Genomic DNA, 533,914 nt, shown 5'->3' with positions numbered 1-533,914 from the left:
AGCTTGTCATTGGAGGTTATTTAGTATTCTAATTCAAAGGGCATTTTTTTTCAAGTTCTTCCTTCAACACTGCAAAGTGGCCATTCCGGACAACATACAGGATCAACACCAATGGATTTTAGCATGTAGTGTAAGCGAACAGCCATGTAAAATAAAGTATTGTTTCGGTGATGCTGATGAATTTTCATTGAAATTTTGTTCAGCCACACCGCACCAAGTTCCATTAATATAAAAATCGTATTTTTGTATGAACAAAAGGTATCAACACGCGATAAACGCTCTCCTTTGCTTTTTATTTAATATGTTGATAGATCCATGCAGGAGCCGTAATGAAATAACAAGACATTTAAATTTGATATTGTTCGAATAATTTGGTAGCACTTGGTGCGCTTTAGCTGTTCAGAAAATGACGTTTTCACCATCAAGCCTATTTGATCAGAGTGCGCATAACTTGTTTCGAGTTTATAGCTCTCAATTCAACAGTTCGAAATGACTAAGAGGTAGCGCGCCTAATCACCACTCGAAGGACACGAGTTCGAATCCCGATCGATATTTTTTTATGTTATCCGTAACATACAGTCATAAAAATGAATCAACTCTCAGCTTATGTGGCTTATTTTGAACTATCTATATCAGAAGCAGTTTCATATACAATGAGCATTTCATGGTATTCCTAGTATCCATCCGTAAATAATCGTGAACTTGTTCAGTCAAGGTATTCTAAATGCGAGTAACTTGGTGTTCTATAGCAGAACAATTTCGTGGTTTTTTTCGAACATCACAATTTCTCAACTATATCATTGTTGTCTCTTTCGAATCTTTGAGGTAGTGCTTCGTGAGGCCCAAGCGGGACGGTTCGGTTTTGCGTCGTCCGAGAGATTTTGCTCATGATTTCGCGCGTTTTCGTCGACGGAGAATTTTTTTTTTCCTTGACTTGGAGCGTCTTGCTGGGTACAGCTTCGTGAGGCCCAAGCAGGACGGTTCGGTTTTGCGTCGTCCGATAGATTTTGCTCACGATTTCGCACGTGTTTTCGTCGCCGGAGATTTTTTTTCCTGATTTGGAGCGTCTTGCTGGGTAGGTATTTGAGAAGGCCCAAGCAAGACGGTTTGTTTTCGGTACGCCAAGAAGTTTTGCTGTTAGTGTCAGTTTTGTGTTCAGTCGAGAATGGATTACCAACTGGTGAGTTCGTTTCATGTTTATGATAACACATTTTTTCTTGAAAGCGTAACTTTTATGTTATATCAAAACAAACTTTGTATGGTTCGTCACCTTATGTGGCGGCATTATGCTTTTTTCTTATACAATTTCAATATACATATATTTTTCTCTTTTTGACATTATTAAAAATTATCTTTTGAATTGTTCGACATTGTGAATGTTGACATATTTTCTAAAACTTCTACCATATCGAGACAAAATGCACAGTAATACTCATATGTCATTTTCAAACAAACTATGTATGGTTCGTCACTACAAGTGTCGGTACTATTCCTGTTTCATATAATTTAAAATTTATACATGTAATTTTCAGTTTTCGTCATTAATAAAAACGTCTTTTGAATTGTTCGACATTATATATGTTGACGTATTTTTAAAAGCTTCTACCAAAAACTTCTCGAGACAAAAATATAAAACTAGCTTTAGATATAAGTCGTATAGTTCCCCCTTGTCCATGGATCGCATCACCGACCAGAGGTGACTCCCAGATCTTTTCCTCCCTCACTAATAAACACCCTTCCCGTGGTGATTGTGGAGATGCAGAGGTATTCTCGGTCTCTAGAAGCAACAATCATTACACCCTAACATTCCTTCCCCATCCCAACTGACTGTAAGGACTTGGCCGGCGTCGTTATTGATCAATAATATTAGATCTGCTAAAATTGCACTTCGAGAGTAAGCGGAAACTCCCATCCCTTATTCATTTGGATCGTAGTGCAATTCTTACCAGTTCCGATCAATCACGGAGTAGCAACCATTGACATGTACAGTCAGTCTATGCTAAGCTATGCTATGCTATATCATTGTTGTCTCTTTCGAATCTTTGAACTCTTGAGGACCTTGATTTAACATAATTTCTGGTAAAATAGATAATTCACCCAGAGAAAGACAGACAGAATACGTTTTGGATGCCTTGTACAAACTTATTGTTCACATATTGGTCGGGGTTCTGCTAAACCGCACCAAGTGCCAAAAACTTTATTCCGAGATATTTTACTTCAAAGTCTTATCGTGTACTAGATTATCGCGAACGATTAATTTAATGTTTTTATCGCTCACATGCAATTAACAGTGTCCAATAAGTAAACCGAAATTAAATATACAAGTAAATCATCATAAATTATCGATGTAGTTGGATTTTATTAAAACATATGAAGCACTCAGTTCGCTCTGGCTGAACAAAAATTGAAAAATATGGTTCTTGGTTCGGTATGGCTGGATGTGCTTCATAGTTTTCAACAACACTAGTAAAATTGGAGACAAATTATATTTATCATCACCATGCATGTTTGAATCCATGTCACAAGTATTTATGTATTACGATTGGCAAGCATTCGTTTGCATTGAATCAAGGTCCTCACGTGTTCATAAATAGATTTTAATGATCGAAGAAAACCATGAATTTGATCTGCCAAAGTGCACCAAGTTGCTCCCATTTGATGCATTTTTGCTGATCAAGTTAACAGTTCAATGCTTGAAGTGTTCACCAGGAATGACCATCATTTCAGCTGTACATTAACCTGCTGATGTTTTACTGCAATATAAAATTAACCACGGAATCTAAAAGTTGTTTGATTTCCATTACCATCGAATAGAACAGAAAAAAAAATTTCATCGAGATTCGAACTCGTGCCTTCTGGGTGGTAATCTAGTGTGCTACCACTAGGTTATATTCATTTGTTGAATGAATGGTGATAAACTTGAAACAAGTTATGTGAACTCTGTATGACGGGGTTTGATGACGATAATGCAATTTTCAGAACAACTAAAGCGCACCAAGTCCACCTGAGTTGTTCACACAGTATCAGATTAAATTAATTCGTTATTTCATTACGGCATCAGTGTTGTTTGATTAACATGCTATATAACAAGCAAATGTAACTATTTATTGCATGTCAATGTCTTCACTTCATGTCAAAATGTGAATTCCAGGTAAACAGTACTTAGTGCGGTTTGGCTGGGTAAAATTTCAAAGAAAATAGATCAACGCCACCGAAACAATATTAAATTTTAATTAGTCAATTGCTGCCCAATTCTATTGGCCTCTGTTTCTATGAGTTGCTTGAAATTGATAAATTGTAAGGAAATTGAATTGAATTGAAAAAATAGGAAAAATCTAGTTTTATATCTGAAAAATGAATTCCCTCTGATGACGTGCGTTGGTTTATGGTTCGCTCTGGCTGAACTAAATTTCAGTTTTACGTGTCCTACCAAAGAAAACTTGTGATCTAAGATTACGAGGGACTGTTCAAATTACTTGATATTTTTATGGTAGAAGGGTTATGATTATTTGAGTCCTCTAGTGTAAAAAACTCAATTTGAGAAAAAATGGCACTTGGTGCGGTTTAGCAGAACCCCGACCATATGTCCCCAATATAACATTGTGGGCCAGTTCTATGCGAAATTACAAATCCTTCCCATTCGTAGTGTATAAATATTTGTTACATGCATTTTATAATGCACGGCGATGAAACGAACCGTTTGTCTTCTTTTTTTTTCTTGTATTGCTGGAAATTATGAAACACTTTCAGCCAAACCGAACTGAAAACCATTTTCTTCAATTTTTGTTCAGCCAGAGTGAACCAAGTGCCTCCTTCTTCTTATTCTTCTTCTTCTTCTTCCTGGCGTTACGTCCCCACTGAGACAGAGCCTGCTTTTCAGCTTAGTGGTCTTATGAGCACTTCCACAGTTATTAACTGAGAGCTCACTATGCCAATGACCATTTTTGCATATGATTATCGTGTGGCAGGTACGAAGATACTCTATGCCCTGGGAAGTCGAGAAAATTTCCAACCCGAAAAGATCCTCGACTGGTGGGATTCGAACCCACGACCCTCAGCATGGTCTTGCTGAATAGCTGCGCGTTTACCGCTACGACTATCTGGGCCCCACCAAGTGCCTTATAATTTGAAATCAAATTCAATGACATGGAAAATATATGATGATTTTCTAAAATAGGGGAAGTGGTGGTAAAATGAACACCGTGCCTTTTACCAAGAAAAACAAATTTCGATTAAATTTTATCACGCACGGACGATTTAGAGCATAAATCCGAGTGTTCGAGTTGATACGTAGGTCAACTGAAGTGAAAATATCAACGAAAACTAAGAATTTAGAAAACCACGTTTGAAAATTAGTACTGACGTAATTTTTAGCTCGGAAGACTTGAGGTTTTTCAGTGAGGTGAATATCGTTATGATATGATGTCAAATCTGATACCTTTAGAATTCTTTTTGAATGGGTTACAATCATTATTGGATGTGTTTTCGGTGGGGCAATGAAAATTTTCAGAAATATTTGTTTTGCTCACGTTTTTTGCATGATGTTCATTTTACCACCAACCGCTGTTCATTTTACCCACATGGTGCAGGTAAAATGAACATTTGCATCGCTTTTTAATAGTGATGAAAATATGTGAAAATTTAGCTATTTTAGTCTGAATCCATGTCGCTGCTATAGATTACATCCCTATTTTTGATGTTGTGCGATAGAACTTTACAAATTCCTCGTTTTTCTATCAGAAACAAGATGATTTTCTTAAGGTGTTCATTTTACCACCCCTTCCCCTATTCTATCTTGACTTACTGATTGGACCCTGTTAGTCATTCGTGAGCAATATAATTTTGAAAAGAGTAATTCGCGATCTGAGTGGACTTTAAAGTTAAATATCTCAAAATAATGGTTTTGATACTTGGTGCGGTTTAGCAGAACCCCGACCAATTAGTTTAAAAGTTATTATTGTTTGATTTTTACAAATTGACTTCGTCACTGTCGTTAAGTCAATAATATCTCAATAGATAATTGTATGTTTTATAAAAAAATAAAAAAAATTACATGTTGTAGTTACAAGTTACATAGATCAATTCCGAAAGGGGTCACAATGTAGTACATATTGTTACAAAATATTTTACCAAAGACAAAAAACCTCTAAGATGCATATCCTGAGCTCTGAAGGTTTTGGTCGTCAAAGATAGAAAACAAAGTGCCCCAGTGGGTTACATCCCTCAGCCTTGTGTCTTATAGGAATGCTAATTGAAAATCTGCTTAGATAATCGTGGCGAGCAGGGATGGGAAATGTACTGTAGCAAACATTTGCCACCTCGACATTCATATTTTTCAACACGACCATCAAAATTCAAAGCAAACCATGACCGTTCAAAACAAAAAAAAATGTCACGGCTCTTCAAAACTGTAATCTTCTTCTTCCCAACGGTTTTTCAAACCCGAATGCGAAATGACTCAAGCACAGTGGTGACACAATTTTTCCGGTTTTCGGGGTTTTGCATTTTTGCTCGATAAAGGCAGCATGAAATTGAACTTGTTTATATGTATCGCAACGCAATGATTGAGCTCTTGCTATCAGCGCTAATAGATTTCAATTAGTTGAAAACACAAGCGAAATATAAGCGATTGAATTGTTCAACATTTTTTTCAATCATTCACCTCGAGATGGTTGCTCGAAAACGATCATAGTGGAGAGACAAAAACATTCAAGCAGTGTCACGGTGTCTTTTTCATGTAACTTTATAACAAAAAAATCGGCATGTTTCAAATTTGGACCAATGAAAGACAAGACCTTCCCCTTTCATTTGATGCGAAAATGAAAATAATCCATCGAGGGGTCCAGTGCAATTTTTTTGAATTATGTTGTTTGTAATATCAATTTAAATGCACCGTTAATTAATAAATTTTGGTGAGGTGAACTGTTTGAACGGATTTAGATGAAAATTTTGCAAAAATCTAGTGTCAATATCTTGTACATTATATTTTAGACAGCCTAAACATTTACAGGCCGTGGCCGAAACTTAAATTTTCGAGTTGCCTATCTTTTGCTTTCATCCATTGTTGAAATTTGCATTGCTTCTAAAACTAAGTATGTCAAAAAACCTCTTTTCAATTTTTATTTGTAACTCAAGAGCAATATTCATCTTTCTGACTTGGTTAAGGAACAAGCGATCGAAAGGACAATAAGTCGAAAGACAAAAGAAAGACAAGACAAACGGTCGAAAATGCAAAAGGTCAAAAGTACCAAAGGTTGGAAGTGATTTGCATTATGGGAAATTAAATCATTTTTGAAAGAAGATTTTTGACCTTTTATCCCCTCTTTATACCTCTTAGATCTTTTGCCCTTCCGACCTTATGTCACAGATTATAGTGAATTTAAAATTTCACATTTGTGCCAATGACAGACGCAATATAACATTTCATAAATCCAATATTCCAACCCAATTGCAATAGCAATGCAATGTTGACACTATTGTCCATGTGTTTGTTGTGAGAATTGACAAAACATTGCTTTAGTTTGCTTTCTTAACAACGAAATCATACGAAGCTTTAACAAAAATATCAGGTGAATCATAAAAGTTTCCGATTACACCTAAAAAGGAGCCAAAACGGTGAGCATTAGTGCATACAGACTTGATTGCCATTTATAGCAGATCTCAAGAATTATGTTTCGTATAGCTTTGTTGTGTTCAAAACTTATAAAAGCGCCAGCTCGAACGACTTATGATGCTATTCCGTCAAAAGACGTTCGAGTTGGCGCTATAATTGAATTAGAAGAGTCACAAGAATTCAAAATCATTAAGTTTGAGCCGTCGCATGCCTAGTTTTGGTGCCAAAACTTAGTGGTCCCATTTTACGGGTTTTCCCGTGGTCATTTCGGTGCTTCAAAAGGACCAGAATAACCATTAACTCATTCTTTTGGCAAAATACATTCAAACATAATAAATCGTTATGAGTTGGACACAATTCATTTGTTTTTTTTTGGCATCAATCCGAGTAATTTCATCGAATTGTCCAGATTGACTACCTTCCGGGTCTCCAGGAACCGGTTCCGCATGGACCATACTGGATCGAGTTTTTCAAGGTATGTGCACCGGTAATTGGTTCCTTATTACAGATAAATTTTATGACAAAATATCCATCAACCGAATTGTACTGATGTGAATTACATACACAAAACTGCGATGGAAACTTACTTTTCGGATGTTCCGGGTTTCCGAAATTTACAGTCCACGTATGAGTCCACTCATATTCAACAATATGAGGACGCTTCAGATTACTTGTTTAGTTACGAAACTACAGATTGTCAAAGTAAAGGTCTCTAAAGGGACTTTTTTCAGATGTAGCAGGTTCCCGGTGGCCACAGTGACGCAATTCCGGATATCCGAGAGGGTTTCCGAAAAACGACATGTGTACCTTTAATTTCAGCCCAACAGAACTAAATTCGGTCAACACACTGATTTTTTCGAGCTGTTTGAATTTTCGGGTCGAAAACGACCCTAAGTCACAATTTGTAACATATATCCCTCTAATACCCAAATTTTTATTTTCGATCTTAATATTATTTTTCGTTATCTAAAATAATTCTAAACACGGTTTGGGCAATGATTTATTTTCCTTCGCAAATTTATGAATTTTGGTTTTTTATTATTTTTATTTTTGAACATTCCTATCCTTTTCATTTTTTTCTTGAAGCCTCTTCTGGTTACTGATTTTTGACAATAATAAAAAATTGAGTTTTTACTATACTATGAATTTTTTGGAACATATTTTATTTTCCGTGTAACTAACGGAAAAACAGATTTGAAATTATTTCAATACCATCAGGCTCTTCTTCTGTGATAGGTTGATCGTAGAAAAATGTAAAAGTTTCGATTTTTTATAATACACGTTAACTGAATCCCAGGCATTTGTAGGTTATATAAGAATACAATTTTTCAAACAATTTTCAATAATACAAAAAAGTTTCAAAAATCATAATAAACTTTTCTTATGTGCGTGTTATGAGTCAAGGTTTAAGCCAAAAATAAAATCATTTTATTTTCCAGGCTACGAAAAAATACACAAAATTCCAAAGTGTACCCCGTCTAAAGGCGGGGTTGGGTATTAGAGACAGTGTTGACCAGACTCATTTCCCCGAAATTCGAATTGTGAAGCCATGAACTGTTATAACTGTGCGTTGTATTCCTGAGATGGAGGGGGAGTTGGTTGGGCTTGAGTGTTGCACATGGGTTCCGACAGTTTCGATCTCGATGGGCCGCAATTCAAGTTTCGGTGAAATGATTCGCACTCACTCACTCACTCATTTCATTTTACCGAAACTTGAATTGTGGCTCTCTGTGATCAAAATTGATCAATTTTGTGTGCAGTACTCAAGCTTAATCATCTGCTTTTCTATCTTAGGAGGATAGAGCATGGTTGTAGTAGTTCGTGGCTTCGTAGTTCGGAAAATGTTATTTTCGGGGAAATGAGTCTGAACAACACTGATTACAGAGTTATTTTATGGAAGCTCCCTAAGAGGCCATTCAAAACTTTTGTTTCCGCAAAAATAAATGTTCCCACAAAAAAAAAAATCCTAATTGTCTCCGTGAAAAAAAATTAAAAAAAAAATTGTTCTAGACCCCCCGACCGATGATTTTCGTTTTGGTTGCAAATAAAAGGGGAAAATCATGGCTTTCTTGTGACAAAATTCCAGAAATGCCGATTTTTTTGTTTAGAAATTGCTCTACAAAACATACCGTGGTGTGTGAACCGTTGGCAGCGCAACGCCTGATGGTATTGATACTGCTGCTGCTTTCTTTACAAATCTTACTAATAGGGTAACGTATATAATTTGGACATACATATAATTTGGACAGACTAGTCGTTCTATTCTTATTTCCAATGAGATGGTGAGGAATACATGTACGGAAAATCATGTATTGCATTATTAATACACTATGCTACTTATTAATGATGGCCATTTCCATAACAATTACAAATTGGCTTCAAAAACATAAAAATTGTAAAATGTATCTACAAAACATCTGTGAAACCTACGAATGCAAGAGGATGTGCATTTTAAGAACATACATAAAACGCAACAATAGCGCTCAGAATAAGCATTCACAATATGTTTAAACATGATTAAATATGTCTAACATTTAAGCAAAGTTCATCTAAAATCTTAACATGAGTATATAAGGCATAAATCAGGTGTTGTCCAAAATAGATTATGGTTATTGTTCAGTTGATATAATTTGGTCATCTGAAGAAACCCACTGGAATGTCACATGCATGCATACTTGCAGGCGTTTTTCGTGGATCTGATGATATTTGCGTGCATGAAATGAAGTTATTTATTTTCACTAATATACACATCCAAAAAGCGAAAAAATGCATGAGTCACATGGAAACTCTTACAGTATTATCATATGATCGTCTTTTCAAGAAACCATTGTATGGATATTGAGATAACGCCTCTGTACAAATTATATGCACATGAGGATGTCCAAAATGTATTTTATGTGTCCGAAATGTATGACTGACAGGCTGCCAAAATACGCTATTTTGGAAGCTAATACTACAGTTTGTAAGCTTTTTCTTCCCAGAAACTCATGGTACAATGGTCCATTAAGCATAAAAGTAACATTGCGTAATAAAATATTTGTATTTAATGCAGTTAATCGATCGCTGTTTCCAGACATATCATTAGCCTGTCCAAAATGCATAATTTACCCTAGTGCACACAAATCAATACAACCTATAATAAATGAACGTTGTTTGTCTTAAATATTGTCAAATTGTGTGAAGTGAAAGTTTTTGCGTCAAATAATGTTTATTTCTATCAAAATAATGAAAAATTCCAGAATCATGTTTTGTGTGATATTGATAGACATCCATACACTTCGAGTTCTAGACGAGGATTTGAACATGGTGTCAGCCTGAAAGTTTGTGAGGATGCTTAAAATATATCCCCAAACCCAATTTTACCATCAAAATTCGTGCAAATTGGTTGTTGTCATTTTGTTGAAATAATTGAATTTCTGCTGCATGTTTGAAAATTTCTTTGGAAATTGCCTACATTTAGGCGTTTTCCGTGGCATTCTTGAAATTTAATTGATGATTATTTTCATAAATATTGTGTTGTTAAGAATTTGGCAGGCATATTCGTATTCAGGAGGCTCAAATTAGGTATGTAGAGTTTATTTCAAAACTAACAATAATCAAATTGACAAAAGATCAATTTCACCCCGAAATAGGATCCACCGATTTATTATTTTAGTGATTATTTTTAGCACTAAAAACACGTTTGTTAAAAATTGCGGTACATGAGTCAACGAGGTTCATCGTCGTACTTGTTTTTCTACATTTAGTTGTATGGCATTGATAACATTTTAGTAATCAGACCAGAAAAAAACGTGAAAAATGATCAATTTCACCCGAAATTACGGTAATTTACCGTAAATCTGAAATTTTCCAATGAATACTGAAATACAAAATAAATTGTTATTTCTACAAGCCACCGAAGAATTTACGATATTTTCAAAGATATATTCGATATAAAAAAGACCAGATAGGTATTCTGTTGTGATGGTCGAATTTTTATTTTTCCCTATGGATACGTTTTTACTGAATTCACTTCGCACTCATAGAAAACAGCATGTCACAAATAGTATTTGTTCATTGTAACCCATTCTAAAATTCCATTCCGGTTGTCCAACAGTCAATCTGTTGGTGATTGTGATTACTCCAGCGATGCCAAATGCAGTTTTTAGTCACCTCAAGTAGGAATAGCTATCGAACCACACGTCCATCAGACACATCCGGAAAATTTCTTCATAGGGGGGAGGGACATTTCGACCTCACAAATTTTGCAATTTCATCTCGCGTTCCAGCACTTACTCCATTTTAAACTACACTTTCTTCAGTTGAAATTTTCGGAAGAAACTTCCACACTACAGGATTCACACCGCCTGTTGAAAAAAACGAATATGGTGGATTTGACATTTCGTGCTGCTACGTTACCGAATTCGGTAATCAGCGCTTTGATTACTGAAAAATCAGGTTTCTATTTTACCGACTTCAGTGTTTCGACTCATTTACTGATTTGTCAGTAAAAATATTTACCGTATTCGTCAAATCTTAATAGAATCACTGACAGTCGGCGATTTTATTCACAGTCTTCGGTATATAAGCTGTTGATCACCGAAGCATCTGTATTTTACTTGATCACCGAATCAAATATGTAAAAAAAGTTACCGAACTCAGAGAGTCTGATTGAGTGTGTATATTTTGTTTTCACTATGTTATGCGGTTGTTATTCAACTTTGCTCGGGTATAGTCTGTCCAAAATACATAATTCACCCTAGGGGTGCAAATGAATAAAATTGGGTCACTTTAGTTTACAGTCAGAAATAGCAGCCGCTACCATCACATTTTCACGCCCTCCAACTGTTTCTCAGCTGTCGTGCAAAAGATTCAGGTTTAATTCGGTAGATACCATGCGAACGAAATCCATATACCGTCAAACGGGGTAACTTGCAACAATTTTTAACTTCAAAGCTATGTGGCTGAAAAAATTAAGGATTCAGATTAATCAAAAACAATCTGACATCCTAATCGCCACGTAAAGAATACTTATAATAATATTTATTTTATTATAATTTGGTTTCCTGGGCCAGGAGAGACAAAAAATATACATTTTACATGCTACCCCTAATGTGGGGTAAAATGCAACACACAGTGCTATCTAAAGGTAACTATCAAAAACTTAAGCAATACCGTGTTTTTTCTACAATTCAATACTTTACTACAGTAAAAGCATGATAATGAACAGAAACAAGTGACCCTATTCTTTGAAAACTTATTATTATTGATTGAAATATGAGTTTTTAACCTATTCAAATGTAAAATCATTTGGCATTATATTGGGTGTTTTCACGAGAAAATTCTAGCCAAACACAAGCCTTGAGGGCTAATGGAAATCTATTCAAAAGTTGTATTGCAAGTTTTTCTACAAATAGAATGATTTTTTAGGTTCATTCATTTATTTAGTTAACATCTACACAGATAACACTGAATCAACAATTTCACGCCACAAAACTCGGTTCGTGGCTGCATCTCTCCATCCTCGGTTCTGCCCCACGCTCGCCAAATCGATACGCACTTGATCCGCCCACCTAGCTCGCTGCGCTCCACGCCTTCTTGTACCAACCGGATCCGAAGCGAATACCATCTTTGCAGGGTTGCTGTCCGGCATTCTTGCAACATGCCCTGCCCATCGTATCCTTCCAGCTTTGGCCACCTTCTGGATACTGGGTTCGCCGTAGAGTTGGGCGAGCTCGTGGTTCATCCTTCGCCGCCACACACCGTTCTCCTGCACACCGCCGAAGATCGTCCTAAGCACCCGACGTTCGAAGACTCCAAGTGCTTGCAAGTCCTCCTCGAGCATCGTCCACGTTTCATGCCCGTAGAGGACTACCGGCCTTATGAGCGTTTTGTACATGGTACATTTGGTGCGGGCGTGAATCTTTTTTGACCGCAGCTTCTTCTGGAGGCCATAGTAGGCCCGACTTCCACTGATGATGCGCCTCCGTATTTCACGGCTAAAGTTATTGTCAGCCGTCAGCAAGGATCCAAGGTAGACGAACTCGTCGACCACCTCGAAAGTATCCCCGTCTATCGTAACACTGCTACCTAGGCGAGCCCTGTCGCGCTCGGCCCCACCAGCTAGCATGTACTTTGTCTTGGCCGCATTCACCACCAGTCCAACTTTTGCTGCCTCGCGTTTCAGGCGGGTGTACAGGTCTGCCACCTTTTCAAATGTTCGGCCGACGATGTCCATATCATCCGCGAAGCAAACAAATTGACTGGATCTCGTAAAAATCGTACCCCGGCTGTTAAGCCCGGCTCTCCGCATAACACCTTCTAGCGCAATATTGAACAACAGGCACGAAAGTCCATCACCTTGTCGTAGTCCCCGGTGGGATCCAAACGAACTGGAGTGTTCGCCTGAAACCTTCACACAATTTTGCACACCTTCCATCGTCGCTCTTATCAGTCTCGTGAGCTTCCCGGGAAAGCTGTTCTCGTCCATGATTTTCCATAGCTCTACGCGGTCGATACTGTCGTATGCCGCCTTGAAATCGATGAAAAGGTGATGCGTTGGGACCTGATATTCACGACATTTTTGGAGGATTTGCCGTACAGTAAAGATCTGGTCCGTTGTCGATCGGCCGTCAACGAAGCCGGCTTGATAACTTCCCACGAACTCGTTTACTACAGGTGACAGACGACGGAAGATGATCTGGGATAATACTTTGTAGGCCGCATTTAGAATGGTGATCGCTCGAAAGTTCTCACAATCTAACTTGTCGCCTTTCTTGTAGATGGGGCAGATTACCCCTTCCTTCCACTCCTCCGGTAGCTGTTCTGTTTCCCAGATTGTGCCTATCAGCCGGTGCAGACAAATGGCCAGCCTTTCCGGACCCATCTTTATGAGTTCAGCTCCGATACCATCCTTACCAGCAGCTTTATTGTTCTTGAGCTGGTGAATGGCATCCTTAACCTCCCTCAAAGTGGGAGCTGGTTGGTTTCCATCTTCCGCAGTACTGACGAAGGCATTTCCTCCGTTGTCCCGTCCTTCATTGCCTGTGCTCTCAGCACCATTCAGGTGCTCGTCGAAGTGCTGCTTCCACCTTTCGATCACCTCACGCTCGTCCGTCAGAATGCTCCCATCCTTATCCCTGCACATCTCGGCTCGCGGCACGAAGCCGTTGCGGGATGCGTTGAGCTTCTGATAGAACCTACGCGTTTCCTGAGACCGGCACAGCTGTTCCATCTCCTCGCACTCCGTCTCCTCCAGGCGGCGTTTTTTCTCCCGAAAGAGGCGGGTCTGCTGTTGCCGTTTCCGTTTATAGCGTTCCACGTTCTGCCGGGTCCCTTGCTGCAGCATGACCGCCCGCGCTGCATTCTTCTCCTTCAAAACCTCCTGGCACTCCTCGTCGAACCAATCGTTCCGTCGACTCCGTCCTACGTACCCGACGTTGCTCTCAGCTGCATCGTTAATGGCTGCTTTTACTGTTCTCCAGCAGTCCTCAAGAGGGGCTTCGTCCAGCTCACCCTCTTCCGGTAATGCAGCCTCGAGTTGTTGCGCGTATGCCGCTGCGACATCCGGTTGCTTGAGCCGCTCTAGGTCATACCGGGGCGGCCGTCGGTACCGTACGTTGTTAACGACGGAGAGTTTTGGGCGCAGTTTGACCATCACCAGATAGTGGTCAGAGTCGATGTTAGCGCCACGATAGGTCCTGACGTCGATAATGTCGGAGAAGTGCCGACCATCAATCAGAACGTGGTCGATTTGCGATTCTGTCTGCTGTGGTGATCTCCAGGTGTATCGGTATGGAAGGCTGTGCTGGAAGTAGGTGCTACGAATGGCCATATTTTTAGAGGCGGCAAAATCAACTAGTCGTAGGCCGTTTTCGTTCGTCAACCGGTGGGCGCTGAACTTTCCAATCGTCGGTCTGAATTCCTCCTCCTGGCCAACCTGAGCGTTTAGATCTCCTATGATGATTTTGACGTCGTGGCTTGGGCAGCTGTCGTACTCGCGTTCGAGCTGCGCGTAAAAAGCGTCTTTATCATCATCAGTGCTTCCGGAGTGAGGGCTGTGCACGTTTATTACGCTGAAGTTGAAGAACCGGCCTTTGATCCTCAACTTGCACATTCTCTCATTGATCGGCCACCACCCGATCACGCGCCTCTGCATATCACCCATCACTATAAAAGCTGTTCCCAGCTCATGTGTATTGCCGCAGCTCTGGTAGATGGTATGGTTACCTCTAAACGTTCGCACCATTGATCCCTTCCAACACACTTCCTGCAACGCTACGATGCCGAATCCACGGTCCTTCAGCACGTCGGCGAGTATGCGTGTGCTCCCGATGAAGTTGAGAGACTTACAGTTCCACGTACCGAGCTTCCAATCGCTAGTCCCTTTACGTCGCTGTGGTCTTCGCCGATTGTCCCGGTTCGTATTCTCTCGTTGATTATTCGTTGCTTGATTTTTTTACGGCTGGCTTGCAGGGCCTGACACCAACCTCCTAGATTTCCGGAGGACCATTCCCCCTAAATGTTCGGAGGACCATAGTGCGCAGTTTAGCTTAGAGTCCTTCTCTGGCACTCGGACGATGATCAGCCGCCCTTGACATGGGGAACAGACGCTGTTGTGAGCCGCTCCTAACATGGAGTACAGACGCTCAAGGTTTGCAGAAGCAAAAGCAAAAGCAAACCCCCCCTTCCCTGTCAGCATACGACCAAAGTTCCCACCGGGGGTTGGTTACCCGATCTTCCCTAAGGTTACTCGTACCCCGGCCAGTACCGCGAGGAGGTAGGGATAGGAGTTGCTGGGCAAGAGGCTAAGGACCGCACAAAGGGGTCTATTTTATTCCTTCAGGTACGCGAGGTACCAATGGTACGCCATGCCCAGCCATTTACCAGCCGATTTTTTAGGTTATGCTTCACAAAACTTTTTTTATACATATTTTGAACAGAGCGACAATATATGGACATGATGTGTCTTGATATGGCTTTTGTTGGTGATTTAACATAGTTATCATTATACTTTGTGCAAAAAGTTTTCAATGACAGATTTGCAAGTTACCCTGGATACAGATTGTTGACATTAATCACAGTTTTCACGGAGAAAAAAAATAATTCCAATAATAATGGGATTTATGTATCAAATCTTGTATTTTGTACCAAGTACGTAATTAATTAGTTGAAGTACAACAATTTTATCGTAATTGTACAAATAAATGTTCAATTTTACTTCTTCATGTGTTTTTGATGACAAATGGCAAGAAACATCTAGCAATTGAGATTCAAATTGCTGTTGCAAGTTACCCCACAAAGGTAGTCAAAAACGTTTTTGAATTTTTTCAGTGTTTGAAAGTAAAATTAACAAAACTTGTATCTAGTTGTTCACTAATATATACTGTATTTTCTAGCCAATACCTAGAATGGCATATTTCTACCGATTGTGAGGTACTAGGAACGATATTAGGGTTTGTTTTTATACGTTCAAATGTATTATACGATTTTCACCACCAGACAATCAACCATATTAGAAATCATATGGTTGATTGTCTGGTGGTGAAAATCGTATAATACATTTGAACGTATAAAAACAAACCCTAATATCGTTCCTAGTACCTCACAATCGGTAGAAATATGCCATTCTAGGTATTTTCTAGCCAATATGCCATTCTAGGTATTTTCTAGCCAATACCTAGAATGGCATATTTCTACCGATTGTGAGGTACTAGGAACGATATTAGGGTTTGTTTTTATACGTTCAAATGTATTATACGATTTTCACCACCAGACAATCAACCATATTAGAAATCATACTCAAACCCTCGCCGAAATCTTCTATTTTATGCCTGTTGGGTTACCGGACCCTTCCCAACATCGAGTAGGGGGGTAATTTATTGGTCTGCCATAAACTTTGGATTTTGATGGTCGTGTAGAAAGATGTAAATGTAGAGGCGGTAAATGTTTGCTCCAGTACTTTTCTCATCACTGGTTGCAAGTTCCACCCCTGTTGCAAGTTACCCCGTTTGACGGTACCTGAGAAATTAATCTAAACCCATCCACTTCCAACAAAAACGCCCACATAAGTTCTAATCAAGTCTCAGCCAAAATCGAAAAATCAGCCTAATCCCTATTGAATAATGTTGAAAAATTGCGGTGGGAAGAAAATGGGCGGTGCACATTGGTCCAGTTTTAAAAAATCATGGCAGAAATTGCGCATTCTCAATATTTCACTTTTTTTAGCCATGACAAGTATATTAGAGCATTATTGAGGGTGGATGACTCTATTTTGAGCAGAGTCACAATTTTTTGGTTGTTGCAGGGCAAAATTCTAACAAAAATTTTGTTTTTCATACGTTTTTTGGCTCTCAACTTGTTCAAACAACTATTGTTTAGGCAAACTTAGGCAAGAAGAATCTTCTTCAATCGATTCCTTAGTCTTGAACGCGCGCGTGAGCAAGATATCTCCGCGGGGAGGGGCGGGGAGCGATTTGTATGGTATGAAGAAGCTCTTCTTTAAATATTTGAAGTACCTACGACAATAAGTATTAATTTAATAAGGTTAACGATACTTGAATACAAATTTGCATCCGAAGATGTTGAATCTATGAGAGAATGAGTTATCGACCGGAAAAAATATGATGAAACCAAAATTTGCACGGGTTTCGGTGACATGTTTTTGGACATGTGCAGCTATTTAACGTCTGAACATGTAGAAAAACATGTTTATTTTCAACATCTCGTACGTATTCTCAACTATCTGATATAGTAGATAAATGTTTGACTTTGTTTTTCAACTAAAAACTAAGTTTGGAAATGGAGTTTTTGACAGCTATTTGAAAATCTGGACCAATGTGCGGTGGCATCTTATATATATGGGAGACCTGTCTGTATATACCCGAGCGCGTAGCGAAAAATATCGCAGCCCATAGGATACAATTTTTGAAATTGGATAAAACAAGGACTCCGTTTCAGGATAAATCACTTCATTGATAACGACAACTTTTACTTGCATACAATATTTCAACGTGTTACGGCTTTTATTCAACATTTTAGGGTACCTACCTTCGAAGCTTGCCATAAAAGTTCGTCTACCAAAATTTTTCTGTGCTTCCTCCCATCCAGTATTCACCAGTTCGCAGTTTGCAGCACAAGGATGTTTCTAGCAATAAATTGTGCGGATGGTGCGGATACAAAGAAAGAGCTTCAAGAGATTTCGGATATCGTTAGGAGATATGTGTTCTGAGTATTTTAGACATTTGATTAAACCTGACACAACAATCGTGTAAAAAGTGAAAATTGGAGAAACTTCTAATTAAAAAAACATTTGGCACAGTCCCAGTTGGAACGTAACGCCGCTAAACGAAAGAAGAAATTCGCAGAAAACAACCAAACGTCCTCATCCTCACCCTTCTTTTTCATCCGCAGACGGCGGCAGTTCCCGAGAAACCGACCGAAGTCGCGACTGAACTCTACGTTGCACCCCTCGTCATTCCATCCTGTGTGCTTCATTCCGACCGAGCTGAAACTGAGGGGTAGATTTTTTTTTGTTAATGCCATTGAATCGCACCCCTCGCAGTTTTTTTTTTACTGGAAACGCTCAACTCGGCCGCCTCAGCGATGGAACGAGGGAAAATGCGTCCACCAGATGAGTGGAAAAGCGCGTAGTGCGTTTTTTTTTATGTCGTATCGCGGCGGTTCGATTTTGAAGCACGACGAGGGTACTTTTGTCTTATTTTTATTACATTATGTTGGGAGGTGGGGGGGGGGGGGGTGGTTGTGGTAGGTGAGTTGAATCGCAAAGGGAGAAGGAGCGGTGGAAGGGGCATCTTCACTTTTTTTCGACGGTGGTCGTTGTTTTCTGGGTTGAAGATCCACTACCGGAGTACTTCCCTGACAAAACATTATATTGAAAACTACAATAGGTTTTATTGTATCAATTCCATATTTTCCAACAGGTTCACCATGAAACGAAATGTATTTTTTCCAATTGACTTACCATTTATTTTGTTGTTTAATAATATTGCCAAAAACATTGAAAAGTTCAACAATGCGGATTTTGACGTACTTTTTTAACCTTCTACCAATAATTTTTGATTGCGATACAAAAGTGCAAAGAGTTTTAAGTAAGAGTCGTATTTTTCCTTCTAATCCGTGGATCGTATTAGAGACCAAATGAGACCTTCAGATCTCTATCCACCTTCACTTACAATCACCCTTCCCGTGATGATTGTGGAGATGCAGAGGTATTTACACACTAATATTCGTTCCTCATCCCAACTTACAGTAAGGATATGAATATGAAAGCTGCCTAAACTGAAGAAGACTGCAAGTGGTAGTCGAAATACGCGTATCTAGCAAATAGATGCAATTAGGACGAAATTAAAAGGTACAAGGTACTTCAATCAACTCTTTTGTGTCTCTATAATTAAAAGAAAACCGTTAGTATACCGATAAACTCCAATACAGTTTGTATTCTTTACCAGGATCGCGTATTTCAACCTCAACTGTAAGGCCGTCTTCAGTATCGTGTACTAGACTCGTCAAGTCGAGTCTAGTGCACGACACTGAAGACTGCCTTATAGATGAGGTCGAAATACTTGTATATGGCAAAGGGCACAAACTCTATTGGAATTAAACGGTATAGTACTGAATTCTGTTATCATTTATTTTTCAACTATTGAATTAATTTTAAATGTTTAATCGGGTTGTCACGTTCTTCCCTCGAAGCAATTTCAATATGTATGAGCAAGTTGAGAAGAAATCGGGCCTTCGACGGCTATGGCGGGATCTTGTTCGGGATACGATGCGGAGCGATTCGTGCACCTTTTTTTATCATTTTCCGTGAAACGGTCGTCGTCCTGGAGGGTGGCTGGGATTTTATAGTGGGGTGCTCTTGTTCGGGTGCTGTTGCCATCGTCCGGTGGTGGGTGCTGTTCGTTAGTTATTTTTTTATGCATGAAAGAAAAATTAATTCATTTACGCTATACTGACGCTGTAGAAATTGTGTTCTTCTATCTTTTTGAACATTGTTCGGGGTGGAAGAGAAAGTTCTCATTAGCATCACAAGCGATTGAAAATCTCGGAAATTTAATTAAATTGAATCGATAATTAAAATAATTTATATGATACAGAAAGAACCTTGCTTAGTTATGCTTGAGAACTGCTCAATGAACAGTGTATAATAATAAATAGGAATATAAATCTTCTGCCTGATTGCTGTTTACTAATAACACTTCATCCTGTTTTTCTTTATTTTTTTTTCTGGCATATCGTTCCTACTGGGCCAGAGCCTGCTTCTCAGTTTAGTGTTCAATGAGCACTTCCACAATTACTAACTGAGAGCTTTCTTTGCAAATTGAACATTTTGCATGTGTATATCGTGTAGCAAGTATAAAGATACTTTATGCATAGGGAATTCGAGAAAATTTTCAATCCGAAAAGAGCCTCGACCAGTGGGATTCGAACTCATGATCCCCAGCTAGGTCTTGCTAGATAGCTGCACGTTTACCGCTACGGCTATCCGGGCCCCTAATTACACATGCTCATTTGTATGCTTAGTTTAATCAGGGGTATTTGAGATCAAATAAATAAGTTTAAGCAATCGGCTTGTTCTAAATTGAACATGTTGAATGCAAGTTAAAGTTAAATTTAGATAAAGCAAGTGAGTTCAATGGTGTTTAAAACAAAACCTACATAATGCTATCCATAGGATCAGTTATACAATAATTTCTATGTTAGAATCCGCAAAGACTTTTCCAGGGGATTCTACAGAGTCATACAATTCTCCAATTCTTGCAAAGAGTTTCTACTTCAATACTTGGAGATATGTTGAGGATATGGAAAAAATGAAGTATTGTCTGAAGGGATCAATGGAAAATCCCTGGACCGAAAAAGTTCTTACGTAACTTTAACTGGTCGTTGCGTTGCGATACGTAGTAAGGAAGTAATTCGTAGATTGCGTACTGAGAGCTTTCATGTTTTTGCTTTTCCAATATCATTTCGATTGCTTCTGGAGGGCTATTTTGAAGTGAATAGCCATCCGATCAGAGTTCCAAGTTGAGAAGACATGAAAGCTTTCAATGCCGGCCACGTCCATCTTCTCAGTTATTTGTATAGGAAAGGATAATGATGATATGATATTCGCTAACCAAGTGGCCAGCAACACACCGGAGGTTTATGGTTTAAAATTTGCGTAACATTGAATGGATGTTGATCCTGAAAATTCTTAGAATATATTTTATTCATATACCCTTAAAAGATCACTTGTTACGCTTGAAAATTCGTAGATCTGTTTTCAACAAAGCTCCAAGCTATCATAAGGTCGATTCCAGAGGCATTCTCTTCGCAAATTGTGAGATTTGGGCTATCGCCACATTTGATCCTGTTTCATCTACCCGATGGGTAAGGAAAGGGAAGGAATGATGGGAGAAAATAGGGGTGGAGTGCTAGAGAGCCTATAGCTCATTACCATAGCGAGCTAAGAAAAACAGAATGTCCTGAAGATTCGGGCTTCTGAAATCAGTTTCACTTCGCAAGTAATCGAAATTGTATTGCGCGAAAACTGAACAATTACATATCAGGTGATACGAAGTTCCATAATCGGAGTCACAACTATCACACACAAATGAGTCAGCACGCTGAATATTTGCCATGTGATATTTGAGTCGGCAGTGGCCAGTCAACGCTCTGACCAAGAGACTGCAATTCTGCTTTGACAGATTTGTTGAATACTTCGCCACCCTTGGAGATGGTTCAGTAATGTTCAATTTTGTTTGACGACATAATTCTAAACTATTTCAATATTGCTTGTGCTGAGTTACCATCCAAGAATTTATCTGAAGCCAGTCTTCTAAGATCATCCTTCTACTCCAAGATTCAAACAAGCATGCTTTGAATTCAGCTCAATGAGCGGGATCGTTTTGAATCATGATTTTTTCAATCTCAACGTGCGGAATTTGTGTCAGGATTCAATTTCAGGATTGAATCATTGAAGTGCACTGGAGATCAATTGAATTGATATAAGAATACAGCATGCTCCCCGAGTGAAATAGTACAAAATATTCCGTGTCTAATATGAATATTCGACGTTTCAATGGAGATGGAACGAGAAGCGCAGTAGTAAGGAAAGCATTAAAACCACCCTACTGGTTGGCCTTACTGACAGTCATTACCAGCCTTGGTAAAGTGTATTATGCCAAATATTTGACCGTCACAGCATTATGATTGGTAAATTCAGACATACTCTTGAGGAAGTCAATTCTAAAATTCTGATAGCATTTTATTCATATTCTCTGATTAAAAGCAAAGGTCAGAAGGCTGTCAAAAATTGACGATAGACTCATCCCAATCGTCCTGTCAGGCAGTAATTTTCAGTTACTATTGTCAGAAATATCAATGCTGACTCGATTTCTTTTACCATCAAACAATTGATTAAGGCGAAGTAGGCCGTCATTAAAATTTGTACGCATCGTTGATGATTGTTGCTAATTCATCTCACGTTTTCGAATCAAAGAAAATCAGTTGGTTTTGTACTGACACACCTGAAAAAGTATCAGCATTTATGTTAGCGCGTATAGTGATACTTTTTCAAGTCAATATAAACTATCAAGACTGAGTATTATCACTTTGAAATGCAAGCTGAAAAGTCATCATTGTTGCCAAAACGAATGACGGGCTACTTAGCCTTAAGGATTGAATCCTGGGATTCAATCCTCCCATACACGTGGCATGATTCATTGCATGCCTGGATTTGAACCAAAAATGCGCGCGAAACAAATCTTGCTCTGGCAATTTTTAATCGCAGCAGCTCTTGGAAAGGGATTTTTTGAAGACTGTCTCACGGTGTGCTGAAACACACATATTATCGAACTTGCATGAACCTCCAATCTTTTTTCACTAAAAGTTAGCCTTGGTAGTCAAAAAAAGTTTGCGGCATATTAAAAAATCTTTCATCGGCAAAAAATTGAAAAAAGTCGATTTTTGTATTCTTGCCCTTTCTCCATATAAGGGTTCATAGGAGAATATTAGAGTTACACTAATTTTTATGATTTTATAACGGTTAATGACCAATTTGACGTATACTGAACACGAATGAATTATCAAATGTTTTAAATTGAGCATCATTTCCTACGCACACTCATACAATACGACCAGCCCATGGTGGTATGCCGCATTTTATCTAATAAAAAATCACTATTCTTTTCTCGATAGCTAGCTATTCATACGAACACTTTGTATTCTTCATTTTGGAAAAAAACTTTCCAACTTGGACATAGACTGTGAGTTTATGCTAGTTTTTTCCATCAGGTGTCTATAATGTTTCCATACCTAAGGAGTTGATCATAATAGCTGAATCAAATCAGTACTTGTTAATTGACGTATGCGGCAGAGTTTTCCAATCAGAATAGGAAATCCCTGAAATGGATACACATAGGTTACATATTCATGTACGGTAAAAGCCCCGGTTTTGGCCAGTCTAAGAGAAAATGTCATTACAAATTATATTGGAAGCCCTATTTCTACTACAAATATGTCAAATGCAGGCTTCCAATTCATATAATGTATGTATATTATTCGACATGAATTAAAACCACTTTTTTCGCTTTGAAAATCTCGTTGGTAAATATAGCCCACCCGAAACAACTTCGTTCAGAGATTTAGTTTTGGTTTCTAAATTGGCCAAACTCATTGATTTCTTATGAGAGTGGCCAAATTAGGAGTACCCTGGCCAAATAAGGTGTATGGGAGTTTCAAATTATAAGGGAAATGAATTGTGTTTCTTATGTTTTGAATCAATTCTGACGAATAAATGAATGTTTCTCCATCATGTCAATGTGATCTACTGAACACAAAAGGTTACATGCTGATTGGCTGTGTAAAACGGTGTATAATCCATTATGGCTACAACTGGCGTATGGCCAAAATCGGCGCTTCTACCATACACGCAAAAGTGTTGAAATATAATTCAATTTAACATGATTTACAGTGAATAGCTTATACAGTCTTAATATGGTTTCAAGTCCATGAAGTTTTGCGCGTTCAATAATCTGCTCTTATATTTCGCATTGCGCACAGTAGAGCGTGATCGTTTGTCATAAAATGAAGAATAATACGGCGTTGATAGCAAATCGATCTAACGTAATCCCGACTTTGGTTTACGACCTCACACTCATGGACGGCACATTTTGAAAAACAGACTCAACAATTTCATTAACTATTATAATCAACTCTCCCTTACTTTTTATTTCGTATCTCGAGTTTGAGAACCAAAGTGAAATTTAGATTTTATGGCACACTCATGGTCCTTTCGATTGTATATGTACTGGTTTTGTGTTCTGTAACTCGGTACCTCCCTTAATGGATGACTCTCTTAATATCGAGGTTGGAGAATTGAGTGGAACATGAAGACTTAAATTTTAGTATTTTGTTTTAGATAGGTGAATAACCCTTTACAACGAGCGGCTACAAGATTTCAATACAATTCTGAATAAAAACTTTATAAATATCGCATTATATTGTTACACATACATGAAATGTAAGGTATTTAGAGATTTTTTGTTTTGAAATTCTATTTTTTCTGCATAAAACCCTTTCATTCTCTGTATATGTAAAGATATTTTTCAATATCTGTATAAGCTCTAGTTTTAAAGGTAGACATACCGTATAGAGCTCTGCGTAAAAATCTTCCTCTATCTTTCACTCTTTCAAAATAATTGTGAACAACAATGCAAGAAGGAGTAAAAAATGCCGTATGAAATCGAAACAGAGCAGTGCCCTATGTGTTTGTATATCTGTTTATGTTTATAGCTGTATGTAATTGTTTAATTTTATTGGCTTGCAACTATCTTAAGAACGCTTCATATTTATTAATATTTATTAATATTTTCCAATGATTCCAATTATGCAGTAGAATTGGGAACAAGGATTAAATCAGGCCTGCCCAAAAGACGAGTAGGGTGCAGAACCACTTGGGCACTTCCATGATTCACTTTGGCATGGGGGGTTTTTCTCGGCCGAATTGTCTGAAACTTTGCAATAAGCAGCACTTCACTACGTCGCATATTGTGGCCAAATATGAGCTTTGTAGCTTTCAAAAAACCCCACTGCCGAAGTGAATCAAAAGTGCCAAGAATTGGGTCCGGCTCCCTACTCGACATTGAAGAAGTCTGTAAGTCGCAGACGAAATAAGCCTATCTGTCAAGATAAGCAACATATTAGAGTTAAAAGGTAGTTGCTCGTCTTACTAGTGATTTTTAGTATTTTCATTAAAGGTAATAATTTCTCTAGTCGGATTATTATTGCAAACGGATCAACCATTTATGTTAAAATAAACCAAAAAGGTTAGGCCGGCCTGGATTACATTGATGAGTTGTAGTGTGTTTATTTTAAATTTATAAAAGGTTATGTCAATAAGTGAAGTCGTTATAAAACGGCATACTACCATGGGCTGGTCATATTGTATGAGTGTGAGTAAGAAATTATGCTCAATTTAAAACATCTGATAATTCTTTCGGTTTTAATATACGTCAAATTGGTCGTTAACCGTTAAAATTCATAAAAATTAGTGTAACTCCAATATTCTCCTATGAATCCTTATATGGAGAAGAGGCAAGAATAAAAAAATCGACTTTTTTCAAATTTTTGCCGATGAAAGATTTTTTAATATGCCGCAAGCTTTTTTTGACTACCAAGGCTAACTTTAAGTGAAAAAAGATCGAAGGTTCATGCAAGTTCGATAATATGTGTGTTTCAGCACACCGTGTGTCTGAAGCTTCACCCAGCACTTTGAAATCAGAAAGTTTGCTTACGGCTAATGAAGGCATGCGATACTCCATGGACCGATGCACGAGTTCACTAATTTGACGTTTGAGCGGTGCCGAATTCACTGGTTTCCATGGTCACATAAATAACACTGCACCGCTAAAACGTCATATAATGAACGCGTGCATCGGTCCATTGCGAGCCAGCTCATCGCTCATATTCAAGTCGTGATAACTTTTTTGTTTCTTGTTTTTTTGCACCAGTTTTTCCCAAGCTCTCAAAAAACTCTTCTTGTACAAATTACAACAGCGTGACGACTGAAGTGTTAAGGGATGATTTTTAGCACTAAGAACACATTTGTTAGAAAATTTTAGCACATGAGCCAAGAAGCCTGACCGTCGTACTTGTTTTCCTGCATTTAGTTGTTTGGCATTTTCAACAAGAAAAAGACAACAAAAACCATGAAAAATGATCAATTTCACCCGAGATTACGGTACCGTAATCCGGGGGCAAATTGATCACTATTTTACAACTTCTCGTTGTGTTGTCCTTCGGAATTCAAATATTGTCAATTAAATTTCAACAAAATCAGTACTCCATTGATCTGTATCAGTTTATGTAATCGACTTTTCATTAAATATTTTTTAACACATCATAAACATTATTTTAATATCAAAAAATTTGTATGACACACTGGGGCGAAATTGATCACCATACAAAAAAGCAGGTTTAAGAATAAAAAATTTCCCTCTCTACTAAATTTGGGTCTCCTGAATCTGAGAATTAAATTCAAAATTCCAAAAACTCGATTATTTCATCATTTTATTGCAAAAATAAACTTTGAAAATCTACCTAAAACGCCTAGATGTAGGCAATTACCCTTGAAATAAGCACTTCATTTGAGAATAAACGGTTTTATGAGCAAAAAACTATACTTGCTATGCTCTATGATATCAAAAATAAGTTCAGTAGCTCATGCTTAAGCTTACACAACATTTCAAACACTCAAAGTTGGCATGTAGGCATAGCACCAGAGGATCGTTTAGCACCAACATTTCCAACTGTGTTGCTTACACCTTCAAAATGTATGAATATTTCTATGCAAAACTGACTCTACTAAAAATGAAATAGTTCAAAATCATCATTAGACATTTATAAACTAGACAACATGGAATGTCTGTGGTGCCAATGAAACCTTCAGCATTCTTGGTAGGCAATGTGTGTCGGTACTGACCTGATCAAATTCACCCCAGTGATCAATTTGCCCCCGGATTACGGTACCGTATAATGTGGTGAAGTTGATCACTCTTCACTTAAATTATTTTCCAAACCAGTACTGGTTGGATGTTTATCGAATTATGTAAAGGAAATTTAAACATAGTGCTAATAGAATAGCAAAAACAATTTTCAAAATTCAAAAAGTGAAGTTTTTGATTCTGGGGTGTGTGATAGGTTTCCAAAAATCTGTTTTTTTTTTCATGGTATAATTATTTTCAATGTCAAACCAAATTTAGGAAAATCAAGAGCATTTATCAGACAATCCAACATCACAGAAATTTTCATTATTGAAATCGAGTTACAGCTTTCTTGACAGACTCTACATGTAGGTACGGGAATGATCAACTTCTTCCCACTGAACAACTTACACCCCGAATTGAGGGATTCCACGGAGGCATGCAAGTCGATTCTGATCGACCATTTCAAAAATATCTGAAACTTTGCACAGTTTTTCAATTCCATCTAAATCATCATTTTCCGATATCAAATCTTCAAGTTGAGTCACGACTAACTTTTCAAAAGGGTGTATGTGAAAATGGTTCAAAAATATTCAAAAAGCTGCACAGCAAAAACGGTTCGTTCGATTGTTAGACAACTAAATAAAGATTCCAAAAAAAAATACACACAGTAAAAAAAATTTGTTTTTGCATTAAGAAACATCATTTTTGTCACAAAAACTCAAATATCTCAAAACCCTATCGGAATACCAACGTAATTTTTTGAGGGAAAACGGTCCATTATATTAGCTATCTACCTAACCTCTAAGTTTGGTGATGGTAAGCCAATAAACAAAAAAGTTATGACATTTCAAATATTTCACATATTTGACACTTAGTGAAAAATTTTTTTTTTTCATTGTTAATTTTTTTTAGGACCGCAGTTTGTTGCTGAATATTTTGTTAAGGGTACCACATGAGGTTAACAAGTTGTTTTCATGATATTTTATTTAATTATTCATAACTATTATAGCATCTATTAGAAAGTTAGACGCGATCCAGTGTTGTGATCTAAAGTCTTGATAGTGTCATATTTTTTATTGTACGTAACTGAAGAAAAATTCTCTCAATAGTGTTGAAACCTTTTGATAAAAGAAACCTATAAGAAATCTAATATTGAAGACAAAAGCTACAAAAAAAGTTTTCTATACAGGTATACGACTAGTTTACCTGCAAAAAGTTTACCTCGTAGAGAACAAGGCGGGTCTATACTCAGGTGATCTAGTACACGTAAAGCAGGTCGGTTTTCTCGGCGCTGGCTTTCTCCACAAAGTTAAAATCTGATTACACCTGGGTATAGACCCGCCTTGGTAGAGAATAGACTTTGTTAATCATATTTGGGAGAAAGCGAGTAACTTCAACAACATCAAAAACATGATAGGTACATACCATGAACATACTCACGAAAAAGCTAAAAATATACTACCACTATGGTTATAAAAGATTTAATTGTAAAATTTTTCTTCAGTCAAGCAAACGACACCAAACTAATCAGTAAAAACTTAAAAGTGGTTTTGTTTATTAAAATCTAACGAGCAACATGAGTAGTCGCTTTCTTAACTGTTGCAGGCCGTTTGCAGAAAAAAAGTGTTCGAAAGAGCTACGAAATCTCACCGAAAGCACCATAGATAAACTGAAAGCGGCTGGTTATGCTCCAATGTCTACATTGAATACAAATTTACGCATTTGTACATCCTGCCGTTTAAACGTTGACAAACGGGCAATCTGTACATCATCGGTGGATCAGGTTGCAGGAAGTTCGAAAACAACAACAACTGAGGAATTACTACATGCACCGACAACAACTGAGGAGTTACCAGAAGTACCAAGTGCAGATAGTCTTGTCACGGTACCATCAGCGACATCTGTTTCAACAAATCAATCAGAAGATGAGTGCATCCAGAAGGTCAACATCGAACGCTTCAACGAAGGGATAGCTGGAATAAAAGTGACTCCGATTAAATGGACGAAGATGGGTTACGTCAATTATCCAGAGAAAAAATACCGTGAAATCAACGAAGCTGTACGAAGAAACCTCTTCAAATTAGGACCTGAGGATGTGGAAAATACAGACTACGATGAGGTAATTATGAATATGAAGGAAAGGTTCTCGAATCTAGCCACGACAAGGAAAGAAAAATTATTGATTTTGTCGATGCTGCCAAGCTCGTGGTCTATTCAAGACGCCATTGATGAGTTCAAAACCAATAGAAATACAGCAAAAGAGGCAAAACAATTCAAAAATAACTGTCTTGCAACCAAAAATGCTAGGTCGAGTACTTCATTAACAGATCAGACAAAAGAAAAAATAATTCAATATTTTGAAGACGATGAAGCAAGTAGAGCTATGCCTGGCCAAAAAGATTATGTATCTGTAAAAAAAGATGGAAAGCGTCAAGCAATCCAAAAACGATTAATGATGACTACTTTGAAAGAAGCGTATACACGCTTCAAGGAAATTAACGAATATTAAGGTAGGTTTTTCCTCATTTGCAAGCCTTCGTACAAGGCAATGCAAGCTTCTATCCAATTCAGGAACACATAATGTTTGTGTGTGCACAACACACGAAAATATTAACCTAATCTTACATAGTTTGAAAAGAATCAATTTATCAAAGGATATTAAAATGTTAACTGGTAGTCTTTTGTGTGAAAATACAACATCAAATTGCTATCTACGATCTTGTTTGGATTGTCCAGATTCTTCATCATTGGAAAATACTTTATTCGCTGAGTTTGAAGAAAATTATATTGATCTGTTATCATTTGAGCAATGGGTGACCACGGATAGGTGTGACCTAGAAACTATTGTAAAACCTGTAGATGAGTTTGTGTCATTTTTTTGCTTGAAATTAGAAAGTTTAATTCCTCACGACTTTATTAAAACAGAGCAATCCCGCTTTTTAAAAAATTCGAAAAATACATTACAAGATGGTGAATTTTTAGTCATTTGTGATTTTTCTGAAAACTATAGCTTTGTATTGCAAGATGAAGTGCAGTCCCATCACTGGAACGTACAACAAGCTACAATTCATCCATTCGTTATTTATTTCAATGGAAGTACGCAAATTGAGCATTTTAGTTTTATTGTAATTTCCGAAGATTTAAGACACGACTCAGTATCTGTTAATTTGTTCATTGCCAAAATGATTAACTTTTTACGCGTTGATAATTTATGAAAAAATTGACTTTCTGGATAATGAAACACCAAAGTTTTATAGACACACAATAATACCACTTTATATTTTATGTTTAATTTCTGCAATTATCACTTCACTATGAGGTGGATGTACTGGGTGAGCGAATGGGAATGCAAATCAGGCCGTTTTTGTTTCCCAGTCTAACGGTGTTGTTACAGCTACATACCTACGTTTATTCGATGAAAATCACACAGGAAAATATATTGCACTGTTTTACTGGCTAATTATTAGAACTCTTCTTGTAATATATTGATAACTAATGGTCATTTGCCACAAACCTGATGATTTTTTTTATGTTTCTTTGATATGTTTGTAAAAATTAAATCAAATAAAGTGCAAAACACTGTCATACATGTTAGTCATAGTAAACGCCAAATCAATTTATCTGGAGTTGTATTGGCCATGATTAATAGTCTAAAATATAAGTATGGTAAAAAGGTGTAATACGCCCCCTAAGGAACAAGTTCTCTTTCACAGTAGCAAATACATTCCTCCTATAGTTTTTTTTTTACGTCAGGGTGTTGTTTATTTAGTTGGTCATGTGCTTTCGCTTGTCAGCTAGCTTCTAAAACGAGTAGGGGAACTGGGTGTAAAATGCGCCGTTGGGGTAAAACGCGCCACCCTTGTTTTGAACGAACTACGTGCTTTGGGACGCTGTTTTTCATCCGAGATAATGGAAAATGTATTAAAATGCTTCTCTATAAATATTTTTAAGTGTTTTTCTGGTAAAAATCGTGAAAAACTCGAACTCGAAAAACGTTTTTCGCCTTTTTCGTTGTAATTTTGTGTTTTTTTTTTCTAGGCCATTTTTCAGGCCGATAAACAACAAAATTTTTGAAGCTATCGCTGAGAATGGACTTGTGCACTCCCATAGTTTGTATTTCATGCAAAAAAAGTGTTGAATCTATCCTTAAAAAGCGTATTGAAGGACTTAAACTTTAATCAACTCGTGGGGCAAAACGGCCACACCTACTTCATAACACCAAAACAGCCGTTTGAATTCAAATTCCAGCAAACGTTATGCCAAACTGTAGTAACGTGCCAATTTGAACCTTACAAATGCACATTTTTCGAATCAGCATGTATACTATAATCGAATAATAACATCTGATTAAACGCCCTTATGTATGCAACGTATTTGCAAGCATGATTGCGCATGCGTGCGCGCGAACGACTAACGCCGAGATCAGGTGGCGCGTTTTACCCCGCAAAAAATAAAAATGCAGATAAGCAAGCATTTTATAAAAATTGATTTATTAACTCCTGAAAAAAGAAAATGGATAGCTGTTTCTACTCTTTGATAGAAAACATGTTTGTCTATGAGATAATGAATAATAAAAGTCTTATAATACTGTTCTTCATAGTTAAAAACCCTTCCTTCCTTAGAGGGCGCATTTTACCCCCAGTTACCCTACAAGTTATTTTGGTGGTAGCCAATATGATTAGCGATCTTAAGATCTTTGCGAGGAGGCTTGCACATACTAGTTTTACTTTTTTATTTTTTGTTTGTTTGTTAAAACTAAGTAATATAAAGTGCAAAATACAATTATGTACGAAATTATAGAAAGCACCAAACGAACTCGTCTGAAGTTGTATTTCTCACACTGTATTTTCTGGAATGTACGTATATGGCCTCCACATTAGTTCGCATAGAGGGAATCTATGCATTTTAAATAGCAATTTATTTCCGTATATGCGTTCACTTTACTGAATCGAATCTCAGTTATGTGAAAATATTTGTCGGCTGTGCAAATGCATCTGGTGGGCATAAATTGGCTAATATTTGTGAAAATTTTAATTTCTTCGCGAAGTCTAACTGTTAGTTGTTGGGTGTACTGATAATAATGTTGAGTTAATTAGTTTTAGTATTGCTTTTACGTAAAAGTATGAAACAACATTTTGATTCCAATGACGAACACTGTGTTAATTCTGTGTCATATTCCGAACACCTTGATTCAAATTCCGAACAGTACGAACAAATCGTATTCAAATGAATAATTTCTCAAATTAATTTATCTGAGCTTGTTCTACTAATCTCAAACTAGAGAATCATCACTACTTCGGCGGTGTAAGTTATTTCGAACACGTTAAAATTGAATTGCAATTAACTGCCATTTCCTTGTCATTTGCTGACACATTTCAGCGAAATATTTCAATCAAATCGCCATACAAAAACCGAGTGTTCGGAATATGAGTCTGTTCGGCATTTGAGACAAAACGGTACTGAAGATCCGCGGTTTCGACATCGTAGCGCTGCAAGAGGTGTGCTGGACAGGTTCGATGGTGCGAACGTTTTGAGGTAACCATGCCATCTACCAGAGCTGCGGCAACACACGTGAGCTGGGAACAGCTTTTTTAGTGATGGGTGATATGCAAAGGCGCGTGATCAGGTGGTGGCCGATCAACGAAGGAATGTGCAAGTTGAGGCTCAAAGGTCGGTTCTTCTACTGCAGCATCATAAACGTGCATAGCCCTCACTCCGGAAGCACTGATGATGACAAGGACGCATTTTACGCGCAGCTCTAACGCGAGTACGACCGATGCCCAAACCACGACGTCAAGATCATCATAGGTGATTTGAACGCTCAGATTGACCAGGAGGAGCAGTTCAGACTGACGATTGGAGAGTTCAGCGCCCACCAACTGACGGATGAGAATGGCCTACGACTGATAAATTTTACCGCCTCCAAGAATATGATCATTCGTAGCACTAATTTCCAGCACAGCCGCGATATCGGTACACCTGGAGATCTCCTCAGCAGACAAAATCGCAAATCGACCACGTTTTGATCGATGGATGGCACTTCTCCGACATAGCCGACGTCAGAACCTATCGTGGCGCTAACATCTACTCCGACCACTACCTGGTGATGGTGCGCCTTAAACTATCTGTCATTAACGATGCACGGTACCGACGCCTACCTCGGTACAATCTAGCGCGACTGAAATAACCAGATGTCGCCAATGCGTACGCGCAGCATTTTGAGGCAGCGTTGCCGGATGAGGGCGAGCTCGACAGGGTCCCTCTTGAGGACTGCTGGAGGACAGTCAAAGCAGCCATTAACGACGCTGCCGAAAGCATTGACGGATATGTGGAACGGAGCTCAAGAAACGATTTGTTCGACAAGGAGTGTCAGGAAATAATGGAGAAGAAGAATGCAGCGCAGGCTGCAATGCTGCAGCATGGTACTGCAAAACGTGGGACGATACAGACTAAAGTGGATACAGGAAACCCGCCTATTCTGGGACAAAAAGCGCCGCCTGGAATTGGTCAAATGTCAAGAGATGAAGTTGCTATACTGTTCTCAAGAATCGCGGAAGTTCTATCAGAAGCAAAGGCTTGGTGTCTTGATGGGCTGGGCGGACGCGAGGTGATCGAAAGGTGGAAGCAACACTACGATGAACACCTGAATGGCGCAGAGAACACAGGCACAGAAGGTCAGGACAGCGAAGGCGACGGCTACGTCAGCACAGCGGACACTGGAAACCAACCAGCTCCCACGATGGGGGAAGTTATTTATTTTATTTCATGTCGTCAATCAGAAGTAGACCATTTTGTTACAATTTTACACTTAATATTATATAGTTTGAAAACGTTATTTTCTTAATCTAGTTCGAATTTTGATATGACATAAATTTTTGTTTTAGTTCCGATTTCGTCATAGTAAAGTCAATGGTTTCGCAATGTTTATTGTAAACAGACATTATTTGATTTAAAGGCTCAAATTTGGCATAATTTGTGCGGTGATGGTTTGTATAAAAAATACTACGACTTAAGGACACCATTCACCAGCTCAAGAAGAACAAGGCCTTTGGCAAGAATGGTATCGGAGCCGAACTCATCAAGATGGTCCCGGACAAGTTGGCCGTTTGTCTGCATCGGCTGATAGTCAGAATCTGGGAAACGGAACAACTACCGGAGGAGTGAAAGCAAGGCGTTACTATCCTAAACTTCGCCTACGCAGTGCTATCCCTGATTCTCTTCCATCGTCTATCACCTATAGCTATCGAGGTTGAAAGTTATCAAGCATGTTTTATCGACGGCCGCTCGACATCGGACCAGATCTTTTCCCTGCGGCAAATCCTCCAGAAATTCCATGAGTACCAAATCCCTACGTACCATTTGTTCATTGATTGCAAAGCGGCATACGACAGTATTGACCGTGTAGAGCTATGGAAGATAATGGACGACAACAGCTTTCCCGGGAAGCTCACAAGAATGATTAGAGCAACGATGGACGGCACGATTTTCACGAGATCCGGAAAATTTGTTTGCTTCGCGAACGACACGAATATAATTGGGAGAAAATTTGAAACGGTGGCAGATTTGTTTACCCGCCTAAAACGCGAAGCAACAAGAGCAGGGCAGTAAAGTATCATGATCGACTTGCGAAATTGACGAAACGAATCTTCTCACTGCCACCAGGCGAAGCTATATATCAGGAGCTCACTTCATCACGTCACAATGATAGAGCTCTCACGAGAACAATTTTAATTTTGTTTTGCTACTAAAATGTCTATCTAATTTTGGAGAATTTCGGGAAGTAAATGTGTTTGATAAGTTAAGTGGATATCCTTCTATTATTCCAGGGATATAAATAAAAATCCCAGATAGCCGTAGCGGTAAACGCGCAGCTATTCAGCATGACCATGCTGAGGGTCGTGGGTTCGAATCCCGCTGGTCGAGGATCTTTTCGTAAAGGAAAATTTCTCGATTCCCAGGGCATAGAGTATCTTTGTACCTGCCACACGATATACACATGCAAAAATGGTCAATCGGCAAAGAAAGCTCTCAGTTAATAACTGTGGAAGTGCTCATAAGAACACTAATCTGAGAAACTGGCTTTGTCCCAGTTGGGACGTAACGCCAGAAAGAAGAAGAAGAAGAAATAACAATCATAGCAGATAATAAACTCAAAATTAACAAGTCTACGATTCCGTCACAAGCCGTAGTGATGATAAAAAGAAAGATAATTTGAAAAAAATCTCTGTCATTGTTTCGCCGTCCGATGAAAGTGAGGGAAGCATCTATGTAAAAGTCGCTAGGCACTCTCTATTTACTTTGACGCTTTCCAGCCCTGAACACGAGTCGGGCTAATGATGAATGCGTCGAAAACAAAGTACATGGTGGTTGCCGGAACTGAGCGCGACAGGGTCCGCCTAGGAAGCAGTGTCACGATAGACGGGGATACCTTCGAAGTGGTGGACGAGTTCGTCTACCTCGGATCCTTGTTGACGGCTGACAACAATAGTCGAGAAATACGAAGGCGCATCATTAGCGGAAGTCGTGCCTACTACGGGCTCCAGAAGAAACTGCGGCCAAGAAAGATTCACCCCGCACCAAATGCACGATGTACAAAACGCTCTATAGACCGGTAGTCCTCAATGGGCATGAGACGTGGACTATGCTCGAGGGGGACTTGCAAGCTCTTGAGGTTTTCGAACGCCAAGTGCTAAAGACGATCTTCTATGAAGGTAGCTAAAGCTGGATGGATATGCTGGGCAGGGCATGTTGCAAGAATGCCGGACAACAACCCTGTAAAGATGGTGTTCGCTACGAATCCGGTCGAAACAAGAAGGCGCGCCCCACGAGAATTGACCAGTGCACTAGGACCTGGAGAACGTGGGTCATTTCATTTATTTATTTAGTTAACATCTAGGGTGCCGGTGCCATTAGTGGACTACCTAAGCTATAAAAAATCATAACAAAATAACGAGAAGCCTTAGCAGAGATCTTTTGGCGTCAACAGAAAGATTTCAACCTCTACTATATGGGAAAAATATAAAAAGAGTGATAAAACTAATTTTTTAACATAAAATCGCTTGAGCCACTATTGGTACACGTGTTCCAGTAGTTGCGCTAGTGCTCCAGTAGTAGACGTTTGGGAATTATACAAGGAATTTTAAACAAAAAGGCAAATTTTTACACAGGTTTAACATTTTTCCCTTCGAACAGCAACTAATATCTTTCGAATAAAGCATTAAGAACATCTCTGGGACTTTTCATCATTTTTATACATTCATTTTTAAAACTGCTTCCATCCGTTGATCCACTACTGGAACACGACGGCAACTATTGGTGCAAGGGAGCAAATTTTTTGCGTAAACTTAATTATTTATATGACTTTTTGTTGAAATAAAAAGCTGAAATTTGGCAAATCGACTAAACTAGAGGCGATCTATCCACCAAAAATAGCACATGTCGTTTTTATCAAAAAATGTACGTTTTATTCCATAGTCCAATCTACTGGTACATTACAACCATTGGTACCGGCACCCTACACAGATAACACTGAATCAACAATTTCACGCCACAATACTCGGTTCGTGGCCGCATCTCTCCATCCTCGGTTCTGCCCCACGCTCGCCAAATCGATACGCACTTGATCTGCCCACCTAGCTCGCTGCGCTCCACGCCTTCTTGTACCAACCGGATCCGAAGCGAACACCATCTTTGCGGGGTTGCTGTCCGGCATTCTTGCAACATGCCCTGCCCATCGTATCCTTCCAGCTTTGGCCACCTTCTGAATACTGGGTTCGCCGTAGAGTTGGACGAGCTCGTGGTTCATTCTTCGCGTGAGTTGCAGTCGAGGATGGAGAGAAGCGGCCATGAACCGAGTTAATTGGCGAGGTTTTATCAAGATAATTGATGTAAAACCAAATAAATAAATAATGCATTTAACCAGACGACTGAGGCAATAAAATTAGTGAGCTCAAATAAAGTAAATAGTGGCTAGAGACAAAAACTTGTTCCGTATTGTAATCAAATGCTGTTTTCCCAAACATAATACTCAAGTTTGGAGTTCTGTATCAAAATATGCTCAATATGTACGAGTTGGCTGAGATTTGAACATCGATCTACATACAATCATATTTTTCTGTTGTGAATTCATTCCATCCCTGTCATGTTTTTAAGTTTCAGAAACTTTGCTTAACAAGTCAAATGCCCAGAATATACAGCTTTTTAATTGATTAAACAAAACTTAATATTTTGTTATCTCGTAGGGTAGAAGCACCGGTTTTGGCCATACGCCAATTGTAGCCATAGTGGATTATACACCGTTTTACATAGCCAATCAGCATGAAACCTTTTGTGTTCAATAGATCACATTCATATGATAGAGCTACATTCATTTAATCATCCAAATTGATTCAAAACACAAGAAAAACAATCCATTTCCCTTATAATTTTAACTCCCATACACCTAATTTGGCCAGGGCACTCATAATTTGGCCACTCTCATGAGAAATCAATGCAATTGGCCAATTTAGGAACCGAATTTAAATCTCTGGCCGAAACTGGTTTCGATTGCCTATATTGACCAACGGAATTTTCAAAGCGAAAACATGGTTTCAAATCAGTTTTGATATTTTATATACATAATATGGATTGGAAGCTTGCATTTGACATATTTGTAGTATGAATACGGCTTCCCATTTAATTTTTATTGACATTTTCTCTTAGGCTGGCCAAAACCGGTGCTTTTACCCTAGGTGAATATCAAGAGCACATATCTAGAGAACCTGGCAACCATTCACGCTGAAAATTTGATCAATTAGTCACCACCAGCGAGTGACCAGTTAGTTAATTTTTCAGCACAAACTGTAGTCTGGTTCTCTAGATTTGTGCTGTTGAAAATGCGAGGCTCGGCTTCAATACATCTTCACCTTAAATTTTCAAATAACCATTCAAAATGCAGCCAAAACGGACCACCACAAGTTGAGTTACAGATCCCCAAACTTGGGCATTTTGTACGGAAAAAACTGACTTTTATCACTGGCTGTAGATTTCTTCACCATTTATTATTGTGAAGAAATTCTTTGCAAACCCACCGTGCGCTTCAATTCCTTCCCAGAAAGACTCTAAAAGTGTCAACAACGTGCCTCAGAGCGATCGGTTTTTCCTCATTTAACTATATTTTTCGCCTTTGCCATCATTATGCCACCAAGCATTTCTCGTTGTTCCAAAGTTTTTATGTGCTATCCCATCGCCACCATCCTTTCGTTCTTTCCATCTGCTCACAGCTCTGCTAGGTATATCACTGTTGTTGTTCTTGGCCCCCGGAATCACACTCTCCAGCTTGTCTCGATTATATTTTTCCATTCATTTCCCGAAAGGGGAAGTTTAATAATTAAAGTAAATGGGTGCATCTTTTGTATGGCACACACATACCACCTCAATCCGGGGTTGCTGCAATCCGATTTGCGATAGTGTTAGTTTTCGATGCATTTCAGGGAGTCCTTGTTTCTGCCTTGGGGCTCTTGGGTCGTGTAACGAAGCGGTAACCGATTGATAAAAAAGTAAAAGTCCATCTCGGAGGGGTATCATCTCCGAAAAGGATGAGAGCTTCTCGCTGCACTTGCGCATGGACTTGTGTTGGACAGTCGAGGACATCAGGGAAATGTTTCCTTGGGTTCTCCGGGTTGAATAACGCCTGAAGGATGCAAGCGAATCTAAGATTTTGTGCAATTAAAATAATTAAGATTTTCCTCAGAATTCAGATTGGTGGAAAATCTACCCTCTTGAAGACTCCATTTTGTAACCAACAAATGGGTGTTGAACCAAGACCAGCATCCGGCCAACACCCTTTCGAGAAAAGCATTTAATTAATTAATTTACCTTATATACTTGGGACGGGCGGAAAAAAGGGCATCCGGGAAGACGAAATGAGTCGGCGTCAAGTATTGGCTATTTGCAATTTTTCGCACTCTCGCAGAACTCGTTGTTGGCAACACCCACAAATCTTTAGCCGTATGCAAGTGTGCGAGGAAAGTGTCGGCGAGCGAGATGGAAAAAATTAAATAATTATTCTCATTGTTTCATCCCTTCCCCTCGGATGGATCCCGGCATGAGGGCCCCGAAACCGAAGTGGTCCGGAGCGGGGACGGATGCGGGAATAATTATGAAAACTGAGAGTATTTAATACACAACAACAGCTTGCCAATGATTGAGGGAAAGTGTGTGCGTGCGGAAAACTCGCACCACTACTTCGAACCGAGATCTCAGAACAGAACTGCGCAGGTGCGATGCCTTTTGCCTCAGGCCGTAAGGAGTAGGAGCTCCCCTTTTCCACCCGAAGGATCATCTATGTATGCAATCGTCAATTTGAGCGACCGTATGTAGACATGAGTGCACACTTGCAAATGCTCTGTTGTGGTGTTCGGGTTGTTGGCTCTTGGGTCTGACGGTGACAGTCATTAGCCAATGAACAAACGCGCTTCTAATTTTACACAAATGAGGAAAATCAAGCGGTGGTAGTTTCTGGCTATGAGTGGTAAGAAGAGCGTTGAGAAGGAGGATGAGATAGATGAGGTGTCAAGTGCACCGTGAAGTGGTGAATGGTGAGCTGATATGAGAAGCGTTTTCTCATCACATGTGCTACAATGGAAGCGTTTGAAGTAAAGCACAACTATTAAAACAAATTGAAAAGATTTGTCTATACAGTTCCTTTACGATTTTGAGAACATCTGTTTTTGATAGAGTTTGACATATAGACATATGACATATGGACTAGACCATTTCATTTCTCACCGACGCTGAATTTTTATTTCCATCACGATAATTAACTTGACTTACACATACATATCTTATATACATATATAAATCTCAAGAATATCAATTCACAATTAACAATACAGGAAAACATAAGGTCCAGGTACAATTTTCACCAAGATTCCAAAACGTTTTTTTCTGTTCCAAAACGTTTTCCATTTGAAAATGTAAGTTACCATTACAAAAGTTGGCATTAAAGCTAGTAGCATTTTATTGATTTTAATTTTGAATTCCTAGAAGGTATTTCTAAGATTTCATCTTGGGGTTCATCAAATAATGAGATTTTAACAGCGTTTTGTACATATGAATCTTTTTCAGCTGCAAGTTATTGGAGCCCTTAACCGTCGTAGTACATCGAGGCTAGAAGAGAAAAACATGATAATGTCAGGAATCGGCATCATTCGACAAGTAATAATTCGTGTGCTTTTCCATTAAGTGAAAATACATTTTAATGCTGACGAGCTGTAAGTTTTGACAATATTTGAAATTTTGGTACAAGTTCCGGCTCCCGGAGTTCCTTCAAGAAAACCTTCTTAGATTCCTTCAAAAATTTCTCGAAATATTTCCAGAGACTCTTCCAGAGATTTCTCTAGGAATTGGTTTGAAGATTCCTCTAGAGATTTTACCAGAAATTCCTGAAAGATACTCTCTACCGTAATCCGAACATCGATTTCTCACAAGTGGTTTTGCCAGATTTCTCCAAAAAAATCTATAGTTCGCTACCAGATTGTCTAGACTTTAAAATAGAGCTTATAAAATACCTTCAGCAATTCGTTAAGGAATTTTGTCAGGAGTTCCTCGAGGGATTCCTCCAAGGAATTTTCGCAGGGATATTTCAACAGGGATTTCTGTAGTGATTTCGCCAGGAGTCTGTGGATGAGATTCCGCTGGAATGCCTTCAGTAACTCCTCTATAATTTTCTCCAGTGATGGAGCTTTTCCAGGAATTATTGCAGAGGACTCCTCCAGACATTCTTATAAAGATTGTTCGAGCAACATCATTTAATGTTTGTCCAACATTTTTTCTACAGACTCCGTTATGGATTACTGCTGAAAAATCTCTTCAGGGATTTTTTTCAGACATGTGTAAAGGCTCTCTCCAGGTTACATTGCGACAATTTCTTCAAGGAGTATTTCAGATATTATTCCAGAAATTTCTCAGGTAGCCTACTTGAGATTCCTAAAGGAATTATTCCTGAGATTGCCTCCAGGAATTCTACCGGAGATTCCACTAAAAATTCATCAAGGTATTTCACAAAAATAGTTTCATGACATCCTTTTGGAATTCCTTCCAAATTTCGATCAGAAATTTTCCTAGAGATACCGCCAGGTAAATCGCTAAATGAATTACTCTAAAGATTCTAGGTAATCCCCAAAGGATTCTGCTCGAAATTTCACCAGAGATTTGTTCTGGACTTAGAAAATCCATCGGTGATTCTTCCAAGAATTCATCTAGAAATCCCTACCGAAATTCATCCATGAATTCCTCAAGAGATTTCATCAAAAAGAATAAAATTCCTTCAGAAATTCCGTTCTTTAAATGTTTTTTTTTAGAAATTCTTAAATAAGTTCCTGGAGCATGCCCTTCAAGAACCTTTAGAAAAAAAATGGCCGATTAAATTTCTGAAGAATCCCTGGAGAAATTCTTGCAGGAGCTTATGGAGGAAATCTTTGGTCAAATTCCAGAAAGAAAAAAAATCCCTTGAACTTGAAATATGCTTTTCGGCTACTTTGTAGATGCGTACCGTAATTTCGGGTGAAATTGATCATTTTTCACTGTTTTTCTTGTCTGTTTTCTATAATGATGACAATGCCAAACAACTGAATGCAGGAAAACAAGTATGACGGTGAGCCGCATTAGCTCATGTACATGTACCGTTACTCATGTAACAAATTTAATTTTAGTGCTAAAAATCAACTCTAATATAAAAAATCGAGGGATTCAATTTCAAGGTGAAATTGATCACTTATTATTTATTTGTTTATTTATTTGGTTTTACATTAATTATCTTGATAAAACCTCGCCAACAATATTTCGCCAATTCACTCGGTTAATGACCGCTTCTCTCCATCCTCGACTGCGATCCACGCTCTCCAGGTCCTGGTGCACCTCAATCACCTAGCTCGCTGCGCCCCACGCCTTCTTGTTCCGACCGGATTCGTAGCGAACACCATCTTTACAGGGTTGTTGTCCGGCATTCTTGCAACATGCCCTGCCCAGCGTATCCTTCAAGCTTTAGCTACCTTCACGATACTGGGTTCGCCGTAGAGTTGAGCGAGCTCGTGGTTCATCCTTCGCCGCCACACGCCGTTCTCCTTAGCATCTGACGTTCGAAGACTCCAAGTGCTTGCAAGTTCTCCTCAAGCATCGTCCATGTTTCATGCTCGTAGAGGACTACCGGCCTCATGAGCGTTTTGTACATGGTACATTTGGTGCGAGCACGAGAGTCTATCGCCTTGTTGTAGTCCCCGGCGGGATCCAAACGAACTGGAGTGTTCGCCTGAAACCTTAACACAGTTTTGCACACCTTCCATCGTCGCTCTTATCAGTCTCGTGAGTCTTCCGGAAAGCTGTTCTCGTCCATGATTTTCCATAGCTCTACGCGGTCGATACTATCGCATGCCGCCTTGAAATCGATGAAAAGGTGATGCGATGGGACCTGGTATTCACGACATTTTTGGAGCATTTGCCGAAAAGTAAAAATCTGGTCCGCTTTCGATCGCCCGTCAACGAAGCCGGCTTGAAAACTTCCCACGAACTCCTTTACTACAGGTGACAGACGACAGGAGATGGTCTGGGGTAATACCTTGTAGGCCGCATTTAGAATGGTGATCGCTCGAAAGTTCTCACAATCTAACTTGTCACCTTTCTACAGATGGGGCATATTACCCCTTCCTGCCACTCCTCCGGTAACTGTTCTGTTTCCCAGATTGTGCCTATCAGCCGGTGCAGACAAATGGTCAGCCTCTCCAGGCCCATCTTTATGAGTTCAGCTCCGAAAACCATCTTTAACAGCAGCTTTATTGTTCTTGAGCTGGTGATTGGCATCATCAGTCTCCCTCAAAATGGGGGCTAGTTGGTTTCCATCGCCCGCAGTACTGACAAAGGCATTTTCTCCGTTGTTCCGTTCTTCATTGCCTGTGCTCTCAATGCCATTCAGGTGTTCGTCGAAGTGCTGCTTCCACCTTTCGATCACCTCACGCTCGGCCGTCAAAATGCTCTCATCCTTATCCCTGCACATCTCGGCTCGCGGCACGAAGCCATTGCGGGATGCTTTGAGCTTCTGATGAAACTTACGCGTTCCTTGAGACTGGCACAGCTGTTTCATCTCCTCGCACTCCGCCCCATCCAGGCTGCGTTTTTTCTCCCGAAATGGACGGGTCTGCTGTTGTCGTTTCCGTCTATAACACTCCACGTTCTGCCGAGTCTCTTACTGCAGCATGACAGCCCGCGCTGCATTCTTCTCCTCCAGAATCTGCCTACATTCCTCGTCGAACCAATCGTTGCGTCGACTCCGTCCCGACGTTGCTCTCAGCTGTATTATTGATGGCTGCCTTCACTGCACTATGGTCCAGGAATCAGTTTTACACGGAAAGATGCATTTTAAGCTTTAGAATGAAACATTAGACAAAAACGGTCTTCTACAAAGTTGTTTGTATTAGTTAAGCCCTTTGTTTGGTGTTATTGAAAATTAGGGTGGACCACATTTTCATAGAAATTGTGTAACTAACTTTCTTATATGTAGAAATTATATTATACATGCTTAAGCAAAGTTGTAGACCATTCAATTTCAAGCAACTTTGCTAAAAAAAGTTTTTTTGTATCTCTTAAATTGACCGATTTAGAGCTTTTTTCCTACGGTGACATAGGGTGGTCCGAACAAAACTGGTTTTCTGGCTCTAGAGTTTTCAATTCAAATTTCTCATCAAAGTAGTCTATGAAACACTTTCAGAGCTTTAAAAAATGCGTAATTTGGTGAGTGAAGGAACTCGCTATCTCCTTCCGTTTAGGAGTTATTGTTGTTTTTCTCTCAAAAACATGCCTACTTTGATTGTGAATATCTCTGATTGGGGCAAACATAAAAAATATCTTTTGACGGCATTCAAAAGACAAAATAAAATTGTATATTATATCAAAAAATTACAGATGTGTTATTTTTGTAACTCTAATAAAATGCCTTGAAAAACAAAGGATTTTAAGTAGAAAAACTTTAATAACTTTTGAACCAAAATAGATATCATCAATATTTTTGCATGAAAATGTGTGTTTTGTTAAGTTCTAAAAGTCGTTCATAGACGACTTTGACGAGAAAATAATATTAAAAAAACTAGAGTTGAAAAACTTTTTTTTGTTGGACCACCCTGCGATGATTAGGAAAAAATGCTCTAGATTGGTCAAATTTTGAGCTACAGAAAAACTTTTTTTGGCGAAGTTGATCAAAATTTCAAGTTCTACCGCTTTGCCTAAGAGCATATACCAGAATTTTTGCAAATAAAAAAGTTGATTATATGATATGTGTGATATTGTGGACCACCCTAGTTTCAAATGACACAGTATGTAAGCTTACATTTTAAGAAACAATTTTGTAGAAGATCATTTTTGTCTAAAATTTCATTTTCATGCTCAAAATGCAAAATAATAAAGAAATACATACTATGAAAATCTTCGAAATAGTTTTAGAGCCCTATGTTTCTTATTTTAGATTTCTCGTCAAAGTCGTCTATGAACGACTTAAAGAACTTAATAAAACGCAAATTTTCATGCAAAAATATTGATGATATCTATTTTGGTTCAAAAGTTATTAAAGTTTTTCTACTTAAAATCCTTTGTTTTTCAAGGCATTTTATTAGAGTTACAAAAATAACACATCTGTAATTTTTTGATATAATATACAATTTTATTTTGTCTTTTGAATGCCGTCAAAAGATATTTTTTATGTTTGCCCCAATCAGAGATATTCACAATCAAAGTAGGCATGTTTTTGAGAGAAAAACAACAATAACTCCTAAACGGAATAAGATAGCGAGTTTCTTCACTCACCAAATTACGCATTTTTTAAAGCTCTGAAAGTGTTTCATAGACTACTTTGATGAGAAATTTGAATTGAAGACTCTAGAGCCAGAAAACCAGTTTTGTTCGGACCACCCTATGTCACCGTAGGAAAAAAGCTCTAAATCGGTCAATTTAAGAGATACAAAAAAACTTTTTTTAGCAAAGTTGCTTGAAATTGAATGGTCTACAACTTTGCTTAAGCATGTATAATATAATTTCTACATATAAGAAAGTTAGTTACACAATTTCTATGAAAATGTGGTCCACCCTAATTTTCAATAACACCAAACAAAGGGCTTAACTAATACAAACAACTTTGTAGAAGACCGTTTTTGTCTAATGTTTCATTCTAAAGCTCAAAATGCATCTTTCCGCGTAAAACTGATTCCTGGACCACTGTGCACTGTTCTCCAGCAGTCCTCAAGAGGGGCTTCATCCAACTCACCCTCTTCCGGTAATGCAGCCTCAAGGTGCTGCGCTACGCAGTTGCGACTTCCGGTCGCTTAAGCCGCTCTAGGTCATACCGGGGCGGCCGTCGGCACCGTACGTTGTTGACGACGGAGAGTTTTGGGCGCAGTTTAACCATCACCAGATCACCAGTGGTTAGAGCCGATGTTAGCACCACGATAGGTCCTGACGTCGATAATGTCGGAGAAGTGCCGTCCATCAATCAGAACGTGGTCGATTTGTGATTCTGTCTGCTGTGGTGATCTCCAGGTGTATCGGTATGGAAGGCTGTGCTGGAAGTAGGTGCTTAGATTGGTCATATTCTTGGAGGCGGCGAAATCGATTAGTCGTAAGCCGTTTTTGTTCGTCACCCGGTGGGCGCTGAACTTTCCAATCGTCGGTCTGAGCTCCTCCTGCTGGCCAAGCTGAATGGTTAGAACTCCCATGACGATTTTGACGTCGTGGTTTGGGCAGCTTTCGTACTAGCGATGGAGCTGCGAGTGAAAAACGTCTTAATCATCATCAATGCTTCCGGAGAGAGGGCTAGGCACGTTTATTATGCTGAAGTTGAAGAACTGGCCTTTGAGCCTCAACTTGCATATTCTTTCATTGTTCGGCCACCACCCGATCACGCGCCTCTGCACTATAAAACCTGTTCCCAGCTCGTGTGTGTTGCCGCAGCTCTGGTAGATGGTGTAGTTACGTCTGAACGTTCGCAACATTGATCCCTTCCAACACACTTCCTGCAACGCTACGTTGCCGAATCCACGGTCCTTCAGAACGTCGGCGAGTATGTCTCTTCTGTTTCCTCTCTTTAAGGTTTCGAGCAAGTGTCTCTACTTTACGGGTCCGCATTTGGCCCTTCATACATCGTTATTATGAATACAAATCAATAATGAAAATTAACCTTGCTATTCAGTGGAACCGAATGCAGACCATGCTAGAATGGTGGTAAAGTTAGTTGAACACCGATACGTGCAGTTTGTGCTCATTATATATGGGGTTATTTACGGCTTCCCAGACAACCAAAATGTACGTATAACGAAATCACCTGGATTTCGCGAAAAAGCCTTCTACGTACGAAAGTTGAGGCGATATACGTGCATATATTATGTGATGAATAATAGCATACAATGCGAGTGTATAAATTTTCTACCGAACTAACCTGTGATCTTAATCGACTTAACTTATGATAACAAATGTTCATTTGACAGCTGCTACGGATTGATTCGATTTACTTTGTACGAGTGTACGGGATGAACCAAGATGTACAAATGAACTCAGATAAAAGGCGTTTGATGCGAGGAAACTTATCAATCTGCCGTTTTTTCCACCTTGTTTTGCGGGTTTGATGTAATTTGTATGAATGAACGAGTTATTACGTGAACTTTGATGCGACTTCTGGTTGTCTGGGTTCGGTATCATTCGACTATTATCGGCAATCAAAATTTAAATGCCCAATCCACAGTATTTTCTATCAAAACAATCAAATAAAAAACATTCAGATGATTTCTTTTTCCATCAGCTTACCCCTGACAATATTTCCGAGACTGAATATATAATTTCTTCAAAGATGTCATTTATTGAGATAAATGCGCTTCAAAATGCGGCTGATTTAGAGCTATCAAAAAAAAAATTTCTGCAGTTTTAATGAGAAAGCTGCCGAAGAAAACGAGACTGCTGACAATAGTCATACTGACAAGAGATGTTCGAAGCGTTATATAAATGCTACAACAAACAGCTTTCAACAAGTCTGTCAGTGTGAATCGATAGAGGATTGAACAGCGCATAAATGTAAACATCTGTCTGGACAGATACGTAATTTGTTTCATAGAAGGAAAAAAATCCCACTCAGCTAATGATTTTCGAGCTAATGTCCTTTTGTCCTTCGAACTTTTGTCCATAAACCATTTGAAAAATGAACACATCACCAAAAAAATCCGTCCAAACCAATAAAATATTCCGATGACTTAAATGAATGGTTGAGAGACTGTGCCATATTAAAAAAACTATCGACAGATCAGGATTTTTATCTGGTGGGGCCTTGTGGGGGGGTCTGGCAAATTCTTGTTTAAAAGAGGTAATGTCGGACGCAACAATCAAATTTCAACTTCCACTACGAAAAATATTCATTCTTTGTCTAATCCATTCAAAAAATCCTTCAAGAAATCTTTCAAAGAACTGAAGAGGAATACTCCTTGTGATTCTTCTATGAAATATTTAGATATTCAACCATATGCTTTGAAGAGATTCTTCTGAGAAATCATAAATTATTTTCGAGCATTATCAGTGCTTTCTCCAAGAACTCCATTACCAGTTTTCACCGTGCTCCTCCTGGATTCCCACAGAAAATCATTTCCGGGATTAGTAGTTATTATTGAAAAGATTTTTCCTGAAGTTTGGCTTTCTTATTAAAAAAAAACTGAAAAAATGTCTATCAAAAAGCTTAGAAAAATATGCTAAATAATCCCACCGGAGAATGATTTAGAAATTCTTTTAAACATTCCTCCAAGAAGATCCTCTACGATTTCTCCAAGAAATAGTACACAAAATTCTAGAATTGTCACAAAAATTGTCTTCATGATAACCAAGCAAGGAATCTTTCTACAAATTCTTCAGAAAGCTTACCAACAGAGTGGTTCCAACTTTCCCTTTGAGTTTTTTCCTAAGGTTTCTCTTCAGCTTTATTTAGAACTCTATACACTATCCATTTTTGGTTTAAAATCCACTCCAGAAACACCTCAATATTTGCTTAGGAACTTCTTTACAAATTACTTTACGAATCTTTCCATATCCATATCCAATTTACATCAGATATTAAGAGTACCGTAATTCGGGGTGTAGTTGATCGGTGGGGAGAAGTTGATCATTCACGTACCCACATGTATAAATTATAAAGTGAGCTATGATTCGATTTCAGTTAGCACAATTTCTGTAACGTCGTATTACCTGATGGCTGCTCCTATGTTCGGTTTGACATTCAACATAATTATACCATGGAAAAATGTATTTTTAAAGAAATGTTTGATGAACTTTTGAAGGGTTCTTCTCCAAACAAGCGGCTATTAACAAGGCTACATAAAGAGTACAATTTAAATAAACTGTTTCATACATTGCAGATATGTTTCGTGAATCCAGTTTTGAATTTGCATTGTGGAGAAACAATCATTTTCTGAATAAAAAATGTTCTTTTTGGTGCACGGGTTTGACAATTTCAATGAAAATTGCATACCTTTAGGCGTTTAATGTGGTGTGTTTTGTAATTTACAACATTCAAATTTAAAATTGACCGATATATCATTAAGTTGTAGAATTTTTGAGACTTGATCCAGATTCAGTGACCCCAAATTTAGTGAATAGCATAGCTCTTTATTTTAGGAAACTTTTCGCAATAATTGATCAACTTCACCCCAGAATCAAAAACTCCACTTTTTATTTTAAAAAAATGTTTTTGTTATTAAGTGAAAATTTCGTCGAAATTTCGTTTGTATAATTCGATAGATATCCAACCAGTACATGTTTTAAAAATATTTGGATAAAAATACATTCATTCTACTAGCAGTTACATAACAGAATCGCTCGAAAGTGATCAACTTCACCCCAGTTTACGGTAAGACATATAAACTAGTTTTGGAAGAAACTTTTCTTAAGAAATTTGTTGGATAGTTTCATCCTAATCTGAATTTGGAAATATTACTTAATTCCTGTCTTGAAATTCGGGTATTCACTTTAAAATTAATGAATTGTTTTTGGTGAAATTTCCGACGATATACCTCACATAAAAGCCTAAGTTGTTTTTGAAGGATTTGCTACAAAAAATCTTCCTTTTATTTCGTCTTTTGTGATGGACAATAAAAGACATTAAAACGGATATAATTTTTAATGAAGATATTTCTATCTAACATCATTAAAAATGTTTTCCATGAACTATGACGATCAAATTTATGTAGGAATCTTTTTTTTTCCTACTTGCAGAAATTTCGAACAATTTTTTTTTTTTGAGGAATTACTTATAACTATTTTGAACTGGTAAAAGCGTAAAAGTTTAACGAAAAAATATTGGCGATATTTTTTAAAGACATTGCCAACAATGTTGTTTGGTGAAATTCGGAAAGTTAAATATTATTGAATTTGAATCTTGGGCATCCCTGATGGACTTTCAGAAATCAGAAACCATAGGTATAAAAATTCAACATTTTCATTGGAGGATAAAAAGATTTTTGTACGAAGGTTCTCATGAAAGCGTCATGCGAAGTAAGGAGAAACAACTAAATGTTCAATCAGGTAAAAACAATAGATGAAAAATGGAAGAACGAAATTTTAGTGATTATTTATAATCTTTTATCTAGATTTGAATGACTACAGGATATTAACACCTCTCTCATGAATCACAAAAAATACAAATTTTCCAAGTAATCAGAATCTTTCTTAGTAAATCTGACTTCTGGATTCCACTGAATTCTGCAAGAAAGCTTTTTATATCTCCATCCTTGTTTTGCACAACAATTCAATCTCAGGGTAAGGATTCTGAGTCTGTTTGATAAAACAAAGACTAAAAAAATCCAGGGAAAATCTCTATCAATTTTTTTATGAAAATTTCAACAAATCCCAGATATTATGCTTAATGTTTTACCACTATGCTAATTTTGGAATCATACTCATTCCTATGGGTTTTCAACGAATTTCCTCTAAAGATTCGAAGGCAAGAAACATTTCACAATCCTTTAGTGAATAATTCCTGTATAATCTGGGGGTCTGAACTAGAATTTCTAGAAAAAAAAACATCAGAGATCTTCTTACATAATTTGTGTAAATATATCACAATTATTTTTATAGGAGACTTTTGATGAACTGCGCAAAAGAATTAATAAAAATAATAATAAAAATTTTGGGAAAACAAAGGAACTTTTATAAGAACTATCAATGAAATATTTCAGTTAAGTACTGGACAGAATCTACGTTTTGTTTTTGAGGAATTACTAGGGAAAATTTTGAACTTTTGAATGATTAAGTTTTTTTAAGCTATATTCGGGACATATTCTGGAATCAATATCAAGCGAAATCGAATGATAGCTACAAAAGTTTTGGCGATATGTTGACTATTTTTTTTTCAATTTTCAAGGAATTTGAAACATTATAATTTTTTATTTTGGAGGAATGTAGTTTAGAGTTTAAGCAATAAGTTTTATTGAAGGAAAGGATAAACTGATGTCGTTTTTTGGACTTTTTCACAACAAGTAAAATTTTTGCTATCCATCTGAAGAAAACTTAGCCCGGTTGATAATTCTTGAAAAGATCTGTTATGAATAAACCTTTACTTTTGGTCAAACAATTTTATTTAAGAAATTATTTCAGTAATTTCACTTTTTTTTCCATAAATTTTGTCGGAAATTTTAAGAATTGTAGTTGATGTATGGTTTTCTTTAGTGAATTTTTATAAGGGAAATCATCATCAACGAACACCTAGAATAGGGCATGGGAAAACATTACGCACTGAGTATGATGCATCATGCTATAAAATTTAAACAGCATTGTTTGCATTATTCATAAAATACGAATTTTGGGATCCGATTTTCCAGGTTATTGGTGGTTTTTGGTATAACGGTATTTTTTTTAGCGGTAACAAGATTGAAGCGCGATTCAGATCTACCACGCTGATGCTATGAACGATATACGAGGTTTTCTCAATATTGTTGCACAAAAGAGGAAAACATAGCTACTGTTGAGATTTTTATTTTGTCAGTAATAGTAGCCATGTAAATTGATTCAGAAGATTTTTTTTGATTTAAGATTCATTTAAATTGTTTTTCTTTTTGTTTTTTTGTTCTTTTTGGAGGGGGCATGAATGATTCGGGGGGAGGGGGGCTGCTCCCCCTTATCTTACGCCAATGGTTAATAGTGCCAGCAAGAAACTCTGCCTGGGACATCGGTACAAATTATAACAATACTCATTTTACTGCTATGAATAGATATAAAAAAAAATCAATTGATCTCTAAATACGCCAGTACATTGCAGGTACATATTCCAGGAAGTTTTTGGAAGAATTTGAATACCTGTTGTACTCACCTAGTTACCAAACCTCGGATTTGACAATACATACGATTCTTCAAAATATAATCATGTTCTAGGGTCCAGTATTGTGATATATTCTTCTACATAGAAATGATAAATTGATCTCCGCTAACTCATGTTGAATGATTGCCGAAACTCCAGAGAGTTCTTGGAAGGCCTCAACATAATAATAGAATGAAGCCACATATTGAATTTTCAAGATTACAAGTCTTGCACACATTCTAGTTTGAATAAGAAGCAAATATAACAATAATATATTAAGGATACTAAGGGAGCATAATTTCTCGAAATAATAAAACATATTTTTTTACAAGTAAACTTCAAAAAGCAAAACCTTGTTTTACGAACTAAGTTCTCTCGTTTCACGCACTGATTCAATTTACAAACCAATCAAATTTACGAACACTTCTGATGTTAATACTAGCCTCATCAAGTTTGCGTTATATACGCTGTTATCATCAAGGTACAAGGTAGGCAGGTTCTCTATTGAATCATTTGTGAATTCTCGAAAACTTCCATGTTTGGAATATTTTTTTATGTTTTATCATTTGAAAACTGTTTAAAATCAAACTACTAAAACACACAAAATCATGGAACAGCTGAAAACAATTCAATTGTCATGTTTGGCTAAATAAGGAATCATTCTGTCCATAAATGGTACACCTTCCCTAATTTTTTTTGCTATCACTGCACTGTGTTTTATTTTCTCGATTTCATGCGCTTTTTGAATAGCGCCCAAACCGTTGATTTTAGCGATATAGTTTGTTCGGAGAAGTTTCTTGGTATATTAAAGCGCAACTTTTGACGAAAGAAGTTTTGTGATCAATCCACCTAGCAGTGAGATAGGAAAACTATTTTTTCAAAACATTTAGATAGACAAATGGTGTCTTCGGCAAAGTTGTAGAATTGGCACTTTAGAACAACTTTGTCGAAGACACAATTTTTCTATCTCTTATACTTTTTGAGATATATGCCGTTGTATGTGAATGACCCCTTAAAAACCTTCTTATTTTTATAATAACTTTTTTCCAAGATTTTTAACATTTTTTGTGTTTTCTACAAAGTTGTTTGTCATAAAAAAACCCGTGTTTTTCCTGAACATATCATCATCCTATCTTTTGAAGTAACAAAGTTATTCATGAATTACTCTTTTTTCAAGGGGTAGTTCAGGCCTCTATAACTGGCTTCGGGGCAAAATAGCGCAGACAACTCTTACAAATCATGAAAGTAACGTATCTCCCCTTTCGGCAGTTGATAAAAACTTTTGTCTATAACCGTCTTTGCATGGGTTTTTACTATCAAACAAATAAGCCTTATTCAAACAAATTCGACTGATATTTTTTTTACTTTAAGAGATAAAGAGGTGCATATTCATCAAAAACACGCGTTTTAAGGTGTTTAACAACTTTGTAGAAGACATGAAAAATGTTGAAAATCTTGTAAAAGAGTTACGAATTTTTTAACATAAAGTACACAAATTTGTATGAAAAAATCGTTCAAAATCATTTTTGTTTATTACTTTTTACTTAAATTTTTAACATGTTAAACATCTTAAAACGCGTGTTTTCGCTGAACATTGTTCCTCTCTATCTTTTAAAGTAAAATAATTATCAGTCGAATTCGTTTTAATAAGGCTTATTTGTTTGATAGTAAAAACCCATGCAAAGACGCTTATAGACAAAAGTTTTTATCAACTGCCAAAAGGGGAGATATGGTTCTTTCATGATTTGTAAGAGTTGTCTGCGCCATTTTGCGCCGAAGCCAATTATAGAGGCCTGAACTACCCCTTGAAAAAAGAGTAATTCATGAATAACTTTGTTACTTCAAAAGATAGGATGATGATATGTTCAGGAAAAACACGGGTTTTTCTATGACAAACAACTTTGTAGAAAACACAAAAAATGTTAAAAATCTTGGAAAAAAAGTTATGATAAAAAAAAAAGATTTTTAGGTGTCATTCACATACAACGGCATATATCTCAAAAAGTATAAGAGATAGAAAAATCGTGTCTTCGACAAAGTTGTTCTAAATTGCCAATTCTACAACTTTGCCGAAGACACCATATGTCTATCTAAATGTTTTGAAAAAATAGTTTTTCTATCTCACTGCTAGGTGAATTGATCACAAAACTTCTTTCGTCAAAAGTTGCGCTTTAATATACCAAGAAACTGCTTCGAACAAACTATATCGCTAAAATCAACGGTTTGGGCGCTATTCAAAAAGCGCATGAAATCGAGAAAATAAAACACAGTGCACTGCATCGCACTCAAGATCGCATTATTCTTTCTCATTATATCGTGTAACTGCTGTGTGACCAAGCATTTCTAGTGAGCAACCCTATCTCACTGCCACACGAAGCATTGCACTGCGAACGAACAAATTTTCCCACCCATCAGCCACCCACTCACTACTCATTAGCTCGCTTTCATTGCCCGCCACCACCCTAATCCAACTCATTCATCGACGTCCGTTGCATCGTGCGCACTTCCTCCTTGCCGTTTCAATGGCAAGTGAGCAAGTAACCGGGGCACGACTGTGGCAGGACCTGGTGTCCTTGTGTAGTTAACACTCCGGCCGAGGACTTCAGTTCCGCTGGTTCGCTTGTATCGGTGAGAGAGAACGAGAGTTGCTCCTTGCGTCATGTGTGGTGGTGCGTTCGATCTCTCCCGCTCCCACCTACTGCTACTGCATACGCACGTGTATGAGTGAGTGAGCGAGAGGGAGAGAGAACGAGAGAGCACCCCCGTGTCTTAATTTGCATATATTTCTATATACGAAAATAATTTTTCCTTTTAATATTTCATTCGGTGATAACTTCATTCTGGTGTGAAATAATTGCTTCGTAACTTTTTACATCATTATGCCGTCTCACTTTGTTTATGCATGCATACGCGAATCAGGCAGCGAACGCAGCGGAACCTTTTTCGGGTCGCTCCCTGGACGGGTTGGCCGCTGAGGCGGTTATCCCTTCACGGGGTCGCAGCCTACTGCTACCGTTTTGGGTGGTGGGCAAGTGTTCTCGCGATGAGTGCGTACCGAGCGCGCAAATAATTTGAAGAAGCATTTTTTGCTGAGTGCACAAGGATAGTCGCAGATTAGTGCGTGAAGCGTGGATGAAGTGCTGTAGTGTCCCGTGTCCACCAATTGAACACCATGTAGCAGGGAAGTGAAGACCGATGTCTCGACGTCGACGTCGTTCGACGATAACAACATCAACAGTCTACGTCGCCGAGACGATGACGGTCCGAATGTGCAAAATGTGAGAAGTGCGGTGTGTTTTCTGCAGGCCTTGCTCCTTGACCGTTTCTCCGGTTGGTTGTTGGTCAGCTGCGGAGGTTGTTGTTGATTTCGGGCCTCTGTCCGATTCGCAAGCAAGGATGTGTAAATCCAGGGGTTGGCGATGGCGGCAGCGAGAAGGGGTTGTGCGTGTGAACACCAGCAAGCAGAAGCAGAAGAAGAATAGGACAAGGAGAAACGTGACCCCTCTCCTGGTGGTGAAGGACTTCTGCTGTTTGGCAGTCAGTCAGTCAGCGAAGTCAAGAGCGAAAACGAAGAAAACCCGGAGTAAAGGTCGGGGTGGACAGAACGAAGAGTGCGAAGAGTGAAAGGATTGACCAAAACAAACATTCGGACGCACCCTTCAGCACAGGCCACCTGTCTGTCTGTCTGGTCATGTCGTCGTAGTGTTGTTCGCAGTGGATTCGGCAGGGAACACGCGTTCGGATTTCAAGGGATATCAACCGCAGCAATAACAACATCGGTAGATAGCCCCGCGTTTTTGGTCACCTGTTTTGCGATGATGATGATCCGTATGAAACGCGAAGCGTTTGGCAATATTTATGTTTACGCGCTACGACTACAATAAAAACATCGTCCATCCCATTTCCATCCAGCAATAAGGCTACAAAAGGGCAACAACGTTTCAGTGCTAATGGTGAGTGTTCGGAAGCTTATGGAAGCAAAATTGCAATTGCAATCCGTGTACAGCTGAAAGACGGTGTGGGGTGTGATAATTAGTTTTTATTGATTAAACACACTTGAAGCAGCCGAGGGCTCTCGGCTTGGGGCGATGAACTTGGCGTGTGGATCAGGTGTACGAAAAGGAACTCTTGAACGGAACAATAAATCCGGCCCTAGGCGGTGAGGTGTTTAAATAATGGACTGTTGGCAAAACACGACTCGAAGGACTTGGAAAATGCAGGTGTTAATGCATGCGATGAATATATATAAGTAATAGAAGAATTTCCATGTGATGTGTTAGTGATGGTAGATTTTTTCGTTTTCTGTTTCTTGCAGAATCATCTGGATGCCGAGAATTTTTCAGTAAATTTGGGAACTGATATCCAGAGCTAATTCAAGGTAAACTTTAAAATTTCAAACAGATTCTCTTAAACAGTGTCTATCGCGATGTTTCCTGGCAATTTTCCACCGTTCGATATTATTCAGTGAATTGAGAAGTAAGAACTTATTCCCATCCCATTGTTTTGAAAGTCCAGACAGTTTTTTTTTCTGAGTAATTTTGTGAAATACTTTGACTATTCGAATGATAATGACAGTGCTAGAAGTTCATGAAATCGTACAACGAATCATATTTTAAGAGCAGTTTACTGAAGGTATTTTAATCGAAATTTCAGGCAGATGTTTTTAATAGCTTTAAAAAAATTGATAAGTTTGTGTCTAATCTGCGTTTTAAACTAACACTAGGGTATCCGTCCTATTATGGAGGACTTAAGCACGGTGTTGAAGTATAAATCGTATTACAGTGCCCAAAACCTAAATATTATTGTATATTGCAATGTGAAGTGTTAAAACTATCCTTTATCTGGAGTATAGTGAAGTAAAAAAGTAAATTTTGGAATCAAACATACATTTTTTAACATAAATCTGAAGCTCTTTTTCTGTCCTATTATTGCGGTATTTCGTCCTATTATTGCGGTAGTGCCGTCCTATTATTGCGGTATACAAAAAATCATAGATTTTATTACATTCAGTATATGTTCAATGCCACACAATGTTCGAGCATTGAAATTATGCTCTCTACATGTTAATGACACTGCACGGTACTGTCAGTTTGTGTGACTTTGGACATATCTATAAAGAAAACTAATTTATTATTTTATGTCACGATTCGAAAACAAATCAACATAATCGAATTATTTTCTGCCGGTTTCGTCTCCTTTTCCGTCGTAGCTGGACAATGTTAAAGTAAATAGACAAGGTTCTTCCATCTAAGACCAGTAGTCGCTATATAATGAATTTGTTGCCTTAAGTATAACCTACAATTTTGGTGCTTTTTTCACTAGCTTTCATCAATCCAATGCAATTTCAAAAGAATGTTTCCTTGCGATCATCTTATATCTTGTTTTTCCAGCGTATTTTTGGCATGTGCTCCGATTTTCAATCAGTTTACGTGATTTTTCGGTAAAACATTATTTATATGCAATATATTTGTAAATAAGAGCAACTACAGGGTAAAAATAAACATAAATCTATTGTTTGACTAAATAAATGTATGATTGACACAAAATTGTGTCCAAAAATAGTATCCTAATAATATGATTAATGTTTCCAGCAATTACATTTAAAATGAATATTGAAATATCGAATTTTTGAATGTGATTTACAGATACCACAATAATAGGCAAAAAGATATTTTCATTGTCCTATTATTGCGGTATATGCTTATTCTAAAAAATATAGAACTTTTATTAAAAATTCAATATCCATCATGAAACTACATCCATACTGAACTGATATACCCGTTGCATATAATAATTTTGGTTTTTAAACTTAAAATACACACTTATGAAAACCCGCCCGTAGATAGAGGGACTGGTTAAAAATATAGGCTTTTCTTGATGCATCATTTCAAAATGTTCTTACAACAATCATAATCGTTTAATTTTTAAAGCATTTATCTGGTACAGCTTGGGAATACTATAAGCTTTTATCATCATCAATAAAATCCATAAAAAATAGAGTTTTCGATGTATAATGAGGGTTTAATTCTCATACCGCAATAATAGGGAATACCGCAATAATGGGCAAATTACCCTACTTGGAGATTTCAATATGTTTATTTTACAATGAAAACGCAAACGCACAATTCAAAACTCTCTTAGTGTGTATACCAAAACGTGAAATCGGATATCTCAATATGAAAAAAACTGTACTTTCTAGCAAATGTTGATCAATCTTTATATTATGGACGGGGTTGGTGGTCTGATGGCTACCTCTTCTGCTTCATATGCAGAAGGTCATGGGTTCAATCCCAGGCCCGTCCCTTTCCTCGTACTTTGTAGTTGTATATCTCTCACTTGCTTCTATCTTCCATTCTAAATATATCTCACTCAAACTATTCGTTCATAGCAAAACGCTAGAACCAGAGACGGACAAGAAACCGTTTCCCTAACGCTTCCTACTTCCACGCGCACGCCTTTCTTACACCTGATACATAGGCAGTCTGCTAACCACAAAAGCAAACCTCTCTGCCATGCCTTTCCCCCAATCCATACACTCCCGCATGAACTGACGTGGATGCAGTGGAATATACGGTCTACGTGGGAGTCAGTTCAATGCATCATCAATTCCTCCCCCTTCCCCTCATTGGTCTGCATTCTGACGTGGCAGGTGCCATTGTTGCCTAAAAATAGAAGATCACCAGCACTTATACACTGAGGATGCCTGTTAGTCCCAAGCAGTCATTCAGTTGGTTCCTTGTGTAAGTGCAGCTGATCTGGCGATACTGGAGTGCATCCACGGGCGGCTAATCAAGCTCAAGCTCAAGCTCAATGTTGATCAATCTTTATATTATAATACATTTTTAGGAATTCAATAACTCCTTTTTTATTACATGTTTTTAAAGGAATCCAGTGTCACTAATAATTATTAAGTGCTTAACATGTAAACATGTCATATAAAAACGAAAGTTTGAATACCTCATGCAAAACATGTCTCTCGGAGAGCCTATGTTGAAATACCATCGGCATTTGATTTCCCATTAGAGATAAAATCGCATTAGGAAAAGGGAATTAAGTCTCCCACCCTATTGCACATTGGGGTGTGTAATCGAGATCCATGAACGGTTTCTTCTACGATCGATTGCAAGTTGTAAGGGACTTTATATGAAAATATTCCCATAACGGTCCTACGTATATAGGAAATCCCATAGAATGTGAGACAAATATACGAATATGGTCAGTACATAACCTGTCAATTTTATTGGAACCAAAACATAAATCTCGATCAATTCTAGTTTAGAATATGCCGAAAAACTTTGCCAAGGAATGTGATTTTGGCCAACATTGATGAGTACCAAGAGGAATCTTTTTTGTTTTATTACACGGAATTTAATTCCTTTGGACACTACCCCGAGCAAAGTTGGATAACGGAATGATATCAAATGGATGACTAATTTAATTATCGCTGTTATCATTTTAAATCGAATGAAACTAAATTTGTTATCATTGTATCTGTGACAGACATGTTTGATAACAAATTGGCAACAAAAAATGTTATCACACATATTTTCCATAACATTTTTATAAAGCCTGTGTTGGTAAACGAAGCAGACAAGATGTACAATATTTAAAAAAAATGTTTGGAGCGTAAGTATAGGCCAGAACATTCATCTCTCAAAAGATTTCTGTGATTTATGGCCATAATTTAAAAAAAAAAATGATGATCATTTAGTTTCCAACTCGCACTTTTTGGCAAACAGATGAAATGCAGGCTTAGTCCTTTGGCGGAGCGGCCTGTGTCATCAGCAAATAAGGATTTTTGATATCCCTAAGGTAATTCAGATGTGAAAATACGTATATACGGGGCCTTCCTTACCCGAGTGGTTAGAGTCCGCGGCTACAAAGCAAAGTCATGCTGAAGGTGTCTGGGTTCGATTCCCTGTCGGTCCAATATTTTTCGTAATGGAAATTTCCTTGATTTCCCTGGGCATAGAGTATCATCGTACCTGCCACACGATGTACGAATGCGAAAATGGCAACTTTGGCAAAGAAAGCTCTCAGTTAATAACTGTGAAAGTGCTCATAAGAACACTAAGCTGAGAAGCAGGCTCTGTCCCAGTGAGGACGTCATGCCAAGAAGAAGAAGAAGATGTGAAAATATTGTATAACATTGGTCCCAAAACGCTGCTTTGAGGTACAGCAGCTCTTACAGTAAGTCTTTCAGACCTGGAGTTCTGATAATTATTCTAACAATGTATGTTGGAAAATTAAAGTTTTTTTCTAATTTTACAATCAAGCCTTCATGCCAAACACTGTCGAATGCTTTTTCTAAGTCTAGAAGAGCAAGTCCAGTAGAATAGCCTTCAGATTTGTTGAAACGAATCAAATTTGTTACACGTAAAAGTTGATAAGTGGTCTAATGTCCATGGCGGAATCCAGTTGGCGGATGAACAGAATTGGCAAAAATTAAATTTTCGTTGATGTAAACCTTCCTTCTGTTCAAAAAGACCTTTTCAAAAAGTTTACTGTTAAAGTAAGTAAACTTATTGGACGATAGCTAGAAGCTTCTGCAGGATTTTTGTCTGGTTTCAAAATTGGTACAACCTTAGTATTTTGCCATTTGTCAGGAAAATATGCCAATTCAAAACATTTGTTAAATATATAACCTAAGAATGGTAAGCTACTTTTTGAGAGTTTCTTGACGAGGATGTGGAAAGTTCCATCGTCGTCAGGAGCTTTCATATTTTTGATTTTTCAATAATAGTTCGCACTTCTGCCAAATCAGTCTCCCAGAAATTTTCGAAAACATTCTCTTGATTGAGAATGTTATCGAAGTCCTGAGTAAATTGATTTTCTATTGGACTAGTAAGTCCTAAATTGAAGTTGTGCGCGCTTTCAAACTGCATAGCAAGTTTTTGAGCTTTCAATGCCGGTATTGGATTCTGAGAGTTTTTAAAAATTTTAGATAATTTCCAAAAGGGGGTCCAATCGAGAAATTTTATTTCCAAAATGTTTGTTTCCTAAGGTGAAGATGAATTGAAGCCAAACCCCAAATTTTAAGAGCGAGTGAAGGAAGAGCCCATGTTCAACACTCATTTAACATCGTTAAAACTTGTGTTATCTCTAGCAATCTAGACGAGATTGACGCTTCTTCAGCTGTCGGAAGTTTTTCTGACCATATGTTTGCGACAGTTGGAGTGATATAAGAGAATATAAATATAAATTAGTCGCCTCGACCTGTTAACTACATTGTTCGGCGTACATAACAGTGTTATCGATCATTAGTCGAGGAGACAAATTTTTGCACTCAAGAACACTCGCAAATAGGGGCCCAGTTAGCCGTAGCGGTAAACGCGCAGCTGTTCAGCATGACCAAGCTGAGGGTCGTGGGTTCGAATCCCACCGGTCGAGGATCTTTTCGGGTTGGAAATTTTCTCGACTTCCCAGGGCATAGAGTATATTCGTACCTGCCACACGATATACACATGCAAAAATGGTCATTGGCATAGTAAGTTCTCAGTTAATAACTGTGGAAGTGCTCATAAGAACACTAAGCTGAGAAGCAGGCTCTGTCCCAGTGGGGACGTAACGCCAGAAAGAAGAAGAAGAACACTCGCAAATGGTCACTGAAAGGATTCTACCCCATTACCCCGAATCCCATTACCCCGAATTCCATTAACCCGAACGCCATTACTCCGAATTCCAAAATCCCGAACGACCCATCACACCGAATGACATTACCCCGAATTCCAATATCATGGTGAAATGTCATCAATATCATCATGTCAAGATAATTGTGAATTCGGGGAAATAGCATTCGGGGTGATGGAATTCGGGGTAATGGTATATTCGGGGTAATGGAATTCGGGGTAATGGGGTAGAATCCACTGAAAGTAATACCATGCTTACCTTACACTGTGTACAACAATTGTGATTTTTAGATGGTGGTAATCAGTACATGATGTCTCTGCTTTTCAGTCCAAAGCTGAACTGAAAAGGGTCCCAGACATTTTTCACATTATTCGTAATAGTTGCCATTCATTTTCTGATACTTTTGGAGATTGGAATGATAAAAACATAAGTATTCCAAAATTCCCACATTAGGCAACATCCCCATTTTGGCAACATGAAAATCACGCGTTGTTGCCAAAATCGGTAAGACACTGTAACCAAATGTACATCGCATGTTTTCTCACTAGAGATTAGTATTTGCTCCATATTTTCATATTCGGTGGTCTAGCGATAAAGTTTCGATTTTTTTACTTTTTAGTTATATTTCACACTAAAATCTATGGAAATTTCTTTTTTTGACCCATTTCGGCTTTAGAATAAACTTCCGATTAAGAAGATATGGACCAAAAACTGATATCTAACGATTAAAAAAATTGATATTTTTGAAGAACTTGGCTGCTACCGCAGAACGAAAAAAAATGAAAGAATCGCAATAAATAAAACAAATGCGAGTTTTTCCGGTTAGCTTCACACAGTTCCATTTGGCCTAGTTCAGGGTGTCTACTACCTGGAAAAACCAGGAAAACCTGGAGTTCTCAGGAAATTTCGGCTACACTAAGGGAAATTATTTTGAATCAGTACATGGTAGACTATGTCATTTTTGGGACACAAAATGACCTCATTCAAAAAAAATTCGGCTGCGCCGCTATCAAAACGCCAGTTGACATGTTCAGTCCTTAGTTGATCAGCATAAAACATGTTTGGACAAGGAATAAGAACTTAAGATTGCCATATTGGTAAAGGCAAGTACAGTTCCAGTTGGGTGTCGTTCATGAGCAGTTAATACATTGAAAACATTAATATTTTTATGAAAACTGTTTGTTTGCCTGTTACGCAAAAATGATAAACTTTATAGGAAAAGAGCAACAAATTCAACAGGCACAAAAAAAAAAAAGAAAATTTCTCAGGTAAGCAAAAATTTTTAGAGTCTTGATAACTGTTTTAATGCAAGTTTATATTTTTGGTAAAGGCAAGTTTATATTTTTGGTAAAGGATTCCTCATTAAGTTCCTCCAGAAATTTCTCTTGGAATTTCTCCAGCATTCCATCAAAATATTGTTGTTGCGTTTCGTATATTTCTCTAATAAATTTTCAAATACAATTTCCTAATCTCCATGTATACTTAAAATCTATAATAAAAAATCAAAACATCGGTTCGAATTTCTTCAAGTAATTTCTTCAAAACATTTTGTAGGATATTATTTAGATATTCTTATGTTTTTTTCTGTCATCTTAACAATTTATCAAGAATATTCTAGGAAGTCTAATCAAAAATTTAGGAGGGCTTTCAGAGATCCTCGTAAGAATGCATCAAGGCGTACTTAGAACTTACACAAGTTTCATCTGAGGTTACTCTTGGGTGCTTATTTCCAAATTTCAGATTTAAAAAATAATCTTCAACACAATCTCAAAGATTTCCTCGAAACTTTCTTGAATGGCTGCAGAATATATTTGAAGACTTCATTGAGAAATTTTGGTGATTTTTGGAGAAAAATTGGAGGAATTCCTGAAAGAATTCCCAAATCTTGAAGTTGCTCTAAATGGGAATGCTGTAGTCCAAGGGAAATCCATGAAATATTTTTTGGATAGATGATTCCTGATATGGTTATCCATAGAAAAAATCCAGACTGAATTGTTGAAGGTATCTAAATCAAAATTCTTGAAAAAATTACTTTAAAAGGTAGTGTAAAATCTCAAAACAAACGCTTGAAGATATATCCCGAGAAATTCCAAAAAAGGCTTTGGAAATATATTTAGGTCTGTTCAACTTAGGAATTAAACTCTCATCTCGTGATTCCTGCTAGGTTTCTTTTAGCATACATAATTCTTTTATTAGTTAGAGGTATCTTAACTTCGTATTTGTAATTCGATAATTTGCTACTTGCCCTGATTTCCCTAATATATCATTTATAGGAAAACATACAAAACGTTCTCAAGAAAAATATTGTGGGTATGTCGCTGATGTCCATAAATCTGAATTCCATTTTAAGGGAAAGGGCATTTTCCCCTTAAGGTGAAGATGAATCGAAGCCAAAGTTCAAATTTTCAAGAGCACGGATCTGGAGAACCAAACATCCGTTTGAGCTGAAAACCTAATCGATTGGTCACCACCAGCTTGTGACCAATCGATTAAGTTTTCAGCCTGAACGGATGTTCGGTTCTCCAGATCCGTGCTCTTGAAAATTTAAACTTTCGCTTCGATTTATCTTCACGTTAAGGTTAAATAAATTATTTTTTCATATCTGACTTACATGATTAAAGGCACTTTCAGATCATTGAATTAAATCAAATTTTGAGTGTTGAATTTTGATAAACATTCTTGATTTTCATGGCAATCAAATATAAATCATCAATTTTGTTGATTTTTTTTTCTTATGTTTACACGTTAAGAACAAAACAGATAATTGTTTGTTATTGAAGAAGAAAAAACTTTGAAATTTATTGTTAAATAAATTTATTTTTAAGGATGCTATCATTAAAAAAATGTTTTAAGTGTTCAAAAATTAATCATTCGTATATTTTCGGATTTTTTGGTGGTGTTGGTGATTTGACTGACCAGTACAAATAATTAAGTTATGATTTTTGTTTTCGAATTTTGAACTTAATATTTCGTTCATTGGAATGCACGTGGCCCCTTAAAGCGTTTGGTCCACTCTGACTGAATCGAACGTTAGTCGATTTTTATTAAACATTTTGTGAGTAAATTTGTTACATTGTGCATATTCGTCAAATCTAATCGAGTTGAAATGGAGCTAAGAAAACTTAACATTTAAAGAGAGATAAATATTTTTTGTTGTAATTTGTCTCCTTTGACCTAACTTTGACTTTTGGATAAATAAAAAAACAGCAGGGATAATTCCATGTATTCTATGAAACAAAACATGCATACATTACATATTCTTCCAGAAAATTGTCTAGGATTGCCTCTATATGGGATATCCACACCGGTTTAGAGCAGTTACTAAACACATTCTAACGCTAACGCTAACTTTTGTTTCGTACAAAATTGGAATACCACTTGAACTCAAAACCATCGCTCTGGCACCGGAAACTTGGCCACGTGGAATACGCTTCCGAGAATTTGAAAGTGTTGGGAATAAGAAACAGTTTTTTTTGGAGGCCGAAAGCTGTGACACCCAACCCAATCATCCAGACCGAGACACCGATAGCATCGTCCATCCTTCCTCGTTAGTTTCCGAAGAGTTAACGACAACTGCTACGTCCGTGCATCACGCTATATCTCACATCATTCCGCCATCGTTCCCCGTTCCGCCATCGCCCACCGTTACGCCGTTCCCGAGAGCACCTATCGTTCCACTTACTAGTTACTACCAAAACGTCGGCGGAATGTGTACGAAAACTAACGATTTTCACTTACTGATCGCTTCTTGTGACTATGACGTTATCGTGCTGACGGAAACGTGGCTTCGCAGCGATGTGAGGAACACTGAACTGTCGTCCGACTATAACATCTATCGATGCGACCGAAGCAGTATGACTAGTCGTTTCCAAAGAGGAGGGGGAACACTCATCGCTGTCAAGAAGTCTATTGCTAGCATGGCTGTTCAGCTGAACAGATCTGACTCGTTGGAACAGGTTGCTCTAAAAGTATCCTCGTCGAACAAATCCGTCTATGTTTGTGGAATCTATTTGAGACCCAACAGCGATCCCGGTAAATATGCCGCACATTCCGATTGTGTTGAACAAATTATCAACAAAACAAGTTTCGGCGATTCTGTAGTGATTGTTGGTGACTACAATCTGCCACATTTACTATGGTCATACGATGACGACATCAACTCCTACATTCCGACGAATGCCTCGACTGAGCAGGAGCTTTCTTTTGCTGAAAACATGATCGCTACTGGACTACAGCAGATTTGTAACGTGCGTAATTCCAACGGCAGATTGCTCGACTTGGCTTTTGTAAACAGTAGTGAGGTGGAACTACTTGAAGCGCCATCAGCTATTTTACCAACTGACCGTCATCATAAACCGTTTGTGCTACGCCTAGCCACGCGTAGTGCCAGCGAGAATCTAGACGTTGCAGTAGGCCAAGATTTTGATTTTCGACGATGTAACTATGAAGCCGTTATTGATGATCTACATCTGTTGAACTGGGATGAAATCTTCAACGAAGCGGTCGATACTTTCTACACATTAGTATTCGGAATCATTAGCAGGCACACTCCGTTCCGCAGAACTAATCCTCAGCGGTCGAACTATCAGCCATGGAGGAATTCGGATCTTCGACACCAAAGAAACGTTCTTCGCAAAGCTCGCCGTCGCTTCTTACGCCATCGCAATGAAGACAACAAGAGTTTTCTCCGTAGTCTTGAATCTGAGTCCAACGAATGTGTGTCTTCTTTGTTCCGTGAGTATATTTTTCGTATTCAAGATAAGGTCAAGGCCGATCCTTCCTCTTTTTGGCGATTTTTCAAAAGTAGGAAAGATGTGCAGGCAATCCCATCCGAAATGTCGTACGGCGACTCATTAAGTTACGACATCGAAGGGTCTGTCGAACTTTTCGCCGACTATTTCAAATCCGTTTATAACGTTGAAACTCCATCGGATCCACATGAGATGCCGTCTTTCGACATACATTTACCGTTTCCAACGTTTGCCGTGGCAGAAGTCGTAAGTGCTCTCAACTCTGTCGAACCTTCCAAGGGTCCTGGACCTGTGAACTCCCTCCGGTCTTCATTCAACGTTGCGCTGAAGTATTTGGACCACCTGTTTGTCGGTTGTTCAACCTGTCGTTGTCGGAAGCTGTTTTTCCGGATGCTTGGAAAGTTGCTGCCATAACGCCCATTCACAAAGCCGAAAATATCCATGACGTGAAAAACTATAGACCCATCTCGATTCTCTGTTGCTTAGCTAAGACACTGGAACTCTTAGTTCACAGTAGAATGTACGCTGTGGCTATGCCAGTAATATCGCAATATCAGCACGGCTTCGTGAAGATTCGGTCAACAGCTTTGCTAGTGGTTTTTGCTAGTGCTGTGAACTCTAGCTTGGAAAAACGCTGCCATGTGGCGTTTACGTAGATTTTTCCAAAGCTTTCGATAAGGTGCCCCATGAATTAGCAATGCGTAAACTTGAGCAGCTAGGATTTCCCGACTGGTTGGTCAAGTGGCTACGATCATATCTACGAGACAGAACCGCCTTTGTTAATCTACGATCCACCAAATCAACTAGTTTCGCTACTCCATCTGGCGTGCCGCAAGGTAGCCACCTCGGTCCTTTGATTATCATTTTGTTCATCAACGACTTGAGTCATCGACTGAACTCGAAGCACCTTATGTACGCAGACGATTTGAAATTATACCGTATCATCAGTTCCATGGTCGACTGTGCTGCTCTTCAGCAAGACATCGACGCTGTAGCACGCTGGTGCGTAATGAACGGGATGGAAATGAATGCGTTGAAGTGCAAAGTGATAAGCTTCACTAAATCACGGTTGCAGTTGAGCTTCAACTACACTGCAAATGGTGTCAGCTTTGAACGTGTAACGTCGAAAAGACCTGGGAGTGATAATGGATCGTAAGCTGAATTTCGCTGAACACATCTCAAAGACAACAACGAAAGCTTTCACTATGCTGGGTTTCATTCGTCGTAATGCATCCGACTTTCAAGATGTGTACGCCCTGAAGAGCGTTAATTGCGCAATCGTTCGCAGCCTTCTCGAATATGCTGTTCAAATCTGGGCACCATATCAAGAAACGCATATTACTCGCATAGAAAAGGTGCAACGTTGTTTCATGCGTTTTGCGTTACGGAGCCTACCATGGAACGATCCGCTCAGACTGCCTCCTTACGAGAACCGCTGTGAACTTATCAAGCTCGAGCCTTTGCGAACACGTCGTGTATTTCTCCTAAGAATGTTTGCTTTCGATGTCTTGACGAATCGGATTGATTGCCAACAAGCGAACTTTTTTGTTCCGGCTCGGAGATCCCGCCCACGTTCGTTGTTCTGGACCGCAAGACATCGTACGGTATTTGGACAAAATCACCCGATGGAAAGATGTTTTAACTTGTTAAATGTTGATGTTTTTGACTTTGATGTGAGTAGAAATAAGTTCAAAGCTAGAATAAGATTATTGCATTAGATTAAGACCAATACAGTTTGTACAGCAATGCTGAAGACGAAGTAAATAAATAAATAAATAAATAAATACATTCCCCTGAAGAAAGCGCTAGTTCTTGAAGCCTATCAAACCCCGTGCGGATGATGATGATGATGATGATGATGATGATGATGATGATGATGATGATGATGATGATGATTATTTAGCCACCATCAGCGCAAGGATTACCTATGGCTGCAGAATCATACCGGGATGGAATGATCTATCTGATGGTTTGTTGTAGCAGGGCTAGTTAATATCGTTGAAGACCTTTGGAAGACAACACTAAGGCTGTTTTCTCATGATAAAAGGCTGGCGACCCCACGCACTTTCATCCAGTCAACAGTTCAATTAACTCCCTTAGGCTACCCCTCCCCAATACCCAATATATAGTAATATATCATATATAGTGTTATTAAAGTATCTTACTCTTTGAGGATAATCCTCACATGTTTCATGGAATGTTTAAAAGCAATTGGTCATCGATTGTGCAGTTTGTCGCTTCTGAGTTTAGAGCATTATCCGCACTCGAGCACCAATGGCCCTCAAGCAATCACAAACCATGTGAGATTCAATTGAAACAAACTCATCGGATACACCTTTCAGCTGAAACGTCTCCTTATCTGTGAACCATTTAAGAAGGATGATGAGCGACCCACGATCCATCGGGTACTGTCGATACTTAGTTGCAATAACTCCATAATAGAGCGGCCTACAAATCACATCCAGAATTGAACGAATTACACAAATTGCTTGAACTATTCGTCATGTTTCTATACTAGGCAAAATAAAACAATTTTCAGAAAATTGATGGAGCAAAACATTTTTGCTTCCGTTTTTAATCACCGCACACTTCTCTCATCAAACCCCGTGCGGAAGCGACAAATGTCGTATGAGAAAAACATTATACTATTGATAATCGTTTATCGTTGTGCCCAATAAAATGTGGCTAAATTATCTAGCAATTACAGAAAAACTGGATGAAGTAATACGCACTCAACACCGGATTGATAGGTAAAATATGAATGCCGCATTCGAAAACGAGTGTGTCTCGTGCCTTAAACGGTATTTTTTGACGAGCTGTCAAATCAACATCTTCTCCAGCACCAAATTTTTGGCTTCACTTCAGTTGTTCAAGGATGACAGCCGTTTCAGTCCTGTGACTAAACACGGATTTCACGCCAACTCGACAAAGGAATTTGCAGCATCCCTTCAGAATTCAATGAAACTTTCTGGTTGTGAAGGCTATGTGAAACTAAGATACTTTACATGGTTTGCTTTTTTCTTTTTGTGAAGTTTTTATTTTATCGAAAAAATAAAAAAAACATTTTCTACACTGAAAAACAATGATTCAAAATTATAAAATCGATTTAAAAAACGGCCATTTCAGATTTTGATCGTTTTTAGGCAAAAAGTTTCGCAATTAAGTTTACTAAAAGTTGTCCATACATTGCAATTTTTTTTTCAAAGATTTTGGAAGTTTTTGAAAGAATCGTTGAAACCATTTTTTTTTGAGAATCTTTGAATGAATTGTGGATTAATCCCTTAGATAAACCATGAAGCTTTTTTTCTGAAGAAACCCGATAGAAATAGTAAATTTTTGATATCACTGGAAAACTACTGATAGTATACTCCAGAGAGGCTCTGGATATATTTTTGTAGTTATTCTTATATTATTCTTCAAGAGAATCCCAGGGAATATCTCTGGAGAAACCTCTTGCAGTATTATTGAAGGAAGCATTGGAGGTCTATAGATGGGAATTCTGAGAGTAGTTTCAAGAATCAAGAAGGATTTCTTGTTAGTTTACATGCAGATATTCAAGGAGGAATCTTTGGACGAATTCTTTAACAACTTCGTCTTAAGCCCGTTGGAGATTACTGAATGTCGTTTTTGACGAATTTGTGAAGGAATAATGTTGTGTGATTCTTTCAACTGGGCGCTTGAGTTTGTCATATTCCTATTTATGGGAGGAAAACAGATTTTCCGTTTGCTGAATATACAGAATCTATAAAATATGAGACGACAATTTAATTTTTTTAAATCACAAACCATGCAAAATGGCTCTCACACCCCTCTGGCTCCTACACCTATGCGTTCAACTCTAAACGCTGTAATCCACGTTTTCCCACAGCTACCTTGCCAGTTACCGGTTCAACCATTTTGCAAAAGAACTGAAGCAATTCCGCGTACTTTCTCGCGACATCATCGAAATCCACTCGAGGCAGTCTATGTCAAGCTTCGGTGTCCCTCTTCCACAATCCACTCTGACTGATCCCTCCTCCATGTGTGTGCGCTCCATCATTAACATTTTCCAATTCCAATTTCGCTCCCATTCCGGGAGACAATATACATAAATTCATATACGTTACGCGTTTGTGTGTATTAACCCGGGGGATCCGCTGCGAAGAAATCCACCCCGCATAAGCATATCTCTGGCGTGGCACAATTTTTTTCTCAGTCTCCGGAGGCGGTTGCTACCCCACCTCCCAACCCCATTAAAAGACTCGACGTTCAAGTTTCACACTCCGGGTGCTCCTCGTGTATGTGTCCTGGGTCCCGCTTCGGTGGTACAATGTACTACTCCCACACAAACAAGTTCCTCGTGTGACACAAAACGGTGTGTTCACACATGTGCTGCTGCTGCTGCTAATGTACGACTTTCTTTGCTCTTATTAATAAATTCAAGAAATAAAAATCTAAAGAAGAAAAAACTTATAACAAGCTCACCACCCAGCACCGACCCTCCGATCTCACACCACCCGCGGACGGAAAGGGAGGATGAAATGTATGTAAGGATGACTTCGAATGATGGTTTACGCGCAGTGGTGCCAGTTTGATCAGCCATGGTTACTTCACAGTTTGAGATGATTTAGAAAAAAACATGAAAACCAATTAATTACAAATTTGTATGGTTTAACATAAACTGTTGGAGAAAATAACATCTCTGCTCTTTTAAGATAATTCAATTTTATGCTGTGTGTATACAAATTCTTTCATTTGATGGACATTTTGAAAGTACCTAAAGCAATAAAACGGTACTTTGCAGTGCTATTTTATACCTAATGATCCCTTTACGATCCTTGTTAGGTCTTAGACATTTTGTTAAACCCGTTGACGAAAAATGTTGATTCCTTTTGCACACCGTCGAAAAATTAACTACGGAATACAAGATAAATCATAAATCACCCATCGCTGCCCACACTGCCATCCACCCTCTTCGTCTGTTTCGTCGTCGAGATGCACGCCTTACGGTGGACGTGCACAGTCAACCCACAAAAATTGTCCCAAAAGTAAAAAAAAAATCCTGAAGCCAGAAGTTTGAGTCGTTCGTTAGCGAATACATTAGCACACAGAGCAGCACAGTGGAAATGTGGCACCAGAGCATACACAAAAAATCACCCCCTTCTTTCGGGCGTCCTCCCAGCAACGTTTGCACTCATTTGTGGGAAGGCATACCCTGGACTAGGCAAGAATAATCAGCAACAACGATGGTGACAGTGTTTATATGTTTTTGTGCACAGTTCACGGCTCAAATTGGAACCAAGTTAGGTTCATGTAAAGTGGGGAATAGTGGGCTTTGACATTGATACAAATACTAATTAATTTGTAAGGAAAATTCAGAAGTAATGTATCTCGGATTGTATCCTAGCTTTAATCTCTAAAGTCATTCGTCAGAGCTCTATTTTTGTCACTCTTGTGCGAAACTTCTCCAGTTATCTCAGGATTTTTCATGGTCTAAGAAACTAAAACTAAATTTTATCTAAAAGATCCTTTTAAATGTAGAAGTGGTACCAGCGTATTTTTGGCATTCCACAAAGTCATAGATAAATCCCTCTTCCCCCTTTTTATCAAAAGTTACGTTTGAATTAGGACAGTGATTTTAAGCTCAATCCAATTTTAATCCTCAATTGTCCGGATTTCAGCCCGCAACATTCAGCATGGTCTTGCTGAATAATTGTGTTTAACGCTTTAGATGTTTAGGTTCCACTGTCATTACTAGTGATACTTAGAGAATTTGCTAAAGAAATTCAAGAAACAATTTCTGTTAGGATTTTTAAAGAATTATCCTGGAAAAATAAAAAAAAAGTTATAATACGATGTCTTATGAAATTGCCCGTCTTATGAGAAATCATCCTAGAAATTTCTAATGAAATCCTTGAGAGTATTCCTGACAAAAGGTTTGGAAAATTTCCTAAGCGAATACCTGATTAAACTCTTGAAGAAATCCTTTAACAAAAACTTTAATAAGTTCTAGGATAAATCTCTGAGTCATTTTTTGGCAGTATGGAGGAGAAGTTGTTAGAAAAAATTCTGAATAACTTTCTCGCCTTTTCCTTAAAAATACCTCTGGAGCTTTTCTTGGAATATTCCCGGCGAAATCACTGTCACGTCATGAGGTTTGTATCGTTACGGTTTCATGATCAAATCCCATGTCATACCTAATAGACGATTCCTAAAAAGTTTCATCATTCAATCAAATCACATTTATGCATAAGATAGCCCGGGACAAGTGAGACCTAAACATGGCAATTCAAGAAATTTTTTTAAAATAATTTCCAAATACAAATATTTATAAAATCTAACGGCTCAGTCACCTTACGGCAGCATATTTGGAAATGCTTGCGCGAATGAAATGTCTAAAACTATAGATTAAAGTCTGAAAAATGGGCGAAAGCTCGCAGTTATCCCACTCTACGGGGAAAGTGGGACCCTTTCAATTCAGATTGATAATCCACCTCAAAATGTTGGTTATTGCTGTTAAACAAATAATCACTCATAGTATATTGTGCAGGAAACATGTTTGGATTGGGTGACAAAATTTTGAAAGACAAAACGTCGAATGTCAAAATGTCAAATACACAAACGTCGAATGCCACAACATCGAACAGAACAAAATTACCCAATTGTCTGACAAAGCATCAACTTATTCGAATAACCCCTCTACTAGAAGGATCATTTTTTTTATTGCTGTTTGCGTTTGACGTGCAAATCCAGTCTAACTGAGCTTAAAGTGCGGTAACACAAAGTAACCAAAGGATACTTAGCAACCATAATGCATATCACCGCCAACCTAGCAAAGAAAATCAAATATTGACTTCGCCTTCCTTGTTGAAAATCTTACCGCATTTGATGTTCCCGCATTTGATATTTGCATTTCAAACGCACACAGCAATACAACAAATTATTCTCATCGGAATATTTTTGTACCATTTTTTCACAATTTCTCAAAAGACTCTTCTACTCTTATAATCTGCGTCGATTTTAATAATGTGGATCTCAGGCTTCAATTTAAGTGCCCTTCTCAAAGTGCTTCACTGTTTCTGTTCTCATCAGATGTGTCATTTTTCTGAATAATTTGTCCCACAATTACGTTGATGAAAATTGTAAAGTTTTGCTTTCCAACGCTGCGCCGTTCGCATCGCAACCATTTTTTTGCCTTAGAAATACGTTTAACTACTGGCAGAAAATCGCTTATTTGGTAAAATTATTTTTTGCTGGTAGGGGTCATCCAAAAATGACGTCCATCATTTGGGTGTCTATGAAAGTGTGTCAGTGAATGTATTAGGTATTGGAAAAACTTGGTAGAGGGGGAGGGGGGTTCTAGAGATCCTGAAAAACGATGGGCGTCATATTTGAATTGTCCCCTACTTATAATGGAGAAAATTGAAATTCTAGTTAGATGGAACAGGAAAGGTATTGATCTTTGTAATTTCTACGAAGTTTTGACTTTGCATTTTGGGAAAATAAAAATAAAACAAGATATATTTATGGTATGAAGGAATTTTTATTATACCCCTCCTTTTTAATAATAACGTAATATGTGAGGATCCCTTTGGGCAATGTTGATTATTTATATCTGCAAATACTAGTCAGTACGAAAGTGGATGAAAATTGTGGAAAATATCCTGATTCTAATGTTCGTTTGATAGGTCCTACTTACCCTGGATAAAAATTAATCCAGGGGAAATTTAGACCAATTATATGTGAATATGAAATAAAAGACAAATGATTATTTAACGCACCTTTTAATAATACTCAAAACTGGTGCTTCCTGGGGATAATCCCATTTGTTGACACAATTATTTAATTTTAAGACAACACGAGACGTCAAACGTGTGTCAAGTGGGGTAAGAGTTTATTTTAAAGATTTCTAGCTCAATTCAAAACTAATATTATAAATGCCATAGTGGTTCGAACGCCAAGTAAGTGACTTTCTTTCAAAAGATTATAGAAAACGATTTAAATTCGACTAAATTAATCTATATAAATAAACATGGAATGGTGATTGTATGTCACGAAATGGCGTAATAACGAGGGAACAGATCCACACAATTATTTTACCAATGCCATCGTTAAGGCCTACGACGTGTTCATGTGTAGACCAAGTTTAGGAAAGTCTCCGGAGTACCGGGTACCTCCGTTGGTTTGACCACTTTTAATCTGATCACTTTTTAATTTGTACCCCGCTAATTTGCACATCGTTCAGATTAAAAATGGTTCAAACGTCATTAAGCTCATGGAACGGAGTAAAGTGAAATGGAACGCTGTGAATTGGAGCGCAGAATCAAAACAAAACAGAGAAAGAGGTAACCAGAAATACGGTTCTAGGATGACTAGATGGAAATTATGGAAATTAAAAATGAACCCCGATGGTTTGCATGAGGTACCGTTCAAATTAATGGGGGTGCACTGTAGTCGGAAAAACTAATCTGCCATTTTGTATGGGAAATTGCATGTCATTTTTCAACAGTATACTTGATGGCGAGGCGACGTTTGCCGGAACCACTAGTGAATAATGAAACTTTTTTTTTAATTTTTATGTAAGGGTGTTTCTAGGATACTTAGAATACTTTTGGCTCCTAGTGGGACGAAAGTTCATATCAGGCAAAAATTCGAGATGGATGTTTGAGTTTGCGTTTCAATTAAAATTATGTTTGGTAATTTGGTTTTTGTTAGCTTTTAAGAAAACTGAACCTCTGTGCACCGGTGGGGCAAAACTTTTATAACTTGAAATGGGTTAATATTTCGGAACAAGATTGTTCAGCAAAATCGTAGCCAATATTTTGAAGGTTCACTGCGTGGTATTCATTTTTTTAACGATTGAAGTTCTTCTGAAAACTTTCATTTTTCCGGTCGAACTTTTGCCTCACTTTACTTGACACATGCTAGTAAAAAAAGCAATATTTTTCGAACTAATAACATCCTTTGTTATCATGGCTTCAACTTTAAAAAAGAATACATGGTATTGAAATCATATCATAAATGAGTTATGCATGAAGGTCCCACTTACCCCGGATTCTCAGTTGTCCTCGGGGTACCTTACATGACATGAATGGATTCATGAGTTAAGAGGGAAAGTCGGGTATGCTGTGCGGAATTTGAATTAGAAATTTTCAAAGCTAGTCAGTCATCAATCGGCTTAGTAGCTCAGTTGGTAATGTACTCGTCTACTATTCAAGAGTCGTAGGTTCAAATCCCTTTTGACCTCGTGTTTTTTTTTTCAAAAATTGTGGTTTATTATTCAAATGTTCTTAGAACCAATAATTCGTGTTTACTTCTGAATTTAAATAAAATAAAAATATAAAGCTTGAAGTTTGAGCTAAAAATATGAATGGTGAATTTTTATGTTATAAAATATGACCTTCCATGAGTCTTCATAACTTCTTTTTTTACCAATTACCGTTTTAATTCATATTACGGACACTTAAGCCCTCAGTAAGGTATAATTCATCAAAAAGCATATACAATAAATAATTCTGTATAATTCTTTCACGTTATCGATCCTTCGAAACACTGAACTTTCGAATGGTGAGTGAAAATATTGTTTCTACAACAAGACTAATTTTAAATAAATAGACATGTGTGAGCTTCCCATGATTCTTGTTCCGGATGCCGCCGGACTTTTGCCTCATATTCCGGACACTTTGAATCGAATTCCAGACAGCTCAAGCAAATCATAAATGGGAAAGTTAAATCAACAATTGAAATCGTCAAACCAATGAAGAGACGTCCAAGGTATTTGGGCATAATATTTTTTTTATAGACATTAAAGGAAAATGTTCATTAAAACGAGCTTCGAAAGTAAAAACTTTTGAACGACAAAAAATGAAAAATTTCGTGTGAAATGTTTCCCGATACAAAGTAGAGTGTCCGGAATAAGAAGCTGTCCGTTATATGAATCAAAACCTGACCAGACCTGAATATTTCTAAAAATGTTTTTGCTAGTAGGATAAGAAATTTAGATTAAGTCGCAATCTGTGTAACCATAAGTGTTGAAGATGTAGAACCAAATAAATAATAAAACGGTATGAAGCTCTCAGTACCATTCGCTTTAAAATCAAATTTATGAAAAGTTTGGCAGGGGGGTCTGCCTGATTAAAACCAACTCTGGATTCTCAGAATCTGTCCCATGATTTATTTAAGAATACCGCTCTGGAATAGTCTTTTTTGCATAGCAGGATTCTGCTTTCCAAGCATTTATAAGACCCTAGCACAAAATTTTATAAGAAATATACTTATTTTTGTGAAATTTTCTACCATGAGTGAATCAGATTCGATTATATTCCTTGGTAGAATTGTGTGAAATCATACCAAATATTCTGTTATAAACCAAATCTTCCGAAGTTTTCCGTTAAAATGATATCCCGAATCTTTTGAAAATACCACCCAAAATTTTGTTTAAATCTTTTTAACCATTATGAGAGCTCATCCCATATTTGTACATTATTCCCTTACAGTATTGTTGAATATTCATTGCCATGATTCAGTGAGATTGTGTTCGACTGATTTAGACGGTTTTATACCAAATTTGTTCAAACTTGATGAAAATTAATTTATAATTCGGATCATTCATTTAATCAGTTAAATTTAGAAGATTAAGTATGTAAATCTATTTATCTATTTGAATAAAAAATTATTGGGTTTTGTATGTCACGAGTTGGCTTGATAACCGGTCAATGGATTTGAATGATTATTCTCCGTTTTGTTTGTCATGTGTTCCGATATGTTCGTATGTACAAAAAGTTTAATGAAATTCACTATGGATGGGAATTTTCATAGCATTATATAATGACCTACTGGGTGGCAATACAACATTTGCTGGGACAACTATTCATTAAACTGAAATATTAGCTGAAAAATAATTTAAATGTACGAATAACTAGCTTTGGTATACTCCAAGTTGGTGGAGCGGTCAACGGGCTTGTTTTTAAGTGAATATTTATTCCTCAGTCGTACATTCAAAAGCATATAGAAAGATTTGGAATCTGTTTAGCATTCAAAAAGTTAGCTGAAACAAAGGCTTTTTTCTATAGAATACGAAAAATGCCAGATAACAAAGTTATGAAGACTTCACTGAAGGTCATACTTTATAATTTGAAAATTCACCTTCAGGTCGCTTGCGCCATCTCTAAATCTTAATATTTTTGGCTAAATCTTTGAGGTTTCTCTTTTTATGTGATCCGAATTCAGAAGAGCACACAAGTTGTTAATTTTTAGAACATTCGGAAAATAAGCCGCACCCTAGCAGACATTCTTCCATCGCTGGAAATAATTGGCTGATGAGCTATTTCGAAATGCATGACTTCATTGACCCTAGGCAAGCTATTCCAATTTCCAAGTGCTGGTGAAGCTCCAAAAAATATCATAATCTGGAAGGTGATCGATACCGGAACAGAAAACCCACTTGAAGAATTTTGCCCACCATCAACAGTGTGTAGCCCACTGTGCAAAGTCGTCGTCCTCATCATCGCCCGCCGGCCACAGCATGAGGATTGCGCGCGAAACGACGACGATGGGTGGTGGTGCTCAAAACAAGGATGGGAAACGTGTGTGACAGCAAAGCAAGTAAGCAGCGAAAGCACCACGACGACACACGGTAGGTATGTGTGTATGAAAATATGTGATTTGCATTTAACTCGATTGAATTTAGCGAAAAGAAATTTCTTCGTGTGCTCGTCGTCTTTTTCTTCTTCTTAGCACCCCGGTGCTCCCAGTTTGATCCTGCCGGCTGGAGCTTCACTTTTGGGAAAAGTGATGGAGAGGTGATGGGTGAAGTAGCGGGCGCGAGGGAAAGCAATAAGAAAAATACGAGAAATCGAAGGGATGGCGAAATTACTCCGAATCCTGACAAATTCAGCAAACGAGTCTTGAGCGCTGATGGCGAGAATGTGGATCGATATTAGTATATTTCGTTATTTTCTCTTTTTTCAGTTGTCGGTGCTGCGAGGGGGTGGTTGGGATCGGGGCTATAAAATGGAAATCATGTATGATTTGAATGTGATTGCGCGCAGGGAAGCATTTGAAATGAAAGATTAGAATGCTGTTTCAATTTTAATGGATTCTCGTTTTCTCGTCAGGTCGTGCGCAAATGTGGAGGGGTTGGGAAGCGGATGTTCGATGTTTTGGTCAATGAACTGAGAGTTCGTCTTAGAAAATCTGTTTGTGATTTATGTGGATCTGAGATAGAACTTGATTTTTTTATGCTTCTTATTTTCGTAATTACGTTCATTCTGGGATAGAGCTTGATTCTCAGCTTAGTGTTTTGATGAGCACTTATGCTGCTTTCTACAGTTCCTCCAGAAATTTCTTCAAGGACTTCTCCAAGAATATTCTAGGGATTCCTCCAGAAAAATATTTACTGGGTTTCTTGCAGAGATGTCTCCAAGGATTTCTACAGAGATTCCTCTAGGGGTTACAATTGGGAAACTTCTTTAAGGATTACTCCAGATATACCTCCAGAAATTTCTTCGAGGATGCATTCCGTGTACTCCACAGGTAGTCCTCTCGAAATTACTCCAGATATTATTCCGGAGATTTCTGCAGGGATTCTCAATGGATTGCTCCAGAGATAATGCCAAGAATTTCTGAAGGGATTCCTCAAGAGTTTTCTCCAGAAATTCTCCTAGAGATAGCTTTAGCAAAATCGATACGGGAAGTTATTTAAGGATTTTTACAACTACACAATTATTTAAGCAAATCTTTCAGGGATTTATCCTGAATTTTAAAATTCTGAGTCTAAACAATAGCTTCAGTGATATTTCCAAGAATGTCCTTGAAATTCCATCATGGAATTTCATCAGAAATACTCCGAAGAATACTTTAAGGGATTTCTTCAAGAATGTTTGCTTAAACTCCTTCCATGAAGAAATTTTTGAAGAAATCCGTAGATAAGTACATGGAAGGATTCCAGGAGCATTTCCAAGAGAAACCTTAAGAAAAAATATTAAGAAATCCCTGTAGGATTTACGGAGGAATCCCTAGAGGAACTTCTGGGAGAAAATCTGGAGGGATCGCTGGATAAATCTCTGGAAAAAATCCTAGAAACAATCTTGCCGGAGTTTTATGGAGGAATACTTGGGAAAATCTCTGTGGGAATTTCTGAAAAATCCTAAGGACAACTTTATGAAGTAATTACTGTAGAGATTTTGCTCGAAAAATTTCTGTCTATATTTGTCTGGAAAATCCTTGAATGGATTGCCAAATTAATTCACAATTACCTGGAAATTACTCTGGATTTTTTTTCTGGAGGATTCACCGGAGGAGGCTCTGAGAATTTTTCCAGGAATTAAATAAGGAAATTGTATACAAAAAATCCTCCAGTAAAATCTCAACATCAATTACTTTTTGAAAATCTCTTCCAGGGTTTTCTTCTGAAAAATCTCTTCATGGGGGTTTCACGGGATTTCTCCAAGGATTCCACCAGCAAAATCTCTACAGTGATGCTTTCTGGAATATCTCTGAGAATTCTTCAGGGATTCCTCCAAAGATGCCTCTGGACTCCTAGAGGTAATTAACTTAGATAATCCTTTATGCGGCAATTTCTCCAGTGACTCATCCAGGGATTACTCTAGGAAAATCTCTACAGGCATTCCGACAGAGTTTTCCTCTGTATTTTTTTTCATGAATGCCTCCAAGGCTCCAGAAAATTTCTAATGGTTTCCTCTAGAAAATGTTCCAGGGATGAGCTGGTAGAAAATCGATTTTATAATTTAATGGAATATGCGTTTCGTCTACGCAGTCTCTATTATGAAAAAAATAAAGTTCAAAAATAAAGACTGCGTAGCCAAAAAGAATGTTTTATGCTCCAGGGATTTCTTCAGGAATTCCACCAGAAATTTCCTCAGGAATTACTCCATAGGCTCATGCAAGAATTTCTCCAGGATTTTTCTAGAAATTTCACCAATGATTCCTCTAGCGATAACTCTAGATTTTTTCGAGAGGTTCTTTTAGGGGTTGTTCCAGGTATCTCTCCAGGAACTTATCATGGATTTCTCAAAAAAGTTCTTCAGGAAAGGAGCTCCAGAAAAATCGGGGTGGACTTCTCATTATATTTGATGAAATACCTGGAGGAACTCTAGGGTGAATCTCTGTAAAAAATTTTAGATGAATTCTTAGAGGAATCCCCGGAGGATTTTTTAGAGGTCCAGAACGAATTTCTGAAGAAATTTCAAAGGGAATAACTTAAGGATCACCTGGGAAAATCATAAGAATAATTCATGTATACTGAAATTCCTAGGAGAATTCCTGAAGGAAACTCTTGAGGAAACTCTCTAAGAATTTATGAAGTTGTAGAATACGAAGTTATTTCTTGTGAAATCTCAGAAATAATTCCTGGAAAACTATTGAAAGGATTACCTGAGGGATTTCTTGAGCAATCACTGGACAATTTTCTGAAGTAATCCTTTAAGAAATTGTCGTAGTGTAACCTGGAGAAAGCCTTGGACCATCTCGGTAAAAATTCCTACAGAGATTTTCCTAGTGGTATTATTTGGTGTCCCTGGAATATTTTTTGGAGAAATATGAGGAGAAATCACAATAATCTTTGGAAGAATCTTTGAAGGAATAATAATTCCTGGAAAAGTTTTCTGATGAATCCTTTGGTTTTATGAAGATTTTGTTTGGTGAATCTATGATGATATCGCTGGAGGCATTTCGGTAGAAACTGCTGGCAAAATCGCTATAGCAATCCCTGTAGATATATCTTTACCAAAAAATCAGGAACAATCCTTGGAGGAATCCCAGGAGAAGCTCCTAATGAAATTCTTGAACGAGTTGCTGGAGGTATTTCTGTAGCCATATTCACGGTGCTCCCATGACCGTTATTATCAGAAAAAAATCCCCATCAAATCTGTGATCATCAGTCGTTTTCTATAGCTATGCTGCATGTCTGAGCAAAATTTCAAAAAAATCGTAGGGCACGTTTTTAAGTTACGCCCTTTTGATTGTATAAGTCCAAAAATTCAAAGGAAATCTGGGCTATTTATACGAATTTTCTCTGGCCACGACCATCAAATGAAATGTACAATCAATATTTTGTTCAAAATCTGTTTATTTGGTCATTTGTAATTTATGGGTGGAGTTTAGAATCAGAATATTGGCGAAATTTTGAGTTACGTCCTTTTGGAAGTGTAGCCATTAAAAATACTTATTTTAAATAGTTTAATTATGCATTCTAAAACAGTTAAGCTTGTTCAAATGTTTTCAATGACACATTGTCACAAAAATGTTTAACGATTAACTGATTTTCCATAGGCTCAAGCGCTTACGGAGCTAATTTCGTATCATTATTATTATTATTCAAACAATATTGTTACAGCCCAGCAAACGTTGTACTGGCCCAGAACTTTAACTTCAATTGCTGAGTCATGCTTTATTGGCCAAACTACGGCACTCTAGCCCATTATTAATATTTTGTGATCATTTATAGCAGACATCACTACATCTATATTTTTCACAAATTTACAATTTTACTTGTGGGTTTTCCCGTACTTTTTGATCACACAAATACGTACGAGCCCTGTATAAATACGAAAGTGACAGAATTGTTTGAATCCATCAACCCATTCTTAAGCTAACAATACATGGAAAACGCTTAAGAAGAGTACGAAATATCCGTTTCTATTCGGTTTTATGGAATCTTAACACTTACAGAGCTTAGTTTTACATGTCTTCCTTAAAAATCAATACTGACATTAGAACTCTCTTGAGAATATTTTACCCTATAATCCCAAATTTAATTTCCCCGTAAACATAAGTCTGAATTCCATAACCCTGATCGCACCAACATTTGACGTGTTGCTGTTGCTCCGAATATATAGTTTCCTTGAATGACATTGTTTGGTGGTAATGGAATTCGGAGCAATGCCATTCTAGGAACTGGAATTCGAGATGATGGTTTTTAAGTTTATGGCATTCGTAGTAATGAAGGTCTGGGTTAAATGATTTTATTTTAAAAAAAGATACATAAAATATGGTCAATACAGAGTTGTTCACAGATTTTGGGTAAATCGTAATCTTTTTTGTGGCCCTGTTAGTTGCCTGGTGGTATGCCTTACATAACTTGATTTGAATCCTATTCAAACTGAAGATTTCTCTGTAAACTTTTATTTTATTCGGTCACAAACTTTGCCTGTGAAGTTAAAACTCACCAACTGCTATAACCAGTAGAGGCAAACGAAAAAAAACATACTTTGAGAGCTACACAAACTTTTCCATGCTGACGAAGACAAACATTTTAAAATTAAGCTGTATGAGTGCTGCAATTTTGTTCAATTTCAAATACAATTAAACAAAATTATTATGGATGGTCCACACTTTGCATTATTTTGTTTTGTTGTTGGTTGACGCCATTGATGATTTGGTGGGATATCGACCGTCGAGACTGATTTTCAAGATTTCTTGGCGTATTTTCGGTCCTCGTGTTTCTTAATAGAACAATTGTTTTGATTAAAGCCGACGTTTCGAGCATTTATTTCGTCAGATGAGCAGTGTATCTTGGCTTTCTACGTCAATTTCATTTTCTTCCATACGTCACTTACACTGAAAAACTTTACCAAGTATGAAGGATTGCTACCTATAACAGAATACTCAAGCCTGAAAGTATTCTTTGACGTATGCTCAAATTTTGGTACCAATGAGTTGCATGTTGCATTTGATTCGTAAGTACATGAACTCACCATAATTTCCAGAATTTTTTGCAACAAAAGCTTATTTGGTTATATGATGAAATTGGCTCAACAATGCCTTATAGCGCTTGAGCCTATGAAAAATCAGTTATTTGTGAAAAACGCTAATGGCATGTAAGTGCAATGTGGATTTAAAACATTTAAACATGCTTAACTGTTTTGTTAATAATCATTCTATTTAAATTAAGTGTTTTTAATGATTACACTTCCAAATGGGCGTAACTCAAAATTTCGCCAAAATTCGCATTCTAAACTCCACTCATAAGTTGCAAATAACCAAATAAACGGATTGTGAACAAAATATTGATTGTATATTTCATTTGATGGTCACGGCCAGTGAAAATCCGTATAAATAGCCCAGATTTCCTTTGAACTTTTGGACTTTTACAATCAAAAGGGCGTAACTTAAAAACGGGCCCTCTGATTTTTTGAAATTTTGCCCAGACATGCAGCATAGCTATAGAAAACTACTGGTGATCACAGATTTGATGGGGATTTTTTCTGATAATTACGGTCAGGGGAGCACCGTGATATTGGAACCGGTCGTGTTTGTTAGAACTGTGTAATACGTGGGCGAACAGTTCGTACTTACAGAACCTCGAATAGTTCGCGCGAATATTGAACGATTTTTTTTGGGCAAACGATCGTTCATTGCGCGCGTATTTTAATCAAGGCTTTAGACTCTTCACTTTGACTTAGTCATGAATTGCACAAAATGTGATTTTAAACGTATTCAGACAATACATTGATTAATTGCAAATAAAACTCAAACGGAAAAAATGAAAATATATCATTTATGTTGTAAATTATGTTCACGTTGCTAACTTTTGAGAAAGGATTGATTGATTTTTAATATAGAAAATTCAAGAAATATGTGTTGCGCTGAAAAACTCAAACCAATTCGATCCATCTTTGATGCCCTGCTACAATGAATTAAAATTGGTATGTTTCATTTGTTTGCTCTCTAGACTTATAATGTATATTTTAAAAGGATTGCTATAGCATCCCATGAAACCTGACAGTTTTTTTTTGTATTTTATTGTCAGTGGTTCTTAAGTGGTTTCCAGAGGCTACCAGTGTTCTTCAAAGGTTTCCAAGAAATAAGAAGTTACAAGGGCATATCAATAGTTACCCATGTGGTTCCTAAGTATCCACAGAAGTTCCAGAGGTTTCCAAGAAGATTTTGTGTAGGTCTATTCAAAGGATGTTAATGATTTCCATGGAAATTCAGGCAGTTTTCCAGGGGTTATCAAGAGGCTTCTAGCAGTTACCTGGGTTAGCAAACGGGGTTTTCATGTTTCCCATAAGTCCTAGAAGCCATCACAGTGGGTCCAGGAATTGTAAATCAATCAAAAGACGTTGGTTTTGTTCTGTACATACTTGAAACCATTTCAGTTCTTTTTTTTTCAAAACCTTATTAGCGAACTAAATTTCCTCATCAAATTTATCGTTTTGATATACGAATTAATTATTTCTATGAATATATTATATGACTTGATGTTGTGCAGAATCTTAGCTCGTTCTAAAAAAAACCCTTTTGTTCTTAACCAGCCCATGAGACAAGACAATACTTTAAGCGTATGGGTTTGTTTCCGATATGAACCACGCAATACCGGAAAAAGCCTTAGTTAATTTTGCGTGCTTTATAATGCAGGACAAAAAATATTATCCCAAGCTTAACGTGAATATGAATCGAAGCCAAACCTCAAAATTTCAAGAGCACAAATCTGGAGAACCGAACATCCATTTAAGCTGAAATTAAGTTTTCACTAGGTGGTGGTGACCAATCGATTAAGTTTTCAGCTCAAACGGGTTTTCAGTTCTCCAGATTTGTGCTCTTGAAAATTTAAGGTTTGGTTTTGATTCATCTTCGACTTAAAAATATTCAAAAAAAATATTTACGTCATTTGACTCGCTTCTTTTTGCACATCCAAGAGAATGAATTTTTAGAAGTGTGTCAGTACCATTGTCTACACAGCTCGAATGAAACGTGTAAATTTCTGAAATATATTATGCACATAATTGGAGCGTTGGATATCGAGGATAATTACATGACATGTCATGTAAATTTCAATTATATATCATGAAATCTAGCAGAATCCTGTGTGATAACATAACATATAACACACTTTTACATGATTTTAGACTTAAATTAACTTGACGTCATGTTTACATAGCATAAATAGAGTTTATTTGCCCTGTAATCTTCATTATTTTTAACAGTGTACATTTTCTTTCTACATCTCTCAAGAATGTTTCTAAATCGGATGGTGATCTAACTATTTTGACTTGTTTATTAGATTTACGCATGATAATTACCCAAAATTTATCGATTTGAATTTTGGGACAATATGAGCCAAAAAAAGGGAGGAATATCTGCAAGGATTCCAGTAAAATTGAGAAATGTGAGATCGAAATTCTAGAAAGCTCTGAATGAACCTAAGGAAAAAGTTCTGAAGTAATCACTGCATGCATTTTTTGTAGAAATTCCTGACGGTGTCTTATAATTCTTTTTAATGAATGCATGGAATAATTCGTGAAAGAACTTGAAGACATAAAACGATATTATCTGAAGCGAACCCTGGAACAATTTTAATAAGATTAACATGAAAGAGATTTTTCAAATCAAATATGGTGTTCATTGCTCGAAATTGGTATTTTTTTTTATTTTCGTGCTTGCCAACCAATATTGAAGAATTGGCTAAGAAAGCAGTTAGTTAATAATTGTAGAAGTGTTTGTACACTAATTTGAAAAGCATGCTCTGAGATTAAACTTGTGATGTTCAGGTTCCGGAAACAACTTCATTTCGTAGGATTTTTTTATAAGAGAACAGCGAACAATCCATTTCAAAATCATCCACTAATGACCATTATTCCATATCTTCTATCCGCATCCCTATCTTATTCCCCAGTGGGATCCTTTTTTGCATACAGAAGCTGTTGGGTTGGTACATATGACCGTTTTCATCCCGCCTGCCTCCCACTCATTTCCCACCCTCCCTAGAAGCTGATTCCACACATGCTCTCAGACACAATCACATGGAAGCTCCCCACACATACTCTTCTCGTCGTTAATTTCCCAGTCTCAGGTCCATGCCGTTATTGTCGCGCCTGTCACTTGCTGTGATCGTTGTACAGTAGGTATGTGAAACGTTGACTGAGAACGGAATTTGTCTTAATGTTTATGTATAAAAATTTGCGCGAATGAGCTGAGCAACCGTTGTTCGCCCGTGCCTTTCTCCGAAGACGGTTTCCGCACATCTCAGCCACCGAGCTTCACGAAAGGGATAAGATTTCCCACCTATGCTATTCCTGTCGTTGGTATTGCTTTTGTTTTGTATTCAGACTCAGTTCTTTTCTCTGTGTTGGTTGAACAAGATGCAGTTTCCTTGAACAATTTCCACGAGAGGGAGAGAATTTTCCCCACTTTGGCTTCCCAGAGCCAGAGATTATGGAGAGACGTTTTTCCACATACTTGAAGGCACCGGAGTCACCAACACTCGGAAGCACCGTTATTACACAGCCTCATGCTAATCATAATTACATAAACAATCTTCCTGCGAGCGCCGAGAGCAGCTCATCACGAGTGTTTATTAAATGCTAAAAAAAGGGAAAATATGAAAATCACATGCGCTCCGCTGTCTCACTCGCACACTCATTCTCTCCTTCTCTCTCGCTCTGGTGTAATTTTAATTTCTCCTGGTGTATTGGTGCAAGTCATCTTCCGCTCTGCTTCTGCCTTTGGTTCGAGTCTCATTCGGAGGAACGCGAAGCAAGGACTCATTTACTCTCGCGAATTTGTGTTTTTTGCACTCCTTCGAGGGGTGGGAGGGAAAATTACTAGACGTCACGCTCCGACGTCAGGGTCGGCTGGAGTTTGTAGCTATTGGAGGAGGGAAAAGGTATTTTATTGCGAATTATGATATGATCAACCCTTTGGCATTTGTCATTGCATTTAATATGGGATGCCAGGGAACTTTTTTCAAATACGAGATCGTATAATGTCTTCACATGTTTTCACTGTTTATCTAAACTAAGATAGATTACTATGACGAGCAGTTAGAGGACTAAACTCAAAGCGTTTGTCTCTTTCATACTAATTTTCATATAAACTTCAAATTGCGTGTGATCAACTAAATTTATTCCAGATCGCTTCAAATTTTGGGAGAATGATTTATATCATAATTGACACCGTTTAAGCATAGGGGAGCAAAAACTTCAAAATTCGCATCAAGTCTTTCATACAATTATCATTTTGTACAATTTTGCAAAGAGCCTCTCTAAAAAAAGATACCGCTATTTATACCTTTTGAAGAAAATAGTATCTCATAATTGAACTTTCAAAATCGAACGTTTTATTCAGATTCGACTTCTAAGCTGGTTGAATGTTACTGATTTTTACCATGCATCGATATAGGGGGAGATCCCCCAGTGCCGGACAGCACCCAGTACCGGACAACGTCGAAACATTGAGAAATCATGGTCCAATCAAGATGGTGTATTAGTAGAAAAGAAAGCTATTATTTAGACTAATGTTTGCGTAGAATAACACATCCTTGAAATATGCATGCCTTTAAAAAAAAGTAGAAAAGCTTGACAATCTTAAAAAAATGACGTATTCTCTTAATTTTGAGCCTATTTAGTAATTATTTTGAATATGAAAAAAATACTTTGGATCACGCAAGCATGATCGAACATAATCATTATTTGATAGTATGAATGTATTTTGTACCATAATTAAACTAAATTATTTAAAAATGAAACAATTAAAGAAGTTAAACACTTTTAGCCATTTAGTTGCACATTTAGGGGCCCAGATAGCCATAGTAGTTAACGTGCATCTATTCAACAAGGTCGTGGATTTGATTCCCACCGATCGAGGATTTTCTCATGATAATTGGAGATTTCGGCTTTCAGTCACGAATTAAGCGTTATTTGTGACTGAAAGCCGAAATCTCCAATTATCATCATCAAAGTCCAGTCAATCATCCTTGAGGATTTTTTTCAGGTTGGAAATTTTCTCGATTTTACAGAGCATAGAGTATCTTCATACTTTCTACACGATATTTATTTTCCACAGTTAACCCGTTAACGCCCAAGGAATCCTACAATTAAACTTAAATATTGATATTGTTATCAATAGCTTTTTATCATAAAATAAACACAGTATCAGCATAAAAATAAATCAAGATCTATTATGAGGATCCTAAAAAAATGTTGAAGTGTGTCGTCGATATTTGACAGCCCTATAGAATTATTTTTGCATTTTATTCAAACAAAATTAATGATTGCTGATCACAGTAAGTGTTGCACAAAATAATTTCGGTTGGAATAGTTCAATCCTTTTGCTACTGAGTGGGAGCAAACTTACGGTTACTACGAATAATCCAGAAAAAGTGAAAAGCTCAACTTTGACAATGCATATCCCAGTCGTTTTCTATGCGATTTTCAAAAAAATAAAACAATGGAATCATACATTATTCAAGATAGATATTTACTTAAAAGTAATTTAGCAAAAATAAATCCCTAGTTTTATCTGGTATGGGTTTGTGACACAAATTAAACAATGTAACAATGTTTAAGCTAATAATTTATGCTTTTCTAGTTAAAAACTAAGTTTCAGCACCCTACTGAACATGAATTACATTAGAAATTTTTGATTATACGCAATATTGTTTTATTTAAGAAACCAGGAAAACCCTATTTTTAAACCTATTTTTTTACAAAATTCGGCCAGCTGACCTCTACGATCAAACTAATGTAGAATAACTCATGAGTTTGATCGTAGAAGCCCAGCAAACATGCTTGGGCAAATAAAGAACAGTTTTGATTTCACTCAAAATATCACTTTCTATATGAAAAGTATGAGATTTTTCAATAGAATGCCAATAAAAAGTAAAATACGTACCGACGAATGCAATTGAAACTCAAGTTTTTTTTTTTTAATTTTAGTTTAAAAAGGTAAAAGTTAGCCTAATTTGCCCGTAATCCTTTTTCGTTGTAAATTTTGCGTACCTTCATTAAATCGAGTTGAAAAACATTTAAAAAGTTTAATATGACCATTTGCAAAAATTCACCTTTTCTAACAAATCTTAATTTTTTGTCCACGATTTCTCCATCTTGACCCACTGTGCAAAAGACTTCATTTTTTGTCTACTTTAACATATAAAAAAATAAAAAAAAATCATAAATACGATTTTTGAGAAAATTGATTTTTAAGCTTTATTTTCGAAATATAAAAAATTAAAAAATATTTTTTACAGTGTATATTTTTTTCCAGATAGTCCCAACAATAACCTAAAACTTTGAGGGAGACACCAAACTGATCGGACAAACCGTTTCTAAGTTATAATTTTTTGTAAATTATTAAGGAATTTTTCTTAGGCCCTTCACAAAAGTAAGGCTAGAGTCAAAATGGCGAACCGATGATGCAAAAAGGCATTTTTGGGCACAAAGAAAGCATGTGCAAAATTTCATCCAAATCAAAATATATACAAATGAAATTTGGGAAAAAAGTCGTCATTTTCTGTGGAACCGCTCTATATCTTCCAGCTGTAACTTAAATGATGCCCTCCCAAATCCCAACACATAATGAAATAAAGTAAATATAATAAGCTGTATATAAAAATGAAAAAAAAGAAGTATAACACCCTCCTCCAATTATAAATAAGCGAGAGGAATTCGTTTTATCATCGATCTCTCTCTCTCTCTCTTTGGGGCTCTCGTTTGCTGCTGTTATTTGTCAAGCTTGTTACAACTTGCGAACCATTACCGATCATGAACCGTACATATGGTATGTTTATATGCTTGATTGGGTCTAGCTTCAAAATCAAATGAGACCGATGGCGTTGAGGAGAATTCACTAGATGTGTCTGTTAATACTTTTGTAGGGAGTTCTGTGGTCTTCTTTATAGAACTCTTTCTGGAGACCTCTGTAAAGACTCTTTAGTGACAACTGTAGTTCATCATTTCATTTATTTAGTTAACATAGAAACAGATAACACTGAATCAAATCGATTCGCACTTGATATCTCTAGCTCGCTGCGCTCCACGCCTTCTCGTAGCAACCGGATCCAAAGTGAACACCGTCTTTGCAGGGTTGCTGTTCGGCATTCTTGCAACATGCCCTGCCCATCGTATCCTTCCAGCAATGGTAACCTTTTTTTTACACGTCAATGCTTCCAGTGGGCTGTTTGCCCTTTGAAGGAAGCACCACACTAGACAACGGACTAGCATGCAACGCCCAGTGGCACAGTCGGAAAACATTCCTCTCGAAAAGTTTTCGGCCTGAAGTGGGAATCGAACCCACACTCCTTAGCACGATGCGGCTAAATGCCTCGGTGACACTAACCACACGGCTACGAAGCCCACTCAACCTTCTGGATAATAGGTTCGCCATAGAGTTGAGCGAGCTCGTGGTTCATCCTTCGCCGCCACACACCGTTGTCCTGCACACCGCCAAAGATCGTCCTAAGCACCCGACGTTCGAAGACTCCAAGTGCTTGCAAGTTCTCCTCGAGCATCGTCCACGTTTCATGCCCGTAGAGGAATACCGGCCTCATGAGCGTTTTGTACATCCTGCATTTGGTGCGGGTGTAAATCTTTTTTGACCGCAGCTTCTTGTGGGGGCCATAGTAGGCCCGACTTCCACTGATGATGCGCCTCCGTATTTCACAGCTAACGTTATTATCAGCCGTCAACAAGGATCTAAGGTAGACGAACTCGTCGACCACCTCGAAAGTATCCCCGTTTATCGTTACACTGCTAACTAGGTGAGCCCTGTCGCGCTCGAGCCCACCAGCTAGCATGTACTTTATCTTGGTTGCATTCACCACCAGTCCAACTTTTGCTGCCTCGCGTTTCAGGCGGGTGTACAGGTCTGCCACCTTTTCAAATGTTCGTTATTGTGGCTCTTGTGGAGATTCCTGAGGGGACCTTTACATAAATCCATACAGAGTAAGGTGACCCATATAAATATAAGAAAAAATAAATATGTTTAAATCCTAAATCTCTGTAAACTTGTTCAATGGAACCCCAGAAGCTACTGTGAAAGTTGGAGTGGGATCAATCGAGTTAAAGGGACAAAAGGAATGAAAAGTAGAATCTTGGAAATTATTAGATAACTATGAATACATTTTCTGAGCCATCTTCTGAGAGATATCCCAGAGGAAATTCAGAAACAAAATCAGTAATAGTTTTGTGAGCTTCAACAAAAGCTTGTAAGGTACTTCCTTAGAATTTCTAGATTATTTGTGATAAAAACATAAAAATTTCGGAAAATAAATATCCACTTAGCCCGACCCTGTTCATCGCGTAAAAAGTACTAGAAATGAGACGAAATTTTCCCCTATCTACCGAGCAAGGCGATGACGACGATGAGTGCTTTGTATGGAAACGGGACAAATTTCGCTACGGAAGCTTCTTGCTTGTGTTCGTCGTTGCCTTCGTCGTCAGCGCTTTGAATTGCGCCACACGGCCCAGGATGAGAAACTGCGGCACAGAGTGGTCCAGATATTAAAATTCATGACAAAAAATACGCTTGCATATTTTAAGCATAAATTGATTTCTTATATCAATTCTCATATCTAGGTGTTCTGTGTTAGGCAACACTTTAACCCTTACTCGGAAAAACTCATCTAAGCTTTTATAAACATTTCGTCAATATCATATAACACTTTGCCATAGCAGTTCTGAATTTTTACAGGTGAGTTGATTATATCAAGAGAAAACAAAACACATTCAATTAACTAACCTAAATTTATAACGCATCAATCGTGAAAAATGAAGGTTGTAACGATTTGTGTCTTAAAAAATAATAATTGTATTCGACATTGGTTCCAATGTTTCAACGTTGGATATTCTATAAAATGTATAAATACTATACCAGGAAGAGAGCTTCGGAATCATTTTCAAAATTTTATTTCGAATTCTCTGCAGAGCTTTTTCCTGGTATTTCAACAGCTAGTCCATATTGGTACAGCATACAACATGGCTGGCTTGAACATTTATTTGAAGAGCAAAAGCCTTGTTATTTAGACATTGTTCCAATTCTCTTTTAATAAGTAGATATAGACATTTTATACATTTGTTACATAAGGCTTGAATGCCCTGAATGTTATTTTTGAAAGTTATATTTTTATCTGGCATTAGCTTTCTTAGAAACCGGGCCTCTGTGCGGCATCGACACTGGTAGTCGGTGTGAGCTTCCTCCCTTTCGCTGTGTAATTGTTGTCGTATATTTATGTATTTCTCATGAGTCCTCCTCAGTCCTCATCCTTTGCCCCATCATCGGTTCGCCTCCGGTGATGATGAGAAGGATCGGATGGTGGTGGTGTTGTTGTCGAGCAGTCAAGAGGAGGATGATGCGAGTGAAGAAAAAATTCTCTACTCAGCATAATTTATTGCATATATAATAAGAGGAGTGTGTTGTGTGTGTTGTCAGGGGATCCGTCCTAGAAAGAATAAAAAAAAACCGGGAAGAAAGCGGGAAAAATCCCTTAAAAAATCAATACCGTTTTCTCGTGTGTTTTCCTCTAGGGCGGTAGGAACAAGGTGGTGGGTGGGAAGAGGAGTTGAAAGTTGGAAATTTTTCACCCCATGAGGAGGAAGGAAAGTTTAATAAGAAGCGGTTCTCGTTGCTTCTGTCGGAACCAGAGATGGAAAGCGGCTAGTAGAATGCTCCTGGGGATAGGGTGGATGGACGAAGATATGGTAGGGCTTGGATAGGGAGAGTGGAATGCTGTTGTTGGTGGTACCTACCAACTGTTGGCGTTTGGGTGGTTGGTGTGAGCAAGTGAGACTTGGTGTCAAACGTGTGAGATATGACATATAATTTGAATTTCATATCCGATAACTGTGACTGAACATTTTTTTTTTCTCTTTTTTTTCAGGTGAGATTGGAAGTTCGTGTGTGGCTTATAATACTACGGTATTTATGAAACTATTCGCATTTAATTTAAGATGTAAAGTGGTCAACTATAAACTTAACTCAACAGTGTGCAAAATCAATGCATTGTACAACCTAATAACTTTTCACGATCAATGCTTCACGACTGAACATCAGATTAACGATCATTTTGAAAATTATTTAATATCTTGATAAATCGAAATCGAAAGGAACGATGACTATGTTACGCAGAGTTATTGAGTAACATAAATGCCCTAATTATTGTCAACATGTTTAACCAGGCGACGCTTCAAAAAAAAAAAACGGCTACAGATGTCCAAAGTATGAATAAGAAAATTCGAAATCCAAACTTTAAAAGTTCACGAGCGATAATAAAATTAGTATCGCAAACGTGCTTTAAGCGTTCTTCGATATATAAATGGAAATTTTCTTGGGTAATCGCTTAAAAACCTTGGAAAATGTCAAATAAAAAGGATAAAATAACTCATAATTTTGAATTTTCAATCACTAAATGCAGGGACGAAAATACTCAATCTACCCTTGCCTATATTGACGCTCGCTAGGTAAAATCTTCGCTGATTTTTTGTTTGTTTTGTCGCAAGATTCTCAGTTACCTTTTAACCTGCTGATAATCAATCGCTTTTGATACTCAGAACCGAAATGTTGAGATTCATTAGAGCCAGCTTATTCATTTTTGCATTCCGCTTCGGGAAGTTGTGATTTTCGCACGATACACACTAATGATGCGTCAATCAATTCCTTGGATTGGATCGTTCGTTTCCCATATCACAGCATTTTGTTTTAATTACATAAACCTCATTGATCCTTAGTATTCTAAACTGACACTCTTCTGCTTCTGATGATCAAAAATACCAACAACAAACGGGCATTGTTGTTTGTTTTCTTCTTCTACTTTTGTGCCTTCTTCATTGGTACAATTATATTGGTGGTGGTAAAGTAACCGGTGACATCAGGCCCATGGCACGGGACGACTTTTAGCGTAGTCAACATCTCCATGTGTTTACTCATTTTCGGGTAATTTGAATCGAGAGTGCAATCAGAATGCGAAGTTTTGTTTAATGTTTATGATCCATAATTGACCGAGTGTCGCAATCAAATCACTGATTGCTTGCTTGGAGGCTTGCAGGATGCCTTTTAATGTTTACTCTCCTTCCAAAACCATCGAAATGTTGAACGTGCTTCAAATATTTGGCACATTATCAGCTGATTTAACAATATCAAAAATTGATAATCAAACCATAGCAAACAATTAAACAAAACAATGGTCTTTATTTTCACAATTCTTACAACTGACAGTGGGCGATATTCACTTATCGCCCGGGACATCCTGGCTACGAAGAACATTGTGTATCGATATATGGTTGTCATGGGCCTGGGTGACATAAATGTCAGTGAATTGAGTGTATTCAGCATGATTTTTTCCGTCCCTGACTAAATGAATTGATCATCATAATTATAAATGTTGGGTATCGATTGACATCGAAATAGTTTTCCAAATAATGGAGTTATACTATTTATTGATCTGATGCATAGAATTTAATTCAATAAGAGTAGTTTAATCAACTACGCAAATGTTTCGTAGAACATGCATAATATCACAATGAAAAATTTGATTTCTCATTTTTGTTATGTTGGCTGTTAACTCAGCCAAGATGATAACAAAACCAGCTATCAAATGATGATAACCAGGCAACAAGATTTATTATCATTTTGCTATTTAACTTTGGTCGGTTACAAATCATGAAATTCATAAATTGGTTAGGTCATAATATCAGGATCACAAATCATGATTCCTGGAGTCATAATCATGATTCCTCATAAGCGTAACATCCAGTGTGAAAACACTAAGCGGCGCACTTTGCTTCAACTCATTCGTATCGATCACTCTTATTTCAAGATGACGAAGCGGTTGAGTGGTAGAGTACGTGGCTTACAATCGGAAGGTTCTTGACTCGAAGCTCAATGTATGCTTTTTTAACTTTTTTTTTATTTTGTCGATCATAAACGGATGCGCGACTCAGCATTTTTGGCATTTGAATCATGATTCCGAGCAATCAGCAACAAAAATCTAACGCGTATGTTGCGTTACGGCAATCTGAGTCCGAATCATGGTGTATTTTCATAAGATGAAAACATGCTGGAATCATGATATCAAGAGTCATAATCTTGTTTTTGGATTCTGATTTCTACCCGTGTGTCCTTCCTTCCAAAAATTGTGACTATTAATTTCGAGTTGCCACGAGTACCCTGGCTCTATCTCGTATTTACTTCGCTAATAAGTAATTCTCGATGAAACCAGGACGCCATCGGCACCCATCGTTAGAATTCCAATTTTATGTGACTGATCGCTAGTTTTTGATAAAACTTAAGGGTGGTCCTTTCGGTTTTCTCAAATTGGTGGACCCTTCGTACGACAGTTAGCTAAACAGTTTGCGAAGAAGCCCGTTTTATTGTAAGTAATACAAAAAATGAATTTCGGCTCCGTAAAGCGATATTCGTGATTGAGCCTCAAATAAACGTTTTAATTAAGGAAAGTTTATTGACTGAACATCAGCATTGGCAAGACTTTCATTCGGTTTTAAAAAATCTTGGTATTTTTCCATTTGTCAGTAAAGTATGCCAACTGAAAACATTTGTTGCACATATCAACCAAACACGGTAATTTTCTTATATATTTTTTTAATAAGAGTTCTCTCTTTTCTACCAAATCAGTGCGTCAAGATTTGTCAGAAACGTTGCGCTTTCAAACTATTTTTTTTTTTTTTTAATTTGGTTTTATTTGTCAAGTTCGTTTACAGCTATATACATTTAAATGTTCAAATCTAACAAGAAGTTCAAAGCATCAACATCAATCCTATCGTTACTCTCATTAACATGGCAGATGTATTTCACTAAAAGCTTCAAGATATCGATACGTTTCGTTTTGTTTATTCCTATCAGTGTAGGTCTCGCAAGTTCGTCGAATGTGAATCGTCTCCAACCATTCATGAGCCCTGCTAATCTTCGCTGAAGGACCGTCCAGGCCGGGCCGACGCGAGTGCAGTCACACAGTTTGTGCCGAAGCGTTTCTATGTGGTTCCCACAGTGTTCGCAATTTTCGTCCGCCACTCGCTGCATCGCAAACAGTAGCTTTCGGTGCTCAAGTTTCTCGTTCACGAACAGGTACAGTTTCGTTCGCTCCTGCGACGAGAGCTGCTTCATGTTGATATTTCGTCACGCACGTGGCCAGTCGGTCGCTGGACTGTTACGCTCCACCTTGGGCAGCTCTGTTTGTTGCACGAAGAACTTGTGGATTTGATCGGCGGAGGGGTGTTGTTGGATTTGGTGGGGAATTTGGGATAAATGTGATAGGATTAATTTGATATCAGGATGATCTGTGGGAATTGCTGGACGGGGATTCTCGTGGTGAAGAAAGGATCTATAGTAGGGAAGGGAATCGATCTCTTGCATATGCCTGTTGATTGCCAAAGACTTGCACTTCAATGCTGGCAAATGAAGATTCAAGCCTCCGTGCTCTTTGTCGCGGGCCAACTGCATCATTGGCACGCGAGCGATGATTCCTCTCCATAGGAATTTGCCCATTGTGGCGGTGATTTTCGCCGTGTGTACACCCAAAGGAGGCAGCACTGATGAAAGGTACCATAACTTTGACGTGCCAAAGGTGTTAAGCATGATTACCTTCTGATGCACTGTTAAGGTGCGAAGTGACTGCAACCACATTTGCTGCGAGAATTTTCCCACCAGCGTGTTCCAGTTGAGGGTCGTCATTAGCCGTATAGAATTTGCGAAGACAACACCCAAAATTTTGACTGTGTTGACAGTTTGCAGCCAATGGGTATTGATTTCGTTGCCTTCGCAAACCCCAACGTTGATCGCAACCGTCTTCCGCAAATTTAATTTCGCACCGGCGGCAATCCCGAAACGGGTGAAAATTTCATTGAGCGCCTCGATTTGCGCCTCTGACGTCACGATGACGCTGATGTCGTCCGCATACGCAACGAGAAGATCATTACCACACGCTTCCTCCAGTTTGCGCACCAGTGGGTGAAGGTACAGCACGAAGAGGTGCATGGAGAGAGGGTCCCCCTGTCGGACCGAGCGCTGGATTTCGAGCGGGCGAGAAAGATGCCCATTGACGAGTAGCCGAGAAGCAGAGCGGCTGGCGATGCGAGAAAGAAGAGCGATGAGTTCTTGGTTGAACCCGAGAGATCGCATGGTCTCAAAGAGAAAGGAGTGCCGGACTCGATCGAACGCATTTTCCAAATCAAAGCTTATGAGCTTACCGGCGCGTCGGTGATGACGGAGACTGGCGATACGATCTTTGAGGGCGAGTGTTGCTTGGAAGATGTTGCGCTCTGAGTTCGAACATTTCTGTCCGTCGCTCAAAACGCCGTGCGCTCTCATCACACCCTCTAGCCTGTTTTTGAGTATGCGGGATAGCAACTTATAGTCACTGTTGAGCAGCGATATGGGTCGGTAGGACCGAGCTGTGTTGTCGCCTCCTTTCTTCCTCACCAACACGATGATTCCCTCCACGAATGCGGGGGGAATATTGCCGGTGAGTGCTTCGTTCAGCAAGAGGTTCAATTCTCGATGGATGACGTCGAACGTTCGGAGATAAAACTCTCGTGGGATGCCATCGCTGCCCGGGGATTTCTTCGGGGCGCTTGTTTTGATAGCAGACAAAATTTCTGCTGTTGTTATCTCTTCCATACATGCTTCGTTCACCGGATCGTTCGGTGGGATTGCGCGCTCGCTGGCAAAACCGTTATCGTTGTTGTTTGGTGCTTCCTCTGAGTAGAGCTGGGAGAAGAAGTCAAACAAATTTGCTTGGATCGCTTGTGGCTCGTTGATGATGTCATTTTCACCCCGGTGGAGCTCGGTGATGATGGTCTTTTTTCTTCGCCTTTCCCCCAACTGGAATCGACAGAGGTTCTCCCGCCACGTACGTTTCATTAATGCGCATAAACATGTGGGAAAAATTTCTCTGCAGCGCCAACATTTCCCCTTTTAGCCGGTTTATCGTGGGCAACATTTCAGGGTGCTGGTAATACCCATCGTACGCTAGCTGTAGTTCAGCATAAAGTCGTTGGTGCTGATTGTGGAATTCATCGAAAAATTCTCGAGACTTCCACCTGAAAAAACTTTTAATTTTCGGCTTTGCGTACGTGATCCACCACTCAATCCATGACGCATAATTTCGTCGCTGCCGGGTCCAATATTGCCACTTATACTGGAACTCCGCAACGTTTTCGTCAGTCAGAAGATGAGGTCGCAAAGACCAGAAACCGCGCCCAGGCTCATGGCCGAGCTGGGGGAGGCATAGTCGAACGGTTAGCGCTTTGTGGTCCGTAAACGAACACACGTGAGTGTGCGCAGTTCGCAAATTTTCTCGTAGTCCATTGCTGACGTAAACGCGATCGAGCCGCGATTGCGCGTTTCGGCAGACGTAGGTGAAACCAGGGTCACGTGAGCGCAGTTTTTCCCACACATCATGCAGCTGTAGCTGTTGCACGGCTGTCTTAAGAGCAGGGCTTGCGTTAGGGCTAGTTGAGTCGCATGCGCGCAATACGCAATTGAAATCGCCAACGAGAATGACGTGTGCGGTACGATGACGGAGGTAATAGGCGAGAGTTCCATTAAAGAACTCCTCCCGGGCAGCACGTTGCGCAGAACCGGAGGGAGCGTAGATGTTACAGATGGTTGTGTCTTGCACTCGCAGCGCAAGTAGTCGGCTATCCAAACTCTTCTCGACGTGAGAGACTTGGATGTGTTCCTTCACCGCAACGGCCGTACCTCTTCTCGCGTGGTCTACATTGGTGTATACGACGAAGCCAGGCAAGGAGAGCTGGTCGTTTTCCACCTCTTGCAGACACACAATATCGAGGCTTTGGCTGCTGATGAAGTTACGTAGCGCGTTGAGTTTCGTGGGATTGGTGATCGTGCCGATGTTGATGGACGAGATGTTATAGGACGAGAGAGCCATTTATGGGTGATAGTCTTCATCCTGCTCGTCGTCACCATCTTCCCGACGGGGCTTTTTGCCGGGTGGTCGGCCTCGCGCGCTTCGTCTGCTATTCGTGGAAGTGGAAGAATCGTCGGTTTCGTTGCCATTGCCGCTCTTGCTCTGCGATCGCATCGCATTCGTCGGCTTTTTGAAGCAGTCAACCAAAACAATGTTGGCTTTTGGTGACTCTTCGACATGAGGTGCTCGGAGCGACGACGACGATCCATGCCCGCGTTGGGTTTGCGGGCGGGGGGACGTTATCAAATCGAACCTAGCATCGGATTTAGAAGTCGAGGCAGGCTGTTCGGGCTGGCTCGAAGACTTCGGAAGCTCGGGAAAGGCATCCGACATTGCTGTTGGGAGAACGGGAGGTTTCGGCCCGATCGGTTTTGCGCTTGCTGGTTTCGTGCCAGCTGTTTTTTTTCGGCGGTGGTCGTGTTGATCCAGTTTGTTTCGTTACGTTGGCATAGCTCTTTTGCACCAGCAGTTTCTTGTTTTGGACACAAGAAATGCCAGTGTGTGCCTGCTCTTTGCAGTATTTGCACGACTGCAGCTGCCCTTTGTAGACAATAAATGCCTGCTGCCCGTCAATGGTGACCCACGAGTCAATATTTTTTTGTACCAACATACGGGCCGACCATATGCCGAGTGGTATACCAGCAAACTCATAGCCCTCTCCCCACGTTAGCTCTCGGATGGAGATTACTTCGCCGAACGCGCACAAGAACTCGACGATCTTCTCTTCGGAAACATTTCCGGGCAGATCGTGAATCTTCACTTCCACACTACCATCTTCCATGGTGATACGAAGGTTGTGCTTCTTTCCGTTTAACTCCACTTCATGACGGGCATCATGTTCGTCCACTATTTTTTGTGCAAGCGTCAGGTCGCTGACCTTGACGAATGCACATTGTTCGCCCTTGTGACACTGTAGTCTTTCGACGTCTTCTTTCTTCAGCCCAAGCACTGAACGGCAGAATCCGTGCACTTTTTCGAAAGACGGCTTTACTGGGAAGCACGAATAGTCTATTCGAAAAGTGTTTTCCCGCCTCATCGCGACCATACCCGCGACGCGGCACAACACAAAAATATCGATTGAACGATCTGAAAAAAGTGCTTCACTAATGAGGAGCGCAATCGTAAACACGCCTGTGCGTCTCAGAAGCTGAGCGATAACTGAAAAACTATTTAATTTTTGGTTAAATATATCATGTTTCCTCTTGCAAACTCGGAATTGGCATGAAGGTTTTTTTTATTGTAGTGAATTTCCGAATACGCTTAATTTTACTACCAACTAATTGAAAAGTTTTTTTTATTTCTATTGCAGATCCTTTTAAACAATTTTCATAACAGGATTGCGAGAATATCAAAACTGTATTCTCGTCACGTTTTTATTTCGGATCAAGTGTTGAAAATCATCATTCATAATAACGGATTTACTTAATTTACTTCATATTTAGATCTTGCTTTGCCCCTTGGTATAACAATAGAATTTGTGAAAGTTTTGAGGGCATTGCCAATATTAAATTTCGTACACAGTCTACTTGCTATCGATATATGTTTGATATCCGTCCAAATCCGATCTGGAAACTAGAACTCATAGGATTAATAAATGCTTCCTGGGAAGTCATAAAAAACAGCTGTATGATCAGAATCAAAGGCAGAATGAGTTACTAATTGACTACAAAGAACTAGAAGAGTACAAATAAGATGGGTTATTGAAATACTGAATTGCTGAAGAACACTCGTCATATAATGCCGTTGAAATAGCTTTATTAAAAAATCGCATGGAAACATGTCATTTGAATCAATACACATAGAGGAATTTACGTATTCTCGGCAGCCTAAGCTGATGCCGCGCTTCTTTTGCAGTGCAGTGCAGTGTGACTATTGTCGGTAGCCTCATTCTATTCGTCAGCTTTCCCATAAGCACTGTAGGCGAATCTGTTCGGCAGCTCATAAGTCGCATTTTGAGACGTGTTCATTTGAATTTATGACATCTCTGGTGAAATTGTTTGTTCAGCCTCAGAAGCTCTCGTCAACGGTAAGCTGACAGAACAAATAATTATCTGAATGTTTTCATTTGTGTGTTTTGATAGAAAAATGCTGTTAATTTGGCGATTGAAATTTGGTTGCCGATAATAGTCGAATGATGCCGAAGCCGTAAATTACCCTATATCAATTTTGTAAACGAGTAAATTTGTTATAATAGCAAAAGAGATGGCTGTAAACCTAAACTGGTTTAAATTTTATCTAATGCAAACAGTAAAATACCTACAATCCATTCGTCACAACTTGTTAGATCGTTGAAAATCACCTAAACAATTGCCACTTGATCCACCGCACTAATCCCTTCAGTGCAAGCAATCAACACCCCAGTCACAAATGAACTCATCTGAGAAAATATAATTTATTCATAGAGTTCAACCCTTTCATAATTCTTCCCATCTTCCTCTCGTTGGCTCATAATGAATAATCCCCCAGTAAGAATATTAATTGCGTGTAATTTCCTTTGCGTATCCCATTCCCCGTTACAACGATAGTCCCCGGAGTTAATCTCAGAGAAGGCCGACAACGACCGGGGTGATTATGCTTCTCTCATTCATTGTTACAATACCGTTTCTGGAGCAAAACTGCCCATAACAGCGAAACTGTCCTATATGAATTTTTGAACTTATACCTTATTTGGTCGTAACATTCTACGCCTATAAAAATTAACACATTTCGTTAAGTAATGTTGCGGAAAAATATGAAGTTGGTGCAGTGCTATATTGAAAAATAAAGGCACAACAGTTTTGATATGAACTTTCGACCCAAAAAGTAGCTGCAAAATGTGGTTTATATTAAAGTTTATAAGTTTTGCTGATCAATAGAAGCACAATTACAGTTGACTCTCCACAACTCGAAATTCTTTAACTCCTTATATTGTATAGCTCGATGGATTTTTCGATCCCTTTGATGTTCCATTAGTCGAAAGATGAAATACATAAAAATATTGATTGCCAACAAAACATATGATTCGTCAAGCATGTCTCTATTCTTAAAGACACATTTTCCAAAATATTATAAACAAAAATTATATATCTAGATATCGATTGATAAAATAAATAAAAGTATGTTCGATAACTTGTTAGTCGATGGTCCCTTGAATATCGAGTAATGCAGAGTCGACTGTAGATTGGTGCCTAATGAACATGGCATGCAGAAACATATTAGACAATTATGAACATTTGTATGAGATGTCAAACTGCACTTGCCGAATGAGACAGTTATATCTTTATGGGCAGAAAAAGGGATGACAATCTTTTGGCCGTCGTCCGTCCAACTCTCGACTCGGGGAGTGATTAAACAATCTGGTCATTGTGCTTTGCGGTGGGAAAACCGTACATACTTTGTTCGGTACCTTGATTGGATCCGACCCTCCGGCTAATAATTTTCTCGACGCTGACACGGGATGGTGTTTGATGCTAAATGAGCGACCGTTTCCTTGAAGGGGTCACGATTAGCAGGCACACGATGAATGGCCGGCGTCCCGACGACTGCTTCCGGGGGAATATTATTTTAATTAGAATTACATTTATGCACGCGTGACGACGATGAATGGGAACGGAATTTGCAGGACTTTTTTGGTGAGGGGATACTGCGGCTCGGTAGCGGTGTCAGATTACGAAGATGTGTGAAATTATGACGATGTTTACATGCATGTTTAATCCACTTGTCGTTGAGGGGTTTGCTACATTGATTTAAACGGCTGATATGGTTAATTAGTGATGTTTCAGGAAACTTGTGCAAAGCACGGACCAGAATACAATTCATGGTATCAATGTTCAATTAGCACATTTACAACTCTTCTGAAAACCTCGTTAAAATGAAAAAAAAAAAAAAAAGTTGGAACAAAAAACTAGTATAGGGGATACACTAGGTTTGAACTTTTAGAGGATGTTCAATAAGCTCACTTTATGAGTTAGAATAATAGTATGTTCGAAAGAGAAATAAAATTTTCTACTAATTTTCTGAATAGTGTTACATAATGAAGCTTTAAACAAAAAAGTCAAATATAAAGTTTAAACTTTAGAGCCACCCCATTCAACTTTTGACTAGAAATATGCAAACTCATGCAAACAACGTCTCTGAAGACATCATATGTCATACAATCACGAGAACAGAGTAACAAAGGGTTTTCCTGCTAAATTATCAATACGAATAGTTTTATACAGCAGAGAAATCTGAGGAAAAAAGTTAACTTGAATTTCAAAATATTTTCCTTGAAAAACAAAAAACCTGTAGTGAGTCTGTAAAGCCTCAGAACCTTGATGAATTTTAAAACCAGACCTGTTTGGATATTATCTTATAAATCTTTATAATCTTGATGAAGGAATCCTGAATTATTTTTTTTTTCGGAATTTTTAGTGATTAGTGTTCCGAGTCTCTAAAGGTAGTTTAGGAGTAGTTATAGATGGTTTTTGGATATTATTACGAGCTTCATCTTGAACCAGTCCTGTCGTCGTTAAATTTGAGCTTCTTAGTCGTCCATTTTTGAGAAGGGCGTTGTTATAGCCCAGAGGACGGTTTTACTCCCTGGAGTTAATGAGGGAGTCTGATAAGAAAATCATCTTAAATTAATATATATTCCATACACATCAGCATCAATACGGATTTACTCGTGTTTATTTTGTGTTCCAATTTCAATTAAAATATGGAACTAAGGAAAAGTTGAAAAATAAAAAAATAAACAATATATTCGAATGTTTTAACATTTGTTATAGCTTAGCTTAGACTGACTACACATATCTATGGTTGCTATTCCGTGATTGACCGAAGTCAGTGAGAATGCACAAAGAATCAACTAGAAGTTCAGCTGGGATTGGCCATAATCTTCTTCAGTGTGCATAATTCAGTGCCTCTATTTATACAAGGTCAATAACGGCGCCGGCCACGTCCTTGCAGTCAGGTGGGATTGAGGGAAGGAATGTTAGTGTGTAACCTTTGCTATTTGGAGACCGTGTTTGCCTCTGCATCTCCACAAAGGTTACTGGGAGGGATGTTTGTTAATGGGGAGGATCGTTGGGTCAAAGGATTCAATTTGATAAGCGATTAGACCATGATAAACAATGATTTGTGAGATATATACATGCTTATACGTAAATATAATTGTTCATATAATTTCTATGTAGAGGAAAATTATGCCGACACTTGAGGTGACGAACCATTCAAAGTTTGTTGAACAAATACCTAAATGTAACATTCCTACAGCTGTCAGTACAAAAGCATGTGTTATATATTTTACTCATTTGAAAAGAAACAAAAGACTCAATTGGTTGGGACATCATAGAACACTCTTATTCTTATGCCGACACTTACAGTGGCGAACCATCCAAAGTTTGTTGAATAAAGTGAACCATTCGCAAGTCTACACTTGTAGTGTCGAACCATTCAAAGTTTTTTTTTAATTACAAAAATAAAGGTATATAAGGGGTGTTCTGAAAAAAAAAAATGGTTAACATAAATAAATCATGAATCAGAGTTTGTGTCGACACTGACAGTGACGAACCATCCATAGTTTGTTGAAACATCATATTTACATCCCACCATTGTAACGATTAAATGTGAAGTCATACATATTTTATAGATTAGAAATAGTAGCATGAAACGAGCTCACCAATTGATCCGTTATCCTTGACTGAGCAGCCACAATCCACTTTCAGCTTCACTCGTTTGCTCGGCTAGTACTCAGAAAAAAAAAAAAATAGGCGCGCGACCCGAAAAAAACCACGGACGACGGCTCGGGCTTTCTTGACGCACTGCCCAGGAGCAAGCGTCAAGGTCGTCGAAAGATCAAAACGAACGAACCGATCGCGGCACTTTTTAACTTACTCCAACCGAACTCCCCGATCACGCCACTTTTTCACTTACGAGATCGACGCGCGACATGTTTGATTTTGCCCTCGTCGCTCGCTCCGGCAAAAGCAAGCGTCAAGGTCGAAAGATCAAACAGAACTCGAATTTTTTAACATTTGTTGTAGACAAAAAAAAACAATTTGTAAATTTTTTTACTTACTGTCAACATACAGATATTTTTTTTGTTCAATCAACTATAAACACAATTACGGTGTAATAAATTTTAAACAGATAGAAACATCGGAATATCTTCAAAAATAGGTAATAAATGATCAAAATCCACACAGATTTTCAAAAAAGACACTACTTGTTTCAATTTATATTTCATTTCAACATGATGAGCGCCATCATATTAATTAGCTCATACTTTAGCCTAAAACCAAGATGGTGTCAAAATACAATATGGCCACCAGATGTTTTACCCAAAATTAAATCTCATTTTACAGGCGACTCGAGGAATAAACCAGCGATTGAATACTTATTACTTTGCTGTACGAAATATTTTTTTGCATAAATTTAGGAAACCGTTAATTTCAAAGGGCTAATACCATTGCTCACCTAGTTTTTGCAGCTGCTCAAACTCAGTTTTTTGATGACCACAGAACTCAAAAAGGAACGGTGCACTAATGGTGATGTCACGCAAGGCGTTGAGTTCCACTTGATTTACATAAGATAAAGTCAAATAACCCTAGAATGTTGATACAGCAACGAAACTTCGATTGATTTTCTACAGGGCACAGAGATGCTCCAGATCTCGCAAAGATCTTTGTGAACTTTTACTCCAGGTCTTTGATACAGCTTGGAATTTTCATTGCACGTCCTAAAGGGCGGTCACATGCACTTGATGTTCATGGAATGACGTCAAAATACTCCAGGGCGTTGATAAAGCCAGGAATGTTCAATTGATGCCCTACAGAGCGTTAAATACTTGACAGAATTACTGGAGTTAATATTGAAAAAAAAAAACAACCTGATGGGGGTTTCCAACGAATTTCTTCACAAGTTCCATGATGAATCCCTGGAATTAAAATCACCAATGACAAACATTTTTGACTTGCGAGTCAATTCAAGTAAGTTTGAAGCAAATTAACTTGCTGCCCAGTGCATTGAAGAGGCCAATAAGCAGCTTTGGTTTCAAATGACAAAAAAGTTGACGTTTATACGCCTGAATGATGATAGCAACTACACCACATGATCCATGCAGTCGTTCATTACGGTAAACGAAAAAACACTTTGTTCAATGATTCCACGTTCTTGAAGCTTATGTCTTCATTGATTTCCGACAGTGGAGAAAATATTGCATAGAAGCTTTTGATATATTTATGACAAATTTACCCTTATTTCAAATATTGGTTGTTCTTTCGAAATGTGATGTAACAATAATTGAGGGGCCCAAAGGAATAAAAATGACACTTTGGTGGTTTTGAGTAAAACATATTGAAAAATTTTACTGTTTCCAAGCTGTCCAAAGATGTTTTAGGTGATTTTTCGGTCCCACATAAAGAATCATATAATTCATAGAAGATTTACTTGCTTTTTTGTTCTACATGCAATTTGAAATTACCTGCGGCGACATAAGCATTGGTATTTCCATTTGAATTGAAACCATTCGAATGTAACCCGAAGAAAGCAAATTTGAAGGGGAGGAACTGAAATTGTCTGTGACAACATTGGCATAGGCAATTCCTTGGGTGTTTCCATTCTAACGGTTGATCGACGGAAGAAAAATAGCTTGTGAATGAGCATGATTAAAATTTACCTGTTGTGTATAATTGTTGAGCAAGTGTTCGTTAATTCAAAAATGAAAAATGAGAATTGTTGTAGATTCTGCCTGAGGGATTTAGTATTGAGGACTTTAAGGAAGACCTTGAACAAACGTTCAGTTCTTTTCAAGATGATCAAAGAAGACACCGAAACGTTAAGGTGATTATAGAAAAAAGCCACACTTCAAATTTACGAGAGCACAAGACTTGAGAACCAAACAACGCTCCGCGTTGAAAATTTATCCCATTGGTCACCATCAGCATGCAAGTAATTTGATTGATTTTCAACGCACAGTGCGGTTTAGAAAAAAAATAATCCTATGGATTCTTAAACTTGAAATTGAAAGTTGCTATATTTAAGGGGCTCAAACGCATAGGGTGCCAGTTGTTATCACATGGCTAAGAAAGCCTCCCGTCGTTACAAGGCTGGTAGCGACTGAGTACCTTAAAAATAGGATATTAAAAACCTGTTACCTAAAACAAAAAGGAACTTGAAGTTCCTCCCCTTCAAATTTGCTTTCTTCGGGTTACATTCGAATGGTTTCAAAAAGAGGCCAAAGCAAAACGAAACCTAATGGGAACCAAGAAATGAGAGCTTATTTTTTTATGCCATCAAAGCAGATATTTCTCTAGGATTTTTTTTGAGAATTCCTCGTGATATTACAAGTTATAGTGTTCGCATTACTATTTGTGATTTTCCATGGTCTTCTTGAGGAATTTCATCATAAATTATAACAGATATCTCTAGGAGTTCCTTCAGAATTTTTTTCAGATATGTTCTGATATTAGTTTGGAAATTTAAAAATATGTTCATTTAGCCATTATATCCCAAGGGAATTTCTCCACAAAACTTGAATAGGCTTTTAAAGATTACATGGGGATGTTTTAAAAAACATTTTAAGAAATATTTGGAAAATCTGTAGGGGTAATATTTGGATTGAATACTGAAAAATGCTTACATGAAATACTAATGAAATTCCTAGAATATAATAGATATGTTCAAAGAACCCCTTAAGGGGTTTCTCGGAGATGAATTTTTGAAGAAATCCACATAAACAGGCAAAGGAATTCTTGCAAGGCTTCTCAAAAAAAAAAAACCTTTATGGAAATCCTCGGGAGAAATACTGTAGAAATCTTTGGAAGATCTCCTACATTTACAACAGGAGAATTCGGTTGAAGAATCAGTGTAAACATATTTAGAGGATATCCCAGTATAGTTTTGGAAATAAAGAATAAAATATTACCTGCGGGAATTGCTGGAGATAGTAGCTTTGGAGTTCTCATGAATTTCGTGGAGCATATTGTAGAGAAATTCTTCTAAGCATGCTTTGAAAAATCGCTAGAAGAAGTTTTGGGCAATTGGTTGGGAAATCTCCAAAATGATTTCAGATGAGATCCCTCTAGGATGTCCTATAAATTTGCTCACCCCTCTACCAACAGCTTCATTCTTTCACTACAAAAAAAAAAAACAAATCGCTATAACTTTTTCATTTCTAAATATAATTGTACCTTTTTCACAAAAAACTCTTCTATTTTTAGAATCTACGCCGATGCAGAATACATCCTTGGGGGACTGACATTCCCCATCCAAGATGTTTTTGGCTGTTATTTTTTTCAGTCATTTTATCAAAAACCTAAAATAAGGGCTATAGAATGTCTGGTGATAAGGTGCTTCTCTGAAAAAAATCATACAAATCGGTTTAGTTGTTTCAAAGAAATCTCAAAATAGCAATATGTTGTTATTAATAGTTTGCAATATCCTATAAGATGTCCCAGAAAGTATGGGCACGACTTTACCATACTGCAATTCGGAGACAAGTGCAGATAAAAATCTGATTTTCAAACATTTTATTCTTGCACTTATCAAGAGCAGATTGTGAGTTTTTGGCGTTTTTTCGCTACCGGTTTGTTGATGGTGTTACATTTCTGTAAGCTTTGCGTTGTATTTGAGCGACTTTGTTGTACGAAAATTGTGCGAAGTCATAAAGTACGTTCAATGAAATTCTGAAAAAATATATTTATCTTCGCCGATACGATAAATGATCAGACTATCACTTATTTAATTGGAAATTTTATTGTTAAGTATATGAAATTTTAAGAGAAACTAGAAATCCGGTTTCATCTGTATTTGATTTTTAAATGTTTGAATCCTTGTATACCCGTAAAACATGTTAAAATCTAAAATTGTTATTACTGATCCAAAAGTATAGATATTTGACATAACTAAATTCAAAATGAATTATTTTTATTTATATTGAAAATTCAGCTATGTTTTTGTGAAAACATCTCAAATAGAGAGAAAAAGTAGCGTTTTTCTACAATTCTACCATTTTGTCAAACGTTTCCTAGCAAAGCCAACTAAAATTTTGAACAAAAATTCATGTGAAACATCTTACATGTTAGATATAATGTAGTTGAACTCACCACATCGAAAGATATTGATTAAAACATTTATTGCTAGTAAAGCTCCAACAAAACACAAAAGTAGGTTCTGTGCTGGCAAGATAAGAATTGATTTTTTAAAACCAAACATTTCAATGTAAAAGGATATTTTATCAAACAAAATTTTTACAGGCAGCACTTAAAATGCCACAAGTAAATATATAAAAAAATAAAAATATTTATTTGTTTGAAAAATATTGTGATTCTCGTTATCAAAGTCGGGCCCATACTTTCTTGGTCACTCTATGATACGGCCAGAGTGGTACCACAAACATAAATGCGCATTCTTCAAAAACGGTTGCATCAAAAGGCTTCATTTTTTTCACAACAGGCTCTTATCAAAGTATTGTTTCGAAAAGCGAATAATCGAACATAAGAAAAAATCTCTTCCCTGAACTATATGCATGGGTTATGGTGATGCGTCGGTCCCCCAAATAATTTCGGAATATCCAGATTCAGAGATTCGACGCACACTTTTAAAGTAGAAGATTTTTGTAAAAACTCACGAAAAGTTGGCGTAAAATAAAAAAAAAAGCAAAAAGGTTATCACGATTTAAATCCTTTCTTGTTGCTAAAAAATTATTCTGCTGTTTAGTAGATGGGTTAATAAAATCACTATGATAATTTCTGAAGCTTTTCCTCGGAGAATCTGAGACGAGATTTTTGAAGAGCCTGTGAACCAAAACAATTTACATCAGAATTTAAAAAAATGTGATAATCGTCATATCATGTTTTATGGTAGTTTTTATATAGAAAATGTGAACGAAACATAAATGTTATTCGTTATTTGTATTGTTTAAATTATTGAGACTCAGTTTTTTGCTTCGGACATGATTTTTATCTGTTACTTTTACTTTACTAAAGAGGAATTGGAAACATACCTTACAATTTTATCATGCGGACGTCGAGTTCAATTTCTTTGTGATGAAAGTTTATACAACATCAACGATGACGTGAGAATCTTTACAGGCCTTGTCTCCAGCATTCGCCCATATCAAACAATAGAATTTGTTCATACATTGATCACTGGAGACTGAAATACATTTTCGAAAAAAAAAAAACGGCTCATATTGAAGAGCCTTGGTTGAACCTTCATATAAGTGTGATCAGCGGCTCTGTTTTGCTCAAAACCTATGAGCTAGTGTTGATATAAGTTGACACTAACCAAAGGAACAAATTTCATCCTTAAAAAACTGCAATAGACCTCCGTTTTTATTTTTATTAAACTTTAATAAAAAATAAAGGTATATTAAACCTATATGACGCAAATGCCCTCAAAACTATGACCCTGGCAAAATATTTTATTGTGACCATAAAAACACGTTCTCTAAGAACTCCTCTATCCTCTGATACCAAACAAACTGGGGACGGACCTGGTGTAGTGGTTAGAACACTCGCCTCTCACGCCGAGGACCTGGGATCGAATCCCATCCCCGACATAGTCACTTATGACGTAAAAAGTTATAATGACGACTTCCTTCGGAAGGGAAGTAAAGCCGTTAGTCCCGAGATGAACTAGCCCAGGGCTAAAATCTCGTTTATAAAGTCAAACCAAACCAAACAAACTAAAATGTTCAACAATAAAGTGTGATTTTCAAAGGTGGAAAGTTTATTATCAAAGTATACGACAATCAGACGCTGCTTTTAACTTTGAGCGGACAAAACTTTCAAACTTCTTTGCTTTATCATGATACAGTCATCTCTCCCTTACTCGATATTCTGTATCTCGATTTTTCCCCTAACTCGATGGAATGCGCGGTCCCTTCAATCTAGCATGCTTTGATACCTCTGTAAGTCGATACCTCTCTAACTCGATGCTATCTGTTCCAGTTTCCCAAGTAAGTTCACCTCTCTAACTCGATATTTTAATGAAAAGTTCCAAATGTCCTCCAAATGTTAATAAATTTCATGAATTTGATTATTATTACTAAATTGCTAGTAAAATTAAGGTTTACTGCCAATTTCTGGGTGCTAAAATTTTTAATTTTTGCAGATCGGTAAAAAAGTGTCACATAGGTAAATATGGAAAAATTGTAATGTTTTTAACGTTAAAATAACTATTTTGAATGTATTTTGTCAAAATAATAAAAAGTTTAATATTACCTCGATACCTCCCTAACTCGATGGTCCCTTCAATATCGAGTAAGGGAGAGTTAACTGTATTTAGGACAGTAAGAAAAATATGACAAAAAATGTCCTAGACAGCGAAGTTGTGTCAGAATATACTACAATAATCAAAAATTACATTCATTCACAAAAAAAAAAAAACAATAAGTAACGCTTGTGGATCATGTATTCACGTTCAAACAATTTTTGCATTTTTTTATGGGCCATACTGTAGAGATCATTTTGGTTAAAACAGAGACTTTAGAGACCTTGCATTAAAGTAAAGTCTTTTTAGAGACTAGCATAAAAGCGAAGTAGGCTGTCGTTGAAATGTGTATGTATTTCGAATCATTGAACATCGCTGCCATGTTGCATCGAATTTCCGGACGCTTCGGAAACCGGACACTCGTTTTTTTAGGGTGTTTTTGGACCAAATTCCGATTTATTTCTACCAGAATCCACAATTTAGATGTCTTCTACATTCTCTGGTTGTAGAAAACATATTTTTTAAGGTGATTTAAGGCCTGTGTCCGGGATTCAAAGCATCCGGGCTTTTCGAATCAACACAGTACATTTGGTGATACTTTTTCGAAATAGTATGAACTATGAGGAGTGAGATTTATTACGTTGATATTGCGAGCTTCAATTCCATCAATCACTATTTAACCCTAAAATAGAGACCAGAAAATATAAGTGAGCCTCCGATGAAATTGTTTTTCAAGAATTAACTAAGAACTACTTTTAGAAATTTCTACGGTAATTTTGAATCAGAAGAAGAACTTATGGGAGTTGTATAGGAATTGTTCTGAAATCGTGGACAAAAAAGTTATGATTTTTTGAAAATAGGTGAATTTTTGAAAATGGTCATAATAAATTTTTTAAATGTTTTTAAACTCGATTTTATGAAATTACGCAAAATTTACAACAAAAAAGGTATACGGAAAAATCAGGCTAACTCTTACCGTTTTAAAGATACAGCGATTTTAATACAAAATTATGATATAATTTTCAATTTTCGGTCATTATAATATAACTTAGAAACGGTTTGTCCGATCAGTTTGGAGTCTTCCGCAAAGTTTTAGGTTATTGTTGGGACTATCTGGAAAAAAATATACACTGTAAAAAAAAAAATGTTGTAATTTTTTATATATCGAAAATAAAGCTTAAAAATCAATTTTCTCAAAAATCGTATTTTGATTTTTTTTTTATATGTTAAAGTAGACAAAAAATGAAGTCTTTTGCACAGTGGGTCAAGATGGAGAGATCATGGACAAAAAAGTTATGATTTAAAAAAAAAAGGTGAATTTGTTGAAAATGGTCATAATAAACTTTTCAAACGTTTCGGTAGCAATTAGCAAAATTTTCTCCAATATCTTTTTTGTTGAAAATTTTGCGTACTTTCATAAAATCGGGTCGAAAAGCATTCAAAAAGTTTATTTAGACCATATTGAAAAATCAACCTTTTTTAAAAAATCATCACTTTTTTGTCCATGATTTCTCCATCTTGACCCACTGTACAAAAGACTTCCTTTTTTTGTCTACTTTAACATATAAAAAAAATCAAAATACGATTTTTGAGAAAATTGATTTTTAAGCTTTATTTTCGATATATAAAAAATTACAACATATTTTTTTACAGTGTATCTTTTTTTTCAGATAGTCCCAACAATAACCTAAAACTTTGCGGAAGGCACCAAATTCATATTCATATTCAAATAATTAATTGAACATAAACTTGTACATGTCAAAATATTGCACCTCAATTTTCAGATTTAGCTGGGACCATTAGTTGTTGTTGTACACTGAAACAAGCGTTGCAGTAATGAGGACCATGAACAAGTTTTTAAATTTACTATTCCAACCAAGATTGAGCTATGATGGACGCTTTTATTTGCGTTTTGTTCCATCTCAATCCAACCGCATCGCTAGCCGTGTGGTAAGCGTTCGCGCTTGACAATCGCCAGATCCTCGGTTCGATTCTGGCCTGTTGCAAGTTTTTAACCATGATATAGTCATTTTTACTGTCGGAATGGTGCCATGGTAAAATTAAAAACACAAACTGCTCGAAATAAATGTGAAATTAGTCTGCATAAATCAAGTGGTGTTGTGTATTTAATTTAACCCTCTGATATAGAATTTTCAACCGCAACGCTGTTCTCAGTGTAGTGATTCTACAGGGGGTGTTGTAATATTCAAAGAGAGTTTTGCAACATTCTTTGAAGCCAATCCAATATAGTTTTTTGGATATTTGCGAGAAATGAGACTATCCCAGTGATACTTTCCTCAATATTCCCATCGTTGCTGATAGCTAACAAAAAATATATTGATATCAATAATAAAATAAATCTTTAAATCAGCCACAAATACTTTTAAAAACATATTGCCTCTATTGACTTCACTCTGAAGTCTTTCTTCGTCACTCTGCAACCAAGTTGTATGCAAATAACAACGAAGAAGAAATGACTGACATAAATAATACCAATCTGGGGCTTCATTTCCATTTCACTGCATAAAACCGTGACCTCTCTTCCCCTCATCCCCCGGAGAGGAAGCTCCCGCCAGGTTTTAGGAGTGCACTGTGCATCGACGATGATGCAGTCAGCAAGCAGGTAATAGGTTTTGCTCCCGTTCGTCTCCTGCTCCTGCAAACCGCCATCACAATCCCGCCATAACTGTATGCAGTTCATTTAGATATCCATCAAAAGCTATTGATTGCACTGTTTCTCATATATCATATTACAAAATGCAACACTGAGAAACAATTCTCCCAAACCCTCCGGCTCCTGTCGACTGCACCGTGGAATTGGCATCCTTCCAAGCCAATGGTAGGATTATTGCGCAGAGATACCATCGAAAGAAAGCCGACAACGGAATATGCCACGCGCTGCTGCTGCTGCACCGCCACCAACACTACGAGCAGAGTGGCCAGACTCACTGATTGGCAAGCCTATGTGTCTACCAATTCGCGCTATCGATTTTTGAGCATTACTTTATTTTGAAAATCATCCACGTCTCTGAAAAATATATACGTTAATAAACAGTTTTTGCGATTTTATTTCTGTTTGCAGTAGTGTTCATCAAACCTACCGATAATGGAAAAATCAACCTGGCCACCCTGTCTACGAGTAGGCCTATTCACGGTGTGCTGGCTGTGATTTTTCGTGAGTACTTGTTATGCATCCACCAAACCAAGCCTGCACGACTGGCGCTCCGTTTCGGTAAATTATTTGTAAATATGATGCACCTTCGCTATCTGTCTGTCCGCCTACGAGGAAGGGGCCCATCAGGACTAGGTTAGGTGCACTATTTTTCCATCATTGCAAAACGCCGAAAAAATCTTATTATTATGCACCCTCGACACCCCATCCCAGCCCTAAGTTCTGCGCGGAATGCAGTTTTCGCATGCATATAAAGTAGCAATATGCAACTCTGGCACCGTTCGATGTGGCTCGTCGTTCGGTGCCGAATTGCATGGTCCTTTACCCCTCCCCTTGATGGAACTCCAAAGCCTCCCACACCTTGACACAAACGAATGCAGTAATCATCATTTCAAGACTGCAACAGCAGCAGCAGCAGCACCAGAAGTAGCGGAATTGGCTCTTTGCAACAAATAACCGACGAATAATAAATGGAAAAGCGCGCTCGGTTGCAAACAATTTGGGCCTAAAAGGAAGACCAGGACCAGGAAGGACCAAGGCAAGACCTCTACGACTACGACAACAACCAATGAAACGCGAATGAGGCTTAGAGTAAAGTGGGGCAAAAGTTCGAGTGGGGCAAGAGTTCCTTTTTAAGATTTCTAGCTCAAATCAAATCAAAACTTAGAAATGTTATGGTGGTTTGAATGCTATTCAAGTAAGAGACTTTCACTCCAAATATCATAAAAATCGATTAATATTTGGAAAAGTTATGGCTATTTGTTGTTTTTCGACGTAAATATTGTAATATTTGGTCAAATTTTCAATGCATGGAACCAAATGAAGATAAAATATTTTTCAATATTTTATGTAAGGGCGTTTCTAGGCCTATCATAAGGATGCTTTGACGTGTATTAGTTTTTCCATAAATAGTTGGAATCAATTTTTGGCCCATAGCGGGGCAAAAGTTCGAATCTGCGGGGTAAAAGTTCGACCCATGTATAAACCCACGGAAAATTTTTCATATTTCCTTAAATCTACAAATTATCTTCAAATTTAGCGAAATTTGCCTGATCGTGCGAAAAATGTCACAAAACATTTACATTTTCACTTAGTTTTGCGAAAAACTGCTATTTTTTGGGTGTATTACAATTAACCCTGTTTTGGGCATTTTTTTGATGAAAATTTAGTGTGTATTTTTCGGCAAACATAAGTTTACGGCTGGTTTAAAGTATGCCTGGCATAAAAGTATTGATATTTTGTGTTTAAGCCAACGAACTTTTGCCCCACACTAGATTCGAACTTTTGCCCCACCGGTGGGGCAAAAGTTCGTTTAAGACAATCAATTTTGAAACTGTTATAACTAAAAATGGGTAAATATTTTCAAACAAGTTTGTTCAGCAAAGTTATAGCCAATATGTTGAAGGTTCGCTGTATGGTATTTGTTTTGTTTTATCTGCTATTATTTTCCTGGAAACTTTGATTATACCACTAAGGTCGAACTTTTGCCCCACCTTACTCTATATGTGAATCGATGCGGCCTCCAGATAACTAATGGATATGCAATCGCATTTTGATTCTAGTAGGTTTTTCGGTTCGAAGGTACCAGTAGGTATTTTGCTGATTTGTTTGAAGGTACCGTGTTACTGCGGAACTCCAACGTAGTAACTTAAAACACCTTCAGAATGTTTGTTTGTAGCTTGGTGCGAAGCCGGAAAATTGTGTTTGAATTACGACTACAAACATTTCAGAAATTTGAGAATTTTTTATGAGTGTTGCACAGTTAGATCATATATTGATATAAATATCGATCATATCAGACGGTGCTCTTGGGAATTAATTTTGATTTATAAATTTAAGGACGCATGTTACTCTAGTGATACATACTACATACATTGATCATGTGCATGAGCATTGATGACCGTACAATTCGTAGTTGCTACTTCGTGATTAACCAGAATAGTCGTACAGTTTTGATCAACAGACGGAACTTAAGAGCAGCTTACCGTCTTCAGTGTACAATTTAGAAAATTCTAAGCATTACAATGTCTATAACAACGCTGGCCATATCCTCACGGTCATTGAGGAAAAGAAGAAATGTTAGTGTGACATACATTGTTACTATAGACCGATTATACCTCTGCATTTTCATGGTTGTCACGGGAAGGAGATTTTGAAAGTACTCAAGTAACATTGGTTGCTGAATAACAGCTTATTCAGTTGAAGTACTGTTTATGCAGCTCATATCAGGCTGAACAAACTGTTATTCTGCTACCAGTGTAACGATTCATGTAACCTCAATAAAAAAAAGTCAAGATGAAGACTGAATATAACATATGTCGACAACATTGGTCACGAACCATTCAAAGAATTTGTAAATATAAAAAAGGACTCCTTTGCTGTGTTTTCATGTAACGGTCTTTGAGCGATAGAAGACATCCGCAGGCATTGTAGAGTTCGTTCTCAATTGTTTCCAAAGCACGATCGAAGCATGCGATAAAAAACATCGCATCTGTATCGGTTCATGATCGGCAATATTTGGTGATAAGGGGATGTTCATTACTTACGTAAGACAATTTTTGGGATTTTTTTAACCCCCCGTCGTAAGATTTTTTGTATGAAAATATAAAATAAATTGTATAGTGCATAAGAAATCTCAGACCCCTCTCCCCCCAAGAACTTTTACGTAGTTAATGGAGAACTTCTGAATAGCAGCAGTTAAGAAGTGGTTGGCTGCCTGCACTGCCAAAAGTTCTTTGACTATCTTATCGTGTCGCAAGTTATTCTTTGAAATGTGCTTGTGTTTCGGTTATTTTAAAGCAAAAGATAATCTGCGTTGTGAAGTAGAATATGAGTGTAATATTGAGAAATTTTTGAGGATAAGTGATGGAGCAAGATATATTGGGGGTTTTAAAGTTGTCTTCTACTACGAATTATAATGTTTGTTTCAATATTTCTCATACCTGCACTTTCGCTCTCTTCTCTCTGTGACGCACCCAACCCCCATCACACCCCCTCCACAATTCAGTTTTACAAATGGGAATTTTTTTTTATTATCGTACAAATTGGGCCGAAGGGTCTCAGATTTTCATGAAATTTTTTCCACGGGCAGGGCTCATGGATATATGAATAAAAAAAAATTGAGAAAAATTCAGGGTCGCCTATTTTTCCGGAAAACACAGGTGGTAATTTTTTGTTTTCCCTTGACACTACTTACTTTGAAAAATCATAACTCAAGAACGAAGCATCGTAGAAACAAAGTTTTTATATGAAAATTTAAGCAAATTTTCTCAAAAATCCAAAAAAAATATGAACTGGAAAAAGTTCTCCACAAAATTTTTCACCGTTGGGAAAATTCGTAAAGAAAAGCCGGAAAAACTATGCCCGAACTCGTGGAAAATTTTCAAAAAAATATTTTCGAGAAGGTAGTTTTATAAGCTTTAATCACTGAAATTTTTGGAATGCACTTCTTTTTCGTTTTTGAGTTATGGCCAATTTTGTGAAAAATGTCCAGATGTGCCATATAAGACTTTTCTTTGAAAAATCATAACTCAAGAACGAAACATTGTAGAAACAAAGTTTTTATATGAAAATTTAAGCAAATTTTCTCAAAAATCAAAAAAAAAAATATGAACTGGAAAAAGTTTTCCACAAAATTTTCCACCGTTGGAAAAATTCGTAAAGAAAAGCTGGAAAAACTATGCCCGAACTCGTGGAAAATTTTCAAAAAAATATTTTCGAGAAGGTAATTTTATAAGCTTTAATCACTGAAATTTTTGGAATGCACCTTTTTTTCGTTTTTGAGTTATGGCCAATTTTGTGAAAAATGTCCAGATGTGCCATATAAGACTTTTCTTTGAAAAAACATAACTCAAGAACGAAACACTGTAGAAACAAAGTTTTTATGTAAAAATTTAAGCAAATTTTCTCAGAAATCCAAAAAAAATATGAACTGGAAAAAGTTTTTCACAAAATTTTCCACCGTTAGGGAAATTCATAAAGAAAAGCTGGAAATTCTTGCCCGAACTCGCGGGAAATTTATATTAAAATATTTTTGAGAAGGAATCTTTATAAACTTCAATTCTAGTAACTTTTAGGATGTACTTTTTTTTGTTCCTGAGTTATGGTCAATTTTGTAAAAAATGCAAAGATTTGCCATACATGCCTTTTCGTTTAAAAATCATGACTCAAGACTCATCATGACTTGTCGAACCGGTAATGGAGCACTTCACGCAAATTTTCATCTTTTCCGTAATCCACCGAACTCCATTCGAATGAAGCTTACTGATAAGGCCTTGGCTGATCGATCGTAGATTTGTCCTTACTGATTTGTGGCCGTCCAGTCCGAAGGGGTTACAGAATAAAGAATTGTATTCGTAATATTGAACTTTGTCCATTTCAACAGCTTCGGTAAAACTTTTTTCACTTTCCAAAAATTAATAACGGGGAGTATACAGCTACTTGCACTTTCTCACTGCTCATTGTTAGTTTTTGGTAAACTTATGATTCTCAAGCCATTTCAACGCTTTAAACTTGAATTGGTAAATACCTATTTGTCATATTGTCTACCCATTTATTTAACTGTCAATTTTGTAGTTACCTAACAGGAAAAATTGCCTACATTCTGATTGAAGAAAACTTTGTTTCTATGTAGTTTCGTTCTTAAGAAATTTTGTTTATGAACTTATAAATTTGTAAATATATGGTTCAAACAGCTCAACCTAGCAATATTTGATCATGTTTTAGGAACGAAAAATGAGCGTATTGAAAAATATTGTAGGATTCGATCTTATTGATCGCTCTTTTCAAATATACTTTGTTTGAAAGCTGGAATAGCTAATCGGGTTTTCATTATTTGTTTTCATAAACAGTAAAAAATGTCCTGGGAAACTGATTCCATTTCAAAAATTTCATATTTTTGAGATAATTTGAATCCGGTTCGACAAGTCATGATGAGTCTTGAGTCATGATTTTTAAACGAAAAGGCATGTATGACAAATCTTTGCATTTTTTACAAAATTGACCATAGATCAGGAACTTAAGAAAAGTACATCCTAAAAGTTACCAGAATTGAAGTTTATAAAGTTTCTTTCTTAGAAATATTTTTTCAAAAAATTTCCGCGAGTTTGGGCATAGATTTTCCAGCTTTTCTTTATGAATTTCCCCAACGGTGAAAAATTTTGTTTAAAACTTTTTCCAGTTCATATTTTTTTTGGATTTCTGCAAAAATTTGCTTAAATTTTCATATAAAAACTTTGTTTCTATAATGTTTCGTTCTTGAGTTATGATTTTTCGAAGAAAAGTCTTATATGGCACATCTGGACATTTTTCACAAAATTGGCCATAACTCAAAAACGAAAAAAAAAAGTGCATTCCAAAAATTTCAGTGATAAAAGCTTATAAAATTACCTTCTCAAAAATATTTTTTTGAAAATTTTCCACGAGTTCGGGCATAGTTTTTCCGGCTTTTCTTTACGAATTTTCCCAACGGTGGAAAATTTTATGGAAAACTTTTTCCAGTTCATATTTTTTTTTGGATTTTTGAGAAAATTTGCTTAAATTTTCATATAAAAACTTTGTTTCTACGATGCTTCGTTCTTGAGTTATGATTTTTCAAAGTAAGTAGTGTCAAGGGAAAACAAAAAATTTCCACCTGATTTTTCCGGAAAAATAGGCGACCCTGAATTTTTCTCAATTTTTTTTTTATTCATATATCCATGAGCCCTGCCTGTGGAAAAAGTTTCATGAAAATCTGAGACCCTTCGGCCCAAACCCGTACGGTAATAAAAAAAAATCCCCAAATATTCGACCCCAGGCATGAAAATCGCCTCCAGGGGAGCAAATTCGCTCTCTTTGGGAAACACTGGTCTGAGGGGTTAAGTTAACGAATTAAATTGTTATTGAATATCATTGTAGCAGGCATTGCAGATTTCGCTTTCATTTGATCAAAGCAAGCAAAGAAAAACATCCCATCTGTTGTTAACCACGATCATCAATGTATCGCAAGTTGTAACGAATCTGATAAATGGAAGCAGTGGGGGTAGGTGTTTTTTGCAATTTCTCATCGTAATAGACTGTTTTCATCACGCCAATCTGTCATGAAACGGCCTACTTTCCTGCACTGAAGTATGCAGTGCGAGAATAGTCATTTCGCAACTGAAATCAGTGCTGTAATGATTCATTACTCAACGCTTTCTCATTACGCAACTGTTTTGAGTTGCGTAATTAATCATTACACAACAATTTTTCAGAAAATGTCAAAAAATGGTGAATGCATTCCGATATAATTTCGGCAAGCCTCGTAGGATAAGTTTACCACTCGTGCTATAAACATCATCATTCTGCAACTTGTTCCGTAAACTACTATTTCTTTATTGGCACGATAAACAATCCACAAACTTCCAATAGAAATAGTGTCCCCCAGGTTTGGAGCATGTTCAGAGGGGTTTTATCATGCACTACCCTCCCCCCAATCTGATCAAAGTTGTAGCAGTATACGATAAACAGTCTCTCATAATGTGCAGCATATTATGATAGTTATAGAGAGCGATTCGCGAGAGATTCTCTAAATTTTCTCAGGATTCAATCCCTTCATTGTAGATATTGATTTAAGTTAACTTTTTAATATTTTGAATTGGAATCATTGTTCTTTTCAAAGGGAAAAGGTTAAGCTGTTCAATTTACATTTCATTTACAACATTCATACTACAGTTACTATTAAAACAGATTTAAATCATGGATCCAAGCTCAAAAGAAGTGCAAACTTCTTCGTTAATCGAAATCACCAACTGGAATGAGCTGTTGAAAATGCTATCATTATTCATAGACAAAAAAAAAAAACATTTTTTTTCTTCATTTTATAAATTTTTCATTCTTAATCTTTGGATGTTTCTGTTGAAACACAGATTGGTTAATTCACTCACACACAGAAAGAAAAATGCTTGCAAATTACAACGTAAAATCATGCACAGGAAGAAAATGCCAGATTTGTCCCAAACTTATTACATGATGCATAATAATAATAACACGCATAGAGTGAAGTCGGGCAAAAGTTCGAGCTTAGTGGTATAGTCAAAGTTTTCAGGAAATCAATAGCAGTTGAAACAAAACAAATACCATATAGTGAACCTCCAACATATTGGCTATAATTTTGCTGAACAAACTTGTGTCAAAATGTTTACCCAATTTTAGTTATAACAGTTTCAAAATTGATTGTCTTAAACGAACTTTTGCCTCACCGGTGGGGCAAGAGTTCGAATCTAGTGTGGGGCAAAAGTTCGCTGGCTAAAACACAAAATATTGTTACTTTTGGGGATTTTTTTTTATTATCGTACAAATTGGGCCGAAGGGTCTCAGATTTTCATGAAACTTTTTCCACAGGTAGGGCTCATGGATATATGAATAAAAAAAAATTGAGAAAAATTCAGGGTCGCCTATTTTTCCGGAAAACTCAGGTGGAAATTTTTTGTTTTCCCTTGACACTACTTACTTTGAAAAATCATAACTCAAGAACGAAGCATCGTAGAAACAAAGTTTTTGTATGAAAATTTAAGCAAATTTTCTCAAAAACCAAAAAAAAATATGAACTGGAAAAAGTTCTCCACAAAATTTTCCACCGTTGGGAAAATTCGTAAAGAAAAGCCGGAAAAACTATGCCCGAACTCGTGGAAAATTTTCAAAAAAATATTTTTGAGAAGGTAATTTTATAAGCTTTAATCACTGAAATTTTTGGAATGCACTTTTTTTCGTTTGTGAGTTATGGCCAATTTTGTGAAAAATGTCCAGATGTGCCATATAAGACTTTTCTTTGAAAAATCATAACTCAAGAACGAAACATTGTAGAAACGAAGTTTTTATATGAAAATTTAAGCAAATTTTCTCAAAAATCCAAAAAAATATGAACTGGGAAAAGTTTTCCACAAAATTTTCCACCGTTAGGGAAATTCATAAAGAAAAGCTGGAAAATCTATGCCCGAACTCGCGGAAAATTTTTATTAAAATATTTTTGAGAAGGAAACTTTATAAAATTCAATTCTAGTAACTTTTAGGATGTATTTTTTTTTTGTTCCTGAGTTATGGTCAATTTTGTGAAAAATAACCATTGTTCAACACTTCGCAATAGCTGCACACGCGGCGTAGACTGTGGCCACGGAAAACGGAGGAACTCGGGACACTCGGACTTCACTGAAATGAAGCGCGCGGACTTTAATAATACGACAGTAACGTGCGGTGGTCAAGAGCCAATTGATTTATTATTTATTCGTTTTCCTTAGCTAAGTCTAGTCGATCGTATCTTCGGGTTCGAGTAATGCCGTTATTGGGGTACAATACATTGAAACTCAGAGTGATAAGGACAAATGATACTGGAGAGACTCTACAAAAAAACATCGAATCCTACCTATCTAGGGTTGTATTGATTTGGCCAGTAATACTACACTCAACATGCTGCCCCCATTGAAATTAACAGATTTCAATCTCGTCATTCGCCATCTTTTGCATCTGCGTGAAGGTCATCGGCAGGCTGCACATCGTTGTCGTCGACCGGCAGTAGACACAGTTTCGCAATCGGCCTCCGAACCAGCTTGCCGTTTGATCGTACATCGGCCACTCGTATCAATCCATCGGGACCAGGGAATACTAGCTCGATCCGTCCTAGCTTCCAGCTCATCGGTGGCTGATTGTCTTCTCGGATGATCACCAACTGTCCAGGCTTCACTGGGAAAGGGTTGTGCCATTTATTCCGGTTCTGCAGTGTTGTGATGTAATCATTCGACCAACGAGCCCAGAAATGTTGCACCATCTGTGATTGACGTTGCCAGCGTGATAATGTAGTCTCCTTGCGGTCGGTCAGGTCAGGTTCGGCGATGTCGGTCAACGGACGTCCCACCAGAAAATGGCCAGGAGTTAGCGGGCTGATGTCACTTGGGTCTTCTGCTAATGCGGTAATCGGTCGAGAATTCAGCAGGGCTTCTATGCGGGTGAGCACGGTAGTGTACTCCTCGAAGTTCATGTTGGCTGTTCCAGTGATTCGTTTCAAGTGATATTTGGCAGAACGCACACCGGCCTCCCACAATCCTCCAAAGTGTGGGGCGGAGGGGGGAATTAGGTGCCATTCGATCGCTGATTTGGTGCAGAAGTCATCTAGTTTGCCCTTCAGTTGCTGAGATCGGAACATGTCGTACATCTCCTTGAGCTTGTTTTTACTGCCGACGAAATTAAGACCGTTATCCGAAAACATTTTGGCACATTTACCTCTTCGGGATACAAAACGATGTAGGGCCGAGATGAAAGCGTCTGCGGTCAGATCTCCTACCAGCTCTAGGTGTATGGCGCGGGTAGCGAAACACACAAATACCGCTACGTATGCCTTGTAGGTGACGGTTGATCGCTTGTTGTGCTGACGGATGTAAATTGGCCCACAAAAGTCCACACCAGTGTTGAGAAAAGGATAGACTCCTTCCAAACGAGATTTCGGTAGATCTCCCATTTTCTGCTGCATCGAAATTGGTTTCGCTCTGAAGCACGTGACGCACTTTCGGATGACTTGTCGGACCGTGCTGCGACCGTGAAGAACCCAAAATTGTCGTCGTAGTGTTGCAAGCAGCATTTGCTGAGGGGCGTGCAGCATCTCGACGTGGTATGCTCTGATCAAAGCCAGCGTGAACGGATGACCAGACGGAAGGACCATGGGATGTTTCTGACCCACGGGGAGAGTTGCATGGCGGATTCTTCCACCGACTCGGAGAACGTTGAACTGAGACTCTTCTAAGAACACAGAATAGGTGATTAGTTTGCTTTTAGGATGAATTACCTTTCCAGATTGTAGGCGTTTGATGTCATCTGGGAAGGCCTCTCTCTGCGCAATGCTGGTCAGCGCCACTGTTGCTTGTTGGAGTTCAGGAACGGTCAGCTCTCCATGTCGATGCTCTCGCTTGTTTCCCTTACGAACGTGGTCGATGAATCGTAGCACCCATGCCATTTTTCGTTGCATTTTCCGGAACTCGCTTTCGGTCTCGAACAGCCGGAACGGTACAGGGGGGTCAGTGACTGTGAGGCTTAGTGCAATGTTTTTCGTTTCCGGGAGCTGCTCTGCGGGTGTGTTTTGGGGTCGGCACGGCCAAAAGGTCTCGTTTTTGCGTAGAAACGGTGGTCCTGTCCACCATTGTTCGCAGTCTTTGATCTCACTTGGTACTAGACCTCGGGAGAGGACATCAGCAGGGTTGTCGTGGGTGTTGACGTACCTCCATTCCATATTAGGAGTCAGATTTTGGATGTCGATAACACGGTTGGAGACGAAGGTTTTCAGTCTGCTTGGGTCGGTCCTTATCCAAGCTAAAGCGGTCGTGGAATCGGACCAGAGGGTGATTCTGGAAAAGGTAAGGCTCAGGTTTTGCGTTATGTTAGAAATCAATCGTGCAAGTACAAGCGCACCGCATAGTTCTAGACGTGCGGTAGTCAGTTTTGCGTTCTTAAGGGGTGCGATTCGAGACTTAGAAGTGAGCAAAAGTATCGAACAATCTTCAGTCCAATCCACCGATCGAATATAAGCACATGCGCCGTAGCCCAGGTCGGACGCATCGCAAAAGCCATGTAGTTCAATTTGCGTTGGTGATTTGTACGGTAGAACACAGCGGGGAATTGAGATTTCGCCCATTTGGATGATTTGGTTGCGAAAACATTCCCAAGATTCGGCTTCGTCGGTGCTCAAGGTTTCATCCCAGTCTAATTCCAGATGCCACAGTTTTTGCAGTTTCACTTTTGCAGCAAATATCAACGGACCCAGCAAGCCTAGAGGGTCGTACAATTTTGCGATGTCCGAATACACAGATCGTTTTGTAGGCTGGCCGGTTTGGAATTGGATCTCGTGAAGCTTTGTCAGAAAAACGTCGTTTTTGGGTTGCCAGGTCAACCCTAAAGCTCGAGTGGTTTTCTCAACCTCGAAGAATGCGATTTGTTCGTTGTCGGAATTGGGAACGGATTGCAACAACGCCGGGTGATTGGAGGCCCATTTGTGCAACACAAATCCTCCGGACGCCATCATTTCGACGAATTCTGCTTGCATCGCCACTGCTTCTTCTATTGTGTCCGCTCCGCTCAAAAGATCGTCCATATAGTAGTCCTCAGTTCCCGCCTTCGATGCCAAGGGGAAACGCTCGATCTCGTCTTCACATAGTTGCTTCAGTACACGCGTCGCCAGAAATGGTGCACATGCCGTGCCGTAGGTGACTGTTGCCAACTGGTACACTTCCAAAAAATCGTCTGGATGAGAACGCCAAAAAATCTGTTGCCATTTGCGATCTTGTGGCCGTACGACGATCTGCCGAAACCTCTTGGTAATGTCAGCAGTGAACGCAATTTTTGGAATTCTGAATCTCAGTACGGTATCTGCCAACTTTCGCTGTACTACGGGACCGACAAAGAGGTGATCGTTCAGTGATGTTCCTGTCGTGGTCGTGGCTGACGCATCAAAAACGACCCTCGTCTTCGTTGTGGTGCTCGCCGGGTTGAACACCGCGTGATGGGGCATGAAATACGCACCGTCGATCTTCTGATTCGTCTTGACCATATGCCCTTGATCATGGTAATCTGCCATAAATGCTCGATACTGTTCGTATACATTCGGGTTGTGTATCAATCTCCGCTCAACTTGAACGAATCTGCGCAGTGCCATCGTCTCGCTTTCGCCCAACTCATCGATGCTCTTCTTGAGCGGCAGTCCAACTTCGTATCGTCCATCTGGAAGCCTCCGACATGTCTCTTGGAAGCTTCGTTCTGCAGCTTGTTCATCTTCGGTCATCTTTCGTGGTTCGGGGATGGCTTCTGTTTCCCAGAACTTGCTCATCTGCTCGCATAATGCTTCATTGGTCACGACTGCACAAATGTTCGAGGAAGGTTGCTCTGCTTCCTGCTCGCTTACTGCACCACCAACTACCCATCCAAAAATGGTCTTCTTGCACCAGAACGTTTGATCGTCTGTCAACGAGAACGATTGACCAGTGAACAATTCATTGAACACTTGAATTCCCAGCAGCATATCGATTCGTCGCGATCGATTGAACGAAGGATCTGCTAGTGCCACATCTGCTGGAATCCGATCGGTATCTATCTGAAACGATTTCATTGGTAGATCAGTTGTGACCTTTTTCATGACCAAAAATTCCAAATTGAACGAGGAATCAGTTAATGTGGAGCGAATCGTTGCTCTGACCTTGTCTCTGATCAATTGTGCTGACCCTGTGACCCCGAGAATATTAACATTCGCTTTAGATTTCGGTAGCTTCAACACATTGACAAGTCGTGCTGCGATCAGGTTGTGCATCGACCCACAGTCAAGCAAAATTCGGCATTCGATGGAGTTTCCATGAGCATCTTCTATCAGCCCGACTGCTGTGTAGAGAACATATTGACATGATCGTGTAGTCGACGAAGAGACAGAGCCGATCAAAGAGTTGATCGACGATGTAATCGGGGCAGTAGATCTCTGTGTTGGTTCAGATGGTTGGCGCAAATCATTTACAGTGGTCAACGAGTTTGAATCGGATTCGTGAAGTAATGTGTGGTGTCGACGCCCACATTTACGACACGAGCTGCCCTTGCACTCATGCACGTAGTGCTTATTGCTGAAACAGTTCAAGCAGAGACCTATGCTCTTGATTTTGGCAAAACGATCATATGGAGACAGATTCAAAAATTGGTCGCATCGATTCAAAAAATGTGTACCCTTGCAGACAAAGCAGGTGACGTTAGTGAAAGTTGGTTTTTGAGAGTTTGATTTTTCAGGAAAAGTTCGCACTACGTGGGATCCAGAACGTTCAGGCCGAGGACGCGAAGGTTGATTGGGCACCGTTTCTTTTCCGTCTTGTTCGATATTCTCCAAACAGCGACAGCGAGACTGCAGAAAATCCAACAATTTTTCCCAAGATGGCAGGGTATTATCGGTCAACTGAGGCTCGAAATCCTTTCGTGTGGGGGGATCGAGACGCGTACAGACTAAATGGATCAAAAATTGTTCCGAAAGTGGCTGTAGTTTCAATTCGAGGTTGGCTAAAGCTCGAATATTGCGAGTGACGTCATTAAGTAGGCTACGCAAGGCTGAGCCAGATTCGCGGGGAATGGGCTTCACATGGAACAACTGAGCAATGTGTTTGTCCACCAAGATCCTTTTGTTCTCGAATTCCGAACAAAGAGCCTTCCAAAGGGACGCAAAGGAATCTTCGGACGATTGAACATGGCGCGCAGCACCATCTTGAATAGCGGCTTTGAGGTAGAACAATTTTTCGCTTTCTGAAAGACCTTCACGACGCTTCACAAGGGCATTGAACTGGCTTTTGAAACTGATCCAATCTTCGAGTTGACCGTTGAACCTGGGTAGGGGTATATCTGGCAGTTTGGGGTGGGAAACCGGAGCCGAGGTCCCAGAAATTTGAGCAGAAACGGGTTTCGGGGGATCTAAATCACGAAGCTGGCTACGGATAAGATGGCGGATCTCGTCGAGCATGTCTTCTACCCTTTCACTGGTCATTTGCCAATCTTCTACCTCGTCTTCTTTCAACAATCCGTACAACTTCACTTCTGTCTCATGAAAAAAGGAACGCATTTCATCAACCGACTGTAGCTTGTCTTCGAGAAGAGACTTGTCTTGCTTCTCGGAATCGAAAGAACGCACGAAAATGAGCAATTTGCTGGCACGGGACTCAATACTGTCCATCATGCGAGAATATGAAGACAAGAGAATCCTTTTCTCGGCGGCCATCGTTGGCTACTTTACTCCCGGAAACAACGCACCCACATGCACGATCTTACCTGATTTCTAACCTTACCAATTCCACTTAGGGGACCGACCTGAAAGGCATGAAAGGCATACATGCATCAGCGATCAAACCACGCGGCGATCCAGCTGGAATTTTCAATTGCGCACAACACCGCAGGCTTCTGACCTTCACAGCACGTTTTCCCAATCTCTGTACGTTGATTTTTCACTCTTTCCGCAAGCACACATGCATCCAACCAGTTCAATTTTTTATGGAACGTTCGATTTTTCAATTGTTTAATTGTTCACTTCCACACAAAAGGCGCACAATGTCCAGCGTCCATTTCACAATCACACAATGCCCATGCACTCCCGTCCGAGTTCCACGTTTTCTGTGGTCACTTCTCCAAACTGCCTCAAATGTCCGACACAGATCCACCGGTCAAATCCGGCTCGAAGGACCACTTTTATATGTTCAACACTTCGCAATAGCTGCACACGCGGCGTAGACTGTGGCCACGGAAAACGGAGGAACTCGGGACACTCGGACTTCACTGAAATGAAGCGCGCGGACTTTAATAATACGACAGTAACGTGCGGTGGTCAAGAGCCAATTGATTTATTATTTATTCGTTTTCCTTAGCTAAGTCTAGTCGATCGTATCTTCGGGTTCGAGTAATGTCGTTATTGGGGTACAATACATTGAAACTCAGAGTGATAAGGACAAATGATACTGGAGAGACTCTACAAAAAAACATCGAATCCTACCTATCTAGGGTTGTATTGATTTGGCCAGTAATACTACACTCAACAACCATATTAGCCTTTTCTTTGAAAACCCATATATATAGTTCAATTTGCTTGTCAGGTTCGGCTTTTGTAACAGCTGAGTTCGAATTTAATAAAACGGAATTAAAATCCTCTGTAACATCGACAATATTAGGCGGAAACCAAGTCTTTATTTTACTCAAAATTTGATTGAACATTTCGTCCATAGAAGCATTGCGATAGTTACTACTAGAAGCATCCAAACGTGAAGATTTTACTTGAAAAGAAATTTCCAAGAATTTAGCTAGCTCTTGTATTTTTTGTACATTATTTATAGAACCAACTAACTCACCCGAGGAAGGAGTTTCCTTTGGCGACGCCAACGAAGATAGTGGTGAAACTGGTTCCTCAAACGCCATTGCTTCTGGAAGATCCGTTACGAGTGCCTTCTGGTCACCGGTAATGGAGCACTTCACGCAAATGTTCATCTTTTCCGTAATCCACCGAACTCCATTCGAATGAAGCTTACTGATGACGCCTTGGCTAATCGATCGTAGATTTGTCCTTACTGATTTGTGGCCGTCCAGTCCGAAGGGGTTACAGCATAAAGCATTGTATTCGTAATATTGAACTTTGTCCATTTCAACAGCTTTGGGAAAACTTTTTTCACTTTACAAAAAATAATAACGAGGAATATACAGCTGATAGACAACACTTGCACTTTCTCACTGCTCTTTGTTAGTTTTTGGTAAACTTATGATTCTCAAGCCATTTCAACGCTTTAAACTTGAATTGGTAAATACCTATTTGTCATATTGTCTACCCATTTATTTAACTGTCAATTTTGTAGTTACCTAACAGGAAAAAATTGCCTACATTCTGATTGAAAAAACTTTGTTTCTATGTAGTTTCGTTCTTAAGAAATTTTGTTTATGAACTTATAAATTTGTAAATATATGGTTCAAACAGCTCATCCTAGCAATATTTGATCATGTTTTAGGAACGAAAAATGAGCGTATTGAAAAATATTGTAGGATTGGATTTTATTGATCGCTCTTTTCAAATATACTTTGTTTGAAAGCTGGAATAGCTAATCGGGTTTTCATTATTTGTTTTCATTAACAGTGAAAAATGTCCTGGGAAACTGATTCCTTTTCAAAAATTTCATATTTTTGAGATAATTTGAATCCGGTTCGACAAGTCATGATGAGTCTTGAGTCATGATTTTTAAACGAAAAGGCATGTATGGCAAATCTTTGCATTTTTTACAAAATTGTCCATAGATCAGGAACTAAAGAAAAGTACATCCTAAAAGTCACCAGAATTGAAGTTTATAAAGTTTCTTTCTTAAAAATATTTTATTAAAAAATTTCCGCAAGTTCGCGCATAGATTTTCCAGCTTTTCTTTATGAATTTCCCCAACGGTCGAAAATTTTGTTGAAAACTTTTTCCAGTTCATATTTTTTTTTGATTTCTGAGAAAATTAGCTTAAATTTTCATATAAAAGCTTTGTTTCTACAATGTTTCGTTCTTGAGTTATGGTTTTTCAAAGAAGGGTCTTATATGGCACATCTGGACATTTTTCACAAAATTGGCCATAACTCAAAAACGAAAAAAAAGTGCATTCCAAAAATTTCAGTAATTGAAGCTTATAAAATTACCTTCTCAAAAATATTTTTTTGAAAATTTTCCACGAGTTCGGGCATAGTTTTTCCGGCTTTTCTTTACGAATTTTCCCAACGGTGGAAAATTTTGTGGAAAACTTTTTCCAGTTCATTTTTTTTTTTGGATTTCTGAGAAAATTTTCTTAAATTTTCATATAAAAACTTTGTTTCTACAATGTTTCGTTCTTGAGTTATGATTTTTCAAAGAAAAGTCTTATATGGCACATCTGGACATTTTTCACAAAATTGGCCATAACTCAAAAACGAATAAAAAGTGCATTCCAAAAATTTCAGTGATTAAAGCTTATAAAATTACCTTCTCGAAAATATTTTTTTGAAAATTTTCCACGAGTTTGGGCATAGTTTTTCCGGCTTTTCTTTACAAATTTTCCCAACGGTGGAGAATTTTGTGGAGAACTTTTTCCAGTTCATATTTTTTTGGATTTTTGAGAAAATTTGCTTAAATTTTCATATAAAAACTTTGTTTCTACGATGCTTCGTTCTTGAGTTATGATTTTTCAAAGTAAGTAGTGTCAAGGGAAAACAAAAAATTTCCACCTGAGTTTTCCGGAAAAATAGGCGACCCTGAATTTTTCTCAAATTTTTTTATTCATATATCCATGAGCCCTGCCTGTGGAAAAAGTTTCATGAAAATCTGAGACCCTTCGGCCCAAACCCGTACGGTAATAAAAATAAATCCCCTTTTATGACAGGCACACTTTAAACCAGCCATAAACTTAAGTTTGCCGAGAAATAAACACTAGTCGTTAAAGCTAAAGCTATGGTATAGTACTTAATTCGGTTTTTTCATCTACTAATTTTTCATCAAAAAATTGCCCAAAATAGGGTAAATTGTGATATACTCAAAAATAGCAGTTATTCGTAAAACTTAGAGTAAATGTAAAATTTTGCTGACATTTTTCGCACGATCAGGCAAATTTGGATAAATTTGAAGATATTATGTGGATTTAAGGAAAGTTGCAAATTTTTCAGTGAGTTTATACATGGGTCGAACTATTGCCCCGCTGATTCGAACTTTTGTCCCACTTTGGGCCAAAAATTGTTTCCAAGCATTTATGCAAAAACTAATACACCTCAAAGCATCTTAATGATAGACCTAGAAATGCCCTTACATAAAATATTGAAAAAGATTTTATCTTCATTTGGTTCCATGCAACAAAAATTTGACCAAAAATTACAATATTCACGTCGAAAAACAACAAATTGCCATAACTTTTCCAACTCTCAATCAATTTCTATGATATTTGGAGAGAAAATCTATTACTTAAATAGAATTTGAACCTTCATGACATTTATGAGTTTTGTTTTGAATTTAGCTAGAAATATTAAAAAGAAACTCTTACCCCACTCGAACTTTTGCCCCACTTTACTCTAACAATTGATTTTGAATTTATCTGAACACTTCTGAAAAAGGACTTGTTATTAGTACTATACAAATAATACACTAGAACACGATTGATCCTGCTTCTTCTGCCCAGCTTCCCAGGGGCAAGCAACACTACCGAAGGATCATTCACTCAATGTGAAATAGCTACAATAATACAAAAAAAAATATTTAGGTAAAATTTTTAAGGAAATCCTGATATAGAAGCGTTCATATAATAGCTCAAATTGTTCCAAGACTCCCTTCCTCCAAAGAAATCCACAAGGAAGATCCATTATCACAAGGCTGAAAAGGATTTAAGTTCTCTAAATAATCTTCGTGAACATTTTCATTGAACACTGAGCCGAGCTAGAAGCAAGCTCTAGTTAGTATCGACTGCCATGAAAAAAAGAACAAGACATATGCACTTGAACGTTTGATTAGACTTTGAAACAATCCCCTTGCCCAATCGTCCCCGGGCATAACATCGGCAATAAAAACTAAACTATACGTTCCGTCTCAACAACACATCCGACTGAGTGTCTGGTCCAGTCAAGAGGGTGCAACCGTGGCGAAGATAAGAGCGAATCCTCCAGAATGCCATTCACACGCTTTGGTCTTTTTTTTCTTACCTTCGGCCACGCATCTGATCGTGTTGTTCATGTATTTGCTGTACACTGCAGTAATGTAGTCTCCTAGCTCTCTTTTTCGGTTTGTGTCCGTTTTTTTTCGGGAAAATCTATCGCCCCTGGCCTTATATGACGAGATACGCCGTATTTATCTTGCACTGACCGTAACATCGAAACTTATAGCTTGCCTCCGGAATTTCGCCCCTTCCTTCGGTTATACCCAGACAGAAGACGATGTGAGATTTCGCACATTCGGTGTGTTTGTCCGCGCTGACCATTGCGACAACAAACAGTTTTTCTTTCGATCCCGGTCATCTTCCGGCTGACCCCTCGAGCAAACAGCGGAATCGTTGATGACAAGGAAAAGTACGGTCGATGGCAACACGTTCCTCCTTTGTTCAATTACATCGATTATCGTTTGTTTGTTTTCGGCCGCCCACTTTCCCGTCACCACAGTGTTTTAAATCATCGATTTCACGATTAAACCAAAATAACAAGAAAATTATGGGTTTTAAGTATATAGATATATGGTGTCCGGAGGAATGCTATCGACTGAGGAAACTGGCAGTAATCTGTATTGGCGTTGCAGTTCAGTGTAAATCAAAAGCTGATTCCGTTGAATCCTTGAAAAAGGTGTTAAATACATCGAAATGTCGGACAATTGAAACAAATCAGCTTTTGATTTACACTGACTGCAACGCCAATAACAGATTACTGATATATGGTGTCTTCGAAGATTATTCTTGATGTAAGAAGACGATTTTTTGGTATTATAAGCTTGATGATCGATTCAAAAAATATAATAAAAATTGAAGATAGTGGTTTTAGGTTTCGAAAAAGTTGTAGAACCATTTATTTCTCAGCATATAAGTACGAAATTACGAGTTTGACAGTTTAACATTTATCCTATCAACGATGCATGTCGATAAAATTGCCAAAAACTTTTTGGAATGTTTTGACAACGCTTGACGAACTTTTTATATGAATGCAATTATTGTCAATATTTTTCTCAATAACTGCGGGAATTATTTGTTATTCTTTCATCAAAAATTAATATTAGCCACGATTTTAGCCCCATTTGTTTTCGCTTAATTACAATTCTGGTGAAATTGTTTTATCCAATCTAGAATAATCTTATCAGGGGAAACATGACTGACTAAAGATGGTACCTTGAATGTATTCTGTTTGAATAGTTTAGATTGAAGAATATTGTGAATTGATGTAGCTACAACTTTGCCAAGAACATACAAACATTTTTATTTATTTTTATATTGAAAAAAGAATTTCTATCTCAATTTCTGGTGGATAGTTCATCAAACTTATAATATAAAAAGAAGAGCCCAAATTAACTTCAAGAAACATCTTCGAAAATACGAATAAACATGAATAGTTATGAAATTGATTGTATTCTGATCGTGAAATCCATGGTTCAAAACACTGTGTCATCCCAACTATATCCCCACAATATCCTTCTGTCAAAGCTCCTTCACTCTCACTCGATTTCACTCGTTGCTGATTGCTCCCTTTTCCGCTCGGCTTACAAGTGGCTGTTTTCAATTTTAAACCGATTAAATACTTTGAAATCAAATGCAAAATTTCTCTGTGCAGCCGAACGAGAAACTTTTCATTCCCGTTCTGCCATAAATATGGAGCCGGGTCGGGTTGACCTCAAAGTACTTGGCAGAGTATGCACCACATCGCCAGTTACATCCCTCCCCGCGTATCGATTGAATGTAATTATCTGAAGAGCTTTCTAAAAGTTTCCGCAATCAAATTAAAACCGACCGTAGAGCCCGAGAGCGAGCGATGCGGGTGCCAAGAAGTGCTGGGACTTGGAGGGGGTTTGGTTGGTGGGAAAGTCGACTGAGACCGCAGAGAACACCCAAAGTGCTCCACCCCTTGCAGATACCATGAATAATGGACGGTGAGCCGGAGACTTGGTCCCTTGCGTTGCTCGCAAGCCCGACCGAGGAAAGTGTTGGGCTTGTTAGTTTAGTGCCGTGCCAACAGGGCACAGTGGACTCGACGAGGGGCATGGGGATTTCTCCGGTGGGCGTAATTTAACTTTGTTTCAAACTGGCAAATGAATAATAGCAATGATGCAACACCAGTACTGGCTGCAGGCTGTGATAATCATAGTAATTTGAGCACGTCTTCCTAATAACGGAATGGTGGGGGTTTTAAGCAGTTTCACGTTGAGTTAAGTTATTCGTATCCCTCATTTTGAATCAGTTTTTATCATTTTCTGAATCTAATGATCATAGTTTGTTACAATATGTGATTTTACAGCATGAATTTGTACTTACATTCCAGTACATCGGAGCATTGTTCTAAATTGTCCATAGTAAATTCCATATAAAACCTACATCGTCTTTGGGCTAACCTTTAAATCAACAGCAAGAGGCTGAAAATTACCTGAACCCGTACTCGAAGGAATAAAATAGACCCCTCTGTGCGGTTCTTAGCCTCTTGCCCAGCAACTCCTATCTCTTACCTCCCCGCGGTACTGGCCGGGGTACGAGTAACCTTAGGGAAGATCCGGTAACCAACCCCCGGTGGGAATTTGGTCGTATGCTGACAGGAAAAGGGGAGTTTGCTTTTGCTTTTGCTTTTGCAAACCTGGAGCGTCTGTTCCCCATGTTAGGGGCGGCTGATCATCGTCCAAGTGCCAGAGAAGGACTCTAATCTAAACTGCGCACTATGGCCTTCCGAACATTTAGGGGGAATGGTCCTCAGGAAATCTAGGGGGCAGGAGTCAGGCCCTGCAAGCCAGCCGTAAAAAAATCAAGCAACGAATTATCAACGAGAAAATACGGACCGGGACAATTGGCGAAGACCACAGCGACGTAAAAAGGACTAGCGATTGGAAGCTCGGTACCGTGGAACTATAAATCTCTCAACTTCATCGGACCACACGCATACTCGCCGACGTGCTGAGGGACCGCGGATCGGCATCGTAGCGTTGCAGGAAGTGTGTTGGAAGAGATCAATGGTGCGAACGTTTAGTAGTTACCATACCATCTACCAGAGTTGCGGCAACACACATGAGCTGGGAGCATCGTTTTATAGTGATGGTGATATGCAGAGGCGCGTGATCGGGTGGTGGCCGATCAATGAGAAAATGTGCAAGTTGAGGCTCAAAGGTCGGCTCTTTAACTTCAGAATAATAAACGTGCACAGTCCTCACTCCGAAAGCACTGATGATGATAAAGACGCTTTTTACGCGCAGCTCGAACGCGAGTTCGACTGCCTGCCCAAGCCATGACGTCAAAATCATCTTAGGAGATCTAAACGCTCAGGTTAGCCAGGAGGAGGAGCTCATACCGGCTATTGGAATGTTCAATGCCCACCAGCTGACGAGCGAAAACGGCTTTACGACTAATTGATTTCGCCACCTCCAAGAATATAACCATTCGAAGCACCTACTTCCAGCACAGCCTTCCATACCGATACACCTGGAGATCACTACAGAATACATAATCACAAATCGACCACGTTCTGATTGATGGACGTCACTTCTCCGACATTATCGACGACAGGACCTTTCGTGGACGGCTAACATCGACTCTGACCACTATCTGGTGATGGTTGAACTGCGGCCAAAACTCATCCCGTCCTTAGCAACGTACGGTACCGACGGCCGCTCGTATGACCTAGAGCGGGCTCAAACAACCGGATGTCGCAGCGGCATACACGCAGCACCTCGAGGCTGCATTACCCGGAAGAGGGGTGAACTGGATGAAGCCCTTTCTTGAGGACTGCTGGAGAAGCAGTGAAAGCAGCCATCAACAATGCAGCTGAGAGCAACGTCGGGACGGAGTCGACGCAACGATTGGTTCGACGAGGAATGTAGGCAGATTCTGGAGGAGAAGAATGCAGCGCGGGGCGGTCATGCTGCAGCAAGTGACCTGGAAGAACGTTGAATGTTATAGATGGAAACGGGCAACAACAGACCCGCCTTCTTTCGGGAGAAAAAACGCCGCCTGGAGGAGACGGAGTGCGAGGAGATGGAACATCTGTGCCGGTCTCAAGAAACACGTAAGTTTTATCAGAAGCTCAACGCATCCTGTAACGGCTTCGTGCCGCGAGTCGAGATGTGCAGGGATAAGGATGGGAGCATTTTGACGACGAGCGTGAGGTGATGGAAAGGTGGAAGCAGCACTTCGACGAGCACCTGAATGGCGCTAAAAGCACAGGCAATGCAGGACGGGACAACGGAGAAAATGCCTTCGTCAGTACTGCGGAGGATGGAAACCAACCAGCCCCCACTTTGCGGGAGGATGCCATTCCACCAGCTCAAGAACAATAAATCAGCTGGTAAGGATGGTATCGGAGCTGAACTCATAAAGATGGGCCCTGAGAGACTGGCCATTTGTCTGCACCGGCTGATAGGCTGTAAACCGCTGGTTCCATATTTGTGGCTTGTTGGCTCCTTCACAAGTTTCCTTCTCATTCAACCCACCTGCCAGTGACCACCAAAACCCTAATCCGACCCTGTAAACAATGTGCTGACAGCCTTGCTGGCGGTCTGCATTCTTAGTTGTCAGTCAAAATGTGCAAAGCCATATGATTATTTTATTAGCACTCGTTCCAGACACTCGCACTCACACTCATTGACAGCGGTTTAAGCAAAGATCAAAACCCTACGAGTTAAGAGAGTGACCTAACCGTGTCGCTGTGTGAAAGGGTAGCCAACCTTAGGTCGAAGGGATCAAAACACTAAATGTCAAACTTCGGGTTTTCAAAAAAATACCTATCAAAGATAAAAGGGTCCGAACCGCGATGAGAATCTCTCATTCTGTCGAAGACTAGTTTAGATAGTAAAGTGCGCGCCGTATAAAAGTAAAAAGTAGGGTTAAGTAAAATGTGATTAAAAGTTTTATAGTGTGTCTAATGTTCTTGGCGTTAATTCTAAATTTCTAAATGCTACTAGTACGGTTAGTGTTATTTAGAGTAAAATTGTTAACAGTGTGTTAAATTTAAATTTTGTTAACTAGCTAAGCAATAGGAAGCGATCAAAATCTGCCACTACCAGTGAAACGAAGAAAACCTGGAAAAATAAAAAAAAGGTAACAATTCTTTTGTAAATGAGGTGTACTTGTGCGAAATTGGATGGAAATAGTGAGAGAAAAATGACATTTTCTTGGTGTACTAATGATTCCGGTGTAGGTTCGTTACCGGGCCTTTTCTTTTCTTTTGAGACATCCGGAAGCATCTTCCGGAGATTTTTGATCTCCGCAGGACATCCCAGGGCCACTTGATCAAGCGATATTTGCGCGCCGTCCGCGAATCCGAACGCCATTTTGAACCTCAGCAGAGACAATAGGCGCTATACAACGGCCATATTCCAACGCCATTTGGAAGCTGGGCGATTACAACCACGTGGCCTAATTACGGTCGCCTGATCCATCTACCAGTACTCACGAAACCCAAATATCTGGCCGGCGTCGGGCCCACCAACCCAGTACCCCGCCGGGTATCTGTCAGCATCAATCTATCATTCCGTCGAAAAGCACCAAACCCTGCTGGGTATCCGTCAGCATCAACCGGCCACTCCGTCGCAAACCCACCAACCCTGCATTCTGTTGGGTTTGGGCGATTGAGAGATTTTCGGTTTATCTTATCGGGAGATCTTTTGTCGTAAGGACTGACTCAGAAGCCAATGAGTTTATTTTGGTAATAAGTTCAGAAGCGGAAAAGATCAGTATCTCGCGCGGATACGTGGGCTCTCAGGTTGCAGTGCTATGATTTTTCGGTGAAGCGAATCCCTGGACATCTCAACATAGCTGACGCGTTATCTCGTTTGATAGCAGAACACAGGTAGATTGCCCGTTTTATGAAGAGTTTTGATAAGCACATTCTATCAACCTGGACAGGTGATTTATGGATATTTCTGGAAGGAATTCATTGGCAGCGGAAACAGATCCCCCAGGGACCCAAAAAAGGCTATCCGCGCACCCATCGAGTTTGGAATTGGCCTGCAAACTTAAAGCAATTTTGAAATCCACGATAGAGTTTTTGCGAACGCTGGGGCCCATCATCTTCAAGGAGGAAAAAATCGTCATACCTGAAAAACTTCGTCAAAAAGCATTAGCAACCGCCCCATCAGGGTCATATTGGGTTGGGGGTGGCTATGAAAACGAGTTATCCGTGATCATTTCTGGTAGCCGGGTATGTTGACCGACGTTGAAAAGCATGTCAGGGAGCTGCGATACGTGGTCTGATGATATACAGAAGGAATCCTCCGATTCCACTGTCTAGCGTCAGCTGCCCGATGTCCTTGGCAAATCATACAGACAGACTTCTAAACAGTCCCGGTTGTGGCTCTGAAAATTGCTATGTGCCTTAGATACATATTCCAAGGTACTGTTTGCTATTGTGAAATGTGGTCTACTGATGCAAAAGCACTAATCAAGCGTTGTGTAAGATTTTTTGTACCTGGGGATTGTCATTAGCCTTGCAAACTGACAACGGTACTCCGTTCCAAGGCCAAGATTTCGTTGGGTATTGGGAGGATAAAGGGGGTCAAAATTCACAAATCAGTTCCATTGAATCCACAATCCTCGGCGCTGTTGAACGCCAAAATCAAGGTCTGATCAAGGCCCTTGCTGGTGCGAAGCAAGATAGGAAGAACTGGAGAATTGCTCTGCAAGAGTACGTTCACATGCATAACACCGTGAAACCCCAATCCCGGCTTGGAATAACGCCTTTCGAACTCTTAGTAGGATGGCGATACAGGGATTCTTTCCATGTCTCTGAGAATCCGATTTCAATACTGCTGATGTAGATCGATCAGAGATTCGGGATAAAGATACATTGGCCAATTTAGTTAGCAAGAGGTACGCTGATCAGCAACGTGGAGCTAGGCCTCAGACATAGCAACTGGAGACAGGGTCGTTATGACGGTTTAAAGGAAGACCAAGTTTGATCCACTTTTCTCCAAAGAAGATATACGGTTCTAGTAAGGCAGGGATCGAAGGTGGTCATAGTTAGTGATAGAGGAGTACAATATTCTCGGAATATTCGTGATGTTAAACTTGCTCGGAGTTTGGAAACAATGGGAACTTGTGATGATGAAATACTGAGCGATGATCAGAAGAAATAAGTAGCCACGATTAGAAGAATTTGGATGAAGATTGTGGAGAAAACGACAAAATCAGTCCGAGATGAGTCTAAAAGGGTTGTTAGAAAGCCAGGGCGTTTCAAGGAATGGTTTTGTATCGCGTATACCAGTGAAGAGTAGAGGTAATGAAGGATGTAGAGTACATGATAGAATACAAACAAAGAAAAAATAAACCCTTTTGAAATGAAACTCCAGAAATGTTTTATTTCAAATACATACAGAAGAATTTCATAATTACATTCGTATTGGTAACAGTATGTGGCCCGTGTTACACATACCATGATATGACTTTGTTAATACAAGTATGAACTTCGCGATGTGAATATTCAGAATCAGTTTACCGATGATATACGAAGAACGGAAGCATTTTTGATATGAGCCGAATCAGTGGTTCCGCCGGTCACTACAATTGGAAGTTTGAAATTGACATTGGATATTCAGAATCCAGCTCCCGTTTAGGTGAGTGCCGAGGGAGTGTTGTAAGTATTTGTGACGTTGCTAATAAGAATAAACGACCCCGTGCTCGACATAATTTCCCACCCACAATTGTCCCATTGAGCAGCCGAGGGGCTACAATCTGGGAAACAGAACAGCTACCGGAGGATGGAAGGATGGGGTAATATGTCCATCTACAGAAAGGCGACAAGTTAGATTGTGAGACCTTTCGAGCGATCACCATTCTACATACAACCTACAAAGTATTATCCCAGATCATCTTCCGTCGTCTGTCCCTGTAGTAAACGAGATCGTGGGAAGTTATCAAGCCGGCTTCGTTGACGGACAATCGACAACGTACTAGATCTCTACTATACGGCCAAAACTGTCGTGAGTACCAGGTCCCAACGCATAACCTTTTCATCGATTTCAAGGCGGCATACGATAGTATCGACCGCGTCGAGCTATGGAAAATCATGGATGAGAACAGCTTTCTCGGGAAGCTCACGAGACTGATAAGAGCGACTATGGAAAGTGTGCAAAATTATGTGAAGGGGACTACGACAAAGTGATGGACTTTCGTGCCTGTTGTTCAACATTGCGCTAGGAAGGTGTTATGCGGAGAGCTGGGCTCAACAGCCAGGGTACGATTTTCACGAGATCCAGTCAATTTGTTTTGCTTCGCGGATGCTATGGACATTGTCGGTCGAACATTCGAAAAGGTGGCAGACCTGTACACCCGCTTGAACCGCAAGGCAAAAAAGTTGGACAGGTGGTGAATGTGTCCAAGACAAAGTTCATGCTAGCTGGTGGGGCCGAGCGCGACAGGGCTCGCCTAGTAGCAGTGTTACGATAGACGAGGATACGTTCGAGGTGGTTGACGAGTTCATCTACTTGGATCCTTGCTGACGGTTAACAATAACGTTAGCCGTGAAATACGGAGGTGCATCATCAGTGGAAGTCGGGCCTACTATGGACTCCAGAAGAAGCTGCGGTCAAAAAAGATTCACGCCGCACCAAATGTACCATGTACAAAACGCTCATAAGGCGGTAGTCCTCTACGGCATGAAACGTGGACGATTGCTCGAGGAGGACTGCAAGCACTTGGAGTCTTCGAACGTCAGGTGCCTAGGACGATCTTTGGCGGTGTGCAGGAAAACGGTGTGTGGTGACGAAGGATGAACCACGAGCTCGCCCAACTCTATGGCGAACCCAGTATTCAGAAAAAGGCCAAAGATGGAAGGATACGATGGGCAGGGCATGTTTCAAGAATTCCGGACAACAACCCTGCAAAGATGGTGTTCGCTTCGGATCCGGTTGGTACAAGAAGGCGTGGAGCGCAGCGAGCTAGGTGAGCGGATCAAGTGCGTATCGATTTGGCGAGCGTGAGGCAGACCGAGGATGGAGAGATGCGGCCACCAACCGAGTATTGTGGCGTGAATTGTTGATTCAGTGTTAACTGTTTAGATGTTACTAAATAAATGAAATGAAATATTTCTCCTTAGCTTCTTTTCCACTGTCAACTACCACGTGTTATTTTTTTTTTTTTTTGAATTTACCTGTTACATTTTCGTTCTAAATCTACTGAACTTTTTACAGTTCATATCGTGCTACTAAAACATTCCGCAATGCAGTATCCACTTATCTGCGTACTTCATCCCACACTTGGGTTCCGCTTTAACTTGTTAGGTTTTTTTTTACAATCATCGGGTCTTGTATCAGTTATCTTAACAAGAGTCATCCCTGAATGATTTTTCCTATCTTCCCCGGGTCGTACATTTCCAAATTGGCTAATTATAAGCAACATATACATAAAACTGCCTGAAAATTCTGGGTTACACACGGTACAGACATCCCTAAGAATTTCGATGAGTTGTACGTACCATCCCTAAGGGAATAAATGTCTTTCTGAGAACTTTCTGGTTTGGAATTACTCACCATACATCAGGCCATTTCAACGAATAGTAGAAAATCGGCTGCTTGAACTTTTTTTATAACTCGTCGCCAAAATGTAAAGACGTCTGCTTCAGTCTGAGTGTCAACTAATAATGATCGTTTTATTCTGTTCAGCTAAGTACAATATAAATCAGAGATTGCTTAATTTCATAACATGCTTCGGAACATTCAACTCCTGATATTTGCTGTGAATCTAAACCATTATTCTACCCACTCCCATTCATACCTGCCAGCAGCCTTCATCGAAAGGTGAAAAATATCATCTTCTGGTGCCAACATTTTGTTGTTTTTACCGTCATATCGTCGCGCCATCTCACGAATAGCTTCATCATCCGCCCTCGCCTTCGTCCTATCACTTCCTGATCTTAGCCTGTGGCTGTGTGTGAGTGTGGGTGGTAATTTTTCTCATCTTCCATTTCATAAAGAAAAGCAAACGTTCAACTCCATCCATACCGTGGCGTCTTTTTCGTTTTAGATTGCGTTTCCTGTGGATCTTGGTCTTCATGGCTTGGAAGAAAAACAGAAAGGGAGCTAATCTTTTCCAGCCATAGTAAGAGAAAAAAACGAGCCGAACACGCTTGCCAGGACGATAAAAGATTAAAAAAGGAACCCCGAAAGGAGGAAAAATTGAACATTATTCATAAATGAGCACACATTATGTACACATTTTTTTCATATTTTTTTTTGCTTCGAAGAGGGAGTGCGGATTGAATCGGGTCAAAACAAAGGGGGAAGATGGCGTAGAGGCGATGGGACAAGCGAGATAAAAAGGAAGAAAAACTAATATATAATTTATATCCGGAAAACAGAAATCGGGTTCGCTGCCGGAGAGAACGTTGCGAAACAGGGAAAAAAATATGAAACGTGGACCATCCTGAGCAAAAATATCAACGATCGAACTTCGCTCGCAACTTGCACGTGAACGAAACCCATTATACGTGTGTATCTTAATCCAATTAAAATTATTTATGGCTCGCATTATTAACGGCAGCAACGCGCACCTTCTGGCAAGAGCAACAACGCCGTTGCGATCGCATTTATGATTCCGCCAAACGGTTCAGTTCGGATCAAAATTAGGGCTTTTTGGGTGCTACTAGTGCTAACGTGAGCCATTCTCGTCGAGCGAATGCTGGGCGGCAGTCAACGTCCTAGTATACCCCAATTTTCCAAGGAAGACTTTTGAATCGATTTTTTGCTGTACGATAAACGAAGCGTAACATTTCTTGCTGACGCACGCACCAATTGACTGATTCAGCCAAACTTTACATTCATCAATCGAATGGTTGAAACATCATGACATAGATACGGCACGGAGATTTCATCTGCCATCCATTTTTTTTTTGGCGTTCCACGTCCGATCCGACTGAAAAATGCCTACACACCTACGCGTATATTTTCGGATCCAACCGATTGAATCTTCTCCGGTCAGCTTTTCCAGTCCGATACGGTGAGTTTCAATTGTACACGAAACTGACCATGACCTTTCTTCCTTGCTGTCTGTGGGCGAATAAGCCAACGTGGTGGTCGATTCGAGACGATGGCAATGGACATGGAAGATTGTGCCGGCTCCATAGGGAGGAAATATCCTTCAGATGGATAGTCACAAATCTAGCACCCATCCTGTCCCGTGTGGGGAAGGACGGTGTCTAGCCAAACCGATTGATGCTGGAAACGCATGCTACCACTACTTCTAGTGGTGGTGGCGTTTTCAAGAGATGGAATCGATTTTTCTATTGTTGAGGAGTTTTAAAGAGATGTCAAAAAGTTGAGTGTATTGTGGATATAAAGCAAGTTGAAGCAATTTTGTGTAGAAGAGAAGACGATAAACAATATACTACGAACAAGGATATGCAGAAAATCGAAAAGTAATTTTGAAGTTGTCTCCCTGGTAAAGTAGTAATAAATGTCCAGTATAGAAAAATATATCAAATATTAAAAAAAATCAAGAATTGTATGCAAAATATGTTGCATTCTTTAATTGCCCGGATAAGTGCTTTGTTGAATTCCGTAAAGCCAGCCCTGTCGTCGTTAAATTTTGAGCTCTCAGTCATATCCTTTTCAGGAGGGCGTTGCTATAGCCCACAGGGCGGTTGTACTCCCAGACGTTGATAAGTGAGTCTCACAAGAAAATTGTATCAAATTTATATATATTCCAAACACATGAGAACTAATATGCATTTGCACATGTTTAGTTTGTGGTCAATGCTCATTCCAATTGAAATGTGAAACGGAGAAAGACATATACATTAAAAAATATATAGATGGCATCATAATAAGAGTGGATATAGCTATTTCTACATTTGATCGGTGATAAGTCAGAGTGAACCAAGTTCAAAACATGAGAAACCGGATTATTCTGTTATTAAATCAAAATTATGCAAACTCAACATGTCAGCGATAACTCTCAGGAATGCGAGAAATGCAAAACATTCCAAGTAATTTGTCATACTTTTATTGAATGATTTTCTTCTCATTCGTTAATAGAACTTGATCCATTTTACATTATTCGATGAATTGGATTTTGATTTCTGTCGATTTATCATACTTGGGTAGTTACTCAGAAATTACAACGATTTCTGTGCAGACAGAGTGGACCATGTGTCAGAAAGCAACGAACTGATTGATTATTTGTTTTTGTAGTCGATTCCAGAATCCAATGAAAGTTGTTGGTAGTTATATGGTGTCTGTTTAGAATATCCTAGAACCCGCTCATTTTACCAGTATATTTTGGCCGGTATTCAAGATTGTTTCTCGGTTCTTTCTGACTTAATGCATGTTTGGTCTTCAACGTTCTGACCTAACAAAACTTTAGTTTTCAAGTTATCGTAGTGTTTGAATTATTTAAACGATTTGTAAATATTTACAGTTCACTCGAGGAAAAACCAGCGATTGAATACTTATTACTTTGTTATACGAAATATGTTGTTTTCATAAATTTAGAAAATCGTTCATTTCCAACGGCTAATACCATTGCTCACCTAGTTTTTACAGCATTTCTAACTCAGTTTTTTCTTGGAGAAGTTTCAAATATGACGTCCATCAGTTTTCTGGAGTTCTAGACCCCCCACCCCCCTCTGTCATGCCTTTTCCAATACCTAATACATGCACTGTCACATTTCGTAGATCACCCCCTCCCTCAAATGATGGATGTGTATTTGGGTGACCCTTCAGTTAGCTTTTTGAGGGTGACCACAAAATTTAAAACTAATGTTGCTTTAATGGAGAACATTTTTTTTCTAATAAAATTCAAGATGACCAAATTTAAAATGACCAAAATTATTGCATATGAAACCTACATAGGGAAAGTGTACCAGTTATGGCCATATTTGGCCATATGTGAAGCTACATAATTTTTACATTTTTAATCTTTTCGAATGTTTTAACATCAAGATATATCCTATATATTAATGTTAAAACACACAAAATCTTTCAAAATGTGGAAACCAGAGCTGGGAAAAGTTCTGAAATTCACACTACAGTAGGCAAGCGCTGCAAGTCACAGTCAGCGGAAGCCAGTGAAACTAACGCTTATTGCTGCTGTAGGCAAATGCTTGAAAATAGCAAAACACCCGTTGCTAAGGGCAACCCAAAACTACTGTAGAAAAATGTTCTATTTCCCGCATTTACAGCCTTCAATGACACTACTGATTTAGAAAACTCATGTACCCAACATAGGCTACTTGATGAGATTCACAATTTTGAACTACAGTCGACTCTCCACAACTCGATGTTCTATAACTCGATATACTCTATAAGTCGATGGATTTTTCGGTAACTTCAAATTTCCATACATCGTGCTCTCCATAAGTCGATATTTCTATAACTCGATATCTCCACTAGTAGATGTCACGTGAGAAGGAAATTTCTCTCCATAACTCGATATCTATTTTAAATCTTTTTCATTTAGGGAAACGTGGTCTAACTCTTGTTTGGAGATGACAAAATACTTGCCAGTTGTAATACAAGTTGAAAAACATGAAAAAAAAAATGTCAGTCAAAATAATGTGATTTTTTGAAAAAAAAAATTCAAATGATAGTTTGTAGAGTACATCAACAAATAATATTACTTTCTTACAGAGGTGATCATTTATGTATTCAAAATACAGAAATTTGTTTCTTCGATTTTGTGATTTTTTGTTTCGGTACATTCTAATAACTCGATAATTCTATAAGTCGATGGTCCCTTGAATATCGAGTTATGGAGAGTCGACTGTACTGTATTAGAAGAGTCACGTGATTTTCTCAAAAACTCAAGCCTACTACTATTACCATTCCCAACTCTGGTGGAGACATTCAAGTTATCTCGTATGGTCAAATAGGGATCACTATGGCCATAACTGGTTCACCTACCCTACTTTGATTTGTGTTTTAGGATATATAAAACTGGGAGGGAGGCACCGATATTACACACGAAATATAAGACAACGTTATTTGAACTGCAAGATTACTCCAGCTTGCCAACAACAATCAAGGCAGGCTTCGAGAAAATCGATAGTTTCCTTTTGTTGTGCACCTTCGATCCTTCCTGACAAACCATGCAAAAAGGACACAGTTTTCTATGCACTAACTGTTCATTTTCATTGGAAAAAGTAGAACGATGCGTTTTTCAATGCTTTATGTTCAATCAGATTAAATGGTGCTCAAGTGACATTACTTGCGTTATGTGCATGAATTGATTTTCATTCGATTTTTATCACTTTGAAGAAATACGAAAATGTGTTTTAATCAGTTACGTGCTTTTTTCATGTTAGTCCAGTGTTTGAGATCTGGGCTTCACAGTGACAGTTCGTGACAGCGGAATCTCGGCTCACTATGACGTAACAGAAATTTTGTATTGGTTCTCCCTCCCAGTATAAAAGAAAGATACGTGAAGAAATATCTGACTTGTATAGAAAACTGAGCTTCTGTTCAAACTGCTATCTACCGTAAGTGGGATCCACTGATATGCCTGGAAGCAGAAAGATTTCCGAACAAACAATTTCGCCAAGATGTCATTGATTGAAAAAAATACGCCTCAAAATGCGGCTTATGTGGAATTGCTCGAACAGATTGCCTGCAGTTCTTTATGGGAAAGGCTACCAAAGATACGAGGATGCCGACAATACTCACAATTACATGTGATGTTTGAAGTATTGTAAAACGTTTTCGTAAAAGTTTTCAACAAGTCTGCCTGTGTGATCCAAGACAGGATTGAACAGCGCATAAATGTAACAAATATTTAGTTTGTCTGCGTATGTCCGAGAAAATTACAAATGAATCACGGCATCAGCTTAGACTGCTGAAAATACGGTAAATTCTCTAGAAACTTTGAACCTTATTTTTGGGATTAAACAAGAGGTTCGAACTTTCAGCCAAATATATTGTTTAATTTAAAATAAATTGTCACTCTTGAAGTGATATCAAAATGCAAAAACTTTGACAATTGCCCCTGAATTTCAAAATATTACGCTATTGTTTACTATAGTAGTTTGGCGTTGGATCTATTAGTGGATTTTAGAATTAACTAATTATTCATTACACGCAGGTTTTCAAACTCATTTCAGCAAATACCGTTTTGATGCGTATTCGATAATTATTTTTCGTCACTATCACATGAAAATTATTGGACCCAAAATGAACAAGAATTCCAATTGTTTTTCCTACAGGGCGTTAATTTGCTCCTGATTACTCTAGGGTGTTCATAAAGAGTACCTGATATGTTTGGATCGAGGTCAAATTTTTGCAGGGCGTTGAATAAAGCTTTGAATTTTAAATTATTGCTCTAGATACAAATGATCTACATAAGACAATGTCAGAAAACTTTAATGCGTTTTAGAAGCTTATATTTTACAATTAACATCCTTCAGGGCGTTTAGGTGGCACCTAATCTTATTGAAATGAGGTCAAATTACTCCAGGGCGTCGATACTTGGATAGCTTGGAATTTTTAATTGATTTTGGGCTTTAAGGCACACTTTATCTACATAGGATAAGGTCAAATTTGTCGTAGGTACCGCTTAGAATTTGCAATTGATCTTAACCAGGGCGTTTAGATGCAGCTGATCCACATAACACAAGGTCAAACTTTTTCGGTATTGGAAATTTCGATTGATTTTGCAAAGGGGTTTTAAGATTCTCCAGATCTTCCCAAGATAAAGGTGGAATAAAGTCAAATTACTCCAGGGCATTGCAATAGCTTACCAAATTTTAATTGATGTAGGACCAATTTTAATTGGATACAGGACGTTCAAATACACCTGATCTATTTTAGAATACTGTCATATATCTCCTGGGTGTGGATACATCCTGTAATTACAATTGACGTTCTACAGGGTGTTACGATGCACCTTAATCGACAAAGGATGAAGGACAAATTACTCCAGGTCGTTGAAACAGCAATGAATTATTAAATAATGTCCTACAGGACGTTAAGATACAGCTCATCTATTTGAGGAAAAAATCAAATTACTCCAGAGCGTGATACAGCTTGACAATCTCGATTGATATTATACAGGGCTATGAAGGTGCGCATGATCTACTTAGAATGACGTCAAATAACCGTAAGGGTTTGATACAGGCAAGAAAACTTTCGATTGATTTGCTATAGGGGCGGTAAAGAATGCTTCAGATTTCGCCAAGATCTTTGTGGACTCTTACTTCAGGGCGTTGATAGCAGCTTGGAATTATCAAATTAAAGTCCTAAAGGGCGGTCACATGCACTTGATCTACATGGAAAAAGGCCCAAATTAATGCAGGGCGTTGATCCAGCTTAGAGTTTACAATAAATGTCCTACAGGGCGTTAAGTTGTATCTGATATACATGGAACAAGCTCAAATTACTCCGAGGTGTATCAACGCCACATGTAGCACGTAGGTTTCGATTGATTTTATACAGAGCGTTCAGATGCTCTAGATCTCGCAAACATCTGTGTGGAATAATGCCATTTTTTCCCAGGGCGTTGATAAATCTAGGAATTCAATTGATGTCCTACAAAGCTTCAAGATACACCTGATTCACATGGAATAAGGTCAAATTACTCTAGGACGTTACTACAGCATAAAAAATTCGATTGATTTCCTACAGGGCATTGATATGTTCTAGATCTCACAAAGTTCTATGTGGAATAATGTCAAGCTACTCCAGGGCGTCAACACAGATGGATCGATTTATATCATACAGGGAGTTAAGTACATCTGATCTACGTGAAACAATATCAAATTACTGCACGGCGTTGATAAAGCTTGGAATTTTCAATTGATGTCCTACAGACCGTTGAGATGAACCTGATCTACATAGGGCAAAGTCAAAACACTCCAGGGCGTTTATACAGCTCGGAAATATTGATAGATTTTCTACGAGGCGTAGAGATGTTCCAATGTGTGAAATATAGTCAAATTAGTCTAGGGCGTTGTAACAATTCGAAAATTTCGATTGATGTCCTAAGGCCTGCTCATTTAAGAAAGTGGACACGTGTTTTTTACAGTAAACTGTTTATTTTCGAACAAATTCATGAGTTTACCTAACAAACATGGAAATCAACGTAATTTCGATCAAATTCACATAAATTTGAACATTTATTGATCATTGCTGGAGAATGCTCTTACTTTTCTCATGATATCTCCCATAAGGTTCTGCACAACTTTTTTCGGAACTTTTCGTTGTGCTGCTGTTTGTTGTGACCACATTTTATTGAAAAAAATCGATGGAGCTTGCTTCTCTTTCCATCCTTCTTAAGATGTCGTTTGATTATTGCCCAATATTTTTCAATGGCGCGTAGTTCTGAGCAATTTGATGGATTCGATCATTTTTCTACAAATTCGACTTTTTCCTTCTTGAGCATCTCCAAAGTAGCTGAAGCATAGTGAGCCGATGCTATGTCTGGCAAAAACAATGAAGGCATGGTATGCTTTCAGTAGATGGGCAGAAGCAATTTTTTAATGCATTCAGTTCTGTAATTTTCGCTGTTGATTGAACCCGTCGTAAAATATGTAGTATTTTCATACTGCAGGAGCAAATTGCTTGACATACCAAATCATTTTTCCCAAATTTTTCTGTTGGGATGTATCGTACATCGTCAGGAATATCTGTTTTGGCCAAAGCGTTGAAAAAAATCAATTTGGACACTTCGCGATTTTAGCCAAATCTCGGAACGACAGTTTTTCTGTACACCATTTATGCAGAAAAAAATTGCGAGTCGCCATGTCAATTCGACCCATCGCTTGGAATTTATAATTTTTTTATGTCAACTTTTGTCTGCTGTCAAAATAAACACTTGGGTACACACTGAAACAAAATTTTATTTGTTTTTATGGAATTTTCACACCAAAATGTTAATATTTAGGTGTCCACTTACTTAAATGAACAGTCCTTACAGAGCGTCAAGATGCGCCTGATATACATAGTAAGGTCAAATAACTACAGGGCGTCGATACAGATAAGAAATTTAGATTGATTTTCTACAGGGCATAAAGATGCTCCCGATCTTGCAAAGATCTGTGTGGAATAACGTCACATTATTCCAAGGCGTTGATACAGCTTGATCGATTGATTTCATACAGGACGTTGAGTTGCACCTGATCTACATAGAGCAAAGTCAAAATACTCCAGGGCGTTGTACAACTGTCTTCAGACCGTTAAGATGCACCTGATCTACATAGAATATAGTTAAACTACTTCAGGGCGTTAATATAGTTTGTAATCAAGGTCAAATTATTCCAGGGCGTTGATACAGCTTGACCATTTTCGAATGATGTTACACAGGGAGTTTAGTTGCACCTGATCTACCTGTAAAAAAGTTAAATTAATCCAGGTCGATGATACAGCTTGAATTTTCAACTAATGTTTTAAAGGGCGTTAAGGAAAATATCTGAGAAAAGCTTCTTAGTCGTCGACTAAGCGCGACTAAGCAGGACGACAGGGCTGCGTAAAGCTGCCGTATTAGAAACATTTTTATTTTTTTACTAGTGGTCCCAGCAAACTTCGTCTTGCCATCAAGTAGGCTGTTGAAAAAACGCTTTTGAACGTCCCATATTGATACGAACGCGCTGTTAATTAAATCAATCAATGTAGTTACAGTAGACGGAATTAGCAATCATTATGTACATGAATCATTTGTGCGTCATTGGGCTTTTGAAAACTACTATCAGCGCGCCGCATGGCATTTTCTTGTCACTTTATGTTTAGTTTATCATCCCTACAGTAAGGGTACGTACAAAGTAAGTAAGCAGACACGAATAATCATTAAGAAAATAAAGACCCAAAATCGATAATAATAGAGCGACCCAAAGATGCGGTCGTAAATCTTGGCGACGGTGAGTCGTTGATAGTTAAGAAAATAGAATTGCGATAAGCAGACTGAGAAAGTAAAATTGCCGGGTACAGATGCAAGTGCGTCATGGCACAGTAAGACCCAGGCAGAAAATTGTAGTATATAAGACCTTAGGTAAGAAATAAAGTTAGTTCTTAGCTTCATCTCATGTGAGTCGGTCCTTGAAATCCGAAAGCACCATAACACACTTCCTCTTGTCAATGTTCGGTTCGACCCAAACATTTTGGTGGCTCCAGAGAGGAAAACTAGTTAACTCATTATCGGAAGTGTCGCGACGTTGATGGTGTTGTCGGCGCCCAAAGATCGACAAGTGTACGGGATTTATCGTGAGTGAAATTAGAACTCCGGCAGTAAATCTGTCGTTATAAAGTGAAAAGTAAAAGTGAGAAACCTCATAAGTCGCTGAGCCGCAGCTGGTTGCAAGAAGTGAGAACTGAGAAGAGTTCTGAAACGTGATAAAAAAAAAAAAATGACTTCTTAAGACGCCGTGTCGCAGAGTCATAATAATAAATCAGTGAGAAGTAAGGAACAATCCAGAGTGCCCAAGCGAAATATAGTGCTAGTTGTTAAATCAGAAACAGTGATTTAAAGACAAAGTAAATAATGGCAGAAGCAAAAGTGTTTAGATTTGTGGACAATAAAAAAGGAAATTGCCGTTTGTGTGAGGAGACTGATAAGAAAGACAACATGGTATCCTGCGACGATTGTGATAGGTGGTTTCACCTGTCATGTGTGAACCTCTTAAGAAGGCCAACGGAGGAGGAGAAATTTCTTTGTCGAAAGTGTGAGTATCTGGAAAACGAAAGAGTGGGCTTATTGAATTTCAAGAAGAAGTTTGATATAGCAAATCAACTGAATGAGTCGCTGAAGCTTCAGCAGGATGTAGCAAACCGCCGTGAAGGAGAGATCAATCTAAGTGCAAGAAGGCAGGCGTTAATTAAGCTTCCAAAATTCAATGGCGCAGCTCGTGATTGGCCCAAATTTATTAGTATTTTCAACGATACTACCGCCGAGGGCCAATTCACAAATCTTGAAAACTTATCAAGATTAGAAGAAGCTCTGTATGGCGACGCAGCCAAGAGCGTGTCAAATTTAATGATTGGGGCTGCAAATGTACCTAAAATATTGAAACGTCTTGAGGATGTTTTTGGAAGGCCGGAGACTATTTATCAACAATTATTGCATGAGTTGATCAAGACTTTAAACTATGCAAAGGTACATATAGTTGATATAGCAAAAGCATTGGACGATCTAGTTACGACAATGGAAACATTGAATAAACCGGAGTTCTTACGCGATTATCGATTGATAACCGATATCGTGACAAAGCTTCCGTTCAACCTGCAAATAACATGGACGGAAGCACTGCAAAGAAACACTTCGCAACCAACTTTGCAGGATTTGAACAAATGGCTGCAAGCACACGCTAAGACAATGCGATTGTTAGCAGCTCCCACGCGAAAGGAACATAAAACAAGGATCAATGTTCATAACAATTCGCCCAAAATACAATGCAACATTTGTAAGAACGATCACCAAACTTACAAATGCAATGTATTAAAAAATCTCAATGTTGAACAAAGACAACAACGCGTTCAACAATTGGGATTATGTTATTCGTGTCTGAATAAAGGGCATGGCAGTAAGTTCTGCCGGAACAAACGTGAATGCAAGATTAACGGTTGTAGAGGAACACACAATCGTCTGCTACACAAAGGAGAAAAGCCGAAGGAAAATCAAGATGCTGCCGCTGAAAAATCTAATCATCATAGCAGTAAAAAATCAACAGTATTATATCAGATTTTACCCGTCACCTTGCAAAATGGAAAGCAAGTTCTGGAAACATTTGCTTTCCTTGATCCCGGATCTTCGTTGACTCTACTGGACAAATCAGCCGCGGATAAACTTGGCCTTCAAGGACGTTCGGAGCCCTTGGAGATGACGTGGACACAAAACGTGTCGAAGGAAACGCCAAGTCAAAGAGTGCAGCTATGGATAAGCGGTCACAAAGGAAAACCATATTCAATGAAGGACGTCAGGACTATTGAAGACATCGAGCTGCCAAAACAAACGTTAGACGTACAGCGCATGAAGCGGGAGTTCCAGTATCTAGCAGATGTTCCAGTACAGAGCTACGTCAACGCCAAGCCGTTGATTTTAATTGGTATGGAACACGCCCACCTGTTATTGACAACTGAGAGAAGGATTGGCGACGAGGACTCCCCGATGGCAGCAAAGACGAAACTGGGTTGGCTGATTTTCGGCAAGGTATACAGAGGTGAGCCATCATATTCCTTTTGCATTAGAGAACGAGAGAGTAGCGATTTAAAATCATTTTTTAAAAAATTTAGTTCAACGGAAGACTTTGGTGTTAGGGCAGTAGAAAAATTACCTAAATCGCTTGCAGATGAGAGGGCTGATGCCATAATAAAAGAAACAATCAATTATGAAAATGGGCACTACTCGATAGGTTTGTTGTGGAAAACCGACACTGTCAATTTTCCCCCAAGTTATAATAATGCCCTTAAACGTTTAGAGATGTTGGAAAAAAAGTTAAGTAAGAACGCAGATGTTAAAATGTGGGCACTAAATTCATTCGATGGATTTATTAAAAAAGGATACGCCCGAAAACTTAGCTTAGAAGAAGTGTTAGAAAATCATCCGAACACCTATTATTTACCTCATTTCATTGTGACAAACAAAAATAAAATCCCGCCGAAATCCCGAATCGTTTTTGATGCAGCAGCTGCGATTCAAGGAGTTTCTTTTAATTCCGCTTTGCTTGCGGGTTCGGATACAGTAAAACCTTTATTCGGTGTTTTATTGAGATTCCGTGAGAATACAATTGCTGTCACTGGAGACATTCAAGAGATGCTTCAACAAGTGAAAATAATTAAGAAAGATCAGCATGCACAAAGATATCTTTGGAGACAATGTGAGATTGACAGATCTCCAGATGTATATGTTATGGAATCTATGATTTTCGGTTCCACATGTTCACCTGCTTGTGCGCAAGCTGTTAAAAATCATAATGCACGGCTTTTTAAAAAGGATTTTCCAAAGGCTTCTGAGGCCTCAGAAGATAATTTCTATGTAGACGATTACTTGGACAGCTTCAATGAGGTGGAAGAAGCAGCTGTCGTTCAGGGAGTTATAAACATACAACAGCATGCTGGATTCCATCTGAGAAATTTTATCACAAACTCACACGAGCTTGCCAAAACTATTCCTTCAGAAAGGCTACAAGATTCGGAAATTAAGTTATTAGAAAATAAAGAAATTCCAACTGATAAAGTTTTGGGGATCTATTGGAATACTAAAATGGATTTAATTGTATTTCAACTGAAACTTGACGTATTGGAAAAAACAATGACGAAGAGAGAAGTTCTTTCTTTCGTGATGAGCATGTATGATCCATTGGGATTAATTTCTAATTTTACAGTTCATGGTAGGATTATTTTGCAAAGATGGCATAAACAATCCTCTGATTGGGATAGTCACTTGCCAGAGGAATTATCTGCTTTATGGGATTCATGGATAAAGGCTCTTAATATTGCTTCGAACACACAGGTTCCAAGATGTATGTCGTTGAAAAATGCATTGATTTATGAATTGCATACCTTTGTGGATGCTTCTGAAGACGCATTCGCAGCAGTTATATATTTGAGAAGCGTGTCTGAAGATAAGGTTAATGTTGATTTAGTTTCAGCCAAGGCAAGAGTTGCCCCAATTAAAATGTTAACTATACCACGCTTAGAATTGCAAGCAGCGGTATTGGGAACAAGATTATTGGAGACAGTAAAGAAGGAATTACGCATTAAAATTACTAAATGTTTTATGTGGACAGACAGTGAAATTGTTCTAGCTTGGATAAACAGTCAACATAGGCGATACAAGATTTTTGTAGCTCATCGAGTTGCTGAGATTCTGGAAACAACTACAGCTGATCAGTGGAAATATGTCAAATCTGCTCAAAACCCCGCTGACGAAGGTACAAAAATTATTGATAGAACATCAATATGGCAACATGGACCTTCATTTTTACTTGATCCTGAAGAATTTTGGCCTGAAACCCAAATTAAAATGAAAACTGATGAGGAATTACGAAATTATGTAAACATTCATCAAGACATCCATCCTTATTCATTTATTAAGGATGATTATTTCTCAGATTGGTGGCGATTGGTAAAGCAAACCAATATAATAAAGAAGTTTACTGATTGGATTAGAAACAAATCCGATTTCAACCGAAGTATTGATTATGAAGATTTAAAATTGGTTGAAGATGCTATATTCAGAAAGGCTCAGTGGGATTGTTATGCAGAGGAAGTGTTATCCCTAAGGACAGGGCAAGCGATTAATCAGTCGAGCAATTTACGACAGTTAAATCCTGCACTTGATGAATACGGTGTACTCAGAGCAAGAGGTCGATTGGAATCTGCAATGAGCTTACCTAAATCAGCAAGAACGCCTATTATATTACCGTATGAACATCATATATCTTTTTTGATTGTCAAATCGTATCATGAAAGATATTTGCATCAAAACGACAATGTTGTAATAGCAGCTATTCATCAAAAATTTTGGATTGTTAAATTGAGAGCATTACTAAAAAAGGTTAAAAAGTATTGCCAAGAATGTGTCATTGCCAAATCTAAACCTATGCCACCCATGATGGCACCCTTGCCAGATTTTCGAACAGAACCATTTTTGTATCCATTCACCAACACAGGAGTGGATTATTTTGGACCGTTTGAAGTCGCAGTAAATCGTTCGAGAGAGAAACGTTGGGGTGTGATTTTTACTTGCATGTCAAGTAGAGCAGTCCATATTGAAATGGCTGAGAAATTAGATACCGATTCGTTTATTGTTTGCTTGCGAAATTTCCAAAATAGAAGAGGAAAAATCAAACATCTTTTTAGCGATAACGGCACTAACTTTGTCGGAGCTGATAACGAATTGAAAGGGTTAGTCATGGATATCGATAAAAGAATGAGAAATGGTGATGCTGCAGCATTAGCCATAAAATGGACTTTCAATCCACCAGCAGCATCACATTTCGGTGGTGTGTGGGAGAGACTCATTAAAACGATTAAGCTATCTCTCTACAAAATGCTTAAGCAATATGGTGATCGATTACCACGTCCAGCAATTTTGAGATCTGCATTAATTCAAGCAGAATTTATTTTGAATTCTCGTCCGTTAACCCACGTTCCTGTAGAAGATTTTGACGATGAAGTAATGACTCCATTTCATATTCTTATTGGAAGAGCAGGAGAATATGTACCACCTTATGATTCGACAGCGGTACATTTAGAAAAATATCATTGGAAAAAAGTTCAAAATTATGGCAAATATTTTTGGGACCGTTGGACTAAAGAATACCTCCCAATGTTATTAAAACGAAATAAGTGGACCAATAAAGTTGAACCTATTAAAGTTGATGACATTGTCATAATAACCGATGACAAAGCTCCACCTGGATCATGGTTGAAAGGTCGTGTAATTAGTGTGAGAACAGCAAAAGATGGACAAGTCAGGTCTGCTGAGATTAAAACTTCTAAAGGAATTTATGAACGACCAGCAGTTAAGATAGCAGTTAAGATGAGTACTGCCAATGTCCAGGGTCAACAGAATAATGATAAAGATGAGCGCAGAACACCCCACAAAAGAACTTTGCGAAATAAAAACCCTTGTAATTTTATATCGATTATGGTTTTTGTATACATGTTTTCAATGATTTTTGGTTTTGAAACTAAAGGTTTGATAGCGTATGACTGCGCCAATCCTGAAGTGAATATGACAAGCTATTCTCTTCTTGATGTTGCTTCCTGTGTTCCCCAAAAAACTAATCTGACCTCATCAGTAATATCCATACAAGTCCTGCAGCGAAACGTTAGAAGTCTAACTAAGGTTCTACAATGTAAAGTTATAATTCGAAGATCTATACGGCATTGTGGTACATTTTCGCATACCTCAGATTACCAATACGGATACTCCTATATAGTTAAGGAATTTAATTCCGAAGAATGTAGGAAAGTACATGCTTTAGGAATTGTATCACTTACTCATGATAGACAAATTAATGAGCTAAAATTAAATACCACAACACGAGGTGAAACGCTTATTGTAGGAAGTGTTACTGGAAATTCTTGTAGTGGAGGTACTTACAGTACACCCTTTTATACATGGACAGGTGCTCTAGTTTACTATGAGTACGAGATTGCACTATACGATTATATTGCAAGTATTGACCTTGAAAATGATCAGATATTTCTGAAAAATGGCTTAATGTGTACTTATTCAATTGGAACATGTCTAGATTCCGAAGAGGGTTATCTGACCTGGGACGTAGATCTTAACCAAGCCTGTGAAACTACTGAATTTGAGGTCATTTATGAAGGAGTTGTGAACAAGACCATAAGTTTGGATGGTAACATAAAGCAAACCCATTCAGTAGTTTATAGCACTATATCAGATACGCAAGTATTTTCGATAAAAACCCGAGAAGAGACTCGCATTTGTGGATACAATGGATTTACTACCGACCATCCGAGAATTTTAATTATTGAAACCGACACTATTAGATCACCATTTACGAGAAAGGCATCCACAGGAAAAAATTTAGATTTATTTACGTATTTCAACTCGAAAATAACTCTTGTTGAAAGTTATATTGGACAATCTTTAAATGATATTTATAATATGGTAATGGCTGAAATGTGTAAGTTGGATAAGGTTATACTGGAGACTAAGTTAACTTTAGCCAGATTGAACCCAAATGAATTTGTAACTAGTATAATGAAAAGAAATGGTTACACAGCAGTGGTCGCTGGTGAAGTTTTGCACGTTTTGGAGTGCAAGCCTGTTTACATTACACCACGATTTACTGATCAATGCTATCAAGAGATACCCGTCTACTACAACAATGCGACCATGTTTTTGGCACCGGTTACACGCGTTTTACAAACAATGGGAACTGAAATAGATTGTACACCGTTACTGCCTGCAAAATTTAAGTTTGGAAATAGATGGTATACAACAGATGGAAGATTACGAGAAACCACTGCTCCGACTAAATTATCAACTGATATTGTAACCAGCTGGACATATACACCATTACCAAACTTGATGGAAAGTGGAGTTTATGATTCTAGCAGTCTAGACAAAATGAGAAACATGATATACGAACAAGGTGAAAGACGTGTGGCGTCTTCTGTTGTCTATAAAGTATTAGCTGGCCAACATCCTAATACTCAAGGTTTTAGATTTGACGCATTAGTTTCGGAAAAGATAATTGATGGTGCAATAAATAAATATTGGAAAAAATTGTTATCTTGGTCGACGTGGTTGGGTAATATTACGTCAACAGCTATTGGCGTTTACATAATCATCAGAGCATTGAAATTTACGATTGATACAATTATACATGCACAAATATTGTATGATATTTACGGGTTCAGCTGGCATTTGATTGCTTCGTTTTGGGACTCTTTAACGAATTTATTGTCACACAAAAATATACGAAAAGAAACCTTGAATGTAAAAAGAGACGAAAATAATAGGTGTTCAAATGAAAATCAGGTTCCACAAAATGATCAAAATACCACTGAAGTCACAGAATTAAGTGATTATCGAGGAAGAATTTATCCAAAATTTGATTCAGCAGCTTAAAATAAGGAAGAATAATTATAATAAGCATAAAGCTCAGACGAAATTACAAGTTAAAACATCGCTTATCGACTTTTTGTTATGTAAATCCAGTAGGTTTACGGGGCGCGGAATGATACGAACGCGCTGTTAATTAAATCAATCAATGTAGTTACAGTAGACGGAATTAGCAATCATTATGTACATGAATCATTTGTGCGTCATTGGGCTTTTGAAAACTACTATCAGCGCGCCGCATGGCATTTTCTTGTCACTTTATGTTTAGTTTATCATCCCTACAGTAAGGGTACGTACAAAGTAAGTAAGCAGACACGAATAATCATTAAGAAAATAAAGACCCAAAATCGATAATAATAGAGCGACCCAAAGATGCGGTCGTAAATCTTGGCGACGGTGAGTCGTTGATAGTTAAGAAAATAGAATTGCGATAAGCAGACTGAGAAAGTAAAATTGCCGGGTACAGATGCAAGTGCGTCATGGCACAGTAAGACCCAGGCAGAAAATTGTAGTATATAAGACCTTAGGTAAGAAATAAAGTTAGTTCTTAGCTTCATCTCATGTGAGTCGGTCCTTGAAATCCGAAAGCACCATAACACACTTCCTCTTGTCAATGTTCGGTTCGACCCAAACACATATAAAATGACAGTTTCGTTCGCGCTCGTTTTTTCAACTTTCCCGGTGAATATACTGGGACTTTTTTACACACAAACACGTCGGAACCCTTGACGAACAAAACTGAGAAAGAGTCATTCAAATTCGTTGACCCGTTCGTAAGCCATTTCGTTACATACAAACACCATTCCATTTTTATTTATATAGATTTCAATTTTTTGGTCTAAATGAAAATCACGACAAATGTTTCCCTTAACAGAACATTTAAATGAAAAAATAATTTGATGATAAGATTCATACTAACAAAGAAAAAAATATAAAATTTATTCAGCATATGAGCTTTGGTGTTTTATATCAGTCAGTGTTTGGAATTGGGCAAATGAGTAATATGCATAAATAATCAAAGTTGCCAAAAAATAAAAGTTCCCAATCAATACACCCTATAAAGCCATTGAGCATGAGAATGCTATCCTGTGATGGATGCTTTGCTATAGAGAGATAATGTTAAACAAACCACTGGATTCAAATACTTATATTTATGAGTGTTTTATGACAGTGAACGACTTTTTTTTCCCAAGGGCGTGAGTGCCCATCATCGTCCTGTTTAAGATGGCAGGGGTGAGCATTTTTTCGGGTTATGGTTTTATGATGGCTGATTTTGTTTTTATTCGACAGCCGATGTTTGGTAGCAATAATAATGAACGTCGATTGTCATGGCGCTGAATGTTTATTTCTCTTGGAAAGTGGATCGACCTGAGCACCGGACGGTGCAATTTTGGTGACATTAAGATAACGTTCTGTAATGATTTTTTTTTTATTTTACTATGGAATAGTGTTATTTTTAGTATATAATCTTATAAAGGTTTTACAATCCGTAATACATGCTGTGTAGAACAATAGCTTTGAATTAAAATATGGTCATCACTGACACTGATACTGTAAAGTGATGTAGATTGTATTGCACTGAACTTATTTTTTATTGTGGCGTTACATTACAACCAGGACAGAGCCTGCTCCTCAGCTCAGAACCCGAAGAAACTCCGCCGGCGGGAATCGAACCCACGACCAGAGCATGGTTTTGCTAAACAGCTACGCATTCACCGCTATGGCTTTATGGATCCCTTATTAAGCCTTAATGTAATTAATAATTGATTAAAAACAGTATGGTAGGTACGATGATATGCTATGCCCAGGGAAGTCAAGGAAATTTACATTACGAAAAGATCCTGGACCGACCGAGAATCGAACCCAGACACCTTCAGCATGAGTTTGCTTTGTAGCCGCGGACTCTAACCACACGGCTAAGGAAGGCCCCAAAACAGTGTATAACTGTTAAATTCAGATTTATCGATAATCTTTGTTGCAAAGTTACAATAATCTCCATTGCGTTTCAAGTAAGCATCTCAAAATGCTTGAAGGAAGCGTTCCAATTTTTCATCAACCCAGTACAATCCTTTTATATATCAACGGGAAAAAACAAAATAAAAGAAATATTCTAACTCGCAGCATCCAGAACGACATTATTAGAAAACATGCCTCCAGGGGAGAAAGGACCCAACGCCCACAAAAAATGAAAAGAAAAAAGAAATGATTTAGCGGCACCATTCCACCTCCACACACATGCACACGAGAATTTCCTTCAATTCGTTTCTTCTCTTACCGCCCCCACCACCACTCCGCATGTGTGAGCTAAATAAGGAAAATCCATCGAGCGTGCCGTTAGAGAAGCACCCCTCCTTCAATCCTCCTCGTGCCTACCACCCTCACAGAGGAAAGGGGGTGGGCTGGAACGCGTGGCGCGGTAACAAGCGGAGGAATACGCGGTTCCTTACCGGTTTGCCAATTTTCTTTCAACTTTCTTGCCAATTTTTACCTCCCCGTATGGAAAGTTTGGCGCTGTGTATGGGGGAGAGTACAATGAGACCTCCATTTACGCGATGAGTCGGGGTATGTAAATTGAATTTTACGTAGATGGAATGACTCCGTTAATTAGTTTTTGTTACGTAAAAGTAATCCTCATCATCAAAATTAAATTTACATGAATATATTGTAGATTAATAGAAAATGTACAATAAACAAGGCTTATTTGAGAAAGGTTATACAAACCTAGCTAGCTAGTGAACTTACGAAGGTCCATAAACAACATTTATATCCAGCTTATTTGATTATACAGTCAACTTTCCCATACTCGTTATTTCGTATCTCTATATCGAGTTAGATAACCATAGTAAAGATAAATTTTATGGCTGCCTCGATGGTCCCATGGATCGAATTTGCACCGTTTTTGTGTTCTATAACTCAATACCTTCCTAACTCATTCCAATATCGAGTTATGAAGAGTTGATTGTACTTCACCAAGATATAAGATCGACAACTGCCCAGATAGCCGTAGCGGTAAACGCGCAGCTATTCAGCAAGCTGAGGGTCGTAGGTTCAAATCCCACCAGTCGAGGATCTTTTCGGGTTGGAAATTTTCTCGACTCCCCAGGGAGTATCTTCGTACCTGCCACACGAAATACGCATGCAAAAATGGTCATTGGCATAGTAAGCTCTCAGTTAATAACTGTGGAAGTGCTTATAAGAACACTAAGCTGAGAAGCAGGCTCTGTCCCAATGGGGACGTTAATGCCAGAAAGAAGAAGAAAAACTGCTTAAAGTTATCCCAAAAACTTATTGGAGTAAAGATCATCAGAACAAGTGGTCTTTCAGAACCTTTCGAACAAGAATGATACCCAGAAAGGATCATGTAGTTATTAGTTAGTTCTACCAAGTATTGAGTTCAACGACTGTAAACAAATATTCTTGAACTCTGATATGAACAGTCGGAGCTACAACTACAATCAGTTAGTCTATGATTAGTTGTAGATTTGTAATGATGAAAGTGGAAATCTTATATTATTTCTAACGTTTCGGCTCTTGGTTGGAGCCTTCCTCAGGGAGGTTATATGTGTACCGCTAGTGGTTCATCACCTTTTGCCGGGCGTGGGTTTGTCGACCAGCAAAAGGCGATGAGCCACTAGCGGTGCATATATAACCTCCCTGAGGAAGACTCCAACTAAGAGCCGAAACGTTGGAAATAATATAAGATTTCCACTTTAATTATGTCAAGACCGGAAAAGGCAAAAAGAGGAATCATTATTAGCACTATAACTGGTAGAATTGAAATAGTTGTATATCTGTATGCACGTAAGCTAATAACATTTAATTTCACCATATTAAGTTACGAGAAACCACCGATTTCACTGCGGAACACGTTTTTGTCTCAAGCACCTAACGACCGCTATTTAATTAATTAAGGGTTGCTGAATCCATTGCCGCTTCCAAAAATATCATAGCACGTTTAGTATTTGAAATATAGCTAGTTGAAAATGCAAAATTTGGATATTTCAGCCAACTTGCATGCAAGTTTACCAACTTGCATGGCAATTTATTTGCTTAATTTGCACAGAATTTAAACTGTATGTGTATAACAATACTTATCAACTAAGTTCATAAAACTTTCGATGCTCAAAGGTTATTTTCTGATGTTTAAGGAAAATATTGTATTTTTGCCATGTAAGAGGAACAAAGAATTTTGTATGGAGACTGCAAGCATGTTGAAAACATCGATTCAATCTTAATTTAATCGTTCTTTTTCAAAAAAATATACCTAAAATGAAAGTTAAAATCCTACCTAGCATACTTGGTGGATTAGATCACAAAAAGATTTGAATTTAGGTAAACATCAATAAAACCAGTGTTTTATACAACTTTGGCGATCTGTATCTCCAAATTGTGACGTGCTGGAACATTTCTGAGAACGGCATCAGATTCAGCTACAAAAAATCTACTAGAGTCACAAAATTTGAGACACGCAAAAATGTCATTTTTGTTACGCTGTGTTATGTTTGTCGATCCGAAGGCAATTAAATATTCGTTGAAGTTAATTGATAACCTGGGAGTTTAGTTGAAATCAGGAACAGGTTGAACATATTAGTATGAGCCTACACTTGGGCGATTCGAAATTAAAAATGTTTGAAAATCCATTCTACCATATTTTTATTACCATAAAAATAGTGTTCTGTAATATTTTCAGATTTCTAGGTGGTGATTTAAAGGTAGCTCAAAGACAATGTAGGTTTATCTTCTGAATTAATTTACATGACTCTTATTTTTGCAAAAAAAAACTCTTCAGTAGTTATGTTTTGTTTATTTTGTACAACAATAGTGGGAAAACCTCGTTTGTCGCTGGTCAGCCGGATGATTCTGACATGCTATAACCAGCTTGTTGTTATGAGCGATAAACGTAATTTTCATACATCTCCGTTACAAAAAAAAAATACCATTGTACAAAAAAAAAGTCATGATTTTGGAAATTCGGTACTCAAAATTTACATTTTCAAAATGATGCAAAAAATTCTCTTTTATATGATGTATCATGAAGAAGCTTATTCGCTGCATTTTATTTTACCATATTTTTGGAGGATGCGCTGCTTGACGTGTTTGGTGATGTAGATTTCCCTTATGGGAATTCACTAAAATTTCATACATCAACTAAAATTCATATAATGTCCGACAAAATGTGAAAAAGTTTAACAAAATCGGTAGTTATTATTTATGTCAGTAACAAAAACATTTTTTTTTTATTTTACTTAAATTTTTCAAAGTAATATTGCATAAATAAACTTATTACTGAAACTCTTCAGAAGAAATTTGTTAAAAACCCCCAAAGGCTTTGTGGCAGAGCTTTGGGAGAACTAGAAGTCAAGGAAGGAATTCTGATAGATTTAAAAAATAATTTTCTGACGAAGATTCCGATGGAACTTCTTGACAATTTGTTTTTAGTTCCTTAGGGAAGTTTTAATTATCCCGTAATCGTTCATCTCTAGAGAAAAGATTATAAATAGTTACTGATCTTTCGTTTTTCCGTTGCCTATCTGCTGTTTCTACCTGCTTCTACATTTAGTTGCTTTCCCTTCCTGCACATTACGCTTTCTTGAAAAACTACGTACACAAATCTTTAAATGATACAAAAAGCAACTTTTTAAAGAATCTAAGATTTTGAAAAAAATCATAATTCTCAAACGTATATACCCGACCAGTAGATTACAACAGAGTTGTAACAGATTTTGTTAATCAGTTAGCATGCTTTTTCTAACAAAATATGTTATAATTTTGGCAGGTTAGTAGTTAAAATAACAAAAATTATAACGTAATTTCTTCTACGCTAATTATAACAAGATATCTTATAATTTAAACAAAAATGAAACACTTTATGTTCCAAATCAAACAAATATATAACTAATTTTGTTATTCTGCATAACTCAATTATAAAAAAATGTTATAAACAATTGATCTTAAGTTTTTATAACAAATGTTGTTATAATTATGTTTTGAATTGAAACAAATTTGAAATAGCCTTTGTTGTTATAACTGATTTTGTTTAAATTATGTTATAATTTCCACCATCAACTCAGAGTGCTTCTAACAGAAATGAAAAAAAAATGTTATTTGTAACAAATCTATATATGATTGTGCTACAATTTTGTTGTAATCCACTGGTCGGGTATTTTGATTCCTGAAAGCCCATCAAGAACACCTCAACAAACAATGAAGTAATGAAAAAAATTCCTCCAAGAAAAAAATTCATTCAGTAAAATCTAGGTCAGAATGCAGATCAGACTCCATTATCTGGGATTGGACTATCAGTAATTTGAGCCTCAAATATCCGGAGTATGTTTTTAGATATTCTCATTATTAGTTTTAATTTAAAAATTTGAGACAATTAAGTATTGCAATATCAAATATGAATGGTTTAGCAGTTTAGAACATAGGCAAAAAAGGGAATTCGAAATTGTTTTTTTTTTTTGAGTGTGCCGGTCAAACATTTTTTCTCTCCTCGAGACTCCTGATGTTATTGAAAATAATTTTGGGCTACGCCACTGCATCATATGAATAAAACAACGAAAAATAATTATTTTTAAGTTCTTTTGTAGCACATGTTAATTTTTCTTTTATAGAATTGATTATCCGAAGTGAAAAAAAATCGATGTCCCGGAAAATCGAGTCCCACCTGTATTACGAAATTCAACATAAGATCTTTCAAAACATTGCAAAAATAAGTAACCGCTGTTATAAAAGACGAAGAAAAAAAGTTTTTTTGTAGTATATCCTACAAAAACTTCTTTAGATTTTTTGTTAGAAATTATGTCAAAAACGATGAATTCTTGAATTTTTCTACAGGAATTGAATATTTTTCTTGTAAATTTTTGGTAAAAAAAATGCGGGAATACAGGAAGTTCTGATTACTTTTTGAATTTTCCAAGTCATCCTTGAAGAATTTTCAAGAGATTTTCTGAAAGATTTGTTGAAGGAAGGGAAAAGACACTTTAGGGAGAACCTCAACGTCAAAGTTCGAAAAACTGTTGGTGAAATTTGTGGAAAAAAAAATCTTGTTCGTTAATTTGAAGACAATTTTGGTGAGACTTCTAGGATTTCTCGTACTATTTCATGTAGAAATCCTCAGAAAATTTAAATCAATTTATAAATGAACAACTAGATGAACTAACAATTGGAATTCATAAGCAGGCTTCGGAAAATTTAACGATCATTGTCACACGAGAAATAATTTAATCCCATGTATCCGTCTACATTCACACAACACGCATGACATGTTTCGTTCATGGAAGATAAAGAGCCGCAACAGAAAAAAAGACAGATCACACACTGTTTGGCGCCGATCACTGTGTGTCACCACGTGTTACATTCGCTGACACACTTTAATTCTGATCAAGAAACAGAGTCAAATATTTTACATTTTCAGACCTATGTTTGCTGCAACCAACGGGGTGTTCGATGATCAAGTTGTTTAAGGTTGCATTACCAGAAAATATGAGGGTTATTAAAAATTTTATGAAAAACATAAATCACCGTAATTGCTCGATACCGTTGTAGTCTGTGAGAGTTGCTGCTCTTGAACGCTCTCTCGCCACGTACCAAACGAGAGAGTGAATATCAACATTCATAGGGCTCTCCGATTGAGATGTGCCACGAACTGCTACACTCTATGAATATGGTTTGTTCGGCTTATTCGGATCAAAATCCAAACACTATTCATATGTAATGTCAACGTGGAGAAATTATTATTATTATTATTATTATTTATAAGCAACACTCTACCAATCTTTTGGCACTCGTGTCGGTCTATGGAGAAATGTTTTAATATTTTTTAAAGCGTTCTTTGGCGGTTTTATTCAAAAGATTTTATTACGCAATTTAACCCCTCTACCGGCAGCTTCATTTTTTACCGCAGGAAAAAAATTCAAATCGCGATAAATTGTTTGTTTCTCGGTATTTTTGTACCATTTTTTCACAAGTTTTCAAAAAACTCTTCTAGTTTGAGGATCCGTGTCGATATTGATCATTGGTCATCTGGATCCAGAGATATTCCGAAATTCCTTGGGGGACCGACGCTTAATATAACCCACGTATATATCTTAGGCTACAGATTTTTTAACGTATTCAGATGTTCACTCTTTGGAACAATACATTAATGAGAGTATGTCGTGAAAAAATGAAGCAATTTGGAGCAGCCGTCTTTGAGTAATGAGCATTTATGTTGCTGGTACCAAGCTGACCAAATAAAGATCTTGAAAACTTCAAAAAACCTCATATCGTAATTTTCAGATATCTCTAAGAATTCTTAACCAATTTGTATGATTTTTTCAGAGTAGCTCTTTATTACATGGCATTGTATAGCCCACATTTTACTTTTTCGATAAGTTGACGTAAAACAAAATGGCCGCCTAAGACGTTTTGTATGGGAAATGTCGGTCCCCCAAGGAACTTTGGAATATCTTTAAAACCAGAGCACCAATCATCAATATCGACACGGATCCTCAAACTAGAAGAGTTTTTTGAGAACTTGTGAAAAAATGGTGCAAAAATACCGAGAAACAAAAAAGTTATCGCGATTTGAATTTTTTTCTTGCGGTAAAAAATGAAGCTGCCGGTAGAGGGGTTAATAGAGACTCTTCGAAAAAAAATGTAGTATGATCAGAAAGCCCAAAGAAGCTACGGGAAAAATCTTTTGAATAATAACTACTATTCTGAGAAATTATTTTTCACTAGAATTCCAGGAGGAACTCAGTGAAAACTAGTAAAGGGGTTCATGAATATTTTAAAAGCACATAGTTAAATACCTGAAAAAATACAAGAATTCTGGAAGGATTTTTTACCGGAGACAAAGAATGAATCTTTTCCGTAGTCAAAATTGAAATTTACAAATATCACTGATGTGTAGCAATACAAATCAATACAAATCCATGCAAACTACGCTTATTATCCAAAAGTTAACTCGTCTACAGACGGGGTTGGGTACTAGAGCGTTGATTTCATAGTCGTTGTTACTAGAAAACTGGAGAATTTCCTTTATTTTCCACCTTGTAAGTAGGAGTGTTTTCTTAGTGATAGATAAGGTATTCGATCGTATGGATAACACTTGGAAGCGGTTAGGCCGATAGCGATAGATAGATCTGATGATGTTTTGGATGTCATTATTAGGGATGACATTACCAATATGAGAAAGAGATGGGTCTGGGATTGGCCCCATGACCTACTGCTTGGGAAGCACAAGCGATAGCCATAGACTACCAACCTCGTCAACCCTGTACTAAACGTAGTTCTCCATTAAGCCTAAATAGCCATTGGATGGATACTATAAGTTTGTATGAGTCTGCTTGAGTATGGAAATAATTAATAAACATTTGAAGGATCCATGAATTGTGCTATATTTGCCAAAAAACCATTCGCCAGAAAAATAATTCGCCAGAATGACATCTGCCAGAAAACCATTTGCCAGAATGTACCATTCCCCAGAATAATTTTTCTTTGCGATTTTGATCAATTAATGCATGGTAAAATATCTCGGAATCCAAAGATGGCTGTTATAATATTCGACTTGTGCCAATTTTCACATCTTCAAGAGCACTAAATTGAAGTAATAGCACGGTAATAATCTCGTTCTTCTCATTTCAAGCTTTCTGCTAGTGCACTGAGCGAAGACAATATAACACTGTTATTACATATACATATCTTGCCAAATTTTTGCCTGTGTGTGATACAATATTCTAAGCTGCTTTACCTAGGTTTTACTACGAGAAAATAGCATTTCTTTTCAACGCGAACTGTTCTGCATCAGATTATTACCAGATAATTTTTGCTTTTCAATGGGCAGTTTATTGGGGTTGTGCTACTTTCTCCCGAATATCGATATCCCGAAATTCGTTTCCCCGAACTCCAGTTCCGCAAATGTCAGTTCCCTGACTACTCTGTTTTCTCAAGTGGTATATTTCTTCGAAAATGTTTTGTCCCTCATAATTATCATAACTTATTTCAGGGTGATGAGCGGTTCATATAATATGCACCCTTCTTTTTTGATCAGCGGTTCTTTAAAGTTTCTCCTAACTCAGCATTTTTCCTTGGTTTCGTTATCGTTCTTTCTAGCTCACCACTCTGTCTCTGGAGATTATTTCTTATCTCTTTTGAACTGTATCTATTTCGTAACCGTTCATAATCCACGTGATCGTTCAACAGGTGGTGGTTCTATCCTAATACCACGATCCATACAAATTTCGGGTCATTCAGGAGAATGGATTGCTGGAAAAAGTATCATTCGAGTAACTGGCGTTCGGGGAAATGATATTCGAGGGAACAACATTCTTGTAAAAATACACCAAGAGGTTTGTAGTTATAATGGTCACCTAAATTTCAGTACATGACAAGTACCCAATAAAGAGTCAATGCCTATCGCTACTTGATATGGTTTGGAACAAATGCGAATTCTCCATTCGTCATAATTAGGATTTTTTATTATCTTACAACTATTTTATTTGTCTGAAAGCTCCTGAAGGTTGTTATAGTAAATGTAACTATGGTTTTCGAGTGGAGGCATTAATTACTTCATCGAATAGACGGCAAAAATAGAACTATAATACCATTTCACAGGGACAACATATATTAAAAAAAACTTATTGTATTTATCCGTCATGCTGAATATCAAATCTTTACATCAGTAATTAGTACCTTTCATACAGAGTGGAGCAGTTTTTCATGAATGCATTTGTTATTCTATTGTAGGTTTCCTTCTTTCTAGTTCCACGATCCAGAATTAAGTGCTGTCTTTTCAATTCATATAAATAAAGCATCAAATGTTGACGTTGATTATTGAATGCTGGAGAAATCGATATTTTTTAATTGTTAGGAGGTCATGTATACCTAGTCCAACAGAATACTAGAACCACAATACCCAAAACGGATATTCGTACTTTCTTAAGAGTACTTAAAAAAATTATCTTCCTTTTTTATATCCCTCTGGCTCGATTATTTTTCCTACAATTGCAAACTTTGTTTATTAGAGAAAACAATCCAGGGGATGGTCCATTTTGTGGAATGGTACATTCTAGCGATTGGTTTTCGGGCGAATGGTACTTTCTGGCAAATGGTTTTCTGGCATATGGTACTTTCTGGCGGATGTCATTCTGGCGAATAGTTTTCTGGCGAATGGTTTTCTGGCAAATATCGCACAATCGGATCCATGATTACGCCTGTAGAAGGTCCTGATGCCTTCACTCAACAAAGTTTTGAATAACTGGTGATGCGAGGTTATGCGTATTAATTTGAGTTCCTAATTTGAAAAAAATAACGAAAAGGTTACTTGGATAACTATATAGTTCTTGAACTCAAAACATAGCGGGACATAGTTGTTAGAACTTGCAATGATAAATGAGCAATATTCACCTTCATAACACGGAATACCTATACTCCAAGAAGCTCGTGAGTTCAAAAAGACATACCTTAGATCATCACGGACGATACAGCTACCTCTTAGATGTTCCCCAAGTATATAAAACATTCAAAAGTATATACCACACTAAAGCTGCGCTGCATACGTATCATTACGTTTATGGAATTAGGTAAATAAAATTTACCGTAATGAAGGTTTCAGTGTAGTGAAATTCCGTTACCCCGATGGGGATTGATCGGCGTGCTGTACGCGTTACAAGGCCTGTTTCTTCCTGAATCAGGGTTTCAGGGAGGGAAATCGTCTCTCCTCTCTCTCTCTGTGTGACACGATGTGTGGATCGGCGATGGGTGGAAGAGCGGAATTTCAATCAAATTTTCATGCCCGAAAGCTGATGTCGGATGATGTGAGTTTGCTTAGCGGTGTATGTTATTATTAATATTTCTGAGATGGAATGCTGGAGGTGATTGGTAAATGTTATGTGGTCGTGCCATTTTCGCAGACTCACGAGTTTAAACCAATAGACATGTACATGGTCTTGCAATATTTTTTAATGAATATTTTCAGGCGGATTCGAAGATATGATGACTAATGTTTCGAAATTGCTTATATAGTTCATTAATTTGGGACTAAATATTTTAGAAGAATCTCACAAGGAACGTATGAAATAATCACTATAGGAGTTCTTGGAGTGGCTTAGAGATAAATCACTCGCAAAACTTCCAAGAAATGCCTAAAGGATTTGAATTATGTTTAAGGCTGAATCCCAGTACAATTTATTGGATTGTTTCCGTGTGAATCTTCAGAAATGAATACTGTGAATTGTTTTTTAATGGGGGCGCAAAAAGAGTTCATGGACAAAATCTGAAGGAATGAAAGGATCATTCCCTCGAAGAATTCATAGTGAAATGATGTTTTAAAGCTAAAGAAATTCCTTGATGGATTTGCCCAAAGCAATTTTGACTTATACAGAAATTCCTGTTTACTGCCAAGAGAAATGTTTGAAAAGAATTTATTGAAAACTGGTGCTGTACATAAATCTGGTGGGATTCTCCATGATGGAATTTATGAACAAATTCCTGGGCGTATATATAAACATTTTTTTTTTTAAATAAACCTGGGTGAAAATGGGATACAATTTCTGTACGAATCTTTTAGGAACTCTGTAGACTTATATTGACGGGTCTGGTGTAGTGGTAAGAACATATGCCTCTCACGCCGAGGACCATTGATCGAAACCCATCATCGAGATAGTCACTTATGACGTAAAATTTGTAGTGACGACTTTCTTCGGAAAGGAAGGATAAAAATCTCGTTAATAAAGATGAAAAACCCTTTACATTAAAACTGTATATGAATTTCTGCAGGAATCACGAAAGAATATCCTAGTTAGTGTGAGATTAGTTTAGATTAGATAAGAACAGAAATACTGACTTCTTTATATGTTTCAATTTGGAGACTTTTGTATACAATTGCTGAAATGAACAATTTTCATAAAAAAGTTCTCACGTCAATGAGCCTTCATCTGACCAATTTATTGGAACCTCTCTTATCGTGACAACATGCCTACTTGAATTGAAACCTTCACGAAGCTTTTGGATTATTTGGGAATATTATTAGTTGAGTTTTGGAAGCATTAGGAGAAATCTTCCATAATCAAACTTTTTGCAATCTTCTACAGATAACTTTTGAAGCTCCCTGTTGCTTCCTTAGTAAGATTTTCAACTTCGAAGCTTTGATACAGTACCGTGGTGAATCAAAATCCGGACGGTACCAATATCCGGACACTCTGATAATATTCATCGGATAGAAGTAAAATTTAATGGTTATATGTTTGGTTTCATACATCATTTACGCTGTTGAAAACGCTGATCATTTCCCTATCATTTGTAATCTAGTTACCATTGCCAGATAATTAATAAAAATGAAAACAAAAATGTACGCCCAGTTAGACGTCATTCCTTTGCCAGTGCTAGTTCAATCAATCAAACTGTGACGAACGCGTCACAATGTTTAGTCATCGAAATAGTGCTGAAATTATATATTTTGGATATTGTTTCAACATAAAAGTAAAAACTAACGATTATCTAAGCATTTGGCTACCAAGCGGACTTAAAATATAGTGTTAATTTACATTTAAAGTTGTGAACAAAGGCTGTCCGGGATCACAGACAAGTGGCTTTAAATCCGGACATCATTTTAAATCCATATGTTTTGCTTGTTCGGGCTTGTATTTGAAGAAAATTAATGCAATACCACTACAACATTATTGTAAGAAGTGTTATAAGTGAGTAGATTCCTTTTTGTTTGCCTTTAAGTGATTTATTTAAATTATCAATGAACAAGCTCAAACCCACAGCTGCGAATCGCATTTCTTCAGCTTCAACTGAGGCCATCAAAACCAAAATGTGTTTATTTTGTATTCAGTTGTGTAAGTTGATGCTTGAAATCCATATAACTGAGGTAATTATCGTTTAAAGCTGTGCCTTCATGAACTTTCCACGAATTTTCCACGTTACAAAGTGGCTGTCCGGATTTTGATTCGAAAGTGTCCGGATTTAAATACAAAGCTTGCTTCTGGTGTCCGGATTTAAGGACAAGACTTACCTCATTGTATTAGTGAATTACACACTATAATTGTAATTTTCAACGTAAAATTTATCATTATAAGCAAGATATAATGTATATTTGTCTGTAAAACAATTGGACTTCAACTTGACTCGAAGAAAACTTATTCAAAATTGAGTTTGAACTTTAGCACTTGCTTAAGCGTCCGGGTATTGATGCATCACGGTATTGAAGTTTGATTCCAAGTAAATGGAATGACGAAGGATTTTGGTTTGACAGATTCCGAACATATGTGTTCAATGTTAATCAAATTGATTGAATGAGAAAGAAAATCAACATAAATCGAGAAACGCTCTACTTCTCATGTATCGCGATACAATTTGAACAAACCATCATCGTCCAACAGGGAAGGGTTGGCTTTCGGAATGTTCCATCCAGAATTACAATTGCATTAGAAGGTTCCCCCACCTCGCGCCTCTTCTATCCACCACCAGAAACCACATCCAAAACTCGAGGGATTTTATCGTTCACTGTTGTATTGGGGAGAAGGAGTTAGCAAAATTCACCCTCGTCGACAAGACTCGTGCCTAGTGATGCTGAGTGGAGGACGCTGGTTGCTCATAAATATCGCAAGAGATAATCAAATTTACCAAGAACAAAACTGTTGATTAGAAAGGATCAAGGAAATTAATCGAGTTTTATTGCCGTTTTTGTGGCATTGTCGTTTTGATGTAATCAATACCTTTTTCTTTCGGTGGAACTGGGTTATTTACGTTCTGCTTTATTGAGGGGGAAATACAATTACGCTGAGCAACAAATAATTTTATGTTTTGTTTCTTTTCTTTGCCAGGTATGATACGAATCTCTTTTTTTTCGCTCAACATGTGTAAGTATGTAATTTCTGTAATAATTCAATAGCCATATCCATTTAAACATCGCCGCACACACTCGCACAAGTTGGGTCGTAGAAGAATAGACACGGGATAATGAAAAAAAAAGTTGATTGGCATCCCAGAAAACCCGCCAAATCCCATGCGGCACGATATGAGACTTCATAAACCTTCCGCGTTTCGGCTCCCGTTCTCCCCTGTAAGTCAAAGAGAGTGGATCCAGGCGTAAGGGAAAAGCATTAGCCAAACGGCCACCGACCAACGGCCGACATGTGGGGAAGGGACACGGCCACTCACGTAAAATTCTATAATTTTCCGAGTCCCCTTTTCTTCGGCAGATTCTTTTCTTGGCAATCATCCCTTCGCAGATTCTGGCGCGCTTCTGTTTGTTCGGTTTAAAAAGTCTGGATGGAAAAATGAAAAGATTTTTTATATTAAACCATTTAGCAATGTGGTATTTTTCTTTTTCTTGGCAATCTTGGCATTACGTGCTCACTGGGACAGAGCCTGGTTCTCAGCTTAATTTTCTTATGAGCACTTCCACAGTTATTAACTGAGAGCTTTCTTTGCCAAAGTTGCCATTTTCGCATTCGCATATCGTGTGGCAAGTACGATGTTATTCTCTGCCCGGGGAAGTCAAGGGAATTTCCATTACGAAAAGATCCTGCACCGACCCTGTGACACAGCTGTGGAACCACCGTTTAAAAGAGAGGGGCAGTGGGTTAAGAACTGTAAGGCTGCGGGGAAGGACAAGATCTCGGTCGAGTTCATCAAGCATAGAAGTAAGCAGCTTTACCAAGCGATCCTCCGAGTTCTTCTGACGGTATGGGAGGACGTAGAAATGCCAACCGGCTAGTTGGATGGCCTCATACGTCCAATCTACAAGAAATGGCACAGACTGGTGTGTGCCAAAAATAGAGGGATTACTCTGCTGAATTCAACGTACAAAATACTGTCACGCATCCTTTTTAGCGGCCTGATACCGCTCGAGGGATCCTTCGTTGGCGAATACCAATCTTGTTTTCGTGCGTGCCACTCGACAACTGACCAGATGATTACCTTCGAAGGATCTTAGAAAAATTTCGGGAATATAACCATTTGTTCATTGATTTCATGACGACGAACGATTCTGAAAAAAATCCACTATGACACATAATGTCTAAACATGGTTTTCCGGCGAAAATAATTAGGCTTATTCGTGCTACGCTGCAAAAGAGGAGAGGTAATCGGTACTGCTGAGTGGACATTCTGGACGTAAAAAATGCCTTCAACAGTGCCAGTTGGGCTGCGATCTCCGAATCGCTGCACAGATTTGAGGTCCCCGAGTATCTTGGGGAACCTACCCATAACCTGATTCGCCACTATTGCTTCCGTTGTTGACTGCCACAACAGTTGTTGTGCAGTGTCGGAATGATTCATGTTGAAATGCGTTACTTCCACTACTTTCGTGATGTGATCGCCTTCTTATACGCAGGGTACTGAAAGCCGCCCGTTACATGGGAGTTTTCTTCCTCTGGTTTACAGTGTGAACAGTTTGGCTGCTTCGTGCAGTCTTTCCTGAAGTGCCCTTGCTCCCCGCATTTCCTGCACAACTCGGATCTGTTCGAATCGTTACAGATTGCCGCTTGATGACCGAAGTCCATGCACTTGAAGCACCTCATCAGTGACTTCTCGACTCGGCAGACAAGTCTCAACGGGCCAACCGACCATGTTCACCTTTTCTTTCTCCACTAGTGTGTTGGCTGCGGCCACTGGTAGCCGAATCGTCGCTGACTGTGAGCCATCGTACGACTTTGAAAGTCGGATTGCCATGGCCGCATCTTCAATATCGCACTGTGATCGCAACTCCTGTTGCAGATCATCATTGCATGTGATCTCGTCCACTGCCTCCTGATTTAAGGCTTTTACGCTTGCCTCTTTTGCCTCCGACTCAGCTATTAACCGAGCTCTTATCACCGGATCGTTCTTCAGCTCAAAGAGCATTTCTCCTCTCTGAGTACGCCTCGTTCTGACTACGTTCTCTCCGAGGTCTTTTAGCTTCGGATGAGCGAAGGATCACTGCGTTCGTGGTTTGGTCGTTTGGATTAACAACTATGGTGTCCCTCTTCGAACTCTCACGCCACAGGCGGCTAGTCACTTTCTTCGTACCCTCCTTTTTCTTTTCACTTCCTTGGCCGTGTTTCTTCCCTCAGTTCTTCTGGCTCCTGACGGTTTGCCATTCTTCATCGACTCTCATTTTTAGCGCTTTCTGTTCGTTTTCGGCTGCGTTTATGGTGGATTTTATGCTCGTTACTAGATTAATTATCTCGTGATGCACATAAGTCTTGTCCTTCATGTACTCGCAGAGTTCATTGACCTTTTTAAGACCTCCATCAACTTCGAATTACCCGTTAGGCTTTCCTGGCAAATGCGGTTGCACTATTTCGATATGAACGATGGGCTTTGAAACACTATTCCTGTTTGTAGTCTAGAATTTTCACCTTGTAACGGTGTCTCCCGCTGTGCTACTGGCGAACGTTATAGCTTTCCGCTTCTCGCGAATACGTTTGCGTTTTCATCCTCTGCTGCTTCAACATCCATTACGGTATTGTCTGAGATGTTCTCCATTTTTGTTGGGTCCCCCCTCAAAGCCGCTATCTTCCTCCGTCGTAAGTAGTCGCCTTCATGTTCCCATGGTGATATTTGCTAGCAGTGAGAGCCATGCTAGGGTTGACAGGGTTCTTCAGGGGGTACCGTGTTCAGACCCAGATTGGCGCACGATAGGACACGTTCAACTGTGTCTACTTCCACCGGCTAAGGTTGCGGATTTTGAACGTACTCGGAGGCTTGCCAAAGTTTTAACGGGATGGAGGAAACCGCACTATTAGCCTACTCGACGTTTCGGGAAGGCGATCAAATGAACCAGAAGCTGGGTCTCCTCCCTGAGGTAATGCGAATGGAGGTTTTCTATTCGGCTGTATGGATGAGTTGTGCTTGATAAAAGCAAGAATCCCAAGCACCCACCAGGAGATGGCCATACGTGTGTCATGCGCGTATAGTACGAAATCATCGATGGCAGAGGTCAGCGAGTGCTACAGGGATTGAGGCTCGCGGAAAATTCGGAAAAAAAGCCAGAGATGAAACCATGAGTAGATGGCAACAGTAGTGGGATAGCGTTGAGAACGGTGGATGGACCCATCGACTGATTCCGTGCCTGTCGATGTGGGTAAACAAAAAACACGGAGAAGCGAATTTCCACTTGACCCAGTTTTTGTCTGGTCATGGCTGCTTTAAGATATACCAAAATGACTTAGACACGCAAAGTCGCTGTTATGCACCGGATGCAGCGATGTTGAGGAAACTCCTGAGCACGAGGTCTTCGAATGTCCGCGCTTCGAGCATGAGCGAACCGAGATGAGATCCGTCGTCGGCAATGACGTCAATGTTCACAATATTGTTCAACGATTGTGAGCTGATGAAGAAAAATGAGACGCGGTAAGTAGGACAATCGTCCAGCTGATGTTTCTGTTACAGCGAAGATGGCGAGAAGAGCAGCGGCACTTAACGCAGCGGACAGCACATGGCTCTCGATAAGTCAGTCTGTTGAAGCGAGCATATGAAGGAGATCAACGGGCGCGACTGGAGTAGGCTAGATCCTCCGCCGGGGACTAGACCGAGAAGATCGAGCGTAGTACCGGTGTTAAGTCGTCGAGGCACCTGCAAACCAGAAATCATCCTCCAACCGGAATTGCAGGACCGACCCCGGAACTTGACCGACAGCATCGCGTCGGAGTAGGCTAGGCCCTCTGCGGGGGACTAGCTGAGTAGATCGCGAATCGACCTCAACTTCATCGGGAGCACACGCATACTCGTCGCGTGCTGAAGGACCGCGGATTCGGCATCCGCGGTTGCAGGTAGTGTATCGGAAGGGATCAATGGTGCGAACGTTTAGAGGTAACCATACCATCTACCAAAGCTGCGGCAACACACACGAGCTGGGAACAGCTTTTATAGTGATGGGTGATATGCAGAGGCGCGTGATCGAGTGGTGGCCGATCAATGAGAGTATGTGCAAGTTGAGGCTCAAAGGTCGGTTCTTCAACTTCAGCATATTAAACGTGCATAGCCCTCACTCCGGAAGCACTGATGATGATAAAGACGTTTTTTAGGCGCGGCTCGAACGCGAGTACGACAGCTGCCCAAGCCATGACGTCAAAATCATCTTAGGAGATCTAAACGCTCAGGTTAGCCAGGAGGAGGAGTTCAGACCGACTATTGGGAAGTTCAGCGCCCACCAGCTGACGAACGAAAACGGCTTACGACTAATTGATCTCGCCGCCTCCAAGAATATGGCCATTCATAGCACCTACTTCCAGCATAGCCTTCCATACCGATACCGCCCAAAACTCTCCGTCGTTACGGTATCGACGGCTGCTCCGGTATGAACTTGAGCGGCTTAAGCAACTGGATGTCGCAACTGCGTACGCACAGAACCACGAGGCTGCATTACCGGAAGAGGGTGAGCTGGATGAAGCTCCTTTTGAGGACTGCTGGAGAACAGTGGCAGCAGCCATCAACAATGCAGCTGAGAGCAACGTCGGGTACGTGGGACGGAATCGACGGAACAATAAGTTCGACGAGGGAAGTAGTCAGATTCTGGAGGAGAAGAATTCAGCGCGGGTGGTCATGCTGCAGCAAGGAACCCGACAGAACGTGGAACGTTATAGACGGAAACGGCAACAGCAGACCCGCCTCTTTCGGGAGAAAAAACGCCACCTGGAGCAGGTGGAACAGCTGTACCGGTCTCAAGAAACACGTAAGTTCTGTCTGAAGCTCAACGCATCCCGTAAAGGCTTCGTGCCGCGAGCCGAGATGTGCAGAGATATGGATGGGAGCATTTTGACGGACGAGCGCAAGGTGATCGAAATGTGAAAGCAGCACTTTGACGAATGGCGCTGAGAGCACAGGCAATGAAGGACGAAACAACGGAGGAAATGCCTTCGTCAGCACTGCAGGCGATGGAAACCAACCAGCCCCCACTTTGAGGGAGGTTATGGATTCCATTTACTAGTTCAAGAACAATAAAGCTGCTGGTATGAATGGTATCGGAGCTAAACTAATAGAGCTGGGCCCGGAGAGGCTGGCCATTTGTTTGCACCGGCTGATATGCACAATCTGGGAAACAGAGCAGCTACCCGAGGAATGGAAGGAAGGGATAATATGCCTCATCTACAAAATAGGCGACAAGTTTGATTGTGAGAACTTTCGAGCAATTCCCATTCAAAATGCGATCTACAAAATTGGATTCCAGATCATCTTCCATCATCTGTCACCTGTAGTAAACGAGTTCGTGGGAAGTTATCAAGCCGGCTTCGTTGACGGCCGATCGACAACGGACTAGATCTTTACTGTAGGCAAATCCTACAAAAAAAAGTCGTGAATACCAGGTTCAACGCATCACCTTTTCATCGACTTTAAGGTGGCGTACGATAGTATCGACCGCGTAGAGCTATGGAAAATCATGGACGATAACGGATTTCCCGGGAAGCTCAGGAGACTTATAAGAGCGATGATGGAAGGTGTGAAAAATTCTGTGGAGGTTTCAGGCGAACACTCCAGCTCGTTTGGATCCCGCGGGGAACTACGCAAAGGTGACAGACTTTCGTGCTTGTTGTTCAATATTGCGCTAGAAGGAGTTATGCGTAGAGCCGAGCTTAACAGCCGGGGTACGATTTTTACGATATCCAGTCAATTTGTTTGCTTTACGGATGATATGGACATTATCAGCTGAACATTTGAAAAGGTGGCAGACCTGTACACCGCCTGAAACGCAAGACAGCTAAAGTTGGACTGGTGGTGAATGCGATCAAGACAAAGTACATGCTAGCTGGTGGGGCCGAGCATGACAAGGCTCGCCTAAGTAGCAGTGTTACGATAGACGGGGATACGTTCGAGGTGGTCGACGAGTTCGGCAACCTTGAATCCTTGCTGACGGCTGACAATAACGTTGGCTGTGAAATACGGAGGTGCATCATCAGAGGAATTCGGGCCTACTATGGCCTCCACAAGAAGCTGCGGTCAAAATGATTCATACCCGCACCAAATGTACCATGTACAAACGCTCATATGGTCAGAAGTCCTCTACGGGCATGAAACGTGGACGATGCTCGAGAAGGACTTGCAAGGAGTCTTCGAACGGCGGGTGCTTAGGATGATCTTTGGCGATGTGCAGGAAAATGGTGTGTGGCGGCTAAGAATGAATCACAAGCTTGCCCAACTCTACGGCGAACCCAGTATCCAGCAGGTGGCCAAAGCTGGAAGGATACGATAGGCAGGGCCCAAGACCGACGTAGATGAAGCTCTACAATACGCCCGTTAATTGAGTGACGCTACGCTGTTGCCATCAAGTTACCAGTCGAGGTACGATTTTACGAGATCCGGATAGTTTGTCTCCTTCACGTACGACATGGATAAAGATATAGCTCACAGCCTAACGCTGACTTCATAGCTTTCAGATACCCAATGCAAGCCCCACCTTCCCATCATTAGTAGTTGACCATATAACAGCTTTCTGATATCGCATGGAGCCCAGCGTTGGCTTCACAGCATCCCACCCACCCCATATAAGAACTCACTAGCCCGCTGCTGAGCAGCGGTATGCAAATGAACCCCATGAACCGAGAAGTTGAATGAGTATAGGATCCTCCAGCAACTCAACAGTGGGCACTTTCCGCTCAGTGCAAACACACTTACACCACCGACATCGCACATTATTTCGCCACGTACAAAAAAGGTGGGTGGTGGGAAGGAAAAGCGAAACACAATGAGACGAGTTCAGCTCAGTATATGCGTGGGTGGATGGGTTGGGTGACTAAAAGAAAAGGCATCAGGCGGTTGTTGGTCGTCTTCGCCTTCGTCGTCGTCCTCATCGTCAAAGCAGAAGGCGGCCGGCAGTAGAAAGAAGAAAAAATGGATTTAAAACGCAAATATCCTCTCCGTGTACACATGTGTTCGGCATGCATGAGCGGCGGCAAGTGTGTGTGGCGCAAAGTATAAACATACATACCGCTTGAGATTGAACCGGAGAAGAAAGGAGACACAGTGGGGCTTAAATCGAAATGACAAAAACTAACTGCCATTCGTAAGGGATTAACTTCATGAATTTAAAAATGTTTCATCAAGGGAACTGAAAGTTACAGATATTCAATGATTTTGGGTTTTTTCAAGGAATATTCCCATAATAAATCTTCAAGCTGTTTAGTGGAATAGTAGAATTAAATGGTATAGTACTAAATTCGGTTTTTCATCTACAAATATTCCCATGTTTGAAAAAAAAATCCGTGTGCTGCATAGTTTACCGTTCCAAAACTAATCAAATAACCATCAGGTTCAAATTGAACATAGTTTTCGAATAGTGTTTGCAAAACGGTTGGTCTTTTTCGGTTTCTGACACACCGTGAAGCATGTTGCAGGAGCAAGAAGAAGACGAAGAAGCACTAAATGGATGTAGATGGAAAGCTCAAGACGTTGGTTGGTGCTGTTGCCTCACTGTTTTTATCTCGAGCCCGAGTGGTACCCTCCGTATGCATCGCAACTACGTCCCTTGCCTTCTCCACACGTCTCGATTGGAATTGGAGAAACTTTCGAGCAGTAAACGAGGAAAAGGATAAAGCATTCCAAGTTTGGTTGGAAGGGGCGAAGGGGGAGGGGGGTTTGGGTATTGAGTGTTATCGGGCGGAGGAAAGCGACGGGAGGATGTTAGCATATATTGTGTTTTAATGAAAATACATAAAGATCCATCGATGAAGGCGACGAATGGCGGGGGGAGTGGGTGGCCAAGGCGGGTTCGATGGCAGTTTTCTTGCTTAAGGATTTTTTTTCTGTCAGCGAGTTTTTCTTTAGCTCGAGATCGTGTCGTTGAGACTGACATCGGTTGCGCTGGAAATGGAGGAGGAATGGGAAGGGTACGTGTATTTTATTTTACTTTCTCTTATAGATTTTCCATTTAGAGGGGATATGGCAGTGGAGTTAGGCAGCAATAGGCGTACGTAGGTAAGAGTTGAATATTTTCTGGTTCAGTTGGATAATGGAATTTATCTAGCGTAGCTTCAAATTAAAATCAAGCAAAGATTTTTGACATCCCTGGAGTAACTCAGGTAAGTCAGATGTGAAAATAATGTATAATATTGGTCCCAAAACGCTGCCTGGAAGAACACCAGCTCTTACAGAAAGTCTTTCAGACTTGGAGTTCTTATATTTAACCTGAAATGTACGATTTGATAGATAACGTTGGATTTGACATCCGAGGTTACAAAAATTTTGGTTTTTAATAACGAAAAAAGTTTATGCTACGCCTATGAATGATGATAGCAACTCTACCACATGCTCCATCCATCCGATCATTACAATACACAAAAAAGTTTTGATCTCTTTTGAGTTTGGATCTTGGTTCCAAATAAGTTTCAGTAATAACTGCTATATGTATGTAATTAGCTGTTCGTAAGAGCCTACAGCCGCTAAAACTTTTGAATGAAGTTTTCTTTTTAAAATAGGTTAACTGATATCATTCCAGATCCCCATCCAATAGCTACACCCCTGAGGTCAAAACGGGACAAACTCGGAGCACCACTAATGTGCACCATCGGTAGAGCCGAGTAGAATGAGCATTTTTCGGATTTATTTTACTTTTCTATGTCCTCGTGGATTTCCACCGATCTTCTGCTCTCGGTTGCCTTGGTTGGTTCCTTTCTCTGTTCCCGGGTGCAATGAGTTTGGCCTTCTCCGCCCCGCGTTTCCCGTTCCAGGAGTCCCACCGCCACATCAAGAATCGTCCTGCTGATGGCAGAATCGCATAAGCAGCTTCGTCCTTGTTTCGCTGCGCTTGGAATACTGATAAATCAAAGCGACAGTTGGGACAGCCGGAGTCGTCGTCGTCGTCGTCGGGAGGTACCTACTTGTTCGGTTGAAGGGTTTTTCAGCGGAGAACTCAGACAGTGGGGACAAAATCAATAAAATATGCTATGATTTACTTCCAAGTGGCGGCAGCGGAGGTGGATGTCGTGCAATGCGTTCTGAGAGTCCCAAAAAATACAACGTTTAAGTACAGTGGTCGGCATTCGTTTAGTCGAGTTTCACTTTTCTCCTAGAAAGTATCAGACAGTAGTTTTGCTTAAAAAATATTTTTGGCTATGCTATAACCACAGACACATGGGGCCTTCCTTAGCCGACTGGTTAGAGTCCTGGGCTACAAACAAAACCATGCTGAAGGTGTCTGGGTTCGATTCCCGGTGGGTCCTGGATATTTCCGTAAAGGAAATTTGCTTGACTTCCCTGAGCATAGAGTATCATCGTATCTGCCACACGATATACGAATACGAAAATGGTAACTGCAGCGCAAAAAGCAGATCGGTTTCTGTTGAAATCCGCCAGTGGCGAGAAGCACAGAATACACTGTGTACGCCGTCCAAAGAAATGCTATATAACCTGCACATTGCTACGGGTAGCGCAGGTAGAGCCCGATACTGTGAAGGGTGACTAATCGAATAATTAATAAAAAACCTTTCTTCCCCTCTCGAAAATACTGAACACTATGAGCATTATATGCAAAAGTTACCATATTTTCGCATTTCATGTGGCAGGCACGATGATAATTTATGCCCAGCGACGTCTTGAAAATATTCATTACTTAAAAATTCTGAACCGTTCGAGAATCTATCCCAGAAACAATCAGTATGACAAACTGGCCATTAACCCGTATAGGCATGAGTGAAAGAAAAAAAAAATCAGAAAACACTCAACGAATTTTAATTATTTGTTATCGGTATACTCGTTCACATATCTTGTTTCCAAAAGTGACAAATAATCTCAGTAATGTTCCTGTGGCTGGAGTTATTCCGTTGTGTCACTGGGTCACGCCGGGTAGAAAGAGTGCTGTGCTATTGTGCTCCTGAAGGTATGCAAATTTCAAGTCACAGATAGTATCTGGAATCGGCTATAGTGTGGCCACTATATCAAAGAATGTTCTGGCAGCCATGTAGGTGAGACGTGAGTCGTGAGTGACAGTTGACAGCGACGGGTGAGAAATGAAAGGGATGCAGAGATGACAGATGTGGTTGGACTGTCATCGAAAGCATAGGGAAATGAAAATATAAACAAGAAACGCGAAGGAAGATTCAATTGAGTTTGCAAGTTCGCGGTAAATTTGGATTTTGAAAAGGTAGATAGTGAAGAATATTTGAAGGTGAAAGGTGTCGGGAAGACAACTGTGTTAAATGAGGGATTGGAGTTAATCCTCATAAGCCACAAACGATTCGAAGTGAGACAGACCATAGGACCAACAGACAATGGACGCACAAAACTGTTTGAGGCACGTAGTTTAATGTTTAACGCCGCCGGAAAATAACTGTGCGAAGTAAATAGTGAGCTTAGAAAGGAGGGAAAGGACAGCCACAGTGGGAAGAGAACAAACTAAAATCAAACATTTTAAATCGGATTCTTGGAGATGGCTTCCTAAGGTTCCAAGAACGAGCTATGTTTGTTCTGCTCGATGTCGGAGTCAATGTCTGAGGACGTTGACTGGGTCCAATGTGGGAAATGTAAACACTGGGCCCATTTTTCGTGCGCTGGTGTTGAACAAGGGATTGTCAATAGTCATTGGCTTTGCCCACAGTGTATCCCAAGTAATGTTCAGCAGCTTAAAGTTCCTGATACGACCGACAAGAAGAGGAGTAAGAAGTCCGACAAGAAAAGCGATGGAAGGTCCGATCAAGGAATTGATTCTGACGTTGATCCAGTTGATAAACAGTTAAAAGAGGAACAACTAGCCAAGGAAAAGGCCTTCGCGAAGCAGATGGCGACGCGGAAGAAGTTACTCGCTCGGCAGAAGGAGATGCTAGATGCTTAACTGGCTGCGGAGAGGGATTTTGTGAAGAAGTGGGATGCGATCCAGAAGCAGTTTGTTAGCAGCGTAAATAGGGTCAACGCGTTGATGGATCTGTTGGTAGAGCTTCGGCAGACAATCCGAAGCAGAGAGTGCACGAGTGGCTGGACAAGCTGACGGAGCAAAATGCCGTCGGCCGCAGATTTTCGGGGCGCGTACCCCAAAAGCGGTCCGCAACGAGCGGAAACAAAATCGAAGAATGTTGAGAAGCCGAAGCTGATGAAGAATGTGCGGGAAATGGTCGAGGCCGTGTGAAAAGTTGCCGTGATAGCAACAAAGCCGGTGACGGGCCGGGGCGAAGCGTTGGTCGAAGCTCGAGATGTAGCGAAGTTGGCGATAGGTCGGAGCGAGCCGTAGGCTGAATTACGAGAGAGCAGCTGGCCGCTCAAAAGGCAGTGTCGCAGCACCTTCCGAAGTTTCGCGGAGAAGCGGAAGTTTGGCCGCTATTCATCAGCAGCTTCGAACACACTACAGCGGCGTGTGGATTCACGAGTTTGGAGAATCTGAAGCGGCAAGGAGACGCGCTCGAGGCAGTCAGGAGCCGATTAGTTCTGCCTGATTCCGTTCCGGATGTTATTCGGAACCTTCGAAGCTTTTTCGGGAAGCCCGAGAAGCTATTGAAGACGCTTCTGACGAAGGTGAGGAGCACTCCAGCTCCGAGAGCTGATCGGCTAGAGACGTTCATAAACTTCGGTATCACGGCAAAGCAACTGTGCGACCATTTGGAAGCTACACGACTGAACGACCACCTCAGTAACTCGATGGTGGGGCAGGAGTTAGTCGACAAGCTGCCACCAAGCTACAAGCTGGATTGGGTCCAGCACAAGCGGGGCAGAGTGGACAGTCCGCTGAGGATGTTCACAAACTTCACGACCGACATAGTCTCCGACGTCTCCGAAGTGGCGGAATTCCTGGACGAAAGATCGTCAGCGACTTTGGTGGATGACGTGGTCGCAAAATGGCTGAAGTCAGAAGGGACACTCGAGCCGTTGATCGTCAGGTGGACCGGAAACAACAACCGGTTTGAGAACGAGTCTCGGAGTGTCGAGATGATGATGTCGGCGAAGGGTTCGAGGGAGAAGATTCCGCGAACGGTGTCTGAGCTGCAGCTTCCAAAGCAGAATGTTCGGTACGCAGAACTGGTGCAGCAATACAAAAATCTCGCAGGGGTGCCGACAAAGGACTTTCCGTACGGGGTACCAACGATTCTCATCAGTTTGGACAACCTTCATTTGTTCGCTCCGTTGGAGTCCTGTGTCGGGAAACCGAACGAACCAATCGCTGAACGATCGAAGATGAGCTGGACGATCTACGGTTCCGAGAAGCGAAATCCTTCGGTGCAGACGTATTTGAATCTGCACTCCGTCGCACCGGTGAGCAACCATGACGTTCATGGCCTGATGCGGCACCAGTACGTGCTGGACGAAACAGCGTGTTCGTCTTTCGCCGTTCCAGAACCGGCGGAGGAGAAGCGGGCTCGAGAAATCCTTGAGACGTCAACATAGCAGATAGGCGATCGTTTTGAAACGTAATTGCTGTGGCGTCAGGACGAGAGGAAGTCTCGACAGCTACCCAATGGCCGTTCGACGGGTGAAAGCCCTTGATCGTAAACTGGAACGCAGTCCAGCACTGATGGAGAACGTTTGTCGGTAAATCAAAGAGTACCGGTTGAAGGGATACTCACACAAAGCAACCGACTCTGAGTTAACGGAGGCGCCACAAGCATCTGTGTGGTATCTGCCGCTGAATGTTGTGGTTAATCCACGGAAACCGGGCAAAGTACGCCTGGTCTGGGATGCTGCAGCGTCGGTGAATGGGGTGTCCCTGAATTCGGAGTTGCTCATGGGTCCAGATATGCCAGTGACAAATATCTATGTTATCATCTGTGCCAAGCTTGTGGGAACGCATATTTGTGAACTATCATGTTTGATCTCTACTTTCGCGAATTGAAATGATTTAATATCCAACAAATCTATAGCCAGTTCTTCAGGGCATTAAGTCTAATTAGCCACATCTTGTACAATCAAATTGGTCCAAAAATATTCATTAATAATGTTGAGTATCAGATCTTATGCATATCAAAATGCTTGTAAATGAAAATAAATAAATATAACTTGACATGTCCCAAAAAATAGCTCTTGCATTTTTCTATGCATACTTTTTTTCACTCAGGCCTATACTGGTTAATGCAAAGCTTAAAAGTAAAAAAAAACTCTATTCTGTAGAGGATGGGAATCGAAAAATTTATTTTTGGACAAAATTTGTGTGATCCTGAATATAGTATTAACATGAAGAATAGAACACTCAAGCCAAAAGCACCCGACCCACCCTTAAGTCGACTATATGAAACAACAACCAACAATAGACTCGAATAAAATATAATTTTAATTATGTTTTGCCCATTTGCTTTGTTCTCCGGCTGACGACGGCGGGCACCGAAACTGGATCAACGCAAAATCCGAAGGACGAACCAATCCGTTGTCAACATGGCCATCCAAAATAGATAATGGATCCAGGCACACACTTCAACACATACACACACACAACCACATATGCTCTCATCTTTCCAACCAACCGCCAGTTTTCGCCGGTTGGTCGTACCGCTGTCTGCCAACTCCGGGGACGTAAAAAATAATATCGAAATACTTGGGAAATGTGTGTGTTGTTTTTTTTCTCGCTCTCGTCTTTTGTAACATTAAAAGGTTCTTTCCATTAAATTGGTAGCGCTTCCCGAGTAAAAGAAAATAAGGAAGGCCTAAGGCATTCCAAAATGACCATTTTATGTTATCATTACAAAATTTTATGCTTATAGCTATTCTTTTACAATAAAATCATAAGGGAAGATTATTAAAAATAAATTGAAAAGCTTGGTTTGTTATTGAATACTACTTCACTAACATGTTTTGCTGTTAATTTCTTATAATTGCCCACACAATGACTGAGAAACGTTTTATAAGTTTTGTTATGCACTCAGTATTTATGTATACTTAAGTATGTTATTTTGTAAGTGTTATTTATAGAAATTTGTGGTACTGAATATTGGTATTTTGATTCATATTTCCAACTAGTAAAGCACATACTATGCTGGCAATAATGTTCAATACCATAATATGGTATGCCAAAGTCACTTTTTCCAGCTCGGGTTGCCGGCCAATGTGGTTTGTGGCTTATTTTCCTTCTCAGGGGGGAGGAAGCGAACCGGGAAAAAAATGGCACATGTGGGTGATAGTAAAACATCCATTGGCGACGAGCGACGACCATGGAGCAGGGCTGAGGAGCCGTAAGTTGATACACGAAATGGACGGATTTTTATTAGGTTTGCAGGAAATATGATATGAAAATTTATTTCTTCTGAGGTGAATGTTTGTTTTTTTTTCTGTCTTTTCCGCTGGAAGCTCTTATTGTTTAATGTGCTTCTGTCGCATTTGTATGATTTTATTTGCCAAACGCATTACCCGACGAATTGTGTTAATACCGAGTGTCTACAGTGGTCGACATTCTATAAGACAAGCTAGATTTTTTTCTTCATAAAATGAGTCGGAAAATTGCAAGAGAAAGGTTCCACCAAGTCATTGGGTGATATGAATAAAAAACTTTGAACTTTACTACATGTAGCATCTACTCAAAAACAAAATCCACAAAGTTTACTACACTTTTGGTATGAATAAAAAACTTTTCGAACATGTAGTACTTACTACTTTCGAACATGAGCAGTGACTGAAGCTGCACGTTAAGAAATTTCCATTCAGAGTGTAGAGTGATTCTGCACGTAAAGAACAATCTATTCAGAGTGACGCCTAAAATTAATACAATCATGCATATGAAGAAAATGCATGGAATCTAATCGATTACACGACAATTTGCACAAATCATGAAGGTGCTGTTATTTGACAAAATTTGTAGTGTAATTTTGCGATTAGTCTGGTATTCTCTTTATGTCTATGATTTTATGATGATGGTACATCAAAGAATTTTCTGGGTGGTTTTCGGCCTTCGCCAACGCCAGTGATTGATGATTTTTTAAATACTAGCTTAACATCTATGAAGAGATCTTGAGATTACAGCTATCAAATTTGGAACCACATATTTTCTAGCACCAGTACTGAGATTCTGATGAAATTGCGGTAGAATTTTGATGCTCCCCGTGTGTTTTCTTAACAGCATGTTGAATTCCGGAAGTTCTAAGTGTTTCTGCGATATTCTCGTTATTTTGGTGGGGTTTCTGATAGTATCCTTGGAATGTCTAGAACTTAGAATGTCGAGATTTTTATGGGAATTGTAGTGATTCCATTGGTAGTCGTTAGAATTCAATGAGGATCTCCCCTAAAACACCAGGGTTCCCTTTGAAATTATCAAAATTCTTGTCGATTTCACAAAAAATCCCATTGAAATCTATAAAATATTTACCGACATTCAAATCGTTTATATTAAAGCTTTGCTTTGAAATTCCAACGGAACTGGAGATCAACGGAATCTTAAAGGTTTTTACAATAATTACGAAGATTGATTTTCAGAATTACAAATATTCACACAATAATTTGCAGGAATCTCACCGCAATCTCATAGATTCTTACAAAAATACCGTCTCAAAGATACCCACAGAATTCCAAGAGATTAATATTCGGAATCCCATTCCCACCCCAATTCTAGAGTTTTTACCAGATTCCCAATATTTCCGCAATATTCCTAAAATGGTATTTAAACATCCAGAATTATCATAAAAAATCCGACATCCCTATCGGAATCCCAAAGTTCCTACAGGAATTCCGGAATTCAAAAGGAAATCTGAGATGTCAGAGTTTACAAGTAAAATTCCAAATTACTTTATCAATATCTGAATTCCTACCGACATCCTAAAATTCCTAGAAAATAACATAATTATCGTAATGCCAGAATTCACACGGATATTACAAATTGCAACTGCCGGTAATCTTACCGGAATCTCAGCATTGGCGGGGCGAATGTTTTCGTAACCTCAGAATTCCTAAGCAAAGCTCAAAATACCTTCCGAAATATCAAAACTCATATCGTTTTCCCATGATTTTTACTCAAAAGTAAATTATTCCATTCAATTCCGCAATCTCAAAGCATGTGTAGCAACCTCTGAAGCTAACTACCAGTAGCTTTGTAGTAAATGCTACCTTTATTCATAGCAATGCGTTGTTTGTAGTATGTTCGAAAGGTGTAGAAAGGAAAATGACACAAACATGTTCCACTCGTGTTCCACATATAGCGTTTACTACCGAGAATGTAGTAAACTCAACTTTACTACATTTTATTCATACGGCCCATTATACTATAACTTATACATTTTCATGAGTGGGAGATCTACCACACTTACACAGCACTGTAAAGTTTAGTTTTTCATCAATTGCTACATATTTTCATTGTTTCTACGATGGTATCACGGGGCACACATTATTTTTAAATTGCATTTCGTTTAATTTTACAAGAAAGAACTTCTTGCATGGAATATTGTATACAAGCTTCACACTGAGGCCAGCTTGTACATCAAACAAGGTAACAGAACAATTTGTTTTAGAATTTTCCAAAACAATATCACATTATTAAGTTGATCGAAAGTATTTATGATTTGATGACGTTTCACTGTATAAACTGGAAATTGTCAAAAATTGGAATGTGACAACTATGCAGTTATAGGCTACTCAATCATAAAAAAGTACAGTTGCTGGCTAATGTTGTGTACCTAAAAAATTATGCGCTCTCGGGCTAGGCTTTGGATATATGTAAATAGAAAGCGTTGTATTTAGATGGGCATCTAATTCTTCCGAAAGAGGCGCATTTTGCGAAAAAGGACCACGTGATTATTGAGCTGAAATCGAATTCAGGTTAACTTCTGCGTTCATGAGTCCTCTCATGGCGTTGGGGTAACGCGCCCTTACTAGAGATCAGGGAGTCGTGAGTTCGATTCTCACTGAGAAGACGTGTAACTTTTTCGCAAATCTTCACATCAATTTGTCCATCTAATCCAATTGTAAATTACATATATGTAATGTTTAGCTTTTCGATAGTTGATAAAAAAATAGCTTGATTCGAGTAAATGGCATGCAATTTTTAAAAGAAACATTGCCAGAACATAGGGTTTAAGATGTGGCCAAATAAGGGTATGATTACGAATATGTGCTACTTTATTTAAATTATCACCTGCAGAGAAACCTCCATGAGTCGATATTGAAGGGACCATCGACTCATGGAAATATCGAGTCATGGAAGAGCAATCCTATGGAAAGTTGTTTCAAGGGACCATCATAGTAACCATGAAATTTTGTTTCTAGTATGGTTCCATGAGCCGATATCGAGTCATGGAACATCGACTCATGGAGGTTTCACTGTATATGGTTTCGCATTATGCGTTTTACACAGTGTACACTGAGCTTTTTGCCTCTGGCGACTATCAGTAGATAGAGTGCCGAGCTACTTGGGCACTTCCATGATTCACTTTGGCATGGGACGTTTTTCTCGGCCGAATTGTCTGAAACTTTGCAAGAAGAAGCATTTCAATGGGACGCATGTTGTGGCAATTATGAGATCAGTAGCTTTCAAAAAACCCCACTGCCGAAGTGAATCAAAAGTGCCAACAATAGGATCCGGCTCCCTACCGATCTGCTTTTTTCACTGCTGGTTGTTTTCGTACTGAGATTGCGTTAAGCTTAATCTTGCCTAGTTTGTGTAGTGGCTACAGTTGCGTAGCTAGGGGGGTGCGGTGGGTGCGGTCCGCATCGGGCCCCAAGTTCATAGGGGCCCCCAAATTGTGGCAAGAATGTCATATAACGTTATGATATTGATTTCCAGAGAACTAACACAAAAACAAGCAAATATAATTTCAGTTTGAAAGTGACCTTGATCGACAATGTCTAGGGGCCCCATGATCAATATTATTAGTGATTAGACTAGCCTAAATACCTATTCAGAATTAATTCTCGATAACTCGGTTTAATTTTGTAATTTTGACGGATCTACCTAAAAATACGGGGCCCATAATTGTATATGGAACTGATTTGGAGGTATGTTACAGACCATGTTCTTAAACTAGCTGATTTTTATTTGGATTATTGTTGGAAAAATAAAATAGTTCCCATCTTCAGGACATGGTTTGCACACAGTAAGGACTGGCAGTGGATCTCGTTTTAGAAGTTTAGTCTCTATTTTAATGCAAGTCTCTATATTTAACGGAAGGTCTTGAAAGTCTCTTTTTAGGTAAAATTGTCTCTAAATAACATTTTTCTTTATCTTGCTTGGCGTGAATCTTACTTCAAGAAGTTCCAGAGATACCTTCAGAGACTATTACGCAATTTTTGTCACAGATTTTTCAGGAATTTCTTTTCAGATTAATACAAAGATCTCTGCAGGTATACTTCTGGGATCTCCTTCAAAAATGTCTCTATTGATTCCACCAACTAGCCTTCAGAAAAATATTCCAGCGTTGTTTCAAGGGATGGTTAGAGGATATTTTTCGTAGTTTGCTCCAGAAAATCCAACGCTTTTCTTGACTATTTTGATTTCCCCAGTTGTAACTATAAAAGATCTTTTGAAGTTTCCTACAGGAGTTATCTCAAGAAAGAAAAAAAACTCTACAGTCCTTAAAGAAATTTATGTAGGATTTTTCCAGGAAGATCTACGAGAATTCCTATGCCAGTTCAACCAGTTATCTTTTCAGGTATTATATGGATTACTTCATTCATCCACATTTGTCCTAGGAGTTGATCCTAAAATTACTCCTGAGATTATCCGAGGATATATAATTCATACCATTCCATAATTTCCGTTCAAATTTTACCTAGGATTCCTTATGAAGCTCCTTCTAAAGATTTCTCCCATATTTCATGCAAAATTACTCCTGCAGTTCTTTCAAACAATTTCTCGTGTATTTTTTCAAGTAAAATCTTCACGGCTTCTTCAAAAGTTCATCTGAGGTTCCATACTACAGCTAACACAAGTCGGACTAGATTATCCGGAGTATCGTTTTTTTTTCACTCCGGGTAATCGAATCAGTAAAATAAAAAATTGCGATAAATGAACTTAAATATTATCTTTTTTTTTCGTTGTTTTATTTATATGATGCACTAGCTGGAAATTATTTCTAGGAACATAAGGTGTCATGAGAAGAAAAAAAATGACCAGCATACACAAAAAACATCTTTTTCAACCCCCCTTCCTTTCTTACCTGCATCCAAAACTGTTAAACCATTCACATAATTATAGATTGCAATACTAAATTATCTAAACTAAATTATTAATGCATAAAAACAGAAAACAAGAATATAAAAAAACATACTCCGGATAATCTAGTCCAAAATTATGGATAATCGAATCCCGGATAATCGAGTCCGACCAGTACTACAGTAAATATTCAAGTAATTACAATCATCTTAGCAATTCACTTACGAAATCCTTCGAGATGTTCTCAAGAGTACTTCACAGAACTTTGTGGGAGTTCATCAAGAGTTACTTTCAAACTAAATCAAGTGTCATCAGATGTTACTGTGAGATTTCACCATTTTTACCAATAATTTCTGAAAAAAAAAATCATTGATCTGTTTCTGGAGATATTCCTGAGAAAATTACCGAGGAAATTCTTTGAAGACATCTTTGAGAAATTTCTCTATAATTTCTAGACTAATTCCTGAAAAAATCTTAACGACAATCACTGGAATAATTCTTGAAGGAATCCTCTAGTTGAAATCTGAACGATAATTTAGAAGGAAGTTATAGAAAATTCCTGAAGTTTAATAGTTTAAATCACAAAGATGTTGTAAACGAAAAGCTTGATGGAAGTTTTATGAAAACGATGGTAAATTCATTGGATACATTCCTTGAGGACTTAATATTTTCTTGAAAAAATTCTGAAAGGATCTTTGAAAGAATTCATGATGGAAACTCTGAGGAAACTTCTATGATTACCCTTAGCAAAAATCCTACATACGTGAAACTCTGATCATCTGTGAAAGATAAGAGTCTATAATACCATCTGAGAGCTATTAGATTGATATATGATCAATATCTTTGACTCATTTGATGCTAGATGAAATCTTCCTAACACAGTAATCAGTATTGTTATGGGAAGAAGTTTGGATGACGTCACTGCTTGTCAATGAATTTAAAGTGCAAACATGGACGTAGGAATATTCTAATATCTAACAAAGAGGATAACATTAATAGGAAAACAATCAACGGAAGTAAGTAAATAGAATAGATTGATAAGAAAAGAAGTCCTTCATTTCATTTTTTAACAGGGCTTCCAGCACGTTACAGCAGAGAAAATATGGTTCGATGTGCGTTATACCCAAAAGTTTCGTGTTCATCTTATTAAAAAAAATGGGCACACATCCTAGGACATGTAGGACATTCATTATACATTCGTTTAATTTGAGATGGATTTTAGCCGTGCCCCAATAAAATGTTTATTTTTAAGCAAAAACTGCAATGAATTATTTGTTTGTATCGGTAAGCATGTAAGACTCTAGGACAGGCTTTTATTGAGATGAACGCACTGTGGAGGAATATTTCAAGCACCCTTTGGCAATTCTACTCACTATGCTTATATTACGTATTCCGATGAATTTTCACTACAATCTCAACATATGAACAGCTTGGTAGTCCAAATTATCATTGATCCGCAAAATTTCACAGATTCCGCTGAATTTCTCAATTTGCGTTACTCATAAGATACAACGCTGCCTTACGTGATCAAGATTATTGCCTTAACAAAAACCCCATGAAGAAAGAGTTTTCATTTGACCTGTTTTATAGGAACCAGTCATTTTCGCCACCATAGAGAAGTTTTTATTATAGTAATTAAGCGAAACTTCACCTCTTTTTTCACTATTGTTAGCTTTGAAATTCACTAGCATTCACGAATCTTCATTTCGTCATTATTAAAGTTAGTCAGAAAAAATTGCCTATGTCTAATTGCGTTAGAAAATCATCACTCAATCTCAAGATATCAATGATCTCAAGATGATCGAAAATTAAATCTTTCCAACACGCTCTTGGATTGATCTTTCCACCATGTGAGGATGATCTCTTTGATCAGATGAGATTGTAAAGCCTGCTTTAGTCTTATTACTACATTAGTTGTTCGTTCAATGTTTATTTCAAAAGTCGGTTTCAAATTAGCATCTTACATTTATACGGCGTTCACCTTAATTTTGAGGGCCCCACAATCGAACTCCGCACCGGGCCCCAAAGACCCTAGCTACGCCACTGAGTGGCTACGGTTAGGAAATGTTGCGGATCTAGCAATCGTTGATGCAGAGGATCGTAGATCTCAGCAACCGTAGATAATAAGTCTTTCAACTGTCATCCAAACCACAAGCTAAATATAAAACCTCTTCAAACCGTTCAAGTCCTGTTTCATTTCGTGGCTTCGAAGAAATAAGGACCTCAACAGGTTATAGGCAACAAGCAAAAAGAAGTGGCCGTTCACGGAATCCCTCAGTTCTCCGGAAACGGCTACGATACTTGGAAGTTATGCGTGCAAGTCTATCTCGCAGCCGAAGGTGGGACGCAGTGGGGATTGATGTTCCAGCGCAGGCTACTGAAGCGGCCAAGTTCAAGGTAAAACCGTGGTGAACTCAAGCTATCACAGGAGGCTGCTGTTACCAAAATCCTGGAAAAGTATGGCATGACCGAATGTAATCCCGCAAAGAGTCTGATGGAGAAAGGACTTCAGCTGAGCCGTAAGATCACTCGGCAGTTTCATGTACCAAATGCTGTGCTATCCTGTTGCCTACATGGAAAGGTTCCAGCAGTCACCAACGGAGAATCACTGGCAAACACTGAAGCGGATTATAAGATACCTCTAGAGAACAACTACCATGGGACTCCACTTCAAGAGAAATGAAGACTGCAGACCACTCGTAGGGTTCGTCGATGCCGACTGGGCATCCGATACAGAAGATCTTAAGTCGGTGACGGACTTCCTGTTCAAAGTTTACGATTCAACGGTCTCTTGGGCAAATCGCAAGCAGGTGACAGTTCCAATAACTTCAATCGTGTCTAAGTGCCGCTGTATCTAAAGGAATCTGATTAGCTGGAGTTCTGGAGGACCTCAACTGCAAGGCACCGACGGATCCCGCAACTACACCTGGATATAAAGCATCATTTCATCAAGGATCACGTTGCTGCCAGGACCATCAAGATAGAACCAATTTCTACCACCGAGCAGCAAGCGAATATTTTCACAAAAGCTTTAAATGTACCCGATCCCAATACCTTAGGGCAAAGATCGGTGTCACCGATTGAGAAGGGGGGGGGAGGGTTTGCGGATCTAGCAATCGTTGATGCAGAGCTCAGATCAACGTTCAGCATATAATAACAGTGGACTCATGCAAAGTAGTGCAACACAAGCGACGCTAGTTCAAGAAACTTACTTTCGTAAGGGGAACTTCTATATAGGTAACCTTGTGGACCCAGCTTTTGCTACTTTTAGCAAACTTAACATGGCAAACTCACGCTCTATGCCCCGCGCATGCGTGCTTGTTAATAAAGCAATCAAATAGGGCAAATGATGGCTTCGGCACCCTGAGGGTATTTTCGGCAACACTAACTTATCGTTCTTGTTAGGATTTATCTACGAAACAAGGGTTACCTTCAATGTACTCAACATGTTCCTTGAGCTATAATCTTCCATATAAATCACATCCTTCACAAAAATATTATATAACATGGGTTTTATTATTAAATTGAATAAATGCTTACAAAATTATCGTCATTCGTGAGCTGCCGAATAGAACAACACAAGAACAGCTTAAGAAAAACTCACCACTTCGAAAGGTCCAATTCTCCGCTCCAATGCCAATTTTTTTTACAAAATCTACGCACCGATCACTTATGCACAATTAAACTTTTGATTGGTCTATAAAGCACTCGAAAATACTTAATTTTTATGCTTCAAATCACAAGTTAAAATTAATGAACTTTGTTTTCCTCGGCAATCACTTTTTATTTTTTTTAAAGCATGCATGTGTAATAATTGAGCCTTTCAATACCTTCGTTATTTGAAGATTGTAGCGCATAAACTTCAATATACTGAGAAACATACAAAATATACGTCTTTTAATAGGGTCATTATTTTGGCAACACTCCTGTTGTTTTACAGGCAATCAGTGGATGATGTAATTGTACTGAGGCAAAAAACTTAATGATTTCTTAAGGAATAATTATGATTTGGCGCCACAACGTTTATTATTAAAATTTGTAAGTTTTACTTATCATTTTGGTGAAGAATGTTATTACAGATTTTCATAAGTCATTCAATGAAATTCTCTTACGAACGTAATTATTATCACCTAATTTAAATTATCAATCAATGATATAATTTGCCTGTTGCATCAGGCATGCTCAAAAATAGACATGTTTTGCAACATGTGACTAGATTTCGCTTAACTTGTACTCAACTTCGAAAACGGAACAGTTCAGTTAGCGATTGCTATGAAAATTATTTCAAATCTTGGTTTATAAAAAATTCGTAGATCTCACTTATGAAACTTATGATCCCATATGCGATTTTTTTAAGCGCTCAATGAAACCATAATTTCACTGGGTCATAAGTCGTGATTTATGGAAAACCTAAGGTTTTTTGCCTCAGTGTGTGTTAAGTCAAAAGTAAGTAGGTTTGAAAAGGGTCTATTCTGATTTTCTCATACACTGAAAATAATATGAACCTTAAAAATTACTGGCAAGGTTTGGGTTTTGATCCGAATTAGCTAATCGAATCATATTCGGAGAGTGCTATTCCTAAACCAAAAAAAAAACGTGGGACTTCGCAATCGGATTTTTTTTTAATAATACCATTCATTTTCTCGATGATAGAGCTATTCAGCTTGTCAACGAATAGTTCAATTCATGGTGAAATTCTTGACCTTTCGTATTTAAAAAAAATGAAAACAATTGTGCAAGTACCGTCGTTGGGGGTGAGCCAAAAATGCGTAAGTCTTCATTTATTTTTAAATAAATTTTGTAATTTGACTTGATATGTTCGGTTAAATATGAGAATACGTTGCAAATGCTGAACAAATAATTGAAATTTGATTATTTTTCTTTAAATAGGAATCATTTGAAAATTTGCCCAAACTCACCCTTTCGAGAAGGTGACATTGGACAAAACAAACTACACTCAGGAAAATGAACAATCGATAAACATAGGAACCCCTTATGAAAATTCGTCACAAGCAATCGGATTGAAATTCATAAATTTACGTTATGGAACCGAAATTTGAAAACAAATATAGTTTTCGCGGCAACCTGGAATCGAACCAATGACCTTGCAATCGATAGGCTCGTGCGCACACTCCTCGTCTATCCACGTCTCGATATGGGGTGATGCTAAAACGATAAATAAAGTGTTCGTATTGCAATAATCGTTCCATCTTTCTAAAGGAAAAATGTATGAATTTTGATAGTCCTGCTCGCTGCTTGTAGAATTGATTCGCAATAAGAACAAATCAAGATAATCGTGTTCCTTTCAAGTTTCCTAGAGCTTTTCAATAAGCGAGATTATCTATGAACCCTCATAAGTGACAATTTAAAAAGGCCTTTTTCAAGCTTTTTTCGATGATTTATTAAAAACTAACGACATCAAGGGAGATACTGGCGGCTTTTTATTGCTATCCCAACGTGTCGCTGGTTCTAAAATGTAAACATCCATACAATATTACGACCAAACAATGGTAAAAGCGTAATAAATTTTCTCGAAAACATACATTTTAGGAATTTTGCTGATTAAATTGCCAACAGCGCTTTGTAGTAGCACGTAGCAAATAACTGTAGCGTCCGAGCTCCGCGGCACTGGTTTTTCGGATCATTGAACAATCATTTTCTCCTGCACAATTTTATTTATTATTAGGCTAAGGTCCACCGGGGGGTTTTCGTTAATGAGGAAAGTTTTATAGATGTTCACACTAAAAGTCGTCACAATTCAATAGCTTTCCGCCCTTAGAATCGTTCTTAAGGAATCGATGGAGACACTTTCACTTTTCCCTCGATTCTGATCGCGTATGTGGGTGGTTCCACCAATTTCCCGAAATATACTTTATCCACCTTATATCACTATCAAACACTCTCGACCCGGAATGACCTGCTCGTCAATTTGGCAGAAAATGCCCACTGAACTTTGAACGAAAATGTCGAATACAAAAAGTAGGTTTAACCCGAAAGCCACACCTCCTGGAACGAACCGTCAGAACTGGGGACCTCACCGCCAGCGATCGGGGCGTTTTATCGCGCTCCCGCGGGGAACTCAATCTCCCAATCTGAAAATAAAGAGAGGAAAGAGAAAAACCAAAACGAGCATCGCTCTGGCTCGGTTAGTGCAGCCATGTGACCGAGACCTTGTTGGGGCGTTCAGTCAGCGCTGTGGGGTAACACACAAACAAAATTAAAACAAAAACATTCTCCGGCATTGGAGCACGTTAACGAGCAACAAGCAGTAAGGTTCTTGTCTTCTGCTTACATCGCTTGTTTCTAGTTAACCTAGTGAAAACCCACATCTGATGAAATCCACTAACTTGCGTGGAACATCATCGAAAAAATAAAAGGGTTCTTTCTTAGATCAATGGTGATCATTGATCTTTCGAATTATTCAATACGGGGAGGGGAATGCTTCCTTCGGTCGGCAGGACCGCTACATAACTGCTTTCAAACAATATTTTTTCAAGCGCATTGATTGACTGCAATTTTGCGAATAATGATATTCCCTTTTCTGCGTTAAGCCTTAAAACTGGTTCTGAACTTAGGTTGGTGGTTTCTCAATTTTACTCCCATTTGACAGCCGCCCTCCACCCTTGAACGACATTAGTCATGAGTGTTGTTTGAATGGGGACGGATGGTGTGGATCAGGAGCGGGTAAAAAGGATAATATTGTAAATTGATAGATAATGCATTTCGCCGAAGTTGGATCTTTTCTCAGAAGATACCCTACTTCGGAAGTAGGACGCAATCGAACGCATCCAGATGCGAATCGAAGGCATCACTTCCGAAGTTAAGTATCTTGCCTAAGATCTGAGAAAAACCCATTTTCGGCGAGGAACCATTACTAACTTTTCACCACGCCGACGATATTGCGGCGCTTATTTTAAATCCACATCCAGCGGCGGCAGTAACGCGCAGACAATATTGTGCTCTGCATGATAAATCCACGTAATACGATTATATGAAAATGTCGATATACCGTCGCAGTGATAATGAAAATCACCAAATGTTTCAGATTTACCAAATTTGAAACATTTGCGTCCTTGAAGAACAAAAAAATCCAAGCCTACTTGAATTTTGACGTTGCGTTTGAATTGCGCGCATATCTTCTGCACGTTACCGCCGCCGCTGGATGTGGATTTAAAATAAGCGCCGCGAAAATCCTTTGGAGTTTGACATTTCATTATTAATAATTGTTATTCCTTCCCGTGCAATTTTCGCTTAGCTTCGCAATTCGCGTCTACCCTAGCTGCGCTCTTACGCGCAATTGATTACCTGCTTTGCTCTTGTCCACAGTTGATTAGCAGAAGTTTTCTCGTTTCATTTTGTTTGGGGAAAGAAATTTAACTACAAATTTTTCGTAAATAAAAGCATTAATCGAAAAATTATTTGGTAGGTGTGATAGTCATTATCATCAGGTACAACCGGTACCAAATATTTTTTCGAAAATAGTTCCCAATTTTGAGAAACAATTCGTTCTATGTTTTTTGCCATGCAAATATTTTTCGCGTTTTCTTTTAGTGATTTTTTGCGCATAAGCACTAGGATGCAGCTTATTTTTCAAAAGTTCTCAAAACCAAAATTCGTGTGCTGTTATGACTTTAAATAACATTAGAAGAGAAAGCTCAAAGTTTGAGCCAAAAATATTGAGATTTAGGTGTGGCGCAAGCGTCTTGAAGGTGAATTTTCAAGTTACAAAAATGACCTTCAATGAAGTAACCATAACTTCGGTTATTTCTAACCAATTTTGAAAATTTTATTTTGAATATAATGATGCTAAATTATATTCGAAATTAAATTTATGAAAACTTTGTACAACATCAAGTTTGTCCTAAATCGAAATAAGTCTTTGTTAAAAATAGTTTCTCTAATTTTTTTCTTCTTTTTACTGAAAAAATCATATTTGTTTGACCATAACTTCATAAATACTCAACCGATTTTAAATATTTATACATGTTTTGGAGCATAAAAATAATTGTTTTCAAACTGTTCATACAACACATTTTTCTAAAAAATGGTTTTGGCTTAGTTATGTAACAAAAACTAAGAAAAAATCGAAAAAATTTCAATGGATTATTTAAGTTTTTTTTGCCAAATATTACATTTTTTATATAAAACTTATGTTTATAAAGCATTTGGTTTTAATTGCAAGTTGAATAGTACATATATTTCTACCTAGTGCAAATTTATTATTGTTTCAAAATTATTTAAAAATTGTTGCCAAGTCCCTTTCAAAGATTTAACATATGAGGAAAACCTGTTTCAGCTTTAAAACTATTGTTAAACTGACGAAAATTTAAAAAACTGGCGTTTCTCGTTAAAAATCATGTTTTTGTGCGGTTTTTTTTTGAATAACTTGGTCAACACAGTGAAATGTGGCGTATGAAAAGTTTGAACAACATTAAATAAGCTTCAAAACCATGCACAAAGATTTGACATCGTTTGAGTATTCATGAAGTTATGGTCAAACAAAGATATTTTTTATTTTAGTAAAATGAGAAAAAAATTGGAGTGAACTACTTTTTATTGAAACTAGTTTTGATTTTACACATATTTGATGTCCTTCAAAGTTTTCAAAAAATAATTTTCAAGGTAATGGTGCTGAAATTACCGAAGTTATGGTGACTTCACTGAAGGCCATTTTTTATAACTTGAAAATTCACCTTCAAGACGCTTGTGCCACCTCTAAATCTTAATATTTTTGGCTCAATCTTTGAGGTTCCTCTACTAATATGATTCGAATTCATAAGAGTACACGATTTTTTGGTTTTGAGAACTTTTGAAATGAATCAATTAATCATGACGCCACCCTGCAACTTCTAGGTTGGATTCATACCTGCTGCAAGTTTATAACCATGACATGGCAATTTATACAGCCGAAATGCTGCCATGGTGAGATAAAATACAAAAAATATTAAATAAAATGAATGAAAACGAAATTAGGCAGCGTCCATTTATGACATAACGTTAAAATGTACAATTTTCAACCATTCCCTCTCCGCAACGGTCTTTGCATGAAAAAAAAAATGAATTTTGTGTTTGAGCCGCAACGTTTGAGCCTACTCCCCCTCCCCTTAGAGCTTTACGTAATTTATGGACGGCGCCTTAGTCTGCATAAATTTAGTGGCGTTGTGTATTCAATTTGACTCACCGCTATTATATTTATAATTGAAATTTATTTTTTTCAGTGTAGTCTGTATTTTTCTGCATTGGCCCTTTCAACGAGTAGAACATAATGAGTGACGTTTAATAACAGAAATTGTCAACAAATACGAAATGTTACCAATACATAAACTAGTTTTTGCACAGTTTTGGATTGCCGAAGTGAACATTTTTGTTGCCGACAATAGTAATTGCATTGCCGATAAAAGAACAAGTGCCTCGTGACTTTGGTGAGGAAAAATAGAACATTAAGAGAACACAATAGTGTTTTATGTATAATCATTAATAAACGAAAAGTGCTCAAGTGTAGTTCAGGTGTCTCCTGCTAATTGTTGTGCTCTATTTCTGCGTAAATTTGCCTTCTTAAAAGTTCACCTGCTTAGGCTGTCGCGTATTGTCCCCTATCTTGTTAATAAAGCAGTTCAGATATCAATTTGAGAGACTCTAGTCTGATGGAGTACAGGGTGTCCGCAAATTATCCAAACAACAAAATAATGGAAAGATTATCTCGCATTGAAAACAATAATAAATCAATGTCTATGTACTTTTTATAATACATCTATATGTTAACACAAAATACTACTTCAAATAATTTCGAAATGAGTGCTTGTTACTGAGATAGGCAAATTTAAATGTTTTGGAGACGTTTTTCCTGAGGGCCACTAGTCATACTGGAGATATGTTATCCCTAAAATCTAAAAGATATGAATCCAAATGTCCTATTATTATTTGAAGTTACCTGCAGTTAGACTGTAAATAGAAAGTTTAGAAGTTAGACTGAAAATAGAAAATTATTCGGTTCAAATCCAATGAGTTCTATGGACATTTCTCTTCCGTCGTGAAGCTCGAAAAGCAGCTCCTTTTAAGACACCTCAATACATTTGACTTGGTCTTGCAAAAATGTGAAATCGGAAATGTTTCAAACTTACTTCATAAGAATATAATAAGCCAATGTTTAAAACCATGCACGAATGAATTGATTGAATTTATCATGATTATATAGAGCCAGGTCTTCAAAGTTTGTACGGATAATTTGCGGACACCCTGTACAGATCTTGGATAACTTAACAAAGGCAATAGGCCCAACTTTTATGGTATCTACCAGAAAAGAAGTGTTAGACATAACGCTCTGCTAGAATAAAATCAGTCACGAGTTGATGTATTGGCATGTATCAGGTTGCCGAGATTATGGTGATAGCAGTGGAGGCCGAGAATATCACAGCAAGGATGGTAGTGGTGATCAAGGAAGCTCTTCCAGTCGTTACCATGATACCTCCATCATCCTCTGATAAACGTGGCAATGATCATCATTCTTCGTCGATTGGTAGCAGCAGTGGCGGAGGCGGCAGCAACGGAGCTGTCCGTGATCGAATGGATATTCGCAGTGTTTAGATGCCGGGGTCTGTTGCTCCTCGTCACAACATAAGTCAGGGACCATCGCATTTTGATGGGTTCGCGTGGGTCAGTACCGATGTCGACACGGGGTAGGCTTACGAATCGTTTCAGAAACGATGGGCGCCGCGGGATGATCACAAGTCTTATGGAAAGCACACTAGACATGAGACAAATACCGCCCAGAAGAAACTTCCCATCGATTCGAGGCAAACGGGACGGCTTCGAACGCATTACCAAGCATACCACGGTCATGGAATCATCCAGGGTGTTTAGGAAGGCTCTGATCAAGCGCACTCTGGGTGATGCTAAAGAGCTAGATTACGATCAAACCACCGAAAACGAAGGCGACGACGATGATGAAGTCGATGAGGAGAAGGAAGTTTTGGAGGGTGATGATGAAGAGGTCCAGGACGAAACCAGGGATGATGAAGAGGAAGAAGGGATAAAACCGTTAAGGACGAGGACGAAGAGGAAGAAGACGTCGAAGCGGGAGACAAGACTGCTACCACGAAGGCTGCTCTCAATGGTTAACTGCACCAGCGATGGCGATTTCCAACAAGAAAAAAAGGAAATGTTAAAAAACCAAGCTTCTGATCTTCAAACAAATTTTCAGGCCAGCCATGAACTAGCTGTTGTAATACGAAGGCGAAAGCTCTACAGAGGATTTAAAATAAAATTTTGTTGACGTTTCTGAAGCTCCTTCCCATAGTACTAACGAGCTACACAGAATATCTAACGTTGACACATAAGAACATACTGATAATTTTAGGCAAACATTGTTGCAAACTTCTATTGCGACAATGAGTATTCTATATATTTAGGTTCGTAAGGTTTAGTTAATGAAAAAATGTTTTTATTTCGCTTATAGGCAGGTGAAATTATGATTAAAAGACTATGGCAAACGAATTATGTCGTGAACAAATTGTGAAAATAGCTTAATTTAGTGTAGTGTTTGAAATTATACTAAAAAGTGAATTAAAATAATAAATGTAAAGCTAAGACCATATATTCAGCAATTACCAATAAATGGAAGTTTTTGCTATGACGTAAACATAGATATAATGAAAACACATAAACAATCTGCGATGAAAAATGGCATGGGATGATCGAATGAATGAATGAGTAATGAGTGTTGAGATTCAATTCACCGTATCTCTCAGCCCTCGTCAATTTTGTATGCATCGACCTCCCCCCAAAATGGGAAAGGGCCTCTTGGTACAACCATATCACATACACAGGGAGACGCACTCGTTTCGAAAGACCTCGCCAATAACGACCTCTGTTGTCCTGATGCAAAAACACTGTTGTCAGACATTCAGACAATGATTGCTAGGGCTATGCCGCGAAAGTTGCCACGTTAAATGAGGGTGGCAGAATTATAGATTTTGAATTAATTATGAGTGGAGACGAGTACGTCATAAACGTCCACGGATCGGAATCCACCGCATCGTTTCCAATATGCTCTCGCTATTTTGGCAGCTGGCTTCACGTCGTCGTCCAGAAGATACAATTGCTGTACGCGAGTCGAACGTGAACACCAGACGTATCCTGGCGATGATGATGATAATCATTATGATGAATGATGATTTGATTTCATAATTTATGCCTCGAGTGATTAGTGGTACTTCTGACGTGCGCTCGTTTCGAGCGCTAACGAGCAGCTCGTTCTCGATGAGCTTCGAGAACATTTCGGGAGGGGGGTTTGGAGGGATAGGGCAACAGTTTAATTACTTTTCCCCGTGCCTTGATTCGTTCGACGATCGAAGGTGTTGTGCGACGACAAATCTACATAACAAGGGCTTTTCTATATGTAGGTACATCGGGGAGCTGGAAGTAGATAGGCAGGGATGATGATTATAATTTTCGTATGATATCATCAATCACGTTTCACACTCCCATCTGGCGGCGGGTGGTTTTTCCGCTCTAGTTGGACCAGCAAACGGTGGTAGCAACACCTAATGTCCCGATATGTGCGGTCGTCACCCTCAAGTGGAAATACAAATTCCTTTGGGGGATGGAACGCGTTTGCTGGCGTTCAGGTGACGAAGGATGGATGAATGGAGTTTAGTAAGTGTGTCTGTGGAAGATAGCAAGTATGATGCATGATTTTTCACACGTCATGTTAATTGGAAGCGATGTAAAAGGGGATGACATTTGACATGCGGTTTCGTTGATGGTGAAGAACGATTTTTATAATGAGCGAGATGTATGTTATTTTATATAAAAAATAGAAAAGTTTGTTATGATAACAAATTATATGTAACATGAAGGTGCATGATCTCTTTGAGAAATTCAATCGGGAATTCCTCATACATTTCTCCAGTAGTTTTGATTTCTTTCAAACATTTCTTGATTAACTCTTGTAGAAAATTCTCAATGGATTCTTCAATTTAACAATTGGGTTTAAGATCACAACATGCTACAACAATTATTCATGTTATTCCTCCAAGAGCTTCAACTTGAGATTTTACATGAATTTCTTGAGGAAAATCCTGCAGGAAATTATGCAGGGTTTTGCTTGGTAAATTTTCCAGTTCAATGAGCACTTCAACAGTCATTAACTGAGAGCTTTCTTTGCCTAAGTTGTCATTTTCACATTCGTATATTGTGTGGCAGGTACGATGAGGCTCTATGCGCAGGGAAGTCAAGGAATTTTCCATTTCGAAAAGATCCTGGACCGACTGGGAATCGAACCCAGACACCTTCAGCATCGCTTTGTAGCCGCGGAGTCAAACCACTCGGTAAGGAAGGCCCCATACTAATGACTTCCAATTTAAATATCTTTTGTTCTGTCAGTGCACTGATTAATCATTCAACTTGTTCCAATCCCCTCCGGCAATCCAGCAGCAACAGGTTAATTAAAATGGTGTCAAGTTCTGAACAACCCTTTCGCCTTATTTCACACCGAAGGGATTTGATCCCTGTTTCGAACAAACCGTGAAGTGGAGAGCAGTTGACAATCTGTTTTCCCCCTTGCGCTTGATAGCTGGAGTTCACTTGAATCCTCTCAGATTTACTGGAGTGCGGGTGGCGTCAGCATATTTCAACAGCATCGTTAGAGCGGATAATTATCACCCTAACAGAGGCAACCCCCGCCCTAGTAATGGTGCTAATCACTGTGGGAGATTTTTCCCCCTTCGTAATTAAACAGATTCGATACACTGTGGGGGAAAAGTTGGAACAAATGATACATTCCTGAGGAAGGTTCATATGGTTTGAAGATGTTTGTCAAACTGTTTCAAACTTTCTTTTGAGACATATAAGTCTTTCATAAGTTATCCAAGAGTTGGTGAATCCCTCAAACTGAAAAAGGCGTTAATATTCAGCAAGATTGTACTGAGAGTTGGAATTTTTATAGACTTCAAATCCTACTCGAAGGAAATTCTCGCGAATTGCAATGCAAAGCCTATAAAATTGCCTCGCATGCGATGAGCGATTATTGTCATATTCTGTTCGGGATGTGATAAACTGTTTTTGCTGAATAAGATTGTTGCAACAAGAACAGAAGAAAACAGTGTCTCTGATGCTGCGTGTCGGTTGACAATTGATTCACTGCTCGTCGCTCAAAATAACAATGATTTTTTTTTTCAAGTTAATGAAAATAAAAAAAATAATCGAATGAATATACAAACCTGTCATAATGTATTGCCATAAGAAATCTTCAAGAAACGGTATGCTGCATCCAAAAAGGAATTGTGTTATTCTTCACATATTACTGTTAACTAACAAACGTAGATATTTGCAGTGAATATGTTTAATGACGAGAAAAAAAAATTATTGATAAATCCAATGCATCTCATATATCATGAAGAGAAGTGAAGCGTGCAATCTGAACACAGATATTTAAGAACACCGATTACCAATAACAATAGGAACATTCAAGCCCTTTTAATGAAATGAACAAAAACTCTTATCTCTACGCAATGCAACCGTCGTAACCGACCACATCTAGATACCATCTTATAATCCTCGAGATGGTTAAAAGCCTCCCCAAACAATGGCAAATAATCATAATCATAGCGACTTGGCGCGCATTGTCATGGTCTGCAACACAAGAAGGGCAAAATCAGCCTGGTCAAGTCTGTGTGGTTGCACAAAAGGGCTCACACAGATCGGAAGAACAAAAGAAATTCACCACCGCCGGAGATAGCAGCACCGTAATCATCAGCCTACGACCACCCACTCCGACTTTACCTAGTATCTTGTTCGGAAGATCTTCGGAAGGGGATGGTGGCTAACCAAAAGGATGCTGACTGAGACGGCATCACGCCATGGGGAGTTGGCTGGTTGCTAAATTAGAAGTAATGGCGTCGTAAGCAAGCAGGAATCATAAAATGTGCGGGAAAATTATGCAAGTAAACACAAAATTATGTTATTATTATCTTTACTGCCAATTAAGGGTGAGTTTTTTCTCCGGCTTCTCTTGCTTGGTTAGTGGGATGATTGGGCAGGTGTATATAATTGAATTAGTTCAATTCTTCGCCTTCAATTAATTGTATTTCCTACATAACCGAAATAATTCTATAATTTTTCTTATCATTTCAGGTAACCTAGCTAATTTATTGCACAATTACTGTATGGTAAAGTTGTTGCATTGACAGGTTAGTGGTATTTTAAGAATGTGATAATTTTGTACATTGACTTACACAGCGAAACAAAACTAACATTTTTTGTATCTCAAGGGTCATACAATGTGTCTCTAGTAAATTTGGGATTGTTGAATCTGATGTCGCTTTCAGAAATGTTCCAGCACGTCACAATTCTCAGCTACAGGTCGTCAAAGTTGTACAAAATCCTGAAACAGTTATTAACTGAGTGCTTTCTTTGCCAAAGTTGCCATTTTCGCATTTGTATATCGTGTGGCAGGTACGATGATACTCTATGTCCAGGGAAGTCAAGGAAATTTCCATTACGAAAAGATCCTTGGACAGACCGGGAATCGAACCCAGACAACTTCAGTATGACTTTGCTTTGTAGCCTCGGACATTAACCATTCGGCTAAGGAAGGCCCCATACCAACATTACTCGACGCTAAATTGGACATTTTTGACACACCTTTTCTCCATTACAGGTTTTTCTTTAAAATAATTCTGAATTTGTATATTTATATTTTTGAAGTGTCTCCATGGTCATTCCTTTCAAAACTACAGCCAAGATTATCCTGAATGGCTTCAAAAACTTACGTATGGCATACTTTCATACAAACACTGTATGTATGTACATACATGTCACGCGAGCCATATATCTTACTCAAACATACATACTTAAAAAAAAAACCTCACAGCAGATCAACAGCAGAGTGGAACGTGGCAAAGGCTCGAGATGGGGATAGCACAGAAAAATATACAATTTCTTAATTGTGTTATTTCAAACAAAGACGGGAAAGACCAACACCGTTATGATATGAAGAGCATAAAAAAGCCCAGGAAAAATGAAAAATACGTTTTTCTTTCGTTGGGATACTGCAGGGTGGCAGTGTAGGGGAGTCCAGTTCATGACGAACTAATGTTTTGGAATTATTCGGGGAGAGATATATTCAATGCTAGGTTAATAGCTTATTATTATTTTTTTGTGTCGCGATAGTCCAAATAGTTGAATATAGATGTTGATACTCTTTCAAACTATAGCTCAAAATAGTTTATATTGGAGGAATATCCGGGGAAGCTCAAATGGTACATGCGGAAACATGCTCCCCTAACATCGTCGCTTGAAGAACGATTTAATCCCAAGAAAAACCAACATGAGAGAAGGCGGTGAGGCCAGACGATGAAGAAGGTAAATGATGAGGATATGACACGGTTTTATGCGACCCTGGAGAGTCAGAATCGCTTGCTGCCGGCAGAGGCAGGGAAGAAGACTGGACGCTTGGACTGGGTGGTAAAGGCAATGTCTGGTGTGGATGAAGTGTGAGGAATCTGATAATTTAGTCACACATAAACCTCGTTTTGTGAAGCCTTTTTACGTAAATTCTAGTTTTCTTAGATTTTTTAAAGAGCTTTCGCATTTAAAACAATTAATCGAATAATTATAATATTATAAATCAGAGATATAATAAATCAGAGCGTTAATGATAAACTGGTCGCAATGATTGATTAATTGATTAATGATTAATTTCAAGTGTATCATGATTAATGATTAAATTTTGTGAAGTTTTGATTAATGATTGTGATTGATGATTAAGCCAAAGTATGATTAATGATTATGATTAATGATTAAATTTCAATTTTAGATGATTAATGAATATGATTAAGAGGAAAATAACCATCATCGTTTTACAAATTATCAAACCCAGTTTTTTTGCTCAAATTCTAAGCAATATTCATGAAAATCTATCATTGCATTACACTTGCTATCTATGATGCAACGATAGATTTTCATGAAGGTTTCTTTAAATTTGAACGAAAAAACTGGTTTTTCATTTTTGATTATTGATGATTTTTTTTTCTTTTTTTATTGAGGGATTTTCTACCGTAGGCAGGTTCATCCCCAGTCTGATAAGCAGGACGAGTCAGAAGGACTCGCCTGAAAAAACTACAAAGTATTTTGAATTAATTTTAGGCTCTTAACACAGTTATTACTTAATCGTGGGACAGTTAAAAAGACAATAGCCACATATAAAAAGATTGCATCACAACAATTAAGGGTAGTCACGGGACTACCAAAACATGAATTGAAACCAAAGTTCAGAACGGACGATATCCGAGGCGTTTGAGAATCAAACGTAAATTAAAGCAAGGTTTGCCGCAAAACACAGACTCATGATGTCAAGGAAAACTAAATTTTAAAGTACAGTCCGGCTTCTTTGATGAAAGATATTATCGGAGCAGTCGAGGTTGGGTCGTCTCCGAGTGCCTCTCGGATGCTGCCTGAAATCCCGTTCATCTGCCTGGAATTTTCGTAAAGCGGGCATACACAGACTATGTGTTAAACTGTGTTCTTTGTTTCGCAGACCTCGCAGATTCGGTGAAAACGTGTTCCTCCAAGATCGTGGGAGACCCTCGTATGGCCGGTTCTCAGCCGGGAGATAACTTTCTGGTCCTTCATTGACTTGGTATCTGTCCAAGCATCGACACTTCCTTTAATTTTCCGCAAGTAGGCCCCTCGCGCGTTGGTCCACTCAGCCTGCCATGCCAGGTGCATCGTTGATTTTACCCAACGTCGAATATCGGCCAGAGGTGCTGTTGTTGTATACCGGTGGCCGGAAAAGCCGGAACCTGCAAGGTGATCGGCTCTACTATTACCGGGAACGCCACAGTGCCCTAGAACCCACATAATAGTAACCCCGGGCGGTGCGTGTCGGATTATCCCCTGAATCCACGGATGGCGGGGAGCTTCCGATTGGAGAGCGAAGAAGCAACTTGCTGAGTCGGTGATTATGACGATCGGGCGGGGAGTTGGCTTGGTAGCTGCGTAAAAAGTAGCCGCTGCTTCCGCGGAAAATATTGAACACTGTTCGGGAAGACCTAAGCTTACTGCGAGCTCGTTATCCGCAATGCCTATTCCAACCCCTTGCGTTGATAGGGAACCATCTGTATAACGCCGCTGATGTGTCGTATAATCGGAGCGTAGGAGCTCGGCGACGGATTGTCGCAACCGTGTTGATGAGTCTCCTGCCCTGAAATTGTCCTTTATTCTGCTGTCGAATTTTAGAGAAGAGTGGCGCCAGTCACGGTCACCATACAAGTAGATCTTGGCGACAGGAGGGAGCGTCACGCCGGCTATGCTGTCCAGCAGGATGTCGGCCTCTTCTAGGAGGCGGGTTCTGTCGTTTCCAGCGGTCCTCTCCGCAAAAGCGGCTGCTTTCGTACAAAGTGTAGCAGTGATCAAGTAGCGGAAGGGAAGTAGGCCAGCCTCGACGCAGGCTGCGTCGGCTGGAGTGGATGGTAGAAGACCCGAAACTTTTCGTACGTAGCGGTTATAAATGGGAGACAGTGTTTCAATTAATCTGTTCACCGCAAGGAAAGTGGTTTCTAAACCATAAAACAGTCGACTGTCAATGAGAGCGGCGGCGACACGGAACTGGATACCTCGGTTGTTACTGCAGTGCGGTCTCGAGAGAGATTTCAGTAGGTTCAGGCGGCTACGACAGTTGGCTCTGACTGCTTCACAGTGGGGCTTGAAGGTCAGGCCGCGGTCGAAGATGACTCCAAGAACTTTTGCTGTCTTACGAACAGGTATAGCTTGGTTGTTGATGACGATCGGAGGCCCACTGATCCTATGTCCGGATGAGCATATGTGGCATCGAATGCTCTTTGGAGCCGACATGGAGAAACCAACGGAGGCAGCCCATTTGGCTACTAGAGAGACGGCTGCTTGGGCTTTTCTGCGTGTAGCTGCAATTGTCGGTCCAGGCACTACTATTAGAATATCGTCCGCGTATACAAATATTTGGACTCCAGGAAGGAGATCCTCGAAAACGCCATCCATCATGATCAGGAACAGGGTCACCGATATGACGGATCCCTGAGGAACACCGGTTTCCTCCTTAAAGGATGCAGACTTTGTGTCTCCAATGGCTACCCTGAAGCAACGGTTAGTCATAAAGTTTCGGATAAAATGCATAATATGACCGGTAAGGCCCCAGCTGACCAGCTTTTCTAGTACAAAAGGCGTCCATGTTCGGTTAAAGGCTTTCGAGATGTCCAACGAGATCATCTCGATGTGATGGTTCTTATGCTTCGCTTCTTGCAAGACCTCGCCAAGGGCCGCAAAGTAGGTATTAGTTCCATACCCCGGCCTGAAGGCGTGTTGCCGGTGGTCGAGTGGTGGTCGTTATTCGGCGGTTTACCATTCTCTCTACTACTTTCGAAAGGCAGCAAGTGAGGGAGATTGGCCGATAGCTTGCTGTTTCCCGCATTTGATTTCCGGGTTTCGGGATAGGAACGACGAGACTTTCCAACGGAACGACGAGACATTCCAACGGAATCGCTGGACCTCCGACCGGGTAACGGCTGAAACGTCGATTGCCGTTGAATAAAACCCTTTGAAATACGAGCGGCGGATATTGCCCATTCGCTTCATAGTCCACATGTATTTGCCACCGAGGGAGCGGTTGAGCTGTTCGATTGTAACACAATTGATCTCCTGTAGAGCCAGGATCCAAGGTGGGTCGTTGCTTGTCAGGATCTCAAGGTCACCTAGGTTGTTGAAGAAGCCATTGATGTTCCACTGTAAGCAGTACTTTGCCGGCTTTGGTAATGCTGGAATGGAGTAGCTTCTATTGGCGTATGGAGTTTGGTAACGGATGTTGTCGTTGCTCGAACAAGACAGAGCCCCACATAAGGCAGGTCCAGGAGTTGAACCCACCAGATGCAGGGGTGTCCCGACGGCGGGAAAAAAATGGGTTGGCAACCCGAGGAGGAAAGAATAACTCGGCAATAACTTATGCATACCATATTTTGGTATCATATCACAATTAGGTATTGTTCAGTTATCAATACCTTATTTTGGTATTATAATGGTATTTCAAAAAATGTTAAAAATACTTCATTTTGGTATTCGTTAGCTATTGAGGACTGCTGGAGGTATTGAACTAGTATTGAAAAATTTCACTTCGGCGCGTCCCTAGTGCTTGCAAGTCTTGACTTCCCACGTCGTCCAGGGTTGCAGGCGTAGGTGCCAGACTTCCCTCTTCCAGGTCTCCCCCGGACAACCCTCGATTATTGCTGATGATTGAATGATGGATTCTTGAGCCTTAATGATTAAACTTTTTATTATTAGTGATTATGATTAATGATTATGATTAACCCTTACGTGAATGATGTCAAATTTGATTAAAATTTTCAATTTCAAAATAATACTTTTTGAGATAATCATTTATCGTATTTGAGAACGTCACGACCCATTGTGAGCCTGCACTATACACATCTCGTCAAGCACGTCATTCCCAAGTAACACAACTTGTTTTATAAATGTATAAATCACTTGATTCATACAAATCGGTATGTTTTGTGGTGAATATGGATAACCTTATATTGTACACTTATATCACCGAAACAGCGCAAAATATGGAAGCTTGTAAAACATCTTTCATGTCATAGAAGATGTTTCTCAATACTTCATCAGTGTTATGTGTTAAAGATGTATTACATACCATTACTACCCGAGGAGGAACAAATAACTCCCCAATAACTTATGCATACCATTTTTTGGTATCATACCAAAATAAGGTATTGTTCAGTTGTCAATACCTCTATTTGGTATTATAATGGTATTGAAAAAAATCTTTAAAACAATTAAAAATACTTCATTGAGGTATTAAACAGCTATTGAGGTCTGCTGGAGGTATTGAACTACAAATGAAAAATTTCATTTTTATATGAAAATCCATCAAGTATTATGGAGGTATTACAATACCTGATCTATTTATCAGTTTGGTGTTCGTAGAATAAGCTTGAAGTATTATTTGAGGTATTTTACCTCTTATGCAGGGCTCATTCATACCTCATTCAGGTTGTAAGTATTGGAAATTATCTGGTATGGAATACCTCAATTTGGTATTCAGTAGTTATTTTCTTCTGCTCGGGTAGTACTTACTTGTTATATTAAAGCTAAGAAGATGTACTGTTTTACAAACTACATCTATTTTTGTTTTGACAGTATCAGTTCAAAATAAAATCAAAATAACGACTGCGAAAGTTTTTTTGTCTTCACGAATTGCTCATGGCCAAAATATTTTAATAATCGATGATTATTTATCGTTCTTCTGTTGATTTTCAATAGTGTACTCAAACTGTGTGCGGCTCCAGATTTATTGTGAAATGCACAATTTTTTTATTTCTAAATTCACGCGCCTCACATGAAACGGAAAAACAAAAAAATATATCATAAAAATATGTGTGCCTTCATAGATTTTTTATCAGCGGATCTATTCCCAATGGCAGAAGCACAATATGGCGTCTACTTCATGAAGCCTGCAGTGCCGTCACAAAATGTTCGGAAGTTTTCGTTTAAATATTCTAAACTTTCTATGAAAATTTGCCTACTAAGTAACATCCATTAATTCAACCGAACTACCCACTGCTTGTGGAAGGACTTTATATACTCTGTCGTGGATTTTTTTTTGACCATCAATGTTCCCCTAGCAAATTTTACTATGCATTCGTGGCATCTGAAGCGGTTGTATAGTTTGTTAGATCAACGTATTTAAGACGTAACAATAACATGCATAAATCTCAAACCATCAAGTATGCTCAAACAAGTGTTTATAATGCACTACTGACGTTTTACATAACATCTCATTTTAAGGAAAGGCGATGAAGTAATAAATTAGTAAAATCAGCGTATTAAATTCGCAACAGAAACATGTTTTCTATTAATTGAAGGTTGTGAGGCAACTTGTTATCATTAAACCTTACGACGACTGTATTTCACCACAAGATGTTTTTCAATGGGATTATAATACTTTTGTAACACATCATATATCAATCCCTAGTAGCATCGACTAAAATTGCAAAGTAAGTGCCATTGTATAGGAAGCTTGCATTTATGTTGGCAAGCATTCTCACCATTGTTATGTGTTACATGAGGGTGCAGTGGTAAGGTGTCGGATTCTGAATCCAACGGTCGCGTGTTCGAGGCGGGGTGGAAACTTTTATTTATTTTCATCAAATTTTTGTGGCATTGTATTTATGAATGCAAAAGCGTGAAAAAGTCGTGAGTAGTGCATGAATAGCCTCCATTTTGATATGTGTACAACGGGAGATGGTTCACATGGCCCGGGTCAATGCAAACAACTTTCCTGATGTTGATGCATCTTCACCATAAAAATATCGTTAAAAACTAGTTTCAAGTACATTTTAAAAGCATGCATTTTGATAACGATAAGTGTCAAATCATAATAAAGTGGTATTAACGTTGATGGAGCTGTAATAATACGACGACAGTTTGTTTTATTTCTATTTCATGATCTTGCATGACATGTTTTCCAAACCTCCAAATCCGTAGCACTTATGAAGGTGTCGCTGAGTCGATGGCCTCTCATTAGGTAAGTGCTACATCAACATTTCCTTCCTTAATCTCTAGTTACGGTTAAGATGGGCGTGGCCGGGAATAGCGATGTTCATTATTTGGGTATTTTTGTTTATGATTGGATTAAAGTTCACTCCCCAGCCTTATTCTTGAAAGCAGTCTAGATGATATTATCAGAAGGAAAATGAGCATTGCTAGTATCCAATCTACGAAGTATACCATAACTACGCTAAAGCTAACGCTAACGCTTATTTATTAGATTTATTGCTAACCAAGGGAAAACTTGAAATAATCCGTTTGTTGCATACTTCAAAACGTTTAGTGCATACTTTCGGGCATTAGCCTTTGAATGATTAACCATTAATAATGTCACTAAGGCACCGTCCACAAATCACGTCATGCTCGAAGGGGGGAGAGGGGAGGCAGGCGCATGTGGTACGACTCAATCAATTGTCAATTGTCGGCTTTAGGATCGTTTGGAAAGTGGCATCAGTAGTTTAGTCTTACTAATAGTGCTATTACTAAGGGTTAGTTTCCGGCTCCACTTGAAAGAAACTTTTTGACAAACTTAATTAAAAAAAACATAATCATTAGAATTTGAACAGTTGGCAATCGCTCTTCGCTCGTGTTACACGTACTTTTTATTAGCTCCGGTTTATCGAGTTTTCGCTATTTCTGTTGCGGTAGAATTTTGTGTCCGACGCGAAATGTCTACGCATAGACGAAACACCTTAGTAGTGGACTTTAGTACCCTACCAAAACGTCCGGTACTTAACCAGGTGGAGGAATTTCTGAAACACAGAATCAAGCTCGACATGGCCGACGTGAAGAGCATACAGCTGCACCACCTCGAGAACTGCGTGTTCGTAGAAATGAACAACGCAAGCTTGGCGCCACGACTACAAAAGCAACACCATCTGCGACATTCCTTCGTCTACGAAGGAAGGGACTATTTCGTCCCAGTATACGTAGATGGCCCCAATACTATCGTGAAGATTCACGACCTCCCGCCACAAATGTCCAATACGGCAATCAGCAACTACATGCAGCAATACAGCAAGGTGATTTCTATTCAAAACGACGTTTGGAAGAACTTTTTCCCGGGGGTCCCGAACGGTGTTCGAGTTGTGCGAATGAGAATAGAAAAACCCTTGCCGTCATACGTTGCCGTGGACGGTCACCGCAGCTATATTAGTTACCCAAAAGCCGATACCAAACAACAGCAACGCACACCATCAATCACAACAACAACATCAAAATCTCAAGTACCATCAACCTCTAGCAACGAAAAAGCACCATCCGCTCATTCTGCTGATGACTCAAATGACGATAACGATGACGACGGCGACGAGAGCAACAACGACGACGACGGTAACAGCAACAGCGGCGATATGCATGCGAGTGAAACAATCGAATCTACAGGGAAGAGACGGTTGTCAACTGAGACAAACAGTGGAACAACAGAAGACAATGTACCGAAACGATCGTGTAGCCAGGGCAGCCAGAAAGTCGACACCGAATGGAAAGTGTATCAAACTCGATCTAGGAAGAAATGATGTTGATTGCGATGTATCGTGTAATGTTTAATTTTTCGATTTTTTTAGACACGAATGCACCAAAAGGTGTAAAGTGTCTCTAATAAAAAAAAAAAAAAAAATTAGAATTTGAAGGAAAACATTTATTGGAGTTAAACTCTCTAAGAAATGCATAATGACTGTAATAGTAGGGCGATTCAAAATTTTAAAATGTTTGGAAATTTAATATTCTATATCTTTTACACCATCCTCATCATAAAAATGGTGTTTAGTGAAATTTTCAGCTTTTTCGGTGGTGATTTAAAGGTGGCCCAAAGACAATGTAGGTTTCTATGGAAATTACTATAGAGACATTTTGAGAAATGTTCCAATAACTCTAGTACTGTAATGTAAGTAGAAACTTATCATCCCATATTGAAAACTCATTCTTCAAACACTGATGAAAGATGTTGCTGAAGAAACAAATAAATCCCGTTTGAGCTAATTTTGTTTGGGATTTTTGTAGATGTTTGCAGGGCTTTGATTCCATATGAATAATAGCTATTAAACTCATGCTGCATGCATGTGCAGCACATATCACCTATTTGCATCGCCTAGAAAGCTGAAAATTTTACACAACATTTTTTTAATGGTAAGGATCTGGGAGGGAGAAACCAATACAAAATTTCTCTACGTCACAGTGAGCCGAGATTTTGCTGTCACGAACTATCACTGTGAGCCCGGTTCTTAAACAATGGACAAACATAATAAAAGCGCGTAATAAGCCTAAGCATATTTTTGCATTTCATCAAAAGTAGCAAAAATTGAATTAGAATCAATGCATGCGCATTCAAAAGAAACGTCACGAGAGCACCGTTAATTCTTATTTAATGTAACGTATTGGAATGATGATTTTTTTTACTGTTTTCATTAAAACAGAAAATTAAACGCATAGAAAACTGTGGCCCTTTTTCAATGTTTGTCCAGAAAGATCGAAGGCACACAACAATTGAAAACTAGCGATTTTCACTAAACCTGCCTTGATTGTCGTTGGCAAACTGGAGTTATCTTGCAATTTGGTAAACAATTGTATCCAATTTCGTGTATCGGTGCCTCCCTCCCAGGTAAGGATGGTTGGAAAGATATGGGAGACAGTGATGCCACATACACAGTTTTATCTGTAATTACACAGATTTTTTCATGCAATTGCCTACAGATATCTGTAATCACAGATCACAGATTTTCGATATAAGAAAGTTTTTTAAGATCTTAGGATGTTTCACGAGCCCAGGATATAAAGAAGAAATGCCATTACTCTGTTAATTTTTTCTTATATTCGAACGTATTTGAAATATTTAAAAGCAATTAAGTATATTTTCATACTTTTAGTAGAATAAGCTCAAATTGAAAATTGTTGACATGCCAAGAATAGTCATAATACGTGTGCAAAGGTGGTTTTTGATCTAAAAAGTTGAAATTTTTTGATTTTTGCGCAACACAGATTTTTACCAAGATTTTTGTAGGTTGACTTAAGATGAAAAAGATTTTTTGAAGCTAAAACACAGATGAGATTTGGATAAAATGTGGCAACACTGATTGGAGATTCAGTTTTATTTTTGAGCATCCCTTCTGTACCATGACAACCCTACCATCAACTTTTTAATTATTATCGATGGAAAATCTCCAACCATCCGGAAAGGACGGCTGAGTGGCATAAAACAAGTTGAGGGGTGAAATGAAAAAAAAAAAACGCAACCCACCACATGAAAAGCAGGACATAGGTATACCGTCGTCCGAGGGTAAATCGAGACCTATCACCATCACAAGCAAGAGGCTAAGGCGAGCGATCTTCGTCGTCGTCGTCGATGCCGGGAAAGTAAATGAAGCACCCGGTCGGCGGTGGAGGAAGGAGTGAAAAAAGTAATAAATTATAAATAAGCAATAAGGAAAAACCGATCGCATGACGCGGGGTAGTAAGGGGGAAGAAACAAGGCACGACGAAGGAAAAAAAACGAACTTTGGATGCTGAGAAGGATGAGAAATTATTCTCTTCTTTCCCGTTGCTTCCACACAAACCCGGCTGACGAGAAAACTCACCCAAGATGAAGTATAAAAAACTGAGGAGCATGCATTAGCTTCAGTTTCTTCAGGACGATGGCAGTGCCACTCTTTTGTTTGTGTCGGTGAGTTTACAGCTGTGTGGGTGTTGTTGGAGACGAGACTCCGAGAGCGATGGAAAACGGAAAGCGATCGAACCTGATTATCATTATTTTTCCTTAGACTGTGTACGCTGCCTCATCCCTCTCTCGATGCGCCTTTTCGAATATGACCCATCGAATCCGGTAACTCATAGACACATAAAATAGGAGAATAGATTGGAAAATGCGCTGAATGAGAAAAAATGCTTCCCACTAGGCTTAGGCCAGGACGGTTATTCTCCCCGGGGGGAAGGGCTGAGGCGTCCCGGAGAAGATGATGATGACGATGATGATGGGTGGCGAGGATTGAGGTGTGGGTAGAAGAAAAAAAAATCAATAAAGATTATTTGCTGAGCTAAGAACTGAGGCTGCAAGAAGCGGACAAAAAATTATGATATGGGAAGTGACGGTTCCGAATGAACCGGAAACCTTCACCAGAATCACAAGGAAAGCGTCAGTTAAGGCATGCGGAAGATGCTTTGACTCATTCAATCATCTAATTTCTTGATTACGTTGGTTTTGGTGCTGCGTGGGAGGAATGTGGCCGTGCGACTGACGGACGTCTGGTTTATGGTCCCAGTGAGACGCTGTCTAAGTTTATGATCGGAATGATAATTCTATTTACTTTTTTTTTGATAAAATTCAAGCTTAAAGTACAGATTCGAGACCTTCAATATTCGTTCGTGGGACAATGAAACTCAACAAATTGATGCAATTGCAGTTCAAAAGGGCGAACACGAAATTATTGCGACACATTCAACAGGGCATAACTTTTATACCATTGGGTAAAAATCAATAAAATTTTGCACACTTTCTCATTGATATGTATTGTTCACATGCTGTCAAACTCGAAGTCGTGTTTTTCGATTCAACGAAAATGGAGGTGAACCAACGCGAGTCGAGAGAACAAACTCTTTCCAAACACCTGGAATTTCCTGACCTGTCGCACCGGCAGTTGGGAAAAATGTTGAACATTCACCATTCAACCGTCTTCCAGGAGCTGGAAAAAACCGGGCCCGGAGAACAAAAAGACGGAGGGAAAGGTGATTGAAGCAAATCCCAACGCCTCAAGCCGTGATTTGGCTAAAAAGATCGGCATGTCGAAGAGCTACGTCCAGAATGCAAAGAAAAGAGCTGGACTACATACATACAAGGTACAGAACTTCCTAAATCGCGATGAGCGGCAACAATCGACGGCTAAAACTCGGGCACGGAAGCTTCACGAGAAGATGCTGACAAAATATGGCTGCTGGGTGATGGACGACGAAACGTATATAAAAGCCGATTTTAAGCAAATTCCAGGGTTGGAGTTTTTCACCGGCATGAGCAAGTTCGATGTGGACGACAAATTTAAGAAGAAGAAAATGTCGAAATTCGCCTTCAAATATCACATTTGGCAGGCCATTTGCACTTGCGTAAATGGCGAGATCTACAAATCTGAGTGCCTCGAGAAGCGCCTTTTGTCGTTCTTGCAGCATCACGACGAAGCTTTGGCCAGATTTGGCATCATGCCACTATTCTAAAAGTGTCCTGGAGTGGTATGAGGCCAATTCTGTCCATTTTGTTCCAAAGGACATGAATCCGTCAAACTGTCCGGAGCTGCGCCCGGTGTAGCAGTACTGGGCAATAATAATGAAGCGGGAAAATACTGACATACATCCTGGCACCAATATTTTCACCACGCTTCTTTAAATCCGTTTGACAATCGCTTTTAAACACATTAACTCCTTTTGATTCAAACAAACTTTTTTCAAAGATGGTTAAAAGGAAAAATATTATCGACTTTTCATTTTGCCATATATTTTGCCAATTACACGTTATTCAAGTAACACTACTGCCATCTGTTGAGTAAAAAGCTCGTATTTTTATGATGATGATGAAGAGAAAGAAATCAAAACAAACACACTTAAAAAATGCTACACATAATTCGGTACGAATTACACAAAATCAGGCTGTTCTTGACCAACTCAAAACTTGTGTAATTTTTACACAAGCTAAAAAAAATCTCTCCTGTGCTGGTTTCCTCTTCTTTTTCTTACATTTTATTTCATTCAGGAATCATATCCCAACTGAGAAAGAGACTTCTTCTCAACTTAGTGTTCTTATAAACACTTCTGCAGTTATCAAGTGAGAGCTTTTTTGCCAAGGTACATTTTTTGCAAACTGAAATGAATATATACGGTTTCATGTGCTTTGAATTGCCAAAATTTTAATGATTGTGGTGACCTTTATTCTAAAGTTATTACTACCAACTTCGATAGGAGTGTATCCCTATCGAATTGCCAATCTAAAATAGCGCCACCATCGCCTTTTAGCTTTACGTTAGAACACGAAGAGAATGGCAATAAACTAACCTAAAGTTCTAGTTTTTTATTGAGTAAAAATAATATTCAATACTAGTGGTCCCGTCAAACGTTGTTTTGCCATCAAGTACGCTGCTGAAAAATGGTATGCGATCTCCCATACAAAACGACAGATTAGTTTTCAATTGTTTTTCCAGTTATTCCAGAGAAAAATCCAATTTTGAGATATTTTACGTGTCACAAATTTTTTTTTAATTTCGTACAAAAAATCATAGCATAGGGGGAGGGGGGGGTCGAAAACCACTAAAATTGTTTTACTTAATTAAAGGACAGCCCATATATCTATCAAATTTTCATAGAAATTTTTTTGATGCCATGTCAAATAAGAAAAAGGAGAGGTCTATGGAACTACGTATGCAAGGTACGTATTCAACTAATTACAAATTCCAGTTGTTGCTTGGACGTGGCCAGAGCAACTTTCGATTTTTGCATGATGGGTTAATCTTGTCCAAGAGACAATGCTTAGTTTGAAAACTGCCATTGATTAGTGGATAAGAAGGAGTCAAAGTTTTTTGAATCGTATATGACTTGACACCATGTATCATCTAGGTGCTCAACATTAACATAATGTTGAAAATTCAACTCTGAGGCTATTGAAAAGCATTTAAATTGATTTAAAATGGGTATTTAGTTTATATTTTAAACATTTTGAAAATTAAATAAAAAACATGTTTGTGTGTTGATAAAAACGCAATAATTTGTTGACGAAATCGGAACATGATAAAATCAGAGCGTAACAAAATCGTAGTTAGTGATCAAGAGATTTAATTAAAAAAAACGGCGAGCTGTAAGTGGTTGGTGTGTTCTGCAAGTTTGTGCAATTTCCGAAAGTGAACAACTTTGCCGAAGAAATTGATCTACCAAAACGTACCGTTTTTAAATTAAATCAAAAAATCTCTTGATTACTTATTTTCTCTTTGACCAACCCTCTGAAACTTCTCGGAAAACCACTGAAACTTAGTAAAGGCAGTGTACAAAAAACTGGGGGTAACCCATTTCGCATAAAGACGTTTCGCATAAGGACGTTTTGCATACGGAGGTTTGGCATAATGGACGTTTCGCATAATGCAATTTCATACAAGAACAGGTAGCATTTTAAAGAAGGCTTATAATTCTCACTATGCCAATTGTCCATTATGCCAAACGTCCTTATGCTAAACGTCTATATGCGAAATGTCCCACTCCCCAGGTTATTTGTAGTTCGTCATCCAAATTCCAGCCGATTCAGCCTACCAGAAGCTGAGATACAGATCCATAAAATTGGGCATTTTGTATGGAAAAACAGCATTCGATCACTAACTTTCGTCATTGACTGTATGTATGGCTCATTCAGTTAAAACTTCCCTTGCCTTCTGGTGAATCTAGTCTTAAGAATCACATCCAACTTTAATTCTTTTTTCTGGCGTTACGTCCAAACTGGGACAAAGCCTGCTTCTCAGATTAGTGTTCTTATGAGCACTTCCACAGTTATTGACTGAGAGCTTTCTTTGCCGATTGACAATTTTTGCTTGTGTATATCGTGTGGCAGGTACGAAGATACTCTTTGCCCTGGGAATCGAGGAAATTTCCTTTACGAAAAAATCCTCGACCAGCGGGATTCGAACCCACCACCCTCAGCATGGTCATGCTGAATAGCTGCGCGTTTACCGCTACGGCTATCTGGGCCCCTACAACTTTACTTCTATGAAACCTAATAACTATCATTAGCATCATCATCTTCATCTTAGCGTACTTTGTTAGGGCATCTTGATGTTGACTCGCTACTCCAGTGCCTTGTCCGAGCAAAGAAAAACATCTTGTCGCCCTCTAATTATCCGGTCTGAATATAATCTACGACCATCAACCTTATGTTCTGTACGGTCAATTTTCATTAGACTTTTGTTGGAAGAAGCTATAAGTAGGTATGTAGGAAGATGGTTGTTTGCACTATCGGCATGCACTGGACATGATTACGAACATTATACGTCTTCGTTGATGCGTTTGATCCTAGTTTATGATGATGACAACAACCAGGGGATGTCTTTCTGGCCGTTTGATAGTGGTAGCGTTGGGTAAATCCGAAGAAGGGTGCCGGTCATTACGCGCTATGCATGAGAATCGGAGGACGCACATAGGAGAAACAGCACCAATTTAATGGCCAAAATGTCTGGAAGTCACCTTTGGTCGATGATGCGATCCATGGATAAGGAGCATAAATATTACTCTTATTTGAAACTGATATTGAATTATTTGTCTCGCGGTATAAAATTAATAAAGTACGTCGGCATTCATAATATCGACCTATTCAATGGTCGATTCAGTAATTACGATATAAGAAAGATATGTGAACAGTAAATTGTATGAAACAGAGATAAGGGTTTTTGCCGACACTTATAGTAACGAACCATCCATAGTTTGATAGAAAATTATATGAACGTAACGTTGCCACGTAAAAATGTGTTATCAAAAGCATGAAACGAGCTCACCAGTTGGTAATCAATCCTAGATTGAACACCATTACTTTTTTTTCGCACACGCACAATGCAAACTGGACTCGATTGATCATGATTCCATCGAAACATTCTGTTTCGTTGTATTTATAATATCAGAATTAGTGAATTAATTGTCGAACAACACGCAGGACTAAAAGAAATTGTGGGCTTTTGGCCAGGAATTTGGTCCAGTTACTCCTATGTGCACCGATGGACTCGGACAGATAAGCTGGACTCATTTGCGGGAAAAAGGGAACTTCCACCACACATGAAGACAGACAACGCCGGTGGACAGTGGAATGTGTAGGTACTGCGCTTGCTAATGGGGACATATGTTACGTCGTGTTTAGCGTTTTTGTCACGGACGGGCAGCTAAATGATTTATCGATTCTGGAGTGATTTAATTAAGCTGTCGTTAGCCGTAATGAACGTGTTTTTAGCCTCGATTGCTCCGGAAGGACATTTAATTGGAGGTCGTTTGCTGTGCGGAGGGGGCGGGAGGAGAGTTGAGGATGATTTGTGGTTAATTAAGGGTTGCATTAATGGGAGAACATTACGGACTTGTAATGCGATTTATGTAATCAAAGATGGCCTTTGATTTGTTGACTAGCTGATGAGTGTTAGAGCCGATTGAGCGCCTGGATTTAGAAAAAAATGTCTATCTTTGAAAGTTCATCTGAAGTGCAGGATTCCTCCAGTTTCGACATTGTTAAGGAACTGTTTGCTGAATCTGAAGCAGGTAACCATTGAACTATACTCACTATACTAACTATTGTGGATTATAAATCTACTTGTCTTGCAGAAGTTGCTTCTCATGCTAGCACAGCAAAAAGTAGTCCCACAGTTCTACAACTAGAAGAACAAGAATCGGTAGAGACTGAAGATGACAAAATTTCGGAGACCAGCTCAATTTTTAGGCAACGGCTGCGTCGTCTGTCGAGTGTCAAACGGGATTCCCTTATTTTGGAAAGTTTTCGGAAAAGAAGCGGAATTCCCGAGCATGAATCAGTGGAAACTATACTAGAGGTAAATTGAAAAGAGGTAAATTACAAACAGGGGAGAATTGATCAACATGAGATAGGTACTTGTCGTTAGTGGTTATTGTATTTTCGTGCTGTACGAATAAAATTCTTCCTGCTGCAACTATTTTTGAGACTGCCTATTATAGCAATTAAACATTACTTGTAAGTGCTGTAAATAGTATATTTTTTGGAAAAAAAAATCTGAATATTTCTGCTTTCTGTTTTAAAGATACTGGTCGGACTCGATTATCCGGCGACTTGATTATCCGGAATTCGATTATCCGACATTTTAGATCCGATTATCAGGTGTATTTTTTTATATTCTAGTTTTTCGGTTTTTCTTCTAGTGATTATCCGGAGTGCAAAAAATAAATCGATACTCAGGATAATCGAGTCCGACTTGTATTTTTTATATTTTTAAAACTAGTACAGCTCACGGTGTCTCTGGTAGATATATTAATATAAAAATCAGTAGCGCTCAAACATCTACCATTGAAAGCTTAGGCTTTCCCTTTTTGTTTGAGACCGGTTTGGAAATGTTCTAAACAGTACAATGCCGTTTATTTTCTTACTGATTTCTAAATGATGGTTCACACAGTCATTTTATTTCATGATTATCTAGGTAGCCATGAGAAATTTTGCTACGAATAATAATTCAAGTAGATACGGTTGATACGGTTTACAAATGCTCACTATTGTACATCACTACAGCTCGAAGAAGCTGTCGATCATATGCTTCAGAGTGCTCCGAAACCTTAACACGATTCCAAACAACTTAAAAATCGAAATGCAATGTTTCACTGGCTTGTTTCCCGTATTTGCCAGTGTTTTCCCGTTACCACATCCTGTGATCTTACAAAACTCCGGGATATGATAGCGCAATATATGAAACTTCGAGCTATGAGGTAAGCCTGCTTCAATCTACGTTTTCAAAAAGTTCTTAACTTTTTTGCAAAATCATCAGCCAGAATCTTTTGAAAACAATTTTTATGTACCTGATTAAATTGATCAAGCGCCTGAAATTCAATTTTTCATTGGAAAGAGATACTTTAGAGAATTGTACGATAACTTACAGTTGCTAGCAAGTTTAGATCCCCATTCAGTTCTAAAACATGCCGATTTTTCAATAGCTTCTGACAGTTTCGGCCGGTGAATCCATATTTGCTGTGGCGTTGGTAACTGCTGATGTTCACCTGGGATAAACGAATTAATTTTAAGGTCATTTTTTATGAATCATACTATCCAACTGCTGATCCTTACCCATTCCTAGGCAGTATTTGTAGCAATGGATTCTACTTTTTTGTAGATTGTGTTTACAACTCCTAGCGTTATATGCAAGGATAGTAGTGGGCAAAGATTAACTATTTGTACGTCGGGTGAGCCATTGAGCAGTGGCTCGTCAATACAACTGAAGAACTGCTTCGCTAGTTTATGGTCCGAGCCGAGACTTTTCCATTTCGCGAACATTTCGTAGATGTGACCAAGAGTTCGTGAATGACCTACTGCATTGGATAGATCATTTTTTTGCGCGGTACTGTATGCACAAGGAAATGTTGAACTATAATCCATATTTCCGCAAAGCAGATTGACAATCTTCAAATCTCTAGCAATGAAGCACTTAAAACTGTTCAAATGCAACAGTGTCTTCCGGATTTTCTCAATATTGCCATATTTTTCCGGAACACCTGGAGCAACAGCAACAGCATATTTTTAAACCAGTATCCTTACATCGGCCTTAAGTCCTGGTAACGTCGGAATTATGCTCGATAATCGACAGGGTAACCCTCAAGGACCCTCCTCCATCGACATCAATCTTGCAGAACGAGCTGCCCAGGTCCACCCCTCCTTTTGGACGTCACATAATCAACCAACCCCTGAACGTTATTACAGTATATTACTGGTTTTAATACCGTTTCTGCATTCTCGTTTACATGGAAGCGTAGATGTGCTATCTTAAAAAACCTGAACTGATTGGTTAAGTCTGCTGATTTTGAAAGCGATATTTGGGACGATTTCAACATCAAAACCCTTTAGACAGCTGCTCAGCTGCAACGTTCGTCTGGTGCTCAAGTCACACGTTTTTTCAATCAAAAACAAGTGTATCATATATTGAGCAATCGCGGATTCGTCAGCGCGAGCAGTCTGGAAAATGCTGACCAAGTTGCTTTGCGTTGTAGTACTCGTGCAAATATGACGTGCTTCTCTGAGTAGCAGATCGAACATAAGTTCAAGTGGCACTTCCTTTTTGCAATATCGATAGTACTGGGTCTACCACGTTTTCCCTTTAGCTTTGGTGAGATTGTTGCTCTCGCATCATTACATATTTCACACAAACAAATGCTATTGCTTCCTGTGGAAAGTTTTAAATTGTAGTTACACTTGTACAGTGCTGTATTCAAAGTTTTATTTTGGTTACAGCACGAATAAACCTCAAACATCCCTCCCCTTGGTTATGCGACCTTGCCGCGATGGGAGGGCATAATCCATTAGCCCATATGATGGAAACCAAAGGCGTAACCTGTAGTGGTGGTATCACATTTTGGCACTTTTAGCTTAAAGCCGCGTCATAATTCATATGGCATAGACGCAATAATATCTCGGATGTGATCCAACGGACATTCTGCGTCATTGATAGAATTGATGCCCATTTCAAATAATTAATCTATTCGAAGTGGACATTAATACTATTGGTGACGTTCAGTTTGCCTTTTGCTAACCAGAATGATCCGTAGCCACTCTTACTATTAGCTAGTTAGATACATCGTTATCATATACGACGTAGGGAATACATAGGAACTCTTAGGAAAATGACTAGTAGATTCACTGAGTAGAAATAAGTGGCAACAATCTTATTTTAATATGGTTTTTACATTGCCATAAGAAGAAATACCTCTTTTGTAACAGCGGTATAAATAATCTAATTCCAGCTTCATTTTCGCAAAATTTACAAGTAGAAAGTAGGCGTTGTGAAGCATTGCGTTTGCCACCGAAAAGTGAAGCATGTAGGAGACTGTAATAGAAGCCTAAGGTAACTTTACTCTTCAATATTCACTATAAAATTACTATGGAAAGTAAGAAGCTGAGATCGATCATTAGGGTACACTTGCTAGTTTCGAAAAATTGTTGAACAGACAAGGAAAGCGACTTTTTTTCTTTAAGGATATATGAACGTAATGACCAATAAACACTTTTAACAACAAAAAATAAAATTAACTAGAACTACTACTAAACAGCCTAATGTTGTTAAAACTTGACAACAATTGACATTTAAGACTCTAATCTTACGTAAAAGACAGGATAGCACTTGAATGACAAATTATTCAAAACCATTTCGACTAGACAGTATTAGTAATGACACTACTACACAACTATTTCAAACAAATTCTGATGGAGCTGTTGATTTTCACAATGCTTCCTTTTCTCAGAAGCAAGGGAATATGGGCACTTTTCAAAAACTACCACGTCACAATACTAATAAAAAAACAGTGTTCATGTGGGCGCCATTGCCTAGTCCGTCTGAGTATTGGTCCTGGTAGAGGGGAAACTTGGCAAAAGCCAGACCGAGGGTTCAGCCTTGACAAGTTAAGCTGTCAGGCAGCTCCAACTGAATACCATACAAAAAAAAAAAAAAAAGCACGAATAAACCTCAAACATGCAAGCTCGACATATTTTGGTAGGATAATACCAGACTTTAATCCTGATGTCGTGAAGAATGTGCTGTTCAATAATATCAACCACTTTTGCTGATAACGACTGCAGACACTGCTTCTTCAAACACAGTACGCAAACGCAACGATTTTCTTCGTGGCTTTTCGGTTTTATGTTTCAGGTCTCTTGACAGAGTGTAGTGTAAATATATATTTATAAATACGTGTAAAATTGAACTGAATTATTAACAGACATACCTCTAATCAGCAAAGTTGACACAAGCAATAAAAGTATAAACTTATCACGCGACACAAGCCCCAAGTCTTCGCTATACCACCTTAGAACGCGACAACTCAAGCAATGCTGCGTTATTACTATTCGGCCGATTACCTTACCAATGATGCCAATTTAGTTGTTTGCGCAATTTGTGAAACCATTTTAATAGGGGTATTCACTTAAACTCTTGTGAGCTCTTGGGGATTAGAACTATGTTGATACTGTGAGATACAATTATCAGCTACAACTTCGCCGAAGACCTTTTTTAAATCGGACGCCCCAGTAATTAGTTAGGCTGATACAAATATTAATTTTCTTTTATGTCACCCCCCCTTCAAAAATCCGAAAATTTTGAAGGGTAGAAAAAAAAAAGATTCATCATTTATTTGACATTAGTTAGGTTTTTTCAATTTTTAAAGTAAAAAACAAGTAAAATAATGATCCAGAGGACGTTTGAAAAAACTTTAACAACTATCGTTAAAAATAAAAATTCGAAAAAATAACTTTTTTTTTTCATTTTTCTTTTTTTGTTCCTTATTTATTTTTATCCCCCCCCCCCTCGAACCTTCCAAGTGGTCTCGGACATAAAAGAAATTTAATGTTTGTATCAGCCTTATTGATTTTTGAATGAGTTGTAAAACTTTGGCAATAATTATTGGGCTGTTCTGCAGGCATCTTTGGATATATGCAGTAAAACATAGGGCAAACGCTCCCTTAGTGGAGGTAGCTCCAATAGTGGAGGTAGTGTGTTTTGGCATGTTTTGCGCTAATGAATGATTATGTGACATTTTTGTATTATGTACGATACGAAAATGATACAAGTAATCGAATAATATTCATGAAATTTAACCGTAAAACTATTTAAAACAATTATTTTGCTTAATTTTTTTGCTCCTTTGCACCTATAGTGGTGCATCAGTACCCATAGTGGAGGGTCCCATAAGAAATCAATGGTTTGCGCCACTAAAGGAACCATCCTTAAAATATACCTCCACTAAAGGAACAGTGTTCCTATTATTGGTGCAAGGCTTTTTGCAGGGAAATTTCAAATTAATCGTGATTTTTATACATTTGAATGATAGAAGGATTTGAGATCTATCAAATGATACGTTAAAATCATATATTTCATGATCTTAACACCGTGTTTTAGCAGTTTTCCCTTAGGTGCACCACTGTAGCCACCTAGTAGCCATGATTTGTGCGTTGTATCTTTCGCGCCAGGTACAGCATTGTTGCCTGTTCAGAACTTAAAAGAGCACTGCTGAAGAATTTCTGACTGGATATAAATCAATAACTAATTACTGAGGCGTCCGATTTGAAAACGGTCTTCGGCAAAGTTGTAACTGATGCATGTACCTCACAATATCAACGTAGCTCTAATCCCCAAGAGCACATGGGCAAACACCATGACCGATTGAATGAATTCCTTGCTTCTCTCATAGTAATACCCATATAAACTTTGAAGGGCTTGTGCAGTCTTAGTTTACATCCAAATGAGCTCAAATTTTGGGAGCGTGTAATATAAAAATTTGAACATTTCATGTTTTTATTTTTTACAATCAATTTATCACAGAAAAAGGGCCTGGTTGAATTGAAATAAGTTCAAACTTATTTTCCCGTTAGTTACACGGAAAATAAAATATATATCAGAAAAAGAAAAAAAAACTATTTCCAAAAGTACCGCAAAAACTCAAATTTTTCATTATTGTCATAAATCAGTAAGGAGTCGTCCATTAATTACGTAAGGGTTTACGGGAGGAGGGGGTTTGAGATTTCAACGCGCCTTACCATTATTTTTAAATTTTCATTCAAAATATCTTAACATGGGGGTGGGTTGAAATCCCGAAAATTGCCTTACGTAATAAATGGACCGCCCCTAACCTAATGAGGCTTAAAAAAATGAAAAAGGATAGGGTTGTTCAAAAATAAAAATTAGAAAAATCAAAATCCGACATTCATTAATTTGCTTATATAAATAAATCATTGTCCAAAACGTGCATAGATCGATTTTAGATAGCGAAAAATGATACTTGGATCGAAAATAGAAATTTGGGTATAAGAGGGTTAAATGATTTCAATCATAAATTTACATGGCTAAATGTTAATATCACATTATTGAAGTTTGGGGGACGGATCTTGTGCAACCCCCTGAAGTAAGCGATAGTTCTTGGAGCCAGCCACACTCTGCGTGGCGCTAGTGCTGAGTAAACAAGTTTAGGCTTTGACAGTATCAGCGTACCTAGCTCTTACCCTCAAAAATACATGGGGCGAACACTATGAATGATTGAATGAATAGCTTTCTTATCCCATAGTAACTTTGAAGGGCTTGTTCAGTCTCAGTTTTCATCAAAATAAGCTTGAATTTAGGGAGGAAATTCAGAATTTGATCTAGAATCGAATAAGTGATTTTTTGAACCACGCTAATAGACAGTATTCCTGATACAATCCTTATACGAATTACGAATGAAATTCGTGACGAAATTCAGATGGAAATATTTGAAGGAATCTGTTAATGAATTAGAAGAATCCTTAGCGTAACTTTTAGGAGAAAAAGGGAACTGGATCCTATTTTTGGCACTTTTGATTCACTTGGCAGTAGAGTTTTTTAAAAAGCTACCGAGATCATACTTAGCCACAATATGCGTCGTATTGAAGTGCTTCTTCTTACAAAGTTACAAACAATTTGGACGAGGAAAACCCTCATGCCAAAATAAATCCAGGAAAAGTACATAGGAATATTTGGAAAAGTTAATGGAGGAATCTTTGTTACACTTGCTAGTAAAAAAACTTATGAACCTTTTGCCTTATAATGTTGAAGTAATAGAATACATTAAAGAATTTCAGAAAAACTCCTTGAACAGTGCAGATTATCTGTAGGAAAACTAAGAATAAAACATAAAGAAATTTGAAAAGGAAGCCTACCGGACTTTTTATGGGAATAATTCGATAAAACTATTTGAGGGGTGCTCTCGAAAACTCAGGAGTTATTTCTAGCAAAAATTGGGGAGGAATCTATTTTAAGGAATTCTTGGAGGAACTGAATATATCCCGTGTCGAAAATTGGCCATGGTGAAATTTCCAGTCAATGAGACCACTTCAAATCGAATATTCAGATTGTCTTTCTTCTTCTTCTTTCTGGCGTTACGTCCCAACTGGGACAAAGCCTGCTTCTTAGATTAGTGTTGTTATGAGCACTTCCACAGTTATTAACTGAGAGCTTTCTTTGCCGATTGACCATTTTTGCATGTGTATATCGTGTGGCACGTACGAAGAAACTCTATGCCCTGGGAATCGAGAAAATTTCCTTTACGAAAAGATCCTCGACCAGCGGGATTCGAACCCACGACCCTCAGCATGGTCATGCTGAATAGCTGCGCGTTTACCGCTATGGCTATCTCGGCCCCGATTCAGTTTGTATCAATGTGAAATTTTCTTAGCCGTTCAATGGGCCGGTTCTTTAGCCAACAAATCAAACTAAGAAGCGATTTGGACTCCACTTTTCTCTTTATGAAACTACCATGATAAGTTCTCTTACTTTACCACAAGCAAGGAAGATTCAAGTTTACAAATATGTCACACATGTGCACTGGATTCTGGTAACCCAAACGTCACGTGCAATTCCATTAGCACGATGTAAGAAGTTCGAATTGTAGTATTGCTGCCGCAATATAACTCCAGAAACAGCTTGTTCCAGGCGTTGAAAGTCCTGGAAGTCTTGGAAGCGTAGACTTTGTTCATTATTCGGGCTAGAAACATAGAATGAATACAAATACGATTTACGTAAAGATAATTATGGTTTTTGTGTAGATTATAAAGTGCACTAATCCCAACGATGTTAAAAACAATTGTAATCATTTTTCAGTCCAGATCTTCAAGCCATTGTTCTCCCGTAACGTTGAAGTATTTAGAAGACCAACATGAAAATTTGCTATCAAAATACAACACAAGTTTGGAAGCAGCTCACGACAAACTACTCAAATTAGGCACCATGACCGTGGATAAGAATAGGAAACCCAAACCCACCCTAGTAATCGAATCCCTCCTGAACCAAATGACAACCACTCGATCAATTCTATCGAAAAACCGTCGCAAATTGCTCTCGAACTTTCAACGGCTGGATCACCTCAACGTCCGGGACGCGCTCCTGGATCTCCAGATCAAAAACATCCGGCTGGAAGAGTTACACGATCTGCAGGTGGAGGTCAGTCGAACGACGGAGAAGATCGACGAAACCAGCAAGCAGATGGCCAAGGCTCGGCAACAGTACGAAAGTGACATCTCCAAGGCGGCTCACGTGCGCGAAAAGTGGTTCGCGTTTCAGAACAAGATCCTAACCAAGGTGGATGATTTGAATGAGCTTAAGGTGGCGATTCAAGAGCACCGAGAGTACTTGTGCGGGTTGTTGGAACGAAAGAAACAGCTTAGGGAGGAGAATGCGGAATTGAGGAAGGGGTGCAGGATAATTGAGAATAAGCCACTGTTGAGGAAGTATGACAGTGTTGTGGAAGAGGTATGCTTAACAGTTGACAGTTGTTTCGTGAATCGATAAATGTCTTTATGTTTCCTCTAGATTGAACAAATGAACTATCAAATTCAGCGATTTGCGGAATTGTGAAGCAATCCAATGTTCAAAAATGTATGTCAATCCCCGGGAGCTAACGAATCAATCAATATCAAGTACCTACCCCCACATTTTCACGTCTATTGTCAAGCATCTCTATCTTAATTAAACAATCTCTGTGAAATGAATCAATCTCTCGAGATGCTCCCCCATTTTCCGATGTCTCGCTTTCAATCGCCACCCGAATTAGATCACAATTACCACTTGCGAAGCCGAACTGAAACGCTACGCACTCTCTCCGTTCTGCGCTCAATCGAGGGTGAAAATTGCACTTTCAACGCACGAAATGGTGCGTTCTGATCGCAGACTTAAAATCCACTTTCTTCCAGCGCTGCCCCCGCGTTCCTATGTTGAGAATCCTTAGACAGAGCAGTTGAAACGTGCCAGTCACTCATGGGTCACCACTACATGAATTCCACCGTGTATGGACCAGGAATGCCCAACCTTTCTGAAACGTGGGCCAAATTTCATCAACAGTTTTAACTCAATCATAACAAAAGGAATGGTGAATCTCTGAATTAGTTATGAATTCAAAAACATAATAAGCAATTATGTGGTTTCAGGCAGAGGCGACGCTTGGCCCAGTTATCAACCTGTACACTTCTAATTGAGTGTATAAAAATGTGTAATCTGTGTTTAGTATCTTCGTTTTCAAATAAAATATTCTTTCTGTTCATTCAAAACATTACAGATCTTAGATGTTAATCGGGTTGATTAGTCTGATTTATTAATGCAACCAACATTTTTTTCAATTTAAACGATTATTATGGGTAAATCGTAAATATGAATATGAGAATAGGGTTTCGTTCTACTTCGTCGTAAGAGCTGCTATTCGTCGTATCAAACTTAAAATGTTCTACTACGGCGGATATTCCAACTTACCTGCAACATAGATTCATTTTCCAAATGTAGTTCTGTGAAAGCTTCTATTTCAATTTTTGATAATATTAGAAATTGAAAAAATGGCGCATATATGAAGCTATCAAAAATGGTTGAAAATTTCAATTTGAATGTAGATTATAGATTCACTTTTGCTATTGAACTAATGAAACAAAAATATGTCAGTGGATTTTTTGAAGATTATTATTACAGCAGTAGCATTTATAACTGTTACAGTTGGGCGCTTTGTTACTTTTCAACCCACATTTTCTGGTCAACTCGTGTTACGATATCTTTACATAAAATTAATACAAGATCGGTTTCATTGGGAAGTTGCTGGCGATTACGGAGGGCGCGACCGCTATTGAGTTCATTTTCTAGTTGTCATCTGATTGGCCATCGTAAGTACCACCTGTACTTACACCAATGCAGTATGTTAGAAGCGAGGTTTAGGGGGGGTCTGTAGCCTTGAGGTTACGCTTTCGCTTCATAAGCGGAAGGTCTTGGGTTCGATTCCCAGCCCCTCCACAAAAAAACCGTCCAGCCACCAGAAGACGCCTCACGGAGGACCGTGCTTTGGGGAGCACATCCATCCTCCGTCAGTATCACATGGTGACTGAGACAAACTGACCCTCTTCGCAGGCAGCTAGCCTCACTAACAACTAACAAAATCTGTATCGGTAAAAAAAGCTACAGATCACCTGATTCCGGCCACGAGCACAGAGTGCCTTATTAAAAAAAAAAAAAAAGTGAGGATTTTAATCAGCTAACAACAATAAGTATCAACTGAAAACTGAAAGAAACTTCCTACTGTCAGCTGCCGGAAAAATCACCCCTGCACTTCATACCACAAGCACTGAGAGCGCGAAGGCCCAAAGAGAACAAGCAAAATGGATATCTCTCGTGGACTGATTTTTCTCTTGCCTCCCCATCCGCACTCGCACGCTCGCACTGATCGAAACTGTGCACCGACCAGAGTTGACGCTTTGGCTTCTTGCACACGGACATTACCGATGCAAAAAGCTATCTACCACATGTAAGGCATTGCGTGTACGATACAAGGCAACGCTTTTTCCGTAGAGTGCACGCGTTGAATTGCATCGTCACAGCAGCAACGTGTAGCGTTAAACAAAGTGTTGCAAAGCATACATCGACTTGATGGGGCATGTGCGGGAGTTTTTTTTTTAATATCTTTATTAGTATCATTCCAAACATTACAATCATTATTTCTTATATCTAGGTGTTCTGTGTTATTAAACAACACTATCATCCTAATTTGGTAAAACAAATCTAAGATTTTATTAACATTTTGTTAACAACATATTACATTTCATTTGCCGTAGCAGTTCAGATTTTTTGCAGGTGAGTTGATTTCACCTGCTTATAAGAGAAAAAAAACGCTTTGAATATACTTAACCTAACTTAACCTAAACATATAACGCATTAATCGTGGCAATAGAAGATTGTAACGATTTTTGCCTTAAATTATTGATTATTTTATTTGACATTTGTTCCAATGTTTCAACATTGGATATTCTATGTAACTCATTGGTACTATACCAGGGAGGAAGCCTCAGAATCATTTTCAAAATTTTATTTTGAATTCTCTGCAGAGCTTTCTACAACAGCTAGTCCATATTGGTACAGCATACAACATGGCTGGCCTGAAAATTTGTTTGTATATCAAAAGCTTGTTCTTAAGACAAAGTTCTGATTTTCTATTAATAAGGGGATAGAGACATTTTACATATTTGTTACAATTGGCTTGGATGCCCTCAATGTGATTTTTGAAAGTTAAATTCTTATCTAGCATGAGCCCTAGATACTTAACTTCATCCGACCAATTTATTGGAACCCCTCTCATCGTGACAACATGTCTACTTGAAGGTTTCAAATAAAGAGCTTTTGGTTTATGTGGGAATATTATTAGTTGAGTTTTGGAAGCATTAGGAGAAATCTTCCATTTTTGCAAGTATGAAGAAAAAATATCCAAACTTTTTTGCAATCGACTACAGATGACACGCAGGCTTCGTCCTTTGGTGGAGAGGCCTGTGTCATCCGCAAACAAAGATTTTTGACATCCCTGAGGTAACTCAGGTAAGTCAGATGTGAAAATATTGTATAATATTGGTCCCAAAATGCTGCCTTGAGGAACACCAGCTCTTACAGGAAGTCTTTCAGATCTGGAGTTCTGATAATTAACCTGAAGTGTACGATTTGACAGATAATTTTGAATTATTCTAACAATGTATGTTGGAAAATTAAAGTTTTTTAATTTTACAATCAAACCTTCATGCCAAACACTGTCGAATGCTTTTTCTATGTCTAGAAGAGCAAGACCAGTAGAAAAGTCTTCAGACCTGTTGGAACGGATCAAATTTGTTACACGTAAAAATTGATGAATGGTCGAATGTCCATGGCGGAATCCGAACTGTTCATTGGCAAAAAATGAATTTTCGTTGATGTGGGCCATCATTCTGTTCAAAATAACCTTTTCAAAAAGTTTACTGATGGAGGAAAGCAAACTGATTGGACGATAGCTAGAAGCTTCTGCAGGATTTTTGTCTGGTTTTTAAATTAGAACAACCTTATCATTTTTCCATTTGTCAGGAAAATATGCTAATTGAAAACATTTGTTAAATATATCAACTAAAAATGATAAGCTACTTTCTGGAAGTTTCTTGATGAGGATGTAGAAAATTCCATCATCGCCAGGAGCTTTCATGTTTTTGAATTTTTTAATAATAGTTCTCACTTCTTCCAAATCAGTCTCCCAGGCATTTTCGAAAACTTGATTGAGAATATTTTCGAACTCCTGAGTAACTTCATTTTCAATTGGACTAGTAAGTCCTAAATTAAAATTGTGCGCACTTTCAAACTGCATAGCAAGTTTTTGAGCTTTTTCGCAATTAGTTAGTAATAATTTGTTTTCCTCTTTCAATGCCGGTATTGGCTTCTGAGGTTTTTTCAAGATTTTAGATAATTTCCAAAAGGACTTAGAGCCAGGGTCCAATTGAGAAATTTTATTTTCAAAATTTTTGTTTCTTAATTGAGCAAAACGTTTTTTGATTTCTTTCTGCAAATCCTGCCATATAATTTTCATAGCAGGATCGCGAGTGCGTTGAAATTGCCTTTTCCTCACGTTTTTAAGACGGATCAAGAGTTTAAGATCATCGTCTATAATCACGGATTCAAATTTTACTTCACATTTTGGAATTGCAATGCTCCGGGCTTCAACAATGGAATTTGTTAAAGTTTCAAGAGCATTGTCAATATCAAGTTTAGTTTCTAAAGAAATGTTAACATCAAGATTAGAGTCAACAAACGTTTTATATATATTCCAGTCGGCTCGTAAATAATGGAAAGTGGAGCTGATAGGATTGAGAATCGCTTCTTGGGATATTTGAAATGTAACAGGGACATGATCAGAATCAAAATCAGCATGAGTAATCAGTTGGCTACAAAGATGACTAGAGTCGGTTAAGACCAAATCAATCGTAGATGGATTTCTAGAAGAGGAAAAACATGTGGGGCTATCAGGGTATTGAATTGAGAAATATCCTGAAGAGTACTCATCAAATAAAATTCTGCCGTTGGAATTACTTTGAGAATTATTCCATGACCGATGTTTGGCATTAAAGTCACCAATGACAAAAAATTTTGACTTATTGCGAGTCAATTTACGCAAGTCAGTTTGGAGCTAATTGCTAATTGCTAATTGCTTGCTGTCCAGAGCATTGAAAAGGCAAATAGGCAGCTATGAAAGTATATTTACCAAACTGTGTTTCTACAGAAACACCTAAAGTTTCAAAAACTTTAGTTTCAAATGATGAAAACAGTTGATGTTTTATACGCCTATGAATGATGATTGCAACTCCCCCACATGCCCCATCAAGTCGATAATTACGATAAACAAAAAAGTTAGGATCTCTTTTGAGTTTAGATCCGGGTTTCGGTAATAACTGCTATATGCACGTTATTAACCGTAAGAAAATTAAACAGCTCGTCCTCTTTACCATTCAGAGAACGAGCATTTCAATTTAAAATATTTAAATTATTATTTGGATCCATTAGAAAAACGTAATCCAATAACAATTTGATTTGTAAATTTTACACCTACTTGGACTGCTTCAGTCATAGTGATGGCTTTGAACATTGCATCAATCATTAGATTCAATTGTTCAGTTAGAAAATTAAAATCAGAGGCAGACATGTCATGTGATTTCCCATTGGAATTTCCGGTAGACGAAGAAGCGGAGTTACCTGTGGCGGTAGGGTTTTTTCCATTTGATTGGAAACAAGTAGAATGGGTACCCATGGATCGAACAGGGGAGGAGTTCGAATTTCCTGCTACGATATCGGCAAAGGATTTACCGTGGGTAGATACATTCGAAATTGAAAGATTCGAACGGCCACCCGACGGATTAAAATTAGTTTGTGAATGAGCATGATTATGATCTTCCTGATGGGTATGATTCATGATCAAGCGATCGTTAACTGAAAAATGAGCATTGTTCGATACTCTACCAGGCAAATTCCGGAAACGACCGTTATCATAACGGATATTATCTTTCATCTGCCTGGCACGAGCCTCAATGACCCTTTTGCGTGAAGGACAATTCCAAAAATTGGACTTATGGTTAGCCCCGCAATTACATCATATGAATTTGGTGGTATCTTCCTTCACTGGACAGTCGTCCTTAGCGTGAGAAGAACCTCCGCAAATCATACATTTAGCATCCATGCGACAATTTTTTGTACCATGACCCCACTTTTGGCACCGACGGCACTGAGTGGGGTTCTGGTAATTTTCTCCAGGTTTCTGGAAATGTTCCCATGTCACACGGACATCAAACAAAAGTTTTGCTTTTTCTAAAGCTTTAATTTTGTTTAGTTCTTTTTTGTTAAAGTGAACTAAATAAAATTCTTGAGAAAGCCCTTTCCGAACAATGCCAGATTGGGTTCTCTTTTTCATAATGATTACTTGGACTTTCGGAAAATTTGTCTAGAGCATCGAACTGATTACTCATTTCGATACAATTATTCATTTCACCCTTGGAAGAAAGTTCGCATTCCGGGGAAACGTCCTTTCTTTCATTCTTGCCACGTGTAGTGACAGTTTTAAAACCCACTTTTTTGGAAGGAAGTAGTGAATTCAGAGATTCACCCTTCCTTTTGTTTGTTGTTGATACCATGTTTAGTTAATAAACGAAAGAAGACGTGACCTTCGAGAGGTTTTTTCCCAAGACGGTGTCCAAGAAGGATTACCACCGCTAGCTTTCGCCAACGGGTCCAACGAAAAATCGAAGGCACGGGTCCAAGCAAGGATCGTAAAGGGATCAATAGTAGAAAAAATAGTACTGAAAAGTACTGTTTTAGTAGCACTGAAAAGTACCGTTTTTAATTTTAGCACTGAAAAGTACTGTTTTTGTAGCACTGAAAAGTACTGTTTTATTGCTTTAGGTAGTTTTTAAGAAAACTTCCAAGAGCAGAGAGAATTCGTGTACGCACAGCACCAAGGTACGATGCGCACTGTCCCAACTGGCACTGTTGAACGCGTTCTTGACGTCTATTGTTACCACTGCGTAGTATCGATTGCCTCTCCTCTTCTGCTAGGACGCTTTCTCCGCGCACGCGATGACTGCCCGAATAGCATCCACCGTCGAAGTCTATTTACGAAATCCGATCTGCCTTTTCGACAATCCGTTCTCGCCTTCCGTGTAGATCGTCAGCCTGCCGAGGATGACCTTCTCCAGAAGTTTGCCAAGAGTATCCAGCAAGCATATTGGTCCATATGAAGCCGGATCTCCTGGCGGTTTGCCCGGTTTTGGCCGTAACACCAGCTTCTGCACCTTCCATCTGTCTGGGAAGCAACCTTCCGCTAGACACTTCTACAACGCTGTCCTGAATATGTCTGGGAACGCCAAGATTGCTGCTCTTAGCGCTACATTAAGGATACCTTCTGGTCCGGGAGCTTTGTTCAGCTTCAACCCTTTCGCAACCGTTATCAGCTCGGCGTTTGACACTTGTATACCGGCATTTTCTTCCTCTACGTCAGCGTACGGTGTGGGCGGCCACGCGGTTGGAGCATGCGTAGGAAAGAGACCGTTCAATATCGCCTTCAGTTTGTCAGGACACATTTCAGCTGGGGTTACTGGGCCGTTGATCTTCGCCATCACTACTCGATAGGCGTTGCCCCAGGGATTTGCGTCAGCTTCCCGGCACAACTCCTTGTTTTATTCGTCGCTATTTCCCGTTTGAACGCGGCTCTGGCCAGTCGGTAGGTCACTTTACGTTCTTCCATGCTGACTTCGGATTTAGCTCTCTGCACGCGTCTTCTGGCTCTTAAGCAGGCTGCGCCGCCGATGCCGAGTCTGTCGTTCCACCTGTTTGCAGGACGCCGTTGATTCATCGGCTCAAATTTTCTAGGCACAGTTGCGTCACACGCTCTCGCCAAACGCTTCTGTCAGCTCTCCTGCATCCATGTTTGGAGCTTCGTTTATTGCTCGGAGTGCTTCGACGAAAAGATCCTTATCGAAATGCTTCGTCTTCCACCTTCGTTCTCCATTCCTCCTCTGCCATACTGCACAACTTCTCTGGCCAACGCAGTAAGGGATCGCTTGATGGTAACTGTGGGTGTATTCTTCGCTAACTCTCCAGTTCATATTGGTGATCAGCGACGGGCTGCAAAAGGTCACGTCGATGATGGATTCCCTACCGTTTTTGCGAAATGTGCTAGCGAGACGGTCGTTGCACAGCCTTACGTCGAGCTTCGCTAGAGCTTTCAGCAAACTGTATCCTCTCGCGTTGGTCAGTCTGCTACCCCACTCCACGGCCCACGCATTGAAGTCTCCTCCGATTATTACCGGCGTTCGACCGATCAGATTGTCGGTTAGCACATCCAACATCTGGGTGTACTGCTCCAGTGTCCGGGGGGCGTAACAGCTGCGCAGAGTAGTTAGAACAGACCCTGAACACTTCAGTCGTCGCGCTGTTGCATTTTGTACAACAGTGGTGAAAAAAACTTCGCTTATCGTACACAGCATCAGCGTGGTAGTTCTGACGGTGGCAAACCGCGCAACGACTGAAGGGTTAAAAGGAATTAGTTTTCACTGGGTTTCGACTTCAATGTAGATAATACCCCACAAATGTATAGCACATATTCAATGTACCATGCCCACACAGTTACGGATCACCCACAGTGACGGATCACTTTGGCGTTCAACATCGGATAACTCGTTCAAAACACAAACGTTGACGTAAAACATATTTTTCCCATGTTTTACTATTTGTCTTCTAGCTTTTGTAAAGTTAAGCACACCATTCAACCGCTTAATAACGGTGTTTTTGACAAATGTTTAGTTGGTACCACACAGCTATCATTATATGGTCGTTTTCTATAAGAAGTGCCGTCAGCATTCATAAGCTCCCACAAGTGGTAAAATTCATATATTATAGCATAAAACATGCTCGTTCGCTTCGATTTAGTGTGAATTCATCTTTAGAAAACATTTTTCTTGATTGTTGATTCTAAATACCGAATATTAACACTTCTAACTAGTGATCCATAATATGGACCAGGAAATGATTGTTTACCACGGTTATGGATCACTACTAAAGAATGTAGATTTCTACCATTTTAAGCATTGGATTCGACATTTTTAGACAATAGCACTAAGGATAAAACTAATACAACATCAAGGTTGGTAAATTTCATGTTTTAGCAGACAAAAATGTATGGAAAACTTGGTGTGGAGCGAAAACAGTTCATGCCTCAGTTACTACAATGCAGTATATCACAAAAAAGGACATTTTACTCTTGTTTCCAACTCTAACAATGCTATTTTTAGCAGTAATATGTGAAACATTGTTAACTTTCACCAAATCATGCAATACAGATGCATTGAGTTTGAAATCTCTTGATTTTGCGCACTGATCCGTAATATGTCACAATTTGATCCATAATATGAAAATTGATCCATAATATGGTTTTCAGAAACCAATGCAATTTTTAATTTTTATGTAATCCTATGTAAATATTACACTCAAAACAGTTTACTAACTGAAGTTCCAATTTGAAACGATTCAATTTGTGCTTTTCAATTACAATTTTACGTTTTCCATGTCGTTTTATTGAATTTTATAGGTTGGACTCCACACTATTTGATCCATAACTGTGGGGTCATGGTATTATGATTCAATAAAAAACAATCAGTTGCGACGATTACCAAAGAGTTCAAGCGCAAGAGCTCTCTGGTGTGGATGAGAGTGGAGGGCGCAAAAAAAAAAATGTTGTTAACAAAATGTTAATAAATGCTTAATTTAGTTTTACTAAATAAGGATGATAGTGTTTACTAACACAGGACACCTAAAAAGTGGAAAAAAGTAATGGATCGCACAAAATAAGGCGTGGGCGTAGGTTGGCCATCTCTGGTATAGACTTTCCTCCAATAGGAAATGGATTAGGAGGGGTGGAATTTTACGTTTTTGGCAGAACAAAACATTTCCGCACTCGTTGGTTGTGAAGTGGGGGGTGGACTACTACCGAATATATAGTTCGGGAAGAAAAGCGACGACTGGTAGGGAATCAAAACAAAGAAATCGTTGAGGTTTGATTCAGCTCTATCGACGGACTATAAGTGTGGATGGTACAGCCATAGTCGCTAAATTATAGGTTCATTGGTCGTTATAACATGTTTTCTGGTGCCAGAGTATAGTGAGGGTGAATGTGTGGAATAGCAAAAGGAATGTGCTGACCCATCGCAGCGGAAATTGAGATGTGTTTTGTTTACTTTTAATCAATCGTTTCTTTAGTTATTATGTATACGTTTATGTGAGCTGATTCACAAGAAGGAATTATTCACATGGAATTAAGTAAATAGCGGTATTTTGATGCTTGAAACAAAAACGTGTTCCGCCGGGTTTTTTAAAATGTTAAAACTCTGCGGCTTTAGCTAACTTTTGTATATGCTTTTAAGCCAATTTTGAGGAAAGTAATCAACCAGAATCATACATTCATTGATTTTAATTCACTCCACACAAGTCACTAACGGAAATCATTTCAAGAAATGATTCCGCAGTGACACAAACGTTTCCCCGGTGGGTGGAAGGCACACACACGCGTCTGGCCCGGTCCCAGCTCTCAATAGAGCGCTGAATAATTAATGTGATTGGTTTCGATTTTGTTCCCCGTAGTAATTATGACCCTCACCCCAGTTGTGGTGCCACCCACGACGACCGTACCGCAAACAACAGCCTCGAACAATCCCGTGTGGGTGACATCGTCGCGTCGTGGCATCGCACTAAGGGGTGTTTTGACGATCTAGCTGGCCAAAAAAGACATTTTTCGCATTCCTTATGTTCAGTGCGTGGTGACACATATTTTAAACAGCATTTTGATGAATCATGATTGACTAACATGCTGAAAACGAATCACTTGTACCGTGTTTTTCGAAATATGGGTGAATTTCAAAAAATGACTTTTGGTCAGCCGGATTCGCCAGATAACCCTTAGTGACATCGATGGGGTGACTATTATCAAGTGCCTTGCCGGTAGTCCTCAAGTTTGCTCCGGATAACAACGGCAACCACGTTTAATAGGTCTCATTTGAGCGCTTCGGAATGAATGGTGGGGGTGGAGAGGATGGTCGCGCGGAACGGAATGTGTTTAATAGACTTCGACAAAAGTCAGGTTGATATCCGTCCTCCCGTCCCGCGACAATCATCCAGTCCAGTCTCTCATACACACGATACGTCATGAAGCACAAACTATAGGCGGCTTCTGGGGTGGAATGGGGGCACGGATGTATTGATCGATTATACTAGGCTGTTATTATACACAAGTTCTTTTTTTTTGCGGTTACCAAGCGAAAAAGGACATGTTACAATCAAAGCGGGAAGGAAGAGGAGGGTCTGGTTGGAGTGTTTTGTGGGTGATTTCCAGCGTGTCGCTTTGCGGTTCCTACTCGAGCACATCCTCAAGCTCAACATCGTGAAGTTTGATTCCGCGGAGACAAGTCTATCGTAAATATGGATGCCACCTGAAATTAAAGTTGAAGGAGGGAAGTCACGTCAGGTAAAATGAGGAATTGTAACTGTTTTGTCACGTCATGGAATTATAGTCTGAGAAGTCAAAATTGTTCGTCTTTGCAAAAAGCATTTATTTTTTTTTTTTGATTCACTATGACCCTGAAGTAGTTTTCAAACAGATTATTGCCATAAAAGGCATAATAAATCCAGAAAGAGCCAGTTTTAGTGCGCATCGTACTCTTGTGCATTGCGTACACAAATTTTTCTATTTACTATGTTCAGAAACTGAAATAGTGCATAATATCAGCAGCTTATCCAATCATTACGACTCAGTACAGAATGTAATGGATTATCTCACACTCCACTCCCAAAGCTCGATCCATTCATCCATAAGCTAATATCCTCGTTATTATTAGTCCACTTTCCACCGGAACCGTCCAAATGCACCACCTCCCCCGCCAACAAACTCCGGTCCACACATCTCCTTCGAGTGACATCAATAAAGCGAGCCGGACTCTCCCAGTTCGCATATTTCATCAGCACAAAAAAAGCCAAGATGCCGAGAGCGGAGCGAACCACTATGCAAAAGGCACATATATTGGCTTTCCCATCCTCATGCATCTTGCGCCGCATCTCACGGCTAAGGGTATGCGATATGGATTTTTTTTTGTCTATACGAAACGAGACGGTACACGGAATTACTAGTAGTGCACAATCGTCGAGCTCCATTTAATGAAGCGGTTATAACTACCAAACATGGGATTGGAATTTTTTATATTATTATTTGTTTTAATATATGCCTAATCCAATATATTCTTCTTCTTCTTCTCGATATTAACGTCCCCACTGGGACAGAACCGACTACTCAGCTTAGTGTTCTTATGAGCGCTTTCGCAGTTATTAACTGAGAGCTTTCGTTGCCCAAGTTGCCATTTTCGCATTCGTATATCGTGTGGCAAGTACGATGATACTCTATGCCCAGGGAAGTCAAGGAAATTTCCATTACGAAAAGATCCTTGACCGACCGGGAATAGAACCCATACTCCTTCAGCATGGCTTTGTTTTGTAGCCGCGGACTCTAACCACTCGGCTAAGGAAGGCCCTGATTCTTGACTAAAATTGTACTAAAATTTGAATTTCTTTGGCTTTTATGTAGTGAAACTATCTTAGTCTGTTATTTGAAAAATATGTTTTTTTTTAATAAAGCCTAAAATTTATGTTTTAGGGATGAAATATTTCACCAATGCTTTGCACTATCCTATGGAGCAAAATTTTAAGTCTTGAGTAAATTTCATGGTTTTTAACTTCAAAAACAATTGACAAGGGATTTCACAGATTCCTCAGAGAAAACCACTGATTTTCGAAGAGTACTCAGAATATTTCGCAACATCCCCAATGGATTCCGAAGGCATTTACAATAAGGTATTTGTAAGTTTCCAATAGGTTTTGAGCAAGGTTTTCATATGCTTGCAAGGTGTTCTTGGGATTCCAAGGGGATCTACAAAAGTTCTTCGTGTTTCAAGAAATTCCTATAGGGGGGTCCGTAGCCTTGAGGTTACGCTTTCACTTCATAAGCGAAAGGTCATGGGTTCGATTCCCAGCCTCTCCACAAAAAAAAAGTCCAGCCATCAGAAGACGCCGCACGGAGGACCGTGCTTTGGGAAGCACATGCATCCTCCGTCAGTATCAAATGGTGACTGAGACAAACCGACCCTCTTCGCAGGCAGCAAGCCTCGAACGACTCAGGAACACGGCAAAACGAACCACCGCAAGAGCAATGGACTATTGCCCATTGCACGGAGACGTCATCAGAAAATCACTCTCTTTTTCTCCTTCGGGAAATCTGAAAACAACAGTGCCAGTACCTGTCAAAGTTGACAGGTACTGGCACCATTGTTTTCAAGTTTTGTTGATGAACGAAAGAGAGAGAATTTAGCCGTGAAATACCTAATGGCTTATGTGGAATTTGATTGGACCATCAGCAGAGCACTCTCCTACCTGCTCGTTGTGAGAGTAAAAGAGTAGAAAAGAGTGAAAGTAGAAGTAAATATAGATTAGTTGAAAATAGATCTGTATCGGTAGAGAAGATACAGATTAACTATGATTCCGGCACAGTGGTGACCACGAGCACAGAATGCCTTTCAAATAAACATAAAAAAGGTTCCTAGTTGTTCTCAGAATTTTAAGGGCTTCACAAGGGTTTCCAATGAGTTTTCGAACGATTCTCAGAAGTTCTAGAGGTGCTTTGAAATTTTGAAATCGATTCAAAGTGGTTTCGAAGAAACTCAGGATTTTTTGAAGGGAGGTTTTCAATTTATTCCTAGATGTTGATTCTAAACACTTTACCGTAGATTTCTAAGCAGCTTACAGGTAATTCTCAGAAATTCTCAAGGTGTTTTTAAAATTTCAAAAGTGTTTCGGAGTCTCTCAGGGGTTTTCGAAGGGTTCGCACGATAAATCTTAGGTATTTTTCCAGATAAATGTCTCTGTTTGCTGGAAGAGGAGAGAATATATTATATATAGAAATGTATTCATAGAGAAACCTTATTTTAACAACAAATCCAAGAAATAAGAGGGAGGAGGTAGTGTTTAGTAAGCGTCGTTTCATTAAAAGGGAGGGAATTCGGAGAAACGTTACTTCTGTTACATAGGAAGTTTCAAAAATCATTACTCTTTAACGTTATGTGATTTGTGTACCATGCCTTACACAGTAGTTTGACTGCTTCACGGCATAAAAATCAACAAGGCAGGCCCTTTACTGATGTAAATATTAAATTTGATTGTAAACATGTGACGTTACTCCTATCGTACCATATACCTTCCGAACCACTAGATAATTTATTTTTGCAAATTTGTTCGAGATGGATAGGAATGACGTCATCAAGTAGCTGTCAGTTTTCGGAATATATCACCTTCTTAATATAGTACACTGTAGACTGCTTAGTAACCAACTTTAAAAAGGAAACTTTGAAAAAAAAAATGCTTTTGGTTTTCAGGGAAATTTCTTTAAATTACTTAAAAACAGCTGCAAACTTCAAAAAAATGCTCGGAAATATCTGCACACTTAGTTTCGTTTCCTGTTTTTAAAATATTATCTGACCACAGCAATCATAATGATAGAATAAATTAAAAAATAAATAAATGTATATTTAAATAACGTATTTTTTTGTCTTTACTTTCAGGTATGTGTTTATTGCGAATAATTCTAATAAATTGACTAGTGAGTATGAGGTTTCAAAGCCGATCATACCTTTAATTCTGATCTTCTAGTACGCGCTACAAAACGACCGTTCTTTTCAAATCATTTTAAGTCTTCGTTTCGGTTGAGTTTCCCACTAGTTCCACCAGAATCCTCTAATCATAATTATGACTCATGTTCAGGCTAACAGCAAGCCACCGGGGTACATTAATAAGCACATCACGCAGCATACCAATGACGTTACACACCTTGAAAGCACACAAAACATTCGAGCATATCTAAAAACAAAACAACAAACATTAGTAAAACATCAGAATTCATTAGAGCATTTACCTACCATTACGATCGTTATAGATAAACACTATTGTTATTGTTTACCTTTCATGCATTGTATCACTGTCCGACAATTCCAGAAGATTCAATCCATCAATTGTATAACAGTTAACACATTATTGTATACAACTATACTGCCGTGAATCACAAGTCAGTCCCATCTGCTTTTTCGTCAAAATGGAGTTGAGTTCAGTTTTCAACACCTCTTCCAATGCTCCTTCAGCTGTGCTTTTGAAATAATATCTTGCATACTCTGAGATAACGCCCTAAAAGCCATTGGTAGCCACGTGTGTAGCTCGTTGATTCTGAGCAACAGAAAGAATAAGTATCCAAACCAACATCACGGGCAGGTAGATAATGATCCTTTCTTCCCCATAGCGTTGTTAAATAACATGAAAATCCATTCAAATGCACAGAATCAACGAGCTACACACATGGTTACCAATGGCTTTTAGGGCGAGATCAGAAGTTATGCGAGATATGAGTTGCTCGGAAAAATTAGGAAAAAAACAGCAAGTCAAATTGTCCCATAATGAAAAGTAACCGCATATCACTCCTACTACAGACTTTTGCACCGTGGAACACAAAAATGTAACTTGTTTTGAGCATCTTTATATTTTTCTCGGAAAGGTATCATAGTGAAAAGCAAGTTGTGAAAGTTTCATTAAGATTGAAACAAGTTCCAATCCTCTAGATTTTTTTTAAAGATTCGTATACAAAATGAGTTTGAAAACTTCACTGCCCATTTTCTCAATGCCTACTTTTTACAGATGGGACTGACTTGCGATTCACGGCAGTATACTCCGGATCCTGAACAGACTGGTAATGGAAAGACGCGTTTCGATTCATATTCGCAGAAGCATTCGGTAAATACAAACGGTGGGTAATCCGGGGTATCATTGATCAGCGGGGTAACATTGATCGGAATGACTCATCTCGTAATAAGATGGTATCATCATTTATTGATGAAACATTTCCAAAACATGAATGTTGCTTCTCTTTCTTATATTTATAAGCTATTGAAAATTAATATTTATGCAAAAATTGCGTTAACTTTATGCGTAAATTTGTCAAGTTTGCGAAACAATGATTTTAATAGTTGAAGATGACACTACCGAAGATTCATGTCTCACATAAGTTCTGCAAGCAATATGAGCAAGGAAAATGCGGTTCTCACTAAAAATAGCATCGCCAAAAACGATTCCGCTGTCAAAACTTTTATAAGTACGTTCAATTAGGCAGCATTAACAAATTATTGTTAAGAATGTAGAAATCCCTTAGGAAATTGCCTACCTTTAGGCGTATTCTGCTGTTCGAAGTGTTTTTAATTTTAAAATAACTCAAAAAGTAAATGAGATGTAAGCGTTTGGACACCACATTCGGCTTCAGGGGCCAAGATTTATGTGAGTAACGACATTTTCAATATTACCGAATGTTGTTTACATGGATGATCAATGTTACCAATCAATGTTCAAAAACCAAAATACAGTATATAGTCACGAGCTACGGGTGGTAGTACTTGTTTTAAAAATATAAAACTCAGAACATTTGCATTTTTGAAATAAATATTTAAGAAATATCCTAAAAACTGATCAATGTTACCCCGGATTACGGTACACAAATTGTATGGGCTGTTCTCACTCTCCTATCCTGACTAGCGACAATTGGATAAGATGTCGCTATGTTCCGCTCATCATAAGGCTGATACAAATATTAATTTTCTTTTATGTCCGAGATCACTTGGAAGGTACGAGGGGGGGGATAAAAATAAATAAGGAACAAAAAATAAAAATGAAAAAAAAGTTATTTTTTCGTATTTTTATTTTTAACGGTAGTTATTAACCTTTTTTCAATTGTCATCGGCATCATTATTTTACCTGTTTTTCGTTCTAAAAATTAAAAAAAAACTAATTGATGTCTTAAAAATTATGAATCTTTTTTTTCTCCCCCCCCCCTCAAAATTTTCGGATTTTTGAAGGGGGGGGGGGGGGGTGACATAAAAGAAAATTAATATTTGTATCAGCCTAATCATAATCATTATAATCATCATCATAATCGTAAATTTATTTTGCTCGATTTGGGAACTACTTACCGGAGCCTCTAAGTGGTTGTACTTACAGCTAGATCTCGTTGGATTCTTGTTTAATTATGATTCGTGGTTTACGGCTCACAAAACATCAGACATAACTTGAATTTTAACATATATATTTGAGTAATTTTTCCAATCACAAGTTCAAAAGCAGTAACGGTTTGACTAAAATCAATTTTTTGACGATTTTTTATAAATAACATAACTAATAATATTGAAGGAATAGCTTCATGGTATCTTTAGCAAAGTTGTAGATTTTAACGAGGTGAACAAGTTTGCTGAAGACAGTTTTTGTGTAGGACTATCAGATTTTGAGATAAATAATTTTGAATTTTTCGTTGAAAATTACACTTTGGATAAACCGTTATAATTTATAAACCCGTGATTGGAAAAATCACTCAAATATATATGTTAAAATTCAAGTTATATCTAAATATATATGTTAAAATTTAAGTTATATATAATTTCATTCAAATCGGCCGATAAATAACTGAGATCTAACTTACCAAAGTTGGTCATTTTGTATGGAAAATCGAAAAAGTTGCAAATGTTTTGTCCAATACTGTAATTACCGCTGGATATGACAGAGCTTTAAAAGTTGATTAAACAAAAGTGACTTTCTAAAACCGACCTTGTTCAATAATTGAGCTTTTTTAGAGCAATAACTTATATTTTTGAATTTTCTTTACGTGCTGTGTGAAGTAAACATATTTTCCGATAGAATAAGCTTTTCATCCTATTTTGTTTGATATACATTTTGTTCATTTCATCGAATCTTCAGAAGACACTTCAAAAATGTAATTTTGTGCTAGATTTTATTTTCCATGCTTCATAAACCTTGTTGTATTTATATTAAGACTGCATATTATTCAATATTTTTTTAGCTGATTCAATATGTGATGACATGATGAAGATTTGCGTGAAAAAAGCTTTTAAAAAGATGAACTATGCTCTGAGATATACCGTTTTGAATGTTTGCGACTACTTTTCGATACACTCCTTATTTTGGTGAAATTGTTTCCATTTGGAGGAACGAAACGAAATCGGGAAACATAAATGTCGCCTCAATAGACTTCGTGGAATTCCGTGGAATTTAGTTCCGAACCGTATTTGGCTAAATTATTGAAAATATCGCATACCCTTACTCTCTCTTCCTGCGAAGGGCGGTCGGCGGTGGTACCAAGAAGCCTAGAGTCCTACATCATTATGAGAAGACGACGACGACGATGACTTGGACGGGTTGTTCGCTTGCAAAGGAATCCGCCGGTTGATCCGCTTCTTGCTTCTCAGGAACTGAGTGAGTTCCCCGACGAGGAGGCAAGCGCGGCCGGGTTCCAGCTAACGAAATCCTTTTACATGTGCTGATGCTGATGCAGCTTGGAGCTTCCTTTGATGCCCACTACTACGTAAAGGTTAGAGCGGATGTGTACGTTTCTGCTCTACTTCTTCTTGGCATTACGCCCTCAGCAGGACATAGCCTTCTTCTCAACAGTTGTTAACTGAGAGCGTTCTTTGCCAAAGTTGCCATTTTTGCATTCGTATATCGTTTGACAGACACGGTGATACTATATGCCCAGGAAAGACACCTTCAGTGTGGCTTTGCTTTGTAGCCGCGAGCTTCACCACTAGGCTAAGGAAGACCCCTCTAAGTTTCTGAGCTCTAACGTCCCACTACTCCAAGTGCAGAGTGTGGGTGGCTCGGTCGTATTACATACGAATAGGATCGCTACCTCACTTGCTGGAAAGGCTCATTTTTCATCATATGGAAGAAGTTTGACTTCACTCTTGAGCACATTGCGGCAGGCGGTCGACGACAGTACCTACGAACGGTTTCTGAGAATTTCAAGGGTGGAGGAACGGACGGTGAGGTATTCTAAACTTGGGACCGAGCAGTGCTCGAGTGGTGTGATCTTGTTTGGTCGTGGCTTTATTGGCGTGATTTTCTGCTTTAAAGGCGGTCTGTTTGATTGGGGATTATCGAGTGAATTGGTGGCTTTTTGGAGAGCTTTCTTTGAAGTGAGTGAAGAAGTAATTGCTTGGGCATGGGTATGAGTTGCGAAAATGTTATAAGTTAGTTGTACGCAAAGAAGGCTTATTCACAGCTGAGACAGAGACTCGACAACGCGTATCTCGATTTGGGGCCACAGCTACCAACAAAACAACGTTGCCAAAAATGTTTATTGTACTGTGTTACATCGATGTGCACCAGATAGAATAAAACTTCCGAATAGAATAACAACATTCCGTTTGGATACAACATACAACATTCCGTGAGTCGTGAGTTCCATTCTCACTGAGAAGACGTGTAACTTTTTCGCAAAACTTCATATCAATTTGTCCATGTAATCCAATTGCAAACTATATGTAATGTTTAGCTTTTCAGTAGTTGCTAGAGAATCAGATAACCGGTTACACTGAAAATTTAATCGATTGTTCATTACCAGCGAGTGATCAATCGATCAAGTTTTCAGTTGTAGAGTTGCAGACATGAGTCGAGTAATTCGAAATCCTTCACAAACTAAATCGTCTGCATAATTCTTTTGAAGTTATCAGCAGTTTTTTTTTAAGATGTATGTAGTAGTGATCGTTCTAAGATTGATGGAAAAAGACTAAAATTTTGACGAATTCTTCTCACGGCTCATAAGTTTATAAGCAGCCTTGATGTTTCCTTATATTTCAAACAGCTTTCAAAGGTAAGTAGATTCCTAATAATGTATTTGCATTCTTGGCGAGAGATTTGAGGATTTATGGTTGAATCTTGATGAAAACATTTGAATTTTGAAAAAAATCGTTGTGATGTTTTGATAGATCCTTTCGAATAGTTTTTTATTTACTTCTCGGAAAGAATCTATGTTAACTTCTTGATAGATTATTTGTGAAATTTATCAAAGAATTACAGCAGAATTGTTGCATAATATCTGTTGGATGACAAAACGCCTATCAAATATATTTGTTTGTTCATTCCCAGATCTGGTTTCTGCTGATTGACAAAAAAAGTTCTTCGCTTGGTCTCTTTGTCGCGCCTCACACGATTATTGACAAATTATTTTCTAGACTCCTGTGTGATTTCTGGAAAGAACAAATACCAGGCGGCTTGAAGTAGTCATTTCAGGTTTTATAATTCTCTTGTATATTGAGTTTCATTTCACTAACTATTCAAAATATGGACACATCCTTTGTGCATATAAACTTTCATTTCAGGGGCAAACATTTTCAGGGATCCGCAAGATGTTTTGTGGAACGTTGAAGGAGGTTGCAGCTTCAAAAAGGTTGGGGTATTCATTATTGCTATACCAGCGAGGGTGCTTCGAGTGTTTCGTTGAAGCCCAAGCAATCGCGATATTTTTTCGTGTCGTCATGATCAATCGTGCCTGGTTCGCGTTGGGCGAGTACGAAAAGATATCCGTTTTCAGTCAAGGATGGATTACCTACTGGTGAGCTCGTTTCATGCTGATAATAAAACATTTTTATCGAGCCGACATTGCGTTTTTGTATTCGGAAAAAAAAAGTTGGTTCATCACAGCAAGTCACAGTAAATCCTTTTGCCTGTTTTATATTATTTTAATATACACATGCTTTACTGTTTTCGCCATTACTTCAAATAATATTTGAATAGTCCGACATCGTCATTGTCGACGTACTACAGAGCAACGTTTTATACAAGATGTTCAGTACAGAGTGTTTTTTAAATTTCTTATAATTAGTCCACTTATTATCGTTAAACTATATTGAATTAAAAGTGGCCCATAGTGGCTTAGCTTCTTTTTCTTATCTCCTTTGAATATCTTTCCACTGTGTGATAAAATACAAAACATGTTTGAAGTAAGATGCATTAGTAGTGATTTTGTGGGCTTCGTTGCGGTTAGTGTTACCAAGCATTTAGTCGCATCGAGTCAAGGGGTGTGGGTTCGATTCCCGCTTCAGTCCGGAAAACTTTTCGTCAGAAATATATTTCAGCTGTGCCATTGGGCTTTGCATGCTAGTCCGTTGTCTAGTGAGGTGCTTCCTTCAAAGGGAAAATCGCCCACTGGTAGCATTAACGTGTCGTGTCTTTTAAGAGTCGTATTATTCCTCCTTATCCATGGATTGCATCACCGACCAAAGGAGACTCCCAGATCTTTTTTTCTTCCTCACTAATAAACACCATTCCCGTGGTGGTTGTGGAGATGCAGAGGTATTCTCGGTCTCTGGAAGCAACAATCATAACATACTAACATTCCTTCCCCATACCAGATGACTGTAAGGACCTGGCCGGCACCGTTATTGTTCAATATGTAATGTGAGATCTGCTAAAATGTGCACTTCAAGAGCAAGCGGGAGGTCCCATCCCTTGTTAATTTGAATAGAAGTGTAATTTTTACCAGTTCCGATCTATCACGGAATAGCATTCATTGAAATTTACAGTCAGTCTATGCTATGCTCAGTCAAGGATGGATGATCAATTGGTGAGCTCGTTTCATGCTTTTATTTCACATCTGTTAAATAAATATAATGACACATTTTATCGTTACAACGGTTAAATGTTACGACAAACAAACTATGGAAAGACAAAACTTCAAAAGACAACATGTCGAATGCCAAATTGTCGAATCCCAAAACGGCGAGGGGATAAAACGTCTTAAGGTGAAGATAAATCGAAGCCAAACCTCAAATTTTCAAGAGCACAAATCTGGAGAACCAAACTGAAAATTTAATGGTTATGAGATAATCAGCAGAGTTTTTTCTACCCTTACTACTTTAGCACAAACCTTGAAGGATGCATATAGTCTATCCCTATATTAGGTAATCTACTATCTGAATAACTAAGATGAAAATGCAACGCAGCTACAGCTCACATTTTCAAGAACACAAATCTAGATAACCAGACAGCTGTTTAAGCTGAAACCCTGATCGATTGGTCACTTGCTGGTGGTGACCAATCGATCGAATTTACAGAATGAACGGCTGGTTTTCCAAATTTGTACTCTTGAAAACTTGACATTTGGCCTCGTTGTATCTTCACCTTAAATATTTCATCAGGCTGCAGCCCCTTATATTAATATCTAAAATACATCAAATGGTTTGATGAGCTTCTGCATCACAGCCAGTAATTAACGGAAGGCCTATTGTTACGCAGTGTTTGACAACTAGTTTAAAATCATCCGTTGGAGATGATTCGTCAGATGGAAAATAAACTGAACAATAGGCGTATTCCCAATCATTGTCACCAACAAAAACATCAATTTCAATTGTCACAGCACATACATCTCTGGCAGTTGATTCAGGAATGAGTGTAACAACGATTGCGTTATTACCGAGCAAGCATGCTCGAGGCATGGCACGCGAGTTTGTTCATGTTTGTTTAAGGAAGCTAAAGCTGAGTCCACAACGTCACATAGATAGAAGTCCCTTTTCCGGTTCTTGAACTAGCGACACTTGTACCATTTTGCATGTGTCTGCAGAGATCAATCCTTTTAATTCTTATATGTTCACTGGAAGCATTAACGTGTTTCTGTAAAGTCAACTAACATTATATCCACAACCCCACTGTAGTTCAGCCTCAAGATTCAGACTAAAAAAAGTAGTCTATTATCTCGGAGAAAAATCAGGTTGCCTGAACTATTGCTCTGGGTAGCGCAGGAAGGGTACAATACTGTGGAGGGCACTCTGTTCTTCCTCAGGCTCTGGTTTCGATTAGGTTTTATTTGGACATCCTAGATGGTAAAGTAATACCGTATAACATCATGAATTAGAGTTTATTTTTGAGATGGATCCTTACCATTGGGAAGAAAAAGCGTTGGAATATCGTTAAGTAGATTTACTAAACCAATCATATAGGGATGCCGGTTATGGACCCTTTGCGTATTATGGACGCCCTACAGAAAAAACATAAAATTAACACTCAAAGCAACCTTATTCCTATGAAATCCACCGGGCGAACTTTGATTACATTGTTAGTCAGCAATTTCAGGCAAAATATTTGGTTTGAAATGCATAAACACAGATATTTAAACAGTTTTGTAAATGAAACCACACAAGAGGGTCCATAATACGCATTTCCAGGAAGGGTCCATAATAGGAAACGTCAAATTTGTAAACATTCCTATTATGGACCCCGGGAGGGTCCATAATAGGCATTCAGACAACAGTTTTTCAAATGCATATATCGCTGGAAAAATCGAATGATTTTGTATGTTTCATAGGCGTACTATGAATTAAAGACATTGAATTTGTTGTAAGACTCCATAAAACGTATATGCGTCTGAGATATAATTGCGGAAAAGCGTCGAGAATGAATTTCAACTACTAAGGGGTCCATTACTAGCATTGAAACCCTAGGTACCTGACATTTTTGTCAAAAATTGTATCACAATGCCATTCTTCCATTGACTGAGAGTAGCCTTAAAGGTAAAACAAATTGAATTCAGTTGTTTTGAAAATAAAATTATTAATTTTTACGAAATAAATCAAATTACCTTTAGAGATTTTTAGTATTGTAGGTGAAACTCGCATTTGTTGCAATTATGAGATCTATATCGAAATGTTACAATTTTGATTACATGCAGTTTACAATGGATGATGTAAGGAAAGTTTCGAGTTTGAAGGGCTCGTTAGCTCACTTTGAAGTTATGTATTGTGAAACGCTTTATGAGTTTGCCATTACTAAACTATTTCTTCAAAGGAGCCACTTTGCTCTCAGTTGCATAGTTGCAAAGTTGAAAAGGTCAACGCCAGAGTTGCGTTAGACCAGAATACCAGCACCAACAATATCACTGTTCGACAAAAAATTTTTTTTGGCTGGATCAGGGACGCGGTTATATGGGTCTTGAAGTGCAAGAAAAGTGTAGAAAGAGGCCGTTTTCAAATGATTTGCAGCACCCCTGGATTAGTTTTTGACAAAGTTTGAAAATTTTGCATTTTTCATCAAAAAAAGCGTAATAAGCAAAATATCAATATATTTTCAAATTCAATTATTCAACCATTGAATTAGTCAAATCAATATTTTTTAGCCCTAGATTGCTTCAGGGAAACGTGCACCATTTCAGAAGAATATTGGCATCATTTTTATATATGAATTTGGAATGTTAACGATCATTAAACAAGCATATGAGGATGTGCACCATATAAATACTACTTATTTTTCTATTCCACACATCTGGTTCATTATATAATAATTATTATAGGTTCAAGAAGACGCTTGATTAGGATTTAATTTTTTGCTCCATTTTATAAAGCAATGAGCGATGCAATCCAGTAACATTTGATTTCAACAAGGATACGAATACGGAAAATTGATGTGTTTGTTATGTTTATATGGGGTGGTTGGTCTAATAAACTCTTGGCAGTAATACAACATTAGGTTGGACACTGACATGTAAGTGGTCTTACATGAGCTAGTCGGTTTATCAGGAGCCGATGGCGAAGTCCGTGAAAAATGTCATAATAATGTTATTTGCGATTTCCAAAGATTTTTAATGGTACTCATTAAGAATAGATTACTTATCGTGAGGTCCATTTGTTATCAGAATATCCCTAGAAATAACAGACTAACGTAAAATAGCAACCAATAATTCAGTAATCAACAATTCCACATTTTTTGTGACATCATTTGACAGCCACTCAGCTAATCATTTGTGAAAACTGATTTAGTGGTAACATGCCTACTCCTTACTTGTAAGATGATACAATTTCTGGTTAAACCATTTCCGATTTTTTTGTTGGTTCTACATTTTACATATTTTTCAGCAATTTTAATCAAACTTTAAAATGGAGCGTTAGTTTCTTGTTGAATGGGATGTTTTCTTCAAATGGGTTTAGTTGTAAGCATATTGGAAACATAAAGAAGTCGACCATTAAGGTTAATTTTAAACACGTCTCCCATATAAGGACAAACGTGTCCATTTATGAGCCCCCATTCCCATATCCTCGAAACGAGTAAAAATGCTTTTCAATTAAGTGAAGAAACAATTTATCCATACATTTGTGATAAACAAAACTCAAAACTGAAAGTTTGATTAAAATTGCCAAAAAACATGTGAAATTTAGAACCGAAAAATTAAAAAATATCGGAAATGGTTTAACCAGAAATTGTTTCATCTTACAAGTAAGAAGCAGGCATGTTACCACTAAATCAATTTTCACAAATGATTAGTATTATGCACAGACTGAATCAAAAAGAGCTCATGCCTGCCTGAGCGGCTTTCGCAAAAAATGTGATAATGATGATTACTAAATTATTTGTTGCTATTTTATGTTATTCTGTAATTTTCCTAGGGATATTCCGAGGAAAATGAATGTCACGATAAGTAAACAATTATTTATGAGTACCTATCGATATATTTAGAAATTGCAAATAACAATGTTATCACATTTTTTTACAGACATCGTCTCCTGATAAACCGACTAGCGCATGTAAGACCACTTACATGTCAGTGTCCAACCTATATATATATTTTGTATTTCTGCTGAGAGTTTATTATACCAACCAGCCCATATATTCACATCACATCACATCACAGACACATCAATTTTCCGTAGTCGTATCCTTGTTGAAATCAAATGTTACTGGATTGCATTGCTCATTGCTTTATAAAATGGAGCAAGGAAATAAATCATAATCAAGCGTCTTCTTGAACCTATAATAATTATTATATAATGAACCAGATGTGTGGAATAGAAAAATAAGTAGTATTTATATGGTGCACATCCTCGTATGCTTGTTTAATGATCGTTAACATTCCAAATTCATATATAAAAATGATGCCAATATTCTTCTGAAATGGTGCACGTTTCCCTGAAGCGATCTAGGGCTAAAAAATATTGATTTGACTAATTCAATGGTTGAATAATTGAATTTGAAAATATATTGATATTTTGCTTATTACGCTTTTTTTGATGAAAAATGCAAAATTTTCAAACTTTGTCAAAAACTAATCCAGGGGTGCTGCAAATCATTTGAAAACGGCCTCTTTCTACACTTTTCTTGCACTTCAAGACCCATATAACCGCGTCCCTGATCCAGCCAAAAATTTTTTTTTGTCGAACAGTGTATCACTGGTAGCAGCATACGTTTTCCAAGAATCCCACTCCCCCTGCTCAAGAATCTACTTGTTGTTTGACTGGCTGACTGGTACCGAACCAAACGTCTCCGGTTGGCGAAAGATGGTAGTGGTTGATAATGATAATTGAAGCAGAAGATGCGAAACTTCTTCCTTCGTACGGATCATTCTGGAAATCGTACGAGAAATGGCATTGGCTCTGCCATATCCCGAGCATTTTGTTTGCTTATCTTCTCGGGGTGACTTTTTTTTTTGCTCTATCACACGGCACGAGAATGACCAACACGCGCTTCAATTAGTGCGAATCCGGAACAGTGGCCTAAACTTCTGGACATACGAATACCGTAATTCGGGGTAATATTGGTAAGATTGTTTTATATTGCCTCAAAATTTCATTGAAAAATGAGAATATGGAAAGTTTTATATTTTTGAAACAGGTATTAGCAGTTTTAGGGTAAATTGATCTTTCTTATAAACAATGTTCGGTAATATTTCAAATATCGTTAACAACTAAATTCGTTGTCCTTGAAGCCGAGTATGCAAGTCATAAAATTGATGCTTGAGTTGTTTGGAAATTGCACATAAGAAACACCTTGAACCACAGGAAACGCCTAAAGGTATACCTTTTTATAAGTCCCCTCATATTGCTTATAAAAGGCAATGAGAACTGAGAAGGCGGACTTCCTTAGCGGAGTGGTTAGAGTCTCCGGCTAAGTAAAGGAAAGCCATGCTGAAAATGTCTGGGTTCGATTCTCAGAAAGTCCAGTATCTTTTCGTTATGGAAATTTCCTTGACTTCTCTGGGCATAGAGTATCATCGTACCTGCCACGCGATATACGAATGCGAAAATGGCAAATTTGGCAACGAAAGCTCTCAGTTAATAACTGTAGAAGTGCTCATGAGAACACTACGTTGAGAAGCAGGCTTTGTCCTAGTGAGGAAGTAAAAAAAATTTCAACAAAAAATGTTGATACGAACTTTTAACGTGAAATAGACCCGACCAATGGTACCCCGTTATACGGTACTCGGAATGATGGCGAGGGTGGCGATTCCAGCCAGTCAGTATCCCGTTCCGGAAGAACACATAACTTATAGGTGATGGTACACGTAAAGTTGGCTTTCTTTTCTACTCCGACAGAAAAGTACAACGAAGAAACTGCCCACGTAGGGTCATCTAATGGCACTGATGACCGGCCAGGAGGAAAGTGTCGATGCGTGCGAGAAGTCACCATGTAATTGGTGATTGTTTGCAGTAAGTAGCTCGTTGGACCGCAGTTTTGTTGCTTTACTTCCTGTTTCTTCTAATGAACACAGGCAGATTTGGCAGTCCATGTGTCGAAGTGCTTAATTGGATCAATTATTGGACCTACTTCATCTTTAGCGGAGATTAGAATGTAATGACTGTAATTGAATCGAACTTGATCTGATAAATGCATTCATGGTCGGTTTAGGAGGGAAATTGGTGGTGTGAGAAGCGTTTATGAAAATAATCGTGGGAAAATGTTTTATGTTTTTGTATAGTTAATCAGTAATGGATTATAACGTAATGTGGGGTTTATTAAAAAGACAGTTTGATACTTTTGGAAAATTTCCGATTCAATGTTTTAGAACGCTATAATAGCGAAGTGCTCACGATACTACTACTTGAACTGTAAAGTTTCCGAAAATTACTTTACAAACAACGTAGGGTGCCGGTACCAATCTTTTTTTTTTTTTTTTGTTATAAAAAGTTGTTTATTGGTCGATATGCTTAGTAAAAATTATTCACATAATTGATTAAACTTCGACTTCTAATGCAAATCTTAACGCATCTACATCTATCCTTAAATTGGAATTTTCAATGAAGGAAATGTAATTCACTAAAGTTTTCAATACAGTTCGTCTCGTGGTTACTGATGTCCATTCGAGTGATGGTCGCAGCAATTCGTCACAAACAAAAGAGCGTCGACCGGTTATCGCCAACAGCCTTCTCTGCAGTACTCTCCACGCATCATTTACTCTAGGACAAGAGAAAAATTTGTGCTGCAGGAATTCACTTCGCTCAGCACAGTACAAGCATTGCTCCCCGTCTGTCCGTCGCATTTTGAACAGTAGCCGTCGGTGTGGTATTTTCTGGTTTGTCCACATATATAGAGCAGACTTCTGCGATGATGAGAGTCCACGCATCCAGATGTTTGCCCATACACGACACCAGTTAGCGTTTGGGTATTCGGTTTCCACTTTGGGCCTTTCCGTTTGTTCCACATAGAAGCGATGGATGAGATCGGCGGAGGGGTGTTGGCGGATTTGGAAGGGAAAATTTGCAAGATTGTCGAGGATTAATTTGAGGCAGGGAAGATCTGAGATGGAAAAGGGTTGGGGGGGATTTGTTGGGTTGATGTAGGAATTGTAGAAAGGAAGGGATTCAATCTCGTTTAGATGCCTGTTAATCAGCAAAGACTTGCATTTAAACGTTGGGAGATGCAGTTTCACTCCACCGGCCACTTTGCTGCGCGCCAGTTGCTGCATCGGTACGGTCGCAGGCACACCTCGAAAAATGTATCTTCGCATCGTAGCAGTCAGTTTTGCAATATGCGCAGCTGTTGGAGTCAAGTGGGCAGCCATGTACCACATCCTCGCTGATATAAACGTATTTAACAGGGTCACTTTTTGGTGCATGGTCAAACAGCGCATCGAATGGAGCCAAACCTGCCTTGAGAAGTTGGTAACGATTTTATCCCAATTTAACGTGACCATTCCCCGTACCGAGTTGCAAAAGTACACACCAAGAATCTTGATTGTATTTTCAGTGCGTAACCACGGCACAGTGATAGGGTAGTCAATCAGCCCGACATCGATTGCAGTCGTTTTGTTTTCATTCAAAACGGCACCGGATACACGTCCGAAGCAACGAAACAGATCACGCATCGCATTTAACTTCTTCACACTGCCAACAATCGCACTGATATCGTCTGCGTAAGCAACGATCAAATCACCACCACAAACGTGTTCCAGCCGCTGTAGGAGGGGATGTAGGTAGATCACGAACAAGTGCATTGATAGAGGATCCCCTTGGCGGACCGACCGTTGGATCGGGAAGCTTGCTGAGAGATGGCCATTAATTAGCAAACGAGACGAGGAAGCTGCAGATATATTGGATAAAAGATCCACCAATGATGTGTTGAATCCCATTCCACGCATGGTGTTGAACAAAAAGCTTTGATCAACACGGTCAAATGCGTGGTCGAGATCGAAGCCAATTAATTTGGCCGTCTGTCGACATGCTTTCAACTGTGCGATATTGTCTTTTATTGCAAGAGTGGCTTGAAATATATTTCTCTTACCGTTGGAGCATTTTTGTGATTCGGTTAGGACGTTGTGGGTGCGCATCACATTTTCAAGCCTTGCTTTCAGTATTCGAGCTAGAATTTTATAACCATATTTGACCAAACTGATTGGTCTGTATGATCGAGCGGAGTCCCCAGCATCGCGCTTCTTCACCAACACTATTACTCCATCAACAAATTGTGTCGGGAAGTTTGAATTGATCGCTTCATTCAAAACTAAATTCAATTCACGGTGAATTACATCGAACGCACGCAAGTAAAATTCCTTAGGAAGCCCGTCGGGACCTGGGGATTTTTTCGATGCACTTGTTCGGATTGCAGAGAGTATTTCTACAGTCGTGATGTCGCTCATGCACGCTTCATTGACCGGGTCATGTTCGGGGATGACTCTTCCAGATTCGAAGCCCGTTCCATCTATTTCGTCTACACGGCCTCGTGCGTACAAGTTGGTAAAATACTCAGTCATACGATCACGTATCGCATCGCAATCGTCGATAATTTCGTCCCTCTCGTTTCGTAGCTGCTCGATGGTCGTTCTTCGTCGTGTTCTTTCTCCAAGTTGGTAGGTAGATATTGGTTCTCCCGCCACGTACGTTTCGTTGACACGCACAAACATTTCGGTGAAATTACGTTGATGGGAGAGCAGTTCTGCTTTCGCACGATTGATTCTGATCAACATGGAACGATCATCGTGGTAATTGTCATACGCATGCCGCAATACCTCGTAGAGGCGCTGTTGCTCGCGATAGAACGCATCAAAAACGATTTTTGATTTCCATCGGAAGAATGATTTAATTTTCGGTTTTGCGCATGATAACCACCATTGCATCCATGACGTGTAGTATCGGCGTTGGCGGGTCCAATATTGCCAACTTGTTTGCAGTTCTTCAATATTTTCGTCTGACAGAAGATGGGGGCGGAGGGACCAGAAACCCCTGCCGGGTGCTCTATCGGGGAGAGGAAGACATAGTCTCGTAGTAACGGCTTTGTGATCCGAGAAGCAAACGACATGAGCAGCTGTTGCTCTCAGATGTTCTCGTAATCCGGAGCTGACGTAAAGCCGATCGAGCCTGGACGAAGAATTGTGCGTGATAAATATGTATCCCGTGTTGTCGAAGCTGTTGCCACACATCGAGCAAACGAAGCTGCTGTACGGTGGACTGAAGAGAGGGGCTTGCGTTGGATCTCGTCGCGTCACGCTGACGAATTACGGAATTGAAGTCGCCCCCGAGTACGATGTGATCGGTGCGATATCGTAGGTAGTATGCTACAGTGTTGTTGAAAAAGCGTTCTCGCTCCGCACGTTGAGCTGAACCCGATGGGGCATACACATTGCACAGAGTGGTATTGTGCACACGCAAAGCGATCAGGCTTTTTTCGACGTGCGAGAATTTTATATGCTGTTTGAGAGCGATTGCGGTTCCTCTCCGCGCATGATCGACGTTGCAAACGATGTTGAAACCGGGCAAGGCAAGCTGTTCGTTCTCCACCTCCTGCAGGAAAACGATGTCCAAATCGGTTGTTTGGATGAATGTACGGAGGGCATTGATTTTCGTTGTGTTGGTTATCGTGTTGATATTGATAGTACCTATATTTACGCTGGTGTGCTCCATTACTGTTGCATATCATCTCCGGAACCTCGAATGTGCTCGTTAGAGTCGCTGTGTCGCATCTTCTTCCCCGGTGGCGATCGTTTGCTGCGTAATCGTCGGCTGCTATTGGAGCCGAGTGATGCTTGAGAGCTGTCGGTTTCGTTGCCATCAGATTTTCGTAGAGAATTGATGTTGCCGCTCGGATTCAAGAACGGTGTGAATTGAATAGTAGCCGGTGCTCCGGTCGCTTTTACGGCAGGAGGAGGCATTGCGTTGATCGTTTGCACTGTCGTCAGCTGGGTCACCGATCGGGATTCGCTCGGTTTGATTGTCGTAGGACGTGGTGGGTTTTGTTGTACTCGCGACTCCGGTGCTCGCGCTGGTGGATTGTTCGGCTTTGCCGGTTTCTGCAACGCTGACTGTTTCGCTACATTTGCATACGAGAGGTCTACCGAGAGCTTCTGCACCAGCAGTTTCTTATTTTGCACACATGGTATACCAACATGCACAAACTCCTGGCAGTGCAAACACGTCTGCCGCTGCCCCTTGTAGCCCACCGCCGAGTCCTCACCACGAATCGTAACAAGTGAAGGAATGTTTTTCTTTACTACCATCCGAGCGATGCGTACGCCAGTTTTGACGCCTGCAAAGGCGGATCGTTCGTCCCACAGCAAATCACGAACGTTAAGAACGTCACCATACTCGGAAAGGAATTCGGTGATCTGTTCGTTTGAAATATCATTGGACAGATCAAACAAGCGTACTTCCACAGCTCCGTCCTCCATCATGATGCGCAGCTTGTAGATCTTACCATCAAACACGATATTGGACCTACTTCATCTTTAGCGGAGATTAGAATGTAATGACTGTAATTGAATCGAACTTGATCTGATAAATGCAGGGGGCCGATATGATGGCCATGTTTTGTTGCCTCTTATCGAACGCAAGCAGCGCTCACCAATACTATTACGCTATAAGCAATGCAGCTGGTGTTAATATGGGAAAACGAACCTAGGCACACAAAATGTATGCATATTGTTCGTTATTATTTCCATAGCGTAGCTCGCGCTTTAAAATAAAAGTAAGTTGCATTTCTATTATCGTGAAAAGCACAATGAAGTGTTGTTTTCCTTCTTGTGGTGTCGATTTTCATAATCTGAAGAACGATTATAACGATGATAACATTTCGCATCATAAGTTCCCAACCAATATCGATACGCGGGATCGATGACTTAATGCCATTGCTAACGTGGATAAAACCACTGTTAAGAAAACCGAAGACTTTCAATGCACATTCTCACATACCAACTTTGCGCAGTTTTTGTCTTGTTTGGCGCATTTTGTCCCATTTTCTCTTATACGGAAGGTAAACATTCAACAAATATATGAGTGTGCGTGAGAATTGCAACTGGAGTATAAATTTATGCTCCCGATAAGAAGGCACAACAAGACCTGTCAAATACCATATTAAAAAACTATGATGCCATCCCTCTGGATAAATGCATTCATGGTCGGTTTAGGAGAGAAATTGGTGGTGTGAGAAGTGTTTATGAAAATAATCGTGGGAAAATGTTTTATGTTTTTGTAAAGTTAATCAGTAATGGATTATAACGTAATGTGGGGTTTATTAAAAAGACAGTTTGATGCTTTTGGAAAATTGCCGATTCAATGTTTTAGAACGCTATAATAGCGAAGTGCTCACGATACTACTACTTGAACTGTAAAGTTTCCGAAAATTACTTTACAAACAACGTAGGGTGCCGGTACCAATGGTTGTAATGTACCAGTAGATAGGACTATGGAATAAAACGTACATTTTTCGATAAAAACGACATGTGCTATTTTTGGTGGAAAGATCGTATCTAGTTTAGTCGATTTGCCAAATATTAGCTTTTTATCTTATCAAAAATTCATATAAATTATTAGGTTTACGTAAAAAATTGGCTCCCTTGCACCAATAGTAGCCGTCGTGTTCCAGTAGTGGATCAACGGTTGAAAGCAGTTTTTCAAATGGATGTATAAAAATGAAAAAAAGTCCCAGAGATGATCTTTATGGTTCATTCGAAAGATATTAGTTGCTGTTCCAAGGGAAAAATGTTAAACACATGTAAAAATTTACCATTTTGTTTAAAATTCCTTGTATCATTCCCGAACGTCTACTACTGGAGCACTAGCGCAACTACTGGAACACGTGTACCAATAGTGGCTCAAACAATTTTATGTTAAAAGATTAGTTTTATTACTCTTTTTATATTTTTCCCATATAGTAGAGGTTGAAATCTTTCTGTTGACACCAAAAGATCTCTGTTAGGGCTTTTCGTTATTTTGTTATGATTTTTATAGCTTAGGTAGTCCACTAATGGCACCGGCACCCTAATATGACTTCGGCTAGAATCTTTCTGTTTGGCATTATGCCCTCACTGGGACAGAGTCTGCATGGTAACATGCAAGGAGGTGCATGGTAACATGCAATGTTTCTAGAAAAAATAAAATCAGTACAAACCATATATACCAAGTTAGCATTGTTAACGGTCCTACTTAGCTGAAAACTGCTTAAATGAAGCCTACCCATTACTGTACCGAATTCATTGAGCAAACCGTATTCAATCACTTCCCACCAACGCATTCAACAATGGTCAACAACCACAAAAACCTATCACTTCTGGTAGAGAAAGGAGAAGCATTGTTCGACCGAGCACCATAATATCGCCCCAGCAATACTCGTTAACACCCGCCTTATCAAAAGCTCGTTCTCTGTGCTGCCGAGCCAACAATCACCCGAATCCCCTCAACAGCACCCACCAAGTCTCCACAAGCCACCTCCCCCCGAAGGCGAAAGCCATTTTGAGTGGTAAGACGACACTGACATCGTTGGTTCGCTTCCTTTCGATCCGTCCCTTCGCCTCCTTCCAACCCCCCAACCACACTCATCTCTTATGTCCTCGTTGGTTCGGAACGATGAAACTAAATTTAAATTAAATTCACATATACATATTAAACATTTTCTCGTATCTTGCCAAACCAGCCAACCACCCACATGGCAGGGGCTTCACATCGTGGGGGGAGATGGAGTGCTGAGGACGAAGGTACAAATATACATATTCCGAGAACGGAGAAGGATGCTATTTTTTAGCGCTCGCTCGCTGTCTCACCACCCTACCTTCGACGATGGCTTCCGGGCTGTGTGCACACACGGTTGGTTGGGGTCGTGTATGTGTGCATTAGGGTGTCCCAACAAAACCATTGTTAGGTAAGCTATAGTGCTTAACCATATATGATTATATATAATGCAAAATATGCTTATGATTAGATTTTTTTAGAACATATGAACTTTATAAAAACCGTTAAGGCTAAGTAGCCCGTCATTCGTTTTGGCATTAATGATGACTTTTCAGCTTGTATTTCAAAGCGATAAAACTCAGTTTTGATAGTTTATATTGACTTGAAAAAGTATCACTGTACGCGCTAACATGCATAAAGTATGTTGATACTTTTTCAGCTCTGTCAGTGCAAAATCAATTGATTTTCTTGATTCTAAATCGTGAGATGAACTAGCAACAATCATCAACGACGCGTATAAATTTCAATGACGGCCTACTTCGCCTTAAAACCAACTTGTTAAGTAAATGTCTTTATGGAAATTAAAACATTTTGTCATATCCAGCTTTTTACGTTGGCATTAAAAAGGGGTGGGGGTGAATTAAATTTGACATTTTTTGCCTACAAGTTTCATAGATTGGTCTAAGTAGGCTGTAAATAAGGATTGTTGATTGAACTGTCAAGAGTTTTCACCGATTACATTTGTTTGTACATATCGGACCATGACCATCGGAGCTTCAGTTTTAAATTTTTTTAATATTTTACTTTCTATTTAGAAACTAATTGCATTTATTTCTAGGAATACTAAGAGATCAACCAAAGGCTGCAGAATAAGTAAAAACACAGAAGACGCGATGCAGACCGTCAGATTTTAATGTTTTTAATGCATGAAGCCAATCGAACATCAGTTAGAACACAAGAAACAACTTGGCCGTGCATCGTCATGATTGCACTTTAAAGGATATTTTTGTCTATTTTGTGGTAAAATATCACCGGCACCTTTTAAATTTATGAAATCCTCTACAATCATTGCTAAGGCACCAGGGTGTTAAGTCGTAATGAAAAATCCATTTTCCAGTAGATTATGACGCTAAAAAAATATTTTAACATCTTGTTTATAGTCCAGCTCGTAAAGCCTTGTAGATTCATCATTCTGCATAATAAATGGAAATCTGTTCTCCTAGCTGCTGCTTCCGATCGCTTTTCATTGATTTACAAAAACCGAAGAATAATTTAATTATTAAATAAGAAACATTATTTTATCAATTTCCAAAACCAATGATGAAGACTTTTGACGTTTCAATATAAATTTTCATCATCATAAACAAACTATAGTGTAGGCAACAAATGTCAGAAGGGGGTGATTTAAAATATTTGGCATGCTAGTGTAAAAAGCTTCAACCAAAGAGGTATCAGAGGAGTTCCCAATGCGTGTAAAGAGGCAACGCTCAGAGGTTGGCAGCAGGAATGGGATGACTTCACTGAAGTTGGATGAACCCATCGGCTTATACCAAATGTGACAGATTGGTATAAAAGAAACCATGGGGAAGCTAACATCCGCTTGCCGCAGTTTCTGTCTGGACATGGTTGCTATAGGCAGTACCAGCATAGGTTCGGACACTCAAAATCTCCTGTGTGCCCCAATTGTTCTGGTGTGGAGGAAACAGCGGAGCATGTCGTGTTCGATTTCCCCGTTTTATTGTTGTGAGAGGTCGCATGCTCGCAACGTGCGGAGGGGACACGTTCCCCGACAATGTAATAGAGAGAACGTGTGCGGATGCCGAGTTCTGGAATGCGGTAACTACGGCTGTCACTCACATTATGTTAGTATTGCAGTGCCTATGGTGCGCCGAAAAAAAAAGACGACAACAGAATTTTAGCCCTATTTTTTGCATTAAATTCATGTTTATTTTGTCAGATTTTACATAGTAACAATTTTCACATTTTAAGTGGTGGACCTTCAGGTCCTTCAGCTTTGAGCTTAATTTGTACCTTATTATTGTGGTTTTACCCTGGGAGGGAGGCACAGATACTACATACGAAATATGAAACAACATTATTCCAAACTGCAAGATAATTCCAGCTCACCAATGACAATCAAGGCAGGCTTGGGGAAAATCGCTGATTTTCTTTTGATGTGCACCTTCGATCTTTCTGTACAAACATGAGAAAATGGCCAGTGTTCTGTGCATTTTATTTTCATTTTAATTGAAAAAGAGTAAAAAGATGCGTGTTTCAATACTTTATATTCAATAAAAATAAAAATGTGCTATAGTTGCATTGCTTTTGGCTATGTAGGAATTGATTTTCAACCGATTGTTGTCAACTTTCATGAAACGCAAAAATATTGTTTTGGCTCACAGTGACAGTTCGTGACAGCAAAATCTCGGCTCACCTTGACGTACATAAATTTTGTATTGGTTTCTCCCTCCCAGGTTTTACCCAAGTGTAATTTTCGGCCTTTTAGGCAGGATTAACCCTACCGAGGCTGGTCCCTTGTAACATTATTTAAGTCGGCTAGGGCAAGCAGTTTGCCTAGGCTACTTCTGCTACATAGCTCCTCACCCGAAGAAATACCGTAAGGTGGTTCTGGGGAGATGAGGATCTGAGGCCAAGGGTAATGTCGGTCTAGTCTGTACACCACTTGAGCAATTCAGCGAGAATTGCTCATGTACAGAACATGGGCTGGATTTAGTGGGTCGTCGTTCCTTTAGCCACTTTTAGACACTAGATATTTGTACAGGTCAGACTCGATTATCCGGAGTATCGATTTTTTTTTCACTCGGATGATAATCTAATCCTCCGGATAATCGAATCACTGAAAGAAAAATTAAAATCTGCAATAAAAGAATTTTAATATTATATTTATTCGTTGTTTTATCTATATGATGTGGTGGCTTATACAGAAATTAATTCTAGCAACATTATGGGTCTTGAGTAGAACAAAAAATAATTTACCGTCATACACAAAAAAAAACCTTTTTCAAACCCCCCTTTTCTTATCTACGATACTAAATACGCAATACTAAATTATCTTAAATTTATGCATAAAAACTGAACAACAATCGAGTCAAAAATTCCCCATAATCGAGTCTCCAGATGATCGAGTCCGACCTGTACTAGTATACTGACAAAACAAAGTTGAAATCCGTAAAGTATTCTTTTTATTATTTCTTTCACTCAGGCTTATACGGGTTAAAGGAAACCATTCGTTTTACGGCTGAACGAAATGCTGTCGCTGCTGCCACATCACTCTTTTCCACTGTTTTGTCATCGCTAAGCTTCAATGATTATTTAGATACTTAAGATATTTATTGATGTCTCACTCCTTATTCCTCATACCTCATTCCTCACTTATATCACTCTTCATCACTCACTCCTCACTCCTCATTCATTACATCACTCCTCCTTCTTTACTCCTCATTCCTCATTATTTGCTCCTCATTCCTCGTTTCTCATTACTCACTCTTCACTTTTTACTCTTCACACATAATTTCTCATTCCTTACTGCCCATTCTTCATTCTTCACTACTCTTTTTTCTTTCCCAACTCACCATTTCTCACCCCTCATTCCACATTCCTCATTCCTTACTCCTACCTCACATCTCATTCCTCATTCCTCGTTCCCCACTTCTTTTTTACCCTCCCTAAATCCTCATTCCTCACTCCTTATTCCTCACTTCTCATTCCTCACCCTTCGCACCTCAGTAATCACTCCTAATTCCTCATTCCTTACTGCTCATTCTTCATTCCTCACTCCTCACTTCTCATTCTCAACTTCTCATTCCATATTTCTAGCTTGTCATCCCTAACTCCTCACTTATCGATCCTCATCTCTCACTCCACATTCCTCATTCCTCACTCCACTTTCCTGATTTTTTATTCCTCATTCCTCATTCCTCATTTCTCATTTCTTACTTCTTACTCCTCACTCCTTTCTCCTCATTGCTTATTCCTCAGCCCTCATTTCTCACTTTTAACTCCTCATTCCACACTCTTAATTTCTCATTCCTCACTCATCACTTCCCATTCCCAACTCATCGTTCCTCACTCCTCATTTCGCATTCCTAATTCCTCACTCCTCATTGCTCTTTTCACACTCCTCATTTCTCACTTCTCACTCCTCATTTCACATTCCTCACTTCTCACTCCTCATTCCTTATTTATTATTACTCCTCACTTCTCGTTCTCATCCCTCACTCCACATTCCTCATTTCCTCACTCCTTTTTCCTGAACATTCATTCATTTCTCATTCTTCGCTCCTTATTTCACACTCCACACTTCTTAATCCTCATTTCTCATTTCTTATTTCTTACTCCTCACTCCTTTCTCTTCATTGCTCATTCCTCATCCCTCACTCCTCACTTTTTACTCCTCAGTCCTAATTTCTCACTCTTGAATCCTTAATTCTCACTTCTTATTCCTCACTCCTCAGTACTCATTCCTCACTCCTAATTCCTCATTCCTTACTCTTCATTCCTTACATCTCATTCCTCATTCCCTCTCGTGGGATCGATTTACCCTCTCGGGGAAATCGCTTAACGCTCTGGGGGGGAACTACTTTAACCTCTCGGGAGAATTACTTTACCCTCTCAGAGGAGTTCATCCATTGCTTTGATGTATTTCACCACATAACATATCATTAACCAAAACACAATATGAAGTCACTATTTCTACTAACAATATCATCACAAATGATTCCAATATTAACCTCTACGAAGTAACTCGTATTCTTGCTCACTTTACGTCAAAGAACTCAAACATAATCCTAAAACAACATACACCAGTACCTAACGGCTTATTAGAGATGTTCTACGCGGAAATGCGCAGATTAACCCCTCTACCGGCAGCTTTATATTTTACCTCGATAAGTTTTTTGTTTCTCAATATTTTTGCACCATTATTTATCAAGTTCTCAAAAAACTCTTCTAGTTTTAGATTCTGTGTCAATATTATTTATTGGTCAACTGGATCTTGAGATATTCCGGAATTCCTTGGGGGACCGACGCATAGCCATAACCCACGTAAATATCTCAGGCTATGGAATTTTCATCGTATTCGAGAATTCAATCTTCGGAACAATACATCAATGAGAGTATGTTGTGAAAAAATTAAGAAATTTGGTGCCGTCTTTGAGTAATGAGCAGTTATGTGTCTGGTACCACGCTGGCCGAATAAAGATCTGAAAAACCTCAAAAACATCTAGAATACCTAACCGATTTGTATGATTTTTTCAGGGTAGCTCCTTATCAGCTAGCTTTTTGTAGCCCACATTTTATTTTTTGATAAATTCACGTAAAACAAAATGAACGCCAAAGACATTTTATATGGAGAATGTCGGTCCCTCGAGGAACATCGGAATACCTTTAAAACCAGATCACCAGATATTAACATGGATTCTTAAACTAGAAGAGTTTTTTGAGAACTTGTGAAAAAATGGTGCAAAAATATACAGTATGGCCCATAAAAAAATGCGAAAATTGTTTGAACGTGACTCTAGCATCCACAAGCGTTATTTTCATAGTTTTTGCTAGTGAATGTAATTTCTGATTATTGTAGTATATTCTAACATAACTTCGCTATCCAGGACAATTTTTGTCATATTTTTCTTACTGTCCCAAATAATGTAATAAAGCAAAGAAGTCCAAAGGTTTTGTCCACCCAAAGCTAGAAACATCGTTTGATTGTCGTATACTCTGGTGATAAACTTTCCACCTTCAAAAATCACATTTTATTGTTATAAATTCTAGTTTGTTCAGCATAAGAGGATAGAGGAGTTCTTAGAGAACGTGTTTTTCATGGTCACAATAAAATATTTTGCCAGGGTCATAGTTTTGAGGGCTTTGTTAAAGTTTAGTAAAAAATAAATACGGAGGCCTATAACAGATTTTTGAGGATGAAATTTGTTCCTTCGGTTGGAAACAACTTATATCAATACTAGCTCATAGGTTTTGAACAAAACGGAGCCGCTTATCACACTTATTTCATTTATTTAGTTAACATCTACACAGATAACACTGAATCAACAATTTCACGCCACAATACTCGGTTCGTGGCCGCATCTCTCCATCCTCGGTTCTGCCCCACGCTCGCCAAATCGATACGCACTTCATCCGCCCACCTAGCTCGCTGCGCTCCACGCCTTCTTGTACCAACCGGATCCGAAGCGAACACCATCTTTGCAGGGTTGCTGTCCGGCATTCTTGCAACATGCCCTGCCCATCGTATCCTTCCAGCTTTGGCCACCTTCTGGATACTGGGTTCGCCGTAGAGTTGGGCGAGCTCGTGGTTCATCCTTCGCCGCCACACACCGTTCTCCTGCACACCGCCGAAGATCGTCCTAAGCACCCGACGTTCGAAGACTCCAAGTGCTTGCAGGTCCTCCTCGAGCATCGTCCACGTTTCATGCCCGTAGAGGACTACCGGCCTTATGAGCGTTTTGTACATGGTACATTTGGTGCGGGCGTGAATCTTTTTTGACCGCAGCTTCTTCTGGAGGCCATAGTAGGCCCGACTTCCACTGATGATGCGCCTCCGTATTTCACGGCTAACGTTATTGTCAGCCGTCAGCAAGGATCCAAGGTAGACGAACTCGTCGACCACCTCGAACGTATCCCCGTCTATCGTAACACTGCTACCTAGGCGAGCCCTGTCGCGCTCGGCCCCACCAGCTAGCATGTACTTTGTCTTGGCCGCATTCACCACCAGTCCAACTTTTGCTGCCTCGCGTTTCAGGCGGGTGTACAGGTCTGCCACCTTTTCAAATGTTCGGCCGACGATGTCCATATCATCCGCGAAGCAAACAAATTGACTGGATCTCGTAAAAATCGTACCCCGGCTGTTAAGCCCGGCTCTCCGCATAACACCTTCTAGCGCAATATTGAACAACAGGCACGAAAGTCCATCACCTTGTCGTAGTCCCCGGTGGGATCCAAACGAACTGGAGTGTTCGCCTGAAACCTTCACACAATTTTGCACACCTTCCATCGTCGCTCTTATCAGTCTCGTGAGCTTCCCGGGAAAGCTGTTCTCGCCCATGATTTTCCATAGCTCTACGCGGTCGATACTGTCGTATGCCGCCTTGAAATCGATGAAAAGGTGATGCGTTGGGACCTGGTATTCACGACATTTTTGGAGGATTTGCCGTACAGTAAAGATCTGGTCCGTTGTCGATCGGCCGTCAACGAAGCCGGCTTGATAACTTCCCACGAACTCGTTTACTACGGGTGACAAACGACGGAAGATGATCTGGGATAGTACTTTGTAGGCCGCATTTAGAATGGTGATCGCTCGAAAGTTCTCACAGTCTAACTTGTCGCCTTTCTTGTAGATGGGGCAGATTACCCCTTCCTTCCACTCCTCCGGTAGCTGTTCTGTTTCCCAGATTGTGCCTATCAGCCGGTGCAGACAAATGGCCAGCCTTTCCGGACCCATCTTTATGAGTTCAGCTCCGATACCATCCTTACCAGCAGCTTTAATGTTCTTGAGCTGGTGAATGGCATCCTTAACCTCCCTCAAAGTGGGGGCTGGTTGGTTTCCATCTTCCGCAGTACTGACGAAGGCATTTCCTCCGTTGTCCCGTCCTTCATTGCCTGTGCTCTCAGCACCATTCAGGTGCTCGTCGAAGTGCTGCTTCCACCTTTCGATCACCTCACGCTCGTCCGTCAGAATGCTCCCATCCTTATCCCTGCACATCTCGGCTCGCGGCACGAAGCCGTTGCGGGATGCGTTGAGCTTCTGATAGAACCTACGCGTTTCCTGAGACCGGCACAGCTGTTCCATCTCCTCGCACTCCGTCTCCTCCAGGCGGCGTTTTTTCTCCCGAAAGAGGCGGGTCTGCTGTAGCCGTTTCCGTTTATAGCGTTCCACGTTCTGCCGGGTCCCTTGCTGCAGCATGACCGCCCGCGCTGCATTCTTCTCCTCCAAAACCTCCTGGCACTCCTCGTCGAACCAATCGTTCCGTCGACTCCGTCCCACGTACCCGACGTTGCTCTCAGCTGCATCGTTGATGGCTGCTTTTACTGTTCTCCAGCAGTCCTCAAGAGGGGCTTCGTCCAGCTCACCCTCTTCCGGTAATGCAGCCTCGAGTTGCTGCGCGTATGCCGCTGCGACATCCGGTTGCTTGAGCCGCTCTAGGTCATACCGGGGCGGCCGTCGGTACCGTACGTTGTTAACGACGGAGAGTTTTGGGCGCAGTTTGACCATCACCAGATAGTGGTCAGAGTCGATGTTAGCGCCACGATAGGTCCTGACGTCGATAATGTCGGAGAAGTGCCGACCATCAATCAGAACGTGGTCGATTTGCGATTCTGTCTGCTGTGGTGATCTCCAGGTGTATCGGTACGGAAGGCTGTGCTGGAAGTAGGTGCTACGAATGGCCATATTCTTGGAGGCGGCAAAATCAATTAGTCGTAGGCCGTTTTCGTTCGTCAGCCGGTGGGCGCTGAACTTTCCAATCGTCGGTCTGAATTCCTCCTCCTGGCCAACCTGAGCGTTTAGATCTCCTATGATGATTTTGACGTCGTGGCTTGGGCAACTGTCGTACTCGCGTTCAAGCTGCGCGTAAAAAGCGTCTTTATCATCATCAGTGCTTCCGGAGTGAGGGCTGTGCACGTTTATTATGCTGAAGTTGAAGAACCGGCCTTTGATCCTCAACTTGCACATTCTCTCATTGATCGGACACCACCCGATCACGCGCCTCTGCATATCACCCATCACTATAAAAGCTGTTCCCAGCTCATGTGTATTGCCGCAGCTCTGGTAGATGGTATGGTTACCTCTAAACGTTCGCACCATTGATCCCTTCCAACACACTTCCTGCAACGCTACGATGCCGAATCCACGGTCCTTCAGCACGTCGGCGAGTATGCGTGTGCTCCCGATGAAGTTGAGAGATTTACAGTTCCACGTACCGAGCTTCCAATCGCTAGTCCCTTTACGTCGCTGTGGTCTTCGCCGATTGTCCCGGTTCGTATTCTCTCGTTGATTATTCGTTGCTTGATTTTTTTACGGCTGGCTTGCAGGGCCTGACACCAACCCCCTAGATTTCCGGAGGACCATTCCCCCTAGATGTTCGGAGGACCATAGTGCGCAGTTTAGCTTAGAGTCCTTCTCTGGCACTCGGACGATGATCAGCCGCCCCTGACATGGGGAACAGACGCTGTTGTGAGCCGCTCCTAACATGGAGTACAGACGCTCAAGGTTTGCAGAAGCAAAAGCAAAAGCAAACCCCCCTTCCCTTTCAGCATACGACCAAAGTTCCCACCGGGGGTTGGTTACCCGATCTTCCCTAAGGTTACTCGTACCCCGGCCAGTACCGCGAGGAGGTAGGGATAGGAGTTGCTGGGCAAGAGGCTAAGGACCGCACAAAGGGGTCTATTTTATTCCTTCAGGTACGCGAGGTACCAATGGTACGCCATGCCCAGCCATTTACCAACCTTATCACACTTATATGAAGGTTCAATCAAAGCTCTTCAAAATGAGCTTTTTTTTCTAAAATATGTTTAAGTCTCCAATTGTCCTGGTATGAACCAATTCTATCATTTGATATGGGCGTATGCTGGAGACAAGGCCTGTGAAGAATTTCACGCCATCGTTGATGTTTTAGAAGCTTTCATCACATAGATATTGAACTCGACGTCAGCATGATAAAATTTGAAGGTATGCTTCCAATTCCTCTCTGGTAAGGTGAAAGTAACAGATAAAAATCATGTCCAAAGCGAAAATCTGAGTCCAAATAGATTAAACAATACAAGTAATGAATAATTTTGATATTTCATTCACATTTTCTATGTAAAAACAACCATTAAACATGACATGACGATTTTTGCATTTTTTTATGGGCCATACTGTAGAGAAACAAAAAAGTTATCAAGGTTTGAATATTTTTATTGCGGTAAAAAATGAAGCTACCGATAGAGGAGTTAAGGAAAATATTAAAGCTAATCTAATCATTATCATTCCATGATCTCAATTAACACGCAATCCATTAAAAAGGAAGCGTCTTATATTAAAACTATGTGGAACTATTGTTTCGATCTTTACAGCTTTACAGGATGGAACAAATCGTTAACATTTGAGCAGAATAAACACAGCCTCCATAAAATATCATCTTGTCAATAAGATGGAGTTGTTTTTATTGAATCTATGACAAAAGTTCGAAAGACAAAAGGTCGAAAGGACAGAAGGTCGAAAGACAAAAGGTCGAAGAACAAAAATGGAGGGACAAAAGGTCGAAAGTCTTTTTTCAAAGAAGGAAATATTTCCCACCAAGCATATCATATTCGGCCTTTGGCTTTTCGACCTTTTTTCTTTCGACCTTTTGTCCTTACGACGTTTTGTCTTTCGATCTTTTTACCATAAACCGTATCATAAGTCGTGGGCTACGACCAAGAGTGAGAGGTACATATTTTGCTGGCTTAGGGGCAAAAGGTCGAATGACAAGAGGTCGAAAGGACAAAAGGTCGAAAACAATTTGCTTGGTGGGTACCGTAGTACGGCGCATAACTAGCTTAAAATTTTTCCATTTGACATGACATTAGAATCTGAAGAGAAACATTGCATTTGAAATATTTCTTAACCAATGTTAGGCAGTATTTAAGATTACGGAGCTATAAGTAAATACCACTTTTGAACATATTCCATATGCAATTTTGTTTTGTATTTCTCTCATTCACACATTTACGGAAAATTATATCAGACAGGCGGTATCTGAGTAAACAGATTCCTTATGCGACTATTGCGAAGTTTTGCTGCAATTTATCTGTAAAAATTTGCTTTTAAAACGTTATATTTAATTCATACATGTCTTATGATTTAGATTATTGAACTACTGCAAACTTGTTTACGAAGAATGACATAAATGCTTCAGAAATTATTCGACAAACCACACCGTATTATGAATATCTGATTTTATTGGTGAGGATACTACCGTTTGAGATTTAGTATAAAAGTTGGCCTACTGTTTAAATGTGTTTCGAGCTAATATATCGTTTTCCTTTTTGGTTAGTTTAGTTCACATGCATTAACTGTTATTGACTGGAAAATACACTTTGGCTTATCAGGTGGCCAATAATCAAAAAAAGTGATGTGCCCCAAATTTCAATTCTTGTTCGCCATTTCATTGTAAACATGTCTGTTAAGAAATCCCCAAAATATTAGGGCATGATTTGCATTGCACACTCAGATATGAGGTGCCAAAGTTGAGCCTATGGAGAAAAACTTGTTTTTATTAACAAAAACTATGGTTTACTCAAATTAATATAACTTTTTTTCTATAATACTTACGTAAAATGTTTTTACACCATTTGAAAGCTTACAAAGAAACTTCCAAGAAACAATAAAAAAATTAAAAAAGCTTCAAAATAGTGGCTTTTATGATGTTTTTTTTATAAAGCGGTTAAAAAATCGAATAAGCTTATAGTTAACACATCGAGTACTTTTTTGTCCCAAGTTGTCCCAGGCTTAAATTCAGTTCCAAGGATACTTTGAGATGTAAACTAAAGGATCGTGAAGAATTTAGCTGCACAAATTTGCACTTTTTTAATTTAAGTCTTTTTGAATTTTTTTTTATTTTTAATCATTTTCTATTGAAAACAGCTAAAAACTAATTCAGAAAATAACTGAATGTCGCTAAATCATTTATATCATCATTTATATGTAAGTTTTAATATTTATAATGGTTTGCACAACGTTAATCGCATAAATGGCTTATATGTATTATAAGTAACAAAGTTTAATATTTCGATATAGGCCCTATTCAAAAGTTAGTCTCGAAAACTTGTTTTTGAAAATAAAACATCAAATTTAATACTCATAAATACGACATGAGATGGAAAACATATTTTTGGCCGCCAGTCTGTATGGAAACCGCCCACAGTGGAATATAGTGATTCAAATTTGATACTAGTTTTGCATGTATAACGGTGTACTAACGGCTAGTCTTGGGAAATGAAGAAATGGAAAACTATGGTATTTTGCTTATCCACTCAAACGACGATGTCTCTATCCCTAGTCTAAACTTTTTCGTTATTTTTTCAAGAAAATGTTAACTATGATTATTGCTATCCGATAGGGGTTTCAGGTTTTGGATTCAAAAATCGCACACACATAGTAAAATCGTTTTTTTTAGTATTTAAAAGTTTTGTAAACAAACAAGTCCAATATTTTAACATCTAATACTACCGAAATAGTAGTCGAGCTCATAATGGGTACCACTTCTAGCACTACATTTGTTCCTTTGGTCAAGCCCGGATTTGGGGGGTGCCAATGGAGCTAATGCCCTAGGCCCCCGATCAAAGGTGCCCGAGAAGTGAAAAAAAAACGGAACGCAATTCAATGAATCATTATTTACATTGATGATTTTAAATTTTAAATCCGATACCATTCCCAGCAACCAGAAGTCGTCATCTTGTTTTCTAGGCCGCCATCTTGGATTCCAAAAATTTTAATTGAAATCGTTCTTCTAAATGGTCATGACCTTGAGATTCAAGCATATATATGTAAAGTTTGTGCATAGTTTGTATGCTCACTAGCGCCGCCTAACGGTTGAATTCCTTAAAACAATAGACCAACCAAGGAGTAGTCCTTGAACTAGGTAACAGCTTTGCTGAAGACACCGTTCTTCTGTCTAGTAAAAATCACAAGAATTTTTAACATTGAAGTGAAACTTGTTTCAACAACTACTTGGCACCTCCATCCAGCGGGCGGTGATGCTGAAGGCGGCTTTGCCGCGCACCGTGATGTCAGATTAAAAAATGGCAAATCATGAGTATAAAATTATCGATGCTTTCAAATTTTATGACTCGTTTATTTGAAGAGCTACTACAAAGTTGTGTTCTAACGAAATGTTCTCTGATTCATGCCCTAAATTATCAGCCAAGGAGAGAGTTTTTAGTACGTCCTTCAAGTACCTTTTTCTATTTAATTTTAAAAGGGTTCGTTTCCCCTTACTAATTAAATCATTTTCCCATACTAAACTCCAAATCGCTGTTTAGGATTTTTTTTTTGAATTTTTAAATTTTACAGGGTTTGTTTAGGCCTTTTTGCTACCATTTGTGACTGTGCGCTTTTTCGATTTCGAAAATTTTCCAAAACCAAGAACCCCCGTCAGAAGATCTGAAAGCCCAAATTCGGCGCTGCCCTTGGTACTATACTCGGTACTCAAATTTAATAGATTGTCATACACTTTTCACAACATTCTATTCTTTTGACTATTCCCTCAAATGCCATGAAATTTTAAAACGTCTTCACAAAACGTCAAAATACGATAATGTTTATCGAAAATGGCCTTTTCCATAAATCGATTGGGTGGCATCTATAACGGTTTTTTTTAATGTTCATATGATCTATAACAATTATATGAATAAGCATAGAGTAAAGTGGGGCAAAAGTTCGAGTGGGGTAAGAGTTTCTTTTTAAGATTTCCAGCTCAATTCAAAACAAATCTTATAAATATCTTGGTGGTTCTAATGCTATTCAAGTAAGAGACTTTCAATCCAAATAGCATAAAAATCGATTGAGATTTGGAAAAGTTATGGCTATTTGTTGTTTTTCGACGTGAATATTGTAATTTTTGGTCAAACTTTCGTTGCATGGAACCAATTGAAGATAAAATCTTTTTCAATATTTTATGTAAGGGCGTTTCTAGGCCTATCATAAGGTTGCTTTGAGATGCATTAGATTTTGCATAGATGCTTGAAAACAATTTTTGGCCCATAGTGGGGCAAAAGTTCGAATCAGCGGGGCAAAAGTTCGACCCATGTATAAAATCACGGAACAATTTGCAAATTGCCTAAAATCCACATGATATCTTCAAATTCAGTTAAATTTGTCTGATCGTGTGAAAATTGTCACCAAAATTTTACATTTCCACATAGTTTTGTGAAAAACTGCTGTTTTTGGGTATATTACAATTAACCCGGTTTTGGGCAATTTTTTGATGAAAATTTAGTGTGTATTTTACGTCAAACTTAAGTTTACGGCTGGTGTAAAGTATGCCTATCATAAAAGGATCGATATTTTGTGTTTTAGCCAGCGAACTTTTGCCCCACACTAGATTCGAACTCTTGCCCCACCGGTGGGGCAAAAGTTCGAATAAGACAATTAATTTTGAAATTGTTATAACTAAAAATGGGTAAACATTTTGACACAAGTTTGTTCAGCAAAATTATAGCCAATATGTTGGCAGTTCACTGTATGGTATTTGTTTTGTTTTAACTGCTATTGTTTTCCTGGAAACTTTGATTATACCACTAAGGTCGAACTTTTGCCCCACCTTACTCTACCCTTTAATCTTAGATTGAGCAACATGACTTTTCGAACATTTTTTTTTCTGGGGCACCCTATCGTGTATGTACTCTTCGCCTTCCATCTCTCGGCTTGATTGTGTATGCCAGAGGAATTGACACGGCCCAAAGATGATGGTGGTGGCAGCAGGATGGATTGTGGGGGGAAAAGCTCATATGTGAACTTTACATGAGCTGGTGTTTTTCCTGTCGAGTTTCGAAATTGTTGGAGTCTCCACCTCCCCATCCACGGATTGGGATGAGATTGTGGGGACACGGCGGAGCAAAGCGAAATCATCAACCTCTTCTATGGTGGTGCACCGGTTACTTCGGTGGAAAAGGATCTAGGAGTTTTTCGTTTTCTCCACGATATTTTTGGGATGGTGTGGGGATGGAAATGATTGGATTTTTTCGCACTTTTTCTGTATACTAGTTTCCATGTGGTTCAAACATGGAAAGCAATCGAAGGGAACCAGGCTTGGGTTGTCAGCATTGGTGGAATCATTATCATTACCATTGTTATTGTCGTTGGTAGAATTTCGGCGTGTGAATGCTGGACCTTTGTAGGGTTTGTATGAATGACGTTTTAACTTTAAGTGGTTTGCTTCTGCTGAAGATATCGTGTGCTTGATTTATTTCAAGCTTATAAGTAAGATCTCAACAGTTTTGCTAGAATCAAACTAATCAGCTACCTTAGATATCTGTTTAATGCTATAATTATGTAGACAGAAATGATTGAGATACTTCAATGTTGAGGCAGAACAGAAGACCTCTTTTATTCTGTCATATATTCAGAAAGTCTTCACCAGTATCCAAAAAATACGCTAAAATGTCTCCGAAAAAGTGCTGGCAAAAGTCCCCACAGTAGTCTTTCCAGAAGCTTTTTCCGAAGTGTCCATAAAAGTCTCGACTTAAATTTACTCAGGGATTTCCACAATAATTTACAAAAAAAAACTCCAGTTATAAACGGAGTTCAAATGGGTGGCGGTAGTTTAAACGAATTTTTATTCAGTAGAAAAACTCACAATCATGCAAATGTTTGTAGAACCTGTGTAATGAAATTTAAAACTAATGACAAGACAGCGCCGAAGAGCCGTCAGTTAAGCTTATCAATGTAGACCCCCACCAGCTGAGTAATGAATAGCAAACAATGTTGTGTACTGCAAAGCTAACCATTCATCTGTCCTTGGAATCGATGCCATCAGCTTACCAACCAACCAACCGACCGATCGGCAAAGATAGACAGTTTAATAATAATAACACCAATCGGAACTCAAACCATCGTAATGAAGCAAGTAATCGAACCACCCCAAAGGTGTGACGTGATACGTATGCACTGAGCAATACAGTGTAAGTGTACTACTAAAGGAGGGGAGGTGATGGTGGAGCCAGGTTTGCACAAATGTTCATCATCGACCTGTGCCAACAGACAGCCCCTCACACTCCAACAGGGCAATGGATGCACATGGGAGGCATTGCACCAACCTACACAGAGCTCGCAGTTCTCCACCGGAGCGTGGTCTGATGATACTTTTTTTCTTCTTTCATTTGGGTTGTGATTTTTCATTACATATTTTCCACTGAATGTGAGTCCTCTGCTGCTCGGGAAAGCGCAGTAAATGTGATGTGCCTTTATTTTTAATTTGTAACTGGAACGGATGGGTCTTCGCGAGCGCGTCATGTCGGAAGGCGGAAGTCAGGGGGGGTTGGAGACCGAATGGTGGGATGGGGGTCTTTGTGTACATTTCCAATGCTACAGTGTTGTTCATTTTTGATGGCAATGGCGTTGAATTGGTGGGGAGCAAGAGGTGAATTGCAGGACAGGAAAGGACGAGAGTACACAAGCCGTCCTGTAATAGCAGCACGACCATGTAATCGGTATTTAATTTTAATGAGGGGGCTCCTGAAGTCAATTAATGTAATTTTTCTCTTCAGGGACGGGGACGGTGATAGTGAAACGGACTTTCGTTTCAATGGAAAAATAATTACATTTATTGAATTGATTTTACACGGTTGGGCTGTTGTTGTTCCAAATGGATACCAATCGTAAAAATCCCAGAAACGTGTCTTTTCAGCGAATTGCGTGTTACTTCAAAAGAATAATATTATAAACATAGAATATTTTTTTGTTGAACATAAAGAACGAAGAATTATGTTCAGTGCGCATTGTACTCTTGTGTTGTAAGCACATACATTATTTCTGTAGACATATCTACTACCAAACAGTAGTTCTCGGTATAAGTTTTAATGCTCATTGAACCTGTTAAGATATTACTTCTCTGAACATAGTTGCTACCATTAATGTACGAATGTATAGCTTTTGTCCTAGACCTAGACGGGGTTTGTAACTGCTTCTTCCAGAAGGTGAAGAGAATAATGTTGAGAATCAAAATAAGCAATTCAATTGACTACATTACACAAATTTCCCAACAATCAATCGTGGTCAATAATTCTGAATTCATTGGATTTGGGTACATTCCCAAATGCAGCACTCTAATCAGTTTACAGCTCCACACATCTTTTCATATGTAAAGATTTTCAAAGGATCGCTTGCGCTTGTAGGCTGGAGACTAAATTTCACATGTTCGAGTAGTTAAGACCTGAGAGAGACTCGCGAAGAGGAAAAATATCAACGTCATATGCAGCCCAGATTCGGCTGTCACGAAACGTCAAATGTAGCTCGTCGTTTTTATGGTTGAAAAAGTGAAAAGTATTGTATTGAAAATAAACTATTTTGTAAAACCTCAATCAGCGGAGCAGTTTTTCCAAAGATGCTGATAAATCTAAACACAAGATTTGTTATTTATAATGTCTGCTACGTTTGCTGACATGAAATTTTACTCAGAATGCCGTTTGTGCTTCGGTGTAATGCAAACGCAATAGTTTTTTTGCTGAGATTATCATGTGAGGGCTTGAACAGCTTGCGCAAGATTGATATAAACACTGAATGGAATAAGAAAAAAAAACTCAGCAATCGCAGAAAAAGAAGACCGTCTCCACGAGTCTCGTCTCAGGTTAAGACCTACCTACCTTGATACCTTGATGGCTACAGCGTAGCGTTCTGCCGTATTTTACACGCTTGATAATATTCGCATCTTTGTACACTTTATACAACTCGTGATTCATGCGTCTGCGCCACACACCATTTTCGAGTTTCCCACCGAGTATTGTCCGCAGCACTTTACGCTCGAAAACACCGAGAGCTTTCCGGTCAGCCTCTTTCAACGTCTGCTTCGTGCTTGTAGAGAGCCGCCGGAAGAATCAATGTTTTATACAAGGCAAATTTTGTTTCCGTTTGCAAGCTGCGGGACCTAAGCTGGTTACGTAGTCCGTAAAAGGCCCTATTCGCAGCCGCAAAACGTCTTTTCACTTCGCGGGAAACGTCGTTGTCACACGTCACAAGTATTCCAAGGTAAACAAATTCTTCAACAACTTCAAACACATCCCCATCAAAAACTACCTCAGTACCTACACCACCAAGCCTGACTCTGTCTCTACTGGCAACCATGCACTTCGTTTTGGTAGAATTAATGGTCAAGCCTATCCTCGCTGTCTCCCTTTTCAGAGGGAAGAAGGCCTCTTCCACTGACCTGCGATCGATTCCAATTAGGTCTCTGTCGTCCGCAAAGCCAAGGAGCATGTGCTATCTTGTGACAATAGTGCCATTTCTCTGCACGCCAGATCTCCTAACAGCACCCTCGAGTGCAATGTTGAACAGTAAATTCGAAAGTGCGTCTCACTGCTTCAACCTCGTCTGCGATCCAAATACTTGATTTCGAACCATCCAGCGTAGCACGTATCAGTCTAATTAGATTCACCGGAAAACCGTGTTCAGACATTGTCTGCCACAACTCATTTGTTTTCAGGTAGTCGTACGCCGCCTTGAAATCAATAAACAGATGGTGAGTCTGCTAGTAATACTCCCGGATTTTATCTAGGATCATTCGCAAGCTAAACATCTGGTCCGTTTTCGAACAGCCCTCACAAAAAATAGCTTGATATTCGCCGACGAAGGACTCCTCGAGCGGTCTTAGTCTGTTAAACAGGATACGTGACAGAATTTTGTACGCCGAATTCAGCAGGGTAATTCCTCTGTAATTGGCACACTCCAGTCTGTGCCCTTTCTTGTAGATAGGACTATGAGGCTATCCAACCAGACGTTGGGCAATTCTGTTAGCCTTTTAATCCCTCTTATGGTCGGTGGGTCCACAGCTTGGTCGTCATCATCAATATTCATCCTGTTCCTCGCTACATTTCCATTTTCACCGTTCAACAATTGCTGGGCAGCGACCGACGTTTTATCGGTCTGCAAATTCCCTTCTCGGTCATTGCACATGGAAGGTCCTGGTACGGTATTGTGCCACGCACCATTGACCGTTGCATAGAATCTCCGCATATCATTGCGATTCATGCTTTCTTGTGCTCCAACTACCACACTTTATTCGTGCTGCCTTTTCTTTCTGCGGTGGATTTGCTTTCTTTCTGCTCTCGCTGCCCTGTACCGCTCTTTGTTCTGTCGGGTACCGGTCACAAGCATACGGCTTCTGGCGACATTCTTCATGTCTGTCACTCTCTGGCACTTTTCATCGAACCAGTCGTTTCGTCTTCGTCGTTGACCAGTGCCAATCACTTCCCGCGCCAAGGGGTGGATCACTTGTTCAATGCACATTAAATGTGCATCAGTTTGCATCAAATGCATTTTTTGGACATTCATATCAACTTAGCTCTGGCCTGTTGTTGCCATATAGCAACGCACCATTGTTTGTTTTGAAAGTTTTGAAACCGTTTCCAACAAAAATAAGCTTTCTCTGATATTCTGTAATTAATCGCATATTTTATTTGTTTCAGGTCATGAAGTAGTTGGTTCAAACTGGAAATATACAGGGAAAGTGTACCAGTTATAGCCATAGTGGTTCCCTATTTGGCCATATGTGTAATTTCGATGACTTTCACAATTTTAATCTTTTTGAATGTTTTAACATCAAGATATATCCTATATCTTACTAATAAAACACACAAAATTTTTCAAAATGTGGAGACGTTCAAGTTATCACGTATTGCGAAATAGGGAACCACTATGGCCATAACTGGCACACCTACCCTAATATTTGAAATAGAAGCCTGACTGACGGTGCTCAGGAGTCTTTGAGCTATGGACCGATGCACAAGTTCACTTTCTGACGTTTGAGCGGTGCCGTGTTATTTACGTGACTATGGCAACTAGTGAATTCGGCACCGCTCAAACGTCAAATTGGTGAACTCGTGCATTGGTCCATTGGGCATATGATTTTTGAGGACATCATACATTTATGCAAGGAAGATCCCTGCGTACAACACGGAGAAGATAAAAAGTGCTTATCAGGAATACATTGTCCTACGCTCCCATAAAAACAGTGCGCCTAAAAATCTGGATTAATTGTAACATTCTTCTCGATCAACCAAACAGTGTACGCTTTACTGGTGTCGGATATAAATCCACCGAGTTTTCCAATCCAAGTCTAGATGGAAATATTCAAAAATTAACCACAACAAGGGTCTCTCGGAGATCCCGAACAGCTGTGTTTAATTGTTCAAGTGTGGTTTAGTAAATGAATCATTATAATAAAAAGGTTCGAGTCTTCGTCAATTCAATTTATTTCACGGCATTGCAAACACCTTTCTATAAACCACAACCCTGTTAAGAAAAAACCGTAACACAGCTTCCACAGACACCAGCTTCTTTTGAACCTACTCCTACTTCCTAACAATTATACAGCTGCCACTTCACTTTGCTGTCTACGAATCAGAAGTTTCGACAAGAAAACTATTTACTATTAAAGACATGTTTGCCTCTTCGTTGAGCATGCCAACAATCTGCTTTGGCGATGTAATATATTTCGCGCTCCTCCATAGCCGGAGTCCACCTTGTAAGCCGCCTAACTGGAAATAACTGCCAAAGGGGGGATTTGAAGATTTTTTAATTGGATTAGTAACCCAAATGGCAATATCCTAAACTAAAACATAAATCCAAGATATCTACAGCGTTGTTAGTCCCTCTTGGAACGATTTTGGGTGAGGTGGCAGCTCCTCTTGAGTTTGTGGAAGATGGAGTTTGACATTTCGAAAAGGACAACAGTTAGCTGAAGCAAGCCATGAATTAAAAATTTGCTGAGTGTGCATTTAAATGCATTTCAATGCATGAAATTATTTTGATTTATCAGATGCATCAGAAGTGATTCACCCCTTGTCCCGCGCCGTGGTTGTCACAGATTCGTGGATAGGGTCCCACAGGCTGTCAACGTCTCCAGCAACGTGGATTCTTCCCAACTGATCGTCTAGTTGCTGACGGTACTGTGTAGCTACCCCATCAGTCGACAAGCGTTGCATATTGAAGCGCAGCGTTCTGTTTGTTCTGGAACTCGTAACGCTGGATAAGCGCCCGAATTTTAGCTACAACGAGATAATGATATGAGTCGATATTAGGGCCTCGGAAGGTCCTGGCATCCATGACATCTGAGAAATGTCGCCCATCGACCAGCACGTGGTTTATTTGGGAGCAGGCATCGCCACTCGGGAGTCGTCAGGTGTGTTTGCGGATATTCTTGCGTGCGAAGTAGGTACTGCTGATTGTCATCCTCCTAGCAGCAGCGAAGGTTACTAGCCGCAGGTAATTTTGGTTGGTAACGGAATAGAGGTTTTCCGTTCCAATGACGGGTCGGAAGAAACCTTCTTTCCCGATCTGCGCATTTGCGTCGCCGATGACTATTTTGACATCTTGTTTTGGGCACTCTCCGTAGGCCTTATCCAGGCTCTCATAGATCTCATCCTTCATGTCATCGGGCTTATCGTTCGTTGGCGCATATATGCTGATCAGGCTGTAGTTGAAAAACTTGCCCTTCATTTTCAACACACAGATTCGGTCACTTAACGGTTTCCACCAAATAATTCGTTTCATCTGCTTCCCAGTCGCTATGAAACCAACTTCACGTTCTGCTCAATCGCCCCCGCTGTAGTAGATGTGGTACTTGAATGAAGTGTTGGCGATGGGATCTACCGCTCGGAATTCACGTTCTCTGGTTCTCGGCCAGCGTATTTTTTGTTTAGCTGCCATTCGCAGTTCACGAGCCAGGAGCCCAACACGTGCGGGTTCATTAAAATTTCTCACGTTTCAAGATCCAACTTTCCAATCGTTGTCCTTTATTCGTTGCCGGGTCTGTTGCCCTAAAATCAATCCGTTTGCTCGACTTTTGCCTTTTTTGGTTGGTGAGGAGTCTTCGATAGGCCACTTAACCAGGGTTGCGCTACCTACATCGTGCTAGAGAGGCTGCTTCCTCGGTACTGACACATACACTATTGTACGTTTGTTCTTTACATGATGACCATGGTCATAGCCATCACAACCTTCCACCTTTATCAGGGCTTTGGACTTGTAGTTAGTTTCAATAGTTTCAAGTTCTCTCGGACATTTATTTCATTTATTTAGTTAATATCTAGAAAGATAACACTGAATCAACAATTTCACGCCACAATACTCGGTTCGTGGCCGCATCTCTCCATGCTCTTGTAGGGTTGCTGTCCGGCATTCGTACAACATGTCCTGCCCATCGCATCCTTCCAGCTTTGGTCACCTTCTGGATACTGGGTTCACCATAGAATTGGGCAAGCACGTGGTTAATCCTTCGCCGCCACAAACCGTTTTCCTGCACACCGCCGAAGATCGTTCTAAGCAACCGACGTTCGAAGACTCCGAGTGCTTGCAGGTCCTTCTCGAGCATCGTCCACGTTTCATGCCCGTAGAGGACTACCGGCCTTATGAGCGTTTTGTACATGGTATATTTGGTGCGGGCGTGAACCTTTTTCAGCAACAGCTTCTTCCGGAGGCCACAGTGGGCCCGACGTCCACTGATGATGCACCTCCGTATTTCACGGCTAACGTTATTGTCAGCCGTTAGTAAGGATCCAAGGTAGACGAACTCGTCGACCACCTCGAACGTATCCCCGTCTATCGTAACACTGCTACCTAGGCGAGCGGGCCCCACAGGCTAACATGTACTTTGTCTTGGACGCATTCACCACCAGTCCAACTTTTGCTGCCTCGCGTTTCAGGCGGGTGTACAGGTCTGCCACCTTTTCAAATGTTCGGCCGACAATGTCCATATCATCCGCAAAGCAAACAAATTGACTGGATTTCGTAAAAATCGTACCCCGGCTGTTAAGCCCGGCTCTCCGCATAACACCTTCTAGCGCAATATTGAACAACATGCACGAAAGTCATCACCTTGTCGTAGTCCCTGGCGGGATCCAAACGAACTGAAGTGTTCGCCTGAAAGCTTCACACAATTTTGCACACCATCCATCGTCGCTCTTCAGAGCAAGGTCTTTTTATAATCCGTCCGCATATTTTGACGTAAACGTCAACCCGTTCCTACTCATTCATCGGATTGATCATGGATCGGAACATACTCTCCATGTCGCAGTAAAACTCTTGGAAAGTTTCCCTTCTTTGTTGTCGTCTTTGGTATATTTTAGCCCGAACGAGAGAATCCAGTTCTGGATGAGCAAATTTTTTTCTCAGCTCCATTACTAAGTGAGGCCAATTCACCAGACGGTTCGCTAACCTCATGGACATATACCAACTAAGAGCTGGCCCGGTAAAGAGGTGAAATGCGGAATCGAACAACTCATGTTCCGACACATTTTCGGATAAAGCTAGTTGTGAAGCCATGCAGAAACTCGTTGAGTCTGAATCCATGGTCTGTACCGGCATATTTCTCTAGCTGCCTGAGCTAATCTGCTCGGGCAGGTTTGGAGTTTCAATTGACCTTGGAGTAGCATATTTCGAAAGCCCTGATCTGCATTCTACAATCGGATCTGATGCTGAGTAAGAAGTTTGGTCTCCAATAGGGTTGTAAACTGAAACATGGGGGTATGGTGTAAAAGTACTCTCCCTAGGAACATATAGAGCTACTTTCCATCTTTGATCTGGCATGTTAGAGTTGGAATATGTCTGGTGTTTTCTTACACAGAACATCTAGATATAAAATAAATGTGATGTTACAAATGATACGAAGAATTTAGTTTAGTTTAGTTATTTCACTGAAACGTGGTCACATCACGCAGTCACTTTCAACAAAATCTGACAAAATCGTCTGACCACAATATCAGACAAGCTAGTCAAATCAAACACGTGCTCTTCCACTCACATATGCTGTGACTTCAACCCTTGGCCTTCTCGTTTACCAAAACAAGTGTCCTTTCTGATACAGATGCATCTACTCACGCTACCATCATCACTGCCAACCCAAAGAATCGTTATCGTCTTTCACAGACTGAACGAAACTACTTCGAGACGGCCCACAGAGAGAGAGGTCAAGAAATCACCATCCAATTCTCCGAATGACAATTGTCACCACCTTTTATTCCCGAGAAAACACCAAACCAGACACCCAAAGTCATCGTGATGACTTTTATGTGTTTCTCAAAATTCCCCAGTTTCCACGAAATTCTTCCCCTGAAAAAAAAAAACTTTTGGATTCCCCCTTTTCGATTTGGTTGCTGCATTTCGTCCACTTCAAGATTTCATTAATCCTTATAATCTGTCTCCGGACACATCCCAACTTTGCCATGGTCGTCATCATCATCAACATCATCATTGCCACCCACCTCGACCAGACACCCAAACTGTCTCCATCATCAACCGTCCTGTGGACATCGAACAAACCGAAAGGAAAAAAACACTTACAGAAAACGATATCACTCTGCACGATCTCATTAAAAATCCAATTAAGAGAATTGTACGGCTAACGAAAAAAAAGTATTTGAAGGAAATCTAAAATTCAAATTATATCCTTCCACACAGTGGAGGGAAATAAGGCTGGCGAAAAAAGGAGGAAGACTCCCCTCCTGTTGCACAACACCCCATCCCCCTCCCGGAAACCGGCACAATCTCGGTCTGGCCAGGCGAACGAGCACCAGCGAAATGAAAAGCTGGAATCATCCTGGTTTCGACCAGGATAGAACTGTTCTTTGGAAGTGAAAGTAAAAAAACTGCTTTAAGGGCCTTGGCTTTCATCGGCTTTTGCGAGTTGGGTTCGACTGGAGTGAGTGTGGAGGAATGAAACTGCGGGAAAGAAGAAGAACATAGATTTCTTCTTTATGCAGAGTTCTTTGCGGTGCATTTTTTTGAACTTTAGTTGACGAATTTTCTGCTAACATATGGTCGGCATTAAGTCAGTCCCCTCTACAAAACAAAATTTTGGAAAATTGGATTATTCTCTTATTAGATGCGAAATAACCATACCTCCGTTTCACTTCGACCAGATTCAATGAATGCTGTAAACTGCGAGAAATATGTAACAAATTTACTTTTGATGATCAATAAAAATCGATAAAAGTATGCAGTCAGAATGGACCAAGTGTTTATTACCATAATAGCGAAAATGATCAGTGCGCTGAGAAATGCGAGGAAATTAAAACCATTTCAAGAGATTTTCCAGATTTTTCGATATTTAATGATTCTTCTTCTTATTCATCAATAGAAATTTATAAATATTACTTAATTCGGTGCATTTGATTTTGATTTTTGACCATTCACCATACTTGGATGGGTGGTCAGAAATTGCAACAATTTCTGTGCAGACAGAGCGGACCAAGTGTTGAAAAGCAATAAACTGATTGATTATTGCATTTTTTGAGTCAATTTCAGAGCCCGTTAGAAGTTTATGGTAGTTCTATGGTGTATGTATTGTAGTAAGGATGACTGCAGTGGTTGATGGTTCGGTACAGAATGATTTATTTGACAAAGGTATTCCTGACTTCATAATCTCTAGCCTACTTTAACGGAAATGAAAATAAACAACGTACTAGATCAACACGCTACTATAGTATGGAATGTGCTAGAACCCGCTTATTGGACCAGTATATTTTGATCGGTACTAAAGATTTTCACTTGGTCCACTCTGACTGAACACATATTTGAATTTTTCTGGTCTTCAATACCCTGACCCTGCAAAACCTTAATTTTCAAGCTATCGTAATACACCTGATCTCGGTATTGACGAATGGATTATTGAAGAATTTACGATACTGGTGTCGAAGGGTCTTGATAATCTACTTATCCTAGAGATATGCACCCAGTTTGACCATGCAATCATTAAATGATTGTTATTTTCCTAGAAATTGTTCAGTCAGAGTGAACCAACTCACTGAACAGTGGTCTCTAGTTCAGTCAGAGTGGACCAAGTACACATAGTCTATAAAAAAATTGTTCTTTCAGAGGTTTGGATTGTGAATTTTCATGATTATCACTTCACATTATATTGTTTGAAAGTTATACAAAGATGTGTAGAAATATTGAACCGAAATTTAAACGATTTCAAAAATTACAGAGCGTTACACTTTTAACCCATTTTTCTCAAAATATGAAAAATGTCACTTGGTCCACTCTGACTTAACGCCGACCATATGTACTAGGAACTTAATTTTGAACTATAATCAATACTTATTTTAAGCGTCAACCTTTCCGATCGTTACTAAATTAATTTTTCTTTCTCTTCCAGGTTCGCAACCATAATCAAATAACAAAATCATATTATTGTGAGTATGAGAATAAAAAGTAGTATTAGCTTAGCTTAGCTTAGCTTAGACTGACTACACATATCAATGGTTGCTATTCCGTGATTGACCGAAGTCAGTGAAAATGCACAAAGAATCAACTAGAAGATCGGCTGGGATTGGCCATAATCTTCTTCAGTGTGCATAATTCAGTGCCTCTATTTACATGGTCAATAACGGCGCCGGCCACGTCCTTGCAGTCAGGTGGGATTGGGGGAAGGAATGTTAGTGTGTAACCTTTGCTATTTGGAGACCGTGTTTGCCTCTGCATCTCCACAAAGGTTACTGGGAGGGATGTTTGTTAATGGGGAGGATCGTTGGGTCACAGGATTCACTTTGATAAGCGATTAGACCATGATAAATAATTATTGGTGAGATATAAACATGCTAATATGTGAATATAATATTTTCATTTGATATAAACAATATCTATGTAGAGAAAAATCATGCCGACACTTGACGTGACGAACCTTTCAAAGTATGTTGAATAAAGTGAACCTTTCGCAAGTCTACACTCGAAGTGTCGAACCATTCAAAGTTATTTTTTTAATTACAAAAATAAAGGTAAAAGAAAGAAGGTTTTTTGAAAAAAAAAAAATAAAATTAAGACATAAATAATTTATGAATCAGAGTTTATGTCGAAACTCACAGTGACGAACCTTTCATAGTTTGTTGAAAAATCATATTTACGTCTCACCGTTGTAACGATTAAAGGTGCAGTCATACATATTTTAAAGATTAGAAATAGTAGCATGAAACGAGCTCACCAATTGATCCGTCATCCTTGAGCAGCAATAATCCACTTTCAGCTTCACTCGTTTGCTCGGCTATATAAAAGCACTCAGAGAAAATAGGTGCGCGACCCGAGAGGGAAAACAACTGACGACTGCTCGGGCTTTCTTGACGCACTGCCCAGGAGCAAGCGTCAACGTCGAAAGATCAAAAAGGAACTAATCGGACGCGGCACTTTTTCACTTTACTCGACCGACGCGCGATATGTTTGATCCTGCCCTCGTCACCCGCTCCCGCAGAAGCAAGCGTCAAGGTCGAAAGATCAAACGGAACTAAACGATCACGCCACTTTTTCACTTTACTCGACCGACGCGCGACATGTTTGATCCTGCCCTCGTCACCCGCTCCCGCAGAAGCAAGCGTCAAGGTCGGAAGATCAAACGATCACGCCACTTTTTCACTTTCACTCGACCGACGCGCGACATGTTTGATCCTGCCCTCGTCACCCGCTCCCGCAGAAGCAAGCGTCAAGGTCGAAAGATCAAACGGAACTAAACGATCACGCCACTTTTTCACTTTACTCGACCGACGCGCGACATGTTTGATCCTGCCCTCGTCACCCGCTCTCGCAAGAGCAAGCGTCAAGGTCGAAAGATCAAACAGAACTAAACGATCACGCCACTTTTTCACTTTACTCGACCGACGCGCGACATGTTTGATCCTGCCCTCGTCACCCGCTCTCGCAAGAGCAAGCGTCAAGGTCGAAAGATCAAACAGAACTCTATGAGAATAAAAAGTAGTATTCTTCAAAAATAGGCAGAGGGTCGGAAATTTTAGCACCAAATTAATAAAGTTTCTATGTTTTTATGGAATGATTCCATAGAAATTAAAAGTTGGAACTTAGAACAAAGCCAGAATATACTGCAAATCTATCTCAGTGTAACTACAGTCAATTCTGCCTAACTCGATATTTCGTTTTTCGATATCGAGGATTTGCACCATAATAATATGTGATTTTCTCGGCTACTTTTATGGTCCCTTGGATCGCAGATGCAGCTTTACCTAAATATATAACGTATCAATCGTGGCAATGAAATATTGCAACGATTTTTATCTTAAATTACTTTTACTTTTGATGGCGCTACGTCCTTCAAGACATGACCTGCGCCTCAATGTTACGCCAGCTAAGAAGTGGATGAACTTGTCATTCATTTTCCTGTCAAAATTCATACAAAATCTAATTTTGTGAATGTGAAATCGACTATTAAAATAAAAGATGAACAAATAACTCGAAGAATTATGACTGATGCAACTTAGATTGATATATTGTTGAAGTATTTGATTTTTTTTTCCATTCATTAATAAGCCTACCATTTTTTTTTTTCAAAATTCTTGTTCAGAAATACATTAGTTTACCGAAAATTAGCGACAGGGCTTCCAGTGAATTGCCACGGAAGTGAATATATCAATGATTCATACACAGCTTTAATTGGATATTTTTGCATAATTTACCAGAGAAACCAGAGATGATGTTCATTTCACATTGTATAAATGTACAATTTTCGTTGGAATTGGATATGATGCAAAATTTAATCAATTGAAATCGTTAATGAAGCCATTAATTTTTTCTGACTTGAATTTGCATCTTATAGAATTCCAATCTAATCTTACCAAATATGTAACTTCATACTGCCATTCCATTATGATTTCTTTTTTACTTGATATGACTCTATTATAATCATCAATGTGAGATTACATATGAGTTCATCTGATGTAGAAATAAAGTTATAAAAGGCAAGAACCCAACATAAACAGAAAAGATGGAATTCATAAACATAGGTATTGACTTACCGGTTACAAGAACATCACCATTCAACAGAAAAACGATGATATCTCTTTGCATCAGTATTTTCGTAGAATGTCTATAACAAATTGCTGCACTTCGTTCCAACTGCAAACGTTAACATGAATCCTTCAGTGTTGCACTGGTTTGGTCATTTGCCAAATGACAATTAAGATTGGTAACATTCACATACGATGCTCTACAGTGTTTCATTTATATTTGCTTAAAGACCATATTTTGTAACAACGACTGCGCGGTATAGTGGTAGTGTATCAGGCTAGTAATCTAAGGATCAGTGGATCGAGGCTCACCTCGTACTATTTTATTTCTTTTTATTTTATTTGTTTGTAAAAATTAAGTCATATATACTGCAATACACAATCATACATGAAATTATAGTGAACGCCAAATCAAATTGTCTGGAGTTGTATTGACCATGATAAATTCTCTGAAATGTACGTATTTGGCCTCCAGATTTGTGCGAATAGAGGGAATGTGTGCATTTTATACAATCTGTTTTTACCAAATAAGTGTTCACTTCATTCGCTTGAAGTCTCAGTTATGTGAACATATTTGTTGGCTGGGTGGATATTTCCCAATATTTTTTGTTTTTGAGTCGGGATTTATTTTTAAAATATTGATTAACGAAATATCTTGAAAATCAATAAATTTATCCAAAGTTTACTTCAAATAAAATTCAAAGATTTCTTCAGAAGTTCATTTTGTAAATTTCAAGAACTTCCTAATCTTAAGATACCTTCAAAAATTAAACGCAGATTTAAATTACCTTATAGATTCCATCATGATTTGTTTCAAAGATTCTATCAAAAAATGTTCAAGAAAATCATAAGTACTCCAAGATTGTACCAAATGACTTTACCACTGTTTTCTTACAACTTCTACCATTTTAGATTTTAAATAGTGTTTTATCCATGGATTTTCTAGAATTTCCTTCAAAATTATTGTTCAGATTTCATCCAGGGAATTCCTTCAGGAGTTACTCCAGAGATTGTTTCGAAGATTCCTTCAGAAATTATTCTAGATGTTCTAGATAAATTTCCCAAAGATGTCTTCAAAAGATTTCCCCAATCATTTTCCATATTAGCATTAGCATTGAGTAGGTGGTACAGTCCTAGACCATTGTATGAGGATTGCCTCCTTCTCGTCCGTTACCAAAGTCAGAAATTTGGGACTAACCTCTAACTCTTAGACAAGATTGACGCATCCTCCAACAGTTGAGAGCTGTCCTGGCCACGTCCTTGCGAAAGCTGGGGAATGGGAAAGGATGATTGATTGAACACCTACTTAAGAAAGATGCAGAGAACTCTACGACCTCTCATAGGTGTTACGGGATGTTGTGGAATGTTGATGGAAATGGTAGTGCAATAGGATACGTTCGGTAGACGTTCTGGCCGACAAATGGTTAATAATTACGCATCGTAATCATGCGTTTCTGATCAGAACAAACTCACCAAATTCCTTTTTCGAAACTTCTCCGTCGTGAAAGCCGTCGCTCCTCTAATAATCAAGCACCGCTCGAAAAACCGACATTGAAACTTCAATTTTTGAATTAACACGCTCAACACACGCCGGAGATAAAAAAAAAAAAAAACGAGTCGCGCGAAACGCATTCAATTGCTGAAGCCATCACAGAGTATTCTAGAGCAAATGGCAAGCAAATCGAATAAAAGTAAAAAAAAAGACTTAAATCACTTTGAAAAATATATTTCCACAGAACATATGTACTTGGCATAGCACCATCCGCCGAATCTAGTGAAAACCCTTCCCCAGTCATTTTCCATATCTCCAATAATATTGAGGATTTTTTTTTCAGAAGTTATTGGTGAAATTTTTCAATAACCCGGGATATAGGAAAAAGAATTAAAAAGAACACGGGAGATATTTCAGAACGAAATCATCTGATAGAACTCGAATAAGTTTGAAAGTAACCTTTGATGAACTCCCACAAAATTCTCTGAATGAACTCCAGGGTTCTTGAGGAAGTCATGAAGGATTGCATAGAAACATTGCTTAGATTATAGGAATTACTAGATTATTTACTGTAGTATTAGCTGGAGTGGAACCTCAGATGAACTTTTAAAGAAACCATGAAAATTTTACTTGAAAAAAATAGACGAGAAATTGTTTGAAACAACTGCAGGAGTAATTTCGCATGAAATGTTGAAGAAATCTTTAGAGAAATTTCTGAAGGAGCTTCATGACGAATTTCAGGTCGAATTTTAAAGAGGAATTCCTGAAAGAGTATTTGATATATTTCCTCGAATAATTCCTAGAAGAATTTCAGGAGCAATTCTTAGGGTAAATGTGAAATAATCCATATAAAAATTCCTGAAAAGATAACTGGAAAAACTAGCATAGAAACTCTCATTGATTTTGAAAAAAATCCCTAAATGAATTTCTTTAAGAACTGTAAATTTTTTTTTTTTTCAATCTGCAAGTAAAATAAGAAAAAAAGTGACTTTAGATACCATTTTGGTTAGAATAGACTTTTAAGACCGTAGACCATCCAATATCCATTTTTTTTTCGATCAAATTATCATTTTTTACTTGTTTTAATTATGAATCGTGGTTTACGGCCAACCAGCCGAGTGGAAGTTTAACAACTACCGAAAAGCTAAACATTACATATAATTTGCAATTGGATTAGATGGACAAATTGATGTGAAGATTTGCGAAAAAGTTACACGTCTTCTCAGTGAGAATCGAACTCACGACTCCCCGATCTCTAGTTGGGGCGCGTTAACCACTACGCCATGAGAGGACTCATGAACGCAGAAGTTAACCTGAATTCGATTTCAGCTCAATAATCACGTGGTCCTCTTTCGCAAAGTGCACCTCTTTCGGAAGAATTAGATGCCCATCCAAACACAACGCTTTCTATATATATCCAATGCCTAGCCCGAGAGCGCATTGTTTTTTTTAGATATAGGAATAGCACACTACACTAGCCAGCAACTGCGCTGGCTGAGGTTTCTATTGTGTGGGCTTCCAATGGGTCGCGACGTTCTCAAACGACCGGTTACGGAACATGAGTCCGTTGCTCGATAAATACTTGTTTTAATTATGAATCGTGAATAGAATCAATAGAAACCTCAGCCAGCGCAGTTGCTGGCTAGTGTAGTGTACTATTCCTATATCTAAAAAAAACAATGCGCTCTCGGGCTAGGCATTGGATATATATAGAAAGCGTTGTGTTTGGATGGGCATCTAATTCTTCCGAAAGAGGTGCACTTTGCGAAAGAGGACCACGTGATTATTGAGCTGAAATCGAATTCAGGTTAACTTCTGCGTTCATGAGTCCTCTCATGGCGTAGTGGTTAACGCGCCCCAACTAGAGATCGGGGAGTCGTGAGTTCGATTCTCACTGAGAAGACGTGTAACTTTTTCGCAAATCTTCACATCAATTTGTCCATCTAATCCAATTGCAAATTATATGTAATGTTTAGCTTTTCGGTAGTTGTTATCATTTTTTGTTATCTGAAATCGTTCTAAACGCGTTTTGGGCAATGACATTTGGTTTTTGATTTTTATATTTATTATTTTTGAACATCCCTATCCTTTTTAATTTTTTGAAGCTTCTTCTGGTTACTGATTTTTGGCAATAATAAAAATTATAGTTCTTACGGTGTTTTTGAAAATATTAATTTTTAATTTTTTTTTTTTCTAGAACATATTTAATTTTCCGCAATTTATCATCATAATAGGCTGTTTTTTCAACACGCCAATCTGTCATGAAACGGCCTACTTTCTTGCACTGAATTATGTAGCATCGTAAGATTCATTACACAACTGTTTTTAGTTGCGTAATGAATCATTACACAACAATTTGCAGAAAATGCAAAATGATGACGAAGGCAACCCGATATGATTTCTGATATCCACAAGTGTTCTTTTGAGAAATTGCAAAACCTGTTGTACGCAACTCGTTGCAGAACTCGATAAATGTGCGACTCGTGCTGTAAAAATCATTTTTCTGCAACTTGTTGCGTAAACTACTATAGTACCACCAGGCTCTTCTTCTTTAATAGGTTGATTGTAGAAAATATAGAAGATACGATTTTTATATTACACATTACATGCACCCCAGGCATTTGTAGGTTTCATAAAAATACAATTTGTCAAACAAATTTCAAAAATACAAACAAGTTTCAAAAGTCAAAAAACATTTTCCTTATATACGTTATTATGACCCTAGTAATCAACAAGCATTTATAACAGCACTTATCCAGCCTTATGGACATCTTAAAAGCAAGCCATTAAATGCTCAGAGGACATATAGCTGCTGGCAGTGCAGCGCAAACGCAGGTTTTGGCGAAATATAGGGCTGCTTCAATGCTACACCGTCAGAAACATTGAATTTTACTATCAAAATAAGCGTAACGCCTCGGTGAAGAGCAAAACAAAAATATGTTTTTCTACTTTCTCACTCTTCCACACACGGCCGTGGACGCTTTGCAGATTTTTTCTTCTTTATTTATAACTGGGACTCGAACTTCTAGTTCAAAGGTTGTCAGCAGAAAATCATGATGATGTTCCTCAGCGCTTCAGGATGTGCTACAGCCCATTCGATGGAAAGCATGAGCATTTTAAGGTACGCGAATACATTTGATTGCTGTGTGAGATCATCAACGATGAGTCAAGGTTTAAGCCAAAAATAAAATCATTTTGATATCCGAAAAAATATACAAAATTCTAAAGTGTACTCCGTCTAAAGGCGGGGTTGGGTATTAGAGGGCTAAAAAGAGAGCTTTGCATTAAAATGGAGACTAAGCCTCTAAAAAGTTTGAAGTTTTATTTGCTTGATAACGTGTTAGTTTTCTCAAAATCAAATTTATAATCTATATAAATAAAAATGGAATGGTGTTTGTATGTCACGAAATGACTTACGAACGGATCAACGGATCTGAATGATTTTTTCTCCGTTTTGTTTGTCACGAGTTCCGACGTGTTTGTGTGTATAAAAATCCTAGGATAGTCACCGAGAAAGACGAAAAACGAGAGTGAACGGAACTGCCATTTTGTATGGGACAAACCATAGCGTTTTTCAATAGCCTACTTGATGGCACTTGATGGCAAGATGAAGTTTGCCGGGACCACTAGTATTGAGTGAAATTAATACCACCATTTGGGGGCCCCTAATAACTCGGGGCCCGATGCGGACCGCACCTACCGCACCCCCCTAGCTACGCTACTGCATGGACCATCATTCTATTTAAAATGACCTTTTCAAAAATCACTCTCCCAAGAATTTTAAAAAAACATACTCTTAATTTCGAAATCCTGAATAACTTGATGTTCAACTAGTGAGTACTATACTAAAATCATACGAAAATTCAAACTACATAGCAAGTTTTTGAATAAATAGTTAGTAATAATTTGTTTTCCTCTTTCAATGCCGGTATTGGCTTCTGAGGTTTTTTTTCAATTTTTTTCTTAATTGTGCAAAACGTTCCTTGATTCCTATCTTCAAATCCCACCATAAAATTTTCATAGCATGATCGCGAGTGCGTTGAAATTGTTTTCTCCTCACGTTTTTTAAGATGGATCAAGAGTTTAATATCATCGTCTATAATCACGGATTCAAATTTTATTTCACATTTTGGAATTGCAATGCTCCTGGCTTCAACAATGGAATTTGTTATAGTTTCAAGAGCATTATCAAGTTTTGTTTGTAAAGAAATGTTGACATCAAGATGAGAGTTTATATATGTTTTCCGACTGGAATACAGGCTCGAAAATAATTGAAAGCGGAGCTGATAGGATTGAGAATCGCTTCATGGGATATTTGAAATGTGACAGGGACATGATCAGAATCAAAATCAGCATGAGTAACTAATTAGCTACAAAGATGGCTAGAGTCAGTTATGACCAAGTCAATCGTAGATGGATTTATAGAAGAGGAAAAACACATAGGACTATCAGGGTATTGAATTGAGAAATATCCTGAAGAGCACTCATCAAATAAAATTCTGCCGTTGGAGTTACTTTGAGAATTATTCCATGACCGATGTTTGGCAATAAAGTCACCAATGACAAAATTTTTGACTTATTGCGTGTCAATTTTTGCAAGTCAGTTTGGAGCAAATTAACTTGCTGTCCAGAGTATTAAAAAGGCAAATAGGCAGCTATGAAAGTATATTTGCCATATATATTTGTGATTCAACAGAAACACCTAAAGTTTCAAAAACTTTAGTTTCGAATGACGAAAACAGTTGATGTTTTATATGCCTATGAATTATGATTGCAACTCCCCCACATGCCCCATCAAGTCGATCATTACGATAAACAAAAAAGTTAGGATCTCTTCTAAGTTTGGATCCAGGTTTCAAATAGGTTTCAGTAATAACTGCTATATGTATGTCATAAGCTATTAGAAAAGTAAGCAGCTCGTCCTCTTTACCATTCAAAGAACGAGCATATCAATTATATTTAAATTATTATTTGGATCCATTAGAAAAACGTTAACCAATAACAATTTGATTGGTAATTTTTACACCGACTTGGACTGATTCGAAATTAAAAGATTCGAAGCATGAGCATGACTATAATCCACCTGATGGGTATGATTCTTAATCAAGCGATCATTAACTGAAAAATGAGCATTGTTCGATACTCTACCAGGAGAATTCCGGAAACGACCGTTATCGTTGAAGGCTCGCTTATGCGAAGGGCAAGCCCAAAGTTAGACTTATGATTGCTTATGCAATTTGTGCATATGAACTTATCGGTATCTTCCTTCACAGGACAGACGTCCTTAGCGTGAGAAGAACCTCCGCAAATCATGCATGTGGAAATTTTTCGTACCATGGCCCCACTTTTGGCAACGATGGCACTGAGTGGGGTTCTGGAAATTTCCTCCAGGTTTTTGGAAATGTTACCATGTCACACGGACATCAAACAAAAGTCTTGCTTTTTCTAAAGCTTTAATATTATTAAGACCTTTTTTATTAAAGTGAACTAAATAATATTCTTGAGAAAGCCCTTTCCGAACAATGCCAAATTGGGTTCTCTTTTTCATAATGATTATTTGAACTGAGGAAAGTCCAAGTAAATCGTTTATTCCATTTTTGATCTCTTCAGGTGACTTAAAGTCACTTGAGAGATCTTTCAAGACGACTTTGAACAAACGTTCAGTTTTGTCGTCATAGGTAAAAAAATGAGCTTCTTCTCTTCAAGATGTTTAAGAATTTCCAGCAAAACGCGACAGTCTCCTTTCTTTGCGATTTGGAAGGAGACTTTGATTCCCCTAATGGAGTTCAAGATCTCCTGCCTAATACCCGCAAATCCGGAACAGCTGACCACGATAGGTGGCATTCTTTGCTTCCTCACTTGAATCAAAGAGCCTGGACTAGAGGCTGCTTCGATTTGGTGTTCGAAAAATTGGCTTTCATTTTGCCACGTTTAGTGACAGATTTGAAACCCACTTTTTTTTTGGAAGGAAGTGCAAAATGGATTACCACCGCTAGCTTTAGCTAACGAGTCCAAGGCACACAAAAAAAACAGTAACAGCAAAACAAGTATCGAAAAGGGATCAATGTGTATGAAAAGTAGCCCTGAAAAGTTTTGCTTATGTAGCACTGAGATGAACTATTTTATTGCTTCAGGTAGTTTTAAAAACTTCCGAGAGCAGAAAGAATTTGTGCATGCACAGCACGGGGATACGATGCGTTTAAACCATATATATTAAGAAGGCTTGTAGTCCAAATTCATTTTAATCTTTTTTGGTCAAGATTTTTTGGTATTCTTTGACAAGATTGAGCTCAGTCACCAAAATACAAAGCTATAGATAAAGAAAAAGGAGGGTTCCAAATGTGTAACTAATTGAATTCGTAGGAAATCACGAATACATAAGACACAATATCCTTGGACGGAGAGGTGGTTCAACGTATCCCCATATACTGTTGTACACACATAGATATACGTTTAACTGCATCGCATCAGTTGGTAAATCGAATTCTTTCATTCCAACCCTTTTTGGATCGAATCCTCAACCGAGAAGTAAAGAAAAAAACCTGCAAAGTAAAATAATACGAATTAAATTTCCAGAAATCGATAACATCGATGCGAAAAGGGGAAAGAGTTGCTGTGTAAAATTAAATTGAATAAATCTTCACTGTGCGCGCTGGGAAGAAACGACGACGCCGGAGAAAAGACGGAGAAGCGTACGTCGATGTTTAGGTCAACTGACAGCCGCGTTTGGAATGAGAAAGGGGAGCGGGGGACTCTCTCTGCTTCCGGAGAGATCCATCGCCGCAGAGCACATAGGACACATAAAAATGTGTTTCAAGTGGGTGGTGGTAGGAGGTGGATGTGGCGTAGGAAAGATTAAAACATGAACAAGCAAAAGGCTAGAAGAAACGCTCCGAAGGTTGTTGCGAGATTTACGATCCGGCGATTAATCACGATCAGTGGAAGTAATTTCCAATTCCGGATCGGGTGGATAATGGGGTCGGTGGAACGCATGGATGGCAATATTGATTAGGGAAGCTAATTGTGAAGAGACCGATGCGTGGGTTCCTCTATTTCCAGTTGATAGTTTATTTGCAATGTTTTTTTCGTTTCACGAGTTGGTCTTTCTATTACTTTACATTGTTTTTTTTTTTTAAGACAATTGCTTTGGGTTATTATTCGATTGAAATTAAATTTTTGTTAAGTACTTATTGTATTCAAGAATACATTTTCACTGTTTGTATAATAGGGTGCGTAGCTACTTAGGCACTACCAGGATTCACTTTGGCATGGGTTTTTTTTACCGGATGAATTGTCTGACACTTTGCAATAAGAAGCACTTCAATACGACGCGTATTTTAGCCAAACATGAGCTCGGTAGCTTTCAAAACAACCCACTGCCGAAGTGAAACAAAAGTGTCAAGAATATGATCCGGCTCCCTACTACTATCAAATCTTTTCTGATTATACACCTTATTTTCAGGCAATAAACTAGAATATAGGAACAGCCCAGCAAATAATCAAAAACACCTTATAAGATTTAATTATACATCACATTTTGCGTCCATTTCGCGACGTTGGAAAATTAAAAAAAAAAATGATGAGCCTCGCCCAACCCTGAGGTGAGCAGCAACATCAGGAAGAAAAACTAACAGAATAGAAAAACGGTTTTCTGTTCGGTGTGACGAGGAAGTAACATAAATTCAGCACTTTCCACGTGGAAACCATTGGAGCTAAATGCAGAACCGAGAATAGAGATTTTTCCGGAAAACGGGTTTAAACTGGGGTTGCCTTTGGGGTCGTCGCGTCTTCTTCCATCGCCCATTTCAGTCGTGAAGAAAAACAATTAACGACTTTCCCCTTAATGGTGTAGTGGCATCGCGTCGCGACGGCCTCGTAGCCGGATGGCGGCGTTTCTGCACTTGTATGCATGAACGGGAATAGACACAAGGGAACCAGTCGGGAAATACAATTTCCTTTGAGTGGGCCGTGCCGTGAAGAGGATGGAGGGTAACAATTTTTTTCCTAATGAAATCGTGTTTTTTCATCGTTATGATACTGGCTGTGCACAACCAGCGCGGAAAGTAATTATACGTGATTTTAATGGGTGCTGGTGGGATGAAAATGGGCTGAAATTACCCTAATTAAGTGTGATTTTCAGGGGAGTGCGATTATGGAATGGTTTAGAAAATGTTATGCTATTAAAGTGAGAGGCTGAATACATTGTGAAAATGCCATTTAATTTCAAAAGCTGTAATTTAAATGAGTTGAAAAACAGCATCCCACCACAAGTAAGTTTCAGAAAATGCAGGATCTTATTTGAGTTGTACCGGACTCAAACCGATTTTTTTTTATTTATCGTGAATATATTTTTTTTTAGTTTTGAAACAAGTTTAAATAATAAAGAATTAATTAAAAATGAAATTTATCTCGGCTCAGGGCTTTTTCGTAACGGAATTTCGCTTGACTTCCCTGGGCATAGATTGTCATCATACCTACAACATGATATACGAATGCGAAAATGGCAACTTTGGCAAAGAAAGCTCTCAATTAATAACTGTGGAAATGTTCTTCAAACGCTGAGAAGCAGGCTCTGCACCAATAAGAACGTTATGTCAAGAAGAGGAGTAACAGAGCAACCTGTGAAACGGGAATCGAACCCGTGGTCTATGATTGAGAAAAAGAAGCCTTGCTCACAAGGCTAACTGCAGAACCTGCCGCTAAACAGACTTTTAGAAACATAGAAGCATAAAGTTTCTCGAAAATAACACATTTTCACTATGGTTCGACCAAAGTACTAACAATGATGCACCATCTATCACGGTTCAACAGCTACCAAAGGCCCAACCAATCCCGATGATGGTGCTAAAGCTTATCGTTCCTCACTAACGTCCACTCTGCATCCAGCACAGTTATTCCAGCATTCTCCCGCTTGGACACCGAAATGAACGTATTTACATAAAACACATTTGCATATGATTCCTCGCACCGCTCACCAAACCCCAAACCCCCCTCCTTTGGAATCGGCATTCATTTCGAAATGAAAATTTCAAAATGAGCAAAAACGATTTTCCTCCCATAACTTCTCGCCCATGCACCCAACGTCTGCTCTTCGGTAAGTGGCATAGAGGCGATCGGAGCAATGCACTATGGGTCAGAGATCAAAATTTCGGAACAAAAGTTCGAAAACATTCATTCAATAAATTGAATGACATAGATTAATTTCTCATTATTGACACCATGTGGCATTGTGGGAGATGGCATTCGATATAATGGATTGTGGAGTAATGGGGAAGAATCTGTTCTAGGGTAAACAATTAAATACAACCTCAGTATTTATACCACGTTGCCTACCTCCTAGCATCCAATAAATTCGATATCTTCTGCAAAGCAAAGGAGACTAAGGAGACTAGAATCAAACTGAACAGAAACGGTTTGTGAGAGACACGAACACCTGTGGAAATATGGAATGCAGCCATCTACCCAATTCTCCGTCTCTCCATTTCTGGAGCCGGCTGATCAAGGTCTCTCGTCGGGCCAATGCAAAAAAAAATCATCTAAGGCGATTTGACGCTCGTAAACATTGCCTTCTTTAGCGCTTACCTTAGCCAGAGAGCCCGCTTTCTCATTGCCCAGAATGGATTAATGGGAAGGGAGCCAAGCCAGGGTAATAGTGTAAGAGCGATTTGACAATGCATTCAATGCTTGCCGTATTCTATTCAGGAAGTACGCTGAGTGCTTCACCGACTTTATTGACCGAACAGCCTCAAGAGAACTTAGACTGTCGGAAAAATGAAGAAGTGCTCGGGTGGGAGAGAACTAATGTACTCTAAGGTGTAATGTATAGCTGCTAACACAGCACCATATACAGAACATGGCTTTTTAAGCATGAAGGAGGCCCTATGAGAAACGTTGTAAACACCGAAACCAGTGATATCATCCATTTTTGACCCATCAGTGAAGAACTGTCGGTTCTTGCTGACATGCCCGGATTTACTTGCAACATGGGAGGGATAAACTTTGAACGAAAGTGATCTGGATATTTTGCTTCATGAACAAATCAAATAATACAGTGGAACAGTCGAAGTCTATGAAGTTGTCACGATTGGTGTTAACCGAAGATGGGCTGACCTCCAGCGTCATGTACCAGTAGTACACACTCATGGAACGAGTTTGAGGGTTATGTTCAAACAGCTTTTCGAAGTTTTCAATTACCAATGGGTGGAGAACCTCACAACGGATGAGGAACCTGAGTGTTAACTCCGCTAAACGATCTGTCAGGGGCTGTACTCCTGAACGTACCTCTAAACTCATTGTGTGAGTCGAGTTCATGCAGCCTAGCGCGATACGCGAAGACAGTGGTACTGAATCCGTTGAATTTTCGTACTCCAAAATCGACAAGATGGTTGTTTGGTACAGCTTGATCGGATCTTCCGGATGGGCTCCCCACCATGTTCTGGTTATAGTTCGCATGAAGTTGATTCGTTTTTGGCATTTCTCTGTCAGATACGCAATGTGTTTCCCCCAGGTGCTCCGAAATATTTTGAAGACATGCTATGAGCGATTGTCTTACTCATGAGTGTAAGTGGAAGCTTGACAGGTTTGTGTTTCTTAGAAAAGACAACCAGCTCAGTTTTCTCCGTAGAGAATTCGTTGCCATGAGTAAAACTCATATGCACCTCGGACAACAAATTGTACAAACAATTATTCAAAATTAATGAAAGGCCACTTGCGTGGAGTTTGTCTGGAAGGATGTCAACACAAACTGAGTCAAAAGCACCCTTAATATCCAAAAACACTGAACCCATCTGTTCCTTTTGGGCAAAGGCAAGTTGAATTTCTGAAGACAGCAGCGCAAGACAGTCGTTCGTTCTTTTGGCTCTGCGAAAACCAAACTGCGTATCTCTCAGCAATCCATTCGATTCAACCCAGTTATCCAGTCGAAGGAGAATCATTTTCTCTAACATCTTTCGAAAACATGACAACATCGCAATTGGACGGTACGAATTATAGTTCAACGCGCGTTTCCCGGGTTTTTGGATGGTTATTACCAGGCTATCGACATCGATGGAGACACCATCTTCTATGGTGACAGAGGGCTCGATTGGCTTGTCAGATGGATCGGGTCCGGGACAGCCTGTCTACTGCAAATGGGCATTAGCCTGGGACACGGTTATATGAAACATTTAGATTCTCGCTCCAGTCCACTTTTTGGATTGCATTCTGGTCCCATAGCAACTGTGCAAAATTTCAGCTCGATCGGAGGAACTATATTTTAGCGCCAGCCGTTCAAAGTTTGTATGGGATTTACTATGGGAAAACTTAATTTTGCAAAGAAAAATCGCCAGAGGTTGCCCATTGACTTCTATAAAAATTCTGAACACAGATCTCGATAGGCATTTCTACGATGAACAACATTGCCGAAGATTATTATTCGCATCGATCACCCATCATTCATCACAATAGATTGGTACTGTGGTAAAGTACGTGGCTCTCAATCTGAAGGTTCTTGGTTCGAATCTTACTCTAGCAAATTTTGTTTTTTTTTTTTTCATTTTATTGGGTTGCATACAATGTATGATTTCGAGCACTCAGCTTGTGTCGCGTTACGACAATCTGACTCATAATATCGTGAGGCCAAATCATGGTGCATTTTCATAAGATGAAAACACACTGGAATCATGATATCCGGGTGCATAATCATGATTTTGGATTCTGATTTCTATCCATGCACGCTTCCTCGTTGTACCCTTGAAAACAAAGGAAATTTCTTACTCCAAATTGAACTTCATTCGGACGCAGCCGGCGCCGTTATTGTTTGTTCTGAAAAAGAGGGCACCAGAACTTACACATTGAAGATGCTACTGATACTGAGTAGCATATGTTGGTTCCCTATGTAAATACAGCTGTTTTGCAGTAACGGAGCAGTATCTGCGGGCGGTCAATCATACTCCTGCTCTTTTAGGTCTAGTACTGTTCATTATTCACGTACTTGGAAATTTGGCTCCGAAATCTTCATTCCTGGCCCATAGTCCGATGCAAAGTCCCGGTCGGTCGTCGGCCATTACGGTTCAATGGTTCCTTTCACGAAATATTTATGCGATGGACTTTTGTATCATCACACCACTTCGTTCGGACCTGTGCTCGCTTGCTTCCACCCCCAGGTCGGTCCGAGAGCTAGAGGTCTTGGGATTGTCCTCCCTCGTCTGCAGTGCGGTGCGGAACTGGAAAAGCCCGAAAACCCCGAACTACATTTATCATAGAGATTTTGTTTAATCAGAGATCGAATGGATGGGCTGGGGAGGTGGAGGATTGGGTGGAGGACGGGTCATCAATGAAAAGCTATTGGAATGTGCCGATCAAGCGTGATATTTGGTTTATGAATTCGAATCAGGTGGGGGACATGGGGAAGGGTGAGAGGCATATGGGCACGGATCCGCTTTCGGTAATAACCATAATGATAAAATGTGCAGCGATGCGTTTATTCAATTTAGTATTATGAATGATTGTAATTTATAATTTATAATAATCAAGTTTCGAACCAATCGGCGCATTTCGATTGGATTTGAATATGGTTTCGAAAGATAATATCGCTGGTTTTTGCGGTTTTATGCGGAAATCGGAGTGGGCGCTAAAACAGATTACCGTTGTTTGAGGTCAGCATGATTTATCAATTTCGCACGATTGTTGATTGTATGTAAATTAGATTTGTCCTTATCGTACATTAATCATAACCAAAATACGTGGACTGTTTCTGTTCCAATGAATTCTAATAAATGGAAATAATCCTCCGATAGTTCGCACCTTTTCCTCAATCGTACACGAGATCCTTATCATTGCAAGAGGGAAAACACGTGTTTTCACACCTCCGAACATGATACCCAAGAATGGAAATGGGATTGGAAAGGGGAAAAGGCACACCTTTCCGATAGTGACCTACCTTTTGGGTTTCCCAGAGCATATCAACTAGTCTAGCCTCTGGGGTCGATGGAAGCTCACAAGTTTTGATGTTATCGTTCTTGTGCTTGCGTGAGTGAATAGCTTTTCTGGTGGATGGTTTTGCTTCTTTTTTTCGCCGGCACTAGCCATCGTTTGGGTGTCATTGTGTGGGAATGGTGCAAAAAAGGATTCGATTTGATACAGTATCAAGCGAGCAACAGGCTGACTGGGTTCGTTAGCAGATGATGCTTTGCCAATGTCAGACACCGTGCCATTGATACCGTGTTGAGGTGGATCAGTTTCGTTGAAATGTCGATCTGTGCCAAACAAAGCATACCGTAAATATTGAGGAGTTTTTTTTTCGATTTCACTACTTTAAGTTTGCAAACACTTTGAAGTTCATGATGAGCTGCTTAATATCTTTAGACCTATTCTAAGAGAATCCATCACGAGTTGACGATTTAGCATCTATCAGACGAGGAATCATTATCTGACCACGTTCAAAACAACCTTTTCAAAAACAAAAAGTGTACTGATAGAGTGAAGCGAGCTGATAGAACGATAACTAGAAGCTTCGTCTGGTTTTAAAGTTGGTACCGTTTTATCTCAAATTTCAAACATAACTAATATTCCGAACAGATACGATTTTAAAAAGCTAATTTGATATTTTAAGCACTTACACAGCGTAACAAAAATGATATTTTTGCGTGTCTCAAGAATCAAATTATGTGTCTCTAGTAGATTTGGGGTTGCTGAATTTAATGCCATTCTCAGAAATTTTCCAGCACGTCACAATTTTTAGCTACAGGTCGCCAAAGTTGTATAAACCATCGGTTTTATTGATATTTACATGAAATTTTAAGTATAATTTATCAAACGTTTTTGTGATTGTATTCACCAAACATGCAAATGAGGACTTAACCTTACATTTGAGATATAATTTGGTAGGAATTGCACGATCAAATTTAGATTAAATCGATTTTTCCAACATGCTTGTTGTCTCCATACAAAATTGTCCGTTTCTCTTATATGGGAAAATACAAAACTTTTTTAAACAATCGAAAAATAACTTTTCCGCATCGAAAGTGTAAGCTTTGTTGATAAGTATTCTTATACACATAAAGTTTGAATTATGTGGCAAATTGAGCACAAAAATTGCCTAACAAGCTGGTAAACTTGCATGCAAGTTGGCTATAATAGTCAATTTCTGCATTTTCAACAGCCAATATCTCATAAACTAGACGTGTTATGATATTTCTGAAAACGGCAAAAGGTTCAACAACCTTTATATGAGTGAATAGTGGTATTTTGATGCTTAAGACAAAAACGTGTTCCGCAGTGTTATCATATCAAGGACAAGAATTGTAAATAAATTGATAATCATAAGAAACTTCGAAGATTTCGTTGAAAAATCACTGTTTAAGTCGAGTGTTCCGAATATGAGTTATATTTGAAACAAAACTTTAGTATGTACCACTTTCGTATTTTTCAATTTATCAGGAAAGTATGGAAACATTCGTTAAATATATCAACAAAGCATGACAAGCTACTGGAAATTTATTGATGATGATGATGATGATGATGATGTAAAAATACCATAATCGTCAAATGCTTTCACATTTTTTTATTTTGTTCAATCTTTCTCTCTTCTCTCAAATCAGTCCCCCAAAAACTATCAAAAATGTACTCTTGTTTGAAAATGCTATCGAAGTTCTGATCTTCTTGAACTTCTATTGGACTAGTGGGGCCTAAATAAAATTAGGCGCGCTTGAGTTTGTGAGCCTTCTCGTAATTGATTAAAAATTTTCAGTTTTTTCCCCTTTACGCGGTAATCGGTCTTTGGGGCTTTCACAAATAATCGATAATTAAATGTGTTGGGATTCGAGCGACAAAGGACGTTGGTGTCATTCTATTTGTCCTAAAGTCAATTATTTTCCATGGTTCAAACATATGCCAGCAAGTAGAAATTTAATTTGGTCTTTTACGAGATTGATGTCGAACCATTATATTTGTAACAGCCATTTGTATCGCATCAACATAAAAAGTTCCAATTTATGCGATTGTGGGGAATTTTATGAAGGCATCGATCATATAGTATTTCAGTGTGACAAATTCATTACTCCAAGAAATAAATTTATCAACAATCTATTAAATTTGGGTCAACCTATTCCTGTATCTGTACGTGATATACTTGGTACAAAATGGTATCCTGTAATGAAACTTTTGTTTCAGTTTCTAAATGAGATCTCATATTTGGTTTGATACTCTTTGAGTTTTTTTTACGTTTATTTTCAGATGTCCGGTTGGATTCGTTTTTGATTCTCCCCCTCACTGGCTTTCGATGTCAATCCTGAGTTAACGCTGATTATGAAAATTCAAGATTACGGCACTGTTATGGTTTACTACCGTGTGAGCCTTTAGTTTTAAGTTTGATTTATAACGTTTTTTTTTTTTTTTTTGAAAAGATAAAGAGGTTTTGTGCCTCTTTGAGAAAGATTTCCAATGGAAATCACTCAAAGGGGTTTTTCCCTCTTTCAAAATTTTAGTAACAAATAAATAAATAAATAAATAAATAAATAAATAACTAATCGATAATTCCTTAAAAGGCATAGAGGCAGGGACTAATTGTGAGATTCAATTGATTAAACTTTTATTTCTTAATTCAGAAAAACTAAAGATGAAAGACAAAACATAGAAAGGGCAAAAGGTCGTAAGAACAAAATGTCAGTTTGCTTGGTGAGAAATGGTTCCTTCTTTGAAAAAGATTTTGACATTTTGTACCTTATGTTTTCTTCTTCAACCTTCCGTCCCATATACATTCGATCTTAGGTCTTTTTGACGTTTTGTCTTTTGACCGTCTCACGCTATGTCTGGACTAGATGATTATAAAAATCGAATGTACATAGGATTTTTTCTCGCTATAGTGTAGTACTTGGGTTATATTTTCATAATCGAAAAGTTTTAAAATATTCCATCGGTGAAATTTTGATTTTTTCCACTTTTTAGTCGTTTTTCATACTAAATCCCATGAAAATCACGTTTTCGACGCATTTCCGCCCATACAAAATGTATGGAAAAAAAATTCACCGATAGAATTTTTTAAAACCTTCCGATAATGAAAATATACACCAAATACTAATCTCTAGCGAGAAAAAATCCTATGTACATTCGATTTTTATAATCGTCCGGTTCAGACATAGCGTGCGTCTGTTATAGATTCTTTGCCATACATTGTCGGAGACCGAGTAATCATCAATCAGGAACTTCTGCTAGGGACGCTTTCCACCTAGAAATCCTGTTTAAAACTGAATCAGAAATTAGAAAACGCCAAGAATCACAGCCGTTTGAAATGATCCAGAATTTGAAAGCAAGGCGGTAGACTTCGAACACGGAGTGCTAGATATTCAATTAATTGATTTAAGAATTATATGAAAAGCTTTTTATTATGCAGATAGGCATCTTAGTTGAAAATTTGTCTTACAATAGTAGTAAATTATTCAAGGGTATCGCAAGATCTGGACTCCAGATTGTAAATAGCTTAGTTACAAATAAAAACATTCTAATAGTTATTTATGCAACTAGTTGCAAAATGATGATTTTTTCAGCACGAGTTGTACATTTATCCAACGAGGCTCACCGAGTTGGATAAATACCACGAGTGCTGAATAAATCGAGTTTTGCAACGAGTTGCATAACACATTTTTTGCTATTTCGAAAAATGCCGTTTCAGCTGGATGAACTCTAAAAGCACAAACAAATCTTTCAAGAGAACCCACATGGGCATACATCCATGCGTAGTATCAATGCAGTATTTTTCAATCACGTAGGCTGTGAAACAGTCGTGCCTATTCTGCGCGGCGTGTGAGGTGACACGAGTCGAATGAGGTGACAATTGTCGACTCGCTCCCATTTGATTAACATTAGTCGTCTCACGTCACTCGCGGTGAGAGCTACTCGTCTCGACTCACACGCCGCGCAGAATAAGCACGAGTACTACTTATGAATGTCACAATTTTTCATGTTCCCATCGGTATTGTGCAGATCTTTGTTCGCTATTGGAGGAAAGAACAGGTAAGACAGCACAAGCAGCAGCTAACTACAAATGCTACAATATAATCGTCTCTGGACGATTCGATTCCAGTTAGCCTGCGTCGGAACCAAATCTCACAACGGATATAGAATCAGATGCAATTGTGCTTTTTCTGCGCAGCGTGTGAGGCGAGCTGAGTCGAATGAGGTGACAATTGTCGACTACAATCGTTGGATCGATTCCAGCGTCTTGAAGGTAATTGTGCTTATTCTGCGCGGCGTGTGAGGTGAGACAAGTCGAATGAGGTGACAATTGTCGCATCGTTCCCATTGGATTAACATTAGTCGTCTCACGTCACTCGCGGTGAGAGCGACTCCTCTCGACTCACACGCCACGCAGAATAAGCACGAATATGGATGAAGAGCTCCTCGGGCCTATTCTGCGCGGCGTGTGAGGTGACACGAGTCGAATGAGGTGACAATTGTCGACTCGCTCCCATTTGATTAACATTAGTCGTCTCACGTCACTCGCGGTGAGAGCAAGTCGTCTCGACTCACACGCCGCGCAGAATAAGCACAAGAACCTCTGGTAGCCAGAGCCCCGTCAGTGCGGCCGTTTCCCGCTCCGGAACTGGCGGTTATCCTTTGGCGCTAGGGGAAGACCTGGAAGAAGGAAACCAAGCTTCCGAGTCTACCTCCTTGGACGACGAGAGAAGTCAAGGTTCACAAGCAATCGGGACACAGAGGGCTGCCGTCTGGACATCCATGCATTTGGTGGACCCATCTTCCGGGCCTGAAGAGTTCTGTCTTGTTCGTGCACCGAGAGCAATACCGAAATACCATCCGGTCCCCATTCAACTGCCATAGGATCTCGGCCGCTCTTTGTAAGCTCACCCTCAAGATCTACCACTTGTAGGAATGTGGTCCACCCGTACACTAACACTACTCGCAATCCAACTCCAAGCGCAAGCAGAAGTCACCCCACTCCAGCTTTACCGGAACCAGCTAGATTTTGCCTGCAGTGGAACATGAGCGGGTCCTTTAACAATCGTGCCTATTCTGCGCGACGTGTGAGGTGACACGAGTCGAATGAGGTGACAATTGTCGACTCGCTCCCATTTGATTTGCATTAGTCGTCTCACGTCACTCGCGGTGAGAGCGAGTCGTCTCGACTCACACGCCGCGCAGAATAAGCACGAATCTTGCGGAACTTGAAATCCTCACAAGCAGCGCCCGCCTTGGGTCCTAGCCCTCCAAGAAGTAAAACAGTAGGCGCTCACTCGGCGGTAGATATTTATTTATGAAACCTTAAGTGCGGAAGCAACTTCCGCCATTGCGTCGCCCTCGGGGTGCTCAAGTTCATTCCGTCTGTCTTTTTCAATATCGACTCCAAACTTCCATTTGTCGGGGTCAAAGTTCAGGGAAGCACAACAATATCTATGGCATGGTCTACCTACCATGCGAAAATAGGGTTTCGATTTACTGCGTCGTAAGCGCTATTATTCGTCGTATCAAACTTAGAATGTTCCACTACGGCGAATATTCAAACTTACCTGCGACGTAGATTCATCTTCCAAGTGTAATTTTGTGAAAGCTGTTCGTCCACTTGTACACCGGAAATGCAATAAAACTACTGTATTTCGATAAATACCTTCAGTTCAATTATCCACTTTGTACTTTTTACCGAAACCGCATGGACGAACACGATCCTAGTGAAATGCCTACACTCAGGCAAGTGGACTATCGATAAACATAGGAACCCCTTATGAAAATTCGCCACAAGAAATCGGGTTGAAATTCATAAATTTGCCTTATGAAACCAGAATTTGAAAACAAAAAACGTTTACGCGGCAACCTGGAATCGAACCAAGAACCTTGCGATCGATAGGCCCGAGTGTACACCACGCGCCTATCGACGCCTTGATGTGGAGTGATGCTTAAACGATACATAAAGCATTCGTATTGCAATAATGGTTCCACCTTTCATAAGGCAAAATGTATGAAATTCGATAGTCCAGTTCGCTGCGTGTAGCGATCGACCGAGCCACACCACTTTACGATACAAATTTCTTCCCGACCCCCTGTGTGATTTAAGAAACAGAGCACTTATTTTCACTATGGAAATCCTTCGTACTTCTTCACTGAAGGAATTCACGAAATTTAATGAAATTTCCTCAACGACCGCGTATAGTTGAGAATGTAAACAAAGTTCAATCCGTTTTACTGAGAAATCAATGTGTGCGCGACGCTCAGCGTAGAAAATTGTGGTTCCTTTGATTGTGTTGTATTCGCTGCACTGTTAGCAACTGTCATGATTGTTCTGTCAAAAGTGATTGTGCTTATATGTTTGGGCTGAATTTTTATGGCGAGCAATAAATGTTAAAGGATATTAATATATTTCATCATGCTGAAGGTATGGAAGAGATGTCCGTAGATTTAATTATTCTAATTAAATATTTTATAATTGCGTTGATATGTTGTATTTTGACCACTCACTATACCACAGTGAGCCGTAAGTTATACGAATCTGAAAATTGATTGCGACAGAAATGAAAACGATACGACGAATTGATAATACGGTAGGATGCAATTTCAGCGCATTAAGACGGTCAAGATTTATCAAATTTTCATAGGACAATGCGAAAGCCGTTTTGGGAAAGATTGTTTGGCATCGGTTTGTATCAGAATTATTCACTTCAATACTGGGAAAATTGTAGGTTCTCACTGATCAAAGCCTAATACGATGGATACTAGCACATTACCCTATATTTTAAGAAAATTTTCGTCCGAAGACACCATGCCAAAAAATATCACGTTTAGAGGTGCTACAAAATTCGATTTCGGTCGATTGAAATACTGTGTACCGGTTCTACGGTACTGCAGTAGTCAGTATTGATAGTATCAAAAATATATGTTTCACAATAAAATTATTTTTTTTTATGTTTTAGAAATAAAATGAAAAATTTAACCTACTGGCTGTCATTTGATTTGCCACCACCAAAGTAAACCTGTGCGCCGCCGCCGATTCATTTTACGTTACTCCGACGCCGAATGGGGTATCGGCGGCACGCCATACACCTATCGGCATCACGCCGCCAATTTCGGATTTCCACGCCGAACAGTTATCCATACCGAAATAACACTGCTCGACAAAAAAAGTCGATCTGAATGCACAGAGACCAGACACCCCGGGCTTGAAAGTATAAAAATAAACAAAAATAATGGCGTTTTCAGAATGTTCGTGTCTGCCCCAGGTCATTTTTAAAATATACTTGAACTTTTTGCATTTTTTAATTAAAAATCTTATCTAATCAATAAACCGCCACAGTGTTTTATATTCAGGACAGCGGAAATCATGTGCCATATAATGTTTTCAACTTTAAATACAATATGAAGAGTTGTAATAAGATTTGCAGGGAGCCCTCCCCCCTTTTTTTATACCCTCCCCATTTTTAAAGTATCGCAAATGATGGAATATTTGATATACAGGGGGTTGTCAAAATAACTGGGACAGGCAAAAATTGGGCCAACTTTGGAATGCTGTAACTTTGACAAAAATTGACCGATTTCAATTCTTTAAGAAGTAATGGACGGGTCAACTAATCTTGTTTTTAAGGTGCATCCACGGAGATGAACTATGACCACCGGATACCGGTGATAATCCGGATTTCCGGAAGCATATCTTATGCAGTAAAATTGTGACGTGTTTTTAGCAAAGGTCTCGGCTAAAAAATCAAAATTTTATTACACATGAAGATAGAAGATCAAATTCTGAAGCGATTGGTGCGCCAAGTATTAAGATCGGTCCAGAAACATCCAAGATATGACCATTTCCCCGGAAACGGTGCCGGTAGTAGATCCGAATTGGGATCAAACAATTTATTCACTCAAAATATGTCGCGCAATATTGTTTTCTCCCTAGCATATCATAAAATACCCTATTATAAATTGAAAAAGAGTCTTGTACAGATTTGGCCACTCATGGCGCCGCCAAGTGCCCCGGGGGAACCTTGCATAGGGGACATTTCGATTTTGACACCAAAGCATATCATGCGACGGCTCATTCTTCATGTCTTGTCGTAAATAGGGCAACTGTAGACTCAAAATGGATAGTTGACTACAGTGGCCACTTTTGGGACCACCGTAATTTCCCGGAGGAACCTGTCATTGGGGACATTTCTGTTTTTACACCAAAACATATCATACGACGGCTCTTTCTTCATGCCTTGTCGTAAATAGAGTAACCGTAGACTCGAAATGGGAATTTAATTGAATTGCCCACTTTTGGGACCACCGGGTGTCCCCTAGGGAACCTATGATTGGGGACAATTGGAATTGAGCTCCAATACTCATCGTGCAACTGCTCATTCTTCATGTCTAGTCATGAATAGGTCAACTTTAGACCGAAAATGGATATTTAACTAGAATGGCCACTTTGGGGACCTCCTATAGTTCCCTAAGGAACCTATCATTGGGGACATTTCGATTTTTACACCAAAGCATATCATGCGACAGTTCGTTCTTCATGTCTTGTCGTAAATAGGGCAACTGTAGACTCAATGTGTATATTTAAATATTGTGGCCAAATTTGAGACCACCGGATGTTCCAGAGGGAACCTGTGATTAGGGACAATTGAAATTGAACTCCAATACATATCGTGCGACGGTTCATTTTTTATGTCTCGTGCTAAATAGGGCTATTGTAGACCTTAAGTGGATATTTGACTACAGTGGCCACTTTTGGGACCACCGGAATTTCCCGGAGAAATCGAGTGCTTCGTGAAGTCCAAGCAGGACAGTTCGGTTTTGCGTCGTCCGATAGATTTAGCTCACAGTTTCGCGCATGTTTTCGTCGCCGGATATTTTTTGTTTTTTTTTTTGTTTTTTCCTGTTTTGGAGCGTCTTGCTGGGTAGTGCTTCGTGAAGCCCAAGCAGGACAGTTCGGTTTTGCGTCGTCCAATAGATTTAGCTCACAGTTTCGCGCATGTTTTCGTCGCCGGAGATTTTTTTTCTTCTGTTTTGGAGCGTCTTGCTGGGTAGTGCTTCGTGAAGCCCAAGCAGGACCGTTTTTACATTCAGAAATGGAATAGTGAAAAGTGAAAAATGAAAAAGTGATTTGTTTGATTTGTGTCCTCAGTACTGTTGGTTTTTGGCCGCCCGAAGTTCACCGAACCATCCGGAAGTGACATGCAGCACATAAATTTAGAGAATCAATCCGGTGAGTTTGTTCCAGTATGATACTTTTTCTTTTGTGAGCCTTCCGGATCGTTTTTGTTCGCGTCGTGGAACTTCTGATCGTTTCTTGAACGGAAAATGTTATTTTCGGAGTTTGATAATTATGTTCAGATTGCGCATTCTGGGTAGTGCTTCGTGAAGCCCAAGCAGGACAGTTCGGTTTTGCGTCGTTCGATAGATTTAGCTCACAGTTTCGCGCATGTTTTCGTCGCCGGATATTTTTTGTTTTTTTTTTTGTTTTTTCCTGTTTTGGAGCGTCTTGCTGGGTAGTGCTTCGTGAAGCCCAAGCAGGACAGTTCGGTTTTGCGTCGTCCGATAGATTTAGCTCACAGTTTCGCGCATGTTTTCGTCGCCGGAGATTTTTTTTTCTTCTGTTTTGGAGCGTCTTGCTGGGTAGTGTTTCGTGAAGCCCAAGCAGGACAGTTCGGTTTTGCGTCGTCCGATAGATTTAGCTCACAGTTTCGCGCATGTTTTCGTCGCCGGAGATTTTGTTTTTTCCTGTTTTGGAGCGTCTTGCTGGGTAGTGCTTCGTGAAGCCCAAGCAGGACAGTTCGGTTTTGCGTCGTCCGATAGATTTAGCTCACAGTTTCGCGCATGTTTTAGTCGCCGGAGATTTTGTTTTTTCCTGTTTTGGAGCGTCTTGCTGGGTAGTGCTTCGTGAAGCCCAAGCAGGACAGTTCGGTTTTGCGTCGTCCAATAGATTTAGCTCACAGTTTCGCGCATGTTTTCGTCGCCGGAGATTTTTTTTTTTTTCTTCTGTTTTGGAGCGTCTTGCTGGGTAGTGCTTCGTGAAGCCCAAGCAGGACCGTTTTTACATTCAGAAATGGAATAGTGAAAAGTGAAAAATGAAAAAGTGATTTGTTTGATTTGTGTCCTCAGTACTGTTGGTTTTTGGCCGCCCGAAGTTCACCGAACCATCCGGAAGTGACATGCAGCACATAAATTTAGAGAATCAATCCGGTGAGTTTGTTCCAGTATGATACTTTTTCTTTTGTGAGCCTTCCGGATCGTTTTTGTTCGCGTCGTGGAACTTCTGATCGTTTCTTGAACGGAAAATGTTATTTTCGGAGTTTGATAATTATGTTCAGATTGCGCATTCTGTCCGGGCGGGTGTAACGCAACTAACAATCGGTTGTGGATGCTTTTTAACTGTTCGATGACCCTGGAGGGATCGATCCTGCTTTTCGTATAATTTTGAGCAGAAAAACCGACTGTGTCCTAGGGTGTTTAGTTCGAACGCGCTTCCTTTCGTTTTTCGATTATCTAAAAATACAGTACCACCCAGTACAGTTTTTCAATGAGCACAGTACAGTTTTTCAATAGGCGTGATTTTTTTTTTTTTTTACGCGTATCGTTACACAATCCGATGACCCTGGAGGGATCGGTTTTGCTTTTTACTGGTTGTTGAGCAAAAATATTACTGCACAATCGACAAGCATTTCGCGAAATACTATTTATACTATAAATAAGCTATTGTTTTCTCTTTTGATTGCCGGCATTCAAAAGATTAATTTGAAAACGCTTAAACAACAAATATTTATGGTCTATCGCCAGCTTTCTAGGCGAATCCTGACAATATACCTTCCCCAACCTCCAACTCCGTAGCACTTATGAGGGTGTCGCTGAGTCGGTGGCCTCTCATTAAGTAAGTGCTACATCAACATTTCCTTCCCCTATCCCAAGTTACGGTAAAGATGGGCGTGGCCGGGAATAGCGATATTCATGCTTTTAGTATTCTTGTTTATGATTTGAACAAGGTATACTCCCCTGCCTTGTTCTTGAAAGTAGTCAGGATGAGATTATTAAAAAGAAACATGAATGTTGCTAGTATCCAATCTACGAAGTATACCGTAACTACGCTAACGCTAACGCTAACGCTAACGCACCGGAATTTCCCGGAGAAATCTGTCATTGAAGACATCACAGCCTCCCTCAGAGATATCCGGTGGTCACAAAAGTGGCCACTGTAGTCAAATATCCACTTAAGGTCTACAATAGCCCTATAAAAAAAGACATAAAAAATGAACCGTCGCACGATATGTTTTGGAGTTCAATTTCAATTGTCCCTAATTACAGGTTCCTTCGGGGACATCCGGTGGTCCCGGAAGTAGTCACTGTAGTCAACTATCCATTTTGAGTCTACAGTTGCCCTATTTACGACAAGACATGAAGAATGAGCCGTCGCATGATATGTTTTGGTGTCAAAATCGAAATGTCCCCTATGCAAGGTTCCTCCGGGGCACTTGGCAGCGCCATGAGTGGCCAAATCTGTACAAGACTCTTTTTCTATTTATAATAGGGTATTTTATGATATGCTAGGGAGAAAACAATATTGCGCGACATATTTTGAGTGAATAAATTGTTTGATCCCAATTCGGATCTACTACCGGCACCGATTCCGGGGAAATGGTCATATCTTGGTTGTTTCTGGACCGATCTTAATACTTGGCGCACCAATCGCTTCAGAATTATATCTTCTATCTTCATGTGTAATAAAATTTTGATTTTTTAGCCGAGACCTTTGCTAAAAACACGTCATAATTTTACTGCATAAGACATGCTTCCGGAAATCCGGATTATCACCGGTATCCGGTGGTCATAGTTCATCTCCGTGGATGCACCTCAAAACTAGATTAGTTGACCCGTCCATTACTTCTTAAAGAATTGAAATCGGTCAATTTTTGTCAAAGTTACAGCATTCCAAAGTTGGCCCAATTTTTGCCTGCCCCAGTTATTTTGACAACCCCCTGTATATCAAATATTCCATCATTTGCGATACTTTAAAAATGGGGAGGGTACAAAAAAAGGGCGAGGGCTCCCTGCAAATCTTATTACAACTCTTCATATTGTATTTAAAGTTGAAAACATTATATGGCACATGAATTCCGCTGTCCTGAATATAAAACACTGTGACGGTTTATTGATTAGATAAGATTTTTAAATAAAAAATGCAAAAAGTTCAAGTATATTTTAAAAATGACCTGGGGCAGACACGAACATTCTGAAAACGCCATTATTTTTGTTTATTTTTATACTTTCAAGCTCGGGGTGTCCGGTCTCTGTGCATTCAAATTGACTTTTTCTGTCGAACAGTGTAATACTTTCAAGAAAAAATGTTGCAGAGTGTATAACTTTGGAAGTTCTAACAATTATTCTCATTCATATCATTTGAAAGATATTTCTAAAAATTTACTTTACTTCCATTGAGAATTCTTTCCGAAAATTTTCCGGAAACAGATTCCTGGAATTTATCCAGCGATTATTTCTCCTAAGATTTGACTTTAAACATCTGATAGGATATTAACGTCTACATCCAAGTTTCTAGCAGCCTTCAGAGGTTGTTTCAGAAATTTTCATTTATTTGGCCAGCATGGGTTTCCAGAGATTTATCTAGTAATGAACGAAACTAAGAATTCCTTCTAAAATAATTCCAGTGATTTAATTAGGAATTTTCCCTAAGATTCCTATCCTTCAAGGAGTTATTCTAGAGATTCTTCCATGAATTCATACAGATATTACTTTAATAATTTCTGGGAGAACGTGACTCCTTAAGGAATTTGATCACCGTTTGATATCATTAACGCTTTAAAAATTGTTGCGATCATGATTTATCTTGGGCAGAGCTTTGAACGACCTAGAAATATCTTTTTAGTGTTAAGAAAAAGGCTCCTTGTAACTCTATATAAAGTCGTTGAAAATAATCCTCACACCACTTACGGTCAGCGACATGTTTTGAAAGCAGTGAAGTGGCACACATAATCAGTAAAGCTGGAAACCTCTTTTCTACTACAATTTTCTTCAATTATTTTATGTGAAACCAAATCCTTCAGAAAGTTCCTTAGGAATTTTTACTACAGAAAATCATGTATTGATTATCTCAGAAATTTCAACATATATGCTAAATGAAAGTTCTGCAGGTTCAAGGAGATGTTCAAGTATTTGTCCAGAAATTTTTCTAGGCATTCCGTCAGTTATTCTTCCAGGATCTTTTCAAAAGAAAACCTTCAAGTATTTTCGATAATAAAGATAAAAAAAGCAAAGTTATGTATAGAAACGTACCTGAATAGGCTAAGGAGAACAAGATTCAGCAATTTTGGAATATAAATTTTTCTATGGAAATTGACCAATTGAATAAATGAAATAAATATAAAACAGCGTCAACCTCAAGAACCAACGACAGCGATGGCAATGGCACTAACAGCAACGCGTCCGTTTTCTGTCACAGTTTTTTCCTAGAGGCAATGAAAAACAGTAAGGCGCTCTCGTCCACCCTCATCCGATCAGTTCAGAAGTGAAGTGCGTTAGAAAATAAATTGATTTTTATTCAACTTTCTACAATTTTATTTTTTTTATTTACGGGATTCCCGTGGATTTGGTTTTTTGCATTTCCACGTCTCGCCCTCTCGCGATAACTGGGTGCGAAAATGAAAGTACCAGAGGGTATTGTGGATGAAGCCAACGTAGGATGGGAAGGGTAACATGCAGATTAGACCTGTTCATATTTGAAAAAATATCTGGAAATCTTCCAGTCAAGCGGTATTCTGAACCCGCAGCTAACTACACCGCGCACCCACTAACTGCTTAGATCGGTAAACCTGTCATTATAAAAACCTTGGCTTTTTCATTCCGAGTGATGATTGTTTTGATCGTATTTCACTGACTATTCAAAACGATTTGAAAACAATCGTCACTCGGAAAGAGAAAAAGCAGTGCTAACGTGTTTATTTTTTGCATTTCTTGAAGCTCTTGGTGGTGTTCTTGGCTCACCCACAGCCTATTTATGAATGTGCTTCCTAATTACCTAATTTTTATAATTTATTTTTGTAAGATACAAGGTATCTTTAAACGGGATTGAGTTTTAGAAATGCATAGTCATCATGTTCTGGAAATTCAAAATCCGAAATTTTCATACAGGTATGTTTTTCAGGGAGAAAACTGCCCAAAAATAGTGATTTTCAAGAACCTTGAAGCACAAACCTCAACCAAACTATGTTTAAACCTGCTACAATCATAGTAGTTTGAAGGATATCATTTTACATTGAAAAAGCAATGTGATCTCTATTTAAAACGATTGTTCGTTTTTTAATTCTTTAAAGCCTAAATGATGAACTCATGTTTGTATGTCGTGAAAGTAATCGATTAATTAATTAATTGATTTTATTTATTATTATTATTATTACACCCATTTTATTCACTTTGTCAGGATTTGATTAAACTAAATCTACAGAAGAAAAAAAAATTAACAAATTTGTTTTGCACTGAGAGCTGCATAGTACTAGGACGAAAGGAAGGTGGCTATGGGAAAGGAGCGGCCATCATTTGACGGGGCTTCCTTCATGTGTGGAACAAGGATTGAAAGTTTATCATTCGTTTTCTCCGACGAGTTTTCCCAGCTTTTATTATTTCACCCCCTTTTCGTATGTGGTCCTCCCCGAAGGGGGTGGTTCGACGGGTGGAATCATCTCATAAGTGTTAAGCAGAGAGCGAGTGCACGTGTATGTACTCTTATGTATGCATCCAGCGACGACAACGACGAAGACGACGACGACTTGGGCTCATCTACATAAACATACAACTATAAGCGAAAAGCTGGGAAAGGGTACATGATGGGACGCGGCATCTGAAGGGGTGCCACTCGTGTTATGTGGAAATAATGTAAGCTCAGGAATTTCATTACAACGCCATCACGATGATAGTCATATGGCGGCAACGCGATGGTGGTGGTGGGACCCGGAAAAAACTCCTTTGAAATGGAATAGTACTTAGTGGGAGCGAGTGATGCAAGAAGAAGTTGGCAATGTGCAAAATAGAGGAATGTGTTCGATCAAATGTCGGGTGTTTGCTTGTTCATCCAAAAGAATACGTTTGAAATCGTTCGAAAATTTACAGGAAAGGAGAAATTGTCATGAGAAAGCCATGAAAAATGTTCTAGGATTTCAAATAAGAAAAAGCATTATTTCGGGGGGATTTTCTTCTTTTTTTTTCTTGTCATCAACATTAGATAGTTATTAAACGATTATGCTTTCTTGATAATTTTCATTCCAGGATTAAGAATCACATCTCGTCCAATTAAACTGTAACCTCAATTTACGAACTAGATCAGGAGGTGGGTGAATTTAATTGGTGCGTAAAACGAGGTTTTGCCTTTTGGAGTCAACTTGTATGAAATTAATTTTTATCTTTTAGAAAAATTATGCTCCTCAAGTATCATTCAAATTTTGTTGATATATTATTCATAATCAGGCTAGAATGTGTGCAAGAATTCTTTGGAGTTTGGGCAAATGATTCTACGTGAGTTAATAGAGATCAATTTATCATTTATATATAGAAGAATATCTCACAATACTGGACCCTAGAAGATTGTTAAATATTGAAGAATCGTTTGTATCGTCAGATTCGAGTTTTGGGAATCAAGTGAGTAGAACAGGTGTTCTAGTTCATCCAAAAACTTCCTGGAATATAAACTAGCAATCTACTGGCGTATTAAGCGATCCTTTTGGGGTTTTTTTTATATGACACAAGCCCTTATCTATTCATTGTAGTAAAATTAGTATTGTTATAATTTGTACCGATGTCCTGGGTCCTCCAAGGACAGCATCGAATATAGGCCATAGCATCTACAAGCGTGATCAATGATCTATCGATAATATTTAATATGGTTCAGTCTTACCCGAGGAGGAAAGAATAACTCGCCAATAACTTATGCATACCATATTTTGGTATCATACCAGAATAAGGTATTGTTCAGTTATCAATACCTCATTTTGGTATTATAATGGTATTTGAAGAAAATGTTCAAAACAATTAAAAATAATTCATTTTGGTATTCGACAGCTATTGAGGACTGCTAGAGGTATTGAACTAGTATTGAAAAATTTCACTTTTATATGAAAATCCATCAAGTATTATCTAGGTATTACAATATCTGATGTAAGTATCAGCTTGGTATTTGTAGAATATGCAGAAGGTATTATTTGAGGTATTTTACCTCTTATGCAGGGCTCATTCATACCTAATTCAGATTGTAAGTATTGGAAATTATCTGGTATGGAATACCTCAATTTGGTATTCATTAGTTATTTTCTTCTGCTCGGGATAATCATTCATTCTTGTCATTGGAATATTTTATTGGTTTGCACGGTCCTCCAAGGACTCTGTCAAATATAGGCCTTGGGAGCTACGACCTAGTAATTACAGGTTAGTTTTCAAATTCTCCAAAAGTTCCTAACCATTCATGTGAATAAACGGTGTGTTATATTAATTTGTGTGGATGTTCTTGGTCCTCCAAGATCTCTATCGAATTTAGGCCTTAGAATCTACAAGCGTAACCAATTATCAATAGATAGTTCACTAATACAGTGGGATTCCGTTTTTAACATGCTCCATTTTGGTCACCCATGGGATGATCATTGGTTATGAATTCCACCAGTATAACAACTAGAGCCCAACCTTTTTTCTCAGGCATTCGTATTGTGTGATCAGGCCATTTGAGTTTGCCAGTAGGTACCGTAATCCGGGGTATCATTGATCAGCGGGGTAACATTGATCGGAATGACTCATCATGCAAAAAGTTCGTATCATCATTTATTGATGAAATATTTCCAAATCATGAATGGTGCTTCTTTTACTTATATTCATGGGCTATTGAAAGTGAACATTTTTGCGAAAATTGCGTTTACCTTACGCATAAATTTGTCAACTTTTCGAAACAATGATTTCAATGGGTAAGGATGACACTACCGAAGATTCATGTCTCACATTCGTTCCGCAAACGATATGAGCAAGGAAAATGCGGTTCTTACTAAAAATGGCATCGCTGAAAATCCGTTGTCAAAACTTTCATAAGTATGCTCAATTAGGCAACATTAACGAATTACAGTTAAGAACATAGAAATCCCTTAGGAAATTGCCTAACTTTAGGCGTATTCCGTGGTTCGAGGTGTTTTTAATTTTAAAATAATTCAAAAAGTAAATGATTTGTAAGCATTTGGCCTTCATATTCGGCTTCGGGGGCCATGGTTTCAATAAGTAACGTCATTTTCAATATTACCGAACGTTGTTTACATAGGTGATCAATGTTACCCCATATCAGCTAAATAAAAAAATCGCTTAAAACATTTTTTTAAACATCCTTAATTCTTTCAAAAAGCAAAATACAATATGTAGTCACGAGCTATGGGTGGCAGTACTTGTTTTAAAAATATAAAATTTGCAACATTTGCATTTGGAAACGGAATACTTAAGAAATATTCAAAAAAATGATCAATGTTACCCCGGATCACGGTACACGCTTAAAAAAAACACCTTTCTTCAGATTTGGAACAGCTCGTTTGAACAAAGCAAAAGCACTGACACAAGAGCAATAAAAAGGTATGACTTACATAGAGTTTTAATCATAAATATTGTCTCACCTTTCAATCTCACTGCTCTTATTACCTTAAAATTGCATTAATTGCGTACATAAAATACCCCGCAGTAAAAGAAACAAATGTAGCGAAAAGTTATGTATCTCAACTCTGAAGGAATTTCATAAAATAAATTGTGTTGTTCTAGTGAATTGCAGAAGTGTCAACATAGAATCCATGAAAGTATGCATATTTCACTACTTTTAATATTATTCTTTAGAATTGTAATGTGCCAATTAATACCGTCATTACAAATGGAGCACTGTCCAACCTACATTTAATTCTCAATAATATCATTGAAACGTGTGGCAAATACAATCGGAAATGTTTTAGCACTCTGTCTGTGGTATTAGTGTGTCAATTATTTAGAGCTTCGTTCCTTCTTTGTTCTCAGAAATTTTAAAGGATTCTTGAGGATATATGGAGATTCATAGCGGACACGGGGTGTTTCTTGCAGGATTCCGAGAATTAATAATTTATTATTGAGTATGCTATTCAAAATCTCGTGATTCCTTAATTTTTGTAAAGGTCTCTTGGGCATTCTGTGAACTCCTTGCGGAATAATGCGGATTTTCAGTGGTATTTGGAGTATTTCTGGTGAAATCTAGTTGAAAAGGTTTCCAGAGGATTTTTCGGAGTGCTTGTGGTAGACCTAACTTTTGAATATTTCATCGTAATATTGCAGCCGAATCTTAAAATGTTAATTCTTATCAAAACCCTAAGCGAGACCCTGAGTATTCTGTTCGGGATCGTGTGGATTTCAAGAAAGACATAAACGGATAGTTCGTAAATCGTCCACATAGGTGACGCCACAATCTTACTTTTTACTGTGACGTTCTAGTGACTTGGCATGTTAGGCAAAGCTGTTCATTTTGATAAAATAAACAACTCTCACGAGAACGACAAAATTCCACAGCCTACTGTTTTCGAGTTATTGGCAAAATTAGAGAAAATTAGTGAAAAAACGATTTTTTTCACCGAATTTGACATTTTTCTTAAGAATTATGTCATATAATATTTTTTGCTGATAAATATATAACAAACACAAGCTGTGATGGTAAAATTATAATAATAAACCCGTTTCTGTTTTTGCGTACCGTGCGGGGATGCGTACCGTGCAAAAAAAGTTTTCAGTTCAAAATTTCAAAAACCGTGTAAAAAAAGTAACACCAATTCTCGACGTTTAATGCAAAAATAAGGTTTTGGCGAAAAAAAAATGTATGGAAACTTTTTTTGCACGGCCGTGTAAAAAAATCCGTGCAAAAACAGAATTGGGTGTACGACGCACAAAATTAAGAAATTTTGAAAAAACTTGAAAAATAGAGCAATTTTTGAACCTTAATATCTCTAAAAGCGCAAAAAATCGCAAGCTCAAATTTTCAGGCAACATAGAACAATAATCGATAAAACGGATGTCAAAATTCCAGAGAAGTATATTTTGGTGTTTTTGAGACATTTCAATTTTTTACAATGATTATATTACTCCAATGCAGTTCAATTTCCATGAGTCAATCTGAAGGGACAATCTACTTTTAGAAATAACGTGTCATGTGAAAAAAAAACTTCCAGAAAACTGTTTAAATAGCTATCATAGTAGCCATGAAATTCAGTTTAAGAGCAGTTCCTTGAGTTGATATAGAATAATGTTTTCTTCTATAAATCAAATGATATAGTATGCCATGAAGAACTTGATCATATGTCAGTTAATTGTTGTCATCATGGCTCAAGGTGAGCATTTATTTGTGAATGTGTTACGTTTAATACGGAAAATAGAATTATTAAGCATATTCATGTCGATATCTTTAAACACAAAAATTTCAGAGCGCACGATCTCTTATCCTGAGGTTGTGGATCTATTTTTAAGCGGGAAGAACGTTGATCCTTGGATGTTTTGAAACAGAGGATACAGATCAAAGGAATGAATTTGGAGATTTCTTCGACTTTGAGAACTGTTAGGTTGTTTAAACTCAAATATGTGTTTAAATTCTGGTGATTTGCTTGAATTAAGAGCTTTCAAAAACTGTAACAGACAAATTGGAGATGAAATCCAAAACCAGCTTGTGCTGTAAGCAGATAATAAATACATGAAATATAATAATATAGTTTTCCGCTAGTTTTAAATTACACTTAAATATTTGCCACGAAAATATTAATCGCTTAATGAAAAGGAAACCGTGAAAAAATGAAAAAATCTCAAAAACACCAAAAAATACCTCTCTGAAATTTTGAGTATTGTTGCCGAATTCTATGTTGCCTTTAAATTTGAGCTTGCGATTTTTTGCGCTTTTGGAGATATTAAGGTTTAAAAATTGCTCTATTTTTCAAGTTTTTTCATTATTTCTCAATATTTAGGCGACGTATTATTACAATTTTTGCAGCACAGCTTGTGTTTGTTATATATTCATCAGCAAAACAATATTATATGCATGTCATTCTTAGGAAAAATGTCAAATTCGGTGAAAATATCGTTTTTTTTACTTTTTCTTATAATTTTGCCATTAACTCGAAAACAGTAGGCTGTGGAATTTTGACGTCTTCTAGAGAACTGACACTTATATTGAGCTGTTCGGTAATCCAATCCGCATGGTTATTAAATTAATTAACTCATTACGCGTGGTAAAGATGGACAAATCCCAGCCGAGCACGTGGATTTTTTTCATAATTTCACCCATAATTTGTCCATCTTTACCACGCGTAATGAGTTAATTAATTTAAGTCTTCTAGAGATTTGTTTGTTTTATCAAAATTTAGCCAAGTGTCGAGAACGTCATAGAAAAAGTAAGATTGTGGCGCCACCTATGCGGACGATTTACGAACTATCGTTTTTTGTCAGTAGATGGTCCTCGTTGTTACGAAAAATTTTGCCGAAGACACCAAATACCGGAAACGCTTCGTTACCGAGTTATTAATTTTGTCCCGCCAGATTGCGTCCCTGGCCCATAATGGATTGTATGCAACGGCAAACGGTACGCGGCACTATGGCTTTGAGACATTTCGTCGAATGACATTTGGTCGAATGACGTTTGGTCGAATGACATTTGGTCGAAAGGACATTTGGTCGAATTTCTTTGGAACATTTATATTGGTAGTTGAACAGAAATTTGGTTGAAAGCTCATTTTCAAATGGTTTATTGAGAGATCATTTGGTAAAATTGATCATTATTTTCTAATGTTTTTAAAGTTTGTAAGATAACGGAAACTTTTTAATAATCTGAATCATTAACTTTGTTGAATAAAAATGTGACCTTTTATGGAGTCTTATTTTTAAATTTACAACTACATACATCTTTTTATTTATGTTATGCCAAAATCTAGGATTTTGTTGATTGTTCAAATAAACCATTTTAAAGTAGTTTTTTGTACATTGACTGCAATATTTAGCTCTAGTGAATTTATTATTCTTTGAAAATATCATCATTCCTTGAAAAACTGCTCAACAAGTTATTCTATTACTCAATGATGTGAACATAATGTTGTTATTATTTATTATTCTTTTGAAATGTCATCGTTCTTCGTAATGAACTGCTGACTTTTATCTGACGGAAGCCTTCGGAGGGTGTGGTCGGGATCTTTCTTTGGATTTTGTGTCTTGCAGCTTACGAACGTGGATAAGATTTTTGAATGCGAAAATCAGAATTAAAATAGCAGGAAAAATTCGCTTCAAGGAAAACCTATACGACGAAGTGAACGTTAGGTGTCGGTAACTCTACTTGTGGCCAATTGGCTTATTGTGCCTTCCAGCTTAATAACATTCCTCAAGCAAATATATGGCTTTGCTGACAGTGTTGATGACCTCGGGTGAATAACAGAGTTTGCAGTAGAAGATTTGAATTGTTAAAAATAAAAAATAAGGTTAATTCTTTGCATCGGGAAAGGGAAGACGAGTTGACAAAGGCGTCAAAGGTTGCTTGCTTTTAAAATCAGCTTATCGAATCGCAGAACATCAGAACATGCCTGAACGGAAAAGCATCATGAAACGTCAAAAACGCAAGAGGTTGATCAATATGCCGGGAGAGCGTCCATAAAATTGAATAACAAAATAAAGTCGTGCATACATTGTTGGTAAAATAACTGATTATCTGTCAATAATTCACTCACTCTTGTATTAGAGACAAAATGCTACTCTCGACGATAGTCAGACTAAACGTAAAACTTTGTTTTCATACTATTTAGATTTGACCACTATCCTTTCCACGAAATGTCGGTTCGACCAAATATAATATGCTTTCTGTTGCAAATAAACATTTTCGACCAAATGTCCATTCGACGAAATGTCCGTTCGACCAAATGTATTTTCGACCAAACGTCATTCGACTAAATGTCATTCGACCAAATGTCTTTCGACCAAATGTCATAGATTCGACATTAGGACATTTCGTCGAATGACATTTGGTCGAAAGTACATTTGGTCGAAAGGACATTTGGTCGAATGGACATTTGGTCGAATTGCTTTGGAACTTTTTTTGCTGGAATGACGTATAGTTGAACGGAAATTTGGTTGAAAGCTTATTTTTAAATAATTTATTATCACTCGGTGAAATTAATTATTGTTTTCTAAGCTTTGCAAAGTTGGTGAGATAATGTATTATTTTAAGTAATCTGAATAATTACCTGTTTCCATACATCTTTTGATTAAATGAAATTTTCGGAAATAGTTGTTTTATGCATTGACTAAAATGTTTAGCTCTAGTGAATTTATTATTCTTTGAAATTATCATCATTCTTTGAAAAAAATGCTCAAATTTTTATTTTATTACTCATTGTTACTACCTTATTATTACTATTATTATTGTTACTATTGCTTATTGTTACTACCAGCTTAATAAAATTCCTCAAGCAAATAATGGCTTTGATGACCTCGGATGAATAACATAATTTGCAGTAGAAGCTTTGAATTATCAGAAATGAAAATTGTGCTGATTTTATGAATCTGGTAAAGGAAGACGAGCTTACTGAGGAGATAAAAAATGGCTTGCTTCCATTTAAGATCAACTTATCTCGAATTGCAGAACAGCATGAAACATTAAAAACGCAAGAGGTTGATCAATATGTTGAGAGAGCGTCCACCAAATTGCATATCAAAATTTTGTTTATCGTTCAGAGATTGTTAGTAAAATGGCTGATACTTTTTCAATTATTCAATCTCTCTTGTATTAGCGACAAAATGCTACTCTCGACTATAGTCAGACTAAACGTAAAACTTTGTTTCCATACGATTAAGATTCGACCACTTACCTTTCCACTAAATGTCGGTTCGACCAAATATCTTATGCTTTCTGTTGCAACTAAACCTTTTCGACCAAATGACCATTCGACGAAATGTCCATTCGACCAAATGTACTTTCGACTAAACGTCATTCGATTAAATGTCATTCGACCAAATGTCTTTCGACCAAATGTCATAGATTCCCACCGACCATAAGAGAGGTCACTTAGTGTGAATGCCGGAGGGAAGTATTGCGAAAATAATTTTCGGTAGGGAACTCGGTCGGTGGTAGACCATGAATACGCTGTCTATACGCAGTGAAAGAGGACCTGGTGATCCTAAACGTTTGGGGCAACTGGAGAAGTATCGTTCAAGGCCGACGAAGATGGAGCTCTACAATACGCCCGGCAATGGCGTGATGCTACGCTGAACACATCAAGACAAGGTAGAGTATGGCACAATTATGCGTATAAGGGCATTCTAGGACTATGGGAATAACGAAAAATATTCAAAAACATAACTGAATGCTTGAGACCTCTGGCAGTTGTTTAGACTCGAATGCCATTCAAATTGGTAATGAGTTTCTTGCTCACGTCCGCGTCTAAAAAAGCAAATCTATGCTGAAGGTTCCTGAGTTACCAGCTGGTCCAAGATCTCTTTGTAATGGAAATTTTCTTTGCTTCCCTTGGCATAGAGTATCTTCTGTACGATATACGAATGTAATAAGGTATAGTGGGGGAAGTGTATCAGTGGGGTAAGTGGATCATTCGTCAATATTAAGCATAAATATTTGAATAATGTTTTCGAACCATTGCTTCGTTTTTTTTACGCCCTCACTGATACTATTGCAAAACTGGTAATACACATACACTTACACAAGCAAACTTGTAAACTGCAAAAATGAATTAATTTCAAAATTATTTTCCATCAATCAAAAATCGATTGTGTCTCTGTCTAAAATCGAATACTATTAGTTTTTTCGACACATGGTGAGCATTTCAGTCCTAATTGAAAGAATCACAATAAAAAATATGCGATTTTAACAAATAAATACAGATATATTGTACATGGTACACTTACCCCTACTTTTTAATGGGGTGGGGTAAGTGGATCAAGTATTATTATCATTTATTGGCAGACTGCTTACAAGTATATTAATAAGTTTTCATATCCTCAAATTTTTTCCCTTTAACTTTTTTCATTAAATTTGTCAAATTTACCATAGAAAATTGGAATGAATCCACCCTTCAAGATTATTTAACCTTTCTGGTATAAAAATATATAAAAGAATAAAAATTTAAAAATTCGCACGAAACTTTTCTTGGTTTATCTAAACTGACTTGCAAAAGAGCAATATATACTAATTTTCTAATTGAAAGCACATTATCGTACCTTATTTGACCATATGAATTGGTCTAGACAGATGATTTTAAGTATATTTTAAAAATAGAATAGAAGGATTTCAGTTTGTCATTCAAAAGTAAATGTAACTAATATTTTTAAACTACGAGTGTTTTTCGAAAACATCGTTAGGAATAATCCTACAATACTTCTGTATAACTTATGTGTAAAAATGGATGAATTTTCTCCAAATTATTCTAGTTAAAATGTTTTTTTTTTAATTAGTGTGAACTAATGAATACAAATTTTTCATTATATTTTGATTAAATTAAGCCAATTTGTAATTTCAGAGTATTAAAATGTAGCATAACTAGCACTAGCAATAACAAGAACGAGAGTAATATCATTCTGACTATACATAATTATACCGCATTTATTTGAGAACAGTTTTTTTTATTGGTGATCTACTAACCCCACCATGGTGGGGCAAGTGGATCATTTGGCACAAATTTTTAAGTCTCTCATACTCAGTACATATTGCAATTTTAGGGAAAACTTTCCGTCTTATGGTCCAACGAAAAGCTACCGCAAATGTCACATCACTAATTTGCACTGGTAATCATCAGTAGGCTTTAATGATACCTTGGATACCGTGGATACCGTCTAGTTGATTGCTGTTTGTTTCTATTTTTCATAACGTTTTCTCTTTCAAGCATACTATGATTCGATTGTTTGCTTCAGTGATTAAATGATTTCTAAGGCTGTGGTAGAACTTTGACAGCTGCGGTAGAACTTTGCGGCTACCGCAAACGGGAAAATTTTCTTAACAACCGTAATAACAATCAAAAAATTCGAAATAAATGACGATTTGAAGTATATTAGTCCCTCATTTGTTATCCAGAAAAAAGTTTGAATTACATTATTCACGTAAGCTGTACATAACAATGAAATTGACTGTTGATTTTTCTGTATCCACTTACCCCATGGTACCTTAATGCCAATTTTGGCAATAAAACCCTCAGTTAATAATGTCAAAGTGTATTCATGAACAGCGTTGATCTCAGTAGGGATGTAATTTTGAGAAAAGTAGAAATATCATTAAAAAATTTTGACACCAATTTTTCAATAATTTCTTCTATTAACATGATTACTTGATGCAAAAAATGTTAAAAAATATAGTTTGGAGTAATTTTAAAGTATTTATCCTAAACGAGAACAAAAAGCGTAATCTTTGAAATGCCCAAAGCAGTGAATCAATTGTCACTCAACACGCAGCAACAAAGACATTGTCACCTCCTATTCTTGTTGCAATAATTTTATTCCGCAACATGAGTTTATCATCACTTGAACAGAATATGACAAAGATCGATCACCACCTGTGCAGCGATTTTCTGAGCTTCGCATTGCAATTTTCTAAAATTTTCTCCGTGTTGGTAAACATTGACACATTATCAAGCAGCATCCATAAAACAAATTTGGTTTTGTGTTTTAAATAACTGATTAATCGCGAGTTGAAAAGGTTGTAATAATGTTGCGCTCTATGATTGTCATGACAATTTTGCTTTTTATTGTGTCCTTTTCCGCAACAGTTGCGACAAACGGTTGTAAGCAAGCTTACTTTGTTGTTTGTTTTTCGTCTGTTTTGATGATAATTTGATTCACTGGCCCAAAGTCAAATCAAATTGTTAATATGAATGCTCCATGCCATCATGTTTTTTAGATTCCATAATGGAATTACCCAATACATTCACTGAAATAATACATAAGTAAGAACAGAAATTATTTAATTAGTGTACGCAAGGCCAACACCAATGTTCATTAGTCACGCTCACAAAGGCAAACGATTCACCAAGCATTGCTCGCTACCAATACTAATTTTCTCCACCGACATAAAGGGGAGTATCCACATAGAGCCTCATGTACCTAATGAGAACACAGCATCCTCCTCAACAACCCACAGAGACTCCACCAATTAGCAATGGCGTCGAATGAGTCGTTTCCGGCCCCTACGACCACATCTGAATGCCTTCCAGTAGCCGAAGGGTAAGAATGCCGACGAAGCGGAACGCATGCAAGCAAGCAAGCGAGGAAAATGTGGGATGTGTCTGCCCGACTCGGATCGCATCGGAGGAGAAGGATTAATTTACTCGCCGCTCTAATTAGGACTGTATGCGAAGGTGGAGGTCAGCGATGGGGGGGGAGGAAGTTTTATGTGCTTCCAAGAGACAGGCCGTAAAAAGAAAGGACCGCACTCTCTCTGTGTGTTTGTATGTGGAGGATCCAGCATCATCGTTTCATCAAGGGAGCGGCAATACATAGGACGACGTGAAGTGTGGATTCTGTGGTGGAAAATAGCGCACGCTCGAATGATGTGGATGCTCGAGGGGTTATATTTAGCCATAAAAAGGATCCATTTTGTTTTTGTCTTTTCGTAATTCATTAGAGACGAATGCTGATGGACTATTTCTGGGAGCTGTCTCTATGCTTTAGGTGAATTGCATACTTCCCGGAATTTCGCCAACACATTGAATCCTCATTTTGTTAAACTTACAAAAATAGCATCAATCTTTCCATGAGCAATCATTCCAAGAATCGTTAATGATTTCTTGCAATGAACATTGCGTTACCTAATTTCATTGGAAAACCTCATTAACTGAGCATGCTAAACAAATGAACACCATCTCTCCGGTCAATTTCACCACCCCTCACGTGACTTACGTGATAGTAATTCCTCAAATCTTGTTTGGCAAGTGTTTACTTCATTCTTAAGAAGCTTATTAAAAAAGGACACAAAAGTCGCTCTAGGAAACTTGGCCCATCGAAAAGTTTTAATGAGTTCGTTCGAAGATGGCCAAAGTCCCGAACACAGCCTTGCATATGTTCAGTGTCCGTTTACTTTCTCGCATCGACTGCTAAGCACTTCGTAGTTCGCCCCCCAAAGTCACTAACGATGCCAAATAATTGGATACTTGAGTCTCTTGTTGTCCCCCCAGTGCCATTCTTCGCCTCAAAATTAGACACCGTTACGGTTTCACATCATCCAAAGCGCGGCAGTTTCCAGAGATAATCCTGGCGTGAAATTCTATCAAAATATGCCAAAATAGGCGCGCGTCAATTGATAATCAATTTATGGAAATTTCTTCGCACCCGCTCTGGTAGGCACTACTGGTGGGGGATGTGTGGAAGGCCTTCATTGTTGCTAAGTACACACATCAGTTCCGTAGTCCGTAGTGAGGAAACTAGGCCCTACCACCGTATTGAGCCGATGCACGGTGGGGCATGTTCGGATAAAATCTCAAAAATTCAAGATGAACTCAAAAACTTAAGAATCATTGGATTATTCAGTTTTTGGTGTTGATTAAAGTGAGGACAAGTCAGTATTTTTTAGGTATTATTTCAAACATTACATTCATTTCTAAGCATCACTATCATCATAATTTGGTAAAACTAAATTAAGCCTTTTTAACATTTTGTTAACAGCATATTATATATTACTTGACGGTTTCAAATAAAGAGCTTTTATTTTAGTCCTGTGGCATCCGCAAACCAAAAAAATGACATCCTTGAAGAAACTCGGGAAAGTCAGATTTGAAAATATTGTATGATATTGGTCCCAAAATCCGTCTGATATTTGCATAGAGGCATGCCACTGTGCGACATCAGTCAGCAGAGGTACCTTCCTAGATATTGGCATGAAGCTGCATCGAACGCTATCGACCGATAAGAGAAATCGGTTCGATCCTTACGTTGGTCTTCCCTTCATTCCGCCCGAAGTATGGAGAGGCTGGATGCTGACATTCTACATACAGTGGAGGTGGTACCTTCTGTGACTACGCATATATTAGTGACGGTTCGCGGAAAGTTTTGTCGTTCGTGCCAACGAGTGGTAGATTATGATGTGCGAGCGTTTTGCTTACTTTGCATAGTGTGTGATGTACGGCGTTGCTACTGCTACCATGTATGCTGGTGATAAAAGATGATTTACAATTTCAATTATGTACATTGTGTGCGCATCTTGTAACGGGATGACGGCTGACTTTTCTATAATGTTCACCGGGCATTGCAGAGCAGACGATTATAATAAATTTAGAAAAATATTTTCATCGAAACATTCAAAACCTAATGATCAGCTTGAGAGTTCGAACTAAGGCTGATACTTTTTGGATTAAAATAAATAATAAAAATACAATAGGATATAATTTAAACAATTATGCTAATGAAAACTTTCAATTTATCTTTTCAGATTACCATGACGAGAGGATTAGGTTCTTCTCTGAAAACTTCAAAGATACATCATTTTTCTGGTAAGTTTCTCCAACCCTAAATTCTAAGCTAAATGTTTTTTTTTTCAATGCAATGATTATAAAAACTAAATACAGTTAACTCTCTCTAACTCGAAATGGAAGAGACAATTGAGTTAGCGAGGTATCAAGATACAAAACACATAGTTTTAAGAATTTTTGAACTTTTCATTACTTTGACAAAATATGTACATCGTGATAGTAATTTAAACATTAGAATATCAAAATTTGAACATCTTTACAAACGTGAAAAGTCTACCAAAATTTCAATTTAATCACCTTGAAATGAGTTATCCACCTTCATTTTACTGTGAACGCAATCATAATAATTTGAAACTTTTTATGAAAATAGAGAGACAAACTTTTATAGGAAATCAAAGCAGATAGCATCGAGCTAGGGAAGATCGAGTTGGAGAAGTATCGACTTACAGAGGGGTAAAAATTTGCTTAATCTAAGGGACCGCGCTTCCCTTCAAAATAGGGGAAATCTCGAATTTTCATAAATTCGTCTATGAAAGCTTTTCACAGGCTGCTCCAGAAGCTGGCCATACCATCTGTGAATTTGTAAAATATTTTCAACACTTTTACAACCACGAAGGCTTTCAGATTTTTTTTTTATAATTCCTAAGAATTAATTTATAGATTTTTTCTTTTTTCTTCTCAATCAAAAAGTCCTAGGAAATTTGCTTTTAAAATAAAATGAACAATGAATATCTCCCAAAACTGCTCCTAGAATTTTTTGAGAGGTAGCCGAAGTTGTTATCAACAAGACCAAGCTCACGGTCGTGGAATTTTTAAAAGCTTCTTCAAAAATTCCAACAAGCAGTACACGGTGTCTTTGTGGAGTAACTTTATTACAAAAAAATAGGTAAGTCTGAAATTTCGAACTAAAAACAATTAGACTTTGCTCTTTCATTTGCGACCAAAATCAAAATAATCGGTCGGGGGGTCCAGAACAATTTTTTTTATTTTGTGTGAAGTATTCATGGATATGTGTTTTTGTACCGACACACATTGCGTTGAACATAGATACGGGACAAACTGCAAGATCAAACCATTTGAACACCTTGGCTTGGAAGGTAAAGTTGTTCTTGCTCAAAAGAGCTGTAATAAGCATATATGACATATGATATACGCATAATTGCAAAACTGTCTCAAACGTCATTTTAGTTATTGTCCACGAAAAACCTTGAAAATCGTACTTAAATAAGTCATAATGATGTAAGAAGTTATTAGGAAATATTTTTTATAGAAATTTCAAGAGCTTGTTTGTAGATTTGTATCTTGAGAACCTGACAACCTTTTGCGATGAACATTTTATTGATTAGTCGCCACCAGCGAGTGACTAGTGAGTAACCGGTTATCTGCTTCTCTAGACTTGTGCTTTTGAAAATTCGAAGTTTGGCTTCTATGTATATTCACCCTTTAAACCATTGATAACCGAGTGTGTAGCTCGTTGTTATTAAGCAGATAAACGGACCAAAATAAAAACTGTCACCGCTGGGAGACAGAGGAGGATCTTCTCTTCGTCGTAGCATTGTGAAATAAAGTGTAAATCCATTCGTTTGCTCAGTAATAACAAGCTATGGCTTTTAGGACGAGATCATAAATTATGCGAGATTTCTCTTTTTACTCGCAGGGGATGGTACACAAATTATGTCACTCTAAATTTCAACTTTTTCGACCCCCTCCCTCCCTTTGTCACACTTTCTGTATGAGTCCTCCGATAATTTTGTAAGGCTTGTTACGCATGGCTTAAACCCCCCCCCCCCCTTGGAGCGTGACGTAATTTGTACATGACCCCTAGATACAAAAGTGACTTATCCGCCTTTCAAACAACACAATTTCAGTTATTCGAATTAACTAGTAGAGGGCTTCGCATGTGATAAACCTTGTTATAAGGCATGTAATATACTTGCCCATGGTGCTGAAAAATACGCTAATTTGGATGGTATTTGAGAAGTTTCAAATCTTATATTTTTTATGTTATTTTCTTAATGACACAGTGCTTATGAAAAGATCAGAAACTAACATCATGAGGCTAATCTATATTCGGAGATATTCCAAAATTCCATGGGGGACCGACGCATAGCCATAACTCTCGTAATTATCTCTGGCTACAGATTTTTTCTCATATTCGGTTACTCGCTTTTCAAAACTAAACTTTGATGAAAGTCTATTGTAAAGAAATCAAACAAATCGGTGTAACTGGTTTTGAGCAATGAGCTTTTATGTTTTTGGTACCACTCTAGCCGTAACGAGATCTTGAAAACTTCCTAAAACATCATATTGAAGTTATATTGGAAGTGTCGGTCTCCCAAGGAACACCAAAATATTTTCAAAATCAGTTGACCAATGGTCAATACCGACATAGATTCCAAAAGTAAAAGAGTTTTTTGAGAAGTTGTGAAAAAATGGTGGAAAAATATAAAGAAACAAAAAAGTTATCGCGATTCAAATATATTTTTGTGCTGAAAAATGAAGCTGCCGGTAGAGGGGTTAAGCTAAATAATAGCAAACAAACTCATGAATATCTCTTCTGCTATCTGTCGAATTGAATTTCTCTCTTCAGCAAATTTCTTTATTATGGTTTGAAGAATGAGCTTTTACAATGGGATAATAAGTTTGTACCTACATTACAGTACAAGCGTGTTTGGAACATAACTCAAAGTTTCTTCATAGTAATTTCCATATAAACCTACATTGTATTTGGGCCACCTTAAATCACCACCTAGAAAGCTGCGAATTTCACAGAACACTATTTTTATAGTAAGGATAGTAAGAAACATATGTGAGATTGAATTCTCAAACATTTTTTTTAATTTTGAACCGTAATGTACATAAACACATAGATAGGCAAATTCAAACATATGTGCAAGTCGCTCTAAATCAAACAAAAAAAAAATTACTCTGGACCCCCCGACCGATTATTTTGGTTTTAGCAGCAAATGAACGCGAGAAACCTAGACTTCATTGTGGAGAAGTTTCAGACTTATCTATTTTTTTGTAATAAACTTGTTCTACGAAACACACCGTGAGTAGCGCGGGAAGTGGGTACGACAGGTAGGACATGTACTACGCACTATAAAACCTGGGTAGGACAGTCAAAGGATTATCCTACCCACGATTCAACTAAAAAAAATCAAAACAAGATCAACAGAAGGCTTGAAAAATAAATTAATGGAAGACACAATAAGATTTTTCATGGTTTCTCATGCCTAATGAAGCGTGATATGGTTTGTGCAGCATCCACAAAATATTCTGGCACGTCAGACGAACAATTGAGAATATCTTTATTGAAAATCTAGGTAAACTAACTATAAGCATTGTTACAAGAAACTTCTTTAATCGTTAGAAATACTTATGAAGCAATCTTCTATGGCATTACTGAATGAATAAAATAGCGAGAACCAACTCTGTGTATGGAACAAACTTGTGTGAGAATTGTTGGAAGTAGGGTATCCGTCCTATTATGGAGGAATTAAGCACGGTGTTGAAATTTAAATCGTATTTCAGTGTCCAAAACCTAAATATTATAGTATTTTGCAATGTGAAGTGTTAAAACTATTCTTTATCTGGAGTAAAGTGAAGTAAAAAAGTAAATTTTGGAATCAAACATACATTTTTTAACATAAATCTGAAGCTCTTCATCTGTCCTATTATTGCGGTATTTCGTCCTATTATTGCGGTATACCAAAAATCATAGATTTTATTACATTCAGTATACATTCAATGCCACACAATGTTCTAGCATTGAAAATATGCTCCCTCCATGCTAATGACATTGCACGGTACTGTCAATTTGTGTGACTTTGGACATATCTAAAAGAAAAAACTAATTCATTACTTTATGTCATGATTCGAAAACAAATCAACAGAATCGAATGATTTTCTGCCGGATTCGTCTCCTTTTCCGTCGTAGCTGCACAGTGTTAATATAAATAGACAAGGTTCTTCCATCTGAGACCACTAGCCGCTATATAAGATAATGATTTTTTGGCTTAAGTATAACCACAACTTTTCACACACTAGTTCTCACCAATCCAATGCAATTTTAAAAGATTGCTTCCTTGCGATCATCTTGTATCTTAATTTTTCAACGCATTTTTATTATGTGTTCCGATTTTCAATCAGTTTACGTGATTTTTCGGTAAAACTTTGTGTTTATTTGCAATATATTTGTAAAAAAGAGCAACTACGGGGTAAAGATAAACATAAAACTTTTGTTTGACTAAGTAAATGTATGAATGACACAAAAGTATGTCACAAAATAGTATCATAATAATATAATTAATGTTTCCAGCAATTACATTTAAAATTACTATTGAAATATCGAATTTTTGAATGTGATTTACAGATACCGCAATAATAGGCAAAAAACTATTTTCATCGTCCCATTATGGCGGTATATGCTTTTTCTCAAAAATATTGAACATTTATTCAAAATTCAATATCTATCATGTAACTACATCCATACTCAACTGATATACCTGCTGCATATTATTGGTTTGGTTCTAAGCTTAAAAAATCACGCTTATGAAAACCCCTCCGTAGATAGAGGGACTGGTTAAAAATATAGGCTTTTCTGGATGCATCATTTAAAACTGTTCTTCCAACAATCCAAATCGTATAATTTTCAAAGCATTTATCTGGTACGGCTTGGGAATACTATAAGCTTTCATCATCATCAATAATATCCATAGTAAATAGAGTTTTCGATTAACAATGAGCGTCTAATTCTTATACCGCAATAATTGGGAATACCGCAATAATGGGCAAATTACCCTAATTGATGAGATATTTTTGAAATATCCATGGAGAATTATCAGAAAATTGATGAAAAATGATTCCGCATTTTCATAGAAACTTCTGGAAGTAGTTCTTAGTTGATTCTTGAAATATGATTTGGAACTGTTGACGTTGGAATAATCGATGGAACTTATTCAACTCTCTTCGAGCACCGACAAAATTCGAAGCATTGTCGCATAGGATTATCTCAGGCCTCCCTCGCCTAGCTACGAATTGCCTGAGCGTAGCAAGAAATTCCGCGTTTGTGAGATCCATCACGTTTTCTAAATGCACCGCTTTGCAGACCAAGCACACAAGCGGACACACAGAGTATTTTTTAGGAGCTCCTTTTCGGGTGGCTGGACGCAACTCGAAAGGGGCACAATAATCAACGCCTACACGTTGAAAGGCTTGTGCTGGAGCTACTCTTTCCAACCGCAAATCTCCCATTATTTGTTCATGAGCACATGGCTTGGCCCTAAAGCATTTCATGCACTCATGCATGTTCTTCCTGGCTAGGTTTCTAACACACAGCGGTCAGAATCTCGCTATCATTAGTTGCGGTCCTCCATGCAGTAATCGATGGTGATAATCGATCAATATAAGCTTCGTAAGCGGATGATGGCTATCCAAAACCATAGGATGCCTACGGCTTCGTGACACCGGAGCGTTTTCGAGCCGCTCGCCAACGCAATGTAGACCATTGATCATTACACGATGCAGACTGTGCAGTCTCAACGATGGTCTCACTTCATTCTTAGCTGCAATATCTCACAAATCCAACGGAGAACATTCCGATTGGGCTAGCTGTACCAAGGCTAGCAGTGCTGAGTCATGCTGCTTTGCTGATAGTAACCAAGACATTCTCCATCGTCCATTCCTCGGAAAAGCAACGAATCCAAGCGGTTAGACAAACCAGAGTTAACATAGACGACTGAAGCATAAACACGTCACTAAGAGGCAATGCTTGAATAACAACAGATACCAAAGGTCTTTCCTCCAGGACCACTGAATCGAACTGTTGATCTGGCACTGACATGTTCTTTGGCCAGTATCCGATGTCCTTTTTGAGCCATTCTGGTCCACTCCACCAGAGAAAATTGTTTGAAATTTGTGATGGGGTTGCTCCTCTTGATATCATATCAGCTGGATATACCACTCTACGTTAGCACCTTTGTGCTGTATCTAAGATACACGGTTTTCTACGGAAGTTTGCCACCTTGGCGGGTGCGTTCCGTCCAAATGCAATCCATCTAGGCACATAAACTGCATCCGAATCATTGAGGTTCCTTCTAAATTGTAGCCACCTTGTGTGAAGATCATCACTAAGTAACTCATCCCACGAGTATTTCGCTTCCCGAAGCTCTTGTAGGAAAAGTTTTCCTTGGACTATGACTGGTCCAACTAGTCCATAAGGACTTAAGAGGCGTGCTTTTTCCGTCAGCACAACACGATGGGTAACAGGACCCTCAGATCTCCAACTAGGAACTCTGATCCTCAACGTATCCGTAGCTGGCTCCTACGTGAGACCCAATGTCTTCGCTGTAGCTTTTTCATCCAATTCAAGAACTTCACGGTCATCTCGTAGATTTGAAGGGCTTTCCGACAATAGTTCTGGTGTGGTGGTGTTCCATTTCCTGAGATTGAATCCTGATCCTTTCAGTAGCTCCCGAACATCTTTACATACTTGTTTTCCTTGTGCTTCTTCTTCGGTTACTGCACCCAACACTTTCCTCTCTGGATCTCTGGTAGTTGTCTCCTCGAAGAAGGTTTCGCAGGCAGACTTCTCGATGGAAAGGCAATTCTTTGTGCGGCAAGCTTCTAACTCCCAAAGCTTTGTAAGTTCGTCGAAAATATCTTTAATAGTCACAGACGATGAATTTACTGCACTGTAGCTGACGACAGGTGTTTCAGGCAACTCTCCAGCGACAATCCACCCTAGCTCCGTATTATGTAGAATCGAACCTGAGCTAGAAAGTTGTATCGATGTGTTTCTAAGGCAGATTTGATATAATCTTCAGTAGTAACAGGAACTTGACTTCGCCGGACACGTATGATGAATTTCACGACAAAACTACACAGTTCGAACAAAACGTGTAAATATCTGAGGCATATAATGCACATAATTGGAGCGTGGAATATCATGGATATTTACATGATATGTCATGTAAACTTCAATTATATGTCATGTAATCTAGCAGGGTTCTGAGTGATTACATGACATATAACACATTTTTACATGATTTCAGACTTAAATTTACATGACATCATGTTTACATCGCATAAATGAAGTTTACATGACGTGTAATCTTCATTATTTTTAACTGTGTATTGCTAGTAGTACAGCTTGTTTAGCAACAGAATGGCAACCACCAACTTCATCCACCGACAATTTTTCTGAACTCTTGTGACTTACAGTTACAATCGGCTTTCAGTATTGTTTAGGGTGTTAAAAAGTAGCATTTTTTAGTTCTATTTTGGGTGTCGTCAATATCAGAATATTTTCATTCGGCATTCATCTCATATATCATATGGATTTGTGACTTACTCAACTATCTTCTGATTCTGCATTCGTTGGGCGGTTCGAATCTAAACCAAACACGCCAGATGTCACCTGGTTTTTCAACACGGCGGATGAAGTATTCTGACAGATTGAATAACCTCACTTCCAGATACCTTGGGTATAATATAAATGGAAGCGTGAAAATTTCTAACAGCTGTACACCTGTATCACAGCCTACCTGATTGAAAATTAAAAAGTCTGTACCAAGGTATTTAGAAAAAAGGTAGTTCGATGTGTCAAATAGAGCATTCCGCCATATTGGAAAAAAGATGACAGCTGGTAGGTTTGTTATGCTCGATCAGGTCAACAAGCCATGAAATCAAAAAAAAGTCAGAGGGGGTTGTGTACAAGACACGACCGCATGACGTTAACTACGCCAAGTGATTTTCTGCTTTTGTGATTTAGTCTATTGTCATAGTTGCTATAAGTTCAAAATCTTACATACTTTCGTGACGGTCGCAACATTATAGATTTTCAATTGACACCCAGTATATTGCCGTATGACGTAGTTTACGTCAAAAGAAGAATGAGCGAAGAAACAGAAATTGGAGTCGATATCTTCCCAATTTTCGACAGTTTATCGTCAAAAATCAAAAGTTTTCTCCATTTGAGTAATTTGTTGTATAAATTTCCGACCGATTGGTGGTAAAATATTGAAAATCTACCAATAAATGGGTGAGCAACATTCAAAATCTTACATAATTTCGTGACGGTCGCAACATTTTAGATTTTCAATTGACACCTAGTATATTGCCGTAAGATGTAGTTAACGTCAAAAGTTTTTCCCCTCAATCCATTTTGTTTTGTAAAACGTCTCTTCTGCTTTTAGTTTTGAATTTTGCTCATGCGGTGCTTCTGACCAATAAAACTACTCTAAACTAGATCTTTTTAGTAGGATTGTATTGTTATTCTAAAAACAGAAAAATTAGCATTATATTCAAGATAATACTATCAAAGAACTTACTTGCGAATGATTTGAGTTGACCTTCAAATTATCAAAGCATTACGACCAATAATGAATAATCCTGTGGAATCGATAGCAACCCCAATAGGGAAAATTACATCAACATACTCGCCAGTCGTCGACTCGACAGCTGTCATTTTCAACCCCCACGTCCCAGGCATCCACTGACTGCTTAGATTGTTGTACCTTTTCCTTCAACATACCTTGGTCTACTGTGCATGGATGTCCGATCTACGTGGATGCTCTTGAAATAGTTTTGCGCTCCTGGAAAAAAAACGGTAATTTCGTCATAACGTAAAATGTTGTATGCAACTCATTATAAAACTCGATTTTTTCAGCACTCGTCGCATTTATTCAACTCGGAAAGCCTCGTTGAACGAATGTACAACTCTAAAAAATCATCATTTTGCTACTTGTTGCATAAGCAACCATCCAATCCAGCTTTTAAGCTAAATTGCTATAATATTTGAACCATCCCCATATGACATTTAGTGCAAACACTATAATTTTTTATGGCTTAATCGAAGCAAGCTTTGAGGAGACAGAAATTTCTAATGTTGACGATGTAATGTCAGAGTTCAACGGGTTTACCGCTCTTGGTATCTGAAAATCCAAACTAGAATAGATATTTGATTTTCTTATTTTTCTAATGTGCTTTACTATCTGTTTAAGGTTTATATGTATCAGTGATAAGTGCCTTATCGATGATGATTGATGATGTAATTATTAGCTACTAAATAGTTGGTTTTGAAAATAAAGACGTCATTCGGCTTTGCAATAGCCGATTTAGTAAGAAGGTCATTTGACCTACAATATGTCTGTCAAACATTTTCGAGTCGTGGGCGAATGTTCAGAAGAATATTGTCGAATGGTCAAAAATGTTACTGCATTAGCAATTCTGCTAATTCAAAACTGTTTCGTTTAACGTCTAATCTAGCGTTATGTGAGAGTCCCGTCCAAAATTCAAGTAAAGTTGTCCTGGACCTCGTGGGATTTCGCCTATAACTGTGTCGAGATTTATACTTCTCAAGACTTAATGGAAATTTTGCAAGGACCCTGTGTGAATACTTCTCAGGGTTGCGCTAGGTTCATGTTCAAGGTTCTAAAGAAATCGATATTTGTCACACGTCTATAATTCCGGCTTTCAGATGAAATCTTATCATCAGCATCGTTCTTAGATTCATATTACAAGGATGACCAAGTTCAAGCCAAATATTCGTTACATATTTAATTATAGCGGTCCTAAGAAGGGTGATTAAGGTACCTAAAATGAGATAAAACAAAAATTTAACCTTTAAATATAGCAATTATATGAAAATTAAAATACGAAAAATATCATAACAGTGAAGTAAAAATCTTTGACACATAAATCAACAAATGCGTTTCACTGCCTACTAAGACCTAACTATAAAATATGGGGACAACGAATGTCAAACTCAAATCACCCCCCGGTGTTTTATAGCCAGCGTATTTTGTATTTTTTTATAATTTTTGTAATTTTACCAGCTTATCAGTATACTTTATAACACACTGTGCCACAAAAAAATGAAATAAATAAGTTCTTATTTTGCTCTTATATACAGAGTGTGGGCTGGTTTTAGTGGGTCGTTGGTGGTGCGGCAACCCCGCACTCACTGAATTATCTTCTCAGGGGTCTGGTTTTATCAACCCTTGTAAAAAAAAACATTGAATATAATATCATTTTTCATCAAACATTAATTTTGTTCAATGTTCTTCAAAGGTTTCCGTATTGAACAAATTTGAAGCAAGATGAGTTTCTATAGTTATGTCCCCAAAGTGTATCGACGTGTTTTTGCATAGTAAAAAAACACAGGATATTGATTGGGAAGGTCGGCAAAAACGGGACTGAACGAATTGTCATTATGTACAGGACGTTTCATGGCGTTTTTCTACGGCCTACTTGATGGCAAGACAAAGTTTTCCGGGACCTGAGAGAGAGAAGTCAGCTGAAGAAGTGAATATGATTTTGACCAAAAGAAGTTCATTTGACCGTTGTGCACAACCCAAGAATTAAAGGAAGAAGTCAAAGAAGGCAAGAAAACATGCCGACTGTCAGTGAGCTGTCTCCTTTCTCTCAGGCCGGACCACTAGTACAAAATACAATGATTTTACTTCTGATTATCACTGGTGAAGCCTGGTTCACTGCTGACAAGTAATTTCTCGGCCTATCTTGATGCATGGGAAATTTCTGCAAGGAATCGATCTAGAATGCGCTTTTTTCTGATCGCAGTACGCAGTTAAAAAGAACTGTTAGTTCAAATGGGAGTCGCTGTAGAAAATTTCTACAAGGAATCGGCGAGAAATTTCTTTAGCGATTTCTTTTCAGTAGCAAATCAGGCTTGAACATGAGAGATATACGTTGAACTAGATTTTAGCTTTAAATAAATAACTGTTGAAATGCAAGCGTTTTTTTTTTTTCCTAAGCGCTTTTTCTCTCTCTCTCTCTCTTTTAAGCAGGTGAAATCAACTCACCTGTAAGAATTTTGAACTGTTTCGGCAATTGAAATGTAGTATGTTGTTAACAAAATGTTAATAAATGCTTAATTTAATTTTTCCAAATTAGGATGATAGTGTTGTCTAATAACACAAAACACCTAAATATAAGATATAAATGTAATGTTTGGACTGATACTAATAATAAAAATACTGTTGAAATGCCCATTGAACGATTCTACTCCATTAGACCGAATGCCATTCACCCAAATGCCTTCATCCCGAATCCCATATCCCCGAACAACCCATAACCCCAAATGGCATTACCCCGAATTTCATCATCGCGGGTCAATATCATTCGAAGAAATTGTTCATTCGGGGTAACAGCATTCGGTGTTAAGGAGTTCGGGGTTGTAGTACTTTCGGGTAGATATGGTAGAATCAATGACAACCTTGGAATCTATATTAAAGAATCTTTTGACAAAAGCATTTTTATCCAAACCATAATCTTCCAAATTAATACAACTTATCACTTTTCAATTTCAGGTTTGCCGCAACTCACAACCAGGTAGCAATCACTCTGCAGCATACATTCAAACTCCTTCGGTCATCTACCATGACATCGCTCTTCAAGACACTTCGGCCAACGATCACCACCACTATGAACTGCAGCAGAAGTTGGAAACCCCTTCGACACCTGAAAAAGACACGGATCATAAAATTGGACTTGAAATCAAACAATTTGTAAAAGATGCAAATACATGCAAACAAAATCAAGAAGCGAAGAAAAAGAAATGCAAAAAACGAATATGACGAAGATGAAGCAAAAGAAGACGAAGAAGAAAAAAATGCAACAATTAAGTTCCTACTCTAAAACATAGATAAAAATATACGTTATAAACGAGAGTGTACTAATGGTAACTGTAATCTTAGGTCGCTAAAATGATTAACAAAGCAAAAAAATGCGAAAAACAAATGAAAATAAACTTACACTACTGAATGTGCAATGGAGACTCCAAAGTTATAAGGGGACTCCAACGGCAACGCAGGCTTGCATCCGGGGCCTTCTCTGTCCATGGTTGGGTAGTGAAACACTGTAAAGTTTAAGAGACTGATTGGCGGCCTCGGAGGATGGAAAAGTGGATTTGAACCGTTGAGGGTACCATTTTCTGCGAATTCCCAGGCAATGCAAAGCGTTTCATCGCAGCGGCATTCAACGGAGAATCGCCGTCACAGTTTTGCGTTTGGAAAGAAGCATTGGTTGAGAGTTTGCAGGAGTAGTTGGGCCCAAAACCGGGAAAAAGAAATCCTGAAATCCAATGGGCGCATCAGTTTTGCACCTCGCTTGCTCCCACCAGGGCCGAGATCGGGCTTGCGAATAAGATGCGACAATTTCGAGAGGTTACTTATACTTGTAAAATTAAATGGTTTAGAGGTGAAAATTGTATAACTGGCAAAAGGACTATTGTATTTTGAAAGCAAGAGGGTTAAAACGAGGGAGATTTTGTAAGGGCAAAGTGTAATTTTTATTTTTACGTACTGTTGAAAAGGGCCGAACGGGATGAAATTCAAATTCGAATCCGACGCTGGAAATAGATCCTAAAATTTTGTGCATAGATGCCAAGTTGTAGAAAGCGGAAACCTATGATATTAAATATGGAAAAAGAGTAACACCTAGTATTAACTAATAATACTTAATGTAGTTGGCTTAAAGCTTTATTTTAAATAAAAATGTCATAAAACCAATAAAAAATCATAAAAATACTGAAAAATACAAAAAAAAGAGTGAATAGATGGAAGTTAACCAATTTAGTTCAGCTTAGTGTACTTTTCCACGTGCAATGTTTATACGAAAGTAATGAAATTGCGAGGTATCAACCTTAAAAAATCCTTTGATTCTGGTAAAACTCAAGTTCTTTCTCTGAAGTCGACAGGGAAAGGATTTCAAGTTTTGCTGGCTCTTGATATTCAAACAGCATTTATATATTCATATATTTGAGCATAAGAAGGTGTATGATAAAAATAAAAGTTCCTAAAAAGGTCACCCTATCGAGCAGCTAGATGCAACAGGGTGACCCGACTATTAATCTTAGTGTTTTAGAATCGATCAAGTAGAATGGAAATAATATGTATGGCATCAATCAAACTCGTGTCTCGCAGAAATTGTTCCTCCAGAAAGCGTAGCAGCGCGGTCTCGAATTTGAAATTTGTCTTGAGCACACGGTCCAAACTAAACTTCTGTAAGCTTAACAATAATATTATCAAAAAATGACGCACTCTGGACTAAACAATCATCCCTTCAAAATTGGCGAAATTCCACTGTTGAGTTCGTTCCTTTTTGGAATATCTCGAATAAATAAAAAAAAAATAAGAACAATGTACTCGCGTGAGCAACAATAATAGAGTTTAGAGAAATTCAGAATCTAAGAAACTAATTTGAGAGGGAACTTTGGGCAGATTCTAAGTAAATTTCGTTCCTACAAAACAAACAAAACATTATTGAGCGGGAAAATGAGAGAAAAAACGAAAAGACTCGACATATCATGAATGTTTAATTTTGTCCTCGCAAAATTTTTTACACATGATTGCACCCCAGACGTGCGAAGAAACTGCAGTTTTAAAGTTACTCATTATAGCTACTCACTCGAGAAAAAGGTAAAACAAAAGAAAGATCCAAACTACACAACTACTACTAATAATATAGAATAGAAGAAACAGCAAAAACTGGTATATTCATATATATCCTAACTCGATGTTTCAGCTAGTGTCCACCAGTTGTCCCCTTCCCTTTCAGAAGAAAAGAGATCAAAAGAGACAGTCAAACATTCACAGTTGACAGCTCTCCTAAGAATACGATACGGTTTTGTTTCCTGATAATAGTTGTTCTCTTGCAAACACACACACCAACATTCAGAAATGAACATAAACACAACTTTTGCATTTATAGATTTACGAACAAAATCCAAAAACTACTACAAAGTTCCTGAATGGCTGCTGCTGGGAGTCGGCCAGCCTACTTTGTTTGACCCATTTGTTTATTTGTTTTTTTTTTACATTATTCATTGTATTGCGTTGGAAATGTCAAAATGCTTCAGAACGGTTGGTCGAGGTTAACGAAACAAAACGTAAATATGTCATCGCGACCAATAGTTTTGAATTTTGACAGTTCCGACATTTTAGTTGTAAACATACACATTCAAACATGCACGTGTAGCTTGACTTCATCATGTCGATCGTGTACGATCGACAGTGTCGTAGGTGATTTTGACCTTACACGTGCTCTTCTAAGCGTTTCCTACTCAAAAACTTAAGAAAACTACGTGAAAGTTCCTAAATGAAAATGTTTTCTGTTCATCTTTCCCTTGAGCCCTTTATTAAGTTTACAATCTTTTTTTACTGTGCAATCCTACTACAACGTTGATCGACGATAGTTATCGAGCGTTTACACCGAAAAAAAAAGCATGGCATTGTAATAAACGAGTAAAAACAACAGCTAATCTACCATTTATCGTACTACAAGATGAAAACTCGCGGTTTGTGCAAGGAGGCGTCTAGCAAAACAGAAAAAAAGAATGCGCATCAATCTGTATGGACCTTTAGCGCTATCACATTTGCTAGAGTTGATTGGCAGTGAGCACACAACTACAGACAACAAGCACACCCACTCATTCGTGCAACTTATTATGATGATTATTATTATTATTATGGCAGTAATCATTATCATTGACATATATGATTATGCATCAGAACAAGAAGGCAGAACACAACACAAAACAATTGTAAAAGATATATTGTCAGATGTAAAAGTAAATGAAAATAAATAATAAAACCTTACTTGGTAGTCAAGCAAACGTTGGCGATGGACGAAGGTTGATTTGGATCCGAAATATATCTACGTACACTAGTTTCATGAAGAGTTACCAAAACGGTTTCATTTGTTTTTTTTACAGAAGAATTTTTATAAAATATTTTTTCGCGAACAATTATATTGGAATTTTAGGAAGTCATTGTTTTTTTATCTGTTCTCCAGCCGTTTCATTCAATAATTCTTCTAGCAAATGAAAAAGAAAACAATTTTCTAAGAATTTGAATAAAATTCCCCTAAAATCTCAACAACGAACTCTTCGTGTTATAAATTTAGGTATGGAATCGACCAGGTGGTCATTTTTTTGAATTTCAGACACCCCTCCCCCTCTCTGGGGGTCATTTGTACATGCATTTTTTTTATTAATGTGTATGGACCGTGGTCAATGCCATACCCCCCTCCCTTTTTCCAGGAAGGACCACCGTGGTTTATGGACGACCCCTAAGGTATACAAGTTGAGGGCAAGTTAAATTGGCTGGGGTAGGGTGAATAAGCGAAGTATTATAATGACATATTATAATGATGAGATATCTTGTTAAAATCTTTTCATATTATTTTGTCCCACCCGTTTCAACTTGCCTCGGTGTACCTTAGTTTGTCTCGAAGGGGAATCCTTCAGAAATTTATAAGAATATCTTCTTCTTCTATCTGGCGTTACGTCCCAACTGGGACAAAGCCTGCTTCTCAGATTAGTGTTCTCATGAGCATTTCCACAGTTATTAACTGAGAGCTTTCTTTGCCGATTGACCATTTTTGCGTATGGCAGGTACGAAGATACTTCTATGTCCTGGGAATCGAGAAAATTTCCTTTACGAAAAGATCCTCGACCAGTGGGATTCGAACCCACGACCCTCAGCATGGTCATGCTGAATAGCTGCGCGTTTACCGCTACGGCTATCTTGGCCGTAGAATATGCTCCTAGAATTATTTTAGAAATATAATATACTTATTCTTTTTAAGGTATCCCCTTGAATTCCCCCAAATTGTTCCAGGCAAAACTCAACAACGAATAAGTCTAGAGCACATTCAGGAATTATTCTACAGCAACTCCGCCAGGAGTTTCTTCTTCTTCTTTCTGGCTTTACGTCCCCACTGGGACAGAGCCTGCTACGCAGCTTAGTGTTCTTATGAGCACTTCCACAGTTATTAACTGAAAGCTTTCTATGCTAATGACCATTTTTTGCATGCGTATATCGTGTGGCAGGTACGAAGATACTTTATGCCCTGGGAAATCGAGAAAATTTCCAACTCGAAAAGATCCTCGACCGGTGGGATTCGAACCCACGATCCTCAGCTTGGTCTTGCTGAATAGCTGCGTGTTTACCGCTACGGCTATCTGGGCCGCCAGGAGTTTATTCAATGATTCATGCAAAAATTTCTACAAGGATGTGACGAAAACTACCCCGCTGCAAAGATGCCAGCAATAAATATCCTAACAAGTTTCCAAACATATTTCGTCTGGAACTTTCTAAACTTCTTCTGATATTCATTACAAAAATTATTTGGGGAATCATTCTGGGTATTTGTTCAGAAATCTGACCAGACATTGTGATAGAAATTTAAACAATCATTACTTTAAGATCGTCTTCACAATTTCCTGAAGAAAATTCAGCAGGGACTTACTTTACCTATCAGATTTGTAAAATCTCTCGACGAAAATCAGCGAAAATTTTATTCCTTCAACGTTTCATTTTAATTCACCTTCAAAGAAAAAACAGTCATTCCCATGAATTCTTCTTAGAATATCTCCGAGAAAATCAACACGAATTCAAGGATAAATCATCCAGGTATTCCAATATTCTAGGGAATCTCTTCAGAGAAAATTTCTTGGAAAGCATCAAAATAATTTCAAACTCATGAAGTAATTTTTCAAGGAATTCCAAAAAATACAGAATAGCAATCTTTTCAATTTCTGATGAATTTCCTGTGAATATGTTCAAAAAATGTGTGGGAAAATTTTCGAAAGTATTCAAATTTGGTACTGTAATTTCCGCGTAATATCGACTTGGCTTCCGTTAATAGTAGTGAGGTTGAGCTACTTGAAGCGACATACGATATTTTACCAACTGATCATGAACCGTTCGGGCTATGCCTTACCACGCGCAGTGCCAGTGAGAATCTAGTCGTCGCAGGTGGCCGTGATTTTAATATGTGACAATTGGGAGGAAATCTTCAACGGAGCCAATTTCAATGGAGCGGTAGGTATTCAGAATGAATAACTTTGTTACTTCAAAAGATAGGGTGATGATATGTTCAGCAAAAAAACGGGTTTTTCCATGACAAACAACTTTGTAAAAACACAAAAAATGTTGAAAATCTTGAAAAAAAGTTATGATAAAAATTTGATTTTTAGGGGCCATTCACATACAACGGCATATATCTCAAAAAGTATAGGAGATAAAAAATCGTGTCTTCGACAAAGTTTTTTCAAATTGCCAATTCTACAATTTTACCGAAGACAGCATGTTTTGAAAAAAAAAATAGTATTTCTATCTCACTGCTAGGTGGATTGATCACAAAACTTTTTTCGTTAAAATTTGCGCTTTAATATACCAAGAAACTTCTCCGAACAAACTATATCGCTAAAATCAACGGTTTGGGCGCTATTCAAAAAGCGCATGCAATCGAGAAAAAAACACAATGCATTGGCCCTTTAGTCTAAATGTAAGTCTAGATAAATTTTAGAAAAAAAAATTAAAAAAAGATAAAAGATAAAAAATTAAAACTATCACATTCTATTATAATCTGTTTGTTCAACCAAGTTAAACTGACATACATCATGTGATTTCCATCATATGAACATCAAAAGGGCGTAACTCATAATTCTGACCAAGGATTTTTTTTTTCAAATTCGGCTCAGAGGTGCAGAACAACGTCAGGAATCAACTGCCGACTGCCGTTTGGATGGTATATTTTATTCGATTATAACGGTCATTGGAGCACCGTGATTTGTGGTCTTTATACGCCGAGACACAAGCAAAGAAATTTCACCCAACTGGTAATTGACAAGTACAAGCAGTACGAGATTTTTTCTCCAAATCATCTTTGTGTTTGCTGCCATTCAATGCTGCTCAAGTTCCCTCGATCAATACTTGCAGTGCCTATGATAAGGTCTGCTCCTGATGTGGCTCATATGGTTATTCGTGTCTAATGCCCTCATTAGTGGGTAAAAAATGGTGCCAAAGGAAATAAATTCAATATCTAAAATGGTCGTCGTACACTCTTCCAGAAAAAGTCTTACCATCTGACGAGATTGATGCTGAGGAGGAGGAATCTGATTGTCCTGATAACCACGAGGATGACTTACCGCTAACAGACTCGACGGGTCATGCTGATAATCCCGACTTGGTTGATCAAGCTAGCTGTGATGATTTAACTTGAGATCTAAATTTGCCCTTTAAACCTTTCTGAATTGTTAGGATCCAGATTGAGGGATAAAAAACTGATAAAAACAGGCACAAGAACCGCAAATAGGTCGAAGTTTGATGATTTCCTATGAACGTTCGATGATCACAACGGAATAACATATTTAAGGAATCTTCGCGGGCTATTTGAACTTTTCGAGGTCAAACACGATCCATCCATATAGCGCTATTTATAGACGGAAATGTATCGTTTTTAAAAGCCTTGTTACTGCACAATGGAAATGTTTACCCTGGTTTTCCAGTGGCTTACAGTAACATACATAAAGAAGAATATAACCTGCTGCAAGATATTTTGTATTTGATTATTAATCCTGATTTTAAATCTATATAAATAAAAATGGAGTGTTGTTTGTATGTCACGAAATGGCTTGAGAACGGGACAACCTATTTGCACAATTCCTTCACTGTTGTCTTCTTGAAGGGTTCCGACGTGTTCGTGTGACGAAAAAGTTTACGGAAGATTTCGGAAAATTTGGTAACACGGAGGAGTACTTATATGTTATTTTGTGTGGGAGCACCCATGACATTTTACAACAGCCTACTTGATGGCAAGATGATGTTTGCCGGGACCACTAGTAGGAAATAATTTCAGATTTCAAGCTGATCCATATTCTCATGGGGCTGAAAAAGGGTAATCCAAAGTTTCCAATTCATCCACCTTTGCATGTTAAGCATGGACTTGTTACACAGCTTTTCAAAAAATTGGTTCAACAAAATCCTAAAGTGAAAGAGCATCAGGTTCAGGTTCTGGTAGCTTCTGGTAGTCCGAATTGGCCACCAAAGTTGCTGTAAAATGGTTCCAATGCAACTTAAGAAGCTTTGAATGTTTTGTCATTGTGACTGCTATTATTGTGACTGAATACATACAATAGTGTCCTGGGGCACAGAACTGTGGAAATGGTGGAACAATCTAATATAATTGAAGAAGCCAAGGTTATCAAAAAGTGTTCAGGTTTGGAAAATTATTGATAGAATAAAAGTAAAATTATATTGCTACTACTTGAATAATTTTGTATTAACTAATAGTAAAATGTATTATAAGTTCTACACTTTTTGTTTCACATTTCTCCATAAAATTCTATATGAGAAAGTTGTAGATCTAGTTAAATTCTACAACTTTGCTGAAGACAGCATGCCGTTAACTTTGAAATCTTGTGAGTTACAAGTAAATTTTGAGTTTTTTAAGTATATTTTTGAAGTGAATCTTCTCAATTTACAAAAATTACGTTCTCCCAGTTTTTGCAGCAAATTTTGCGCATTATATAACCTTTGTAATGCCACTAAAAGAAAAATGTTATCGAACCAACTCCTTGAGTTATGGGCATCTAAAGATTGCATAGTTTTTCACTTAAATTTGCTTGTAACGTCAAAATCACAAGAATTGCAAACTTGCGATGTTCAGCAAAAATGTGCATATTTACTTCCTCTACAACTCTTCTGAGAACCACATTAACGTAACACTGAAAATAAAAAAGTTACATCAAAATAACTGATTTTGTGGATCCACACTAAGTTAAAAATTTCAAAATCAATTTACTTAGCTCAAATGAAGAGTTAGATCAAAAATGTCTTCGACAAAGTTGTTCAAAATAACATTTTCTAAAAGTTTGCAGAAGAGCGCAGCCACAAATTTCATCAAACAAAAAAGTTTCAGTCAAAATTTTAACTTAAATGGGGGCCACCCTATTCAACTTTTTTTCTTGAAAGATGCAAAACTCAATTACGAATAACTTCTCCGAAGACATCGAACGTCTAAAATCGACGAGAACAGAGAAAACACTTTTTTCTGGCTAAAATGTCGATTCGATCCATTGTGCAGTGTTGCAGTCAATTTCCAAATATCTTAGTAAAAATCTTTGTTGGGAAAAAATCCAAAATTCAATCGTTTTGAGCCTCTGGCTGTTTTTGGCATGTCAACAATTATTAATTTGAATTTATTATACGAAATGTAAATTAAAGGTTTATAATTAAAGTTTATAAAATTTTAGTTTTAAAGGAAAACAAAACAGAGTAACGGCATTTCTACTTTATATCTTTTGAAACTGTGTTCTAAATTCCGGAAATATCCTAAAATCTTAAAAATCATTTAATCTCAAAAATCTATGATTTGTGGCCTGCGGTTCAAAATGGTTGGGCAGGCCAGTCTAGATATATGATCTTTTGGAGGTTGTTTCAATTAATCTTCACAATACACCCGATTCTGTTTTTGCACGGGGGATGCGTACCGTGCAAAAAAAGTTTTCAGTTCAAAATTTCAAAAACCGTGTAAAAAAAGTAACACCATTTCTCGACGTTTCATGTGAAAATAAGGTTTTGGCAAAAAAATTTGTATGGAAACTTTTTTTGCACGGCCGTGTAAAAAAAATCCGTGCAAAAACAGAATCGGGTGTACGTATATTTTCATCGGTATGTTGAATCAACCAAAAGAAAAAATAAGAGTCTTATGCACAGCGATGTCAAAACCTCGACTATTATTGATCATTCATGTACCTCGGTTATTTTTACACAAATGTTGAACATTTGGGCAAAGATTTAATTACTGGATGGTTAAAAATATTCTGTCGGGGAAAATATTCCCATATATTTTGTATAGGACAGTTTTAGCTGCAAAATTGGGTACTCTTGAGATTAGTATGGTAAACAACTTTAAAAGTTGTGAAACTCGCTAGCTCAATGAAAATAAGATCAGGGTCGTTTTTCCAATTGGAACGAAGTTCCCTTTTCCCTACACTCTCTCAAAACGTCATTCATTGATCAATGGAACACGAGCAAACGGATCACTTGTTCACAGTGGGGGAATGCAAACTCCAAAATTTGTACTTACCAAGTATTTCAACTATTTCTCTCAAAGGCTGTTCGAAAACTCAACTTTTCGCCAAATCAAAGGAAGACGAGGATTGATTGCTCCCTTTGGAGCACGGGGAAACGAAATCAACAAAATATAGCTTATTACCTCAAGGATGAGCCTCTTAAGAAAAACAGCGACCACCTTTTCAACTTAATACATTATTGGTTTTATTTGCCCAGTAGGGCCCTATCTGACGTCACAATTTCTAAGGGAGTACTTGCCGAGGGCATCGTCATGCCTTGGTGCGGATCCTGGTCGCTTTGATGCATGCAGAGGTGGTTGCAGGGTGGGTTGACGGAATGTGATGCCTTGTGGGTGCCTAGCAGGTGAGCGGATGCTCCGACGCCGCTATATTAGCAAAATGGCCGCCGGTGCCGCAACGTTGATGAATGGTGCGGATTGCGACGGTCTAGCGGGGGAGCTGCTACTCCGAAACTTGACGAACAGGCCGGCGGGGCCCAAGCGTTGATGAACGGGATGGCTTACAGAAGGCGTCGGTTCAAAGCGGCGCAAGCAATTGTCTGGATGCCGTAGAAAATGGCCGACACTAATACTCTTATCGGTTGGCTGGGAACTTTTCTGCCGAACTTCTAACGGGTCGGACGACCACAATGGCTAGTGGTTTTCCAATCGAGTGCGCAAAATAGCCAACCTTGATGACACCGGAGATTCCTGCGGAAATACCCGGAACTAGTTCCGGAATGATGAAAAAGAAAAAGGCCCTTGATAAGGACCTTTTTCCGATTTTGCTGATCACAATAAAGATTTTAGCACAATAGCAATTCTTCACAATAGCGAACTCTATTTTTGACGTACGTACTATTTTCTTCGCCGTACTATTTTAACTGCCGTACTATTTTTAGGTTTTAACTTTTTAGCACCTAGGAATTTTTCTGAGAAAATTTAGAATTTATCACGCCGCGCACTACTATTTCGTCCAATGGTTCGAACAGAAAAGATCGTTTTTCGATGTCAGCCGAGTAGTTTTAATCTAATTGTTGAACATACGGAGGGCAAACTTCGTACCAAATCCGAAGTTTGAAATTTTAAATATCTCCTACCTTGGGGTTGTAGTATCTTGATAATTTACATAACGACCCCTATGAGTGATTTTTTCTGCGTGTAGTGAGCAAGCATTCGCTTCGCTACGCGTAAGCCGCTGACAACAAACTAGGGAGTTAGAGATGGAATGTTGGGGAAATTAGAACGTGAGTGTTCCACCTGTCGGATTGACCCGTGAAAGCTGCCACTCACTTCTTCTCAAATAGGATACACGGAAAACTCTACTAATATTTTTTCTTTGTGCTGGAGGCAACAAATAGGAATACTGTGACCACCGGTTACAGTTGGTGATATCCAACCCAGAGCCTGCTTCTCAGCTTAGCGTTCTTATGAGCACTTCCACAGTTATTAACTGAGAGCTTACAATGCCAATGACCATTTTTGCATGTGTATATCGTGTGGCAGGTACGAAGATACTCTATGCCCCGGGAAATCGAGAAAATTTCCAACCCGAAAAGATCCTCGACTGGTGGGATTCGAACCCACGACCCTCAGCTTGGTCTTGCGGAATAGCAGCGCGTTTACCGCTACGGCTATCTGGCCCCTACAATAATTTTAATATTATAATGATTAAGTTATCACTTTTAACTTGCAAGCTGCAAAATCAACATAAACGATGTGAAAACCTCTACTGGTGGCTATTACCGCTAGCAGAGAAGTGAATAATGCTTCCATATCAGCTTACTTTTAGGATGTTCCTGTTTCAGCACTGACGGTTTCTTGAAATAACACTAAAGCACGTTTATTTTCAATTTCGGCCAAACCACATTCGTCCAAATGACCCGAAACCCGCATTAATATAGGCTTAAAAATATTGTTTTCGCCTCAAAACGTTGCTCAGTTGTTCGAATCCAGAACAAAAGTTCGAAAATTTCTTAACCAAAGCAATTATGCCGTTTCCAAACCAAGAATTTTGAAATATATCACGAAAATCCAAATAAAGTTCAGACGACTAATTGTCAAACGTTAAGGTGAAGATGAATCGAAGCCAAAGTTTAAATTTTCAAGAGCACGGATCTGGAGAACCAAACATCCGTTTGAGCTGAAAACCTAATCGATTGGTTACCACCAGCTGGTGACCAATCGATTATGTTTTCAGCTTAAACGGATGTTTGGTTCTCCAGATCCGTGCTCTTGAAAATTTGAACTTTGGCTTCGATGCATCTTCACCTTAAGCCTGAAGTATAAAAGCTTTCTCAATCAAATTGAACAAATCTTTTTAGATTAGAATTATAAGTTTAAAAAATCAAAATTAAGGTGAAGATGAATCGAAGCCAAACCTCAAATTTTATCACAAATCTGGAGAATAGAATATCCATTTTAGCTGGAAACTTGATCAATTAGTTACCAACAGCAAGTGACCAATCTATTATATTTTCAGCTTAAAGGAACATCTTCACAGATTGGCTAACATAAGTCTTACTTCACGATATTCTTAGAAATTATATGGTCGATTTAAGCTCGTGAAAAGTCTAGAATTCAAACGGAGTAGTTATGAAGAACAGGTGCTTCAAGCAACAATTTTATTCCAAAAAGTGCTCCTCGAGTCAAAAATGTTGAAAACCCCTGCCATAAAGGGATCGTAAACGAATCATTACATTATATGTGATGTATTAAAGACATGATTTTAAGCTGTGTCAAAATGATTGGGAATCACTGTTCTAGAAGATCTATGTTTCAAATAGTAAGACACATTGATGAAATGCAATTTTAGACAGGAACACCAAAACTTCATCTGACCGCCATTTTATTTTACGTCAATTAATCAATAAAATAAAATGTAGACTAGGTATATAATATTAGGTAATGAAGAGCTTTTCTGAAAAAATCATACACATCGGTTTAGTAATCTCGAACAAATATAAAAATTATAATATGATGGTAAATGTAGTTTTCAAGATCTCTTTACGACCGGAGGGGTTCCAGAAACAAAAATGCTCGTTACTAAAAAAAAACGGTAGCACCAATTTTTTTCATTTTTCACAGTGGACTCTCATCGAAGTATTGTTTCAAAAAGTGAAAAGTCGAACATAAGAAATAATCTATAGCCTGAGATATTTACTCGGTCGGCACCCCAAGAAATTTTGGAATATCTCCGGATCTAGATGACCAGTGATTGAAATCGAAACAAATTCTGAAAATAGAGGAGTTTTTTCGAGAACTTATGAAAAAATTGTGCAAAAATATCGAGAAACAAATAAGTTAAATATTGTGATTCAAATATGTTTTTGTAGTTAGATAATGACGGGTTAATGTAATGAAATTGTGCCGTCCCTAGGGTCCTTAATTTTATATATGCGAAACTAAATGTCAGAAGAAGTTACCCGATATTTTTTTCACGACAGTATTTAAGAATTGTAAATCAATAAATTCTTTTTCGAATTAAATGGAAGTCAAACCTTATTTTGCAGTATAACGACTTTTTATGATATTTTAAAATTTTTACGTTGACTAGTTCAAGGCATATATTTAATGTTTAGTAGCAAATTGCATTACCGTAGTCCTTACATAGAGCTGAATTAGGGTTTAATTCAATACTGTTATTCTGTAAAACTGTGCTATTAAAGCAATATTACTATTTTCAAATTTTGATACTAAAACGTAAATTTTGTAGATGTATTCTAAACAAAATATTACAATAATTACTTTTTAAATAGTTAATGATACTGAGATATAATAGGTTTCATGGCGTGTCATAGGAATGTCATTTGCTAAACTGGAAACTGAATGGAATAATTTAATAAATTTATTTATAATAATGAACAGACTTCCGAACAAGTTGACGGTGAATGCTTCCATATCAAGAACTACATTCATATATTAGACCACAGTACACCATCGTTAAACGGTCATTTCAAATTCTATTTCCATCAAAAACTTGAACAGAAGCTTGAAGCAAACATTGCCATCATACTCTTTCTGCTTCCCTGCTGTAACAACCCAACTCACCGCAACGACGCTCGAGTGTGCGCACTGGCAAACCTCAAAGTTCGATTGTCTGCCTGAAAGATGATAAACCTTTCCTTCATGAGTCCATACATTCGATAACTACCTGCGTCCACTCGTTTGCTGCTGCTGCTTTCCCCTGACCTTCACCTTCCCGTTTAGAGCCCCGGATTCTATCCCTAGGAGCTTGTGGAGAGTAGGGTGCTCCTTAGTTTTCGAATGTTCCAAGAACGTAGGTATGTGATCTCAAAATTAAGCTAAAAATATTAAGACTTGGAGTGAATCTTCAAGTTATAAAATATTACTTTCAGTGAGGTTCACATAACTTGATAATTTTCCAACCAATTTAGAATCTTAGAATAATCAGTTTCATGCTAAAAAAAAAAGAAGTCAAAGGCATATGAAAAATATCGCTTTTTGTTGAAAAGTTGTGTTTTTGAATAGTTCTTGATATATAACTAAGTCAAAACGATTTCACAGCAATCAGTTCCATCCATAATGCTTGAAAACAAATGTCTTCAGAAATATGTAAAATTATTTGAAATGGGTTTCAAGAAGTTATGGCCAAAAAAGTTTCACTTTTTTATTGAAATAAGGATAAAATTTAAGAAAAGTACTTCAACTTAATACAATTTAACGTTCAAAACAAATTTGATATTATAAAAACATTTCAAAATTTAATTTTAAAGAAAGTTTTGCTAAAAGTTTTTAAATTTTGTTGGAAAATGACAAAGGCCATATTTTTTAATATAAAAATATAAAGACGCTTGAGCCATCTCTAAATCTTTATATTTCTGTCTCAAATTTTGAGGTTTATTGTTTTGTGTGGTTTGAGTTTAGTTGAGCTTACGAAGGTTTGGTTTTGAGAACTTTCGAAAAATAAGCCGCACCCTAGTAGCCAGTGAGAGTGCCTTCAACCTATGTTGGGCTTATTGGCTGCCTTCCTCATAGTGTCTAGTAGTGAGTGAGTCGGGAGAGTCGCACCAATCAGACAGACAAGAACCCAACAACCCCAGGCAGGAAAGAAAAAAAAAACCCAAACCATTGGCCCCCTATCTAAATGGTTGCATCGACGAGTTGCAGTTTTGTTTTGCAGTAGGAAAATGTTTTCAATCAATTGCACCTCCAGAACCAGGCGAAAGTAATGTCCGACGACGAGTCCTTCCCATTGCATGAGTGCGTTTTCAGGGGAGACACTCGGAAACTGTCCCAACTTTTGCGGTCCCACGAACCCTCGGGAAAGGACAAACATGGTGAGTTTTCCCTGAGAAAAACTTGGAAAGCCCTGAAAACCGAAGAAAAGTTTACTCGCACAGTTTAGTGGTCGCAGTTTGTGGGAATTTCTTCTGTCCATTTCGTGTCATTCGATCTTTGTCACCGCCGTGGACTTCTAGTCCCATAGCTGTGAGCAGTGGTTCAGGTTTCCAAACCACTGTTTGCTGGTAGGGTAGGTGTACCAGTTATGGACATAGTGGTTTCCTATTTCGCCATACGGAATTACTTGAATGTTTTCACATTTAGAAAGATTTTTTTGTGTTGTAGTAGTAAGATTTAAGATATATCTTGATGTTTAAACATTCAAAAAGATTTAAAATGTGAAAGTTCTCGAAATTTCCCGTATGGCCAAATAGGGAAGCACTATGGCCAAAACTGGTACACTTTCCCTATATAAATACATCACATCATCAGAAACTGAAGGGAAAACTTCATGCATCGATAATCGTAGACGACGAGTGTTGTGCGGTATCGAACTCCCATTCCCACCCCCCAATCAACCAAACCCTCCTCTGGGCATGGTTTTACTATCGAGTCTGTTTTCACCCCACAAACAACGGGCTCTGCACCTTCTTTCCCAAGGGGGAGGTCTCTTTTTATTGATAAACAAACCATTAAAATATATATCGACTCCCTGTGCTCTGCCCCCTCAAAACTATCCTTAAACTGAATTGCGCGCGAGTACAACTTGATTCGTGTTTCTTGATTTCTTACATCGATGACTGAGTTTGTTTTCTTCTTTCTATACCATTTTAGGCAACACACCACTGCACCTGGCGGTTATGCTGGGACGAAAAGGTAATTCCAATCAAAGTCGAGAAAAATTCATGAAAAGTTTTGTCACCGTGAACTGTTTGATGTCCTAAATTGCGTGACAGTCAACAATACTGGTAAGACATTGGGTACGATTAGTCATGGAGCAATGTAAAGTACCGCAAGAATATGGGCGTAACATCGCCAAATCGTTCAGTGGGACAAATTTGACGTGAAACGTTCTGCTGATAAGAATCGGAGTGATAACAAGCGGGGAAAAGGTGGTAACAACTAATTTACTGCAGTGTGGTTTCTATTTGGAAACAGATATGAATATTGGTTTTTGAAATTGTTAAGAATGTTTGTGTTTCGAGATGAAAAATCCACAGGCAATCCAAGAAACGATGTTTGCTTTAAGAAAAGTTTCTGAGAGCTCTTTTATCAATCTATTAGTTGCTTAAACTTATACTCAGTTGAAATTAAACTATTAGCCTTATTCGCTCAGAAATGGAGAATCTTTGGGGGAGATACCCTAGTACCGGACACTAAATTCGTAAAACAAAATATATTAGTTTTATGTGATCTTGTTATCCATCTACATGCTTCATTTATTTCGCCGAGGCCGGCGAAAATGAAGTGCCGTTCGGGCTAAAAAATTTATAAATCAAATCAACTGGCAAAATTTGATGAAGAGATCGGTGAACCATTGCTAAAAATCTCGGTACACCTTTACCAAAATTCGGTGCAGGATTGCATTTCGCATTTTTTAACATTGGATGAATAAAAGCATAAACACATATTCTAAATCTTTCCCTTGATGCTACAACTATATTACTCGAAATTGGAAATTTTTGACTTCAGTATGTGAAAACAATATTCTTAATTAGATCTGCCATATATCCACAGCTCATAAGCGTGTGATTCAAAATACATAAGTTAAAGTTTATTTTTCAATCATATTCTCTGCGATTAATCATCACCTTGTGAAACGGTCATATTTTCAAAGTTTCACATCGCAAAATTTTGATTTTTGGGTTATCTAGTTGTAGCATTATGGGGACGAAATGTTTGTTGTTTGCTTCTGTTGCCATTTTCACCGTATTTCAACGAAAACAGGAACCATTTTTGAAAATATATTATAACTAACTTCATCTAATGCTGACTAATTATAGGCACAATTGTACGCCATAAACACCATTTCTAATGAATTACATGAATACTTACATGTACTCTTAAAACGAATAGGCACAGGTTGGTTTCCACAGCTCTCAATTTCGTTTCTGATAGATGTGCTTTGCCGAAATTCAATGAAAATATTTGTTTGCTGATTTTTGTGGCAAAATAGATAACCGAATCTCAGTTATTCATCCAAACTACCGATATTCGTCAATTTTCATCTGTTAATATCGTTCATCTGTCAAAATTAAACGAGTTTTAGTAAAAATATGTTTAACCGACCCGACTGAATTCATCGTTTTGTTTTACCGAGATTGAGTGTGTACATAAAAAATAGAATGGTTTTTGTATGTCACGAAACTGCTTGAGAACGACTCAGCAAATTTACCTGATTCTTTCACAGTTAAGTCCTTGTAGTTTTCTAACGTGTTTGTGAGTATGTAAAACTTAGGATAAAGACCAGGAAAGTCGGAAAACCGTGAGTGAATATAACAATTATTTTGTATGGGACTCTTCATGGCCTTTTTGACAGCCTACTTGATGGCAACACAAAGTTTGCCGAAACCAAGGTATCTAAAAGGGTTTCCTTCATCCGCCGTACTGATGAAGCCATTCCTCCTGCTGTCTTGATCTTCCTCCTCTGCACCGTTTAGGTGTTCCTCGTAGTGCTGCTTCCACCTTTCAATCACCTCACGTTCGTCCGTCAAGATACCTCCATCCTTATCCCAGCACATTCCAGCTCGCGGCACAAAGCCTTTGCGGGATGCATTTAGTTTCTTGTAGAACTTTCGTGTTTCTTGAGAACGATACAGCTGCTCCATCTCTTCGCACTCCAACTCTTCCAGGCGGCGCTGTTTATCCCGGAATAGATGGGTTTGCTGTCTTCGCTTCTGTTTGTATCGTTCCACGTTTTGACGGGTGCCTTGCTGCAGCATCATCGCCCGCGCTGCATTCTTCTCGTCCAAAACCGTCTGACACTCCTCGTCGAACCAACCGTTCCGTCGATTTGCTTCCACGAACCCAATGGCACCTTCCGCTGCGTTGTTTATGGCTGCTTTGAGACTACTCCAGCAGTCCTCAAGAGGGGTTTCGGTGAGCTCTCCCTCTTCCGGCAACGCTGCTTCAAGGCTTTGCGCGTAATCAGTTGCGACTTCGGGTAGCTTGAGTCCTTCCAGATTGTACCGTGGCGGGCGTCGGTACCGAATGTTGTTCACAACGGAGAGTCGTTGGCGCACTTTAACCGTCACTAGGTAGTGGTCCGAATCGATGTTTGCGCCGCGATAGGTTCTGACGTCGATAATGTCCGAGAAGTGTCTTCCATCAATCAAAACGTGGTCGATTTGCGATTCAGTCTGTTGGGGTGATCTCCAGGTGTACCGATACGGGAGGCTGTGCTGGAAGTAGGTACTACGTATGGTCATGTTTTTGGAGGCGGCGAAATCAATCAGTCTAAGGCCGTTTTCGTTCGTAAGCTGGTGAGCGCTGAACTTCCCTATAATCGGTCTAAATTCCTCCTCCTGGCCAACCTGAGCGTTGAGATCTCCGATAAAGATTTTGACATCATGGCTTGGGCAGCCGTCGTATTCACGTTCCAGCTGCGCGTAGAAAGCGTCCTTATCGTCATCGTCACTTGCTAGGTGAGGGCTTTGCACGTTGATTAACATGGAGAACAGACGCTGTTTTGAGCCGCCCCTAACATGGAGAACAGACGCTCTGATAAACTACGCCCTCAGAAGAGAGGAGCCCCCCTTCCCTGTCAACATACGACCAAGGTCCCACCAGGGTTGGTTACCCGATCTTCCCTACGGTTACTCGTACCCCAGGCGGCACCACGGGGAGGTAGGGATAGGAGTTACTGGACAAGAGGCTAAGGACCATGTGGGATATAGAATCCACTGCGTTGGGAAGTGATAATAGGATTGATCACAGCAAGCGGTTTTATATGTTCAAATGTGATGTACACTGTCATGTTGGCGAAATTGGTCTCCCTTAGTAACACGCTCCTGTCACTTGCATACTAGATGCATGCATGCTCTGCCTCACTTGAGAACTGACACTTGTCCTGGTAAGTTGTGTGAGCATCGCGTGGAGGGTGATTCCTTTCCCGGTGATTGTCGAAACTCCACAGACCACAAATGGGATCTATTTTATACCTGCAGGTACGCGAAGTACCAATGGTACGCATTGTCCAATCATTTACCACGTAAATATGATTACATATATTAAATATCCGCAAAAAGTAAGAGGTTGTTTCCAAGATACGACCGCCAAGTTGACGTTGGATAACGTTAGCCTCTTCTTTTTCCTGGCTTAATACCGTCATGAACTTATGAAAGATTTCTACTGCTAGAAATCCAATTAATTTTCACACTATTTCTTGCATAACAATTCTGATTTATTATAGACATTGTGTGTTATTATTTTGTGTCAATACAAAATAATCACTTTACATGTATTCAGAAGCTTAGGCCATTATATTGAAGAATTGATTTTTCAGTGTATACTTAATCATTGTTAATTTGGAGCAATGAATTCAAAATAACTCTTTTCTATTGATTTTGGGTTACGTAATATTTGAATCATTCCTTAACAATAGAAAATATATTGCATTCCGACAGCAGCGTCCTCGGAAACATTCTCAAATTGTCATTTTGTCAATTATTCATAACTAATCATATGTGGTAAACACATTGGTAAATATTACACAAATAACTCTTTAGTACACATTTGTTGGCCCTAAAAAGGGCCGATTGAACTGTGAGAATCGAGTAACACGGACACATTTTGCCAGCGAACAGGTTAAAATCCTCCTCGCCCAATAAGGTTTACGATGGCGATGACGATGGGCGCTTGAACAAGCGACTTGGGCTGATTTTCTTCAGCCATCTCGCAGCCAGCGATTTCACAAACCGGACACTGGATTTGCAGCAGCTTAATGATTGTAAATTTTGGTGGAATTTTACTGATTTTGGTAAAATGTTTACCGCAAATCACTAATAGTTTCAACAAAACTATTATTTAATTCACCGACAGATCTGTTGCTGTGAGTATTGCCAGTAATGTTGCGCTTCACGGTAGATATATTTTCAAAACTTGAATTGTTGAATTAACGTAACACGGACACATTTTGACAGCACACTGGTTGAAATCCTTCTCGCCCGATGAGGTTTGCGGTGGCGATGACGAAGAGCGCTTCAACAAGCAGCTTTGGTCGATTTTCTTTAGCCATCTCGTACAAATTAAGGAATATTACACAAATAACTCTTTAAAACACATTTGTTGGCTCTGAAAAGGGCCGATTGAATTCATGAATTCGCGTAACACGGACACATTTTGACGGCGCACTGGTTGCAATCCTCCACGCCCGATGAGGTTTGCGGTGGGGATGACGATGGGCGCTTCAACAAGCGGCTTTGGTCGATTTTCTTCAGCCATCTGGTACTTGCCTTTGCGCCCCGATTCCTACAGGGTCAATTCTGGAAGCGCGAGTCCATTAGGAAATCTTGAGCGATTTCACAATCCGGACGCTGGATTTGCCGCCGCTTGATGATCAACAGCTGGCCTCTGGTAGCGAGGAGCTGAGCAGGTTTAGAGGAGCTCTTACCAGCTCGAAAGCGAAAACAGAATGAAACCGAATTCAACGAATCGCTGCCTCAAATCAACCTTGCGTCTTCCTCTTCCGACGACACAAATTGAACTGTGCAAACGCAAAGTGAAAATAACTCGCCCGACCGTGTTCACAGTCCGACCGCAAAAAGAAGACTGAGAGAAGAAGCAGGGTGCGGTGCGCTTTTATAGAGGGAAGCGGAATCCAAAAATATGCTTGGACGTGATTGGTTAGATAAGAAAGGGGTCAACGTTTTACGATTTTTCAATAGTTTGTTGCTAATAATCAATAGTGTCCTTTATTTGAATCGACGCGTAGATAAATTTCGAATCGTTTCATGGATAAATATTGAAAATCTATCGATAAATGACTGAGTTATTAGCGGTCAAAACCTGACCATTTTTCGTTACATGCTCAATTTTTCGTTTTTCTGAATTGTACCCCCATATGTTGCCAAAAGACGTTATCCAACGTCAAATAAAAATGATGTTGCGCATATAAGATCTTTGAGAAGTGTAAACAACCAATAGGAATACCAAAAATATTGTACTTATAAAAAAAACTTTTACTGTAAGACGACTGCTTATGGACCCTTTTAAGCTTAGCAAGTGGTGGAATTCTCCTTGGAAACATTTCTGCAACGCTGCGGAACTTTTTCTACATGAGGGGCATATTGCCCGGTTTGTTTTGAAACGTCAAGATTTGGTCCGTTTGCAGAAAACGTCTTGTACTCGTTTTAGAAGCTACCTGGCAAAAGAAAGTTTATTATGATTAACTAAGTAAATAACACTTTGACACCAAAAACTATAGAAGTAATGGATTTGCCACTGCGATAGAGCAGTTTTTCCTTATGGGGGCGTATTATATCTGTTTACCCTGATTTGAATTGTCGCTTATATTGAGCTGAGTTTTTGCATTTTCAACAGCCAATATCTCAAGAACTCGACGTGCTATATAAGACACGTATGCCATGACAAATGGTAAATAAAACATAATACAGTACTGACCCGATTTTGACTTTTTGCGCTCACGGTTTCATGACCAATTTTTTTCAAATCTTATCCAACTGAAGTGAAGTTATTATAAATATGCGTAACATAGTGAAGAAAGAATTCTGATAACTTGTTTTCTTTTTGAAGGAGCGCTGAAAAGCGTTTTGAAAAAGGGGCTGACAAAATCGGGTTAACTATGTAATAATAATAGACGTGCAATGATATTTTTGAAAACAACAATGGATTCACGAACCCTTAATTAAGTGAGTAGCGGTAATTTGATGCTTGAGACAAAAACGTGTTCCGCAGTGAAATCTGAGACGATAATCTTGAAGAGCCTGTTGAACCCTTTATAGTCTCAGAAGGTTTCTTTGGACCCTGTACAATTTCGCAATAGGGTAGCTTCATATTCCGGACATTTTACTTTGTATGAGGAACATATCACACTAACTTTTTCAATCGTAATCGCTCAAAATTGACACTTTGAAGGCTCGTTTTAATAAGCATTTTCCTCAGATATCTAAGCAAAATTACATTTCCCTACTCCCTTTGACGTCTCTTCCGTGGTTTGGCTATTTCAATTGATGATTTGACTTTTATATATGATTTACACGAGCTGTCCGTAATTAGAATCTAAGCGTCCAGCATATGAGGCAAATGTAGTGAAGCGTCCGGAATAATGATTATGAAAAATCCACAAATTTCTATCTAATTAAAATTATTCATATTGTGAATTCAAAATCGTCACCCACCATTCGAAAGTTAAGTGTTTTAAAACCTCGAAAACGCGGAGGAATGGTACGGAATGATTTTTTATTTGCTTACTGAGGCCTTAAGTGTCTGTAATATGAATCTTAACGATAATGTTCGTGAAAAAATACGTTGTCTGTGCCTTGGGGTCATATTGACCTCAAATGCAAATCGCTGTAACTTCAGGAAATACAAATAGAGTTTCTATATTTCTGCAGTTTTGGAAAGCAAATTTACTGAAAATGATAAGAAAATTCATCCATTGCCTGGAGAAAGGTCGAAAACAGCGATTTTTTAAACTTTTGTAGTTGAGACTAACACCGCATGATGGCGTTAACTTTAAAAAAATTACTGTATGGAGCTCATATATTTATTATAAATTCAATATCTCAAGATACTGTGCAATTTGGAAGAATTATTACTTCAGCAAAGTTGCTCATTGAATCAAGAACTTTAAGTTGCATGTCTGCTTAACTCAAAAACTGCCACTAGGAGGCTCTGGTGGGCATCAAATATTTCAAACTTATACACAGTCAACTCTCCCTTACTCGATATTTCGTATCGCGATATCGAGTAAGAGAACTATATAGTAAAAGTTGGTTTTCATTGCTACCTTGATGGTCCCTTGGATGGCATTTGCACTGGTTTTATGTCCTTTAACTCGATACCTTCCTATCTCGATGGTCCCTTCAATATCGAGTTATGGAGAGTTGACTGTATCTGAAGTTTGGGTTATGGTAGAAGACTAGCGTCTTTGGCAATGTTGTTCATTTGTTTGGCGGCTACAAAATGCTTGTTAAGTTAGTTCCATATGTTGCGATGAGCTAGTGAGCATTAAAAAAAACTTATTTCAGAATGAAGTTCAAATAGCAGGCTGTGTTTTCAGTAAAGTTGCAATAAAGAGCAATGATTAGCATACCTGATTAGTATGGAACATTGTCACTAGTTGGCAATTATTAGTATCAAATATTTAAATACCATAAATCTCTTGATTCTCAACTCGATAATGAAGATTGTTGATTTCGGAGAAGTTGCCCTATCGATCGCCATTATCCAGGCTACGGTGGTGACCCCTAATTTATGGTGTGATGCGTACCGTGCCTAGGAATGAATGGTTAGGGGGGTCTAAATAAAACCTAACCGCTAACGGAGCCTGTGGGGTACCTGGGCGCCCTCCACAGTATTGAGTCCTTCCTGTGCTACCCGGAGCAATGGTGCAGGTGACCTTGTGTTTCTCCGAGATAACCGGCTGCCCTTCTTCAGTCTCTATCCTGAGGCTTAATAAGGGTGGGATTATGAATATGTTGACATTTAATTTAAATTATCACCTATATGGATTCGCATTATGCGTTTTACACAGTGTATTCTGTGCTCTTTCGCCTTTGGCGACTTTAAATAGATACCGATCTGGTTTTTTCGTTGCTGGTCTTTTTCGTGCTGAGATTGCAAAAAGCTCAATCCTGCCTAGTTTGGGTAGTGGCTACGGTTAGGTTAGCTCAGATCAATCTTCAGCATAAAAGAACAGCAACGATCAATCTTTGCAAACTCATGCAAAATGGTGCAGCCCAAGTGGCGCTAGTTCAAGAACCCTACTTTCGTAGAGGGAACTTCTATCTAGGTAACCTTGTGGACCCAGTTTTTGCTACTTTCAGCAAACCTGAAATGGCAAACTCGCGCTCCATGCCCCGCGCATGTGTGCTCGTTAATAAAGCAATCGTTGCTACACTCATTTCTGAGTTAACTACCAGAGATGTATGTGCTGTCACAATCGATGTTTCTGTTGGTGACCTCAACAGGAAATACGTCTATTGTTCGGTATATTTACCACATGATGAACCATCCCCAACGGATGACTTCAAACGAGTTGTCGTACACTGCGTAACAAAAGGCCTTCCGCTGATTGTGGGCAGTGATGCTAATGCTCATCACATCATCTGGGGCAGCTCAGATATCAATTTGAGAGGCTCCAGTCTGATGGAATACTTAAGTAGTACAGACCTTGGATTACTTAACATAGGCAATCGCCCAACCTTCATAGTTTCTAATAGAGAAGAAGTGTTAGACATAACGCTCTGCTCGAATAGAATCAGTCACGAGTTGACGAATTGGCATGTATCAGATGAGGAATCATTATCTGATCATCGCTACATCTTCTTTGAACAATCAAATGTAACTGCACAGACTTTGCGTTTTAGGAATCCCCGGTCAACAAACTGGGAACTCTATATTGAATTGGTTGCGACCAAATTTCATGGATATTCTCCGTCCATTGAAAATCCAAGTGATCTGGATGATGCAGTTGATACTACAACATCCTACATTATGGAAGCTTTTGAAGAAGCATGTCCTCTGCGGTCTGTAAAGACTACAAGAGGGACCCCATGGTGGAATTCCGATCTGACTAGACTCAGGAAACAATGTAGAAGGGGTTGGAACAGACGCCGTTCAGCTGGATCAGAGTCGTTCAAGTCGGCTCTCAAGGCTTACAAGAAGGCTTTTCGTTCTGCTGAACGATCCGGCTGGAAAAACCTTTGTACAAATGTTTCCAGTTTGAGTGAAGTCAGTCGGCTGAACAAAATCCTTGCAAAATCTAAGGATTTCCAAGTGAACGAAATTCGCTTACCTAATGGTGACTTTACTTCTTCCGATGAAGAAGTTTTAGAATGTTTATTCAATACACACTTCCCCGGATGTGTGGACATAGCATCTACGGATGAACCAAATGTCTTTTCATGTAGTTACGAGTCTCTGGCCTCGGCTCGCAGTATCGTAACTACTGAATCGATTCAATGGGCACTTAATAGTTTTGCTCCTTTCAAATCTCCAGGAGCGGATGGGATTTATCCTGTTCTGCTCCAAAAGGGATTTGAATTTATCAAACATGTTTTGAAACAGCTACTTGCAAGCAGTTTTGCTACCGGGTACATTCCCAGATCCTGGCGTGATATTACTGTAAAGTTTATCCCGAAAGGAGGTCGTGCGTCGTATGAAGAAGCGAAGAGTTTTAGACCAATCAGTCTGACCTCTTTTCTTCTGAAATGTCTGGAACGCATTATCGATCATCACATCCGTGATGTTTATTTGGCAAACATGCCTCTTCATGTGAATCAACATGCTTACCAATCTGGAAAGTCCACTGTGACTCTCTTACACAAAGTTGTATACGATATCGAGAAAGCGTTCGCTCAGAAGCAATCCTGCTTGGGTGTTTTCTTAGATATTGAGGGTGCCTTTGATAACGTGTCTTTCGATGCCATATTGGAAGCCGCACGAAACCATGGGCTACCTACAATGATTACCAATTGGATTCATCAAATGCTCAAAAACCGACATCTCTTCTCGACATTGCGTCAAGCAGCGATTCGAAAATTGAGTGTTGGCGGATGCCCCCAAGGGGGAGTCTTGTCACCACTTTTGTGGAATCTCGTAGCAGATACGCTATTGAGGCAACTCAATAATAGCGGTTTTCCAACATATGGATTTGCCGACGACTATCTATCTTTGATAGTTGGTATGTGCATAAGCACCCTATTCGACCTGATGCAAAGTGCTCTTCAGGTAGGCGAGAGTTGGTGTCGCCAATATGGCCTTTCGGTTAACCCGAATAAAACATCTATTGTTCTTTTTACGGAAAGACGAAACCGCGATGGAATTTGACCTTTGAGTCTTTTTAAAGTATGTCGGAGTCATTCTAGATTCCAAACTTTCATGGACACCTCACATTGATTTCAGAGTCAAAAAAGCTTGCATGGCCTTCGGTCAATGCTGGCGAACCTTTGGTAAAACTTGGGGCCTCAAACCCAAATATATCAAATGGATTTACACAACAGTTGTTCGACCAATATTGGCATATGGATGTCTTGTGTGGTGGCAAAAGGGTGAAGTGAGAATAATCCAGTCAAAATTGGGCCATCTCCAAAGGATGTGCTTGATGGCGATGTCTGGTGCGTTCTCTACAACTCCCACAGCAGCGCTCGAGGCCCTTTTCGACGTTGCGCCACTACACATACATCTTAAACAAGAAGCACTTTCTTGCTCTTACCGTTTATGGGTACTGGATCTACTGGAGAAAAATCCAGTGAATCGTAGATCTACACACACTTCGTTGTTTCCACTTTTGGTGAATTGGGACAAAATTGTCCTTGCTCCAAGTGATCTCACAATTGCTTGTAACTTTCCTTACAGGACATTTACCACACAATTCCCTTCACGGGAAGAGTGGACGTCTGGCTATTTGGAAAGAAGTATATCAAACAATATAGTATGTTACACTGATGGCTCCCTTCTTGAAGGTAGAGCTGGTGCAAGAGTATACTCCCGTGAGCTAAGGCTGAATCAGTTTTACTCGCTTGGTAGAAACTGCACCGTTTTTCAGGCGGAAATATTTGCTCTTTTGTGTGGAGTGCAATCAGCACTTCAACAGCGCGTAATGGGTAAAGTCATATACTTCTGTTCAGATAGTCAGGCTGCTATAAAAGCTCTTGCTTCGACCAACTCAAGGTCGAAGCTTGTTATGTCGAACTCAAATTGAGGAACTGAATTCAGTCAACTCTGTAAACCTTGTATGGGTACCTGGCCATTCTTCCATCGCTGGAAATGAATTGGCTGATGAGCTAGCTTGCGATGGAGCATCACATGACTTCATTGGCCCTGAGCCGGCTATTCCAATTTCCAAGTGCTGGGTGAAGCTTCAGATAAACTCTTGGGCGGCAACTCAGCACAAGCAATATTGGAATAGTTTGGAGTCATGTCGTCAAACAAAATTGTACATTACTGAGCCATCTCCAAGGGTGGCGAAGTATTTAACAAATCTGTCAAAGCAGAATTGCAGTCTCTTGGTCAGAGCGTTGACAGGCCACTGCCGACTCAAGTATCACATGGCAAATATTCAGCGTGCTGACTCATTTGTGTGTGATAGTTGTGACTCCGATTATGGAACTTCGTATCACCTGATATGTAACTGTCCAGTTTTTTCGCAAATGCGATTCCAATTACTTGGTAAACACTTATTAAGTGAAACTGAATTCAGAAGCCTGAATCTTCAGGATATTCTGTTATTCTTAACCCGCTGTGGTAATGAGCTATAGGCTCTCTTTACGCTCATGCGTTTTGCAGTGTCCTTTTTAGGGCGCTGTTCGAACCCATTGTGGTATGGAGCTACATGCTCTCAACTCGCTTATGCGATTTTCCCTCTTCAAGGGACCCCACTCCTATTTCCTCCCATCTTTCCCTTCCCTTTCCTCTCCCATCGGGTAGATGATGAAATAGGCTCAAATATGGCGATGGCACAAATCTCCCAACTGGTGGGGAACGTGCCTTTGGAGCCGGCCTTCTGATACCTGATACCTGATAACTCCATATTTCTTAATAAAGTTCTGAGGATTGCTACACTATTAGCTGTAGTTGAAGGTATAGCTCCGGAGTATTGTGGACAAAGTTATTCCAGAACATCTCTGGGTCAGATAGGGCAAAAATCACATAAACTTCCTTTTAGAACTCATTTATCATTTGGGAACGTAATGTTTTCATACAAAATGTGAACAGGCCCGTTATTTGTAATAAGTTACAAAGGCTCAGGATATTTTTAAAATTTATAATTAACCTAAAGTAAGAGTAAGGCCTCCAAAAAATCCTGGAATTTTGTCATAATCAACACAGGTTCATAAGTTATTTTGTAGCCATTGATGTCTACGTTTGTTAGTTTACAGCACTCACTAAGCCTTAACAGACGTGTCCACAAATGTTGACAAGAAATTGGATATTGGAAGCCATCTAAATCGTTCTTGAATTCGGGTTCTTATGATCTACTAAATCTACTACAGTCTATATTAACCCAATTCTCTTGAAACTTTCTCGTACCTATCCATAAAGCTTCATATGGCTCAAAGATTGTACTGCTATGAATATTGGTAATCTCAAGATCTTCGGAACATACTGGAGTGGTGGGCATCAATTTCTATACGCAACTTGACTTATTATTTAAATAAAATGTTTTTAGCGTATCCATACTTGATCACAAATATCCGTTATAGTTAAAAATAATTGTTTCCAAGCTTATTGGTTATACTATGAATTTTAAATTACTCTGATGACAATATTTACAATATCTACTGGATCTACTGGTACTGTTTCTCACTCGCCTCCTAGCGAACCAACCAGCTCACAGTTCTAAACCTAACGAACACCTTTGCCGTAAACGCCGACTTTCTAGCTGTTCTACATCGTGAGACATATTAGTTTGAAATATGTGTAGCTCATTAGCGCCTCCTAGTTAAAGAATATTGAACTAAGCAGACATGTAGTGTATAGCCTTTAGATTGATGAGCATTTCAGAACTATCCTAGGAAAAACGTAATAGTCGTTTACGGGAATCAGAAAACCATGTTTTTTTAGCAAGCACCATCATGCGGAGAAGTTCCCAACTAACCAAAGCGTAATATAGTAGCCCTTTCCTATAGCAAACTTCACCGAAGTAGGTATAATTTTATGTATATATTTTTATATCATTCTGAGATATAAACGTCCAAATTTTCAAAAATTCATTGTTCGTATACCATTTTCACAATGAACCCCTTTCGCATTTTCTTATATGTTTAAATGAAATAAAATTAAATTTTCTTTCCAAAACTGCAGACAAATTGAAAATCCGTACAAATTTGGCGAAGTTATAGCGATTTGAATATGCTCATGGAATAATTCGCAAAGCTATTCCAACGGCTGAATTTTATTTGATTAGTGCTCTTCAGGATATTCCTCAATTTCACGCTGATGATGATTCTGATCATGTCTTTGTTACATTCAAAATATATTATGGAGCAAATCTTCATCCTATCCGTTGTACTTTCAATTATTTGCGAGCCGACTGGAAAACATATGAAACAAACATCAATAGTAAATTTGATGTAAACATTTCTTTGCAAACAAAACATGATATGAACCAGTGAATCAATTGTCACCCAACAAGCAGCAACAAAGACATTGTCATCTCCTATTCTTGTTGCAACATTTTTGCTCCGCAACATCAGTTTATCACTTCTCCTAACAGTGACAGGAGTGAGGATCCTAACAGTTATGAGAGTTATCAGAGTTTAACAAATTGCTTATCAGGACTATGATCCGTCACTGAAATATTTGCGACTTTACTGCACCCGCGAAAAAAAAATGCTTAGTTCGAAGATTAGACCATCATCGTTAGATAACGAAATTTCCCATGAAGCTGATTCACAAATTGATAAGAGAGCGACGAAAAGGAATGCGATTAAAATTGGGTCAAGGCACAAAATAATGCACTTCTTAAAACTGTCTGTTCGTTTGACTTCCTTTGTTTTATACAAATCAAGATAAGTAGATGCGGGAAAAATCGTCAGCGAGAAAACTTTTCCCTTCTTTAGGGAAAAAGGGCGGTTCAAGCAGCAACCACGTTGTGGTTGGATTTTTATTGCCAATTTCCGTGAGCTTATGTCATGTACACAACTAAATATGAAACCACACGAACTCTTTACGTCCTTCAGGAAATGTGTGTAAGGAAGCTAAAAATAGCTCTACAGGTTGGTTTTACTGCTGGTTTGCAAAATAATGCGATGCTACGCTTTAAGGACCATCATTTTTGGGATGTTTTTCGTGGTCACATAAGTGGGAAGCGACGCAAGAGGAATATTTCATTTCCGCTCAATTGATTATCGATTAGTAACTGCTATTGCGGAGATGATTCATATGACCAGTGTCGGACGCGTCACGCAATTCAACCATTCTACTGCTGGTGACAAACACGAAACCAATCAAAGCTGATTGATAAGCTGTATGCTTGAACATTATGTTCACTTTTTCTCATCACAATATCGTCTAATTTCAGAATGTACCTATCTCCTGTTGGCGCACGGTGCCCCGGTTAAAGTGAAAAACCAACAAGGATGGTCCCCACTAGCCGAAGCCATCTCCTACGGAGATCGGCAAATCAGTAAGTATTGGATTAGATTACATTAGGTGAAGGTTAATGGGAATTTTAGTAGCAATAATTGGATATTTGCATATTTGTAGGTAAACATTTTCACTTTTTATTAAAACTAACATTAAAGAACCTTACGTTTGCAGTGCGAGACAACCAACTTTTTTACAAATTTCGATGATAATTGATTTTATTCCACATTTGGTTTGTTATTCATTAGTACTACATCAGAGAGCAGCTTTAGAAGCATCTGCGATAGTCCTGATGGGCTGAGAATTGTTTAAAAAAATGAAAACTTGTTTTCATTACAAAATTCTAATTTTTAGTTAAATATAAGAAACAGATGTGGTATTTTTAAGTTGACTTTTGAACTAAGAACTTTTGATTTATGTGTAAAACTTTAACGAAATTAGAGAAATCTTGTATAATGGTATGTATGAAGAACAAACATCTTAACTTTTTTTCCTTTGTCAGTGAGGTCTGTGTCATTTACAAACAAATATTTTTTTACATCCCTGAGGTAATGCCGGTAATCAGCTAGGAAAGATATTGAAATATTGCTCAATTTTGGTCCCAGAATGCTACCTTGTAAACACCGGCATTAAATTTCCTTAAGTGTTCGATTTGATTGATAATTTGTCCTCTTGGACAAGTTAAACTGACGTTATTAAACTGACAAACACTGTGTTTTTTTATTATTATTTTACTACCATTCCGAATGCTTTTTATGTCTATAAGAGCAAGTTTTCGTATCCTGAGCTGCTTTTTTCAATTGAACGAAAAATGTGGGTTTTCAAAGCCTTTTTATAGTTCAAATAATTTCCAATAAGAAATGAAATAAGTTTTACTCGAAAGGAATCCTAGTCTTTGGAATAAAGTCTGTATAACATCATTAAAACGACATCGAATAGGTTTAAAATAAGTCTTGTACTGCATAGCTTATGTCTTACTATATCAGGTAGATGTAATTTGTGTTAGAATTTTTATTAAGCCAAGAACTTCTTTGAAAACAGGTCTTTTGATGTACGATCATTCTGTCGAAAGTAAAAGAACATCATTTAAATTTAACCATTCCTATTGGTTTGTAGAAGTAGCTCTAGTGAACACAGCCTCATCAAATGATATCTTATAACATTTTCTTTAGAGCTACCATCCAACATTAGGTAATAACTGCTCTTAGAACTTTCAAATTCAGTATTTACTTTAGGGTTTTGGATCCATAAGCGTAATAAAGATTTTTGTTTTTTTTAACATTTCTTATATTCATATAAGCTCTTTTTTTTTTTTTTTTATTGAATTTGTTCGTGTTACATAATAAATGACTTAAATTATAAACTTCTTATATTTCTAATCATGGCATTGATCTCCCTGCGTTAAGTGCTATCAACAAATATTTAAATAATTTCCGAATTCCGTTTCAAAACCATTTCGATTATTCCATCGTATCTCCCGTATTTCTTTTTTAAAAATAAACAATGATGGTTCACGTGCCCTCAAATTGAAGGAAATTGCTTTAGCAGACAACCACAATGCAGCTTTCAACTGCTTTGAGGTTGGATGGATTCTCAATTGGAGAATATCCTCGATATCATTTACGTTAATTTTCATTTTTTGCCTAATTATATTCGTACACCAATCCCAGATCATTTTGGCTTTGGGGCATTGTTTGATACGATGTTCATTAGTATCTGACAAACTGCACTTTTCACAGACTGTAGCATTTATATGACCTATATTATATGCTTTAAGCTTCTCTTTATTAGGCACAAGATCGTTAATAAAAATGTATAAATAAGCTCGTTCGTTAAGAGGTAAGAAATTGGAACTCACATTTTCCCATACGTTTTCCCAATCAAGCTGCATCTTGGTTTCAATGGCTGGAAGCTGTCTGTTTCTGTCAATCAAATATTCATATAATAGATGCGTTGTTTAAAGATTAAGATTTTCATTTAGAAGCATACCTTCGCGCAACCATTCACGAGCATTACGCGATAATTTTCCATTAATGCTATCTTTCAGAAGATAACACTCTTCCATGTTACGACCATTTTATCGTGGTTATGGAACACATTTTTCAAAAAAAGTGCTTTTGTTTTAGCTTCTGGATCGACTAGACGGAGACCACCTTTCCGGTAATCCATATAAAGCTGGTTCCTGTTCAGTTTGAATATGAAACTGGTCCAAATAAATTTCCCACAGGCTGATTTAATTTGCGCTAGATGTTGGTTAGATGGTGGTATGATCTGAGCCACATACCAAAGTTTTGACAATATATAAACATTTAAAACTATGCATCTCTCTAAAATGTTGAGTTGACGCACATTGTGCATCTTCAAAACAGCTTTCTAGTCGTCCATAGTTAGCGTTAACCATCGAGCTCCAGGTTTTTTGGAAAATTACACCCAGAATTTTCATAGAATCAACTTCGTGTATACGTTGAGGACCTACATGTACATTGTTTAGACGTAAAAAGCTAGATTTGTGGTAATTCAAACGAATTTGTGCCACTAAACCATAAGAGTCAAGAATTGAAAACAGTTTATCGAACTCCAAGTCGGTTTTGATAAAAACTACTAAGTCATCAGCATAAGCAAATACATTTATGAATTTATCATAAACAAGTACAGCTGGGATGCTGTTAGAGATTTGTCTTATTAAGGGCTCAATATACAAAATAAAGAGCACCATACTCATCGGGCATCCCTGTCGAACAGAGCAATTAATGTTAATTTCTCGTGATAGAAAGCCATTAATCAAAATTCGAGGTGATGCATTAGCATAAACACTTTTAATACAATTAATGAAGGTTTCTGGAAAATTGAACTTTTGTAACACTTTCCACAGAAAGTCGTGATTCACCCTATCGAAAGCTTTATTCAAATCTAGACTGACAACACAACCTTTAAACCTTTTTGTTTCGCACGATCTGGTAATTAATGGTCTTTAAATTATTGCCGCATGACATGTTGGAAATACAAGCAGTTTGCCCTGGACCAAGTAATTTGTCGAGAAACTTCATTATTCTTTCAGCAAGGAGCTTCATAAAAAGTTTATAATCACAGTTGAGTAAACTAATTGGACGATAGTCATCAAAACTCGATCTGCTACAATTGCTCTTAGGAATAAGAGTAATAATTCCATCTGAAAAACTTTTTGGTGGAGTGACTGAACCGTCTAAATAAGAGTTGAAAACTTGAACTAAATCTTCCTTGTAACAATCAAAATTATTCAAATAGAGCTCATAAGTGAGGCCATCAGGGCCAGGGGATTTCTTTTTAGAACAACGTTGTAAAACCGATTTCAGCTCATCTTCTGTAATTTGTCTAGTCAAATCTTCTCTATCGCAGTGTGTTAAAAATCTAGTGATATGATTCAAAGGATCATACAAGAATGACGAGGCTGCATGTGATACATGGGGTTGAAAAACACATGAAAAATGATCGAAAGCAAGGCGCTCTAGCTCTACAGGATTTGTTATCAATGTACTACCATTTCGAATTTTAAAATTTCCATTATTCTCAAAACGTTTGATTTGAGCAGCAACTTGAAATATATTAACCATCTCTCCTTGAAGGAGGCTGCAACTGTCAATGTTGTTTCCCAAATGAGTTAATCTCTGGTGTTCTATTTCGAACAAGCGTGATTTGATCACTTTTATGTCTAACAATGTTGGTTGTCCGGTACTTTGCTTATGCATCCACTCATTCATTTTATTATAAAAATAATGTTTTTCGTTCGAAATCCTCAAATTCAATAAGTAACTTTCATGTTTAAAAAACTGTTTAATCTTGTGTTTTGCAACTTCATTCCACCACCTACTTCTATCAGCAAGATAAACGTGACGAAATTTCCAAGCTTCGTACTCATCTACCAATCGAGCGCAAATCAAATCATCTCTGGCTAATGAGCTATTGTTTTTCCAATATCCTCGTCCAACTGGAGCTACGTCATCTACAGATCCATTCACTTTCATCAAAATTGCAAAATGATCGGAGCTATTTGAGTCACAATTGTTTAAAATGCACTTAAAATCGCCACCAATAACATCGATCTTATTTCCCCCTTTACCAAGATGAACGGATAAATCATTAACAAACATTTGATCTCTTTCTTTCTTCCTATTACTTCCCGAAAACGCATAGATGTTGATGTAATTCACACCATTTACAACAACAGATGATATTCTCCCATTTGGATCCAATAAGGGTTGTGAAAACTCAAACGAATTTCGTATCAATATGGCGGTACCTGAACCATTCTCACCAATATTAACTAGAGGAGAGTGAGACCGAATAAAAGAAAAGTTTGCATAACAAACTTCCTGCAAAAATAGTATATCTATATCATGATTCACCACGAATTCTCTCAACAAACTTTTGTTGATAGCACTTGACGAACTATTTAGATTCACTGATCCAACCTTGAACACGAAATTCATAATAATACAGAATGATATTCTCACTAATACAATTAAAAATACAAAATCGATACTCACAAAAGCCTAGTTTGACCTACCGGCGGCTTGTCGCCGATTTACTTCTTCTCTCCTTCTGAGTAAGCTTCATCTGTTTGGTCCGGGCACGTGTCGATACTTTCTGCCATCCGCTTATGGTGGCACACTCTGCATCTTTCACCTTCTCCGCCATCGATGTGTCTGATAGTGAGCTATCGTCCGTCTCCACACTACCATCGTTTTGAACAATATCTCTCACTCGCTTCAACGAACAACCTTCCTTCTCCATGGAGTCTCCGTCTCCAGCATCATCACACGTGGACGTCGTTGTGTGCGGTACACTAAGACCGTCTGTTTCGCCTGTGTGTGAAACACCATCCGTCTCCACCGCGTTGGTATGAATAACCTCCACAGGTGCAACTGGTAGGGGAACTGGGGGTAATATGCCCATAGGGGGCAAAACGCGCCACCCTCGATTTGGGCGAACGGTGTGGTTTAGAATACTTTTTTTCACCCTAGGTTATAGAAAGTGGATAAAAATGCTTCTCCTAATATATGTTTATGTGTTTTTCTCAAGAAAATCGTAAAAAACGTATAAAAACGTTTTTCGCTATTTTCGTTGCAATTTTGTGCGATCTTCAAGGTCAAATTTTAGGTCGATAAATTACCAAATTTCTGAAACTATCGCCGGGAGCCAACTTGTGCACTGTCATAGTTTGTATAACATGCAAAAAATATGTTGAATTTGTCCTTAAAAAGCTTATTGAAGGACCTAAACTTTAATCAACTCTGGGGGCAAAACGCCCACCCCTATTTCATAACACCAAAACAGCCGTTTGAATTCAAATTCTACCAAACGTAATGCCATATTGAAGTTACGCGTAATTTGGAACCTTACAAATGTACATTTTTCGCATCAGCATGTATACTATTATTGGACATTAACATCTGAACAAACGCCCGGATGTATGCAACCTATAAACAAGCATGATTGTGTGCGTACGTTTACAGCATGGCTAACGCCGAACTGAAGCGGGGCGTTTTAACCCGCAAAACAATACATATGCAGTTAAGCAAGCATTTTTTTTTAAATGATTTATAAAACTCAGAAAAGCTGAAATGAATAGCTGTTTCTACTATTTGATAGAAAAAATGTTTGTTTATCCGACCATCATTAAAAAAGAGCATAAAATAATGTTTTTACATATAAAATCGCTGTTTTACTTAACATGGGCAAACTACCCCCAGTCCCCCTACTGTTGGCTATGTTGTCTCGCTCGAATCCGTTAGTAGAATTTCTCCATCGGTTTGCGTCGGCTGAGCACCACATTCCGCAGTTTGCTCATGCGATGCACGGCCTTTAAACGTTGTTGAACTGGAACTTGCTGCAAATAACGCATTCAAATTCGTCATTTTTCCATCGGTTCCCTTGTCATGACGGTTCGGGCCTGCTGTAGCTTTGACGTTACTCCATATTCCTTGCAGAGCACCACTATATGAGTCGGTTCGGTCCGCTCTCAATCTCTCATTAACGGAACGCCTTTGTGGGCAATCCACCTTAATATGCTCCGTACTACCACATTGGTAACATTTGTTAACCAAGCCTTCGTAATACACTCTTGCACGCATGTTCCGAACATTGACCGATGCTGGTATCTCTTCTCCCTCCTTAAGCTCCACGTAGAGGCCTCGAACAGAGTTCCATATAGGGTAACCGGTTTCAGCTCCGTATGTTTCACGAACCATCCGCTGAATGTTCCCATATTTGGACATAACGGCCCAAATCTCTTTGTCTTCAATTTCTGGCGGCAAATTAAAGAGGCGGACATACCGAACCACAGAATTGGCTGCCGATAACGTCACCTTGCTGCTGCGATACTTATCAATCACGAAATCCATCGATCCGGGTAGTCGTTCTAGTGTTTTCACCATTTCTTCTTCCTTTTTGAACTTTATGATCACTGATAACGATGGTTTGTCCTTGTACATAGACAGCAGGTCATCAGACCGCAGCTTCATTTTATCACGCATGAACGCAAAAATGTCCGCATCTGTGGGCTCCGCACTTCCACGTTCGAAACGCACACGCAAAGAGTTGACCTTGAGCTCAGCCATCTGAGTTTCTTTCTGTCCTATTGTTTCGAGGACTCCGTTCGAAAAATAAAATGGAACAAAGAGACTTATTCAACCACACCACTGAAAACAAAATAGAGACCTGTTTGCTGCTCTCGGAAAAAACGTCTGCACCGCACAAAGGCTAGACACGAACTGTGCTCATTAAGACATATTTTCGTTTTTTCGGCTGTTCAAGGTCATGGAGTACTGGTCTGCAGATCTAAGAGTGCAACCAGTAATCTTTCAGTGGTTTGTTGAATTAGGCTTGTACACGACAATTTAACTAAGTTCAATCAAGTTTTAAATTCTATGAACATTAAAGTAAGTCGTTAACAACTTTGAGTACAGACCTTCAAAAACACTAGCGTGAACAGTGATGTCACAAAGCAATATCATGTATGTGAAAACTCAAACACTGTTTAAGGCTATTCCAAACCTCATTTGAGAAAAAGCCTTGAGATTGACAACCGTAACCAGTATGGTTCTCTTGGTTAGCTACGTTCTTCCAATTTTAACCTTCCTTAATGCATTTAGAAAAGGTTTCTTAGGGACGGACTACTAGTAGAACACACTCCTCTCACATCGAGGACCTGGGATCGAATCCCATCCCGTCTAGCAGATCATATCAAAATTAAATCATAAATATATCATATTGAGATATAATTATCTCCCGTTGATGAAATTTAGATATGTTTTTTTTTTTAATTTCCCATGATTCATAACAAGGTTATATCAGAACGTGTTACATTTCGTTTCATAATACATCATGTTACAAAATGTTAAAAACAATCTTCTTATAACGGGAACAGAATTTAAGCTACACTCATCATTATAACAAAATGATATCATAGGTTGTTATGATAACAGGACATGGTATAATTTTGTTTCATCGTATGAAGAAAATTTACCAAGAACGAATAAGTTTGATGTTTATAAACGTATCTAACTGTGACGTCATGTTTTTCAGCTCAGACGCAGGAGCAGTTTGAAAAACATCAAGTCCATGTTCATATGAGCTTAGAGGACGTAGAACCAGTTGAGCTTGTGTCACGCTCTCAAAAATCAGTAAAAAAAAGTTTTTACCCTAATTAATTTTTACTCAAAGCTATTTTTGTTACAAAATATGTAACATTTTTGATATGTTGTAGTGCAAAATTTTAGTTATTTCACAACATCTTGCATCTTATTTATAACAACCGGTGTAACATAAAATATTTGTAACTAAATGTTAACACATCAAGTTGTAATTTTGATAGCTTCAGCTAGTATGGATTCCCGAGTCACTTTTGACGTAAGAAGTTATAGTGACGACTTTCTTTGGAAGGGAAGTAAAACCGTTGGTCACGAGATGAACTAGCCTAGGGCTAAAAATCTCGTTGATAAAGTTAAAAAAAAATTTCACATTATGCATCAACCTTCATCAAGCCAAAATACTTTCGCATGCTGGAAAACGCGCTAAAACTTGTTTCTTCATGGATTTTGATGAAATTTTCAGAAGTTCCCAAAACACGCTTTTAGTTTAGGGTTGGAATGTTTTGGAAATATGTCCAGGTGGTTCCGGAGTTATTCCGGATTGTCTTGAGGTGCTTAAACAGGCCACATCATCATCAACGGATATCTCAGGAGCTTAAGGCTAAGTAGCCCGTCATTCGTTTTGGCAACAATGATGAATTTTCAGCTTGCATTTCAAAGTGATAAAACTCAGTCTTGATAGTTCATATTGACTTGAAAAAGTATCACTGTACGCGCTAACATGCATAATATTTCGCAAGGAATTCATGCAGGCATGTCTCCAGTGATTCCTTCATAGATTCCTCCAGTAAAATTTTCACTGAGATTCTTCTAGGAATTTCTCCAAGGATTCCTCCAGTATCTGACCCAGAAACTTTCCAGGAATACTCTGAAATTTCTCCGGAGATTTCTTCAGGGCTTCTTCAAGCAATTTATTCTGATACTTCTTCAGAGATTCATCTAGAAAATCTTCCAGATAATTTCCCAAGGATTCCTTTAGAAAAATTTCTACAAGGAATATTTCAGAGACATCTTCAAGGTTTTCTCCAGGGATTCCTCCTGGGGTTACACTATGATAATCTCTTCAAGGATTACTCAATAAATTTCTCTAGTGATTTCTCCAGAATTTCCTCCGAGGATTCCTCCACGGATACATACAAAGATATCCTCAAGTAATCCTATTACAACAATGTAATGTAATCCTATGTAATAATCTCAAGTAATTTCTCGAGATTCGAACAGGAATTATTCCGGAGATTTCTTCCGGGATTCCACGGATCGCTCCAGGAATTCTGCCAAAAATACCATTAGGATTGTATTCCATTAAAAATTCCATAAGAATTCCTCCAGGTGTTCCAAAATTTACAAATTCCTCAGGGGATTCCCCAGGAATTTCCTCCAGGAATTCTCCCAGAGTAACCATCAGGAAAATCACAACAGGACCTACTCCAAAGATTTATCCAGAGAAGTCCTCCAGGGATTCCCCAGGATATTTTTCAGAATTCATTCTGGGTCTCCAAAAAACCCTCCGAAGATTTCTCCATGAATTTCTTCCAGAGTTTCTCCCATAAACCCCTTTAGTGATTGCATCAGAAATCTCTACAAAAAATCCTTTTAGAAAATCACTTCTGTCAATCCTTCATGGATTTCATGTGATTTCTTCAGAAATTCCTCCGAGAATTATTCCAAGGATTTCTCCAGAAAAATCTCTACAGTGATTTATCCAGAGATATCTCTGAAATCCCACCAAAATCTCTACAGTGATTCTTCCTTGACTACCATCAAGGATTTTCCAGCGAATCCTCCAGAGATGCCCCAGAAGTCCTTTAGTAATTATCATAGATAATCCTTCAAAGATTCATACAGGTGTTTCTTCAGAGACTCATCCAAGGATCTCTATAGAAAAATCTTCTCAGGAATTCCAGCAGTGATTTCTACAGCTTTTTCTTCAGGAAGTTATCCAAGGCATGTTTCAGAAAAATCTTTACAGGAAATTGTTCCAGACATGATGTGGTAAAGAATCGACTGTATATATGAACGAAATATGCTGTTCGTCTACGCAATCTTTATTATAAAAAAAATCGTTGAAAAAATAAAGCGTAGCCGTAGCTTTTTCATGTTCCAAGTATTTTTTCAAAAATTCTTCCACAGATTTCCTTTGGAATCTTTCATAGGCTATTGTAAACAATTCTGCATAGATTATTCCAGGAATGCAATCAGCGATTCCTCTAGGAATCACACTTAAGGTTTCTCTAAAAATTCCTCCAGGAATCCCTCCAGAAGCTTATCCAGAGTTTTCTCAAAAAAAACTTCTTCAGAAAAGGAGTTCCTGGAGGAATCTCTAAAAACAAATCACGGAAGAATTCTTTTTCTGGTTTACGAAATCCCTGAAGGAATTCATGGACGAATATCTGTAGGAATTTCTAGAGGAAATCTTTGAAGAATTCCAGAAGAAATTTTTGGAGGCTCAAAATGAATCTCAAGAGAAATTTCAAGGAAAACCCCCGAAAAATCTTCATAGAATAATTCACGTGGAGAATTTCCTGGGTAGGAGGATTCTTGAAAGAAAATCTTGAGGAATCCCTGTAGGAATTCATGAAGTTATTTCTTGTAGAATCCCTAGTTGAATTTCTGGCGAATCTTCAGAATAATTCCAGATAGAACTCCGGGAGCAATACCTGAAGGAAATATCAGGAATGATTCGTAGAGGAATCTCGACAGGACTACCTGAGGAATAAATATTTGAAGTATTCGTTGACGAAATTGTCGTAGTGTAACCTGGTGGAAGCCCTCAACACATCTCTGCAAAAATTCCTGTAGAGATTTTTTGGAAAGAGTTCCGGAAAATTTTATGTACAGAGCTTAACTTTGATTATTTAGTGAATTCAACCAGAAACTACACCAGAAAGGCAGTCAAAACTTTATCAAAAAGATCAAGCAAACTTTTCCTCAAAATTTCTCTCATGCATTTTATATTCGGGAAACTTTTGAAATTTTCTTAAGGAACCGTGACAAAATACTGGAAACTTCCACTAAGTTTCGCTCGTCATACTCTTACACGGGTAGAAATCAGAATTAAAAAACAAGATTATCACTCATGATATCATAATCCCAGCGTGTTTTCGTCTTATGAAAATACACCATGATTTGGACTCATGATATCATGAGTCAGATTGCCGTAACGCAACACACGCGTTAGGTTTTTGTAGCTGATTGCTCGGAATCATGATTCAAATGCCAAAAATGCTGAGTCGCGCATCCGTTTATGATCGACAAAATGAAAAAAAAAAAAAAGTTTAAAATAGCATGCATTGAGATTCGAGCCAAGAACCTTCCGATTGTGAGCCACGTACTCTACCACTCAACCGCTTCGTCATCTTGAATTAAGAGTGATCGATACGAATGTGATGAAGCAAAGTGCGCCGCTTAGTGTTTTCACACTGGATGTTACGCTTATGAGGAATCATGATTATGACTTCAGGAACCATGATTTGTGATCCTGATATTATGACCTAATCAATTTATGAATTTCATGATTTGTAAATCATGGTGTGGTGATCAGATTTTTATCCGTGTAAACGCAACTGTGATTTCTTTTTAAATCTGTCACAAATCGCTTAACGAGTTCAATCGACTCAGTTCTGTTAATAATTTCTCCAGGAACTCTTCAATAATTAGTACTACGACTGAACTTTCTTCAAAAATTCCTATACATATCCATTCAATGTCGTAAGGTTTTGAAGTTTCAATGTTGTAAGGTTTTGAAGTTTACATTTACACGACGAACAGTTGTCAATTGTATGAATTAAAATTGAAACTGAGAGAAGAAACCGCATGCTCCGGTGGAGATCGAGCCCACGACTCCCTATTCGCTAGATGGGCGCTTCAACCTACAAGCTGCGGAGTTCCTTGAGAGACCCTGACGCTCGGAGGCGACGATAACTACGACGATTGGTTTCCCTCTTCCGCAGTACTGACGATTGACCAAGGCATTTCCTCCGTTGTATTGACCTTCAGCGCCTAAGCTCTCAGCACCATTCAGGTGTTCGCCGAAGTGCTGCTTCAATCTGCCTTTCGATCACCTCACGTTCGTCCGTCTAGATGCTCCTTTCCTTATTCCTGCACTTCTAGGCTCGCGGCACGAGGCCGTTGCGGGGTGATTTGAGCTTCTGATAAAACTTCCATGTTTCTTGAGACCGGCACAGCTGTTTCATCTTCATTCAAGGAGTAGTTTTACGACTGAACTTTCTTCAAAAAAATAATCTTTACAGTTTCATTTATTTTGTACTAGAATAAATAAATCTGTAAAAAAAACTTCTGAAGAAGTTCAGTCGTAAAACTTCAATGGCTTCTAAACATCCCAATGGTCTTCAATATAGTTTTATGCACTTTGATAAAACTTTGAAAGAATCTTTAGTGGAATTCTAGAGGTACTCTTGCTCATTTTCCTGTAGATATAACTCGAGACATTTTGGGATGTGGAATTTCTGAATGAAACCTTGTAAGATTCTCTAAAGAAAACTTTTGACAAACATGAGTAAGAATATCAAGAGTGATCTTTACAAGAGTTTTCATTTTTCCTGGGATTTTTGACATCCCGGAAAACGGGAAAAAATGGCATTACCCGGAATTTCTTGAAATCTCGGAAAATTCCCCAAAACGTGATGCATTTATTTTAGAAATTCTCCGTATTGTTTTGATAAGCCGTTAATTTGTATCCAGCTTTTAACGCTAGCATGCCATAAATTTAGGACAACTCCTATCTAACATTCCTTGCATACACTCTATTTTGTTATACCTAAATCAAAGTAAGCTTTGTTGAAAAACAGTTATGTTGACATTGAATCGTGAAAAGTTTTCACTTTTAGGTTTTGAGAACGACAAGTGAAAACTAGTTTCCTATTTCATGATAACTATTAATTCTTTTAGATTTATAATATGCGGACATTTTTGAATACAATTCAACAGTCTGGTATCTGTTAAGGGGCTAGTGCTATTTTTTAAATATATTTCTCGTTTAGTTCACTGCCATATGGTGATTTTTGATAACTATTTTTTTAAAAGAACGCTAACGCTAACGTTTATTCTTCAAAAGAACATATGAATCTCTCATTTCTTAACTGTCGTGCATTTTATTTGTACTAAACATAGGCACAACCACATTTCTGTGCAATGCAACTAATGGAAAAGCCCAAGACTGGAAACCCCCTAATACGTCATTTGATGATAGTCAATGTGTGACGCTGCTTATAATATTGGTGTGAATTGAGATCGACCAGTTTTGAGCAACCGAATATGTATTGTATTTTAACGGATTACACTATCGATTTTTTTTCGCTAATCTTTTCTGTAATACAAATGAGGTTAGTATGCGTTCAGTGGAGTTTGCTATTTGTAGAATATTGTGTCTTAGTTTCTGCCTTCTATAAGCTTCAGAATTTTTTATGATGCCTCAAATTGTTTGATAATAGCTTTTATCAAATATATAGTGAGTTTTTAAGAATTCAAATACGAAAAAACCTAAACAGGAAAACAAATGCTGCGGAAGCTTAAGTGAAAATTGTTGACAGTCGAACCAACAATCTCAAATTACAGCCTACTTTGATCAAACTATAAAATCAGTAGGCAAGAAATGTCAAAATGGAATCACCCCCAGTCGTTTTATAGCTAGCGTAAAAAGCTGGATCTCTCTTTTTACTAAGGAATGTATTTACTTTTCTCCTTAAAAATTTTTGGCATCGTTTTTCAAGAGGCCTTATAACACAAAAGGGTTAAGAAATTAAGCGAAAATCCATGTAATAAAATTAAGAGTAAAGACCCAAACGCAATGATAGCGGTACGACAACGGAAGCGGAACCGATTCAACCAGAATAAATCCCATCATCTGGACTGAGCTGTCAACGAATTACAGTGAACCAACACTATGTCGACAAGCAGGCAATAGTTCATTCTTTTTTTTTTTTAACCAATCATTTATTTATTAGGCTCATGCGGTTTTTCAAACCTTTACGGAGCCGATTACCAAATAAAATAACACATGAGTTATTCTAAAAAGATTCTTACTACACTATCTATCGCCCTTGCGAGAACTTTTCCTCGGAGGGGCGCGTTCGACAGATCCTGAAGAGGCAAATTGGGCCCTACGGTGGCTTGCTACTAGTTTCTTCTTCTGTTCTTCCATTACAGCGTTGAAGTTATTCACGAGTTGTGATGCATTCGGAATACCATATGTCCTATGGATGTAGTCATCATCGATCTCCGGTTTCTGTTTTCCTGCTTGCTGTTTCTTCTCTGCTTGTGCCTCATCGAGTTCCAAAGTTTCTTCAAGGATTTCTTCCTCTATTACTTCTACGATATCGTCTTCCGTGGCTATCGGTTCCTGTGTCAAACTGACGGTTTCTTCTGCTCTGGTGACTGCAGCGTACGTATTGGGCTTGCTACTGTTTTTCCTTGTTGGACAAGTGTTCCTTAGATGTCCTCTAGACTGGCAAAAGAAGCATTGATCCTTCAGTCCGTCATAGAACAGCTTTGCCTTCCGATTTTTGACCATAATCGATGACGGGATTTCCTTCTCCATGTCTATATATACACCTCGCACACCATTGTATACATGGTCCAAGCCTAAATTTCCTGGGAACTTTTCTCTTACTATTCGATCTACTTTTCCGTATTGTTTGAATGAAACCAACAAGTCGTCGTCCGAGATCTCCGGCGGGAGGTCGAATACCCGGACGTATTCGACATTGCGACCTACATTCACCATGCAAACTTCCACAGATTTTCCGGATGCATATTGGAATTTTTGAGGTTCCGAATTCATTCCTAATGCTTTTAACATAGCGGTCTCAGTCTTGTATTTGATGCACACGCTCCGATTTTCCGTTAATTTATAGACGGTTTCTACATCCAACACATCCGAGTGTATCTGCTTTACGAAATCCGCAATCTCAACCCACGACGGCCGGGGAGCATCAATCGAGAAGCGAAACTCGACCGTATTAATAAACATCTCGCACATGCTGAACGATTTTGGTTTTATATTCGCACAGCAAAAAGCAAACTGCAACGCGTACCGGCGGAGAACAAATAACTCAGGCAAACAATGGTACCGAAAATACTGATCCGGTTGAATAACAAAGTCCAACAGAGCTGATCTGCAGTCGCGTAGGGTGATGTGCTAGTATCCATCGTATTAGCATTGATCAGTGAGAACTGCAATTTCCCCAGTATTGCAGTGAATGATGCTGATACAAACCGATGCCAAACAATTATTTCTCAAAACGGCTTTAGCATTGTACAATAACATTTTGATAAATCTTGATCTCTTTTTGGAAATAATGCAAAGAAAATGCATCTTACCATATTCTCAGTCCGTCGTATCGTTTTCAACTCCGTCGCAATCAGTTTCCAGATTCGTCTCACAACTTACAGCTCACTGTGTGAATGTGTTGAATGGTTAAAACACAACATATCAACGCTATAATAAAATGTTTTAATAGAATATATAGATCAACGGGCATCTCCCTCCATTCCTTCAGCATGATGGAGTATACTAATTTCCTTAAAATTAATTGTTCATCAAAATTCAGCCCAAACATATGAACACAATTCCTTTTGACCGTACAATTATGGCATTTGCTCACAGTACAGCGAAAACAACACAATCAAAGGAACCGTATTTTTACGTCGAGCATCACGCACACATTGATGCGCACAAGCTTTTTTTTCTCAGTACGACGGATTGAACTTTGTTTACATTCTCAACTATACGCGGCGGTTGAGGAAATTTCGTAACATTTGGTGATTAATTGAAGTTTTACGGCGTGTGATTGGAATGAAATCCTTCAGTGAAGAAGTACGAAGGTTTTCCATAGTGAAAATAAGTGCCCGGCGAAGTAAGTCACCCACGGGGGTGGGAAGAAACTTGTGTTGGAAAGTGGTGTGGCTCAGTCGATCACTGAGCATTTCTCTCAAATCGTGTTCGTCCATGCGATTTCGGTGAAAAAGTGCAAAGTGGATAATTGAACTGAAGTTATTTACCGAAATACAGTAGTTTTATTGCATTTTTGGTGTACAAATGTACAAACCATAACAGCTTTAACAAAATTACACTTGGATAATGAATCTATGTTGCAGGTAAGTTTGAATATCTGCCGTAGTGGAACATTTAAAGTTTGATACGACGAACTGTAGCGCTTACGACGAAGTAGAATAAAACCCTACGACGTATACGACAGCCATCAAGCAACTCGAATAGTTCATTCTAGTGAAGCGGTTTCGTTTTCCGTTACCATTTTGCTATCATTTGCGTATGGGCCTTAAAGCTTATTCTTGACAAATCGTTTGAAGTTGAAATCATATTGGCCAACATTTAATCAAGCACTGGCATAAGATCCAACTAGAGTCTTATGGTAAAATTGTGACTGTTACATTGAACAGAATCTATGAAGCACTTTATAAGGCTACCTTATTTATTAAATAGATCCCCCGAAAAAATGGAATTGCTTATAACACAACGTAACAAAAATTACATTTTTGCGTGTCTCAAGGATCAAATTATATGTCTCTAGTAGATTTGGGGATGCTGTTTCTGATGCCGTTCTCAGAAATATTCCAGCAAGTCACAATTTTTAGCTACAGGTCGCCAAAGTTGTATAAAACACTGTTTTCATTGATGTTTACATGAAATTTAAAGTATGATTTATCACACAAATTTGTGATCTAAACCACCAACCATGCAAAATATGACTTTAACTTTCATTTCAGATATAATTTGGTGGAAATTGCACGATTAATTTTAGATTGAATCGATTTTTGCAACATGCTTTCAGTCTCCAAAATCCACTATTTTTCGAAAACATCATGAAATTACTTTTGAGAATCGGAAGTATTATGAACTTTGTTGATAATAATTGTTAAACACCAAAAGTTTGAATTTTGTGAAAAATTAAGCGAAAAAAATGCCATACAAGTTGACAAACTTGCATGCAAGTTGGTCAAAATAGTCTAATTCGGCAATATTCCAAAAACCAAACGCGCTACGATATTTTTGAAAACGGCAATGGATTCATATACCAGTATCAGTAATTTAGTAAATAGCGGTACTTTGGTGCTTTAGACAAAAACGTGTATCGCAGTGTTATCTTTCTTGGAAAAAAAAAAAACATTATTATTATTATCTTTATTATCGAGACTTTCAGCCGGTGACTGGTACGTCTCCATGGAAAAACATAATCATTTAATGATAAGCTACTATTACGAATTACGAAAAACATGTACGAAAAAAGATTAAACTTTGAGATACAATTCATGATCTAATAATGACAGTGAATGGTGTTACATGATAAGTAAATTGTGCGATGATTTTTGCTTGAATAGAGATGGTCAGTTCTGCACCCTTCCTGAGCAGATTTTCGAAAGACTTGTTGAAAAAATTAGATTGTTTATAGACAGATCCCTAAAGACTTTCCAAAAGAATTCATAGAGGAGGTCCCGAAAAAAATCTTTAAATCTTTCATTGGTTTAAAAAAAAGTATTATTAGATTTGTATATTTATTATGTAGTGTGCAAGAGACCCTTGGTTGTGTGAACGCTTCACGTTGATTAATCCATGAATAACTCAGTTGATCATTTGGTTAATGATATCATTCAATCTCTTTCTTTCCAGTATGTTCCTTACTGAAAAAACTCAAACAACAAGCCCGCGAACAGATGGACCAGCGGAGACCCAACCTGGTGAAGGCCCTCAAGCAGATGGGAGACTTCTACATGGAACTCAAGTGGGACTTCCACTCGTGGGTGCCGCTGATCTCTCGCATCCTCCCGTCGGACGTTTGCAAAATTCACAAGTCCGGTTGCTCAATCCGGCTGGACACCACCCTGGTGGATTTCTCGGACATGCGCTGGGAACGGGGCGACATCTCGTTCATTTTCAGAGGCGAAAACCCTCCCAAAGACTCACTGACGGCCCTGGACAACGAGTGCCGCTGCTATCAACACGTACGCCACGAGGAAACCGAGCTGGAGATCGAAGACGAAGTGGACATTCTGATGTCGAGCGATATCCTTGCGGCGCAGATGTCAACCAAAAGTATTAGCTTTACGAAGGCACAATCCGGCTGGATATTCCGTGAGGACAAGAAGGAAACCGTGGCCGGACAGTACGACAGTGATCTCTACACCATCAATGGGTTGACGCTGGAGCAACGGAAACGGCGGGAACACCTTTCACGGGACGACCTTCAAAAGAACAAAGCTCTGATGGAGTCGCTAACTAAGGGTGGCCAATCGGCAGGTATCGACCAAAATGGAGAAATCATTCGAAGGGCTTCGTTGCAACCTCCACCCAGCAGTAGCATTACGTGGGAGGACTACATTTCGGCCGAACCGGGACAGTATCCCAACCTGGGACGTGACTTAGTTTATAAGGAATCGAGTAAGAATTTTAGAGCTACCGTTGCTATGGTAAGTCCTGAGGACAATATTCTATCCCATGATATAACGGTTCCATCATCCTCATTTCAGAGCAAAGACTTTCCGCTGAGCGTGGACATGCTGCTGAGCGTGCTGGAGGTGATTGCCCCGTTCAAACATTTTAGCAAATTACGTGAATTTGTCACGCTGAAGCTGCCGAGCGGCTTCCCGGTGAAGATCGACATCCCCATCCTGCCGACCGTGTCGGCCAAGATCACCTTCCAGAAGTTCGAGTTCCGGAACGACATCTCGCCGGAGCTGTTCGTCATTCCGGACAACTACAAGGAGGACAGTATGAGGTGAGTTATTTGGAGTATTACGAGGTGGACTGGGAGTAAATCTGTACATGTGTTGTTCATTGCTGACTGAGCAGTTGGTATACGCTAGACTACTAAGGACTGTTCTTTTAAGAAAGTGGACACGTATTTTTTACAGTAAACTGTTTATTTTCGAGCAAATTCATGAGTTTACCTAAAATACATGGAAATCAACGTAATTTCGATCAAATTTACATAAATTTGAACATTTATTGAGCATTGCTGGAGAATGCTCTTATTTTCTTTTGATACCTCCCATAAAATTCTGCACAAGTTTTTTCGGAACTTTTCGAACTGCTTTTTGAACTGCTGACCACATTTTCTTGAAAAAATCGATGGAGCTTGCTTCTCTTCCATCCTTCTTAAGATGCCGTTTGATTATTGCCCAATATGTTTCAATGAGGCGTAGTTCTGAGCAATTTGATGGATTCGATCATTTTTCTACAAATTCGACTTATTCCTTCTTGAGCATCTCCAAAGTAGCTGAAGCATAGTGAGCCGATGCTAGGTCTGGCAAAAACAATGGAGGCATGGTATGCTTTCAGTAGATGGGCAGAAGCCATTTTTTAATGCATTCAGTTCTGTAATTTTCGCCGTTGATTGAAACCGTCGTGAAATATGTAGTACTTTCATACCGCAGGAGCAAATCGCTTGCCATACCAAATCATTTTTCCCAAATTTTTCTGTTGGGATGTATCGTACGTCGTCAGGAATATCTGTTTTGGCCACAGCGTTGAAAAAATTCAATTTGGACACTTCGCGATTTAAGCCAAATCTCGGAACGGCAGTTTTTCTGTACACCATTTGTGCAGAAAAAAAATTGAGAGTCGCCATGTCAATTCGACCCATCGTTTAGAATTTATAATTTTTTTATGTCAACTTTTGTCTGCTGTCAAAATAAACACTTGAGATCACACTGAAACAAAATTTTATTTGTTTTTATGGAATTTTTACACCAAAATGCTAATATTTAGGTGTCCACTTTCTTAAATGAACAGTCCTTAGAGAACTAGAAAGAACCGTGGGACATGCTCTCCTGTATTTTGGGTGTGTGGTTATCTAGACCTAAATTCGAACCTCAAATTGTCACAAATGCTACAACAATTACTCTTTTCTGAAAGGTAGGGTCAGTACATTTGTTCTTGAGAGATAAGTCTGCTTCAGTTTTACTCACTTGGAAGATTCTACCTTATTTTTCGGGCAAAAATATTTATTTTTATAAGTTTATTCAATCAACACTTCAGCAATCAGATCCCCCATACTTGGCAAATATGGAGGCGTATGAGAACCCGGGTCATATATATATCTACGAGTCAAGCAGTTCATATGATCTTACTAATTTGGAGTTGTGGTCGATTGTCTCGATATTATCGTTTTTATCAATTTTATCACAGCCCTAGCATAAAATTTTGAAGATTTAGTTCAAGTGGATATTGCATGTCATAGAGTGTGTTTCTTTTTTTTTTTGCAAATAGGCAAAGTGTGGAACTGATGCACTAGCAATGATCCACTAGAACCAGCCCATGTTTCACATTGAGGTGTACACCTCAGCCTCAGACGCTGTTCTCCCTGGAACCACCTTGCGGCATTACTTCGGGGGGTTGTAGGACATTTCCCAGGAAGCCAAACCCCAGAAAGACATTCCCCAGAATGACGTTCCCCAGAATGGGACATTCCCCAGAATAGGATATTCCCCAGAATCGTTTTTATACGTTATAAAAGAGTGGAAAAAATAGATTTGGTTATTTAGTTTTATTATCGTTGAAAAATGTACCTGCTGAATTGATTCGAATACCCAGAAACTTCGAATTGCGGACCCAGGGGTCAATTCACTCAAAATATTATTTGGTCAAAATTATTATTATGGATCTCAAGCAAATAAAATCTAAAAGGATGGAGTCAAAAAATAAATATTTTAAAAGGCGAGTGTTTGCTTCCCTATTCTCAGGCAAACCATCTAGGGCTGTCCATAAACCACTAGGTCATCTATGGGTAGTACGGACAAAAGACGAAAGATGGGGGTTTGAAATTTCAAAATAATTGTGTACGTGGCTCAACAACCAAAATCTTAAGGGGAAATGTCTAACAATTTTACATCTGCTTAACATGATTTTGCTACTGTCATTTTCCTGAAAATCATTTCCCCGAATACCAGCTTACCGAATGACCCATTTCCTCAAAAGACATTTTCCCGAATGACTAGTTTCCCTGAAAAGTGATGCAGTTCAAACAGGTGCAAGAATAGTCTTTGGGGACTAGGTGCTGAACTAGAAAAAATGATAAGCAATTAAAAGAAGAAGATAATGTAGATTATAAGGTTATCCACGAATAAATATGTAAGTACATTTTGCCAAAAATGCCGATAATGGTGAAACTCTAAAGAACCGCAAATCAAGTAATGAATAGCCATAAAGTTATGACAATTACAAGAGCTAAATATTTTTTGGGGAACTAGGCTATTCGGGGCTATTCGGGGCACTGGCATTATGGGAATTGGAATTCATGGAAACGAAATTCGGGAACCGTCATTCGGGGAAAAGTAGCACAACCGTTCAAAATAAGCTGCTCTTACATATGTCATACTATGTTTTATGATCAAACTAGACCCAAGCTATTGATTTTTTTTTTGTTTTCATAGTTATTCTTCCTTCGTTTAAAATTGGCTGTTCTTTCTAATTGTATCTATATCTATGAAAACTATGATTTGGTTTTCCTCGAATTTTTCAGTTGAACGTGTTTACTATTTACTATTTACCATTCACCTGGATTTTAACAGCCCAAAAATCTCTTGTATTTTTTTTTTCTGGGGAATGTCTCATTCTGGGAAATGGCGTTCTGGGGAATGTCATTCTGGGGAACGTCATTCTGGGAAATGTCGTACAATCCTTCGGGGAGGGACCTCTCCGACAGAAACCGCGTCAGATAGAAGTTCACTTCCCCATTCCTTTCTTCTATACCACCTGTCTTTAGTGGAGGAATCCCATTCTTGCTGCCATTGCCGCTATAGCCTTAGATGCCATTTCACAGGCATATTCAACGTGACAAATGAAGATGAGCTGCTCATTAACCCAAGATTCTTAAGGCGTCGCTAGGCTTGTTCGCTTGACCACCACTACCTCAGTCTTGTTATGGACCAGTCCCAGTTTCCGTGACCTCACTATTAAAACTAATAAAAAACGTGAACATAATTCTCGTTATGACTGAACAGAAAAGTGTCATTGAAGGTGCATGTAGAAAAATACGAAACTGATGGAACTGTGATCGACATTTCCCGAATCAGACACTCACGTTTTTAAAGTTCGACACAAATTTAAAACATTGCTTCTTTTATGTGCATACAAATGACATAAAGTCACATGATTTTTCGGAAGTGTACTCATTCAATCCGGGTTTTTATAAACCTGACCACGACGGGAATTGAACTCAGGTATGTGGCATGCCTCTACGATTTAGGCTATCAACGCACATGAGAGAGGAGCTGAAATAAATCGAAGCAGTACTACATTTTGTAACTACAGACAGGTATCCTATTAAATGCTACCGACATGAAATTGCTTGTGAAAATCAGATGAACATGTTTTAGTAGAAAAATGAATTTCCGATAACACTTAAAACCACACAAAAACGTAATTCTTGAGCTTCTCTCGAAGACTATGATATATATTTTTCTCGGCATAAATCTACTTGTAGAAGCCAAGTGAATGTGTTTGAGTTGAAAAAAAATTCTACACTCAAAATTGTTTTTAACCTAGATAACAACACAAAAAACATATGCCATGATTTTGTTTGTCTGTAATAAAACCTCAAGGCCTTGACGTGAAGTTTTTTTCGGCAAGCAATATCTTTTAGAAGTCACGTGAACATGTTTGAGCAGAAATTGATTACACTCTAAATTTCCTTCAATGTTGATTTACAAATGTTCTAGCTCCCGGAATACTTTTTTGTGTAGTTTTCTAGGTAAAATTTTAAAGTGCAATCAAAACTTTATCTTTTTACTCAAATATATTCCATTATCTTCTGCAAGCAAATTCATTACGGAAAAACTACACGCTATCGCCTAAATTTTTGATTTACAGAAAAATAAATCTTAGGATAAGCCAATTTTGTGTCGTTAGGTAAAATAAATTTTGAGTGTTATCGGATATTTATTTTGTTAATCAAACATATTCACTTGACTTTCACAATCAATTTAACCTTCAAAAACCTGAATTTCATTACATTGAATTTTGAGTTACAGGTAAACATAATTTTTTTTTGAGTGTAATCAAAAACTTCAATTTATGCTAAAAAATGTTAACTTGACTTTTACAAGTAAATTCATGCCGAAAAAACTACAAATCATATCACTGAGTTTTTTTTACAGACGAACAAACTAGCGAAATAAGTTTTTTATGTTGTTTTGTAGGTAATAATAATTTGGAGTGTCGTCAAAAATTTATTTTTCTACTCTACAGTTCTCACTTGACTTATTGAAAAAAACACATGTCATAGCGTTCAATTTTAATTTACAGACATCATAGTTCAAGAAATACTTGTTTCGTGTGGTCTCTGGGTAGAATAAATTTTGAGTGTCATCGGAAATTCAGTTTTTTACTTAAACATTTGTCTTTTACAATATATTTAATATCGGAAAAACTATAAGTCATCGCTTTGAATTTTGAGTTACAAGCAAACGGTTCCAAAATATAGGGTTTTTCGTTATATTTTGGATAGAAAAATTTTTAAATGTAATCAAAAATTTCAATTTCTGCTCAAACATGTTCATTTGACTTCTAAAAATTAATTCAAGCCGAAAAAACTACATGTTATAAACTTGAGTTTTTATTTACAGACGAACAAATTAGGGAAATAAGATGTTTATGTTGTTTTGTTGGTAAAAACAATTTTGAGTGTAGTCAAAAAAATATTTTTCTACTCTACAATATTCACTTGACCTGTACAAGCAAATTCGTATCGAAAAAACTACATGACAAAAAAGCTCAAGAAATACGTTTTTTGTGTGGTTTTCTGGGTAGAGTTTTATAGGTTTTTTTTTTTATACTGAAACATGTTCACTTGACTTTCACAATCAATTTCATGTTAAAAAAAACTATATGTCATCGCTTTGAATTTTGAGGTTCAGGCAAACGGGTCCAAAAAACAGGGTTTCGTTATATTTTAGTAAAAAGAAACTTTGTGTGTAATCAAAAAATTCAATTTCTACTCAATTCAAGCAAACTCATGTTGAAAGAAATAGTTGTAAGCGCTTTAAATTTTGCGTTCTTAATGAATTTGTGAAAAAAAAATGCGTTTTCAAAAAACTAGGAAATGCCTTTTGCTTGATAACTTTGGGAAGACGCATCTATTTCAAAAACCCAAAGATGAATATCAGTCTTGAATAGTGTCTGGTTCCATTGCTGAAAATTGTTTGAAAATCGCTTTGAAAACTAGACATGGTCAAATTTACACTTCCGACTCCCTGAAGAGGGTTGGGAGTACAGGTGTTAATGCATTGTAAATATATAGTAATTTGTTCTGTTATAATTATTCTATTATGAAGAAACACGTTTCATAAGCATATCTGAATGAAAACCATAAAAAAAAATAAAAACAGTTGAAGAAATTGTGTTTCAATTTTGTTACACCTTCCTGATAAGGTAGGCCCAGCGTGTTTCGTTCGCGACTCGGAGCTTCAGTCAAGACTAGAGTTTCCAATCTCGGGAAGAATTTCCCGGGATTCCCGTTTCCGGAAAATAGTTTTCTGATTCCCGGGAAGTTATATTTCAATGAAGCATTGGCCACCTATGTTTGAACATAGTTTGAACATTGCCATCGTACAACTTACCATTCATGATATAACATTGATATGGTATCAACTTAAGTCCTCACTAGATATTAAAATATGGTAAAGAGTAACATGTTGTATTTTTTTGGCACTTATGTGTATCAATACTTTTGGAATATAAACGTTTATTACTGTCGAATTTCAGAAGATATGGTCGACAACACCTCCCAAGACGAAGATAATGAAACGGTTGGAAATATGTTTTTTCATGTTTATTTGTTTAGTTTTGTAATCCAAACAATTATCAATAAAATGCATACCTTTCGACGATATGCATGCCCGATAAAGATTCCATGTATGACCAAATCTGTTGTTGTTTCAGGAATTGAGTAAGCCAATGGAATGCTTTATGAATTTTATTCACTGTTCAATATCCTAATTTTAACAAAAGGCAGGACTTTTGTATAATTTTATGAACTGTTTCGTTTTAAGCCTAGTACTACAAAAATATGAAGAAAAATAAATTGATAGCTCACAAACGAGTGATAGAACCATACAGATTAACTGGTATAAAATAAAATATAGACGATTGACGGTTAATTTTCTAAAAACATGCTTTACTTTGAAGAATAACCCGGGAAAGTGTTTTTCCCCTTTCCCGGGAAAATTAGAAACCCTACCGCAAAGGCTATGTGGACTGACCCTCTGATTAACAGTTAAATAAACTGCTTCTTTTTAAGTACACTACAATTATTGTAGTGTACTTAAAAAGAAGCAGTTTATTTGCTAAAAGTTAAGGAAAAATATCAAATTAAGCTAGAAAGTCTTGCTATATTAGAAGATAATAGGCCTTTTCATGTGACAGATCCGTCTATGCATTTGTTTACATCGGTGGAGGACCGATGCTAACACGGGCCTGTCATTTTCATAGAAGAACTGCCAAAGTGCTTCCCGATAAGCTGATTTGAGACGTCATGTGAATAGGCCTATACTGGGAGGGAGGCACCGATATTACTCACGAAATATGACACAAAGTTAGGGGAAAAGCACTAATTTTCGACCTACAAGAATTCTGTGCCAATTTTCGGATTTTCATACAAAGTAGGCCAAAATCGTATGAATGGGTCGAAAATTAGTGCTGGGTCGAAAATTGGTGCTTTTCCCCTATTTAGAATTTCGAGAAAACTCCAGCTTGCCAACGACACTCAAGGCAGACTTGATGAAAATCGCTAGTTTTCTTTTGTTGTGTTCCTTCGATCGTTCTGGACAAACATGGAAAAAAGGCCAAAGTTTTCTGTGCATTTCATTTTCGTTTTTATTGGAAAAAGTAAAATAATGCGTATTTGAACACTTTATATTCAATCAGGATAAAAGGTGCTATTGTGACAATACTTTTGAATAAGCATGACAAGCTTTTCAATCGATTTTTTGTCACATTTGATAAAATGCAAAAATACGTTTTAATCAATTACGCGCTTTTATCATGTTTGCAGAGCCGTAGCGTAGTATCATGACGCGCTTGGCGAACTCCCATTTTAGCGCCCCTAAATCAAAGCTCATCAAAAATTATTTTTGAAACACTTTGAGCGATTTCTACAAGAATTTTTATGAAAATCATCAAAAGTTTTATAATTAGTTGAAATATTTTCTTAAGTTCAAAACGCATTACACTATTGACTAAAATCCGCCAAGAAAATATGTTTATTCTTTTATTTGTCCAATGAAAATTTTCTGAAAACTTTTGAATGTTATCTGAAAGATGCTCTGAAAAATTTCGAAGAAATTTATAAGTAGTTCATATGGTTAGATGTTTCAGGCAAAATTTTAAAATTATGGTGAAATACAATTTTTCAAAGAAATCCTCCCAAACATCCATCTGTTTTTAGGCAGAGTTTTGAAATGTTTTGCCCTGAAGAACTAGAAAGAATTTAGGAGCTTATGCCCGGAATAGAATTCGAAAAGAAAAAAATTCAAATATATTTCATTTTTTCAAGATATTTGTACAGAAACCGAAGAAAATTGTTTAAGATTTGGAAAGAACTTTTTTTTTATAAATTTTGCGTAGATTTAGTCAAGTTTTCCTCTAGAAGTGTTATTGCAAAACAGCAATGTGGAAATCACAAATTTTGTAGCTAATCAATAGTAAATTACTTGAAATACATCAAAGAGTAGCCCCTCAATTATGTATTCAAATGATAATCGATATAACCATTGTCTTTTAAAGCTGTTTTCACAGTAAGATACCAAATAAAAAGTAAGTATTTACAAAAATTTAAAAAGTTTTTTAAGAAACTTTTAATTGAAATCCACGGTGGATGAGAAGGTTAATCGAGGATCTATTAGAAGAAAGTTAACCATGTATACTTTCGATGAAAAAAACATCAAATAAACAAGAAAAATCTCAATCACTGCCAGGTCAAATCTTAATAAAAAATATCGAAGAGGTATAAAAAGTAACATTCAACCATTCTACTACAATCTTTTATGGAACACCAAACGAGTTTCAGCTTGTATAGAACATTCTTTAGGTTATTAAAAATGTATTATAGATTCTAAAATTATGTCTGCTGTGGGAATTTTCGAGCAGTAAAAAATCAAATGAAGATTTAAAAATTACTCAACATTTTTTCATTTCTAATTTGATTAAAATCTTTACGTTTCGGAGCAAGTGTGTTATCTTTTGTGTAAACGAAAACTGTTGGAATCATATACATGAACAAGTAAACATCATGAACAAAATTATAATTAAAAAAATAGACACAAGTAGTGGTTTCTGAAGTGTTGCTGATCTAGTGCCATATTTAAAAATATTCTCCATTATCGATGCTATTACATGTGTTGTATGGAAGGGAGACAAAAATAACAACTTTATTTTTTCCAATTCCGCATGTAATAAGCTTTACTATAAAGCATCCCCATATGACGGTAAACTTAAAAAATGTTTCAAATTACCAAAAAGCTTTTACCTTGAATGCAATATAAATAAAAAATAAGGACATTTTCATTTCTCATACATCTTTATTCGAAGTTTATTCGGTGGCCGTTATAATGCTGAAAAGTACGTTATTTTAGATAATATTTGAGATGCTTGAAAACTAATACTTTTCGAATTTATGTTTCTTCTAAACGGCACAGTGCTTCTAAGAATATTAGCAAGTAACATGATGAGGCTAAACTGGTGGGCTTGATGAGCTTTGGACCTAATTTGCATATTATGACACACTTGTCCCAAATTCCACTACACATGTTTTATAATTTATTATAATTATTTCATTCTGCCCCAATACCTTTTACAAGCCTCTTTTTCGATCCGATTTTTTAACTCGCTTTTTGACAGTTTTCCAGAAAAATAACCGAGGATAACTTAAAAATATTGCCATTTTATGGTCCTTGAAGAAATGTTTTCTTAATGGGTCCACTATTCCCATAATCTCCCTACCAGCGTGTTTAATTAAATTGGTTAAAAAGTGCTGCAGCTAATAAATTCATAAAGAGATCTCACTTGGGGTCATGGGCTGGTAAGTACGAAGCATTCACCTCCTAATTGGAAACGTATTAAAATCAGTCATCGTATGCAGTTCCTTGTCTCGCCTTACCATTGCAACGTTGCATCTTTGACATAAACACGGATTGGCACCATTCATCATAGCAGGTATAGGCGCATTTTTCAACGGTACCAGGCTGACGACCCGCAACATAGTCCGCTGGCTGTAATTTGAACTATAGTTTCAGTAAAAAAAAATCCTGCGTCCACCATCGGCTTGCTCGAGCAATTTGCTCAGGTTTCGGAACAACGTGAGCTTTGACGCAGGTGCTGAACGTACACTTTCAGAAGTCGGAAATGAATAATCATTTTTTTGTTTCGATGCAAAACAAAACAAACGGAAATTCATGGCCGGGGAATGGCCTGACTGAACTTGATTCATTTGACTTCGTTGATACGTAAAATTCTTGTTCCTAGTTGAAGCGAGTTGTAGGCAATGATAAAATATTAATCTTTTAAAATTTGGATTTCATTTGCACTTTCACAGTTATTAACTGAGAGATTTCTTTGCCAAAGTGACTTTGGCAGTGTTGTGAAAAACTCTATTTCTCATAATTCACGCTTGAGATTTTTCATACGTCAGTAGTCAATCACGCAACTCAGCAGTCAAAAAATCATGGATGAGTTGACTCACCTTTTTGACTCATTGTCTCATATTTCCACTCACACATGACAATAATTTCTTGTTAGTCTGGTAAAATTATAGTAATCCTTTCTAGCGTAAGTAACAACATTCGGATTTCACGAGTTTTTGACGGGTTTTGCAACTGAATTATTTTTTTACGGTTTGAGTTGATTGAGTGATTTTGCATCAAAATCTCAAGCATAAGATTTGCGAAGCCGAACTTTAATGAGTTTGCTCGAATAGGAGAGCGTATTGATTGAAATTTGAGTGAGAGTCTATCAACACTGCCAAAGTTGCCATTTTCGGGTTGTTTATACACCCGGCTCAGCATTAATTTTGTTAAGAATTGAATGGTTGACAATAAACTCAAGATTTATTCATGTTTGATGGTTTGGCATGAGTGTGCCAAAATTACAATTCAGATGGTAATTGAAAAAGGAAATCATCGATGATTATCTCAATTTCATGTTTTTGTATATAATCAATTCCATTTAACACATTACACTACCCGCCATAAGTATGGAATCGCATCAACTAGTATTGCAACGCCCCAGTTGAATATTGCAGAACCCCCAAAAAGTTTAGCATCACCTAAAAACAATAATATTTATGATGTGATATCTCGGAATCCTTTCTATCTACAAAGTTGTAGTCTTCGGCAAAGTTGTTCAGCAGCCTTATGGCGTTTATTTGGCAATTTTTTTAATGCGTAATTTTGCCGCTACGTGACGCTAGTATGCATGTAACTTGGTCAAATTCATTATACTGTAGCTCATCATCCTGACCACCTAGAAAGTTCGTGTCTTCAGCAAAGTTGTTAAGAAGCATGAAAACACTGTTTAGTTAGAAACTTTGCCGCTACGTGTCGCTAGCGTGCATGTTACTTGTTAATGTTCTAGCAGGTTCTAGCTCATGATCCCGACTATTTAGAAAGTTCGTGTCTTCAGCAAAGTTGTTAAGATCCTTGAAAGCAATTTGAGGCAGTACTGTTTTAACAGTTTTGCCGCTCCGTGGCGGTAGTGTGGATGTAATTTGGTCATATTATAGCAAGTTCAAGCTCATGATCCTGACCACTTAGAAGGTTTGTGTCTTAAGCAAAGTTGTTCAGAAACTGAAAGCACTATTTAGTTTGCAATTTGGCCACTACGTGGTGCTAGTATGCTTGTTATTTGATCATATTTCAATAGCTTAGCCCACTGTTCTCAAGTGCACAAGTGTTTTTCCGGCTCACATAGAAATTGACTTTCTATGTTTAATTACCGGTATAAAAATCGAGCATAAGATACCGCTTTGAAGATTTTCGCGTGTGTAAGAGTGAGAAACAGTGAAAATAAACGACTTTTCCTCATACAAAAATCTGGTGTGACGGTAAATAAAAGATATAAAACGTTTAAAGAACACGGCCATCATGCATGATGATAGTGACAGCAAGAATTTTCTTGCATAGCATGCTATTATATGCTTGGATGGTAAGTTGCATGCAACATTTTGTCAAAACTTGGATGAAATGACATCTGTGAAACTTGCATCAAATTCGCTGGAAAATTATAAGCTTAAAATAAAAGTAAAAAAAAATATATATTTTTCTTTTTTTTAAATAACAGTAAACCATAAAATATATTAAACTAATTATTCATTAGCATTATTGTTTTTTTTTAACTTATAGACACTTTTTTTTTATTTTTTATTTATTTATTTATTTATTTTTTTTTTTGTGGATGATAAACGTCTTGAATAGTTTTAAAAGTTGTGTCACAGGTGACATGGTTGGTCATAATTCTTCAAGAGGTGCATCTTCTGTTTTGAGTCGGAGGTTCAGAAAGGAGGGATTGGACGTGGCACTAATACAAGAGCCATGGTATAATAAAGGAAAAATACTTGGAATTGAAACCAATAAGTGTAACTTATTGTATAATGGTAATCAGAGTTCACCCAGAACTGCTGTACTCATTAATAACACTTTGAAATGCTACCCTTTAACTGAATTTATACAACGTGACATTGTTGCGGTCATGGTTGAGGTACCGACCACTAGAGGAATTACAGAGGTTGTAATAGCCTCAGCTTATTTCCCTGGTGACGCTTTAGAGGTTCCTCCTCCTGAGATCGTTTCATTCGTCAATCATTGCAGAAAAATCAATAAGTCGTTCATTATTGGCTGTGATGCTAATGCACATCATACCGTATGGGGTAGTACGGATATTAATAGCCGTGGTGAATATCTTCTGGACTACCTGTGTTCTAGTAACATAGATATATGTAATAAGGGTAATGAACCTACCTTTTCAAATGCAATCAGACAGGAGGTTTTGGATTTGACATTGTGTAATGCTGCAATTTATGATAAAATTTCAAACTGGCACGTGTCAGAAGAAACTTCCCTGTCCGATCATAAGCACATTATGTTTGAGTGGAGCGGAGGTGATTATCCGCGTATTGTTTTTCGAAATCCCAGGAAAACCAACTGGGAACAATATGCACAGTGCTTGAATTCCAACTCATTTACAAAGGATGAAAACATTGATTCTATTCAAAAACTAGAGTCGTTTTCTCAAGAAGTAAAGGGGAAAATTATTCATTCGTTCCATACTAATTGTCCTATGAAGCAATCTTCTTCTAGTAGAGACGTGCCTTGGTGGAACACTAAACTTGAAAGGTTACGAAAACTTTCTCGTAAACTTTTTAATAAAGCGAAACAAACTTCAGACTGGGCTCAATACAGGAGAGCTTTGACTGAATACAACAGGGAAATAAGAAAATCTAAGAGAAGATCTTGGATTCAAACATGTGAAAATATAAGTGCTACTCCTGTAGTCGCAAGACTACAGAAAGCGCTGGCCAAAGATCACACGTTCAAGCTAGGGTCGTTGAAACAAGAGGACGGAGTTTCTACGAAAACTCCGGATGAAACCTTAAATTTGATTATGGAAACTCATTTTCCTGGGTCAATTTCTTGTGTGGATTCAAACAGCTCTGAACCAATCGAGTATGAAAGGTGTTCTGTCGAAGCTTTGTCATCTGATAGAACAGTAATCTCTGAACCAGATCTTGCAGACGAAATATTTACAAATGCAAGAGTGAAACACGCTATAAGATCTTTTCAACCTTACAAATCTGCAGGAGTGGACGGAATATTCCCAGCACTGATCCAAAACGGAGAAGCAGTGCTGATTTCGCCTCTAATTGAGATGTTTAAGGCGAGCTTAAGATTAAACTATGTTCCATCTGATTGGAGAGCAGTGAAGGTTATCTTTATTCCTAAAATAGGAAAACGAGATAAAATGCATCCAAAGTCATATAGACCTATTAGTCTCTCATCAATTTTGTTAAAGACTATGGAAAAAGTGTTGTATGATTACATAAATTCAACATACATGCTCAAGTGTCCATTATCTGACTCGCAGTTTGCTTATCAATCTGGTAAGTCAACAGTTACGGCACTTCATACATTGGTAACAAAAGTGGAAAAAACTCTTTCAGTGAAAGAAATAGCACTTTGCTCATTCTTGGACATTGAAGGAGCCTTCGACAACGCTTCCTATTCTTCAATGACTCGTGCAATGAAGAAAAGGAATTTCAACAAGAATATCATTAACTGGATCAATAATATGCTTGCAAAAAGAGAAATCACTTCCGAGCTGGGAAGTTCGTCTATAACAGTAAGGGCTACAAAAGGTTGTCCACAAGGAGGAGTCCTCTCGCCTCTATTGTGGTCTTTAGTAGTTGACGATCTTCTTAAAAGCTTGGAAGAAAAAGGTTTCGAAGTTGTAGGATTTGCAGATGATATAGTCATTATTGTGAGAGGAAAGTTTGACAATATCATTTCAGAACGAATGCAACTGGCCCTAAACTTAACCTATTCTTGGTGTATTCAGGAGGGCCTTAACATAAATCCTTCAAAAGTAGTAATTGTCCCTTTTACTAAGAAAAGGAAGTTCATCCTAAAAGCTTTGAAGCTTGGAGGAGTACAAATGCACCTTAGTGAACAAGTCAAATACTTAGGAGTAATTTTGGATTCTAAACTGATTTGGAATTCTCATATTGAATATGTTACTAATAAAGCTACAAGTTCATTTTGGGCATGCTCCAAAATTTTTGGCAGAAGATGGGGCTTGAAACCAAAAATGATAATGTGGATTTATTTGGCCATAATTCGTCCAAAAGTAACCTATGCTTCGCTAGTGTAGTGGCCAAAAACAAAAGAGGCCACAACACAAGCAAAACTATCAAAAGTACAACGTCTTGTGTCCATCGCTATAACGGGAGCGATGCAAAGCACTCCGTCAAAAGCATTAGATGCTATTCTTCATCTGCTATCGTTGTACGAATTTGTACAATTAGAAGCGGAGAAAAGTTTTCTAAGGCTTAATAGATTAAATAAGTTCAAATCAGGTGATCTTGTTGGGCACTTTAATATTTCACAACATATCCATTGTGGGCCAGTGATGACTATGCATGAGGACTGGATGAAAACTGTGGACAATTCTGATATCCCTTACAATGTATGCGATACGACGCGTACGGATTGGGATGTTGGATGTCCCAATGTTCGTCAAGGCTCCATAAAATTCTTCACAGATGGCTCAAAAATTGGGACACAAACTGGAGCAGGAATCAACGGCCCTGGGACAAACGTCTCCGTGGCGATGGGAAGCTATCCAACAGTATTCCAAGCGGAGATTTTTGCCATACTAGAATGCGCTAATATTTGTCTTAAGAGAAAATACAGACATGCAAATATCTGTATTTTTTCTGATAGTCAAGCTGCGTTGAAGGCATTGGGCGCATATAAATGCTCATCAAGACTTGTCTGGGAATGCATTCTCTCATTGCGAAAGGTGTGCCAAGAAAACTCTGTATGTTTGTATTGGGTTCCGGGACACAATGGCATTGTAGGAAATGAAAAGGCAGACGAGCTTGCTAAACAGGGATCAAATACACAGTTCATTGGACCGGAGCCATTCTGTGGCATATCGTACTGTGCACTAAATAAGGAACTAAAAAGCTGGGAACGACAAAGGGTGATGACCAATTGGATGGTCACCACAAGGTGTAATCAATCTAAAAGATTTTTAGTTCCAAATGAAACTATCACGAAAAGACTCTTAGAGCTCAACAAGAGAGTTCTTTGTATATACACTGGCCTATTAACTGGAAACTGTCCGAGTAGATATCATTTGAAGAATATTGGTCAGGTTCAGAATGATATCTGTCGTTTCTGTAACATGGAACGCGAAACCTCGGAACACCTGCTCTGCAGTTGTAGTGCATTATACAAGCGCAGATCCAAATTTCTAAACGGGGGTTATTTACCACCAAGTGAAATTTGGACTGGAAATCCCAGAAAGGTTGTGGGTTTTATTAACTCTATTTTGCCTGACTGGGAAAAGACGCGTCAAAGTGCTTAAGCTGTTCACTTGATTCATGGTGGACAGTTCTAGTTTCTTCAATGATGCGAATAGTAAAAAGGGACATGCCACAAAAGTTCAATCCAATGGACGCAGTGGCTTAACCTTCCCAACAAAAAAAAAAATATTTCAATAGACAAGCTACTTTTCCCGACTACGTAAACAGGCTAAAATTGAAAATCAATTGTGAAATACAGCTAGCATGCATTTGTAATGAATTTCTGAGCTGAACTTTAAAGAACTTATTCAGCTTATTCTGAAGGAAGGAACCACAAACGGCATTCTGCCAAACGACCCATTCAGCCAGATGGCATTCAGGTAAATGGCATTCGGCCAAATGGCCAGACACCGTGGTGGCAGTGTGAATGTAATTTGAAAATATTATAACTAGAATTTGCGCAGGGGTCCTGCACAAAGTACGTCACGCTCCAAGGGGGAGAGAGGTAAAGTCAAGCGTGTCAAGTCCTACAAAATTGCGGAGGACTTATATAAAAAATGTGACATAGTGGGGGGGGGGGGGTCGTTCAAAACAGTTGAAATTTAGCGTGACATAATTTGTGTACCATCCCTCATGATCCCGACAACTTAGAAGCTCGTGTCATCAGCAAGGAAGTTCAGGAGCTTGAAAGCAATTTGAGGCAGCCCTGTTTACTTAGCATTTTTGCCGCTACGTGGTGCTAGTTTGCAAGTGATTTGGTCATGTTCTAGAAAGCTCTAGCATATGATCCTGGGCACCTAGAAAGCTCATATATTCAGCAAAGTTGTTCGACATCTTGAAAGCAATTCGAAACAGCACTGTTTTGTTAGTAATTTTGCCGTAAGCACCACAGGGTGTTGAAAAATATATTTTTGAGAGAAATAACAAAATATCCTAATAGAAATACATTTGAACCACGAATGTTTAGCAGAAAGTTTGTTTCTGCAAACTTGTAAACTTAGGAAAAAAAATCGAAACATGGTGGAATATTATATAATAAATTACACACCTAAATTTTTTTACGGATTCCTGTAAAATTTCAACAGCTGAACAGTTCGGTGAAATAAATTAATGGAGTACGGTAAATTTTTACAGTATTCGGTAAAAATTCACCGGAATCTGTAAAATTTCGACGGAGTTGTGATATTTTATTTTACCGAACTGTTCAGCTGTTGAGATTACGGTGAAATTTCCGGAGTTTCGGTAAAATGAGCTTAGTGTGTATGATGTATTTGTTTGTTTTCAAAACATGCAAATATCAAATTTGCCAAATACCATACAGTGTTTCTTCAAATTGTTTTGAACAACTTTCTAGGTCGGGATCATGAGTATGGAATATGACCAAAGTGACATGCACACAAGCGCCACGTAGCGGCAAATTTGCTAACTAAAATAAGCTGCCTCAAATTGCTTTCAAGTTTCTGTTCAACTTTTCCGAAGACACAAACTTTATAGGTGGTCAGGATCATGCGCTAGAGTCTACCGGAATATGACCAGCGGCAAAATTGCGCATCCAAAACTCCGCCAAATGAACGCCATAAGGCTGCTGAACAACTTTGCCGAAGATCGCAACTTTGCAGGAAGTAAGGATTTCGAGACACTGCATCATAAAAATTATAATTTTTAGGTGATGCTAAACTTTTCGGGGTGCTGCAATATTCAACTGGGGTGTTGCAATCCTAGGTGATGCGATTCCATACTTATGGCAAGTAGTGTATGTAAAGAATAATTTCATGTATTTGATAAACGTTTCAGAAATTGAGACATACACCAATATATTTCTCATCACATTCGGTTTTAAGTTTAGCAACAGTCGAACAAAACTTATTATGTTTTCCTGAATATATGTGATAAATGGTTTGACGAAATGGCAATACTGATTGGATTTTGACAGAAGTATAATAAAATTAGGTATATAAGAGAGATATAGTGCCTTATTCAATGTTTTCGCATAGTTTTATGTAAATTCAATCTACGAACTTTTATTGACGTTTAATTTCATAACTGGTTCATTTGAAATATGAAAGCAATTCTTCTGAACATTGTTGATCGATTGTAAGATATTTTTTAGCTTCGATTTTCTTTCCATTCTTAGTAAGTATAAAAAAACAAATAATTATTAAAATTTGCATAAAAAAGTGGATCTTCTACAATAAAGACTGCTTCTCAGCTTTGTAAACTAAATGCACTTCCTCATAACTGAAGATGTTCATCACTTGAATTCGTATATCCTGTAAATAGCAGACATAATCATACTCTATGCCCAGGGAAATCAGGAAAATTTCTATTTAGAAAAGATCCTAGACCGTTCAGAAATCGTGCCCAGACACCTTCAGTACATACAGTACATAGCCATATGGCTTTGCATTGTAACCTTGGACGTTACCAAGAGGCCAAAAAAGTGACCGAAATTTCAATCAGGTAAATTTTAATTGAGATTCACTGTGAAACTTTGACATTTGCTTCCATAATCAAAAATCATCCACATCACATAGCAAAGATGGGCTCCCAGTCACCCATAGGTAGTCATAGGCTAAGAAAACACAATCGACACTTTCCAATGTTTTGCTAACTTCTTACCACTTATTACCAACCTCATCAGATTTCTCATCTATTTTATAGATTTCCTGATTTATGACCTTTCGATTTCGGACACGTAAACTGCGAACAATCGGCGGTCAAAATCCCAATGGCCAAACCGATTGTTGGACCCCTCGACGTTGGCTGTTGCAGTCGCATGCCCTGCGACTCTGAATCCCGTAGTATTTGAAGAATGAAAAAAAAACTTCGTCGTGAAAACAAATTTTACCGATCTACAACGTCATCGTCATCACTCTTACCATATCCAAACGCATCCTAATCATCTTGAGCGATTCATCTTTGTTCGCCATTTCATCTTCGTAAGAAATACAACCGTAATCAACAGGAATCGTAAAAGCTCTCCGATTGACAGGACCCTAGTCTGAAAATTCAGTGTCCAGCGAATGTCATAAACAATGGCTACTTAAATCTACAATTCTTACATAATCAGATATTGATCAAGACGGAAAAAGACAGAAATAAACTAAACCTTCAACCATCTCTATGCCCTTTTTCTACATGAAACCACTCAATCACTTTGACTACAGGTAAAATAATCCATTCCATTAACGTAAATCGATATCCCTATGAATGATAGCAAACATGAGAAAGAAAAAGGAAAAAGCAAGAAATATCATTTTAAACTTACAATGAATGAAGATTAAATCAATTTGTAATACTTTGACAAACAAGATCCAACAATTGGCCCGAAACGAAAAGTAAAATTCAAATTGAAAGGCAATCAGCAAAAATCCCTAGAATAACCCGTAAAATTCAAATACCTTCTAGCAGTAAGCTCATCATTGTTTGCGCTTTGTCGATAGAAAAAGGAAAATAAATTCGAAAAAGTGATAAAATCAAACATGAAAGATCATCGTTAAGTAGCAGATAATTAGCCTCAACAAATCAATATTGTCGTCTCCAAAGTGGATGTCCCCTACGGTGGGAAAATGGTTTCCCACAGTGAATCGTTATGTTTTTCGTTGCAGCAGCAGGCATATCTGTGCATATAGTAAGAGCTTTTCTCCAGATCCTTGTTCCTTTTCGGTCCCAGCTCCTCATCCTATTCCCGGCGCCCTCTTGTATGTAAGATGAATAGCAAATAAACAATTTGTTTAAATTTACAAACCAAGAGTAAGAGGAAGTTGTTTTTTTCATTTTTATATCACAATCCATGAGAAAGGGGTGAACGGATTCGCCTTCTTTGCACTGAAGCCATCCTTATTTCTCCACTTACTAATATTACTAACTACGAACTTTGTTCTAATACTTGAACAAGCCATTATTAGAAATAATTGGTTTATGGACAAAAGGTCGAAAGACAAAAGGTCGAAAGTGATTTGTTTGGAGGGAAATTTTTCCTTTTTTGAAAATTTTTTTTCGACCTTTTGTCCCTTCTTTTTTGTTCTTTGACCTTTTGTCATAGATTTGAACTAATTAATAGCTTTTGAACTCCTTATTCTACTCTTTTATGTAAAGAACAACACCATTCGAAAGAATTTTTTTTAGAGCACTAGATGATAAACCAGAACCAAGGTGGACATATCAACCGATCAATCACCACAAATTTCTCAACTCATGGAAGTAATTGCAAAAAGCAAACATATTAATTGAAATAAATAAAATTTATTCATTGGTTGAACTTATAAACTAAAAATGCATCAGTTGAACTAATCACTTATCGTCCATCCTATTCCTCGAACTGATCGAACGAGCCGGATTCCGGTGCCCGGTAGTGTGGGGCTGGTGCGTATCCGTGTCCATGTCCGTGCACTGGAAGGCATGGGACGTGAGCCACGCTGGGAGCGCATCCGACCAGCAGGTTGGCACCGCACTTGGCGTGTGGGGCGTGCACTGGATAGGTGTGAACCACTGGAGCGGGATGAGCGTGGTGTCCGTAGTGGGCTGGTGGTGGTGGTGGTGGTGGGTGAGCGTGGTGTGGTGGTGGGGGTGGAGCGTGGTATGGCTTCGGTGGTGGGGGTGGGTAGTTTGGCATGGCGCTGGCGGCGGCCACGGCGAAGAGAGCCAAGATGATGAGCTTGTTCATGGTTCCGGTTGAGTTGGATGGATTCCTTCCGAAGTCGTTGGAAATACTATGTAACTGCACTGACGCTGTGTTGCAAACTGATGATCGAATCCACCGATTCCATTGGGTTTTATAATTGAATACTGCTTACGGCTGCCGAATTGATCTACGGCCAAAAATTTTGCACTTTGGTCGCCTCGCTTTGGATAATTGAACGCACGCGGTTATCTACGTGGTTCAAGAAAACTGTTACATTTGCAACGCTGCATTTTTGGGTTGAAAACAAGTGCACCGGAGAATGTGCCCACGTGATTGACTAATGGCATAATTGAATGAGGGTAAATGAATCTATTTGATTTTGTATGAGTTCCTGCCATCTAAATTTGTTGCAACTATAAAACTCATCAGTGTTAATTTAATAGTATGTTCATTCAGATTCAACACCATATACGGGTGTACAGAGGCGCGTCCACGTTTGAAACCATGGGTAGGACAAACGTTGGCAAATATTTTGTTCACAGTGAAGCTAAAACCAATTTTAACCCTGGATTAAAAATTGAAAGTAACTTTACTTGAAAGACTCAAACGAAAAAGGGTGTAAGTGACATCTTGGTCGGTTTTAGTCGAGTTGATGAAAATTTTAAGCATTCTAAAGATATTCTCAGGTGATTTTCCCGCTCAACAGAAAAAATCACACAATTCATAGAAGATTGGCTTGTTTTTTTTGACCCCCATACAACTTGTTCAAAATGAAAAATGCTGAAAAAAAAACTTCAAAGTAGATTTTCTTCAAATTAGGTTTTTGTCACTGACAGCTCTTTGCTTCTAACCCCCTCAGTTTCATGCCAGTCGTTACCACAAGACTAAGACAGCTAAATGACTTTGCAGGGCTGGTAGTGACTATATTGAAAACTATTTCCGTTAAAACATCCCAAAAGGAACCAAGAAAACAAATCGAAACCTAAAGCAGTCAGGAGATAATAGTTTGATTGTTCATAGCATCAGAGCAGACATTCCTCTAAGGTCTAAGATTTCTATTTCAGAATTCATTGTGACATTACGACAAGTATTACTGTATGTGTTTTTTCATGATCTTATCTAGGAATTTCATCAGAAACTTATTCAGGTATTTGTTCAGGTAATGTTCAGATATCGCTCCGGAAATTTTAAAAAAAGTTTTTAGGTGATAATTTTACAAGGTATTTCTACACGAATTTTCCAAGGGAATTTCTCCTAGAATTTTGTTTGAGACAACTCAAAAAATTAACCAGGATTTTACCAAGGTGAACCACAGACATTAAATTGAATTTCTCCAAAAAATATTTCAAAAATCATCTGAATTCCTCCAATTTTTAAGGATTGTTTCTAGAAAGTCCAAACATTTTATCCAGTGATTAATCCATCGATTTCCTTGGGACATCCTCCAAGATTTCCAGTCTTCTAAAATTCAATCAATAACTTCTCCAGAAATTTCTAGGGATTTCCTTTAAAATTGTTTTTCATTTTTATACAAGATTACAAGTAGAGATTTTTTAACCTTCTGCAATTTATCCAGAGACTCCATCCATTTCGACAGAAATTCATCTAGAAATTCTTTGATATTTTCTCAAATCTTGATTTTTTTTTAATGATTTTTTTTGGAACGTTTCCAGGGAAATGCCAAGGATTTTTTTTTTGAATAATAAATCCGTGAGGTATTTCTAAAGAAAATTCTAGAATAATCTGTGACAAAACTTGGATAAGTTTTGAAGTCACCCTAATGAACAAGGATCTCTGAAATAATTCCTGAACTCTTGAGGAATTTCTAGAAGATTTTTTTGATAATTTGCTAAGATAAACGAAAAAGAATGAATCAAATCTCGGTTTAATTCCGCAGCATTTCCTTGAGAAATTTCTCGAAAAAACATTGGACAGAATTTTGTGGGACCTGCTGAAATTTATGGATTTATTGGGAAAACGGGTGTAAAAACATAAATAAGCTTTTGAAGATTGCATGCGGATTTTTGAGAAATGTTTAAAGTAATTTTCGGTAAAACTGCAGGCGTACTACTTGGATGAAATGCTGGAAAGTTCATAGACAAAAATAAAAAAAAATAACACCTTAGGGAATTTTAAATTTCTGGGAGAAAAAGTAGACGAATTCTTGAAGGAATCCACATGAACAGGCGGAGGAATTCTTGGACGGTTTCTTGAAAGAAAAACCTTAAGCTATTTTTTCAAACACTGGAAAAAACCTTTGTGGATTTCCTCGGAAGAAATTTTGTTAAAATCTTTGGAAGATATCCAAGAATAATACCTGGAGAATCCGGTTCAAGGAACAGTAAAAAAATATTAGGAGGAAATTCTAGAATAGTTTTGAAAAAATGAGGAATTTACTAGATGTAGTAAGTTTTGGAGCTCTCAAAAATTTTCTGGAGAAAATTCAGGAGAAATGCCGCTAAGCATCCTTTGAAAAAATTGGGAGAAGTGGTAAAGAAATCTCCCTCTGTAGGAGACCCTGAAAGTATTCTTAATAAAATGACTATGTTGATTCCTGACGTTTTTCCTCGCGGAATCTGAGACGAAATTCTTGAAGGGCCTGTCGAATCCACTTAAATCTCTGAATTTTTCTTTGGAGCTTGTACAATTTTGCAACAGAATAAGGCAAAAAGAGACATTAGAGACCATTTTGGTTGATATAGATACTTAGGAGGCCGTCCATTAAAATATAGACTTGCACTAAAATAGATACAAGTCTCTTTAAAGAAATATACTAGTAGTCCTGTTTATAGGATCATTCATTGTTGTCAGTCTTTGGATCAGTTTTTGTTACCATTCATATTAAATATATATGAATATCCTTCATATTTATATCCTATTAAAATCAAATTTATTGAACAAATTTGACAAAAGTAGACTAAACTGACCAAATGTTTTATCACACAGAAACTCCATAAAATATAAAATATTTCGCTGGAATTTCTTCAACAATTTTGAAATAAAAATCTTTCAAAAATTGTCGTAATATGCTCTAAGCCTTTTTATGGATGATGCCACAAAATATCTGTAGGAAGTTGATCAAATCAGTTTTCAGGAGTTAGCTAAGAACTACTTCTAGCAATTTCTACGGCAATTCTGAACCAACCAAGAACTTCTAGAGACTGTACTTTGGGAGTTCTATAGAAATTGTTCTGAAAATCATCATGATGCCATAGAAGATTGCTCCATTTGTTATTCTAAAGATTAACCCTCTAATACCCAACCCCGCCTTTAGACGGGGTACACTTTGGAATTTTGTGTATTTTTTCGTAGCTCGGAAATCAAAATGATTTTTTATTTTGGCTTATACCTTGTCTCATAACACGCATATAAGAAAAGTTTTTTATGACTTTTGAAACTTTTTTGTGTTTTTAAAAATTGTTTGAAAAATTGCATTCTTATATAACCTACAAATGTCTGGGGTTCATTTAACGTGTAATATAAAAAATCGTACCTTTCATATTTTTCTACTATCAACCTATCACAAAAGAAGAACCTGGTGGTATTAATATAATTTCAAACCTGTTTTTCCGTTAGCTACACGGAAAATAAAATACGCTCCGAAAAAAAATGAAAATTCAATGTTTTTAAAAGCACCGTAAAAAATTAAATTTTTATTATTGCCAAAAATCAACAACTAGAAAAGGTTTCAAGAAAAAATCAAAAAAGCTAGGGATGTTCAAAAATAAAAATTTTGAAAATCAAAACCAAAATTTAAAAATTACAAATAAAAATAAATAATTGCCCAAAACGTGTTTAGAATGATTTTAGATAACGAAAAATAATACTTAAATCGAAAAAAAAATTTGGGTATTAGAGGGTTAAAGAATTTTCTTGTAGTAATTCTTACAGTTAGTTTTCCAGGATTTTCACTAAAGATATTCTCAATCGCTCTTCTCACAAGCCAGAACTTTTGGGGGTCATGCATAAACTATGTCACGTTTTACTAGTCATGAGACTACCATGAAAACCCTTACCGTGTCTTCCATGCTCCATAAGAATAAGAACGACGTTGATCGAGTTTGTTTCTATATTAAAGAGATGATATATATTTTAATTTATTTTTCATACATTCTGTTGTTTTTTTTTCGTTGAATCGTGGGTAGGACACTCCTTTGACTGTCCTACCCAGCTGTTTTTGTGCGTAGTACATGTCCTACCTGTCCTACCCACTTCCCGCGCCACTGCGGGTATACCTTGACATTAGATTACTGCCTTGCCAGTTAGGTACAATCATCTAAATCCCAAACAACATGCCAAATTAACGAAATTTTTCAAAAAAAAAAGTTTCAAATAAAAAAATATTGTTTATTGTAAAATTTGTTTGTTTTTGTTCATATCGACTTATTTTTGTCAACCGAAATAGGTCAAAAAAGTAAATATGAAGTTTTGTAGGGCAACTCAAGGGCTTTTATTTGAGGTGCACCGTGGTGAATCAAAATCCAGACGGTATAAGCAGCGCATGATGGCTTTTTGTCTGTTGTTGTAATACCGATTATATTATACCGTGTTGCTGCTGCCATATCTGAAAGAAATATGATTTCCTTGCAAAAGCGATGATGTGGATAACAATTAGGCTTTGCACCAATGTTGTCGTTGGCAGCCTCGGTGGTTTAGTAATCAGCGTTGTTTCTTCTCGCGCTGTTTGGTTGGGAATCAACTACCGCATTTTTTGGTAATGTTTTAATGGGATCGATTGGGAGGGCCACATGTGTGTGTACCTTATGTGATGGTATGTCTGCTAGAGATCATTTAGTAAATAATTGAGTTTAGCTTAGTTTAGACTGACTGCACATATGGCATATGCACATATGAGACACTGTAGTGTTTACATCTTGAATGGAACTTTGACTTTTACTGGCCTTGATGTTTGCGAATTTCACGAAAGAGTGAAAGAGAGAGGAAGATTGTTAAAAATTGCATTTTTTCACGAAAATTTTGTATTAAAAATTAACATATTTTTTAGTAAAATCCGTTCATACGTTACAGTAGTTCTTGTGATTTTGTGTATTTTCTGACACAAAAATATTGGGGGTCATTTTGACTCACTTTTTCCTTATGAAAAGTATAGTTCTGCAAAATGGGTTTCATTTAGAATAGTAATAAACACATCTTGAAAAACTATAGATTATTATGAGATAGTTGACAAGCTTTAAATTGTGCTCATTGTAACTTGGTTACCTGATTAAGTTCAAACACTACAACAAAAAATGTAGCAAATTATAAATCCGGGCACTTTTCAATCAAAATACGAACAACTATGTGTTAACAAGAAATTATTAAATTAAACTATGCAAAGCTTTTCAAAATCAACTAAATATATCACGCCTTTAATAACTAATAGAATGCATGGGTTCAGTATTCGTTTAAAAATACAAAAGTGAGAAATGTGTGTGATTTAGTTGTTTGAATAGACATGTTTGTGGTTTAAACTGCAATCCCCACTGATTGGTTCAATGAATCCGTATTGAACGACGCACAGTATAGTTCTTCAGCCATTCCATGAAAAACCGATCTAGTGGGTCTCCAAATTCCGTGAAAATTTGCTATTTTGTTCTTTATCCAAAATAACGATACACGTATTTTTTAATTTTTTGATTAGGGTGATCATTTCCGAAATAGGGTGACCAGAAAAATCGCGATTTATTAAAATTTTTATTTAAAAAAATTATAACTTTTGAACCGTTTGACCGATTTTCAATCTTTTTGGACGAAATGAAGGCTAAAGATTTTGACTTTTCAGGAAAAGTATAAAATTTCACAAAAATTGTGTTTTTTACATGAAAAAACTCAATAGTTTCCGTTTTTTCGTGTTTTGAAGGCCTCGGGACCAAAGGGGCTATCGCTGTTCTCATTTTTTCTTGAAAATTCAGAAAATTTTATGTATACTGTCAAATTTTCAGCGATGTATGTTTTTTAGTTTTTGAGATATATATTTTTGAAAATAAAAAATCAGTCATTTTTGTTCGGCACACACTGTAGGTCTCAGCGCATTAGATTTGTAATGTTTAAAAAAAAATCATAACTTTTGAACAGCTTAACCGATTTCCAATCTTTTTGTATGGAATGAAAGCTTAAAATTTCAACTATTCAGACAAAATTGAAAAATCTGATACAATATGTTTAAAAGTGAAAAAATATAAAAATTTTAGTTTTTTTTAGAAATTTTCATATATTTTAATGTAAAAAAATTTTTTTTTTCAAAGTTTTCTTTTTTTTTCTGAAAAGTTGAGACCTTAAGCTTTCATTCCATAAAAATAGATTGGAAATCGGTTGAGCTGTTCAAAAGTTATGATTTTTTTTAAACATTACAAATCTAATGCGCTGAGATCTACAGTGTGTGCCGATGAAAAATGATTGATTTTTATTTTCAAAAAAGTATATTTCAAAAACTTAAAACATACATCGCTGAAAATTTGACAGCTTACGTAAAATTTTCTGAACTTTTAATAAAAAATGAGAGCAGCAATAGCCCCTTTGGTCCCGAGGCCTTCAAACACGAAAAAACGGAAACTATTGAGTTTATTCATGTAAAAAACACAATTTTTGTGAAATTTTATATTTTTCCCAAAAAGTCATAATTTTTAGCCTTCATTTCGTTCAAAAAGATTGAAAATCGGTCAAACGGTTCAAAAGTTATAATATTTTTAAAAATAAAAATTTTGCAAAATCACGATTTTTCTGGTTACCCTATTTCGGAAATGGTCACCCTAATCAAAAAATCCAAAAATACGTGTATCCTTATTTCGGATAAGGAACAAAATAGCAAATTTTCACGGAATTCGGAGACCCACTAGATCGGTTTTTCATGGAATGGCTGTCTTATTCCATATTACTCATGTTTTGATGATATTCAAAGTATTATTTCAGTTTTATTTGAAAATTGTATACTTATGGCATCGAAACACGATTCCAATACAATGTTTGGATTTTAAAACATTTGGCTCGAATTCCGGACAGCCTCTTTTTAATATTTTAAACTGTATTTACAGCATATTTTTGCAATATGGTGTCACTATACACTTAAACTATAACTTCGTGTATTATTATGCTACAATCACTAAATAAAAAGCATATTTTTCATTCAATATAGTTGTATAAACGTTGTGGGTGTATTTGTCGACACTATCACTAATATAAGTTCATCACGGAGCAAAGAAGTTCATCCTCCTTCCTTTTTTTTTCTTTTCAATTGTTTGTCAATGGTAACTGAATAATAAATGCGTGTAAAATGATCAATCATGTTTATAACAAGGAAACAATTAAATTTAACATATTGACCTTCAACCATTTTTACCTAATTCGGTTCACAAGAAAATAAGTCAATTTGAACAAAACAAACTAATTTTATAGAAAAAAAAACAGTTATTTTTTAAACATTTTTCAAATCAAAATGCCATGTTCATTTTGAAGTTCATAGAACGTAAAGTAAACATGCCAAATTTCATACAAATCCTTGCATTTGTACTATAGCTATAAGAAGAACCAATTAATTCTGTATTAAAAAAATAAATCATTAGTGGTTATTTTGTACCACTTCCCCCTAATAAAAAATCTAATATTTTGCAAAACATCTTCTTTTATGTAGAAGAACGATCCCTGAAAATTTCAGCCTGATCGAAGAACATCGATACAAGATGGGGTTGCGGCTCTCGAGAACTGGCTCTTAAATGCTATATAATTCATGTTTATTAGAACACTGCCTCGGACAATGTTAATTATATCCGGAGGTGAACCGGAACCAAGTATTTCAAGAATCTGCATGACATTGCTTGATTTTTAAATTTTTCTACTGGGCGGGCCTAGTGAACATCATCCAAGTTTTGGATTTATATGCTTGTGGAGCATGTTCGTTTGGAGGATGATGGCAGGTAATGTGATTAGACAATCATTAGATCTAGATGGCAGAACTCGTAAAAGCTTGACTCTCCGACTGCCTTTACTGCACTGATAAAAATCCACACGTCCGATCTGTGTGTTTAAAATTATGGATTGATTCATGAACGTCCACATCGATTTGCTGTGATTTTCATGCAAACTTCTTTCATCCATAATTATTCCACATAAGTGGATTTTTTTTTATTTCCGTACAAAGTGGGCCGAAGGGTCTCAGATTTTCATGAAACTTTTTCCACAGGCAGGGCTCATCAATATATGATTAAAAAAAATGAGAAAAATTCAGGGTCGCCTATTTTCCCGGAAAACTCAGTTGGAATTTTTTTGTTTTCCCCTGACACTACTTACTTTGAAAAATCATAACTCAAGAACGAAGCATCATAGAAACAAAGTTTTTTCTATGAAAATGAAAGCAAATTTTCTCAGGAATAAAAAAAAATATTAACTGTAAAAAGTTTTCCACAAAATTTTCCACCGTTGAGAAAACTCGTAAAGAAAAGCCGGAAAAACTATGTTAAAATTAGTGGAAAACTGCAAAAAATATATTTTTGAGAAGACAATTTCAAAAGCTTTAATCGCTGAAATTTTTGAAATGTATTTTTTTTTTCGTTTTTGAGTTATGGCCAATTTTGTGGAAAATGACCATGAAAGCCTTTTCTTTGAAAACCCAGATTTCAATCGAATCATCGGAACAACAAAGATTTTTCAGCAAAGCAATTGCAAATTTTCTAAAAAATCTGAAAAAAAAAAGTTATGGGATCGGTTTTAATGAATTATAAGTCGGAATGGATGATATTTTTCAAGAATAATTACACCGCTAAGAAAAACTGAAAAAAATGTTTCTGCCTCAATTTTTCATTACACTGAAATGGGATTCTTTCTTTTCTATGGAACAAATAAGATTATTATTATTTTTTTAATTTTATTTATTCAATTATTCAGTATATACAAGGGGTGGATCACTTGTTCAATGCACATTAAATGTGCATCAGTTTGCATCAAATGCATTTTTTGGACATTCATATCAACTTAGCCCTGGCCTGTTGTTGCCAAATAGCAACGCGCCATTGTTTGTTTTGAAAGTTTTGAAACCGTTTCCAACAAAAATAAGCTTTCTCTGATATTCTGTAATTAATCGCATATTTTATTTGTTTCAGGTTATGAAGTAGTTGGTTCAAACTGGAAATATATACCTAATATTTGAAATAGAAGCCTGACTGACGGTGCTCAGGGGTCTTTGAGCTATTGGGCATATGATTTTTGAGGACATCATACATTTATGCAAGGAAGATCCCTGCGTACAACACGGAGAAGATAAAAAGTGCTTATCAGGAATACATTGTCCTACGCTCCCATAAAAACAGTGCGCCTAAAAATCTGGATTAATTGTAACATTCTTCTCGATCAACCAAACAGTGTACGCTTTACTGGTGTCGGATATAAATCCACCGAGTTTTCCAATCCAAGTCTAGATGGAAATATTCAAAAATTAACCACAACAAGGGTCTCTCGGAGATCCCGAACAGCTGTGTTTAATTGTTCAAGTGTGGTTTAGTAAATGAATCATTATAATAAAAAGGTTCGAGTCTTCGTCAATTCAATTTATTTCACGGCATTGCAAACACCTTTCTATAAACCACAACCCTGTTAAGAAAAAAACCGTAACACAGCTTCCACAGACACCCACTTCACTTTGCCGTCTACGAATCAGAAGTTTCGACAAGAAAACTATTTATTGCTGTTTGCATTTGAGATGCAAATCTTGACTAAACGTCTTCCAAATGCGGTAACACAAAACAATCAAAGGACACCTAGCAACGATTATAGAAATCACCGCCGCCCTAGCAAGAAAAATCTATATTTGACATCGCATTTCTTGTGAAAAATCTTACCGCGTTTGGTGTTCCCGCATTTGATATTTGCATTTCAAACGCACACAGCAATACTATTAAAGACATGTTTGCATCTTCGTTGAGCATGCCAACAATCTGCTTTGGCGATGTGATCTATTTCGCGCTCCCTTATAGCCGGAGTCCACCTTGTAAGCCGCCTAACTGGAAATAACTGCCAAAGGGGGGATTTGAAGATTTTTTAATTGGATTAGTAACCCAAATGGCAATATCCGAAACTAAAACATAAATCCAAGATATCTTCTTCTTCTTTTCTGGCATTACGTCCCCACTGGGAAAGAGCCTGCTTCTCAGCTTTGTGTTCTTATGAGCACTTCCACAGTTATTAACTGAGAGCTTACTGTGCCAATGACCATTTTTGCATGTGCATATCGTGTGGCAGGTACGAAGATACTCTATGCCCTGGGAAGTCGAGAAAATTTCCAACCCGAAAAGATCCTCGACCGGTGAGATTTGAACCCACGACCCTCAGCTTGGTCTTGCTGAATAGCTGCGCGTTTACCGCTACGGCTATCTGGGCCCCAGATATCTACAGCGTTGTTAGTCCCTCTTGGAACGATTTTGGGTGAGGTGGCAGCTCCTCTTGAGTTTGTGGAAGATGGAGTTTGACATTTCAAAAAGGACAACAGTTAGCTGAAGCAAGCCATGAATTAAAAATTTGCTGAGTGTGCATTTAAATGCATTTCAATGCATGAAATTATTTTGATTTATCAGATGCATCAGAAGTGATTCACCCCTTGAGTATATAACTTACATTTTCATCCTAATACTATCTATTTTTTCAACCGGGAAGATTGTCTTTGGTTGCTAACACCAGAAGATTTTCGTTTCTTTGTATTATTAAGAACAAAGCATGCTGTATTTTCTTGGTTTTCATGTGCATCTGAGAATTCACTAGCAAAAATGCTTCGTTCGTCTTTTGGTATAAATGAATGATATTTTTTTGTTCCAGGAATTGGAACAAGGTTAGAAAATCCTCTAGATAGTCATTTTCAGTTGCATAGATAAATTCCCAATCTTTTTTAAATTGATCTTTCACCTTTTGCGACACAGCCCAGTCGAAAAATTGTTTGGCGTTATTAATTTTTGCTGACTTTCTAATAGCATCTCTAGGCATTCACTTAATGCTTTCAGGGTGAGCGGTTCCTTGAATCCACTTGAAACTTTCAAAACGAAACCAAGTTGTTTATTTGCTCTGGAGATGGCATCGTTCTAATGACAGTTGAAAGTGAGCTTCTCGTCCAATGTAACACCTAAATCACGTTCAAGCATCGTCCCTGATAGTTCATTTGGGAAGCGAATTAGGCTGCGCTTTCTACCGTACGAGATGACTTGACATTTCTCGATGCTCAACGTTAAACAGTTCCGTGCAAGTTCGAATAAGTTGAGTAAATGTTGCATGCTTTTTAACATGCTAAAGCAATAACAGATTTATTAAATATACTTTAAATTTTATTTATCTTGCTTAAAAAAAACAACATTCAAAGCCATCTCTAAGCAATGTGCTTTAATAGAGGTGAGGAGATGATTTTGTATAATACACAACTGTTTGTATTTATTAGTGAATCGCTTTAGTTTTCAAAACAGCAACCCATTGCAATGTGACTATGTGTGACGTCATACCGTTTGTTAACGAATGTTTCTGGAGCTTCGTTTCTAGCAACCTTTTCGTTGCCAAGGTTGTTCGAGGGTTGTTACTCAAACAAAAACATGAAAAAATCAGGTCGAGAGGATAGCACGGGAGGAAATTTATGTAATTCAGTTCTAACTTTTGTTTTATTTTAGGATGATGTGTCGTCATTCCTATCGCCAAGCATGGGGCTAGTAGGGTGGTAAAAGAGAGCAGGCTTTGCTTTCTCTTGTACTCATTCGAGATTGCGATAGTAATGACGTCACTACCAAATGTAATTTTTCGGAATATAATACCTTGTTTCTTTTTATCGTGGTCTTGATGATTGTTGTTTGTTGCTATTTTTCATTACGTTTTCTCTTTCAATCATACTATGATTGAATTGTTTGCTTCAATGATAGAATGATTTCGAAGCCTGCAGTAGAACTTTGACAGCTGCGAAAGAACTCTGCGGCTACCGAAAATCGGAAAATTTTCTTAACAATCGTAATATTTCTGGAATTTATTTGAACGAGTTTTACGTCTAGGTGTTAGCTGTAGATTTTTTTTCCGGACTGATTTCGACTTTTACCACGCTATGGAGGCTTCTTTACTCACTCACAGCATTTCATTGAAACCGTATGACGTCACCCATATCCCCTCAATGTTTGTTTTGGTTTTACACTGTACTAATACAATCACACAACGACCTTCTCCTCACCTCCTTTTTATCTCATTGATCTCTTAGATGTCTATGAGCAGAAATAGTAATTTTAGATTACACTCAAAATGTATTGTACTTAAAATCTAAGAAAAATTCTTTTTATTCAAACCTGTTTGCCTGTGAATGAAATGACAAAAAGATGACAAGTGTTTTTTTTTTCTTAATATTTTTTTAACAAGTAATCGCATTCAATTCAGATTTACAGAAAATAGAAGACGAGAGATATTTGGAGATTCCAGTTGATCACCCATACTCACCCACAAAATAGATTGACCCCTTGTGTTGTGACGTTACATAATGTCATTTTTCACATTCCGGCTGATTCTGCGAATTGGATGAAATGCGACAATCTGATCTCAAATGGAAGCAATTCAATTTTTGTCACCGTCTAATCTCACGTGATACATATAATAAATATAATTCTTTTCTTTGATTAATTTCGATTGAATTAATTATCAACTTATTATCGATCGGAGTAATCGACTCCGCCATCCCAAGGAATGTAACTTGGATGGAAATCATAACCACAGCAATAATTCATCATGAGAGGGAAAACGTATCCTACAGGTGGAACTTTTGATGCACTTCATTAAAATCTTTTACTATAAGCCATCAAAATTGGCCTCTTCATTCTACGTATATGCATACAATTCAAGGCGAACAATTCGTTCTATGATTATCAGGTCTGGTCCCCACGTTACAAATACTCACGCACCATACACTGTAAAATTTGATACTTAATAGAGGATCCGGGCATTCACACAAGTTTTTAGTAGATGTTTCAAGATGTCATCATTATTTATAGGTAACTGCTGATCTGATAAAGATCAGCAGTTATCTATAAAGAATGATGACATCTTGAAAGAATAATAAATTCAACAAAGTTCAATATTCCAATAACTGAGCGAGAAAAAAATATTGAAGATTTTTTTCCAAAATATGATGATATTTTGAAAGAATAACGAATTTAACAGACCTTGATCAGCTTTGAGCATCTTCCCTTCTTTCAATCCAAAAATTACTGAGGAATAAAAACATTTACAAGAATAATTTATTCTATACTAGTGGTCCCGGCAAACTTTGTCTTGCCATCAAGTAGGCTGTTGAAAAATGTTATAAAATCTTCCATACAAAACTGTACATTAGTTTTCTCCCGTTTTCCTGATTATTCCGAAAACTTTCCTAGACTTTTTCACCGCACGATCACGTCACAACTCCTGTCGAATACAACAGTGAAAGAATTATGAAAACCCGTTGACCCGTTCAAAAGCCATTTCGTGACATACAAACACCATTTCATTTTTATTTATATAGATATACGCTAGTACATATACTAATCACATTGTAGAGTGTAGTTAATAATATTCATATAGATCTTCTTCTTTCTCTGGCATTACGTCTCCACTAGGACAGCGCCTGCTTCTCAGCTTAGTGTTCAATGCACTTCCACAGTTATTAACTGAGAGCTTCCTTTGCTAAAGTTGCCATTTTCGCATTCGTAAATCAATTGGCAGGTACGATGATACTTCATGCCCAGGGAAGTCAAGGAAGTTTCTATTACGGAAAGATTCTGGACCGAATTGAACCCAGACACCTTCAGAATGGCTTTGCTTTGTAGCTGAGGACTCTAACCACTCGGCAAAGGAAGGCCCCGATCATGTAAGGAGTGTATCGAAAAGTAGTCTTCTTCTTCTTTCTGGCGTTACGTCCCAACTGGCACAAAGCCTGCTTCTCAGATTAGTGTTCTTATGAGCACTTCCGCAGTTATTAACTGAGAGCTTTCTTTGCCGATTGACCATTTTTGCATGTGTATATCGTGTGGCAGGTACGAAGATACTCTATGCCCTGGGAATCGAGAAAATTTCCTTTACGAAAAGATTCTCGACCAGCGGGATTCGAACCCACGACCCTCAGCATACACAGTTAGAAAAAATCCCCGACGTCGGTAGTTCATTTACCGAAATCTTAACAGCTGAACGGTCGGTAATCCGTTCGGTAAACGAAAAAAATACCGAAAGGACTATATTTTGAACCCGACGGATGAGCTGTCAAAATTACCGGTAGATCGGTAGTGGTTACCGAAGTTCTGCTTCTACTCGGTAATGGTATTTACCGAATCATCGGTTATTTTGGATTGAGGCAGCGAAATTGCAGATATTTTTGCAATGTAATAAATCAATGCATACGCTTTTATACAACAAAAATTTATTTACATGGCACACATAATCTCCTTTTTGGCAAAATTCTTTTAATTGGTGGGAAACGTTCCCTCTCTCGACATGCTCTGTACCATCACGAAATGCTGCTGACTTCAGGCGCATCCTTGAAGGGTACATATTCGTCGTGCTCCTTTCATCCCTATAACAACAAGTATATATGTACAGATCCCTTACAGATCATGCTCAGATGTGAGCCAAAAAATAAATAACTAACCTGTAAAGTCACCTCCCAATCACTTCTTCCAAGCAGATATTAAAGAACATTTCCCAAAAACAAACGGAATGGAACGGGTCTACATATTAGATCTCGGTTTATGTACAAGAGTCGATTGAAAATACCATTATGGCAGATTTGACGTTTCTTGTTCCAAGTTACCGACTACGGTATTCATTACCGACAGTTCAGCAGAATCTTTCACCAAAGTCCGCACTTTAGCTACGCTACGGCTATTTGGGCCCCATCGAAAATTTGTCGCAAACATTCAAAACGGTATATCTCTGGGCATAGTTTCTCTTTTTAAAAGCTTTTTTCACGCAAATCTTCATTATGTCAGCAAGTATTGAAGTAACTAAAAATATATCGAATAATATGCAGTTTTTATATAAATACAACAAAGTTTATCAAGCATAGAAAATAAAATCTTGCACAAAATTACATTTTCGAAGTGTCTTCTGAAGACTCGATGATTTGTATTGAACAAAGTTTATATCAAACAGGCTTCGTGGCTTTGCGGTTAGCGGCGTCAGTCGTCTAGGCGTATTGTACCACGGGGTGTGGGTTCGATTCCCGCTCCAGTCGGTGAAAACTTTTCGTTAAACGAAAAATTCATCACTGGGCTACTGGGTGTTTCGTGTTGTCCGTTGCCTAATGTTAGTGAACGATCAGTCTGTGCAGCCTATATGTGCTGAATATGGTGTCAATTATCTTTTTAAAATAGGATGAAAAGCTTATTTTTAGCTTAACTTAGCTTAGCTTAGCTTAGACTGACTACACATATCAATGGTTGCTATCCCGTGATTAACTGTAGTCAGTGAAGATGCACAAAGAATCAACTATTGGCCATAATTGGATTTGGGATTGGGATTGGCCATAATCTCTTCAGTGTGCATAATTCAGTCCCTCTATTTATACAGGGTCAATGACGGCACCGGCCACGTCCTTGCAGTCAAGTGGGATTGGGGGAAGGAATGTTAGTGTGTAACCTTTGCTATTTGGAGATCGTGTTTGCCTCTGCATCTCCACAAAGGTTACTAGGAGGGATGTTTGTTAATGGGGAGGATCGTCGGGTCACAGGATTCACTTTGATAAGCGATTAGACCATGAGAATAGGATGAAAAGCTTATTGTAGCGGAAAATATGTTTACTTCATACAGCATTTACAACGGATTTCAAAGAAATAATTTATTGCTCTAAGATAGCTCCATTATTGGAATAAGGTCGGTTTTAGAAAGTCACTTTTGTATAATCAACTTTCGAAGCTCTGTCATATACAGCGGTAATTATATAGAGTACCATTTTTTTGCTTACCTTATTTCATAAATATGCAAAGAAACTTTTCCAATCAAAAAAGAAAAAAAAAATTGTTCCAATCGTTCGATATTACCATAAACGTTTAGAAAAATAATATAAAAATCGATGTCCTAAATAATCGACTTTTTCGATTTTTGTATTTGCTCTCAAATGCTTGTTAATGTATTTTTCAATATATATTTTACACTATGTCATGAGAGCTGTGGAACAGAATTTATTAGCATAAACAAAAATATTTTTTTCTTATAATTTATAACATTTTTTAATACATCAATTTTGTTTAGGTATGCAATATTTTCATCGTCATCTGTTAGAAATTTGAAAAATTATCATAAAAAATGCCATTTTATTGAAACAATATCAACGCATCATACCTTTTAAATATATTGTCTAGCATTGCTAAGCAAAAACATGTTTAAGGGTTCAACCCAACATTTTTGAGACTGTTTTGAATGTTTGCGACTACTTTTCGATACACACCTTAGAAAGCTTTGTTATTGACTTCTTTAAATAGTATTGTTCGAGTGCTGCGTCACATTGATGGACCCCTTGGTGCAGCATAAGCATCACCGCTAAATAGGATGTTCAAAGAAGCAGTAGTTTTCGTCACCTAACTACCAGCCAGTGCAGAATACGTCGGCATAAGGCTCAGACGGAGCCGTGATACCAATTTTATGGAACCGAATCCCAAAATATCATAATTGTTAGTTAGTACAATAAATGTAGTTTTCGTTAATAAAGTGTCTGTAATGTGTAATGGACTATTGTAAATAAATTGTGAAAGTTAATTGAGTGTGTTGAACGGACAAACCCCTAAAGGAGAAATCACACTGAAGTGCCCAAGAAGGTCTGCCGACGACCCAACTCAACCGCCGATTTGTCCAGTTCAGCCATCCCAGGAATCGCACCCCAAATACAGTCCACTCAGAAGGAAGGTAAGGACCAGCTCCTAACAAGTATATTTGTCCAAAATAACTGTAATACCATCCATTGTGTAAAAATACTAGTTCGCTTCTATATCTGTTGAACCGAACGATTTTTCGATCAATTACAGTCACCCCACGCAGTTAAATCACCCACAATTTATGAATCAGCTGACTTCAAAAGACAAAATTATTATCAAACTTGTCACAAAACATCACAGAATTATTTTTACTGATAAGAAACTATGTGTAAAAATAATTCTGTGATGTTTTGTGACAAGTTTGATAATAATTTTGTCTTTTGAAATCAGCTGATTCATAAATTGTGGGTGATTCAACTGCGTGGGGTCACTGTATTCCAAAATAATCTTTCAACGAGAAAGTTTTAACGCCATTCGACCAAACGTCATTCGACCAAATATCTTAAAGCTCTAATTTCCGACTCATTCATATAAATTCGGTTTGCTTGGAAGTTTGAAAATTGGCACATATTTTTCGAATGTCGAAAATTAGTGCTTTTCCTCTACTTCGTTGTTCAAAGGGAGTACATTAAGGGTAATATGTCCAAAATCTGGTGATTCCTAATAAATTCTTAAGATTTCTTTCTTTGGGATTTCTCTTATGTGAATACATAGCGGGATAATGTGGATTTCTATTTTGAGTATTTCTGGAGAAAATTTCAGAGGAATTTGGAAAGTGCTAGTAGCAGCCTAAAAATAATAAACTTTTGAAAATTTTCATTGGACACTTGAGAAGTTTCAATATTGCAACAAAATCTAAGGCGGTAGGTTCATCATATATCAAGCTCAAATAAAACTCATTTTAAACAAAAATTATTACAGTAGTTATGATGTAGTTGTATATATTTGCCTTTTTGACTGCAATCAATCATTCGTTATGAGCAGGGTTGGGAAAAAATCTGAAATTCACTCTACAGTAGCCAAGCAAAGCCAATCACAGTCAGCGAAGCTAGTGAAACTCACGTCCATCGCTGCTGTAGGCAAAATGCCTTGAAAATAGCAAAACACCCGTTGCTAAGGGCAACCCAAAACTACTGTAGAAAAATGTTCTATTTTCCACTGCATTTCCCGCATTTAGAGCCTTCAATGACACTCATGATTTAGAAAATTCGTGCACCCAACATAGGCTACTTGATGAGATTCACGTTTTTGAACTACTGTACTGGGAGAGCCACGTGATTTTCGCAAAAAAATTCAAGCCTACTACAATTACCATTCCCAGCACTGGTTATGAGATGCTTTGTTTTATCAGAAGCATAAATTAAAGAAGAGCTTCTAAACTAACCCAATTTCGTCAAATTTTACGCTACCACCTAAAAGTTGAACTTATTTTTAATGTGCACATGAAGTTTTGTAACACCCAGCGGTTTTGATTTGTAAGTATGTCTTTGTAAGAATACAGTAATACATTGTTTTTTTTGTATTCTTTCACATGAAATGTCCAGTTCTTGGATACGGGTCACTTATGCGATTATTGATTTTACATTACCCACACATACAAATAGTGTAAACAATGCTTATAAAAAATCATCAAACACATTGAAAAGTTTGTAGAACGTTTGGCACAATCAATATAACGGGGATATAGATTCACAGCATATTCCAACCCTATGAAAATCTGCTTCGAAGTGAATCATTCCGAAGTCTTGATGCCATATGATTCCATAAGGATGATGTAATAACATTCTAATGATGTTTTGAAAACCAATAGTTAAAAAATAAAATTTAAAAAATGGGTTCCGATTTTGGCACGGTTCCGTTTTTGGCAACTGAAAATTTCGACTTTGTTGCCAAAAACGGAATCCCACTGTATTTCATATGTTAAGTTACTGGGCTTGCTGACATACAAACAAAGAATGTAAAATTATTTCTCAATGATCATAAACTTATATCAGTTCAAAATCGCCGCAGAGATTTGATGTATCTTGCAAAAGCATTTGGACCATTTTGGAAGCTGGTCCAAGTATTAATTACTTGGTAATCCCCTTACGATTTCAAAGTGGCCAAATAAGTTCTAAACTGTGTAACTCTCCCATACAACAATAAATCTTTTAAAATCATATTATTTGATATATTGCTTAACAGCATATACTTACATTCAATAATTGATCGCGTAAACCCAGATACCAGATTCAAAGCGGCCAAATAAGCCGTAGACTGTGCAGTTTTCCCACAAAATGCAATTTATCTCAAAATCCATAGAATGCAATATCACTAAAAAAATCATGAATTATGTAGTGTCGCATGAAAGTATGGACTCAACTTCAAAAAAAAAATACTCCAGAACTGGTTTTTCATAAGCCCGGATATCAGTTTCTAGGGGTTCAAGATTATGAAACAACTTTGTAGATCATCACTTTTACGAAAAATCACGTCTGAACTAAATAACATTTGGTTCCAAGGATGGTAAATATCCCGTTGGCATCGCAGAGATTCCAAGCTTTCTAGTGTATAGTATTTCTATCTACTGTAATATTTGCATGTTGGTATAAGGACATTGATACGTCAAAAAAAGTAATGCCACCAATACAGTAATCGACATTGTATTGAAACTAACTAAAGACAACATACCCAAGTAACCAATAGCGCGCTGATTCGCCTTCTGTGCCAATATAGTGCTATTATACAGCTGACATGCTCTATATTAGCCGTATAATAGCCCTATGAGGCCAAAAAGGCGAATTAGCAAGCTAGTGGTTACTTGCGTATATCCAGAGTGGCAACAAAGGAAATGCAAATAACTTTCGGTACAATTTTTGAATAAGATATACTCCATTACGGAGTTCTGTTTGATCTTCCGATCATGAACCTTGCTCCTGCAGGGGCGGGTGACGAGGGCAGGATCAAACATGTCGAGCGTAGGTCGAGTAGTGAAATGAAAAAGCGCCGCGGATCGTTAGTAGTGTTTGATCTATTGATCGAGTCGCTTGCTCTTGAGTGGGCGAGTGATGAACACTTGTTCGGGGTACAATGCGTTTATCAAATTATATCGCGAATCCGATAAGGCGTGATTATATCATGGATCGCATCGCCAACCATTGGTGACTCCCAGATCTTTACCTTATCCCACTAACCAAATATCCTTTCCATGACAACTGTGGAGATGCAGAGGTATACTCGGTCTCTAGTAACAACGGTTGTCAAACTAACATTCCTTCCCTTCCCCGATGACCGTAAGGACGTGGCCGGCGCCGTTATTGACTTTTAAAATTTGAGCTCTCAATTTGTGCACATTGAAGAATGGTAAGCTAATCCCAAGCCGCATTCATAAATTCCCTGTGCAACTTCGATTGTTCTGGTCAATCACGGAGTAGCAACTACGAATTGTACGGTCATCTATGCTCATGCTCAAGATTTATTCCATTACGATCTAATATAATTGAGTCAGTTCTAGTTTAAAGTATATTTAGGTGAATGGAAAGACTAGGGAAAATATTTTTTTTTTCACGTAATGATATAGGAACAATTTTGATTTCCGAAAAGATCATATTCTGTGGCGATGCATCATGAGTATTGGAGAGAATGGCAGAAAACATTTTCATTTTAAGAAATAATTTTTATGTTTTAATAATATTTTTTTCTTCAATCATTGTTTCCCAACATTATCGAACGTTTCCCGATCTTAATATTTGCAATCTTTGCATATGTTATGTGTGAACAGGCAACATTGCTGCATCTGGCTAAAAAGATAGCACACTCAAATCATGGCTACTAAGTTTCACTGCATATATCCAGTGATGCCCATAGAGAACCTCAATTATTACAGCCAAAAATTTTCAACTCAATAACAAATACTGAGGCGTCCTTCGATCAATTGAATGAATTGCTTGCTTTTCCCATAGTATTTCCTGTACAAACTTTGAAGGGCTTCTGCAGTCTCAGTTTTCATCCAAATGAGCTACAATTTCAATAGGACACATTCAGAATTTGATCTAGAATGGAATGAACGATGTGGAGCAAAAACGAATTTTTAACTACCCTACTGTCGTTTTCAATATTTAATCTAATAGAGATCAATGAATTACTGGTTTTGCCGAAATTATTTTAACAATAATTGAAAAACTATGGAATGAATTATAAAATGTTGCAAAATACACAGAAAAAAATCCGTTCTTGTATCCGTGAACAGCAGACGTGAACTCGTCAACAAGCAAAAATACACCGTGAACTAGATCATGTTTATGTGAACGCGTTGCCTAGTTCCGAGAACGATGATGGTAGTTCACGGTGTATTTTTGACAGTTCACGTTTTCAAGAACTCTTTTTTGAGCGTGCAATGATCAATTTGCCCCTAGTTTACGGTAGCACAATTTCTTAGCTGTGGTGTAATCAAACTGGCAGTTTCATCACATTGAAAACAGTTGAGATTTTTCGGTGGGAGGAAATGTCAGTTGATATTTGCAGGACTGATAAGGGCACATAAATTGGAAGTACAGAAAAATTGCAATGGAAGGAAATTAAGTAATGTAGACATTTAAATAATGAACATAAAATTTAAACTTGTAATTTAGAACGAAAATTATCAATCAAGGAAGGTGGCTTCCAAAACCGGACACAATATTGAATTGTCTCAAAGTTATGATATCCATACCATATTGAATGTTTCCACTGCAAAAGAAGAGATAAGTGACAAATTCAAAACATGGAATCATATAATTTGAAAACATCTGAGATATGGTGTTGGAAGGCAAGGGGGTTTAAGATGATATCCTACAGAAAACTAACTTGCCCGAAACTGGAGGAGATACAATGCAAAAATAAAATGTGAAAAGATGTGTTATTCTAGGCAAACAATGCTTTCTTTAATAGCTTCCTCTAATAGAGCATCTTTATTGTATCATAATTTCATTATTTCCATGATATATCCGCAATTGGGTGCATTTCAACAAAGGGACCCTTCTTTTGCTTCTTGGCATTACGTCCTCACTGGGACCTGCTTCTCAGCTTAGTGTTCTTATGCGCACTCCTCACAGTTATTAACTGAGAGCTTTCTTTGCCAAAGTTGCCATTTTCGCATTCGTATATCGTGTGGCAGGTACGATGATAGTCTATGCCCAGGGAAGTCAAGGAAATTTCCATTACAAAAAGATCCTGGACCGACCGGGAATCGAACCCAGTCATCTTCAGCATGGCTTTGCTTTGTAGCCGCGGACTCTAACCACTCGGCAAAGGAAAGCCCACAGGGGGACTCCTATTGCATATTCGTCACTCACCGCCTCGATCTTACTGCACTCCATAAGCAAGTATCGTTTTGCAATGCTACTGAATGTAACACACAATCCCGTGTACTCAATGTTAGATTGGGAAAAATTTATGAATGCTGAAAGCGCCATGCAGCAAATGATGTGTCGAAAGTTGCACTAGGTCAGTCCTGTTAGAGAATAGTATTTCAACAACCTAATACATGCCAGTTGGTACCATCATTTGAAACACTCAAAATAATTTAGTGTAATTGATTACGAAGCTTGAAGCTTGGAATTCAATTCACAGAGCTTCATACTATTCGAACGTTATTAGAAAAAGTCCCAAGCAATCAATGAATCATTTTACTTAACATTATTAACTGAACTTCTTTGGAACAAATTATAACTAAATATGGAAGTATCAGAACGAACTTATAAAATGAAATAATTTTAATCTAAATGAATGTTTGATGAGCCATAACTTACGAAGGTAAACTTCAATCAAAGTCAACGGAAAGTATGTACGCTCTTCATGTAACTTTGGCGGAGATTCACCATCGCAAATAATGGCTCATTAAATATTTGTTTAGATAGAGACGTATAGAATAAAAGTTACGTAGATCAACCAATTATTGGAATTTATAAGGTGTAAAAACACCAACGATATTCATTGCTTGTCTTCAAGTCGTGACCTATCCAAATGCCACAAACGCAGCTTAATTTTGAACTGAAAACCACAACAACGCAAACTCAAGCATTTTTGTTAACCGAAACAGACTGCCGCCGCGACGCGTTCAAAATAAGGGGACCAAAGTTCCACATTTTGTCCGCCAATCAAACAGTTACGGTAAGCAATTTCCAATTATAAAACCCGGTGGAATCGGTGGATTGGAGCATCAGTTCGCTACACAGTATCAGTGCAGTTACATAGTATTTCCAACGACTTCGGAAGGAATCCATCCAACTTTACCGGAACCATGAACAAGTTCATCATCTTGGCTCTCTTCGCCGTGGCCGCAGCCAGCGCCATGCCAAACTACCCACCCCCACCACCGAAGCCATACCACGCTCCACCCCCACCACCACACCACGCTCACCCACCACCACCACCACCACCACCAGCCCATTACGGACACCACGCTCACCCAGCACCAGCTCCAGTTGTCCACACCTACCCAGTGCACGCCCCACACGCCAAGTGTGGTGCCAACCTGTTGGTCGGATGCGCTCCAAGCGTAGCTCACGTCCCATGCCTCCCTGTGCACGGACATGGACACGGATACGCACCAGCCCCACACTACCGAGCTCCGGAATCCGACTCGTTCGATCAGTTCGAAGAATAAGCGGATCGACTATTAGACTGAAGCGGAGGAACAATTTGCCTGAAGTGTGAACATACTCGATTGAATGGAAAGTGTTGTTATTGTGGTAAAGTACAATTACTTGAAGTAAGATGTATTTAATTCGACAAGCAAATAAATCTAATTTATTTAAACCAATTTTTGTAATTGAAATTATAAATTCGATGAGTTGAGAAATTTGTGAGTAACCTGAAGGGTGAATGGAGCTTCCGCTGTTACACTTGACTATGGTTTGTTCTATGGAATACTATTTCTCTTTGATGTTCAATGATTCCCTAGACTTGTATGACCAAGAATCAGTCCAATACAAATAAAAAAAATAATAAAATGGTTATCCAGCAAGGAAGAGCTGCCCATTTTGTGAATCCTACAAAGAATTTGAAGACTATATTTATATCTGGCCCATTGAATCTTCTAGCAAGTTGAAGTTAGAACATACCAAAACGAATTTTGTCGACCATTGCTTAAATTTTAAGTTTAAGGTGAAGATGAATGGAAGCCAAACCTTACATTTTAAGAGCACGAATCTTAAGAACTGGACAATCGATCACGCTCAAAATTCAATCAATGGTGGTGATCCCAGTGAGTGACCAGTGAGTTGAAATTTCAGCTCAAACGGTTGTCTGGTTCTGCAGATTTGTGCTCTTGACAAATCGAGCTTTGGCTTCGATGCGTCTGTACCTTAAATGTATTTGAATGTGCTTTACTTTGTTCTTCTCGATTCTTTTAAATCTACCTTCTAAACAATCTAAAATGTTTGAATTTTAAATTTTTAAACACTGTATGTAGAGCAATTTTAATTTTAATCCATTTCTCCTTAAATTTTGAACAGAATTTCAAAAGTTTTCTGGACATGTTTTACATGAAAAACTTGAGCAGAATTCTTACCAAATGTTAGGCAGGATTCTTGTAGATTAAACATTATATATCACTGAATTTCGGATAGAGTTCTGATTCTTATAAAACCCTAGACATTATTCAAGGTAGGATTTTTGTAATGGAATCCCAAAAACTAAATGTTGCTGAGCATTCTATTTTTCTATTCCACTCAAATGTTTGGATTCAAACATTTCGCTGTGCTGCCAGACACATGAACATTTATGCCTTCGCAGACTGTATGACACACAACACTTCCCTCTACTTTGGTGAACATTCGGTATCGTAATCTTGAAATTCCAATAAAAAAATTGATGTAAAATCGAATGAGTGGTGTGAAGCGAAAAGAATTTTTTGAACTATCCTAATATACATACATACATTGAATAATAAAGGCGAAGTAGGCCGTCATTGAAATTTATACGCGTCGTTGATGATTGTTGCTAATTCATCACACGATTTCGAATCAAAGAAAATCAGATGGTTTTGCACTGACACAGCTGAAAAAGTATCAGTATATTTTATGCATGTTAGCGCGTACAGTGATACTTTTTCAAGTCAATATAAACTATCAAGATTGAGTTTTATCACTTTGAAATGCAAGCTAAAAAATCATCATTGTTGCCAAAACGAATGACGGGCTACTTAGCCTTAATAATAACCCAAGATTCTAAATACCTTTTCTAGATCTATTCAAGATACCTTGAGCATACCCGTCGAGTAGGCCTAGGATGAAATCAATCACAAATGAATCATTCCCAGCAAATCAGTCAAACGGTCAAGATGGCAAGATCTCATACCAACGTTTCAGCAATCGCTACAGCAGTTTCTTCCGCCAAAACTTTGAAGAAAACATCCGTTTCCAGGGGAAACGGCAGAACGCTGAAAAATCCGCCAGTGAACGAAATGGTAAAGTCCGCCCTCAAAGCCCTCAAGAATCGGAAAGGATCCTCCCTGTACGCCATCAAACGATACATCGGAGCGAACTACGAATGCAACGTAGCAAAGTTGTCTCCCTTCATCCGAAAGGCCCTGAAAGCTGGCATCGAAAAAGGCACGCTGATTCGGACCACGGGAATCGGTGCTTCCGGTTCGTTTAAGTTGGTGAGTGCACAAGCAATGACAGAAATGCAGCCAACAACGGCTACTGGGGAGCAAAGGAAGGTCAGTGGATTGAAATCCTCCAAGGAGCAGAAACTTGGTACTGAGTACAGGAATGGCGTTTCGAAGCAAACTGGCACCGTTCCTCTGAGGATTGCAGCCAAAAGGTCGAGGACTGCTGGGGCAACTACATCGGTCAATGTGCCTGTCAAGGATTAGGTGAGGTCGTTTCTAGGTAGATAATCATTAGGCTTCGAAGATGCCAGAAATAGTTCGCTTTCAGTATATACGAATTGAATATAGCTGTAATTCGAAAATGGTCATTGTACATTTTTTTTAGCATTAATAAACTTAATGTCATTTCCCTAGCAAATGAAGATTCGCCTTTTAAAATCGTTCAACATCATAAGACTGCTTTTTTGTTGCAAATGAATCGTTCAAGAAATTTGTTGCTAATTTCTTAGAGAAAAAAAATCTCCTTTTGAAATGACACTTCTTTTCAGCTGCGTACTGTGATTAGAAAAAAAATACAAATTCTTCATCAATTTCCTACCTGATCTCTTCACGCATCATGATAGAGGCCAACAATTTTCTCCTGAGGGAGCGTTCATAATTAACGTCACGTAAAATAAGGTTTTGTTCATCACCTCTTGCCTTCTACGGCACAACTAGGCATTTCACGCGTGAAATTCTCTCTCTTTCGCTCTTCAACAAAACTTGAAAACAATGGTGCCAATACCTGTTAGCTTTGACAGGAACTGACACCGTTGTGTTCAGATTTCCCGAAGGAGGGAAAGAGAACGATTTTCTGATGACGTCCCGTGCAATGGGCAATCCCTCTGAAAGCATCCCTGAACCATCCCTGAGCAGAAAAACAAAACAAAAAGATCCATACATAAAGAAAAAACTCCCCTGAATGTTCATTGAGTATCCTTAATAAAAAAAAAAACAACTGATTTGATAGTTGAATCCTGGGAGGGAGCCACAAATACTACACAAGAAACAACATTTTTCGTGAGAGAGAGGACACAGTTCGCTGACAGTTGACAAGTTTGCCTTCTTTGACTTCTTTCGCTTTGGTTGTGCACAACGGTCAGATGAACTTAATTTGGTCAAAATCATATTCACGTCTTGTTTTTTACTATGAAGAAGGATATACATATAAAATAATCATATTGTAGTTTGCCAACACACAACTTCTTTGGGTATTCAACTTGTTTAGGGTAGATGTACCAATAGTGGAGGTACTATGCACTATTGAACTTCATTTAACCGCCTGAATTTAAGAAGCTCAATTAATCGTGCCTATTCTGCGCGGCGTGTGAGGTGACACGAGTCGAATGAGGTGACAATTGTCGACTCGCTCCCATTTGATTAACATTAGTCGTCTCACGTCACTCGCGGTGAGAGCGACTCGTCTCGACTCACACGCCGCGCAGAATAAGCACGAATGTACATGTTAGTGTTGTAACGGGAATTAACGACCATTGGCTTAATGAGAAAAAATATGTTATCGCAGTAATCCACGGCATGTCAGTGAAAAATAATATCTCCACTATTGGTTCACTGTTCCTTTAGTTGCGGTATATTTTTAATTTGTGTTCCTATAGTTGCGGTATCCGTAGTTTTCTTATGGGATCCTCCACTATAGGAACACTTTACAGCAACTATTGGTACAAGCAATAACAGTTTTAGCAATTTTAGTGATATTTCATCAGTTTCAATCAATTTGAACGCTCTTTTCAACTATTTCGTGTATCAACAAGCCAATACGTCGATTTGCAGTGTCGGTTCTGTGGCTAATTTAATTAAATCAGTGAAAACGGCACTACCGCAACTATAGGAACACCCACAACTAAGGGAACACTTACCCTAAATGTGAAATCATCCTGTCCTGTCTGTCTCCTTTCTCTCAGGTTTTGTCTACCTGCAATCAAGCCAATTTGATGAAAATCGCTAGTTTTCTTCTGTTGTGTACCTGCAATCTTTTCGCACAAATATGGAAAAAGTACCATAGTTTTCTATGTATATGATTTGCATTTATATAAGAAAAGAGTAAAAAGTTGCGTGTTTCGATACTTTATTTCATTTCGAATGAAACGTGCTTTTAGATGTGCTAGAATTGTGCGGTCTAGAAAAGTTTTAGAAAAATGTATTTTTCAATGTCTAATACCAGTTAAAAAATTAAAACTAGCAAATTTAATTATAATCTATTTGTTGAAACAAGTTAAAGTGGCATACCTTATGTGATATCATATAAACTTCAAAAGGGCGTAACTCAAAATTCTGACTAGGGATTTTTTTTCAAATTCGGCCCAGAGGTGCAGAACAACGTCAGAAATCAACTGCCGACTGCCGTTTGGATGGTATATCGATATGACTCGACTGGAGTCACTTGGGTTTATTCTTCGACTGACGTGAGGTGAGAATTGTCGGTCTCGTATAAATGTAGAGTCATTTCAGTCGAATCGAGAATTGTCACCTCGCTATGCGACACCGACAATTCTCACCTCACGCCACTCGTAGAATAAACCCAACTGTCGACCAAAAAATTTCGCTCGACACGGCTCAACATTAGAATTATTCGATAGTTGTCACTCTATGTAACTGATTTACTATGGGGTTCTGTACAAAAATCTTTCTGTCTCTTTCACTCTACCTTGAAATTTGTAAACAACAAGGCCAGTAAATGTCAAAATCCCATACATAATCAAAACAGTGTAGTGGAAACCTGTTGCATAAAAAACTCTTGAAATACCATCAAAGATGACAAAAATGGGATGATTTTTTTTTTCTGTACGTCGAGCAAATTCATGTGACTTGTCTCTAATTATTTGTGCCTATTCTATGTGGCGTGTGAGTCGAGGCGAGTCGCTCTTACCTCGAGTGGCGTGAGACGACTAATGTTAATCAAATGGAAGCGAGACGACAATAATTACAAATATAATAAGAACAATTATCGATCAATTCATGCATATCTCAGATGTCACCCGTCGACTCGCATGGACCAATGCACGAGATCACTCGTTGACGTTTTAGCGGTGACCATAGAAACGCGTGAACTTGGCACCGCTCAAACGTCAAATTAGTGAACTCGTGCATCGGGCAATGGACCAATGCATGAGTTTATTATTTGACGTTTGAGCGGTGCCGTGTCATTTATGTGACTATACCAACGAGTGAATACGGCACCACTCAAACGTCAAATAAGTGAACTCGTGCATCGGTCTATGGACCGATGCACAAGTTCACTAATTTGACGTTTGAGCGGTGCCAAATTCACTGGTTTCCATGATCACATAAATAACACGGCACCGCTAAAACGTCAAACAGTGAACGCGTGCATTGGTCCATAGTAATCCAGTCACATAGAGTGACAACTGTCGAAAACTCGAGTGACAGAGCCGTGTCGAGAAAATTTTCTAGCCGCAGGACTCTAGTCGTGTCATTTTGACTCCACTTGACTTACAAAATAGGGCCCTAAGGGCAGAATCAAAATGAGTAATCTTGAGAGTATTGAAAGACAGTGGTTACATTAAGGAACAAATTATATTTGATCTTCACTGAACGGAGGTTAATTACAGACTAAACTGATGATCAACTGGTGAACATATTTTTTTCACTTGTCGATACCTCCAAACAATCGGGTTACCAGGCTATGTCTTGATCGGGTTACTGAGATAGCATATTGAATACTCGATTACTCGATCTCCAACACCCTCAGACAATCCTTTATGCTCTCTCATTTTACGGGACGGACAGATCCTAGCATTTGACTGCAATGATTTGATGTCAGGAGGACGCTTCACCTGTTGCCAAACGCTATTCGAATGTAATGATTTTGATTCCTGATTTACCGCTTTAATCCAGCTTGCTTCATAAGGTCGGCCAAAATTCTTGTGATCATCTCGAGGTATGCAATCTACTTTCCAACATCCTGCAGAATCAGCGGTTGAATCGGTCAGTTCGTGTTCTCTGTGTTGCATTTCAAAATGTTGATCGGGAAACATGTGCTGCCATTCGATACCCCGCATAGAAAAATATAATTTGCCTTATTTTCCAAACAGTAAAATTCTTGTATCTGTTGAGGTTAATGTTTAACGAATAGTTTCTTTTCAGTTCAACAATATGAAACCCCAAAGCTTCACACTATAAAGAACTGTCTGAGTAATCTATGTCGAACAGTGAACATTTCTGAAACTGTCCAAGAAATGTTAAACTATACGGATTTAAAAATGTGTGTTTAATAGTTGCACAATTTGGTTACCCTCTATCAAATTCTTCGTGTTCATTTTGGTGCAACACACATACACATGAGTATTTTACCATACACTACCCAATATACACAGTTTGGTAAATTGTTTTATGTGATGGTATTTGTAAACGATATGGCCTTGCAAAGTTTTCATATTTTTTTTCTGCCATTTTAATTCTTTCAATCAAATTAGTACACACTGTCGTCTTGTGAAATAATTATTAACGTAAAAACTGGTGATATATCGTATAGAAAAATTAAGATCGCAATGTTTATTACGTGAGTATTATTTTTTTCTTTTCCGTGCCGTAAAAAGTGAAAAAAAATCCATTAATCAGATTTCCGCTGCCGATTTTTTCTTCCAGTCATCCCGTGCCTTCATGCTACGGAGGAATCAGGAAAATATTATCAGATTAGTCTTTAGCCAACCAGCAAAAAGCCGGAAACGATATCGTCAACTATGGAATCTACTTCTACCGTACTCCTAATAGCGCTAGCGCAGCATCGACAAGAGTAACAGTTGCAGCAAATTCAAGAAAGTGCCCTGACAATCGCGATTGTTGATCCGGTCGCCAGAGTGATGCCGATTGCCGTCCAACCCAAAGGAAAGTTAAGTTAATACGTTTTCCAAAACAGCTTGTAAAGTTGTTTGTTGTCCGGGGATACCATCCGGAAGTACTTCTCCGGCATTTCGCTAACCGCTCCACAAAGTGACCGGGATGAAAACCAAAACAGCAGACAAAAATATTAACATCCAGTGCGTGAATCAATTTGGACCTAAAAGGATGGATCAAAGATGAAGGTTCTTGACGAATTGAAGCGCCGAAAGTTAGCCGCATCCAACATCCAACGCAACCAGTGCATCGATTGTCACAACCTTTTCTGTTCAAGAAACCATCCAGCATCCGGCAAGTATTCCTCCCCTGATGAATCCAGAATAGGACAAGCGGAATCAATCCTGGAGTCACATCCTGGCGTGTGTTTGAATAAGGACGTAAGTGATATAATTGATTTCTCTTCGTTGAACCTCTCTTCAATTGATAGCACTTTTTCACATAAGGACGCTTAGGGATGATTCAAATATTACGCAACGATAAATTTGTGAAATTTAGACCCCCTCCCTCCCCCACGTAACAGATTTTGTATGGAAATTTATTTTTTTTTTGTATGGACCATATCACTACGGTAGACCCCCTCCCTCCCCCTACTGCGTTACGTAATATTTGAACGAACCCTCAGCAGGAATGCAATCTAACATCCTAAGGTGAAAATCTGTGAAGATACTTGTCACCTTTATAAATACTTACGCCCTTATTCACGCCTGAAGTATAAATTTCAATTTCGACAGTCTTATGAAGAATCTATTTTATGCAGCGATGCGAAATGCAATTGAGTTTTGCGTGCTTTATTTAGTAAAAAAAACATAGGATACAAATATTTTTTGCAGCGTTCTAGAATTTCATATCTAATACCGTAAAACGGGGTAACTTTGATAGTTTTTTCGAAGAAAACTTCAATATTTATGCATGCTGTTTCAAAGATGTACAATTTATATTTTTAAAACAAGTACTGGTATCCTAGTTATCGATTACAGTCGATAGATTGGCAAAAGATTTATTATGAATGGATATATAATTTTTCATATAATCGAAAGTTGGTTTTCTGTTTTGGGGTAACTTTGATAATGGAGTATGATTCGAACAAAATTGAATGAATAACGAACATTTGTAGGGCATTGCATACCTCTAGGCGTTTAACGTTATATGGAAATATGTGACTTAGATTACAAAAATGGTCCCAGTTTGTGAAAATGCTTTTCGCTAAGAGATTTGAGACCGTATTCAAGTTCGATGATAACTAGGCTATCAAACATAAGCGGCCATCTATTCAAAACTACATCAAATAGTGATCGTAGAACAGATTGTTTGTAAGCGTTTCGAAAATGCTAAAATTGTGTAATTTTTTTAAATTCGTATAAAAAGCCTAATATGTTCTTGATTCAAATGAAAACCGCTCTTACATGAAGTGTCATACTAATATTCTTTAGTTTTGCATTCGTTTTGCTTAACTGATTAAGAGAAATTATGATATTTTGTTTAGTATGTGGTGGGTCTCGCACTATCAAAGTTACCCGCATTATCAAAGTTACCCCGTTTTACGGTAATCATTAAGCCAATTATATATTCTTAGAATCAAACGCAAATGTATGAGTGTAAAAAAAAATATGAGAAACTGCAAATCTTGTTTACGAATTAATAAGGAATATGTGTAGTACTAACTTACTTTATATAGTAACTATCAAATACCAACTTATTTATTTACTCAAGTACTATGTTCACTAGAGTAAATAAGTGATTAAATATTGATATGCACATCTCAGTAAGATTATTCTACGCATATTCACTTATTTTGATATCTATTATTAAATTTATGCATAATTTTATTTCATATGGGTTGAATTTAAAGGAGCAGTAACGTCTGGGGTTAGAAAACTACTTTTAATTGTAAACCAATTATTCCACATACATTATTATTTTTTATCTAGCTTATTGTCGAACCAAATCAAAACTATTTGCGTAACAGTAGAATGAGCAAAAAATGGATAATATTTCAACTATTCCGCAAATTGTGAACGAAAAATTTTGTTCGATAAAATCGGCGTTTTGGAATGGTTACATAACTTAACCGCCTATTCCCCACATTGTAATTTTCCCAGTTACCATTCAACAGACAGTCAAAACCGTTCGGGGTATCGTGGGTTTATTGTTAATTTGGATGTTATACGATGTAACTCTGATACTGTCCCAATTGGTTGTGGATGGTTCGTGGAACAGTACAAATATGGTACTTAGTTATGCGGGACGTGTCCTAGTCACAGTTTGTGAATGAGTTCCGCAAGGAGCATCTTGAGCAGCTTCTTCAATATCAAAAATTGAAATCTCTCCATCGTCAAATCCATGCTTCTCCCTCTCTTGCTCAAGTCTTCCAATAGTATGTTGATTCAAACTTCGGTTTTTAGCGTTTTCAGTATTACACACATTTGCTGCCGCCGGTACAAAAATGTCTAATTCGTAAAAACTTCCTCTCATTGGACATACACCTATCATATCGCCATCATAGTTCATCTTGGCTGTCGTTGCTTCAAAGGAAACGTTAACGCCTGCTTCAGTCAGCTTTTTGACCGATAGTAAATTTGCTCGTAGATCTGGGACATACAGAACATGTTCCACAGTGCACGTAACACCCAGACTATTGGTTCCTACAATTCTTCTTTTGTGCAAAGCAATAATGGATTGATCGTTTTTTGCCACACAAAATTCAATCGGATGCTTTAACTTCTCCATAGAAATGAAATATTCTTTCCGATTTACAAGATGAGTCCCCGGAGTCCAGCTCGGAAGAAACTTTCCTTCCGTCTCTACAATTCGTTAACTTACCGATCATGAACTCAACAGCTCGTCCACCACTTGCAACATTGGCTTCGGATTCGAATTCATATCTGCAGTCTTTGGCCTTATGTCCTTCTTTGTGACACTGGTTACACTTTCCTTGGAACTTCCATGACTCGTTTCGTTGTCCATTCCATGACTTCTGGAGGCTTCCCACAAACGCTGATGGATCTTCCTTATACACGTCGGTCATTCTATCACATTTCTTCATATCTTCTGCTAATAATCGTTCTCTAACAGCATCCAATGTTAATTTGTCTTCATCTAGGTTCTCCAACGCAGTCACCAATGGATAGTACGACTCCAGAAGGGTGACGAAAAGTTGTGATACTAAATCAGCTTCTTCAAGTTTGGCTCCTGCTGATTTCAGTTTCCTGATAAGCTCGTCAAATGTCTTCAGATGGTCCCTGATGAATGAATCTTCTGCCATTTAGAGTTTCGCCAGTTGCTTGCGCATAAGAGTTTGTGATGAAACCGACTTTTTTGCGTAAATACCTTCCAACGTGTTTCAAATGCCTTTGGCTGTTTCTTTTTCCCGAATCAAATCCAGTAAATCGTCGTGGATAAACGAAATTATCATGTTCGAAGCCTTTCTGCCCATTGCTTCAAACTTCACTAAGTCAGCTTCAACAATTGGCGCATACTTTTTGACCGCGTCCAGTAATCCAACCGACTTCAGTAGATTCTCCACTCTGAACTTCCAATTCTCAAAACCTGCAACGGTGAACTGCGGGATCCCGTGTGCTAATTCTCTGCGCGAAGGGTCCATAACCTCTTGAGAGTATTGAAAAACAGTGGTTAAACTAAGGAACAAATTATATTTGATCTTCACTGAACGGAGGTTAATTACAGACTAAACTGATGATCAACTGGTGAACATATGTATATCACTTGTTGATACTTCCAAACAATCGGGTTACCAGGTTATGTCTTGATCGGGTTACTGAAATGGCATATTGGATACTCGATCTCCAACAAGTAATCTGTGCGGTGACGCTAAATGAATATGGCATGCAGAAATGTATTACAAAATAATTAGGAACAATGGAAATTCGCGGCAAAATTCTTGAAATTTTGCGGATGTCTTAGGTGATAAAACCGAAATTTCGCGGCTTTGTCGCGGTCGAAAAACGTTTGATCAAATATCATACTAAAATGCATGTTTTCAGGGAAAGTATTTTCTTAATATGTAGACTTAGCTGTGTTTTAGTAATTTTAATTTTCCATATTATGATAATAAGTTTATTACCAGAGTGTCAATTTAAAATTTAGAACAAAACAATCAAACCTGAAGAAGTCCAAGTAAAAACTAAATGGTACAAAAATTGTTGGTGGAACCTTGATTTCAAAACAAATTAACCATTTCATAGGATAAAAACTGATATTTACTGTGATTTTCATATGAATTAGCCAAATTTAAGAAAATTCGCGGCATTTCGCAAGATTCCCTGAATTTCGCGCCGAAGGCCAAATTTCGCGGATTTCGCGGCTTCCGCTAAATCGCGAATTTCCAGTGTCCCTAAAAATAATGACCATCGTGTTAGCCATGAACACCAACTTTCACTATGGTTCTCCAGGTAACAATTTGAAGCTGCTCAAACGCTTTTATAGCTAATTCAATTCAGCCTTTGTTTGAACAAAAGCTGTTCATAGCCTGCATTCACTGTTGTTCAGCTGTTAAACATCTAATTCTGGCGATTTTATTCAGCCTTAAGCTTAATTGAAGCTATATAGAAGGCTGAATAAAGGTCTAGCATGCGCTTATTCAGGCCTCTTTCAATAACCATTTTCTATTTTTAGAACAGATGGCAACCTTCGAAAGCTTAACAATCGCTTATTCATCCATTATTCAACAATGTTTTGGGTTTTATCAACGCAACTAACAATTTCAAACACATAGTGTAGACAAGTGCTGGAATTTAAAGATGAAGATTAGTAAATATGTGCCATTGAGATTTGAACTGGGATTCGCTGATTTATAACCACTTACCTTGACATCTGCTCCACATGAGACTGTGTGAACATCATCAACAGCAAGAGACCAACATATTGTTTTCTCTGAATAAGGGCTATTTTAAAGGCTGCATTGAGGCTGAAGAAGTGATAACAGCGCTATGCAAAAACACTTGAGTTAGCTGTCAAAGTGTGTTGAGATTTTTGTTTCAAAATAGAATCCTCGGTAATTTTTTATTTCTGCTATTCAATTGTTGTGAACGCAAGTTGGTAATGATTTCGATTTCGTACAGTTAATTAAAAATGTAACGAAGAAATCTGCGTCATCGAGTGTAGTGTTCTATCTTGTTGTTGCACAAGGTCATCGATGCCGGATTCAGCATTTTTTTCGACAAATGATAGGCCCGTGTGCGTTTACAGCATGTCTGCTTCGAGATGTGAAAAATTTGTTGTTCGATGAAACAGTTTTATAATAATAAATTTAGTGCTCGACCCAATGTAGGTATATATTTCGGTATGTATATTTTTATCAACATACAGGTGAACGATTTTTCGACAATGGCTGTTGATTTGATTAAAGCTTTAAATAACCTTTAATCAATATCATTCAGGTTGGCTGAACAAAAGTTAAAACTGTAGATGAAAAATAGTTTGTTCAACTTAATATTCAGCTTTCAGTATACTGCTGAATAAGAGTGTTTAATAAGCTTTTGTTCAAATTATTGTTCAGCTGTCACGGTGTTCAGCCTTGTACACCATTGATCAGCCAAGATTCAGCAAATACTCTTGTTGTTCAGCTTTCATTGTTACTTGGGTCTCTTACTCGATATCGAGATACCGAATATCGAGTAAGGTAGAGTTAACTGAATTACGTAACGCATCAGGAGGAGGGGAGGGGCTTGTGTTACGGTCGATACAACAATTTTAAATTTTCCATACAAAAGCTGTTAGCTGGGGGAGGGAGGGGGTCTTAAATTGCCAAATTTTGCTTTATGTAATATTTGATCATCCCTTATGACACTATCTTGCAGAATTATAGAGGGCGTTCATTGGAAGCAACAGAAAAGAGGCACAACTTATGCATTTCACGGCGAAGCTCTATCTCTTTCGCTATTCAACAAAAACTTGAAAACAATGGTGCCAGTGCCTGTCAACTTTGACAGGTACTGGCACCGTTGTTTTCAGATTTCCCGAAGGAGGGAAAGAGAGCAATTGTCTTATGACGTCACCGTGCAATGGGCATTGGAGCACTAGGGTTTTTTGAGGTTTACCTCTCTTATTCGTAGGTTTCTGCTTCGTGCCGATCTCGCACAAGGTGCTGTCCATAAACCACGTGGTCATCCAGAAAGTGGAGAGAGTGGGAGAGGTTTGTCTGGCCAAAGATCACGATCGATACAATATTTTTTGTATAGACAACTTAAATTAAAAAAAAAGAGTCGTGGGTTACTTTTATTTTCAGTATCGCGTGAATGTTTTAATGCATGAAGGTAGTGGTAGACAATGCGTGATTGTCACACTCACAACAGTTTTTGACGGAACATTTTCGTCAAACTTTGAGTGCTATTCTCTCAATGTCTACTTATTCGATATGGGACAGTTATGCTCTAATGGGCAGTAAGATTATGAAAAACTAACATGATATTTTTGCTTTCATTGATTACAAAATTCTTGGAGGAAAAATCGATAGAATTTTGTAACTATTCATTGGCTATTCATGTTCCAAATTTATTATGCAAAATGTTTAAAAAATAGAGATCGATTAAGATTTCACTTCCAGCAACAATTCATACAAACTCATCATAGTTTATCAACAAGCACCAGTCCAATGGCCAAAACGTCGGAGTTAAACAAGTAATACTCGTTGTAATCTATCGCAAAACTGAAAAGCCAGGAATAATGAAGAATTTCTAGTAACAGCCAACCACATTTGCAACAAGAGCTATTGACAAGCAAATCAGAATAAACAAGCAAACATAGGAAATCACCCACAACTTTCTCAACTTATCAATAATTGAATTTCAATCACGGCACATAAATTTCAATAAATTAGGTTTATTCGTTGGTCAAACTTAATACACTTCTCCACAATTAGTTGAACGTTTACACCATTCAAACACTTTTCATTCAGTCGAGTATGTTCACATCTCAGGCAAGTTGTTCCTTCGCGTCAGTCCAATCGATGATCCGCTTATTCTTCGAACTGATCGAACGAGTCGGATTCCGGAGCCCTGTAGTGGGGAGCTGGTGCGGGGTATCCGTGTCCATGTCCGTGCACGGGGACACATGGGGCATGTGCTACGCTTGGGGCGCATCCGACCAACAGGTTGGCTCCGCACTTGGCGTGAGGAGCGTGCACTGGGTAGGTGTGGACAACTGGAGCTGGTGCTGGATGAGCGTGGTGTCCGTAATGGGCTGGTGGTGGTGGTGGTGGTGGTGGGTGAGCGTGGTGTGGTGGTGGGGGTGGAGCGTGGTATGGCTTCGGTGGTGGGGGTGGGTAGTTTGGCATGGCGCTGGCTGCGGCCACGGCGAAGAGAGCCAAGATGATGAGCTTGTTCATGGTTCCGGTAAAGTTGGATGGATTCCTTCCGAAGTCGTTGGAAATACTATGTAACTGCACTGATACTGTGTAGCGAACTGATGCTCCAATCCACCGAATCCACCGGGTTTTATAATTGGAAATTGCTTGCTGCACCTATTTGGTTTGTCACCATGAAGTTTGTACTTTGGTCCTCTTGTTTTGAACGCACGAGCGCGAAGGCAATTCTGATAAACAAAAATTGTTGGCTTTGCATTTCAACAATTTTCAGGTCCAAAACAAACTGCGAAAGCCGCCAGTAAAAATTGGCTCAAAGCCAAACGCTTGGAAACGGGTTTAACCTAGGTCATATAGTGGTATATCTAGGAAGAATTCCTATTTGATAATTGGTATTATCAATACATAGTTTGGTTCTATGTCCAAGATCATCCAGGATGAATAAAGGTGAATCTGAACTGAATGCGTGGAACTTCCCCATATGATGCCGCCTAATGAGCCTAACACATAATGTCGATTGAATTAAATCATGGTGAGAAGCTGGAAGCTTACTTGACAATGTTTCCGCATTCGTGTATCGTGTGGCAGGCATGATGATATTCTACGCCCAGTGAAGTCAAGGAAATGCTAAAAACGTAACGATCCTGGACTGATCGAACCCAGACACCTTCATCATGGCAACAAAATATGACGGGTTGGCTAAGCTCTTGACCTGAAATTGTTACCGTTACTTAACTTTAAATTTGCTCAGCTGAAAACTCTAAATATTTTTCAAACAAGTATCTGGACAATCGCGAATCGTCAAATAAAAAATAGGTTTGATAAATTTTTGAATTTAAAATATTGCTCTTAATATTTTCAGAAAAAAGTTGTCCGATATGATAAATTTATCAACTGTGTAAGATAATATTCTTCAGTCAAAATCATGCCTATTTTTAAAGAACGTGTTTTTGACTACTTACAATTTGTTTTAAGACAACTGTAAATTTTTTGTTCGAATAATGTTTAACGTTGTTTTATTTGTATAAAAATCGATTATTCTTATTTTATTTTGTCCGTTCTGTGCATATTTCAATGACTCTTATTATAGTCTACAAGCAACTAGAAAAACCGACAAACAATGATATGTTATTTAATCTTATGATTTTCAAATCCACACTACATCTAAGAATGAGAATGAGAAAAATGTAAATGAGACAAGAGTGCTGTCTCTATGTCAAGAGTTTTTTTTGTTTGTAAATTTCACATTTGTTAGCACTAACTATTTTTTTTAATTACTTTTAATAAAACACAGAGTTCTTCTTTAAAAGCTTGATAATGCGACTGCCATTTCAATATAACTCTCACAAGATTAATTGAAAATCAAATTGCATTCAAAATAGGCACCAATTTCAAAACCAGACAAAATTCTGCCGACACCTCCAGCTATCGCACAATAGGCTTTCCTTTTCCAATCATACAACTTTTTTAAAAGCTATTAGGAATTGACGTTTTTTAACATTCATTGTGCGTCGAGGTAATTTTTTGCCAATCGACATTGTAATGGAGCTGTAACTTTAAAGAGAAAAAAATATGAGGTTTTGAATTATCGATCTTGTAGTTCTTTACGATTTTACCACATATTCCATAGAGAACTCTAGTAGCATAGCAATTGACAAAGGAACATTTTCCCCTACGCCAGCTAGGAAATGTAAAAAAAAGATCGAGGTTGTTACGCTCCCTGTTAATTAAAATTATTTCAAATAATCGATTTGAATAAAAATTAACAACAATATTTTACAATTGTTCCATATTATTTCTAAAACTATGTGAATGCTTGAAATTTTCTGTCAATTTGATAACATATTTTGTCAGAGATAAACAGAGATAAAAAAAGGCTTTAGCCATACGCTTGAAAAATTTTTGAGGCTATTATTTACTTAATGGAACAAACCTGAAGTTTATAGGTGCATTGATTTGAAAGTTATCATTGTTTAAATTTACAAATTCTGCTCGTCACAGTCCTTAGTTCTATCCGTCGCTCAAAATTCATGATTCTTCACTCAAAATTCATGATTCTGCCAAAGACCGAACATGAAATTTTTCTTCTTGTTTCTGGTGTTACGTCTCAACTGGGACAGAGCTTGCTTCTCAGGTTTGTCTTGAGAAGATGAGAACTTTAACAATTATTTACTTAGAGCTATCTTAAATCATACATGCAGAAATTTCCCAAGGTAGACCTCGCTACAAGAATCACTCCAAAGATTTCTTCAAGTAATCCTCAAGCAATTCCCCCATAAATTTTTCCAGAGATTCAATATTGCCCTATGAACATTCCTGTACAAATTCCTCCAGGAATTCCCACACAAATTCCTCCCAGTATTTAATCAAAAATTACCCTAAGGGTTCCTCCAAGATTTTTTCCAGGGACTGCTCAAGGAACTCCTTTACTAAAGCATTTTTTTTTTAAATCCTCCGGATAAATGAAGAAATCCTTAGAGCAATTCGTAGAGATCACAGGATAATCCCTTATAGAATAAAATATGGGGAAATCTGTGTAGTATTACAGGAAGGAATCATTAGAGAAATCTTTGGAGGAATCTCAGAAACAATCTCAGAAGAATCCTTGGTTAAGTCTCTGGAAGATTCCTTGTAAAAATCTTAGTAAAATCTTGCAGAAGTCTCTGGATGAGTACCCGAAGAAATATCTGGAGGAATTCCTAAAGAAATGTCTGTAACAGTTTTTAGAGGAACTTATGTAGAGAATTTTCTAAAGGAATCCCTGTAGAGATTTTCCTGGAAGAATCCTTGGAGGAGTCTCAAGAGAAATTCCTATCGAAATCTTTTAAGAATTACCTGGATGAATCAATGAAAGGTTACCTAGGTTAATTGATGAAGGGATCTTTGAAGGATTACCTGGGGAAATCGCTGAAGTAATCCCAGAAGGCAGCTCAAAAAGAACCCCTGGATAAGTTCCTGGAAGAATGTGCGAGGTATCCTTAGAGAAATACCTGTGAAGATATTTCCGAAGAAATTTCTAGATAATCCTTGCAGGTATCGATGGAGAAATTTCTTGAGAAATGGCTGGATAAATATCTGGAGAAATCCATGAAGAGATGTTCCTAGGTATTAATTTTTCTAGTCAAGTCTCTGAAAAAATTCTTAGATTATTTTCTGATAAAACTCCTGGAGGATTATTTTATTTGTATCCTCTGGAGAAAGACTTTGAGCCATATCTGTAAGGATCGCTATTAAGTTTTCCTAGATAAATCCTTGACTGAGTCTCTGAAGGAATCTCTGAAAGAACATCGCGATAAATCGCTTAATGAGTTTTGCGGCGAATTGCGTACAACATTTTTTTTTTTTTGCAATTTCTCATCTTAATAGGCTATTTATCATATCGCAAATCTGTCATGAAACGGCCTACTTCCTTACACTGATTTATGTAGTTCCGTAATAGTAGTTTACGGAACAAGTTGCAGAATGATGATTTTTACAGCAAGAGTCGTAAATTTATCCTACGAGGCTTGGCGAGACCAGTTGAGGGTATCAGATATTATATCCGGATCATTATTTTCCAATTTCTGCAAATTTTTGTGTAATGTTCCATTACGTAACTCAAAACAGTTGCGTAATGAGTAAGATTGCGTAATAGTCAATAGTCAAAGTAGGTCTTTTCATGACGGATTGGCGTGATGAAAAACAGCCTATTACGATGAGAAACTGCAAAAAAGTCATTACGAAACTGAAATTACTCAAGTAACATTAGTAGCTGAACAACCGTTTATTCAGCTAAAATCTGCTTGAGAGTAATTTGTTCAGCTCTTATTCCACCAAAATGTTTGTTGGGTAGTTGCGTAATTACTATTATGCAACGCCTTTCCATGACGCAATCATTTTGAATTGCGTAATGAATCTCTACAAAACTTTTTTTCAAAAATTTCTAAATAATGTTGAATGCATCCCATAATGTTTTCTTATGCCATCAAGTGGATTTTTATGAAATTTGCCTATGATGTTGTACGCCATTCGTTGCCAAACTCGATTTTTACAGCACATGCCGTAATTACCCAACTCAGAAAGCATCGTTGAATAAATGTACGATTGTACTTTGAAAATCATGATTCCGCTACTTGTTGCGTAAACTACTATTGCAATTTTGTAGAAGACCACTTGAGGGTATCAGAAATAATATCGGAATGCATCCACTATTACTTAGCAATTTCACAAAACAGTTGCGGAATGAGAAGGCGTTGTGTAATATTCATTGAGCAACTGTTTAAGGTTTAATTTACGTCGACCATGCAAATATGTGCAAACAAGACTATCCGGCTTTTTACGCTAGCTATGCTATAAAACAGCGGGAGGTGATTTGACTTTGACATTTCTTGGTTACCAATTTTATAGTTTAGTCTTAGTTGGCAATAATTAAAGATTGTTGATTGAAATGTCAATAGTTTCCACTGGATTGGTTTTGCTGCTGCAGTTTTTTTTGTGCATATTGCAATGTCTACTCCATTTTACACAAAACTTTATTCCCTTCATTTTAGGCATCAGTAGACCGCAATTACTTATGGAAAGCGTTTCTGAACCAAACAAACAGGGATGAAAAATTGAAAAGGAGAGTATTCTGTATGCCAGCATTGAATATTTGGACAAACGCAGTGAGCAAACATAACGAAACCCTGACGATTTTAATAACAAACAAACATGCACATTTTTAAATATTTAAGTGGTTTTCATACATGATCAAATATTGATCTCCGTCCAGACCTTGACGTTCATGAACAATGGAACACATACTTTTACACGACCTTAGCCATTCTCGATCAGCGGGGTTACCGAGGAATGGGTTTAGTCGTTGCATGAAAAATTAGCATAACATTGTACACCGTGGGGTCTACAGTCCATGTGTTGGATGTAAAAAACATTACACAGGGTTGTAAAGAGTAAAGATTGTTTTACTTCCTCCGCAGTTTATTCCAACACAACAAGCAATAATGTGAAACAGGGTCAGGAAACGAAATTATTTTCTAAAATGGTTATCACTACCCTTTCAAGGTAATTACAAGAGCAATCACTTTGGTATCGTCGTTTTGCTTGTAACACTCATTTGCATAGTTCAGTTAGCAACTCATCTCGAGAATTTACAGCAACCAATCCCAATGATGTCTGCAAATCGTAGATCTAAAATGGCAAAATTATTAGTATTTAATACAAAATTGGGAAAATAGTTTTTTTAGATTTCCATATCCTGCAACCAAGATATTTTTTGACGTTTCTCTAAAATCAACAAGGAAAAATTTCAACATCGCAAGGTTTGCTTTGATCAAAGCAGAAAAAACATTATAGTGTAAAGCTAAGTATGCTGTTTCGCTCAAGAAAAGTAAAGAAATTCCTTGACTGAAAGGGTCAAGAAATTTCCTACAGAGAGCCCCCTTTGAAAGGACATTTCTTCTCAACTGCGTACTGCGATCAGAAAAAAGTGATTTTCTTGACCATTTCTTGGGAAAAATTTTCCACGCATCGAGATAGGCGATTCCTTTTCTTGTCAGTAGCAAACCGGCCTTAAAGCTAAGTATGCTGTTCCGCTCAAGAAAAGTAAAAATTTCTGCGGAAGAAATGGTCAAAAACAGCGACTCCCATTTGAACTGACAGTTCTTATCAATTGCGTACTGCGATCAGAAAAAAGCGCATTCTTGACCGGTTCCTTGCAGAAATTTCCCATGCATCAAGATAGGCCGAAAAATTACTTGTCAGCAGCGAATCAGGCTTAAAGCTAGGTATGCTGTTCCGCTTAGGAAAAGTAAAAATTTCTGTCCAAGAAATGGTCAAAAAATTTCCTACAGTGAGCTCCATTTGAATTGACATTTCTTTTTAACTGCGTACTGCGATCAAAGAAAAATGCTTTTCTTGAGCATTTCTTGCAAGAAATTTCTCACGCATCGAGATAGGCGATTACTTTTCTGTTGAAGTGCATACTCGCTTAAACAAGAAAAGTTAAAGTTTATAGCGAGCTAGCGTAAAAAGCTGGAGAGAGTTACACCCCCCAAATTTGTTTATTTAAAATTTATTAAGAACCTGTATGAATTAAATCGACCAAACATATGGCAATAACTGTTCCAATTACATGTTTGGCCATAAAGTACGCTGAAGTAGATAAAATTCATTCGTTAGTGACTTGGAGATGTCACTAATGCAGGTATAACCTTTTTGTTTTTTTTAACGTAGGTGCTTCCGGTTTGTTGCAATCTCTTTTCTATTAATAAGAGAATATTCATGTCACTAAAGGAAGAATTCTGTGGCTTCTGAGGGTACAATTAAACAAATTTGGTTCCACTCTGACCAACCGTATAAAGCACTAAGCTTTCAAATTAAAATCATGCGAACAGATGGGTTTATCGCCCTGTGCTGACTAAGTATAAACACCAAATTGCAATGTGAGGAATGATTTTTTTTTTTTGGGGCGACTTTTAACTTTATTTGTACGCCGCTTGTTGCAATTGCCCACATGCGCATAGATTGACGAAATAATACGCCTCAAGGTATGCAATCAAACAAACTTGTTTTCATTTCAAATTGAAGTGCCTATGTTCAATCCTAATGAAGTGTGGGTTTGCAGTAGTAGGTATTATTACAGAAAAAATACCTAAAAATAACATGCTGTTGCTGTTTCAATCTTAGGTTGTTAATCTCTGAGAAAAAGCCGTTATTAAAAAAACAACACATTTAACATGAGTGTGGCGCATCCCACACTCAAATAAATGTACCCATCGGCATGCCAGTTCCAGTTCTTCAGACGATATGACATTGCAAATAATTCAACCTTATCGCAATCCTTTGATTCTTACAGAAAAACGCATTATAACTCAACGGAAAACGGGTATTCCAGTAGGACCGGCAGCAAGCAAAGCCAGGAGGCGTCATCACAGCTAATTACCAATGCACGCCCATCTCATTTGTAAAGTTATTTTCTGCATTACCGTAGCGATCGATTGGCGAATGTGTGGGTTCACTTACATCATCGCTGAAACGTGTTCCTACTAGAAGACGGAATGCTCGTTACAAATTCCACGCACCAAATCGGCAACTCATTGCCCGGCCAATCTTGACCCACAATCAACCGAGAAGCTCAACGGAAAGAAAAACCTCAAACTCTCAATTCATTCTTCATCGCGTACTTTTCTCACACATTAGCATTAATTCAATTCTATGGTCCGATTCTTGGCCGGCGCACGTTCTTGAGTCTCCCATAGGCCCCCAAAGACAAGCGAGACGCGCCTACCCATTCCATAAACTACCAACAATCAGCAAATGCTTTCCTCGGAGCGCCATTAAAAACCCGTTACCCATTTCTTCTGCTTGGAATCTTTTTTCCCCTAAGGGACGCGGAGGGCTTTAGTTACAGGCGGGAAAATAGGCGTAGCCAGGGGAGGGGGCTGATAAAAATAAAGTTGAATTTACTGCCTCATTACATATGAAGAAAAATCTTATATCAATAATGAATATGTTAGAGCTTTTTGTTATATTATCCTGAAGATACAAGATATTGTCAATCAAATTTCGGCAAAATCAGTATATTGCTGATCTCTTCCAAGCAACGTGATTGAATTTTGATAAAGCAATGTTGAACAATTCATTGAATAATCTTAAACAAATTAAAAACGTAAATAACGATCTGGGCGTTTTCTTTTTATTAGGGTCGATGTACCAATAGCCGCATAGCTAAGAACAAATATTCGTATAAAATCGAAAAATAACGCTAGCATAATTATTTTTATATCATCTGAAAGCTTTTCATCTTGGTTTTGAGGGAAAAATATGAAAACTACTAAAACTCATATGTTTGTATTTATTATCGCTTGTGCCACTATAGGAATACATGTGCCTATAGTAGCACTATTTCTAATCTCTGTTCCTATAGTAGCACTAGCATCACGGCGTTGGAAAAATACTAATCAAAACCGTATTTTTACAAAACTTTTATATTTTTCCTACAAAGTGTGGATTAAAAGCTTCTTTTTGATGTAAAAAAAGTTCTTAATTCATCAATTATTTCGTATAATAAAAAATAGTTCATCTCAATATAGGAACAATAGGTTTAATATAGGCGCAAGGGAGCTCAAATTTTAAGCAAAACTAATTATTTCGATCATTTTTTGAACAAAATCAATCTGTGTTTCAATGGTACTTAGATAAATAGCTCCTCATCTTTATGTCAAAATATATTTTGAAAAGATTTATAGTAAAACGGCCGTAAAAAGCCACTAGTGCGACTATAGGGGACTGTCCACTAAGGGAACACTGACCCTAGTATTGTTTTAAATATTACAGTAATTTCTTATACCTAGGTGTTCTGTGTTAGACAACACTATCATCCTAATTTGATAAAATGAAATTAATGGACTTCTTCTCCTTCTTCTTCTTCTTCCTTCTTCTTCTTCTTCTTCTTCCGTCCTCATTGGGACAGAGCCTGCTTCTCAGCTTAGTGTTCTTATGAGCACTTACACAGTTATTAACTGAGAGCTTTCGTTGCCTAGTTGCCATTTTTGCATTTGTATATCATGTGGCAGGTACGATTATACTCTATGCCCAGGGAAGTCAAAAAAATTTCCACTACGAAAAGATCCTGGACCGACCGGGAATCGAACCCAGACACCACCAGTAAGGCTGTGCTTTGCCATGCATGGAAAAAAAATGACTGATGACTACATAATTGATGGAGTTTTTTTTCTCATAATGTTTGTCGGGGGGATCGTGCCCCCTCCCCTGATGAAAAACCTGGCTACGCCCATAGGCAGAGGGAAGGGAACTTCACGTAAATCGCTTCAAGCTGCTCCAAACAGTCAGCGAGAGCAATACGGTCTTTCTATAGACATGTAGATACAAATGTCTCGCCGCGCACAGGTCTAAGCGTATCTATTAGTAGAGAACTGGAAAAAAATGCAACTCAGCCTAAAGGTGCGGCGTTTGCTTTCTTCGGGCAGTCCCACTTCCTATCCCGCAGTGATCGTGCGTTTTGTTGCTCGCAGATGTTGATGAATTTGTTTTGCGTTTTTTTTTTTGTTCGTTGTGCAATCAACCATTACCTACTAGGAGGAGGTTGTGATGGCGACGGCGGCGGTTTCAACTCTTGCTGAGCGCCAAAACATTAAGCATTGAAGCCAACTCCTTTTGCGGGTTTCCAGAGCAAAAAAAAAAAAGATCTCGTGATCAACGCAAGACCATGCGCACCATCATATACCTAAGATCATGGGGAGTGATAGCGAAAGTGATTTCGGAACACGTGTGCAAGCATGGATACGTTCAAGTATCCATGTCTGAACGATCACGAAGAGACTGCGAATGCGAAACAGGTTCGTCGTTCGTTGAAATCACTTCTGCTTGAATTCGAGTAGCTGCTAGTCAATAGTAAACATTCAATAACCGGTAATGCTCATGCACTCTCTATGGTATTAGATAATAAATGCAATGTGCTTCAAAAAGTTGATACACAATCCTTTTATTTATGGATATGATGCAAGATGAACAGGAAGAAGTATATGACCTCTAGTCATACGTATAAAAACGGTAATCATGATTCATCCGGCAATGCGTTTAGAGACATGGATAGACTTTGTAGTGACCACGATGGTAACTCTTTGGTGGCGACTTTAGACGAAGTGGCTTTTCTTGGCGTGAGGTTTTATTCTCTCCTGCGCGAGATGGAGATGCCTCTCGCATGTTGGACTCAGAGCGCTGAGTGGTGGGTTAGAGTGATGTCAGGGATGAAGGCGGGGCTGTAGTCTAGGGTAGCTAGTTGCAGTGAGCCTGCAGCTTCAAAAGGAATCCTGGGATTTTAATGGGAATTCTTGGAATCCAAATTTCTGGGATTGCAAAAGAAATTTCTGTTGGAGCACTAACTCTTAGATTGTTGTGAATATGCTAGGATTCAAATAGACATTCCGGGATTTTCGGGAGATTTCATACACTCTGTTAACAATTATCAGATTTCCATGGAAGCTCTGGGATTCTGATATGCGCTTTAAGATTTGGACACCATTCTTAGATTCCAGTGGGTTTTTAATAATATTCCTGAGATTTAGAAAAGGATTCTGTGAATCCTAGAAAGTCTTGGATTCCAGTATGAACGGTGATTGCGTGGCTGTCCTGAAACACTGGAATTAAGGCACAAACGCAATGATAACGGAGCGGCAACGGAAAGCGAAACCGGTTCGCCAGCATGAGCATAACATGCTTTTCGACTCAGTGTTGTTTCACTTTTATTCGTTGACAGCTCAGTCGAGATGGGTCGATGCATGCTGACGAACCGGTTCCGCTTTCCATTGCCGTTCCGCTATCACTGCGTTTGGGCCTTTATAAATGTTGATAGATATTCGGGTTTCATAGTAGGTATGCAAAGATTTAGGTAGGTGCTGGAATTCCAATTGGTTTTCTGGGATTTCTTAGGAGAATATTGGCTCGCTAGATTTAAATGCGAATTTTGGAAGTTTGAAAGGAATCATAGGATTTTGATAGAAACGCTTAAATTGCAAAAAAAATATTGTTTCGATATCTGACCGACAAAAGGTTTATCGATATCGGAAAGTTATCGGATATCGTATTCGTTGAGCGCAATTGAGAGAGCTAGAAGCAGAGTGGTGTAACAACATCCTAATTTAAGAAAACCGAATTCGAACATTTTTTTTTTTTTGTATTTCATTCCACACAAATATGGGAACCAAAAAATCATGCCAATTTTCAATGAATTGTGTTTTTTATTTTATATTTTTAATAATAAAAAACTGTCATAAATACCGTTGGATAGCTTGAAACAGCTTTTTTTAGTATGTATTTAACTCAAACCCGATCAAAATGTCACTTACCCCCTTTTGCGTTTGGGTCCCTCAACATCTCGGTTGCATAAAATACGTTAATTCGTTTCCTTAAATTACTGTTTCACATGTTTAAGCATGTTCACTGCATTATGATTTCCGATGTTTTTGGAGAGTGTCCTGCTCAAGGTGCCCGATGATGATGATTGCCATCAGTCTTCAAAGATCATCATTGCTTCAGAGATGTTTTGAAACGCATGCTTTTAAAAACTCAATGCTTCGCAAAGGATTCGCGCCTTTTGCATTTAGTTACTCATATGCTCACTTGATCAAAAATAATGCATCATTGATTCAAATCATTTCAAAACAAACTGAATTCTCTAAACCTCGGTTTCTCAGTCTCGATTTGCCATTATATGTAAATCAATCCATACATTAACTATAACTCGTAAAATGTTCGACAAAATTTATTGAAAAAAAGGTAGAATTACTAGAGGAACTTCTTAGGCAATAGATAGTTGATTTTTTTTTGTGAATTCGTAATAGATCTTTTCAAGGAATTTCATGGCTAAGGTTTATAAGAAAAGTAAAAAAATACTGCCATCCAGCAAAAAAAAATTTTCTTTGATTTTGTTTCAATTTTTATAATAATTTCGCATGATTAAACTTATTGTTTTAACTCGAAACTATGTTTCTCAAAGAAAAAGTATTAAATTATAAAAAAAAAAACAGTTCAATCAAATTCATAATAAGGAATATCAAAGAGCGGCTTCATGGCTTTGCTATCTCTTGGAAATTACCCAAATAATACTGTGAGATTTGGTCAAACTTTCAACTTGAATTCCTCCTGGTGGTCAACTATTTCTCCTATGGTAAATTATTTCTCCTATGGTTACTTAACTTTTCAAAAATTCAAGAAAAACTTCGCTTTTCTTCCAAAGGAAATTGATTTAGTCAAATTCTTTTATCCAGCTTTTTACGCTGGCTATAAAGTGAAAAGGGGTGATTTGATTTTGACATTTATTGCCTATGTTTTTATAGACAAGTCTTGGTAGGCCGTGATCCGAGTTTATTGATTGGATTGTCAAAAGTTTTCACAATATTTGATTTGATTTTCACCGTATTAGTACTTAACAATTATGTTGATCTTTATACTTTTTCAAGAACTTTATACAGTGGGATTCCGTTTTTGGCAACAAAGTTGAAATTTTCAGTTGCCAAAAACGGAACCGTGCCAAAATCGGAACCCATATTTTAAATTTTATTTTTCAACTATTGGTTTTGAAAACATCATTACAATGTTAATACATCATTTTTATGAAATCATAAGGCATTGAGACTTTGAAAAGGTTCACTTCGAAGCATTTTTTTCGAAGGATTATACTATGCTATGAATCTATAGCCCCGTAATGTTAAATCTGGCAAACGTTTTTCTGGTGGCGTTTTTACGCCTCAACGTCTTCAATTATTTTTTCGAAGCTTTAAGTATAATTTTTGTATAAGAGGGCCTTGTAAAACCAATAATCGCGTAAGTGACCTTTATTCAAAAACTGGACATTTTCTTAAAACTATAAGAGAAAACGAAAAAAAAAAATATCTGTTTTCTTACAAAGACGTATTTACGAATCAAAAGCGCTGGGTATTGCAAAGTAGTATGAGCTTTTTTTTACTTGTATGAAAATTCAAAATAAGTTTAACTTTTGGAGTTAAACGTAAAATTTGAAAAATTTGGGCGGTTTAGAATTGTTCCTTCAATTTATGTTTCTGATAAAGTAAAGCATTTTATAATGAATGGTTGACTGAAATCAAAAGGGCAAATATAAACATGAGATGATGCATTAACGTGACTCGTAATTTTGTAGAATTTAGTTTTTACTTGAAATAATTTTAAATTGAGCTTGATATATGTTTGACACCTACCTTATGAAATCAACTGAAATTTACAGGATCCTGTTATGAAACCTCAAGAACCTTAAAGGAATCTTCAGGTTCTCATAAGGGATCTACAGAAAAAAACACTTGAGCTCTAAAGCTTCTTGCCAAGCAACCGTAGGATCTCGCATAGAGTTCTCAGGATCTTGCTAAGGATTTTGCTAGGAGTAAATATCTTGGAATTCCGCTGCGATGTTGCTGAAAATTCACAAGTCTCCGATAAAAAAACATTTAAAGTTTATTATAATTAGGCTACCACTAGCGCACCTCAAATTCCTCTGGGAACGTCTTCAACTCATCAAGCTTTTTACATAAATTTTGAAAACTCTAATAGAAATTCACATTATCCCGCCTTAAATTTACAGGACGCCCTAGAGTTTATAAGGAATTACCAGATTTGGGATCCACTTGGAATCTGCAGATATCCTCATGATTTCGATAAAATTCCTGAAAAGTCCCACAAGAACCAAGAATTCCTTAACGATTCTCCAGGGTACAGTTAGGAAACTCATAGACTCAGCTCGTAAGGAACATTTTGATTTTGTTGAGACCCGTATCCTTGATTAGCAATCTTGTACAGAATTCTGGATCGTCTCTTAACAAACGTAGCTTAAAATAGTTGATGCAGAAAGATCAATATACACACCAATACTACCGTAGTTATCGCACGCTTCAATGATATTATTGAGAATAAATTGTAGTTTTAACAGTACTCGCATTTGTCATGTTATTTAATGAAATTTATTAAAAGTTATGATACACGACATTTTGCTGTACATATTTGAATCTATTATTGTGTTTTTTTACATGCGCAATGTATGTAAATGCATAATGATAAAGACAGTGGGCCAAGAAGATGAGACAAGATTTAAGATTGTAACTCTGTGTGAGTCATAGATTTTTTGTTGCTCTTATGTCGGTCCTGGTGCTTTGTTCAAACAAGCTGTTCCAAATCTGAAGAAAAGTGTTTTTTATTGTATCACCTACTGGCAGACTCAAGTGGGCTGGTCATTCGATATGAATGCCTAAGAAAAAATATGGGTCTTTAGTTGAGATACTGGTGGAGATTATTGGTCTCATGAAACGTTGTCAATGTACAACCAATGATCATTCTGAAGTAAATAAGCGCGTACCCGAATCCTTGTAGTTGGTGAGATTTGGGAAAATATCGACGAAAATGGAGCTCTGGAATGTAATTGGTGAGGAGTTGACATGCTATTCAAATGGAGCAATTCTCGCTGAAACCAGGCCGCCATCGGCACCCATCGTTAGAATTCCAATTTTATGTCACTGATCGCTAGCTTTCGATAAAACTTAAGGGTGGTCCTTTTTGTTTTCTCAAATTGGTGGACCCCTCGTACGCCAGCTAGCTAAACAGTTTGCAAAAAAGCCCATTTTTTGATAAATCTTGGGTATTTCTTCACGTGATATGTCTCATATTTCCCTTGGAACACATACCAAACTTAATGGCATCGTATAGAGAAAGGATATAGCTTTCATTTGAAGTTAAAAAAAATCCGGCGGCCATTTTGAATTTGGCCGCCATCTTGAATTTTGTTAGAAAAATCGTTTTTTCACCATTAGCGCACCGCTCGTTTTGAATTCTGAGATCACCATCAGAAAGCTGAGGAAAAATTGCGTAAGATAGGCTACAGAAACTAGGTGTGCAATGGTATTTACCCTATGAAATGAACGATTTTCTAAAACATGTTCCACGATTTTGACGTATATGGCGAGTGCAATCAATGCAAACATCATTTTTGGTACAACAAAGATACAAGTTTTCAATAGTTGGTGTATTTTTCGAGTCAGATGAAGAATAGGAGTATTATTTAGAGTGATAAAATCTGGCGGCCATCTTGGATTTTGACGCCATCTTGATTTTGACTAGTAGAATGAATTTTTCACCTTGATAGCACTCAGCATGTCGAATTTAGAGGTTACGTATACTCTTCTTCTTATTATTCTTCATTTTCCTGACGTTACGTCCCTAGTGGAACCAAGCCTGATACTCAGCTTTATTAGTTATAAATACAGGTTATTAAATAGGAATTTTCTTTTATAATACGATTTTTAATAACAGAATATTTCTTCGACATATCTTTGAATTCAGTTATTATGAATAAATAAATTTAATGAAAAAAAACCGTCCAAAAACATTGATTGAAATAAACAATTTTTTTTTACCATATGCTTTTTTTGTCATCGAATGAAGTTTATAAATTGTGCGTTGGGACATTAGTAAGTTTTGTGGTAATATCTGGAGTTTTAACGTAAAACATTCCCAAAAGTGCATTAATTTAGAATGGAAATCTTAAATTTTTAAGCAAAAAAAATCCTTGATTTTCTGAATCATAAAGTATTGTTTTTACTAACACCCAACATGCATGCGAAAAATAGCGAAATTGAAAGGTGAGAAGCAGGCTTTGTTCTAATGTGGACGTAATGCCGAAACTCAGGTGAATCATTTTGAGTTTGGAAAATCTGGTGGCCATCTTGGATTTCGACGCCATCTTAGTTTTTAGCAGTAGAATGATTTTTTACCAGCTCAGCGCTCTTCATGTTTAATTAATTAAAGATCTCCGTTAAAAAACAAACAGATTCTTTATTTCTTATCTTATTTTAGCTGTTCAACAGATTGTTCATTTCTATCAATGGTTTTAGACCAAATAAATGAAAGAATTAATGCTATTTTTCATCTCGCAGATATGCAGAACAATCATTCAGGTGGCAAATAAGCGTTAAAAAATTCTACTTGTTAATTTATTTTTGAAGCTTAGGGGCTGGCTCTGTTCCAGTAGGGACGTAACGTCAGGAAAAAGAAGAACAAGAAGAATAGTAAGTGTAACGGTGGCATTAAAATTCAACATGTTGAGTGTTATCAAGGTGAAAACTCATTCTACTAGTCAAAATCAAGATGGCGTCAAAATCCAAGATGGCCGCCAGATTTTTTCACTCAAAATAATACTCCTATTCTTCATCTGACTCGAAAAATACACCAACTATTGAAAACTTGTATCTTTGTTGTACCAAAAATGATGTTTGCATTGATTGCACTCGCCATATACGTCAAAATCGTGGAACATGTTTTAGAAAATCGTTCATTTCATAGGGTAAATACCATTGCACACCTAGTTTCTGTAGCCTATCTTACGCAATTTTTCCTCAGCTTTCTGATGGTGATCTCAGAATTCAAAACGAGCGGTGCGCTAATGGTGAAAAAACGATTTTTCTAACAAAATTCAAGATGGCGGCCAAATTCAAAATGGCCGCCGGATTTTTTTTAACTTCAAATGAAAGCTATATCCTTTCTCTATACGATGCCATTAAGTTTGGTATGTGTTCCAAGGGAAATATGAGACATATAACGTGAAGAAATACCCAAGATTTATCAAAAAATGGGCTTTTTTGCAAACTGTTTAGCTAGCTGGCGTACGAGGGGTCCACCAATTTGAGAAAACAAAAAGGACCACCCTTAAGTTTTATCGAAAGCTAGCGATCAGTGACATAAAATTGGAATTCTAACGATGGGTGCCGATGGCGGCCTGGTTTCAGCGAGAATTGCTCATGACTAAAGCAACAGACACGATAATATTTACAAAAAATTACAAATTTTAATGGTATTGAAAAATGTTGCCAAAAACGGATCCATTTTGTTGCCAAAATCGGGGGGTGCCAAAATCGGAGCATGCCAAAAACGGAGCATGCCAAAAACGGAATCCCACTGTATCTATCTTTATATTTATCTGGACGGTGAACTATTTTCGGCTGGGGTTGATTAATTTACAAATATGGGATGCTTGCCGCATTGAAAATTGAATGATTTTCTGGAATGGGGAGACAAATGAAGAAGACTCATTAATTTGTCGGAGCATCCCTTTTGGTTTCAATAAGGGGTCTATTTTATAAGTCGAATCGATCAAAATGACTCGACTGGAGTCACTCTACATCTTTCGGATCTGTGTCGTATTCATCCAAATTTTGAAAAGAGATTATCGTTTGCCTTCCAGTTTGCATGATTTGATGTTTAAGGATAAAATTTGCAGCTCTGGTTACTAATAGTTGCTCCTCCGAAGCTGAAAATACGTCAAAAGATTATAATAGTTTAACTATTTTGATTACATGAGAACACGATTGAAAAATTCTGACATTGAATCGCCAAAAACAACAAAATGTCTTCATTGCAAAGCTTGCTTTGATTATAGTGTGAACAAGAAATGTCAAAAGGGGGTGATTCGCAATTTATGTGGATATAGTTTCCCAAATAAAAATATTTCAAATTCTTTTGCGAAGTTTATAAAAATTCCTTCAGAAATATTTCCAATATACACCCCGAATTTTCCTTTTTTCTGTAAATTTTACTTCAAATCTCCGGATAATACTAGAATTATCTATGAAAAGTATTATAGAAATGTCTCTTGCATTCTTCAGCGAAAATTTGTTGGAAAAACCCAGGTTAAACAAAATCTTTTCATACTCCAAAAAAATTGCTGGATATTAAACGTATGGTAACTGATTTTTTAAAGTCCATCGGAAATTCCTCATAAAAATTTTCAAAGTAATGCAAAAAAAATCCTCCAGGATAAGGATTTGGTAAAATCTTACATTACGAATTTTACCATAAGCATCTTCGGCACTGTTTTGCTGTATTTCCATTTTTGTACCACAATATTTAGAGATAAACCTTCCAAAAAAGTTTATTTGAAATTTCTGCAAGTAGGAATAAATTTGTTTTTGCATTAATCTGTTTGCCATAGTATCATGAAACTTCAAAGTTCATGCAAAACATTTTATAATTTGTTAGATACAAACATCGTCAGTCAAAATGTTATCCGTTTTAATGTAAATCATTATCCATTATAAAGACGAATAAAAATGTTTGTAGTGAATTGAGCTTGAGCTTGAGCTAGATTGGCCGCCCGTGGATGATACTCCAGTATCGTCAGATCAGCTACACTTACAAAAGGAACTGAATAACTGCTTGGGACTTACAGACACCCTCAGTGTATTGATCAATGGCGCCTGCCACGTCTGAATGCGGACTAATGAGGTAAAGGGTTAGGAATTGATGATGCATTAAGACTGGCTCCCACGATAGTTCGTATATACCACTGCGTCCACGCCAGTTCATGCGGGAGTGTGTGGGTTGGGGGGAAGGCATGGCAGAGAGGTTTGCTGTTTGGTTAGCAGACTGCCTGTGTAGGGGAACTGGGTGTAAAATGTGCCGTTAGGGTAAAACGCGCCACCCTTGTTTTGAACGAACGACGTGCTTTGGGACGCTGTTTTTCACCCGAGATAATGGAAAATGTATTAAAATGCTTCTCTACATATATTTTTAAGTGTTTTCCTGGCAAAAATCATAAAAAACTCGAAAAAACGTTTTTTGCTGTTTTTTTTGTAATTTTGTGTTATTTTCTAGGCCATTTTTCAGGCCGATAAACAACAAAACTTTTGAAACAATCACCGAGAATCGACTTGTGCACTCCCATAGTTTGTATCGCATGCGAAAAAAGTGTTGAATTCAACCTTAAAAAGCGTATTGAAGGACTTAAACTTTAATCAACTCGTGGGGCAAAACGGCCACACCTATTTCATAACACCAAAACAGCCGTTTGAATTCAAATTCCAGCAAACGTAATGGCACGCTGTAGTTACGTGCCAATTTGAACCTTACAAATGCACATTTTTAGAATCAGCATGTATACTATAATCGAACAATAACATCTGATCAAACGCCCTAATATATGCAACGTATTTGCAAGCATGATTGCGCATGCGTGCGCGCGAACGACTAACGCCGAGATCAGGTGGCGCGTTTTACCCCGCAAAAAATAAAAATGCAGATAAGCAAGCATTTTGTAAAAATTGATTTATTAACTCCAGAAAAAAAAAATGGATGGCAGTTTCTACTATTCGATAGAAAACATGTTTGTCTATGAAATAATGAATAAAAAACGGCTTATAATAATGTTCTTCATAGCTAAAAATGCTTCCTTCCTTAGAGGGCGCGTTTTACCCCCAGTTACCCTATCAGGCGTAAGGAAAGGAAGCATAGGGAAACGGTTTCTTGTCCGTTTCTGGTTCTAGCGTTTGCTATGAACGGATAGGGTGCGAGCAGCCCGAGCAAAGTCGGATAACTGGATGATAGCAAATTGATAACAACTTTTATTATCGCTGTTATCATGATAACCGAATGATAACAAAATTTGTTATCATTGTATCCGTTACAGACATTTTTGATAACAGGTTGATAACAAAATATGTTATCAGACATCTTTTGTATAACATTTTTATAAAGCGTGTGCTATTAAACAAAGTTGACTTTAGGGGTCGTCCATAAATGACGTAGGGGGGAGGGGGCTTCACGAATTTGTGACGATGTGTGACGAGGGGGAGGGAGGGGTCCTAGCTAGTGGACGTAGCATTTTGGATCACGCCGCTAAAATAAGAGGCGCTGAAAAAAATTACACACAATTTTTTTTATCAAACTTCTTTTTTCATTGTTTGACTTAAAAAGTTGGGTTATAAAATGATGATTCAGTTTCAAAACATTCATATGACAAGATTTAAAAAATTGTAACAAAATTTTAGATTTTCTGTAGTGCAATATATTCATGTAATAATAAATTAATTTATAAATAATTAAATTAAAAGATAAATAAATTAATTAAAAATCAACGCTTTAACGACTTGGAAAACATTGTTTAAGTTTTATTCATATATTCTGTTAGTTCGTTTTGGCAAATATTACATTCAAACAAGATATTCATTCCGTGAATTATGCTCTCAAGAATGCAGAAGATCTGCACCCAATCAACTCATCGATTTGTTTTGATATATCAATGCTCTTGATGAAATAGCCTGAATAAAACTTGATGAAAAGCCTGGACAACAGATTCAAGTGTTATCGAAATTGTTCTATCATTCAATTTTCTTAATAACTCGGTAATTTGAAGAAAGATTATTTTTAGTATTTTTATAGGTTGTGTAAGATTTCAGTATGAAGAACGATAATGAAGTTAAGCTGAAATATCAATAAAGTTGAATAACTTGTACAATAATAGCTTAGATTTTCTGAACATTCCAAATATTACAAGTGTAATCTTTTCTACATCTGGAACCTGATTGATAAATGGATTTGAATTTGGATAATAATGACGAATATCAATTTCAAATCAAATATATCTTATCTTGATCATTTTCATTGAAATCTGTTTTCTAACAACGAATAATTAAAAAACAATCCTCTAATATAACTAAATTTCTTTTCAACATAATAGAAAATCTATTGTACCCCAACTCGTTACTGTTAGCTCCATCAATCCAATCAAAGATTTTTCCTTTTTTCTATATTTTCAGTTGTAAACTAATTGTTCATGGTAATAACAGCAAAAGTAATACAATTTAGCCAACAACTCAAATAGGAAAGTTCATTTAAAACTGTTTTTCAAATTACTTTTGAGCGCTACTGCAAATCAAACATTTATTCGTTAGATTTTCCTTACGTTTCAGTCAGTAATTAATAGCAAAATCTGTATTGAACTTTTGAATTCCATTTTTTTTTTGTTTTAACCCAATTGCTAAGGAAAACAAATAAAAAAATTGTAAGGGGGGGGGGTTGCTTGAAATGCTACGTATTTTCCAAAGGGGGGGGGGGGGTATCAGCATTTGTGACGAAATGCTACGAGGGGGGAGGGGGGTGTAAAAAATCAGTGAAAAAATGCTACGTCATTTATGGACGGCCCCTTACGTCATAAAAAAATCTGTAAAATTATTTGGAGCGTTAGTTTAATCCAAAACACTCATCTCACAAAATTGTTCCCTGATTTATGACCATAAATTTCAAAATTATATGATGATGCAAATTGAGTTATCAAGTTGATCTCAATGATAACATAGTTTACTATTACTTTGTTATTCGACAAACAAATTTGAGTTCTCATTTTTGTTATGTTGGCTGTTAATTCAGCCAAGCTGATAACAAAATTAGTTATCAACTGATGATAACCAGGTAACAAGATTTGTTATCATTTTGCTATTCAGCTTTGCTCGGGAGGTCCGCCCGAGCAAAGGCTGATAACCCAATGAATTCAAGTTGATAACACACCATGTTATCATTGTTATCATTTTGTTATTGAGTTATCACATTTCAAAATCATCGATAATTCAATGATAACTAATTTAATTATCAGTGTTGAAAATCGGAGGAAAATGTGTATTGATATTATTTAAACCAATTCAAGCTACAGTTTGTATTGAGTCTAGTGAACAACGAATCGAATTTATGTTTATTTCCAGTTTAGTTTACTTGTGTGTTTGGTTTACATACAGAAATATAATTCGTAGTACTATTACAAGTTTGGGTACCAGTGCTGACGCAAATTCTAATATCTTTTTTTACCTCTTTGAGGTACATTTGACCACTTTCAACATAGGAATATGTATTAAAATTGATAGTAGAAGTTATTAGTTTCAGTGCTACAATATAAATCTTGTCATTTTTATCAGTCAAAATATTTTCTATACGAAAAAATTGCCCATCAATCTTAATGAAAGAATCGTCGTATCCAAGTTTTTCACAAGCTTTTCTGGTACAATATTGAACATTTTCAAATGTAAATTTAGCATGATAACTGAACTCACTCTCACTAATACCTTCGTCAATAATCAAATTATCTTGTAACTCGAAACGTATTCTCTGATCAAACTTCGGCTGGATAGTTGGTTTCGTATGCCACAGATAATTATGTCATGCTTTGAGCTTAGTGTTTACGAATAATGATTTGTTTTGGCAAATTCTGTTAAAAAATATATTTATTCGTGATTTGTATGACAGGATGATTATTACCTGTTCTAAACCCTAAAATCATGCCGTTTCCGTTTTCATATGGATAAAGTGAGGAGTTCCATAATACTCCGAAATTCCTAGCGCATTCAGTCAAATGTGTCAATAAATGTATATTAAAAAGCATATTTTCTTCTCCGAATAATTTTTGAAAATCACGAACAAACCGGTTTACCTGCTTTTCGACTTCATCAATTCTTGTTTGCGTCAGATTGATGTCTAGTAGTTGAAAAATACAATCAGAAAGTAACATGAAGTTTTTCAAATATTTTTGTGGTAAAACGCCGACCATACACGGATAAAAATAATGAAACAACATATTCTCCCAATCGCTTGCCTTGTTTTTCTTAATATCTTCTATTTTGCCCGGATACCTAGAAAATACGCTAGGTACTCGAATGCGCAGCATACGTTGTTCGACATCTTTCAGCTTTTGTAGTATGGCTTAGAATGATTTGTTGACGCTGTAAACAGTTCCCACATTTGTCTTACAACACCAAGCAACACCGCATGCATGTAATCGGGTGGGAATCCTACATAAAAAACGAACAAAAGTTAAAATTTTGAATGCAGTTCATTAATAATTTTCAAATCTTACCTGAAACAACATCAAAATAAGGTATTGACAGAAACACTGAAAGGCCTTTGATTCCATTTATAGAATGTCCTGCATGGTGCGCTTCTATCATATCACGCCTTGTATCAGTGTGATTTCTGCTTCGAGGTTTCTCCAAAGGATAGCGCACCTGATTACCGAGCATAATTTTTCCTTCGTGCAAACACAAAGAGCAACCAAACTTTCCGTTGAACTGGGTTGAGTTCTGTAATTTGGGCCTTGCTACGGAGTCCAAACAGTTTTGAACGACGACAACTTTATACTTCACAGGTCCAATAGAGATGCCTTCCCCCAATTTGATGATTTCTTCACAAAAATCTTTGAAGAATAAAGGTATGTTAGGTTCGCCTTTACTCAGCCACACTGCAGCTAGTAATAGATTGTTTTTATCGAATCGAATCCGAGGAGGAAGGTTATTGATCGTAACAAATATTGGGTAGCAAGGCTTATTAGTGCTCCGGCGGTATGCTGCGGCTCCGTCAGTGTTAACCGATAGTGTTATCAACTTTTCAGGGATTTTTTCAGAGATTTGTTTAACGATTTTTCCTTGACTTATGTCACAGACCGCTTCAATTTTAACCGTTTCTTCGTAGTCTAGAATGTCTTTCTGATATTTTACAATGGTGTCTCTTATTTGTTGCTCAATAGGAATAATCATAAAAAAGTCAAATTTTGTACTTCCGCAATCCGGTATGGCACAAACTTCATTTTCATCAGGAACAATTTCTCCAACTCTTGACTGGCATTCTACACAGTAATATACCCGAGAGTGCTTGTACTGATTAGGAAAGTTTGCCACAAATGTTTCAAAACTTTCAGGTAGTAGTTTATATCCTGCCAATACATTAAGCATTCGGAGCAAATCTACTAATGCACTTTGAGTAAGCCGATGTCTTATATAATAATTGAGGATCATCAAATGCGCGTCTCCTAGTGTCACATCGGAGTCGAATTTTATTTTCTCATTTGTATCGGGTACTTCCTAAAATTTTATTAAAATACTCTATTACAATCCATAATTAAGTACTGTATCGTTGATAATAAATAGAACTTCACTGTTTTACTTCCTTATAAAAAAATGAATATGGGAAAATGATATAAACAGTTAACTTAAATCCACAAACTTGACATAAGGTCAAAGAACCGAAAAATTAATGAAATTCGAAATTCAACTCTCAATATTCCGTGTCTCGATATCGAGCTCTTAGAACTAAATATAAAAATAGTTTTCATGGCTACTTCAATGGTCCAGCAGTTCCACCACTTACAAACAGGCATAACACTCGGATTTATTAAATACCTAAATGGCGCTCAATTCGAATATTTGTTAGTCATATGCTCCCTCGTGGCTCTCGTATTGTTCAAGTTTGTCATTTGCGCACTATCACCACCTAGTTTCTGTAAGGCGAAAATCAGTATTTTCAGCATTGAACGTTAATGTTCGCCGTACTTTGTTTTAAACTCAAAATTGTTCTAACTGTTATGTCTATTTGTATGGGGTTGCACTACACGGTGCCTGTAAAATAAAACTATAATTTAAAATAAGTATCTTTAAAACATATAAAAAATTGAAGCCTACGAGCTCTTGTTTCATATGATGCTAAAACGAAAGTTATCTATGGGGGGTCTAAAACATTTTTAATGGAACAAATTATAGAGAAATACCGATTTTTTGGGTAAGTTTGTATGGAAAAATTTCCCCCGACTAATAATTTTTATGTTAACATCAAATAAAAGAGTAGAATCTTAGCTTTTATTTGGTGATTATTTTAAAGATACAGAAAACTCTCCATAACTTATTATTGAAGGGACTATTGAGTGCAACTGCGATCCAAGGGACCATCGAGTTAGTCATGAAAACAAACCTGTACCACGAGATACGAAATATCGAGTAAGGCAGAGGGTCTATTTTATAAATTGTGTAGATTCATGTGACTCGTCTGAAATCACTGTCGATCAAAGTAAGCAAATATATTTCAGTGTTTTTTTAGTCGACACTTATAAAATAGAGCCCTAGCTGTACTATATTTTAATAATGTTTTTCTGCGAAAGACACCTGATGCGCTTGCACTGATTTTCTTCACTGAACTCGATGGTCGCTTTTATGTGGAGTTTTAGAGAGTTGACTGTATTACTCCTCCATGCGCACAAGTAGTTCTCATAATCAACGATACAGTGTAACCATTTTTATCATACCATCTCTTCAAACTCGAACCAGCAATTTTGAACCTGCTCATTTAGAAAATCTGTTTCCGATCTGGAGTAGGAATCTTCGATGTATGTTTCTGAACTACCGTCAGATTGAATTGAAGCGTTGATGTCTTCCTGGAACACAGAATCAATTGCACAGACTTCAATCTGACTTGGTGTTGATGGTTCTCTTAGATCTGCATCACGATCAGCCGATTCACATTCTGGTCTGGAATAATTTGTCGTTGGTTGCACTGTCTGCGCGTAATCAGTGGTTTTTACATCACATTGTGAGTTGTTCACCACGGATCGTTTTTTCCTCTGTGAAAATAATAACTACCTTTGAAGTAATATAAATAAACATCAACAAAATCAATTTACCGTATGTCCATATTTGGTGAGAAAGAATTCTTCTGCAATATAGTAGTGCCTTTTATTTCTTCTAGTATCCATAACTATTATTTTTCACTGACTTAATATAGTTGAAGTTTAGATCACACTTTTGTCTAAATTTTCAACGTCAAGCGAAAAAAATGACAATGGCCTATTATCACAAAAATATTGCTATCCATTGAATTGTGAATGGATACATTTGATTGCAACTCAATATTCGTTTGTTATGACTGATCAATATTAAAAAAAATCGTAGTAATTCTTTGATATTCCGACAAATATCATGCCACATTACTGCAAAACAACACTGAAGATTTAAAATTATTACCATGTATATTAGGATATTATGACTTTAAACGCTGGTACCTGGTATCGCAATGTTTGACAGGTCTCGTAAACAACAGCATTAGTGATGTTCATTTATTTTGCCAATCGTTCTTTTTTCTTGTTAAAAATATTGCGCTCTGCAAGAAAAATCCACGGAACAATTATCTGAACAAGGACAAAATATTGCGGCACTCGTTTTATATTCAAATTCAGCGGTGGCGGTAACGCGCGGAGGTTTTTCCCGTGATAGAAACGCAACGTATGAAATTAAGTCGACTTTATTTTTGTTTAGCTGAATTTTTCTCGCAGAGCACAATGTGATCGTTAACAGAATTAAAATCGTTAACAGAATTAAAATCGGTTTCATTTAAATAGGGCGATATTCAAAACTGAAAAGGCAATACATGACTCTTTTTCAGTGGTAGTAAAAACGAAAGCAAATGAATCACCACGGAAGATGAACTAAACACAAATAGTTATGTATTTACTTTACACTTGATATCTAATCCATACTTTTTTGATCCAGTTTCCTAATTGCAAGCAATTTACGATTTTCATTATTTTCCATACGTTTTGACAGTTTTCCGACTACCATTCTTCCATGCGCTTGTGTTGAAAGTTTGAAAAATTTGAGAATCCAGCGTAGCGCGATCAGTGGGAGGAATACAAACAACAGTGTCGTCGCTCGGCGGCCAGTGAAAGAAACTGAATGTTCGAAAGGTTGTTACCTGTACTTTTTGCCTCTGGTGCCAACTGTTAGCGTTTAAGAACGAAATAAACAGTCGTTACCCTATTGAACCTTTACGTAGTTGGTCAACGAGAAAGGTAAACAAAAATTTAAGCTGACTTGATTTTTAACGTCGCCAGTTGGACTTCCGAAGCGAAAAGCACATTTCTTGAGTAACAATTCAAAAGGGACAATCCTCAAATTAATTATGAGAAAAATCGATGTGAATGTTGTTCGCCACATTTTCAATTCCTATTTCTAAGCATTCAAATCAATCAATATGATTTCTTGCTTGTTGAATGACGAATTCTGAAAACTGTCAACAATATGGGAAAAAAAGGTTAAATGCATTTTCGAAAAAAGTTTACTCTATGTGTGAAGCGTCAAAACTTTATCCTGGCAAGGTATATGAAGCGCAATTATAAATGCTTATATAAAATTACCTACAATAGGTAAATCAAATTCGTTCATTATATGTTGATAGACTTTTAATGGACTACATGATAGACATATTGTTTGAATTCTTTGATGGCATTCGCCGTTTGGTACGTAGCTCTGCGAATATACAATAAACGCCTTCTTTTTGTGAGCAAGCAGAGCAAACGGAATGAAGAAAAATTTGTCTTTGCTATCTAAAATCGGGCCCAGATAGCCGTAGCAATAAACGCGCAGTTATTCAGCAAGACCAAGCTGAGGGTCGTGGGTTCGAATCCCACCGGTCGAGGATCTTTTCGGGTTGGAAATTTTCTCGACTTCCCAGGGCATAGAGTATCTTCGTACCTGCCACACGATATACACATGCAAAAATGGTCATTGGCATAGTAAGCTCTCAGTTAATAACTGTGGAAGTGCTCATTAGAACACTAATCTGAGATGCAGGCTCGGTCCCAGTGGGGACGTAACGCCGGAAAGAAGAATCTAAAATCGATTTGAGCATGTTTTGGGCAATGATTTATTAATATTCACAAAATTATTAATAGTGTTGCTTAATTTCGACAATTTTAATTTTTTAAACATCACAACATTTCGTTATTTAAGTTTTTACTGATGTGAAATTCTGTAATTTTTCAGTAACATGTTTTATTATCCTTGTAACTAATAAAAAAAAAACAGGTTTGAATTTGTTTAGAATAAAAAAAGATATATTCTTTCTTCAATTAATGTATTGTGAATTTAGCACTAAACTTTTTCCAATTTTCCGATCGTTGACATCCGCTACTGTTTCTGTACAGTAAACATAATATCGAAATGAGTGCGCTGTATACTGCTCATAACTGCATATTTGTAACATTCGACAAAAGTAGGCATTGAGGAAATGAAATACCAAGTGTGCATTTTATTGCAGTATGGGAGGAAACTAAAATTTCAATAAATTGCTAGGAACTCAAAAGTGCTTAATTGAGGCTGTTATTTTGTACAACTCATATCGCATACTAGAGGAATAGTCAGAAAATAATTCTGATAAAAATTTCATTACTATTACATTACAAAGCTCATTTGTAATCTCCATGTGACTATTTTGCGGTTATAATTAACAACGTGACAAAACAACTTGGTATTGTTTTCGAATTTTCTAGAACAATCTCACAGATTTTATTAGGTTGATTGAAAGTATTTATCATTCGATGACTCTCCATGGTATTAACTCCAATTTGTCAAAAATGTCGAATGTGACTGTTATGCAGTTATGGGCAGTATAGTTTACCTGATGGATCATGCAACGCCCCACTTCCGAATACATATTCAACGTATTTTCTATACTGCAGCAAAAGGAAATTATCTGAATATCGAGTTTAATTGCATGAATCGAATGATTGAAAATGTTGAGTACCCCTAAATACTGCTCATCGAATAACTTTTCACAAAGTCGACTGGTCTTTTATATGATTGGTTTATCAATTATCGAATACCAACACTAAATTCAACTATTTTACATAATAATTATTCAACAATGTACTGAAAACACTAACAGAACTACAGTAGTACAATAAAAGTAGAAAACATATCTGTGTTATCACCTGGCAAAATTTATACGACCTATTTCAAAATTACTCCTGATTTTTATTCCGATGGTGTCTAGTGATGTTCTTTCCGTAGCATCAATCGATTTTTGCTCAAATTCATGCAACAAATCACCTTAAAGCGTTAAGTGTTCTGCAAAATGCATATTTACAGTCAACTCTCCCTTAATCGATATTTGGTATCTCGATATCGAGTTAGAGAACCATAGTCAACACGGGTTTTAATGGCTACCTCGAGGGTCCCTTGGATCGCAGTTGCACTGGTTTTGTGTTATGTAACTCGATACCTCCCTAACTCGATAGTATCGAGTATTGAGTTATGGAGAGTTAACTGTAGTTTTTTTTATAACAAATACAATATTCAATAACTGGATTGCTCTTTTTTTTTTTTCATTGGCCTATTTCAATGCATAGATATTTGAAGAACTTTCTTAAAAGCATTAGAAAATCATCCAATAATTTTCTATATGTCAAAATAAGCTTTATTTCAACTGAATTTCATTCTGTAATTATTTTACTTCATATTTAATTTCACAATGAATACATAAATAATCGACCATCCGGGGGTGAAATGAGCATCACTAATACCATCCGTTCAAGTGAAATTCTAAACCGCGATCAAAAGTACGTTTTGTTTTGTACCTCCTCACGTGAAAATTTAACGCTGATTCGGAAAAAAATAACAAAAATGGGTCGAAAACGAGTGACTGCTGCCAAGAAACGTGTGCTCCGAAGTGCGACTGCAAAAAACATTGGATTCCTGGTTGAAAAACTTCCGGAATTGCAGGTAAAACATCCTGATCATTGTTGACCATAACCTAACGATGAACTGTTGTTATTGACTCGGTGGAGAGTGAAACCTAACCTGATTTGTTGTTCTTTTCCAGGAATCTGACGTAAAGAGCACAACAGCAAGCAAAAAAGTGAAATTTCAATCCGACATTGACGTGCAGGACGATGATTCTGGACCTGACTTAGTAGTCAATAAGGATAGAGATTTCGAAAAATATATGGGCTCAGATACCGATGATGATTCACCATGCGAATCCATCGCCGCGCAACCTGTTTCGAAGCCGCTGCTTAGAACATATCGCCGGAGAATAACCATCGATGAGTTGCTCGAGGATTGGAATGTCGGTGATCAGAATGCAACAACAAACAGCGGAATTGGAGTAAATTTGGAAGAACCATCGGAACCTATCGCGAAAAGCAGCAATACAATTGGTAATAATTTGTGTAAAAATTTATACAAAAACTAAATGACTATTTTTAGAATGTTCGTGTGGGATGGCAGAAGAGGCTAAAAAATACAAGAATTTGTATGAGTCTCTACTTACGGCAACGATGGATAAAGAAGCAGTACGTCAAGATTCTCTAGGTAGATTTGTAATATTTGTGCAAAATTGCTATCTTAATGCTTAATGGTGATTTCTTGTAGATCCTGCTACCAAGGAAAAGCTTCTCAAACAAAATGCGGAACTGCTTGGACGCAACGCAAAGCTTCAGGAAGCCTTGACATCGAAGCTGTTGCCACAGCCCGAAGTTCCTTTCAAAGATGTGAAAGGCGATTTTCTGGACGCTGAGACCATCCGTTTGATTTCAATAGAAGCTGACACGGATTATCTATTCATGAAGTTTCTCATGATGAGACTATGGCCGGAGGGTTTAACCGGTCGTTCAGTTACCGGGCGTCGGTCTAATAATCCTTCGGGCCGTTCAAAATCAAAGCCTTCAAACGCCAGCGACCATACGGAACTCCCAGAATCAACCAACGTCATCAGAGCCGCTGAGGATGCCGAAAGAGCAACAAAGCGTCCCCTCGAAAAAGATAGGGTCGATTTTCTGATCTGTTAGTAAATTGTGATCATCGTTAGAGTTTAATATCTAATATTAATTTTTATTCTCAGCTTGTCTGTATCGCCGTCGAGTATTCTTGAAGGATGATGCCAATACTGCCCAAGTTCATACCAAAGCAGGAATCTCGCTGATGACACGAGTAATCGCGAATTCGACGCGTAAGTGAGACAAGATTCAGCGAATTTGCGGATGCGATTTTTAATCATTAATTTTTAACGTGTAGCTCTTGACTGTTTGAATTTTTTTGTTACCTGTTACTTTGTCATTAGACATTATGAGTTAGACAAATATTTGCGTCTACGTATTCATGATTTTGAAAATAAAAAAAATAAATCTTCTAAATCAATCAAATGATTTTCATTATTAAAAATTATCACGAATATCTTGTTATCATTAGGTGCATAATATTTCAAACTGATAACTGATTTTGTTATCAAAGAAGCATAAAATTTTCTGTTATCTTCAATATGTATAAAAAACAAGATGATAACAAAATATGTTATTGGAAAGCTTTTTATGAATAGCTGAATATGTTATCATTTTGAACTCAGTGATAACGAAATTAGTTATCATTTTGATATTTACCATGCTATTATTTGTTATCATTTCTGTTATGTTGGCTCTTAACTCAGGCAAAATGATAACAAATTATGTTATCAAAATAAATGATAACCAGATAACTGAATTAGTTATCATTTTGTTATTCTTCTTTGCTCGGGGTCCCATTCGGGCTCAGATTGGGTACCACTTCTAGTACTGCATTTGGTCCCTCGGTAGTACAAAAGGTACCGTAAAACGGGGTAACTTTGATAATGCGGGTAACTTTGATAGTGCGAGACCCCCAACATACTAAACGAAATAACGAAGTTTCTGTAAATTGGTTAAGAAAAACGAATGCAAAAGTTAAGAGTTTTAATATGACACTTCATGTCAAAGCTATTTTCGATGGAAGCAAGTGCATTTGAGGATTTTTATGCAAATATTAAAAATTTACAAGATTTTAGCATTTTTGCAACGCTTGCAAACAATCTGTTCTACGCCCACTATTTGATAAAGTCATAATGAGTTCGTCAATTACCCATGATAGCCTAGTTATAGTAGAACATGAATTCGGTCTCAAATCTCTTAGAGAAAACTATTTTTACAAACTGGGACCATTTTTGTAATCTAAGTCAGAAATTTCCATATAGCGTTAAACGCCTAGAGGTATGCAATGCCCTATAAATGTTCCGTAATTCATTCAATCTTGTTCGATTTATACTCCATTATCAAAGTTACCCCAAAACAGAAAACCGACTTTCGATTATATGAAAAATTATTTATCCATTCAGAACAAATCTTTTGGCAATCTATCAAGTGCAATCGATAGCTAGGATGTCAGTACTTATTTTAATAATATAAATTGTAATTCTTTGAAACAGCATGCATAAATATTGAAGTTTTCTTCGAAAAAACTATCAAAGTTACCCCGTTTTACGGTACCCAAGTTTGATAGATCGCAGTACACTTTTCACGGCATTCTAGATTACCTTATGAGCCATCAAATTTTGGGCAACTCCAAGGGACATGGAGGTCTTTAATTTATCTTTGGTGCGAGTTTGATATATTGAGAGTGGAAGATAGAAGCAAGTAAAAGATACATCTACAAAGCACGAGTAAAGGGACAGGCCTGGGATTGAACCCATGACCATCTGCATATGGAGCAGAAGCGGTAGTCATTAGATCACCAACCTCATCTAAACAAGAATTTTTGTAGTGAATTTCATATAGACTTTTAGCAGCTTGCGCCCAGCGGAGCATACATTCAGGCATGCGGCGCGGTCAATCGATAATTTACAACAGTGGTCACCAAACTGCGGCCCGCGGGCCGCATGCGGCCCTCAGAAAGGTTTTGTGCGGCCCGCGGAGTGAATTCTACAAAAACCACTTAATCTTTTCTGTATGGTAGATCGTCAGGAAGTTTTTTCAAAAAGTTTCAGAAATTATACGATGTGCTTTTGAATTTTCCGACAAGAATTAGGGAAATTTTTCTAAATTAAATTGAATCTTGAAATATTAAAAATCTTCTAAAACTCTATAAATCTAATATTGATATGGAATGATTTGAAGAGTTAATTGAGAAGAAATCTTAAAAATAGTGGAATAGTTTTAGGACCAAATATGGAGAGCGGATAGATATTATTTAAGAACAATCGAAAAAATAATATGTCGTAATTTGAAGAACCTAAAAAAATGAATGGATGGAATTTCTGGAGAATTTTGTTCGCGAAGTTCGACAATGAATTTCAAATTCGTTTAGTAAATGTGTTGAAAATTTGGCTTAAAGTTAAAAATTGCTGAAAAATACTTGGACAGATCCCTGGTGATTTTTTTAAGAATCCTAGGACCACCTCCAAGGGGAAACAATAACATAATTCTCCAACAAAAATGCCTGAACAAATTGCTTGGGAAATTTTTGAGTATTTTTACGGAAGAGTTTATGAAAGAACAGTTGAATGTATTCCGCTAGAAACTCTACAAGAATGTTAGAATTTTCTAATTTTCTCTTTCAGAAACTTTTCAATATTGTTTTCAAAGTAATGCGGGGATCAATATCAAATGGATTTTTAGATTAAAGAAACAGATTCTAAAGAATTTTCTATGAAAATATGCAGATAGGTCTGTTGATAGCTTCCCTGATAAATTGTTAAGAACATTTTCCCAATTGAATCTTGTTTAATTGTCTATAAGAAACACTTGTGGAATATTAGGAGGAATCCTCTAAGTAACCTGGAAGAATCATTTAATATTTTTTGCAGGAAGTCCTGGATAATTTTCGATATGAATTTTTCCAGTAATCCTTGAAGAATTCCTTATAAATTTGTTGAAAAAAACTGAAAAGGAACTTTAGGAAGAATCTCAAAGGTAAATTTAAAAAAAAAGAAACGCTGTCGGTGCACTCTTTGAATAATTTGTGGAAAAAATCCTTGCTTGGTGATCTGGAAGACGACTTTGTTGATTCTAAATTAATTATGAACAACTAGATGCTATTTGAAACTAACGGTTAGAAGTTATGTTCAATAAGTACGTAGAGGACGTTGATGGAGAAATGTTTGAAATTCCGAATTCTTCTGTTAAGAAATTTGTTACAGATTCTTCGAGATATTTTCTGGTAAGATCAGAACACCTAAAGAATCTTCAGGAAAAAAATCTGTTGAATAACAACTACAAATACTCAGTTAAAACTGATAGAGGAGTTTTTGAAGAATGCGCTGGAAAAAACAGAAATTATTGTTATTGACTCTTTATTATGGGGAAATGCTCATAAGAAAATATCGAGAATTTTAAGCTTAAATTATAGTGTTTGTTATATAGCTAGGGATGGTACACAAATTATGTCACGCTAAATTTCGACTTTTTGACCCCCCCCCCTTGTCACGTTTTTTGTATGAGTCCTTCGAAAATTTTGTAAGGCTTGTCACGCTTGGCTTGACCCCCCCCCCCCCCCTCTGGAGCGTGATGTAATTTGTGCAGGACCCCCTACGTGCTACGTATAAGAAAGTTTAGGCAAAACAAACCGCGTAAATTGCAGAATTTCACAGTATATTAGGATTCATATTCCGAAATATAATTCTTACAGAATTCAAAGAAAAGCTCTTACATAAATTCAAATGAGATTATTTCAAGATCCTAAGCAGTTTTCTGACAAAACTGTGAGGATTCGTTTATTCTTAGATGGTATTCTCACATGATGCTTCGCAGTGTTTTCAAATGCTCCTAAGCGAGATTCTGATGAATCGTTGTACCTAATTTTACAGGATCTACAGCAAGACTGTTAAACGGAAGATAACTGAATCATGGGAATTCTGAGCAACATTTACAACAGATTGCTTGTGTATTGTAAATCGCACTCGCCTGATAATATTTTGACTCATTTTTCTCATCTCTCTGAAAATTTGGACAAATTTGCCCTGAAGTTTTGAGCTCACAATGTAAGGAAATTACCAAATTACAGAATCTGATTTTCTGATGCTTTAAATGAACAAGGCTACGGTTTCATCATCTTCATAGTTGAAATTAATTACAGTGAAACCTCCTTGATGCGATATCGATTCATGGGACCATATTAAAAAACAAATTTCATGTCATGATGGTCCCCTCAAACAACTTTCCAAAGAAATTCTGTTCCATTACTCGATATCTCCATAACTTGATGGTCCCTTCAAATATCGACTTATGGAGGTTTGACTATAGCTCTATTCTGCTACCAAAACAAATCCTTTGTTGTCATAGAATTCAAAATGTGTTAAATTTTCTGTTTACACCGTTTAGAAATGCGGGACATTTCTATCTTTTGAATGGAATTCGGGACATTTCGCGGACACTTTTCAGCGCAGGACAATTGGTCAAAATGCGGGACTGTCCCGCGAAAAGCGGAAAATCTCGCATAACTTATGATCTCGCCCTAAAAGCCATTGGTAACCATGTGTGTAGCTCGTTGTTTCTGAGCATGTGAATCGATTTTCATGTTATTTAACAACGCTATGGGAAAGAAAGGATCATTATCTACCTGCCTGCGATGTTGGTTTGGATGCTAATTGTTTCTTGTGCTCAGAAACAACAAGCTACACACGTGGCTACCAATGGCTTTTAGGGCGTTATCTCAGAGTATGCGAGAAATCTAGTTACTTCAGGCTAAAATAACGTGATATGAAAATACTGATAGGTCACTCATTTTGCGTATTGCTGTTCTGTCAAACACATAAAACTACTGTGGCGCTATCTATGCATTTTATAGCGGCCGTTTTGGTTATTTTAATGATTCATTATGTTTTGCTGTGAATGAACAATTCTTAATAAATCCGGATCCACCTATTCCTAGTTTGGAATTCGAGTGAGTGGAAGGGCGTCGGTGGGTATTTATTGCCATTAACCCTAAAATAGAATCCTCATATCCATTCAAAGTTCAACCGTTCAACCCTGAGTCACTCAAACCAAACGTACTCCCTCGCGATCTCTTGAGAGAACCGCTCACTCACTCGCATCCCACGGCGATCCACCCAAACCGTTGCTCACGCTCCACGCTTTGGATCAGATCTGCAGGAGTCGAGGCGCGAATTCTCGCGCCGTCAGTTTCGTTTCAATCCGTTTCCCGGACGGACGTGATTTCGCTTTTGCGCACGACAGTTTCACGCGGTTCGCGCCCTCCCAATCAACAAACGGACGGACAAGGAAAACCACTTCATCTCCCAGGTTGCACTTTCCTTGTACGGTCAGTGAGTAAGTTGGGTACATATTCAGATTACTACACATAGGTGGTATCGCATAGGTTGCGTCTTGCGTCGATTGTCAAGAGCTGAGTGTGCGCGAGTGATTGCAGAAACGTCCCATTCGAGTTTAGTGTATGCAAATCAAAGTGCTTCGATCGATTGAATTGGTACGCAGTCGACAAATTGAGATTGAGTGATAGAATCTAGGTGGCAACAGCTGGCAGGTAGGGTCACTTGTTGCTCTGCTAAGCGCCATCGACGTTAACCATAAGGCACTGACACCACTGCACAATGTTTTTTTTTCGTTATTATTTACCAACAAAGTTTATTCATAGAGAAGACTTGATTTGCAAAAGCGACATTACCGGCTTAATGATAAATTCAACTGAAAGTGATACATGTAACAACATTAGTTTTTACCTTCCTAACGGTCATTGGTGAAGGGAGGAATAGTAGTTTACGGAACAAGTTGTAAAATGATGAATTTTACAGCGACGAGTGCTGTAAAAATCGAGTTCTGCAACGAGTTACGTACAAAATTTTTTGCAGTTTCGTAGAAGAGCACTTGAGGGTATCAGAAATTATATCGGAATCTATTCACCATTATTTTACAATTTCTGAAAAATTGTTGTATTATGATCCATTACACAACAATTTTTCAGAAATTGTAAAATAATGGTGAATGCATTCCGATATAACGTCTGATACCCTCAAGTGGCCTTCTACAAAATTGCAAAAACTGTTGTACGTAACTCGTTGTAGAACTCGATTTTTACAGCACTCGTCAAAATTATCCTACTCGGCAAGCCTCGTAGGATAAATTTACGACTCGTGCTGTAAAAATCATCATTCTGCAACTTGTTCCGTAAACTACTATTATACAACCATTATTATTAGAGACGAAGCTGTAATGAAAATATTAATAGATTGTGTCATATAACTTGTAATGTAAAAGAGTGTCTTATAATAACTTTGACTACAGTCAAGTCTCCTATTAGACACTGCCACCCACTTCCCTCCCACGGCGATTTCTCTGCCGTCATCCAATATATTGAAATGAAATTCGGTAGGCAATAATCATAATGTGTCTTCCACAAACAAAAACTCAACTTCAACCTAAAAGAAACGGCTGAGAAATTGCCGTGGGTGGCAACGCCTAATAGGAGACCTGACCTTACAACTTTTTCGATATCAGCAATAATCTCTATCGGTAAAAAAATGTTCTTCTTAACTCATTTTTACATCTAATTAATAACAAAACCCCTTTTTGCAAATCAAGTCACTTCTTTGAACAAACTTTTAACGATAAAATCGACGGCTTAGAAGCTATTCCGTTTCGACTACGAAATCAGCGACAAAAACACTGTGCGCCGGATCGGAACCGAAATCACCGCGCCGTGTCGTTAGGTTGGTTTTTGTTTTAGCGTAGAGTTCACCGCAATTTCGTTTGAGCTTTCCCGCTCTCTATGTGTTGTGCTTTGAGGTGGCTTTACTTTTTTGGACCTGTGATCGCGAGTGGGTTGACTTTCGGCCGTCCATGCGCGCCTTGCGTGGAGTTGGCCGATGACTGGTATCGCGCTGTTTTTGGATGTGAATGGGTTACAACATTACAGTGGTCGAAGGCTTTCCTTAGCAGAGTGGTTAGTGCCGGCGGCTACAAAGCAAAGCCATGCTGAAGGTGTCTGGGTTCGATTCCCGGTCGGTCCAGAATCTTTTCGTTATGGAAATTTCCATGACTTTCCTGGGCATAGAGTATCATCGTATTTATCACATAACATACGAATGCGAAAATGGCAACTTTGACAAAGAAAGCTCTCAGTTAATAGCTGCGGAAGTGCTCTTAAAACACTAAACTGAGAAGCAGGCTCTGTCCCAGTGCAGACGTAACGCCAGGAATAAGAAGAAGATTACAGTGCTTGGTGGAAGCGGAGGGACTGACTGAGGGAGCTGCTGTTCACTGCAAGAAGGTTGAGTCACAAGCTAATCCGAACGTTTCGGTCGACACACCATCCAGATGGCTTTACGGCAGGGTGATCTTGTGCCGGTTCAAGTGCGCGGTGAACTGAAGTGAGTAACAATATAGTGATGTGGTGGCCTATGAGGTCATTCGGTGCAAAGAGTTACGAAATGCCGAAACGTGTGCTGGGGCAGGTTACCTTTAATGGGCCCGGAGTGTATGAGTAGCTCTATATACTGCTACTGCATTAAACAGCGAGAAGTGAAACGAACCGAATCTGGACATAGGTGATTTCGTGATGCGATCAATTCAGGCAAAAAGCTTAGAGTGAATGCGTCTCTTTATTGACTGACTTGAAGCCGCTAATGCACATGAATGTCCAAAACCATCCAATGGATTTATTTTGAAGATTTCCGCATTCGATTGAAGACGTTGTCAAACAGTCATTTCTGCTTAACTTCGCGTACTACTGATTTGTTAATGAGTGCTGCAAATGAGAATCGCGTCATATGCCAGTCTCAATACATTTCCTGCTCGTTTGGTATTCGAGTTTACAGGAATATGGCAGTATACCGCTGCTGTTTAAGTTTTTACATTAACAGCAATGTACGCAGCATTTATTAGTTATCCATATTTTCAAAATATTCAAGAAATAATTGGAATACAGTGCTTCAGGCCTATAGTATTGGACAATATATTTTCAACTTTTCCGATTTTCCATACAAAATAGTCAGACCTTTCCATACGATTTTCCATACAAAATAGTCAGACCTGGCTTCAAATAGCTTAAAAAAAAAGATTATGAAATTAATAAAAAAAAGTCAATGGAAAAATAAATCAAGAATGAAGCTCGTTCTTGCAAAAACCGTATGAAATTCAAATCATATTTGCCATCGTTAAGTCAATTATTAATTTAACAACCAACTAGAGACTTACATTCAAATTGAGACTGTTAAACAGAATCCATAAAGAAATTTTGCGAGGCTACTTTATTTCTGAAAAACATCTCCCGTGAAATTGGTATTGTTTACGCTCTTTTTTAAGTTTTCTAGTCATATCGGCGGAAAAATATACATTTTATTAATCATTATCATTCCAAACATTACATTTATTTCTTCTATCTAAATGTTCTGTGTAACAAAACACCATTATACTTATTTGGTAAAATAAAATTAAGCTTTTAATAATAATTTGTTAATCACATATTACATTTAATTTGTCGTAGCAGTTCAGTTTTTCACAGGTGATATGATTTCACCTACTTATAGAGAAAAAAAAGCTTTCAATTAACTTTATCTCACTTAACCCATATAGAAGGATATATACATTTTACATATTTGTTACATTTAGCTTGAATGCCTATGTGAATCAGAGGGAGGCATATAACTAGAAGGAGGTACATATTCTGTTGGGATTTTCCATTGATGAAGAAACGGGTTGAAAGACTCGCATAACATATGATCTCATCCTAAAAACCATTGGTAACCGAGTGTGTAGCTCGTTGTTTATAAGCACATGACTGGATCAAGATAAAAATTATTACAACTAGGAGATAGAGGAGAATCTCTCCATTGTTCAATAACGTGCAAATTCTTTCGTTTGATTAGTAACAACAAGCTACACACAAGGTTACCAATAGATTTTAGGGCGAAATCACAAATTATGTGAGAAGTTGTCTGCGGTGGCATACGCAAGGGTATGTTCATTTGATTTGAAATAATTCGAACAGTTGTCCGTACGAGTAAAAGGGGAGGAGCTAAAATGACCTACTACAGCTTTTGCATAAGAGTTATCTCTGATATTTCCCTTCAAATTGAAAAGAACGGTAACCCGACGGAAGAAAATTGGTTTGTGAATAGCATGATTATAATTTACCTAATGGGTATGATTATTAGGCAAGCTGAAAAATGATAATTCTGGGAGAGTCTACCTGGAGTATTCCGGTTACGAAAAACGTTGCAGCTCATCTGCCTGGTACGAGCCTCAACGATTCGTTTGCATGAAGGGCAATCCCAAGAGTTAGACTTATGGTTGCTCCAGCAATTTACGAATATAAACTTTTTGGTATCTTCCATCACTGCCATTATACGCATAATTGTCCCATGTTCCAAAATGTGAAACCGAGAAAAATGCGATTGGAGGTTTTAGCACATTTATGCTCAGTGTTGATAAAGATTATGACAAATTTTGAAAATTTCTTCACAGTAATTTGAGGAAATGGGAATTCCTTAGAGTCAAGAGTTGGTTTTAGCAAAACTATTTGAATTTCGTTATGAAATTCAATGTGGGACGGTTATGCCTAGAAATACCGAGATTGGAAGAATTCCTACGCACAAGAGTCCCACTAACTATAGCAGACCTATTTTGGCCAAGCACATTGCTCTTGATGGTAGCTTTGACATGAATTTCAGATTGAAAGTGAAGATGTGTATTGTAAAGCTTATGTTGAGAGTCCATACGAAGGCTCATGTGGCATGTAGCAAAGTGGAGCCATTTATGGATGTGTGAATGAATATGGTTAGAAAGAATGCACAGGCGCTTTAATGCAAAGTTGTGGGAAAAGTCGTAGAAAAAGTGGGATGTAGGAATAGACCGAGAGACAATTTGAAACATTTCGCCAGGATTATGGTTTCAGGAGCAACTGCCTGTTATACTTTTAGCATTTTTTCATTACTATGCATTCTTAACCTAAATGCAAACATCACATATTTGTTCGAAAATATTTGAATTATTAGTGGAAAACGAATAGACATGAGTACATACACCAACTTCTTTTTTCGAATAACACGTTTGTCTAGTGTTTGTTCCGATAGTTTAGCGTATAAACCAGGTTGCTATGACAAGGATCAAATGTGTCACTTTCCTCGTGATTATTCCTAAAATGCTTCCGAAAGCATCACCTTATAATATCTTGAAGTTCACACTCATGTTAACAGTGTTTCAATTTGCCACCTCCGCCAGGACACCTGGAACCTACTATAGATTAATCAGTGCATCTCATGGTTCTGGACATGCTTTTGGAGCATCTGCTTGAAGTATGATGTTCAGTTGGATATGGTTCCAAATAATATACAAAATTGGAAATAAAAATATTTTGGAAAAAATTCGAACGAATCTTAATACGCCCGCCTGCATTCGATTTTCAATTGGTTCTAGCTTCAAAGAAAATCAATAGTGGTTATCGCGCTCAGTGGTATGGGTACCAAAGTGTAGATGTAGTTGCACTCTGTCTCAAAAACACCCAGAATTTGAGAGCAAATTTTTCAAAATGGGTAATATTTACATATGCATTTTAATGAGTCTGCAAAGCGTGTGCAATTTTCTTAGAGGAAAACATAAACAAACTGTGCATGACGAGCGTATGCCAGTGTTCATGAGTTCAAATGTCACTAAGCTCTATAGGTACAACTTTACACCGTACAAGAGTACAAACGATAGAAGATAAGTGATTTGGACATGAACTCGGAAAACGCGGCAAATCTCAGGTATGGCCGGTGTTGTATGGCCAAACTAATTATTGAAAGACAATGAAATTTGCAGGGATTGAATCCAGAAAAAATTGAGACAATCTCTCACGTGTCGCTCTCTGAAACTATCATAATATGCAGCACATTATGAGAGACTTTTTATCGTATACTGCTACAACTTTGATCAGATTGGGAGGATAGCAGTGCATGGTACAACCTCTCAAAACAAGCTCCAAACCTGAAGATACTATTGCTATCGGAAGTTCGTGAATCGTTTATCGTGCACCAACCCCCAAAGGTAAACAAGCGAGAAAAAAAGGAATTTATCATCGCTCTCTCTCATAAGGACTATCGTTCGCTGCTTCTTTTTATCAGACTTGTTACAATTTACGATACATAGTCGACTATGTATCGCATCATGAACCGCAACAGATGGGATGTTTTTCTTCGCTTGCTTTGATCGTGCTTCAAAATCAAATGAGAGCGAATTCTGCAATGCCTGAAAATTTGCTTCCGAATGCTTCCAAGTACATCCAATTTCATCCTTCATTCAAAAAGCTATAGCGTTTGAATTATGCAAATTTTTGCCTATCTCAATCATTTTGTCTATCCCCTGAACAATAATCTTTTAACAGTATGTTAATGCAAAACAAAATTAACGGTGTTCATGAAGGATTAACTCTCTAATACCTACATCTATGAATTTTTTGTTTTTATTTTTAACATCCCTATCATTTTTAATTTTTTCTTGAATCCTCTTTTAGTTACTGATTTTTAGCAATAATAAAAATTCAAGTTTTTACAACACTTTTAAAATTATTAAATTTATACATTTTTCGGATTGTTTTATTTTCCGTTTGATTAAAAACAGGTTTGAAATTATTTTAATACCATCAAGCTCTTCTTCTGTGATAGGTTGATAGTAGAAAAATATAAAAGGTACGATTTTTTATATTACACGTTAAATGAACCCTGAGCCTTTCTACGTTATATAAGAATACAATTTTTCAAAGAATTTACAAAAATACAAAAAAGTTTCAAAGCATAAGCATAAGCATTGATGATCGTACAATTCGTAGTTGCTACTCCGTGATTGACCAGAATAATCGAAGTTGCACAAGGAACCAAGAGATGTAGCTTGGGAGTAGCTTTCCATCTTCAATGTACACTTTCGAGAACTCCAAACATTAAAAAGTCAATAACGGCGCCGGCCACGTCCTTACGGTCATCGCAGAAGGAAAAGAATGTTGGTGTGACCATCCTTTGTTACTAGAGACCGAGATCACCTCTGCATCTCCATGATTGTCACGGAAAGGGATCATAGCTGAATAAACAACGCTGGTAAGTAATGCGATTCATGCAATCTCAGTTCAAAAATCGCCTATTAATACTCAAAAGAGAACGCGAACATAGGTTAGTCTACACTTTTGGCGTCGAACCATTCAAAGGTTAATTTCTAAAATGATTTAAATCAGGTAAAAGGAACAGTAATGGGTTTTCTTAATGTTAATGTTCAAGAGTCTATGTCGACACTTACAGTGACGAATTGCCCATATTTTGTTTAATCAATCCATTTAAGTAACATTCCGTTGTTATGATAAAATTAAGAATAAAAGCATGAAACAAGCTCACCAAAGTGATCATTCATCCTTTATTGAGCAGCTGTAAGCTATTTAATCGGCATACTCATTTCAAAAAAGCAAAATATCACTCCGGCGACGCACAGTGGCGGGCCTTCATACAAAGGTCGGACAAAACCTCAAATACGTCCAATATTGCTTGATAATGGTAATCTATTAACTATATTGGATGCCTGATATTACACCGTTGAAAATAATTGTCAAATTGAGACTTCGATTTTCTTGTGAAATTTGTCCACATTATTTGTTTTATCCAGTCGAATAAAAAGGCTATTATTACAAATAAAAATGGGTTGTAATGCAGAAATTTGTTCATAAACCTGAACAGGAGATACATATTTAAGTTCTTTTTCGTAAATTCAGTAAAGATTTAAACGGGTTAAGGCATATTATACTGATTTGAATGATGAAATAGATAAATTATAATGAAAAATGAAAATGGAATTTTCACCTCTAGGGGCGAAGAGGGGCAAGAAAAACTGCATATCAGAAAGTGTGGATAATTTGCTGCTTCATAGTGAGTGACTCATTTTACCGAAACACTTCACATAAAACGGACGAAGCTTTAGAATTTTATCAAAATTTTGGAGAAAGATTGCGATGATTTTTTTTTGCACTTGAAAAAAATTACGGATTGCGGTGAAATTTCACCGTAATCTCAACAGCTGAAGATTCGGTGAAAAATCACTGAACATTCTGTAAAATCTTTGAACGAAATCATAGAGAAAAAATAAGAAAATGGCTCAGACCGGAGATCGAACTCCCGACCTACCGATCAGGAAGTAGGCTTGCTACCACTAATTCAGCTTGCACTGCTTGTTAGTTGTGTGCACAAACTGAAACAAAAGGAAGCTCATGCCTGCCAGAGCGACTGTCACACGATTACACAGAAGTTCGGTGAAAATAATGCTGTTACCGAACTGTTCGTTAGTATTTCACAGGGTTACAGTAAAGTTGTTTGTTTCACGGATTTTTTCCGGTAAAATAATAGATTTCACGGATTTTTCCGGTAAAATAGTTGATTTCACGGATTTTGTCGGTAAAATAGTAGCTTTCACAGGAAAATCTGTATTTTTGTTGTTTACAGTTCAATTTCGGTGATTTATTTCACAGGATACTGCGATTTATTTTAAGTGTGTACGCTTTCAAATAAAGCCTATTGAGCTTGAATCGGTTTTGATTGCGTTGAGATACAGCTGTTTGAAGTTTGATAGGTAAACCATAGTTGATGAATTTTAAGCAGTCCAATATTGCTGACTTTCCCGCACTTATGATGCTGCCTGTTGTGGTCAACAACAAGCCACCGGGGTGCATCATTCCGCACCACACCGGTGGACAAACATGCCTCATGTTGAGGCCACAAACACTACACAAACTCACCACTAAACCAGCATCACTGTCACTTACCTGTTCGTCATGTTACCTACATACTCATCATCATACCTGAAACACACAAAACATTAGATAAATATATACTTAATAGGCAAAGTAAAACTACTTACCATTCGATCGTTCTAGACCGAGATAGGCCTTTTCATGTGACAGGTCCGTCTATGCATTTGTTTACATCGGTGGAGGACCGGTGCTAACACGGGCCTGTCATTTTCATAGAAGAACTGTCAAAGTGCTTCTCGATCAGCTGATTTGAGACGTCATGTGAATAGGCCTATACAATGTTATTGTTTACCTTTTACATTGTATGACATTCATTCTTGACAGTTCCAGAAGATTCTGCAGTATACTTATTGTATAACAGTTAGGCTACAATACATTCTTGTATACAACAATAGGCGACTAGAATGTTCCATGCAACAAAATAGGGAAGAGTGGAATATAAATAGGAGGCCAAAATCTGTTACATATCAGTCTGAAATAAACCGTGAATTCGAACGTATCTCTCTTCGTGTAATTATTCCCTACCAAATCGTATCCGCGGGAACACTGCTAAAAATCGAAAACAAAACAGATCATTCTCAAATTTTGAGAGACCATCAGTGAATGATATAGAAGTCTATAAAAAATATTAACAAGCGTTTTTGAAAACATGAATTTTTGAGGTTTTGTCCGGCCATGCGCCACTGTGCGACGCGAAAACCTGAACTCGATTACACTCAGAACGCATGCAAACTGAAACGAAAAAAACAATTTTCTAGAAAAAATGTAGCGAAGCCAAAACTCAAGCCCTCAGGAGCAGTGTTGACCAGACTCATTTCCCCGAAATTCGAACTGTGAAGCCATGAACTGTTATAACTGTGCGTTGTATTCCTGAGATGGAGGGGGAGGTGGTTGGGCTTGAGTGTTGCACATAAGGCTATCGCACCCTTCTCTTTCCAGCAACATGATCAAATGGGATTTTTTAATTTGTTTGTTGTTTTCATACGGAAACGGTTTCCGTATGAAAACAATTCATATGCGTGCGTGAGCAGGAAAGAGAAGGGTGATTAAACGTCAGATTGCCTTATGGGATCCGACAGTTTCGATCTCTGTGGGCCGCAATTCAAGTTTCGGTGAAATGATTCGCACTCACTCACTCACTCATTTCATTTCACCGAAACTTGAATTGTGGCTCTCTGGGATCAAAATTGATCGATTTTGTGTGCAGTACTCAAGCTTAACCATCTGCTTTTCTATCTTAGGAGGATAGAGCATGGTTGTAGTAGTTCGTGGCTTCGAAAATGTTATTTTCGGGGAAATGAGTCTGAACAACACTGCTCAGGAGCACGAAACTAGAGAACCAGACAGCGGTTCAAGCTGAAAACTTGATCCATTAGCCACCACCAGTAAGTGATCAATCGATCGAGCCTTCAGCCCGATCCGCTGTCCGGCTTTCCAGACCCGTGCTCCCGAAAATTTGAAACCTGGCTTCAGTGCATCTCCACCTTCTGCTAGGGCTTTAACGAAGCACTGCCCAACAGAACACGTGCAGAATAAACCAACTTTATTTCCGCTATAGACACTATTTTCCAAAAAAAAATGCACCAGACGAGTCTAATAATTAGCGGAGACGATAAAAACGTGACAGATGAATTTTCAACACATCCTTTCGCGCGCGCTGCCTACTGCGATCTCCCAAAAATACAAAAATAGTTACAAAAGTCATATTTTTTTTCTTATATGCGTGTTATGAGTCAAAACAAAAACATAAAATCATTTCGATTTCCGATCTACGAAAAAATACACCATATTCCAAATTGTACCCCGTCTAAAGGCGGGGATGGGTATTAGAGAATTAAGGACATATCCCCATGAGTACCAAAATGGCCTCTAATATGGCACCTTACTTCCCCCTTCGCTTTCCGCTCCCTCCTCCCACACTTCTCACAGTGTTTTGGAGAGCGATCACAAAAAATGATTATTTGAAGTTACTAACCTTATTGTAGAACGGTGATTTCTTAACTGAAAGCGTTCCATAATATGTTTTTCACAAATCACCAGTTTTTGAATGCAAATACGTAGTTATTGCTGTGATTTGTGTTGTAAAATACCACGCACTTCCGAATCACTTCTTCTTCACGCACCGAGATATTGTTTGCTGGCTTTTCGGTGCCCGTTCTAAAACTCACTTTTAATCGTATTTCTACTCACCGTAGCAATTCAAAAATCTAATGCGATACTTGAAATACTATGATTATTCACCCACGATGCTCCTGGGAGCAATAAATCACTTATATTAGTCAATTTGTGCTCGAAAACAGCACCAGAACGAGAATTCACTGAGCCAACATTGTTTATGATTCGGATGCGCCGCTCTCACTGATTGGAAGTGATGTCAGTTTTTATGTTTGCAATTAGAATGGTTTGGATATTCATACACTTGCTACAACCAAGTACCTATTTTACAATTTCATAATACTCAAAAGGTGTACAATGTCACAAGTGTTGCAAAACATTTTTGTGCGTGAGAAAAACAATGTACGACGCAATTTAACAGCAAAAATGAATATAAGATATTATACAGTACAATTGACTGTAGAATTCAAATGCATACTGATGACAACTTTCTCCGTCCGTGAGAAGCGAGAGAAGAGAGGAGAAAACTGCCAAAAATAGTAAACAACACACGCATGGTGTGAAAAATGCTTATAATTTTGGTCAAAAAACATGTTTTCACTACCAAATGAAATAAATTGTGATTTTGAGTTTTTATGAAGTTGTTGATGAATTCATATCGACAATAATACCTTTGTATGAAACGTGTGCAATTAACACTACCTACATAATTTTGTTGGTGGAGGTATACATGAAAAATGATGATTTATTTTTGGCCGACGCACATAACATTGTGCTCCGCCTTGTTGGGTGGCTGGAGGGTGCTTTAGCGGGTGGCTCGAGTGGGTGGCAACATTATGTTTACGTGCTCAATGAACCTTCACCTTAATCCTAGCTTTCGCTAACGGGTGCAACGAAAAATCTAAGGCACTTGTCCAAACAAGGATCGAAAAGGGATCAATAAGTAGTAGCTAAAAAAGTTTTGAAATCTGGCACTAAGAAATACTGTTTTTTTGCTTTGGGTAGTTTTAAAAACTTCCGAGAGCTGTGCACCCACAGCACGGGAGTACGATACACACTGAGCAAATTATCAATATTCCTTTGAAATTCCCTATGTTGTTACCCCATAAATTTGGCCTAGGTGAAAACTAACGGTATGATCTAGAAATGGTTCAAATTGGATAATCTAAAGCTATTCGTGGATATAGGTAGGTCGTATGGGATTTTAATTTCTAAGACATGTTCCAGAAAGACAAATTACAAAGTAAGTAACTTTTGAAATTTCAGTTGCACTCTTACTCCAGCGGCCGCTACGAGAATATGATCTCCAATAAAACCACAACTTAACGGTTCAAGAAGCACAGCACATAAAAAGCTAAACGAAACGGTCGCTCTCTGAACCATGTTTCTAATATACTGTTGAGCTTACATTGCATTGTGACCACCTTGAAAGTGCCCTAAGCCACAGCTGTTGGATACGGTTCAGTCATTTTTTCTGTCCAATTGAAAATCGTGACATGACTCCGGCTGTGCCGCTTTTGACCGAAGTGAAGTGAAATACGACATTCACTAGCTGATTAACTGCAAAACTCGGTCCACTTCCGCAATCGCTTTCGCAAACGAATCGATCTTGGCCTTTGTGCCCCGAAGCCAGTATAATAGGTCTGCCGTCAGAATCAAAAACTTAAATTTTCGAGAAAACCGAATGTAGGTTGACGGTTTGGCATTCGTGCTCCACTTTGGCACGATCGAAGACGTGGTCGTCGTCCTCGCCACACGATCAATAGCTTTACAGTGGTTCAGATTTGAAAAGTCATGGCGAAATTTCGAGTTATTAATTATTACCGAAAGTATCTCAGAAAAAAATTTCAAGATTAGTAATTTGGATATTCTTATGAGAAATTCTTGAAACAATCAATAATAATTCAAGTAGCAACTATTCTAAGAGCTCTTCTTTGGAGTTCAATCAACTGTAAGAATAATGTTACAAATACAAATAAATCTAGTTTGAAGTATTCGATTTACGAATCTTAATGAGCTTGGCCGTAGTTACTACTCTTGTATTGCCCATACTCGCATAACAGTCCCATATTCTATGGGATTTCCTATATAAATGGGACTGTTATGCAAGTATGGGCAGTATATCGCCAGATCAGCTGCACTTACACAAGGAACCAACCAGATAAATGTTTGGGACTAACAAACACCCTCAGTGTATAAATGCTGGTCTTCTTTTTTTTGGGAACGTGGCGCCTGTCACGATGATATACCGCTGCATTTACGTCAGTTCATGCGGGAAGGTTTTGGGGGTAAGGCACGAATCAAAACAAAACACTACTTGCGTCGGTACAAAAACGTTGTAAGTAATTTAATAAAACAATGTATCATTTTGTCATACAAATGTGCGAAATAATAGAAACTCCCTAATTTTTGAACGCGAGCTTTTTTGAACCTCTGTGCGCTTACACCCACAAACTAGACGATCGAAACGGTCAAGTCTTTTAAAGCGGAGATGACTCACGATCGGTCTCCCATATCCTGTCGCCGCAAACCTGGGACCAATCCGGACAGACCCAAACCAATGCAATTTAACGGCAATTAAAGGCAGCAGCGGTGTTTCTTTTGAATGGCGTCATCTCGATCCGATCCAGGGCAGGTAGGCTCCGGATGCAGAGGTAATCTCGTTCCCAACCACATCGTCAGGTCCAGATCTGTGGGCTAGCGTATCTTCTGCCGGTTTCTTCTCGATTCATTGACCATTTGGAAGATTTAATTTATTCCTACGTGTTTTGCGCAGTTGTATTCTTCTTGGCATTCCAGCCGTGTGTTTCGGTATGTTAACGATGGCCAACAGCAAACAGCACTCAAGTGAAGGCGGCAGATTGGACGTGATGCCATGCGGTACCGTTAACTCCCAGGTGGAAGTTAGTATTTAATGTGTTGATCAAACTAGTTTGAAATAGTTGTGTTCTCAAATCTACTAAACTAAATTACTGAAGCTGAAAAACTTGTATGTAATGATAAATAAAATTTCGGAAGCTTCAAGCAGACGATAACTAGAAAGCAAAATAGAAGCTGAAGGATTCAAATTAAAATTTAAAGAAGAATTATTCGAAACGAAGAAAGCAAATCAAATCAATGAGAAATAGGCAAACAGCCGTTTATCATAACTTGAGTGATGTAGGAGGTATAATTGATTATATCATGAGCGAATGAAATGATAAGAAAACAACAAAACATTGCGGTTCATCATCAACAGCTTCCTATTGCGGTAAATTTGGATTTACTTGATCGATTACGGTTCAATCATCAATAGCTTTTTTAATGCATGCACATATGACGTACATCAATTACCGACCGGATTGGAGAGGAACACGCTTCTCATCGGTGATGTGTCAAATTTCACGCTTGTTGTTTTGTTTGTTTCACCTTTTCAGCTTTCAGTGATTTCAACCGGGTTTCGTCTGAACGAAACAAATGGCGTAACTTTGAACGATGCATATGGGAAACTTAAGATTTTTTATTTGCACTCCAAGTTTGACTAACCCACTAACAGAAATAATTAAGTCCCTCGAAAGCTAAGAGCCAGAAAGGCAGAAACAGAGTGGAAGTACCACCCAGTCACAGTCACGGTAGATTAATGAGGAAAGAAAAACTTTCACATTTATTGTCGATGCGTCGATACTGCTAGCACGTTTTACTTGTCGCGCAAAGTATCAGAGCAGATACGTGTCATAATAAATGGTTTCATTGACTGCACATCAGGGAGAGTAGGTCTTAGCCTTGCACAATGGCGGAAAGCTGTACAAAATATTAGAAACAGATTTCAAAATTTCATTTTCATAAGAAAAATGGATCATTAAACTAACCAAAACGGCCGCTATGGAAAGCAAAGATAGCGCCACCGTAGCCTTGTGCGTTTGACAGAACAGCAAAGCTGTCATAATGTTAAATCCCATATACAGTGGCGCCTTTGTTTTGATGCGGTGAGCACTGACAAAAACTACATTCAATGATCCATTGTTCCCAACAAATGTCCGGTGGAAAACATCTACCAGTACCGTACGCCTAACCCGGTAAACCCTCAATTCCAAAATTATTGGGTTTATTCAATATAGGTAAATATGATCACTGCTGTTCTGTTCTATATTTCCAAACGAATACGAATATCGGCATTGAATTTTGTTGGTGTAATTGAGTACCAAATTTTTCAATGTTGTATAAGAAACATGCTGTTCACACCGTTAATACAAAATATTTTGTTCAGTTCGAGTCAAATGTCTCACGGATATCTATGCTTGCTCATGATAGGTCTGACCTGAGATCTTCCGAGGTAATTCTCATGAGACTCATTTTAGTCGTCCAGTCGATCAAATGATCGAAGATCTTTGATCAAAGATAAACAACTATTTTCACTCCATTTTACACTTGTATTCTAAGAGCTCCGGTGCTTTAAACCCGTAATTAAAAATAATTCAATTTTCTCTCACTCATCTTCCCATGATCCAGAGACCTACAGAGATCGTCAATATTTACACGGTAGTGTCGGAACGAAAGCGCTCACAGCAGTCAGTTCAATATCATGGGAAGATCATAAAAGGGAGATGTCTGGAGCGGCGTCAAAAGATCCAAAACTGTCTGGGAGAAAATTGGCACACTGACTACCGTCGAGCACAACCCTGGAGGAGGCACTTTGATGACCGGTTTTGATACAAGACCCCGTCCTTCTTTGGAAACTTGGCAAAGCTTGAAGAAGAAACAACGAACAAGGAAGGCGAGCGATATGATAAGCAAGCATAATTTGATGATCACAGTTTGCCTTGGTTTTTGGGGCCGGAATTGCACTGCCTGAGCGTGCCAATTCCAAGATCATCAAGTAGGCGCCCCTTTTCTCGCACTTGCACGAAGGTTTGAAATTTGCAAATCATCTAGCTCGCTGGTAACTCGACTTTGCTAGGATACAATATCTTTTAGAGGAAAATAATCATAATCGTTTTTCAAAACCAGTTTTTTCGCTAAAAATCGAAGCAATGTTCATGAAAATCTATCATTGCATTGAACTTATCATATGTAATTCAATGATAGATTTTCATGAGCATCTGTTTAAATTTGAACGAAAAAAATGGATTTTAGTTTTCGATGATTGCTAATGATTAAATGATGGATTCTTGAGCCTTAAAAGTAATCAAAATTGAGGGTCATGATGTTCAGCAAAATTGTTCTGTAGTTTAAGGGCTAACATGCGGTGGTCATTGTAATTCGGAATTCTGCACCAGCCGGCGCTGGTAGATATTGAAATTGACTACTTAGAGAGATGGCTTCTTCGGCAAGGTTGTTCAGTAGTCCAAATGACTATCATTAATTGAACCATGAAATTGGAGATTTTGCCACCAGATGGCGCTAGTGAGCATAAAACTTTTGTTTTGCGGATATCTCAGGATCCAGACCACTTAAAAAGATGGCGTCTACGACAAAATTGTTCAGTAGTTCAATGACTATCATTGTTTGAGCCATGAAATTCTGAAATTTATGCCACTAAGTGGTGTAGTGAGCACGAAAATTTTGTTTTGCGAATATTTAGGATCCTAACCACTTTTGTTTTCCTTCTTCGGCAAAGTTGTTTAGTAGCTCAAGCGCCATCATTAAAAATGCTTCTTCTTCTTCTTCTTTCTGGCGTTACGTCCCAATTGGGACAAAGCCTGCTTCTCAGCTTAGTGTCCTTATGAGCACTTCCACAGTTATTAACTGAGAGCTTACTATGCCAATGACCATTTTTGCATGTGTATATCGTGTGGCAGGTACGAAGATACTCTATGACCTGGGAAGTCGAGAAAATTTCCAACCCGAAAAGACCCTCGACCGGTGGGATTCGAACCCACGACCCTCAGCTTGGTCTTGCTGAATAGCTGCGCGTTTACCGTTACGGCTATCTGGGCCCCATTAGCATTAAAAATGCTATGTGATTTAAAAAAAATTGTTTTCCGTTTATCTCAGGGTCTAAACCACTTAAAGTATGGCGTCTTCTACAAAATCAATAGCTTGGTGGAAAAAATCTCGGATCCTTCTGCTAGATTTATGATAGCCATTGAGCTACTGAACAACTTCGCCGGACACACTATCTCTTCAAGTGGCCAGGATCCTAAGATTACCGCAAATAATAGTTTCATGCTCACTGGCACCACCTGGTGGCAAAATTTAGAATTTCATGGCTCAAACAATGATAGCCCTTGAGCTACTGAACAAGTTTGCCGAAGAATCCATCTTTCTAAGTGGTCAGGATTCAGAGATACCCGCAAAACAAATATTCCATGCACACTAGTACTGCCTGGTGGCGGAATTTCACGTGAGCAGTGTTGCCAGCTATGACAAGATTTTGAACTCTTCACAAAAAACTAGACTATAGTTGAAGATTATTCCTATGTTGCTAAGCATTATATTTATCTATTCTGCTCAAGTTTTATGGTATTGATATTTTCTCAATTCTTCTTAAACAGTGTTGCCAGTCACATGAACATTTCTCGCACAATTTGTGATCTCACCCTCAAATCCATTGGTAACCTAGTGTGTAGCTCTTTGTTACCAAGCGAACAAATGAATTTCCACGTTATTCAACAATGCTTCAATGAAGAGAAGATCCTCCTCGATCTGCCAGAGGTGATAGATTGCATCGTGGTCAGAGAAAGAATGAGCTACGCACTCGGTTACCAATAGCTTTCGGGGCGAGATCACAAGTTATGCGAGATTTGTGCTTAGGACGACTGTATGGCATGCAAAACATTCTTAAACTTTGGGGAACATTCGGTATCGTTATCATTAAAATTTATTGATGTCTGCATATAGCACCCCCATATAATTTGCTCTTTTGATAACAATCGAATAGTGTTGCCAACTATTATCATAATATGAAAACTTGAATGACCATTTTGTAAAGTTCTCAATCCATGCTTCAACTTTGCCGAATATTTTGGATCAGTATTTCTACATCTAGAAGTTGCATTTTTCAAAAACATTATTATAATCCTGATTTTTTCTACGACCGGTTATACATAACCTATGACCGTTTTCTCTTACTTAGAAGAACATTTTCAATCAAATTAATTGTTACGCAGCTTTTACCCAATGTCACCTCTATCGATTATCAGACGGGGTTGGTGGCCTAATGGCTTCCGCTTCTGCTTCATAAGCCGAAGGACATGGATTCAATCCTAGGCCCGCCCCTTTACTCGTGCTTTGTCGTTGTATCTTTCACTTACTTCTATATTTCACTCTTAATCTATCACACTTACGCTATTCGTTCATAACAATAGTTAGAACCAGAGGCAAGAAACCGCTTTAATATTTCTATGATTTTAGCACGCTTTCCCTTACCAAATATCTCTGCTTTACGAAACGTTTTTAAACAACTGATCGCTTATTTTATGAATGAAATTTTAACAGCAGGCGGTGTCGTAACGTGTGCAAGCAACAGCATCAGTGTTGTCGTTCCATAAAATCTGTCCATAAAAGCATAACTGTCGCATATTGATTTTCAAACCAATACCTTTCTTCATCGCAACATTCATGGTTTGATATGCACTACAGTAGGCATATGAAAATTTATACACTTTGTTTGAAAATGTTGTGGAAAAATATGAAGTTGGTGCAGCCCCATATTGAAAAAAGGCATAACAGTCTCTATATCAACTTTGAACCCCAATAGCCACTGCAAAACTGGAATTATGTTCAACTTTATATTTTTTACTGATCAATATTAGCAAATTGAGTATTCTGTGGGGTAGAGCTAAATGAATAATGTATTCAAAAATCTACTAGAAAATTATAAACAGTTGTATAAAAATGAAAACTTCAAACTTTGAGCGCTGTTACCTCAATGCCTACTAATTCCATATGGGACAGTTATGCTTTTATGGGCAGATATGGACTATAGAAGAATCGCAATGGCCAGGCCTAGTGATCCTTTATAAGAGAGATTCGCGGAAGCTGACATTTCTGTCAAAGTGTGAACCAATCGAGCAGCGAGAGCTGTAAAAGCGTGAGCCAAACAAACATGCGTTATGTTTGTTTTGAACTTGTCTTGAGGAGTAATGTAATCCGATTGAAATTATTTTGGTGAAAGTTGTTTTGCATAGAGCAAAATATATGAAATATTTACCTATTTGAATTTTTGTAAATGCGTAGTTTTCTTATGAGCACTTCCACAGTTATTAACTGAGAGCTTTCTTTGCCAAAGTTGCCATTTTCGCATTCGTATCTCGTGTGGCAGGTACGATGATACTCTATGCCCAGGGAAGTCAAGGAAATTTCCATTACGAAAAGATCCTGGACCGACCGGGATTCGAACCCAGACACCTTCAGCATGGCTTTGCTTTGTAGCCGCGAACTCTAACCTTTCGGCTTAGAAAGGATTTTTTCTGTTGTTTTTTTAATTTGGAAATGTAGCTCAAAGATCTATAACGAAACAAAATACACTTTTTAGCAATGAGGAAGTCATGTCCGTGTTGCAATATTATTCTCGACGCCGAGCAAATTCAGCACTGCTGGTCTGTTGCCAAACTATTCCATTTTACTTCCGCTTATCTCTCATATAATTTTTTATAATATAAAACTGTAAAATAAAAAATTTAAAAAGGAATCTTTTGAGCTAATCATGCACTTCAAAACTTATCATTCGAGGAAAGAATTCAATGTTTTCTTTCAACCAAACGGATCTCCGATTAAGGCTGCAATCGGCTCATTAACACATTTGCAAACCGGTTTCTTTAAAGCGCCGTCGTTTGACATCAATGTGAACTGCCTTGGTGATCGATCCATTTGATGCAAGATATTCTATTCCAGTCAAGTTGAAAATGCCAAGAGTTGTATCGACCATGGTGGAGATTGACTCCACTCGTTAAGCTAAGATTCACTTAGCTTTCCGGAGTAGTTCCATGTAATCTGCAGCCTATCTGCTAGGGCGGTTCAAATTATTAAAAAGTTTGAAAATTGGATCTCCCATACTTTCTTAAAAGCTTTATGATGACAATAGAATTATGTTATATTCTCAATCAAGATCCAATAACGATGTAAATATGTATGGACATTACTCTGGAGAAATTTGTAGAAATGCTTTACAATACCCTCTTTACATGTAAGTACAACTCATCATCTCTAACTCTAAACTTGTTTTTCAAAACATATAGAAGGAAGTTAACGAAGACAGTAAAAGAAAGAATGTTATCCATCTTTCTTTTTTACTATTTCTTTGTTTTTTATTGGAGTATAGTTCAATAAACTTCTACGAACATCTCAAGCAAAATATGTACCAAATGAATTTATTTATTCAGCAAATTTTGTCATAAAATTCAAACTAATAATGTTTTGTGATGAATTTTGTAAATTATAGTTATTTGAACCACCCTATCCCTACACACGAAAGCTTTGTGGGAAATTCGCAAGGTAGCTTCTTGCAAATTTATCAAGTCGCTCTCAGTGAAGATCTCCGCCACGCGATATGCATCACTGTTAAGGAAACCAGTGCACTGCTCTTCGGGGGTCCACTGGACTCGAACTTGAACGAGAACATCAAAGCAAAATGCAGCTCCGAGCTGCGATGGGCTTGAGAAGATCGAGTTTCTGAACTAGAGCGCGCTGCTACAGATAAATGACCGTGACAATGTGGCCGGGTCGACGGTTAGTCTATGGATTAAATTTGAAATGCATCTTCAAAAAAAATGTCTTCCTCATTCTCACGGTTGTTCAATTTGGTTGAAGTGTAATGTCAATGTTTTGAATATCCTGAATGATTGTTGACTTTTATCAGTTTTGAATTTTTTTCTTTTTTTCTGCTACAAAGTTACAATTATAGAGGCATTCCTTAGTCTAGTGGTTAGAGTCCGCAGCTGCAAAGCAAAGCCATACTGCAGGTGTCTGGGTTCGATTCCCGGTCTGTCCAGGATCTTTTCGTAATGGAAATTTCCTTGGCTTCCCTGGGCACAGAGTATCATCGCACCTTATTATTTTATTTATTTAGTTGGTATTACATCAATTAATTTGATAAAACCTCTTTAACGATGTTACGCCAATTTACTCGGTCCATGGCTGTGTCTCTCCAACTTCGATTTTGGCCCACGTTCTCCAGATCTTGTTGCACCTGATCAAGCCACCTCGCTCGCTGTGCTCCTCGCCTTCTTATGCCAACCGGATTCGACGCGAACACCATCTTTGCAGGATTGTTGTCCGGTAGTCTTGCAACATGCCCTGCCCAGCGCACCCTTCCGGCTTTCGCAACCTTCTGGATACTGGGTTCGCCGAAGAGCCTAGCGAGCTCGTGGTTCATTCTCCGCCGCCACACACCGTTTTCCTGTACTCCGGACTGTATTGCCTTTAATTTTAGAAGTGTGTTAAGGACTGTTCATTTTATAAAGTGGACACTTTGGACATGCAATATCTTTTTAATTTATCAATGAAATCGAAATCGGTTTTCTGTACATCGTTCGACTAATATTGTACAATGCTGTGGTAATAAAAAAGTTACCAAAATAATATGATTTCACACTAATAAGGCACAACGTTTAGAACGGTCGATTTTTGGAGGTTATCAAAATCAAGGATTATTAAAAATCGGCAGGAAAATTCGACAATTTAAATTTTTTATTTTCAAAAAATGGTTGTACTTAGAAAGCATCATCAATTAGAAGCTTGCTAAAAAATATCAAGTTATTTTTGGAGAAGAAATTTTGCAGATATCATAAAATCATTTTTTATCAATTTTTTTTAAAGAAAAATATCTTAAATTTAAATGGAACTGATATGAGTAGAATTTTAAGGTTTAAAGTACGTCCAGACGGAAGTAATAATATAGTATTTATAATAAAAATAACTTACGCCTTCATAGAGTTGCTGATTTAGTCCCCACGTCATATTTTAAGCACAATAGAAAAACAAATAATTTATTTTCAGAAGACCACTCAAAGCACAATGACAATCATCAAGACTGGGAACACTGCTTGAATTAAATCAAATTTATTTTGCATGTATTATTTTCAGAATGTGTTATTCTGAGACTACCTATCAAAATATTTTGAGAAAAACGCTTACAGTTTGCTCTAGATCGATAAGCATGCGTATATAATTTTAAAAGTATGGGATTTTTCAATAAAACGACCATAAAGAGTAAATTTGGTACCCAAGAATGTGGTTAAAACTCAAGATTTTGCTTTTTTTTATACATATATAGTTTCTTTAGTAATCTAAACCAGTTTTGAACACGCTTATTACTTTACTTTTTTGCTGGGAGTAAAAAGATGGTGTATCAGCAAATTTGACCATAAGGAATAGATCACTAAAGTGACTCAGCGTCAGGAACTGATGGAATATTATTGATGTTTTTAAAAGCTCTACCCTAAGTTGAATAGTAAAGGATACCAACATACAATTTGTTCATTAAATTTAGGATTTTTTTCATGCGAAAAATAATGCTTAAACTTGACGAACAGTTTTTCTTAGGAGTTTTTGCAAAAACTATTTAGTTCTTCAACCGAAAGCATTTTGTAAGTTTCTGTATTTTTATAACATTGTAGAATAATAGTTGAACAATACACAGAAAACCGTTTACGATTTCATCAATAAAAAAAAAAGATATAGCATAAACAAGGTATCCACTTTATAAAATGAACAGTCCTTAATTTTTATACGAATATTGCGATGAAAAAAGGTGTTGCTTCAAAAATCCAAAAGCTTCTATAGACAGTATGCACTATGGCTATTTTTTCTGACTTCGATTGTCAAACCATGAAGATAGCTCCACTATCAATCCTAAAAGTCGTCTAATGGGTAGACGTTAAGCTGAAAAGAAAAAGGAAGGAAGCTATATTTAAAAACTTTGTCTTTAGAACAAGCTTTTGATCTTCAAACAAATTTTAAGGCCAGCTATGTTGTATGCTGTACCAATATGGACTAGCTGTTGTAATACCAGTAAAAAAGCTCTGCAGAGGATCCAAAATAGACTTTTGAGAATGATTCCGAAGCTTCCTCCCTGCTATAGTAGTAATGAGTTATATAGAACATCCAATATTGAAGCATTGGAACAAATGTCAAAGAAAATAATTTATTATATTAGACAAGAAATCGTTACAATCTTCTATTTCCACGATTACTGCTTTATATATTTAGGTTAAGTTAGGTTAAGTAAATTGAAAACTTTTGTTTTTCTCTCTTATAAGCAGGTAAAATCAACTCATCTGTAAAAATTCTGAACTGCTGTTGTTAACCAAATAATACTTCTTCTTGGCATTATGTCCTCACTGGGACAGAGCCTGCTTCTCAGCTTAGTGTTCTTATGAGCACTTCCACAGTTATTAACTGAGAGCTTCCATTGCCAAAGTTGCTATTTTTGCATTCGTATCTCGTGTGGCAGGTCTAATATACTCTATGCCCAGGGAAGTAAAGGAAATTTCCATTACGAAAAGATCTTAGACCGACCGGGAATCGAACCCAAACCCCTTCAGCATGGCTTTGCTTCGTAACCGCGGGCTCTAACCACACGGCTAAGGAAGGCCCCCTCTAAGCCATCTTACCACGCTAAGTGAGTTCACTTTGCTAGAAATTTGTTGACGATTGCTTTTCTTGCCATTTATGTCGATTGTATTCCATCACGTTTTGAGTCCGAATTCATTTACGTCTGATTCTTGATACAAATCCAAAAAGTTCGTCGGCCGACATTAATTTATTTTCAACTGTGTGGGAAGCCCTTCAGTGATTGCCCAATGTGTTCCTAAAAAATCAGGAATCTCTCCGGAGTGTCTATCAGTGATTCTCCCAAAAATACTTGCAAATTTTATTAAGGCAATCCGTTATTTCAATTTCTTCTTGATATCTTGCAAAGTTTATTTCGAGAATTTATTTTAAACAATCCTCCAGGAATATCTTTGAAAGAAAAGTTTACCCCTGGAGACGCTAGCTCTACTGCAATTTTTACAACCCATTTTAAGAATGGAGGAACAGTGTCCAGTCGTCAGCCCAGCTTCTAAATGCTCAAAATTATAACTTACCCTCAATAAAATTCTTGGAGACCTTTTTGGGAAACGCCTTTGGAGACTCCTGAAACCACATTGGTAGTTCCGAAAAACCTTGGATGAGCTTCGACTGAGGTTATGTTATTGAAACAATATTGGTTAAGCAGTCTTTAGGACATTGAAAACGTTGGTTTCTGATTTTCCCGACGTTTCGGTCCGTTAAGGACCTATATCAAGGGTTCAATCACTACGGTTTTCGAGTCAAGTTTAGCAAAGCCATCTTTTTAGAAAACCGTAGTGATTATACCCTTGAAAAATGTCCCAAATGGACCAAAACGTCAGGAAAACAAAAAAAAATAGTGTTTCAGATTTCCTAAAGATTGCTTAACCAACATTGTAAAAATCTGAAGAACTTCTAAGGAATTATTGGAAAACTATTTTAAGGATCCCCAAGAACCTCTTTAAAAACCATGGAAACCTTTGTGTTGGGAGGCGTTACTTCTGGTAGAATTAAAACTTCTCGACAACAGTGTTCAAATTACACAGCTTCAAAGCTAAAATTTAGTATTGAATTCACATTACAAAATACTTACAGTACTAATTATATTACTTGCATTGTAGTTTTACACTTCAGCTTTACCAGAGCAACAAATTCGCCGACCACCTTTATCTTATTTATATAAATCAACAACTAATCTACTCCAATATAGTTCTAAAATGCTACATCCATCAGTGTTTCTAGTTTCATCACAAATCCATCGCAACACTCTGAAACCCCATAGGGAGCTGCATGCAGGCATTTCATCGAAAGTCACTAGAAACTCATAGGGTACCGTTTTGGAACCGCTTGGACCCCGTGAAACCCCCAGATTCTTACTCAAAAAACAGTCTCAATACACAGCATGGAATAAATTATATAGCCAACTCTCCCTTTACTCAAATCTCCGTATATCGATATAGAGTTAGTGAGCCATAGTAAAAGTTGGTTATCATGGCCAACTAGATGGTCCCTCAAACACTGGATGTGTGTTCTGTGAGTCGATACCTCTTTTACTCGAACGTCCCTTCAATCCCTTCAGTCATGAGAGCTGAATTTATTTCTGTACACGCCAGTGCTGTCACAAATAAGATGTCAAATTACATATTTTTATCATACAAAAGCATCCCACAGTCGCTAATAATTGATATAGTAATTAAGAGAACCGGTTTAAAAAAATCACCAAAAAATTCGTAAATATTTCAAATGGGTTTCGAACTTTGGTTTAGGAAGTCAAAGCCGTGTCTGATGATCGGGATTCAGATTTTCGTTCAGTAATAAACCTACATCTTATGAAGAATAAACATAAGTTCCTATTTCAACCACTATCTTTTAATACATTCCAGTGGTTATGGACCCTCTAGGCAGAAAATAAGCATACGAGATTAAGCAGTTCACCAGTTCCGAATTAGAAAAATGGATACGGTCAAGAAGGATGCGCCAAGTGTTGATGCGATGTTTCAAGAAATGAACGGAAAGACATCGATTCAAATTTGAACTCTTATTAGCTTAACCTTCTTAACTTAACGTCCCTGACCTACTAAATGGAACGTTAAAAATTTGCTTTTCACTACAATATCTTTCCGAAAAAAAATATAAAGATGATCCAATTACGATTCATTTCTGTGCTACACGGTGCGGAGATCTGTAGTGGGACTGCAATTACATTTCATTATGGGACAATTTGACTTGCTGTTTTATTCCTAATTTTCCGGAGCAAATCATAATATCTCATTAATACAGCTGGAAGAGCATTGGAAGATATGTTAAAAACTGAACTCAACTCGATTTTGATGAAAATGCAGATGGGACTGACTTGCGATTCATGACAGTATAATATGATACATATTGAGTCATTTCTTGCAACATAGGGTCATTTAAAAGTACTTCTGGGATGTTCTGGAGCCAATTTTCAAAGGAGCTTCGAACACACCCCACATCCGTTTAAATCCGGAACCGATCGTCCGACTTGGGATCCCAGTGCATGTCACAAAACTTGTATAGTGTTGTGTTTTTGTGTCAAAATTTAATTGAAATCGACACGTTAATACTACCAATGGACGATTTGCCCTTTGAAGGAAGCACCACAATAGACAACAACTTGCATGCAACGCTCAGTGGCACAGTCGAAATACGCTCCTGACGAAAAGTTTTTCGGACTGAAGTGGGAATCGAATCCACACTCCTTGATTCGATGCGGCTAAAAGCTTGGTAACACTAACCGCACGGCCACAAAGCCCACGTCGGTTGAAAATCATGGAAATTAGAACCAAAAGATTACGAACATTTGTTGTAAAAATAGGTCGGGGACGCAATGGTTAAAAAAAATGCTTCTGTACTCATTTGTATTTATACAGCATACATTTTGAGGATGATTTTGACGAATTCTAAGATACACACCTTATTAATATCAGTTTCTATCAGTCTTTTGCTAATGTACGCGACTAAGGACGACTTGTCTATTTAAGTGCTGCTAAATGTCATGAATATCACTTGACTTTGACATTTGAATATTGTTAATATCTCTTCACCTTGTGGAAAATGTATGTTTCCGTGGCCAATTCTAATTTGCTATCGATTGATCATACAAGCTGATGCCATATTCCGCTTCAAAACGTACTCTTCGCATTTTAATTTATTTTTTTTTTTTCAAAATTTTGACTTTCAATAGTACTGGTTTAATTGCGAAGAACCTCCATGATTATCTCATGAAATACTAATGAAACACTCAGCTGCTGAGACGTAGTATCAAAAAGAAGGAAGCAAGGAGGAATACATAGCTGTACGAAAGATAACAAATTGCAACTTTCGTTTTCTTGATGATAATCAGTTTTTACTTTCTACCATGTAGTTATCCAGCCATGATCTTCTACATTGCAGCTTAGCAATTACCGGGAAACCAAGCTGCGCTATCATTATCAAGAAAATGGGCTAATGAACAGGGTGAATAATAGGTCAGCAGAGCCCGTCTATGGACACCGTTTAAGGCACAATTTCCTCATATCATTCGCGAAAATGTAACGGTAAGCATCCGTCGGATTTGCGGTTCTTGATAATTGTTTCAGTTTTCTGCAAAATTTGTGATATAATTTGAACACTGCTCAGGCTTAAACCTAACCATCGAAGAAACAGTGGATCAACAATTGATCATCTTTCGATCGTTTAGCTGTTTCCGTGCTATGGTTGATTGTGATCGATTCGCCACAGAAGCATACCACCATACCGTTGATTCAATGTACCGGAACGACGATATAGGAAAATTATGAAATGCATATTATGTTCGTTTCTGATGATTGATCAACGGGAAGCAGCCAATCGTGAGAAGCCTCTGCAACGGTGCATTGCACTTTTGTTTTCCACTCGATTCGAATGCAATTTTTGCAGCACCCGTCACTGACATTTGAATGTGAACAAGCTACCGAGATTGTGTGGCCTTGATATTTTGAGTCACAATCTACATTGGACCTGAAGTTGGAACTGGTTCTATACGGTTGCCCAATTAACATTGCAGATGTCTACATGGCTCTACATATGCCTGCCATATGCCTGCCTTGATGAACACCAGCTCTTACAGGAAGTTGTTCAAACTCTGAGTTCTGATAATGAACCTGAAATTGTCAAAAAATAAATTTACGTTTATGTGGACCATCGTTCTGCTCAAAATGACTTTTTCAAAAAGTTTACTGATGGAGGAAAGCAAACTGATTGGTCAATAGCTAGAAGCTTCTGCAGGATTTTTGTACGGTTTTAAAATTGGCACAACCTTGGCATTTTTCCATTTTTTTTGCCAACCAAACTGAAAACTGAAAACTTTTCAGTTGGTTTTAGAAAACATTTGCTAAATATATCAAGTAAGTTTAGTATTCTGTTATTACTTCAAAACCTCCGTCAGCAGAAAAAAACATGCTGTTTGTCGCATCATACGTTACACTAATTATTACGTACTGAATGGCATTAGGGTAAGTGTTCCCTTAGTTGTGGATGTTCCTATAGTTGCGGTAGTGCCGTTTTCACTGATTTTATTGCATTAGCCACAGAACCGATACTGCCAATCGACGTATTGGTTTGTTGTTACACGGAATAGTTGAAAAGAGCGTTCAAATTGCTTTAAAACTGATGAAATATCACTAAAATTGCTAAAACTGTTCTTGCTTGTACCAATAGTTGCGGTAAAGTGTTCCTATAGTGGAGGGTCCCATAAGAAAACAACGGATACCGCAACTATAGGAACACAAATTAAAAAAATACCGCAACTAAAGGAACTCTGTACCAATAGTGGAGGTATTATTTTTCACTGACATGCCGTGGATTACTACGATGAAATAATTTTTCTCATTAGGTCAATGGTCGTTACTTCCCGTTACAACATCAACATGTGCATTAATTGCGCTTCTTGAATTTAGTCGGTTGAATGAAGTTCAATCGTGCTTAGTACCTCCACTATTGGTACATCTACCCTAATCTGTTTTATTTTGTCCACCCCCACTTCAACGTTCAGGCTTTTCACAGTTGATGGCGCAAAACGACGCGAAAGTAGCCATTTCACCTTCACTCTTTCTCTTTCAACGATTATCTCGACGAAGACATCAGCGATTACTTGCGCGCTCAGCCATTGTTATTCAACCTTGACATTACTTACCTAGAGCCAGTCAACTCCACCAACAACCTGTCCGTAATCACCCCTCGTAATCTATGAAAATCTAATAGAAACAATGCTCTCTTTTCCTCTGATGACCCCAGCTTCTAGGACCAGACAATAGAGACCCCAAGAAAAACGGTGGCATCAACCGGAGCTTAGGAGCTCAACGACACATTTTCCCACCGAGGTCTTCGTCGCTACGGTACAAAAAAAACCTTCACAGACGAGCAAAAAGATGAACAGATCGGCGACATTGCTGGTACTTTTCACTGTGGCGCTAATGGCATTGGGCGCCGACGCCAAGGAGAAGCACATCAAGTACAAGGAGAAAGACCTGATGCGAAAGTCGATCGTCTACGACAAGAACACGCCGGATGTGTTCTACTGCCCGATGAACAAGCCCACCGGAATGGACAAGATGATTGTGAGGTGAGAGTTTTTCAAATTGTTACTTTTTATCACGATGATTAATAATTCTGTTTACAAAAAAATGTGTTAAGGAAATTTTAAGCCTTAAGCCTAATTTGCTACTGAAAATGAATCGCTAAAAAATTTCTCGCCAATTCCTTGCAGAAATTTTCGACAGCGTCTCCCATTTGAACTGACAGTTCTTTTCAACTGCGTACTGCGATCAGAAAAAAGCGCATTCTTGATCGATTCCATGCAGAAATTTCCCATGCATCAAGATAGGCCGAGAAATCACTTGTCAGCAGCTAATCAGGCTTTAAGCTAAGTATGCTGTTTTGCTCAAGAAAAGTAAAAAAATTCCTTGACTGAAAGGGTCAAGAAATTTCCTACAGAGAGCCCCCTTTGAAGTGACATTTCTCCTCAACTGCGTACTGCGATCAGAAAAATGTGATTTTCTTGACCATTTCTTGGGAGAAATTTTCCACGCATCGAGATAGACGATTCCTTTTCTTGTCAGTAGCAAACCGGCCTTTAAGGTTGGTTTGCTACTGACAAGAAAAGGAATCGCCAATCTCGATGCGTGGGAAATTTCTTCCAAGAAATGGTCCAGAAAATCACATTTTTCTGATCGCAGTATGCAGTTGAGAAGATATGTCATTTCAAATGGGGCTCTCGGTAGGAAATTTCTTGACCCATTCAATCAAGAAATTTCTTTACTTTTCTTGAGTGAAACAGCATACAGTGGCCCAATTTCATATTCGTACAGGATACTGTTTTCACATCAAGTTAGTAAAAAACTATTAAATGATGTATTGAGTTTAAAATACTTTAACCACATTGAAGGTAATAGGTTTTATCTATTATTCTCCAATCACAAAATGTTTTCATTTACATTCATCTTTGGGTTAATGGAAAAGTATTGACTTTATGTCCGAAATTCTCCCAATTCCATATTCGTACACCTTGCAAAATTCGAACGTATCACATTCAAAGCTAAATTTGAAAGCTCGATTTGATTGCTGAAGTGCTTTTTTATGATGTTCAGATGTAGTGAAGTACATTTTGACAATTTAGTTGCGGACATATATGAAATTTAGGTAAAATTATGAGAAATGTCAGTTTTCCAATGATTTTTGTTATAAAATCCAGAAATTCGAACAATAACGTTCATTTTTGTCATTAGATCCAATATATTTATTGTATTGGTGAGCTCTGATAAAAATTTAGTTGAAATGTATACAGTTTACAGAAATCATAAACAGTTTTTATCCTTTTTGAGTTCAGAAAATTGTTGTGCCGTAACTTCAAAACTCTTCTAAAATGATATTTTTAATTAATGTAAACCAAATTTTGATTCTAAACAAAAGGTAAAGGTTAATTTTGAACTTGTCTGTAAAAATAATTTGAACTAAGAACTTCGTTTTACAATAAAGTACCCTAAACAACGCTGTACATACCTCCACATAATTGATGTTATCACAATATTCATACATCTTTGAAATTATATTCAAATTATATTCAAAATAGCATCCTATTTTTCAATTTATTGATTTAATATGAACAATACAAAATAACTTGAATGAGCAGAGAGCATTGATATACTTTTTACTAGAATATATCCTGTTGTTTTCATCATTTTAGAAAACGTTTGTTTTGCGATTACGGCAATAATATTTATTCTATAAATCTCTTTAATCATGTTTGGTAGTGAAATGTAAATTGAAAATAATAATTACGCAATGTTTTGATAGGAACATAAACTATGGATTATGTTTATCCATTTAGGAGCCAAACTGAGAGAAATTTAATGAAATTTTTGGTTTTGCATTTGTTATACATGTTATATTACCTAAGATCCAAAAGTATAAGCTGTCGATATCCACTCCTAGCTACTCTAAAACTGCTTATATTTTTTTGAAACTTGTGCAATATTCGCAGAAATCGTTCTTAAGGAAGTGATGTTGAAAAAAAATGTAAGTTATTGTTCGACTAACTGAATATTTTAGCAAAACACATGGAAAAAGTGGTATTTTTCTTAAATTTACTTAAGTTTCAAATATGTCCGCTTATAAATTTTCCAAATTTACTCTACTACATCTGAACAATACAACGAAGAACTCAAGCAATCATCCAGTCCACTAAAAATTAGTTATGAATGTTGTATATTCCTTTTTTGTTGTGTACGAATATGGTATTGGGTCGATTATAGACACAAACTCAATACTTTTCCATTATTCCAAAGAATTAAACAAATGAATACAGTTTGTCATTGCCAAACAATAGATGATACATATGACCTTCGTTATTGATAAAGTATATCGAAGTCCATGCACCATTTAATAGTTTTATACCAACGTGATATGAAGACAGTGCCCCGTACGAAAATGAAATTTAATCACTGTACTTAGCTTTACCATAGAAATTCTAACCGGAGTGCATAGAGGGATTGCTAGATGATATTCTCAGTCAGTTCTTCTATATACGTAGCCAGGGTGAAGTCTTGCCTCTTCCTGGCAAATGGATAAATTTTCTTCTGTATGATTGGCTTAAAATTTGTCTTCAAATAATGCTGTAAAATTTATTTTTTTTTCTATTTACTTCTAACCCGTATAGATCTAAGTGGATGGAAATAAACTAAAAATCTCACCGCTTAGCGTATAAATAACAGATTTCAATTTTTTGTCAGTATGCTGGTACACATATCTAATTTCTAAAAGTGGCCATAGGATCTCTGGAATGTTCCTGTGGTCGGAGTTATTCCGGTGGGTCACTGGATCAGGTCGAGTGAAAAGGGTGGTGTGCTTCTATGTTCCTGGAGGTAGGCTAATTTCGAGTCACAGATAATTTCTGGAATAGGCTATAATGTGGCCTATATAACGAGGAATTTTAAGAAAAATAACTTCAGCGTAAACCTTTTGAGAAAAGATTCAATTGGATAACCATGTATCCTGCATTTCATTGATCCTACAAATGACTATTTTTGGGTCCCTGGGAAGCCTCAAATTTACGACAAAGTGGCCAATGTGTATCTAAGCATCTGTGTCAAGTTTAGGGGAACGTATTTTAGTGAACTATTATGTTTAATCTCTACTTTTCAATAATTGAAACGGTTTTGATTCAAACAACATTTAGTCCGAGAGATTAACATGAGCATGAAGAGATTAACTCTTCATTTATAGTTTTTTTTCTATCTTTATTAACGAGATTTTTAGCCCTGGGCTAGATTTCATTTCGGGACCAACGGCTTTACTTCCCTTCCGAAGGAAGTCGTCACTGAATTTTTTTTTAGTGACTATGTCGGGGATGGGATTCGATCCCGGGTCCTCGGCGTGAGAGGCGTGTGTTCTAACCACTACACCAGGTATATTTATAGTTTTGAATATCAGATAAATAAATAAAGATAATAGGTAGTCCCAATAATATTTTTTTACCAATAGTTCCAATAGCCATTTTTTACCCGACTTGATCCAGTGACCCATCGGAATAACTTCGGCCACAGGAATATTTCCGAGCTGCTCTAGCCACTGCTAGAAAAAAAAAAGTTATTAGAATCAAGTATACGCTGAGCGGTAAGAGCTTTAGTATTTTTACTTTTACTCAGGCCTATACGGATTAATTTTAAATTTATAATATAAGTGTATTCCGATTGATTTCCTTAAGAATTTCTGGAGTAAGTAGGCATTAGTTCCTTCGACAAATCTAACCAGAAATCATTCAAAAGATTTGTAAACAGACCGCACTGCCCATAACTGCATATTTGTAACATTCGACAAAAGTAGGCATTGAGTAAAATGGATAACAAGTTTTTATTTTATTGCAGTATGGGGGGAAACCAAAATTTCAAAAAATCACTAGGAATTTAAAAGTGCTTATTTGAGGCTGAAATTTTGTACATCTCATATCGCATATTGGATGAATAGCCAGAAAAAAATTCTGATGGAAATTTCGTTGCTACTGCATCTTGAGGCTCATGTATAATCTCAATGTGACTGTTATGCGGTTACAATTGCCAATGTGACAAAACAACTTGGTATTTTTTTCAAATTTTCTAGAACAATCTCACAGATTTCAGTAAGTTGATCGAAAGTATTTGTCATTTGATGACTCTACATGGTATTAACTCCATTTTGTCAAAAATGTCGAATGTGACTGTTTTGCAGTTATGGGCAGCGCAGTATATCTTTAGAACAATCTGTTATAAGTTTTGAATGGAACTCAAAAGACTCCTGCCTATCATCTGTCAAGTGATTTTAAAGGGAATCATGGATTGTTCAAAGTTTTAGAAATAATCAAATAATTATTTTGGGATAGCTTCATAAATTCACCACAAGCTCCACCCGAAGTTCCTCTAAACGTTTAAGGAATTCGATTCTGCTAGGAATTTCTTCAATATTTACATACTTCAGGGCATATTTCCAGCAACCGTTACTCGGAGTACCTCGAATTTCTCTAACAATTATTTCTATGTTTAACAAAAAAAAAAACTGCAATACACAAAGAAATGCTTCATCAATTTCACGAGTTCTAGCAAAGAACTTACCAAAGGAGTTTATCCAAATATTCGTCCTTTGGGAATTCTTCCGCATACATATTTTTTGTATGTTTTTCATGCATTCACTCTCGGACTGGAAGTTTCTTTCGGAATCCAGCTTAAGGAATTATATTATTCTTAGAGTCACTTTAGGAGTTTATTTTTTCTTCTAAATATTGTGAAATTCGTATTTTTTTTATTTACATATTTTCAGCTATTTCTTAATATATTTCGTTGGCTATCACTCATTATAACTCTGAGCACGGGTTGAATTCTGTACAAAATGAGAAAATCTCTCACTTATCGCTCTCTGTAACAGTCATAAACCGCAATACATCATGAGAGTCTGTTAATTGTCTACTGCTACAGCTCTGATTAAATCGGGGGAATATCTAAACAATCTCCAAACCGGGGGGACACTATTGCTATCGGTAGAGTTTCCAATCCCGGGAACATTTTCCGAGAAATGAGATTTCCCGGGATTCCCGTTTCCCGGGAAATTATTTTCTGTTTCCCGGGATTCCCGTATTTCCCGGGATTTCTGTAGTTCCCGGGATGCTTTATTTAAATACAGAATTTCTGTTTTCAAATAAAAACCATCGCACAATTTTTTTTTCATATCATTCCAAACAATGTCCTTACTAGAAGAGATGCGTCGTGTTTGTGAGTTAAAATATTGATGAAAATCAACCGAAAAAAGGAACCAAATCGGGATGCATTTCACTGACATATTGTAGGTGATTTTTGCATGGCTTACTTCACAGCCTACTGCTTGGCAGTACACCCGATTCTGTTTTTGCACGGTTTTTTTTTACACGGCCGTGCAAAAAAAGTTTCCATACATTTTTTTCCGCCAAAACCTTATTTTTGCATGAAACGTCGAGAACTGATGTTACTTTTTTTGCACGGTTTTTGAAATTTTGAACTGAAAACTTTTTTTGCACGGTACGCATCCCCCGTGCAAAAACAGAATCGGGTGTACAACGTTTGCCAGGTTTGTCGGAACAACTAGTTTGCAATACAATATAAAGAAATTTTTGAGGAATCTATTTCATGATTTGAGTAGGGTTATAACGTTTTCAAGGTTCCTATTAGTTTGTTTTTTTGTTCTAGCGTTCAAAAGATTTTTTAAATGTTTGCAAATATTGTTTGAATTTTTTTGATTTGGTTTAAATCCTCCACATATTATTTTACTTAATTTTATAAACTTTTTGGTTATAAAACCTAGCAAAAAGCAAAGTCAACATTCTTTAGGAGGACCATACATAAATTACTCACAAAAAAGAGAGAAACAATCGTACAAATGCAATGGGCTAAAATATAATATACATAAAATATGAATTACTTGAAAAAAAAAATCCATCAAATTAGCATAGTTTTTACGTTTTAAGAATTTCCCGGGATCCCGGGAAATGACAATTTTATTTCCCGTTTTTCGGGAAGTCAATTCACGGGAAAATTGGAAACTCTAGCTATCGGGTGGTCGTGGATTGTGTATTGTGTTAGTAAAATAAAACAACTTATCCCCAATGGTAAACGAGCGAGAAAAACGGGTTTTGTCATCGCTCTCTCTTTGTTGCTGGGGCTTTTGTTCACTGCTGCTATTCATCAAGTTCATTACACTTGCGAAGCATTGCCGATCATGGACCGATACAGATGCGATACAAATATTCTTTGCTTGCTTTGACCTAGCTTCGCAATCAATTGACAACGAATACGGCAATGCCCGCTCTTGGGATTCATGAGTTTCTCCTTTCATGAACGCCTTCAAGGATTCCTCCAAAAATCCCTTCTCATGAGATTTTCATTGGAAATTCTTAATGACATGCAGCTAATAATTTAATTTACTCTAAAATATATCTGAAATTTTTTTAACAGATTCTAACAGAAATTTAATTAATTTTAATTTTGAAATTTCTGCAGAATTTGTATCACACTCTACTATCTATGATGAATTTGAAAAAAATAATCACCAGAAACTGTTAAGGATTCTTACAGGATTTTTTCACGGATTTGATCAAGGATTTCACTAGGAACATATCAAAGCATTGTCTTAAGCAGGAATTCTCCAAGAAGTTGCTCCAGGAATTCTTCAACATAAATTGCCAAGAGATATTTCTAAAACAATTTCAGAATTCTCACTGGGCTTCTTCTGAGAACTTTTCGAAAAATTCCACGAAAATTCTTATACAGTATTCGAAAACATTCGAAAGTTCCTTTTGGAAAATATTGAAGAATTCAAAAACGATTCCATAAGGATTTGTTTTCCAAAAGTTCTTTCAATAGTTCTACCATAAGGAATAATATTAGACATTTTTCTGGGGCTTCTCCAAGATTTCCTTCGAGCCTTCCTCCAAGAAACTGTTTGAGTATTTTTCCAGAAATTTCTCCAGATAGGCCAAGCATCCCTCCAAGAATGTTTATGTACTTAATCCAAGAAATTCTCTTGAACGATATCTCTGAAATTCTATTTTAGGAATATCTTCAGTGGTTTGTTTAGACTTTGGTTATTTCCAAGTTTTTTTTTAAGAATTTGTATGGTGAATTCTTCGAGGAATTTAAAGATTTTTTCCGAGATTCCTCCAGACATTTTTCTAGACTTCTAGACCCTTCATGAATTCTTCAAACAAGTCCTTAAATAGCTTTTCAGTAATTATTGATGGAATTTCTCCATTCACTTCTGGGATTTTTATAAAAAAAAACTAAAAAAATCCTCCAATTCCTTCGGGAATTGTTCCATACGTTTCTCCTGGGACTCTTAGAGCAATGCTCGCTGAAACCAGGCCACTATATATGCTAAAACGAAAGGGTGATCGATTCGGTTTTCTCATATTGGTGGACCCCTCGTACGCCATTAGTTCACCGCTCGTTTCTGAGATCACCATGAATGTGAAAAAAAATGAGTAAAATAGGTTACAAAAATTAGGTTAGCAATTGTATTTACCCTATGAAATGAACGATTTTCCAAACGATTTTCTACGATTTTGACGTATGTGGCGAGTGCAAACAACACAAACATCATTTGTTGCACAACATAGAAACAAGTTTCCAATTATTAGTGTTTTATCCGACGAGTGAAGAAAAGGAGTATTATTTTGAGTGAAAATCTGGCGGCCATCTTGGATTTTGACGCCATATTGGTTGTAAGTAGTAGATTGAGTTTTTCACCTTGTTAGCACTCAACCAAGGCTGGAAAGCGCCAATGTAAATAGAGGGTGTCGCGCGTCCTTCACGCAGATGCTTCCCTCACTGTCATCGAACGGCGATACAATGACTGAGATTTTCTCAAATTCTCTTTCATTTTTCCATCGCTACGGCCTGTGACGGAATCGCAAGCTTGACTATTTTTAGTTCATTATCTGGAATAATTGATATTTATATCGCTGGAATCATGGAAACACATTTACTTCCAGAAGTTCTCCAAAATGAAATAGAAGTTTTAATAGCAAAACAACATTAAAATTGTTCTCATGAGAGCTCCGTCATTGCGACTTGACGAAGTGAGAACATGAAATATAACTTCGGCTAGTGACAGTGAAAAGACTCGTTTCGTCAGTGTCGCAAGCCGATTATGATACTTAACATCCCTGCTCAGGACTCAAGATTGCTTCGCTGCCAAACTTGCATCTTGTCACCTTTATTCACAAAAGAGAGGATCGATGAAGAGAAATCGATGATGCGACTTATGCCCTTATTTTCAGCACATGATATAGTTCTCTCTTGTGATTCCTCCACACAGATCTTTCTAAGAATTCCTCTGATAATACGTACAGGAATTCTTAAAAAAAAGTTTCAAGGACTTTCCGAAAAAAAAAATCACTAAAATTCTTGTGGAAATTCATCCTATGGCTTCTTGAGAAATGTATGTCTATGTAAGCACAAGTAAAAGTCTCAAAGAAATACAACCATTATTACAATGCGTTTGGAGGGCTCATAAGTACTCTACATTATTTCTCCTCGTGGATTTTTTTTGGAAAGTGCTTCCAAGCATTCCAGCAGAGATTCCTTTAAGAGATTTGCTAAAGAAATATTTCGAGTGATTTTTTAAATAGATTCGTTCAAATGTCACTCCAATAATTCCTCTATTAATTTCCTTTAAAAGTTCTCTCAGGGATGTTAAAAAAGCTCTCATTTTCCTCATAATATTTTTGAAAACATTCCCCCAATAATCTTTCCAAATTTTCTTCAATGCCATCTCCAGAAATACGTACGAGAATTTTCATGATAAATGCTTACAAACGTGCGCTAAAACATTTTTTCCCAAAAAAAATACCTTCAATTATTTCTCTTCATTTTCCGCCTGAAAAAATATATACAGTCGCCTCTCCACATCTCGATATCGAAGGGACCTGGGAGGGAGAAACCAATACAAAATTTCTGTACGTCATAGTGAGCCGAGATTCCGCTGTCACGAACTGTCACTGTGAGCCCAGATCTCAAACATTGGACTAACATGGAAAAAGCGCGTAACTTATTAAAACACATTTTCGCATTCCATCAAAAGTGACAAAAATTGAATTAAAATCAATTCATACACAAAATGTAAGTAATGTCACGTGAGCACCTTCCAACTGATTGAATATAAAGCATTGAAAAACGCATCTTTTTACTTTTTCCAATGAAAATTATTATTTATTGCATAGAGAACTGTGGCCCTTTTTCCATGTTTGTCAGGAAAGATCGAAAGTACACAACAAAAGAAAACTAGCGGTTTTCCCCAAGCCTGCCTTGATTGTTGTTGGCAAGCTGGAGTTTTCTTGCAGTTCAAACAAACGTTGTTCTATATTTCGTGTGTAGTATCGGTGCCTCCCTCCCAGGAAGGGACCATCGAGATAGGGAGAGATCGAGACATAGAAAAATTTTTTAATGAATACTAGATTGAAAACCACTCTGTTACCAGGAAAATTGAAAACAAACAGACGTCATTTCGTCTTTGCAAATTGTTTTGAATCCCTAAAATCTAGTCTAGTAACCTTTGATAATGGGCATATCGATATACGGAGAGGAAATCGGGAATGAAAATCACATCGAGATATGGAGGTATCGATATACCGAGACATGGAGAGTGAAAATGTATGCAGAATGAAGGAACCGAACAAACCGTCGACATAGGGAGAGATATCGCGATGTAGAACATCAAGATGTGGAGAGTCGACTGTATTTCGGTCTCCCTGGAATATCTCTGAACTTTTCATTAGAGCAGAAGCGGAAAATACAAGTCAAAGTCTTCTTCAGACTCAATCTCCGAAAATAAAAAAATAAGTGGTCTGGAGACATCAACACAATTCGATGCGATCCCGCACTTTGATTTGCACTTTTGCTTTTATGAAGCCACACTCGCAGTCTAGTGGTGAATTTTTTACCGGAATTACGGACAAAGAAGATTTTAAAACCTCCTCCGAAATATAAAATTAAGAAATTTCACCCAAAACTATTTCAAACCCATTTCTTAGATTTTTATCTATAAAATGCGAAGGAATACCATTATAAATACCATAGGACATTTGGAAAACACATATTTTTTTAATTTTATGCACCTAACATTCCACACAAGATACCAATCGAATTGAAAGTATTTTAGCTCCAGTTTGTAGGGCAAGTTATATCTTAACATATTACCTTTAAAACGTAGTGCTGTATTTTTTCCAGTTTCATTTGTATTTCAAGAAATATAATATTCAGTGCATCAACGCAAATGCGAACTTTTGCCTCCTAGTGGGGTCATTATACGCTCTGAATAAATTACAAGCTTATTACTATGAAATTGCTTGCGATAATTATATTTATACTTTTTTACTTTTCTAGTTCACAGAACGTTAAGCAGAAATTCATGGAAACACGTCCCTAATGAGACATAGACTGTTGTTTGCCCCTTTTCTAATTTTTAGTTTAATTTCCCTGTCATGATATTTTATGTTTGAGTTGTATACATTTCAAATATTTGGGTATTTGAAGGTGCCTGCGAACCTTTGCCAAAGGCTTGGGTAACAACAGAAATGTCTCCAACAAAAAGTACTTAAATCTTTACGTCAAATCAAATGCACTTTATTATCAGTCATAATATAAGACTTAAAATGTTATTAGAGTTCCTTTGATTTTTTCACTCTTTGATCATCCAAAACTCTTATTGAATACTTTTTCAATACTAGAACAAAACGGCTCAAAACGACTCAAAACACTACATCATTTATATCTTCGTAGTAGTTTTTTGAATTTTTTAATGTTTATAGTGTCTTCAGGAAACTTGTTTATCTCGTCTAAATGTCAACTTTGCTATGAATCTATTTCTAAATTTGTCGAAACATTCACTTTAGTAAATGCGTTATTGCCTTTGAACTAGTAAACGAAAACAGTAGAAAATATGTGTAGAAATTTAAATTATGTCGTCTGTGTCGTAAAAATTTCATTCTAATCTGTCCATGAATAACTCAGATGTAAACTAAAATATTTTTTTGATAATTATATTAAAATTCAAAAATTTCCAATAGAAAAAATTGCAAATGTATTGCCCAATACTGCAGCTGTCTTTTTCATACAGTATTGGACAAAACATTTGCAACTTTTTCGATTTTCCATACAAAATGGTCAACTTTGGAGACTTCTATCTGACTTATTTATGCAACGATTTGAATAAAATTTTAAAACGTCAGCATTAACTTCATTTTAAACATATATTTTTGAGTGATTTTTCCAATCACGAGTTGAAAAGCAACAACGGTTTCAATAAAGTGATTATGAGTGAATACCATAACTCCAAAAAATTAAGAAACAGATTTATGATATCTTCCGCAAAGTTGAAGATTTTGATAACAGGAACGAGTTTGCCGTTATTACTTTTGAACTCGTGATTGGAAAAAATACTCAAAGATATATGTTGATATTCCAATTATGTCTGAAGAACCGTGAAAATTTCATTCAAATCGGTACATAAATAACTGAGATCTGGCCTACCAAATTTGACCATTTAGTCTGAAAAATCACAAAAGTTTTAAATGTTTTATCCAATACTGTATATAGCATGACACATATCAAAGTTCGAACTAATTACCATCTCAATCCCTTTCAGATCTCGTCCACTTCACAAGCTGTGTGAATTCGAAGGCAAACCACTGCCACCGGGCTACAAATCCGACTGCTACAAGGATCTGGACGAAAGCGATTACGCCTGCAAAGAGAAATACAGGATCATGGTAACTTTCGGCTTCCCTTCAAGGACTCCTTTAAGGGGGCCTTGAGCAGAGCTGCCAATTTAATAGTTTTGGTTTTTATTTAATGCAAGATTGGCTTGTTTGTGCTATTTTTTGAGTTGTTTTGCACTTTGTTTTAGGGTATTTTTATATTTACGAATAGGTACTAATCAATCAACGGTGACATTTATATTCTGGTTTCTCTCGCAATTTTCAGAAACGTTACGCCAAAGATAATACCGAGATCTAATACCCAAAATCGCATATATCGCAAAAACGCCTAAATAATGAAACAAAATCACACTCGCCACACTGTACACCACACACGCAGCGCCACGCCGCCAAGAGCACTCGCGATCTGTAGCGAAATCTTCAATCTGATATCTTCCCAACTTCTGATTCTTCCAATAATTCTCTTCAAGACTGAAACTGACTGCCGACTAAGAAAAATCGTTTCCTTTACTCCTAGAATCTAATTTCTTGCATACTTCTACGCGCTATTACAATACTTCCTTTCCGGTAGCGCCGTTCACTAATGCCAAAAAAGGCTTATATTAAATCAATGCTTTAATACTGAAAACTGAAACAAATATTCCGTGAATCGAACAACGAACAAGTAACAATCAACCAAGGTTTCAAACAAAGCCGGTTACCAAATATAACCAGAACGTTCCCCACATTTGATGCAGTTGAAATAAGATTTCCTTTATCTTACAAGTTCATTTTAAGTCGTATTTTTTTTAACTTAACATTCCTAGCAGTTTGCATGTTGTGTTGTGACAATACTTTTCAAATCAGAAAAAAACATATCTGTCATTCCACACCAAGGGTCCTAAAAAGTACACATGTGTAATCGATATTTATCAGTTTTGACCGAATTTTCGGTCAAATGTGAATGCATATTTGACAAAAACCATTTTTTTTATAAAAACCCATAAGTTAGACGTCTTTGAAACTATTGTACATAGAAAAAAAGTACACAGTGTTGTTAAACACATTCATTGTAATTTAAAACTATAAAACAGTTTTTCGTGGAGTCTCGATAATAAAGACAATTCATTCATTCATTTTTCGTGAAACAAGTTTGTTTCCGTAGTTTTTGTCAGGTATTTTTCTATCGAAAACTCCCCGAGGTAATTTAAGGCAATCCAGACAAATTACTTTTTGATGAAAAAAGTGCAAATTTCACATCTTATGTTATATTGCATTTTGACAAAAATGTATGGCTTAATTCGAATTCAAGTTATCTATGGTTGTTTAAGACTTACACGAAATATTGGTAGAAATTTGTGATGGCCGATTGCACGTGCTGTGGTATGAAATGACTCATATACAAGTTACAACAAAGCATATAAGCAGAGCTGCTAAGGAGAAAACATTAACACTTATTCAATTTACACATAAAAACCAATCAGTCACGAAATTTTCAATAAGATTTATACATTCAACTTACAAAAGTCACTTATAATGCATTTTTCACAAATATAAGGTACAAATTTAAACAAAATCAACGCCTACTGCCAGGTGACGGAATGCATCACCAAGACCAGTGCTGTTAAATGTCAAAATTTTGGAAAAATTTAAATGCTTATAGCTCACTTGCATGCGAAACATCAGCAAATATTGGCAACCGATAGTAATTCGGAATAGGTCACCGGGAAAAACATTTTCGGATGACTTTTTCCACTAGGAGCGATGATATTAGCAATATTCAAATGTCAAAGTCACGTGAAATTCATGACATTTAACAGCTCTGACCAAGACAATGCTTACCACCGTGGCAGTGTTGCCAAAAAACATGAATGAAAATTTTAATATATTTAGCTAATTTTTCCTGGTGGTTTCGGGACGATAACTGTACTAATTCAATTCATTTTTGATTACTTCTTTCCAAAAACAAAAAAAAAAGATTATAACTAAAATTCTAACCGCTTAACCCCTTGCAAATACTATCATCGAAAGATTACACAACTGACCCACAAAAAACACAATCACTGGACAAAGTCACGACCTAAATTCACTCACATGTACAAATCAGATCGACAACCTTCACAGACTAAACTCCCAAAACCAAATCACCCAAAATCCGCATTTTATATAAACACAAACCCACATTCCAACGCAAGCACGATGCATTCATTTCGAAAAAAGGGATTCGCAACTAGCAGCAGGTGCGTATAAGTGAAGGAGCTGATTGAAGCTTTATTTTTGAAACATTTTATTCGAACCGGAAGGGGCACTAACTTTCTTCGACAGAAAGAAACTTACAATTTTGAAATATAATTTCATCAAACTCCATTTCCGCAGATGCGAATGCACCCCCCAGGCAGTGATGCACCCTTCAACGGATCCCGGCTGAGTCGATTCATGGACATGGATGACGACATGAAGCGAGTCAAGAGCAAGAAGCAACACTAAAGTACTGTCGTGCTTGTCGTGGGACAAACTCAAAGCGAAAGAAGTCTTAGTCATTAGAGATGTACTACTATCGTCCACTCTAGGAACCAATAGGAACAGCATCACGATCATTGTAAATAATCCAACTGCCATAAATTGATCCTCACGGAATTTGTCCGGTTTTGCTAAGGGGACATAGCAACTGATATTACTCGCACAAGCTACTGACATACTCTGTTTCGTTTGTAATGAAAACTTTTTAATAGGGATGCTTCGCATTTTGAAAAGCAACCAAGCTTATCATTTTGTCAAACTTTTTTTCGTTGATTCGTCTTTAGTATACGAAATGTTATGCCCATTTCTTTGTAATTTTTTTTAATGTATGTGAACTGAATCTTACATCACTGTCCCGTGATTGTGTGTTATTGAAATCAGTAATCTCGTTCTTAAACATTGTGTGACTTAGGAAAGAGGTAATCGATTAATAGAATTGTAATTTTAAAATTAATAGCAAATGTTCCAGGCTTATTTTTTATGATTGGAATACAAAAATGAAAAGTGAAAATAAATCTAAACCATTAACAATATCACTCTGCTTATTTTGTTTCCGAAATCTTCCTTTATGCATAGATTAAAAGTTCACCTAGAACATGCAGACATACAAGTTATGTGAAAATAATTCCGTTACCAGAACAAGGTTGATACCCATGCATTTAGGTTCGATTATTCAGTAGCTTCTTTAGGCATAAGTATTAACCCGTATAGGCCTGAGTGGAAGAAAAATTACTAAAACTCCCACCGCTCAACGAATACTTAACGGATTTCTATTATTTTTTGCCAGTATACTCGTTCACATATCTAATTTCTAAATGTTCCTGTGGCCGGAGTTATTCCGGTGGGCAACTGGGTCAGGTCGGGCGACAAGGATTATGTGCTTCTGTGCCCCTGGAGGTAGGCATATTTCAGATAATTTCCGGAATCACCTATAATGTGGCCACTACATCAAGGAGTTATAAGAAAAACGCATCAGCGAATACCTTTTAAAGCCGGTTTTTCATAGCATAGCATAGACTGACTGTACTTGTCAATGTTTGCTACTCCGTGATTGATCGGAACTGGTAAGAATTGCACTTCGATCCAAATGAATAAGGGATGGGAGTTTCCGCCTACTCTCGAAGTGCAATTTTAGCAGGTCTCATCTTATTGATCAATATCGACGTCAGCCAAGTCCTTACAGTCAGTTGGGATTGGGAAGGAATGTTAGGGTGTAATGATTGTTGCTTCTAGAGACCGAGAATATCTCTGCATCTCCACAATCACAACAGGAAGGGTCTTTATTAGTGAGGAAGGCAAAAATCACCTTTGGTCAGTGATGCGACTCATGGATAAGGGAAATATT

At 38.0% G+C, this 533,914-nt stretch overlaps 8 protein-coding genes and 2 long non-coding RNA genes across 16 annotated transcripts; 8 read left to right on the top strand and 2 right to left on the bottom strand.

Moving 5' to 3' along the window:
• The first annotated feature begins 53,804 nt into the window (after positions 1–53,804).
• Positions 53,805–352,157, top strand: LOC110676764. Its single transcript, XR_002500700.1, has 4 exons — positions 53,805–54,873; positions 55,236–55,298; positions 337,497–337,557; positions 348,870–352,157. It is a non-coding gene; the product is annotated as an uncharacterized LOC110676764 (long non-coding RNA).
• Positions 223,406–232,743, top strand: LOC110676763. The gene is made up of 3 exons (XM_021845873.1): positions 223,406–223,763; positions 223,827–224,050; positions 231,833–232,743. Exons 1-3 carry the CDS (start codon positions 223,679–223,681, stop codon positions 232,517–232,519), a joined length of 996 nt encoding a protein of 331 aa, XP_021701565.1. The 5' UTR covers positions 223,406–223,678; the 3' UTR covers positions 232,520–232,743.
• An 11,245-nt stretch (positions 352,158–363,402) lies between the features above and the next one.
• On the top strand, positions 363,403–416,368 carry LOC5568247 (ankyrin repeat domain-containing protein 13C). 2 transcript variants are annotated; one of them, XM_001657890.2, is made up of 6 exons: positions 363,403–363,722; positions 364,501–364,542; positions 378,875–378,979; positions 396,214–397,010; positions 397,071–397,318; positions 415,277–416,368. In XM_001657890.2, exons 1-6 carry the CDS (start codon positions 363,614–363,616, stop codon positions 415,290–415,292), a joined length of 1,317 nt encoding a protein of 438 aa, XP_001657940.1. In that variant the 5' UTR covers positions 363,403–363,613; the 3' UTR covers positions 415,293–416,368. The 2 variants fall into 2 exon arrangements, with proteins under 2 accessions (XP_001657940.1, XP_021701564.1); XM_021845872.1 differs by having other exon boundaries at positions 415,257–416,368.
• A 480-nt stretch (positions 416,369–416,848) lies between these two features.
• LOC5568248 (vitelline membrane protein 15a-3-like) lies at positions 416,849–417,477 on the bottom strand. The gene has a single exon (XM_021841595.1). The coding sequence runs from the start codon at positions 417,279–417,281 to the stop codon at positions 416,925–416,927; it is 357 nt and encodes a 118-aa protein (XP_021697287.1). The 5' UTR covers positions 417,282–417,477; the 3' UTR covers positions 416,849–416,924.
• A 22,723-nt stretch (positions 417,478–440,200) lies between these two features.
• Positions 440,201–440,792, top strand: LOC110675792 (vitelline membrane protein 15a-3-like). The gene has a single exon (XM_021841594.1). It carries the CDS (start codon positions 440,271–440,273, stop codon positions 440,634–440,636), a length of 366 nt encoding a protein of 121 aa, XP_021697286.1. The 5' UTR covers positions 440,201–440,270; the 3' UTR covers positions 440,637–440,792.
• A 1,521-nt stretch (positions 440,793–442,313) lies between these two features.
• Positions 442,314–442,850, top strand: LOC5568249 (histone H1). The gene has a single exon (XM_001657893.2). The coding sequence runs from the start codon at positions 442,314–442,316 to the stop codon at positions 442,848–442,850; it is 537 nt and encodes a 178-aa protein (XP_001657943.2).
• Positions 442,851–447,026: 4,176 nt separating this feature from the next.
• LOC110676762 lies at positions 447,027–447,794 on the top strand. The gene is made up of 2 exons (XR_002500699.1): positions 447,027–447,165; positions 447,252–447,794. It is a non-coding gene; the product is annotated as an uncharacterized LOC110676762 (long non-coding RNA).
• Positions 447,795–454,320: 6,526 nt separating this feature from the next.
• On the bottom strand, positions 454,321–454,947 carry LOC5564677 (vitelline membrane protein 15a-3). The gene has a single exon (XM_001648972.2). The coding sequence runs from the start codon at positions 454,843–454,845 to the stop codon at positions 454,477–454,479; it is 369 nt and encodes a 122-aa protein (XP_001649022.2). The 5' UTR covers positions 454,846–454,947; the 3' UTR covers positions 454,321–454,476.
• A 28,016-nt stretch (positions 454,948–482,963) lies between these two features.
• LOC110676761 lies at positions 482,964–484,770 on the top strand. The gene is made up of 4 exons (XM_021845871.1): positions 482,964–483,889; positions 483,939–484,043; positions 484,104–484,514; positions 484,573–484,770. Exons 1-4 carry the CDS (start codon positions 483,676–483,678, stop codon positions 484,686–484,688), a joined length of 846 nt encoding a protein of 281 aa, XP_021701563.1. The 5' UTR covers positions 482,964–483,675; the 3' UTR covers positions 484,689–484,770.
• Positions 484,771–489,625: 4,855 nt separating this feature from the next.
• On the top strand, positions 489,626–533,102 carry LOC5564674. 6 transcript variants are annotated; one of them, XM_021845868.1, is made up of 4 exons: positions 489,626–489,773; positions 518,094–518,421; positions 529,998–530,121; positions 532,426–533,102. In XM_021845868.1, the coding sequence occupies exons 2-4, from the start codon at positions 518,228–518,230 to the stop codon at positions 532,534–532,536; spliced, it is 429 nt and encodes a 142-aa protein (XP_021701560.1). In that variant the 5' UTR covers positions 489,626–489,773; positions 518,094–518,227; the 3' UTR covers positions 532,537–533,102. The 6 variants fall into 6 exon arrangements, 5 of the variants coding, with proteins under 5 accessions (XP_021701560.1, XP_021701558.1, XP_021701559.1 ...); XM_021845866.1 differs by having other exon boundaries at positions 489,626–489,781; XM_021845867.1 differs by having other exon boundaries at positions 489,626–489,790.
• Positions 533,103–533,914: the final 812 nt, after the last annotated feature.

This window comes from Aedes aegypti, chromosome 2 (genome assembly GCF_002204515.2).
Source record: "Aedes aegypti strain LVP_AGWG chromosome 2, AaegL5.0 Primary Assembly, whole genome shotgun sequence".
NCBI lineage: Eukaryota > Metazoa > Arthropoda > Insecta > Diptera > Culicidae > Aedes > Aedes aegypti.
The sequence above is the reverse complement of the archived record's forward strand: the minus strand, read 5'-3'. Positions and strand labels throughout refer to the sequence as shown.

Coding starts and splice junctions, on each gene's coding strand:
- LOC5564674 (XM_021845868.1), top strand. CDS start 518,228: ATGAACAGATCGGCGACATTGCTGGTACTTTTCACTGTGGCGCTAATG. Junction 518,422..529,997: donor ATGGACAAGATGATTGTGAG/GTGAGAGTTTTT, acceptor AATCCCTTTCAG/ATCTCGTCCACTTCACAAGC. Junction 530,122..532,425: donor AAGAGAAATACAGGATCATG/GTAACTTTCGGC, acceptor CCATTTCCGCAG/ATGCGAATGCACCCCCCAGG.
- LOC5568248 (XM_021841595.1), bottom strand. CDS start 417,281: ATGAACAAGCTCATCATCTTGGCTCTCTTCGCCGTGGCCGCCGCCAGC.
- LOC5568247 (XM_021845872.1), top strand. CDS start 363,614: ATGTCCGACGACGAGTCCTTCCCATTGCATGAGTGCGTTTTCAGGGGA. Junction 363,723..364,500: donor CTCGGGAAAGGACAAACATG/GTGAGTTTTCCC, acceptor ATACCATTTTAG/GCAACACACCACTGCACCTG. Junction 397,011..397,070: donor TTAGAGCTACCGTTGCTATG/GTAAGTCCTGAG, acceptor TCCTCATTTCAG/AGCAAAGACTTTCCGCTGAG.
- LOC110675792 (XM_021841594.1), top strand. CDS start 440,271: ATGAACAAGTTCATCATCTTGGCTCTCTTCGCCGTGGCCGCAGCCAGC.
- LOC110676761 (XM_021845871.1), top strand. CDS start 483,676: ATGGGCTCAGATACCGATGATGATTCACCATGCGAATCCATCGCCGCG. Junction 483,890..483,938: donor GAAAAGCAGCAATACAATTG/GTAATAATTTGT, acceptor GACTATTTTTAG/AATGTTCGTGTGGGATGGCA. Junction 484,515..484,572: donor TAGGGTCGATTTTCTGATCT/GTTAGTAAATTG, acceptor TTTTATTCTCAG/CTTGTCTGTATCGCCGTCGA.
- LOC5568249 (XM_001657893.2), top strand. CDS start 442,314: ATGGCAAGATCTCATACCAACGTTTCAGCAATCGCTACAGCAGTTTCT.
- LOC5564677 (XM_001648972.2), bottom strand. CDS start 454,845: ATGAACAAGCTCATCATCTTGGCTCTCTTCGCCGTGGCCGCAGCCAGC.
- LOC110676763 (XM_021845873.1), top strand. CDS start 223,679: ATGTCTATCTTTGAAAGTTCATCTGAAGTGCAGGATTCCTCCAGTTTC. Junction 223,764..223,826: donor GTTTGCTGAATCTGAAGCAG/GTAACCATTGAA, acceptor CTTGTCTTGCAG/AAGTTGCTTCTCATGCTAGC. Junction 224,051..231,832: donor CAGTGGAAACTATACTAGAG/GTAAATTGAAAA, acceptor ATCATTTTTCAG/TCCAGATCTTCAAGCCATTG.